Source organism: Oryzias latipes, chromosome 3, assembly GCF_053564925.1.
Source record: "Oryzias latipes strain Hd-rR chromosome 3, Olatipes_Hd-rR_3.1".
In the NCBI taxonomy this organism is placed as follows: Eukaryota; Metazoa; Chordata; class Actinopteri; order Beloniformes; family Adrianichthyidae; genus Oryzias; species Oryzias latipes.
In genome coordinates, this window is record NC_136239.1 from 7,275,149 (window position 1) to 7,755,955 (window position 480,807).

General features: G+C 42.5%; 16 protein-coding genes, 2 long non-coding RNA genes and 2 other non-coding genes across 47 annotated transcripts; 12 read left to right on the forward strand and 8 right to left on the reverse strand.

The window, feature by feature from the left end:
* The first annotated feature begins 38,297 nt into the window (after window positions 1-38,297).
* rpl12 (ribosomal protein L12) lies at window positions 38,298-41,089 on the forward strand. 2 transcript variants are annotated; one of them, XM_023952111.1, is made up of 6 exons: window positions 38,298-38,466; window positions 39,341-39,414; window positions 40,174-40,272; window positions 40,471-40,552; window positions 40,621-40,707; window positions 40,937-41,089. In XM_023952111.1, the coding sequence occupies exons 1-6, from the start codon at window positions 38,430-38,432 to the stop codon at window positions 41,053-41,055; spliced, it is 498 nt and encodes a 165-aa protein (XP_023807879.1). In that variant the 5' UTR covers window positions 38,298-38,429; the 3' UTR covers window positions 41,056-41,089. The 2 variants fall into 2 exon arrangements, with proteins under 2 accessions (XP_023807879.1, XP_023807881.1); XM_023952113.2 differs by having other exon boundaries at window positions 38,309-38,576.
* LOC111947249 (small nucleolar RNA SNORA65) lies at window positions 40,737-40,863 on the forward strand. The gene has a single exon (XR_002873069.1). It is a non-coding gene; the product is annotated as a small nucleolar RNA SNORA65 (small nucleolar RNA).
* A 2,943-nt stretch (window positions 41,090-44,032) lies between the features above and the next one.
* On the reverse strand, window positions 44,033-46,393 carry pole3 (polymerase (DNA directed), epsilon 3 (p17 subunit)). The gene is made up of 4 exons (XM_004066815.5): window positions 46,140-46,393; window positions 44,655-44,740; window positions 44,445-44,563; window positions 44,033-44,377 (listed from the first exon to the last, which is right to left on the reverse strand). The coding sequence occupies exons 1-4, from the start codon at window positions 46,203-46,205 to the stop codon at window positions 44,202-44,204; spliced, it is 447 nt and encodes a 148-aa protein (XP_004066863.1). The 5' UTR covers window positions 46,206-46,393; the 3' UTR covers window positions 44,033-44,201.
* A 7,925-nt stretch (window positions 46,394-54,318) lies between these two features.
* Window positions 54,319-62,949, forward strand: kmt5b (lysine methyltransferase 5B). 9 transcript variants are annotated; one of them, XM_023952139.2, is made up of 10 exons: window positions 54,319-54,467; window positions 56,822-57,067; window positions 57,140-57,287; window positions 57,383-57,548; window positions 57,639-57,748; window positions 57,894-58,060; window positions 58,146-58,165; window positions 58,250-58,386; window positions 59,410-59,609; window positions 59,840-62,949. In XM_023952139.2, exons 1-10 carry the CDS (start codon window positions 54,368-54,370, stop codon window positions 61,327-61,329), a joined length of 2,784 nt encoding a protein of 927 aa, XP_023807907.1. In that variant the 5' UTR covers window positions 54,319-54,367; the 3' UTR covers window positions 61,330-62,949. The 9 variants fall into 9 exon arrangements, with proteins under 9 accessions (XP_023807907.1, XP_023807924.1, XP_078800321.1 ...); XM_023952156.2 differs by lacking the exon at window positions 54,319-54,467 and adding an exon at window positions 54,869-55,007; XM_078944195.1 differs by lacking the exon at window positions 54,319-54,467 and adding an exon at window positions 54,869-55,007 and having other exon boundaries at window positions 59,843-62,949.
* A 4,786-nt stretch (window positions 62,950-67,735) lies between these two features.
* ccnb2 (cyclin B2) lies at window positions 67,736-70,488 on the forward strand (the record flags this gene model as incomplete). The annotated part of the gene is given in 8 exon segments (NM_001104668.1): window positions 67,736-67,887; window positions 67,993-68,109; window positions 68,681-68,863; window positions 68,934-69,092; window positions 69,165-69,401; window positions 69,515-69,655; window positions 69,719-69,829; window positions 69,903-70,488. Coding segments are annotated over 8 exon segments (1,080 nt in total). The 5' UTR covers window positions 67,736-67,863.
* A 933-nt stretch (window positions 70,489-71,421) lies between these two features.
* LOC101156312 (CD82 antigen) lies at window positions 71,422-99,308 on the forward strand. 2 transcript variants are annotated; one of them, XM_023952170.2, is made up of 9 exons: window positions 71,422-71,578; window positions 76,962-77,034; window positions 83,600-83,672; window positions 93,059-93,180; window positions 95,013-95,087; window positions 95,862-95,960; window positions 96,071-96,244; window positions 97,428-97,511; window positions 98,489-99,308. In XM_023952170.2, the coding sequence occupies exons 2-9, from the start codon at window positions 76,972-76,974 to the stop codon at window positions 98,561-98,563; spliced, it is 765 nt and encodes a 254-aa protein (XP_023807938.1). In that variant the 5' UTR covers window positions 71,422-71,578; window positions 76,962-76,971; the 3' UTR covers window positions 98,564-99,308. The 2 variants fall into 2 exon arrangements, with proteins under 2 accessions (XP_023807938.1, XP_078800322.1); XM_078944196.1 differs by having other exon boundaries at window positions 71,573-72,317.
* Window positions 99,309-100,651: 1,343 nt separating this feature from the next.
* Window positions 100,652-102,993, reverse strand: uqcrfs1 (ubiquinol-cytochrome c reductase, Rieske iron-sulfur polypeptide 1). Its single transcript, XM_004066816.4, has 2 exons — window positions 102,695-102,993; window positions 100,652-102,022 (listed from the first exon to the last, which is right to left on the reverse strand). Exons 1-2 carry the CDS (start codon window positions 102,903-102,905, stop codon window positions 101,412-101,414), a joined length of 822 nt encoding a protein of 273 aa, XP_004066864.1. The 5' UTR covers window positions 102,906-102,993; the 3' UTR covers window positions 100,652-101,411.
* Window positions 102,994-107,743: 4,750 nt separating this feature from the next.
* si:cabz01068815.1 (Solute carrier family 51 subunit beta) lies at window positions 107,744-114,715 on the forward strand. Of its 2 annotated transcripts, none has more exons than XM_004066817.5 (6): window positions 107,744-107,960; window positions 108,678-108,719; window positions 108,790-109,167; window positions 111,150-111,281; window positions 114,095-114,185; window positions 114,253-114,715. In XM_004066817.5, the coding sequence occupies exons 2-6, from the start codon at window positions 108,680-108,682 to the stop codon at window positions 114,548-114,550; spliced, it is 939 nt and encodes a 312-aa protein (XP_004066865.1). In that variant the 5' UTR covers window positions 107,744-107,960; window positions 108,678-108,679; the 3' UTR covers window positions 114,551-114,715. The 2 variants fall into 2 exon arrangements, with proteins under 2 accessions (XP_004066865.1, XP_078801106.1); XM_078944980.1 differs by lacking the exon at window positions 107,744-107,960 and adding an exon at window positions 108,159-108,242.
* On the reverse strand, window positions 114,579-121,002 carry rasl12 (RAS-like, family 12). Its single transcript, XM_078944981.1, has 5 exons — window positions 120,712-121,002; window positions 119,972-120,028; window positions 118,971-119,044; window positions 116,905-117,099; window positions 114,579-115,963 (listed from the first exon to the last, which is right to left on the reverse strand). The coding sequence occupies exons 1-5, from the start codon at window positions 120,791-120,793 to the stop codon at window positions 115,628-115,630; spliced, it is 744 nt and encodes a 247-aa protein (XP_078801107.1). The 5' UTR covers window positions 120,794-121,002; the 3' UTR covers window positions 114,579-115,627.
* A 1,282-nt stretch (window positions 121,003-122,284) lies between these two features.
* On the forward strand, window positions 122,285-124,591 carry kbtbd13a (kelch repeat and BTB domain containing 13a). The gene has a single exon (XM_004066836.4). It carries the CDS (start codon window positions 122,383-122,385, stop codon window positions 123,877-123,879), a length of 1,497 nt encoding a protein of 498 aa, XP_004066884.3. The 5' UTR covers window positions 122,285-122,382; the 3' UTR covers window positions 123,880-124,591.
* An 86-nt stretch (window positions 124,592-124,677) lies between these two features.
* Window positions 124,678-124,749, reverse strand: trnaq-cug (transfer RNA glutamine (anticodon CUG)). Its single transcript has one exon. It is a non-coding gene; the product is annotated as a tRNA-Gln (tRNA).
* A 1,102-nt stretch (window positions 124,750-125,851) lies between these two features.
* Window positions 125,852-134,320, reverse strand: ubap1lb (ubiquitin associated protein 1-like b). Of its 3 annotated transcripts, none has more exons than XM_020711730.3 (6): window positions 134,243-134,320; window positions 132,064-132,203; window positions 131,113-131,691; window positions 129,743-129,946; window positions 127,405-127,506; window positions 125,852-127,308 (listed from the first exon to the last, which is right to left on the reverse strand). In XM_020711730.3, the coding sequence occupies exons 2-6, from the start codon at window positions 132,169-132,171 to the stop codon at window positions 127,174-127,176; spliced, it is 1,128 nt and encodes a 375-aa protein (XP_020567389.1). In that variant the 5' UTR covers window positions 132,172-132,203; window positions 134,243-134,320; the 3' UTR covers window positions 125,852-127,173. The 3 variants fall into 3 exon arrangements, with proteins under 3 accessions (XP_020567389.1, XP_020567390.1, XP_011485562.1); XM_020711731.3 differs by lacking the exon at window positions 134,243-134,320 and adding an exon at window positions 134,083-134,197; XM_011487260.4 differs by lacking the exon at window positions 134,243-134,320 and adding an exon at window positions 133,099-133,265.
* A 133-nt stretch (window positions 134,321-134,453) lies between these two features.
* pdcd7 (programmed cell death 7) lies at window positions 134,454-139,384 on the reverse strand. Its single transcript, XM_004066818.5, has 5 exons — window positions 138,260-139,384; window positions 138,047-138,185; window positions 137,748-137,978; window positions 136,281-136,368; window positions 134,454-135,067 (listed from the first exon to the last, which is right to left on the reverse strand). The coding sequence occupies exons 1-5, from the start codon at window positions 139,139-139,141 to the stop codon at window positions 134,935-134,937; spliced, it is 1,473 nt and encodes a 490-aa protein (XP_004066866.1). The 5' UTR covers window positions 139,142-139,384; the 3' UTR covers window positions 134,454-134,934.
* Window positions 139,385-147,440: 8,056 nt separating this feature from the next.
* Window positions 147,441-149,204, forward strand: LOC110014492 (uncharacterized). Its single transcript, XM_078944877.1, has 4 exons — window positions 147,441-147,453; window positions 147,542-147,853; window positions 148,521-148,562; window positions 149,074-149,204. The coding sequence occupies exons 1-4, from the start codon at window positions 147,441-147,443 to the stop codon at window positions 149,142-149,144; spliced, it is 438 nt and encodes a 145-aa protein (XP_078801003.1). The 3' UTR covers window positions 149,145-149,204.
* A 3,411-nt stretch (window positions 149,205-152,615) lies between these two features.
* On the reverse strand, window positions 152,616-251,397 carry herc1 (HECT and RLD domain containing E3 ubiquitin protein ligase family member 1). Of its 5 annotated transcripts, none has more exons than XM_011487291.4 (79): window positions 250,989-251,397; window positions 236,089-237,062; window positions 234,707-234,802; window positions 234,400-234,594; window positions 233,728-234,039; window positions 233,550-233,646; window positions 228,613-228,756; window positions 228,263-228,390; window positions 227,468-227,612; window positions 227,000-227,171; window positions 224,102-224,236; window positions 223,862-224,027; window positions 223,272-223,397; window positions 222,065-222,286; window positions 221,500-221,652; window positions 217,780-217,912; window positions 215,695-215,886; window positions 214,931-215,155; window positions 214,385-214,558; window positions 214,189-214,303; window positions 213,994-214,114; window positions 213,555-213,726; window positions 212,828-213,170; window positions 211,387-211,507; window positions 211,259-211,310; window positions 205,600-205,871; window positions 205,278-205,493; window positions 205,075-205,195; window positions 204,292-204,529; window positions 204,050-204,222; window positions 199,002-199,157; window positions 198,814-198,920; window positions 198,639-198,749; window positions 198,392-198,562; window positions 198,053-198,292; window positions 197,891-197,974; window positions 195,474-196,027; window positions 193,613-194,222; window positions 193,203-193,473; window positions 192,863-193,073; window positions 191,971-192,137; window positions 186,288-186,404; window positions 184,067-184,322; window positions 183,812-183,930; window positions 183,509-183,729; window positions 182,956-183,224; window positions 182,234-182,286; window positions 181,945-182,145; window positions 181,698-181,872; window positions 181,266-181,530; window positions 179,325-179,538; window positions 178,687-178,943; window positions 178,473-178,600; window positions 176,674-176,810; window positions 174,241-174,441; window positions 174,039-174,169; window positions 173,742-173,953; window positions 173,400-173,520; window positions 171,946-172,092; window positions 171,771-171,872; window positions 171,511-171,684; window positions 169,609-169,908; window positions 169,468-169,533; window positions 169,274-169,399; window positions 169,003-169,141; window positions 167,063-167,244; window positions 166,831-166,986; window positions 166,530-166,652; window positions 166,338-166,440; window positions 165,773-165,942; window positions 165,041-165,179; window positions 162,666-162,835; window positions 160,582-160,751; window positions 160,293-160,458; window positions 160,142-160,218; window positions 159,809-160,061; window positions 157,394-157,546; window positions 154,950-155,255; window positions 152,616-153,679 (listed from the first exon to the last, which is right to left on the reverse strand). In XM_011487291.4, the coding sequence occupies exons 2-79, from the start codon at window positions 237,034-237,036 to the stop codon at window positions 153,494-153,496; spliced, it is 14,874 nt and encodes a 4,957-aa protein (XP_011485593.1). In that variant the 5' UTR covers window positions 237,037-237,062; window positions 250,989-251,397; the 3' UTR covers window positions 152,616-153,493. The 5 variants fall into 5 exon arrangements, with proteins under 5 accessions (XP_011485593.1, XP_078800324.1, XP_011485589.1 ...); XM_078944198.1 differs by having other exon boundaries at window positions 178,687-178,892; window positions 183,530-183,729; window positions 193,613-194,246; XM_011487287.4 differs by having other exon boundaries at window positions 183,530-183,729; window positions 193,613-194,246.
* A 7,797-nt stretch (window positions 251,398-259,194) lies between these two features.
* Window positions 259,195-281,311, forward strand: LOC101157279 (receptor for retinol uptake stra6-like). Its single transcript, XM_023952224.2, has 17 exons — window positions 259,195-259,421; window positions 259,632-259,698; window positions 261,983-262,068; window positions 262,142-262,281; window positions 262,431-262,597; window positions 263,907-264,014; window positions 264,315-264,379; window positions 269,307-269,386; window positions 269,481-269,542; window positions 269,621-269,783; window positions 269,858-269,933; window positions 270,010-270,143; window positions 275,473-275,590; window positions 275,712-275,813; window positions 276,695-276,858; window positions 277,001-277,135; window positions 279,550-281,311. Exons 1-17 carry the CDS (start codon window positions 259,324-259,326, stop codon window positions 279,786-279,788), a joined length of 2,004 nt encoding a protein of 667 aa, XP_023807992.1. The 5' UTR covers window positions 259,195-259,323; the 3' UTR covers window positions 279,789-281,311.
* LOC144990926 (uncharacterized) lies at window positions 281,066-357,683 on the reverse strand. Of its 6 annotated transcripts, XM_078944201.1 has the most exons (5): window positions 337,565-337,686; window positions 335,796-335,980; window positions 309,900-310,045; window positions 284,934-294,518; window positions 281,066-283,618 (listed from the first exon to the last, which is right to left on the reverse strand). In XM_078944201.1, exons 1-4 carry the CDS (start codon window positions 337,679-337,681, stop codon window positions 294,400-294,402), a joined length of 567 nt encoding a protein of 188 aa, XP_078800327.1. In that variant the 5' UTR covers window positions 337,682-337,686; the 3' UTR covers window positions 281,066-283,618; window positions 284,934-294,399. The 6 variants fall into 6 exon arrangements, with proteins under 6 accessions (XP_078800327.1, XP_078800328.1, XP_078800332.1 ...); XM_078944206.1 differs by lacking the exons at window positions 281,066-283,618; window positions 284,934-294,518; window positions 337,565-337,686 and adding exons at window positions 308,925-309,471; window positions 357,531-357,683; XM_078944203.1 differs by lacking the exons at window positions 281,066-283,618; window positions 284,934-294,518; window positions 337,565-337,686 and adding exons at window positions 331,828-333,987; window positions 357,531-357,683 and having other exon boundaries at window positions 308,925-310,045.
* LOC144990927 (uncharacterized) lies at window positions 302,413-316,589 on the forward strand. 2 transcript variants are annotated; one of them, XR_013654797.1, is made up of 3 exons: window positions 302,413-302,546; window positions 303,249-311,524; window positions 311,598-316,589. It is a non-coding gene; the product is annotated as an uncharacterized LOC144990927 (long non-coding RNA). The 2 variants fall into 2 exon arrangements; XR_013654796.1 differs by having other exon boundaries at window positions 303,249-307,036; window positions 311,279-316,589.
* LOC105356363 (uncharacterized) lies at window positions 333,983-337,590 on the forward strand. 2 transcript variants are annotated; one of them, XR_013654798.1, is made up of 5 exons: window positions 333,983-334,947; window positions 336,592-336,687; window positions 337,052-337,192; window positions 337,265-337,375; window positions 337,472-337,590. It is a non-coding gene; the product is annotated as an uncharacterized LOC105356363 (long non-coding RNA). The 2 variants fall into 2 exon arrangements; XR_013654799.1 differs by having other exon boundaries at window positions 333,983-334,225; window positions 334,296-336,687.
* mpped2a (metallophosphoesterase domain containing 2a) lies at window positions 356,775-418,786 on the forward strand. 4 transcript variants are annotated; one of them, XM_023952237.2, is made up of 8 exons: window positions 357,315-357,950; window positions 358,129-358,449; window positions 358,824-359,109; window positions 378,666-378,847; window positions 382,092-382,317; window positions 412,611-412,726; window positions 415,405-415,518; window positions 417,156-418,786. In XM_023952237.2, exons 3-8 carry the CDS (start codon window positions 358,997-358,999, stop codon window positions 417,272-417,274), a joined length of 870 nt encoding a protein of 289 aa, XP_023808005.1. In that variant the 5' UTR covers window positions 357,315-357,950; window positions 358,129-358,449; window positions 358,824-358,996; the 3' UTR covers window positions 417,275-418,786. The 4 variants fall into 4 exon arrangements, with proteins under 4 accessions (XP_004066867.1, XP_023808005.1, XP_078800325.1 ...); XM_004066819.5 differs by lacking the exons at window positions 357,315-357,950; window positions 358,129-358,449 and adding an exon at window positions 356,775-357,227; XM_078944199.1 differs by lacking the exon at window positions 358,129-358,449 and having other exon boundaries at window positions 357,320-357,354.
* The last annotated feature ends 62,021 nt before the right edge of the window (window positions 418,787-480,807 follow it).

The window sequence follows — 480,807 nt, forward strand, 5'->3', positions numbered from 1 at the left end:
TGACACATACCACAGACTGAGACAGACCACAGACTGACGCAGACCACAGACCGACGCAGACCACAGACTGACGCAGACCACAGACTGACGCAGAGCACAGATTAACGCAGACCACAGACTGACGCTGACCACAGACTGACACAGACCAAGGACTGACGCAGACCATAGACTAACGCAGACCACAGACTGACACAGACCAAGGACTGACGCAGACCATAGACTAACGCAGACCACAGACTGACGCAGAGCACAGACTGACGCAGACCACAGACTGACGCAGACCACAGACTGACGCAGAGCACAGATTAACGCAGACCACAGACTGACGCTGACCACAGACTGACACAGACCAAGGACTGACGCAGACCACAGACTGACGCTGACCACAGACTGACACAGACCAAGGACTGACGCAGACCATAGACTAACGCAGACCACAGACTGACGCAGAGCACAGACTGACGCAGACCACAGACTGACGCAGACCACAGACTGACGCAGACCACAGACTGACACATACCACAGACTGAGACAGACCACAGACTGACGCAGACCAAGGACTGACGCAGACCACAGACTGACGCAGAGCACAGACTGACGCAGAGCACAGACTGACGCAGACCACAGACTGAAGTAGACTACAGACTGACACAGACCAATGACTAAAGCAGACTTAAGCTGACCGCAGAACGAAGCAGACCACAGACTAAAAGAGACCAAGGACTGACGCAGACCACAGACTGAAGCCAGCCACAGACTGAGGCAGACCACAACTGATTTTCTTAAGAAACTCATAGTTGAAGTTCACAATAAACCTTTTGCTTCCATTGACTTGAGAAAACTGATTTGAAAAATCCTAATTTTTACATATAACAATTTTTTTATACAGTAAAGCCAAAAGTAACTTTTTTCTGATATCTAGTTACTATTATTTAAGAGTAATTTAAGTACTCATTTAAATTTTCAATGAAACAGTGAGAATCTAACTAATTATTTAACTAAAGTAATGTTTCAAACAAGATAAGCAGAAATTTTAAATGTGTTAGCTGACGGGTCGTTACCAGAACCAGCTGAAGACTAGTGGACTGTTAAGGGTCTTTACCAGAACCAAACTATAAAGGCACCAATCCCTGTACCACAACAAATTAAATCAAGATTTCTGAGACCACATAAACAAAACAACAGCCACAGACTTTCAAGATAATGTCATATCAGAAGAAAACAGTCTATAGTTGTTGTGCTCCAACAGCAGAAGACCTGTCCACACCTTCACAACTGTAGGCCTATCAGGGTTGTACATACATTGATGTTTAGGATTAACTTTGTAAATGCTCATCTGACATGACCTTTACAGGAAAACAGTCTGGTTAGATCATCTGACACAAAGCACAGGCTGTTTCAACAGGAGGATATTGAACCATGTTTGGATCAGGTCTGAAAAACTCATTTTGTCTTGTCATAAATCGGTGTCAGTGCCTCCCTCTGGAGGGTGGAGCTCACAGCTCTGGGGGTGGGGGTGGGGGGTTTGTCAGGCCCGCATCCATGTGCCAATCTGTACCGGCACACGTGTCAATAAGTCCACATGCCAATTCAGTTCCACTGGAATTCAGTCCCTATGAATTATTATAGGATGGCCTTTGACCTACCAGACTGATGAATATCAAGGATTACATGATAATCCAAGAGCAGCAGGGAGGTAAAACCAAAGCAAACCACAGAGCGTGCTGGGTCACTGCGAGGCTGCCTCACAGTCTGGCAGCTCCTGAGACCCATCTGACCCTGTGCGTCTAAAAACCTCCCCCCGTCATCTTCTGCAGCCGCATCCAAACGGAACTTTTCAGGTTTCCACAGTCAGTTCATCTTGTATAGAAAACCTTAAAACTTCTTTGAAAATCCGCTTTTCTGAAGGCAGAGGGTTAACGTGGTCAGGAGAATTTATCCAGCACCAGAAATTACACCAAACTCCTTGGGAATTCTTCTCTCAATGTGTGCCAAATTGCCGTGGGAGCCGTACAGCGGGGCAGCCAATAACTCGCCTTTGAATCAGCATAACGCGTCTCTTCGACACTTGTTAATTAACTCCCGCCTCAAATCCCAGCCTTATCAGGCCCTGTGCTCCCTCGTGGAGGCTGCTCTTCCAGCAAAATATGCTGAACTGTGTTTCACATGCTGTTGGGATGCTGCTTCATTAAGCATGCAGGCTTTGTGGGGCTGTCCGCCCTCGGTGTCTCATTTCTCATTATGGAATGAAGTCTTGGTGCCTTTGATGTTCGGATGAAACAAAGCACAGCAATGAGGTCATGTAGGCCGGGTGTCCTATAACACTCATTGATCAGCTGCTCTCTCAACCTTGTTTGTAGCTCAGCTGACAGATCTTCAGGAGAATGTGTCTTACAGTCGGCAGAGCTTCAGAGACGTGCACTGCATCTTTGTGTTTTAGGAGAGCATGTTACAGTGAAGTGTGACATGCTTGGCTTTTCATCTTGAAAGCAAAATCCAGTCAAAGCTGCAACTTCTTCACTGGAATTTCCAGGAAGCCTCCCAAAACTGGAAGTTCCCTCTTAAAACTTCATTTTGAGCGTCTCTCAGCTTTACTATGAAGGTAAAAATGTGTCAAAATGGACGAGCTGGTAGATTTGGTTTGAGAACTTGTGCACCAAATATCTGCATCTGTGTGCAAAAAACTTCTGCTGTAAATTTTGACAAATAAAGTCACAACTGAAAAATTACCATTTGCATGTGTTTTTTATTTAGAGTTACAACCTCAAATAGGCGATCAGTTCTGCCCAAATCTGCTGCCGCAAATCACAGCACTTCAACTGCGCTCGTACTTTTGACTCATTCCTCGCAAGATATCTGTGTCAAAACTGATATGCGAAACGGGGGGGCAACCAATCAGAGTGCAGGACCCAGAAGACCAACCAGTTTGGTAAAGGCAGAAAAGTGTTCATAGATGTAGACTTCCGGCCTCAATAATTCTTCTGATAAACGTTCAAATGTGACGGCAAGAATCTCGTCATTTTGTATTAACACAGAAAGTGAAATATAAATGCATTTCAAAGGAAAAAAGATTGTTGTTGTTTCTGCCTTGTAATGAGAAGTGCTCTCTTTGAGCTGTAAATGCAGACTCAGCAGCGAGACGGCTGCCAAGGGACCATCAACACAGTTCAAGCTCAGAGAAAAGACCATTCTGTAAAACAGAAAATTCTCTCAAAAACGAATAAACTTTACATTTATATGAGCTGGTAATGAAGACTCGTCAGCATATTCATGCTACAATGAATATTTTGTGAGAAAGTCCATCTTTATTTTATTTTTTTATTTTTTTCACATATTAAGAGATATACATCACAATAAATATCAATAGCTCTAAATATACATAAGCTATTGGCACCAAACTTTCTATACTAATTATGACTCAATTGTCCCACTACAAATAAGATTATGTCATACATTCAATTCAATTCAATTTTATTTATATAGCCCAAATTCACAACAACAGTCGTCTCGATGGGCTTCATACCGGTAATTGTAAGGTAAACATACAATCAAAAAGGATCATATTTGCATAGAATTCAATAGGATAATACTTAAGCTTTAACTAAACAGACTAAACTAAACTGGCATCCCTGTCCTTAGACCCCCCTTCGCGCTAAGGATACATACATTTACTTTGTGTATTATAAGAATTTTTGGTCAAAAAGGCTCAATAGGTTAATTGGTTATGCTCATTTGCCCCTAGGTGTGCATGGGTGTGTGATTCAATTCAATTCAATTTCATAAAGTCCAATATTGCAACAATAGTCATCTCAATAGGCTTCAAACCAGTAGTTGTGTAAACGTGAAACATAAAGAACATAAAGTCATAGAATTCAATATGTAATGACTAAACTAAACTAAACTTTAGGAAACTTTAAACTTTAGGAAAAACTCCTAAAAAAAATGGATTCAAAGAAGAAAAGAAGAAACCTCAGGGATGTCCACATGAAGGAGGGATCCTCCCCCAGGACGGACAGGCGATGTACAAGAACTCTTAGAGAAGAATTAGCTTATCCAACTCTACAACTACATGTTTAAAGTCCAGCAGATGAGCTTCATCCAGATGAAGTTGGAGAACGGCTGGGAGCGCCAGACGAGCCAGAGGCAGGGTCCACAACCAGGTGTAGGAGCAGGAGCAGAGACGAGGTACACGGTCAGGTACAGTAGCATGTTTTTGGATGGTGGGAGTAAGTCAGAGTCCCCGGAGAAAACCCACGCATGCACGGGGAGAACATGCAAATGCCACACAGAAATGTCCTCCATTGATGAGGCAAGAGCGCTAACCACTGCTCCACCGTGCACCATTGTTAATGTCATTGAGTTTAATTCAAACATGTTAATAGTAAGTTAAATATTCTCTGATCACTAGCTAGTCTGGAAATATGTTATGTAGAAACTGTGTCGGCCTCTCTTACATGAGCTGGGAGCTTATTCCATCAAACAGGGGCTTGGTGGCTAAACTCTCTACCTCCAACTGTACTTTTACAAATTCTAGGAACCACAAGCAGTCCTGCATTTTGGGAGCGAAGTGTTCTGTTTGGGTGGTAAGGCACTATGAGGTCTTTGATATAGGATGGGGTTATACCTTTGTAGGAACATTTTGAACTTAATTCTATAATCAACTGGGAGCCAGTGAAGTGAAACCAACACAGGAGTGATGTGATCTCTTCTGCTAGTTCCTGCTAACAATCTAGCTGCTGCGTTCTGAACAAGCTGGAGACTTCTTAAGGAACTTTTAGGACACGCTGCTAACAAGGAGTTACAGTGATCCAGCCTAGAGGTAACAAACGGATGGATGAGTTTTTCAGCATCACTCTTAGAAAGTATATTTCTAATCTTAGCTATATTGAGCAGGTGAAAAAATGCAGTCCTACACGCCTGTGATATGTAAGCCTTAAAAGATAAATCCTGATCATATAAAACCCCAAGGTTTCTAACTGTGGAATTGGAGGCTATACTTACGCCATCCAGGGAGATTGTCTGATCAGGAAGAGCATCTCTTAGGTTTTTAGGACCTAGTGTAATGACATCGTTTTTTTCTGGGTTTAGGAGGTCATTAATTATCATCCAGGTCTTGGTGTCTCTATATGGTCATTCTGGTCAGGTTTAATGGATAAATACAACTGTGTATTTAGAGAGAGACATTTATTTCAGTTATGTTAGACACAAACTTAAAACATTAACATAAGCATTGACACTGAACAATTTCAACATAAACATTGAACAAAGTTAACCGAAAAAGGTGTCGGGAGAAGCCAAGGCTTATTTCCCCGACCCTGATTACAAACATCACATCTACCTACACATTGATGGAACCTTGAAAAAGAAAAAAAAGAAGTGAAAAAAAAAACACTTCTCCAGATTACCTCTCCTCCCCCTGCAAAAGAGTGCAGACGCTTTTTCCCCTGCTCCTGCCGCTTCCTGCTTTATTTGCTTTTTAATCATTTAATTAATCATTTTTAATTATTTTACCTCATCCACAACTCCTGGAATATCAGACTGGTCATCCTTTTTTGTGACTTCCACCTATACAAATCAATATTTTTACGTCTGACAAGCCAGCGAGTTGTCCGGAAGAGGAAGAAAAACAAACTCCCACTGTGAACGCTGTCGGATCTACCAACAAGAAATAAAAGAGCTACAAACACGGATATTTACTTTGGAAACTGAAAATGGACTTCACAAGACCCTTCCAGTAACATCGGGTGGTAAGAAGCCCACTCTTACTACAAATGAGAAGAAGAACAGTAACATAGACCTGAGTGATGTTGTGTCCTTTCCGAAACTTTGTGCTGAGGAACTCTGTGTCAAGCCAAAGCGTAAAGATGACAGAAAATCCGAAATAAAGCCCACAAACAGATTTTTACCCCTAACACAATGTGATGTTAAAGAACAAAGTGAAATTGGACCACAGAATAGGAGTCATAATGTTGGCAACAAAGCACAGGCAGAAAGAAAATCTGTGCCAAACGTCAAGGTCAGAGATACGCTGCTGCTTGGAGATGGCGCTATCAGTGGAGTCAGCCACAGAAGAATGCAAACTTTATGTTGCCCAAGTTCTACTGTTCCAGTGATTACAGGACTCTTATCTAAAGTCTTGTACCAAGGAGTCAAACGAATGATCATCCATGTAGGTGCTGTCGATATCAAAAAAGAACAATCTGAACGTTTGAAAAAAGACTTCATCAAGTTATTTGAAGAGATTGACAAAGTAGAGGTTGAAGCATTCATCAGTGGACCTCTTCCTAACATCGATGGGGTATCACTCAAGTTCAGCCGTCTGTTTCAGCTGAACAATTGGCTCTCCAGAGAGTGTGCTTCCAGAGGATTCCATTACATTGAGAACTTCAATACATTCTGGAAACGAAAGGACCTATTCATGGGAAGAGGCCCACACCTGAACAGAGGTGGAGCAAGAGAGTTAGTGAAGAACCTCCTCCACGCTCTGGGGCAAAGAGGCCAAGGCCCTGAAAGGCAGCAAGGAAGGACCGAGCCAGTGTCCCAGGAACCACAGCACAACGGCAACAACAACTACCTCCACCACCACCACCGGTCAAAGACTTGGATCCGGCAGCACCAGCACAACAACCACCGCCAGCTAAGGACCCAACCGCAGAACCACAACACCAACCACCAGATTTGGCCCCAGAAATACCACCGTCTGACCAGCTGTGGGCGCCCCCTGCTACATCTACTCCCAGTGAAGACTCACTTTCCTTTTCGTCCCCCCCACTTTCACCCATGGCCCTACCTAGCCATTTTGATAGCCTCATTAAGTCAGGAATTAAGATGGCTCCTCTAACACCTGTGAGCCTCACACCACACAGGAGCTCTCCTACCCCTCCAGCGCCCCCTCCTTATCCTTCACCCATAGTCCCTCCAACACGTCCTTCATCCAAACCCCTCCAACACGCCCCCTCCGTCGTTCACCCAAATCCCGTCCAGCTCCCGCTCCTCCTGGTCCATCACCCAAACTACCCTCAACTCGACCTCCCCTGCGTGCCTCTAGACGTGCTATCCCCCAGAGCTAGAATGAAACGGGCCCCCAGTGTCCTAGGAAAGGTTATGTCAAACTGGGGCCCTGTGATGAACAGCTTCCTTCTGGTGCTATACCTGTAGTTGCACCACATAGAATGCAAAAAAGGGCAGTTAGACTGTCCAATCAAAGAAATCTAGTTCATATCCCCTGCAAGAAGGTTTTGACCAGTCCCAAGGAAACTAATCTCAAACTTGCTGCACTCAATGTCAGATCTTTATGCAACAAATCATTTTTAATCAATAATCTTATCTCTTCTTTTAATTTTGATTTTATGTTTTTAACTGAAACATGGCTTGACAAAAACACAGGAAACATAGTTCTAGTCGAATCAACTCCCCCCAACTACAAACATGTATTGGAAATACGAGAAAATAAAAAGGGTGGAGGCGTTTCTGCACTGTTTAGAGATAATATTGCAACCCGCAGACTATCACTTGGTGTGTTTTCATCATTTGAGTATGTGTCCCTTAAGATTGAGTTAAAACAAACTCCTCCCTTACTCTGCATAGTCATGTACAAACCTCCTCAGCACAGCCAAAATTTCATTGATGATTTCACTGAAATGCTCTCAGTTGTGTGCACAGACTTTGATGGTCTAGTCATTACAGGTGATTTTAATGTTCATGTTGATAATGTCAATGACAGAAATGCAAAAGAGCTCAATGCTGTCCTTGAAACCTTTGATCTAATTCAGCATGTAAGTTGCCCCACCCACAGCAGAGGGCACACTCTGGACCTGCTCATCACAAAGGGGGTTAATATTTACAATGTCAGTGTGGTTGATGTCGCCCTCTCTGATCATTTCTGAGTATTCTTTGACCTGTCTGTTGCTCCCAAACCACCGCCTGGCCCTGCAGTTGTCCAAAGGAGACAAAGAAATGAGAGCACTAGGGCACAGTTTGTAGAAATGATAAACCCTGAAAACGCTTCTGGTGCCAATGTTGATGTAATGCTGAATTCTGTTACTTCTAGCATCTTGAATGTTCTGGATGCCATTGCCGCTATGAACGTTAAATTGAGAAAACATAGACAGAAAGCTCCCTGGAGGAACGATGATCTAGTCAGGGCACAGAAACAACAGTGCCGCAGAGCTGAGCGAAAGTGGCGCATGTCAAAATTCCAGGTTCATTATGAAATGTATAAGGGGGAGTTGTACGCTTACAACCAGATCTTATGCAGAACAAGGGAAAGGTACTTCTCTGAAATCATTGGAAGTTGCAGCAGCAACTCTCGTGTCCTGTTCACAACAGTTAACAGATTAATTAACCCTCCAACCCAGCTACCAATGGAACTGGTTTGCACACCCAAATGTAATGAGTTTGCTGTATTTTTTAATGACAAGGTTCAGGGCATTAAAAAAGCCATCAACTCCACAACACATATAACTATCGAACGACCACCTACTCACTCTAAGCTGACTCACTTTGTACCTGTCACTGACCAAACTGTCCAAGAGACCATCACCCGTCTGAGCTCGTCTACATGCTGCCTTGATGTGTTACCCACTAGATTTCTAAAGTCTGTCCTGAACAGTGTGTTGCCACCAATTATTCAAATAGTTAACATGTCTCTTCAATCTGGAATATTCCCAGAGGCCTTAAAAACTGCAGTCATTAAACCTCTCCTGAAGAAAAGTGGTCTTGATCCCACTGTACTGAATAATTACAGACCTATCTCTAATCTGCCATTTTTAGGAAAAGTCCTTGAAAAAGTTGTCTACCAACAGCTCACTGATTTTCTCTTATTAAACAATTCATTTGATGTTTTCCAGACAGGTTTTAGACCCCATCATAGCACAGAAACTGCTCTTATCAAGGTAACATACGACATCCGCCTGAACACTGATGATGGCAAAGTCACTGTCTTAATCCTGCTAGACCTGAGCGCTGCCTTTGATACTGTTTTTTTTTTTTAAACTTTGTTTTTATTGAACGTTTTCAGTTGACAGCATTTACATACACGGGTCAGCAACCACAACAAACAACAGAACAGACACAACAAACTGCAATTCGGCTGTTTTCTTATTGTTATTACATTTTTTTTTTTTTAAACTTACACGAAATCCTCTGAACTTTTTATTGGTTTTCCATATAGTTGTACCATTTTTGCCATTTTTTTTTTGAAAATGTCTAACTTTAATTTGAGTAGAAATGTCAATTTTTCCACTGAGTAAATGGTCCATATGATCTTCAACCAGTCTTCTTTTCCAGGGGGCTCCACTTTGTGCCATTTTTTTGTTATCATTTTCTTGCTTGCCAAGAGTAATATCCTTACTAGGTAAACATCTTCATTCAGTACAGAGTCTTCAATATTACCCAGATACAGAGTTGTAAACTCGTTTGGCAGGTGGTATCCAATAACATTTTTTATGACAGTTGTTACATAATTCCAAAAAGATAGTAGTTTAGGACATGACCAGAAAATATGAGTATGATTCCCATCTTGACTCCCACATTGTCTCCAGCAAGCCTGTAGATTTTTTAGTTGTCTGCTTTTGATTTGGGGCGTTATAAAATACCGTGTGAGATTCTTCCATGCAAATTCCTTCCATATTTGAGAGCTGGTAAAAGAGCACTGTGTGAGACACATTTTAAACCAGTCTTCTTCTGTAATCTTTTGATTAAGCTCAGATTCCCATTTACTTTTAATGTAAAATGATGAACTTTTCCTGTTTTCAATAAAAGAACGGCAAAAAGATGAAATAACCCTTGTTTTACTGTTTTTATAAGCGTCTAATATTACTTTAGTTATACTGTATCTTTTTTTAGGTTCTAGGTTAGGTTTAATTTCCCTTGTATAAAAGTCCTGAATTTGTAGATATCTAAACAAATCTTGATTTCCCAATCCAAATTTATTTTTTAATTCCCTAAAGCTAAGTAGATTTCCGTCTTTTGTAATAGAGTACCATGCAGTTATGCCATTGTCTATCCAGTGTCTAAATGTTGAATCATATCGGTTTGGTTGAAATTTTGGATCATAAGCAATCCAACTGAGTATTTTTATTTCCTTTTGCAGTTTGTATTCTTTAACTACTTTTTCCCATAGTTTTATTGTAAAGGATGTCATTAAGACAACATTACTTTGGTTATAGTCAGTCTGTTTAACGTCACCTAAAATTGTTTGTATTGGTATGTTTAAGCTTTTAATCTCTATTTCTTTCCACCTTGCTTCATATTCTGGTACACACCAACAGACTAATGGTCTCAGCTGTGCTGCATAAAAATATTCTTTGAGATTTGGTAATGCCAACCCCCCTCTGTCTTTTGATAACTGAAGGGTGGAAAACCTTATCCTAGGCTTTTTTCCATTCCAAATGAATCTAGATATATTTCTATTCCATAAATTAAACTTATGCTGTGGTATTCTTACTGGTAAAGCCTGGAATAGGTAAAGAAATCGTGGGGTGATATTCATTTTAATTATTTTTAATCTAGAGCTGAGATCTAAGGGGTAAGTAGTCCATTTTTGCAGATCTTTTTGCATGTTTTGTTCAATCGGATCAAAATTTGTTTCATATAGTTTGTCAATCTCTTTAGTAAGAATGACACCCAGATATTTTATTGTTTTACTTTCCCATTTCAAATTGTAACTTTCTTTAATCTGTTTAGATGGGGAGTAGTTTAGTGTAAGAATTTGGGTTTTATCTATATTAATTTTATATCCGGAATAGTGACCAAATACTTTCAAAAAGTCCATCAGTATAGGAAGCTCGTTGTCTGGGTTCTTGAGAAAAATTATTATGTCATCTGAAAAAAGGCCAATTATGTGCCTTGTGTTGCTCTATTCCTTCTAGGGCATCGTGTTGTCGCAGAGCTTGAGCTAATGGTTCGATGTATAATGCAAAGAGAGTTGGGCTTAAACAACAGCCTTGTCTTGTGCCCCTTTCTAATTTAATTCTATTTGACAGATTTCCATTTACTTTTATTCTTGCTGTTGGGGCTGGGTATAATGCTTTAATAATTTTAATAGAATTCTCCTCAAATCCAAATTTTTTAAGGACCAAGTATAAAAATTCCCAGCTAACACTGTCAAAGGCCTTTTCTGCATCTAGGCTAATAAGTGCAGATTTAATTCCCTTCGTTTGTACATGGTTAATGATATGTAGACTTTTCCTAATATTGTCTTGTGTCTGGCGTCCTTTAATGAAACCTGTCTGGTCTTCATCTATTAGATCAGATACAAAAAGTTCAAATCTTTTGCATAATATTGATGTATATATTTTAAAGTCTACATTCAAAACAGAAATTGGTCTGAAGTTTTTGCATAATTTTGAATCCTTCCCTTCCTTAGGGATAAGAGAAACCACTGCTTCCTGCCATGAAGGGGGGATATTTCCTTCCTTTAAAGTCCAATTAAGACATCTGAGTAGTAAAGGTGACAGGTCACTTCCAAACAGCTTAAATATTTCAGAAGGGAACCCATCACTACCGGGTGCCTTGCAGGTCTTTAATTTTCCAATAGCTAATCTAATTTCTTCTGCCCTAATTTCTGATTGTAGTACTTTGTTTTGCATTTCTCCTATTGATGGTAAATCCAGTGAGTTAAGAAAGCTGGTTACATCGTCTGCACTTGCTAGTGGGGGCTTTGAATATAAATCTTTGTAGAAATTCTGAAAAATTTCTAGTATTTCCTCTGGATCATCTGTTAATTTGTCTGTTTCGGGTTTTTTTGATACTAGTTACTGTATTATCAGATTGTTGTTTTCTTAATCGTCTTGCTAACAATTTGTTTGCCTTTGGGCCGGAATCATGGTACATTTGTCTAACAAACCTTGTTTTCTTTTCAATTTCTTCACTTAAAATGTCATTTATTTCTGTCCTTATCAAATCAAATCAAATCAAACTTTATTTATAAAATAGCGCTTCTCATGCACTTTGTGCAGCTCGAAGCGCTTTAACACTAAAAACAGTAAACACACAACATTACAATAAAAACCCCAACCCACCCTTCACCCTTCCCACTTCCCTCCATTAAACCACATGACCCATGGCTCCCACGTACAATGAATTATGACTATGTAACTGTAAAATAAATAAATAAATAAATAAATAAACAAACAAACAAGTATGGCTTGGCTCTGCTGTGAGGAAACAGTATCTGGGAATCCTTTCATACCAGGAGCCAGCCTGGCCAACGGAACATCGCCACAGCGCCCACCCAGACCGGGACAACACCGGGGTCCCCCTCACAGCCATAAAGCTGTAAAATTAGACCCCAGCTGCCCCAGCAAGGGCAACAACTGCAGCAACAACCGCTGACCAAGCCGGCAAGCCCTGGAGGAAAAGATCCCCTCAAGAAACACTGGGGCTAAAATCATAAGATGCTAAAATTAAAAACATAAAAAAGAAGGGGAAAAAAAAAAAAAAAAAAAACATAAAATTGAGAATAAGATGCATAAAATTAAAATAAATACATAAAATAGCCTATACTAAAACTAATAGAATAAATTAGCAGTTAAAATCAACTAAGAGCTAAATTAAAAAGGTGGGTCTTGAGCCTCTTCTTAAAAACCTCTACTGTCTCTGCGGCCCTGAGGCTCTCCGGAAGGCCGTTCCACAGGCGAGGACCATAATGGCAGAACGAAGCCTCACCATAAGTTTTGGTCCTCACCTTGGGAACAACTAAGAGGCTGTACTATGGCTTTTCCTAAAACAGGACTGATATTTTTTAAAAAATTTTTGGGCATTTAAAAACTCATGCAGTTGAGTTGCGACACTTTTTTCTATTATTTTACTTAAAAATGGTAAGTTGGATACGGGTCTATAGTTATCCAGATTTTTTGGATCTAATTGACTCTTCTTCAGAAGGGGCCTCACCACCGCCATCTTACAGGCAGAGGGGAAGACCCCCGTCTGAAGAGAGCAATTTACTATATTTAAAAGCTCTGACTCAAAGAATCCATAAAATGTTTTAAAAAGTGAAGTGGGAATGGGATCTAAAAGGCAGGTTGTAGTGTTTACTTGGGATACAACTCGACCAAGCATCTCTGCGTCAACCAGTACAAAACTCCCCAGTGTTTCTTCTGGTAAAATCAATGCTGGTGGTCTGTTAAGATCCGTGTTTTGCATAGATGACATGTTTGATCTTATAGCATTGATTTTACCCATGAAGTGGTCTGCGAAGTCCTCACATGCAGCATTAGATGATGGCATGGAGGACTTGTTGAAGTCTTTGTTTATTAAAATATCAATGGTTTTAAAAAGAAATTTGGGGTTGTTTTTATTTTCTGAAATGATTTTTGAAAAATAGGAGGTTCTGGCCCGTTTAACTGAGTTATTGTAGATTTTGAGTTGTTCTTTAAAAATGTCTTTGTGAATTATTAATTTTGTCTTCCTGTATCTTCTCTCTGCTCTCCTGCAGTTCTGCTTCAGACCCTTAATGTCATCAGTCTTCCATGGCATTTTAGGAGTGGCTCTTAATGTTTTTGTTTTGAGTGGAGCCACTGCATCTATGGAAGACTGAAGTCTGTTATTAAAATGATCAACAATAAAATCACAGGGTGCAGGTAAAATCTGAGCAGGAGTTTGCTTAAAAACATCAATAAAACTTGCAGCCACTTCAGGAGTTAAATACCGTTTCCTCACAGTCCTTAGTGTTTTTGCCTTTGATACTGTTGATCATGGTATCCTTTTGCACAGACTCCAAGACTGGGTTGGCATCTCTGGATCTGCCCTAAGTTGGCTCAAGACTGATCTAGAAGACAGGAAATATTTTGTTGAAATTGGGAGTTGTGTCTCAGACTACATGGCCTTGACTTGTGGTGTGCCCCAGGGATCGATCCTGGGACCCCTTCTGTTCAACCTCTACATGCTGCCACTAGGGCAGTTAATACGCAGTAATAACATATCTTATCACAACTATGCAGATGATACTCAGATCTATGTGTCACTGACAACAGGTGAATATGGGCCGGTGGATTCTCTCAGCCACTGCCTCCAACAGATCAGTGCGTGGATGCAGAACAACTTTCTCCAGCTAAACTCAAACAAGACCGAAGTTATTATTTTTGGCCCACAGAAACAAAGAGAAAGTGTCAGCAGCTACCTTCATTCTCTGTCTCTAAAACCCTCAAATCAAGTCAGAAATCTAGGGGTAATCATGGACTCTGACCTGAACTTTAACAGCCATATCAAGTCAGTAACATCAGCAGCATTTTATCATCTGAAAAACATTGGCAAAATCAAAAACATAGTGTCAAAGCCAGACCTGGAGATACTTATCCATGCATTTGTCTCCAGTAGGTTAAACTACTGTAACGGCCTGCTCACCGGCCTCTCCAAACGAGCTGTAAAACAGCTTCAGTACATCCAGAATGCTGCAGCTCGAGTCCTGACCAGAACCAGAAAGTATGATCACATTAGTCCTGTGCTCAGGTCTCTGCACTGGCTCCCCGTACCTCAAAGAATAGACTTCAAAGCAGCTCTGCTTGTGTACAAGTCTCTCCATGGCCGAGCACCAAAGTACATCTCTGACATGTTAGTGCCATATGAACCATCTCGTACTCTGAGGACCTCAGGGGCCGGCCTCCTGTTGATTCCCAGAGTCAGAACTAAACAAGGGGAATCAGCGTTTCAATATTCTGCAGCTAAAATCTGGAACAGCCTCCCTGAAGGCGTAAGACAGGCCTCTTCTGTGTTCATGTTCAAATCTAGACTTAAAACATTTCTGTTTAGCCGTGTATATGACTGAAAGGTCCTATCTGCACTTTTCTTTCCTTTCCTTCCTTTATTTTTAAATCAATTTTCAAATTTATTTTTTTTTAAATTTTTTTTATTTTCTTTTAAAGTAAATTTTACGTTGATTATTTCTATGATGTATTGTGATTTTAATGCATTTTTCTGTTTTGTGAAGCACCTTGAATTACTTTGTGTATGAATTGTGCTATACAAATAAACTTGCCTTGCCTTGCCTTGCCTTGCCTTACCTCACAACCACAAGAGTCTCTCAGTCCAAAATGTATTTTTGATATATTTGAAATTTATACATTTTCTTAAACTGATATATGGAGTTAGCATTTTTCAGATTGTCGGATAATAAATTCCACATGTTGACCCCCTGAACAAAAATACTATTCCTTAGTGCATTAGTTCTGACCACTTTTTGTTTTTAAACATATCTTTACCCCGAAAATCATAGTTATTAACTTTAATTTCAAACAAACTCAGTATTTTGGCAGGTACACATTGTTTTTTAACTTTAACTTTGTATCATCCGCATAACAGTGAAAGTTAATGCTGTGTTTCCTGATTATGCTTCCTAAAGGCAGCATGTAAAGCATAAACAGACACAAAACACACTTGGACAAAAACCCACACTTAAACCCAAATCCGGCCAGACAGGCAAAGGGAATGGTATCCCACAATTCCTTGCGCTGCCACTCTAAAAGCAACACCAAAGTTACACCTACTTAATTGAATTGATTTCAATGAAAGTAGAATAACTGTCTGATAACTACGTGTTATTTTTAAGTTGACTGAACTCCAAAAAAACGATTTATCTTAACTGAAGCAAATAATTAAGTTAGGTTAATGTAAAAAAGTTTATCTTTTCAACATCCATACGTGGTCTTATCACCCTCTCATGGTGGAAAAAGTATTATCTGAGCTTTTTCATCCACTAAATCATCTTCAAATGGACACGCCATGCTGCTTCACCTCTCTGTTAACAAAGTAACTTTCAACTAAACCTGCTCCAGACCAGGTTATGTTCAGAGCATGAGTTAGCATGGCAACTTAACCTACCCTGGAACATAGCTCCATTTCTGGAACCGAAAGCTGAGGTTATCAACTTCCTTAGCCTCAAACTTATCGTGGGAGCTAGCATAACCTGCTTTCTGGAATACCCCCCAGGTTATGTTCAGAGCATGAGTTGCTATGGGAACTTGACATACTCTGAAACATACCTCGGTTTTTGGAACCGAAAGCTGAGGTTATCCGCTTCCTTAGCCTCAAACTTACCGTGGTAACTCACATAACCTGCTTTTTGGAAACCCCCCCTGGTGTCTGTCACTTTAAGGTTTCTGTGGTTCACTCCTTTTACTTGCCTTTCAGTACATAAGCTACAGCTGGGAACTGCTTGACCTTCCCTGCATTAGGATTGCACCAACGCGAAAGGAGGCCCTGATTTGTGTGGCCCTGCGACAGACTGTCCAGGATATCCCCCGCCTTTGCCCACAAGTGGCCAAGAGAGGCTACAACAGCCCTGTGACCCCGAAAGGGACAAAACGGCTGAGAAGATGAATGAACAAGGCACACACAGACAAATAACGCTTTTGTATTTTTTATATGTGGAACAAAGCTGAGGAACAGAACCAGTTTACGTTAAAAAAAATTGTATAAACCTAAAGGAGTTTAGGAAGAAATATGATTATTGATAAATATGTACATATACAAAACATAAATGAACAGTGATGCATCTGTAAATTTTGTGGGTGTGAATAGGATTTAAATGAAAATGAGTGTTTTTACATAACAGATGCATTTTATATGTTTCCACGTGTGTTTGTTTCAATGTGTACATTTATCCATATGTGTAACTGTTATCTGAAACTGAAAGTGTTCTCATCAGATGGGGACGGTAGTGGGTCCACTGGGTGAGGTAATAAGTTTGGTCTGGGGCATTGGGTGAAAATATAAGAATTGTCTTCTTCTTAATCCCTTTTAGATATTTCTTATGTCTATTTTTTTTTCTTGACTCGTTTTTCCTTTAAAATGTCCAAAATAAAATATCATATCATGTGTGCGTGAATGTGTAAATTAGATTGTGACGGTAAAGTGCTATGTAAGTATATAACCATTGTTACCATTTAAATGGGACAAAAATGTCTGGATGTTACACCGCACAGTGCTCCTGCCTGTAAAGATGAGGACTGAAGAGGAATGTTCTCAGTCAAAATCAGCCATCAATTCTGGCAGATTTTCAGACAAGGATCACCATTAGGCAAAGTATGAGTTGGAAGATTTCATTTAAGAAGAACGACGCAGAGCAAAGCTGTTAAACCAGGAAAAGGATGCACAATGGGATCTCATCCTGTGGGATAACTGAGCTGTCAGAGATAAATGGAGGGGAGTCGTGCCAGGAGAAATGCCAGAAGAACAAAATGTTTGAAAGGTAATGCATCTGGTGTTTAGTCTGAACACTGCTGACTTGCCCTGCAGCCATTTGAATGGTCACTGCTTAGACATACAAATGTTCTTGTTTTTACTGTGACTCATTTCTTGCAAAAACCTGTTATTTACACGTAAACCCATGAATTCTCACCAGGAAAATGTCAGACAGGGGACGACAGTTTTCCCTAATCTCACTTCTCTGAGGAAGTCCTTCATGGTTCATTTAATGCCATCTTACCTCAGTTCAGATTATTTTTAGAATAACAAATCAGAATATAAAAATCAAAAATGAAACAACGAAAATCCAAACCAAAGTGGTTTAAACAAAGACATGTTCTCTTAATGCTACAGTCACAAATACAACAGCCACTGTGTGATGGGGAGGCATCGCCAGAATCTTCTAAATTAACTCCCACTTCCTGTTTTTTTTTTTTAAATAATTGGCGTTGTCATGAATGTTGACAGCGTCGGTCAGGCGTCCATCAGTCAGGCCACCCAGCTGTCGAAATCGGGCAACAGCTGGGCAAGAGCTGGGCAGCCACAGGGCGGTGCCAGCCTTATTGCCGGCCAGCAGCAGCTCTAATTGGGCAACACCCAAGCAAGAGGGGTACAAGACGTGGCAGTCATTAGGTGGCATGGGTGCGTGGCAGGCACTGCAGCAAAATGACGCCAACATGACAGACCAATCCCAGTGAGGCACGCAGGGCGAGGAAATCCAGAAGCCCAGCAAACAAAACCGCCAGCCAACTCATGACAGAGAATGTCACCAAGTGGTCGACATAGATGAGACAGGAAGCAAGAGCGACCACGCGCAGAGCAGCGAGCGCACAACGACGGGGCACCAACGAGGCACACCAAGGCCAGCTCACGGGCAGAATACGCCACTGAGCGGCCGAGGCAGAACACTCGCAACAACAGCAAGTGAGGCAAGCAGGAAAACACCTGAAGCACGACTGCACGCAGCCTCTGAGGGGCAAGACACAATCGCAGCTCAGATGAAGACGTTGCAAGGCCACAAGCAGCAGGCAGATAAAAACTCAAACATGCACAAGAGCAAGGCACTCCTGGGGCCATGTGACTTTATAGTGTCACGTGGGTCACCAGGAGGTCATTGGTGACTTTGTTGTCAATAAATTCTCGAACTACGCATGCACAGGAAGGATTAGTCAGTGCTTGGAGCACCACCTCTGGTGGTCAGGAGGGATGAAAAAGAGCAAAGAATTATATTTTCTTGACACTTAAATACAATTTGCATAATAGTTTGAAACACACTGTTGATAACATGCAATTTAGCAGTTAAAGTAGTAGTATCTGCAGCAGTAACTATTTGCCTGCTAAACATATGGTTTTTCGCCATCTTGTGCTCTCAGCCATGTAGTCTTGTGAAAACCGGTTTTGAAACGTTCTGGCTAAAACAGTGCTCAAGTTGGTGCTTCAAAAATATAAAAACATGTCAATGTTTTTCTGGAAACATTTAAATGTGACAAAGCAGTCTTGCAGGGGGAGAGTGTTTAAATGTACCTGTGCTGCATCTCCCTTTTCACACACACTGAAGTAAACATTTAATTTTGCTCATCACCATGACAATGTTTGTTTGTTTTTTGGAACATTACAAAAGGACACTCTCATCCCCAGGTAGCTGAATTAGAGTATTTTGATGTGAAGTACGGTGATCCCTGGTTTATTCCGGTTACGATAAAAATAACATGCAGTAGGTGAGTAGAATTCCAGATGTTTTAAGGCTGTAAAACTCCTCAGTATACTGAGCTCGGGAACTGACCTGGGTAATATAATAAATATTCTGTTTCCACAAAACAATATTATGTTCCCTCAAAATAATTAATTGGTGTGAACGAAATAATTATTCACGTGATTTGACATTCATAAACACGGAAGTCCGAATCTGTGAAGACCTCTCTAACTTTACCAAGTCCTCTGAGTGCTGCACTCTGATTGGTTGACTCCGCCTCCTATAACCCTCCCTCCCCCTAGTTCCATTTTCGGACACAGATCAGTTTTGACACACGTTTCTCGCAAGGAATGTGTCAGAATTCAGAGCGCAGTTGTAGCGCACTTGTGATTTGCACCAGCTGATTCGAGCACACGCAGAAGCACATTTGAGCAGTTGTAATCACAGATTTGAAGTTGTAACTCTAAATGAACACGTGCAAATGGGGATTTGTCAGTTCACAGCAGAAGCTATTTACACACAGATGCAGATTTTTGGTGTGCAAGTTTTCACATTCTATATTACAAGTTCTCACATCAAATCTACAAGTGCTTTCTTTTTGGAGCATTTTTACCTTCATAGTATTCCACTGAAAAACATGAGAGTTATAACAGTGCGCCACATTTGCCAGCTCGCCACACGCACGCCGTTGACAATGTACAACTTCTAATTCCAACATTTTGTCCAAAGTGCGTGCCATTGATGCCTAGGAAGTTTCGAGACGATTGATAAAAATCCCACCGACAAGTTTACGTTTGTAGTAAAAGTGTTTGTTTTTTTTAAATTCAAGATCCTAGGTCAAAGGTTGACGAAACTCCAGAAGTAGTTGTAGACTTGCGCTAGCAACATGTGAGTGAAATTTCGTGAAAATCCCCCGAAAAAAGTTCATTTTTTCATATTGTGTAAAAACACGAAAATGGGGAGATCGCAGATCTTGGCACAAAATGGCCGCTAAACCGTAGGTCGTGTCGTCATCCCGTAATGATTTCAAAACTTCATTTGGATATCATGGACAAGGAAATATTGGTTTTGTTAGTCAACTCTCAAAAAAAAGTTCAGAATTTTTTTAGTTTTTGCAGAGTCAGTACATTTTTGGGGACGTTTTTTTGCTCACCACGCCCACATTCCTTTATCGATCTTGTCATGTGTTACATCGTTTCGTTCAGCGTGGGCCAGGGAATCGCATATAACCTCTTCACAACATTCCGATAAAAATGTGCGAGCTAGCTCTGATCGCAACGGTTGCGAATTCGCCGCACGCACGCCGTTCAAAATCTACAACTTCTAAGACCAACATTTGGTCCACATCACCTTGCTACGGATGCCTGAGAAGTTCCGAGACAATCGCAAAAAATCCCTAGGACGAGTTTTCGTTTGTGTCTGCCGCTAAAGGGGCTTTTAAAAAAAATGCAAGATGACGGCCTTTTCCCAAGGTCAAAGTTCAACGACACTTCCCTGATGTTTTTAGACTGGAGCTGGCAGCAAGTGTTTGTAATTTCGTGAAAATCGCTCAAAATAAAGTTTTGTTTTTCCATATCGTGAAAAAACACAAAAACTGCCTCTCAGAGTTCACCACAAAATGGCCGCTAAGCCGTCGGTTGTGTGGCCGTTTCATAATGATTTCAAAACTTCTTTGGGATATCCCCAACACGTGTGTTTTGATTTCCTAACTGTATTCTGAAGTAAAAAGTTTTTGGCCCCATTTGGACTTTCGGCCCATTCGTTTTTTGTATGGGATCGCTCGCCGTGATGTCATTGTCTTCGGGGGGTGACGTTGACTTTGTGGAAAATTCATTTTCAATTTATCCGAGGTGTGTGCACATTTTGGTGACTTTTCGAGTATGCTGCTGCGAGCCGTAATAAATTAGAAGTGACTGAGGTCCAAAAAGAAGGACCTAACTAAACCGCCTAAATCCATATTACCAGTAGTTCTGCATATGTCGTTCCGGTACAGATTTTGCCCTGAGTTTTGGTACCCATCCGTTGTAACAGCACTGCTAACAACAAGTAACAATTCTGCTAAGAGCTCAAAAGAAGTGATGGATGTTTTTCTTCTCCCTCCCCATCATGGTCTTCCCTTGTCAAAGCGCAGACTTTGTTTAAAAAGATTTCTGACCATCACTGCAGCTTTAAGGAGAGGTGAGATGGTTTTTGCACCATCTGGTGGTTTCCATTGGGTCACATCCTGTGTGCCATCTGGTGGTTTTCTAAATGAATAAATGGAGGGCATAAACCTTCAAAAGCATTAGTTTGGGGTAAGCACCATGTTAGAGTTGCTTCAAGACAAAGACTTTGTATTGAGTTGATTTCATAAATGTAATTTTCAGCTGTACAGAGTGTCAGATCGAAGGTCCTCACTTTTAACCGAAACTCTCTCCACGACGGTCCTCACATTGACAGGCACTCACACAGTTGGACAGCTCATCCGTTAAACTCGTGGGGACTGATCTGATTTCCTCTGCTCAATCACAGATCTGACCTTCTTTTTGGATTTTCTAATTACCAGCTACAATTTCCTCCAATCGACTTTCTGGGCCTCTGCTGTCATCAGGGAACTGCATTCGAGAACATACGCCTATCTGCTCTTAAACCAGATGAACAAATTTTCATCGGGTTGTTTAATTCTGGGAAGACGCACGTCAATAACTCCATTAGCTGCTTGAAAGTCTGACTGGATAATATGGAAATGTATTCATCTGCTTTATTCTGTGCTCAATATACTTGAGACATGCAGTATTTTTTATTGTCAGAAATCCTCCCCATTTACGTTTTTGAGCTTCCAGGGGGATATTCCCCCCACAAACCTCGCCTTTTATATAATCGTGCAACAAACCTGTTCAATGTCACTGGCTGTATCTCGTGTCAGACTTTCACCGTTGTTAAATAAAGGTTGTGAGGTAAATATTCACTGGAATCCTGAAGCCAACAAACAGAACAAGATCTACAAAAACCCACAAACTGTTAAAACATGAACACGTCATCTTCCACTTTCTGTTACTTACATGGATGCTGCAAACCTACATTACAGCTGGAAACTGAAATGTAAAACGATCTTTGTCTCTGCATTTCTGCTATATCATAAACCTCGTATCATTCAGAATCAATTTTTTAAGCTATAAAAATAAAAAATGAATAATTAAAGCCTCGAGCGGCATTGTATGGCCTGCAGGCGTCACCTGCACCCATCCTCACTAACGGCCCCCGGCCTCGCCCCCCATCTCTATCCACTCTCACCCTCGCTGCCCGCTTCTACGTACCATGGTGCAATGCACCACCATCGCCCTTGCCGCCCATGTCTAGCACCACCGCCGCTCTCACCACCCACCTTTGCCCCGACCCCACCTGCTGAGCAGCCAGTACGCACATCTAACTCCATCATCTCTTTCTATGAGACGAACTGAGTTGTATGTGGCTAAAATTGCTTGCATTGCGATCAGCATCATCAACTGACTTAAAAAAAACACATTGCTTAATATACTAATGCTATATAAAGTGCTAGCACTACGATTAGTTTCACCAACTTACTCAGAAAAACAAATTGCTTAAGATTATCATATTGGTAAGAGCTTAATGTCAGGTGTGGCTTAGACTGGCAACAAGAAAAGGCCACTCTGAAATCTTCAGTTGTATCACACAGCACAATGCCACAGATGTCGCAAGTTTTGAGGGAGCGTGCAATTGGCATGCTGATAGCAGGAATGTCCACCAGAGCTGTTGCTAGGGAATTGAATGTCCATTTCTCCACCATAAGCCGTCTCCAAAGGCGTTTCCGAGAATTTGGCAGCACATCCAACCGGCCTCACAACCGCAGACCACGTGTAACCACACCAGCCCAAGACCTCCACATCCACCATGTCCACCTCCAAGATCGTCTGAGACCAGCCACTCAGACAGCTATTAAAACAATAGGTTTGCATAACCTCAGAATTTCTGCACAAACTGTCAGAAACCGTCTCAGGGAAGCTCATCTGCATGCTCGTCATTCTCATTGAGGTCTGGACCTCACTCCAGTTCGTCGTCGTAACCGCCCTGAGTGGGCAAATGGTCATATGCGATGGTGTCTGGCACGTTGGAGAGGTGTTCTCTTCACGGATGAATCCCAGTTTACAATGTTCAGGGCAGATGGCAGACAGCGTGTGTGGCGTCGTGTGGGTGAGCAGTTTTCTGATGTCAATGTTGTGGATCGAGTAGCCCATGGTGGTGGTGGGGTTATGGTATTGGCAGGCATATGTTATGGGCGAAGAACCCAGGTGCATTTCATTGATGGCATTTTGAATGCACAGAGATACCGTGACGAGATCCTGGGGCCCATTGTTGTGCGGTACATCCAACAACATCACCTCATGTTGCAGCATGATAATGCACGGCCCCATGTTGCAAGGATCTGTACACAATTCTTGGAAGCTGAAAACATTCCAGTTCTTGCATGGCCAGCATACTCACCGGACATGTCACCCATTGAGCATGTTTGGGATGCTCTGGATCGGCGTACACGACAGCGTGTTCCAGTTCCTGCCAATATCCAGCAACTTCGCACAGCCATTGAAGAAGAGTGGACCAACATTCCACAGGCCACAATAGACAACCTGATCAACTCAATGCGAAGGAGATGTGTCACACTTCATGAGGCAAATGGTGGTCACACCAGATACTGACTGGTTGTCTGAGTCCCCTGACCCCCTCAATAAAACAAAACTGAAGATTTCAGAGTGGCCTTTTCTTGTGGCCAGTCTAAGGCACACCTGTGCAATAATCATGCTGTCGTATCAGTATCTTGACATGGCACACTTGTGAGGTGGGATGGATTGTCTTGGCAAATGAGAAGTGCTCAGTATCACCAATTTAGACAGATTTGTGAACAATATTTCAGAGAACTGGTTATTTTGTGTATGTGGAAAATGTTTCACATCTTTGAGTTCATACCATAATAAATGGGAGCAATAACAAAAGTGTTGCGTTTATATTTTTGGTCAGTGTATGTTGGTTAAAATTACTAGTTATTAAAACAGCACTATATTTAGAATGTATAAATGATAAGTATTCTAAAAATTCTTGAACAAACAGGAAGGAGGCTTTGGTGATCTGTAAACAGTAATACATAAAATAGCCGGGCATTTCTTGGTGCAGTCACATCAGTGTTGGGAGACACAGCAGGAGCAGCAGCCGACATCTTTCATCGCCCAACAATGTCCCCAGTCAAAGTCAGTAGCTCCCCACCTGCACTGAGTATGGTGTCTAAAGAAAACTGCTTTTCCTTTTTGAAGTGCCGCAGGGCTTGCTAATATCTCTTTGAGGCCAACCGATAGTCTTTCTCCATGACCTCACTGAACTCCTCCCAGGACCGAGGTTTTGCCTCTTCAACAGCCTGAGCCACAGCTGGCTTAAAACTGCCGATACCTGTCAGTCCCACAAGCCAGCCAGGCTTGGAAGAACTCCTTCTTTAGCTTGATGGCATCCCTTACAGCCGGGTTCAGGGATTGCCATAGGCACCACAGAGCTTGTGACCACAACTCTGAACAGCAGCAAAGAGTGTCCTGGTGCCAAGTGAATTGATGGACCCCCTGTCCTCAAGTCTCTGCACTGGCTCCCTGTACCTGAAAGAATTGACTGCTAGTGTACAAGTCTCTCCAAGGCCGAGCACCAAAGTACATCTCTGACATGTTAGTGCCATATGAACCATCTCGTACTCTGAGGACCTCAGGGGCCGGCCTCCTGTTGATTCCCAGAGTCAGAACTAAACAAGGGGAATCAGCGTTTCAATATTCTGCAGCTAAAATCTGGAACAGCCTCCCTGAAGTCATAAGACAGGCCTCTTCTGTGTTCATGTTCAAATCTAGACTTAAAACATTTCTGTTTAGCCGTGTATATGACTGAAAGGTCCTATCTGCACTTTTCTTTCCTTTCCTTACTTTATTTTTAAATCAATTTTCAATTTTTTTTTCTTTTAAAGTAAATTTTACGTTGATTATTTCTATGATGTATTGTGATTTTAATGCATTTTTCTGTTTTGTGAAGCACCTTGAATTACTTTGTGTACGAATTGTGCTATACAAATAAACTTGCCTTGCCTTGCCTTGCCTTGTGTTTACACACAATATTTATTATGGACAGACGGAGCACATAAGTCCAACAAAACCGCACTTGGATTCAAATCAGGGAGGCCTTTCCTTCCAATCATGGCCTTCCAGGTATCAATGTTGATGATCATATGGGCATTGAAGTTCCCTAGGAGAACATTGGAGTGCCCCATTGGAGTGTTTCCTTTACCCCTCCAAGAGACACCAAGAAGGCTGGGTACCTTTAACTGCATTTGCACCAGTAGACCAAAACCACAGTCCTAGACCTACCCCCCACCCTAAGGTTAGAGGACGTGACCCACTCATCCACTGGGGCAAACTCCGACACTTAGGAGCTGTGCTGAGGGTTCACGAGTAGGCTTACACCAGTGTGTTCTTAATCTTTTTTTCTAGACCTTTTGAAAAAACTCAGAAAACCTCGGTGTGATTTTTCTTTGGTTTTTCTTTGACATCTTTCACCTCCTCCTGGAGTTTCTGGCTGTGGTTGAGTCTGTCCTCCTTTCTCTGGATAACCTATTTTAGTTGAGAGATTTCTTGGAGAAGGGAGGACTTTTCTTTCTGCCATTGCAGTCTTTCCTGCTCTGCAGTTTCTTTGAAGGTCTCCTGGATTTTTTGCAGTTGTTTGATTTTTTTGGGTGAGTTCTATATTTTCAAGAGTCTTTTCATGGAGTCCTTTGTATATCAACATTTTCTCCTTTTCCATGAGAGACTGTTCAACCTGGAGCTTACGTTGGAGCTGTTCTACATTGTTCTTTAATGTTGTGGTTTATTTAAAGTGGTCCTTCTCTTTTAAAAGTCTCTGAGATTGAGCCAATGCAGCTTCAGTTTCACTCTTTTGTTGCTGAGAAGTTTTCAGATGCTTTGGAGAGTGGATGAGTCCGTACCAGACCAAGTCTCCCGGGTATTGTAGTACTTGGCTTGCCTGGTCTGATATTGCTCCACTCTCTTTTTAACTTGTTCTATCAGTTTTTGTTGTCTTTCCATGAGTGTATTCTGTGGTTGATGCTGTGACGGTGTTGCTGTAATTACGGTAGTCGCTCCAAAAGACCTCTCACGGCTCTTCCCAGGAAGAGCTCTGCTGGAGACTTTCCCGTGGTTTCATGGTATGCAGCATTAATTGCAAAGCGAAACTCTCTGATCCTTCCATCAGCCAAAGCAAAGCTTTGATCATTGCTTGGGTTCAGGGTTTCACCACTCTGAGTTATCTCCGACCACAGCTTGTGACTTATAAGTGTGAATGTACACCCAGTGTCAAACACAGCCCTGCATTGTTTTCCCCTAATAGTCATTGGGACATGCAGCAGAGATAACCTAGGCATCTGTCCCTGTTTGACCATGGTTACTACGTCTGCTGTCCTCTTAGACGAAGTTTTGTCAAGAGGTTTTTTACAAGGTTTTTCTTTAGCTTTCTGCTGATCAACCTTCCCCCAGTAGTCTTTTGATGAACTACAATTCCTTTCCACTAGTGTGCCTATCCTCACCATCTGGTCAACTGTGGTTACAGTCCCTCTTAAACATCCAGCAATTCGTGGGTTACAATTATTTAAAATTTTTCTCACCAGCTCCGCTTCACTGATGTCTGGTTTCCATTTTAAACATAGAGCCCGATAATCATAGGCAAAGTCCCTAAGACATTGCCCTGGTAACTGCACCATGTCTCGTAGTTTTTCCTTCACTTCTGCCAGGTAGTCAGGCGAAAGAAAGGCAATTTGAAATGCCTGTCTAAACTCATGCCAGTTGTGTACTTGAGCTTTAGCCATGCTCCACTAACTATGTGCTGGCCCTTTAAGAACACCAGACAACGTGCCTATAAGCTCAGTATCAGTTCGTGGCCTTACAGCTAAGAAGGTTTCACATAGCTAGATAAAGTTTAATACTTCTGCGACTTCTCTGGACCCACTGAAAGATGGGAAATCCATACGGATTGCTGGTTTCGCATACACCATTGGAGCGTATGCCACCAGGCTAATAGTCTTAAGAGTATAATAAGTATTAAGCGACCTGTTTACTGGTTGTGGAACTGGAGAGCTTTTGCTGGTGCTAGTGTTGGAGACAGCATGTGTATTGACTGAGGACCTGAGGTAGATGAGAGGTGTACTCCCCCTAGAGCAGAAGGACCAGAACTGGAAGGAAAGCTGGGTGTCTGAGACACTGAATCAAAAACTGTTTGGGTTTGTGAAGTTCTCATTCATAACGGCTGAGCCGCAGGAGGAAGGGCGTGTTGGTGACGGAGCTGCGCTCCATCAGTGGAGAGAGACGTGGAGATAGTAGCTGGACTGGCGCACTTCAGTCGTTGGATTTCAGCCTTCCACTTCTCATCTCGTCGTTGTAAACACTCAACCAATTGCAGCTCAAACTGTTGCATCAATGACACCATGCGCTGTTCAAGTACTTCCAATAAATTGTCTACATGGCCTTGGACACTAATCTCCCTGTTAAGAGCACTTTCCACAGAGTCTCTAAAGTCATTTTCTAATGATGTTACTCTCTCCCCCAAAACATCTAAGACATTATGTAGAGGAATTAAAGGAGGAGCATCCATGTAGGAAGTATTATTGTCGACAAGTGTGATATTTTCCTCCTGTTCATCATCTGACAGGTAAAGAGAACTAATGAGTGAGGCGACTTCCTCCACATGGTTCCTCTCGGTGACCCAAGCATCTCCTCGCTGCTCATATTCACTGATGTTATGGTCGAATGCCTCACCCTGCATCCTTTGACCGTCTTCTGTGGCATCCACGTTACTTGTGGGGTGATCAAATAGCATGGACTGATCTGAATTTGTACCATTATTAGGCCTATCATCAGCCATATTGCCCTGGATACAATTACAGTGTGATTCACATACATTTATATATTTATATTTGACAGAAATGAGAACATACAAATGTACATTTCTTTTATAGTTGTTATTTTAACAACTCAGAAATGTGAGATTTAACAGTCAAATTATATTCCCATACTGGCCTATGTATGTTATCAAAACTCCTTTTGGGTTCTTCAAATACTGTTTAAACAGAATCACATTATGATTCAAAACAGAAATACACCGGTAGAATTTTTCAAAACATAAATGACATTTTCTTAAATCCCAAGTTTCTTTTTTCTTTCTCTTTTTTCACAGGCACGCGCTCATACTACAGTCAAAGAAATGTCCACGTGAACGCGCATTGCGAATATGTCCATGTCGGCCTCAGTCCAGTAATCCAAACAAAAGAAGCCCCCCAAAAAATAATAAACTGGTATACCAGTAAAATAAAAATATGTGTTTGGGTACCCAAGAAGGGGAAAAAAAGTGTCGATCTCACCAGCTGGTGTCTTTGATCGGTTTCTTTGGAATGCGCCCACTCACGGGATCACGCACGTCACTCCACATGGCCTTTAGAAAGAATCTCCAGTTTGTGCTCCCCCGTCACTCATCTGGACTCCACACAATGTTTGGTGGGATAAATCCAGTAGGCAAGGAACGTTGAATATTTGGAGTCTTTGGTCAGAAGAGAACGGCGGCAGCTGTCAGTGCGTCTTTCACCTTCCTTCTTCCTCTCTTGCGCACCTGTTCCGACCCCATTTAATAACCTTGCCGTGCTTCAGGTGAACCGTCCATAACATAAATAAATGAACCCATGAAAATAGTACAAAGACCACATCCAGAAATGACAGTGGATAACATATATTTCTTCACAAAAAAACACGTTAGTCCCCTCATGCATGAACACAGGTAGAACTAATGTTTATTTTTTTTTGTATGTATAGAGAGTCTGGAGAGTTTCAAGGGTTTTTTGAGATTGAGTACTAAACATTAAACCATAGATCCATATGTAGAAAAATCTACTACTTCTGATTGCAACATTTTTTCCACAGTAGCTTGCCATTATTGCCCGAGAAGTTACGAGATGATCGATAAAAATTCCTAGGACGAGTTTCATCTGGAAGTAAAGGTCTTCTTTTTTTTTTTATTCAAGGTCAAAGGTTAACGAAACTTCTGCGGTGTTTGTAGACTCGAGCTGGCAGCATGTTTGTGCAATTTCATGTAAATTGCACAAACGAAACTACTGTGGGAATAACAACGACTTAATTTAGTCGGGACACGACTGGAAACACAAATCCATGTGATTATTTGAACGGTTTCTAAGGACTGAGCCACATTTCTGCTTTGAAAAGTTCGTAGACCGGCCCAAAGCCGCTGTGTGAGCTGGCGGCCGGAGCTCTGCTCGGAGACACACGGTTCTCCTGCGTCCGGCAGCCGCTAACCCAGAGCGGCGGTACGGATCGCAGTCCGAATTCTTCCAGACATAACAAAACAACAAAACGCACACGTAACAAAGCATCCTCCCTTCCCCTCAACACAAAGTTATTAATCCAGCTGCTCTGCTCGGAGACACAGTTCGGTCGGACCATCAGCAACCGAGCCCGGACCGCGCAGGGTGCAGACGTCACGGGGCACGAAGCGCTCCTCCCCGGCACCCCCCCTCATGAGGGTTGTAAGAGAGGGGAGAGGCGTAGAGCCCGCGGGGCGAGAGCGGAGCGGTGCTTCTCACCGGGCCTCCGCAGAGGAGCGGGTCGGTCCTGTTTGAGCTCCAAACCCTTCTGTGGAGCAAAACGCTGTCTATGCATGACGTTAAACCAGAACAGAAGTGACACACGATCGGAATGAACCGTTTACATGCACAACGACCGGATCAACAATCGGCATAAACCACCGGATCAACAATCGGCATAAACCACCAATCTCAATAGAAATTTTGATCCTAACGAGGCTGATCGGGGCAGACTATTCCGAACAGCGTGCTTACATTACGCATTTTTCTTCCAATCAGGCGTTCTTTCCGATTACTTTTGCCCATGTAAACGCGGCTAATGAATGCTGTGCCATAATGAAAGGATAAATAAATGTTGAAGTCAAAACAGACTCAGACGGATGGATGTTTTTTAATGAGCTGTCAGTCAACCCTGTAAGAAGGACAATTCCAATTTATATGATGATAATGATAATGTAAATTTGGCCAAAGAACAGCTTTTTGATGAAAGTTAATTAATTAAAGATCAATTACTGCTTTGCTGTGGTTAAAGGAGCAGCTGTCAACATTTTCGTTGTCAAATCTGCCGTTACTGGATTTTGAGAGCGAGATTCATACAATTTCTTACAGCAGCAGGGCTGTAATCACTAGAAAAATCCATCCCAACTCGTAGATGTGCCATATCAAGATGCTGATTAGACAGCATGATTATTGCACAGTTGTGCCTTAGACTGGCCACAAGAAAAGGCCACTCTAAAATCTTCAGTTTTGTTTTATTGAGGGGGTCAGGGGACTCAGACAACCAGTCAGTATCTGGTGTGACCACCATTTGCCTCATGAAGTGCGTCACATCTCCTTCACATAGAGTTGATCAGGTTGTCTATTGTGGAATGTTGGTCCACTCTTCTTCAATGGCTGTGCGAAGTTGCTGGATATTGGCAGGAACTGGAACACGCTGTCGTGTACGCCGATCCAGAGCATCCCAAACATGCTCAATGGGTGACATGTCCGGTGAGTATGCTGGCCATGCAAGAACTGGAATGTTTTCAGCTTCCAAGAATTGTGTACAGATCCTTGCAACATGGGGCCGTGCATTATCATGCTGCAACATGAGGTGATGTTGTTGGATGTACGGCACAACAATGGGCCCCAGGATCTCGTCACGGTATCTCTGTGCATTCAAAATGCCATCAATGAAATGCACCTGGGTTCTTTGCCCATAACATATGCCTGCCCATACCATAACCCCACCACCACCATGGGCTACTCGATCCACAACATTGACATCAGAAAACCGCTCACCCACACAACGCCACACACGCTGTCTGCCATCTGCCCTGAACAGTGTAAACCAGTGCCAGACGCCATCGCATGTGAGCATTTGCCCACTCAAGTCAGTTACGACGACGAACTAGAGTGAGGTCGAGACCTCGATGAGGACGACGGGCATGCAGATGAGCTTCCCTGAGACGGTTTCTTACAGTTTGTGCAGAAATTCTGTCGTTATGTAAACCGATTGTTTCAGCAGCTCTCCGAGTGGCTGGTCTCAGACGATCTTGGAGGTGGTCATGCTGGATGTGGAGGTCTTGGGCTGGTGTGGTTACACGTGGTCTGCGGTTGTGAGGCCGGTTGGATGTGCCGCCTTTGGAGACGGCTTATGGTGGAGAAATGGACATTCAATTCCCTAGCAACAGCTCTGGTGGACATTCCTGCTATCAGCATGCCAATTGCACGCTCCCTCAAAACTTGCGACATCTGTGGCATTGTGCTGTGTGATACAACTGAAGATTTTAGAGTGGCCTTTTCTTGTTGCCAGTCTAAGCCACACCTGTGCAATAATCATGCTGTCTAATCAGCATCTTGATATGGCACACCTACGAGGTGGGATGGATTGTCTTGGCAAAGGGGAAGTGCTCACTATCACAGATTTAGACAGATTTGTGAACAATATTTTAGAGAACTAGGAATTTTGTGTATGTGGAAAATGTTTCACATCTTTGAGTTTATACCATAAAAAATGGGATCAATAACAAAAGTGTTGCGTTTATATTTTTGGTCAGTGTAGATCCCCTGATGAATGTAATCATCAGGTGTAGGAGAAAAATCCAAACAGTCAAATATTGCAAATATGGCGATACTTGTTTTGAAACTTGTACTGCCAAGACTTTTTTTCGTGGTTTATTCGTACTTCTTTTGTGGTTTTAATGTGGCTCATTTGTGATACATCTGGTAAAATTTCATGTAAAGACCACAACATTTCCCACTTTTTCCATGTATATTCATTATGATCAATTTTAATCTGTGCAATATGTGCAATATGTGCATAGTGGCTGTGTGACACTGCCTTAATTCAGCAACATGATTGATCAGAGTGACGGGTACAACACTTTGGAAGACTGACAATGTCAGAAATAATGTAATAAAGCATCTTAGCCTCATCAAAGCGCTCTCCTTCATCCTGTCACACTGCATCATCACACTTAAATGTTAATGAAAAGAACCATTCAGTCACCTGAACCGTTTTAGATGTACCAGTTTGGCTACACTTGGCACTTTTGGAAATAATCAGCCATATTTATAGGACCTTACTGGTTTAGAAACATCTTTTATTCTGTTTATTTTGTTGTGAAAAATCAGAAAATGTTTAGCAATGAAAAAAATTATTTCTTAATTTACCAAAAGAAAAGACCATGAATGAAAGACCGTTAAAGTGCTTAATTTTCTGATCATTAAATAAAATGTGTTTTATCATTTTAGTCATGTTAAAGGTGTATTAACACTCAGACAAAGTTTTTTCTGTTTATAAAAAAATATATAAAAATAACTGTCAAATGTTTTCTCTGGTACTTTCTTAAGGATATTTTACGATGCGTAATGTAGGGTCGTGTATTGTGATATGTATCATATTGGCAGACTCCAGCCAATACACACCTAGAGTATTCATTCGACTTTTAATACAAGTGATAATTATGTAACTAAGTATGTGACTTAACTACCGTAAATCCCGGACTACAAAGCGCACCCGATTACTAGCCGCACCCACCCATTTCCACGTGTTCAACTACTTTTATACATACACAAGCCGCGTTGGAGTATAAGCCACATGTATTAGGCCACATTGTCATCCTTGTCATCCTGACAAATCATGTCCTGACTCCCAGCATAAGTGTGATTTATTAGCACACAGTGGGTGGAGTCAGCTTTGCCTCAGGCTCATGTATTAGAGATTATGTACACCTGCCAAACAGCATGGTACTCTATTCTGTTCACAAGTTCCTCAGTTATGGTTTTTTTATTTATTTATTTTTATTTATTTATTTTTAACTTATTGACAATCTAGGTATCTAACATAAAATTACAAACAGTAACCATATAATCAACATTACATCCCTCAGTTATGATGAGGAAATTTACATCTGCGATTCCCCATTTCCCATGAGTCTTAGGGGCTAAAGGCGGGGCCAACGCCCGGCTCGCCATTCTGTTGTACATGTTTAAGAATGAGCAAGTATCAGCAGTGCATGGAGGGGTGAACGGGTAAAGCTCTCCTTCCACTTGTGTCGCGGCAGCGTTATGGTACTAACAGGGCTGGTTAAAAAACACTAGTAAAATAAAGCAGCGACGACTGAAAAGCGCGCGCCTCAGCGCGATACGCGCGCCTCCTCGCGGAGGGTGGGTCAGAAGTTTCCTTCCACAACAAACACTTGCTCCGCGGACGCCTCGAGTAAGCCCTGGCTGCAGCCTGCAGAATGGCTCGACGCCTCCGCGCTCCGCGCTCCCGCGCGCTCCTTGTCTCCCCTTCCTATCTACTCCGACAGCTCTGGCCAGCGCGGCTACAGGGAGGAGCGCTTCGTCCCCATTGCGCCGGTGAACGGAGCAAATCGTGTCTGTGCAGAGCAATCGGACTGTTAGCAGAGTTGTTTTCACGCTTTGGTCCTGGCGTGTGTACCCAGTATCCGACTCAAGAACGGGAGAAAAATAAAGAGACTTTTCCACGTTAGTTGAACTCCAACTTTTCACAAAACTTTATTTCTCAACTGCTTCCTCTTCTGGTCACGTGATCAATAACAGAGCCACTCATTGGCAAACGTCACAACGCATCACTCATCACTTATGACTGATTATTACAACTGAGAGCAAAACATATGAATATGTTAACACGGACTTAATACTGTACGTTTTATGTATGAGGGGCGGATGCGTTGTTACGTGTGGGAGCCTTCAGACTGCCATCGGCCCCGCAGCTCACACGACACGCAGTCTCCAGCTCACACGGAGGCTGTGAGCGTTTCAATGCAAAACTCCGCTCAGTCCTTAGAAACCGTTAACACGACCACGTCAATTTGTGTTTCCAGTCGTGTCCCGACAAAATAAAGGCTGATATTATTGCCACATATTTACGTGCAGCCAGCCGAGTCACTATGACTCAGAGGTAAATTCACTCCATGCGCTGTTCTCTCCGTCACGCAGCTGACCGGCTTTTCCAAACCCGATGGTGATGGTGGATTTTTTCACGCTGTTTTTAACGATTGCTTTTAACTTGAAAGCTTCATCATATTGTAGTGGCGATCACGTGCACGTTGGGTCTAATGGCACCAAAGGATTCTGGGATGCAGCCAGGCATGCGTGTTTTGTTTTGTTGAACCATGACTGAAGTGTCTAAGACCTGAAGTCAAGTCCATGCTGTTTGGCTGCTTAGAGGTGTGTTGAAAAACAAATGACTTGTGCTTGGTGTTAGATAGAGAATTCAAACCATTCACTGTGTCCGAATATGCGTGCATGGCGGCCGCCAATTAAAACCATAAATTAGCCGCGTCACTGAATAATCCGCACGGCTGTAAGCGCAGGAAAAAAGTAGCGGCTTATAGTCCGGAAATTACGGTAATTATGTTTGGATAACTTAACTAATAAACCGAATTGCAAATCTCAGAACCTGTATGAAGGACCTTCAGGATTTACGGTCTCATGAACACATGCTCTAATTTGTCTTGATTTAGGTTGCATGGAAACTGGACTTTATTCTGGGATGTCATCAGACAGGAGGCTGCTTGTCCTTCACACTTCATCCTAAATCAAGTCTTCACATAAAAGATAAAAGAAAGTAAAGTTAAATGTTTAGCTTTCTTCAGGAAAAAACAGTGCAACACTCTAGATGAAAAGTTCTAACTCTCAAAAGAAGCTTTGAGTTCAGTGTTGGAGGTTCAAACCCAGCCAGCAACCAGATCATGCAGACAGAAGATTTGTTGAACATGCAGAGGGTTTCTGAAAATACACATAAAGCTTTTCTTTCACAGTAGGAGTTGTGAAATCCTGACCATCCTCACAGATTTTCATGATGCATATTAAACAGCCCGGCAGTGTTGATCTCTGCTTCTCACCCACTTACTCCCTCTTGTGTTCTGCAGCTATTCCTGTAAAGCAGCTCTGACTCAAAAAGTCCTTCAGGACATCAAACAGGAACACACAGCTTCAGGAGCTGATCGACAGCAGCGTTCTCCGCTTCACGGGATGCTCGTCCACTCAGCACCTCTTCGCTGCACTTGTCTGGGTTCAGGAAGCAGCAGCGAAAATTACCAACTCTCACCACCTGAGCATCCATTAAACACAGCTCTGTGAATCAGAGCAGAGAACACAAAGCTGCTCACGACACTGTTGAGTAGACATTATAAAAGCCCACGCCACAAAATGTAGAACATCAAAACATTGTGTCTATCAGACTGTTTTATATAAAATCCTGGAGCAGTGGTGAAGCTTTGAATGCCTGCTCTGAACCTGGAGAGCGCCACCTGCAGCCTAAGAGAGGAAGTAGCTCAAAGATCTATCCACTCAACATTTCCTGCATGTGCTTCGTCCTTCTCTAGATAGACGGGGTTGGGGTTTCAAACGGGCCCATTGCCTTCTCTAGACAACGAGGGTTTGTGTCTTAACTAAACTGTGTGGAGAGGCCACACACTGCCCACACAGGCGCACAGATAACAGATGCTCAGTGAGAACCAGCCATGTTTTAGAGTAGAAAGTGCTTTTTTCTGGGAGATGCCACACCATCACAGCCCCAGACAGAGCTATGAAACCAACGTCGCCGCTCATGGAGCTCAAGCAGCAAATCGAAACCTTTTAGGATACATGCCAGGGTGGAAGGACTTTAGTGCAAAACAATGGTTTACTGATTATGGGGATTGATCCTGAGTACCTGGGTGATTCTTCGAGGCTATGACCTAAATTAAACAACTCCTTGTACTTCAGGTCAATGACTCAGAGTGATGCTCTGTAATGGTGCAGCTTTAACCAAACTTCAAGCAGCAATGTGCTCGACAAACAAAGCAATGTGAACTCCACCTTTAGCTGCAAATCAGCTGGAATGATGTGACACCAGGTCTTTATATTTGAATAGAGCTGTAAAAGGAAAAGGCCTGGACAAGATTCACCAGATTTACACCGCTTTGATATTTCACAGCAAGACTCTTCCAACTGCGAGGACATGCACTAATATCGGGTAGAGACAGACCTATGGGAACACCGTATGCTAAAAGCGCGGACAAAAACCCACACATGCCCGGTGTGAACTTAGCAGTAGAGCATAGTCACAACTGCCCTTATGGGTGGATATGGGCTATCTCTTGGGGCAAAACTGTACCAAACACTTAACAAGTAAGGTAAGGTGAAGTACTGTAGATAGATGGAGACACAGAGACACCCCCCTCCCCCACCGTGGACCATTCATGTGATAAATGTGAGCTCTTTGTGTTTCTCGTTTAGGTTTGCTTATTTTTCACTTGCAGACAGGCAGTATCTAGCCATAGGGGCAGTTGTGACAAATGCTTTACTAGCGACACAGGGATGCAGGCAACTGTAGTCTTCACTCATGTGCTGCAGCAAAAAACAGCATGATTTGGGGATTTTTTTTTCCAATAACAATGTCAAATGTAAATAGTAAATGGTGTATACTTATTACTGTATACTTATTATATACTATACTTACTTCTTAATACTCATACTTACTACCTTCAGCGCTTTACAGCCTCAGTGCCATTCACCCACACAAACACCCACACACTGATGGCGGCTCCACTGCCAAACACTGGCACCAACCTGTAACCACCAGAGGCAATGTGCGTCAGTGTCTTGCTCAAGAACACTTTGACACATGGGCCAGCAGAGCCGGAATCAAACTTGCAATCTTCAATCAGAGGACGCCCGCTCAATCTCTGCACAATGACTGCATGTGTAGCATAATGAATAATGTTAATGAACACAGAAGAAATTTCCCTCCATGTACGTGCCTTTTGGTGGGCTTCTTTCACATCCACTACTGTTTACTCTGTTCCATTTAGTGTAACCATTTTATGTTCTATTAAAGTCAACTATGACATCCATTTAGTAACATGAACACTACACTTTTCTTTTTCCATCTGTCTGTCTACAGAACAACACAGATACTGTTCAGCTGCTTTATCAGTGCACTAAATATTTTCTTAATGCTTCCAGCTTTTGAGAAAATAAGAGATTCCCTTTCTTTGTAAGCCTGAGAAGACCCACATTTCCCTGATAGCCTCGGCTTCCCAAATTAAATTCAGATTTGGATTTATCTGAAAGCAGCACAGTGTTCAACTTTGGCTCAGTCTGAAATGAACTTTGCCTCAGAGGAAATGTTTCTAGATCACGCTCGCATGCCTTCTTCTGTGCATCCCAGAGCTGTGGGGGAAGCTGAACTCTGTTCTTTCAAATAGATTTCTGGAAGTGTTCCTGAGCCCATGAGTGGCTCTCCATCACAGACCTACATCTGGGATGTGTGCGGCGCTGCCCGGGAGGCCCAACACCACAGACGTCAGACTGTGAGGTTCAGCCTTGTCTACAGCTCACACATCAGTAGTGTGCTCCAGGGGATCAGTTTCCTACGTGTCTTTTACATATTAAGTGCAGCCTTTTGAACAGAAATTTTGCAGCTTTAACTCTGAGACGCTTCACTCAACTCTTTTAAAGGGTAAATTTTCAGAAACATTTTTTTGTTTAAAGTGTTTAAAGTTGTTACATTTTTTCAATGTAACAACTGTTTTATTATTATTATTATTATTATTATTATTATTATTTAAGCAGTCATCTTGTTAAAAAAAGATTCACGTTTTTCCTGCAAATATCCTATTTGTTTCATACATTCTATTTGGATAAATTATGACGATGTTGCTGTAAAGAAATATTTACATAGAATATGAAATATTACAATAAAATAAAATTTCACCTAGCAGTGTAATGAGAATTTTTTTCAAAGATAAAAATGACAAAAGAGTCAATCTTCATTAGCTCAAAAACTAGTTTCTATGGTAATGTTTTTACAAGCATTTTTACACGCAAGAGAAATTCACACTTTTCTTATTCTTCAACAGATGTTCATAAAGTTATTTCAGTTAGTAAATAAGGGAAATACAAGATCATCTTACTACATGTTGTTTCCATTTTTAACATGCAAATTAAACGTAGAGAATGATAAGAGGACCTTAATCACCCCCCCCCCCCGTGCAAACAGTCACGTGGTTTTAGGTTTAAAAAAAAAACTTGTTTTTAAATAACATAAAGTCAGTTCAATAAATGCACCGGGTTGACGTCTTCCAAAGAAAATAAAACACGTTTCAAGACAACTTAAAAATTTACAAACCAGAAGCAGCGAAAATAAATAAAATAAAACTTGTTGATGTTTTTATTGCAAATTTTTAGGGGCGGCGAAATACTCCCCATTTCTGTTTCAATGGGATTTGTAACTCTCGCGAGATGTTTGCAAGTATATAAACCGCTTCGCGGCCTCTCATCGGCCTTTCTATCGTTTTTACCGGTGAAGGTGCAACAGTTTTCGGTCGTCCCGAAGCCGGGTTCATCCGACACCATCACCAACCGAGCTGATCTGAGGTCAACCTCCAAAGCAGCAACATGCCGCCCAAATTCGACCCCAACGAAATCAAAATCGGTATGTTTTTAGGCTCAGGAAGTAGTAGGAGCCGGTTCACAGCCGCGGAGGAGTTGCTGTGCGCCGGCTGCCTCCGCGCCTGCTGGCCTGTGGGCCTTTCACAAGAAACGGTAAAGATGGAACTCTAACCTTACTCAGGAGACAGCCTGGTTTAATTTAACGCTGTTCAGACGGAGGTTCTGGTGGCGTGGGGTTGTGGGAAGTGTCTTTCTGCTAAGGCGGTTTCGTGTGTTTGTCCACCACGTGGAGAAGCACGCGGAAGCCTTTAGCCGAGGAGCTAACGGCGGCGTTAGCTTCTCGTTGTTCTAAAGTCTGCCGTACTACTAAGATCAGAGTGTCTTTAAATAATTACTCTCCTGTTTCCCATGTATAGTAACGGTCTGATCCCGGTTCTTGAATGTTCCGGTGTTTTTTGATGTGGGAAGTTGAAAGCTCGCTGGCGCTGCTTTGATTTATAGGGCTGACGTGTAACATTCACAGAAATTTACGATGGGCAATGCAATTAAGGGTAACTTGGGAAACATGACTGATTTCCTACTGGCCTGGTAGAGCGTTTGCCCAATGATTGGTAATTTTTCCTGTTTGACACATCAATCATTAAAGCCGACTTAACTGGAGTGATGGGGGGGGGGGGGGGGGGAACTAAATTAACAAAGTGAAGCTAAGCATTTAACTTAATTATTCGGCCACACGAATAGTCTCTTTGTTAAAGTAATGCTAGTTCGTTTGGGAACCAGCTGAATGGTTGACATGGTAACGGTAACACTGGCATGTAAGTGGTGGTGGTGGTTTAATGATCAGTGATTCATGATGCTTGACACCTGGAGATGAAGGCAGCTTAAAGACCTTTGGGGTTTCTCATTCTCTCCACCAGTGTACATGAGATGCACCGGAGGCGAAGTTGGAGCCACCTCAGCACTGGCCCCCAAAATTGGCCCCCTGGGTCTGGTGAGTGTTAAGGCCTGTTCACACCGGGACGAATTTCGCCGGCGATTTTCGCCGACGTTTAACGCCTCGCGACTAAACAAAGGGCACCAACGAGAGTGTGCACACCGACGCGAAAAAACGCCAGGCGTTAAAGCGTCAAAAAAAAAAACGCCTCGGGTTCGTTTTTTTTTTTTTTTTTCGACGCGTCGCGTCGAAATCTACTCGACCAATGAGAATGGCGCTTTTGCTCACGTGTCTGGAGCTTCTGAAGTTACAGTAAAACACAACTTGGGGGCGCTCAAAGACAAAACTGCCTTGCTGAGCACACATACCAGCGAAGAAGATAGACGCCAAGTAGCGTCTACACAGCCGCGAAGCAATAATGACGGACATTCTAAAATATCCCCGAACCAAGCACCAGTTGGAGCTACTGGTGCTTGAAATATTCATGTTTTCTTTGTTTGATTCTGACAAGCGCTTAAATACTTGCTCTCTTCTTCTGAGTGAAAAGCGACTTTCAGAAGCGTAAAGTTGCGCAGCGCCACCTTGTGTACAGGAGTATTTCTGTTTTACATTAAGCGCCATCTAATGTCAGGGAATGAAATTGCATGTTCACTCCACTCATCGTCAGCGAAAATCGCCTGGGTGTGAACACAAAAAACGTGGCGAAAAACGCTGGCGAATAACGCCTGGCGAATATTCGTCCCGGTGTGTACGGGCCTTTACAGCCTGTGTGCTGCTGTGAAGGCTGGTTCCTTTCTGAACCGCTTTTGTCTCCAGTCTCCCAAGAAAGTTGGTGATGACATCGCCAAGGCAACCGGAGACTGGAAGGGCCTGAGGATCACAGTGAAGCTGACCATCCAGAATAGGCAGGCAGCGGTAAGCAGACCACATGCAATGTACTTTCACTTTAAATCTTGTTTTCCATTAGTTTTTATTTCTATTGTCATTTCCTGGTGTTTTCATCCGGAGAGACAAGTGGTCAGACATGTTTAATTGAAAAGGACCAGTAAGCGGCTGCAGACTTCCATGCAGGCAGTCCGTCTTTCTCTTAACTCCTTCGTCTTCTCTGATCAGATCGAGGTGGTCCCCTCTGCATCTGCTCTGATCATCAAGGCCCTGAAGGAGCCCCCCCGTGACAGGAAAAAGGTCAAGAACAGTGAGTATCTATCGGCATGGACAGCATTCTTTGAAATGAGGCGGAGACGAGCTCTGTTTGTGTTTCAGTCAAACACAGCGGCAGCGTGACCTTTGACGAGATCGTGGGCATCGCTCGCGTCATGAGGCATCGCTCCATCGCCAGAGAGCTTTCTGGTAAGACAACTGTCTGTCTGACTCAGCCTCCCGCCACTGTACCAGTCTGCCCCGTGACACGGTTCAGTCCAGTGGAGGCTAAGAGTAACCCCAGCTTTAGGAAACAGGGCTGCCCACATGGATGGGTGACTCTGTGCCGAAAAGTCTGGAACACGCCAATGCTGGAGCAGAAGATCTCATCAGGACGAGATGAAGGTTGGAACTCATGCATGCTTGTCTTTCTCTTAAGGAACCATCAAGGAGATCCTGGGGACAGCCCAGTCTGTGGGCTGCACGATCGATGGTCGCCATCCCCATGATGTCATCGATGACATCAACAGTGGAAAAGTGGAGTGTCCTTCTGACTAAATGGAGTGAAATAAACATGGACTAAAACATCAAAGTGTCTGTATTGCTGGTGTTTTGTAGTGAAGGAGTCTGTGGAAGAGCCTGCAGGAATAAACTCTTTGGCTGTGTCCAAATTCCCCTCACTACCACTACGCGGTGCGTTTGCTGTCCAAATCTACAGTGCTGAAATCCAGTGCCTTAGAAATTTCCCAGAAGTCTGTGAAAATCCAATGTATCTATGCTCACAATACTGTATTGGTAAATGGAGCCCACAATGCATTGAAGCATTTTAGAGAGAGTATTTTGAACACAGGACACTAGATGGTCCCACACCATTCAATTTTATTTATATAGCTCATTCAAAACACTCATTGGGCTTTGTACTGGAAATTGTAAGGTAATCATCCTAAGGATCATAAATGCACAGAATTCAATAGGATAATACTAAAACTTTTAACAGACTAAACTGGGAATCCCTGCCCCCCCCCCAATGGCCCAGATTAGGTTTTTGGGGGGGGGGAGTGGACACAGAAACAGTCTCCAGATTAGAGGAAATACTCAAATTTATGGACCTGGGAGCAAGTGGATGAACGGCTTACTTGCAACAGCCCTACGTGGATAGAAAGTGGCTGAGTGGGAAAAAAAATGGGTAACTGGTACATACGTGGCCTGTATGGAAGTCTTACCTTTGGTACCCAAAAATTGATATTTTAAAATATTGTCTTTTTGCCCAGATGAAATCTGGGGCACAGTCTTTATCTCCTAGTGACTAATGTAGCGGCGTCTGTTTCTCCCACAAAATGTATCTTTTGCAAAGATGGATAAAAAAATGAAGGCGATAAGCTGATCACTAGCTCCACGGAGAAACTGTTAGCCTGGGGACGGTGCTGACATTGCAGACTTCCTGGGAGGGGCTATTCTTAACTTTGGTGTGAAGACCCACTGAAGATACCAGGGGGTCTGGTGTTCAGAGAGCGGGGTCTCAGAGGGATGCTCAGAGATAATGCTTGGGGTTGGAATAAACTTTAAAATACACTTAAAAGCTACAAGAGGATTTTTATTACATATGCCCTAAAGTCACAGCTCTGTGAACCCGCAAAGCATAATGTCTTTTTTTCTTTATTTTTTGCTGTTGTACGGGTCATACAACAGCATCACCCGTACATAAAATGTGTGCAAGTCTAACTTTTCGAATACTTAACACAAAGGCATGACAATTGTAGGTTCCATTCTCAACAAGCATCAAGGGAACTGGAAGACACACAGTGAGGCCAATAAGTATTTGATCACCCTGTGATTTAGCAAGTTCTCCCACTTAGAAAACATGGAGGGGTCTAAAATTTTCATCATAGGTGCATTTCCACAGTGAGAGACAGAATCTGAAAAAAAAATTCAGAAATCAGCAAAGACCTGCTGTTCTACTTTTAAATAGTCCAACTCCCCTCTGCTCATGATTCTAAATGTGGCACCTGTTTGAGGTGGTTAGCTTGCATAAAGGCACCTGTGCCCCCCCACAATCAGTCAGAAGTCTAACTTCCAACAAAGAGGTGTCAAAAGACACAAGAGACAAAATTGTAGACCTTAACAAAGATGGAAGTGGCTACGGGGCAATTGCCAAGCAGCTTGGTGAGAAAAGAACAACTGTTGGGGCAATTGTCATAAAATGGAAGAGGCTAATGATGACTGTCAATGTCCCTCGGACTGGGGCCCCTCGCAAGATCTCACCTCGTGGGGTATCGATGATGCTAAGGAAGGTGAAGAATCAGCCCAGGACTACACGGGAGGAGCTGGTCAATGACCTGTAGAGAGCTGGGACCACCGTTCCCAAGGCTACAATAAGTAATCCATTAAAACGTCATGGTTTAAAATCATGTATCGCACGGAAGGTTCCCCTGCTGAAGTCAGCCCATGTCAAGGCCCGTCTGAAGTTTGCCAATGACCATCTTGATGATCCAGAGGAGTCATGGGAGAAAGTCTTGTGGTCAGATGAGACCAAAATAGAACTTTTTGGTCTTAACTCCATTCTGTGTGTTTGGAGGAGGAAGAAGGAGGAGCATCATCCCAAGAACACCATACCTACAGTGAAGCACGGGGGTGGAAGCATCATGCTCTGGGGGTGTTTTTCTGCACAGGGGACAGAACGACTGCACTGTATTAAGGAGAGGATAAACGGGGCTCTGTATTGTGAGATATTAGGCGTAACCTTACTTCAGTCAGAGCGTTGAAGATGGGTCGTGGCTGGGTCTTTAAGCATGACAATGACCCGAAGAACACAGCCAAGAAAACCAAGGAGTGGCTCCGTAAGAAGCATATCAAGGTTCTGGAGTGGCCTAGCCAGTCTCCAGACCTAAATCCAATAGAGAATCTTTGGAGGGAGCTGAAACTCCGTGTTGCTCAGCGACAGCCCCGAGCCCTGACAGATCTAGAGAAGATCTGTATGGAGGAGGGGGCCAAAATCCCTGCTGCAGTGTGTAGAAACCTAGTGAAGAACTACAGGAACCGTTTACCTCTGTCATTGTTAACAAAAGCTTCTGTACCAAATATTAAAGTTGTTTAACTCAAGTGATCAAATACTTTTGTCACAGTAATATACAAATAAATTGTTTTAAAAAATCATAGGTGATTTCTGAATGTTTCTTTAGATTCTGTCTCTCACTGTGGAAATGCACCTATGATGAAATTTTAGACCCCTCCATGTTTTCTAAGTGGGAGAACTTGCTAAATCACAGGGTGATTGTTGACCTCACTGTACCTGTGCTCCCCTTAAGATCCTCTACAACCCTCCACGAGCCCAGACAACCTAAAAGCCATCCGGGTCAGCCCCCGAACAGGTACGTGTGCTTTTGGGTCGTCGTCTACTGAACTGGTTCCAGGTCAGGTGTTTCCTCACCTGTCAGTTCAAACAGCCTGATGTGGTTGGAGGACTTCCGTATGATGACCCTGGCATCTGCTGCTGGAGGGCTCTCCTCCATTCACTTGTGGTTCAAGAACCTGTACGTTCTACTTGTATACAAAACATTTATTGAAACTACAAAAGAGTGTATCATGGGAACACCAAACCGCTGGCTGATGGAGAGGGGACTGCAGGAATGAAGCCGTCCTTCTGAGAGCAGTTTTTACAGTTTGTGAAGCCAGAGTCCGGTCTCATGTCGGACAGGTCTGTCTCCTCAGTTCTCCACCTCCTCTTCCCCCTCCTCGGTCTCCTCCTCCATGCGTTGTTCTTCCTCATCCTCTCCCTCCTCATCTTCCTTGCTCTTTTCATGCTCACAGTCTGCCTTCTTCTCTTTTTCTTTGCGTTTCTGCTCAGACACTTCCTTCTTTCCCTTCTGACCTTTCTTGTAGACTGTGGAGGAACACACTGTTAGCTGTTGGACAGCAGCATTCTGAGGCTGTGTGTTTGTGCGTCTGACCTTCTAGAGCCGCTCTGAGAGGCTCCAGGAAGCGTTCGAACTCCATCTCCTCCATCGCTGCCAGCACATCTGCAGCATTTAAAGTCTTCCGTTTGGCCTTCAGTGCAAAGTTATTGGCACTAAAAGCAGAAAACGGTCTTTATTTACGGACAGAAAGTGCTGAACGCAGAGTTTTGTGGATGGGGGGGGGGGGGGGGGGGGGCTTCTCACCAGGAGGTTGCATACAGCACAAAGACGCTGGCGGCCTGGGAAATGGCTCTGCGCGCCTCTTTGGATACGTTCACCCCATCTGGAAGCTGTGGGAAAGCAGAGCGTTAGAGAATCAGAACCGTGGCGGCAGAAACCAAACGGTTCAGAGAACCAGAGATCCGGATCACGGAACTGCCGGTGGATCTCTGCCAAAAACCTGCAGAGCTGAAAAGCACAGGACTGTTGAGAAACGCATGAGCAAACTCCTTTGGTGTAGCGTTGCAGTGCCACCATGTGGCAGCAGGAAATGACATGTCTGTTTAGAGAAAAGCATGCTGGGAAAACAAACAGTCACACAATTCTGTTTTCTGCACAGACACATAAAGGTGTACATCAAACCATAATACTGATGTCTCATAAAAGTAATGTAAGATTTTTGGTCTAGATTTTGATTAAGCAAATAGCTTTTTCCTCTAATTAGTAGATCACCATTCCTTTGCAGTACTAATTAGAACTCACATTTACTATCACCTCATTTCACTGCATATTATTTTAATAATCCACAACTGAGATCTCACAATCATTAACGATTGTAGACGCTTGTAGTGGACCAGTCCAAAACTATACAGAAAAACAAACGAAAAGACTAAAACTATTGTCAGTAGAAGTGCTGTATGAAGTACTAAGTGGTACTATGAAGCAATGGTGAGCTATTTATTATAAGAACAGGTTTTAAGGATTAAATACTCTGTATTAATACTATTTTTAGTAGTACTACTAATAAATGAAGGAATGATCATAACTCAAATCTGCTAAGTGATGTTAGTGTCACGTCTACTCACATTGGAGTGATAGATTTACTCAAAGACTATACAGTAAACCAACTAATTATTTGAGGGGTATTGTACTAAATAGTACTATGGAGGATCTGTGAGCTACTAATTTGAGGAACAGGTTTTTTTTTAGGTTAAACTCGGGCAAAGAGGCTACTTGTGTTTTTTTCGGTACTGTCATTTTCATGTACTGCAAACGGCCATCACGTTATTTGTCTCTGTTGATGCTTCTCCACCGCTTCAGTGTAATCTCACTCCTACAGTCCAGTGATGGCTGACATGACCCCAGCATGCATCCAAACAAGGCAAACTCCACACAGACGGGATTTGAACCAGCATGTTCTCACTGTAAGGGGAGAGTGCTGACCACTACACCACTGTGCAGTACGCTGGAAACTAATGACTTCTTTTTTTTTCTTTTTTTTTGCATCATGTAGGTAATGAATGACATAGCATGAAAAGCTAAATTAGTTTTTACAAAAAATACAAGTTAGTGAATAAACTGCTGCTTTAATCTTTTAATGAACGGACGTCCAGGCAGCGGGAGCGCCATCTTTGTTTTGGTTGCACACATTTAAACTTCGCCGTTGCTCGGTAACGATCGTTCAGGTGAGTCCGGCAGCTCCGACACTCGTCTTGCCCTCTGAGCTCCTTCCCGGGGTAACCAACTCACCGCCTCCTTGATGATGCGCGTGATGACCGCGTTAGGAAGGTTCAGATCCTCCGGTTTCTCGGCCATTCCTCCGCTCGCGCGGAAAACACGCAACTCTGCTCGGCGCTGAGCTCACCTCTTTGACTGAATGGATTCGCACGTGCGCTAAAGGGACACGTGCTGTCAGATTCAGCCTAAAAGCACTGGCGGAAACGCGTTTTTGTTTTGAGACGTTTCCCGCGAACCTCCCGGAAGGACGTCATCAGAGAAATTGCGACCTCCCGCCTTTTGTGATGTCATTTCCGTTCAAGCCCAGTTTTTTTAAATGAACTTTATTGACAAATATTGCAAACACACTGTATGTCACACAGGGACAAACAGGAACACCTGTGTCCGAATTACCGCCCTAACCCCTATCTAGTGCACTATATAGTGCGGTCGCCATTTTGTAGGGGGGTCCGAATAAGTAGCAGAGAACACAAGTGAAGAAACGACAGTTATTTTTTTTTGGTTTTGGTTTTTCCGTTTTTTTTTTTTGTTTTTTTTGGCAGATGTCGATGACTTTAGCTTTCACATCCTCTGTGTTGTTTTCCGGAACCCCGGCCGGCCTCAAGTTCCATCTTCGAGAATAACGCTCCAGCTCTTCAATGCGACTTTCACAGGACCCCATGCGCTGTTCCCCCATTTTAACCTGGGTGTCAACCTCCTTCATTTTAGTTTTCATTTCCTTCAGCCCCTCCGAAACGAAATCAATGGGTTTTTTCAGACCTTTGATTTTCATACAGCTCTCCCTCACTATCTTTTCAAGGGAATCAGATCTTGAATTGAAGAGGAAAGAGAGTTTGGTAATAATGCCTTCAGGATCTTCCATTTCAGAAGCTTTACCTCTTTTCAGTAGTGAGGACTTCAGTGGCGTATCAGGAAGGGGGGTCAAAGTGAAGTCGTTAGCTTCCATTGAGTCATCTGTTGCAGCCGTTTGGTTAGCATAATTGTGCGCGTCTATAACACAGCCTTTTGTAGGCAGACTATCTTGCTCTTTTCTTTTCTTTTCGGGTTTTGGCATGGTGGTGATATAAGATTGCTGTTGTCACAGTCTTTTTAATGTTGGCTTTAACAAGGCTTTCTTCCACAACAGTTTTTTTTACTTGACCTTACTTGAGGTTGAATAATTACGGAGCCCGTGACCTGACAGGGGTAAAAATAATATACTATTCGTTTCCTGGAAACAATAATGACCTTTTACACGCCTGCATTTTCAACCGGAAATAAACTGAAATGCTTCAAGTTACACATTTACTGTCAACAGGATAACTGGTTTAAAGCAATAATATGAATGAAACCTATATTACCGCATTGCATCATTGATGTTTTCATTGACTATAGCAAAGGTGATGACTACGCAGGGTGGCCCTGGGTGAGCGGCTGGATGGCAGACAGACAGCCGCTTTCTGCCGCCGGAGCGGCATAGTGATCTCCGGCGGCTGAGCTCGTTGGCTTGTTATGCCAGCACAGACAGTGCGCTGCTGTGGGATGGGCAGGCAGCCAGCTCGGGTCTCCTTACAATATCTTTCATATTTTCATCGAGACAATAATAAAAAAGATCCCCTAGTTTGATAGTCGTTTTTATTGTTCCCCTCTCAAACAAAGAGATACAGAAGTAGCGGCGGAGAGGGGTTGCAGCGGGATGGGGCTCACATAGCCGAGATAGACTTCGAATGAACCCAGACATGGAAAAGGCTTGTTTTCAAAACTCAGACACAAAAACCTCTGGAAAAAGAGAGACAACAGCTGCAGGAAGAAAAGTCCACCCTTTTACAAGAACCCACTCACCTAAAGGAGGACGTCTTTAGACTAAAAAGAAAACTTTTGGTCAGAGGTTTCTGAGCCTGTTTAAAAAATCTAGAAAAAAAGACCAAAAAATTAAACAAAAGAAGAAGCAAAAAGAAATGAGGGAGATTAAGTACACTATATTACCAAATATTACATTTGAACTGAAGTGGTCTATTTTTAACCCATAGAGTTCAGTTTGATGTGGGTCCACCTTTTGCAGCTGTTACATCTTCAACTCTTCTAGGAAAGCTGTCCACAAGGTTGAGGAGTGTGTTTCTAGGATTTTTTTACCATTCTTACAGAAGTGCATTGGTGAGGTGACACACTGATGTTGGTGGAGAAGGCCTGGCTTTCAGTCTGCGCTCTAATTCATCCGAAATGTGTTCTATCGGGTTTAGGTCAGGACTCTGTGCAGGCCAGTTAAATTCATCCACACCAGACTCCATGTCTTTACGGATTTAGCTTTGGTCACTGGTGCACAGTCCCGCTCCAAACTGTTCTCACAAGGTTGGAAGCATGGAATTGTCCAAAATGTTTCTGGTATCCTGAAGCATTCACGGTGCCTTTCGCTGGAACTAAGACCAGAAAAACAAGCCCACACCTGAATTCCTCCTCCACCAAATGTCACACTCGGCACAATGCATTCCAAAATGTACCGTTCTCCTGGCAACCTCCAAACCCAGATTCGTCCATCAGATTGCCAGATGGAAAGGTGTGATTCATCACCTCAGAGAAGGTGTCTCCACTGCTTCAGAGTACAGTGGCGGAGTGTTTTACACCACTGCATCCGACGCTTTGCATTGCACTTGGTGATGTGTGGCTTGGATGCAGCTGCTCAGCCATGGAAACCATTCCATGACGCTCTCTGCATACTGTACTTGGACTAAGGCCAGGTCAAGAGATTAGGACACCTGATTCTGATCATTTGGATGGATGAGCGAATACTTTTGGTAAATTTTGTATCTTGGGTTCTTGTTCATAAGAAAGGGAAGACAGGACTGTGAGATTAACAGGAGGATTGTGGTGAAGAGGAAGCTGAGTCAGAGAGACCAACTCTTAATTTATTTTGAACACTTTAATTTTTTCTACAAACTGAAAGACAATGCCACCTGGATGAATGAGAATCTTGCTCAGTATTTATTTTCATCAGGTCTTCAGCACGACTGGCACCTGCAGTGAGAGAGGTGCTGCTGCCTGGTCTGGGTAAGGTTACAATCAACAACTCCTCTGGAATGGTCCTCCAAGTAAAAGACTCAGTCATGGCCCACTTTTCTGCAGATAAAGCAGTGTTGTGGCAGCAACCTGTTTTCTGTCACGTCCTCAAAGGACTGACCCACAACAGCTCTTTTAAGAGCCACCCACAAAACCTTCAAAAGCTTCATTTTCTCTTTTTTGTACATTATAGTCATAACTTTTAAGTTACCTCTTCTGGGTTGTCTTGCAATCCTTTTTGACGTGCAGGAAAAAAAAAAGTAAAAATGCTAAATTATGACAGTACTGTAATATAATACCATTTTCTTATACAAAAATCGGAGCTAGAGTTGTAAATTGTAAGTCTACATTTAAAAGGTTACCAGTGATAACTTTTAAGTTACCTCTTCTGGGTTGTCTTGCAATCCTTTTTGACGTGCAGGAAAAAAAAAGTTAAAATGCTAAATTATGACAGTACTGTAATATAATACCATTTTCTTACACAAAAATCAGAGCTAGAGTTGTAAATTGTAAGTCTACATGTAAAAGGTTACCAGGGCATGTCTCAATGCAAGCCTCTTGTGTGACTATGATAGTACAGAGCAAATTCATTTGTGCTGAATGATCCTAAATTACAGTTTGCTCACCTGTTCTCTCTACGAAATCTGAATAACAGAACTGACCGTGGTTCCCCCAATATTTTGTAGTACCCTTTGACCCCATAGTCATTGTGAGGCCATCATTTACCACATGATCTGTGGTATCATACATGTTGGCGGTTAAACCCTAGATAAGTGGATTATGAGGCGGGTCCACGAGGTGGAGCAGTAGTTGGAGTTCAGGACTGCGCTGTATTGTTTTTCGCATATTCAATAAGGTCCAGTCTTCAGGAGCCTTATTTAAAAGCATCAACTCAACATGGTGTTAGAAGTAGGATGCTGATAGACTGATTGAAGAAAAAAAGACTGCGAAGCACGTCAACGACGCAGGATGTCAGAGGACGAAATGGCTACGCCACGAGCTATGTGGAAAAAAAAAGGTAATTACGGCAAAGTGTGCAGAAGCGACATAAAGTCTGTGAATGCAGTAACTGCAAAGGAAGAGAGCCTTTCTATAGGAACTGTTAATGCTGGTGCAGACCCATGGTTGGTGCAGCTTCAAATAAGACGCAAGAAAATATCCTTTAAAATAGATACTGGCACTGATGTTACTGCCCTACCCCCTGATGTTTATCAGGAAATCATGCGAGGAAAGTTGTAAAGCATCTGGTGGAGCCAAAGTGTCTGCTGTTCGGACCAGGTGGCAACGTGCTTAGCATCCTGGGCGTAGCAATAGAAACACTGCGCAGGGGCAAAAAGGCTGCCCACAAAGGACATTTATGTGGTGGAAGATCTTCATACTGCCCTGCTGGGGTTACCAGCTATAAAACAGCTTCAACTTGTGTCCAGAGTCAACAACATCACCACGGAGACTGTGAAACAACTATATCCCCGCCTGAGTCTAGGCTTTGTACAGAGGCCATATTCAATCAAACTGCAACCAGATGCTGTGCCCTTCTCTCTTCAGACTCCATGCAGGGCCCTCATGGTCAAAGTGAAGGAGGAGATAGACTGCATCAGAAAAATGGGTGTTATCACCAAAATTGAGGATCCCATTGAATGGTGTGCAGGGATGGTAGTGGTCCCTAAGAAATCTGGTGCAGTACGTGTCTGTGTGGACTTTACTAACATGAACCAAGCAGTTTGCAGAGAAAAATGTATCCTGCCTTCGTTTGAAAACACACTGGGGATGCTAGCACGCGCAACCTTTTTTAGCAAACTGGATGCCAACATGGGCTTCTGGCAGGTGCCATTAACTGAGGAGTCTGCCAAGTACACCACTTTCATAACACCTTTTGGGCGCAACTATTTTAATCAGTTACCATTTGGCATTGCATCAGCCCCGGAACATTTTCAGAAAATGATGGTGACTGAGGTGACCAGCGGCTTGGCAGGGGTGCTGTGTCACATGGACGACAATTTGGTCTGGGGCAAGACCAGAGAAGAGCACGATGTGCAGTTGTATGTGTTGCTGAAGAAAGCACAGAAGGCAGGCATCTCACTAAACATTGATAAATGTAAGTTCACATGACATACAGTCAATTTTTTGGGTCATGTGATCTCAGCAGCAAGTATACAGCCAGACCAGACCCAGAAAATACAAGTGCAGTTCAGGAAATGAGTGCATCCACCAATGTCAGTGGACTGGGGAGTTTCCTGAGTATGGTGAACCAGTTGGCGTGGCTCATACCAAATTTGGCAGAGAAAGACAAAGTTTTGCGTGATCTGCTGTCAAAATAGAACCGCTGGTACTGGGGGTTAGGGCAGTAGACAGCCTTTGATACCTTCAAAAAGAGCTTTCATCCACACCAGTGCTCACACTGTATGACTCAAACAGTGAGGTGAAGATCTCAGCTGATGCATCTTCTTTTGGGCTGGGAGCAGTTCTGCTACAGAAAAGCAATCCTGAGTGGGCACCTGTAGCGTATGCATCCAGGTCGATGACGGCGACTGAGCAGCGCTGTGCTCAGGTAGAGAAAGAGGTGCTGACTGCAACATGGGCGTGTGAAAAGGTCAACTGGATTGTTCTTGGCAGATCATTTGAGTTAGAAACTGACCATAAGCCTTTGGTTAGTCTGCTGGGAGGGAAAGCTTTAGATGACCTTCCACCTAGGATCCAAAGATTTAGAATGAGGCTCATGCTCTACAACTACAAAGTCACACATGTCGCTGGCAAAAACGTATGGACAGCAGACACCCTGTCACGTGAAGGGAGCACACACAGGTGCAAGTCTGCTGAAGAACACTAACATCTACCTGGACTCTGTCATCAGCAACCTACCTGTCAGTTGAGACTATCTGAGCAACCTTCATGACCATGTGAAAGCGGACAGTGCATGTGCTGCGCTCATGGACTGCAGAGGGGTGTTGAAACAGTACTGGGCTGAGAGAGCGGTACTTACAGCGCACGATGGACTGCTGCTGCAGGGCACAAGGCTGGTCATCCCATTGGCCTTGAGAAATTATGTGTTTGAAAAATTGTACAAAGGACACATGGGCGTGACAAAGTGCAGGGAAAGGGCCAAACAAACAGTATGGTGGCCTGGACTCAGTAATCATTTAAGTGACATGGTGTTAAGATGCAGAACCTGCATCCAAGAGAAAACCAATGTCAAAAGCTACTGATGCCGAGACAGATGGCAGACAGGCCTTGGCAAAGACTCTGAGCTGACCTGTTCACACTGGACAGCAAAGATTATCTGCTCACAGTGGATTATTTTTCAGGTTTTGTGGAAATTGCATACCTCTCATACACACGGTCCACGGTGCACCTGAAGTCGATTTTTGCAACGTCATTACATTCCTCAGGTTCTTGTGACAGATAACGGGCCGCAGTTCTCGGGTAGCCATTTTCAGGCTTTTGGAGCATGTTACGGCTTTGAGCATGTCACGAGCAGCCCCAGGTTTCCACAAAGTAATGGAGAGGCTGAATGAGCTGCACAGACTTAAGAGACTGCTGAAAAAGTCATCTGACCTGTACGGTGCTTTGCTTGCATACAGAGCAACACCTCTACAAAACGGCTACAGTCCAGCTGAGCTGTTAATGGGGCGTCGACGCTACATTACTGTTTCTGCCCTTCCATCCCTGTTGGATCCGGCTCTGCCTGACTACTACAGGTTGGGAGCCAAAGAGAGGGAGAAGAGGTGGAAAGATGCAAGAACTTTTGAAAAGTGACACAAAGTGAGAAACCACTGGTTCCTGGGGAAGAGGTCTGGGTCACAGATGCAAAAGCTCAAGGTACAATGATATCTGCACACAAAGCTCCTCGCTCATATGTCATCAAAGTGTCTCATGGCACACTGAGAAGAAACCAATACCACCTGATGTCATTGCAGACCAACAGTGAGACAGTCTTCGGTGATGAACCTGTGAGAGAAGATACACCTACTCTAGCTCCAACCGAGCAGACACCACACAGCGCAGAAAACATCGCAGAGACTGCCCGTACAAGGTCAGGATCAGTGGTCAGAAAACCAGATAGACTTCACTTGTAAATTAAGAAAAAAATGGTAAATAATGAGGTTTGAGTTAATCACATGAATGCGAAGGTTTGAATAAAAAAACTGCTAGAAAATTGATACATGTTCTATAAGTAAAGATATATAAGTTACCCTTTGTTTTGTTTCAAAAAGGGATATTGAACACAACATACATGTTGTGGGTTAAACCCTATAAGGGGACATCCTGAGGGGTAGGCCCAGGAGGTGGAGCAGTAGCGGAAGATAAGGATTATGTTACTTGTTTTCCGCATATTCGATAAAGTCCAGTCTTCAGCAAGTCCCATCCCGGAGCCTTAATTAACGGCAACAACTCGATAGGTGTTACCCAATCTGTCTATGCAGTTAGCCTCTTCTTCACCGGTTTTGTCCCCCCTCCACCCATCTTCACCCCTCTTCCATGAGGCTGACCATCTATGTTTTCCAGTTAGGTACATTATGCACTTCATGCCAATTCCTTTCACTTAGTTTACAATCTACTTACTTGTTGGGGTTCATGTGATTCGACTGTGAAGGAAAGGCTGAAGTAGCTTGGTTTCAGCTGCTACTTCATACACCTCTTCACCAGTGTGAAGTTCACCTTTGAAGCTATTTATAGACATTTTCATGAAAATACAATAAAATTATTTTTAAATGAATGTACAAAATGTCTGACATGTTCAACAGGTTTGTGTACAATAATACAAGCAATGAAATTAAGACTATTATAAACAATGACCATTCAGCCTGTATAGTTATAGTGTAGTTAATTTTGACAGATGTGATAAAAAAAAATTAATAATCAAAAGAGGTAAAGTGATCATTTAGCAAAGATTTGTACTTAGTCGCTTCCAGACCAGAACCAGCAGCCTTTTAAAACACCCGTCCTGAAACAAAAACACTTAACACACAACTACCCATAATCATTTATTCCATACACACCTAAAATCTGGAAGATGTGTTTCATAATCTTGGCAAGTACTCCTCTGCTTTGATGGAAGGGTTGTCTTGGCAACAATACCAGAAGCAATTTCTGCAGCATAATACAAAATTTTCCAGTTCAAATTTCCCCCCCAGATTTGATTATAATGTGTAAATTTTTAGTAGGCTATATTGAGAGTAAGCATATTGATACAAGGAAGCGAGAAAATAATGGAGGCTGTGCTTAAGGGAGTTTTTTTTAACGTGAAGAGGCTCAGCATGCCCTGTTGCATCACCGTGGAGGTTCCTACCCATAGCAGTGTCCGTCCAGGTGAGCTCGAGTTTTACAAAAACTACAACATTAAAGCCCTCGGGGCATTCGCACACTCGGTTTAGCTGGGTCATCCCCAGGAACCGTTCTAGTACCAAGCGGTACCGTCAGAACCAGAGACTCAGCCTGAACATGTTTATTTATGTTGCACTACTTTTGTGTACATCCACATCCGACAAAACTAACACACAGAACTAGTACTGATTAGGCCAGGATTTACTGTAGTGACATAACAGGAAGGGAAATTGACGCCCACTTGTCGCGTGTCTGTTTAAACCTTCCGTTTCGTTTCATTTTCCCCGTGGAACGTAAAAAACGTCTTATTTCTAGGATCTATTTTCTCTCGGAAGGCGGTGCTGCGGCCCTATCTTGCTGTCGCCGGAGCCAGGCCGCCATCTTGAATTTTTATGACATTTTCCTCCTAAAAAAGAAAGAAAGAATAAACAAATTGAAGCGTTTCTTGCGGTGCTGTCGTGCGTGGTGTAGTGACGGTTTTGCATGAGGGCTTTTGAGGTTGATGACGTCTTTGCCGACACACCTGTGAGTATTCTAAGGGTTTGTTGTGAATGTGCGTGATGTGGACTCGGGACATTTAACCGATTGAAAGCTCCCGGTGTTTGGCTTTCTTGCCCTCGCCCCTTATGGTAAATAATGCTGCTTGCACCCGGCCAAACGGGGCACTCTGTGTCCGGCAGACACGGCGGGCCTTTAGCGAGACGGGTGTAAGCAGAAGGCCGCTTTAAACCCGGGTGAAATGTTTAACCCGTTCTGGCTAGCAGCTACACAGCAGCCGAGCTAACCGGAGACTGTCCGCGAGGCTGAACGCTTTTCTTCTGCGCCGGCGGACGGAAAGTCGGGGCTGTTTCTGTCTGAAATGTTTTCCTCTCCGTTCGGGGACCGTGTCTGTGGCCGTTATGCGGCATATAACCGCAGCTGCTGGCTTCCTGACGCGCACCCCCGTAAGCGTCCCGCTGAAGTTTGATGCCCACCGCTTATCCGACAGTGTAGCCCGTGGGAGTCGATGGCTGCGCCTCGTCAGTCTGTGTGTCGGTGTCGTGTCTGCGGGGCTTCGCAGCGGTGGGTTCTGGCTGCGGGGGTCATGGTTGTTCTGACGCCACCTGTGTCAGGTGCTTTAACAGTGCGCTCCTGTTTGTGCTAAAGTGTCCGCCCATGGTTGTGCTTGTGACGGGGATAGCGGCGGAGGATCGCCGGGGTTTGCTGCCGGCTGCCAGGCGTTCCGGCGTCGCCACAGCTCGTTAGCTTGATGCTAACGGAGCCGCAGGGCGGAGCGTCGCCGTTGTTAGCAAACAATGCGAGCCGTGTCGGTGAGCTGCTAGCTCGGCGCAGACTTTGGTGTGGCCTTCCGGGTTCCTGCAGCCTCACTGTGGTTCTGGTTCTGTTGGGACTTTAATGGGACCGTGATGTGGCACGTTGTCATAGAACGCCGTGTCTTTGGTTAAACGGGTCGTCGTTTAGAGTTAGTTTTTATTTATTTATTTTATTTTGTTAAAGAAAACCCATCCGGGTGAAACTTGACAGTGGACCAGTGTAGTACCTGTAGCTGCCACTGTGGGGCGCTGCGAGTGATTTTCTTTTTTTTAAAACGTTAATCTGAAGGGAGCGCCTGTAAACACTGTCTGATTTTCCGCCCTTATCACCATTTCCGATTACATTGGGCTCGTGAAAACCTTGGGGTCTTGGTCCGATTAGAATGTTTACGTAGTTGAATATCAGTCAGTTTTATTAGTGAACCCCCATGAGGGGGGGGGGGGGGTCAAAACATCCTTTTATTCATTTTCTTTACCTCTAAAAACTAAAACTTATTAATGTCAGAATGACAGAACAGACTAACATTCATTTCATGTTTACTAACTGCAAGCAAGGTCTCGTTAGAAATGTAAAAAAAAAAAGATGTCCTTGTTCTGCTCATGAACTGAATAATTCTCCACTTAAATTTGTTTAGTGTATCTCCTCACTTGTGTAACCCTTTAGACTCCAAAGCAAACATAAATGATTGGAGCCCAGAAAAAGTCCAGTGGAGAGAGCAGCCAGTGCTGTACGAGTTGTGTTTTAATCATCTGGTACGCGAACATGAAATCAGTCTGCTCTCGGAAAATTTATGGAAGTGTAATACTTTGTGTTTTCATAATCAGTAAGAATTTAATGGTTTTATGGTTGTTCAGATACATGTTTACGGTAATCAGAAGCCTGTTCCTTGATAAACTGGATCTTGAATTCCAGTCACTCTGGTCTTGGTTTAGCAGAAAACCTTTGCTCAGCCTCTTCCGTGTGCTAAGGTAATTAAAACTATACAGGACCCATCTTTGTGGTGTGTTTTTCTGCTCTTCTGTCAGGTTTCAAACTTCAAACCCCAGTCTTCCCTACCCAAGAGTCTCTCTTCATCTCGGAGACTAAATGCAACTGGACCAGGGGGCTTGTGGGCATGAAGTGGCCGGGCGAATCCAAGAACATGGTATTGAATGGCAGACGACATGGGAACAAGTTGACTGGAGAGCAAGCTGTGAGTCGCTCTCAGCCCCCACAGAGGGCATCGCTGCGCCACGTCAAAAGCCACCCGAGAAGTCGAAGATGTAGCCGCAGTGAGTTTGACTGCTAACAGAAGTCTGGGTTGCCTGGCTGAAGTGGTGCGCTAACACCAGCTTCCCTTTCAGGGTGTAATGGAGCCAGCGTTGAGGCAGAGAGGCGCTACGTGCCCTCCTCAGGAATGACCGCCAAAGAGCTGTGTGAGAACGATGATTTGACCACAAGCCTAATCCTGGATCCATATCTGGGCTTTCAGACTCACAAAATGAACACCAGGTTAGGCTCTTACCAAGCTGCCTGTGAACACGTTCTTTTTTGTCCTCAGGTAATATTGTTTGTGCTGATTTTATTTTTTTAATGTTTTGCAACAGATTTCGCCCAATCAAAGGGAGACAAGAGGAGCTGAAGGACATCATCGAGAACTTCAAGAAACACGACAATTTGGAAAAGGCTTTTAAAGCTCTCACGTCTGGCGACTGGTGCCGAAATTTGTTCCTTCACAAGTCCAAGGCTCAAGAAAAGCTCTTCAAGCAACATGTGAGGACCCTGACATTTGTCTGGCCTGTTTTGTTGGTTTGCTTCATCAGCTGGGCAGCAGATCCGGTGCTAACTTTGCATTCTGCACAGGTGTTCGTATATTTGCGGATGTTTGCCACAGATAGCGGCTTTGAGATTCTTCCCTGTAACCGGTATTCATCTGAGCAGAACGGCGCTAAAATTGTGGCCACTAAGGAATGGTGAGAGCAGTTTGTTGTTTGTGATGGTAACGGCGCCACCATCTGTCATCTCAACGGTTTGAGATTCTCCATGGTGACCCAGGAAAAGGACAATGGACGATAAGCAAAAAAACTGCTGGAACACTTTTCTCTTGTATCGTCACAGGAAAAGAAACGATAAGATCGAGTTTTTGGTCGGCTGCATCGCCGAGCTTTCAGAGAGTGAGGAGAACATGCTGCTGCGCCACGGCGAGAATGACTTCAGTGTCATGTACTCCACACGCAAGAACTGCGCCCAGCTTTGGCTTGGGCCCGCTGCGTTCATCAATCACGGTAGGATCCCTCAGCTCCAGGAGTGTGATGTTTGCAGAGACACTCGTAAAAATCCTATTCATTCATTTGCTCCTCTGTCCTTTAGATTGTCGACCAAACTGCAAGGTGAGCTGAGGAAAACACCTGGGCGTTTGTGAGTTCGGACGTGGAAACTGACACGCAGCTAACGGTTTGTGAATGTGCTTTCAGTTTGTGTCGACGGGACGGGACACGGCCTGCGTGAAGGTCCTCAGAGACATTGAGCCAGGAGAGGAAATCTCTTGTTACTACGGAGATGGCTTCTTTGGGGAGAGCAATGAGTTCTGTGAATGCTACACCTGTGAAAGGTGAGCAAGACGAAGGAAATGAGAAGTTTCTCTCTACAGCAAATGTTTGTTTGACCGAAGCTCCAGTCATATTTCAAAGAATATCCTGTTGAAAACCCAGACTCTAACGGAGATCAGTGCTTCAGTGAATGAACACTTTGTTTCGAGCAAACAAAAGCCGACGTCCCAGATAAAGTTTTCTGGGAAAGCCGCTGCCTCAGACCTGTAGGCCCATCATCTGATGAGTCTCCACAGACCTGAGTTCTGCATTGACGAAGAGTCAGTCTGGAGGACTAACCGTTCTATGCAGAGAAAGACGAAGCAAACAAGGTCATACGGCCGAACTTTACTGTGTGACCAGCTTCATGCCTGCAGACCGTGGTGAATGGCTAACAGCAGGAGGTGCCTGAAAGGTGGCTGTCCTGAACTGGTCTGCCAGTCAAAGCCTTAATGATCCACAAGCCCCACAGGTTGGAACCTGATCCTCCAGGTCAGGCTTTGAGGTCCAGGGCTGCAGTGCTGCTTTGCCTATGGTTGAAGAAGGACTGAAAGTCCAGTCAGCTGTGGAACAGCTGGCTTCACCTCTGTTATTTTATGATGTGGTACGGTGCTGGCATCTCACGCTGCACTGCCTCAGGGTGTTAGCTTTAGCATCTTGCGACATCAGTCAGAGTGCAGGAAGTATCTGATGCTCAGATCTGTGATTGCATTTTTCCAGCTTCTATCCCAGTTCTCAGGTTTGTAGTCACTCTCGGATGTTGCCACACTTGTGTGGTTTGCAGCAGGTGTAACACTCTCTCCAAACGGCACGAGCAGAGATTAGCTGTACACATACTCTGGATGACACCAGAGGCTGTTGAGCAGGATTTTGGATTATTCTCAGTAACTGAACATGAATTTCCTGAAAGATCAACATCAGTTTAAATGCGGATCAGCTTTCTTAGAACAGTCAGATGGGACTGATTGGTTTCTTACCGCTTCAGTTTGGGTGTTTACATGAAGGCATTAGGGACCTGAACAGGTTTTTGTTTGTTCATCATGTAGACGGGGTACCGGGGCTTTCAAATCCAAAGCTGGACTGCCAGTGGAGGCGCCGGTCATCAACAGCAAGTATGGGTTGCGGGAGACGGACAAACGGCTCAACAGGCTGAAGAAACTCGGAGAAGGAAACCGGAGTTCAGACAGTCACTCTGTGGGCTCTCACACTGACCTAGACTCTCAGGAAATGCCAAAAACACATCAAGGTAGGACTTTTCAGACAGAACTTCACAATTCCTTCAGCACTTCAACATCCAAAACTCCACAACGGATCCTGGGGTCCATGTAGAAACCCAGGGAGTTTCAGGAATGGAACTTTCTCCTCATGAAGTGATACAAAATGGATCTGATTTTTATTTGTTGTCACACCGCTGAGTAATACATATTTTACATTTTGTTCTCTTTTCCTAAAACAACTTTTTCTCTTTTTCTACAGCAGTCAGAAAGAGAACACCATCTTCATCATCATCCTCATCTGGCTTGAAGTACAAAAACAGGACACAAAGCAGGCAGACTCTGTCGAGAGCCCTCTCTACCTCATGTTCAAAGCAAGGTCGTGTAAACAACAACAACAACAACAACAGGGTACCAAAGAGACTGAAATCCCAATCCAAGCCTTCACTCAGCAAGGTCCAGCTGCGAAGTCAGAGAAGAGGGGTGGAGCCCAGGGCACCAGCCCGAGCGGACTGTCAGCTGGGTCTCAGGGACTCGAAGGGATTGACGTGTAAAGACGTCGCCATTAAGAAGGAAAAGGATGCACAGGAACCGGGTCAGTTAGCACTGAGTCAGCAAGGCTGCCTTACGCGGCACGCTACCAGGGAGTGCAGCAGCCATCCAGCTGCGCAGGGCGGCAAGAGCTCCTCCTACAGAACTCGCAGGTCCACAAGGACCCTTGTAAAGGCCCAGGAACTAGTAACTTGTGTCAAACTGGAGCCCAGCGCCATGGATGGCTTAAGCCCAGTCCCTGGCGGTGTGGTCATCAAGACTGAGCCAGCAGATATGGAGGAGTACCTCCACCATGGAGTTGGCCTGGAGCAGCCAATGTTGGACTCTGGTTATGCCAGAAGAGGCTTGCGCACCAGCTGGAAGCGGCTGCCGCGGTCCAGGACTGATCGGACAGTTAAATGCGAGGGCTCAAACTGTGAGCCGTTCATGTCTGGGGCCGTGGGCCATCCCCCCGACTTCTCAGACTGTGCTAACGGACTTTCCGGCTTCGCCAGCAGACACAGGGACTATAACTGTATTGCCAGTGGCGCCAAGTCCCTCCACGGGGATAAAGGGAAGAGCAGCTACCGCTCCCAGGATAAGGGGAAAAAGAAGCGACGCATCACGCGATACGACGCTCAGCTGATCCTGGAAAACAACACAGGAATCCCAAAACTGACGCTCCGCCGGCGGAGGGACAGCAGCAGCAGCAAGACCAACGACGCCAACGACATTGGCTCCTCCACCCTCTCCGCATCCACCGTCAGCTCGGCCTCTTCCAGCAAAATCAGCATCAAGTTCAGCAAGGACCATGACAAGGACAAAGGCAGCTCGTACGTGGCCAAACTGAACAACGGCTTCACCCCCATCGTCCACAGCAACTCAACCAAATTAAAAATCCAGCTGAAGAGGGAGGACGACGCTCGCCAGACTTCACAGGCCGCCTACCACGGGGACGTGGTTCAGAGCCTGGACACCCGGATCGGTGGGTATCGAACCCAGAAGGTTCTGGCCGAACCTTCGTCTGATGAGGATGATGAGGAGGATGATGATGATGAGGAGGGGGAGGATGATGACGACTATTTTGACAATGAATTTGAAGATGACTTCATTCCACTTCCCCCAGCAAAGCGGCTCCGCCTCATTGTGGGCAAAGACTCCATCGACATTGACATCACCTCCAGGAGGAGAGAGGATCAGTCTCTGAGGCTCAACGCGTGAACGCCCCCTGTACATAGAGACAACCGACCAATCAACTGTTGTGTTGATGTAAAAACAAAAAAATGATTAAAAAACTAGAGCATTAGTCATCTGAATGAGGGTGCTGTTAACTTAAAACAAATCTCTGTTGTTCACCAAACTTAAAAAGTTTCACTCTAGTTGCCATGATGACGTCTCTGCATCACCCGGCAGGAACTCTTGTTCTTTGTGAAGTGAAAGCTGGACATTTGTTTTAAGTTGACCCGTTCCTTGTTGTGTTGGACCTTGTAGAAAGTGTACAGTCCCCTCTGCCATAGGCAGGACTTGGTTCTGGTCTCGGTGCGACTTTCGGCTCCAGGTGCGTCATTTCGTCCATCTGTTGCCATGTTCTCATTATGTTGTCATTGTTCTGTAAAGATTCCTCTCTGATGACGAGACGTTTTACCAGGTAATCAAGCGTTTCTGGGTGGGGCTAATTGGTTGTTAAAATCTGAACTGGTGATCTTCATCCTCCTGAGTTTCAACCCTCTAGCTGTTCCAAAGGGAGCTACATGGTTCCCAGCATATAGATGAAGTTAACAGACTTTAAATCTGATGATTTGTTTAATTCCAAGGTTTTTTAAGGATGTTGTCCTTCAATACATTCACTGCTTCTATTTAAATGAGGGGCGGGTCAGTTAATGGGTCTAATAGTTTGACCATTGAAGCAACAACTGCAGGGTTCACTCAGTGGAATCGAGTGGCGGGTGTCTGTGGTTGGTGAAGGAGACTCCCTGGGCTCCAAAAACAGCAAAACCATGACCTGAGAGCATCAGGCGTCTCCATAATGACAACATGGCACGTGCATTGAATTTGGTGAAGATGATGTACAGACCAGGCGGACTCATCACTGATTTAATGTATCGTTTCCCTGAATCATGATTCTGCAGCCCTGCGGACTCAGGGGGCGGGCGTCTCCTCTCTGGTGTTGCATTCCTTTGGGCTTGGACACGTCAACATCTCCTCCCCAGATGCCTCAGATATTTGGAGAGGGGGTGAACCTGTGGAGCAGAGGGGGAGAGGAGCAGGTCTCTGGCTGCTCAACAGTAGATAGCTGATTGTTTTGTCCATTTCAACAGAGTTTAGAAGAACTGGAAGGAAGGTGTTGTAGAAGCTGGACCAGGCCTAGTGTGTAATTGGACTTCCTGTCTGCGCAGTAGTTAACCAAACCGGCTTCATCTGACTTAGAGGAACATTTCTTGTGTGTGGAGTAGCAGCAGAGGCGTTAGAGCTGCCATCATTCCTGGAGACCTCCCACCAAGGCTGTTCCTTTAACCCGGATCTGCTCCAGGCCTTCTGTACCTTTTTCTGTTGTTGGGGCGTAAGCTGATGGAGGTCCACAAAGGTGGTCGACCCAGACCCGCACCGTTCACATCACCAGCAGCTGTTCTCATCACACCCTGTGGACTCTTGAAGGTGTCCTGTCTATGTGCTCTCTGTTCATAAACTAATGTGAAAAGATTGGGGACATTTTAGCGTGTAAAGAGAATCCAGATGGGCGATGCAGATATTGCCCAGTATGTAAATCATGTGAACACATCTTGTACCTATTTAACAGTTTTGAATACTTGAAGACTATATAAAGTTTCTTTGTGACTCTTGTTTCCTGAGCGCCTTTCTTCTTGTTGGATGATCTTTATACTCTGCTCCACTGCTCTCGTCATGAGGTCCTTGATTCCTTCATGTGTTCCTTCAGCATATCAGCCACTCCTGCCCTCTCTATGGGCTTAAGAATGCGAGTGTTGAGTACAGTCACATGGTGTACGTCCTCTTCTGTACTTTTTCAATCATTCTGGTCCCAGATTTTAAGGAGAACTCTGCTCTCTTGACGACATGGAGACCGAATAGAAAAGGTTTTCAAGTTTTGTTCTTTCAGAGCTAAAAGTGGAGACATCTTTCAACTTAACATAAACTGTTGCTCAGAAAGGTTTTGAACCATTTGCACTTGGGTCTAAGATTCACTCTATGACCTTTATTGTTTATTACCATCCAACTATCCATATATATACCAGGACGAGTTGCAGGGGCAGCAGTCTAAGCAAAGATATCCAGTAGAGCTGTAATTATTTGTTTTAACTATGATCCAATCCATGTCAGAATTTGTGGTTGTCAATCGGATTCATTGTCAGTTTTGGTTCATTTTTAATGATCTGATTGGAGCCGATTCACTGACCATCAATGGATTCAGGACATCTTTACCCAAAACTTCAACCAGTGTGACTCAGGGATAAATATCTGGAGACTGAACAGTGAAGGTGAAGTTTTACAGATTCCTTTATTTCTTGCAAGATAATCAAGTGTAAATTAAATATGTGTACAAACAAGACTTAATGTCAAATCCATTCACATGTTAGTTTACTTAAGTTCAGTCCACTGTTGTTTTTCCACGTCCAAAGAATCCAAAGGGAACAATCTTAGAGCATTCTAGCATACTGTATGGTCACATGTCTTTGCTAACTTCAAAGTCTTTCCACACGTTGGACTGGAATGATGGAATGATCAGTTTTTGCAGCAGACAACACACATTTTCAGTTTTACAGCACATAAACCTGCCGAGCCGGAAACCAAATCGTATTTGCTAAGTTTGATTATCGATTTCTTTAAAGGTGAAGGTTGATTCGATTTGATTTTGTCTTTGACAGATTTTTCTGGTTGGAACGTAGGTATAGAAATCAATTAATCATTACACCCCTACTACCCAGACTTCTCTCTCTCCGGCCACTTCCTCCAGCTCCTCTGGGGGGAATCCAAGATGTTCCCAAGCCAGCCGAGAGACATGTCCTGGGTCTTTCCCGGGGCCTGTCATGCCCAGAACACCTCCCCAGGGAGGAATCCAGACCAAATGCTCGAGCCACCTCAACTGGCTCCTCTGGATGTGGAGGGGCAGCAGCACTAGTGCGAGCTCTCTCCGATCTCCTCCCTCTGTCTCTTAAGGAAGCTCCCAGCCACCCTACAGAGGAAGTTCATGTGCTAAGGAGAATGCTGAGCCTTCTACATTTATTTAGTCTTTAGTTTTCTGTGGATTTGTTGTGTTGTGGAGCCCAGTGCCCCTGTTATCAACATAACAATCTGTTCGCATCCTGCAGGGGCTCCACAAAGAGTTGGAATAATGACTGTGTGTATGTGCTGACTTATTCTGAAGGTGCACACATGACTCCCACTTGCCACACGTGGCTTTTTCCATAAAATATCGTACTCTTTAGATTATGGAGAAAGAGTTTAGAGAGTTGAAAAATCTGGTGGCTGAGTTAAGGTGAATAACGACAGGTCAATTTTTGTTCCAGAGACCAAAGATACCCATGTTTAGTTGGAGATCCAGCCTTGGTCTTATTGAGTGGCTGGAAGAGGTGCAGGCCTGTAGTCGGACCATGCAATCATCCTCATTCTGTCATATTTGACCATTTGATCAAGCACAGGAAGAAATTCAAATGTGTTCTGGTGCAGAGAGGGCTGATCAAATCAAATCAGACTTTATTTTCCAAAGCACTTTTCCAACTTGTGTTAATCAAAGTGCTTTACATAAAAACATTATCTAAATGTTAAAACATGAGTCATGAGCTTTGGGTCAAGACCAAAACTACAAGATCCCGAATTCAAGCCGCTGGAATGAGCTTCCTCCGTAGGGTGGCTGGGCGCTCCCTTAGAGATAGGGTGAGAAGCTCGGTCACCCGGAGAGAGCTCGGAGCAGAGCCACCGCTCCTCTACATCCAGAAGAGCCAGTTGAGGGGGCTTGGGCATCCCAAGCCCCCGGGGAAGACCCAGGACACGCTGGAGAGACTATGTCTCTCGACTGACCTGGACATCTTAGTTTAGACTGCTGCCTCCACGACCCGTCCCGCATTAGTGGAAGACAATGGGTGGGTGGATGGATAAATGGATGGACGGACGGAGGGACAGAAGGATGGATGGATTGGAAAATAAGAATTGTAAAGTAAAACAGATACATGTCCATGGATCCATATGCCATTATAATTACTTTTATAACAGCATAATGGTTTCCCCTCTCTCCATAATGGCAACTAACTAAGTGTGAGAATCAGCATCAACCTGCTGCTTTTGGGTTGGACCGGCTGAGCGCAGACTCCGGCTGCTCAGCGCGGTGGCAGTTTTTGCTGAGTCTATGTTGCTCAGTGCAGGGTTTTCTTGCTCAGTGTAGCCTCAACACCACTCAGCGTGTTGACTGTTGTGCTGATTGCTGCCTCAGAGGTTGTGGCGTCTTCTGGCCCTAATATGAGCTGGACTGTTTTTGTTTATTCCGCCTGAGTGACTCCTGTTGGTCATCCTCCTCAGCTGCATGCACAGGTGCCTCCTCTCTCGTCTCCCTGACTCATCAGGTACCACCAGAGCCTCCCGTTCTCCCACACCGGACAACGGAGGGATGTCAGGCGTGGCCAACGGGCAATGGGACTCTGCTGAGCTGAGAACCGCACACCTGAGTTATGGGAAGGTTGCGTGTAGGCTCTGGCGTGATTGACCTTTCATTCTATGTACAACTGTGGTATTTTAAGATGTCTACTGCGTTCATCTATTTTAATAAGGATATCTGAAATGGGTATTTGTATTATTGCAGATTTTTATTTTGTAAATTACGTATCTTAGCTTCCGGTGTTGGAGAGGCCTGCGTTCAATTTAGTTTTTAGTTTTGTCGGCAGCACGTAAAGGGGAAACCATAATGCCACATTAGGGTTCCATGAAACTTCAGATGGAACTCCAGTAGTCATTTTACCACACTAAACCCATCCTACTTCTTTCTCTGAGTGGGTTTGGAAACCAAAGACGTGACGCTGAAATGTCCTTCAAAGTGTCAAGCACCATTTAGCTGGTCCCCATTCCTCTGCTCATGACTGGCATTGTTGTTGCATTTAATGATTCGAGCTGGCCTCACCTCACCTTGGAGAACACAAACCTGTTTGACTGAGAAGACTCTCTCTGCATTGTTTTCTTGTCTGAACAGGTGAGCACTCCTCTCTGGGGTGATCATAGGAAATCAAGTCTGAAAAGTGAAAGTTGAATCTCTGAAGGCAGAGATGCTGTGGCCAAAACATGTCTGCTCACATGCCTGGAACTTGCTGAATTCAACTTTTAGGCAGTTTACTCATTTGTTAACCAGCGAGGGTCAAACTTCCTGCTGAAGTTTTGGTAGTAAAGATCTAATGCTCTCATTTTTCCCTCACATCTCAGTGTCTCAGGCATGTGAAGGTCTGTTTTATAAAAGCTTGAAGTTGTGAAAGTTATGGTTTTACATAAATTAAAATGTAAGGGTGGTGGTGGGCGGCTCGCCTGGAGCTGGGGCTGCTCTCCTGAGGCGGGGCCCCTCGTTGGGCCCTCCTGGCGCTAAGGGGGAGTTAGTCTTCTGGTTAGGCTGGAGCTAGCACCCTCTGTCCCCTTGAGCCTCCTTGATCTATGGCATTGGAGGCCCCTGTAGCGATCCTGTTGGCCCTGGCCTGGGTGGTGGTTTTGATTGCCCGGCGGGCGATTTTTCTCTACTTGCTACTGTGCGGGTGTTGGGGGAGGTCCTGACTGCCACTGCTGCTGTGGCGGGGGTCTTGGTGTGGGGATGACTGAGCACTCTCCCTCCTTCCTTTTATATTCCATCATCCACCTCAGAAGAAAATAAACACTCACTTGAGCACAGGTGTTATCTCACCTTTGCACAAGTAGTTTCCGTGACTGAATGAAATGTTTCACTTTTTTTTGAATGCATAAGTATGCATGTGTGAACTGTAGTTGAAACGGTAGCTCTAACATCCCTCTCTCTTCTTTCCTCCTCTTCTTTTCCGTCCGGTCAAACAAAAAAACGGTTACAAATATAATTAATATAAATAAAGTTTCGTCTAAATTACAAAAGGGGTTTATTCAAATATACACCTGGTGTGTCAGAAGATTCATGACCCCATGTTGTAAAAGTAAAATATGTCCAACACAAGAGGTATTCAGCTCTCACCTGTTTTCTCAGCTGTTACATGTTTTTAAAAAAAGAGACAAACACCACTCCAAACTCATTTAAAGACACTCAGCATGATCCTCCTTTTCAACGGATTGAAACAGGATTTGCATTTTTAGACCAACTCTCTTTGACTTGACACATTCTGCAAAGAAGAGAATTGTCATCAGCAATCTGCTAATATTGTAAAACTAAATGATCAATAAGAAAAAAAATAATAATACATTTTGTAAATTATTAGGTTACGTTCTTATTTACATTTTTGTTAGTTCTGAAACATCAATATTACATTTTTTCTGTTTTAAAATTTTCAAGTAACAACAATTGCCATGGAGAAGGTGTGTTACGTCTACAGACATAACAGAACGATCATCGCTGAAGTCGACCATAGACTTCTACGCTCCGATTTCAGCCAATCAGCTACGACCTCAGCACAGCTGCAACCAATCGGCTTCACACGAGCGCTATTTGAATGCCGCTAGCGTGTGTTGTATCTGCCGCGAGTGTCTGATAAACAAACCGCTGACTCGCGGATCCCGGCCAGAGTTTTTGTCTCGTAGTTTCGCGCCGGGATGTCGTCTGTGGAAATTGTTGCGGTGAGTAACGATTAATCTCCCTCTGGTCGTTTAATGCTGCTGCCGTTACGTTAGCTTGTCGGCTAACATGATCCGCCGGCGGGTTTGTTGTGTCCGCCGCAGCAGCAGCAGCTCCTGGCCGCAGAGCACCCTCGGAGGATGGGGAAAGGAGCTGCAGCGGATCCCAGGAGAGCTGCTTTGGGAGAACTGACCAACTTGAACGCAGCTGCAGCCACCAACGGGGTGAGTAGGGAGACTTTCTTCTTCTCTTTTTCTTTTCCTTGTATGGGAGTCTCTCACAGCGCTAAATGCTCTGCGCAGCCGCACTGCAGTAGCTAATAGGGGTGTCACATAATCGATTAACTGGGGGGGTGATCGATCTTGGAAAATGCCATTTGGATTGAGGTAAAACTGATCAGTCTATCATTCTGGTTCAATGTGTGGAAACTCTTTGAATTTAGCAAAGACATGTGACTATGTGCTAGAATGTTCCATTTGGATGCAGAAAACAATGGGCTGAACTTTAGGAAAGTAAAATGTGAATGGATTTGACATTCATTCTAGTTTAGTTGGTTTTTGTACACATTTAATTTACACTGTAAGAAATACAAAGAAGACTTCACCTTCACTGTTCAGTACCAGGTATTTACCTCTGAGTCACAGTGGTTGATACTCTATCTAGAACTGATAGATGACCTCAAAGGCCCTGAAGGGAACTCTCTGTTTACAGAAAGTGGGACCAGCAAAAAAACCCTTGAAGGCCTCCTGTGCTCAGAAACCCAAACCTACTCAGTTGGTGGCTTCCATGATCCAGACGGGTGCGGCTGCCTCAGCTCCCGTCTTAGCTAAACCCAGCGTGAAGGAGGAGCAGGAGCTCTGCCAGGCTTTCTCGGAGGTGCTGCTCGCTGTGCAGGACGTGGACGAGCAGGATGCAGACCAGCCTCAGTTATGCTCCCAATATGTCAAGGACATCTACAAGTATCTGCACATCCTGGAGGTGAGTCCCACTCCCCCATCTGTCCTACTGACTGGGCTTGGCCTCGGACTCAGACGGGATGTGATTTCAGGAGCAGCAGCCTGTGCGTGCCAACTACATGCAAGGCTACGAAGTCACTGAGCGCATGAGGGCACTCCTCGTTGACTGGCTTGTCCAAGTCCACTCCAGGTTCCAGCTGCTGCAGGAGACCCTGTACCTCACTGTGGCCATCCTGGACCGCTTCCTGCAGGTGAGTGCAGTCTGACGCACGCACGCACACACGCCTCCCATGCTCGGCGGTGTTAAAGCTGCCCTCATGCAGGTCCACCCGGTGAGCCGTCGGAAGCTGCAGCTCGTCGGCGTCACAGCCATGCTGGTGGCCTGCAAGTATGAGGAGATGTACGCTCCTGAAGTGGGGGACTTTGCCTACATCACAGACAACGCCTTCACAAAATCTCAGATTGTGGAGATGGAGCAAGTGATCCTCAGGAGCCTCAGCTTCCAGCTGGGCCGCCCCCTCCCGCTCCACTTCCTCAGGCGAGCCACCAAAGTTGCCGGCGTAAGTTTCCTCATCGTTCCCCAGATGGTTCTCGATTTTGTGTGTCCTTCTTTACATTTAGACAAATGTTGAGATGGAAAAATGGCTGTAAGAAAGCTGACTTTGTTCATCAGGCTGACGTGGAGAAGCACACTCTGGCAAAGTACCTGATGGAGCTGACCCTCCTGGACTACCACATGGTGCATTACCGGCCCTCTGAGGTTGCTGCTGCAGCGCTGTGTCTGTCTCAGCTGCTGCTCGATGGGCTGCCATGGGTGAGCTTCAAACCTTGAGGTCTCTGGTGTTTTCGGCTGTTCCCTAACTCCTGTCCTCCTCAGTCGCTCACACAGCAGCAGTATTCCACCTACGAAGAGCAGCATCTAAAACCCATCATGCAGCACATGGCCAAGAACGTGGTGCTGGTGAACGAGGGCAGAACAAAGTTCCTGGTGAGTCTGCAGACGGGAGGACAAACTCCTGAGCCACATGTGAACACGGCCTGAACTGTGGATCTGTCTGCAGGCGGTGAAGAAGAAGTACTCCAGCAGCAAACTGATGAAGATCAGCCTCATTCCTCAGCTCAACTCTTCAACAGTCAAGACCATGGCGGATGCTCTGCACAATCCCTGAAACACATTCTTAATGCTCTGGACTTTTAATTTGCACTTTATTTAATTTTTTTAAGACCCTAAAGGGAGGACTTGTCTGCCATTTTATGAGCAGGAGAAAGTGCTTCAAACATGTCACAATTGTGTGGCGCAAAGGAAGCTACAGATGTTCAACTGTCGTATTTTAATAAAATCTGAGTTTTAACAGTATCTTCCACTCTACTGGTGACCTCAATTCTGGATTTTTAAACTTGAGTGGATCTTTGTGTAGTAGACTGATCAGTGCTGCACAGTAATTTATTTTTTTTTTAATTTTTTTTTCTACTTAAATCTTTGGGTTAGTTTTTAGGGAGCAGCTGAATAACCAGGAAACTCCACAGGTACTGATTATGTCCAGTGTCAAAATGACACCATCCCTGTAACATGGTCCAGACAATCTGTCAGAATCCAGCTGCTGGAAATCTATCAACACGAACTCACAACATCGCCATGTTCTGCAGAAATGGGGGGGGGAATAAGGTTTGAGCCCAAATTCCTTGTTGCAGAGTTTCAGAATTCCTGCGTAAATTAATATTCTGGTGCAGTTTTTGCAGACTGGCAGTTTATTTAAACATTTGCCTGAGTTGAAATCAGCCCTAACGGAGCTCTATTTACATGCTGCTACATGCTTTAGGCTCTGGCTGAGTCTGAAGCAGGGCGGGGGGGGACGTCTGAGGACTGTGGTCCATGTGAAGGCAAGTCCTTCAGCTCTGCAGTTGTCATGGCTGGATATCCCACCCCCCAAGTCTTTCAAAAGACCTGGGGGGGCATTCTTCAAAATTAACGGTTGTCAATCAAAAGGCCACAACCCCCTTGAAGGAGTTGTGTTCTGTAAATGATGCAGCTAATGAACCCCAAAGTGGAGCTGTCATGCAGAAAACGGACTGCAAAAGTTCATGTTTGCTTGTTTCTGTTGGAAGTTAAAATTTTGTTCATTTTATTTGCTCTGCTGAGGAATGTGTGTTCAGACCAGTGAAATAAAAGTGACTTTTGATGTCCGAGTCCCTGTTTGACACTGAGGCTTCACAGTAGATTTTGTCGTCACATGGAAACATCTGACACATGAGCTCACCTGTTCACCTGTCTCACCAGTAAAAAGAACAGCTCCTCTGCTCCAGATCCTCTCACTATTTGGTGTTAAAGTCCACTCTTTCCAAAGAACTTTCTGCAGACGTGCTTAAAAATGAGGATGATTGACAGGAACCCAACTGTCTTCATACAGACACTGCTGTCCAATGAACCTCTGCAGACTGCAGCAGCACCTGCTGTCGCCTTTATCTTTATTTTCTTGTGTAGCTTCTATTATCCACACTAACATTCATCTTATAGTTTTATACGGCAGGCTCTTGTATTCTAATTTATCTGAAGTTTCTTCAGGGGTTGGTTTTGGGGGCGGGGTCCCTGTCACCGCCGCGCGGGGGCACTGCCCGCGCGCCTCCCCCTCCTCGTGCGAAGCTACCTCGTCGCCGCTCTTCCGTCTAGTCAGTCGGCTCTCAGACACGCAGTGCTCCGTTTTCACCGCCGCTCGAGTCTCCTCTCACCTGTAAACAGGTAGGTAAGCCGCGGGGCCGCGCGCTGTTTGGTTCAGGTGATGTTTGGCGGGAGCGGCGAGCACGTTGGTGCGTTTGTGTGAGTTCGGGACTTTTTGGAGACAGAAAAGCTCCGCGGCTTCAGCGACGTTCACGCTCTGAATAAAGTTCGGTTCGGACGGGGAGGCAGAACTGAGGCGGAAGGCTTTGATCCGGGCTGTACTTCAGGAGTTTCAGTTTTGTTCTGCTCGTGCACGTGCAGCCTTGGTTCTGCTGGTTTGTCCCGGAAGGAGTGGACCACCTTCATAGCTGCAGGGGTCCAGTCTTTACCCCCAAAGTCAGAACCAGTCACAACTCTCTGAAGGATCCCTCCGCCGCTGAAGTAGCTCCAGGTGTTCGGAGTTTGTCTTTGAGGAGCCTTTTGTCTCCACCCTGATGAACTTTGACCTTACCAGGTCTCCAGGTTTCTGTTGGTAGATGTTGTGATCTGAAGCCTTAAAGTTGTGGACCTCTGAATGGACCCTTAACTTCTGAACCAGTACCTTGTGTTTAAACATGGTGGGACTTCCTGGATGTGGCTTTCAGGCAGAGTTTTGAGTTTCCCTCATGTCAGATGAAGTTTGAAGCTGAAGCCTTTGAGCCGCTGCTCTGTACAGAACCGAAGCTGCTTTGGATCCATGTCATGAGGCGTCATGAGACGTCACGAGGCGCTGGCGTGCGGGGTACCGGCGTTCATGGCAGGGAGACAACTCCTTCATGAGGTAACTGGACCGCATAAGGGATGGTTCTCAGGAAAATGGCAGAATGGGATAGATGGGTACTGTTCAGTTCACTCAGCAGCTTCGGGCTCTTGGCCCTGGTAAATGCGGGTCAGAGCCCGCTGGCTTGGTGGCATCCGCCCTCCAGGACGAAGCAAACCTGTTTGACCTTCACCGGCTCTCCAGGCCGGGTTTAGGATGCGGCTGAGCTTCTGCTGGTTCAGAGGGATCGGCCGTTCATGAAACTACAGCAGGATGGTGTTGATATAAGCTCTTGCTGGGCTGGATTTTGATGGTCTTGTTGAACCCTGTGTGTTTCTGAGACACACCTTCACACCAGATCACAACACGCTCCTCCGGTTTGAAAGGAATGTCCCTGAAGGCAGCCTGGAAAGTGTTGAGAATCAATTCTGCGTCAGAAGGTGAAGGCCTGTGTTACTGACAGACAAACGTCTGGGATGAATTACAACAGAGTCAGATTAAATGAAACCCAGCGGCTCGTTCACCGCGTGCGGTTCTTTTGAGGGTACTGAGGTCCACAGAGCCTGAGGCTAACCCCATCGTCCCTGGACGGGTGTTTTCTGGTTTTCAAACACGAGGAAACTAAACTCCAGCCCTGACGAGACCAGTCATGAAAAACCTCTGAAACTGATCTGAAGCAGAGATCTCAGTTGGATAAATGGAGGTCAGCCTGTGGTGATGGTTTCACCGCAGCGATGCTTTCAGATTAAACAGCATGTACAGAGCCTGTAGTCCTTTTATCAATCTAACTGCATGCATTGTGCAGCTCGAAGCGCTTTACATTTAAAAACAAAGACAAACACAGGCATTACAAAAACCCCGCCGTTAACATGTGACCCATGACCCCACAGGCAACGAATACTTGTAAAGGTAACTTCTAAAAGAAACTTGAGGCTTGGCTCTGCTCTGAGGAAATGGGGGGATCTCTTCATACCAGGAGCCAGCTCGGCCTCAGGAACATTACCACAGTGCCCACCCGGACCGGGACAGCAATGGGGTCCACTTCACAGCTGTGAGGCTGCAGTGTTGAACTCCAGATGCCCCAGCAAGGGCAACAACTGCAGCAACGACCACCGACCAAGCCAGCAAGTCCTGGTAGAAAAGATGTCCACAGGAAAACACATAAAACAAACAGTTGAATATAAAAACATGTGATCACTCAATGAACCTCATTTAGTAAAAGCATCCATGACTGAATTGATCAAGTTTTAACATTGAAAGCTCAAAACAAAAAAGACATTTCTATGGCGTCAAACCAGAATCAGCCTAAAATGAATGAAAAACAAAATTAGGGCCGGGTGTCACCAATGATTTCCAGAATCCATCGTTAAATACTTGAAGCTGCCATAAGGCGGGGGGGCACAGATTTGATGCGTTTGATGTGAACGGACAAATTATTTAAAGGGGGGGGGGCTTTCCTTAGTTTTTTTTTTCACGGTTACATAAAATTTCAACTGAAGGGGAAAAGCTGGTGGAAATGGGGAACAACTACCTGGGCAAAGTTTCAACTAATTTAGTTAAAAAACGTCTTTCTGAAAACTGTAGCAATTTGTATTGCAACCTTTAGGGAAAGCAGCTTCATTTTTCAGCTCTTTGGGCCTTAATTATTACAAAAAAAATGCTTGTGAGTTCACGGAGGAAACTGCACATCAATACAGACAACAGAGTTTCTCTTTGTTTTAATATTTTTGGTTGCTGGCGTGCCTTGTGACTTTTGCCAAGGAAAAAGTGGACCTTGGCTAAAAAAGGTTGAAAAACGCGGTTTTAGTCGACGCCTTTGGAGTCTTGTGTTCTTTCTGGATCAGACCTGGCTTTTGTTAGAGCCTCACGCTGCGCCTCCATGCTGCTCCCCCGGCCTCCTTTCTCTGGCATCCCTGCAGGTGCCCCTCTTCGATCATTCGGCACAGGCCTGGCTGGATCAGAAACCCATTTGCAGCCAGTGGAAAGTGGGTCGGTGGCAGGAGGAACCATCGAGCGGGCCTCCATGTCTCTCCCAGACCTTCATAGATTTATTGGACAGTAAAGTACATTAATGTGTGAAGAGTGTCGCTGTGGTTTTTCAACATGCCTGTTCTTTGGTCTGGATGAACTGCTCAGTTCCAAAGAGAAGGTCTTCAGGAAATGCACCAAAGTGAAGGATCCAGCAGCAAACTGCTATGAAAGAACAGAACTACAGCGTTGAAGCCATTTAGGGTTTGAAACTTGTGATGTTCTGAGAGCAGCAGAGGTAGCTTTGACACAGACTAAACGTGTCTCAGGTCTTCATTGTTTCTGGATCAAAATGACAAGATGGGCTACTGTTATATTATGAGGATCTTTAACTAGTGGTCATCCATGGATGGACTTGAATTCTGTCGTGATTAAGGTGTACCTTAATGTACACAGCATACTTTAAAGGTGGACTACAAAACACTACACTATTTTGAACCATGCTTATGGGGCTAGAATTGAAACTTTGGTTTTGTACTTGTGAGTTATGTTTTGTAACTTGCACACGTTTTAAAAATACAAGTTTCAAATTTCAGGCTACAAGTAAAAAAATCTACAAAACAATTTTGACCATATTTGGTATGTCTGTAAGAACCAATGAATTTTGACCAACCAATCATGTTTCTCAATCCAGTCATGGCGAGAGGAGGGTAGGGCTCTGTACTGCTGTCGACCAAACATCATGTCCTGGTAGCATGGATGATTGGTCATATGGCTACATGGTAAATGGTAAATAGTATATACTTATATCGCGCTTTTTGAGCCCATAAGAACTCAGGGTGACATCTGTGTAACAGAAGAACATCAGACGTGTTCTGTGGACCACTGTGGATTTATTTTCAAAGAAAAACCTTTTTTCCTGTTTCTGTTAGAACTGTAAAACTGATGCATGCATGCACAACTTTCAGTCATTCTCCACGTTTGTTTCACGCTTGAATAGTTTTTGCCAATTGTTGACTTTTGTTTGTGCCCGGACATAAATGTTTCCCTCCACTTTCATGAAGAATATTTGCAAACAAATGACCACGATTTTCAGCTGTGATTTTTGTTGTAACTGAAAGAATACCAGCAATCTCTGCATCACCGTCACAAGGAAGTAGGGATAGTAAGCACATCTTATTGGTTGGACTGTTGACGTTTGTGTTTGAACCACTAAACAGGTCAGTTGGGTGTTGGCGCTTTTTTAGAATAAGAGCTTTGGCAAAAGTTGTGAAAACGTTGCAGTGGTTGGATGAAGTCATTTCGTTGCACACCAGGTTCCCAGCAGGGGACCACTCCGCCCCGCAGGAGCGTTTATTGCAGTGATTTTCAACCTTTTTTAAGCCAAGCCACACTTTATCCTTGACAAGAGTCCTGCGGCACACCAGCATCCAGACTCTCCACAATGTTTTTTCTAAAAGATGTAATTAAAGTTAAGGTAGTTTTCAGTAACAATTTTCAACTAAATAATTTGAAATTTTACCCTGGTAGTTGTTTTACCCTTCAGTTTTATTAACATGCAATTTTATGTAACCTCACACAATATATATATATATATATATATATATATATATATATATATATATATATATATATATATATATATATATTCTAAATAGTGATTTATTTGAAAAAGACTAACATTACATTTGTTTTCTGTAGCTACACAAAAGTGAAAATGTTGAAGTTTTATTAGTTTTTCTTTTGTCTTAATCAAATATAAAGTGTTTTATCAGGGCCTGTTTGGATGAACAGAGAGCTGATATCCTGGAGATGGTAAATGTTTTTAGATCAGTGAATGGGTAATTTCCCACGGCACACCTGACCATCTCCCACGGGACACTGGTAGAAAAACACTGGTTTATTGAGGCCTGCCCGTGTGCGTCCTCAATTGGAAGCGGGTCCGAGACGCCCCGTCTGACCCAGCCGTCTTTCCATGGCGCCTGCTGCCAGCTCTGCAGTTCACGCAGCAGTGTCCACGAGCACGCACATATCCAGCCCTCTCTGTGGACCAGTTTGTTCAGCTGTGGTCAAACCAGCCGCACTTTAGAAATGTCATGATCATCACCCGCTTAACAGCAGAGCGTGAAATGCAATCATCGCTGTTTCCGTTTCATAATAGAACGCCTTATCTGTCCTAAGTATGTATTACTACAAAAATTATATTAATATGCACGACAAAGCTCTCTCCTCACAAAGATTTGTGTACTCTTACTGTGTAGTTTTTGAGTTATTAGTACAAAAAAAATGGCATTTCAGGGGGGGCTCTTTTAAGACTGGGCTCAGGGACAGTCAGCTTGGTGGTTTTATTGTTGGTAACCTGATGAAGAAAGTGGAGATCCTTGTCTGGGGGGCACAGTTTTGGATGTGATGGTCTCAGAGGACAGATGGAAGACAGATGCACCTCTTTACATTCATTGATTTATGTTGAGCTGGTTTTGCAGATCTTATCACAGAAATGTGATTCCCTGCCCCCTAAACTGATGACTGCCCGGCTTAACCACAGGGATTTATTTGTGGACCCTGCAGCCATATGCCACCTGCTGCTTCAGAGCCCCCCCTCACTCTAGGAGATGTCTGTTACCAAAAAATGTTTTTCTGTGACCTGCACAGCTGGCTATGACTGCTTCTCACTGCCGGCTTGTCTCCTGTTTGCAGATCCGTCAGCATGGGGACCGGGTGCATGACAGCCAGCAAGTACTTCCTGTTCCTCCTCAACCTCATCTTCTTTGTGAGTATTTCATTTTCTTTAGGATGCAAAAGGAGGCAGAAACATTGCCTTTTTACACGATGGACTTCCATCTGAACGGACGTAAAGAAAGGCTTTTTGATGACCATTTTAGCTGTGGCCATCTACAGTTCTCACACAAATATATTTTCATAAACAAATAACAAGGGCTCTTCATTTGGTACAGAAATCTGCTTGTCAATCATTGGGACTTCATTTTTGTGTACTAAGTACAACTGAACAGAGTTATCATTTACTTTCAACCATTTTCAACATTCAGAGTGCTTCAACATGTGATTTTGTTTCCTGACATTCGTCTGGTTGCTCTGACTGACAGCTGTGTGTCAGTTGGGTCTGAATCTTGATTAAAGTGCAGATGAAGTGTTTGTGGCCTAGTTACCACATACATGCACCCCCCCTCCAACACGCGCACACACTCACACACTGCACATGTGAAATCTTCTGCTCATTGAGGTCTTACAGTCACATTCGGTTGCTAGTTGCGTGTTGTGATGTTAAGCTTATTGTCTGTCTGCGTTCTCAGGGTTTTCTGTACGTTGACGTTTACATCGGTCTGTTCCATGGTCTCACACAGACCTGATGGAATTAATGCATGATTCTCCTGCTGTCAGTTACATGACAGTCAGGGTCAGTGATTCACAATCCATTCACTTTTTGTCTACTAATTCACAATTTATTTAGATTCTTCATTCAACCCATCTTGAACATTTTCTGTCTAGAGGATGTTCAGGATGCTCTGTGGTTCACCTGTCCAGGCTCTCTGGAAACAGCTATGTGCTGATCTTTCAGTCTGCCTTAATGTTTCAATCAAAGCTTCACCGTCACTTTTATGTGCTTGGTGACACGAGTCCCACTGATACAGAGGGAGGATTAGCATCTCTCAATTTTATAACTCTTTGTATTGAAAAAAAACCCAAACAATTTTACTAAATTGGAAAAACAAGAAGAATATTAAAGTAATTCAATTTAGGAATCTGCTGTTTGATCATATCAGCTTGAAAAAAATGTCAGCCAAGAGTTCAAGTAACTTAGAAAGAATTCAGTGTCTCTGGTCTTCCATTGCTAAAATCATGACTTAAGGGGCGGGGTGCCTGGGCACCGCCGCTCCTTGTCTGGCTGCCGGGGTTGTGGGGGCTGGGGTCAGGGCCTTCAGGTGCCATCCGAGGGCTGAGGAGGGACCTTTAGTCAAGAGGCCTGAGGTGAGTCATGGGTCCCCCTGGCCTTGGGAGTGGTCTTTTTGTGTTTTCTGGGGGGCTAACATCAGTACCCATTGGGCGGGGGCCCAGTCTGTGCCTGGTGGGCTGCTCATCTGCATCTGGGGCTTGAATCACCCCTTCTCTGACTCTGGAACAGGTTGGGGCAACTCTCTTGGGACCCACATTTGGGTGGCACCCACCACAGCTGCGGGTGGAGACTTAGGCTCTTTTTTTTTGGGGGGGGGGGGGGGGGGGGGGGGGGCGTCTATCAGCAGGTTGGAATTTTCACTGAAACAATCATGGGCAGCCCTGACTGGTCAGTCACCTCTGTCCCGTCTGTGCCTGACCATAGTTCCCGCTAGGGCGGTTATTGGCTCTCTCTTGGCTCCTCTGTCTTTTGATGGGGTGGAGGGGTGGGCATGGGGGCTGGGGGGGTTGGCGATGGAGCCCCCAGGCTGGCGAGACTTTGAGCACAAGCACAACACTTGGGGGGAGCTGGGGGATGGTTGTTTCAATTAATCGTGGGTCAGTCTGGAATGTCCCGGAACTGCCCTACTTTCTCACATCACAGCTCATTAGAGTGTTGGGGCTGGGGATGGGGTGGGGGTGTCAATCTAAGATGCACTTTGGACTTAAGGTTCAAAGTGGCACTTAGACATCACTGTGAGCCCTACTAGGGCTGAAACAATTCATCGAGTTACTCGATTAGAAAAATTCCTCGAGGCAAAAACTCTGCCTCGAAGCCTCGTTAAATTCCTATGACGCGCACTATACGCGCGGCGCAGGGATTTGATTGTGTCACACGGACCTTTTGAATTTAGTTGGCGCCATGGCGAAGAATAGATCTATAAATAAACGGCAGAAATTGTCTAAAGTGTGGGATCATTACACACTTAATAAAGAAGAGAACAAGGTGCAGTGTCTCTACTGCAAAATAGAGCTGGCATACCACAACAGCACATCTTCCATGATTCAGCATCTGAACAGAAGACATCTGCGTGACCGCTGGAACCCCAACGCCTTTGGCGCGGGACCCGCGCGTGCCGCCAGCAGCGAGCGAGGGGCGGCCAGTGTTGCCAGATTGGGTGGTTTTACGTCCAATTGGGCGGTTTTTGTTCTAAATTTGCGGGTAAAAATGGCTTTGGGCGGGTATGCATAATTTGGGCGGTTTTAGGGTCTGTTCGGCAGGTTTTTCCCACTCATGAATACATAATAACAGACTACTGTAGGCTGGGTGGCTGTTGAAGTCTTATGTTCTGAAGCTCCGTGAACGCACCAGGCAGAGACACTTAATGGGTTCTGTCATCAAACCTGTTGTTGGGGGTTTGCCGCGGGTTTGCCGCCCCGCCCCTCCTCTTAGAAGTTGCGTTCTTTAAAGCTGACACCGCGGTCGCATGTGGGCGGAGCTACGAGCTAACGTTATGGTCTGATCGCTGCATGTCTGTGTTTATCAGTGCATGGTAGACACGGAGGAAGTGGAGAGATCAGGTTTAATATGTTGGAGAGTTCTACTTGGTAATCATGTTTTCATGTTTGAGTTCATGAGATCGTCCCAGAAAGTCTCTGCTTCAACTCCCGCAGGGAAAGCTGCGTGTGAATCTGACGCCTGTGTTTCCATCTCTCTGACAGTTTGAAGCCAAAGCCCCTCCCCCGCCCCTCTACCTGCTTTTCGTCTCTACCTGTTCACCTGTTCATATCCTCTGCAGCTGAGAGTTGTTTTCCCCCGCGCTCCTCAGTGTGTCCAACACAGAGAGCGCTAAATACGGTCATCATAGCAGCAGGTTGACCCGGTAGTAGTCGGGGTGCTTCGGCGCAAGCGCAGCACAAGGATGGAAGAGGTTATAGGTTATAGCGGGTTAAGAAAATGAATGGAAGAAGGCCGGTCCGCTGAAGAAATATTCAATACTGTACTCCTTTTATTAATAGTCTGAACTATCTTTGATTTTGAGAAATGTTTTATTTTGAAAAATCACCGCATCGGGTACTTAATCAGTCCAGTAGGGGAAAAAATCTACAAAAGCTGTATATTGACCTTATTTTTGCCCCCCCCCCCCCCCCCCCCCCCGGGCGGGTTTTGCGGGGTCTGGCGGTTTTTAGATGACTTTTGGGCTGGAATACTGTGACTCTATCTGGCAACACTGGGGGCGGCGTCAGCCGCTCCACGCCCCCTCCGCGGCGACCAGCGCGGGTCGCCTCGGCGGGCGACGAGAGCCCCTAGCTGCAGTAATCAGGCGACCGGGCCTGCTACACTCTAATTTTTTCAAAGTAAACGCTCCGGACCCCGCGGGACCCTCAGCTAAGAGCATCGAGGGGGCGCCGAGAGGCAGGGGCTGGGACAGGCGGTAGCTCGCCTTTCGGCGGACCGCGAGGCTTCAAAGCATTGCAAAAATAACAAAAGCATTATTTTACACGAAATATAAACAATGATAATGATCAAATATGTTTTTCTGATTCTTTTATTTTTAATGGCCTTCCATTTTGGTGTTGTGCCACCCTTTCAAAGTCTTCTGCCCCCCCCCCCCCCCCCCATACAAAATGTTCTAGCTCCGCGACAAATCGTTTTATCCGATTACTCGATTGATCGATCGATTAAGTGCTAGATTAATCGATTACAAAAAGAATCGATAGCTGCAGCCCTAAGCCCTACCCACCAATTTTAACAACACCTTTTATGACACACACACCCCCACCACTGCACTCACTTTACTGCTGTTATGCGGTGAATTTTTGTGCGATTAGTTAATCGTTAATTAATCTAATCTATATTAATCAAACCTAATAATCTGGGGGGCAAAGCAACTGGAGGCAGAAATGATTGAAGTCCTACACTTTCCAATCCTTGTTGGGATAGTTTACCGATGTAAACTTTAAATATCACTGACCAATTATGAACGTCAGGTACAACACTTTTTACTGCTACTTTGGTTACGGTGGAGGCAAGCAAGGCAGTTATTGAGGAGGTGACGGCTAAAAGGGATTGCTGATAAGTGTTTATGACATAAAGGTTGTCAGAAAACAGTGAGAATCAATGTATATCACCTTAAAAGTTGTTTTAGTGTACCTTTATTCGTCCAACCACATTTCAGTGAGTTTCTGTATCTCATCGTTGTGGTGTTATGGCTTTATTGTAAGAGAATTCTGTTAAGGAACTACAAGGTAACTTTTAGGATGACGTCACAGCAGCGCGTGCCGCGTAACAAGGCTCAGAAAAGCATGTAAGAAGCATTTTCAGTAGTGTTAAAATAAACATCCTAACAGATAAACACTTTTTTTTTTTCTGTTTGAATACACGACAATCGTTGCTTTACATTTGTCTACGGCTCATCGATTTCTTCATTCCTACTCTGTTTACATCACATAACGATGGCCATTCGGGTTCAGTGGATCTACTCTGAGCATAGAGCCTATTCAGAGAAATCTAAGACTGAACCGGACCTGCAAACGAACTAAGAGCACCTCGAAAGATGGGTCAGACAGACGTTCCTGGTCCTGGACCTGGAACCGCTTGGGTGTGTATTCAGACTGAAAATTTGTTCCGGATTGTCGGGGGAAACAGACTCTGGTTCATTTTAAGTGAACGAAATGTGTCCAGTCTGAAAACAACCTAAAAAGGGGCTTTATAACGTTTTTTATAATAAAAGACCTCCACCTTTACTTTTACACCACCAAGTACTTTTTTTAAGCTTTTACAATTAGATAAAAAACAAAGACAAAACATAACCTTTAACACATAAAAAACAGCAGGAACACTTTTCTGAGCAATACAAATATTGACCAAGAACTTCTTATTAATACCAGAATACATATGGTGACATGCCTTATTCCACAGTTTATCACAACAAGAACAAAAGTCATGAGTGATTCTATAATATCCTCCAACCTGTTTGGAGAATTTGCTCCTGTTGAAGACTGGGATAAAGCAGAAAGAGAGGAGAATATAGGCAGGGAGATGAGACACGAGGAGGTAAAACCGAAAGATGAACAAATTGGACAAAGTTTCTTTGTTGTGATTGGACGAAAACAAGCAGTAACAGGTTAACTTTCTCTCTTAAATGATTCTATCATGATGTTTGGAGTACAGTATATACCGCTTTAATCCGCTGCTGCATTGAGGTGGCGTGGGGTCTGTAGCCGTTACCATGACATGATATCATATAGTCATGTGTCATCATATAGTCCGCTTTTTGTGAAAAAAGACTTCAAAATAAGAGACTTAATTTTTATTTCTTTTGTAAGTGGCCATGGTTTGAGTGGGAAAATCCCTTCTGAGGTGTGCGTCATCAGAAATGAACAAACTTCACAGAAGTAACGCAGTGCAGCACCATCAGGCCCCTGTGTAATCCTTTAATTTCTGATAATGGACACCTCATCATGATCCCTTACATAATGAAATTTAGAGATCAGAAATGAGGTTACATAGAAATCATGTGCTTATTTGTCTGTTATCAATTAGTTCGTATTAACGCAATACTTCAATGCACTCACATGTCACACAAGGATGGCCAGTGGTTCTCTGTTCCCTACCCCATCCCCGGTAAGGGGAACCGGGCCCTTTCTCCACACAGGGAGGAGGCTCACAGAGTCCCCCCCCCCGCACCCCTGGTGTTGTAACATCTGTCCAACACCAGAGGCCTTCAGCTCTGATCTTTTTGCTCAGCTGTTGGATAAGACAACAATTCCTCGTTCAACATGATTTGTTTGATCAAAATCCTCAGACAAACAGACCGATGTTTGTGATACCATAGTGATGCGACCAGTAGCACAGGTTTACCACATCTTTACTTCCTGTGTACCACGTAAACCTCAGTACAAGTCACTTCTGTAATCTACAGAAATACTCAGATTACTTTCATTAGAGATGTACAAAAGTAAAGAGAATTGGTGGATCACTTTGTGATGAGGTGTAGAAATGATCTGATACTTAATGATAATGGATCTGAAGAGGTGCTTGACCAACCCTTTTCTATCATGGGACAAGAAGAGGAGTAAAAATTCCTCGGTGCTATTATGGACAACAGACTGGACTGGAGACACGAAAGTGATTCTGATTTCCAGAAGGGACAAAGCAGCTTAGGGTTCTTCAGTAAGAAGTCCCATATTTTTAAAAAATCCGATCAGAAGAGCATCACCACTAGAGAGGGTGAAAAGCAGAAAAAGGTTGGCTCTGTCTGGGTTCTGCTCTGCAGCCTCTATTCCAGAATTATTCTTTTCATAGTAAAGTATCTCATTTAGATTAGTAACAGCAACCACTGCCAGCTTCATCCAATAGATTTAGTTCTGTTCACCATCTTTTCTTATGATTTTTACTGCATGTTTGTAATTATTACCGTTGTTTGTCCTTGGACCTGCAGCTTTTGGGAGGCGTTATCTTGGGTTTTGGACTTTGGCTCCTCCTGGACAATCAAAGCTTCATCGTCATCATCAGTAAGTGCATCTACTACAAAGTTTCATTTTCAGTTTGTGTGGGTTCAAATGTCCCGTTGGCATCTCATCTTTTCTGATGCTTTCACTTTCTTTCTGACTTGTTTTGATCAGCTCAATAAATGATTGCTCTCTGTGAGTTTTGAGAATTTAAACAAGAGAAAAGTGTGAAAATGTTCATGTCTGTGTGAGAAAAGTGTAGAAGTGTGCAGTGAGGAGTTTTGCTGCCATAAACGGCTGTAATCAGACGCCGTGGATTTCACCGATCGTGGTTCTTTTTAGAACGTAACTCCTGCAATAAACGAGGGAACTCTGTTCTGGTGAAAAGGTAATGCAGAAATATGCGTAGCTGCAGAAAAAGACATAGACATTTGCTTTTTAAGTATTACTGAAAGACAAACAGACTGCGCAGCTGCGCAAACTGTGAGATGTGTGATGAGCTCAAAGTCTCTGCGGAATTATGACGGGAAAGGATCCATTGGTTTTTTTGTTTTTTTTTTAAAGGAATCAGTGTTTTTTCCTGAATTTCTGTCTTTGAAAATCATAGTGTTATTTGGTTATTGTTTTATTTCATAAATAGTGTTATTTATTTTATTAAAAAGGTTCATGGATGAATGAAACTTTATTCAAAGCACTTTACAACTCCTTGAAGGTACCAAAGGGCTTCACAATAAAAAGAGATCTAAAATGGGAACAAAAGTTTTAAACTAAAAACTCTAGAATATTCTGTTTTAGAATATAATTTTCAATCCAAATGTTTTCATCTACATTCCATGTTATATCATTCTCACTCCACACATCTGCTGCTGGTCCGGCCCTTCTATCGAATTTTAGAACCCAATGTGGCCCGCGAGTTAAAATAATTGCCCACCCCTGGTCTACTGGTTACCTGCAGCAGTGTCACCTGTTTAAACTGGTTATCTGTATAAAAGCACCACAAATTCTCCATCAAGATCGATACCGAAGAGCTGTCTAAAGCTGCTTTCACACCAAACACGATTCAAATTGGCACAGGACACCTCACTATCGACATGCAGAGAATTCACTGCTCAACGAATTTATTCCAAAAATGTTCATTAGCTTGACGCCCCAGAAGCGTGTGGGAGGAGCTACAGCCAGATGTTTTTAGCCTGATTGCTACATGGAGCGGTGTCTGTGTCTGTCTCAGTTCCAGTGCATGGAAAACATGGATGATGCTTAGAGATGAGGTTTGCAAAGAAGTTGTTTCTGTTTTCTTTAGCACAGCAGCACAACACTCTGCTGAAAAAAGCCCCTCTGTACCCCCCCCTAATGAGGAGAAGGGTGTCAGTCAGTCAACTGTAGTCTTAACTAGGGATAGGTATCGTTAAGGTTTTAACGGTACTGCTACTCTTATTGATTCTGCTTATCGATCCGGTATTCTAACGGTACTCTTATCGATACTTTTTGAGGACGAAAAATAAATAAATAAATAACAAATTAAGAACAAAGTGTTTTATTTCCTCATTATGCAACAACACTGTTTTTTTAACAAAAAATTTTACTTTATACATGAGAATGTTCCAGACAGGATATTTATTTAATTATTTAATCTAATTATTTTTATTATTTATGAGCGTGATTTTTCCTCTGATCTTTTGTCCATTTTCCAAAACCTTGAACAGACTTTTCTGTCTGTCAAACACCAGAGTTAGGATTGAGTGAGATGATGCAAACAAATTCACTTTGATGCAGACTCCTTTCTATTTATTTATTTTTCTTTAAATCCAGGAAACCCAATAAATTATATTAATTTTACGGATGACAACTATTAGTTATTAATTATTATTAAGTATTAGGAAGCAGCTGATAGTTTGTCGCGGGTCTGAAATCATAAGCGGTGACTCTAAGCCCCGCCCCTCTACCCGTTTGTTGTTTTGTTGTTTACTCCGCGTGCAAACCCCCCCCCCCCCCCCACACACACACACCAGGTTATGTTCAGAGCATGAGTTGCCAGGGGAACTAAGCATACCCTGAAACATACCTCTGTTTTTGGAACCAAAAGCAGTGGTTGTACACTTCTTTAGTCTCAAACTTACTGTGGGAGCTTGCATGACCTGCTTTCTGGAAAACCCCCCAGGTGATTCATTTTCATGTGAAAGCATAACAAAAACAGCCTGAAGACATGAAATTATGTCACTGACAGTGAAGATGCAGGCATCTATAGTGGCTGTATGTCTGTGTTGGGGGGGGACTATAGCTCTTTTTTAATTAATACTGTTTATTTCTAAGAATCCATTTTGTTGTATTTATCCACCATGTCTCAACGTGCGGTCCATGGAAATATTGTCTGACAGTAAACCAGTTTTGTAGCATAGAGGCGACACACGCAACAGCTCATTAGCATCATAATATCAGTGTGTAACGACACAGCTGTCTCCAAATCAACAGTTTGTATGAAACTTTCTCTTGCTGCTGTAGGTCCAGCTGGTTCATCCTCCAGTTCTGTCTGGATCCTGTTAGAAAGTGCTGCATGACCCGCTGCTTTGTTAGCTATACAGGAGGAGCATTAAAGAAAATCCCCAAAAGGAGAAAGGAGGGCTAATAAACATTGCTAATTTAGCGCAAACATTTGAACACGTTACCCTTCTACCTTATACGCGCCAAACAGAAAAAAGCTTGCATTTGGCGAGTGTTAATTTTGGACTCTGCATGCACAAGTTATTTGCTGCGAGGTACAAAATGAAACTTCATCAAAATGTAGCCAGCGACTGCTTCACACAGGTGGCAATTTTTCGCTGAGTGCCAGCTACTTTTAAGGCCCGCTGATGATCTTGTGGCGCTAATCATTTTAGGGTTGGTACCCACCACCAAAGTCTGCAGGCAAAATGCTAAATCCTGGAAGGCGCCAGTTTTTTATTTGACTCAATGCTTCTTTTTGAACACATAGCTATGAGAGTGGTCACAGTGAATGGGACGCTTGACAAAAAGCTCCCCTGAAAGTCACCTGAGGCCCCTTCTACTACAGTACAGAGCGCACGCCACACCTTTTAAGAAAAGCAGACAGTGGTGAGTGACAAAGGAAAGCAATATGTATACATCAGAGAAGACTAATTTTTATGTAAAGTATTAAGGAATTGTTAAAAGTTCTATTCTTGTTGTTGGGCACCTCTTGGCAGCCTTCTGCTTTCATCATTAACTACAACCCAGTGTCATACAAACGACAAGTAGCAAACTCAGTCTGGGGGGGTATGTGTCTGAAACAAACTGCAAAATATCCTGTTTGGGGCGTTCAGACAAAATGGTTGTTCCTCTGCCTCACAGCCACATCTGCAGGGCAAGATGCCAAGATGCATTTATATCAACTCCACTGGTTCACCGACGGGGTCTGGAGACTACAGCGCATGTGAACGCTCCCATTGTGGGGGTTTAAGTATAGCAAACCAACAACCAGACATGGCTCCCATCAGCATCAAATCCAATTTTTTGCATCAACTTTGATCCTTGTAGAAATGTCTGTAATCTTGATTAATTCAAGCTGGATCATGAAACGTTGGTTTCTGTCTAATCTTCAGCTGTTTGCTCTCTAGTTCTCTGCTGTTGGGCCTGTTTCACGCCCTGCTTCCTCATGTACTCACTTTTCTTGGACACCAGGGTCCCTGATGAAGGGTTCCACTTTGAGCTGATTGGCCAAATGTTACCTTTGATAAAAGCCACCAGAACCTTCTATCAAGCACTGTGAGCCCTGATGAAAGGAGCAGAGCAGGGGGCCACATATTCTCTAAAAGGGAAACCAGTGAATGCTCTTTAATTGTTCAAGACCTTTTGCCAACTTAAATATGGTTTTATTGGACTGAATTGGCTTCTGTTAGTGATGGCTGCGTCATGGAGGCGTAGCTGCTGGTCATGAATCCTGCGCCTATGCAGTCAAACTCGGCAGCAGCTGGAGGACGAGACAGGACGAGGAGAAGGAGACAAAAACAGAATGACAGAGATGTCTTGATGCTGAAACACGAGCTTCACTGAGGACGCTTGTCCGCTCAGCAGGTGTCCTCCCCCAGACAGTGGGCCCTTTCTGCCCCGTCCAGCATCAGAATGAATCACATTGGCCCATCTTCGCCCCGTGCATCACTGCACACTCGGAGAGCACACTGAATCACCAGCGGGTGCGAGCCAATCAGCTTCATCGTATCCGAATGCAGTCATGTGATGCAACCCACACGGAGCGGGCGCTGGAGTCCAGCGGACACTTTAGACTTGTCTCTGCACATAACTGAGCTCTATTGATGTTCAATGGAACATTTCATGAACAGGGTTAGTGTTCTGTTATGAGCATGCACAGAGATGCTTACTGCGACTTTTAGGATGAATCAATAACGGATCATGAAGATGAGATCAGCCTGCTGCAGAGAGTCTGTTTAAAACCCAGTGCTAAGTCACAACCAGGGCAGAGCCAGAACAGGGCCGAGTCACAACCAGGGCAGCGCTAGAACCAGGGCTAACCTAGAACCAGGGCAGAGCCGGACCTATTTTCAGCAGGCTCAAGTCAACAATCACATTCATCAGTCAGCCTCATTTTCAGAGCATTTTTAACAGTTACAACACAAACACTCACATACCCCAAGTCCTCTTAAACCTGGGCCGTAACCAAGGTCCATTCAATAAACGATTGATATAAATTTACATATTTAAACTCAATATTCAAAAGTATCAAATAAAACTTAACAAGTAAAACTTGACAATAACACTACATAAAATAAATAAACTACTAAAACATGTGTAACACTCAACTACATTAGAGTTAGGAATCCAATTGCAAGACCAGCCTTGTTCTAATGTTTAAAAATCTCCACAGAAGCTATAAAGTCCTCAGGGAGACCATTCCACAGGTAAGAACCATGGCAAACGGGATCTTACCACCAGGGGTTTTGGGCTGAATCTGAATTCTTCCCCTACCCCTTCGACCTCTGCCAACCCCTACATTTAGCCCTCCAAATGGAGAGTTATAGAAAAATAGTGTCTTCTCATTCGGACGTCACTCCCACTCGATGACGTCCTTAAGGTCATCTACATTAGCTGCCAAACAATGGCAGCTATGCCATTGTTTGGAAAATTCACAACAACATCAGTTTTATAACTATAAAAGTCATGCTAAAACTAAAAGTCATTACTTACATTTAAATGTAAACTTGTGTGATTCAGAGCACACCCACGTGAAGAAATGCGTTTCTCCTCCGCAGCACAGCGCGATGCGGATGACCCTCACGGCAGAGTGATACAGAGCCCTCCACCGTGAGGGTTTCCCTTAAAAAAAACATTTTGCACACCCCCATACCTCCTAATGCCCCCACAATTGGAGGGATAGAGAGAAGCCAGAGGGGAAGGGGAAGAATATGGATTTGGCCTTGGTCTCTACGTTTGGAATTGTTAGGAAACCAGCACCTGAGGACTTGAGAGATCCAAGGGGTCTTTAAGGGAAAAAAGGTCTGAGTGAAAGAGAAGATTTCAAATCTAATGGAGGAATACCAACATCACTTCTGGAGCTGACGGACTGTCAAACCTGTCAGATGAGATCCTTAATAAACAAGCAGCTAAGGTCTGGACTGCTTAGGAACCATTGACTGTATAAGAGAACCTTTGACTGCAAAAGGTAGAGAATCCCTCCTTCATGTGGACATTCCTGAGGTTTCTTCTTCTCTTCCCTGGAATCTTTTTATTTTTTTATTTTGTAGGAGTTTTTACTTATCGAGTAGGAGAGTCTAAGAGCAGGAATGCCCAGTTTAAGCTTAATCTGTCTAGTTTAGTTTAGCAATCAACTATTATATTTAGTAACTATTTATGTTGTTGATTTTTTTTTTTTTTTACAATTTAGTGAAGCCCGTTGAGACAATTGTGTTGTAATATTGCGCTATATAAATAAAACTGAATTGAATTAAATCTGCAGTTTTTTGGGATCCAACTTCTTTAGCTCCTCCAAGTCCTCATTACAGAATTGGCACCAAAATAAAGCCATTAGTAGCCATTAGTGGTGAGGTCTCTGGGCAAAGTGGATGCTGGAGAATGTGATGCGTTTGTAAAATGTTTGTTAAAACTGTTAACCATATGCATCTTTTCAGATACTAAAATACCATCAATATTAAGTGAAAGCAGTAGGACAAGACTTTCCAAGTCAGGCATGGTTTTTCCCAAACTCTTTTGGGATCAGATTTACCGAGTGAAAGCTGTTCTTTAAATAGTCTGTTTTTGATTTGCGGACGGCTTGTAAAGACCTGTTTCTGATTTGTTTAAATGTCAGAATAACTGCTGAGGGCCTCGTAAATGGAGCTTTTTTCCATGCCATTTTCTTTTGTCTGAGACGAACAGTAAGCTCATGGTGAAACCAGGGGCTGTGACGACCCTTTATTCTGAGCCGTTTGATCAGAGCACGCTCATTTATGACATCACTAAACGGTTGTAATGCACGGTCAACAGTAGGAATCAAGCTGAATTTAGACCAGTCTGCATCTGCCCGGTCATAATTATGCTTGGGGGTTAAAGTTTTTAAGAATTCGAGCTGACTGCTTAACAGAAAAGGAATTACGAACACAAGCAATGAAGCAGTGATCACTAATATCTGCAAAAAACACCCCAGACAAATTCTTGAAAGGGGAATTTTTGAGAATAACATCAACAAGAGTTGCCTTATCTGGGTTTGTTTGTGTCAACCCTGGTTGGAGACTTCTGATGTAAATTTAGAGAAACGTATACATCAAATTGATGTATATCCTTGTCAAGTGACTTTTATATGTCCCAATTTTAATTAAACAAATTCAGCATTGGTAAACGGGGCTAATACATTACAAAGAGTCTGTAATGTGCTGAGATGGTGCACGATAACATCCAACAAGTAACTTTTACTTGTGCCTGATGATGAGAATGAGCAGATCAAACTGCTTTGGAATTGATGTAGCCAGAGTTACCGGGTAGTCAAAATGTTGGAGTGTAAACTGCCACACACCCACCAGACCAGGCCTGTTCTGTCTCAACATATTATACCCTGGGATATGCAATTCAGGATAGGAGTTGGACTTTCTTAACCAGGTCTCAGTAACAATCAGTCTATCAGGATGTTATCCATTGACCCAAGCTTTCACATTGTCCATTTTTAATAAGAGGCTTCTTGCATTTATATGCAGAAAGCCCAAGCTTTTAAGAGAGCAAAAGTCCTCAAAGGACAAGTTATTTAGGTCTATATCTGTGAAAGACAGAGCAATGTCTGCAACTGGACCAGGATTTGCGTGTTTGTTTCCAGAAATTAAAAGGAGAAAGATTATTAGAGTATGTGAAAAATGTGTGCTGGATGTGATGTAAGTTTCCTGATGAAGGATTTTTGGGGCATTTGAAAGCAACACTACAGCTTGAGACAATATCCTTGTAACATGGCATGAAAACAGCCGCAGAGGAGGTGAGTGTGAAAATAAAAAAATTCATTGTTTGGCAACAAACAGGGCAATCTTCTATTTGATAAGGCTTAAAGTTTGAGAGAGTGGCAGATGAATTGAGTCCACAACCAACACTAACAGCAAAGATAATTGAAGAAACATATTCAGGTAAAAAAAAATAAAGTAGGGGACACTGCACCTTACTAGGTGAACTGAAAATCTGCTACTTTAGGCCCAGCAGTGGCTGGAAAGCTTCACAGGCCCTGTAGTAGCTGGAACCCGGTGGTAGCCAGAATGCAGCCGCTGGTCCGGTAGTAGCTGGAAAGCTGCTGTCGGTCCAGTGGCAGCAGCATGAGCTGCTGTTGGCCTGTTTGCTAAATTCAAAGTGTTTCCAAACATTGCAGTGGATCGATGGACTGATCAGTTTTTGCTGCATCACATGTGTTTTGTCTGGTTTTACCTTGTCGTGAAATAAACCTACCATACCTCAATCCAAATAGTATTTTCCAAGATCGATTCAAAATATCAATATACCTTATTTTTGAGTTAAATCTTTTTTTTTTTATTGAGCACCAGAGATACAGAAAATGTACAGAAACTAAGGCAAATGTCAGAATTTATTCAAACGATGCTTTCTTTTCTTTTTTTTAAACAAGACAAACACATAGCAGAACCTCACTCCCACCCCACCCCACAGAACATAAAAAATGAAACAAATGAGTACGTTAAGTGATTTGAGCAGGCATGCACCACCAAGGCTCAGTGTGACATGACACAAGAAACCAAAATGTGAAGACAGGAGAGCTGTTGGAAGCTGCTACTTGGGAACAGTTTTGAGCTAATTAAAGTATGAAAGCATCAGGGCCCACGCGGATAGAAATGTATCACTGGACCCCCTAGAGTGTATTTAATCTTTTCTAGCTCCATAAATTGTAACAAGTCACTAAACCATAGACACTTTGGGTGGCTTATTTGACTGCCAGTCTAATAAAATCCTCCTACGTCCAAGTAGTTCTGTAAAAGCAATCGTGTTTATTTTGTTTCCTTAGAGTAAGTTGTTTTCTACCTGGGATGCCAAATATAGCTATAGCTGCATTGGGTTAAAGATGAAGTTGAAGAGCATGTGACAGTGTTTTAAAAATGACAGACCAGTAGGACGTCAGAGATGGACACAGCCAAAACGTGTGTTAAGTCAGCAAGGTAATGATGGCATCTATGACAGCTGGCTTCTACATTAGGATAGATCTTTGCTTTGGAGTAATGAATGTGATACACAACTGTATTAAGTTTAATTTTGCACAGGAGGAACTGGATGTATCTTATTTTTAAAACAAAATTTTTACGGTTTAGTTCAATTGGATTCTATTCTGCCTAAGACAGATGGATCTGGTTGGATTGTTGGAATGGAAGTCAATTCATTGGTTAATTTACACCCCTAAGCTTTACTGTCAATGAAATAATGGTAAGAAACATTATTATGTTTTCAGGCTGTGTTTTGTTATGATGTCATATAACACTTAATCTTTATTTTATTTAAAATGTAAACCTTTCCATCTTTTTAGCTGCTTAGCCTTCTTTTTTTACATCCACAGCACAGCCGCCCTTATCTCCACAGTCTCTGCTTTAAGAACACTCAGAGCGCCACACAAACTCTACGAGTTACCACAATCACTGGTTTGATTTCTCCTGAGATAAAGGCATTCTGTCCAAATGAGATGCAGTGACCTAACGGGTTCAGTTACACTCAAACTGAGAAACTGGATTTAAGTGAACTGAATCATGATTCCAAACTGTAGAACACAGAGAAAATGTTTCAATTCTCAAGAAAAGGATGATTATCATCACCAAAAAATAGCTCATAGATCTTGCACATCTTTAAAAAAAAACATCCAGCCCTTTATGCTTACATCACAGCAGAGGGAACCTGATTGATTTGAGTCCTGCTGTCATTTTTTTGTGGTGACAGATGTTCTTCATCACATGAGAATGACTCCCGTCTTCTTCCTTCAGATAACTCAACAGACGTGAAAGTGGCGTGCTATGTCCTCATCAGCGTCGGAGCTTTCTCCATGCTCCTTGGTTTATTTGGCTGCCTTGGGGCCATTTTCCAGATCAAGTGCCTGCTAGGATTGGTGAGTCCCCCCCGTCCCACCCCTCACCTGCATAAAGACACTCACGGTTGGGATCCTTCCACCTCTGTTGCTCCGTTTCTCTTTCCATCCACTCCATGATAAAACAGTTTGAACCTGCTCCCATTCTATAATTCTTGCTCTCTTTCCATCTGTTCTCTTGATCACACAGGAGATCCACCTTTCTTTTCTCCATCATGTCGACCAACTCTGTATTTTTTCTGTCAGTCTCCTGACTTTCCTTTTCTCTCTCCGTCTGCAAACTCGCCTTCTTCCACCAACAGTTGTCCAGTTTCTTCCCTGTAGGTCAACTGTACCGGTGTTGGTTGTTGCTACTTTGGGCCACGCCTGATCCAGTGGGAAAGTTCTGGTTGTGATTCACATGATGGATTTGAGTTTAGTTTTATGTTCGATGTTCTTCCTGGCACAACCCTCGGCATTTAGCTGGACTTGGACCAGACATAACAGCAGTAGATTGGGCCCCCTTGTGGTTGAAGTGTACATGTTATCAGGGTTCATAGGGTCATGAAAACCCTGGAAAAGTTTTGGAAATTGAAAATACAATTTCTAGGTCCTTGAAAAGTTTGTGAAAAACTAAATCTTCTATAAAGCTTTGGGTAAGGTATGATATTTTAATATTTTGGATGCAAAAAACATAAAAAATATAATAGTTCAATTTAAATTATAGCAGAAATTTAGCCTCACGCTGTCGATGATGGGAGTTTACGTAAAGCAGTTTGAGTTGTCGTCAGTTCAGTGCATGGCACTTTTAGCTTGCTATCGTGAAATGCTGCGAAATGTAACTTTAACAGCAAATGGCTTTTCAAGGAGAGGAATTAACTGTGGCTAATGAAAGACCCTGAAACGCGTTTTGCACCAGAAACGTGGAAAATGCAGACTTTGCTCCAAGTCCTTTGACATCAGCAGCATGAGAGAAGCGGGGCTGGTGAGTCACATGAAAGGGAAGAAACAGCGACAGCTGCTGAACGCTGCAGAAACCAGTCGGTCAGATCATTTTTTAAACAGGTAATGATAAAAGAGAGTTACAGTAATCAAGCCGAGATGTAATAAAACCATGGAAGACTGTCTCAGAATGTCATTTTGCCTCAAAGAAAAGCAGCTGAGCTGATTAGACCGTCAAATTTAAAATCCCTGTCCATTTAAAAACCCAGGTTTGACACAGACTTTTTTAAATGTGGAGCCAGGGGACCCAACTCTACTTTGGGGGGGGCATAGGAGCTGCTAGGACTAAAAACCACCACTTCCGTTTTTTTTAATCATTAAAACATAAAAAGCGTAGGGCCATCCAGTCTTTGAGATCTTGTAAACAAGACAGTAGTGATTTAACAGAGCGACCTGTCTTAATTGGCAAATAAATCTGACTATCGTTAGCGTAGCAGTGAAAGTAAACTGTGTTTTCTCAGGATGAAACCCCAGAAGAAGGTACAAAAATAACAAAAGTGGTCCTAAAATAAAGCCCTGTGGAACCCCAAATAACAGTGGAGAAGTTAAAGAACAGGATCCGGACATGCTCACACACACAATTCCGTTGGCCAAATAAGATGATAGCCAGTCGCATGAATCCCCACAAACCCAAACTTTTTAACCTGAACTTTTTTTCTCTTCATACTTTTTTAAAGTGTAAATCATAATCTTATTTTGACATTTTCTTTGTTGTTTCTGAATGCTAAAGGGTTTTTATTCCACCTATTATTGATCCCGATGTCTGTCACAATCCTATGGACTCTGCTCCATGGGTGGTGTTTACCATCATGGTTGAACACTTGAAGAACCACATGTGAGTCACTCACTCTTCCTCCCATCTTCCTCCTCAGTATTTTACCTGCCTCCTGGTGATCCTTGTTGCTCAGATTGCAGCCGGCGTTCTCGTGTACCTGCAGAAGGAGAAGGTGACTTTCTTTGATTCATCACAACTTTTTTACTTGTTATACACTGGGGCAAAAAAAGTATTTGTTCAGCCACCATCATCATAGGTAAACCTCAACTATGAGAACTGGTGGTAGCAGAGATGAAGATGCCGAGGTTCTCTTTGGAGATGACCAGGATGGATAGGATCAGGAATGAGGACATCCGAGGGACAGCACATGCTGGAGGTTTTGGAGATAAAGTCAGAGAGGCCAGACTGAGATGGTTCAAACATGTCCAGAGGAGAGACGGTGAATAAAAGGATGCTGAGTCTAGAGCTGCCAGGCAAGAGGTCAAGAGGAAGACCAAAGAGGTTCATGGATGCAGTGAACGAAGACATGAAGGTAGCTGGTGTCAGAGGAGTGCCGGGTTTCCCAGCCCAGGTCCTTGAGGCACACTGCCCTTCATATTTTCAATCCAACCCTGTTCAAATACACCTGCCTTCGATGACTGTCATTGTCAGGCTTCTGCAGACCCTGATGATGAGCTGAATCAGGTGTGCATAAGCAGGGCAGCATGGAAAACATGCAGGAGAGGGTTGGGAAACACCAGAAGACAGGGTTTGATGGAGGAAGCTCATTGGCTGTGGCGACCCCTGAAGGGAAAAGGGAAAGAAAAAGATTTAAAGAAAATCTGGATGACAATTTAAGACTTATTTAGGGGCTAAGGGGAGTAAGGGGCCTGTTTTTGCAGTGTAGCTTCAGCTTCAGACTCGTCGGTTCAAAGCCGTGATCTCTGACCCAGGATCTGTCTTTCAGGTGAATGAGCAGATGTCCAAGATTGTCGACAAGGTGCTGGGCAGCTATGCAGGAAACAGCTCCAGGACTGAGCAGGCCTGGGACTTAATCCAGAAGAAGGTGAGCCAGTATCGGCGTCCTCTTCCCTCCAGTGTCAGAAAACCTCAAATCTGCCCGTGTGAACCTGAAGCTTCTCTCTCTTTGTTGCTGCTGTGACTGTGGGCCTGCAGATGCAGTGTTGTGGCTGGATGGGGCAGGAGGACTGGAACAATAATGCCGTCATCCTCAACAGCTCCCAGTTGCTGTTTCCCTGCTCCTGCCAGAACCTCACCCTGACCGTTCAGAACAGATCTGACAGCGGCTTCTGCGAGGCGCAGACGCCCGACTGGCCTGTCTACAATGTGGTAAGAACTCCAAGAAGCAGAGGGAGGTGTGTTCAGATGTTCAGAGTGAAGTAAAGCGGACGACAGGTGATGGTCACGTTCTGCATGACGAGATGAGAAGATGAGAAGGATAAAGTCCAGTCAGGCAGAGAGACCGGGCGGGTTAACAACAGGAGAAGGGGCTATGATTGGATAAGCCAGGGTCATGTTTCATGGCAGCCAATCGGAGCTAATTTTGCTTTACTAACAAATGCACATCCACTGAACACAAACACTAAACAGGTGGGAGGAGCTACAGGAACGGGGAATCTGGAGCAGACTGATGGAAAGTGGCCATTTACAATGTTACGATAAAATAACTCCTTTCTGACTATTGTCTCATGCTGTGAGGTTTTGATTATTCAAAGTTACTCCACAAACATTTCAGATGTTTAACAGTTTACTTAAAGAGGAATAGATGTAAACCAGACTAGTTATCAGAGATTGTAAAGATGATTTATTTTCTAATCAACCTGTACACACTTGATGATCTTTAAAGACCCACTCCAATGAAAATCCTGCTTCTGGCCTTTTTAGCATGTTCTTGTAGCATTTTTCTCATGAACTGCGATGGGCTGGCCAAAGTCTCCCTGCTCTGCTCCATTCTGATGCATCCACTTACAGCCAGATAGATCCATGACCGTCTTTGTTTTCCTCGTCTGAGCTGGAATCTGCATCAGAGCTGTACGGCTGGAAAGCTCTGATATTGCTCGCCATTTTTTAACACAGCTCATGGTCTAGCCACAGAACTCAAGGATCCCCCTCTGCGTGGAGAGAGGACCGCCAGCCCCCGAAGCACATGGCCACCACTGCCGGGGGGCCCGATCACTGGCCCCCCACTTCCTCCTCTAATGTGTGCGTGTGTTTGAGTGTATAGTGTGGTGGGGTCAGGGATGCAGGTAATAAAATATGCAGTTAAAATTGGTGGGTAGGGCTCTGAGAAGACATCTCCTGTTTGCTGGGAGTGGTGTCCAAGTACCCCCCCACACCCCGCCCCCCCCCCCCCCCCCCCCCCCACACACACACACACACACACACAGCAAGGGGCCCCGCATGTCTAAAATCCAGTTATAACTGAAAGGCCAGGCGCCCAAAGCTGTGCAGTAACGGGGGTGCTTCTCAGATCACATCTCTGCTTTCTCCTCTTTCTCCTGTTTGTCATTAGGGATGTTCTGCCAGCGTGGAGAACTGGCTCATCACCAACATCGGGGTTGTCCTGGGGATCTGTCTGACAGTGGCTTTGATTGAGGTACGACACCTCCTTATGCGCCGACATGCCCTTCTTTTCTTTTTAGTTGGAGAGGGACGTCCTAGAGCTGCAAGCAGGTTAGAACAGGCTGAGGAAGGTTTCACGTGTGACGTGTGACTATAGAGTGTTATCAGGAATGAAAGGAAAGCCATCAACGTTTTCATCTTCAGAAGACAATGGATTCATAAGTTATCATCACAAAACGCTCAAATCAACTAGATTTTAACTTTGTGAAATCGATAATGTCATATGCGCCATTAATTTGAGTACTGAGCATGGTATCCGAATTGCTTTTAAAATCCAGGGCACTTCATAGTGCCGCTCTATTTAGTTTTTTAGTAGTTAGGGGTTCGGGTGGGAATTCGGACACAACCTTTGGGGCAGAGACAGGAGGCAGAGCTGGAGGTAGCAGATATGAAGATGTTGAGGTTCTCTTTGGGAGAAACCAGGATGGATCTGGAATGAATCCATCAGAGGAACAGATCATGGTTAGAGCTATCAGGAAAGAGGAGGCTCATGGATGGAGGAGGAGATGAGGGGGCATCTTCTGCATCCTCCTCACTCCCATGTGGGAGTGAGGAGGATGCAGAGGACAGGAATAGATGGATGATACATTGTTGCGCCTCCTTAAGGGAACAAGAAAGTGGTTGGACTCCATTGTCCTTCGTGCAGAAGACGGGTCACTACAGCCGTGTCCAAAGCTCAGACTGCACAGAAAATATTGAATCTCTAAAATGCAAATTCCCTCACAGCAGCTTCACTGCTGCTTCAGGCTTCAAAAGCTTTGCCTCAGAAGACAGAGGATTTCAGAAAAAGACTGAAGGTGTGTAGGTGCACTCAGTGGTGAGCAGGACTCCACGTGCACGCACTCGTGCCACGGCAGCAAAACCGCATGAGAATTCCAAATGTATTAGGAGAGAATGTGTTTTGAGGATGTGCCTGAAAACTCATTTGTTGTGTGTTTGTGTGTCCGACAGCTGCTGGGGATGATTCTGTCCATCTGCTTGTGCAGAAACGTCGGCACTGATTACAGCAAAGTGCCCAGATTCTGAGGTCACCTCCTGAAACCCTGGAGAAGCTTCAAGTGGAATTCTTCCTGCCAAAAATGTCCAAATGTAAAATAAATGTTTTTTGGTTGTTGTTGTTTTGTTTTTTCTTGTTAAGCCTGGTAAGTGTGGACCAGAGTTATGTTGAGTGACGCCTGCCGGAGGGACTACTGTCTGCGACGTCTGCTTTTAGTCTCCCATTAAAGTCTGAAACATTATTTTGGTCTGTGAAGATAGAAAAATGTCTGAGACTCCAGCTGAAAAACTTCAGCTGTTGGAGTTATTTTAAGTTTTTTTACTTTTCTATACCACTTTCTGCCAGACACTTGTATTTCTTTGTATATAATTTAAATGATTATTTGTATGAACCTGATTCAGTCTTCTAGCTCTCTTATTGGCTGCTGGATTCTCCTTGAATTTCAGTCACATATTTATAAATGTCCAATCAAAGATGCTAAACTTTAGTGAAACCAGCTGATGGACATTGTTTGAACTCATTTTTGATGAGACGGCCTTCTTTTAACCAGGCTCAAACCACGCTTATGCTGACGTTTTTAAATGAATTGTGGGTAAGTTGAGTTTATTTTTGAGCTGATGCCTTTTTTTACTACATTCCATGATGTCTTCATGTACAGGCTGCATGGAAACATCCATTAACCTGATAATAACCAGCTGAGATCTGTGCTGTTGTGAAAACCTGATCTTTCATGTAAACTTACATTCTGTGGCCATTAAACGGGTTTAAACCATCGGTCTGCGCTCCAGCCGTTCCTGTTTCACATCTGTTGAAGCTGATCCTTCTTTGATCCTTCTGTCCTTTACCTCATATGTATTCTAGACTTTCATGACCAAACCTAAAAAGATGTGTCCAAAAGTAAACGCTCCCTCTGTTCAAACGTTCTGGGATTTTGGTCTGACTGGGGTTTCACAGACCGCCTCCACGCGGCCTGGGATAGGCTCCAGCAACCATGTGACCCCCAAAAGGCGATTAAGTGGGTTCAGAAGCTGAACAGCTGAAGTGGCTCCATGGATCGGTACTGAAATGGATAACTCAGGATCCTGCAGAGCAAGGAGATGTAGAAAAAAATGTTTCTGACATTTCAGCATCTTGTGGCTGAGCTAAAATAGACCGGACTGAAAAAAAACTCAGAATTTCAGAATTTTGCACTAATAATGTGGAACAATCTCCAAAAGGACTTGAAGTTGAAGGAACTGGTTCCTCCAGGCAAGTTTAAAACTGCTCCAAAAATTGGAAATGAGGTTTGTGAACATTTGAATCAGTTTTAGGAGGTTTAGCGGTGATTTGGTGTGTATGAATGATTCCATCTTCACCCTAGGGCTCATTTGAAAAAGAGATTTTTAATCTCAATGGGACATCCTTGGTTTGAAAAACTAAAAAAAAAAAAATAGTAAACAAAATCAATTGACCCTTGTGCTTTCCTAGGCACTTTGATGTTGGGTCATCTAGACCCACTAGTGCCCTGAACCTTTTTTCCTTCCATGATTTGTGATCTTCACTGGTGTCCATGGATTACATGAAATCTTTCCACCTTTATCATGGTGGGGAGAACACGTGGGGTCATCTAAGATAGCACAAGGGTTACTCTGTTTTAACATGGAAATTCTTGACCTGTTTATTGGCGATCTGTAAGTGGGTTTAGTGGAGACTAAATAATTTTAGGATGTGCTTATGGTCACTCATTTGCAATTATCAGTAATATTTACGACACTACGTTTAAAATGCAAGTCAGCATTCCACCTTAATGCTCCTGCTTTCCCACATGAATACAGTTTAGTTAGAATAAAATGCCTTTTCATAAAAAATAAAAACTTGCATCTACTTCAATCTAGGAAGTCAAAGGACACTAAAACACATGAAAATTTCCATTTTATTAGGTTTTTGGAAAATATTGGTTATCCACTAGATGTCGCTGAGCTGAGGCGTTTCCAACGTTCCACAAGATCAAATCACTTGTGCTTCAGAGCACTGTCTAGTGGGTCTAGATGACCCAACTCCCAATGTTAAAGTGCCTAGGATAGTACTAGGGTTACAAGACCACTTAGAAAATAGATCAAGAGATGATTAGAGTGGGATTTCAAGACTTCAGGCATTGGTTTTATTCAAACATTTAAAGCATTCATTTGGCAGAAATGTATACAGTGAACTTCCTGTCACTTGACATTTTTGACATTCCTGATTATTTTAACAAGATGGTAGGAGTCTAAACTGTCACAAAGGTCACAGGTCAAACCCTTGCTTATGCTGATTCCATACTTTTCCTTGTGCAGTCGTTCCCCCCAACCCCACAGGCCTGACTGGTGTCGTCCCGCTTCTGCAGATCAAACCCCCAGAAAACACAACTGCTGCTATGAAGATGAACAAAAACTGAGGAACACAAGAAAAATCCAGGAAAATAATCATCTTTGTTGTGTGGATGTTAGCAGATCGTGATGCTCTTATGTTTTAAATAACTGAGAGGGGCAGCCGTCTGCAGGTCGCTCTCCACTTACATAAAAATAAACACAAAAATGAAGCTTTGAGATCAGGTCAAATAAAATAGAAATCTTTATTCACCACAGCTGAACACAGACTATGAAGATGAGGAGGCTCTTGTTCCACATATCAGAAGAGGAGGTGGAACCATAAATGTTCTTCATATCAGGCTGAAATGTACGACAGACATCAGCTCCCGCAGGCCTGCGTGTCTGAACCGCGAGCATAAAGGGACCAGAGAGGAAGAACAAGCGTTAGTAGATGTGCTGTGGCGTCTGAATGAAGACCCGACAAAACCGAAAACCTTCTGTCAACATAAATGCCTCCACACGTGAGCGCGGCTTTTCCACCGCAGCCTGTTCATCCAACCACCACCGTGTCGTCATCTGGGAACTCATAGTAGGGCACCTCCAGGTTGAGGGGGGCGGGACCTTTCCTGATGCGACCCGAGGCGTCGTAGTGCGAGCCGTGACATGGACAGTAGTAGCCTCCGTAGTCTCCCGCGTTGGAGATGGGCACGCAGCCCAGGTGCGTGCAGACGCCGATGACGATGACCCACTTGGGCTTGATGACCCGGTCCTTGTCTTCCTGAGGATCTCGCAGCTCTGCCAGGCTGACGGCCTCTTCTGCTGAAATCTCCTTCTCGGTGCGATGCCGCACAAACAGAGGCTTACCGCGCCACTTGAAGGTCATGTTCTTGCCTTCTGGGATGTCGCTCAGCTTGATTTCAATTTTGGACATGGCCAGGACGTCAGCGGAGGCACTCATGGAGGAAACAAACTGAGTGACCACCGTCTTGGCAGCGTAAACGCTCACCACAGCTGTGGCCCCGGTCAGCAGGTACGAGAAGGCTCTCCTGGACTCGCTGCTCTCCGTCGACGGCTTGTGGGGGTCTAGCACCTCCGGGCGCCGGTAGTCAGAGAAGTCTGGCACCTTGATGTCTGTGTGAGCAAACCGGACTCCTGCCCTGCCTGCAAAGACAAACAGCAGCAGTTTGAGTGGCAACACTGGAGCAAAAATAAGTGACAAACAACACAACTTTGGATCCATCACCCAAACATTTACCATCAAGTGCATTCTGAAATCCTCAACTACAGTTAAAGGTGCTAAAATCCTTTAGCTACTCTTTAGCAAATGACCTTAAACTTTAACATCGTCAGCAGTTTACTGAACGTTTCTTTTCAAGCAAACTTCAATCCGTGTCTTTAATATTTCAGAATAAAGAGCGATAGCGGGCAGCGACTCCGACACGGAGCTCCTGCCCGACCTCTGGTCCCCGAATCACGACTACATTATAATTAGGCGGCGCTGGATCGCTCTCTTCACCCGGAGAGAGGAGCGGGTCGATCAGCCGTACGTCCCACCATACTCTGGAAGCAGAGAGCGACCCAGTGCCGCCTGCTGTCGCCGGCATTGGGGACCAGAGTCCTGGGTAGAGCTCCGTGCTGGAGGCGCTGACGTCAGAGGAGGAGTCATGCTAGCCACCGGCTAGCTTAAAACCGGGGACAGTCTGTCGTTCACACCGAACGACGGAGACTCGTCTTTTGTCCCCGGAAGCACCAAAACGCAGCCATTCACAGATGCCTGCCGTTAAAAGACACCACACGGAGGAAACCCGCCCGGTTGGCGAACATCGTGCTCACCGTTGATGCTAACCGTCACCGCAGGCCCAGTCAGCGGGCTTTGACCGCGCAGCGACTCGCGGCACAGGAACGGCTTCTTCGTGTCCAGCAGCACCTTATCCGTTTTTAGAACCACCCCGGGGACCAGCGCCTTTAGCGGCCCCGCCACCGTGAAGGCTGTCGCCTGCAGGTACGGGGAGAAGGCCCCTGACCGGGCAGCCAGCGACATCATCTTTAAAACGCCGCCACAGAAAACGACCTTGTCGGGCTCGTCCACGTACTGCGCGCAGGAACTTTACGTAATGACGTAGTTACGTGGTGTTCATTACTTCTTCTTCTTGTGGTTTTATTGGCGGGAGGCACCAACGTGAAGGTGCATTACCGCCACCTACTGTGTTGGATTGTGGGTGCAAAATCACCCCAAAATTCCACGCAATAACCTGGTCCTTCTTTAAAAAATCTATAATAACACCACTTAAATTCTCCTCCCCTCCCAAAAGCTTCTTTAAACTCAGCTGTTCACCCTCTATCAACCAACTCTGCTTTCCAGCTGTCGTCTTTCTTCCCCATACAGTTCACAATGACAGAACGTGCTCCACTGACTCTTCCCTTTTCCCACACTCACACAAACCAGTTGGGTGTTTCCCTATCAGATGCAATGTATTATTTAAACCAGTGTGTCCCATCCTCAACCGTGATATTATGCCATGATCTTTGGCGTTTACTCTGACATTCATACCTCTCCCTACTTTGTCTTGAATACTAAATAGATGTCTTCCTTTCCTCTCCCTTTCCCATTGTTTCTGCCATTCTTCCATAATACGCCTCCTAATAATTGCCCTAATTTCCATTCTACCTAATGGAATTTTCATCTCTATACCCTGTTTCAATGCCCTTTTTGCCAGAAAATCACCCATTTCATTTCCCTCCACCCCCTATGTGCTGGTACCCACATAAATCTTCTGTTTATTTTCAATTTTCCAACCTGTACAAACTCACAAATTTCAAACAATATATCTGATCTGCTATCAGAAGAATAAGACTTCAGAGACATCAAAGCTGACAATGAGTCTGAACAAATTATACCATCTCCAACTCTATTCTGTTCTAACCATTGTAAACTATACCATATTGCCAACATTTCAACTGCAAAAACTGAAAGATCCTTTGACATCTTAATTCCAACATATTTTCCCAATGTAGGGATACAGAAAGAAAAAAACAGTTCTCATTGTGTCTGGGTCTTTAGATCCATCTGTATATATGGGAATAAATGAAGCATGGACTGTGTCTAACCTGTCTACTGTTATTTCATCCCAGTTTCCCTTCCCTTTGCTAACTGAATTCTTCCACGCTGAGCTGTCTCATTTCTAAAACGTATCAATTTTTGTTGAGCCAATTTTTTTGTAGGACCTAGAATGCTTTTAATTACCATGTTCTATTCTTTTAATGAGAAAAGCAGTTTACATTTTGAAGTAAAGGTCTCACGGTTTAGCAAGTTCCCATGTTTGTCCATTAAATGACAGCTTGTCCAAATAGCTTTTTCTAAGTTTCCAGAAACAAAGACTTTCTAGACAGAACATTTCTGTTATTCCATAAAGGTGTGTGTATGGGGGAAAAAATAAATATCATAACTTGCTGGTGATAATCTGATCATTTAACCAGCAATTTTGAAACAAAACAGGCCTGGGAATAATAAACCAGAAGGGGTTTTTGTTCAGAGTAAATGAGTTCAGCCATCTCAATTTGACCCTTGTGCTATTAGAGACACTTTGACATTGGGAGTTGGGTCATCTAGACCCACTAGACAGTGCTCTGAACCTTTTTTCTTCAATGGTTTGTGATCTTCACTGGTGTCCATGGATTACATGAAATCTTTCCACCTTTATCCACCTTTGTCATGGTAGGGAGAACACGTCAATGTAAGGGTGAGCTCATCTAAGATAGCACAAGGGTTAAGAAATGTTTTGGAATTATTGTTTTCACAATTCACCAAAAATGTAACAAATCTACTCAAAGTAAAGAACAGCTGATTTTGAACTTTAGTTTCTCCAAAATATTTTATTTATTGTTTCTCTGCCTGAACAGACGAACGTTTGCATCATCTTTTGTTTTCTGAGAACAATCCCAAAATAAATGAAGACATTTGATAATTTTGTAAACCTGAATTCAAATGAAAGGAAACAGTTGAGAAGATGAATCTGTGCATTTTTTTCCTGATACCACTGAGATGTTCTGGTATTACAGCTCCTTAAAAGATCCACAGAACCTTTTCAGGCTACAGATGTCTCTCAAAGGTCTGAGGTTCTAACTCAGGGGTCGGGAACCTTTTTGGCCAAGAGAGCCATAAATGCCACATATTTTGAAATGTAATTTCGAAAGAGCCATACAATAATGTAGTGTCCCTTTCCCACACTGAGGCACGGAGACGTAACCTCTTTTAAGGTTCTTAATTCTGGTTACTGCAGACCGCAACAAACGCCGTTCAATTAATTCAGCAACTCCTGAATCTCTCCCGCCGACACGAGAGCGCTTCTCCCAACTTTATATTCACCTGCTCCCGCTGCAGCCCTCCCATTTCCCTTATTCGGCCTATAGCTGAACCCCATTGGTCCAAACTACCTAACAACAGGCTGAGCGACAGAACTGAGGGCCAATCAGATCTCTGCTTGACGCGTTCAATGAACTCCAGAACTTTTAACGCGGCCCAACAGCCATCCAACTCAGTCCGCGACAATTTGTTTAAAACTAAATATACAAGTGAATGTGTGCATTTGATTTAATTTCAACATTTTTAAAGTACAATAAGTCTGTGGATTCTTTTTAATAACATTGTTATTCTGTTGCTAATAAATGAGTATTTCTCGTGGTAGTTTTGCTGATGGTCTAGTCTGGTTGATACGTGGTGAGTTTCTGCTTCGTTCAGGCGTTGAGACTTTAAACGTGATCGTAGTCTGAATGTTCTGTAGATGTGAGACAGACTGCTCACATGCAGACGGGGAGCCAAACATATACTCACACGCTGCAGTGAGTGACGGGCAACGGGTTTTACGTTTTTACAATCCCTGCGCGATTCACCTGCTGCCTGTCCCCACAACCCCTCACCCCCACCCTCTGCTTTCTCCCTCACACATCCCGTCCCCGCATCTGCGCACTCTTTCTCAGAGACGGGAGCGCGTAGTTTTAGGCACGGCAATTCACAGGTTTCCAGCTGGTACAAACTCTGTGAAATAATATATAATAGTAACTGATAGCGCTGGCGCAGATTTCTCTCTCTAAGCACTGCTACTACTGCGCGCCTCTGGCATCGCATCGCGCCCGAGAAGGACTGGTCTAATGAAAAAAAAAAAACTATAATTAAAGATTTGTCTGCGAGCCACATGTGACCATCAAAAGAGCCATATATGGCTCGCGAGCCATAGGTTCCCGACCCCTGTTCTAACTCGTGTTTGTGTCTGTAGGACATATGTAGAAAATGTGTGTGTGTGTGTGTGTGTGTAGATGTATGTGTGTGTGCAGACCTGAATTGTTTTCTTGTCAAGGTAGAAAATGTTTTTGGAAGTTTGCAAAACATTTTTACTGCTGAAAATCTTGTTTCCCAAAGACAAACTGCAAAAGCACAACTTCATCTGTGCTTGCAAATCCCCTACAGAAGTAAAACCTGTTCACATGCGTGAATGTCATTTTCTTTCTTTGAAATGAAAGTTTTCAGTTCATCCAACAGTTTTAGGATGACCATCTTCTGGTGCTTTAGAGTACTAAAAAAAAGAGTCAAAAATGCAAAAAATTTAAGAATAAAAAATTATAAGCATCAAACAAATACATATTTAAACATAAGAATACAGTGACAGGAACATTTTTATTACTGTCTTGATACAAATAAGAAACTACAAAAAAAACACCACAAACGAGGAAACATCTTGCAACAATCGGCTCCTCCATGTTTTGGACTCCACCTGCTGATGACATCATCAATACGACACGGGCCAAAGCTGCCTTATTGGCTGACACGATGCAAATTCTTTGCCAAAGTGGAGCTATTTGATATCTGGAAACATTTTGGTCTGGTGCCTGAACTTTCTCCAAAAAATGTTGCAGTTCTTAGATACTCTGTTTCCCGTGGTTGAAGACTAACCTGCCTCTAACTCCGCTGTAGGTCTAACATTTACAACCTGTTTGGTTGACTGAATAGTGTCACCTGCATTTTCATGACGTGCACGCAGCTGTTCTGTGCTGAACCTGAAAGTCTGCATATTTTGAAACAGCTTCACCATTTAGGATCCTGGTTGAGGTCTTTGTGGGACAAAGTCTGGATCCAGACCAGGATTGCAGTCAACCTGTACGTGACCTCTGACAGAAATCCATTTAAGTGTAGTTACTGAACACTCCATTTTATTGGCCTCAGTTTTATTCATGTTTCCTTTACCGAGCCTCACCTGAGTTCAAGCATTTGTCCAGCTTCAGTTAGTCTTTTTTTATGAATTTTGGTGGACTGGAACTGTTGTTGCACTTGCTTCCACATTAAACATTTGTGGTCATAAAACGACAACGATAAGGTAAGAAATGTTCTAATATGGTCCTGCCTTTTCCCCTCATGCCTCCCCCTCATTGATCTCTGTTCATTCTGGAGCTTATGGTGCATTAAGGAAACCTGGGATACAGAAGTTTTGAGGTGTCCGTTGCTCCGACAGCAGATTGCATGAGCCCTGCAGAGCACAGGTGAAGGTCTCCTCGCCTGCCTGGCTGGGTGCCTCCACACCTTTGCCATAGTGATAAAAGCTTTTAACGAGCATTCAAGCTTTTTGACCGATGAGTCACGCACCTTTGCAAACAGACTAGCCAAGGTGAGCGTGGCGCTGTCCAAACAGCAAGCGCCCAGCGAGGTCAATGACCTGCCGTCTATTTCTCTGTGAGCGGAGCTTTATGCTTTGTGCGTAAAGATTACGGGCACAATCAGCCTCATTTTCAGCTTTTTATGAGGTTCCGGCGTCTTCACCTGTATCAGTACCAACACGTCCCATAAACAAGGCTTGTTGGGGATCATTGAAGTCCTTAAAAACTCAGAATCACAGAGACGGCAGGAATTCCTGAATAAATCAAGCAATAAGCAGAAGCTGGAGTTCACAAAGCAGCTTTACTTTCATTTTATCAAGTAGAACTTTCAGCGGTTCAAAACATCTGAACCTCCAGCACAAGCTCCTCCCTCTGAACTTTGAAAGGTTTCTGTCCCAGACCTCTGTGAACAGTTGCAGTCCTCCTCCTCTCCTGGGACAGACGCACAGCCAAAGTAAGTAAACCTGAGCTGGGATTCATATTAGCTGCTGCTTTCAGCTGATGAAGAAGCTAAAATTGACAGACAGAGCACCGACCCCGTCACTACCTCCTGCACAATGGTGGTTTTCTGATAGCATTTTCTTCTTTCCAAACAAAGCTGGTCTACTCTTGTGTTTTGGTGTAAAGTGTGTCAAAAACCTCCATAGTTAAAAGCTGGAGACACACCATGAGATCATCACATAAAGACTGATCACATGAAAACAGCTCACCGGCTGGGGCTGCTAGTGTCGCTAAGGTAAAGTAGAATTACTCCGACATAGGAATAGGTTTTATTAAGGAATACTGTTTTTGGTTTTTACTTGTGCATGACTGGCACAGCCCCTTTTTGTTACGTTTAAATACATCCAAACTAAACATCTTCATAGACATGAAGAACAGAGGAAGAAATGAACCAGAAAACAGCCACATTTCAAAGGGAGGAAGGAATAATAAAAACTTTGGATGTGCATTAGATACTTTGATAGTAAATCTGTTTCCTGGGAAAGGAATGCTGTGGTCTGATGGATGCAGTGCTTGGATAACAGAACGTTTATTTGATCAATGGCCGTAGAGCTCAGAGGATTGACTGTAAGCCGCTGATGTTAAACTTAGGTTGTAAACTTCTGACCACTAAGTCAGTCGGGTTGATGTCCTGATGTGAGTAACAACAGCAGCTCTGTCGTCTCTGCAGACATGCGTCCTGCCTGGATCCTGATGTCCTTCCTGCTGTCAGGTAAACTTCTGAGTCAAAAGCATCTATGAGAGGTCCGTTACATGCCGATAACGTGGTGTATACTGTTCAGGAGGACGAGCATTCATGATCTACAGCAGCGAGCACAGTCTGTGTCTGGAGGATTCAGGCACGAGAGAAGTCCAGCTGAAGAGGTGCAGCCCGGACTCGGAGTCTCAGCAGTGGCTGTGGGTCAACCAGAGCATGCTGATGTCTGCAGCTACGTCCAGATGTTTGTACACTCGGTGGAGTGATGATGTAGTGCAGATGCGGCCCTGTCGTGGTCCGGATCCAGCTGGATTAGAGTGGGACTGTCACAAAGGCAGGCTGATTAGTAGAAAAACCTCGCTGCTGCTGACTGCCAGTGGCCAGCAGGTGATCCTCTCGCAGCAGGGCAAACTCTCAATGTGGAAATCTCTGGATGAGGAGGACTTCTGTAAGGAAAGACTCAGTAAGTCCAGGAACATTATGGAAACATTTGTTCCAGAAATGCTTGGTTTAATTGGTTCTGATCTAAATGTCATATTTTATGATCTTTATCTATCTCTTTTTGTTTATCTAAATCACCATTTTGTGTTTGACCTTGTGTTGCTGCTGCACAGCGTACCTTTTGGGCCTCAGTCTTACATCCCTGTTGGCTAAATTATGTTTTCAGTCCTCGTTTCCAGTTTTAGATTTGAGATCAGCTTTGGGACGATTCCTTTAAAAATGCGGACAGTTCAGTCTTAAATGCATTCAGTTTGCTTTGTTATAGGTCATCATACTCTGACGGGGCACAGATAACCATCTCTAACTATATTTCTGGGTCACATGACATCTCAGGCTGATCTAGGCATCAGTCAGGCCCCCTTCAGGATTTCATGAGGTGAATCTCTCCAGCAACTGAAACTTTGAAATCAGAGATCAGTTTAAACAAGTATTTCTCAAAATTAAGAATAAAAAGTCAATTAAACGTTTCTCAAACCAACGTCACCGACATCCCACATCTGACACCATGTAGTGACTGTGTCCATTTTGAGTGGAGGGATGTCCACCGCTATCTTTAGTGACATCAGTCTGATAAGTGTCTGGAGAAATTCCTTTAAAGGGAAAATCCCTTTTTTTATTGGTTATTCAATAAAACTAAAGTCATCATTTTATGCTGCCGCTCGCTGGCTCAGTGTTACAACATTAAGTTGGATGTTGAAATAATCCTCTCTGTTTCTTTTTGACTTCTTTTAAAGAATCCCTAAAGCTTTTTTGCTCAATCTTCACAGCAGCCCCTTGGGCTGATTGTCTGTACTGGAGCCTTCCCTGATTGGTCCTCTCTTACACTGTCTGAGTATGACTACACCAATACCATCTTTTTACCTCCTCCACATCAGCTGTTCTGGCTCACATGTTTCTCACATCCCTTACAGACTACTGCAAATCCCACCTGTTCAGTCTCTGACCAAATTCCATCCATAAGCTTTAATTGGTTCCAAACTCTGGTGCCCGGATAATTTCTTCAATCTTTTCAACCATCACTCCTGTGTTAAAGTCACTCATGTCCTAAAAACACTCTTGTCCTGTCTTTAAAAAATTCCTGTCCTCTGTCATCCTGTTCTACTGTTGCATCTGTCCTCAAGTCAGTCCTGTCCTGTTTTACTGTCACTCCTGTCCTAATGTAACTTATGTTTAATGTTACTAATGCCCTAAAGTCACTCCTTTTCTAAAGTCACCCCTGTCCAAACGTCACCCTTGTCCAAAAGTCACCCTTGTCAAAAAGTCACTCCTATCCTATAGACACTCCTGCCCTAAAGATACTACAGTCATAAAGTCACTCATGGCCTTAATTAATTCCTGTGCTAAATACACTCCTTTCCTAAAGACACTCCTGTTAGAAAGTCACTCCTGTCCAAAAGTCAATAATGTATTAATGTCACTCCTGTCCTAAAATCCCTGTTGTCCTAAAGTCACTCATGAACTCAAATCACTCCTGTCCTAGATACACTCCTGTCTTAAGGTCACTCCTGTCCTATAGATATTTTATTCCTGTACCAAAGTCACTCCTGTCCGGAAGACACTCCTGTCCTAATGTCACTCCTGTCCTATAGATATTTTATTCCTGACCAAAGTCACTCCTGTCCTGATGTCACTCTTGTCCTAAAGACATTCCTGTCTTAAACTCACTCCTCACCTCTCGTCTTTGTTTATCTGTGTCTCTTTAGGCAACTAGTACGGTGACATTAACCAACTTTTTTTTTACTTTTCTTTTTAAAAAATGCTTAAAAAAACAAACAAATACTTGAACCAAAATAATTTTTTTAACTCTGCATTTGTTTTTTTAATAATTTAAGTTCACATTTCTGGCAAACTATGATGTTTGATGTTTCCTACTTTAATGCAGCCCCTCTATTACATAGGGGGGTTGTTGTGACAGGACTTGAGACACTGTCTGCTCCTCCTCAGGACTTCGGAGGGCATCTAATGACCCGCACCAAAGTGACTATGAGGAGGATGTGGAGGAGGTGACAGACAAGAGGGGGGGCATGACTGAGGAGCAACGACAATTTCTCCGCTGGTTTTACCGTAAAGAGGACTGTGAGTACTGCTGCTAGATACTTTCCAGAGGAAGTAAATAATAATCTTTTGTTTGCTACAGAAACACGGCATGAGGCTCGATGGAACACAACAGAAAATCTGATTTCTAAAGAGGAATGTTATTCAAACAAATAAATAAGAATGTTTCAAATCTGATACCTGCTACTAGTCCAAAAAAGAGCAAAAATGGTTGAAAATTAAAAAAAAAGTCTTTCAAAAGTAAAGATTTCTGTGAGAGTAAAAGTTTAAAATATTCAACACATTTCTTTTTTACAGTCAAACCACAGAAAGCCAATCTCATTTACAGAGCAAAGCATTTTCAAAATAGTCACAGTAACAGATGGATTCTCTGTGTGTAAGAGACTGAACTTAAAACTAAGACCTTGAAAAAAGCCTTCAGTATATGTATTAAAGATCTTTCCACACTTTAATTTAATTCTATTCAAATTTATTTATTTATTTATATAGCCCAATATTACAACAATATTTGTCTCAATGGCCTTATACCAGTAATTGTATAAGAGCATGAAATCAGTCATAAAAAACTCCTAAAAAAGCTGATTTTTTGGGGGGGGGGGGGGGGGGGGGGGCATAAGGGATGTCCACAAAAAGGAGGGATCCTTGAGTGACAGATGATGTCCCGGAACTCTAAGAGAAGAATTACCCATCTAACTTTACAACTACATGCTTGAATAGTCCAGCAGGTGAGCTTCATCCAGATGGAACTGGGAGCGCGAGACAAGCCAGAGGCGAGGTCCACGGCCGAGAACAGTAGCAGGAGCGCTTTCAGCAGATTGTGTCAAATGTTTCAACTTGGAATCAGCTGCATATGTTTTGCTATGGAATTGTGGGTAAAGAGGGAAAATACAACTGCTTAGCATGTCATTTTCCTCATTTTGATCCAGCTTAACATGATGGAACCATGACGCTTAACATAAGATTGTTTTCAGACTGGAAGTTGCCCTTCACAAATATCATATGGAATGTAGGAAAATGCAGTTCAACTGTGGAAGCATCAATATTTGCAACCTAGGACCAGTCTAAGGTCATGGAGGAGATTCAACTACAGTAGAAACCAAGTTGGAATGTTCTTGCAGAGATGAAGAGGCTGCCAGCGTGTCCCACAGACACTGCTTGGACTACGGCCTTAGCATTTGTCGTCTGTCATAAGAAGGGGCTGAACTTTATGGCTGTCAGCTGATTCTTGACCTCTTCTGTCTTCTTTGCTTTGAATGTGCAAAGAAGCCCACATAACCACTGGTATCATATTGACAAAGGCATTTTTGATGCCCTGACTCATTAGCATGATCCAAACTTTTCTTAAAAACCCATTGAACGTTGTCTCTGTTATCTGCTCTGTGGTGGATCATCATTCCACCAGGGGCAGTGGAGGGGTTTTCCTGGTCATTCCAAAATAGCTTTGTCTGAGAAATTTTAAAAACTTTATAGTGAGAATAACTCATCTGTTATCATTCTTTTCTTCAATGACTACTTGCTGTATTGAAAGACTGCAGCATTTGAGATATTATTTTTTTAATAATCCAGTCAGACCATTTTAATTAAAAATGTGTGGATCAAATTTGAGGCAGTGGGTAAATAAGGTTTCAATATTTTGCCATCTTAAACTAACTTTAGTGTGAAAAAAAAAGTACGAAATCACACTAACATATAATATTTTTTTTTGTGGATTTAATCAAAAGGCTTAAATGACATTTTAAGCCCCCCAAATTTTTTATTTCTGTCAACTCTTTGTTGTGGGGGAATTTGTTTTTAATAAGCCAGAGAGCAACAAACTACACTAACTGACACTTTATTAGGTACACCATGCTAGTACTGAGTTGGACCCCCTTTTGCCTTCAGAACTGCCTTAATTCTTGGTGGTGTAGATTCAACAAGGTACTGGAAACATTCCTCAGAGAGTTTGGTCCACATTGACATGACAGCATCACACAGTTGCTGCAGATTTGTTGGCTGCAGATCCATGATGCCAATCTCCCGTTCCTCCACATCCCTCTATTGAGTTGAGATCTGGTGACTGTGGAGGTCATTTGAGTCCAGTGAACTCATTGTAATGTTCAAGAAACCAGTCTGACATGGTTCCAGCTTCATGACATGGCGCCTTATCCTGCTGGAAGTAGGCATCAGAAGATGGTACACTGTGGTCATAGAGGGATGGACATGGTCAGCATGTAGGTTGTGGTCTTGGAACCATGCTCAATTGGTACTAAGGGGCTCAAATTGTGCCATGAAAATGACATGGTGTGGTTTTCTGCTGCTGTAGCCCATCTGCCTCAAGGTTGAATGTGTTGTGTGTTCAGAGATGCTCTTGCAGACCTCGGTTGGAACCAGTGGTTATTTGAGTTCCTGTTGCCTTTCCATCAGCTAGAACCAGTCTGGTCATTCTTCTGTGACCTCTGGCATCAACAAGGCTTTTCGGAACACAGAACTGCCACTCACTGGATATTTTCCCTTTTTTTGGACCATTCTCTGTAAACCCTAGAGATGGTTGTGGGTGAAAATCCCAGTAGATCAGCAGCTTCTGAAAACCTAAGATCAGCCTGTCTTGCACCAACAACTATACCATGTTCAAAGTCACTTCAATCACCTTTCTTCCCCATTCTGAAGCTCGCTTTAAACTGCAGCAGATCCTCTTGACCATGTCTAAATTCCCTAAATGCATTGAGTTGCAGCCACGTGACTGGCTGTTTAGAAATTTGCGTTAACAAGCAGTTGGGCAGGTTTACCTAATAAAGTGGCTGGTGAGTTTATGTGAGCTGTGTGTTTACCAGAGTGCTGCAATGTCTCTGTTTCAGCCACAATGTGGAAATTTGTCTTGCTGGGACTTTCCTTCATCTGTCTTCTGTTTGGATTCCTGCTGCTGGGAATGGGAGCCATGGCAAACAAGTATGGAATCACACAACCTCTACGCTTCTAAAAAATGAGCATCACTTTAGACATTTTCCTCCAACAGGAGCCGAAAAAAGATAGCAAAATACAAAGCAGCCGCAGCCCGTAGGCAGAAAGATGAAGAGCTGCAAGACAGTTCAGGGATCAGCGACAATGGTAAACCATCACATGGCGGACCGCCACACTCTTCCACATTCAACAGGGAGACTGATGAGCTCAAAGCAGGGAGCATCGTGGTGACATGGAAGGATGGCAACACTTCCTGCCTGTACTCTGATCCCATAGAGGAGAAACAGAAGGAAGAGGAGCAGACAGAAAGGCTGGTGCTTGAACAAGAGGGAGATGATGAGAAAACAGAATGAAAACACAGAGAAATGATAAAACCCCACATTATGATCATATAAAGTCATATAATGTAACAAAAATATGTAAATATATTCCATTTGAATTGATTATTTTGTCGTCACATCAAACCTTTTGTTGTTGTTCAATGCTTCAATTCCTCATTAAATCATTTTGTCTCACTGCTTCATTTCTGATCATTAGTGTCGTGCAGTCCATTCAGAGAATATAAAACAATTAGGATTCCTTTTTTGAGAAAGTTACATTACTTCAGTGCTCAGATAAAACCAGAGTTGATCAAATGTTTGTCCAGACAAAACCTCAGAGGATCCTCCTGATAAAGAGTCAGATGACAGATTAAAGTCTTGGCAGGTTTGTTCAATAACATTTAATATATGCTCTAATGGTTAGTGACTTAAACATCACACTGACTGTCATTTGCAATGAGGATTTCACATAATAATAACAATTTACATAATATTTTGGAATACGCTGTATAACGTTAACAACCTTAATATTTATGGATATGTATCTGTTTTACTTTTAACGTTTTAATTCTGGATATATCTATGTATAGATCTATTTTGCTTGTAGTCTGTAGTATCTTTTGTTTTGATTGCTTAAAATAAATCAATTCCAACTAATATAAACATAGTTACTGTTACCAGATCTTAAAAGATGTACACCCTGGAAAAACCTGCACGTTTCTGAGTTTAAACATGTATTTTGAGCGAAAATCACCAAAGCAAATGTTCAAAACCAGAAAAACAAAATGCTGGATTGCCATTGCTGTAAAAGATAACACAGGCAACTAATACATTTAGGGGGTAATTGCTTTTCTACAAAGGGTCAAGCAGGTTTAAACTCATTCTTCCTTCTTAAATGAATCAACAACATTGTATATTTAATAAGGTAATTTTTCTGCCAAATAAACATTAGTCAATTATATATAAATTTGATGAAAATTTTCACTTTCAACAACAGCAAATCTGACACACAAAAGCATGTCCCATTTGTGAGACAATCACATATTTTCCTGGGCAGCAGCTCTCCTCACGTCTCTGGTCCTCTGCCCCCATCATCCAAAGTCATCAGTGTCAAAAAATCTTGAAGCCCTTGAGCAAAGTGAACGTGGTGGCCCTGCGCTTGCTCTGGGCTCTGGACGTTTTCACCGTCACCAGCTTGGCTGTGGCAGGAGCAGGAAGTTCCTTGTAGCATGGGGTGAAAAAAGAGGGTAGATTGAGGGCTTTGTCTTCAACAAATGCCTCGACAAACATGGGCCTGACCGATCCGCCCCGCTCTGTCCCTCTGTTGGATCTTCTGACAGCCTCATAAAAGACGTGCTGCACAGATTCAAAGTCCCGACAGGCCGACAATTCGAAGAACAAACAGCCGAAACGGGTCGCCAATGCCTCTGCGTCGCACTGACTCACCTGCCTGCAAGACAAAACATGTCTGAAATCAAAATGATAAATTGATGATGCGTTAGCAAGAACAAGAGCTGGGTGTTGATTGAAAAGATGGCTTCCAACACATCTATAAAGCGATGGCAAGACACCTGAAAATATCCAGTAGAGCTTAGGGTTGAAAAACACACACACTATATAAGAATCCTGCTTGACCTCCACTCTGATGACACATTGCATCCTTGAAAGGAGAGTTTTCCCACAGTTGTGCGCACGTTCAACAATGTAACAGGATCACAGAGACATTGGGATTAAAATGTGCCTCATAAAACGTGCAGCAGGGGAAATGTGTTGCTTTCATAACAAACAGACATTGAGGCACTGTGTGTTGAACACATCTGCTGAAGTCTGCAGATGAAGGCCCAGTGGTGGAGAGTAAAGGCATGCCGGTAAAGCAGCATTCCCTTTAACCCTTGTGCTATCTTAGATGACCCCACCCTTACATTGATGTGTTGTCCCTACCATGACAAAGGTAGATAAAGGTGGAAAGATTTCATGTAATCCATGGATACCAGTGAAGATCACAAGTGGGTCTAGATGACCCAACTCCCAATGTAAAAGTGCCTAGGATAGCACAAGGGTTAACCCTTACATGAAATCTTTCCACCTTTATCCACCTTTGTCATGGTAGGGACAACACGTCAATGTAAGGGTGGGGTCATCTAAGATAGCACAAGGGTTACAGTGCCCAGGATAGCACAAGGGCCAGAGAGGAAATGCTGAACACCAGACACTACAAGTAGGAGGACAAACTTTGATGTTTGGCCTCGCAGCTCTTGACTGGACACCTAAACCTGCAGAACTTTCATTTCATTTAAAAGTGACCTGTGTTTCATGAGGGCTGGTACATTTGCTGTGACTTGGTGTTGATGTTGGCCACACACACACACACACACACACACAGATACCAGCCTGTATCTGTCCATGTCCAGCTTGTTCCCCAGCAAGATGATCGGAGTTTGTGGTCTGAAGGTTTTGTTGTGCGAGGAAAGAATCTGCAGGTACAGCTGGCAGCCATGAAAACTCTCCACATTGTTGATGCTATAAACCACCAGGAACGCATTGGCCCAAGACAGGTAGCGTTCACAGTTCACTGGCAGCCCCTAAAGTCTCAAACACACACGCAAACACACACACAGACACCATGGCAGCAAGTTAATCAGACAGTCATGTTGTTTAGCCATGCTTAATCTTTTTAAATTTCTAATAAAGATAATTTCTGTGTTTGTTTGCCTCTGTGGTTATGTCTTAACCCTTGTGCTATCTGTGGGGTCCAGATGACCCGATCCTTACATTGTCGTGTTCTCCCTACCATGACAAAGGTGAATAAAGGTGAAGAGGAATTCATGTAATCCATGGACACCAGTGAAGATCACAAATCATTAAAGAAAATAGGTTTACCGCACTGTCTTCTGGGGTCTAGATGACCCAACTCCCAATGTTAAAGTGCCTAGGATAGCACTAGGGTTACAGCATCATTTGTAATGAGTTTCAGTTGGTAAAGTTGGATATTTTATCATGGGAGTCAGAAATTGGCCTCTTCTGAATGAGTCACCAGTGGTTCATTGAGGAATCGTCACATTCGCTCCTCTCTTGTTGACTTCAGTGGTGGAAATGAACTGAGAGGATTTGATCAAGTCTCTGGTTAGCTACTTTATGTTTTTTTCTTCTTCCAATCTGCAGTTTGTATTCAGAAATGCTGGTTTGTATTTATAGACTTTGGGTTTAGTGTTAAAAAAGTGGACTTCTGGTTCAGTTTAAATTCTTTTTGTCATGTCTTCTCTTGGTTTCCTGTGACCCAGACCCTCCTGTTTGCTCTGAGCAGTGTTTTTTTCTCATTTCTCCACTTCAGCTGGACTGCTTTGTGGGGTCTTGGGGACTGTACTCTACCTGCTTTACCAAATTCTTCCGACTGTGGCTGCAGTGGTCTGTCTATGAACTACCTTCTGCTGAAACCCTTTTGTCATAAACGTGAATTTTTCTCTTGGAATAAAATAAACTTTTAATTGTATTTAAAAACCTCAACCTTTTTATTCTATTCCAATGAAAACTGTCCCAGTCTTTCCTGAATATGAGTTTTTTTGGTGCCTTTTCTCACAGACAAAAATAAACAACCTTTTCGTACAGTAGCATTTTGTGAGTGGTCCATGTTTAAAAATGTGAGCACTTTCCAGGTTTCGTCTGCAGAGGGGGCTCTTTCTCAATTCGAGGTCTACTCAGATGTTATTGACATCGTTTGACATGCAGAATTTAGTGTAGCTTTCATGTTACAGTTTTTCTCAGTCGCTTTAGTACAATTCTCAGATCAGAATTGAAGTTTGCAAATACGTGTGTGCATTTCTCAAAACAATTTGTACAAACAGCAAAACACTATGGATTTCTTGCTAAAGCCTCTAACTTGCTCAAAATCTGGATGACAATTTGTGGCCTAACATACAGGAATGACAAGAGGTGTAGGAAGACCACACCAATTCCTACTGCACTGCCTGTACTGTTGGACAGAATATTGTCCTATCTTTTTTTTCCCTTTGTGTTACTGTTTGCTGTGGGTTTTTCTATGTTGGCATGACATGGTCTGTCAACAAATTACAATATGAACAATAAAAGTGTAAATGTGAATCTTGTCCAGTCTCTTGCAAGCAAACAAAAATGTCTAACTCACGTTTTACAATAATTGTCATCCAAACTTTAGCCATAGTTTACATCAGAACCTCCCTCTAAAGTACACAGTTATATTGACAACATGACTAAGTAATTTGACTGTCTTGTTCGTAGACAATGACACAAGGACTTGACATTCTGATGGCACTGACATGTTCAATGACATAAAGACTTAGTTTTGAGAGATGAACTAAAGATTTTGAGCAAGTTACAGGCTTTAGCAAGAAATCCCTCAGATGGGTGTTTATCAGTCTGCTATGGTGTCCAGGCCTCTGAGACCAACTTTCTTCTGAGCTGTGATGGGCTGACTCACCTGGTCACAGGTGTCCATGACTCTGACTGTAACAAGCTGCTGGTCCACAATCTCCTCTGATGTGTAGATGTCCTCTAAAAGGCCCAAAGACACAGAGACGTTCACAAACTGATGCAACAGACGTAGAACATCTAATGGATGGACTGACAGAGAGACAGACAGGACGAGAGAGTGAAAGAGAGCAAGAGAGAGAGCAAGATAGATAGATAAATAGATAGATAGATAGATAGATAGATAGATAGATAGATAGATAGATAGATAGATAGATAGATAGATAGATAGATAGATAGATAGATAGATAGATAGATAGATAGATAGATAGATAGATAGATAGATAGATAGATAGATAGATAGATAGATAGATAGATAGATAGATAGATAGATAGATAGATAGATAGATAGATAGATAGATAGATAGATAGATAGATAGATAGATAGATAGATAGATAGATAGACAGACAGACAGACAGATTGATGGGTAGGTAGGTAAGTAGATGAAATTGCTCTAGATACGATCTGCTTTGACAAAACAACAGAAATGTAGAAGATGGATGTACTCAAATGGCTCTCACATGAGTCAGACGGTTTTATCAATCTGGGATTTTAAATAAAAAATTAACTTTCTCAAAGTTGATCAGTCAGATGTTTTTGACATTCTGTTTGTCCTTAGTCCCCATACTTTATTCCCTTTTGGCCTGTCTGTAAAAAAGCACCTGTCATTTATTTAGTCAGCAGCCCAACACACCAGCAGCACAGTGAGAAGAACAGACTGGGGTAAGCTCTGACCACCAACCAACCACAGCATGGTTCTTACCAATAAAGTCCCAGGTCAGGATGGTGGTCAGGATGCCATGCCCCCCACCCTCCACCCTGCAACCCCACTGTAGACATGCCACTTATAGAAAATGATCAAGCCAGACAATTGACGTGCAAACATGATGTTTCACAACAAAAACACCAAACACCACTCCCTTTCACTTGAACATGTTAGTTAGTCTTACCGAGGCATGGGTCATATTCGCCGATGAAGCGCTTTGTTAGAAACTTGACTGTGAGAGCTGAAAAACAGACAAATGAGAGACTGTGGAGCACGGAGGACACAGAGCATGGAGGACACGGGGTCAGTGAGTGTCCTGAGAAACTTCACTGCATAAACATTAGGCTGGGACTCATTTTAGGAAGCACTCTGGGATTCATGGGAGTCCCACACAAAAATCCCCCACTATGCAGTTGGAAGCACTGGTGAGCTTCACTTCACTACAAACAAAATTCTGGAAGAAAATCAAACATTTTTGAATTGAAATAAAAAATCAAAACCTGAATAAATGTGAAAACCACAGTGTATTCAGCAGATACACTGCACTGAAGATAACGGGATTCACAAAAACTTTCAACTGAGGAAGACCGTTGTTTGTAAAGTCTTTTTAACATCTTTCACAGTTCAGAAAGTGTCAGAAGCCTCTGCGTCTCTACAGCCTCATTTTATAGCTCATACAGACCTCACATTAATGAACGTCATGAGCTTCCAGATCTTTTCTTGGTTGAATCTTTTTTTAAACATTTGTTGCTTCTATTCATTATTTCTGTAGCAGAAATCAAATTCGAAAGGAATTCATTTAGTGGGTTAAAGTGTAAATATCTGTTTGGTTTTGTTTCAAATTTGCCAAATGAACATTATTATCGAACATGGTGAACACTCATACAGAGTGTCTTTTCCACAGTGAAGGACAGAAAATCTGACCTGACTTCCCGCAGCCCGTCACTCCCAGCAGGACCAGGTTACATTCAGCACCCGGCTTTCCCTTTCCAAGTATTCCTGACATGGCTGTCTCCAAAACTGTTGAAGGCTCTTCTTCTTCACGCTTGTCTTCACTCCCAGCTGCTAAGATCTTCACAAAGACGACCCATGATTGAGTCCCCCCCCAGCCTAAATGTCAACCGATTGCCACCAATCAGCTAATGTTTGCTTGTTCCTGATGGCTTGGACATCCCTCTCCTCACATTCATCCAGAGACAGATCCAACTCATCTGTGGGTGACAGTCACATTCACACGCCCTCCCCCGAAACCACCAGAAGAAGACCTCCCACCACAGGGGAGATTTAAATCCAGATAGACAAGCAAAACTATCCTCTTTGACTTGTTTTTATATAAGTTGTGTTTGTTACCTTGAACACACACAACAGCTAGTCAGTGTAGGTCTCTGCATTGAGATAAAGAGGTAATCTCATAATCTGCTGTGATGCAGTTTGTTTTTTAGAGTGCAGTAACAGGGACCTGAACGTGGGAGTTCAATTAAATGGATACTGGGGTAGCTAAAGGGCAAGTGTCAGGGATTTAGGAGGAAAGATTATGTTTATATTTGAAAAACTATGTGGAAATAGTCACTTTCTTTCAGGCATTTCATTTTATTTGCTGTGCAATTGAACTCTACAATTTTGCTCCTCAATAATGCAACACCCAGCTATCATCATATGATAGGGGGGATCGAGTGCGGGGGTACTCAGCTCAGCACCAATGGCCACGCCCAAGTAGAGATTATGGCCACAGAGGCTTCAGATAAACAGGAAATATGGTTTTGTAAGACATTTAGGTTGTGGTATTTTGGTTAAAAACGTCATAATCATGAATAAAACACCACTGGGAATGTTTTATTTTTATTTGTTATTGTCATAGGGAGACTTTAAATCCCTGGGTTGTCAGCCGTTTTGTACTTCAGTCAGACTCCCAACCAGTAAGATGACTTGTAAACACGTTTGGACTGTTTAGGATGACAACCCAACTTATTTTCATCTGATATATTTATATAACAACTGATAATATCTAAGAATACCCGCTATAGTTTTCCAATAGCAGATAAACTCTGTGTCTGCCTCACCCCTCCTTATGGTGTCTGCCAAAACCACAACTCACTGTAACAGCATGGACTCACTAATTAACAAGTTTCTCAAAACAACAAACTTCTTCTTTGTTTTGTGCAGAAATGTTCTGATCTTATTTTGAAAACAGCAACAATGAGAATTAGTGTCTGGTTAAGGTTGAAAAGTCAATAAAACAAAAAAGGAGCATCCCGATTGTTCTGCATCAGTACATCTCCTGCAAACGGTGCTAAAAATAAGGCTGCCATGATTGATATGTGACACAGGCGAGTGAACAGCTGACATGAACTCTCAGCAACAAACAAAGAGCAAATAGTTGGCACATTTACAGGCACTGAAGTGTCATCCAGTTACCTTTTTTTCTGCCTAAGCTGCCTGTCATCATTATGTGCTGGAACTGTGGCCCACAGGCTTTGCTTCTATGTTTAGAGGCAGCTTTTAGTGCACAAATCCAGAGACGCTGTCCACCCCAGACAGAAGGCATGGAAGGAACGAAAGGTAGGTTTGTTTGACGTGAATGTGATTGCAGGTGGGATGGAACGCAGCAGCGGTTCAGGCTCGGACCATGAGTTGGGTAATGACTTGAAGATCATCATCGATGACTGCGTCTTCACTGTGGACAAAACTGGCATGGTCGAGAACTGTGAGTTTTTTAGAGCCTTGTTTCAGTCCGGGATGCGGGAGTGCAGACAGCAGGAGATCAAGCTGCAGGGTGTGGGAGCCCCTGGCTTCATGGTTCTGCTGCAGGTACTGCGCTGTGAACGACCCATGCTCTCCAGTGACCAGATCACAGAAGCTATCCAATGCACAGCTTTTCTCCAGGCGCCTGCTCTCACCAAGCACTTGATCAGTGTCATCAACTCTGAAAACTGCTTACTTATGTACCACACATCTGCAGCCTATGGCGTGTGGGAGCTGTTCCACCAGTCAGCTTTGTTCATCAGAGACATCCACTTTGACCTGAAGGAGGATCTGCTCACCCTGCCCAGCCAGCTGCTTGAATACGTTGAGTCTCTGCTTCCAAGCAGCTATGTGGCTGTGTGCAGCCACTCCCCATCCTCTGAGCTGCTTCCAGACATCCAGAGGAACATTTTTCATCTGGACGAGGAGGAGGGAGAGTGGAAAGTCCTCACACATCTCCCTCGCAGCACCAGCACCACAATGGCTGGCATGGCGGTTCTCAACAACAAGCTGTACATTATTGGAGGGGTGCATGATGTCAGTAAGAAGGTGCTTGAGCTCGGATACTGTTACAACCCTGCAACCAATTCATGGTCCACCATTCATGGGCCCCAGCAGCTGCGCTACAATCTCACCCTGATCGGTCACGAGGGTTGCCTCTACGCTGTAGGAGGGGAGTACAACAAGACCCTCCTGTCTTCTGTGGAACGATTCCGAGAGTGTGAGGGGAGCTGGAGTTTTGCCTCACCGCTGGATTGCCCTGCTGCCTCTGTGCCGTATGCCGTAGCCATGACCCGGATCTTCATTTGTCTCTGGAGAGGGAAGGGGGCCACAGACATCCTTGAGTATGCACCTGAACTGAACCATTGGCTGCTGGTCACTACACTCACCCACCAAAGCAGTTATGGCCTTCACATGGTGGCTCACAGGGATAACTTGTTTGTGATGCGAAACGGGCCCTGTGGAGACTTCCTATTGTGCATGATGGATTGCTACAACCTGAGCTCGGGGCAGTGGACGGCCCTGTCCGGTCAGTACAGCTCCCTCTTTACTGCAGTGATCAGAGGAGACTCTGCCTTCACCCTCAGCAGACATGTCACCACAGAGTACACTGTGGACGGATGTAGGTGGAGGCAGAAGAGAACCATGAAATGTTTTGGCAGGATTGGATCCATATACACGCTTCAGCTGAGGCTTCCCAAAGCCACCGTCTCTAATGTGGGAAAAAGGCCAGATGTGGCTAAGAGACAAATCTTAAGCCCTGAAACCAGCTCTAAAGATGAGCAAGAAAGAATCAGAGAACAGATCCTGGAGGTTTCTCCATTAGGTCTGTCTCAGTGGAAAGTGTGAAAAATTAAAATACAGGAATGTGGACTCTAAGGTTTTAACCCTTGTGCTATCTTAGATGACCCCACCCTTACATTAACGTGTTCTCCTTCTCATGACAAAGGTGGATAAAGGTGGAAAGATTTCATGTAATCCATGGACACCAGTGAAGATCACAAATCATTGAAGAAAAAAGGTTCAGAGCACTGTCTAGTGGGTCTAGATGACCCAACTCCCAATGTTAAAGTTCCTATATAGCACAAGGGTTACAGCAAAGTGTTTGAAACGAATAAACTCAGAACTTTACAGTGTCTGTCTGAAAATGGAAGGAATAAAAAAAGAGACTGTTTTCATCTCCGGAAACAAAAGTTTGTGAATTCCTGGATCATCTCTGTAAACAGTTAAACTGTAAACTGTGTTGGACCTTGCTGAAGTCTTCATCAGACAATTAATATAATCATTTTCCTGAAAGATACTGTACTTGGCCAAGCTTTAAACAAATAACTTTATATAGAAAGAGAGGATTTCTTTTCTCAGCTACAGTAGCTTTTATTATGTTCTGCTAACATAATAATTAGGATGGATGGATGGATGGAAGATACACAGTTCTTTTATTTGTTTTTCTTTAAAGTTAAAGACCCGCTCTGCTGAAAATGGTGTTTTTGGTGTTTCTAACATGTTCTTGAAGCATTCTTCTGATAATGGAAGACATTAATAAAGAAAATTCAGAATGAAACTGGATGTCCTGAACTTTACTCTGGAACATAGAGCAAAATGATAGTGTTTTAAAGATCCATGTAATGATAAGTAAGGAAAGTTTCAAGGTTCTACTGAGATTTGAACTCAGACTACTGGATTCAGAGTCCAGAGTGCTAACCACTACACCATAGAACCCTATTTATACTAACATTTTACAGGTTTAAATATGCTGACCAAGACAAAGATTTATGATTAAAATAAATATTATATGTAAAAGATAATCTGTCATATATTGTACACTAGGAGTGAAGTGCATATGATTATTTCGAAAACATAAAAAAGATTTTATTTGCTAGAGGCCAGAAAGCTAAAGTTATGAATGACTATCCATGTAACATCTACATACAATGTCTATCTGACGTTCAACTGTTGACCTGAAATTGACGTTGAAGTGAGGTTTTTATTAAACGTCAAATATTGAAAGAATATGCATGTTGTATAGACATCCAGAACTGGTTTTCGCCAAATGGACAGAGTATGGACTGGATCTGCACATCCATATGACGTCTGATAAAATTATCAAACTGACATTTCAATGTTGACCTGTAGTTGACATTCAAGTAAGATTATTATTAGTCACGTCAATGTAAGGGTGGGGTCATCTAAGATAGCACAAGGGATAACAATAATTTTGTTGCAAGAGGCAAGAAAATCAAAGTTATGTATGACCATGTCTGTTATTTTTATAAGGATAGTTTGAGATGCTGGATTATTTAGATCCATGTATTACTGATGATTAACCCTTGTGCTATCTTAGATGACGCCACCCTTCCATTGACGTGTTATTCCTACCATGACAAAGGTGGATAAAGGTGGAAAGATTTCATGTAATCCATGGACACCAGTGAAGATCACAAATCATTGAAGAAAAAAGGGTTCAGCACACTGTCTAGTGGGTCTAGATGACCCAACTCCCAATGTTAAAGTGCCTAGGATAGCACAAGGGTTACACCTTTTGCAATCCTAGGCACTTTAACATGATCCACCTTTGTCATGGTAAGGATAACATGTCAATGTTCATCTTGACCCTATAGGATAGCACAAGGGTTAAAGGAAGTTTTATGATTTATAGCAGTAAAATATAAATCTTAAGACTTGAGAGTTGGACGCCATTGCAAAGACTTGACTTGGACTTGCAAAACAAAACTTGTGACCATCTCCACTGGCTCATCAGAGCTTTCATGTCATTTGCTTTTAAATATACAAAAACATGAAGACATGACACAATCTGGTTTAAGCTCATGATGCAGCTTTAATAAAATGAAGACAATCACAAAGACTTGTTAACGCCTTCAAACACAGTTTTCCTTATTGATACAAAACAACAGAAACAGAACAATCACTTAAAAATAAAAATGAAACAATAAAACAATGTGCTGCATGGTGAAACAGGGGTTAGCGCTCTTATCTCAGAGGGAGAAGGCCCGGTTTCAATCCTGGCTGGGACATTTCTGTGTCAATTTTGCATGTTATCCCTGTGAATGTGTGGGTTTTCTCCAGGTACTCCAGCTTCCTCCCATAGTCTAAAAACATGCTTTATGGGTTGATTGATTAACACTCTAAAGTGTCCCTAGGTTTACATGTAGGAGTGAGTGTGAAAGTGACTGTGTGCCCTGCAACAGACTGGCAACCCCGCCTTTACCCAACAGTAGCCAGGATGGGATCCGGCAGCCAAATGTGTCCCCCTGCATGCGTGGGTTACTCCGGCTTCCTCCCCCTCCCAACTCCCATTGGTTACTCTAAATTGCCCCTAGGTGTGAATGTGAGTGTGCATGGGTGACAGACTGGCGACCTGTGCAGGAGGTCCCCTGCCCACAAGTGGCTGGGATAGGCTCCAGCAGCCCAAGGACCCCGAAAGGGAAAAAACAGATCAGAAGATGAATGAGTTCTGTGCCGGAGCCCATTTGCCGTGGTCGCTGCGTTCTGTTCTCAGACTGGATGAAACCCCTTTAAAGTGAACCACACTAAGATTTGGGGATTCAGAATGGCTTCAGTAAACTGACATGGTACAGATCAGGGGGACCAGTCAACGTCCCGGGATGGAATTCTCCGGTTGAGAATGACATCCTGTGGCATGAATCAATCTCTCAAAAATAAAAACAAATCTACAAAAAAACAAATACAAACAACACAAACAATGGGCTCTCGAAAACGGACTAAAGCAGATAATTAAAAGTATACATTTTGTTTTAGTAATTATAGTACTATAGTATTGTTTTCCTGCACCAAACCCTTCTTACTAATTTCTATTGGATGGTAAACCACCATGGTTTTTCATGGACTAGTCAGTTCCTGCCCAGAGCACATTTGGCTTCACACCATGAGGTCAAGTCTGTAGGGGGATGAAACGATGGAATCTGATCAGGTTGATGAGAAACCTGGGCACCAGCCAGAGAGCCACAGTCATCCCTGATTCCACTGTGGTGAGTGGATCTTAAGATTGCTCTCCTCTGTCCTTCTCACCCTTCAGCCAATGTAAAATAATGTTGTGGAAACTTCGCCTGCAGGATTTCCTAACACTCCATTGAAAACAGTTTCTGGTGCATTGGTGGGTTATTGTCAGGACACGCGCATCATCAGCTCCTCCAGCGCCCGCTCTCTGTGGTTTTCATGGACTAGCAGGACTTCTTTGATGGTGTTCTGCTGGAAGCCCATCTCATTAAACTGACTCAACAGGCACAAGAACTCCTCTGCCTAAAAAGGAGAAAACCGATTATACAGCCTTTAACAAAATCTATCCTTTTGAAGGAAAGACTCAATGTATCAGAACAAATGCTTAATGCTACTTACTTTGGTTTCACAATTTTGAAACATCTCCAGAGCTTCTTCAACTAGACTTATGTCGTAACCCAGCTGACACAGGTGCTCACAAGCAATCAGGTAAGTCAGCATCTGCAAACAAACACAAAGACACACTCAATAAGGCATACCAAATGAGCTAAAAAAAGCTATGTATTCAGGAGGCGCAAGGTAACCCATCAAACAGTGTTCACATTGGTTTGGTGGAAAAAATGACAAAGAGAGCATCCTGTGTGATCCAGATGCTGGATGCTTTGTTTCTCTGACTTAACACAACTGCCTTTGATGACTGTCGCCATCATTGACTGTATAGAGAACTGGACTGAGCAGGTGTGACATCACCCATAGAAAACGCCTGACCTCCGGCTACAGGCACATGAAGCCAATTCAGTCGCCATTTTCCCACAATACGGACGACACCATGTTAGAGCCAAATGACAGTGATTGGCCCGAGTTGGTCGAAGTCAACGTTTCTATGGCAACTACTGTCACCAATCAAGAGTGTGCTTGTTGGAAGGCCACAGCCCTTCCACTAAAAGCAGCTCGGGAGAATCTGTCAATTAATTGAGGTGGGGGCCAGAGGGCACCACATGATTTTATCTGATTGGTCAGTTTATAACTTGAATAACTTGCAATAAACAAAAAAATATCAAGAAGAAAAGTGGATTGTCAAAAACATGTTAGAAAAAGGTCACAGATCAAGGATGTTTTTCTGACCAATAGAACGACTGAGTTATAATTGTTTATTTCGAGAATAAGTGCTCCTTTAGATGGGCTTAGGTTGTGTTTTTTTACATGACACGATTTGCTTCCTTCAGTGTTGAATACACTCTCCCCTCTGTAGTGAACTGCATCACTCTTTATTTGCATGTGAATGGAGACCTACCTCATCTTCAGATGGACCTTACTTTGTGTCAGAGTTTAGGGGGGGGTTTCACACCAGTCTGATTAAAATGGGGCATGAAAGGAAACCTATTTTGATATGGATCACAGAAAGAAGAGTTTCTGGTGTGAATCTGATCTGTGCTCTGCTCACAACAGTTGGTGGTCATGGCAGACCGCACTATTTAGAGCAGGCTTACAGCAGCTCAGTGCTGTATTTCTGCTCAGCTGTCCCCCTTTGCCCTGTGGTGTTTATTCTCTGCTATTTTCAGACAATCTGCTTTGATTGAATGGATGCCCAACTGTACCTATTTACAGAGCAAGTGTGTATTTTAGCTGCAGGTTCCATAAACACTGCTGTGCCACTTTGGTAAATTTAATACTATGAGGCCGAATCCGAATGCTTCCCCTTCCCTTCCGGCCTTAAATTGTTTTTTGAAGAGGAACTCTCACGGCGGAGGGCTCTGTATCCCTCCAAATAATCCGCGTTGCGCTGTGACAGGGAGGACAAACACTTTTCTTTACGAGGGTGAAGAATTGGCAATGCACAATGCATTGTGTTTGAACAATTTTTGCGGGGGAAAAAAGTATTTGAGTTAATTTTTTGATAAACCATCAACGTTTCCATCATCTAAACATAATGGCTATGTCCAGTTTCCCACTCGACTACTAAAAATCTCTATTATATAGTGTGGGACTATCTAGTGCCTTGGATTTTAAAAAACAAGTTAAACCCAATGCTCACTACTTTTTTTTCAAACAGGAAATATTACGTCACCAATTTCACAAAGAAGAAATCGAATTACAAGTTTTTTACAACGACTATTTATGAATCCACTGTGTTTTGATGATGAAAATGTTGATTGTTTATTAAAAAATACATTTAAACACATTTTCTCGCAAAAAAGCAATGCAATGCATTGTGGTCAATATTGGCCAATCTAGTGAGCATCGATGCACACTGGGTTTTTGCAGAGACTTCTGAAAAAATTTTAGGCCACTGGATTTAGAAATTCTTGATTGGGACATCGCTACAAAATGGTGAACGCAACCTGCTATGTAGTGAGTAGTGAAGGAATTCAGACATAACCAGTGGTTTTGTAAATAATCAGCACAAGATTCTCATATCAATTAGAGATTCACTTTGTGAAATCGGTGACATGACATTTACAGTTTAAAAGAAAAACAAAAGTAGTGAGCATTGCTTTTAACATCCAGGCCACCACATAGTCCTGCATTATATAATTTATTTGTAGTAAGAGATTAGGATGGGAATTCGAACATAGCCTATTTTTCTGTAACTCTCTGTTTGTAGGGCTAAATGTAGTGGTAGAGGGAAGCCTAGAAAAATTCGGATTTACTATCAGTAACACTTCTCAATGCTGGAATCCTAAAGTAAAGGCTACTGGGGGGACTGACCTCAGGCTTTGGGAGCTGGGACACTGACCTGGTCTGGAGTCTGCTGCCCTTTCTTCTGCAGTGCAATGATGGCTGCTCGGAGAGAATAGCCCTGAGTAGTGATGGCGCCTACCAGCGCCCTCTCCTCTGTGCTCAGAGCCGACAGAACCTCTGCTGATGAGTCCAAACCAGACAACAGACCCCGTGGTCTCTTGTTAGCAGGAAGGTTCTCACATCCCAGGCAGGTAGACTCCTAAAAAGTAGGATGGCAGAGGCTTTCATTGGACACTGTCACACAGTGCAAGTCAAATAAAGGTGTGGAGCTGTACAGAATGATAGATACACTCACGGATACCCCATCAAGTCACCTTGATGAGGTAAAGCCTCTTTGACAGGCATCCATCTTGACCTTGAAACACTTTAATCTTGGTATGCCATACTGAACTTCTAACTGGAAGACCTTTAGGTTCCTCAACGTGGTGTCATGAATAGTGAATGCTGCACTCATTCCTCTCATTATAAGAATGAATATTGTTACGGCCTGATGGAATATTTTGTTTTGGGCCCAAAAAAGTGTCATGCAAAACCCTCATGCAGTCAAAGTCTCCCTTTGAGTGAGTTGTTAGTTTGGGGAAGGGCTTGAATGGGCCTCGGAGGAGCAGATTTCTGTGCATGCCTTGAAGCATCTCAAGAGACTGATAAACCTGGAGTAACCACAATCGATAGCTCCTGGAGGAAACCAGAGCCACGTGGGTTGGAACTCTATCTAGGAGAAGACTATTGTGGAGGTGTTCCTATTAGAGAATGTTCTTCAGGACCACCAGGAAATGTCGGCCAGGGCAAGAGAGCATGTAGAACCCATAAATTTGCCTCCAGAACAACAGGAGAAGCTCTGCAAGCTGTTGCTATGATGGAAAGATGTCTTCTCAAGTCATGAGGAGGATTTTGATTGTACCCACTTGCTGCTGCACCAGATTCCCACTGGGGACAGACCACCCACGAAGGAGTGGTACCGCCAACTCCCACCAATGCCGTTCAAAGAAATGAAATCATTACTCACTAACGTGTTGGAAAAGTGGGTCAAAAGAGAAAGTGGTAGCCATTGATCACCCTGATTGTCCTTATCAAGACAAAGGATGAGACTTTGAGGTTTTGTGTGAACTACAGTAAACTCAATAAGCCTCCCGAGACCTATGCACATTATATTTTACCATCCCGATCGCTTTTGCAGCTTTAATTATCTCTGGAACAGCAGCTATATGGACAAAAAAGACCCTAAATGCTACGATTTAGTTTGTATTTAGTCTCCCATTAAAGCCCCACCTTGTTGCACAGGTCTGGAACACTCAGCTGAGTGCTAACACAAGAAAGTATGACAACAGTGGTTGAATAGGTGAAGTGAAATAGAGCATCTCTCACCGAAGGTGTGGAGCTGAGATCGCTTATGGTCGTGTTGAGTGTATCATCCCTGGTCCCAGGAACAATGTGTGCGGATGGGCTGTCTTTGTTGGACTCCTTCAGGGTAGACGAGTCAGTCGCTGACAGGGAACACTGGCGCAAGTTTTTCCTGCGCTGGTGTGGCAAGCTGCTCAGACAAGACGGAGGGTTGAGCAGATCAGGGATGAAGGCTTTCTGTAGTTTCCTCTGGCCGTGCTGACAGCGAGCAGCAGGATGAGAATCCTCTGAGAGGCACATCTCTGGGGAGCTCTTGTCTGCCGGTGTCGTGGGCTCAGATTCGTCTTCTGAGTCTGAAATGGTGAACTTGGCACGCAGCACAGCTGGGTTGAGGCTGTTGGAGCGTTGCCGGGGATTGGGCTCCCAGAAGTCTGAGCGGTGTCGACTGGCCAGGCGGCTCTGCTGCGGGCTGCTGAACATCATCCAATACGGTGGACATGATGGCTTAAGCTCTGATGGCAAAAGGGTAGGCTGGGGTTGTTGCTGGTGGGTGAAGCCATTCTGAAGTCCAGTCAGCATCCAGTTCTCCAGACTGAACTCGTACTATCACAGAGAAAAGTAACAGTGTCAGAGACATTTCACTAGAGAACGCTTACCTGCCCTGAGATCCAGTTCTGACTTCTTACTGCAGGACACTGTCACGTAAAAGAACACTAGCTCACAGAAACCCAGGCATTTACGTACACTCAGCAAGGAGGTAACAACAGCCCTTCACAAGTGAGATGGTTACCCAGATTGTTATGACAAATGCAGTCTTTATTGTTTTTTGTTTTTTTTACAGATGGGGTTCTCATTGAAGGATCCACAGCCATTAACCCACAAGAAAAAGCTACCTAAACCTGCTTATTTGGGGGGTTATTTTATCCAAAACCAGTTCTGGCCAGAGTGGTCAGAGCTTTACCTGCCCACACTCACCTCTGTGTCTCGCAGGATGGCGATGTAGTCCGGCAGAGTCACTTGGAAGTTCTCTATGACCTCCACAGTGGCAACAGCCTGGGGAATCTTCAGAGGAACGCCGTCCATGCAGCTGGAACCTCCTACTCTCAGGTTAGAAGCTATGGAAGCAGCAGAGCAACGTTCTCAAATGACGTTTAGCCCAACAGGAACCACGGCACAACAGTCAAGGTTTGTCCAGGACTCCAATGAGACACTTTGACGTGTCTGAACCCCCCTCACAGTTCTTCATGCAAACATGTGACTCCCTGTCTGCATGACAGAACTTTAATTTTCATCTCCAGTTGGACAGAGGGCTGTTAGACTTCATGAATCATTTACAGGAGTAACCATGGTAACTTTCGTGACACAACCACATGGATGAATTGGGTTGAGAGATACCGTCTATATGACATGATTTGATGAAAGCTTTTCCAACTGCATTGATTTAACAATAGCGTATCTTTCCTTCTAAAACTGGGAACATTCACATTAAAAAAAGAACTGGAAGCATTTTTGAAGCAAAACCCATTTATGTATTTGATAAATCAGTTTTGTGATTTTAAGTAAAGACTAATTTGACCTAAACCAATAGATGAAATTAAATTAAGCAATAATGTTTGGTGTGATTATGAGTGGTGCTGTATTTTCAGCTTCCAGTAAGATTCTTGGTCCTGGTGCCCAGATTTCTTTAATAATCAGTTTCCTTTTCATTGACATAAAAGAGAATTTCTGAGAAATATTTCACATTCTTTTTAATTTTCTTTTCCCTGAAAAGACCTTCAAGCTTTTCAAAGAAAGTCTTTTCACACTTTTACAGCCTTAAGAGCTTTTGGATGCTAAACCTTATTTAATTTCTTGATTTTGTGATCATTTGTTCCCCTGTGTTATTTAAAGTAATTTGTTTAGCTAACTTCTGTGTAAATTTTCCAGAATGTGGGTTTTGTTTTCGACATGTAGTCATTAAAGTTAGTGGAAGTCTACTACATAAAAAAAAAAAAATCAATTTGTTCTTACTATCTGAGATCCTTCGGTCTGAATGAGCTTCGTCTCTCAGGAATCAGAGTTCAGGAACTCGGATGAGAAAGTTCAGGTCTAAATGCGATCTTCTTTCTGAGAGACTTCCTGTCTGCATAAGCGCAGTGTTACAAAACAAAGAGTGGAAAGATTCCAGCCAGAACAGCATCACCAGTGAACTGAAGGCTTGTTTACTTTTGCAGCAGATGGCTGCCCAGTTTTATCCTGTGTAAAGCTCATTCTTACAGATCAGAAAACAGAAGCGACAGACGGTCTTTAAGCTTATCAAGTCCTTTTGACGTTCATCTTCATGCTGTCAAGCAAAAACATGCAGAGCTGTGACGGGCTCAGGAGAAATCCTGCTGCAAAAACCATCATAAGGTGTAAAGTGTTACCAGTTCATCTTCTGTCCATGTTCACAGTGACTTTGGGTTTAGACCGACCTGAATGCATCTGTTCTGAGGCTTAAACAGATCCAAATATCACATAATTAATGTATTTCCTGCTTCCTTCAGTTACTTAGCCAAAGCTCAGTTGGGCTCTGTATTCTCAAAAATGTAATCTCAGAGCCAGACCCAAGAACAGAGATGTTCAGCCTTTGGTCATCCAGTTTTAACCTCTTTTTTAAAACTCACATTTGAAAAGACCTACATTTTTCACAGATACTAGCTTGAATTGAACATCATGGTCTGAATCCTGGCTGTCAATGCCCCCCACCCCCACCCCGCCCAGACAGACCACTCCCCCCTTTTTTGTCTCCACTGTTCCACGTCTACAAGTACGACGGGGAACGTGGTTTTAAATGAAAACAGCAGTCCTGTAATAGATTCCATTTCTGAGACATAATATTGTAAGGAATGACTTTGGAGAGAACAGGTGCAACACTATTGTCTAACAAATGTCTGTCTGCTTTTCCAGATCACTGTAACTGTGTGACGCATTTCAATGCTAATATCTATCACACCTCTTCTTCTCCAAACTTACCTTCATTTACCACGAAGGTAGAAACAAAAGGGACTTTTGTAATTGCTAGAAGTAAATTCAGGCATCAAGGCATTCAAGATTCCAGTAAAGTTGGTTAAATCCCAGCATGTCTAATGAATTTCTTTAAGATTTGAATGGCAGGCGGGCTCAGAGAGCTTACCTGTGGGCGCCGGCCGCCGTCAGACTGAAGACGGCTGACAATCTCTGATCTGACCTCCGTCAGCTGACTCTCAGCCATGCAGGACATCTGCACAGCTTTAGCTGGACTTGACTCCTCCCATCTGTCGTCCTGCACGTTTTTGTTATGTATGAACTGCAGTAATCTGCTGGTCAGCATGAGGCCCATAGAACACAGACACACACTTCCTGTCTTTAGGCTTTTCTTATTCTTTTTTTATTCATTGATTTTTTTCCTATATACACTCTGTTCCATTAACATGTTTGAAGAAAAAACAATTCAAAGTGAATCAGAGAAACACTTTACATTGGGATCTTTATGGATTCTTTGGATTGTGTCCATTTCTGTCTGGCTTAAGTTAATTTATGGACATTAAAGGAACAAAAGATTTTCCAGAATTCTTGTGTCCAATGAGCGTCTCTTCCTGCTGTTCTGGTCTTGCTTCCTGACTCCAGTTTTAAAGGATCTTTGGTAATTAGAAGGATCAATTTGATCTGAAAGAAGATGGGGGGGGGTCCTCCTCTGGTCCCTCCATGTTTTCTTTGATTGCTTTCCAGCACTTTGAAGCCCAAACTGACTTCAGATGATGAAACAGTCCCAGCCCAGGCCGTCACACAAGGAGAGCGTCTCCTCTCCTCTGGCTTTGGGCTTGGCTTAGTTCCCGGTCCATTCCGTCAGTCGAGGTCAGTAGACTGCAGCGCTGAGGCCCAGTTCTGGTCTGACGGCAGCTCTGGTATCACCCAGCTCTGAGGAAGCGAGGAACCTTTGGGATTATCTGATGCCACCAGGAACAGGTCCCACTGGCTCCTGAAAGACACCGCTCACCTTCAGTACTGCCTGAACCCAGAAGGACACAGGACCAGCAGATAAAACCGGTCTAAAGTGTGCTAGACTTTACGGATCTAATTTAAATCCCCAAAACAAAGAAAAGCTCATCCTGCTCTCCAACGTCTGTTCAGAGCCTAAACCAGGGCTGGCCAACCTTGGTCCTCAAGAGTCTCAACCCTGCCGGTTTTCCAGCTCTCCCTCACCCGCTTACTGTTGATTAGCTGACTCAAGTGATTTCACATCCTGATTGACTGAACACACCTGATTTTAGTTATCAGCATCAAGCAGTCCAGGGAGAGCTGGAAAACAGGCAGGGTTGAGACTCTTGAGGACCAGGGTTGGCCACCCCTGGCCTAAACAATGCAAAATGATGAACCAGAGTGCAATGGTGGGTAAACTTTAAAACCTCTCAGAACAAGTAACCAAGGACCTGTTCACGCAGAATTTAAAACAATTTAATGCTTGAATTGTGTTTTGGACTTTAAAAGAGTCTATATAATGCAAATTCAACTTTTTTAACCATTAAGTTGTTCATCCCTCCAAAAAAAAAACAACCTAAAGCTGTATTTAGATTCATTTACACATCTGAGTATTCTTCTAAAAACCTTCTCTCTGAGCACCAGCCCCTCCCAATCCACGAAAACGAGCGAGTTCTCACATTGTGACATCATAAAGTGAGGAACCACCCCTACTAGGAAGAGTCTGCGCTGCCAGCTCCGCCCCCAGGCTGACACGCACTTTCTCCAAGGAACTAGCGGTGATTAGCTAAATGCTTTCCTTTTCTATGCACAATGTTTGTTTTCGTGGGAGAAACACAGACAAGCTGCTGTGGCCGGCTCTAGTATGACATCATGAAATGGGCGGCACCCACAAGGAGAGAAAGGCGGAGCTTGAGAGATCAAGTCATCTTACTTCCAGAGATGAAAAGAACTTCAGAAAGGAACTTGTATTTAATGCAAAAATATGTTCTTTAGTGTGCCAAAGGTAATCTATTATCATATATATGGATGTTGCTATAAAAGGCTTAAGAAAAGCATGATAAAGGCCATTAAAGGATCCTTTACTTCCAAGTGAACATCCAGAAAGACAAACAAACCCTGAGCTCAAGGATGACTGAAAACCACAAACACTGAAAGATTTGTGAATATTAAAAAAAAAGGACTCAAGAAAAAAAACGTGGAGTTAGACTGACCGGATGTGGATGAGAGCCTGGAAGGAGCAGTCTGCCTGGCTGTAGAAGTCCCTGAAGGGCTGCAGGGCGCCATCTGCTGGAGGCTTCTCTGCAAATCAGACAGGCGAAGGTGAGGATGAGGGGGGCATAAAGTTTAATCCCCTCCAAATGCTGTAATGTGCTCTGACTTTGAGATGACAAACATCAAAACAGACAGACTCTGGACCTGAACAGAACTTCTGGATTGAAAAAAAATAAATAGTTTTACTTGAACTGTAAACTAAACTGAATATTTTAATCTTCTGCAATGAACCGCACAAAACAAACGGCAGAAACGTTTCTGACGTTTGTTGCTGTGAGTCACCAGCTCAGTGGCCTTGTGGTTAGAGTGGAAGGCATTAAGGGGTTGGATTGGGGGGTTTATTCCCGAGCACGGCTGTGTCTGCAGCTCACTGCTCCCCCAGGATTTGACAGATAGTGTGATTTAATTTCATTTCAATTTCCCTTTAATTTCTTTGAATAGAAATGCAGCTTTGTTCTACTACATGAGCTCATGTCCCATGTGGTCCCCTGATCTCACACTGGTTCAGTGTGATCCGTGTGATCCCTCTGCAGCATCCGCTCTTCTCTGGAGGATCCACTTGCGAGCGAACTCAAATCCCTGTCGTCCACAGAGACTGAGATGTAACAAAGGTCAGACAACGCTCTTCTCTGGTCTTCAGTGAGTTCAGGATGCTGCCTCATGGTACAAAAATGCATCGTCTGTTCTAAAGTAATGCTCGGATCTGTCCAAACGTCGTCACCATTCCCCCCCGCACACACACAGTCCTGATGGAATTTTAAATTCTGGCAGATCTCCACTTGGACCAGAAAAAAACATTTTTAATACGGTTTTCTTCTGGTGTTTTTTTAATGTTGTCGTTCTGAGCTTTTAATGACATGACTGTCATAGAGTCCCCCCCTCCCGACACACACCCCTCTCCAAAACTAGCACTTTAGCTTCTTCTCAGCCAATTCAAAGTTCAGGGCACCCTCTGCATCGCGCCTTTAAAGACCCGCTCCGATCAGACTTTGTTCTGTAGTAAAAGCATTTTTCCTGAGGATCACACTGTTTAAAGTGAAATTCCAAAAACTTCTGTCGTCTTCTGGGACAGAGCAGCAGGACTTAATCAGAGATCTCAGTTGTTGGTGGGACCATTGGCGTGGAGTTAGGCTCCCAACGCTTCCCATCATCCCTTTGTTTACACTCTCTCCCACTAACTTACAGCCCCTCACACCCCCAATGGTGAGCATATCAGAGCTCTCCAGCCGTACAGTTTAGATCCAGATTCCAGCTCAACAAAGACAAAGACGTTCATGGATCTATCTGTCTGACAGTGGATGCATCAGAATGGAGCAGAGCAGGGTGGAAATGATCCGAACCAAGAGTCTTGTGACATCGTTAGCGTTCCATGACTGAGGAAAAGGACTTTGCTTTGAAAGTTTTACCTCCAAACAGGATGGCGTCCACCCTTTCTTTGACCTGCAGACGCCTCTCTCTCTCCTTCTTCATTCGCTTCTCCTCCTCTCTCCTTCGCTCCTCCTCCTGCTCTCCCTCCAGCATCACCATCAGAGCCTTCTCCTCTGCAGAGTAGAGGGTCGCCCTCTTCTTCATCACTCTCCTCAGCTGCTCCAGGCTGCTGCTGAAGAGCTCGTCACACTGCTGCTCCGTGCTGATACCTGAGCCGAACACAAACCCTCTCAGTTCATGTCAGGACTTCAGAGGAGCTTCCTTTTTCCCGGATTACCTTTCCTGTTGGCTGCTTCCTTCCGGAGCTTCCGCAGCTTCTCCAGAGACCTTAAGATGTCCTGCATCCTCTTCACGTCTGCCTGCTTCTTCCTCACCTCACACAGGACGGCGTCGGCTGCCAGCTTCAGCTCCTGCTCCTGATGAGACGATGCTCTTCAGTCAGGAGTTCTGCCAGACTCAGGAGCTTCAGTTCCAGCTGGAGCAGTCTTACCTTCTTCTTCTCCTCTCCCTGCTGGATTTGCCTCAGCCTCCACTCATCTATGGCGGCCTCCTTCAGGCAGCCCCGCTCCTCGGCCTGCTTCCTCTCCAGCTCCCGCAGCGTCCTGGCCTTCAGGAGTCGGGCCCTTTTACGCGACACCCGGAGCACTTTGGTTCTGGCCAAACCCTCGGAGTCTCTGAGCAGAGCCATGTTCTCCTGCAGCTGCCTCCTCACGTCCAGAGCCGCCGAGTAGGACTCCGTCCAGCCGCCGTCATCGCCCTGCAGGCGGAGACACAGCTGCTCCAACCGGGACACCAGCGCAGCTGCCCCGTAAAGGACGCCCGAGAGCTCCGCCAGGGGTAACCGCTCCTCCTGACGGAGCCGGGGACCCCTCTGGTTCCTCCGGCTTCTGCCCTGCAGAAACCGGCAGATCCAGTCCTGGTCTCTTCTCTTCTGCTGAGCCTCCTCCTCCTCCGCTCGGCCTCGGGTTCCGCTCCCGCGATCCAAGCCCCGCCGCGGAGCAGCAGGCGGGGGGCCGCCGTCCCAGAGACAGTCATCCGGCCTCTGCCCGCGCTCGGACTCAAACCACGGAGAAGCGGCGCCGAACTGTGGAGGAAAAGACAGAAAGGACGGGCCTCCTGCGGCGGGAGGCGCGCTTCTCGGGGGCTGTCCGAGAGGGGGGCTCACGAATGAAGGCGGGGGGATGGAGGGGTCAAATCCAAAGGGAGAAGGTAAGCAGGAGCCCCCGAAACACGCTTCTGGAGGAGGAGCGTGGAACCAGTGAGGGAGTCCGTGTTCCGGGGGGTCGTAAGGCGGCGGAGGACCTGGAGCGACGCCGCAGCCGGACTGTCGCGGAGGCTGGTACCGGTTCTGATGCAGAGAGTTATCGTCCATGCTGCTGGCACGGAACGGCACTGTTTCCCATTGTTACCCAAAACCTCCAGATCAACTCACAACGGCTCCCCGATCCGTCTAGGCATGCGCAGTTATTACGTCACTTCCGCTAAAGAGCACGTCTTCGGATGTTAATAACAATAATAACTTCTTAAAATATATGTTAAAGTTTACACTGACATTGACAAAAAAAAATAAAAAATATAACGTTAAGTATTTGGACGATGCGATCCTGAAAGACTACATGGTAACTTCAAATATTTTCTTCTTCTATTTTGTTTGACGGCAGTTCACTCCCCAGTACACGAAGACACAGCGCCTCCTACCGATACCGAATAATTCTATTACGTTTTTAACGAAGCCCGTGAAACTCCTCAGAGTAAAATGATCTCACTTCTCCTCTTTACCTGTTGTTAACATATAAAAAAGAAAAAACGATCAAACAAAAAGAAGTACACCAAACCGTGTGGCTGTCATTCTATCACTGAGATTTTCATTTTCTGTAATGACAACAATATAGAGTGGGGGAAGCTCTCTGTTGTTGAGGAAAACATACATTTGTGTGATCACAGAGTTATATTTCACCCCTCTTGACTGCCAGAGGTATCACTCAGAACTGGACAATGGGAGGCATTCAAAGCAGTTTCACCAAAGACAGTAAATAAAGCGGTGAGGACTGAGGAGGTGTGATGACGGACTTTCTGCTCCAGCCGGATGAAGCCAATTCAGTCGCCACTTTTCCGCAATACGGACACTGACATTTGGAGCCAGGCGACAGTGATTGGTCCAAGTCAGTCTGACTGAACGTTTCTATGGCAACTACTGTCACCAATCAGGAGTGAGCTTGTTGGAGGTCCGGACCCCTTCCACTGAAAGTAGCTTATGAGAATCTGTCAAAGTTTCAAGGAACCCTTTTTCACTGAGGCATCTGATTTGGCTTCTTGGAGCAGCGGTTACTTGCTGTTTGGAACGTGAAGGGGTCAGTATGTCCAGTGATATATACTGTCTGTGGTCTCTACCATATGGTTGCTACACGATGTGTAATGGCTACATGATCAGTCCCGCTGCAGACGCCTCTAATGTTAGTAAAATAATGCAACGATCCGGCCGGACCGTCACTTTAAGCGGGGTACCAAATGCCGAGCTACTAATCAGATGGCTTCAGTGGAGAGCTGTGCGTGCCCCAAACACTGCAGAACCCCGGACAGTCTCATGGAGCAACAAACAAGAAGACAAGCAATATCTCTTTCTGAGCCAACAGCCCATTTAAACCAACTCACACAAATAGCCAAATAGCATGGAGCGTCACTTCAGTGCACAACCCTCTGACTCAAGGTTTCACCCTAAAGCTCCCCACTTCCCATGAGCCTTAGGGGCTGAAGGCGGGGCCAACCCCTCAGGTCACTACAATAGTATAATAGGACTGGACGAGGCTGACCAAGATGGCGGATTGAGTGGATGCTCTTTTTCAACCTGTAGTGCCAAACTTTTTCAACGTTGTGGGAACCTTCTAATTAGACACTGCTTTTGAAGGGCCTTTACCATTATTTGAGAGTAAACCTTGTCCATGTATATGATAATATATTTCCTTTGGCACAGTGAAGAACAGTTTTTTTGTGAAAGACGAGTTGTTTTCACAGTTCATTTTCCTACCAATTTGTGAGACGACTCGATTTCTGAGGCACTGCCTTTCATTATGGGTGCCGCCCATTTTTTGACATCAACATAGAGTCTCCCTCAGCAGTGTGTCTGCATTTCACCCATGAAAACAAACAATATCTGAACTTTTGGAGAGGGGCATGTGTGAGTGGGAGGGGGGGGGGGGGCTCTATGACAGTCACGTCATTAAAAGCTCAAAAGCTCAAAGATGCATATTGTGTATATAAGAGAAAAAGGTTTATCCGATCAGCGCTAGCTCCACAGAGAAAGTGGGTGTGTGTGATAGTCTGGGGGCGGTGCTGGCATTGCAGACTCTTCCTGGAATGGGCTGGTCTTCTCTTTGTGACATCACAATGTGAGAAGCCACTCGTTTTCATTGATTGGGAGGGTCTGGTGCTCAGAGAGCAGGTATTTAGAAGAATGCTTAGAAATGCGTGAATGGATCAAAATCTCACTTGGGATTGTTTTTTTTTGTGAGAAATGAACATTATAAAACACTTAAAAGCTAAAAAAAAAGAAAGATTTTGAATGATATAGGCCCTTTAAATTTCTTGCTGTTATAAATGGAAAATGGAAGGCTAATGCTGAACAAATACATAAATAAATAAATAACATTTATTTGTATGGGACCTTTCAAGATAAAAATTATAAAGTGCTTCTCGGTAAAACACAATAAAACACAGTAAAATGCAGAATATAAAAAATAATTAAGAAAAAGCCATTTAAAAAGAAAGGTTTTTAGCTGCTTTTTAAAAGAAAACACTGAGTCTGCAGATCTGAAGCTGAGAGGAAGGGGGCTCCAGAGGGATGGAGCCACTGCTGCAAAGGCTTTGTCACCTTTAGTCTTTAACTGGGTTCTCTTAACAACCAGCAGACCCTGGTCACATGATCTCAGGGACCTGCTGGGGGTGTACGGCTGCAAAAGGTATTTTATGTAGGCCAGTGCTTGGCCATTATGTTGAAACCAGGATTTTAAAATGCAGTCTGCAGTGGATGGGGAGCCAGTGCAGCTGGATTAATAACGGGGGGATGTGTGAAAACTTGGATGAATTGGTTAAAAGCCTTGCAGCAGCGTTCTGGACAACCTGGAGCCGTTCTAAACATTTTTTTTCCTTAAACGTGAAAATGGAGTTGCAGTAATCAAGACGAGAAGATATGAAAGCATGGATTAGCTTCTCCATCTCAGAACGCGACACAATTGGACTCAGTTTTGCAATGTTTTTAAGATGATAAAAACAAGAGTGAACAAGTGACCCGACATGAGAGTCAAGGGATAAAACCGGGTGGAGAGTCACCCCAAGGTTCCTGACAAACAACTTGATAAGGGAAGCCAGTGGACAATCTGGGAGAGGCAACTGTCAGGAGCACAGACTAGGACCTCACTTTTGGCTTCATTTAGTTGGAGAAAATTATCATTCATCTAACTCTTGACTGAATCCAGACACTTGCGTAAAATCTGTATTTTAAAAACATCCTGGGGTTTAAAAGACACATAAAGCTGAATATCATCAGCATAAAAATGATAAGAAATATCAGTTAAAAAAAACTTAAAATATGCTGCAAAGGCAGCAGATATAAAAGAAACAATAAAGGTCCCAAACTGAGCCTTGTGGGACACCAGAAGGGAGGGATGCAGAAGAGGACTTAGAATTTGAAAAAACAACAGGAAAGACATGACAAGACATGATCATCCCGAAAGAAGAAGAATTTCCACCTCTGCCTATTTTATCTGAGGGGACCCATGTAAAGAAACTAGCTTACAAACAGTGCTGCTCACAACAGCTCAAGGTGAGGGGAGAAGCAGCAGCGGTTGTGATAACGAAATAATTGTTGTTCTTTCAAACCTGATTAATACCCACTTTGATGCCATGGAGAAATTGATCAATAAAAACTTGCTCAATGAATTGCTTGACTTTGCTTTTGAAGAAATAAAATCTGTAAAGAAAAAGATCAATGTAATTGATAAAAAGACAAACAAATATGAAGCTACTTTTCTCTGGCTGCAGGAAAGACTCGCTGAGTCTGAACGCTACTCAGGACGCTGGCATTTTAAAACTATACAGAGTACCGGAAACAGTGCCCAGAAAACATGTGAAATAAGAAACCATCAAAATTTGCCAAACTATTTTCCCAAAAGGAAAATAGAAACTGCTTGATATGATTGATACCGTACACCGTTTAGGAAGACTGCAGGAAAACAAAAAAATTATGAAGGGATCATTCTCTTTTCTGGAGGAAAACTGGAGAAAGCCGCAAAAAGAAAATCCCATCCTGAAGGATCGCCATCTCGGCTTCACTGATGACCTGTGAAGCAGGCACAAGCAGCAAGAAGAGGGGGGAGAACCGCCTATACATGGGGGGCCCATGCCTACATCAACGGTATAGAAGTCGGTATTCCCAAAGGCAAACACTGACAGAACTGATGGCATCCTGAGCAGCTGGCTTACACTTTTGGAGGAAAACATAAGTCTTGTTCTGATCTCACTTGTTCTGCCATTAATTACCTTAAAACTATGTTTATAGTTAATTACACAACAGCATGTTTATGTTAATGTTATTCTCTCTGAACTGATGCTTTATGTAACCCATCACTACGATCAGCATAGATATCTCTTTCCTTTGGAGTTGAGGTAAAATATTAATTTCTTTTACTAGCGAAAAATGTATGAGCAGGTCAATGGCCTTCGAAGTGTGAATGATCAGAAATGAACACAGAGGAAAAAAACGTCCTCCACTTCATGGCATGCGTTTATTTCTCATGATGGACACTGCGACGGGCATTATCTTTTACTTATTCATCCCTGCACCTAATTTCGGCCTACTAACTTAGTCTTTCTCAAAATTAAACAAAAATCATAAGCAGCACAACTGCTCAATAAGCTTCGTAAATCACAGTTTATCTTGAGTATTTGTAATGGTTCTATGAAAATGGCCCTTTGACTGTTATTACCACACCGCAATATCACATGTTCTATAGATTCATTGACACCTGAAAGTCACATTTCTCACCTGTGTGTATACCTGTTATGAAGAGCTGCTTGTAGAGACCTGTATGGCCAAATTTGAGTCTGGATATTACTTTCCCTTCCCAACTGTTCCCAATGTGCAAAGCTTCAAAAGACCTAATCATACCATGGCAAAAAATCTAGTTTTGAACAGTTTTCGATGTTTACATTTAGTTGATTTAGACTCCTGTTAACTCAATCTTTCCTTGTGACTCTTTAGTTTTCTTTGAAAAGTCAATCTTAAAGCTTTGCAGCAGAGTCTCTGCTCCAGCAGAAGCCCAGATTTCAACAGATGGAGAAACAGTCTGTTTAGCTAAGAGCTCCTCTTTAGACCATTATGCTCACACACACATGACAGCGGGTGTGAACTGAATTCAGTTCAGTGACTGTATAAGACAGGGGTGTCCAATACCAGGCCTTAAGGGCAGGTGTCCTACCAACCAACCTGCCATTATTTTTGTAATCATTTTGTAATAATATACTGTTTTTATACTATCTGAGCCAGCCAAGTTTTCTTTATTATTCTCCTTATTGGCTAAACACAACCAGGTAGTCAACAGCAGATGAAGCAAGGTTTCTGGAAAACTAGCAGGAAGTCGGCCCTCAAGCCCTGGATTGGGACACCCCTGGTAGAGTGAGTGTGATGTCACCCATAGAAAACGCTATCCTTCCGGCTCCAGTGAAAGCCAAATTTAGTCGCCATTTTTCCATCATGCAGACGTCGCCATGTTGAAGCCAGAGGACAACAGTAAGCAGTGATTGGTCCGAGTCCGTCTGGGTCAATGTATCTATGGCAACTACTGTCGCCCATCAGGAAGGAGCATGTTCAAAGTTCACACTACATACCGGAAAGCGGGCTCAGGAGAATCTGTCAATCAAACATTTCAAATGTTTGAGGTGGGGGCCAGCGGGCACCATGTGCTGTTATTGAGGCATCTGATTGGCCAGTTCACGACTTGAATAACTTAGAAGAGAAAAAAAGAGGATTAACAAGAACATGTTCAAAAACGTATCAGAGCAAGGATGGTTATTCTGACCATAGAATGAGTAACAGCTTTTTATTTTCTCCATAGAAGTCTTTGGAACGCTGGGGGCGGGGGGGGGGGGGGGGTATTCAGTCCAGTTCTCATATACAGTCAATTGTTCAGTCAAGGCTTGTAAACTGACACAGGTTTGAAAACAAAAGTGAGAGCAGGTCAGCCACAGGCATTCATGCTCCTACAGCAGGTTTTGGGAGGCGAGGACAGGAGCTGTCTCCAAATGTGTACGAGTTCTGTGGAGCAGAGCCAAATGTTGGCACTGTACTTTGGACTGGTTCTGTCTCACCTGACTGGAGAAGGTAAGTTAACTCCTATTTGAAGTGTCCTTCGCTCAGCTTCAGCCTCTCAGCTGCATCTCACAGTCTGGACCAGTGAGATGGACTGGTCAACTGGTTCTTGCCATCACAAAGGCCTCAAACATCAGGTTTCTGTTTGGGTGAAGTCTTTGTTGGGTTTGGAGTGTGGCTGAACCGTCTGATCCAGAAACAGCTGAGCCAAAAAGAGAGAGAGAGAGTAAAAGACAAAAAACAACAATCAGATACAGAGACAAACTATCTAACTAGCAACTAATCACAGCCAGAGCTGTGAGCTGATCAGGAGCTGATCAGGAGCTGATCAGGAGCTGATCAGGGGCTGTGAAGCCAGTTAGTCATCTGCAAGAGCATTTCTGTGGATGGACATGTTTTGTGTTTTTCTGATAAATATCTGGAAGGTTACAGATGATGCAGACTTTCCTTTCCTTCATGGTCCCAGGAAACAGCAAACACACGTTTGAGCCATCAGGGATCAAAGCACGGATGAGATTCATATAAAGCTGTGGTGACCAAGCAGGAAAGTATCTGCTGGTTCGGATCCACAAGGACCAGTCCAGACCTCCAGTCTGGTTTCTTTTATGGGGGAGAGTCTTGCAGCCAGAGCATCAATGTCGAATCTTTTGTGATTTTTGCAGATTTTCTCTTTGAATTTTGATTTGATCCTTTGAGCCGCTTCAGTCCCACTTCCCCTGGTTTTCAGGGGTGGGGTCCATCTTAAGGCTACAGGGTTTAAACTATGTTGGAAGGCAGGGAAAGACTTTACATTAGGGAAAGGTGGGCGATCGTTTGGGACCCCCATCACTTCAGGAATCCCAGGATGAACTCTGATAAAAAAAATTCCATTATTATATAATTCTGTCATAAATTGAAAACTCATAATCACTGAAATGGCATAAGAGTGCTCATGTGAAAGTGTTTTGGACTTCCCCGTCCCTCTGCAGGAATGGACCATTCCGTCAACATTAGCAAGCAGCAAGTTAGTAAGCAGAGAGAAACTCTTCAAAAAGTTTTTTAAAAAGGCGGTACGATGAAGCATAGTGATCTGAGCAGCTGTGAAAAAAGGAAAAGGCGAGGAGAAAGCAAATTTATTTCTTCACTTCCAAAAGTAAAGGAAGTCAAAACAGAACAGATTCAAAAGAACTCAAAAAGAAGGTAAAGAAAGCCAAAAATAAGAAAAGGAGAGAATAAGCAAACAGAGGGGCAGAATGGTCATTTTGAGAATAAATCCTGTTTTTCTTTATTCACGCCGCTCCATAGTGTTTGTGGTGAAGCAGAAAATGTGTTACAGCTGGAATTTATCGATAAATAAACAGGATCTGTCTGTTCGGAGCTTTTATGCCTGCCTAGATGATTGTGAAGCTGCAGAGGCAGACAGGGACCGTCAATAAAGTACAAGAAAACGCCCCAGACAAAAAAAACAATAGACCAAGAAATAAAAAAGTATTTTTCTTTGTTCCCAATGTTCTTTTTGGGTTTGACCCACAAACAAAATAAATAAACAGTTCATCCTGGTCAATACTGCGTACTTCCCCAACGTTTTTCTCTCACTTCTCTGTCTGTGACACGGACACTTTGTGGCTTTTCAACTTAGAATTGCAGCTCATTTTACGGTTTTTAATGAGCAAATGAGGTTAGTCTCCAGCCTGTTTGGAGTTCAAAACAAAAATTATTAAAAAAAATGTTGGATTCAAACAACGTCCAACATCAGAATAACAATACAAAGGAAAGAAAGACAACAGACCAAGGCACCTTTTTAGGAGAACCAACAGAGTTAATACCCAGCAACAATCTCTCTCCGCTCTGGCGCATATTCCTGTCGCCTCCTCTTTTATTAAGTTTGTTGGGTTTTCCTTAATTTACACATGCGCTGAGCTCTAAGGAGGGGAAACAGATAAAAAAAACAGCTGCAGCGCTATCAGAAAACATTAATTGCAACATGTCCGTCCTTTCACAGTCTTCCCACATCATCTCTGGCCCTGCAAAGCCTTTTCACGGATAACTGACACAGAGCGTCCTTTTATTCCCGTCTGGAAGCAGATAACATGCTGATCTTAGGAAGACGCTATGACAACAGTTTCCTCCCAAGAGTTTCACCTTCACCTCCCTGTGACACAAACACTTCTGCAAACATGATTATATCACCTACATAGCTAGGTAATTCATAAAAGCAAATATGAGATAACTTATAAACATTTTTCCAACAAAGAATTAGAACGAAAAACACCAGTGTGTTTTGTTTTTAAAGTCAATATGCTTCTATAGGATTGGCATTTCTTGCATAATGAATATTTACAGTAAATGGAAAATTGAAGCTTAACACATGCACCAATATTTATAGTAGCTTTTCTCCAAGGCTTCTTCATCTTCAGCATTTGTCTGCAGGTGGAGCGGTGAGGGTGCTTTGTCGGCCCGGCCAGAGCGTCTCTTTGCCCTGTTCCTATAACTATGAAGACGGGGCTTCGGTGTCAGAGCTCTCCGTCCAGTGGAGGAGTCCCAGCAGCAGGCTGCTGTGTCACTACATCAAACACAAAGCCTTCCAGAACTGCAGCGCCGGATACTCCATCAGCTACCGGCCCGCCAGCATCCGGCTGTCCATCCTGCAGGTTCAGGCGGTGGACTTTGGCACTCACGTCTGCTCTGTCAGCAAACGCCACGAGTTCTCTGACTTCAGCGTGGAGCTGGACCAGATGCGCGGTGGGTGCAGAGGAATTCTACTACAACTATCTCTCTAACCGTGTTGTAGACGTCTTTTGTCTTTTTGTACATCCTCAAAAGTAAAACAACCACAATAAGATAAATCTGAATCAGTGCAGGAAGAAATCTGATTGTTGGGGAGAATAAATCTTTAACATTTCCCAACAACGGATGTATGCTGAAACAATCTGATCATTCAAGAAGTCAGTAACTGTTTTTTTTGTTTCCAACAGTTTTCTGTTCCGTTAGCACAGTCATTATGTTTAAGTTAACTGGAGTGATAAAAAGGACAACCTGTCTCCAAACCTTCTTTGTTCAGACTTTTGCTGATTTCAAGTCAATTCGGGTTTTTTTTCACACCGTTTTAAATATTTTTAAACCTGATCAAGTCCAGGGTTTTGAATCAGACAGCTTTCCATGTGATTGGCTTTAACCAGCTGAGGATCTCTATCGATTAGATTTTAGACCCATTTTCTACACCCCACCATCCCTCCCTCCTTAGAGTTTATAAATCCCACCACAAAGCCAGGCAGTGGATTCAACTAAATCTCAGTTATCCAATCATCTGTCGTGGAACATTGATTTGTTGGGTGATGTTACATCCTGAATTGTGCAACTCCATGATCTAAAACTGTAGTGGTCAAAAACTTCTGTCTTTGCTTTTTAGAGTTGATAACTTCTGCACCGACCAGTAATGGAAACCAGTCAGGTAGGTTCAACAGGACAGAAAGTATCTGAAAACATTCTTTTCTTTATTTTTCACCTAAATGTAACTTTGACAGTCAGACAGGGCCTCTCTGAATCTGTCATCCAGGCTCTTCAATGGCGCATGAGATTCACAGAGTGTCCTGCCACATGTCGCAGTGGTAGAGGAAAGGTTTTTGGTGTAGAGCAGACAAGCGGCATGATGAAATCCTAAATCTTCCATTTCACACGTCCTTCTTCACAAATGGGACTCTTTCATATTTAAAAGAAAAGCTGTTGCTTTTAGTTCAACAGGGAGAGATTTACTGCCAAGAAGCTCTGAAACGATCAAAAATGCTCTTATTGTGTGTTTTATTAAAGAGGAATAAAAAGGTGGGGGTCACATTTAGTTTCTTTTGCAGATTTATGGACTTAAAAACGGTTTTGGACCATTTCTAGAATAAGATCATTCTATGACTTTAGGCTGATCCTGCCATGTGGTTTTGGATTTGTGATGCATTTATTTGTGTTCACAGGCCTCGCCAGGAGACTCGCCGCTCTGTACGCCTTCCTCTGCCTGTGTGCTTGTGGAAGAGGATTTTCATAAAGAGCTGAGCTGAACAAACCACAGCAAGCGGCAGAGCTCTGAATAAAAACCATGATCTGACATGAAGAGTGTGGCTTGTTGTGCTTCCACAGGTTTCTACATGGGTGCATGTGTGTGTTTGTGTGTGTGTGTGTGTGTGTGTGGGGTGTTTGTGACTGATCCAGGAAACGTGTTTTTGTCTCTTCATCAGCTTGTGTGCCATTTCGCTTTAGTGCATCTTGGTGTGGCTTTTATCCACTGAAACGGTTATTTAAACACACCGTCATCCCTGCATTCGCGTCAATACTTCCATTTGTTTCATTGGTCCCGTTCTCTCATAAACCTGAGAGTTTGGGACTTAAGGAAAAAAAGAAATCAATTTTCTAATCAAATACTGAGAATCTGCATTTTTGAGGAAAAATATAAAAACCAAACTCAACCATATCACGAGATACTGAACTCCAGATATTAGGTATTGTTTGGGTTTGTTCTTCTAACTACTTTTAATATTGATGAAGGTTCAGGCTTCACCTGGATGTTCAGTTATGGTATCTAGACTTGAAGTATTTTTTCTTGAAAGTTTTGAAGTTCCCCTCATCCAAGTGGTGATGAAGCTCAGGTCCAAAAGACACCAAATGTAGTCCAGATTAGACAGCCTGTACTGACCAGAGTACCACCCCCCTCCAGCCTTCCTCTGACAGCTATAGAAGCCTGTGTGGTGGAGATGCTGCTGAATAGTGATGCTTCCTACGTGTCCAGTGACAGTCAAGATCACTTTTCTTTCAGGATTCAGGAGTGAGACCATTTTTTGATTATTGTCCGCGGAGTTCAGGACAATAGTGCATCTACCTTTGTCAGCCGGGAATACGGTGATGGTTTCATTTCTTTTTTCTTTTCCTGATTGGTTAGTTAAGATTGAGGCGGTTTGGCATTGGAAAGGGCTGCAGAGACTTTCAAACGAAGCTATTCTGCTTAAGCCACAGGTAAATGGTGGTTCTTAAAAGCATAACCAAATCCCCATACAGGTATTTCTTTGGGTTTGAGGGCAAAGTTGAGACCTTTTGGTAAAACCTTTTGGTAAAAATAATGCAAACATTCCCCATCCAAGACATTCCCCATCTCAATTCTTCTTGTTCTTAAAGGCCCCCCTTACGAATTTCTTAAAACATGATACAACTTTGATTGATTTTAACTTGTTCTGTCCAACATCAACATCCATCGATGGTTTTTGGATCTTGAGGGAAATTTCATGGTTGTCCATTGATTGCTCCATTAACACGTCATATCAGAATATAGATAAAAACATGGTTAAAGGACATACAGTGGGGAAAAAAGTATTTAGTTAGCCACCAGCTGTGCAAGTTCTCCCATTCAAGAAGAAAACCCTCACATGAACCAGGAGAACAAGCTCCACACACACAGGTGTAACCGAGATAACTTTGATCTGACTTTATAATGGCACAAAGTCTGTTCAAGTGTTACATACCTGAGGGATCTCCAACAAACTGCTGCATTACACTCCCAGTCATAGCCCCCCCTTCCTTCTTCTTCTCTTAAACCCCCCTATATATTCCAAAGGCGACTGTTGCCCTGCTTCTGTACCATCTCCTGTTAGAGAGGAGCTGGAGTGGGCAGGATCATACAACAGTGTATTGTTTTCTGTTTGTCTGTTACCAGAAATAAAGGGTGGCTTCTCTCCAGGAGGTGACACTGTGTCACGCCAAATAATCAACCAGCACAACGCAAAAAGCGACCGGTTACACAGAACCCAGCCGGGATTCGAACCAACACCCACTTCATATTTATCTATAATCCTTTTTTGACCGTTATTAGATAGATAAATCTGAGCAGTGAACTGATGGAAGGATAGATTTAAGTGAACCTGCTCTTACTCTTTCCATCTTCTTCCTTTGGAGGCTTTGATTCAAGGAGCAGTTTGTTGCCACAGTGTTGGCTTTTTTTAGAGCTCTGACCATCACACCAGATTTACAGACATTTGAATTTATAGGATTTTGGGCAGAATTCATCGTTGTAGAAATATTTGAGCCCTTTTTGGAAAGTTTTATGAATGTCAGCTGATTTTTGCAGCTTTAGGGTCCCGACACATCTTCACAGGACGCTCATTAAAAAATCCGGTCCAGATGTGTTTAAAACCTATTGATGTGTTGTCCCTCTTTCCCACTCCCCTCCGGGGGGAGCGGGAGACATTCCAGATTGCAGTTAGCTCGTCTCTGCTCCTGTTCTTGGCCGTGGACCTCGTCTCTGGCTCGTCTCGCGCCCAGCCTTCCTCCAGTTCCATCTGGTTGAAGCCCATCTGCTACATTATTCAAACATGTAGTTGTAGAGTTAGATAAGGTCCCTCTTCTCTAAGAGTTGTGGTACATCGTCTGTCCGTCCTGGGAGAGGATCCCTCCTTCATGTGGACATCCCTGAGGTTTCGTCTTTCTTCCTTTTTTTTTTCTTTTAGAAGTTTTTCCTTACTGAGAAGGAGGGTCTAAGGGCAGAGATGCCCAATTTAGCTTAGTCTGTTTAGTTTAGTTTAACAATCAACTATTTTTTATTTTATAACTGATTCTATGTTTTTGTACATTTCTTGGTGTGAAGACTGTGTTTTCATTTTGTGCTATATAAATAAAACTCAATTGAATTTAATAGATAGAGGCAAGTCACATCTGAGTTTGTCTCAAAAGGATACAGAAAAAAAGAGATTTGTTAAAGCAAGAAATGTTTATAATCAAGGTTCTGATAATTGAACAGGATCCAAATTTCAATAGTCAGCTGATCTCAGATGGTTATTTTGGATTTTAAATGTCAGCAACAGATTTGTGTAAAACGTTTTGTATTCAGATTCAACTCCTGCCGTTTTCATTTGTTGTCAGAGTTCATGCTTGAATTTAAAAATCAGCCCAACGTTCAGACCCTGAAATTGAATGTTGAAATTCCTAAATACCACTGGAATCTAGAAGCAATTTCTCACCAACTTCAATGTTGAGAAGTCCCACCAACACCAACTCAATTGTACACTATATTAGTATTGGCTCACCCATCCAAATGATCGGAATCAGGAGTCCTAATCACCCGACTGCCCACAGGTGAATAAATTCAAGTGAGCCAGGCCTTCTGTGTGACCTCACCAATGCACCTGTGGGAGAACGGTCAAAAACTCCTAGAAACACTCCTCAACCTTGTCGACAGTCTTCCCTGCAGAGATGAAGATGCAAAAGGTGGACCGACGTCAAACTGAACTCTATGGGTTTAGAACGGGAGGGCACTTCCGTTCACATGAGAGTCAAGGCAGGTGAGTCAATCCTTTTGGTAATATAGCGTATTTGCACTCTGGCTCACAAATCTTTGTTAATGACAGCTGTTAGTGCGTATATTTGGGGTGTGTTTGTGTTTTTAAGCAGCTGTTGTGATTTTTTTACATGTCAATTTAAGCATTTCCATTTTCTTTTTTTACATTGCCGTAGGTGAAGCAAAAATCAGTCAAAATGGTCATTTAAGGTTTATTTTAGCTGCTTGGAATGAGGTCAAAGGTCACTGGTTTGGTGTATTTCAAGCATTTCAATCCTGTACATGCGGTTTTTTTGTTTCTGCGAGTCTTCAAGAGTCAATTTGGGTAGACCTGCAGGAGTAAACGTGTTTGATGGAAGAACCGGAACGCCTCAGATGTTCAAGTCTGGTGCACAGTGGGGGGTGGGGGGTCTGGCTATGCACTGCAAGTAAAGACTCTGCACACACAGTTAACCGCATGCAGTTAGGAAGGGTCTTTTTCTCGTTTTTATCCTCTTTACAGAGTCAAATAAAAGCTGCTCCAATTGGTGACAACTGCTGTTTTCAAACCAGGAGAGGTTCTGTGCACCTCTCCTGCACTGTTTGGGTCAGAACCACAACAGAATCCCTCCAGGTCTTAGTCCATGTCAGACATCATGTTCAGAACAGTGAGCAGTGTTTTTGTTTTCTGCAGCTGCGTCAGATTAAAAGTAAAAAAGCAGTTTTCTCTCAAACGACCACACCTCACTGATACAGCATTTAATGTTGTTGCTTTGGAAACTCACCAGCCGCAATGAAAAGAATAAATATTGATAAAATGCTAACAAATCCTAACAAAGCATTACACAACGTACAGCGTTCTGTCACGCCGTATGACCATCTGCTGTACACATCAGCAAACAAATAAGCAGACCTCCATGCAGAAACCCAAAAATGGGATGTGGAGTAAGGAAGTAAAAATAAACTAAACACTCCTCATGTGGATTTTCACGGCGGTAAAAACTGCAAAACCACAGAGAAATGAAGACTTGTGCGAGACATAAAATGCACATAAAGTGTCCCGTCTGTTCCAGGGAGCGCTGCACGAAAGCGCCTCATCAGTAGTCCATGTCGGATCCATCGGCGTTGTCTACGTTGCGCGACAGCATGTAGTTGTCCATGTCAATGGAGCGACAGTTGTTGATGGCGTAGCGCAGCCGCTCAGCCATGACAGCCTGGCTGGAGTAAGGAGGGAGGCGCAGCTGGAAGAAGCAGGTCTGCGATGTGGGCAGGCTGTCGAACGGCTGAAACACACAGACGGCAGACGCATGAGGCTGCACGTCTGCGCAGACGCATGCAGAAGCTTCCCTCATTCATGCTCACAGACTACACCAAACAATCCTTAACAGGCTAAAAGTTTCTTCATTTCTGTGGAGAAGCTGGGAAATAAACAAGCTTTTCAAAATAAAAGTACCTGCAATGAACATAAGGCAAAAATGTACTGTAATTTCCGGATTATAAGCTGCTACTTTTGCCACACGCTTTCAACCCTGCGGTTTATTCAATGATGTGGCTAATTTGTGCATTTTCTTTCTTGTTTTTTTTCAATGCATTTTTTTCTAACCGCCACTAGGGGGAAAGAGTGAAAGGAAAGAGTGAGACAGGGGGAATACGGTATATGTGTGAGGAAGACGCAAGTTTAATGTAAAATCCTGCTTTGTGAATGAATAGCACGAGCAGACCCTCATCATGGAAAATGCGAGAAGAAATGCAAATGACGCAGCTTTCAAGTTAAAAGCAGTTGTTAAAAAATCCACCATCACCAACGGGTTTGGTGACAGCGCACTCTCAGGAGTGAATTTACCTCAGAGTGACACTGACAGCTACAACGAAGGAGAGAAAGAGAGAGTGTGGTGAAGCATATCTGACGCTATTCCAATCCGACACTGAGGAGGAAGACTTCCATGGTTTCAGAGCACAGGGGGCTTAGAAGTCACTGCTGCTCTCAGTGGCTTTTACCCGTATGTTTTTTTTTTTTTTTTAACCAGCCCTGTTAGTGCTGTTAATACCATATTGCTGCCGTGTTACTACGGCGTCACTGTTTGGAATGGACCTGTGACGGTGTGGGATTTCTGATCACTGCGGTGATGAAGCAGCAGGAGTTGTGGTGTCGCGGCTTATAATCAGGTGCGCTCAATAGTCCGGAAATTACGGTAATAAAGAAAGTTTTAAATTTTTCTTATTCATAAATCAAGCTGTTTGCTTCACAGGGATTTCTATCTTTATTCTTTGACACCACATATTTCATATTCTTACATTTGGATTTTTCCATTTCTCATGAGCAAGTTAGCTGTTTAGCTAGCTGATGAAAAATGGATTTACACTCCGTTTTGATAGACTTCCTCCTTTTGGTTAAAGATGAGACTCTATTGCTTTGACGATCCTCCAGAATTTAAGACATTTTCATGTTTCTCAGCTCTTTGGTGTTGCGGTTGTTTAGGGAGGATTTGTTTGATCACGCCTGTGCTCACCCAGCCTGCCTCTGACATTTACCCAGCACATGCAGTCACTCACCCTGTCCACCTTCATGATCTGGAACCTCTGGGAAATGTCAGCCGTGTTGGCTGGAAGTCTGGATCGGCCGGAGACGAAGCGCATGAAAAGCACCCGCTCCTCGTTGGAGAACTCCTCCAGCGTCTGCCAGAACCAGTGCACAAGGGTGTGCTGCTCGTCCACCTCCCTGTAGCGGACCACCTTCTTCAGCACGTCGCAGCAGATCTCCGGCATCCCGCACACCATCTGCTCCAGCTGCCGGGCCGTGAGCAGGGACAGCAGCGGCACCGGCACGATCCACGACATGCCCTCCCGCACCGCCGCCACCTGGCACAACAACAAAATCAATCAATCAATTTATTATTTGTATAGCACTTATAAAAGCCAAGGCAACCAAAGTGCTTAACATAAAATCCAATAAAATCACAAACAATATGATGCAATAAAGAAACAATCACAATAAAACAATAAAATCAATTGAACAATAAAAGCAATAAAACAATAAAAACAATAAAAGAATTAAATTAATAAAATGAACAAGTCCCACTAGATATGCTCACTGGAGTTAAAAGCCTGAGTAAAAAGATGTGTTTTCAAAAGAGTCTTAAAATTACTGACAGTTCTGGCAGACCTCACAGAATAGGGGAGAGCATTCCAGAGTTTAGGACCTGCAACTGAAAAGGCTCTGTCTCCCCGAGTCACAAGCCGAGTCCTGGGAACCACTAAAAGTATTTGATCTTCAGACCTTAGGACTCGACATGGACGATAAACATGCAAAAGCTCAGAAAGATACAGAGGTGCCAGACCATTCAGACATTTAAAAACCAAAAGTAGAATCTTAAAAGAAATTCTAAAAGACACAGGCAGCCAGTGAAGTGAGCGTAATACCGGGGTTATATGCTCACACCGTCTGGTCCCCGTTAACAGGCGGGCCGCTGAATTTTGAACCAGCTGGAGACGGCGGAGCAGAGACTGATCCATACCACTGTACAGAGAGTTACAGTAGTCTAGTCTAGAGAAGATCAAGGCATGAATCACTTGTTGCAAAGCGTGAGGAGGTAGATATGCCTTGACTTTGCTGATTAGCCTTAAGTGATAAAAACTAGACTGGACTACAAGACTGACCTGTTTGTCAAATTTAAAATGCCTGTCAAGGTTTACCCCAAGATTTCTAATGAACGGAGCATCTGAAGGGTCCAGGGGGCCAACAGCACTACAGCAGCCTGTCAGCAGGTCAGACTTTCCAAAAACAAACAAAAGTCACGTCAGCTCCAACAGCAAGAGTGGGGAAACCCAACCTGACCGACCTCTGCTGCAGACCCCCTGAGCAACGCTGTCGGCAGACATTACAGCACAGAGACGGGCCTATGAACCTTCAGAACCCGTCCTGAACTGTGAAGGCCGTCTCACAGGCTTAAGCCTGAGACAAGGCGCTCCAATGAGTCAACAATGATCCTGTGGAATGAGAACGTACAACAGAGACAACAAACGTGTCTGTCTGTTTGCAGCTGATCTGGTTGACTGCATGTTGATGACTCTCATTTGTCTTAGTGAACTTCGTAGTGATCACGTCTCAGGGTTACATTTGCTGATGAGAATTGGAAAAAAATACCACTCGGAGATAAAAGCTTTCACAAAAGTAACTAACGGTTGTTAAATAAATACTAGCTAAAGAGAAAGATGCCTCTAAATTTTTCTAAATGTTGCGTTTCCGGGATAAAAGCAAAAAAAAAGTCTTCTCCAAAAAAGACAAATTGAGACGTGGACAAACCTCACACAGGACACTTGTTTTCACCCTGTGGAACAACCGTGTCCAAAAAAAACACACAAGCTTGAAATGACTGCTAGCCTTTGGAAATACACATTTTAAAATGTAGAATTCAAAATATACATTGAACTTTTTAAAAAATTGTATCTAATTTTTGTTGAAATGTTCTTAATATACAAGTTAAACAAAAAAGATTTTTGTTGTAATGGAACAGGGAGTTCTACCTGATGACAAACGTTTCTTTAAATGTTTTTCAAGAGTTTGAGTATCTGAAAATAATCTAGATCAATTCTATACATTGCACCTACATGATTCTCATATATATGACAGTTATTTTTGAAGGGAGTCGACTGTTTTATAAAAAAAGCAGTCAAGTTAATAAAATATTACATTTTGAAAATATGACATGTAAAATAAATGTAATTAATCTGTTCACAGAGAACAGATTAATTACATTTATATTACAAGTCATATTTTCAAAGCTTTATGCAAGCTTAAATAAAAATATTTACTCTTTAAAATAAAAATATTTACTCTTTATTTTGTCCTGAAACTCTACTGTAGTTTATTTAACTCTAACAGTCAACATGACTAAAATGTGACTGAAGCTACATTACTGGTGATGTCAAAATGAAGTGCAGTGCCTAAATGACAAAGAAGTATTTTTGGTTGAAGTCTTCTGAGCCGCTAAGCGTACCTGTCGGTCGATCTCATGCAGCCGATACCCAATGGCTCTTTCCACGTATTCCTTCCTGTTGGAGAAGGTCAGAGGGATGCTGTTTCCTCCTGGAATTATTGGTACCATCTTTCCGTCCGCACTCTGCCCGATAAACGAATCCAGAGGAATCATCTGCAGCACAAACCAGAACATCCCTTCAAAGTTTGGAGAGACCCGAGTCCAGCTCTAACTGATGGATGTGGACGTGGCTTATTTCAAGCAACCAAAACAAAAACAAAATGAAAGAAGACGAATAACAGAAAAATATACATCTTAACACAGATATACCACATTTAGGATAATTAGACGTGACACGGACTGGAAAATACATCCACAAACACTTGTAAATAATTCAGTTGTTACTGTCAGTCATAAATAAACACATTAACTCAGAATAAGACACAAAATATGAGACATGACACTATCAAATATTAAGTTTGTCAAGAAGAGTTTCATTATTTGTTTTAAAAAGAGGAAGCAAATATATAATCCCACCCCTGCTTTTTATTTTTTCATTTTCTTTACCTTAAATGATCAATATCAAGTTCTTAACTTCTAATCAGTTATTTATACTTTACTAACAGATTTAGGTCATTATAAAAATCCATAAGTGGATAACTGGTTGAAGCCCATCTGCTACATTATTCAAACATGTAGTTGTAGAGTTAGATAAGTTAATTCTTCTCTAAGAGTTGTGGTACATCGTCTGTCCGTCCAGGGAGAGGATCCCTCCTTCATGTGGACATCCCTGAGGTTTAATCTTTCTTCCTTTTTTCTTTTACAAGTTTTTCCTTACTGAGAAGGAGGGTCTAAGGGCAGAGATGCCCAGTTTAGCTTAGTCTGTTTAGTTTAGTTTAACAATCAACTATTTTTTATTTTACAACTGATTCTATGTTTTTGTACATTTATTGGTGTGAAGCCCCTATGAGACGACTGTGTTGTCATTTTGTGCTATATAAATAAAACTCAATTGAATTTAATAGAGACAGACAAGTCACATCTGAGTTTGTCTTAAAAGGATACAGAAAAAAAAGAGTTAAAGCAAGAAATGTTTATAATGAAGTTTGTCTAAACATTTCAGGTTCTGATAATTCAACAGAATCCAAATTTCAATAAAGTCAGTTGATGCTTATTTTGGATTTTAAATGTCAGCAACAGATTTGTGTAAAACGTTTTGTATTCAGATTTAACTCATATAAGTCACATGACAAAGATGAAGTACATAGGAATTAAGTAAACTGACATCCCATTATTTCAGAAATTATAATCTCTCCAGATCAAGTATCAAAATAAATTCATATTCCTTGTCATTGGAAATATAAAACATTACATAAGTGATGCTGATCAGGAATCATTCATTTAAATCACATATCGGGAATCAAAGTGGAGTGACTTTTGAGACCACTCCTTTAATCATCTTTAATAATTGATTACATTTCTTTCTTTCTTTCTTTCTTTTGTTTTTATTTTATTTCTTTCCTTAAAAAAACTGTATATTATATTATTATATATTAATTATATATTATTAACTGTATATTATTATTTGTTCAAAGTCAGAGCTCATGTCACAACTGAACTGAGTTACAGACACGGGTCTGATGTATTCTGTCAATTGTACATGGTTGGTCTGATTGACAGCCGTTCTTCTGGTTTGACTAGAGTTTATAAAGTTCTCGGGGCTGTGATGTCAGCAGACAGTGTAGTTCAGGGTCCTTGACCTTCTGGGCTGTTATGACTCCAGCTGAATAATTGAGGCCAAGTTGTCTACAGGTCAAAACGCTGTTGAAATCAAGGTCACTGTCGACTTTTAGAGAGAGTGCTAGAGCCCATGATTTTCTTGACATTTTATTATACTCTTCTATTTATTACTGTATTTGTTTTTGCTCAGAAATCTGTGCAAACACTTCTCAGAGTGGCTTCAGGAATATTTTACAGTTTCTCCCCCAGGTGTTTAGTTCAGTTTTCAGGAGCGTAATGCACTCAGTCAAGTCTTCTAAGCGCTTTCTGATGTCTTCTGTGTCACTTGTCGCTCTGTGTTTCTCCGGGGCCATGAGCAGCTCTCCTTTTTTGCAGTAATTTTGAGCTAAATTAAATTTTAAGATGGAGCTAACTGCAGAGTGCAACCTCCATTTATCTGTTGACATTGACCCGGAACCGGAAATTGACATCATCACAGATGTCTGCTCATTCCAGAACAATCAGGGCAGTTGGAGCCTGTCAGGACGGTTCTGAAGGAAACAAAACAATTCAAACTAACGCAGCTGGCTTCAGTACAGACCTTGCTGCTGTTTTGACACATTTCTCTAACCTCCATGGTCTTATTGCCATTCAGGTGGGGATGGATTGATAGGTGACCAAGTTCTAAAGGGAAAAGGAAGTGTGCGTTGGTCCTACCTCATGGAAATTGTCCTCCGTGATGCCACTGTCTTCAATGTGAAGAATGCTTTTCAGAGTCTGCACATACAAGAGGTCCACCTCCTCCAGATCCTCCAGCTGCAGCGGGATGCAGCACAGCTGTTTCCAGACCAGCGGAGCCAGGTGAAGGTCCAGGGGCTTCTTGGTACGGATGGCCACGCCCATCAATATGCCCAAAAACTTGAACTGAAGCATGTGGTCGTCCAGACAGGCGGACGGGTTGAAAAGAAACCTGTTCAAGCAAGACGCAATTCCATGAGATGCATTTATAGGGATTTCGCAGTACTGGCTTCAGGCTTCCACACCCTTCACCTGTCTCTGTTGTAGCCAACCTCTGCTGTGGCGTTGGGGGAGGGAATAAGCAGGTCAACCACCCCCGACTCCAACTCCTACAAACACAGGCATCATAACAGTTGCTGCAAGAATTACATCAACAAAGAGGTGCGTATAAGACTGAGAATACCTGGCACATCTCAGTAATGGTGTCATCAAACACCCCACCAGCATCGTCTGCCCCCTCCCCCACCAGCTTCACCTTCCAGGCTCTTGAAGGAAGCCGCAGGTCCGAGGCATTCAGCTTCACCACCTGCCGTGCGATCTGCACGAAGATGGGCTTACACTTCCGCCCGCTGCAAAGCACAGAGGTTAAGTGAAGCGGCTTAGTTCTGCCACCACCAGGACACACCCTGAACTAAACCAAACACACAAAGACTCACGCACATAAACACATCTGCGCAGACACACTCACTAACCGTGTGGAAATCCTCTTGACAGTGATTTGGGGGCCATAGTTCTTGCCCTGCACCATGGTCTTCCCAATGGAGCGTACCATGGGCAGAGTATAGACTCTGGGGGCCAGTAGGTGCCTCAACTGGCCCTGGACAATACCCCAAGTCCCTGCATTGTAGTGGGAGGTGCAGCTCTGTTGAGGCAAAGACATGGATTCTGTTACCATCTCACTCAAAGGAAATATTAACAGGCTGTGATGAAGGACCAGGTTACTGACTTCAGGTTTCTGCCCAGAAAGTAGTCTCAGCAGCATTTTCATTTGAAGTGTCTTAGGATGTATTCAGACTGAAAGGTCCATTGGTGTGGACTGAGTCCTGAACCTTGCATTCGGTCTGTATTCAGACTGCAGTCAACCGAACAATTGTGTTTCAAACCAAAGCTTGTCAACAAAACCACATGACTATAGATATCTTCAGTCATTGGTCAGAAATTATGAGGGCGGGGCAAAGCAACAGGAGAAGGAACAATGAAGTTCTGCGCTCTTTAATCCTTGTCGGAGCACTTTACTCGATTAAACGTTACATTTCGCTGACCAATTTTAAACGCCTGTATCAACGTCAGGTACAACACCTTTTACTTGCTGCTTCGGCACGGCGGAGTCATGCTGCAAGGCGGTTAATGAGGAGACGTCAGCTATGAAGGTACACCGATAAGAATTTGGGACATATAGATTGTCGGAAAAACAGTGAGAATCAATGTGGATCACGATAAAGATAGTTTTGATGAACCTGCATTGATCTGACCACCTTTCAATGAGTTGCTATTTCATCACTGTTCAGAGTTTTCCTACTCTGTTTACATCCCGTAGGCTGGGAACGAAGGCCGTTTGCTTTGAGAAGGGATTGTTTTCAGACTGAGGAATCTCAATACGAGCCGGAGCTCAGTCTGATTGGAGACAAACTGAGACCACCTCCAAAGATGAGTCAGAGAGCGATACCAGACCAGGGTCTGCTTGGATGTATTCAGACATAAAATTTGTTCTGGATTATCAGGGGAAAACAAACTTTGGTTCACTTTAAGCTAACCAAATATGTCCAGTCTGAATACAGCGAGTTCCTCATTCTTTTCCAACTCCTTATTTTTTCCTTATCTCTTCAGGAGCTCATAAAATTCGCAATAGAAGCACACTGGGTCTTCTGACACTACAAATTCATACAAACGTACTGGGGAAGGCACACACAAAACAGTTATCATGTGTGCCCCTTCAGATGTTCAGTCTTCTTCATTTTGGAACAATTTGATTTCCTTAACAAGATCTGTATTTTAAATGTAGAATCTGTTTTGTGGAAAAAAAAAATCTCTGCTACTTTTAGACAACATTCCCCTTCTTGTCTTTGGTGTGTGCCGAACCCATTTAAGAGAGGTCTTCACTAAACTGGATTTTAATTGTAGCCTTAAGTCTAGATCCCATGTGTCAAACTCAAGGCCCGGGGGCCAAATGTGGCCCACCATGTCACTTTATGTGGCCCGCGAGAGCATAAAATTCTTTAATTTCTTAAAATATTATTTCTTTAGTTGATTACATATTATTTATGTGTAGCTGCTGTTGTAATTATTCAGTGTTTGCAGGTCTTATGTGTGTATGCAGACAAATTGTTGTCATCAAACCATCAGTTGGATGCTAGGCTGTGTGCAGCCTTTTTTGTAAAATGTTACACTTTAATACCTGTTCTTTCTAGCTCAGTTTTATGTTATATTTCTTTATTCACTTGGACAGTTTGATCGTGGGTTTTAATAAGCGGACAAAATTTAAAAGGATTTATGCTAGAGTAACAAGCAAACATATGAAGATTTCTATGCAACTGTAATTGTACCTTTAAAGAGTTATAATACATAAATAATGAGTTATTTAACATTAGGGAGTAGTTAAATTTATTTTTCATTACATTTAGTTATATGTATAAGTTATATCTGGCCCTTTGAGGACAGCCACTATGCTGATGTGGCCCTCGGTGAAAATGAGTTTGACACCCCTGATCTAGAGGAAGAGGAAGTGGCTTCTGAAGTGTTGCTGAGTAAGTTTGTGGGTTTCTGGCCCGGTTCTTACCTGGTTGTTAGGACTGAGGTTGAGCAGACGCCAGGAGGAGTACATGAGGTCAGAGAAGTGGTAGAGGAGGCGCAGACGCCCTCGCAGCACCTCCATGCTTACTTCTTTGAGTGTGCTGTACTGAGGAGGCACGGCCTCGGGCAGACCCAGCTGAAGAGGGACTGACGAGCCTAAGGAAGAGGAGACAGAACAAACAGAAGAGTCAGATCTGTTAAAACATCTTAGCCACATGATCAATGATGGTTTCAGATGTTGTCTTGAAGTTGAGTCATGGCATCTGGACTTCAGGTCTTTTTTTGAAAGATTTCACCACTTATCCAGGTAGCTACATCAGTTTAAGTGGTTCTGGGTTCAAGCCCCACCTACACTCATTAGCCACTTCGGTACACCTTGCTAATACCGGGTTTGACCCCTTTTACCTTCAAAATTACCTTAATCCTTGGTGGCAAATATTCAACAAGGTACTGGAAACATTCTTCAGAGAGTTTGGTCCATATTGACATGATAGCCTCACACAGTTGCTGCAGATTTGTCAGCTGCACATCCATGACAGCAATCCCAAAGGTGGGTTCAGATCTGGTGACTGTGGAAGCCATTTGAGTCCAGTGAACTCAATGTCATGCTCAGGAAACCAGTCTGATATGATTCCAGCTTTATGACATGGCGCCTTATCTTGCGGGAAGTAGCCATCAGAAGATGGTCCACTGTGGTCATAGAGGGATGGACATGGTCAGCAACAATACTCAAGTAGGCTGTGGCTAACCATGGTCAATTGGTACCAAAAAATTGTGCCAAGAAAATATCCCCCACACCATGACACCACCACCAACACCAGCCTGAACCATTGATACAATGCAGGATGGATCCATGCTCTCATGTTGTTGTTGCCAAATTCTGACCCTATGATCTGAATGTTGAGGCAGAAATGGAGACTCATCAGGCCAGACAACGTTTTTCCAGTCTTCCATTGTCCAGTTTTGGTGAACCTGCGTGAATTACAGCCTCAGTTTCCTGTTCTTAGCTGAGGCTGCTGTAGTCTATCTGCCTCAAGGTTGGATATGTTGTGTCTTCAGAGATGCTCTTCTCCAGACCTTGGTCGTAACCAGTGGTTCATTGAGTTCCTGTTCCTGGAACCAGTCTTGTCATCTCCTCTGGCATCAACAAGGCTTCTGAACTCCTTAAGCCAACCCGTCTGGCACCAACAACCACGCCACAGTCAAAGTCACTCCAGTCACCTTTCCTTTTCCACTCTGATGCTCTGCAGCAGATCGTCTTCATCATGTCTACATGACTAAATGTACTGGCTTGCTGACATGTGATTGGCTGATTAGAAATGCGTGTTAACAAGCAGCTGGACAGGTGTGTATAATAAAGTGACCAGTGAGTGTACATGCTTCAGGTGGATCATACTACATACACGCAATTCATAGGATCCATAAGGGTAACAACACATAGAGAAACCAGAGTGAAAAGCCTCTCCTGGACCCATCACAGGATTGTAGGATACGGTTATGTTGGAGTTTTCATCTTTGGAGCTAATGAAAAGTCAGCATGGTAAACATGCTACTCAAACCTGTTTACCATGGACCCACCTGGAGGATTTTGGGGGAATTGAAACCAGCATCACTCAGGCTGATAAAGTCACTTGGAGAAGTGGTTAAACGTCCCTAAGAAAGGAGATTTTAAGCCCAGATGCCATGACTCAACTTCAAAACAATGTAACCTGGATGGATAAGAAACTTACATTATTTTTACTTACTGACATTAGTTAGTAAATGTTTGATCATTATTGCTCCGACCAATGAGATCACAGGTGGGTGATTCTATGAACTGGTGCACCTGCTTTTGTTCCAGACATCCTTATTCTACTAAAGGTTGACCATCTGGGTCAACAACAGGTGTGTACAAGGCAATGTTGTTTTCAGGCTTTTACCATTGTTTAAGCCTTTGACACCTGAGGTTAGCTCCAGTGTTGACATTCTTTTGACTTTCTTAACTCTTTAGGTGTTTAGATGATTAATGTAATTCCAGCAGATTCTGAGTTTGAAAACTTTTTTTATCCCAGCAGGAAATGGCATTTGTAACAGATCACCAGAGAAAAGCAGTAAAGCAGTCTTATGCTGATATGCAACACTTTGTGTTGTGCAGTTAATATAAAACAGCTGATTCTGTCACAGAAAAAAGTGGCTTTGTACCGTTGACTAACGTAAAGTTAGTCAATCGGTTGTGATCAATCTGGTTACAACCTGGATTTTGTGTGAACTGGGGAACCACAGATACTCCAGAACAGTGCAGGGTGGGTGGTCTATCCATTAATGCTGTATGAAGCTTTGTGGCTCTGCAGAGGAGCAGCTTGGGAATGAAGGGAGACTGACCTGGTGCTCGGGGGGGCACGCAGGGGGCTGTCCAGGCGGCGCTGTGGCAGCGTCCAGCAGATATCTGGTGGATATTCTTCCCTTGTAGGGCTGTTACTAAGGTAGGTTCTCTGACGTGATTGGTGTGACCTAGACCGAGCTGCACAGACAGAAGATGACATCAATCAGGTTCATACAAGAAACTGAGTCAGAGTTGGACTTTAGGTCAAAACTGTACAGAAAATGCTTCAGAAGCTAGAAAGAAGAAGTAGAATGTTTTTCCCTTTTTGAAAAAAGATTAAGATTGAGGCAACAGTGCTGTAGCGGTGGAGATCTCTGTTTATGTTTGTTCTTGTGTTCTGAGGGAAAGTTGTTTGTTGGTAATGAGAGGAGGAGACTGCAAATCTGGATAAAGGAGCTTAGGCAGCAGGGGGCTTAAAGGCCTTTAAACTCAATTTAACAGCCACAGGAGGTCAGGTCAGAGATATATTCTTTTTGACAGATTAAAACTGAGACAAGCAGCAGCAATCAAATGATGATCAAACAATTGCTGCTACTTATCAATTTTAAAGTTCTTTTATTGGTTTATAAATGTTTTAATGCTCTTTGTCTGTCATATCTATCTGATATGATTTTACAGGACCAGCGGATTCTGAGGTCCTCCGACACAGGCCTTTTGGTTATTCCACGTTTTCTGTGTCAAAATGACAGAAAATGGCACAGGCTACTGTCACGAAGGCTTTGTCTATGTACCTGTCCCTCGGAGTTGCTCCCCCAGGCATAAACGTCTCCTGTGGATGACAGAGCCAGTGTGTGCTCAGCTCCCACTGCCACATCCTGGATGTGGACCCCCGACAGCGCTGGCACCTGCTGAGGCCGGTTGTGGTTCCTGGCCCGACCCTCCGGCAGGCCAATCAGCCGGTCTTCATGGGAAAAAGCAAAATGCATGAATTAATGGTGGTGCAAAATATACGGCCCCTGAACGTGACCGGATCTCCTCCTTCAGGTTTTTCTGTTGAGCTGACATGAATATCCCTGCAGTAATAGGAACTTTCCGCAATTTTACAGCAGCAGACTTATTTCACCAAGACTTGAGACCAAATCTAAAGGCATCAGGCTCAGTTCATTGGACAACAGCTTACTGGCAAATATTCTGTTGTCATTTTAATAGTTTACCATCTGGAACGGATACGAGGACATCTTACCACTGTCACAGGTAGTAAGGTAAAGTCTCATTATTCTTTTTTGATCAAAATTAGAAAAATCAACATTTTCTTTTGCTCTTTTGGTGAGTTGAATTTTTCTTTTTGTCTGTCACCTTGGCCAAATGTGAACACTTTTCCGTCTTTGGTTAGCGCCACAGAGAACTGAGTTCCACAGGCCATCTTCAAAATGCCAATCCCACACAGGACGTCCACTTTCTGTGGGATTTTAAACACAACTGCATTACACACTAGGTTCGGCGGCGAGCCTCACCAACACATGCTTTCATTTCAGAGGAGAAAGTCACCTGAGGAGAGGACTTGGCTGTGGAATTGCCAAGTCCCAGTTTCCCATAGTCTCCGTCTCCAAAAGCCCAAACCATCATTCCATCAGCAGAAACAACTAAAGTGTGGTTTAGTCCACAGGCCACCTGAAGGGAGAGTTAAGAAAATATTTTAAAACTAATTTTAGTCTCTGCACAGCACTTTGGAAACTGTTTGTTTGGAAAATGGGCTCTATAAATAAAGTGGATTGGATTGGAAGGGATAGGGCAGACTGCCAACAGCACAAACAGCAACCGCGAGCCAAATGCTGCAACCTGCACGCACCTGTCCCACTTGGTATCCCTCCAGAGCGGTGACCTTCTCAGGAAGCTTTTTGTTGGACGTGTTTCCCAGTCCCAGCCGGCCATAATCCCCATTCCCAAATGTAAAGAGCTTCCCGTCAGCTGTGACAACTGCAGAGTGCTTAAAGCCACAGGACATCTGGAGACACCGAGCAGAGAATTTTAAATGCTATCAGGCAACAAAAAGTTTTATCCATTGGTGCTTGTGGACCCACCTGCACCACCTCCTCTCCCTGCAGAGCTTCAATCTGTCGCGGGCGACGCTGGCGGTCGCTGTTGCCGTGTCCAAGCTTGCCATAGTCCCCATCCCCCCAGCTGAACACCTCTCCGCTCTCAGTAAGCGCCATGGAGTGGCCGTCACTGCCACAGGACGTCACCAGCTGCGTCACAACAAATCCTGAGAAGAACAAAATAATGATAATAGATTAGATTTATCTGCGCTTTTTCTTGGTGCTCAAAGTGTTTACAATGTGTCCATTATTCATTCACTCCTCATTCATACTTGGTGATGGTAATTACTAATGTAGCCTCAGCTGCCCTGGAGCAGACTGACAGAGAAGTGGCTGCCATTTTGTGCCTACCATCACCGGGACATTCATGCACACAAACTGACAGACTGTATCCCCATTGAAAAACCACACAAAGACTTATTCACATCATGTGAAGGGTCCAATTCCGGGTCAACGCCACAGTGGAACGCCTATGATGCTCAGTAATTAACAAAAATCTTACAACTTCATTGATCACAAATTCATTGCAAAGTGTTCCAGACCACGACACCAAAGAAATGCCCAGTGATGAAAGAAAAAAAAACACATAAAAGAAAAAAAGTCACTAAGATTCAGCAGAAACAACTGATAGAGCTACTGGAAGAAGTAAGGTGGCTGAAAGACCTGAGCGAAAAGAAAGACAAGATGGAAGAACTCGATAAACCAGTGGAGGACTTGGAGCCACACTCCAGAATCTATGACCATACATTTCCCTTCAAATGCGCCTGCAGCCAATGCTAAAGAACCCAGCTAGATGTAGTGGAGCTCTGCAGAGCAGCAGGTGAAGGTTTTCCCAAGTCTAAAGGGATTTCTATGGATCTAAACAGTATTCAGTCCCTCCAACCACTCTACAGGAGAAGGCTTTCTAACAAACCAGAGGTCATAATAATGTTTGGAAATCGAAAATAACGTGATGTCCTTTAATGTAATCAATATGGACTTGTTTGATATTAAAGAACTATTAGCGGTTAATTCAGATTAAGTAATAATCTGAACTAATTCAAAACAGAAGACAAGAACTGATTCATGGTGACCATGTAAGAAGAAAAAAGAAGGTGAAGTCAAACACAATAGGCATGGGGCTATAAAAAAACGCCTCTATCCACTCTCTTTAAAGCAATTAACTCAAACCTTATTTTACAGACATTTCCAATCACTTCATACCTACCGTTATTTCAATGTCAATGAATGGGCTATTTCCAAACTAATGTCATATATCTTGAGCTCTCAAGCAAATACTCTTACACGCAGGTTTGGTTTATGCTCTGATCATGGTAAAATTATTTTATTCAAATCTTACTGCACTGCTTTTTTACACACCACACCTCTGGATTGACTACAGGGCGTCTAGCATGCAAAAGTTCTAAGTAGCTTATAATGATGTAAAAGTGACAAAAAACAGACTGTTACCGTCAAAACAAGCGTTACTCTGACTAACACGTAAAGAATAATTTAAACTGGGTGCCTACAAGTTACTTTCAGTTAAATGTAAGACTTTTTAACACTTCACTTCCTTTGAACCGAATCAATGTCACAGTGAGAGAAAGAGCAGTCTCAGGAGGTTGTTTCCTCAGTTATTCCACTTTGGTAAGTGCAGCAGTGAACTGAAGTGAGTGAATAATGTAAGTAATACAAAAACAGAGAGGTCCAGGCACCCATTATCTAATGATAAATAGAAGATTAGCAGGACTAGTCTGTTTTCTATTTTGTGTCTAAGTCTGCCATGGTCAAGCACCATGGTCCTCCTGTGAGCAGGATTTCAGGCAGTCTGGTCCACTTTAGTCTTTGGTTTGCATCTGAGACCATCTTATGTGATAGAAGGCATAAAAATGATAAGCATGCGCCGCTTATTCAAAGACTAACGTAGTTTGAAAGCCAAAACTCACCTTGTAAAGCTGAGATGATGGTGAGGATGTGAAGGTCATCAGAGTTTCCCTGTCCCAAGCGGCCATAGCTACCCTCACCACAGGCCAGCACAGACCCATTGGGCTGGATCACAAAGGTGCAGTTCTGACCACACACCACCTGCAGGAGACGGGTTTACAGGTAGAGGAGGATTTGAGAACAGCAAACAGACTTTCTTAAATCTCAAACTGGTTCTTGTGTAGACGCATCTTTGTTATTGCAAGACAAACACAAATGTGTTTTTTGGCACACCTGTTGGGCCTGGGAAAATGAAGGGGCAGTCGTGGGCACCAGGATGTTCCTGCCAACCTCTGCCAACTGGCCGTGGCGTCCTGCTCCCCACAAGAACACGTCACACTTCCCCCCCAGGTGCCAGTCCTGCAAACAGGAGGCAGGTTACGGCCTAACGTCCCACCCACAGCTTTGTCAAGTGACATGTACATTACCTCAGGTCTGGAGGTGGCCCAGGACATGATCTGTTCATCTATGCCAGGCGCCCACTTGCTGTTGTCCTGGAAGGACAGCCTATTATTACTGGCTGGACTCATCACAGCAGTAGGTCTTATAGCTTTGTCAAGCGCTCTTACCATCAGTAGAGACCGTTCATCTTTGGAGACTGGCTCGAGGTCGGGAACAGAGAAGGATTCAGGAAAAGTGGCACCTCGCGCCAGAGCCTCAGCCACTTTTACAGTGGTGGAGAAGCAGTCAAGCCATGCCCACTCGCTGGTGCTCCACACGCCGCTGCCAGACTCCGGCGGACATTCTAGGAGGTGAGGAGGCACAGGGGGGCGACACAGCAGCTGGTCCAGTTGGAGGCCCACAGCCAGAGAGGCAAGACATTGCATGTAGGGACTATGAACGAGCTGTTCGCCGCTGACGACATGAGGCTAGAAAGTAATTCAGGACAGACATGAGCGGGATAGAACTCTCCTACCACCCACAACTTTTACAGCTTCATGTAAAACTCACTGTTACACTTTGAATCCTGCCTTATGTCCTCAATTCTCAGTGGTCTGTGCTGACCTATACTTTAGTAGCCTCTGTTCTCTAAAAGTCATCATGAAATCACCTCTAAACAAACTCTGTGAACACAGAATATATATTCACTATAAATGAGTTTTCTTCTGAGCAGAGACTCTATGCAGGACAAGACAGTTGACCAGTTCTCAGAACAGCAAGACCACTAGATGGTGACCCACTTTATAGTGAGGGAGCACTGTATTACTATTTGGATTTCAAAAGTTTTTCTTATAAACCTAAAACACTTCTTGAATGTGTGGATGTAAATGTGTGTGTTACAGTAAAAGTCCCTTCAGCCTGACTTAGTAAAGAGAAGAACAATGTCTGATTTAAAAAACATCATCCAGATAAGTTGGCAAGAACAAAAACCATGAAGCAAGTTAGAAAACACAAAGACAGCCTGCATGGATCTTTAAAGGCCCAGCAGAACCAGTAAACCCAGGAGGTCAAACCTGCAGAACCAGTAAACCCAGGAGGTCAAACCTGCAGAACCAGTAAACCCAGGAGGTCAAACCTCTTAGGTCGCCCCTTGAAGCATGCGCTACTCACAACAAGTTAGCGATGTTGTGAACAACTCGGTGGAACTCAGTTCATGGGGTTCGCTTCACTTCAAAGATTTTCATGTCAGTTGCGTAATTGCATTAGGATGATAAACACACCTCATTTAGTGTTTTTCACAAGATAGTCTCACTGTGTTCAGTGTGTCTGACTTATTGAGGCCAAAAACCCAAAATTCTAAAAGAAAAACTTTTTCAATGTGGCATCAATGTCAACATTCTGTGGATATAAAAAGCCGATTTAACCAGTAAGTCATTCTAAGTTTATCATTCAAACAGCCATGAACACACAACATAAGCTAACCAACTGGCCGTAGCGCCTTCAGGTTGGTAGTTGATGTTCAGATGATGCAGGTGAACTTGGTGAGTCTCAAAGTTTCACCAGCAGACTTGCGTCAAGACACAGAACTGCTAGAAGTGTTTGACAGTAGAGCGCTGCCAGTGACAGACAACAACCATGACCAGAACCTAAGGATCTCTCTCTTACCTGGACGTAGGTAGGTTTTCTGTGAGGGTGCTGTTCTGTCTTTTCTAGCGCTTTTAACACAATTCAACATCATCTGGTCCAAGTGAAGCTGAACTCATCTCATCAGCTGGATTACAGACTACGTAACTGACAGACCTCAGTTTAGGTTGGAGACGTGTGTCGTCAGTGGTCACCAGCAGCACTGATACTATCTTTATTATAATAATCATTATTGTTGTCTTCCTTTTGTGGGTAATAAATGTGAAAATAATGAAAAATGTGTTTCTTCTCATTCATTATTAGTAACATCAAAGGGAACTTTTACGTATTTCATTATAATTCAGACCAAACCGGAAAAGCTCTCCTGTAAATTGCAATGTCCTTAACTTATTGTGAGTAGTGTCATTTCCCAGGCTGCTCAGAGAGGAACTAAGTATTCCAAGTACCTTTTCATAGGCATACTGCTCCTGAAGCATCATGGGAAGTCGCTCCAGGAAGGCTTTCATGCATGGCGCCATGTTGAGGCCGACCACACCCTGCTTCTTCAGGGCTGTGCGGCAGGTGGCCAGCACATGGTTGGATGCCAAGAACTCTTTGGAGCAGTTCACAACCAGCACGTCCTGCATGTCAGGTATCAGAACCAGGTATAATGGTGCAGGTCAAAGGAAGATAAAAGCCTCAGTGAGGCAGAAAACAGACACCTTACCTTGGACCTGTTGGAGCACACTGCCACGCCAACATCTGGAATCCAAACAATGTTCTGGATTGCTCCAGACCCGGCGACGACAGTCTGGAGTACTGATCCATCCTTTGTGATGAAAACAGAGCTTTGGAGGCACTGTGACACTGTGTCAGTGTATGGGAATGTGTTTGTGCGTTACCCGCAGGGACCAGATGTTCATGAGGCCTCCCACCCCTCCAGATGCCAAGGCCAGTCCATCTGGACTGAAGGCCAGAGTTTTTACTGGAGTAATGTGGCCTTTCAGCAGGAAAACACAGGCAGCTCCCACCTCTGACCACCGGGAAGACTACAACACAGCCATAAAAAAATTTTTGAATTTTTTTTTCTCAGCTAAATCCGACTCTGGTTGCATTTCCCCCATAAAACAGAGTAGCTTTTACCAAATGTTATTCACAACTTGAGGCAAAGTGGGGTCAATGTCATGCTCAATGGTGCAATGGCTGAGATTTGGCCTGGGATTTGAACCCCGATCCACCAGACAGCTGCTACAACCAAAGGGCTACAAAAGCATCAAAGGAAAGGAGAGCAAACTGCAAAAGTTGGTTCATTTGAAAATCACTTTATTTACTTACTTATTTAATTTTTATCTTTGCATTTATGAGACTAAATTTGGTTTAACAGCCAAAACACTCCAACAATTTTAATCAGAATTTGACTATTCAATTTGATCAAATTACCAATCATTGTTGATATTTTAAAAGAAAACCAATATTGTTTGAAAAGGTACAACAACAAAGGTACTATGGGCGGCCGTGGTGCAGCAGTAGGGCGGTCGATTCCCGTCGCCATATCTTGGCGAGTGTGAACGGAACTGTGACTGTAAAGCGCTTAGGGCCTTCGCGGAGGGTAGAAAGGGCCATTATTATATGCCATTTTAGAAAACGCTATTCAGGAAACCCCATTCATAAATTTGTTGAATCGCTTTTGATTTTCCACGTGATGCTTGATTCAATATCGATTTATCTGAACACAGGACTATTTGTAATCTCCAGCCTTTAGTAGGGATGGGTACCGAGCCCCGGGGCAACATTCTTCAAGACCGCAGTATCCCTAAGATCGGTTCTGCTATTGGTACCGGAAAAGTCGCTTTTTTTTTGTGTGCCACAAGATTTAACTAGAGCTGTGACGGTGTGGGATTTTTGATCACCGCAGTGATGAAGCAGCGGGAGACGCTTTTTTCGTGTATTTTACTTTTCAAGTTGGCAAAAGGTATAAAGTAAAATGTTTTGTTAAAAAAACAATGTTGTTGAATAATGAGGAAATAAAACACTTTATGTTCTTAATTTGCTATATATTTATTTTTCGTCCACAAAGAGTATTGATAAGAGTATCGTTAATATACCGGATTGATAAGCAGTATCAAGAAGAGTAGTAGTACCGTTAAAACCTTAACAATACCCATACCTAGCCTTTAGCCTCTTTACCCTTTGGGGGCAGCAGACAGGAACAACATTATCATGTCTTTTCACATAGAACACCAGAAGTGAATGACTCATTCGAAAGCAATTGATTACAATAATCACATTTGAAATACACAGAGTAAAAATGTCAGTAGAAAAGATTCAATTGAGTTGAGATAAGGGCTTGAATTACCATAAACTTTGATTTGCTCTCAGTGTCCCACCATCCGTCAGAGGTTGAGGAACAGGATTCTGGGAATTTGGAGACTTCTTGAGGAACAGTCCAGACAGAGACTAGGCCGTTCTGACAGCATCTGAGGAAAACAAACAGTTCAGAAACTTTGATGTGAAAGAGGACACTGAGGATACGTAGCTGCCGGTTTTTCACAACTACAAAGACAAAACTGTGTGATTTCAATCAGGAAATTTGACAGTGTGTGTGAGTTTGTGAATATCAACAAGTCATCTTCTCTATTATCTAAAATTTCACTGTCACTCTGTGTCATTGAATACAAAAAACTCTAGATTGACTTGCATTGCCAGCATGTTGAGCATCTTTGGGCTACGCCCCTGCAGACTGCACCAGGTAGCCCCGTTGACCAGAGAAGGCTGGCGAAGATTCTGCAGACAGATCCAGCCCGATGTGGGACCCGAGCCATGACTGGCCCACAGCTTCACCGTCTCCTCTTTGGCACAAGTCAGCAAGATCTGACCCGTTGGACTCCACTTCATGCTAGTGATGGACTCCTGTAAAAAAAAAAAGAAAAGAGTCTGTTAAAATGGCCGCTGGAGATCAAAACGAGCCATCATTTTTCAGGCGGCAGTAAATCACCCTGTGTGCATCGATGACAACAATGGCTCCTTTGTCTAATGGTTCTTTGGACCCAATCAGCAGCTTTCCATCTGCGTAGCCCACGGCAAATGGTTTGTCCTCACTGTGCCAGGCGATGTGCATCACTGCCACTAAGAGCAGACGAGTTGGGTTACATAGCTGCACAGAGGCTGAAATGAGAAGGTTCTGAAGCAGCTCTTACCATCCTTCCTGCAGCAATGTTCCAGCTCTGTGCGGTGCATACTGGACGAGTCCAACACCTCTATGAGACCCACGGACCCATCCATCCGGCCCACCAGCAGTATGTCTTTGGGCTCCCCACACCACAGAGACTCTGCCTCCTTTTCAGGCCACGCCAGTGCAGACACCCAGTGAGGCTGCACGTCTAGGAGGCCTTTCCCACCTTTAGGACAGAGACCGTTCAGTCACTTCATCACACTTAAAACCTAAAGGTCTACTCTGCTTGAAAAAGGAGGAGAAAAGCAAAGTAAACCTTTATAGTCTAGGAGATTTTTAGGGGTTCTGAGAACCTTAAAACCATAGTTAAGTTAATGACTATAAGACAGGATCTGATCTTGATCCTGGAGATTTTTTTTACCTGCTATGCAAAACTTTAATGTAAAACACACCAAAAACATGAGAAAGAGCTCAGATACATCATAATTTGTTTGGAAATCATGGCTGTTCACACCGTACAGGTGAAGCAATGCCTAGGTCAGAGACCTAAAATGTGTTCACTGCATTTGATCTATCCCCTAGAGCAGGGGTCGGGAACCTTTTTGGCCAAGAGAGCCATAAACGCCACATATTTTGAAATGTAATTTCGAAAGAGCCATACAATAATGTAGTGTCCCTTTCCCACACTAAGGCACGGAGACTTAACCTCTTTTAAGGTTCTTTATTCTGGTTACTGCAGACCGCGACAAACGCCGTACAAATACTTCAGCAACTCCTGAATCTCTCCCGCTGAGACGAGAGCGCTTCTCCCAACTTTATATTCCCCCCCTCCTGCTCCAGCCCTCCCATTTCCTTATTTGGCCCATGGCTGAACACCATTGGTCCAAACTACCTAATAACAGGCTGAGCGACAGAACTGAGAGCCAATCAGATGCGTTCAATGAACTTCAGAACTTTCAACGCGGCCCAACAGCCGCTCAGTCCGCGACAATATGTTTAAAACTAAAAATACAAATGAATGTGTGCATTTTATTTAATTTCAACATTTTTAAAGGACAATAAGTCTGTGGATTCTTTTTAATAACATTGTTATGCTGTTGCTCATAAATGATGAGTATTTCTCGTGGTAGTTCTGCTGATGGTCTAGTCTGGTTGATACGTGGTGAGTTTCTGCTTCGTTCAGGCGTTGAGACTTTAAACGTCATCGTAGGTCTGAATGTTCTGTAGATGTGACAAAGACTGCTCACATGCAGACGGGGAGCCAAACACACACTCACACGCCGCAGTGAGTGACGGGCAGCGGGTTTTACGTTTTTACAATCCCTGCGCGATTCACCTGCTGCCTGTCCCCACAACACAACACCCCCCCCCCCCCCTCTGCTTTCTCCCTCACACATCCCGTCCCCGCATCTGCGCGCTCTTTCTCAGAGACGGGAGCGCACAGTTTTAGGCACGGCAATTCACAGGTTTCCAGCTGGTACAAACTCTGTGAAATAATAGATAATAGTAAACTGATAGCGCTGGCGCAGATTTTTCTCTCTAAGCACCGCTACTACTGCGCGCTTCTGGCATCGCATCGCGCCCGAGAAGGACTGGTCTAATGAAAAAAAAAGTATAATTAAAGATTTGTCTGCGAGCCACATGTGACCATCAAAAGAGCCATATATGGCTCGCGAGCCATAGGTTCCCGACCCCTGCCCTAGAGGAGCGGTGAGCTCCAGAACAAGCCTCGCTCAGGAACCATTTGGTGGTTTTACCAGAACCGTAATTCGTAATCCTAAACGTAACCCTTCCTCTGGGTCTGTGCAGCCAAGAGAAAAGTTCAGCACTGGCTGCACGTATTTAGAAAACTAAGTGTAAATAGTCACTTTATTTAAGGACATTTCATTTTATTTGCTTTTCAAGGTAATTCAACAATCTGCATGTCCTAGCATCCAATCAGCTCTGACTCACAGCCAGTGCTGCTTGCTGGTGTAATGTAGTCTAAATTATAATGTAATTCAAAGCTTTTCTTTATAGACATATTACATTTCTTTTTTGTGCATCATTTTATTAAACAGCAGGGTCTGGAACACACATTGGTTTTGTAATTCCACACAATAATCAAAAAGTGTCGATTTGGAATCAAAAATATGTCACTTCTCACAGTTTCTTTATCGCTAAAGATAAACTTTGGAGGTTTGGATTTTGGTTAAGTTACTGTCTGATTTACAGACTTCTAATGCCCACTTTGTGAGAGGTGAGCTGATAGGCATCAGATATAGAAACAGTGAAATGTTTTGATTATCTTGTATTAGAGTTTAACAGTAACTTAATTTACAATTAGAGTTAAGGAAAATGTTTAAAAAAAAACAGCTACCGGTAATCCTGACGCAAGTTATTCCTTCTGTTCTGTTGTAAATTCACCAGCTGCTGTTAGGATTAGATTGCGGGTGCGGTGGACAAAAGAAACTTTTACCATTGACTTGCCAGATGTTGACCACCTTCTCCATTGCAGAAGCCAAATATTTTCCAGTAACACTCCATGCTAGAGGAGAGAGGCAGGGGTCGCTGGGGGATCCCAAGCCCGAGAGTCCGTCCTCTGAAGAGTCATCACTATGGAACCACAACACGAAAAACCAAAGGCATGAAAAGCAAAACCTTTCATTTGGGAGAGTTTCCAACATTCAACTGTTCTGCCATAACATTGTAACATCTCATTATGTTCTTCCTCGATCTGTTTGGACCAATCAGGTCCAAAAACAGATCAAAAGTCATCGGCTGACACTCAAGCTGTGAGAAGCTTTCTTATTTGTGGAATAGGAGTTTACTGTGATCATGAAGTGAGCTTTCCCTTGCTTTGTCTGAAATACTGCAGGAACCCTTCAAGTAATAATCGAGCAGCAGCCAGAGAATTCAAGATGAATGAATTCATGGTTCGCAAGTGGAGGAAGCTGGAAAACGAACTCTGTCAAGTCAAGAAGACGCAGCTGAGTTTCTGCGGAAACAAGGCGAGGTGTGCCGGGTTGGAAGACCGACACGAGCGATAGGTTAACGATCAGAGAACAGCTGGAAGAAGTGTCTCTACGGACACCGTTCAACTGAAGGCAGTAACGCTTGCAGAGGAAATGAAAATTGAACATTTTCAAGGAGGTCTTGGACCTTGGTGCGTTCTGTTGTGGAAACGCTGTCATCTTTCCATCCGGGCAACGACTACAGTGGCGCAGTAACTTCCAGTGGATTACAATTAAAAGCTGCTCCTTCTGCAGACAAACACATCCAGCCCAGCCACATCACCAACATGGACGAGGTGCAGCTCACTTTGGACATCCTGGTGAGTCACACTGTTGAATGGCGGACACAGCTTTACTAAGACTCACAGTTTGTAAATGGATTGTAGATGCTTGGGCTAACGTATCTGCTTGCACTGTTCTTCAGGCTTTCGGAAAAGCTGGCATCATTATTCATGAGGAGCCGCACGGCAATGACTTTTGTATGTGCGAAACACAGAAAAAGCACCCCTAACTGAGGCTGCCCCCTATAAGCCAGTGTGCCCTATGGAAAATACAGTAGTTCATTTGTTCCTCATTATGATCTCCCTCAATGGATGCATGGTAACAAATAATGGTGGGAGAAGAGTCATACGCATTTCAACAAAACGTGAACACAGTGTTTGCTGTATTGTTTTTTGCATAAAAACATTTTTAGATGTGTGCGTACAGTGTTCAAGGTTTTACTGGCAAAACTGAAAGCTTTGCCGTTAGGGCGGAGCAATGTAACAAGTAAAGACTAGCTAAAGTTATGACTGGTTCAGCGGAGATTCATTTAGTTTATTCAAGATCACTTGGAAAAAGAATTTTATATTTACTTCAAAAGGAAAACCCTTAGTCCTATAAATTATCGTCTGTTTTCTGAATGTAGGAATTTTAAATATTTTTGAAGGTAATGCAAAATAACGTGTTTGAATGTTTGTCTCTATGGTCAATTCTAAAGGATTTCTGAAAGATAATTGGAACTTAGATTGGTATAGTTACAGGAGAGAACTCTAAAGTCTGAAGGGTTTTGTGTTTCTATACAGACTGCAGTTCATTGTGAACTGAATTGAATTTCTTTTCATGGAAACTTTTATTGGAAAATAAGGATTTTTTTTAGAGATTCTGTAGTCTAAAAATTGAGATTTTTTACTGTGGATTGTGGGGGTTCTGTATTGGGCAGAGTGATCCAGCAATGGAGGCTCCTGATTTTATTTTGTGCCTTTGTTGTTGTGCAAAAACATACTCCTTCCTAAAGACGCAGGTCTGCTGCAGTGTGTACTGGCTCTTTGTCACATTCCACACTCGGACTGTGCCGTCGTTTCCGCTGGTGGCCAGCAGGCCTTTCTTGGTACACCATCCACACGTAATGACCTGCGATTGAGAAACAGTGTAACATCAGCCACTGTGAAATAGCAGAGCTGCTATACAGAACTTCAGGACTGAAAAAATGTCCAAACCCGACTCTGATGTGCTTCTAGCTTGATAAATGAGCACTTGCGCAGATCGCCTGCCATGTCAGCAAAGGTCTGCGGGCGACTTTGGTTGTCGCGGTCGTGGGCGGCCAGCGTGCGAATCAGCTGCTGTGCCGCCCACTGCCGGTGCTGCGAGGAGAGCCGAGACGACAAGCAGCAGGCCGCCAGAGCGTTGGCCAGCTCCAGGGGGCCTACAGCGGAAGTATTATGGGAAGGATGGGCATACAAATGCGCAATTAGACCTGCTCGACATGGAACACAAGGTGACAAGAAGACCCGGTGAGTGAGAGGGAGACAAAAGAGGAATGTGTAAACACAACCATGAAATCAAAAAAGGGTGGATGAAGACCTAAACGCTTAAAAACATGGTTTTAGCCTAAACCATCCCTGCTGAAACCTAATGCAGAAAAATGGCACAGAACTGATGTTTTTTTAGAAAGCACTTTCAGTTTGATGCTGATTAGAATTTTTCCAAATGAACAAAATAAAGTGACAAAGAACTTATTGAGTAAAAGAACACAATGTAACAGTTTGCAAACATTTGCTTCTCTGTTGATCCCAACGCGTATGCGTATCTGAGGCAAAAACCAACAGAGTAGCTGCCAAGCTTTTTGGCTACAAACCTCTCTTGTCCACATCAGCCTTGTCCTGTCCAGATCGCAGCCGGGCGCCTTTGTCTGCCAGCAGCGCCACCAGAGCCTGAGTCACCACAAAGTTGGGGGATGTAATAAGCTTATTCTCTTCAGCCACGCCGCGTAGGAAACTGGGTAGAAACTTCCTCTGGGTGGGGTCGTCCACGGTGGTCAGGTTCATGCCTGTAGCTGCAGAGATCAAGTTCTACAAGAGACGGGGAACTTTTTATCACCAAAAACAAAACAAAAAATCCTGAATATTTTAGTTAAGTGGAAGCCTCAACACTGGAGCTTTCTTATATTCTGGGCTATAGAGCGCACCTGAGTACAAGCCGCACCCCCCTAATTTACAAAGGATAAGCCATTTTGTACATACACAAGCCACACCTGTCTACAAGTCGCATACCGATTATCCAGCCCCAAATACTGCGTGACTACAAAGAGCCTCAGAGAGGGTGAAGTGCACAGCATTTTAGCCAATTTATTTTATTTGATTGCTTTTCACTTGAAAGCTGCGTCATATTGTAGTGGTTGTCACATGCACATTGGGTCTAATGGCACCAAAGGATTGTGGGATGCGGCCAAAGTAGGGCTGAGCATGGGTGTTTCTTTTTGTTGCACCATGACTGAGGGGTCTAAGAGCAGAAGTGACTTCCCTGCTGTTTGGCTGCTTATGGGTGTGTTGAAATAAATGGACTTGTTGCTAGAAATGGGATTATACATTCAGCTACCTCTCTGAGACTGTTTGAGGCAGCAACACGTACATCATTTTCCCCATGTCCCTATCTGCTCGAGCGCCCCTAGCTGCCGTAAAAAAAATGCATAAATTAGCCGCATCATTGAATAAGCCGCAGGGTCGAAAGCGTGTGACAAAAGTAGCGGCTTATGGTCCAGAAAATACGGTAATAGTTTTCTCTAGCCACATAAAAAATAATATATAAATGTATCGAAATCTATAAAATGTCGTATACAATATTCCTCATGACTTCATTTACTGCGGCTCCCAGCATGTCTTTATATAGAATAAAAAATGAATGGAAAATATTAACTCAAAAAAAAAAAATCTCCCATGCTATAGATAAGGGATAATGTCCAATGAGGAGCACATTTTGTAGGGGATAATACCCAACGAGGTATGCATCATGTAGGGGATAGTGCCCGACGAGGTGTACATTATGTGGAGGATAATGCCTTCACTAAGGAGACTGGGCTTCTGCCTCTATCTACTCTTTTTCTAAGTCCAAATGGACCCAATATCCGGTACTAGCTGCTGCTAAGATCACTAGTAGCTGTTGTAGTAGCTTGGTATAGGATTGGAAAATTAAAATCAGTAACAAAATCCCCATAGCTTGTCAACAAGTATATTTCTAGTGCAGACAGGGGTCTGACCTGGGTAACACCTCCATGTTGAATGAAAACATAACACACCAGCCTCCATGTGACCACAGTTATCAAACTCCACCTCTTTGTTGATTGAGAATCTTCTCTCCACTGTAGCTTGGCCGTAGGAGAGGATTATCAGTTTATTGCAAACAGGCCAAAAGTTCAGGATGGCCCTAAGGACACTGCTTAAGAAAAGGTCCAGCCAGACTTTTAGTGATAATAATAATCATCACTTGGATGTCTTACTACAGCAAAGATTTTGAGAAAATCAAGATGTTACATTTTTGTAATTTTAGGAATGTAAATATGATCATAATTGATTTTTGATGTTTTTGATATTGTACTGGTCTTATTATGAACTGTAGCTGGTGAAAGTTTTACTCTGCAAACTAAAAGCTGGTGACGTAGAATTACTGCAGAAATTCATCAGACACTCATGATGAAGACGCAAAAGAAGAGGAGTGAGCATCGAAGACAAAGGGTTGGCTTTGGCAGCATCAATAATGATTCTGCTACTGAGAGATGAACGAAGATGGCTAGGTGGAGTACCTGAGTGCAGAGTTGTACCAGCAGCTTGGCAGCGTTCGGGCTGTTGGAAGCCAAGCAGCCCACGGCCGTGCTCAGGTAAGCCAGGCAGGAGATCGGCTTGCTGGCCTTGCTGGCTCCCCGAGGCCTCTCGGGGTTGGAGTCCACCGCAGGACTGGTGGAGAGTCCGGCCCTGCCGGCTGCTGCCAGGCACATCAACCTGACCAGAGTCCTGATGTCAGTCAGACCAAGAGAGTCTAGGCCTGCTGCCAGGCTGCAGCTGGAACCGCTGTGGACCGGAAGCAGGGGAAGGAACAGCTTTAATGCTGGAATGCGGTTCTTAAGCGTTCCCTGTTGGTGCTTCTTATAACATCGGCTCAATCACTAATTTGGAGAAAAACTAAGTACTTAGTAGCAGCATTAAAAGGCCTGCAGGTGTGTGTTGGTTGACTATACCTGACAGACAGCAGAGACAACGCCCTCATTACCATGGTCCTGGCCAGCAATACCTGGGCGGCAGCCGTCACTCGTCTGAGTGCCATGATGCGGTCATGGGGGTTCTTCACGGCGGCAGCCTGCTCGCCGAGAGTCACCCGACCCGAGGAGTTCTTATCCACCAAGGTCTGACAACCTGAGTACGAACACATCCTCGTGATTTCCCAGCAGACCTTCACCTCAGGGATGGGGTGGTCGTCAAAGTTACCTATCTGAAGAAGGGTCTCCTCCATGCTGTTTGTGGCCGTCACCATGGCAACAGAGGCTCCTAGCGGGTCACTGTCAGGGAACTGGACGGGCTCAGGAACGAATCTGCGCTCGCTTAGACCCAATGGGCCAGCCAGGAGCTCAAACTCCTCCTCTCCTGTCAGCTTTTCATCTTCATCCACATCCAGCATGTCCCAGTCCTCTGTGCATGGGGGTTGGGGGGGGTTACACAGACACATGGAGGAAAGCCACCCGTTTTCCCTGCTAACTTTAGGAGCGTTGGCTGTTACCTTCATACACACTGTCCTGCTTCCCCAGGAGATCCGGAGCCTGCCCTTTGTACCTGAATGCAGTAGAGAGGGTCAGCAGTATGACAGACAAAAGACACTCAGAATACTGCTCCGCTCAACTGGAGGGTGCTATGATTCAAAAAGATCTCTCTTCAGAGGTGTTGATCTTCTTCAGATCAACACCAAAAAAAGTGTTTTCTGAATTGTAATCTACAGCTCTTTCTGTGTTTATGTCTATAAGTTCATGTATCTGACTTGTTTCAACTGTAGTCTGCAGTCTCCGTCAGAAGATACCACAGCCACACTGGTGTGGAACGGTCACATGGCTTTTCTGGGAGGCACCAGCAACACAAACATTGGGAGCTCTTCCCCAGGAAAAAAAGAGCCACTCTGGAGTTAGTCAAGTTGGTCTGCCAAAGACAAACATCTGACGGCATCTTGTAAAGAAGACTGGAGGTTGCAGCAAACCCTAACACCAGGGTTCATCTGCAAGTGAACAGACCTATGTTCTCTTGTTTGGTCAAAAGGGGAGTTCAGGAAAGCTTTCCCACCTAACAAACAACAGAGCCATCAGAGGAAACCAGTTCTAACTACTCTGACTGGTGGCTGTTTGCAACCAAAGTCTAATGTGCAGCAGACGTGACAGACCTGTGGCCCCTGTACCGCTGCAGGGGTCTCAAAAGACGACAGTGAACATAATCCAACACCAGGAGACAACTCACCTCTCCACAACAGGCACTTTGGCCTTGCTTTTGATGGCCAAGTACTTGTCTCTGCAGGCTCCGCACAGCAGATAATATGGATTTCCACTGCCGCACTCCCCTCCAAACCAGCCGTCCACATAAGAGCCGTTGCTGCGGTAACCTTGCCTGTTGGCGCTGCGCCCGCAGCCAGGGTGGCTTTTCTTCATGTGCTGGTTGAAGTTTGCCACGTTAGCCTCACACAGCTCGCACACCACCACCTCATCTCGATCCTCCGCCTCACACACGTGCTGTGAGGACAACCACAAACATGAAGACATGCAGACATGACAATGACACGCCTGCAGGTGAGCCTGAAATAAGCGGTGAGCAAACGGCACTTCGCAGTGATGAGTTCGCAGCCAGAATGTTCAGAGGAAGCTCCCCTGATCGGAGCTCAGAATGGTTTATGCCAGCGAGGACCTGCTTGGAGGTGCTGCTCTGCCATGCATACTGAGCTTACAGAGACTGAAAGCTGAAGGAGTGAGGAGCAGAATGATGTTGGCAGCTCTTTGAAGCATTAAGTCACACACACCCATGTTGGCCAGTCCAGTACCTCCGGGATCCACATTCCCAAAATGTCAGTGTCGCTGGCCAGGTCCTGGCCAAACATGGCTTCCATGGTCTCCTCGTCCAGGTCCATCTCCAGCTCTTCGTCCAGGTTAAAGTCGTACAGAGTGCCCTGCTCCTGTTGAAGGGACAGGGTGTCCCGGCGTGACTGGCTGTGATGGGCCTGGACGGAGCGATACAATCCAGCTGGGACACAGAGGCACAGTAAGTACACTAGCAGGTCTAGAGCCAAAACTGCTGCATGTTTTTCCTCTGACGTTATTCTCACCAGCTCGGGCCAACAAGGTGCGTGCGGCCAAGTCAAAGCGGTGCTTCCTGGCCCCAGAGCGCCCTCTGAGGGGAGCGGCGCTGGAGGCCAATGCGCTGTCCTGCTCCATACCTTCAGGGCTGCAGGGCAACACAACCTTCTGTCAGTCACTTTAGCTGGAATACTTTCAATTCAAGAAATTCCCCTCCTGTGGTCTTTGTCAATTACTTCAGATTTTTAACATAACTTGTTTTTAACCACCACAGTTTGCTGTACCTTTCACTGAAGCCCTCCTCCATCTCAGAGGCGCCAGTGCCGGCTCCGTCTCCAGGTGAGCTCAGGTAGGAGCTCCTCTCTGCAGCTTTGCCTCCTGCAGAGCCCCTGGCCCCCCCACAAGAGGAGGCAGAGCCTTCACTGCGTCCAGCTCTGTCTCTGGCGTGGGGCTCGTCCCGCTCGTCCTCTGAACATGGATGTTCTATCATCCACATGGCCAGCACAGTGATGTTTTGAGCATCTGCCTCTCCTCGAGCTCCTGCAGGAGAAATGGAAAAAGACGCTAAACTTCATGACATTACAAGGGAAAAAAACCTAAAAAATCCAGAAGCTAAAAGAAAACACGGAAAATGTAAGAAGCAAACATTCATGTAGTTGATGCTAAAACCTAATAGCTGCTGAAATAACCGTCCCATGCAGACCTGGCTCAAAACATTTTAAAATGGTTTAAAAGAATTTAATACAACAAAAATAAAAAAGAAGCAGCTAAAGTTAGGCCCTCTAAATATTTGACGTGTTTTTCTGTCAGCATCCATTCTCAAACTAGTTCTTGTCTGAAGTGACTCGTTCTGCTAAAATGATCCTTCACTTGGTGAACAACACATCCTATAATCCCACACACAAATAAAACTTCTTATAAAAATAACCTTTATAAGAAACTCGAGGCTTGGCTCTGCTATGAGGAAACAGTTTAATGGGGATCCAGTCATTGCAAGAGCCAGCTCAGCCACAGGAACATCGCCACAGTGCCAACCCAGACCAAAACAGCAACAGGGTCCACTTTCTCAGCCGCGAGGCTGCAATGCTGGACCCCTGCCGCCCCAGAAGGGCGACAACCACAGCAACAACCACCAACCAAGCTGGCAAACCCTGGTACAAAAGATCCCCACAGGAAACAGTGGGGCTAAAATCAGAACAAAAAAGAAATTAAAATTAAATACAGAATATAGAATATAAGTTAAAAAAAATGTATAAATGGGCAGATGAGATGATCTGAAAGCAAAATTATTAAGGTTGGTCTTGAGCTTCTTCTTAAAAACCTCAGGGGTTTTAAGACCTACACAGAAAGATGCTGCAGACCAGGGGTGGCCAACACGCGGCTCTTTGTCTCTTATCATATTTTCTAAATGCTGTATTTTCACAACAATGAGGATCACTTAAAAGTCTTAAATTTTCTCCAAAATGTACGGTGCCTGTGGTGCGATGCACCTAATGTGTTGTTGCATGACTTCGGTAAAGATGACAGAGGAGAAGTTGGAATGAGAAAGGTAGACAAGGGAGTGAGAACGTGAAAGAAGACACCCCCTCCTGAATAGTACAAAGGTACAGGTATGTGCATTTTGAAGAACGACATTGTTTTGAAAACCCTGAAAATGTCCCTGCAAAGAGACTCGCTTATGAAGCACAGTTTAAACTGCAAGCTATCAGCTACGCAGAGGAACATGGGAATCGAGCAGCTCCCAGAGAATTCAGGATGAATGAATCCATGGTTCGCAAGTGGAGGAATCTGGAAAACGAACTGACAAGACAAGAAGACGCAGCTGAGTTTCCGTGGAAACGAGGGGAGGTTGCCCGTGTTGGAAGACGGACTCGAGGGCTGCAACTGGCCGGCGGATTACAATGAAAAGCTGTCCATCTTCTGCTCCTCTCACTGGGAGGCAGCGCCGGGTGAGTTACGCCAGTTTGTGAATGGATTGTAGATGCTTGGGCTAACCTGTCTGCTTGCACTGTTCTTCGAGCTTTCACAAAAGCTGGCATCATTCATGAGGAGCCACACGGCAACGAGCCGGACTCTGACAATGACCAAAGGGAACCTGGCATAAACTTAGCCCGGCTGTTCATTTCAGATACAGAAGATGAGGACTTTGAAGGATCTTTGGAAAAAAAATAAATTACAACAAACTCAGTTTTGCTCCCGCTGTCTTTTTTAAACACACACTAGCATGCATGTTTTACCGGTATGTTTTAAAATTAAATACAGAAAAAAACACCCATAACTGAAACTACGCCCTTTAATCCAGTGCTGTTGTATTGTCAGGAGGGGAGTGTGTTATTGAAAATAACATGGCTTCAATTGTGTGTTTGTGTGTGTGTATGTCTTGGCAGGTCAGCGCGTGGTGTGGCTCTTTGACTATCACAGTTAAAAATATCGGCTCTTTGTGTCAAACTTGTTTGCAACCCCTGCTGCAGACTATTGTACACAAGAAAACGTGCAATCACTGACCAGTGGCCTCCAGAGCTTTGGTGATCTGTCGCAGCGAGAAACCCATCTCCAGCAGCGGCACGGCGATGGCTGCAGGAGGGGGGGACGTGGACAGCCTGCTGCTGGGGTCAGATAGAGCTGCAAAAGACAACAGTCATCCTTAGACTCTTTGTTGAATCTGTTTGAAAATGGCCATTTGCACAAGACCTGCCCAGCAAACCCTAAAATAATAGGCTAAATACTTCTGATGACCTTTAAGCATCACATAGATGTTCACCTTTCAGCATATCCAATCAGGGGTCACCACAGCAAATCAGCTGTGTCAGCCATTCAAACATTATAAGGAAGAAAAGGTCATGGCTGGATTTAGCTTTAAACTTTTGCCTTAGTTGCTCGTTTTGCACAGACACCTTCGAATCCCCTCTATTGTGTTATAGGTAATAGAATAGAATAAATCAGACTAATGTAGATACATTTAGGGCAACACAACCACATAGAAGTGCCTAGAAATTGATTTTAGTCCCCACATCTGGAAACTACATTTTAAATACATTTTTGTTCAGACTTCTGGACTTTGGCTTAAAGATTCTCTGCAATGCATCCTGCAGTCTTTCGTCACAAGCCATAAATGCAAAATGTAAAACATAAAATAAAAAAGTTTTAACTACGTTTTATTTATTAAAATTCACTTCTCACAGACATTTACATAAGTATAATAACATTTCAGAAAGATCCTAAAGAATTTAAAACTTTTACTTGTTAAACACGGTCAATGTTACAGAATTGCTTCTCATTTTACAGTTGCAGGGTTTCTTTTCCTTCTCTTTGTAGAGGATGTTTCATGGTTGTTTAATAAGTTTAACTACCCACATCACTGTCAGGAATAACATCCCATTTAGCCCTATCTACTATTTCCTTCTGAACATTCACACAGTGTTGGGACTTATACACGAGCCAGTCTAGGAGAGTTTTGCTGACATACAAGAACATTTGTCTGCATTACATTTGTCTTTCTGGCAACTGCAGTGGACCAACTACATCATTTTGAGTTTTCCAGGTCACTTTTGATTCTCTATCCTTAATGTGCCACCCACGACCAATGGGTAAAGGAGCATATATGATACCTTTCAGACAATTCCTCGTTTTTACTGCTTTTTGCTGGCATAGAATTTCTTATGTTGGAGGGATGGATTGTTCTGGCAAAGCAGAAGAGGCCAAGCCGAATGCTGTGTCTCATCTGCTTCTGCTGATTATTAGGTGGCAAACATATTTGCTAGGAATTTTATAGGTGAACTGATCCATCTTAAAACTTACCAACTTCAAAACAAATTTGCAGATGCCTGCGTGTGTAAAATATTTAAGTCACTTTCAGCACATTAGACAGAGCGGCTTCTGGTACGTGAGAACAACTGGCTCAATAAATCTGTATTTCGAGGAAGATGGTTTTGTCTGTAAATTGCAGCTTTACGAATCTTTAAAGATGAAGGCTCTTCTGTTTCCTCACTAGACTAATCGACGAGACTGTTAAAAAAGCGTTTAAAGCTTGTTGAACAAAAAAAGATAGTAGTCATGGAGACACGCGAATACAGCGTCGGACGCAACTCTCAGAACTGGTGCGCTCGTAACACTTCGTTGGTAAAGTAATGCTAGGCTAACTTTGATGATCTAAAGCACCAAAGTCAGACTAAGAGCAAAAGCTCTTGCTGATAAGTTGGACAGGTAAGAAAAACTGAAGCTGAATAAAGCGAACAGCATCACAAACAAATTCACTACCAGGTTTAAAGTTAGATGTGATAAAGAAAAGCTTCAAATAGCTCCTGATAAACTTGTTAAGGTTTGTAAAAATGAAACATGTATGCATGAATCTTTGTTGAGTTTATTCCCATCCGATGAAAGTGAAAAAAATAAAACATGACTTAAAGCAAAAATGTTGTTCCATAATTAATGTATTGCTCACAGAGACTTTTTTTTCCCGATTTCTCTGGTGGACAGATGGAAATAACGCTGAAGAGCCAGAGGAGTACCGGGTGACATCTGTTTGATGCTGTTACTATGCCAGGCTGTGCAAGCTTTGGCGCATGACAACAAATATAAGTTCTAACTGGAGGTTCTTATATCCATTAAGCAAAACGTCTATAATGATGACTGAAGAGCTCGCCTTGAGGAGACGGTTGTAAAAATGATGAAAGATCTTATCCTTCTGTGCTCCAAAGAAGGATTCATTTTGAAGAAATGTGCCAGTAACAGTATAGCTGTTTTGGAAGCCATCACTCCTAATCAAAGAGCCAAAGACCTGAAGGAGCTGGATTTAGATCAGTGTTTTTCAACTAGTGTGCCGTGGGAGATGGTCAGGTGTGCTGTGGAAAATTGCTCTCATTAATTGATCTAAAAACATTTACCATCTCTAGGATATCAGCTCTGTGTTCATCCAATCAGGCCCTGATAAAACACTGAGTAGTTAGGAATATAAAAGATCGTTAAATACTTTTTTCTTTGTGTTTATTTGATTCTATTAAAAACATTTTGATAAGAATGATTTAGCCGTAGCGTCAGCTGTTTTTGGAAAGGTCCCGCCCCTTTAACTGTCTCCACCAATCATTCTTGGAGGCTTAATCACACGTGATCAGTCTGACCAATCAGAAGTGGTTAAAGTTTTCACTTCCTTGTTTCGATTCTGCTCATAAAGATGCTTAGTTCCAACAAAAAGACCAGCTAAAGCTCATATATAGCGGTGTAGCTTTCCACAAGATCTGGTATCAGACCGTGGAACAAGTGAACAAAACAATCAAGCTCAGAGACACGAGTCTGTCTGCGTTCGGCGGCTGTTTGCACTACCTCTCCCATGAGGCATTGGGTTTAAGTGACAGCGTCTCAGCGCACAATGAGTCTTCCTTTGACGTCTTGAAACCACAACGAACAAACATCAAACAGTTTTCAAATCTTCTAACTTAACTTTTATTACATCTTTTAGAAAAAAAAGCTGCAACTTCCAGCTTTTTCTGCCACAATTATCACAAAAATGCACGTGAGATTGTGGAGGGGCTGTAGATCAATACAGACTATGAGTTCCTCCTTTTTATTTTTATTTTTTGATGCTGGTGTACCGGGGAATTTTTTTTCAAGGTTAAAGTGTGCCTTGGCTCAAAAAAGGTTGAAAAACACTGATTTAGATCATGTCAAAATGCCAGTAGAAAGGGCTTTGGGCCTGCAACAGTGTGCAGAGATTGATTTATTTGTGTGTAACATTAAGATTAAAGAAAAGCCCTTGACCAGACAAGGTGTTTAGTCAGTCACCTGCTCAATCTATGACTTTTCTTGCACCCATCACACTGTGCGGTAAAATGATTCAACAGGAATTACGTAGGAGATGTGGATGGAATGACATTTTACTGCATGAATTTCTGTCCCAATGGAAAGGATGGATTGAAAAGTTATCTTTGCCGTCAACATTTGAAGTGAGAAGGTGCATCAAGCTAAATGGATTTGGAAAAATCTAATTCACATAATTGTAGTTTTGCAGAGGGCACTGAATGTGGAGACGGGACAGTAACCCATCATAGAATGGGAAATCAGAAAACTTACATTCATGTACCCTTTCTGCTTGGCAAAGCCAGAGTGATGCATTTAAATCATATAATGATTCCCAGATTGGAACTAAAAGTAGCGGTTCTTACTGTTAGATCGTGTGCCACGCTCAAATCAGATCTAGAGATTTCACTGGATAGTTCGGTATTCTGGACTGACAGCACTTACTTGTTGAAGTTCGCAACGAGAACAAGCGCTTTCACAGATTCATGGCCAAGAGATTATTATAAGAGAAACATCTGAACTCTCACAATGGAAACATGTTTGCTCCAAAGAAAATCCTGCTGATAAAGCCTCAGGAGGAATGAAAGTTTAAAACTTCCAAAACGAAAATGTATGTCTCAAAGATTTAGGATTACTATGCACACATGAATGTGAAGGTCCAAAACCAGCTGTTGAACCTTCAGAAGATCCTAATGACAAAGAGGTCCATAACTCTATTGTATAACAATTTAGGAGCCGGTGTTTAAAACCCTTATTGAGCAAAATATCCTGTGGGTGTGGCCATTGTCATGGCTATTGCCAACTTTCTGCACAGTCGGTTGCTACAGAGCTCCAAACTTCATGTGACCTTCAGATTAGCCTTAGTACAGAGAGCTTCATGGAATGGTTTCCATGGCCGAGCAGCTGCATCCAAGCCACACATCACCAAGTGCAATGCAAAGCGTCGGATGCAGTGGGGTAAAGTAGGCCGCCACTGGACTCTGAAGCAGTGGAGATACCTTCTCTGGAGTGATGAATCACGCTTTTCCATCTGGCAATCTCAAGGCTGAGTCCGGGTTTGGAGAAGGGTACATTTTGGACTGCATTGTGCTGAGTGTGAAATTTGGTGAAGGAATTGTGGTGTGGGATTGTTTTTCAGGATTTGGGCCTGACCCCTTAGTTGCAGTGAAACTGGAACCCTGAATGATCAAACTCTGAATTGACCAAAACATTTTGGACAATTACAAACTTCCAACCTTGTGGGAACAGTTTGAAGCGGGCCCCTTCCTTTTCCAACAAGACTGGGCACCAGTGCATAAAGCAAGGTCCATAAAAACATGGATGACAGAGTCTGGAGTGGATGAACAAGACAGGCCTGCACAGAGTCCTGACCTGAACCTGATAGAACCACTTTAGGATGAATTAGAGCGGAGACTGGAAGCCAGGCCTTCTCCACCAACATCAGTGTGTGACCTAACCAATGCACTCTTGTAAGAATGGTAGAAAATTCCAAGAAACACACTCCTCAACCTTGTGGAGAGCCTTCCCAGAAGAGTTGAAGATGTAACAGCAGCAAAAGGGGGACCAACATCAAATTGAACTCTATGAGTTAGGAATGAGATGGCAGTTCATTTCAGATGCGAGTCAAGGCAGGTCAGCCAATACTTTTGGTTAAACAGAACATCTTTGTAACGAAACAAAACATTTTTAGTTCCTCAACGCCACAACAGACTAACATGATACAGCTCTCTGATTCTAAATCTTTGACCTTATGAGGACAAATCTAAATGCTAATCTGGTGTTAATCATATTTCTTAAATCCAGACAACTGCCATTATCAGATAAAGGTCATGGGATCTTCATGTTAATAATCTGCACTCTGTAGATCCAGAATCACTGAAGCTGATCTCAAACAAAAATCCACCCAGTTCAAACTTCAAACATTAACTGCTCGCCGTCACATCAGTGTATGTGTATATTCATCAACATGTGTAGTTATGTGTGTGTTTGTATGGGTACCTGAAACTGTTCTCATCACAGAGTAAACAGGTCTATCATAGGTAGTGAGTGTGTGTGGTAAAAGGTTTGGTCTGGGGCATTGGGGGTGTTATAAGGATTCAACTTCTCACCCCCTTTTAGATTAGTTTTAATCTTGTCCTATTTTTATTTTATGTCTGAAATAAAATATTATTGTATCATCTATCATATTATATTTTATTATATCTCATAAACAAAATATTCTGTTAGTGGTACTTTTATTTTGGAAACAATTGCTGCTTCCTTCCATCTTGTTTTGGTCTTCAGTGTTTCTTTAGGACCTTAACAATGCCACAACTGTCTTCTCTGATGGCTCACAAACTGCTGAAAACTGAAAAATTACGATGGCTGAGTCTAGCACAGTTAAGGATGCACTTACAGGTCCCAGATCGATTTTGCACTCTGGTTTGCTGGGAGTCCGGCGAGGTGAGGCTCTGCCTGCGGCCCACCTCATCTGATGGAGATGTGGGGAGAGATGACACCGGAGGAGTCTGTGCTCGGCGGGTTGGAACCAGTGTGGTGGTGGGGTAACTGGAGAACATTTGCCTGTCCCAGTAAAAAAAAGGAGGTGTTACAATGAGGCCTAAACAGGAAATAGGGTGCGTGCCCGTTGAGTGCTTTTCCATCTTTGCTTTAAGGCTCAAAGCGCTATACAGTCACATCCATGCACTAGGGCTGCACGACATGAGGAAAACATGCGATATGCGATATTAGTGAACAATATTGTGATGACGATATAACTTGCGTAAAATGAACAAAAAACAAAAACAACAAAAACATTTCCATTTAACTGCAAAAGTGCAAAATTTAAATAAGAGTCAAAATAGCTTCAATTATTCTCCAAATGACCCTCGTCTAATTAGGAGGGCAACGTCTAACATAAAAGCTCCATCTGATTGGTCAACAACCTGAAGGGCTCTATCTGATTGGTCAAATTCATAAAGGAATTTATTCCTTTTATTAATTAGTTCAAGTTGTCATTAGTTTGTTTCAGCACATTTAAGGTTTACCATTTATTGCGATTTTCGCTGACTTTTGCAATATGGATATTGCACAGCTTGAAATCGCGACAACGATACATTTGAGATTAATTGTGCAGGCCTACCATGCACACACACATTCACATCCCGATACCGTCAACCTCAACCACCAAAAGTAACATGGGGTTCAGTGTTTTGCTCAGACACTGTGACACCCGGAGGATGACAACGGGACCTGCAATCGTCCGATCAGAGACGATCTGCAGCTGACCCGACAGCCCAATTCTTTACCTCAGCAGGCTCAGGGGCATGACGCCAGGAGACTCTGAGGCAGGGGCAGTCTCCGTGTCCGTGACTGGCGTGGTGGCAGTGGTGGTGTCCTCCAGTGAAGAGCTCATGAAGGAGGTGGTGCTAGAGGCGGAGGGGCTTGTGGTGATGGGAGTCTGAACCATCTGCTCCCCCTCTGGGTCCTCCCCCTCCCCTTCAGGCTCATGTCTCAATCCTGGGGAATTTAAAGGAGAAGCTTGTTTCAAATTGCACCTCACTTGTCTCCCAGATGGAGGCTTCACCCTCCACAAGTCTCTCTGTGCTACATCCCAAACTGAATCCAGCAGCAGGACTATGTTCTTACCAGGTCTGGACTTTCCTCCAGAGGGCTCCTCCAGCAGCCCATTCACCACCAGCTTGTAGATCATGGCCTGTGCCCTCTCCAAATCCGCCAGGCCCAGGGCTCGCTTGATAGGGGAGCGCATGACAGCCCGCTTCACCATGTGGCGCATGAGAAACTGCAGAGCCGCCCTCATCTCCACCTCCTCCTGCCAAACCGGTGATGAGGCAGCAGCCCCGCCTGAGCTGGAGTTCAGATCAGCATTGTGGCTGCTGGCAACAGTTTCTGGAGTCACCTGGAAGAAGAGAATCAGGAGATAAAAGGATTTGTTTTTCAGTTTAACACAGTTTTCATTTTATCAAGAAAGATGATAAGTTCTTCACACGTCAAAGTGGGTTCTAAGATCCAGGCATGCAGTGCAGATAGGTCGGTACCTTGGGTATGAGGAGCAGCTCTGCATACTTGCTGCAGCTCAGCAGAGCACTCAGGGTCTTCATGGCACCAATGTACAAGTAGGACAGCTGCACAGCGTTCATCTCCGACTGAGTAGTGATGGAGGACGGGTCGTGACTGCTGCGGGGGCTGTGCTCGTGACCCTTCTTCCTGACCCCCTCACCGGCTGTGGCGTGAGGCGCCGATGAGAACAGGCTCTCGCTTCCTCCTCCAGCCACAGAGGATATCTCGCTCTCTGATTTGGAGTTTGAGGCTGCGTGGGCTTTGACCTCTTCCAGGCTGTGAGACACCCGCAGGTCAGGGCTGCCGGTGGCTGATGGGCCCCCCAATGAGGTGACCACCAGCTCTGTCTGCTCAAAGTTGTGACCCTCACTTTCCACTTTGTCCTCCACACAGGTTGGCTCGTGGTCGTTGGAAGACACGTTGCGATGCTTCTTCCCGTGGCGGCATGCACTGAGCTTGACGCCGGCCTCCTCGTGAATACTTGTCAGATAAGTGAGATCCATCAGCAGGGAGGCGGTCAGGCCGCGAAAACGTCCCACGTCAAACGGCAGAGGCTCACATGGGTCCAAGTTGTACAGCGGAGTGTCACTAGGCGACCAAAAAGTTGGGAAGCTTTAATAAAAAGAAGTTTAATGAGAAAAAACAAGGAAAGAAAAGAAAGTGAGGGGAAGGGTAGGAGAGAAGCTCACGGCAAGCAAGACGACTTTAAAGAAGCATTGATGGAGTCATGAAGGACTTCATGAAGCAGGATTAACGATGACTCAGCATTTCAAATCACGGAGGAGGAGTTTAAAGTTTAGTTAATTTGTGTCAGCTATAAAGACTAAAAGTAACACCTTTCATTCAGTGAGCGCCTCAAGAAATGTGTTTCTGGCACAGAACAGTAGAGTTCTTTTTATACCAGGCAGCAGTGGATGCAGTTTATTTCCCTGGATAGACAACAATGTGGTGCTGGTGTTTTCACTTTTTTTATGTATAAACCTAATTTGAAAGTAGCTCTAAAATTAGTCAGGATTTGAACCAAAACTGTGTAAAACATTGTCTGAGTTTTCATTGGTGTGTAGCATGTTTTAATATTTTACATTTACTACACACCAAGGACAAACACAATGTGCAGCAGGATTAATCCTTTTTCTTTATTTTGTTGTTTGGGGGTGGTGGTGATCATCTGTGTGTCTGTCAGTTACAGCTACAGAGTGAGAGTGATTGAACATATAAGGAATGCCAGAATCAACTCCACACAGAGGAAAGGATTGAAAGTTTTTACATTAGGAGCAAACTTTAACCTCAAAAGAACCAAAACCCTGCGATAGCCACAAAGCCTCACTTAACCCTTTTCAAAAATACACTTTATTTAATTTTTGTGGCCATGAATCCATTTGTTTATATCATTTAACAATTACTTTAATTTGATTATTTTTGGCAGCAACTCATTCAAGGTCCTTTCAAAATAAAATACACTCAAAAAGGATCTTTCTGCTAAAGCAGATTTGCTAGAATAATGTAAGAATGCCAAATCAAACACGGCATTTTCTATCATGAAGACAGCTAAACGCTATTGTACAGTAGGGCTGGTCTGATAAAAATCGATTAATCGATCAGAATTGATCTGAGCTTAATGATTCAATAATCAATCCATAAAAGTAGAGATCGATCCTTTATGTCTTTCCCTTTACCGTGACCTAACGCATGACAGCAGTAAGGCAAAAGTCCTTGGAAAGTGCCAACTATTGTAGGCGCTTTCTGTAGCTCAGTCTTTTTGTAGCCATATTCTATAATTTATTTGGTAAATGGTCTTAGAAAAGGTTGTGAGACACAGAAGGGCTTTTCATCCGGTACCTGATGGTGATCTCTGCTTCGTCCCACTGCACCTTTGCAGATGTGCTGCCGTCCTTCACCACTCCCAGCAGGGTGGCGTGCCGTCCCGTCTGTTTGTGCACACATCTGCCACCCACGCGCAGTCCAGCATCGGTCCCACCAATCACAGCCAGGACTGGCCACACCTCGGAGCACAAGCTTCTGAGGCTGTGCTCAGACAGTTCCCCAAGGCCATGCTGCCGCCCATGCCGGCCCTTCTCCTCTTCCGTCTTTGCCTGAATTTCCTGGCAGTCCTTCTGGGATTCGTGCTCTTCGCGGCTCTGCACCGAGCGGCTCTTTTTCAGCCTTTGGCCACCGTTAGAGGTCCCCACTGACTCCTTGAAGCAGTGCTTGATGGTGTGAAGGCGCTCGATCATGGTCTTGTTGATACGATGGGTCCAAAGGTCAGTGCGATGCAGGATACGAATCAACTGCGTGGTTGCCTCGGCCAGAACTGTGGCTATGGGGCTGCAAACCGGATCACCAGGTAAGAGGTCTCGAGGCGTTCCTCTCATCTGCATGTCACAGATCTTCACCTGGAGACCAAGGACACACAAAGACCCCAAGGCTCTAGATCAGTGTTTCTTAACCACTGGTGGGCTGCGAGCGCCCTCTCCAGAGCTGCAAAGACATTTTCTATTTGTGTCTGCAGCTGATTTGTTGATAAGCTGATGCGGGTAAACACCGGCCTCCAATCAAAGTACTGAAACAGGTGAGATAGTATTCACCAAGAAAGAACACAAAGGGTTTTTAACACAGGAGCCGTCATGGGTGACTTCGAAATAACATGCTTTGACGTACCATTTTTCATCGACCGTTTACGCAATAACTGTGAAACAGCTTCTGACGCGGAGAAAATATTGGCTATGCCCTATTACCAAACACGCTCGTGAAGTCTTAGAATCCTATGGCTCAATGCCCCAACTGACAGTGTGCTCAGTGAACGGCTCAGACAATAGAGAGCAGAGGATACAGTGCTGGAGGACAGATCCTCATGGGAGGACAAACCCCTGCATGGGATGTACCACCGGACCATAACTGAAGTGGCCGATATCAAGAAGTCCTACCAATGGCTAGAAAGGGCTGGCCTACAGGACAGCAATGAAGCGCTCATCCTGGCAGCTCAGGAACAAGCCCTGAGCACCAGAGCCATAGAGGCTCAGATTTACCACACCAGACAAGACCCAAGGTGTAGGCTGTGCAAAGAGGCCCCTGAAACAATCCAGCACATAACTGCAGGATGTAAGATGCTGGCAGGGAAAGCATACATGGAGCGCCACAATCAAGTGGCTGGAATAATATACAGGAACATGTGTGCAGAATATGAACTGGAAACCCCAAAGTCAAAATGCGGAAACACCTCCGAAGGTGGTAAAGAATGAGAGGGCAAAGATCCTGTGGGACTTCCAGATCCAGACTGATAGGATGGTAATGGAGAACCAACCAGACATTGTAGTGGTGGACAAAAAACAGAGGAAAGCCGTTGTGGTGGATGTGGCAGTGCCAAGCAATGGGAACATCAGGAAGAAGGAACATGAGAAACTGGATAAATACCAGGGACTCAGAGAAGAACTGGAGAAAGCATGGAAAGTGAAGGTGACTGTGGTGCCTGTGGTAATTGGAGCACTCGGGGCAGTAACCCCCAAGCTGGAGGAGTGGCTACAACAGATACCTGGAAAGACCTCAGACCTCTCAGTCCAGAAAAGAACAGTGCTAGGAACAGCTAAGATACTGCGCAGGACCCTCAAGCTCCCAGGCCTCTGGTAGAGGACCCGAGCTTGTGTGAGTAACCACCCGCGGAGGGTGAGAGGGGCATTTTTTACATAAAAATATCAACATTAAAATATGTTTTTGTTCATTCACCTCTGCATTTTTGTGAGATATGGGCGGTCTGACCTTATTTCGAACAATGAAAGCCCAAGAGAGCAGAGAGCTGGGAAAATAGAATCCCAATTTTTCCTAAAATTAATCATCTAATACAACAAATTAAAATGAATCGATAAAATAAATCTATTGCAGATCTCTAAACCAGATCTTTTTAATTTTATCAAGCATGGCAATCCACTCGCTTACCTCTAACCACAGTGTTTGCAAACGGAGCCACATGCACAGACAGGAATATATTCAGGAAACCAAAAGAGGACTCAAGTCTTTCTCCACCTCTGAATGGATTCAGCCAAAATATGGCTTTAATGTTTGTTGTTGAACCACAGGGAGACTTTCAGAGTTGCAAAGATTTTTTTTAGACCTCAAACACTTTGTTGCACTTGTGTGACCCGAGACTTTTAGTGTACTATTGAGAAATGTGAGGAGCCTCTGGGGCCTCTTTCTGACTGTCTTTGAAAGTACCTGCTCAACTTTGTATGAAATTCTGATGTGATTCAGACAGTGTCACCAACCTTCTCTCCTGGGTTGCTGCTATAGAACATCACACAGGGAAATAGTTCTGTGGCATCCACATCTTCAAAGGCCAATCTGGGGTCCTGTTGATCCAAGACATTGCAATAAGGAAATAAACTGGTATATCAGATAGAGCCCCCCCCCCTCCCCTGTTGTCTCACCTCTCCATTCTTGCCAAAGGAGATGGTTCTGGCCTCCATGTCCAGGATGCAGGTGATGAAATCTCCTTGTGTGAAACTGCTCAGCGTCAGGGTCTGCTCCCCGTTGTGGTAGAGGTTTCCACTGTAGGCTCGATACAGCCACATGTCGGATGTGGTGCGGTGGTTAAAGTCATGAACCGGCCACCGTGACACGCCCACACACGTGCCCTCGTTGCCTCGGTTCTCCTTCACAATGTAAAACTGTAGTGGGGTCGCGCAGTAAAATTAGTATAATTGTAGAAAAGACAAATAAATAAAATGACGAGAAATTTAAAGGTTCTGTGCTTCAAAAAACGGCACCTTCCACTGGTAACACCCAGAAGAAATGCCAGTGGAGGCCAGACCATAGCCTTTCCCCCCACTGCCATGGGTCAGGCCCTGACCGTTCTCCACCACGCAGCACTGAGCCTTTTCTGGGTCAAAGGACACTTCCTGAATGGGCAGGTTCTCATCTTCCTCCTCTCCCTCCCCCTGGATGTCAGATCAACTGTCAGCCTCTTATACAAGCACTGAACAAGAGTCAGGAGTCTGAGCAGCAACTACACACCTGGAGTCTCAGCTCCTGGACTCGTTCTTTGACCTGGACGGCGTGCTTTGCCTGAGCCACGGGAGCCTCCCACATGCAGTCCGACAGCAGAGAGAAGAGCCGCTCAACCACCTGAAGAACACTTCAACATTAGCCACTTCATTCAGGACACAATCATCAGAGAACTCTGCCGTACCTGAGTTATTTGATGATCCTCCATGCTAGCCTCACAGGCTGGAAGAACAGCCTCCAAAACATGAAGTGCCAGAAGACGGGTTCTGAGGTTTCCCACCAGAGCAACACCTGCCATCAACAGCACCAGGAGTTAAGGTCTCTGCTGGGTTCCTGCTCAACCAAACCCTTCATGTTTATCGGTGTTCACACCTGAACTGCACTTCTGAGCAGCAATGTTGAGCAGCACCTCCGTCCATTTAGGGGAGGCCATCTTGGACTGGATGGCCTTTGAAGACACCACCCTCCTTAGGAACACCAGGAAGTCTCCCAGGTGGAGCTCTGCTGTGTGCTGCTTCCGTACCAAAGCTGTGATTAAGAACATGCCAGTTAGAATCTTATGGAGAAAACTTTTATGTTTTCTGATTATAAAGGGAGAAAATCTGTAGCCAAATTCAACTGTATTTGTAATTCTGAATGCTTGTCACAGTCACGCTTCAATCAATTCAAAACATGCAACAACAACAAAATCCAGAAAATGGCATTGTCTGATTTTTATAGAGTTTATTTTTGAATTATGATGGAAAATACGCATCAACACTGCGGACACCAGCCCCCTCAGGCCTTGGATCGGTAACGGCTTATGTGAAATTATCCCTTTAATTTAGGTCTTAAAATGTTTTGATCAAAGTCACTGCAGCAGTTCTCCTATTGCTCCTACACCTGGTTGTGGATCCCGTCTCCGGCTCGTCTCGCGCTCCCAGCCGTCCCCCAACTTCAACTGGATGAAGATCATTTGCTGGACTTAAAATATGTAGTTGTAGGGTTAGATAAGCTAATTCTTCCCTAAGAGTTCTGGTACATCGCCTGTCGATCCTGGGGAAGGATCCCTCCTACATGTGGACACCCCTCAGGTTTCTTCTTTTTTTCTGGATTCCATATATTTTTAGGAGTTTTTCTTACCGCGAAGGGGGGTCTAAGGGCAGGGATGCCAGTTTAGCTTAGTCTGTTTAGTTAAAGTTTTAGTATTTTCCTATTGAATTCTATGCATTTATGATCCTTTTTGATTGTATGTTTACCTTGTAATTACTGGTACGAAGGCCATTGAGACGACAGTTGTTGTGAATCTGGGCTATACAAATAAAATTGAATTAAATTGAATCATTGGGCTAAAACCACAAAAATTTTTTTGAACAAAGAAATGGCGTCAAGCTAACATTTTAATGATGTGAGCAAGTTTAATCCTTTGAGACCGAGCGGATTTTGTAAGATTATATTAAAACCGAGTAAAAGTGTTTAGGGTGCTGATGACATGAGACAAAAGGTTGCTGTGCTCAAACATTTCCTCAAGAACGCACAACTTTATCAGCTGTTAAGACACTTCTGAGACTTAGATGTCACGGGACTGTGGTTTGATGCAGAATGACAAATGAATCCTGAACTGTTGGAGATGTTAAAGTCCCATTGGCTGTCAGCACCAAGGTGCTTGACATTTCTTCTCCCGATTTGACCCCTCTCCTTTGGTGAGCTGCAGACACAGCTGAACCATTTAGTGGTTGACCCCCCCCCCCCAACTCCCCTTAATGCTGAGTGTCGGGGGGGGGGGGGGGGGGGCATTGGGTCCCGTTGTCTTTGGTGTGACTCAACCGTAGATTTCAACTCACAACTTTCCAGTCTCAGGATGGACATTGGCTAAGAGACAAAAGATTGACAAAGCTACCAAATACACTTAAATAATAAGATATAAACGTTCATTCTAGGCTTCTTTTTTTAACATCCATGTTTTCAGTGATCTGTAGATGTTGTACTGCCAGCTTTTTTGCAACTGTATGAATTTCGTTTGAACCAAAATCCGATTCATAGTTGATTTTGGTACATTTTAAATGATTTAAATAAACAAGAATTAATGTGAAATCCATTCACGTTTTAGTTTCCTAAAGTTCAGCCCACTGTTGTTTTTTCACATCCAAATAATCCAAAGGGAACATTCTTAGAACATTCTACAATAGGGGTGTTTGAAATAATTGATTTGGCAATATATAGCAATGGTTCATTTGCCGCTTGTATCGATTCAAAATGCTGTCAGGGCGATATTTATTTAATTATTTCTGAGCATCCTTCAGTGTATGACTCTTGTTTTCCACTTCACCCTCCGACCGCTAGTTGGCAGCAGAGCACACGGAGCCTCTTTGAGCAGCTCTACTCTGCACAAAAACAGCTTTTTTTGTTGTTATGAGACATGAACTACTTAGGCTACGTTCACACTGCAGGGCTTAATGCTCAATTCAGATTTTTTTTAAAAATCCGATTTTTTGCAAGGCTGTTTACATTTCCATGTAAATGAGAATTTTTGTTATCTCCTGTGTGACCGTGAAATGACCCCGAACCCGCATGCGCAGAAGAGTACTCAACGGTGAACGACGTCAGTCGTTGTTTGCGGAGGTAGCTAACGTTAGCAATGGATGTCAACAACAGTGTTGTCAACAGCGGAGCTCTTTTTGCATTATTAAATTCATGTTCTCGAAGGAGCCAGGACAATTAGAATCTTCTCATTTGTGTGTGGCATTGGGGGGATTTCGGCTGCCGCTGCTGCTGCGGTGGGGGTCTTGGGGTGGGGATGGCAGGGCACTCTCCCTCCTTCTTGTCACGTTCCACCATCCATTTTAGAAGAACATAAACACTCACCTGAGCACAGGTGTTAGCTCACCTTTGCACTAACAGTTTGCATGATTGAATGACTGAAATATTTGACACTAGTTGGTTTTAAGGCATAATAATGCGTGTGAACACTATCTGTTTTGTGTACATGTCGACAGGTGGACATTTTTGCAGCTAGCAGGTGTGTTTATAACATTTGAGTGTGTGTGTGGATAGGCCCCGCCCTTTTTGTACTACATTTGAACCTTACCATAATGATTAACAACCAGTAAACTTGTTGCTTTATGCTGCTTCATGGTCTTACCCCCCTTCCCCTCCTATTATCACCCTCCTACCCCCCCCCCCCCTCTCTAACGTCCCTCTCTCTTCTTCCCCTCTTTCCTTTTCCGTCCGGTCCAACACCAAAGATTTTCAAACATGATTGAAATTAATAAAGTTTGGCCTCAATTACAAAAGGGGTTTATTCAGACATACCTTTGGTTTGTCTGAAGATTAATAACCCCTCTTGTTAAAGTAAAATATGTCCAACACAAGAGGCCCTCAGCTCTCATCTGTCTGCCTAGCTGTTGGACAGGACAAGTAAAAAAAAAAAAAAAAAAAGAATCTTCTCATTTTGAGAACGCATTGGAGCCAGGATCGTCTGTACCCACTATTGTGGAATGGAGATGTTTATGTGCTGTGGCTGCGTGTGTGTGTGTGTGTAAGAGAGAGGAGGAGAGCACGTGCAAAGACGTAGGGAATGGGGGGGGGGGGGGGGGGGGGGGCAGCAGTGCGCATTCATGTTGTGTGTTAGGGAGGAAGGACAACAGTAATAAACGAAGGATTCCCCCAGAATAAATGCTTTTTACTCTTTATTAACCCGCTCTGGAGAATCTAAGGGTCTAAGGAAAGTGAACCCCAAAAGAGGATCCGCCTTTGGTCCCCCACACTTGTGACCACGGTCGGAAAGGGAGAAAAAAAAGTAATCGCGGGGAAGGTTCAACACCACACTCGGCCATTTCGCTGAAATTTTTTTTCAAAAACCGCCCGGTTGCGATAAGAGCCCTCGAGTTTGGCCTGAATAGAGCTGTCACCCCAAATATTAATCCAATTGGGGACCTCGCTTCCCTTCCACTGACTATCTCAGCAGCATCATCCGCCATGGTTGATGTTTATGTTCTAGTTCCCGCCTACTTCAACGCAGAAGTATGACTTTTGTAGCGTGTCATGATGTACGGGTCGATTCATGTGGCCTGGCCGTTCAGACAGAAGTCACATTTCAAACGATCGGATACGTATCGGATTCAGGACCACATACCCAAGTGGCCTGTGCCGCATTTGAAAAGATCTTATCTGTGTCGTTCAGACTGTCATGAAAAGATCAGATACAGGTCACATGGGGGCAAAAAAATCTGAATTGGGTCGTTTTAGCCTGCGGTGTAAACGTAGTCTTAGTTTTTACTTGGAATGGGTACTGAACTAAAACTCTGTGCCATGTTGCTGCTAGCAACATATAAAAACCCGGATTGCGGTGCTTTGTAGCGGACTCAGATGAGAACAAGTGAAGCACTGCAGCTGCACAGCGGCTAATAGGCTAATGCACTTAGCATCAACCAAAATGCTGTCCGCAAAGGGGGCCAAAGTTCTGCAGAACCTCCCAGCAATAGAATCTAGTTCAGCGACCTGCTGGATCAGAGTGATGTGCGTAACGCTCTGAAAAAAGGCCGACATCGTGGCGGTCAGCGTTAGTTTACTTCCGCGTGAGAAAGCGTGGCTGCAGCGGTGCAGATATGTAAACAAAGTATCTTTGTCACATTTAACTTTCCTTCACCCTCTTCATCACACTTTATTGTTCCTGGAAACAACTATTTTTGAAACACCATTCAGGCTCCTGAACCATTTAAAAGTACTGGAGAAGCTACATGAAGATATACTGAAAGAAAAAAGTGCTTTATTTCCCCAATCATACTTTTAGGACATTATTGGTTAAGCAACATTCATTCCATTTTTTTTCATATATAGATATATATTTTGTTGTGGAAATCAGACAATGCTGACTGTTCCCTTTCTATATTTTAGATTACCAAAATAAAAGCACTTAAAATTTGCCTGGGTAAAAGCAACTTATATATGAGATACAGTTGCAGTTCTTAACGCTGTGATCATTAAATAAACTGAATTTGACAATTTATTACAATGAAAGACGTCTTGAAATTCAGATAAAGATTTTTCTAAGCCATATTTTTTTTTAAAAGAGGAAAAAATGTGTTCCGGTACAATATCGGGATACGTATCGTATCGCTAGATTCTTGCCAATACACACCCCTATTCTACTACACTGTGTTTGCCAAATTCAAAGTGTTTCCACACATTAGACCGGAATGATGGACTGATCAATTTTACCGCAATCCGAATGGTATTTTCCAAGATCGATTATCGATTCATTTCATTTTGAAGCACTTTTTATTAACCCTATAGGTAGATTTGATTTGATTCTGCCTCAGACAGATTCATCTGGTTGGATGATAGGAACAGAAATCAATTCATCGATTATCCGTTACACGCCTAATAAACACAAACTGTGATTCATTTCTAGATAAAACACCAGGGAGAACTCTTGTTACCTCTAAAGTCTTTTTTCTCCATGTTGGCAATGTTTTCATGTTTGACGTCCTCTGGCTTTTTCCCAGGTGACAGAAGGTTGACTCCGGCCTGAGACAGCAGATTCTTCAGCTGACTGCACAGCAGGTCCAGCAGAGACTGGACCACCTTAGGACATAGCTTGTCTGCATAGGTCCTAAAAGGGGAGAAACCGCATTTGGTTTGATCTCACTACTTCAGATTGTTACATTTTTACCTCTCTTACCCAGTACTGATGGCCAAGATCTGCAGCAGACGAGTGGAGGCCACCTTCAGGGCGGTGCCGAGCTGGGACACCCCAGTTTTCTGGAGGAGCTGCAGGGGTTGCCCCAGCAGGGTCTCTGTGCCACACAGCTGGGACAACACATTCAAAAGTCCGCTGGAGATGGCCAGAGAGACATCCACAGGCTGGTAACGAACACTCAGTGCAAACACGGTCACCAGCAGGAGGCGCTGCTGAGCTTCTAGATAAAACAAAATCAGGACAACACTACAGACTTTATATCACCTTTACAAGGTCACCAAAGCAGAAGCAACGAGTTATAAAGTGTAGAGTCGCTACGCCAGCCTGTTACCATTGTCAGGTGGATGTAAAAAATGACACCATATTAGGAAGGACAGTAACCAAAGCCTTAGCAGATACAGTAAAATTACCATAAATTTCCTAAATTTGGTCTGATTGTAAAAAGAAAAAAACTCTTATTTCAGAAATAAGACACGAGCATCAAATTTTGGACAAGTGTCATGTTGACGAGCGTCCAAAAGAGGCAGCGGAGGCAGCATATTTGATGCCCGAATTGCGTTCAGTGTAAATGTAGTCTCATGCCAGGCTTGTCGGAGTCGTTCTAAAGTGTCGCACTTTTCTCCTAAAAGTTCGACTTACACTCTGGTGCAACGGTTATTTGATTTTTTTTATTCTGTAGTTGGGATTTTTGACAGCTGCTGTTTATAGTCTGAAAAATGTGGTAAACAAAAGATTTTTCCATCACTTGTCAGAAGAAAGTCTTACCAATGTGGTGCTTATTTGCCTGCAGTGCCTTCTCCAGCGTGACCGACAGTTGCTGATAGATTTTATGGACTGCTTTCTGGATATCTATTTGAAGGCTCCTCTTGGCTGACTTTATTCCATCCTGCAACAACAAAACCAGCTGAAGGAGCAGAAAATAGAAAACTACTAGGGGGATTATTACCATTCAACCAGCAACCTGGTACCTGGTAATGATGCAGCTGCACGCTCTCCCTCTTCAGCCCTCCGGTGCTGATAGTGCTGAGGCCAAAGCAGCCTGCCAGGAACTGCAGCCGGACGGATGTGAGTAGGGACGAGGAATGGAAGGTGCCACTGGACCGACCAGCATTCCCTGACTGGCTGCCTTTCTCCTCCATACCCGAGATCAGAACTACAATCTGGTGAAGCGCTTCTAACCTTAGCTGGAAACACAGAACATTTCAGTTTGGAGAAAGTTCTGGCAACTCCCTGTTCACGGCTCACCACATGTCGGAAAGGCTCAACCTCCCATGTATGCAACCCCCTCACCTCTGCCCTGCTCTGCTGCTGCTCCATGGTCAGGATGGTAGCCTGTGGGCTTGTGGACATAGTTTCATCCGGATCCTTAAAAGCAGGAGCAAGGCCCACATCACAAATGATGTAGCTGACCAGGTTGTCAATGATTGCATGAATTCCCAGTGAACGGCTGAGGTCCAGATCTGACTCCTCATATGAGCGAACAGAGCAGTAGCTTCGCTGGCAGCTCAGTTTAGCCTGAAACCAGGACTCAGCCAGGGAGTCTGGTGAGCTGTGAAGAAGGCCTGGCAAAGAGGAGGAGACAAGAAGATTTTAGGAAGCCTTTCAGCAGACAAACCCTCTTTCTGTAGATAAAATACTTCACAAAACAAGAAAATGGACAGACATGTCAGCACATGCCTCAGAGGGAAAGGGATAAATAACTGGGCTAAAACTGAAGTTCTGATCCTTAGCATTTGTTTCGATGTCTCACTATGGGACAAACCCCCTGCATAATACCTAAAAGAACTAATCTCATTACGCCTTGATCGGCTGTTGATCACTTGCGTCACCGAACACCTGTTTTCGCTTTGAAACACATCTTGTTTTTTGCTTTTAGGTAACTAGCTTAAGTGTCCACAGATAGGGGTCACCTTGTACCGTCACCAGGCACTAGCTACCGTAATTGCCAGGTTATAGAGCGCACTTGTATACAAGCTGCATGTTGTAGCAATCCAAGTGTCACGTTTCTGAGACCACAGTAGTCTCACAGAGGAGGGAGTGACCAGTAGTTTAGCCTATTTATTTGAACACACCCACATCAGCCAAACAGCATGGACCTCACTTCAGCAACCAGCTCCCTCAGTTATGGTGTGGAAATTCACACTCAGATTCCCCACTTCCCATGAGTCTTAGGGGTTTAAGGCGGGGCTAACCCCCGGTTCGCCACACTGTGTTGTAGATTGAGGATGTATATGTGCTGAAACCGCGTGCATGTTTAAGAAAGAGCAGGGAGCGGCAGCAGGACGCGAGAGCAGCTCTCCCCTCCTTCCGCCTGTGACACGGCAGTAACACTTCAGCAATGTGGAAATAACAGGGCTAGCCCGGTCCTGTTTTTCGAGCAGTACGGACCACAAGACTTTATTTTTTACTTGTCCGCTCGGGCCACTAAAATATCTAACAATTAATACATTTTTCACCTTTTTCAATAAAGTATATTTTGTGAAAACGTGTAGATTTACCTCGTCTTCATAATTTACTTTTTCTGCTAGTCCTGTGTTCAGACTTCAAGGGTTTCTATGGGAAACCTTTTATCACTCTTCTCCTCCTCTCCCGCCTGCGTGCGTGGCTGTCACTGCCGAGCACCACGCGGCACGCGCTCACTCAATTTTTTTTCCAAACTTTATTGAATGTAACAATTCAATACTAAACAATGTTAAACAGCAACAACGAAGGAACAAGCCAGTGGGTTATTATTACATTTTAGGCAGATATATTTAAACTGACACACATATCAGCGCGCCCCCTGGTGGTTTTTCACCGCGATGATCATAAATCCAACACCGTCACTGAAGAGAGACTGAAGCATGTCAGAGATGTGGAAGACATGGCAGGAATAGATAGGAATATGTTAGATGGAGTGACGGGTGGAATTAGTGCTATGGACAGCAAGATATTTAATGAATGCATTGAAGATGAAACTGTATGCACTAAGCTTTAAGCTGAATGTCAAAGAATCAAAGGCAATTCAAAATACCTGAATCTCAGACTCAAATGGAGTATAAGGTCAAACTACTTAATTTTGTTTTTCTTTACAACACTGTAAGCAGTAAGTATTTCTAGTTAGCTGAATGATCTCAGTAATTTAATTGTATTTAATTTTTCAATTATTTAATTTAATTAGGTAACTAAAGTAACTAAAAAGTAAATGTAACTTTGCAACAGTAACAAAAAGCAGAACCTTAAGGCAGTCAGGGCAAAAAAGTCAATAAAACTTCTTAACTATTGATTAGGAACAAATGTGAAATAGCAGTGATTAGAAGCAGCATGAAAACTTCTTAACTAGTGTTTCCTACTACACTGCAGCGCTCTCTTCAAAACATCTGAAACAGACTAGAGCAGATTTAAGTTTGATATGCTCTATTTTTAGTCATTGAAAAGTGTATAAATAAGTGCTAGATGTCACCAGAATGCACCAAATTGCACCATATTAAAATTTCCCCCGGACCCCCCTAAAGTTGCAAGCACCTGCGGAGCAGCGGGTCTCGCTGTGCGCGGTGTCGGGCCAGTAACTTTCAAAAACTACTGGCCCTGTGGGCCAGTGCAAATTTCTGGGCTATGTCAACCCCTGGACTTGTAAGCACGCGCGCTCTACGCGGCATGCGCCTCGGCGCGTGCGCCAGAAGTTTCCTTCCACAACAGTGAAGGAAAAATTCTGCCACGCAGCTGACCGGCTTTCCCAAACCTTTTGGATTTTTTTCACACTGCTTTTTACGATTGCTTTTAACTTGAAAGTTGTGTCATATTGTAGTGGCGGTCACGTGCACGTTTTGTCTAAAGGCACCAAAGGATTGTGGGATGCGGCTGGGCATGGGTATTTCTTTTATTGCACCATGACTGAAGTGTCGAACAACTGAAGTGAGGTCCATGCTGTTTGGCTGCTTGAGTGTGTGTCAAAGCAATAGCGCTTGTTGCTGCGCATAGTTTTATGCAGGCAGTCTCCCCTCTGAGACTGCCGGGGCGCACCTGCCGGCCGATACATAAAAGCATAAATTAGCCACATCATGAAAGAAGCCGCAGTGTCGAAAGTTGGTGACGAAAGTTGGTGACAAAAGTAGCGGCTTATAGTCCGGAAAATACGGTACTCCTGCTTCTGGCTGTCCACCACAAACCGGGGCATTTGTTTTTGGTAAGCACCCTAACTGTCCAGCTTGGTTGCATGCTTAGCCTCCTGGCAAACACAATTCCCTTTGATTAACATCCCAGTTACCAGGAGGTTGGAAAACCCCGGCCCATCGCACCAGATGTAACAAAGACTCTGGGGCTCAACTCTCAAGTTGAGGCATAAAAATTTAGATGAAGGACTAGGGCTGCACGATATGTGGAAAACTGGCGATATGCGATATTAGTGATCAATATAGCGATGACAATATAACTTGCGATAAATGAACAAATAGCAAAACAACCAAAATCATAATTTCCCTTTCACTGCAACGGTTTATTAAAATAAGAGTCAACATACCTAAAATTATACTCAAATGAATCTAGTCTACATGGGAGGCGAGCATCTAACATAAAAGGGCTTCATCTGATTGGTCAAATGCATAAATTGATTTATTTGATTAGCTAAATACTTCAAGCCGCCATAGGATTGTTTTAGCACATTTAAAGTAACCATTTATTGTGATTTTCACTGTCTTTTTTTATATGCATATTGCACAGCTTGATATCGCGATGACGATAAATTTGCGATTTATTGTGCAGGCCTAAAAAGGGCACGTACCAGGTCAGCTCCAGTTGTCTTTGCCTAAAACATGCCTGACGTGCAATTGAGAGCCCTGGTGCATGCAGCCATTGTGCTCGCTTCACCATGAACAGTCTATGACATTAACTAGTCTGTCCCCTGCTGACTGTTTCTTGCCTGCCGCCAGACGGCCAAGACAAATACTCGGACAAGAAACCATGCACAGCAGGCAGCTGGGGCTCCCAGCTCAACCTGGCTGCAGCGGGCGGCTCCACCCACTGAGGACGGCTCAAAATTTAACTTTGCAAAGGAGGACGAGGAAGCGCTGGATCTCCTCAAACTGTCCACAGTAGCTTCATCCAGATGAGGATTTCAGCCTCCTGACCTCGGCATAGGCTGCAGAGTCTCAAGCTACGTCTGCCCTAATGAACCAGGACAAGAGCACACCAACCTCCCTCTCCCTGGGAATGGGGCATTTTTCCTGGTTGCTTGAGATAAGCTTGTCTGGCAATACGGGACTCTCCATGTCAGAAACAAATACGCAGAGAAAGAACTTCAGGTTACTTGCAGAACCCCAGTTCTCTGAGTAGCATGAGTGAAACCAGACAGCCCTTCTTGCTGAGGGAAAACTAGAAGAAATGCTCATCTTGAATGACGCTACGTCATGGCGCTGGACGCTCATAGAGTGGTGACATTGGCATTGCAATCATTAGCCAATCAGTAATGAGGAAAGTGCTTCTGAGGAAAACGGAGCCGTATCCCACAGGGGGACATCTCACTCATGCTACTCAGAGGACTGAAGTTACCTAAAGATCTGTTCCTTCTGCACGTTTTTTTCTGTTGTTAAGTCATTTCAACATGTACCAAGTAAAGTGTTTATAAAGAGTGACATGTACACAACTTTCAAAACTGCCGAGTTTAACAACTGGACTTCATTGCTAACATATGACCACAATTCTGTACTGTCTGCATATTATTCCAATGAGAAAAAATATTTACAATAAATGCTAATGAACGTGAGCGTTCACTGATATGACATGTAAACTGTTGAAGCTCATTTTCAAATGTTTATTTGTATTTGGGATGAACTGTTAAATCAGCTGGACCCAGCAATCTGCTAATATCTGGTATTTTGACACAAATCAGTTTTTTCCTTTTTTAATTCAGAAACCAATTAAATGTTCCCTCGCCATGTTGCTTTTTCACCTTTCACAGCCTCGCTGTTTCACTGAAAACATGAGTGACAGCTCCAACAAACTGTAGCATCTCCCACCATGAAACCATTTGAAGCATATGTGTGGTGTAGAGGGTCCAAAACCCCAGATCAGTCTTGTTTTACTACGGGAAAGCACACTAAGATTACTGCATAATGAAGCAGGGAGAGAACTGCAGGGAAAACTGGTCAGACTGTCGATGGAGATCGCAGAACACAGAAGTTGTCTATCATAGCTTTGTGTAGAGAAGGTCAGTGGCTCCCCTTTTTACTTTTTTCAACTCTTATTGCAGATTAAACTGAACCAGGAAAGTGCAACTTTTTTGTTTTAACTGTATGATTATTTTGTGGTGTTTGGAGGCTTTACTTTCCTTACTTTAAATCATTTTAGGGGGATTTTAAAGGTTTTATTTAACATCAATAGAGGCATTTCTATTATTACTTGTCATCTGTTTTTCTCTCGCATAAGTAATACTACTAAAATTAATATTTTAATTAATAATTAAAACTAAATAAAGTGTTTGAGATGATTTTTGTTATTTAAAACGTTTTACTATTGATTCAAATTATTATTGACCACAAATTTCAGTTAACAACCGCCTTGACAATAAATATTTACTATCAGCTGTGAAAAAAGCATTTCAGTCGACCTCTATTTCCAAACGTTCAAACATTAACCGAAGTCCTTTTCTGCTGCATCTAATAAATTAATGTGGTTAGCTCCAAACAGAAACAGATGTTTTTGGAAAAGTCTAATCAACCTAAAAGGATGGTGGAAAACACAGATAATCCATGGCTGCCGCCCTGCAGGTGCCCTTCCTCGGTGCTCCATGAACGGACATTCTTTCTCAGAGGCTTCATTCAGGACCGGAGGAGAATGAATGGCGGTGGAACGTTACAATCACTGAGGAGTGGTTCACCAGAAAATAAACATGCTCAAAAGAATCAAATCAATTATCCTCAAAGATCAAAGACAGAGAGTCAGGAGGGACACAGATGTTCTGTCAGAGCGTTACCTTTCTTCTTCTGAGAGAAGGCCAAGTCCAGATCAATGTTTCTACGTCCACTCTGAAGGACAGAACAAAGCACGCTTTAGCTTTAAACTCACTGCAGTGAGCACAGAGCACATGTGGGCTTTCCTTACCAGGTTGCACCCCTCCTCGTCCGACTCGGGCTGGGACAGGTCCGACTCGCTTCTGGATTTGGTCAGCCGGTACCCCGTGCTGCTCTGAACTGACCGGCTCTCGGCACTCAGACTCTCGCTCCTGCAGACCCAAATATCACCAGCTTCAATGCTTCGTCAGACAGAAGTGAGCATCTCAACAAAACACATTCTACCTCTTCTTTCTAACACCAGGTAGCTCTCCATCATGTTGGAGTCTCACTTTGTGCTCTTTCTTCATCACCTGCTGCTCTTTTTTCTTCATCATCTGCTGCGTTTGACAGCAGGCCACAGCTTTTTCTCCTTCCAAGGCTTAGTTCTAGTTTAAGCATGGTTGATATTGTCGTCACTTTTCATGCTTTTTCCACTTGGAGTTTAGCAGCAGAGTATATTTTAGGATAGATACCTTTGGTGGCAGTGGTCCCCAACCCTTTTTAGGTCACAGATCACATTCATACGCATTCATACACCAGTGGAGCCACACTAGACACACAGAACTGCAGCTTAACTTTCTCTTTTTTTGGACCATTCTCTGTAAACCTAGAGATGGTTGTGGGTGAAAATCCCAGTAGATCAGCAGCTTCTGAAATCCTTAGACCATCCTGTCTGCGAGCAACAACTATACCATGTTCAAAGTCACTTCAATCCCCTTTCTTCATTTTGATGCTCCCTTTGAACTGCAGCAGATCGTCTTGACCATGTCTACATGACTAAATGCACTGAGTTGCTGCCATAAGATTGGCTGATTATAATAGATACAATACTAAATATGAATCCACCGTCTGAGGAACTTTATTAGCAGGAGCTTTGAAACAGACAGCTGGTTGCTGAATCTTTTGCAATATTATTATGGTCTGTTGGAACAACTGTCACAATAAATCCATATTCGGAGTAAAAACTCTTCTTCTGTTTCCTCTCTTCTGCAAAGAGAAACTTTCCAAAAACTTTTCCAAAATAAAACTTCCTTCAGTATAAGATTTATACATATAACGGAAAAATGCAAGTTGTGTTTTTTTCCTCTGTGGTCCAGTACCAACTGTCCCATGGACTGGTACTAGGGGTTGAGGACCACTGCTTTACTGGATGGGCTGGTTAAGCACCGTTTTGGTTGTTCTTCTGGGAACTTCACTGTGTTTTCCTTTAATATCTGCTTCTTTATGAAAGCATAAAAGTTAAGATTCTTAACTTGAACACATCTCCGCAGCATCTCACTGAACATGTTAAGGTTGTAAAATGGACAGGCTACGTCAGGAACAGTCGACACGTAATCAGCTAAAGTCCTAAAGTGAAGCCACACTTCTTCAGTTCAACGTTTTTTACGGTGAGTTGATAATGCGGTCAAAGATGCCGAGTTGCCGAGAACCCACAGTTGTCCTATTAGGAAGAAATTGGAGGCAGAAAGACGCTCATGATAAGTCCTGACCTGGTCATGAAGCTCAGACATTCCTGCGTTCCTGCTGCCGACTGTGTCTGGCCCTCCTCCTGGTTCTGCTTGGTCAGCTCACCCAGAACTGGACTAACGCCCAGAACCAGCAGAGCACAGCGATGGATCACAGAGTTACAAGCGGCTGTATACAAGTCCTGACCCTCCCTGAGGCCCATGCTGCTGCGTCTTCCTTCCTGGGCCAGCAGGACATCGTCCTCCAGGCCGCCACCGCCTCCACTCCTGGACACTGATCCAGAACCGAGTCCTGTAGTGCTGCTGGTCCATTCCCTTTCTCTACTGCGAGCCACTTCCCGCGCTGAGAGGAAACACTGAAAGATTTCTGACACACACAGAAAGCAGGTTTAGAGCAGAACCCAGGTGAAAGACCTTCCCTCACTCCAACACACACATGCTCCAATACATAGACACACCCACAGGAACACGCACGCACATGCTCATTCACATGCTCACACACTCTTTGGATCACGTGATGACCTCAAATTTATTCGGCCCAGTTCAGTAGCCTTGAGTCTGGGAAGTTGTGGGTTCAAATCCAGGGTCAGGTCAAATAAAAAATAGGACCCAATGCCTTGCTGCGATCAGCATTAAGGGCTTCAATTGGGATGTTAAATCACCAAATGCTTTCTGTGACTGCAGCTCACTGTCCCCCTGGAGGTGGGTAAAAACCCAGGTGTCCGAGAGCTGATGAGACACTTGGACTTACTGCCAGCAGTCATGACTTCGTGCTCCCTGTCTTCATCTTCATCGTCTTGCTCCGGGTGGCCCTCTTCTCTTTCGCGTTCATCTCTCTCCTCCAGCTCTGCCTCCTCATCTATGGTGCGGGTAAGGGAGTGTTCCTGAGGGTCCAAGTCCAGAGAGTCCTGAATGTCTGAAATCTGAGCCAGAGGAGCCAAATAAGGAATAGACTCACAAGAATCTACGCCACGCAATGTTTTGGACTCACTGCATCGATCCAAAGACAAACTGTGTAAGATACAGATCTGCATGTTAAGTCCCACCTTCCCTGGATCCTGAGGCTGAAGGATGTTTCAGGGGTGGTAAACACTCCTATTTGTTTACCATCCATTACGGAAAACCTCTTTTTTAAATAGCATTTGTCTAAGAATAATGTAGTTAATAGATTTAGCTACTCTCCAACTCACCCTTCTTTCCTGAGAGGCAGACCTGGTTTGTAAGAAATTCATGCTCTTGCAAGCCAGCAGGCGGTTCCGTACTTTATAAACACTGCGGTAGATTTCTGCCAGGGACTTGGAGGGTTGGTACCTGACGGGGCCCCAAACCTCATGAGCCACTTCATACAGCATTAAAAAGGGAGGGAGAACCATGCAGGACCTTACCTTCCATCAGAACAGGCCTGGCCCAGCAGCCCTGTGTGCTTCAGCAAGGCGGCCAGAGCAAACCTGGACACCGTGTCCAGCAGGGACTCGTTACTCAGAGACGCGTTGTCCCAGTCTGCCACAGAGAGCAGAGCGGTCAGACTGATTCTCAGCTCAAGGCTGGCGACAGAACAAATGTTCCAGGGGTGAAGCAGACCTTTGCTGATGGCGTAGTCCTGCATGTTGACCCAGAGGCTGCTGGCAGGTTCTTTAGAAGACGCCAAAGCCAAATCCACCAGGACATTCAAGTCTGGAAGCAAAGTGCAGTCGAAGGGCTTCTGCTCCTCGTTCTCCGACAGCGCCGCCTCCAGCAGCAGGCTGATGTAGGAGTCTGGGGGGCAGAAGAGCATGTCACAGAGCAAGAGGAAAACTTGAAAGAAAAATGCAACACAACCATATCACATCCATAGGTCATATTTCTCTTAAAAACATTATTTTTCAGGGAATTTTATCGTTTGTTTTGAAGGCATAGTGTAAATAACTATATTTACGGTTTTTAAACTTTTGTGGCAATGTTTTTTGTGTATTTTAAATTTCTCTTTTGGACTTTGATGTTTGATCCTGACAAATATTATGGCAATGGAAGTTCCCCACTGTGAGATCGTTAAAGACGATATTATCGTTTCAACTCAGAATTTATGATTGTAGATTTTCTCAGATAATCACTTTCTTCTCAGAAACAAAAAATACTTTTTCACTTTACCAAGCTGGGGGACATCCATCTCTAGTCCGTTACTGAAGAGAGGGGTTTTCAGCCAGTAAGCTGTGTCCTGCTCTTCCTGCGAGGTGGGGGGCCCCTGCAGCATCCCGCCCAGACAGTGGCCCACCAACAGGGCCACAGTCCTCTCCAGATCCACTAGCCACACCCACGGAAGCGACGGCTGCGGCAGCGTTGTCCCTGAGGCGGGCTCGGCAAAGTCGGACATGCCTGGTCATGGAAAGCATTTACATGATGGAGGAGAACATCATGAACATCCACATGTACAAGGCTTCAAACATGAATGTTTGTACTGCAGAGCTCCTCCAGCCCTGACAGCATAGAAATGTGGAGCAGAATCAACTCACTCTTTATTTCTACTAAAGCAAACTAGCAATTATGATTTCCATTTCATGTATTAGTTATGTAATAGTCAGTTTCTGCTGTGACACAGATGTCTTTGGTTTGGATTTTCAGTTCAGCTTTTATGGAAGGTTTTGCATAGAACCAGATCCAACAGTTTTCTCTTTTTTTCACCTTTTAAATGCTTTTATTTGTTTAGTGACTGTCAATCGGTTTACAGAGAGAGGCAGTCAGGTTATGCGTTTAACAGTAGAAATTTCTGAAAAACTTCTTATGTCCTCGAGAGTTTTGGCAGTGGGTAGAAATGACACCATATTTCCTTGGTAAAATAAAAAACATACACATCTGAACAAAATAAAAACAGAAACAAGTGTTTGCCCGTCAGAGGGACCTAGAGGTTTCCTCACCGTGGAGAGGCCACTGCAGCTCCTGGTCCTCCAGAGGCCCGGCGGCTGGCAGCAGCCGGTTCAGACGGTCCAGTGGCGGCAGTAGGTCCAGCAGGTGACTCAAAAGCGGCCTTGCCACCGACACGGGAAGCAACAGCAGTGCATTGATGATCTGGCACAACATGCTGCCTGCTGCAGACACGTAGATCACATCTAGAACAGACAACATCAGAGTAGAGACGATTCATACAAATGCTGGTAAGTAAATCTTACTTTAACCCTAGGACACCTACGCTATAAAAAGTTACACCCTCACTTTTGCCGGGTAATTTTTACCCGATATAATACACCCAACAAAAAGTACATGTCTTAAAAAATAGATCAAAACATGACAACACAGGATAAATTAGAGTGGCTTTATTTTATTTTCAACTGTGGTATGTGTGACAAAATGAAAAAGAAAAAAAATAGGAATTTGAGAACAAAAAATGTAAAAACATTACTAGAAACTTGGTCTTTGGTCCACCCAATCCCGGGACATGTGAGACTTCCCTAGTAAAGGCACAGACTCCTTGACATGTGACATATTGAAATTCATGTAAATCATCCGGCGATGGTATTCTAGGGTTCAAGGACATGAGTTCAAAGTTTAAAATCTGAAAAATCAGCAAGAGCTTTTCCAAAAACACAAATCTTTGTCCCTGAAAAAGGACGCTCCTTTGTTTTTTGCTCCCAGAACAACAGTAGAGACACAAACAGGCTGGATGCAAAAAAACAACATTGTAGGGCTGGGTATCACCAGTAATTTCCACAGTCGATTCAATTTGATTCATCAGTGCCTGGATCGATTAAATTAATTAATTTTTTTCTTTTGATCAACTGGACTAAATTCATTTAGCATCAAGCTAGATGGCTTTGGCTTTACTGCTGTTATGCATGAGGTCATCTGAAAAAAAAGGCATAAAAGATCGGTCTCTACTTTCATAGATCGATTATTGATTTATTAAGCTTGGATCGGGGCTGCACTGTGGCGCACTGGTTAGCGCTCCTGCCTGACAGCCGTAGGCCCCTGGTTCAAGTCGCTGAAACAGAACATCAGTGGAGGACCTTTCTGTGTGGAGTTTGCGTGTTCTCCCCGTGTATGCATGGGTTCTCTCTGGGGACTCCGGCTTCCTCCCACCGCCCAAAAACAAGCTTCATAGGTTAACTGGTCCCTGCAAATTGTCCATAGGTGTAAATGGTTGTGTGATTGTTGCCCTGCAAAAGACTTGCGACCTGTCCAGGATGTCCCCTGCCTTCGCCCACAAGTGGCCGGGATAGGCTCCAGCAGACCCACAAGGAACAAAGACGGCTTAGAAGATGAATGAATGAATAAGCTTGGATCAATTCATATCAATTAATCAATTTTATCAACCAGCCCTACAACATTTCCTGGATATCCAAGCTTACTTTTTGTTTGGTTTAACCGTAGCTATTTAGGTTCTGTTAAATTTACTTATTTATTCATACCACTAAACTCAAGTTTTCTGGCACTGGTGGGAAAAAGTCAACAATAGGGCTTGGTTTGACCAAAAAGAATTCATGGTGACATCAGTGTAACAGAAAAACCATCAGAAATGGGTTCTGTGGTTTATCCCACAAAATGTTCCTAAAAGGAAAAAAGAGTTTTATGGATTCAAACTTTTTTTTAAAACAAGATCATTAAGCATTTCCATCAAATTTTAGTATTGAATTTAAAGTTGAAATTCATCAATCAAATTCGCTTAAGGACATTTTTGGTGTTTTATCAGGATTTTAACGATTGCTTTCTCAATAAAATTATGAATGGCATGTCTGCACGGACCAATTCAAACAGTTGAAAATTTCAGATTTCTTAATTTTCAACAACTTTCTTCATGAAGGCTGCATAAATCTTTGTCCGTGAAGCCTGTTTCTTCTGAAGACAGGAAGATAAGTCAAGGGGTGGAGTCAGCTGGGCCCCCAGTTCACAGATGTTAACACAGATCTGTTCATTCCAACTGAAGGACGCAGGAGAACAAAGTCTGAACCTGCTTCTGGATGCAGATGCTGCTCCTTCCAAACAAACAGACAGAAAGCTTTTCTCACCTTGGAGCTTCTCTCGTATGCTTCCATTCCAGGAACTCTCCTTGATGAGGACGGCTGAGCGAGAGAAGATGTCGGTGGCGTGAGGCAAAAGCAGCTGCAGGTGTTTGTGGAGCAGAGCCACACTGCTGGAGTTCTGCACAACAACATGTGTTTTTGGGTCACTTCACCTTTCCAAATGAACTCTAAACAGCACAAAGCCTTCTGAGGTGGACATTCTAAAAGGAGGTTTGATACAAGTGAAACACCTACAAAATGAGAATCCTTACTCCGGCCCATCAGAGAAACACTTTCAGTATCAGCTGGCAGACCCAATTGTACACACCATGAAATCTACAACAGAACATGTCCGACCCTCAGCCAAACAAGACCGCAGTTAACCTTGTTCAGCAAGTTTGAATTTGACAAAAGGGTTAAACATTTCCACACTACCTTTAAATGTTGTACTCAGTTACTTCATTGACTTTCTAGAGAACTGGACAGCGCGTGTGTGATGTCACCCACAGAAAACGCCTTACCTCCGGCTCCAGCCAAATGAAGCCAATTCGGTCACCATTTTTTTAGTTATATGGATGCTGCCATGTTGAAGCCAGACGACAGTGATTGGTCCAAGTCAACATTTTTATGGCAACTAACTGTTGTAAATCAGGAGTGAGCTTGTTCTAAGGCCCCACCCCTTCCACTAAAAGCGGCTCGGGAGAATCTGTCAATCAAATGCTCAAGGTGGGGGCCAGCGGGCACCACGTTCTTTGACTGAGGCATCTGGTTGGTCAGTTTATGACTTAAATAACAGCCTACCGAAAATTGTTTAGGAGATATATAATGAAAAACAGAAGATTATCAAGACCATGTTAGAAAAGGTATCAGAGAAAGAATGTTTTACTAGAAAATCTCACCCTCTTTTCTTCCTTTTCTTTAAATAAATTCAGTGTTCTAACTTCTCTCAGTGTTGTTTTATTTCCATGACAGACAAAAGAACCCCTGATAGCGGTGTGATTCACAATCAGCTCCTGCAGTTGATGGTGAATCTTGTAATGGGAGTCTCTATGAATGATCTATGAATGATCTCATGAAGCCATGGCAACGTGCTCATAGACGCCTTAGCAGAGTTCTCCAAACTAAATAACTGATTTATTTATTTATTTATTTCTCAGAGACAGTACACATTATAAACATCACTGCAATGAGCCAGAATCAGCCCAGCAGCTATTTTTCATCTATTGTCCCTAAATAATCCCAAAACTACTCTTCCAACCAACAGCTATGCGTTTCATTATCAGGGCCTGCAGGTCTTTGTGGACATTTTTGATGATTGTAGCAGCACAAAAAGCCAGAAATTCTGACCAATGTTCAAAGTAAAGTTCCAAAAAAAGTTTATATATTTTTAAATAATAATTTTCAACTAAAGGACAAACAAATGTTAAGCAATTTCTTTATTATTTGTAATTTAGTTTATTGAAGTGCAAATTTTCATGTAACTTTCAAAAGAGATGTACAGCTTTGATGAAATACCTAAAGGACTGACGTGCAGGAAAGCAAAGTTCGATTCCCAGGGGGTGCGATGAGCCCAAGCCACTGCTGGTTCCCAGGTGGGGTAAAATACAGGGATGTGCCAGGACAGCATCCAGCGCAAAGGATCTGTACAACTTCAAAGAAAACCTTCCTTCCATGGACTTTGGATTTTTATTTGCACGTCCTTAAGCTCTGCAGTTGTTCCATCTGCTGTTAAACATGCTGTGGTTAAGCCTCTTTATAAAAAAAACTCACCTTGACACCTCTGTTTTATCTCGTTTTAGACCTGTTCCCCATTTGTCTTTTTATCCAAGTTATTAGACAAAGTTTTTTTTTATCAGTTACAGTCCATTTTAAAACAGTTTTATTTTTGAGAAGTTTCAGTCAGGCTTTAGATCTTGAAGCACCACAGAGTCCGTCCTGCTAAAGTCCACAATGACATTGCCGTGTCCGTTAATCCCAAACAGCCTGTTGCTCTGGTGCTTTTAGACCTGACAGCAGCCTTTGGACCATACAGTCCTCCTGTCTTGACGAGAACATCGTCTCTGCATTTGTGGCATTGCACTTGACTGGTTTATTATTTAACAGGGAGACGTTTTTCAGTCAGGATTGGTGAGGCCTCCTCGTTTGTGGCTCCTTTGTCCTGCGGGGTACCACAAGGTTCTGTCCTTGGTGCTGCTCTTTTTTCTCTAGATCTGCTGCCACTTGGTTCTGTCATTGCACAGCATGACGTCTCTTTTCATTGTTACAAAAGAGCTGAAAAACGGAGAGAATTGCTATTGGTGACACCGCTACAGCTGACTCTACTGCTGTTAGAAATGTGAGGGTTATTTTTGACAGCAGTTTTAAATCTGACAAACAGATTGACAATGTTGTCAAAATGCGCTTTTATCACTTGCACCTTTTAGCTAAAGCTAAACCTTCCCGGTGTCGCAGTGATCTAGAAACAGCCACCCACACCATTATTACATTTGCATAGATTTTTATAACTCTCTGTACTTCAGTGTCACCCAGAGATCACTGAACCGTCTCCTGTTAGTCCAGAATCCAGCAGCACGACTGCTAACTGGAACATTTAGACGAGCACACATCACTCTGGTACTCAGTTCATCTCACTGGCTCCTTGTTAAGTATTCAGTTCAAACTTTTCCTGTTTGTTTTCAAAGCTCTTCATGCTCTCGCCATGTTTCACTTAACTGAGCCTTAAACTGTCTGCAGCCATTCTAAAGTTTTAAGGTCTGCTAATCAATATTTGCTCGATGTGCCTGCAGGTCACGACAGAAACACGGGTGATCGTACTTTTTCCTCCTCCAGACCTCAGTTATGGAATGACTTTCCTGCAGGACTGTGCATGATGATGCTTTACATGTCAACTAAAACCTTACCATTTTAGGATGAATTTTAATGCTCATTAGTCGGTTGTATTTTTTTTTTTATTGTACTCTTATTCATCTCTTATGTATTAAGATTATTTTGCTTCATTTTTAACTTTCATCCATCTTTCTTTTATTATGAAGCACTTTGGTACCCTGAAGGTGTTTGTAAACTAAATGTGTGTCAGTCACTTAGTCCTAATGTTGTTTCTTTTATTTTGTTATTACAATGGTGATTGTGTTTGTAAAATGACAAGTGATAGGTAAAATTCACAAGGTAATCAACATCGTCTACATGAGGACTGAAATATTCATTAGTTCAACTCAGAGAGAGCTAGGAGAGGCAGAGGAGCTGCAGCAAATGGATGGAGAGGCAGAGGAAGATCAAGTTATTATAAAGAAAGGAGAGCAAACAGGCCAAGAGAGGGAAAAGGGGAGAGAAAACACTACGGGGATAGATTTAGGTGACACAGGAACCTGACAGGGAAAGCTGAAGAGCATCAATGCTCACAGGAGGTTTTTGCTTAGTGACATTTATGTCATAAAAAGGCAGGATTTGCATGAAGATTCACTTTAATGTGACGTTATCCCGGTTCTCATCATTTAATGTAAAAATTCAAAATCTAAGAATTTGCACATGAGATTTTGTATTTTGGCCATGGAAATGAACCAACACCTGACCTAATGGTGCTCAGAGTGCTTCTTTGCATAAAACTAACATTTTTTTAAAACTGATATTTGGCAGTCAGAACTACCCGACACAACTCCACCATCTTCGAAATGCCACAAAAGTGCTGCTTGATTTTGTAAATGGCCCTGTACCCCTCAGGCTCCGTACCTCTGTGACGGCGTTGATGTGGCAGTAGGCCAGCAGCTGCTTCTGCAGCGAGCATAGCAGCTGGTGGAGGTGAGCGGGCTGGCTGCTGTCCGAGGGCGACGTACCCTGCTGCAGCTTGTCGCTGTTCTTCTCCAGCTCTCCCAGTGCCTGGTCCTGATCCACACAGACATACAAAGAGTTAGCTTCACACCTCAGTCAAACATTGGTCCTTTTCAGAGCAAATCAGTAAAATAAAAAAATATTAAAAAATAAAAAGCAAACATTCTGAGAAAGACATACAATGAAGATAGGGTTTTTATGTTGAATGAAAACTAAAACTTCTAAATCATTCAAGCTATCCCCAAATCTTTCAACAGCATGATGACTCTTTTTGCTTGGCCAAATACCAACCAAAGGGATGAAGACCAGGTCAAGTACGCTGGTGTTTAACAAAACCACTCCCTGATCATTTCCTGTCTGCTTCATACTTGCTATTATCGATTCTAAAAGCATCAGAAGGCTTTCTTACTGGTGAACTCATTCAGTGATCAATAACACGTCTCCGACAGCATCATGAAGCACTCACAGTGTAAAAGCCAAGGTTCCTGAGCAGCGTCTTCATGAGGATCTCAGCCAGGTGAGTGTCAGGGTGGCCGCCTGGGGAGCTATAGGTCGGGTCGGGTGAGGGAGAGAAAGACAAACCAGAAGACAGGATCTCAGGGCCGTCAGCTGGAGAGCTGTAACCCAGAAGGGAGGCCACATGGGTGTGGTCCTGAAGGCTGGTCAGGATGATGTCCAGCTGCATCCTCTGAGGACGCAAACGCACAAAAAATAGGTTAGAAAAACCTTTTCTTAAAAAAAACAACAACTTGATATTAATTCAAATTTCCATTTCAATATTTTGAAAGTTTCTTCTCTTTGGTAACCAGAACTGTCAGCCCACTTTACAAGCTTGAAAGGCCTTTAAACTGTTGCTGCTCTTCCTTAAAGGGCCCATACCACGCAAACAATATATATTTTTTTAACTATTAAGTGTACTATAATGTTCATTCCTCATAAGTGTTATTTTGATCCGTTCTAACATTTCTGAGTATTCCTCTGAAAACCTGCTCTCTGAAAACCAGCCCCTCCCAACCCACGAAAACATGTGGGTCCTCACAAGCTGACAGACAAGTGAGATGTGTGTTTTCATGGACAAAAGCAGACACACTGCCGAGGCTGACTCTAGGTTGACGTCATGAAATGAGTGGCACCCAAAAGGAGAGAAAGACAGTGATCCAGTCGTTTTACTTCCTGGTAGGAAAACGCGATTTAATCGATACAATCGATTTAAAGCCCAGCCCTAAGTACCACTGATACTGGCCATCATTCAGTAGGTGGTGAAGTTCACCGTACTGGAAGAATCTGAATGATGTCATGAACCCGTGACTACTGATGCCTTTGCAGAACTCTAATCCTGACAGTAGCTCCCCACACGTGTAAGGAGTGTTCAGTTTATGAACACATTTTTGGATAAGTGTCTAGCAAAAAAATGTGCTGCGTTGATTTTATACACCTGATTTTATATCCTTGTGTTCACAGTGAACTCATAAATCGCATTCAGTGTGAACACAGCATAAGGCAGTACCTAATTATTGTAGGACAATAAAGATGTTGTTGTTGTGACACCATAATGTAACACAAAATACATAAAGAGGTTTTTGGTAAAACACCAATGTCTCAAAATGTGGATTTTAAGGTAAAACTCAGCGAGGCCAAGACCAGTGTTCACCACATTTAAAAACAGGACGTACCTGTCCTTTGGAGAGACTCTCCCATCTGTCGGGGCCCTGGGGCAGTAAAGTGTGAAGGAGCTCCATCCTTTCTCGCAGGGGGGGCAGCAGCATGGTGGCCCCCACTGACAGAGTCTCAATCACTGCCTGAAAAGAAAAGAGTTTCATTCATTCAATGCTGATGAGCAGTTCTGCAATAACTGATGAACTTTAGGACGATCTTTGAACGGCAAACACCGTTTAGACTTTGGGATCAAACATATTTTAGTAATAATACCTTAAACAACATTATGTTCAATTTCAGAACACCCAAGGACACTTGCACAAGATAAAACCCGGAAAAGTAAAGAAATATTCAATGCAATATGCTGGAGAACAAGTATCTGGAAGTAGAAGTTACAGTTGTAATTTTGCTTCAATATCTTTTGGTTACAGTTCAACAGTTCTTTTGTGTTTATGAAGAACTTGTGTTGAACAGACAATGGGCCAGCAACATGTCAGTGTTCTGGTTCAACCTACATTTTTTACATGTAATGGACCATGATAAGGTCATTATCTCAGCCATCATCATCAGCACCACATTCATCGCCATCATTATCTAATTTTTCTACCTCTTGAATCTCATCAGGCACAGAGGAGTCCATCAGCCTGAAGAGCAGGTTCCTCAGAGGCCGGGCCTGCCGACCCAGAATACTTGTGGCCACGCCCCCTGCCAAAGCTAGAGCTAGATGATTGGAGAGAAGCTGAAGACACAGCTTTAGGAAGCTATGATGTTCCCTGCAATGAAACAAAATGAATCATTAGCTTTATCAAAGGCTACCTAGGAAGGCTTGCTCACTGCCTATGGCTACCTGGATGAGGGGAAGGGCAGGGGAGGAACCTCGCTGTTAATGCCCTCACAGTAGCGCTCAAGAAAAGAGCGCAGGTGGGAGAAGGTGCTCTCCTCAAGGTCCACACAATAGGGTCGATGCCATGCCACCACCTGCCTGGAGAACCAGCACAAAAAAAACGAAACTGAATGAAGCTCAGCAAACATGCATGGCAACGGTACTGAGCATCACTAACCCATTTATAAGTCAACTTACAATTTAAAAAATGTATTTTTAATATTAATGTTATTTTTAACATTAATTTTACAACAAAGTTGTTTCTCCAACATCCTCCTTTTACAGTTTAACAGTTTGTGAGTGTCAGCATTTCCTACAACTCTTTTCTCAACTCTAAACTTTTTACCTACTGTTATTGTAAGTTATCCTTTTTAGATATGCATGTTTATGCTACCATTTCTTTCATAGACATTTCTTTTGCATTTTTATTTTTCCCAACCTTCTTCCAACCCCTCCAATTGTAGGTGCATTTGGAGAGATGGTGGTGTCCAAAATAATTTTATTAACCCATGTGCTATCCTATGACCCCACCCTTACATTGACGTGTTCTCCCTACCATGACAAAGGTGGATAAAGGTGGAAAGATTTCATGTAATCCATGGACACCAGTGAAGATCACAAATCATTGAAGAAAAAAGGTTCAGCACACTGTTTAGTGGGTCTAGATGACCCAACTCCCAATGTTAAAGTGGCTAGAATAGGGTTAAGGGATTTCAAGCTCTCTGCCGTGACGATGTTCTGCGTCGCGCTTTTTCACGTGTGCTCTGCTGTACAGAAGTTTACATTTAAATGTAAGTACTGTATTTTCCGGACTATAAGTCGCACCAGCCCAAAAATGCATTATAAAGTAGAAAAAAACACAGATAAGTCGCACTGGACTATAAGTCGCATTTTAACTTTCACAACCTCATATGACACAATCATAGCAGACTGTTTATCTAATAATTTCACAGTAATTTTTTCTCAAACTTATTTATTTATTCCTTTCATGAAGCATCATTGACTAACTAATACTCTGTTTTCATCCTGTATTTGTAGAAACAGTTTTCACTTTTATTGCATTTCTGAATCTATGAAATCATTGGAAAATAGAATATTATGTTGTTAGCCTTCAAGATCTTACTGTAAAAAAAGGTTTGCTGATTCTCTGAGTCACTTAACATACTCTTAACACTTAACATACCTCAAACATCAAATTGACCCAGGAACATCATCTCTGTTCCTCACAAATGAACATAACAGGAGGGTTAACAATGTATTTATTTCAATTTATTTCTAATATAAGTCGCTGCGGAGTATAAGTCGCACCCCTTGCCAAACTATGAAAAAAAGTGCGACTTATAGTCCGGAAAATACGGTATTGTATTTTTGTTTAAGCAGTACCTTTAAGTTATAAAACTGATGTTTTTTATTTATTTCTGAGCTCCGCACTAACGTTGTTGACCCGCGACTATTATGTCATTGAGTGGAAGTGACGTTCGAATTCGAAGACACTATATTTCCATAACTCTCCGTTTGGTGAGCTAAATGTACGGGTAAGGAGAAGCCGTAGAGGTAAGGGAAGAATTCAGATACGGTCTCTGTTTCAGGTCCCCAGGACTTGAACTGGGGTATTCTTGCTGTGATGCTGCAAGGTTGTTTTTTCCCCAAAGAAAATAAAGATTTTTTTTTGAAAGAATTGAAAAGAATTTGAATAACAAGGAAAAGTCTTTCCATTTCCTAAATGGAATTATGGAAGTGAAAACAATTTTCCATGATATTCTAATTTTTTGGAAAGGGTCTTTACTTGTATAGCACTTTTCCAGCTTCCTTGAAGGCCCAAAGTGCTTTACAGCACAATCCCGTTCACCCATACATTCACACACTGATGTGTGCCGAACACTGGTGCCAACCTATGATCACCAGAAGCACTGTGTCAAAGGACGGGCAAGTCAGGAACCACACCTGTGATCTTTCGACCAGACGTTGACCACTCTACCTCAGCACCACAATGTTGAGTAAAAGTCTGAGGAAACTAGTTTAAGTTATGTTCAACCCCGGCCCCCTAGACATAAAAAGAAGGATGTAGTCAGTGAGGGACAGACAAAAGTTCACTGAAAAGCTCCAAGCTCTGATGGCGAACCCCTCCCATCTACTACATGACTCTGTACAGATGCAGCAGAGCTCGTTCTTCCCTCCGCACTGCCACAAAAGTAGATCATTTTACCATTTGCTATTAGATTATAGAATGACTAAGTGGCTAAGGTATAGGCCTGCACAATTTACCGCAAATTTATCGTTATCGCAATATCCAGCTCTGCAATATGCATATTGCAAAAGACGGCGAATATCGCAATAAATCGCAAACCCAAAATGTTTTAAAACAATCTTCTAGCAGCTTGAAGCATTTAACGAATCAAATAAATCCCTTTATGCTTTGACCAATCAGATGGACGCCTTCCCATTGTTGACCAATCAGATGGAGGCCTATTATGTTAACCCTGGTCCTGAAGAGCCTCAACCCTGCCTGTTTTCCAGCTCTCCTTAACCAGCTTGCTGTTGATTGGCTGACTCAAGTGATTTCACATCCTGATTGACTGAACACACCTGATTTTGGTTATCATTATCGAGCAGTCTAGGGAGAATTGGAAAACAGACAGGGTTGAAGCTCTTGAGGACCAGGGTTAGCCACCCTGACGTTTGTCCCCCATGTCGATGAGGGTCATTTGGAGTATAATTTTTAAACTGTTGCAATGAAATGGGAATGATGTTTTTGTTTATTTTTCTATTTGTTTATTTACCGCAAATTTGATCAATATTGATCACTAATATCGCATATCGCAAGTTTTCCTCATATCGTGCAGCCCTACTAAGGTACCTCACCTGTCCCTTGGGAGAGCCGTCCAGGCCAGACTGTGGGACGTCCCTGCAGAAATCTGTTGAATGGCAACTCCATCCAGGCCAACGACCTTCTTAGGTTTGGTGATGGGTCCTGTGGAGTTCCCCTGGCCACACTGACCCATGGAGTTGTTTCCCCATGCATAAACCTCATTGTCTGGATTGTTGTTTATTGAAAAACAGGAAAAAATATTACTTTTTACTTAATCACCAGACTTGTTAACTAAATATTACATTCATCACAAGTCTAAGAAAGTTGAGTAACAAGCATGAGCCGCTATTACACCAACAGACTAAATCACAGAATCACACCATGTCAACCTTGAGAAGATTCAACAGGCAGAGCAGCTATGCTTTCTTTACTCAATTTCGTTCATTTAATATGACTGTTTGAAAATATCCACCTGCTGAGACAAAGGCAGGCAGTAGAATGAATAAGCATGACCACAGTACCATGAGACAGAGCAAGGCAGTGGCTGTCCCCAATGGAGATGTCCACTACCCTGGTGGTGGCTAGCTCCTCAATCAGTTTGGGTCGAAGCGCTGTGGCTTCAGAGGAACCGCAACCTAGGCAGGCACCGCAGCCCCAAGCATACACCTGAAAACAAATTCAACAGAGTTAGCTTCATGCAGTTGGGCTGCTTTTGTCCTCCATGTTTAAATTGCAGTGTGAAAAAACTGTTTTGAGAGACGCAGGTGGCGTCATTGATGTGTGCTGTTGAGGGGCTAACCCAACCGTGGTTCTAAAATCCACCACTGCACTTATTTTTCAACAGCCTCTGCTTTTCCTGCATGATTAGCTGAGTGAAATGTGTTCAATTAGAATCTGCGGTTCCTTAATCCAGCCAATCCGCAGAGTAGAAAAGAGACTGTTGATAAAAAATTTAAAAAAGCAGGGTGGCGGATCTTGACAAACAGGGTCATTATTAGCAGCATAACGGTTGTGTGAATAGGAGACTGGAGGAAAGCACAGCTTTAGACACAGCAGAATTTTCTGCCCTGTTAGCCAAGATGAAGCTGAACTTTGAATGTAGCCAAACATGTCCTTACTAAACAGGAAATGTTGATTTTTTTTTTTATTTGATTCCTTGCCCAAGCTAGTTGTGAAACAATATGCTTGCCTAACGTCAAGCTGTAACCTTACATCTGTGAAGCAGCCATAGTGCAGAAACAGCAACGGAAAGTTCTTTGTTGGGTGAAAATACTCCCAAAAGCCAGAACTCACTAAAGTATATAAGAACAACCTACCTGACCAGTGGAAGTGAGGGCTAGAGACGACTGGCTTCCAGCACACACCTTCCTGATGAACATTCCCTGCAGGGCCTCTATCATTTTTGGCTTGTAGACTCGATTGGTGTCACCGTGACCCAGTTTGCCTGAAGGAGAACAAGGACTTTAAACTGTTATAGTAGCAACACAATGAACTGTGTTTTAATTTGACACTTGCATTACTGATATATTGAACATGACATCCAAAGAAATGCTGTGGAGCGAAAGTGAAAATCTTGAACACAGGAAATAAAATGTTTGAATTTTTGCTCTTGTTTGAGTCAAGCATTTGCAAAAGATAAAGCAGGTGACACTTAAGATTTACAAACCGTTGTCTCCTCCTCCAAAGGACCAAACGGTGCGTCCATCCTTGGACAGAGCAATGGTGTGGGAGCTTCCACACGACACTTCTCCAACATTGCTTATGTCTTTCACCAGGGTAGGAATGTTGCGGCTGTTGCTGTCACCATGACCTATAATTAAATAAATAAATAAATAAATTTATACTGTATTCATCCCTCAATGGGGAAATTCTTCTCCGCATTTGACCCATCCCCTGGGGGAGCGGTGAGCTGCAGCTGAACCGCGCTCGGGAGGCAGTAGTGTTAAGGGCCTTGCCTAAGGACCCCCCACTGGGTGATGTTAACTGCTCGCCATTGATATGGTAATTGCCCCCCAGTACCATTGCTTATTCCCCTCCGGGAATCGAACCCTGGATTCCTGCATGGTAGCTTGTCACCTTACCAACCGAGCCACCCTTGTGCAATTGCAATGTTAACAAGTCAAAATTGGACAAAAGTTTTGCTCGGGTTTACCCTTTCTGTGCTAAAGTCCCAGAACTTAAATTGGAACTTAAAAAGGCTGCTCATATGACCATTTTAAGAAACTTTCTTTGGGATCAATAAAGTATTTATCTATCCTGAAAAAAAAAAAGCCACTTCCCAAATGGAGAACAACTTCTGGTAAAACCAAAACAAAGCAAAGAAGCAAATGTGTCAAACAAAAACTGCAGTACTTTCTTACTTCCTCTGCAGGATTATTGGGCACTTTCTGGATGATTGTATATTTTCTGAAAGGGTTTATAGCTCTAGAGGCTTTGAATGTGTTACCATGGTGAAACAGAAATGACATTCTACATTCTTACCTGCAAATTTTTCCAAACCTCTTGGCATTTGTTCACAACAGATTCAACGTCAACATCAACAAATAACTCATAATATTTATTATGCTGCGCTCACAGCAACTCAACTCATTCTATTTTCTCAACATATATTTAATATTTAACCGTTTCTGTACATATTGTACATTTTGGGGGGTGGGGGGTGTGTGGCTGTTGGGTGCTGGGTGCGGTTAATGCGACTCCTGCTGCTTCATCACCGTGGTGATCAAAAACCCCACACCGTCACAGCTCTAGCCATGAAAACCAAATCACTATAATAGAACACATCAATGTTCATAACTCATGTCATACAACACTAGCTGCATTTATGTAATTGAATGTCAGGTGAATCTAGATTTGGACTAATAAGGAACCTGAGACCCCCTCAAACCCTGGTGTTTGTGGATGAGGCTAGGTCTAATCTGGCCAAAAGACAAAGACATGAGCGATATATCATTGGCAACCAGGTCACGGTTGATGCCCCAGGTCAGCGTGGGGGCAATATCTGTGGCGATTACAGAGAATGGTGTAGCCCCCCCACCTCCCCACTCATTGCCCATAGAAGAAGCTAATGATTTTGATGGATCATCTCTTTTCAGATCTTTTCCTGACAATGAGAGCTTTTGTTGGGCCCCATTTGCCTCTATTTGTCATTGTGTGGGATCATGTACCGGTAACTTCTACCGTAGCCCACATATCCGAGACCTGTTCCTCAGACGTCCTTAAATGCTGAATGTTTTCCTGCCACTGTAAACGCTGTTCCTAAACCTTAAAGAGGAGATTATTTCAGCTTGGAGGGGGAAGCTCTACAAGATTCAGGCTCGGGATAATGAGCTGCAGCATCCAAGCAATAGATGCTGCTGCTAAAGAGATCTCAGCAGAACAGTGCAGCTGAATTGAAGACCTTAGTTATGTTTAAAACCAGAAACAGAGATTTACCTGAAGACTTACAAAAGCTTTTTATTTTTACCACAGGAGACAAAAATCAGAAGAAAATTTGATTTCTAACAACACTAAAGCAAAAGTGTTTGTCTATAGCACCGGTAAAAATTTGGAATTCCCAGGAGAATCAGTTAAAAGGTTGTCAAAATATTGTTCAATTTAAAGTGATGTATAAAGCTAAATAAATTAGTTTGTACACACTTGACTGTTGAATGGAATGTTTGGAATGTATGTATTAAATGAATGGAATGTATTTACTGTTTATTTGAACTGTATATGGTGAAATCTGAGCACAGGTGATGGTGTGAGAAATGTAAATATGATGCAATGTTTAAAAGGAGCAGACAATTATAAGAATTGTATTATTCAATTCTGCTCCCTTCCAATCATGAAAATGCTCAATATGTAAGACAAACATGTACACTTTTTGGAAATCAATCATTTTCATGAAAGGAACAATTAAAAAATGAAATGAAATGAAAAAATGAAATGTTGACAAAAATCTGCGGCCAGACAAACAGCAGCAAAAAGAGGCAAAAGAAAGTGGAGGAACACTCCCAGCGTTACTTTCATTCTGCTTTTGAGTTCTAAACACAGAATCTTTGACTACTCAGGTTATTTGACTCTTTTCTTTTTGCTCTGAAACATTGACCTCACAGCAGGGCTGCTCATTCCTGGTCCTCAAGATCTACCACCCTGACTGGTTTCCAGATCAAATTTAATATTCTGTCAGCTCGACATTGTCATGGTGATGTGCCTTAATGACAAAACATCTAAACATTTCTGTCTGCAGGGCCAACAGAACGCTACAGGGGCCGTGTATTTTGAGGGCACTGACACATTGTTACAAGAACTTCGTTTTGGACCACAGATGAACTATCTGGGGAGAGAGATGAGCTTTTGCTGCTGATCCAGGCTGTTATGCTGCATGAGACGGGTTGCTCTGAGAATGTCCTTTCTGATAAAGAAATGAGCCAAAGTCATTGAGAGTGAATCTGTCATTTTAGTGGCTCTGTATTTGAATGAGACATGGATTTGCTTTTGAAACAACAGTCACCGTTTTGGGACAGAGAGGACAATTTGCTGATGATCCAGAGGGTTTTAATAAATCATAAAGACTGTTTTGGCAAAAGCACAGAAAGCTTTGAGAACATAATTTGTATTTCAAGAAATGAGCCAAAGTGATGGAGAAACTGTAATTTGGGTCAACAACCGTCCTGTGTCTTGGTGGTCAGCCCTTTGTATCCTATGCCTCAGTGCAGCTTAAATTTGATTGTGTCTGCCACTCGACTTTCCTTTCTGTAACCCTCGGGATCTTTTTAAAAAATCAAAACGACTGTTTTACTGCATCTAACCTCACCAGCAAAAGCACGTCGTGAAAGGCCTTGTTGATGCATCTCAACAGTTCTGAGACATTTAAAGAAGTTTAGCTTTTTTTCCTTTGCCATCATAAGACCTTGATAGGACGATTACTTATTATGCTGATGAACAGTCCTTTTCATTTAAATTGTAATTTTCAATAAATTGGCAGCTAAAAATATCTGTTCTCTTGCTCCTCTTTCGTCTTATGGAAGCTCTACTGTATGTAGAACCTGGCTATTGTCTTCCTCCCTTGGTTTATTTTGCTAAGCCAGAAGTGATCCACCACTCTGAAGAATGTCTGCCGTTTCACTGCTGATCTGCAACATCACACATTTATTTTTTTACCGGTCACAACATTCATGCTAGACACTTCATAGATTTGGTTTGCACCGTCACTCTTTTGTACTAATAAGCATTTATTCAAATACTTTCTTTTATTAAAGTATTTCTTCCTGTGTGCAATATGCTAAGAATTGTTGAACACTGTCCATTGTGTCTGCATAATAATAATAAAGAATCGCAGAGCAGGAGGCTGTGTGAAAAAAAGGGAATTATTGTATCTTTTGTATGACACCCATGTTTTGTGTGTGGTTATGTCTGTGGGTAAGTCATTCTTTTATATTTTTACCAATGGAATGACAGTGCAGTAGGCATTAGATTACCTGAAATATGGGTTAATTAGTACTATTCTAAAATTGATATTCTCTGTTGCCACACTAAAAAAAAGAAATATTTTCCCTTGTATGTTGGTAAAAAAAGAAAAGAATTAGCTGAAAATGAGCTTGTAAGTAGATGTGACTTTTATGTGACATCTGCTTTATGTGTTTTGCCTTAAGTTTAAATTCATCCTTTAAGGAAATTTGAAACTAATTACCAAAAAAAAAAAGATAGCATTTGAAAAGAACCAAATGAAGATTCAAGAAATCAATATAAATGCGTATGAATGTCCCGGTGATGGTCAGTACTGGCAGTCACGCCTCTGTCGATCTGCCCCAGGGCAGCTGTGGCTACATCAGCAGCTTACCATCAACAAGTATGTATGAGGAGTAAATGAACAATGGAAACACATTGTAAGCGCTTTGAGTGTCAGGAAAAAATGCAGAAACATACAAATTATTATTAGTAGTATTATTATTGTAGCGACCTGTGGGTCAGCCCCGCCTTCAGCCCTTAAGGCTCATGGGAAGTGGGGAGTTTTGGGGTGAAAACCATGAGTGGGAGTACTGGCAACAGAAGTGACCCGTATGCTGTTCGGGCTGTATGTGTGCTTGATTAGACGGGCTTGATGCTCATAAGAACCATTTGGATCTCTGCCTGTTTCTTCCTCCTTGAGACTGTCCGGGGTCGTGCGGTGTATGGAGCACGGACAGCTCTCCAATGAAGCCTCTTCTTTCACAGCTTGGCTTTCGCTTACCCGCTAAAGTGACGGTCCGGCTGGACCGGCTTACATTATTATTTATAGTGTTATTATCATCACTATTATACCTGAAATCCCTGAGCTACCACCAATTGATCAAAGTTAAAGCTAAAGTCCCATTGGCTGTCACTCAGCGCTCCCCCAGGGAAGGGTGAGGTGCAGAAAGCCATTTGAGGAACACAGGAACCATTTGATGGTTTAACAAACCCCAGTCCAACACCTTAATGCTGTGACAAACAGGGGTCCCACTTTTAGTCTTTCGCATGACTCAGGTTCATAAAACCAGATTCAACAAAGTTTTAGGAAAAATACTAAAACATTTCTTGTTGAAAGGGATAGTTCTAATTCTTGAAGAAACATTCAAAGGTGGTAAATCAGTAACAAACCTAATCTTCCAAAATCTCCTTCACCCCACGTGTAGAGCTCTCCGTCCTCACTGACTGCAGCACTGTGTCTGTAACCAGCAGAAACGCACACCACCACCTGACACAAAACACCCAACACACAAACATTAGAAAAAGTAGCCCAAAGGGGGACACTTGATCAAAGTGAGGCAAGCCATACCTTCCCCTGCAGCGGCCCCTGGATAAGTTTGGGGTACTTCTGCGTCGAGCTGTTTCCATGGCCCAGTTTTCCATAATCGCCATCGCCCCAGCTGAACACCTCGCCCTCCGTCGTGAAGGCCAGGGTGTGGCCATCTGATCCCTTAGAGGATGACACCTTCTTGATGGCTCGGTGGGGTTCGAAGGTCAATTTCTTGAGTGTTGACTGGTTGTTGGAGTCTCCCAGGCCTAAGCGGCCATAGCTGCCTTTTCCACAGGCCCGCACAGAGCCATCAGAGGAGATGACAAACGTGCAGTACTGGCCTGCTTCAATCTGCAGACGTAAACACTTGTGAGCACCTTCGTAGACTGACAGTATAGAAGACTGCTTTAGATCTATACTACACTCAATTAAGGACCAAATTGTAAAGAAAAATGTATATGACAAATAAAAAAACACCACCCTACCTCACACCTATAAGCATATAAAAAGGAGAAAACATTGCAGGATATTAACAAGTATTAGAAGCTGCAGTTTTTTCAATTTCACCCCCAGTGTAATTACTTTTAATGTAAAAAACTGGCAGTAAAATGGTCCCATTTGCCTGTAACTTTGAATTTGATGGTTTGTTAGGCTCGCATCAACAAGTTCCAGGGTTTGACTATACTACAACGGAGGGCTGCTTCCACATACCGTCTGTGCATCAGCAAAACTGGCAGCCAACTTGGGCTGAAGGATCTTTTCCTGAGTCCCCTCCACCAGCTGGTGGCTGCTGTTGCTGCCCCACACATACACCTCACAGGTTTCCGACACCACCGGGGCCTCACCAGTCTGAATATTGTCCGGACTGACGCAGGTACGGGAGTAGTCTGAAGCCATCCGGCAAACCTAAAAGCAAGAGGTCAGGTAAAGAAAAGAAGAAGCCGGAGCCCAGCTCTGAGAAATCTCTTTCACTTGTGATAAAAGGTGCCGACAAGTAAAGACTGCTTCAGCTCCTTACTTCTTCAAACAGACAGAATGCAGCCTCATATAAGGAGCACAAGCATTCAGAGGTCCGCGTGGGTTCTCGCCACTGGCTGCGATCTGTGGAGGAGCCCTGATAATAAAACAGATTTAGCATTTCTGAGAAGACACAATTGTCCCAAAAACCTGAGAAAGTTAAATTACTTGTGAACCCTCAAATGTGTTAGAAATCGGACCACAAACAGCAGCACCTTCTGATAAAAACTGACAAACAGCCTTCAGCTTTTGACTTAACTCTGCTACCGGTACTCATTGTCCCAAGTCTCACTCCAATCATCTTTGGATTTTTTTAAAAAGTGTTCCCACTGGTCTTTTATTTATAATTATGCCTTTTTGACGCCAAATCAAAAAAGCTGTGTCATTTTCTAGGACAAGGTTTCTGCAGAGCTGCAGGGGTTCATCAGAAACTCGCCACTGCATTGTGGCTGGGACCATTGGAGCATAAGTAAGCCTCCAATGATATCATCCCTGACCTTTTAACCCCATACTCTTCAGCCGATCCTTGACGTCTTCCAACCAACGTGTCTTAAGCATTCCAAAAACCCGCCTCAGCTTAGAGGAGATCTCCTTTCAAGCTGTTGCTCCGCCCCCTTTGGAACTCCCTCTCGTCACTGCGTCAGATCGAGTCTGAGTGTTTAAGATCCCAGGTTAAAATGTTTTTATTCAGAAGAGCTTTTACTTCATTTTAGTCTTTGTTTTACTATGTTTTAACTTTTATTTTGACTTTTAGTGGGCTTTGTTAATATTAGACTTTACTGTGTTTGGTTTGATTTTATGCCGTCTTTTGTAAAGTACTTAGGGATTCTATACAGTCCTATAGTGATAAAGATATTCTATTTTATTTACCAGTCTCCCACTAGCTTACAACCCTGAGCTAACATTAGCGGTGCAACAAAAATGACAAGCAATATAAGAGCCATCCTGCCGTACAGCTCTGATCCATATTCCAGCCCAGACGAGGAAAACACAGACGTTCATGGATCTATCTGTCTGCAGGTGGATGCATCAGAATGGAGCGGAGCAGGGAGCTTGTGGCCTGTCCAGCGTATTTTCTACGTCACAACTGAGAACTTTACCATCTGCTACTGATTCACAATAATTTAAATACAGACATAATCAGAAAAATAATTTTAATCTTAATTTTCTTAATAAATGTCCTCCATTAAGAGAAAATCTCTACAAGAACATGTTAAAACTACCAAAAACAGCATTTACATTGGAGTGGCTTTAAACACATGAGCAGCGAAAGCATAGATATACATTTATTTGTTTTGTGCCTCTTTACCTGATTTTAAAGCTTCTACATAAGGAACATGAACAATATTCTTCATTCTGACACACTGTCTGCTTTTTACTTACCAAAGAGCGTCTCATCTGCATGAGTATGTTCATGAAACCATCATAGCTGATCAGCCCCTCGTGGTTCTGCAGAGCCTTGTTCTGCTCCATGGAGCTGACAATAGCTGATGCAGCCAAGGCCATCTCAATCCACTCCAGAAGGTACCGCAGGGAACCCCTCTGTGAAGCCAGCGCCAACAGCAGCTCTGAGGCCAGTCGTCGACCCAAAATGTCAGCACCTGAGTTTGGCGATGTCACCCCCTTTAGGAAGGTGGTGACCTGAGCCAGGCAATCTAAACCCATGGGTGGAATCTTGCTTTCATTGGCTAAAGAGAGGGGAGGCAGGGAGCTAACCACATCAATGGCTGTGTGTATTACGTCGTTACACAGGTTTATGCTGCTCCCCGGACCACCACCCGGACTAGGCGGAGGCATCATCCAACTCTGGCGCAGTAGAGCAAACAGTAGACTGAGACCAGTTCGTACACCCATCTCAATGAGAGCATCAGTGGTGGAGCGAGGCCGTTCGCTAATCGAGTGCAGGTCAGTCGAGCCCAAGCTGTTTTCTGGAGACTGCTGCTGCTGCTTGACCTTTCCTTTGTCGTGGTACTTGTTGGAAATGGCATAGAAGATCCGTTGGAGCACCAGTACTCGCTTCCGCAGGGCAGCAGCGAAGGGAGAGTCGGAGCACACCATCTTGGCCAAGGCCAACTGGCTACTGAGCAAAGCGTCCAGGTAATGCTCCTGCTCATCACTTGACAGGCACTCACGTTCAAAGTCTGGCAGCTGAGGGCCCTTCAGACATAACACCTGCTGGGGAAGCAGCACAGCCTCTTTGTTGGCTAGCAGCTTGGAATATAGCACCGACACCCCCTCTCTTGTGGCTATGGATTCACTGTCCTCAGTGATCCAAGAGCTGTTCAGGTGCTCCAGCCATTTAAGTTTCACCGGCGGGATCATTAGAGCCATGGCACGTCACTCTGCAGCCATTAGTCCTGAAATAAGAGTAAAAGAATGTTAGTGAGAGAGAAACCCCAAAAGCAGATGAGATACAGTGAAACAGTGAAAGTAGAGAACTAGCAGGAATATCTCTGAAAGATAGGGCTGCGCGATATGAGGGAAAATCGCGATATTAATGATCGATATTGCGATGACGATATAACTTGCGATAAATGAACAACTAGCAAAAACAACAGAAACATTTCCATTTCCCTGCAAATGTTTAATTTAAATAAGAGTAAAACTACCTTAAATTATTCTCCAAATGACCCTCGTCTATAGGAGTGCAACATCTAACGTAAGAGCTCCATCTGATTGGTCAACAATGTAAAGGGCTCCATCTGATTAGTCAAATGCATAAGGGATTTATTAAATTCATTAAATAGTTAAAGTTGCCATAAGATTGTTTTAGCACATTTAAGGTTTACCATTTATTGAGATTTTTGCTGACTTTTGCGATATGAATATTGCACAGCATGAAATCGCGATAACGATACATTTGTGATTAATTGTGCAGGCATACTGAAAGACGTACAAATGTAAAAAACACTGGAATGGTTCTTTGCCTCTGAAATCATATATGCCAGTGGAAGTCTTGACATTTCCAAGAATGTGCAAGAAATACCTTCCCCTCTCAGGGAATTAGCAAAATGCAAAGTTAACAAGTGGAACAAGTGGCACTTAACTATCTTGTTTGAAATTACAGGGAAAAGAATCAAGAGAGGTTAATGTAAGGGATAATACCATTTAAAGTGTACATTATCAAAAAATGAATGGACAACGAGACGGCAAAAGCCATCCAATGCAAAGCAGAGGACGGTTGCTTCCGCAAAGTCCATTCCTTTCTGTTAATGGACACCTCAAAATGCACTAACCCACAAAAACCCAGGTCACTTAAAAAAGAATAAATTTTAAATTAAATATGATTCATTTCGTTTCACTTTTCACTTAAATCCTCCTTCACAAGAAGCAGACTATTTGCTACGCGGTGTGATGCATTGTCATGGTAACAGCTAATGAGGATGCTTCCACCTTGCTCTGCCGCAGCGGAGGAAAGTGGTAAATACGCTGAACGTCATGTCATGTTCAGTGATCCAAATTCACATTTCAGAGGGGAGGTCACCTCTTACCAGTTGTTTTTGACCAGATGATGAAACAAAAGTTTGTTTCAAAGAAACAAAGTCCATCAGTGGTTTCCTAGATCGCTTTGATTGGAATAAATAACCATTAACTCTGATCATTAAATGTGGATCAACAAGATAAGATAAGATAAATATACTTTATTGATCCCAGCTTGGGAAAATGGGTTGTTGCAGCGTCTGCTTTAGGCTCAAAGATACAAACACACAAACAATGGGTGACAATAGAAAACAGAACAATCACTCAGAAAAAGAACCATCAGTGAACATTTTCTTTAATGTATTAATTAAATTTATTGATTAAATTAATTAAATAATTTATAAACACATATTTACTCTAAATCAAGCAATATGTTCAGCAAGACAAAGACAGAAAATTAAATATGTAGGATTTATTAGGAGATTTTTCAAATAAGGAAAAAGAACCTTTCAAGGACAGAATTCAAAAACACAATTACAAAGAAAGAAAAAGATTCGACAGAATAAAAAAATAAAACACAAAATAAATTAATCAAGAAATAAAACAAAATAAAACTATACAAATAATATACTACTACCAATCTATGTCAAGCAAAGAGATTGAACACCTCATACCTGCTAATACGTTCAAGAATTCACTGGATCATTTCTAAAGTCAAGACATGACATGGTATAAGAAAAGTAACCAAATTTGAAAGAATTCAGCTTCAGAGCCATTAAGAGAATGTCTGATTTTATCCAGCTTAATAAAAGAAAGTGAGTCTCTTATTCATTGTGAATGAGTGGGTAGGCGAGGATCTTTCCAGTGCATCAGGATAGTCCGCCGAGCAAACAGTGTCAGAAAAGCTACAAGATTCTCTGACCAAAGAGAGAGGGAGTGATTGTCCGGAAGTACACCAACGAGAGCATTCATTGGAGATTGCTGTACTCTGACATTACAGACAGAGGAGAGAGAATCGAATACAGAGTTCCAGAAACAGTTGGGCATGTCAACATATGAGTGAGATTTGCAGGGCCTAGATTACATTTTACACAGTTTGGATCAGTACCAGGAAAAACTCTGGCAAGTCTGCTTCTAGGCCAATGAACTCAATGAACCACTTTACATTGAATGATAACAGTGCCGGGCACATATTGATGAGTGAATTCGTCCAAGCACAGATCTCCACTGATCATCATTTATGTACACATGGAGGTCTTCTGACCAAGCCACGCATAGATGGTCAGATGTTGCATCAAGAGTAGATAATAAAAGGTTATAAATTTAGAATATTGTACCCTCAGAGAGGGGTTGATCCCCATGAAAGTATCCATCTTGGTGGCCATTGGGACACTGGAAGGATGAGGAAAGGGACAACAAAGTTATGAGCCTGCAGATACCTGAAGTAGTGAGTGTTGGGCAGATTCAACTTTTTAGATAATAATTCAAATGAAGTAGCAGAAGTACAAGACTACTCCTCTATTGGTAACCAGGCGGGCATAACCATATAACTACGACACCAAAATAATGGTCGAATATTTGCAGCCTACCCAATAGTAAAATAGAAAGTTTGGTAAGGAGAGCCCATCATTGTCTTTGCTCTTCTGCAATACAGTTTTTCTCATCCTTTGAGGCCTTTTGTGCCATAAAAATTATCAAGGGACCTGAAAAATTGCTTTGGAATAAATATTGATAAGCATTGAAAAAAATAGAGACATTTAGGCAGCACATTCATTTTGATGCAGCTTATTCTACCCACAAGATATAGTGGCAGCGTGGACCAATGCTGTAAATCACGATTTATTTGATCAAGTAATGGGTTAAAGTTCAATTTAAAAATATCCAAAATTCCTAAGTCACTTGAACATCTAGATCACGTGTGTCAAACTCAAGGCCCGGGGGCCAAATGTGGGCCGCCATGTCACTTCATGTGGCACGCGAGAGCATAAAAGTTTTTAATTTCAATAAATATATATTTTTTTTTTTAGTTGATTATATATTATTTATGTGTAGCTGCTGTTGTAATTATTCAGTGTTTGCAGGTCTTATGTGTGTATGCAGACAAATTGTTGTCATCAAACCATCAGTTGGATGCTAGGCTGTGTGCAGCCTTTTTTGTAAAATGTTACACTTTAATACCTGTTCTTTCTAGCTCAGTATTATGTTATTTTTCTTTATTCACTTGGACAGTTTGATAGTGGGTTTTAATAAGCGGACAAAATGTAAAAGGATTTATGCTAGAGTAACAAGCAAACATATGAAGATTTCTATGCAACTGTAGTTGTACTTTTAAAAAGTTATAATAAATAAATAATGAGTTATTTAACATTAAGGAGCAGTTACATTTATTTTTCATCCCATTTAGTTACATGTATAAGTTATATCTGGCCCTTTTAAGACGGCCACTATGCTGGTGTGGCCCCGCGGTGAAAATGAGTTTGATGACGTATGGAGAGATTTTAAAAGGAAAGTCGGATGGGGGGTAGGCTATGGCCTCAGGATTGATAGGAAGAAGTTCACTTTTATTTAGGTTTAATTTGTAGCCAGGGATTTGACCAAACTCCCTCAGCAGAGCTAAAACTGGAGGGATGGAGATAGTTGGATCTGAGATAAATAATAAAAGGTCATCCGCGTATAAGGCTTATGATCTACACCACCCCTCAGAATACCTCGCATAGGGCTAGTTCTAACGGCTGCCGCGAGTGGTTCAATGGCTAGTGCAAATAAAAAAGGGGAAAGAGGAAAGCTCCGTCTAGTTCTGCTGCCCAGGGGGAATTATTGTGAGTAATCATTATTATCATTTTTAATTTTTCGTTATTATATAATTATTATTCGTTATTTTACTTTATTACTTTATTTTATTTCCCAACTAATGACTCATCCGCGATGAAAACATAATGTCCAGTATAAACTGAGGGAAGTGACTTTAACAAAAAATATGACAAACAAAATAGAAAAGAAGTAGTCCGCTGCTGTACTTGATTAGTCAAGTGGACCGGTGGACCGAGCGACCGTGTCTCTGAGCAGAGCAGCCGGACTTATAGCTTTGAGTTTGAGGGAAAGGGAGGATGCTTTGTTACGTGTGTGCTATGTGTGGGAGACTTCGGACTGCGATCCGTCCCGCAGCTCTAGGTGAACGAGCTACCGAACTCAGGAGAACTGGGTCTCCTGGTAAAAGTGTGTGTCCTAGCAGAGCTTGGACCCCCAGCTCACACAGTGGCTTTGGGGCGGTGTGTGAGCTTTTCAAAGCAGAAATGTCGCTCAGTCCTTAGAAACTGTTCAAACAATCACGTGGATTTGTGTTTCCAGTCGTGTCCCGACAAAATAAAGGCTGATGTTATTCCCACATATATGCAGTCAAGATGCGGCATTTCCCGCATGGATTTTATGTTCATCAAAGGCTAAATGTTGTTAGACTGTGTTAGCCTCTCCTAACCCTGGCTTCTTCCGGCTTTGTTCCGGCACAAAAAAAGCACTGACCACACGGATTAAAATTAAAATGATGAGCGAACAGGCGCTTCATAATAACCGTAACAATAATAAAAGCACGTTTAGAAGATCATCTTGTATATTACCAAGCTGCCAGACATCTATGTATGTGGCAGCTCAGCTTGTTTACAGTGGAAAAATTTCCTCTTCCGGTAATCCAAACACTACTGCGCATGAGCGAATGATGTTACATGGTTTTTGAGAGCCATGTGAATGTTTGTTATAATTGGAAAAAGGTTTTCTGGGCCCATGTACACGGTTGAATTCTAATCCGACCATTGATCCGGTCAAGATATGGTTTATGGTGTCGACTCGCAGCGTGGGGGGGCGTGGCATCACGATGCTGTCTCTCCATCGTGATGTCAGTCAGCCATCACGTGATATGAATGTCTGCTTTTATAAAGCCATTTTGGTAAGAACTGATTAATGTGGGCATTATCCACTCCAAGCGTTTTGTTAACACTTTTGCAAAAATGTTAACATCTGCACACAGCAAGAATACAGGCCGATAACTGCTGCAGCATCAAGGATCTTCATCTTTGTTTATCTTTATCTTTCTTTAGAATGAGGGGGATTGTGACCTGTCGCAGAGTAGCCGGCAAGGCACCAAGATCAGCTGAAGCCAGTAACATGTTAAGAATTAAAGGGGATAACATATCCATAAAAACCTTAAAAAATTCAGATGGGAACCCGTCAGGTCCGTCGGGTCCTCTGCATAGACATGACAGCGTTCTTGAGTTCTTCAGCAGTAAAGGGCTAATCCAATTGAACGGCTACATCAGGTTTGACTGTCGGAATTTTAAGATTTGAAAAAAAAAGCTTTGCAACGTTTCTCATCAGGAGAACACTCAAAGGTATTAAGAGAAGAATAGAAATCCCTAAATTTATCATTGATAGCTTGAGGGTTAATTGTAAGTCCATCAGAAGTAAAGACTTCAGGAATATTTTAAGCAGCTGTTGACTGTCAGAATTGGTGTGAAAGTATTTTATTAGACTCATCACCAAACTCATAATTGCTATAACGGGGTCCAGACTACTAATTGCACTTCCTCGTCGGTGGCCATCAAGTCAAATCCTGCCATTTTTATAAGCAGTTTCTTAGATAAATACATATATTTATATTAGATAAATATAGATAAAGCACTGGGGGTCATCAGGGACATCCAATTTGACAGTGACAGTGTGTGTTGCGGCAGCACAAAGTGTAGTAGATTCTGACATGTGACACAAGATTTCCAGATTTCACATTTCTGGACTTTAGTGAAAATTTGTGTTGCATCAATCAATCAGCAACTTAGGGTTAGTAGCAACTTTTGGAGGATGTGATAAGAGGGTGGAGGTCAAGTTTATCATTGCTTGTGCTCTTCCCAAGCTTTATGATGCTTAATATATTAGTATTAAGACATTAATAAAAAGGTCCCCTACTTTCATTTTCCCCTTTCACAGACTAATGCGGTGCAGCAAGACTTCAAGCTAGGCCACTAATCAATGGAAGTCCTGTTGAAAGTGGCTGTCATATGCACACAGCTTCTCCATTAAGATAGTGAAACTCACAGTACTGGGAGCGTCTCTAAAGGATCTTGTAAACTCAAACATGGCAACATGTTTGTCTGTGCCTTTGTAGAGCTCTTCAAAATCAACATACCAGAGCTACACTTTCAACATCATCCACATTTATGAAAAAAGACTTTTTGACAAGCATCTAGAAACAAACCTTTTGTGAATCAAATAAGATTTGCAGAGGTGCTGATTTTTTTAATCTAGTAGTTTGAACAACCAGAAAATGGGTTGGTTGTTTAACAAAAGAAAATATATTATAATAAAACAACAATTAAGCAATTAACAACTACAATAACATACAAGTAAAAAACTGAAATAAGGCACCAGGCCCTGACAACATCAACTCCAGGCTCCTCAGGGAGTGTGCAGACCAGTTCTGTGGCTTGGTGCTGTTCATATTTTTTATGAGCCTAAGACTGGAGAAGGTACCAGTCCTCTGGAAGACTTCCTGCCTGGTTCCAGTTCCGAAAGTACCTAGTCCTACTGAACCGAATTACTTCAGACCTGTCGCCTTAACCTCCCACCTGATGAAGGCCATGGAGAGAATCATCCTCAGCCACCTCCACACCCAGCTGAGCTCAACACTTTACCGCTGCAGTTTGCATATCGACCAGGCATCGGGGTGGATGACGCCAGCATCTACCTGCAGCTGTCTCACCATCCAACCTTCACTGCTGAGAAGGAAGTTGGAGGTTGCACACGTGGACCAACATCTGGCTGCTTGGACCATCAACTACCTCACAGACAGGCTACAGTTTGTGAGGCTGCGTGACTGATGTGGTGGTCTGCAGCACGGGGGCACCTCAAGGGACTGTGCTCTCCCCTCTCCTGTTCACCCTGTTCACATCGGACTTCACCTTCAACTCCCACCACTGTCACCTGCTTAAGTTCTCAGATGACAGTGCCATTGTGGGCTGTGTATCAGTGGGGGGATGAGCAGGAGTACAGGGGGGTCATCTCTGACCGCTGGTGTAAAATTAAACACCTGCTGCTTAACACCAGCAAGACAAAGGAGCTGATCCTAGACTTCAAGAGGTCCTCACCATCACAGTCACCGGTGAACATCCAGGGTTCAGACATTGAGGTCGTGGACACATTTAAATATCTGGGTGTTCACCTGAACAACAGACTGGACTGGTCCAACAACACGGATGCTCTGTACAGGAGGGGTCAGAGTCGCCTTCACCTGCTGAGGAGACTGAGGTCCTTTGGCGTGTGCAGACAGCTGCTGAGGACCTTTTACGACTCTGTGGTGGCCTCAGTGGTCCTTTATGGAGTTGTGTGCTGGGCGGGGGGCAGTGCAGGCAGAGACTTGAAGAGGCTCAACAAACTGGCTAGGAAGGCCGGCTCTGTCCTGGGCGGCACACTAGAGTCCATTGAGGAGGTGGCGGACAGGAGGATGTTGGCTAAGCCGACATCCATTGTGGATACCCTGCACCAAACTGTAGAGGCGCTGACCAGCTCCTTCAGCACGAGACTGTTGCCCCCACAGTGCAAGAAGGAGCTACTGCAGGTCATTCCTCCCCACAGCCATCAGACTGTACAACACTGTGTTACAGTGACACTCCACGGACCCATGGGTGTTTTTTTCGTTCACTCAATTCTTTATTTACAAACTGTTTTAGTTGTTGTTGTTTCTCAGTTGTTGTTTTTTTGTTCTTTAACAGTTGTTTTTGCTGTGTATATTTACTTTTTTATTTTTGTTTAAAGTCACTTGATCCTCTGTAAATGCCACTTTTTTGCTGCTTGTATTTGTGGATGTTTTATTTTGCTGCCAAAGACAAGAAAATGTCCCCTTTGTGGGATAAATAAAGTTTATCTATTCTATTCTATAAGAAGGCTCTTCACTTTTGATCAAAATGGAGTATGAAGAAGCAACATTTCATTTCCACCTCCTCCCACTTCAACCGTTACCCTAATTCAGAGATCAGTGTTCTTTTGCTCCCTGACTAAATCGTCTACATTCACTTGCCTCCTTTTTTCTCTCCTCTATCTCACAAGTATCTTCCATCTGACCGGACTAATGTATTACTTTGGGCACATTAAAGGACGATATTTTATGAAAGATGAGTTGTTTTCAAAGTTCATTTTCCTACCTGGAAGTAAGACGACTCGATTTCTGAGGCACCGCCTTTTGCACATTTCATGACACCAACCTAGAGTCGGCCTCGGCACCGTGTCTGCGATTCTACCACGAAAACAAACAACATCCAAACTTTTGCAAAGATGGATGTGCATATAAAAGGAAAGTGATATGTTTGAGAGGCGTTTCTCTTATGTCAGGGATAAAGCCTAACGAGGTGTTCATTATCATAAATGAATGGGGTATGTGGAGGGCTGATTGCATCAGATGGTAAACTGTGGAATAAGGTATGTCAACATATGCTATTACAAAAAGGTTTATAATGAATATTTTTTGGATTGCTCAGAAATTTGTTTCTACCGTTTTGTTTTTCTGTGTTAAATTAGAGCACTGTGGGTCTGATGTTTTGTTCGTGTGTTTTGATTTTTAGTTGTGTGGTGGTTTTTAACGAGACCAGACAAAACTGGAGGATAAACCTGATGGACTCACGGCAGGAAAATACAGTTTAATAAGAAGTGTTGATCTGGAGACAGCGGTGTTAAACACTGATGCTATCATGCTACAACACTAATGCTTTGCTAACGAGCTGCTCCGCATGTCGCCTGCATGTAATTACGGTTTAAAGTCAAATAATTTCACAGAGCGGACTTTGAGACATGGCGGATAAATGCAACCAAATGAATTCATAGAACATTTATTATTATATACATATAATAAGAGGCACTTTGTATGTGTTTTATTAGTAGTGCTTTTGTAACTACAGAACTGGTGTTAAACTAAAAAAGCCCCCCCCCCCCCCCTTGAGAGCCCTGCGTCTTTACGGTCAATGGAGTCATGGCAAGAAAACCAAACATGATCATGTTTTTAGGATGTGATGATTTCATGTAAAAATGAACCAACTGGAGGCAGAATTAAGAAATGGTGCTTTTTCTGTCAATCTGCTCTACATTAAAGATGTGTTCATACTATACGGGCGACAGTGGCTCAGGTGGTTGAGCGGGTCGTCCAATGACCGAAGGGTTGGCGGTTCGATCCCTGCTCCCACCAGCCAAAAAATGTCGTTGTGTCCTTGGGCAAGACACTTCACCCTCCTTGCCTCCAGTGTGGCCTCCACTGGTGTGTGAATGTATGAATGATCCCGGTGATGGTCAGAGGGGCCGTAGGCGCGAAATGGCAGCCACGCCTCTGTCAGTCTGCCCCAGGGCAGCTGTGGCTACAACCTTAGCTTACCGTCACCAAGTATGAATGAGGAGGGAATGAATAATGGACACACTGTAAGCGCTTTGAGTGTCTTGAAAAGCGCAAAGAAATCCAATCCATTATTATTATTATTATTATTATTATTTATAAATTACTATAATGCAATTTCACTTTCTTAAAAAAAGTTAACTGCTCTTCAGTCGGTTCAGACTACATGTGACAGACACCTTTCTCCTCATGGGGGGTGCAGGGGTGCTACGGGGAGCAAAGACAGATAAGAAAACAGTCACTAAAACCAGTTGTTTTTAGTGACTGTTTGATTATGTTGTAATGTTTTCTCTCTTTACATTTAACGCAATATCAAAATAACACCAATAGTTTTTCTTTGTGAAATTAATGGAATAATTTGGCCAGTAGATGTTTTTCATCTAGCATCCAACTTGGCTAGAAAATGAAATGTTGACCACTGGGGTTGTGACTTGAAACTTGGAGCATCAAACCACTCGCAGCTAAATCTGTTTGAAGGTTGTAGCTGCCAAAAGTGGGAGTACGACAAATTTGTTTCAACGCCTGAAACAGACACTCTTTATGAGATGCTTAAGCTAACAGTAGCTCAAAAAACATCTGCTGCGTTGATCTACAAACATTTTTACAGCTTGCATTTAGTTAAACTTGGAGTTTGAGCATATTTCCAAAGGAGATATTAAAATAAAATACCTTTTGTTAAACATATTCTGTCATTTGTAATTTTTTATAATAATAATGGATTCGATTTATCTACGCTTTTTCCAGACGCTCAAAGTGCTAACAATGTGTCCATTATTCATTCATTCCTCATTCATACATGGTGATGACAGTTTGCCTCTGACCATCACCGGGATCATTCATGCACATTCACACACCAGTGGAGCCACACTGGAGGCAGGGAGGGTGAAGTGTTTTGCCCATGGACACAACGATGGTTGACTGGGGGGAGCGGGGATCGAACCGCCGACCGAACCTGCGGTTGGGCCACCTGCTCAACCGCCTAAGCCACTACCGAGATTTTATTTTTTGGCCATATTGCTCAGCTATAACACACACTTGATTACCGTCACTCCTAACTCAACCAATATATCACTTAGACAAGATCTGCCTTACGAAGTAGACCAAAGAACTGAAATGCCAGACAGCACATTACGATCCAAAAAGTACCTTATAAAATAAACAGGATATTAGATCCATCAGTCTAGAAAAGAAACAATACCACTTCTATAATTTTGTGAGTCAAGAAAACACAACTGAGAGCCACTGTCCTTGCATTGGTAAACATAGTGAACCTTTTCGAGAAGGGCAGTCAACAGAAATAACCCCAGAAGTGCCAAAGACACAAAAGACCCCACAACATCCAAAAGACTCCAGGCCTCAATTAGGTCAGATACCCTTATGTAAGAAAGAGAGTGGACTAAACAAACACTGGTTTAGTTGCTCATTATTTCTTTTTTTTAGACACAATTTTAATGTTGAGCTGAAACTTGGTCATAGTCTAGTTTAGCTTAGTTGACCAAATCAAACATCACAATCATCAAAATAATTAAAGAGCACAACCCCTCAGAGTCTCACATGTGCAGTATGGGGAGGTAGGACACTTAAAAAAAAGTCACAGCTTATTACTTGGTGCATTGAAAGGGAGAGATATTCTGATACAAGCAGCCAACACCAAAGAGAGGGACCAGAGAAATGTTGTCTTGTTTGATAGACCTCACTCTTTATCTGGCAGAACAGGAAATGGCTTTCGGAGGAGATGATGAGGCCGTGTCAAACCAAAATTGAAGAAATTTCTAGGAATTGTTCAGCTAGTACGACAGTGTAATTAAATTACAATTCAATGTCAACAAAAACCTGGACCGAACCCAAATCGGCAAAGGTGTGTCACACATTGATTATTATCAATAGAAGCTTGAAGAGCCTTTTTAATGCCAATAGACTTAACTTACTATTTCTTTATAACTACAAATTACTATGCAGCCATTAACTATGCATGGGCAATCCAAAAGTATTTGGGCATTGGGGGTGGTGAAGCATCCACATCCCAAGATGTTCCTGACACAGTGAAGATGTAATCTCAGGTAACGCCTCATTTTAATAGCTTGTAAAGTAATTTTAAAAACTGGTTCTTCATAACCCCTTTTTCTCATAAACAGTAGCTGAAGAGAGCCGTGGTGAAGATGATGGTGGCTGTGTTGTCTGTAAGTATTCTGCTTTAGTTGTTTTATTAGCTTTATCATTGATTATTGTATAATAATAGTTCTTGTTTTTTTAGCTCCAGAAGAAACTCCTGTCACCACATCATCTGTTGAAAGGAAAAACGTTGGTTTTGCTGCTGGTAAACTAAAATCTACCCAATATGGAACCTATATCAGACTTATTGTTTCATTATTACTTAAAAGAAAGTCGCACACACACACACACACACAAAAGTGAAGCCACTTCTTTCCAACATTCTGCTTCCAGCGTCACAGCAGCTGTTATGTAAATTTGATTGGACTGTTAGACTTTTCACTGTTTGCTTTTGTTGAAGTTATGTCTCTTATGTTCCAGAGGCTCCAAGAGAGGCGTGTATGGAAGAGGAGCCTACTGGATCCAAAAGTCCACCTACCTCCAATCCAATTGATCCAGCTGAATGGCCAACCACACTCTCTGATCCAGTAAGAATGGACTTGTAAAGTCAGACTTCCAAAAATCACCCTCAAACCAAAGTTTTAGTCATTTTCATACACATCGGCAGCTTTTGAATGGTGAAAAAATAAAACGCTCATGGCTAGTGTATTCTGTAAACAATGATGCAGTTTACGGCTTTTCCTGTAAACTGTTCTCAAGAAAATCATCAAGACTTATCAAAGATGGACAAAATGACTGGGTGATTATTGGAAAAATTATGAAACCCCATGAGACAAGTGAAGACCACATCTTATGGCATGGAAAGAATTAGAAATAAGAATCAAAACAGAAAAAACTATTGCTAAACCTCTCCAAGTTAAAACTAATTTAAACATACCCAAGGTCAACTATGGGACAGGAGCATCTTTTAGCCATGATCAGCATCAACCACCAAGTGGGAAAGAGTTGGATTATACTGACATCATAAATCACTTTGCGTCTGCTAAGGCAAGAAGAATGAAAGTTTAAGATTTGAGATTGACTGCTTTCATTTCAAAGCAGCTCAATGAGCTGTTGTGTTCTTTATTTTGCATTAAGGCAATATACTGTATTAAATTCTTCAGCAGCAACAATCATACAATACAATGCTCATGATAAAAGGTGCATATACACCATGAATATTATTAACATATTTTATTAATAAAATATGCATTTTATTAGGTATTACAATAATAAAAGTGAGTATCTTATAATAGTCAGTACAGATACTTCCCTTTGGCTTTTTTACATATATAATTCATGATACATAAACTCTCTCTTCTTGTTTGTGTACCAATATTATAGAATTAGTTTTGTAGCATTTAAGTCTAATGGCAACGACTTGTTCCCAACTGGACTAACTTAATATGCAAGAGCAGGCAAGAAAATGTTAAATTTCCTGGGGTGCAGCCAATCACCTCCACTGTGGCGGCTGATAGTGAATGATCCAATGCTGCAGTGGTGCTGGTTTTACATTCACAAAATGTATTAATACAGAGATGGCAGCAGTCTCCATTACATTGCTATACAGTTGCGCTTTGTTGGTGCTGCTGATCAGTTAGAGGACCAACCAATTAAATTTGGCTTAGGGCCCCCCGGAAGACCAGGGCCGGCCCTGCTCATCGCACTATCGATCACTAATATCTCATAATATCGCGAGTTTTCCTCATTATATCGTGCAGCCCTAACGAACCTATGAGACCTGTGGGAAACGTCCGCAGGCGAAATAACGGCTCCAGCACAGGTTCACCGGTGAAAAAGCAGCTTTTCTCGGGCACGCTCACAGGCTGATTATGTAAAGACTGATAAGGCCAGGTCAGAGTCTATATTTGAAGCCCCGGCAGATGATAGCCCCCCTGGGTCCAGACTCAGTTCGTCTGAACAAAACCGACAGCTAAGTTTCTCCCAGCAACCTGACAGTACCACTGTCTGAGAAAAAAGGCAATGCCAGCAGCAGTCTCCCTGCGGAGAAAGCAGCACATCTGCGGCTGACCTCCTCTAAAATATAAACGGAACGAAATCATGAAGGGAACCTCCACTTTGATCAGTGCCGCTGATTAGCTAACGTTCGCTAACTTCCATGGACAGCTACTAGTCGTAGTTTGGGACACAGATTGTGGAATATCGAAACTGTGCTACAACAACACGCTCTGAAATGAGTTCTAGGTGTGCACATGATTCGTGTCTGAAGTTTGCAGCTTCGCGAACAACAAACATGTCCCGTTTCTGCCGGGTTTCAGTTTGTCCGGCTACTGTAACGCAGCGTCAGGCAGTGAGTTAGCAGCTGAGCTAGCAGCCGCCGCTGGCTACTCACCGTCAACGTCAGGGGCCTTCTCCGTGTTCCTCTCCGAGCTTACGCAACGGCTAGCCGCGCTTCATCTCACACAGCAGAAGCGCGCCGCTCTTTCAGAACAGTCAATGCAGGCACGAACGTCCATGTCCCCGCCCGCCGCCCTCCAGCAACTTCTGGGACAGAGCTTGCCCTCTCTCTCTCTCTCGGAGCCCCGGCCTGGGGCGTGACGCTGCGAGCCTCTGCTTCTGAAGCTCGGTCCCGGTCCCTGCTTTAATTTGCTGGTTGAAGCCTCGCCGGTTTCCCCGTGTCTCTCTAATGAATTCACTCCCAGCAGATTTTCAGGCGGATCTTTCTGTCATCGACGCTTTGCAAAACAAAAGGGACCCTGCGAGCCGTCACCGGGTTGTGTCCAACACCGCCACCTGGCGGCTATCTCGCAGAAGTTCAGGTGATACGGTTTCCGGAGCCAACACCTGAACGAGAACCAAAGACCCACGTGACTGCTGTGCATTATATTTATGGCCTCGTGGACACTTATGAATGAAAAATATGATCCAAACGTGTTGGGGCGGGGAAGGGGCAAACGGTTTAAAATATAAACCCAGCTAAAAGAAATGTATTTAACCAAAATTTACTTTAAAATGTTCAAAACTTCAAATGAATGTACTTTACTTTCAGAACTACTTTACTTTCCACGTTACTTTCATCAATTTTCTAACCTGCATTTCTTTGTTGACAGAGAGGTGGGTGGAGTGGAGAGAATCGGATGTAAAAACTGTTTTTTGTCTGTTATGTTTGAGATAGAATTTATATGGATGTTCAAGTAAAATGTAAAACATTACTTTAGAAATTGTTGTGCAATCTACTGACCTTAAACCAGCTTCTTACTCAAATACAGATACTCAGATACATCCAATACTTATCAGTGATCATGCACCAGTCTCCAATACTATGGAGTGATTTTCTTGCCATTATTCCAACTGCAACACTCGCTGTTTTGAGGGTAAAACTTTAAAAACTTTGTGCGCTCACAACATTATCATGCACTCAAAACAGAAAACTCCACTTGAGACTGAAAAATACTTACAAACAAAACAATTTTCACTGAAGAGAAATGTTCTCTATATGGAGCAGGGCACCTCCTTACAAATGGGCTACCAAAGCCAGCCAATCACAGACGCGGACATGAAGGTTGATGTTTGTGATTGGCTGGAAGAGGAGACAATTTCTCGAGTGAAAATTGTTTTGATTGCACATATTTATTATGGGTAATTTTTTAGCAAGTATTTTTGAGTTTCAAGTCCATACATCACTATCTCTAAGAAAGTATTTAACTTATCTTTTTAAAAAATCTCTGCTTAATGACCAAGATTTTATTAATCTTTTAAAACATAAACTTTAATAGAAAAAAATTGAACTCGAGACCAGATATTTTACCATGTGTTCTTTGGGAGGCAGCAAAAGCAGTAATGAGAGGTAAAATAAATTCTTTCTCATCTAAAACAAAGAAAAAGGAAAAAGCAGTTTTGTCAAAATAAGAAAACAAAATTAGAGCTCTTGATGCTGCTTATGCTGCTTCTGGACAGGAAAATATCTCCTTAAGTAGAGAAGGAACACATCACTCACAAATAAGACCAAATAAATGACTAATTTAAAGAATTCTATTAGAATTTATACTCATCACAACCTGACCCATCAGAAGAGGGTATTAAACAATTTCTGATAGGGTAAACTTACCAAAACTAAACCAAGAACAAATCCCAGCCTTAAGGCCCGTACACACCGGGACGAATATTCGCCAGGCGTTATTCGCCAGCGTTTTTCGCCACGTTTTTTGTGTTCACACCCAGGCGATTTTCGCTGACGATGAGTGGAGTGAACATGCAATTTCATTCCCTGACATTAGATGGCGCTTAATGTAAAACAGAAATACTCCTGTACACAAGGTGGCGCTGCGCAACTTTACGCTTCTTAAAGTCGCTTTTCACTCAGAAGAAGAGAGCAAGTATTTACCCGCTTGTCAGAATAATACAAAGAAAACATGAATATTTCAAGCACCAGTAGCTCCAACTGGTGCTTGGTTCGGGGATGTTTTAGAATGTCCGTCATTATTGCTTCGCGGCAGTGTAGACGCTACTTGGCGTCTATCTTCTTCGCTGGTATGTGTGCTCAGAAAGGCAGTTTTGTGTTTGAGCGCCCCCAAGTTGTGTTTTACTGTAACTTCAGAAGCTCCAGAAACGTGGGCAAAAGCGCCATTCTCATTGGTCGAGTAGATTTCGACGCGACGCGTCGAAAAAAAAAAACGAACCCGAGGCGTTTTTTTTTTTTGACGCTTTAACGCGTGGCGTTTTTTCGCGTCGGTGTGCACACTCTCGTTGGTGCCCTTTGTTTAGTCACGAGGCGTTAAACGTCGGCGAAAATCGCCGGCGAAATTCGTCCCGGTGTGAACAGGCCTTTAGACTCATCTCTCAGTGGAAGAACAGTCTCTGCTGCAGATGCCCAATAACAAAGCTCCAGAGCCGGACAGCTTTCCTGCTGAGTTCTACAAGGAATGCTGGGACCGCTTGGCACCAGTTTTTAATGAAATAGTTATATTTAATAAAGATCATAACCCATTACCAGCTAATTTGATCTCAGTTTATGTAATTCTTCTCTTGAAACCAGAAAAAGACCCCACCCTGCCTTTCAGCTACCGTCCTATCTCTCTGATCGATGGAAACCTAAAAATCACATGTAAAGCTCTAAACTAGAGAAGATCATTACCCAGATAAATCACCCTGATCAAACAGAATTTATAAAAGGAAGACAATCCACAAAGAATGCTCGTAGACTTATTAACTTAATAGACTTTATCAAAAAACAGAAAACCACCATGATTTCATTAGATGCTGAAAAAAGCATTTTACATAGTCAATTTGAGGTTTCACATACATTTGGGTTTAAAAACTCATTTATTGATTGGATTAAAATTCTATTTTACAGTCCGTCTGTTAGAACAAATGAAGAGACATCTGGCAAGTTTGCCCTTCAAAGAGGCACAAGACAGGGGTGTCCACTGCCCCCCTCTCTCTTTGCTTTATTTATTGAACCTTTAGCTGTAGCCATAAGACAGAAGGAAGATATAGAAGGAATTAAAACAAAAAATATCAATCACAAAATACGTTTTTACGCAGATGATGTATTACTTTTTCTCCAAAACTCAGAATTCACAATATCCAGAGCAGTGACAGTTATTGAAATATTTTGATAATTATACGTGATGTCGGAAATAAAGGTACAATGCCAACAAAAAAATGGGAAACAGATCTGGTTGTTAGTTCAGATGGCGCTTTTGGGTTACACATCTACTCACATACCTTTAGACTAACCAAAAGTCCCAATCTGCAGTTCAGACAGTATAAAACTCTTCATAGGACTTACTACACAGGACAAAGGATGTTTAAGACGGATCTCAGAGACTCGGACTTCTACAATAGTAACACCCCAGACAGTTATGTGGATGGGTTTAGGGAATTTATGAAGGTGGAAGGCACCGCCCTAATGACAGTTTGCATTTAAATTTTCACACACATAAATGATATATAAACACGATATATAAACACATAAACACGATGCTATGCAAATGAAAATGCATTACATCAAAGGGTTTTGTTTTGATTTATTGATCGATTGTTTGAATGATTGATTGATTGATAATTGATTGGTAGGGAGAAGACATCAATGTAAGGGTGGGGTCATAGAATAGCACAATGAAGAAAATAGCGAGAGATAGGGGGTTTTGGGGACTGCAGTTGGCAAATATTTTGAGGAAAAGGACCCTCTTCAATTCAATTCAATTCAATTCAATTCAATTCAATTTTATTTGTATAGCCCAAAATCACAACAACAGTCGTCTCGATGGGCTTCGAAGTAAAACATGAACTTAAAAGGATCACGAATACAAAGAGTTCAATAGGAAAATACTAAAATGTACTAACAAACTGACTAAGCTATACTGGCATCCCTGCCCTTAGACCCCCCTTCGCGGTAAGGAAAAACTCCCAAAAAAAACGGATTCCGGAAAAAACGAAGAAACCTCAGGGGTGCCCGCATGAAGGAGGGATCCTCCCCCCAGGACGGACAGGCGATTTACCAGAACTCTTAGAGAAGAATTAACTTATCTATCCCTACAACTACATATATAAAGGTCCAGCAGACGAGCTTCATCCAGCCGTGGTTGTGGAGACAGTCAAAGGCGCGAGTCGAGCCTGAGACAGGAACCACAGCCAGCTGTAGGAGCAGGAGCAGAGACGTACACGGTCAGGAACTGGAGCACGGATGAGCCAACTGGAATCTGGAAGCACTCCCACTCCCCAGGAGGGGAGAGGAAAAGAGGGACAATACATGAATCGCACGGAGAACTAAATGATGATTAATGATCAAAAATAGAGAAGAGAGGAAGGGCAGAAGTAGAAGAGAAAAGAGGACAGAACCCCAGTGCACCATAGTTACCCCAGCTTCAACTTCTAGCAGCCTTTTAAAAGAAATAGTTATTAAGTTTAATTTAAAAAAATTAACATTAAGTTAAATAATCTCTGAATACTAAGTAGTCTGACAATAAGCCTGTCCAAAGAGGAATGCTTTAAGTCTAACTTTGAATGTAGAAACTGTGTCGGCCTCTCTTACATGAGCTGGGAGTTTATTCCATAAAACAGGGGCTTGGTGGCTAAACGCTCTACCTCCAACCGTACTTTTACTAATTCTAGGAACCACAAGCAGTCCTGCATTTTGCGAGCAAAGTGTTCTTATTGGATGGTAAGGGACTATGAGGTCCTTAATATAGGACGGGGCCATTCCATGTAAGGCTTTATAGGTTAACAGGAGGATCTTGAACTTGATTCTAGAATCAACTGGGAGCCACACAGGAGTGATGTGATCTCTTCTGCTAATTCCTGCTAACAATCTAGCTGCTGCGTTCTGAACAAGCTGGAGACTTCTTAAGGAACTCTTAGGACACGCCGCTAACAAGGAGTTACAGTAATCCAGCCTCGTCGTAACAAATGCATGGATGAGCTTCTCAGCATCACTCTTAGAAAGTATATTTCTGATCTTAGCAATATTCCGCAGGTGAAAAAAATCTTGTGATAGACCAGACCCCCTTTATCCATGAAAGCACAGACAAACACAAACATTCACACTTTATTCTTTGGATCGCAGAAGGGTTAATATGAATGTTGCTGTGCACATCATCTAGATTCACCCATTCATCTTCTAAATCCACTTAAGCCCTTTTGGGATCACAGGGTTGCGAAGCCAACCCAGTTACTGTTGGGCAGAGGCGGGGGGACACCTTGAATGTATATTAAATCTATCAATGGGCTATATCTACGTACAGTAAGGACCATAAATATTTGGTCAAAGACACATTCTTTCTAATTTAGTTTCTGTACATTACCACAGTGAATTTTAAATCAAACAACTCAGATACCATTGAAGTGCAGACTTTCAGCTTTTATTCCATTGGTTAAAAAAAAGATTCCATAAAAATGTGAAAAACTAAAGCATTTTTTAAACACAATCCCTTCATTTCATGGACTCGTAAGTAATTGGACATATGACATAACTGAAAACAAAATGGTCATTACTTATATTTGGTTGAAAACCCTTTGTTGGCAATGACAGCCTGAAGTCTTGAACTTATGGAGTTAATTCAGTCTCAATAATCAGAAATGCACACAACCTGTTTTACAAATGCACACGCTCCGATTGAAATGCATGCTCAATTGAGTTAAGATCAGGGGCCTCATTTATAAACGTTGCGTACGCACAAAAGAAGGCGTACGCCACTCTCTACGCAATAGTTGAGATTTATAAAAAGCAAACTTGACGGGAAAATGTGCGGTCCTCCACGCAAGCTCAGACCCAGGCGTACGCACAAAAACGGGTGAAATGAGAAATGGCGACACCGTCGGCAGATGGAAGAAACACGTGAAAGTGACAGTGTGTGCCAAATCGTGCTGGCATGTGCTGTGCTACACAATGTGGCACAGCTTAAAAACGTGCCTCTACCCCCTGGCGCTGATTGCTGTGTTGGCCCCGACCCTGAACCCCATCCCCACGCATTTGAGCCATTTGCTGCTGCTGTGCGCCAGCGTTTGGAAGTGATGCGTCGCTTTTAAAGAACAACAAGAGGTGTGGAAAATATTATTTATTTAAGAATTCCCTCATAGTGCAGTTAATTTCAGTCAGGGCGATCTTGATTTCGCCCAACTCCTTGGCCACCTCTCTGATTGAACTACTGACTTCCCTCTGCATTTCAAGGACTGCATCGGTGAGGACACGCCCACTGCTGGAGGGTTGAGAGCCGCGTGCCGTGGAGACGCTGGGTCCAGACGGCTGCTCAGCTGCAGCATCGTAACCACTGGCCCCGCTGGAACACCCAGCAACTAAAATAAAATAGTTCTATATTAATAATCTGTAATTGTGTAGCCTGCATACATGTGACTTGACTGCATTCATTTTAATTATTTCTCTTACCTGTGTCAGTCACCCTGACCCTGGCGCGTCGGCGTCCCCTCCGTCTCAGTCAGGTGACTGAGGCGGAGGAGGACGCCGATAAGGGGGACTTAATAGGGATTCCCCAATAATAGCGGCCAGTTTCTCATCAAGAGGGGTCAGCTCCGGTCCCCCCCCCCCCCCCCCCCCCCCCCACGTGGCGGACACACTCTGTCGATGCAGCGCTAGACGTTTTTTTGCCTCGACTTTGATGTCCGATCATTTCTTTCATTTCTTTTTTATTTCGGCCACGGTCCGAGGTTGTGAGGCTACAGCATTTACGGCGTCTGCCACCGTTTGCCGCTCACGTACCTTTTTGGCATTAGTAATGCCCACACTGTGCCCTCCAAACAACGTTTTATCCTCTTTTCCACCTCGCCAACGATAACTTCTACTTCACATTGAGTGAAGTTACGTTTTTTGATTTCCTCTCTGTGTTTGCCATGATTTAGCAAGCCATGAATATTCATTTGTGGGCGTTTCACGGACTATTTATGGGCAACTATGGGCGTGTCATGTAGCCGCAAAAGCTGCGCTGCATTTAGAATCGGTTGTGATTTATAAAGGGAAAGATGCGTAGGATGTGCGTGCGCACGGTTTTATAACTCCGAATATTTCTGTGCGTACGCACGTCCTATGTTTCATCCGTACGCCACTTCTGACGCAAATCCTACGCAAAGTTTTATAAATGAGGCCCCTGGTGATGTCCATGAGTTCAAGAATTTAGGCTGTCATTGCCAACAAAGGATTTTCAACCAAATATTAGTAATGACCATTCTGTTTTCAGTTATTTCATTTTGTTTAAAAATGCTTTAGTTTTTCACATTTTTAAACAACCTTTTTGTTCAACCCATGGAATAAAAGCGGAAAGTCTGCACTTCAATGGCATCTCACTTGTTTTATTTAAAATTCACTGTGGTAATGTACAGAAACTAAATTAGAAAGATTGTGTCTCTGTCCAAATATGTATGGTCCTGACTGTATGTATGAGTTTTAATTTTGATAGAAGACCCTCTCTTATGAGGAAGCAGTGCAAATGTGAAGGCAGCAAAATGAACAAAATGCCTCCAAACAATATGATCCTCCCCCTCATGTGGCAGCACTTTTAATCTGCTTTTTCAAATGTTTGTTTCTCACAAAGGGTTCCTTTCTTGAGCAAGAGATTTTCATCATGTAAAAAGATTAGTCTCCTAAGCCACCGGCAATGAGAGGCTGGCAGGTTCACCCCATGTTGCAGCACCAAATAACAACCTAATCTCAACACACCAAATTAAACTGAGGGAGTACAAAGTTTTGAGATTTTTAAAAAGGATACACCACAGAGAAACGCTAAATTATATATATATATATACACTTTTCATTCCAATGTATGCTTTGATATCTGTAAACTATTTCAAATAGAAGAAACAAACACAGAGATGCCCACAGCAGTCCTCAGACCTCTAAATTCCATTTTTTGTAATATTGGCAGAATATCTAAAAAAAAAGCTAGAACATGTTACCAAAACTAAAAAATCGGTTGTATTGCTACATTCTCCCACATTATTTTCCTCTTTTCAAAACCCAAGTTTATTTTTTGTGTTTGAGAGGTTATTTTTCTTTAGATCTCCTCTCATTCTTTTGAATGTTCAGCTTTCCTGCCCTCTCCCTCCCCTCTTTGCAGTTTATAATCTGCTGAGTCTAAGATCTTGCTTGATCTGGTATTTGTGGTGGCATTCGAGTGAAATTTCCACGACAGGTTGCGGCTCCAGCAGATCACTGAGCAAGGACCAGAAGAAACAATTGGTTGTTTCATTTGTTTTTACTTCATCAAGCTGCTGCAATGAATCACAGCAATGCAGAAATTAAGCCTTTTGAATATTCTTACTACGACTATGACAGCTGGTACAACAATGCAGAGCCAACCAAACCACCTAAAGAGTGAGTACAACTGCAATTTTCAGACGGTGCTGTTCGTAAAAAGCTAATTAAATTGAGAATTAAATGTTTTCTGGTTACTTTAGAATAACAAAGATGAGCTGGGTCTTTGGTGCGTTGACCTATTGTGGTTTTTCAAACCAGATTTGATCTCTTTAGACAAATTGTGTTGCTTTTACTGAGATTTTCTTTTCCATCATCTCTCTCTGTCAGGGTGATTTTACCATGCAACCCCACAGCAGATGACAAGCTCTTCCATATATGCATATTGTCCATATCTGTAAGTCTACCTCATCATTGACAGAAAACATGATTATGAGTTAAAAAAAAAGGTATACATTACTGAGAAAAGCAGTGAACCGGCCAATAGAGATGTAATGTTTCACTCTCAGATCAGTTTCCAACTGCAAACTAAGAAATACACAATTATTAATAAACACACGAAAGCAGGTGCACACACATAAACTCCTTTAAACCTAAAATACTGCAACAAACACACAAACTATTGCAAATGCACAAAAGGAACACTCTCACACAAACCTTTACAAACCCACACCCTAGCACAAACCCATGCAAAGTATGGGTTTCTACTAAACACCCGCTACAACAAACACACAAACGTTGGAAAACCAAGCTCACACACAAACTACTTTAAACCCACAATACAACAAATGCACACCACTACATACACACAAACTTGCAAATACAAATGCATACGCAATCTACAATAAACCTGCACACACTACAACAATTATGCACCCAAAGTACTTCAACACCACACACACTAACACAAATGCACGTTCAAATCCATGCAAACTATACAAATCCCCACTACAAAAACACACAAAAGCACATACATACTACTAGGGCAGGGGTGGCGAAGACGTTTGACACCAAGAGCCGATTTTTTTCACTGTGAGAGTAAACAGCAAGTTTTGTATTTGTGTTTATTTCAAAGAAAGTGTCCTCCCTCAATACACATATCAAATGCAGCTTAGCCAGAGTTAACACAGCGACTACCCTGGAGGTCAGATACCCCCTCCACACACACAGGCACCTCTCTCTCATCTCATTCACACACGCACACACACACACACTCTCTCTCTCTCTCTCTCTCTCACTCTTTTCTCTGCCTCTCTCTAACACACACAACTACTCAGGGACCTGCAGTGATGGTGATGGCTGGTGAGTCTGAATCTGAAGTCCGATTTACGATGATTAAAACGGAATATTTCACTATTCATCCAACAGTATTTAACTGGTAATTCTTTGTATCTCAACATTCCTCTTTCAATGACACTTAAACCAACAAATACACAAACATCTGGACAGAACATCCTTCTGGTGTCTGAGTAATTCATATTCAGAATAAACACATTGAATACATTACATTTCAGATGTGTGCAGCATACATTAATTTTTACCTTCAGTAAAAAAAAACAAAAAAAAACACAGTTTTATTTTTTATTTAAAATTTAGTGATTGACTTTTGGCATGATAAGCTGATAATTAAGAAAATGTGAAAAAATTGTAACAACTCTGCTTGTTCATCACTGTAGCGGGGAAACAATCAATGAGTTACCTATATCCTGGCTGTGTTGAGGAGCTGTATGTCCCCCACCCTTCCAGTTGTTAAGCCCATTTCTTTAAATACAGTCACAAATACCCAATCGGCATGGACCTGATTTCTGCTCACAGCCCCCTCACTCATGATTTTACACCCAAGATTCCCCACTTCCCATGAGTCTTAGGGGGTGAAGGCTAACCCCCGGGTCGCCACAATATGATTAGACACAAAGAGCCGCATGCTTATTGGCCGAGAGCCGCATGCGGTTCGAGAGCCGCGTGTTCGCCACCCCTGGGGGGTATTCCGGGAAGCATGTTTAAACTACCCTGACTTTAATCCTGAACTCTGGCTGAAATCCGCCTGAACTTGCTTACTCTGGGTATGTTGGTTGCAAAAGACCGGATATGAGTTGGCGTAATTACGCTCGACTTGGGAGATTGAGATTTTAATGACAGCGTATGAAGATTGTACGTCCATCAAAAAAGTAATACTGCTGCATCAGCAAAAGAAAGAGTTTCTGCTTGGAGAAAAAGAACAGACAAAGTAAACACAAGAGTTCATGATCTTATTTTCGTTGTGACGCATATATATATATATATAAAACTTATCCAACTTAAATTAATTCAATTGGTAACAAGTAATTGAGTTAAATTTATTCAACCTAATTTCTTACGTCTTTCCATCTCAATATTTTATATACAACTCAAATTTACATATTTATCTAACTAAATGTCATATTACTCCAATTCAATGAAAGTTTTTCCATCTTAATTTATTGTAATTCTTGAACTCTCACATGTCTAAATTTGAGCTGAGGTTATCCACTTCCTTAGCCTCAAACTTACCGTGGTAACTAGCATAGCCTGCTTTCTGGAATTCCCCCTGATCTCTGTGCTCAGCACCCCCATCCAAACTCACTTTATTCATGAGTTCTATATCAAAGTTGACCTGTTTACTGTAATATGAGATCTGACATTGTTGGCTTTCTTCCTTTCAGCTAGTGATTATGTTAATTTTAGCAGCTCTGACCAGGAAAAACAAGTTCTGTCAAGGATTTGCAAGAGCATCCTCCAGCATCTTCAGGTAAATTGAGTACAAATATATAGGAAATATTTACTTTTACTTTATCCTAAAGTTTCTCTATGTGACCCTACAGTCCAGCCAACTTCCTTGACCAGACTCAGGAAAAGGGCGTAGTTGTGGCTGTTTTTGGGATGATTTTCAGCAAAATTGCAATGGTGGTGATTGCTCCAGACCCTCTCCCTTTCTGTCAAGACACACCAGCAGGGATCAAAGGTGGACACTTATATGATTTCTTGTCAAAATTGTAAATCTTAAGTTGTTACAATATTGTTTTTGTCAGTCATATTTGAAGGGTTTCCCCTGACAGCACAAATACAATTATTCTAATGTAATTGACACATTTCTGACTTTTTCTCTTTCAGAGTACATGAAGATAGTTGCTATTTTCTACTATCCAGTCCTGTATTATCCTCTGCTTGTCTGTGGGACTCTGCAGCGCAAATCAGGCTTTGTCTTTGGGACGCTCCTCTCTTTGAGTCATTTTGGGGTTGTTGTGTGGCAGAAGTTTGACTGTCCAAAGACTCCAGAGGTGAAGCAACATTGTTGTGCTGAAAGAAAGATCATGTTAAAAAAACTGACGTTTTAAATTCAGCTTCATTTAGAATTTCTTTGTGAAGAAAACAATAATTTGGTTAAAATTCAAGGTTCACCTCAATATTTTGTGACCCCAATGACAGAGGTCAAACACTCCTGTTGGTTTACACACACTATATGCTTCCTCCACTTATCTGCTGTCTTCAGCAATCACATATTACACAAGTTATTTTTCTTCCATTAATGCTCTAACTCTTTATTTTTCAATTTACTCTTTGTTTTTATCACTCAGAATGGACGGAAACACACAGTTCTGACTTTCTTATGCATAATGTTACCAAAAAATCAGATTTATTATCACCCCATATATTTCTATGATAAATAAAACTATAAACAAATGATTCCATTTTATTTAGTACAGTAGACAATTTCTCTATCACTAAGTGTTTAAAGTTTCTAGAGTTTACCAAAAAGAAAAAGATTCTAACTAATATCTTTTATGATTCAGAATCACAATGGCACTGTTAAACAGTTGTTTGAAATTACATTTAATGTATCTGAATGTGGAAATGCCAACGACATTCCACCTTAAATTAAAGTGTTGTATTCTTGCATCTTGGTCATTTGATTGGCATTATTTATATTTTAGCTTCTTGTAATATTGAACTCTGGACAATTGGAGTTTTAAAATGTATCACTGCTTTATTCCTTCCTCTGTATTGGTGAATTGCACAGAAGATCTGGAAAAAAATATTTATTTTTATTTTTTCCCACCAGAAGGCACAAGTCCTTAATAAAAATTCTCCTTCATGGCTTCAAATTAATCCACAGAAAAAAATATCAGGATTAACCAAGATTTGATTTTTTTGTAAAAACTTATCTTACAAATGCGATTTGCTCCAGCAATATGTTTGTTTTGCAAATCATGACATCCCTTTAATTACTCTGGGAGTAGTGTTTGATGATGAAAATTAGGAAAGACAGGTGGGGAGGGAAATCACGGTAAAAATCCTCACCAAAATATGGAATGCATGTTGACCATCACGGAAAGAAAAAAAAAACAATCACTTTCTCATTAGTTTTTTTGGAGCTGAAACAGTTTTCAAAGTGAGGAAAGTTTGTCCTGTGAGGCTGCAGGTTGATCCATGTCCAAAAGCATTCTATTATTTAAATACCGTATTATAATAGTTCATTATGCAGTTTAAAAATGGACCCACTTCATTAAAATGTTTTTGATTTTTCTGTTATGAAGAAATGAAAAATTGAGAATTTTGGAAGAATATTAACAAAACCTTTTTTTACAGATCTATAAATACTATAACCTCCTGGCAAGTCTTCCTCATCTGGCCTGCCTGGCATATCTCTGTGTCAAGTTTCCTTTGCTGTTTTTCAAAGGGCCAGAGAATGACGAGGTGGGAAGTAGACAAAAGTTTCAACAGTCAGATTTATGCTGTTCAAGTTGCTTTGACAGAACAGAGGGGGCTAGTACGCTGACACTGAACACAAAACAAAGATGGCATTTTCTACCCGTTTTAGTGTGCAAGATAGATTTATAAATGTATTTTTAACAATTGGTCCCCAACCCCCGGGCCGCGGACGGTCCCTGGACCACATTTAATACATTTTAAAGGCAATAATGTGAGACCTAATGATTATAGATCATTCCATTGTAGTTACAATTCATATACAACTTATGGTGTCTTTGCTCACAGGACCTTTACAGCAGCTACTACACTGACTATGTGAAGTTGCTTCTCAAGAAAAAGTCTTCTGAAAGGTAAGACAATACAGTAGAGGTTTAATCAACTGTGCACTCGAAAAGAAATATGTTTGCATGAGACAAACTGATGAATAGTGTTCTGGACTCAAACTTTGACATGCTTATGTATAATTTTCTTTTTATCTTCTGGAACAAAGCTTTCCTTCACTTCCTCTGGCCTATGTTAAGTGTGGTAGACACCAAACAGCACAGTGACTACCTGTAGCCGTCTGTAGACCCACTGACTTACTGATTAGATTCCAGAGACCTGTGATGGTAATTAGTGGACACGCCTTGGATTAACATGCCCCTTTGGTCACGTTAGTTTCAGACTTTTCTAGTGGAACTATCATCTTTGTCCAGACGTGTTTCGTGATTTTATTTTATTTTAAATAATACTGTTGGTTACATTTCTAAAAAAACTTTGCCTATTTTTTACTGATGTCAGATTCAAGTAATCACTTTGACCGTCAAGAGTTTTCTTTTATGAACCCAAGGATACTAGCGTTTTTACTATCCCTCTCACTGTCACCATTTATTTTCCTGATGACAATTTAACTTTTAAGAAAGAGAAAAAATAAAATAAAACATGCGCTGTCAGTTTAGCTATAAAGTAACCATAAAATTACTTAAACTTCATTTCAAATCGCTTTAGCTTTTTGAGGAATTTGCCGCTCTAATACTATGTGGGCAGTGGGCATGTGACGTGTGTTCCCAATGGACAAGCAGGGAGGGGCTTCTTTTTCTTTATAGTGCTTGGTGTGAAATGTGGCACATCTGCGAATTGGGCACAATTCTGACACAGATCGGTTCATTGCTAGCATCCTTGCAATGGTGAATAGGATTACCATAATGTCAGGAGAGAGGCCTTGGTTTACCTATATTTGAAAAACAAACACAGACGTCGTCAGGCTCGCAACCTTGTCTGGGTTCACCAGATAAACCTGCTCTCCATGAGTTTGGTGATTTCACGGCCTGCTCCATACGTCACAAGCAAATCAGAGTCCCTGATTGGCCAAAGTTTGACCTGGTTTAGCTGACAATGCATGTTCAATGCCATTGACCCATAAACTTTGTGTTACTGAAGACACTTAAGTATCGGTATTGACAAATATCGGCTATCAACCACAGTTGCAGAGGAAATTTTGCTATCAATATCGGCCGGAAAAAAATGTATAGGTCCATTCCACCTAATTGGTCTAAAAATCATTTACCATCACCAGGATATAAGCTCTGTGCTCATCCAAATAGGATCAGATTTCACACAAAGAAGTTGGGAATATGAATGATTATAAAATAATTTTCTCTACCTGTTTATTTGAGTTTGATTGACGACGTGTTGATAGCAAATGACTGTATCATGATTTTGCCACAACTTTAGCCAATCGCTCTCACTTGGGAAAATGTTCAACACCTTGAAGTGTCTCTGCCAATAATTCTTAAGCTTATACATACACACTCCCGGACACTTTTTTAGATACATCGTTCTAGTACCGGGTTGAACCCCCTTTAGCCTTCAGAACTACCTTAATCTTTGGTGGCATCAATTCTACAAGGTAGGGGAAACATTCCTTAGAGAGTTTGGTCCATATTGACATGACAGCATCACAAAGTTAGATTTGATAACAGCAGATTTGTCGGCTACACATCCATAATGCCGATCTCCTGTTCCTCCACATCCCATAGGTGCTCTATTGTATTGAACTCTGGTGACTGTGGAGGCCATTTGACTCCAGTGAACTCATTGTCTTGAAACTGAAGTCAAATCTATATTTATATCATGACCCTTTTTGATTACAGCAATTCACTTGAAGTCTGACTTTGGCCAGAAATCCCCTCTTGACTGCATTTAGCTAAAAGAAACTTCTGCTCCACAAAACTTTTAATTTCTTAAACATGCATCAGGCCCCCACCCATTTCGCTCATTCAGCCAATAACTGAACCCCATGAGTCCGAACCCCTGACAAAAGGTTGAATGACAAAATCCATGGCCAACGAGCTTCTCTGTCTGGTGCATTTACTGAGCTCCAGAACATGGAACACTTAGCAGAACCCCCAACAGCCACACAGCCGACCTCAGTCCGCTGAAGTGTTTATCAGCCAGTGTGCCGTGGCACACTAGATATGGTCAGGGGGGTATTCCAGAAAGCAGGTTACGCTAGTTACCCCGGTAAGTTTGAGGCTAAGGAAGTGGATAACCTCAGCTTTCGGTTCCAAAAATGGAGGTATGTTTCAGGGTATGTCAAGTTACCATAGCAACTCATGCTCTGTACATAACCTGGTCTGGAGCAGGTTTAGTTGAAGGTTAGTTTGTTTTCAGAGAGGTGAAGCAGCAATAATACTTCAGATAATAATACTTTTTTCCACCATGAGAGGGTGATAAGACCACATATGGATGTTGGAAAGATACACTTTTTTACACTAATCTAACTTAATTATTTGCTTCAGTTAAGATAAATCTTTTTTTTTTTTTTTTAGTTAAGTCAGCTTAAAAATAACACGTAGTTATCAGACAGTTGTTTTACTTTCATTCAAGTTAATTCAATTAAGTAGGTGTAACTTTGGTGCTGCTGTTAGATTGGCACTGCAAGGAATTGTGGGATACCATTCCCTTTGCCTGTCTGGACGGATTTGGGTTTAAGTGTGGGTTTTTGATCAAATGTGTTTAGTTGTTAAGCTGTTTTACTGTGTTTTGCCAAGTTATTTGTCCAGTTAAGTTTAACTCTTTCTGGACCATCAGTGAGAGGGAGGGAGAGGATGAGATTATTTAGCACCACTAGTGCTTTACAATATAAAGCTAAAGTCTGAGAAATGGTACATGATGCAATGTTTCTTGTTTTCAATCCATTTTGTTTCAATCATTTTATTGTTTTAAAAATGAGTATATCTGCAGGCTCAAACTAAGACATATGAGAGTTCAAGAATTACAATAAATTGAGATGGAAAAACATTTAATTAAAATTGGAGTAATATGACATTTAGTTAGATAAATATGTAAATTTGCATTGAACAAAAATATTCAGTTGGGTAGACGTAATGAATTAGGTTGAAAACAATTTAACTCAATGACTTGTAACCAATTGAAGTAATTCATTTAAGTTGGATAAGTTATATATAAATGCGTCACAATGAAAATAGAAATGAGATAGAAACTCGTGCGTTTACTTTGTCCGTTATTTTTCTCCAAGCAGAAACTCTTTCTTTTGCCGATGCAGCCGTATTACTTTTTTGATGGACATATAATCTTCATACGCCGTCATTAAAACCTCAGACTCCGTCTCACTGGAGCATTGCGCTCTCTTTTTTTCTCCATGCGTTTCCATGGTGACTCCAGAAATCAGCGATCCATTGAGAATGTCTTTATGTACTTGCTGTGCACGCCCATAAACGCCCATAAACCCAGGGTTACCAAGTCAAGCGTAATTACGCCAACTCATGTCCGGTTTTTTGGAACCGACATACCCAGAGTATTCTGTGTTCATCCAAACAGGCCCTGATAAAACACTGAGTAGTTAAGTATATGAAAGATCATAAAATACTTTTTTCTCTGTGTTTATTTGATTCTATTAAAGACACTTTGGTAAGAATGACGGAACCGCAATTTAGCCGCAGCTACAGCTCTGTTTCAAGAAAAGTCCCGCTCCTTCAACTGTCTCCACCAATCATTCTTGGAGGCTTAATCATACGTCATCAGTCTGGCCAATCAGAAGTCGTTAAAGTCTTCACTTCCTTGTTCTGATTTAGCTCATAAAGTCTCTCAGTTCCAACAAAAATACCAGCTAAAGTTTGTCTTTAGCGGTGTAGCTTTCTGCGGGATCCAGTGTCAGACCGTGGAAGAAGTGGAAAAAAAAATGAAGCACAGAGAAGAGAGTCTGTCTGGCATCACTATATCTCCCATGATGCATAGCGTTAAAGTGACAGTGTCTCAGCGTACAATGAGTCTTCCCTGTTAAACGACTTGAAACCACAACAAACACACATCAAACAGTTTTTAAATCTTCTTGATGAAATCAGAGGTCAACAGTTTAGTTCTCCTTCAAGGTTTTTGTTTATTAACAGCCAAACATCCCAGAGTTTGGTCCATGTCATCTTTGTAACTACAACACATTTCTAATAATGTCTGGATTGAATGATTCACTTTCAGACTTCAGTTACTTTTGAAAAAATGAAGAGTTAAACCTAAGTAGAAGTTATAACAACATTAAGAAAAGGATTAAGGTGAAGTGGCCACAAGACACATTTAAACTGAATTGAAACAATTTTATCATCTAAAGAGAAAGAAAACATTTTTGTTAAAGTTTCAAAGACTTCATTTTGATTAAGACAAGAGAAAAACTAATAAAACTTCAACATGTTCACTTTTTGTGTAGCTGCAATAAACATAAATATTAACGTTAGTTTTTTTGTGTAAATATAACAAACATTTTGTGATCATATTGTTCAAAAATTACAGTTTTCTTTTACCAACATTTAAAAAAAGATTATAAAATAAATCACTATTTAGAAATAATGTATTTGGTTTTTTGTGAGGTTCCATAAAATTTCATGTTAATAAACTGGAGGGAAAAAACAACTACCAGGGTAAAATTTCAAATAATTACTTAAAAATTATTACTAAAAACTAACTTAACTTTTTTTTTTTTACATGTTTTAGAAAAAACAGCTGCAACTTCCAGCTTTTTCTGCCCAAATGATCACAAAAATGCATGTGAGATTGTGGGTGGACTGTACATCAATATAGAGTTTCTTGTTTTTTAATTTTTGAATGCTGGTGTGCCGCAGGATTTTTGTCAAGGATAAAGTGCGCTTTAGCTCAAAAAAGGTTGAAAAACACTGCGCTACAGTATTGATCCTAATTCAATTCCTTGGTATTGCAAAAACCATGACAAAAGTCATTCATCTGATAAATGAGAGACATGATTTGGTGCTGTTCTTTCTCCCGCAGTTCTTCTGCTGCAGACAAGTCATCATTGGCACAGAGAATTCTGCAACTGCCTAAGAGTTATATTTACTTCTCTGAAAAAGGTGAGGTTTTTTTTAATGTGGTGTTCACTTACAGTTTTAAATCTGAGCAGAAGAAAGCTCCATTGTACTTTTAATACATAATTTTGTCTTTCAGTTTTTCGTTATCCGCTAAAGCTGGCAATATCAGCGTTTGTCACCTGTGTCGCCATGTATCACGTACGCTTGAAATCAGTCGAAACGTGGCTTGGTGGAATGTATTAATGTATTAATCAGGTTTTGTGTTTCACTCTTCAGATGGCACTACTGCTGGTCGTTCTTGTCGTGCCCACTCTACACATTGTTCGTGCAGGGATTGATGAAAACATTGCCTTCTTGTTGCTGGGCTTTGGGATTATATTGTCAGATGACAGGATGGAGGTCGTCAAAATTGTGACTTTCTACACCTGGCTGCTGGAAGGTGTGAAAGTCACTTATTTTTACAACTTTAGTGATTTTTTTCACAAAATAAAAGTTATATATTTTATCTCTTAGTGTGCTACATCTGTGCAACAACCCTGTCTTGTCTGATCAGCCTCTTGATGCTCATGAAGTCCATGCTTCTTCACAGGTACGTGCCTCCCAAAGCTCCTAACTGGTCCACTTTCTTTTAAAAAGCTAACCTCTTGCTGTTTAATGTCCTTCAGATCAAATTTGAAGTCCCTTTATAAAGGAGAAATATACTACATTAACAACAGCCAGAAGACGATCCGACCTTCTTATCCTGGTGTGGTGTGCTGGATGGGTTTAACAGGATACCAAGCTGCCGTTGTGTGTCTTGGTAAAGCATCACAAATAGGAAAAGTCACAGCGTTCTGAATCACATCAAACACATATAAATAATAGGATTCCTAAAACAAACCAAATTCCGTATAGCAGTGGTCCCCAACTCCCAGGTTACACACCACTACTAGTCTGTCAGACAGTTGGCAGCGGTAGGCAGAGAAGCAAATCACAACCTAAATTTTTTTCATTTTATTTGTAAACCAATTCTCAGGGGAAGTTTTATTTTGAAAAACTATCAGAATCTCCCCACCACATTTGACTCATTCTTGACGCATGTCAAGTTGCTCGGTCAGTGTCTTAAATTCAACCACTTAACTGAAACCCCCAATCTAACAAAAACAAAAGTATTTGGAAAGTTCCTTCTCGCATAAAAGATCCAGTGAAGTAAGAGAAGAAGTGCCTATAACTTAAAAATAAAAGAAATCTATTTTTTACAGACAAAAACCATCTTTACTCCAAATATGGATTTATTGCCACTGTTATTCCGATGCACCAAACCCACTTTGGATAATGTTCAGCGAGCTGGCTGTCTAATATTATTATGATGCTGCTAAATGTGCTCAAATGGTGAATTCATGTTTATAATTTTATTTTGAAAAAATACCAGTTTTAGTAATTTAAAAAAAAATGTTATTGTATTTATTCGTTGCATCTCATAAGTTGGACAAGGCTGAAGTTGGCGTCAAACTTTTCAGTTTCCACTTTGACAGTTAATAGTTAAGGGAAAATCTAGATCCCATTTTAATAGTTCCTACCCAAAATCAAGTGTACAATTAAAGTGTAAAGCATCTGCAAATATTTCACAAACGATGAAGATAAACTTTACCATCAGAAGCTAAAGGAAACTGGAAGCTAATAAAAAAAAAGAATGGACACCCACTACAGGCTGGTCTGTAAAAATGTTGTCTGACTCTAAAGTGGTCGGTGGCCTGACAAAGTTTAGGGTCCACCGCTTTACAGCTCACACTGAAGTGTTGGCCTCTGATTTAAACTGTCTTTAGGAACCTTTGGCTCAGAAAGAGACTTAAGAAGAAATTGCTAAAAACGTATTATTTTGGACTGTCATGCTTCATGTTATCAATACTATATATATCTATCTTTATACCCAGGCATCAAAGTGGGGTAGCCTAGACAGGGCATACATTTTTACCTCCCTCCTTCTTTTCCCCAAACCTTCCTCCTTCAGTAGCCGCGGTTACATGGGCAGAATATCTTGATCGGATCAATTCTCGGGTTAAAATTCACCCGTGCATATGGGCACAGAAAACCTTTTTCCGATTATAAGAAACGTTCCCATGGCTCACACTTTCGGTCGGAATGAATCATTTGGGCATGCGCAGTAGTGTAAAATCACCCGGATGCGGAAATAGGTCCCGTTGTAAACAAACCGCTGCCACAGACAGATAGCATGTGCAGCAGCTCCGTAATACGAGACGATCTTCCAAACGTGCTTTTATTAATGTTATGAATATTATGAAGTGCCTGTTCGCTCATCGTTATATTTAATCCATGTGGTCAGTGCTTTTTTGTGGAAGAATTAAGCTGGAAGAAGGCTTAGGACAGGCTAACACGGGCTAACAGCTTAGCCTTGATGGACACAAAATCCAGGACCGTGCGAGAAATGCTGCAATCTGCATCTTGGCTGAACGTAAATCTGTGGGAATAACATCAGCCTTTATTTTGTCGGGACACAACTGGAAACAAAAATCCACGTGATTGAACAGTTTCTAAGGACTGAGCGACATTTATTTCTGCTCTGAAAAGTTCACACAGACCGCCCCAAAGCAAACTCTGTGAGCTAGCGGCCCGAGCTCTGTTCGAACACGGTTCCTCCTGAGTCCTGCAGCCGCTAACCCAGAGCGGCGGGACGGCTCGCAGTCTGAATTCTCCCACACATAACAAAACAACAAAATGCACACGTAAAAAAGCATCCTCCCCCCCTCAGACACAAAATTATTAATCCGGCTGCTCTGCTCACTCGGGTGCCAGTGGACCGAGTGAGCGTCGGGGGGCACGGAGCGCCCCTTCCCCGCATCTCTCTGTGAGGGGTGTAAGAGAGTCCTGTTTGAGCTCCAAAGCTTTCTCTCAGCGAAACACCGTCTATGCATGACGTAAACCAGAGCAGAAGTGACACACGATCGGAATGACCGTTTACATGCTCCACGATCCGATAAACGATCGGTATAACCCACCTATCTCGATCGGAAAGGAAATTCTGATCCGAACGAGTCTGACCGGGGCAAAGTATTCCGAACGGCGCGTTTACATGACGCATTTTCTTTCCGATCAGGCGTTCATTCCGATTACTTTTGCCCATGTAAACGCGGCTAGTGTGTGGGTGCGCGTTTGTGTGTGTGTGACTGGTCTAAGCCACACCACACTGCACCAGGGTCATCTGCACAGCCCAGTGTGGGCACCTCCACAGCAGGGCCTCAGCTAAGGTTTGTTTCCCCTTGCCGCTTCATCCCAAGACCAGACCTCTACCACACCCAACCACACCCTACCACACCCATACACAAACTATCTCCACCCATCCCTGTCCTGAGCAGCCTCTCTCCCCTGCACCACAGTCATCCCTCTTGCATTTAGCGCTCTTTTTACCCCTCTGTCCATCCCATTCGCGGTCTTCCTCTCATTCTCACTCTACTCACATCAGATTTGTATACCTTTTTCACCAATCGCTCCCTTTCCATTCTTTCAACATGTCCAAACCATCCCAGTGCCTTTTGCTCTGCTCTATACGCCAACTCTCGCATCACACCAGTTCTCTCTCGGATTACTTCATTTCTCACACGATCCATACGTGTCATACCACACATACTCCTCAAACATCTCAACTCAACTACATTCAGCTTCCCCTTTTCTGCCACTTTCAGACTCCATGTTTCAGCCCCATATAACGCTGCAGGCACCACCACACCCTCATACAATCTCCTTTTCGCATCCTTTCCCAGTGACCTACATTCAAACACTCTCTTCATCCCCCCCCCCATATCTTTCGTACTTCGTTTATTCTAAACTACCTCTCCCCCTATTCCACCATCCACACAGACATACGACCCCAAATACTGAAAACACTCTACCTCTTCCAACAACTCCCCATTTAATGCCACATTCAATCTACGTTCACCCTTTAACCTCGTACACCTCATCACCTTACTCTTTTCCACATTCACTCTCAACTTCCTTCTGTCGCACGCCCTTCCAAACTCCTCAATCAGACGTGCCAAGCTCTCTTCTGAGTTAGCCACTAGTGCAGTATCATCTGCAAACAGCAACTGATATACAGCGGGAAAAATAAGTATTGAACACGTCAACATTTCTCTCATATTTGACATGAAATTTTCACCAGATGTCGTCATCAACCCAAGTAATGCACGCATAGAAAGAAATCCAAACATTTGTGTCCATAAATGAAGGTATGTGTAATAAAGTGAAATGGCACAGGGAATAAGTATTGAACACGCTTACTGAAATTTATTTAATACTTAGTGCAAAAACCTTTGTTGGTGATTACAACCTCAAGACGCCTCCTGTATGGAGAAACCAGTCGAATACATTGCTCAGGTGTGATTTTGGCCCATTCATCCACACAAACTGCCTTCAAATCTTCAAGGTTCCGGGGGTCTCTTCTGTGAACCCGGATCTTCAGTTCTTTCCAAAGATTTTCAATTGGATTCAAGTCTGGTGATTGACTGGGCCATTCTAGCAGCTTTATTTTCTTTTTCTTCAACCACTTGAGTGTTACCTTGGCTGTGTGCTTGGGATCGTTGTCTTGCTGAAAGATCCACCCTCTTTTCATCTTCAGCAGCCTGGCAGATGACAGCAGATTCTGATCAAGAATGTCTCCATACTTTTCTCCAGTCATTATTCCTTCAATGATATGAAGTCTACCAGTACCACATGCTGAAAAACAGCCCCACGCCATGATGCTCCCACCTCCAAACTTGACTGTTGGTATGGTGTTTTGGGGGTGATGTGCGGTGCCATTTTTCCTCCAAACATGTTGTGTCTTAAGACATTCGAAGAGTTAAATTTTGGTCTCATCTGACCAGAGTATCTTCTCCCAGAATGTCATGGGTTTATCCAAATGTTGTGTCACAAACTCCAAACGAGCTTCAACATGCTTCTTCTTCAAAAATGGAGTCTTGCGTGGTGTGCGTGCATGGAGGCCATGGCGGTTGAGTGCATTACTTATTGTTTTCTTTGAAACAACGGTACCTGCTGATTCCAGGTCTTTCTGAAGCTCTCCGCGAGTGGTCCTGGGCTGTTGGAGAACCCTTCTGATGATTGTTCTGACTCCTCTGTCTGAAATCTTGCGAGGAACACCTGGCCGTGGCAGGTTTATGGTAATGCCGTGTTCTTTCCACTTCCGGATGATGGCCCCAATGGTACTCACTGGAACTTTCAGAAGTTTAGAAATGCGCCTGTAACCAATGCCTTCAGTGTGTTTTGCAACAATAAGGTTGCGTAGGTCTTTGGACAGCTCTTTGCTTTTACCCATCATGCAATGCTTCTTGTCTAACACCTTGCTTGTGAGAAACCTTTTTAAAAGGCATCAGTCAGGACTATACCAGTTGATATTACTTTGCACTAATAGGGGGCAGGTTAACCTTCTGAATACTGACAAACTCCCGCTGCTTTCTTGGCTTGCCAGACCTTTTTACCCCTCCTTTTCTTCATGTGTTCAATACTTATTCCCTGTGCCATTTCACTTTATTACACACAACTTCATTTATGGACATAAATGTTTGGATTTCTTTCTATGTGTGCATTACTTGGGTTGATGCCGACATCTGGTGAAAATGTGGTGTCAATAGCTCGATTAGAAATGTGTTTTTTGAGTGAAATGTTGACGTGTTCAATACTTATTTTCCCCGCTGTACGTACATACGTACATACACGTATATAGACAGACAGACAGACAGACAGACAGACAGACAGACAGACAGACAGACAGACAGACAGACAGACAGACAGACAGACAGACAGACAGACAGACAGACAGACAGACAGACAGACAGACAGACAGACAGACAGACAGACAGACAGACAGACAGACAGACAGACAGACAGACAGACAGACAGACAGATAGATAGATAGATAGATAGATAGATAGATAGATAGATAGATAGATAGATAGATAGATAGATAGATAGATAGATAGATAGATAGATAGATAGATAGATAGATAGATAGATAGATAGATAGATAGATAGATAGATAGATAGATAGATAGATAGATAGATAGATAGATAGATAGATAGATAGATAGATAGATAGATAACTTTTTTTAATTCTTTTTTCTTATTTTTCTTTACAGGAATGGCTATCCAGACTTTAGTGTTTTTCATCTGTTTCTTGTTTCTAGTTTTTTTAATCATAGTCCCAATTTTTTATGGCCGCAATATCATTGTTTTTGAAATTGCGGGAAAGGCTTGGTAAGTCAGTGACCAACCATGCTTTTTTCTTTTTTTTTACTTACATTTAAAAATGTTTTAAACACCAGTGAAAAAAAAATCAAGATATTTATTGCTTTGATTCATTCTTGCTCTTTCTCAGGCCAGCCTGGGTCACCCTTATTTTGGTTTCAGCTCTGCAACATGTGACTTCAAAGTTTTTTTTTATCAAAAAGGAATCCGGTACCAGAGATCTCAATAACAGGTATTTTGTTTGCTCCAGCTCATAGATTGTCATAAAGTATATTGTAATAATATATTTGTATTCTGTTATTAGAAATGTGTGGAATTATTGCAATTCATTAATTTTTTTTTGCAAATCACGCAACTCTCTTTAAAGACCCTGTGCGTTTGTAGCTCCAATATGGCTCACCACATTGGCGAATATCTCAGCAACAAGTAGTGAGAGGGAGCTGAATTACTCCACGCGAACGGTTCCACCCACAACTCAGAGGCGAATTTCTGATGAACTCCTGCTGCTCTGCAGAAACTATGTCCTAAAAAGCGACACGGATTTTAAAATTTTGCCTCCAAAAATCATAACCATAATCAAAAGACCACTGGGCACTCTTTGAAAATAGATCAAAAGATGATCATATTGGGGCTTTAAAGAAAATGGGGCCTTGTTCCACTTGTTCATATATTGGGTGCTGCCTACCGTACTCTACGTTTTTTCGATGACATGTTTTTAGCGTGTTTAGTAGCCAACTATAATACCTGAAAAACATAGATAAAACAGTATGCACATTTCTGTTAAGTAAAGAAAACATTACAACTTTCTACTAACCAACTACTGAATATTGAACATCACTTTTAAATTGTTTTTTCATTGGAACAACTGTATTGCTCACCTGCTGTAGTTCTCAGCAGTTGGGCCACAAAGGGCTCCAAAAAGATATTTAAATAGGATGATTTTAGTGAGACAGAGTTTATCAGGAGGACACAGTTGGTCCAGCTGGTAAAAAATGAATTTCTTGCTTTATTTGTTGACCCAGTTTGTTTGTCTAATAGGCATGACAAGTGTATTGACTAACTTTAAAGATCCTTGTGTTTAGTTTTTTTCAGTCTGTCTGTGGTGACTTTCAGGGAGAGTCTGTTCCTACTGACATACCTGATGTTCGTGGTCAACATCGTGGTGGGCCTTGTTGTTGTTATATGGAGAGTGGTGATAACAGCTTTATATAACATCATTCATCTTGCTCGAATTGATATCAGTCTACTCCACCGCACAGCAGAATCCTCTGATCCAGGTAATTTCAAAGCAGGACCCTATGACACAAAGCTCCTTTTATATTTAGAGATATATAGTTTTTGGTTTTGAACCTTGTTCATGGTAATGGTTTTCAAAGAGGTCAAAATGATAACCTCATTCTGTTGTTTTACCCTCTTCAGCCTACAGTTACTACACCCACTTCCTGAACGTGGAGGTCAGTCAGTCCCACCCAGTGATGAAGGCTTTCTGTGGGCTCCTTTTGGATGTGATGATTGAGGGGGGTAGAGCTGGACAAAAACAAAGTGCAGAGGAAGGTAGAAAGACCCTGACTTGTAAACACAAACTTTACACCTCACAATAGCAATCAAAGACATATCATGTATGTTTTAAAGACCTCCTGATGTTCCTCATCTTTCTGGAAAGACTGTTTCTAGATGCAGAACGCAAAGTCATTGACCTGTTCAAAATGCCTCAAAATATCCATTGTGTAACCCTAAATATTATGGCGATGGGAAAAGTAAAGACAGGAGTCGTTACATCATCAAAAACAACTGTTTCCATTGACTATGAAAGTGCGAATTGAGTGAGAATTCGGACTTCACTATCCTCGAACGAGTGGTTTGTGGCCTTCAGGTGGAGATGCACTGCAGACTCAGGTCCACTTGGGTTGGCTCTGCGATGTTGGTAAAGCCGCTTGAAGTCCGAATTGTAGCCAGAGAGAAAGGATGGTTTGAGCGAGGAGTGAAAGAAGCCATCTTCGTCAAGAAGGATAAACCTTCTCTTAACAAGAATGGTGGTCTCAGGTTTGTTCTTCCATCCATCTATGGCAGTGTTTTGAAACCTAAACAAACCAAACCAGTTCCACCTGAGTCGTTAACAGCTGAAAGAGATGACCAGTTTGGGGAGGGAGTCACTGGCTCCCCAACCCCCAGCTGAGGACAAAGGACTCTTAACGACCCGAAACCATGTAGGCTAAGTTGACAATACCATCCAGTTTCAGGTCTGACTCCTCCCCCATGAGCACATATATACCAGCTCTTCGACCAGCTATTTCAGAATTGACAAAGCCTCTTGGATAAGAGGTGAAACGTCTTCTAACTTAAAAAAAAAAAAAAAGTCCAGATGACAGCCCCTAAACCTCCTACAGCTCCTCTGTAAAATCACCATCCACCATTTTTTAGAATGGCTTCATCCGTAGCCACTCCCAATTTGTTTTTTTGTGTTTATTTGCGTAATTATGATTGAATGGAAACAGTGTAATTTTCTTTTTTTCCCTGGCTTTCTAGAATTTTGATAACTTTTTGTGCATATTTGTAATGGAAAAGCATCTAGTGAGACTTAGAGATAAATACCTGGATACTGAACAGAGCTGGGGAAGTTTTCCTGATTCACGTATTTCTTCAAGATAATCAAGTGTAAATTAAATATGCAGACAAACAATGAAATCTATGACGACACAGTGTTACTAATAATAATCTTTGCTACTGTGGTCCCAGCTCTCTTCAGCTCAATGGCCACTACCTCTGTACAGTTCATTTAAATACATTCATTTTTTTAAAGCTGACGTCTATCTGTAATGAACATTACTAAACTTTCATTTTTTAAGTGGGACTTTTTGCAGAATATCTGACTAAAAGAATGTTCGCCCCACTCTGCGTGTTTAGTATGTCAAGCTATGTGTGATTCCATCAAGACTCCATGAAAAACAGGGAACACATTTTGGAAACGTAATTTATGATTTTCAAGGTCCAACACACATATTTTGTCATTTAAAGCAGTGTTTTTCAACCTTTTTTGAGCCACGCCACACTTGAACCTTGACAAAAAATCCCGCGGCACACCAGTATCCAAAAAAAGAAAAAAAAAAGAAAAAGGAGAAACTCATAGTCTGTATTGATCTACAGCCCCTCCACAATCTCAAATGCATTTGGGTGATAATTATTGTGGCAGAAAAAGCAGGAAGTTGCAGCTGTTTTTTCTAAAAGATGTAATAAAAGTTAAGCTAGAAGATTTAAAAACTGTTTGATGTGTGTTTGTTGTAGTTTCAAGACGTTTAACAAGAAAGACTCATTGTGCGCTGAGACGCTCTCACTTTAACCCAATGCATCATGGGAGATGTAGTGTGAAAACTGCCGCAAAAGGGCAGAAAGACTCGCGTCTCTGAGCTTCATTTTTTTGTTGACTTGTTCCACGGTCTGATACCGAATTCTGTGGAAAGCTACACCGCTAAATATGAGCTTTAGCTGGTATTTTTGTTGGAACTGAGAGACTTTATGAGCAGAATCGGAACAAGGAAGTGAAAACTTTAACCACTTCTTATTGGTCAGACTGATAACGTGTGATTAAGCTTCCAAGAATGATTGGTGGAGACAGTTAAAGGGGCGGAACCTTTCCGAAAACATCTGAAGCTACGGCTAAATCGCGGTACCATCATTCTTATCGAAATGTCTTTAATAGAATCAAATAAACACAAAGAAAAAAGTATTTTACCATCTTTTATATTCTAACTACTCAGTGTTTTATCAAGGCCTGTTTGGATGAACACAGAGCTGAAATCCTGGGGATGGTAAATGTTTTTAGATCAGTTAATGAGGGCAATTTCCCACGGCACACCTGACCATCTCCCACGGCACACTGGTTGACAATCACTGATTTAAAGGCTATTTCTAGACCGTTTTTGCAGCCCAGTTTGCATTTTGTTTAGCCTTATTGTCCTTTGCGCTTTCAGGGATTCACCAGAACAGTACCAATAAGAAGACCAGGAGTCGGAGAATTTGTTTTCGATGGCAGCTACTGTACACCCTAGTGAACAACCCATCACTCCTGGGATCAAGAAAGCACTTTCAGACATTGCAGATGTCAGAGAATGTCTTGAATGGCACTCCTAAGCGCAGCTCCAGGAGAGAAAGCAAGAAGGAGGCAGAAGCTGCATCTGAGGAGGCAGTCGAGTCCATGAAAACGCAATGAATAAGAGCATCCTCATCAGAGTTCGCAAGGCTTTTCAGTACATTTTCAGTTGATCAATATTTCTCTTTTGTGGCATTTGTCTTCATGTGACTTTTGGTGTTTGATTAGGAAAAAAATTGTGTTTTAATTGAAGAGGAAGCAAAGGTTAGACAGGTGAAACAAAAACACAGACTTTGAAACTTTATGGAACAAAATTGGAACAAAAAAATTAAGATACCCTCTTTGATTTAATTTCAGAAAAAAATCACAGCAGTTGTTAAAATAGTTCTTTCTTTTTTAAATCAATTGTAACTAAATATCAGATGTTTGAGTTACTTAACTAAATCATTAAAATATAAAACAGGCATAAACAAATGATGAAACCCCAGATTTCGTTGTGCAATCTTTGTAGCTGTGTTTTCATCACACAAATGTGCTAAACCTTATCAAAATTCTTGAAATGTTGAATCGCAATCACACCGTTTCAATTAAATCATTATTATGCAAATAAACACAAACCAACTCACATGATAAGTCATTCAAAAACATGGCGACGGTTGGGAACAGGCAATGAAACACTTTTTTGTATTAATTTCAGTCGCCATTCTGTCATAAGGCCCATGAGGCTGGAGCCATCGCGCTGGTTATGCTAGCGGCCCCTTGGTGGCTGGCTGGACGGCAGACAGAGAGTCGCTGCTGGATGAGGAGGCAAGCCTGCTAAGGACCAGCCGCCCATGGGTCAGCATAGCTGGAGCAATCGAGCTCGTGGCGCCGGATCCCAGCATAGCAGCTCCTTAGGCATGGCTATGCCGGACACCGGATGCTGGCTAGCTAGCAGTCAGAGAGCCCTTTGTATTTTTGAGTTCCCTCAACCTGTGCCTACTTTCTCAAGGGAGCTCCTTCCGTGTTGTTCAACAGGATTCGGATCAGGCCTCATATAGGGCCTAATTCAGAAAAGTCCAACGCTTTCCTTTTAGATCTGTTGTGCTTAATGACCCACCTGAATCATGTTTTTAGTTATTCTCAAAGTTTTCCCAGTGGTCTTTTAATCATGATTATGCCTTTTTTAGCCTAAATCAAGAGCCTTTGTCATCTTCTAGGACATAGTTTATGCAGGAGTTCATTAGCTTTTCACCTCTGAGTTGTGGGAGGGAATGTTAGAATCAGTGACGTGTCGTGAGGTTGATGGCTGGTGAGGCACTGACTCCTCTGGAGTCAGATTTACAGTTGCAAGAACTGAATATTTCACCTTTCATCCAACAGCAGCTAACAGCTTATAAAATACACACAAGAACATATTTTTCCTACAGAGAATGTTTATTTTATAGACATGAATAGAACACTCTTCTTGTGTATAAATTATTTATATGTACTGTAAACAAATTAAAGTATACAGATGTGTTAAGCACCCATTTGACCTTCAGTAACTATTTCTGGTATTTTTCCAACTTCAAATTCTGGTGCTTTAATCAGTGTTATCAAATGTTGTCTGTAAAAAATGATCATAAAAATAAAATAAATGATTTTACTTACATTTTTATTCACCTACTCCCATGTTATTTTTAAAAAAACAAATGCTTTTTGAGTCAATGTGTCGATCTTTCGCCACAAAAAGCTCAATGATCTGTTGGAAAAGTCTTCCTTATTTTCCTTTATTTTATTGGAGTTTTTCCCTCTGTCTGTCCCTGTCAGCTCACATCTGCCCCCTGCTGGTGAGGCATGCCTCACCTGAAGCCTTTTATGCGGGCCTATAGCAGGGCTTCACCACACGTCTCTGTACATAGAGCCCTGCCGTCAGACATGAGACACAGCGCTTCAGAGCCTCACCAGGAGTTTATGCTCCGTCTGTGATCGCGCAACACTCAAGTTCAGCAATTTTAACCTCAGAAACTATGGAAAACGTGTTGATTTGACTGAAAATGTATATTTAACACAGTTCAGTGGAAAATAGTATTTACTTAATTTACCTTTTTCTATTTTATCACGATCATAACAGGTGAGGCCCTGCCTCACTTGCCTCACCTTACTGTACGTCACTAGTTGGAATGGTGTACCCCCGATTCCCCTCCTTATTACTGAGACTTTCCCCTTTTAGCTTACAGCCCCTCACACCCCCAACCTAACATTAGCAGTTTGATAAAAATAGTCATCAGTATTGAAGTTATCCCACTGGAAGCCAGCTCAGATGAGGAAAATGGATCTATTTGTCTGCAAATGGATGCTTTAGAATGGAGCCCGTCCAACTTGTGGCCTGCCCACTGTATTTTCTACGTGACAAACACGCTCTGTTAATAACAGATTCTTCTCCAGAATCACAAAGATTTGGATAAAGAAATACTAAAAATGCAACTGTGAGCATAATTGTCTTTCTATATGTCCTCCATCAGAAAAAGTACACAAGAACATGTTAAAAACACCAAAAACACTATTTTTATCTGAGAGGGTGTTTAAGTTTAAAGACACCTATGAATGACATTAACTATATCACTATAGTATAAATGTGTTGTCTGTACTATGAGCTTTGGAATTTGGCCTCTTTTTTTATCCTAATTTGTTTTCTTAGGTAGTTGTTAGACTATTTCTGTGGAATAACAAGTCAAAGTAATGTCAAATTTTTATCGTTATATTTGGAATTGTTTTGTTTGTCCTATGCAATTAAACAATTATTAATTAGCTATTGCGTTATTACTGTCATGCCATATTGCAAAATTCCATAAATATTTGCTCCTTAAAATTGAATGGAGGCAACTTTCAGCAAATTTAACTTAGGTTTACTATGAGATTAGGAATGGCTTCAATTATCATATCATTCAGCTTTTTACTGTCTGGAAAATGTATTTTATTTCTAAAAAAAACAACAACATTAGTATGAATAGAACTTTTAACAACGAAGTTTAAGGGCCACCAAAACAAAATTACGAGATTTTAAGTCATAGATTTACGAGAAAAAAACTTGTACATTTAGATGAAAAAAAACTCGTCATTTTACAAGATTAAAGTGGAAGTGAGCCTGCAGAGCAGCAAGTGAACACTGAAGCTGAATGTTTACTGATAACATTCCAAATGTTACTGTTTATACAGTATCATTTAACTATTAAGGTGTTAATGGCACCTCTATCCAGTCCAGTTTAAGTCTTTTGGGGATCTGTTTACTTTCAATAAAAGCTAACCAGAATCATGTTTACCTGACTGGCTTGTACGTAATGTATCTATCTGTCCAGCAGATGGCAGCCTAATCCTAAAGCATGGCAACAATTTTTGTCTCTCATTCTGGTGGAACTTTAGTAAGAAGCCTTATTGGGTTTTCTGAAGCTGTTTGAACAATGCCATGGCATTGGCTTGCAGTCTTAACCAGTGCTGTGCAAGTTATTTCTAAACTGTAAGACATATGTCTAGAAGTTTAGTGGAGTTTTTAGACTTCTCTAATCTTCTTAAAACATTAAATTAAGGCATGCTTTGCCAACATAAAGGTGCCTGTCCTGGCCCTCTACGCTGATGGTCAGTCCGACACAAGACCGGATTTTCGGTTGACCATCAAGCATCTGGTGGAGCAGCTTTGGGGTATCTCACAGTCTGGACGGGGGGCACAGGAGACTGGAGTCCTGGTGTTCCTTTTTTGGCTGGCGTGTGGCACATCTTACGGTGTGGTAGCCAGGGTCTTTGACATGCCACGGTCCACTGTGAGGGACATTGTCCACAGGGAAGCAGACCGTATCCTCCAGCTGATGCACAGGGTCACCCTGCTTCCCAGTGTAAATGAACTGCCATTAGTTGCCTCTGATATTGAGCAGCTCGCTGGGTCTGCTGCCTTCCAAAAGGTCGTGGGGAGCATAGATGGTAAGAATAATGCCCTAAAAGAAAATGCAGCTTGTCATTTTAACAGCAAACTCTTTTATTTCATTTAAATGCAGGCTGTATGTGATTCTACTGCCAAATGTTTAGATATTTTTTTTGGATATCCAGGATCAGTCCATGATTCATTAATTCTGCGTAACAGCCCAATTTATGTAAATGCAACATACCCACCTGAAGAATAAATCCTTTTAGGTGATGGTGGGTATCCCTGCATTGCACATCCCATCACGCTGCTGACACCCTACAGCACGTGTCAAACTCAAGGCCCGCGGGCCAAGCATAAAAGTTTTTAATTTCTCAAAATAAAAAATAAAAATTGGTGTGTATTTATTCATATCTAGGGGGAATTGGACTTGCATTTTGGATCGGCCAACTATACATTAGGACTTAAACACGTGACAGAATCAAGTTTGAAAGGATTTATGCTGGAGTAACAAGCAAACATGTTTTCTATGTTGTCATGGTGCCTCTGTCAGTTCTCCTCCCCCTCCCCTCTCTGCTTGGCTCCTGATGCGACACAGCTGCGACCACTCGACTCATCACCTGCCTGCCTTCTTAAGGAGATCCTGGACCAGCATTCAACGCCAGTTTGTTGCCCCTGATGGTGCATAGCATGGTCTTCACATTCTTAGTCTCTGTTTCAAGCCTCTGCTTAAGTCTCGCTCTTACCTTGTCTTCAGGAATCCATTACCATGAGTGGTCGGCTGAGCCTGCTGCATTTCCGGATCCCAGCCTCGTCATTACCTCATGTCAAGCCATGAACCTCTGCCGATCCTCCTGTCAAGCCACGAGCCTCTGCCGATGCTCCAGTCTCGCAATGAGCCACGGTCGAAACCACCAGTGATGTCACCAGCCGCGGCAATCCTCCATCTTCGTCGTGGGTTCTCCTCGGAGTCATCTGCTTCGCCTACCATCTACTGAATCACGATTTGAATATAAAATCCTTTTTTACTCACCTCAAAACTCACCTGTGTCTCCTTCCGGGTTCCAGCGTTTGGGTCTGTTTAGTTCTACTAGTCATGACACATGTAACTGTAATTGTCACTTTAAAAAATTGGGGTGGAAAAAATAGAGTAATTTAACATTAAGCAGTAGTAACATTTATTTTTCATTACATTACATGTATAAGTTACATCTGGCCCTTTGAGGACAGCGGATATGATGTGGCCCTCAGTGAAAATGAGTTTGACACCCCTGCCCTACAAGAACCCCCTGAGGAATGCAGTTGACAACCTGGTTTACAAGCAGCACCACGCAAGGGCACAGTCTCAGGAGAGCAATATTTCTGGGGGCACTGGAAGTAAAACCAACCTTTGCGGTGAAAATCATTGCCTGCAGCACCACCCTGCACAATCTGTGCATCAGCGAAGGGGCCCCCTTGGAGCCAAAGATGTTGAGCCACAGCAGGACGACACACCAGGAACCAGCAGGATGGGCAAAGTGGCATCTGTCTGCGGGGACAAATCCCTGCTTTCCTTTCAGCTCCAACTGTGACGAAAATGGCTCTAGAGGACCACGATTATTAATAACGTATAAAAATAAATGTTAACATTTAAAACGAAATTGTAAACATTTACATTTGATGTTTATGAAAATCCTTTTGAGATAGTTAAAAATGGCTCAGATTTAAATAATACATGTAAATAATTCATGTTTGTTCATACATTTATTAAACAAATTGCGAAAACAACAACGGTACATTTTTTTAAACAATATTTCCAACTCAAGTAAGCTTAACAGACTCTCCTGTTGCTTTTCCTCCCTTCTTGCTCTTTCCTCCTCTTCTGGCTCTTTCAACAAAAACCTTCACCCCAATATGACAATGATTAACAGTTTAATTATAAATGAATACAAATCTGAGTAAGTGTGATCTTACTTCCATCCGGCACGCGATTGCGTGAAAACTTTCCCCATCTGCAGACGGTTCCGATTTTCCTCATCCTCATCTGTCCCAAGATATGTAAACACATTTTTTTTTAAAGTGTTAACTTATGACTACGGTTAGAACTCACTCCTTTTTGAAGTACTACCTACTGCTTTTGGTTTTAGCCTTCGACGCTAATTAGTGTTAGCTTTAGCATTACCAAAATTGATGAGCTTCAAAATAATATGTTGAGTAATATTTGACATGTGATATTGGAGTAATATTACATATCAAACATGTCATATTACATATTTGCACATATATTTTCCAACAGATACTTGATACTTCTTAAAATACTTACATTTTTGGGTCGTCTTCCTTGCGTAACCGTCTGCCATTTTCGAAAAATTCAAACGCAATGCATTGTGGTCTTTATGCGCAAATCTAGTGACCATTGATCCACACTGGTTTTTCGCACAGACTTCTGGGAAATTTCTAGTGCACTTGATTTTGGAACTGTTGATTCGGACAGCCCTACAAAATGGGGATTGCACTATATAGTGCACTATATAAGGGTTAGGGCGGTAATTCGGACAGAGATGTCCAAACCTACACAGGGTAGGTTTGGACATGTCTACAAAATGGGAAAAGGCACCATATAGTGCACTATGTAGTGAATAGTCAAGGAATTCGGACATAACATTGGACACCACAACAAAATGGCAAACACACTATATACTGCACTAACCGGGACGTAGAGTGAATTCAGACACAACCACATTCTCTAGTGCTGTCAAACCTCCAGCAGCTGTTACCTATCAGGTCTTTGCTGCACTACCTTCCCTCCTCATTAGCCTCATTACCCTCACCTGTCCTAAACTCTGTATATTCCTCTGCTTCTCTGGCAGTTTGCTGTAACTTGTCCTCACATTCAAGCCTATTTCTCCAATGTATTGCTTCCTTTGTTGCTGAACTTTTTTCTGTTTTTGGACCTGGAGTTTCCTGTAGATTTACTAGATGAAGCTCCAAGAAGCACTTGCTCAACTCTTGAGCCAATGCTCATTGGTGCTTCATTTGCTCCACTTTACTATCAAGTGGGCCAAAGAATGTAAATCAAAGTGACAGAACAATCATGGTCAATGTCTTTATGGTGGAAAGATTTATTTTGAACAAATGAATGATAGAATAAGTAAATGTTTGTCATGTCAACATAAATTTTGACCTTGACCTTGACCAATGATATGATTGGCTTAAAAGAAAAACTAGTAGGAACACATTAGAGATGGGGAAGTAATGACAATGTGCTTGCGTTACTTCATGTCTACGTTTATGTGACTCTCATTTCATCCTATAAAACACAGCATACTTCCACACTGTACTGCGCCTCACTCAGTCCGAAGAATTGTTTGTGCCACTCCCCCTTCATTATTATACAGCAGAGTCAGTGACTGCAAGGGCCATTTTGTTTTCACAACAACGGTCAAACACTCATAAAGGTTCAAGACATCAAAAAACAGGTCAAAAGTTGTCAAAAGCCTAAAACGACATGACAACTGTGTAGTACAACAAAAAATATACAACCATACATAAAACATCACCGCAAAAAGTCCAAATTGTTATTGCAAAGATGATGACAAAAACACAAAAAGGTTCAAAAAGCGCTAAAAAAAAAGTATAAGCACCAAAAGACATGACCAGTATATAGTAAAAGAAAAACTGTACTGAAAGACATAGGCCATCTTAACCACAAAACTTCCACAGTATATTGGTTTTCCGCATTGTTTTTTTCTTCATTGTTATGTTTCTCTTTCTGATTGATTGATTGATTGGATTTATTTAAGTGTCATGCACTAAGGTGCCCAGCCCACACGGGCTTATATGACACTGAAAGACAAACTACACAATACATAAAGATACATCCCCCTCACAAAAATACAATAATCCCCCTAATCAGAGTCTAACAGAATACAAAGTGTCCATTCTTATTGTCCATGCCTTTGACACAAAATTTGCCAAACAAAAGATTTCATTTTCAAAAAGACAACGTAAAATTTTGTCTTCAGATAACCAAAACAAATCAGGACATTTCTTTTCTATTACCTCATACATACAAAGTCTCTGTTTTTCATACAAAGGACAATAAAACAAAAAATGAAATTCATCCTCCACCACTTGCGGCTCACAGACCTCACAGAGTCTTTCCTCCTCAGGAATGCCTATAAAGCGCCCTACTTCCACCTGTAGGGGGAGCACTCCTGCTCTCAGTTGAGCACATAAGGATCTTTGGCTACGTTCACACTGAAGGCTGAAACGACCCAATTCCGAATTTTTTGCCCCTAAGCGGCCCAATTCCGATCTTTTCATGACAGTCTGAACGACACAGATCCGCTCTTTTCAAATGTGACCCAGGCCCTGTGGGTTTGCCGGCCTGATTCCGAAACGTAGCCGATCTTTTCAATTGCGACCGCCGTCTGACTGGCCAGGCGACTTGATTCCGAACCGTACGTCATCGACACGCAACAAACGTCATCATTTTGCGTTGAAGTAGGCAGGAACGAGAACCTAAACATCAACCATGGTGGACGATGCTGCTGAGACCCGTCAGTGAAAGGGAAGGGAGGTCACTGATTGGATTAATATTTGGGCTGATCGCTCTTTTCAGGCCAAACTCCAGGGCTCTTATCGCAACTGGGCGGTTTTTGAAAAAATTTCCAGCTAAATGGCCGAGCGTGGTGTTGAACCTTTCCCGCAAAGACTTTTTTTTCTTTCTCCCCTTTCCGACCGTGATCAGAAGCGCGGAGGACCCGAGGCGATCCTCCTCCTCCTCCCTGTTCTGATCCTTAGATTCTCCAGAACGGGTTAATAAAGAGTCCATAGCATTTATTCTGGGGGCAACCTTCTTTTATTAACATGCGCGCCCACACTGCCCCCCCCCCCATTCTCTATCGCGGCACGCGCTTGCACACACACACGCGGGCGCGCGGCCCCAACACATGCACATTTCCATTCCACAACAGTGGGTACAGACGATCCCGACTCCATTGCCTTCTTAAAATGAGAAGATTGTAATTGTGCTGCTCCTTCGTGAAAATAAATTTAATATAACAAAAAGAGCTCCGCTTTTGACAACACTGTTGTTGACATCAATTGTTAACGTTTGCTCCGCAAACAACAAGTGACGTCGTTCACCGTTGAGTATTCTTCTGGCTTCTGCGCATGCGGGTCTCGTTTGGGTCGTGTCACGGTCACACTGGAGATCACAAAAGTTCGGATTTACTTGGAAATGTGAACGGTATAGCAACAAATCAGATTTTTTCAAAAAATCCGAATTGAGCATTAAGCCCTGCAGTGTGAACGTAGCCTTTGTCCTCTTTTTAAGTTATATATAACATATGGCTCAGCAGAAAATGTGTCCTTAACTTGCAAATAAGTTCGTAATTTTGGTTTTTGAAGCAGTTTCATTTTCCATTCTTTTTCATAATAACCACCTAAAGTTTCCTTAACATTATCTATCTTACATTTCAAACAATTAAAAAATAATGATTGTAGGTTCACAGAGGACAGAATGTTAAATACATCATTACACCAGGGATAAATATGAGCTCTATCCCAATCAAATATTTTACGCGCAAGTCTCTCTGCAGGTAAAGTCACCAGCCGGTTCCATAATCTGAGAACTTCTGCTCTTTGTTTGATCACACAAGGTTCCCACCCCATGTCCCCCTCAATGGCGGCTTTAGCGGTGAACCTGTGTACACCCAGAAAATATCTCATTGCCCTGTTTTGAACCTTATCAAACTCAGGAGCGTCTTCATAACCCCAGACTCCTGCAGAATAAAATAACACAGATCCCACCATGACATCGTACAATTTACTAAACGTGTCAAAACTCAACTCAGGACAGACCTTCATCTTATTTATCACTGCACCAAGTGCCCTCCCAGCAGAATCTGATAACAGCTGCTTTCCTTCTGAGAACATCATATTTTTATGAAAAACAAAACCAAGATATTTATAGGTATCAGTAAACATGAGAGTAGTTTTACCAAAATAAAACCGAAAATTACTTTGAGGTACTAAAGGCTTTCTAAAATGAACTATTTGTGTTTTATCACCATTGATAGTGAGTCTCCATTTGTTACACCAGTCATTCATTGTATTTAACATTCCTTATAATTTTATTTCCTCACCCGCTATCAAAATAATATCATCAGCATAAAGTACTATGCTCAAGTTCCAATTATTGATATCAATACCCAAGTTAGTTTTCTTAATTTCTTGAGCTAAATCGTTGACATAGATAGAAAAAAGAGTTGGTGAAAGAACATCTCCCTGTTTAACTCCAAATGGTGTGGAAAACCATCCTGTTTTTATGTCATTCACCTGCACACAGGCTAATGGAGCCTTGTACAGAGCTTTAATTGCTTTATAAAATTGACCATTAATACCATACATAAGTAATTTATATTCAAGAAGATCTCTATCTATCGTGTCAAATGCTTTTTTAAAATCCACAAAACAAACAAAGGTACTTTTACTTTCTTGCAGTCTGGCTCTCACCACCGAGGACAGAACATAAATATTGTCAATACACGCTCTATTTCTCCTGAATCCATTCTGCTCCTCTACAAGGACTTCGTTTGTTTCTAGATATTCAGATAACCGATTATTTAAAATACTAGAAAACACTTTATACACGGTACTCAGAAGGCTAATGCCTCTATAATTCAGAGGGACTCTTGGGTCTGCTTGAGGGGATTTTGGAATCGGCTTGATGATCGATTTATACCAAATAGATGGTATAAAGCCATTCTTAGAACAGAATCTAAAGAGGCAATGTAAAGTATCTAACAATTTAGGACACCTAAGAACCTTGTTTGATAGTTCATCCACACCAGCCGCTTTATGAAGTTTAGTTTTCTCAATGACTTTTAGAACTTCCTCAATTGTAATATCTTGATTTATTTTTTCAGATTAGTTTAGAGAAATTTTTAAACTATCGTCTTCAAGCAGTTTTTTGGATTTGCACATATTCAGAAAAAACTGGTCATCAAATAAGTGGGAACTACTATTACAAGTAAACAAGTTCTTATAATCTGACTCCCACTTGTTTAACACTTGCTCTGTTAGAAAAACAGATTCTCCAGAGTCTGTAAAAATCTCATGTGGAATTGGCCTTCTACTTTTAGGTCCAAGTTTATTTATTTCCCTCCAAAATAACTGTGATTTATTATTTTGCAAATGCAGTTGTAGTTGAAGAGCTTTACCCCTCCTGAAACGTCTTTTAAATAATTTTAACTTCTTATCAAAATGACTCTGACAGTTTTTAAACACAGAAAGAAGCTCTCTTTTCAGAACCATTTCTCTGCATTTTAAATACTTTTTCTCTGATACAGACACAGTTTTTCCCATAGACTCTGCAGTTCATTGTTCCAGTAAGGTTGATTTCTTTTACATATTCCTTTATTGCTTTTATATTTGTGTATTGGTCTATTTTTATCCAATTCTTTATATAAAACATTACAAAACCAACCATAGCAATGGTTCAGATTTTCCTGTGTTTGTTTACCTTCCCTCAGCTGAAGACCAATTTCACATAGAGACTCACAACAGACTTCTGACTCCATAAAATTAACAGGCAGTTTTCTAATTGGCTTTTTATTTTGTAAACCAGCTTGCATATTATTTGAAAAATTTGTTTCAATAGTTTTAAGACGCAAATAGAGCACTGAATGATCAGGGAGTTTACTTCTGTCATCAATGAGGTTCATCAGATCAGACTCGTTGCTTTTTATCAGCTCCAAAGGGGTGAGAACTTTAAATTCAACACACTCGTTTAAACCAGTGTGCGGGGTGACAATGTTATCCACCACAGCTTTACCCTTAAAGGACACAGAGGTGAAACCATCATTCTCTGGATTTACCCTCCCATTCAGAACACAACATTTAGAGTCTTTAAGAAATTCAACAAAAGCGTGTCCATGATTGTTTAATACCGTGTCTAACACAACTCTTGAGGGAATATCATCCTCATCCACAAAGTCTTTTAAGCATCCTATACGACTGTTCAAGTCTCCACATATATAAACAGAATCAGCATCACATGCATAAATTAGTGAAAGTAAATGGGCAAAAAAAAGATCAGCATTGCGCCCCCAAGTAGAGGTTTCAGGGGACAAGTAGCATGAGATTACTTTAAACGAAAAATTGTGACAAACCATGCTCAAAACGTAAAGACAGAATCCCATCATAAGTTTTATCAATTCTCAAAGAAAAACTGTCCAATAGAGTATTTTTCACAAATATTCCCACACCCCCAGATGCTTTAACAGCTTTTCTGTGCACAATCCGATTGTGTCCAATCCAAAGCCATCCAGCTCCGGTATTAAATTGGATAGATGAGTCTCATTTAAAGAAATAATATCAGGCTCTAGCGACATGAGAATATGCGCTCTTAGTTCACAGTTATTCAGCGTCCAGCCGTTCACATTCCAGTGAACTAAAACAAATTCAGTACTTATGGGCTGAGCGTTTTCTCGTCACACTCCTGCCCCACGCTGCTCTGGGCTGTTTGCCGTTTGGGCCCGTTTAATCAATCGCCCATTTCCAGCCACATAGTAGTCTTTAGCCATCAGGATCTCGCGCAAAAGGGTGCGCAAGTTTGTCTCCATGAGTCTCTCCGCGTGAGACTTTGCAGATGACACATAAACTCTCCTGTAGTTTCCATGATCTTTTAGCCTTGACTTCAAACGAAGAACTGCCACTTTCTCCTCAACCGAGGCGAGCTCCACTTTCACCAGGCCTGATTGCCGTCCTCTCTGCCTTACGCGCTCCGTGGCCACCAGCTTTGGCACCGGCTCACAGTGCAATCCATCCTGCAGCAGCTCCTTCACTTTAGCCTCGAGATTTTCTCCATCCACTTGAGGCAGCCCAACAATAATCAGTGACACGTCTGGGTCAAAAGATTTTCCCCGCTCTTCTCTGTTCCTCATTTTAGTTTCAATATCGTCCATTCTGGAACTCATAATTGAAACTTCCAGATCCAGATTATTGTGCACTTCCCTCACCGCCTTCTCCAGCTCACTTTTAAATGCCGCTTGTCCATCAAAAATGATTTTTTCCAAGCTTCCCCTGAGGGTGTTTATTTTTATATCCATCTGTGTTTCAATATTGCTTTGCATATTGTCCATTTTTGTCTGCATTTTATCCATTTTGTCATTGAGTGCTCTCAGTTCATTCATTAAGGCGTGCTCACCGTCTGCGTCTTTATTACGATGACGTGTGTTATCTGCCATTTGGGCTTCAGTCGTCTCCACAAATTATTGCTTCCAAATTGAGACTTTTTGACCAGAACGACAAAGACACAGTTACACGCTCTTTAGTCGTACGGGTGATTCTGTCCTTTTAAACGTTTACACGCATCTACAGGAAATCATCCCCCCTTTTTAATGGATCTGTTGACCGAAAATTTGACCACCGCCACATACTCAAAAAGTCACCAAAAGTGGCACACACCTAGCATAAATTGAAAATGAATCTCTGGCAAAGTAAACGTCACCCCTCAAGATGATGACATCACGGCAAGCGATCCCGTACAAAAAAATGAATGGGCCAAAAATCACCTATTGGGCCAAAAATAAAAAAATTTAAAAATACAGTTACGAGACCAAACACACATGTCGGGGATATCACAAGGAAGTTTTGAAATCCTTATGGGATGGCCACACGACCTTTTGTGCCAAAAACTGCAATTTTGCATTTTTCTACATTATGGGAAAACTACACTTTTGTTTGTGTAATTTTCACGAAATCGCACAAACATGACGCCAGCTGGAGTCTACAAACACCACAGAAGTTCATTTGATCTTTGACCTTGGAAAAAGGCCGCCATCTTGAATAAAAATAAAAAAGTGCCTTTTCATCCAGATACAAATGAAAACTCTTCCTAAGGATCTTTAACCGATTGTCTCGTAGCTTTTCTCGGGCATCAATGGCGAGCTATTGTTGAAAAAATGTTGCAATTAGAAGTTGTAGATTTTGAACGGCGTGTGCGTGGCAAATTCGCAACTGTTGCGATCTTAGCTAGCTTGCACATTTTTTATCAGAATGTCGTAAAGAATGAATATGCGATTCCCTGGCCCATGTTGAACAAAACGATGTAACATACAAAATGATCGCTAAATGTGGGAATGGTAAACAAAAAACCAGCACAAAAAATGTGCTTACTCAGCTAAAACTAAATATTCAGGAACAATTTTGTTTTAGAATCGACTTATGAAACCGATATATATTTGTCAAAGATATCCAAAGGAAGTTTTGGACTCATTATGGGATGTCGACATGACCTACGGTTTGGATGCCAATTTGTGCCAAAACCTGTGATGACGGGATTTTTCGCGTTTTTCCACAATATGAGAAAAATAACTTTTTTTCTAGAGATTTTCATGAAATTTCCCATGTCCGGTTCAAGGCAGAGGGTTGTGTGAGTGCAATAACAAATTGAAAATATACATCACAAACAGAGATGAGTTCAATTTATAAATGTATATATCTCACATTCATTAGCAACTCCTCCCCTATGACTGCGCTTGGGCTCAACTCCACCCACAGTCTGGGCTGTGAAACACAGTCCCTCCAGATGGTTTGGACTCACTGCCATTCTGGAGTTGCTCATGGTGAGAGGGGGCCGGCTGGTGTTGGCTGGGGGTTGGGGGATAGGTCTAGGACTGTGGTTTTGGTCTACTGGTGCAAAACCAATAAAGAGTACCCAGTGGTGTACTCTTGGTGTCTCTTGGAGGGGTAAAGGAAAACACCCCCTAGGGGCACTCCAGTGTCCTCCTGGGGAACTTCAATGCCCACATCATCAACAACGGTGATACCTGGAAGGCCATGATTGGAAGGAAAGGCCTCCCTTTACCCAGCCTTCCCTTTACCCAGCCTTCTTGGTGTCTCTTGGTAAAGGAAAGCAGCCCAACGGGGCACTCCAGTGTCCTCCTGGGGAACTTGAATTTCATTGATTCGGGATTTTTGACCTGCAAAATGTAAGGTGTAATGATTAGCACTCTGGACTCTAATTCCATTAGTGTGAGTTGAAATCTCAGTAGAACCTTGAAACTCTCCTTATCATTGTTACATGGATCTAAACAATCCAGTGCCTCTAACTAACAAATAGAAAATTACAAACACCCTCAAACAAGCTGTCAGTTTTCTGGCCTCTAGCAACAAATATTTATTTTCCCAAAAAGAATTCCATGCACTTCACTGTTAGTGTACAAAATATGCCACATTATTTTTTAAATTTAATTTTCATCATAAATCTTTATCTTGATCAGAGTATTTTCCAGTATGTTACAGTTTTTCTTATTGAAAGCTGTGAAACCGGCTAATCGGGTTCTATGGTGTAGTGGTTAGCACTCTGGACTCTGAAGCCAGTAGACTGAGTTCAAATTTTGAAAAATTCTAAATACCGTTATCAGAATCAGAGAATCAGAATCACTTTATTTGCCAAGTACAGCGCATGTACAGGGAATTTGACTTCGGTTACTTGTGCTCTTGTGCAAACTAGCAAGGTAGAAGGATAAATAATAAAGGGATAAATAATATAAAAGAAGGTAAGTGTAAGGTAGCTGTATGAATAAATAAACATAACTGAATAAGGAAATAGATTGAAATAACAAGACAAAAAGATAAAAAATAAAAAATGAAAAATGCAGCAGCAGTAATTCCAGTTGGACAGTTTATGTGATTGTACAGTGTCCTTGAGTAGTCTGGAGTCAGGTGTTCATAAGAGTGACAGCTCGGGGGAAGAAGCTGTCTTTGTGGCGAGTGGTTTTGGTTCGCAGTGTCCTAAAGCGTCGCCCTGACGGGAGGAGGCTAAAAAGGCAGTGTCCAGGATGAGAGGGGTCTTTTACGATCCTGCCAGCCCGCTTCCTGGCACGGGATCGGTACAGGTCCTGAATGGGGAGAAGGCTGGTACCAATAATCCTCTCAGCAGATCTGATGATTCTCTGAAGTCTGTTTCTGTCGTGTCTGGTAGCTGAACCAAACCAGACCGTGATGGATGTGGTCAGGACAGACTGGATTATTGCAGTGTAGAAAATGGTCAGCAGCTCCTGAGGCAGGTTGAACTTCTTGAGTTGTCGCAGGAAGTACAACCTCTGCTGAGCCTTTTTCCGGAGTGAGTCAATGTGAGCGGTCCACTTAAGGTCCCGTGAGATGGTGGACCCCAGGAACCTGTGTGAGTCTGTTGAGGGGACAGTGCTGTTGAGAATTGTGAGTGGGGGGGGAGTGGAGGGGTTCCTCCTGAAGTCCACTGTCATCTCCACTGTTTTGAGTGGGTTCAGCTCCAGGTGGTTCTGGCTGCTCCAGAGGACTAGCCGCTCCACTTCTCCTCTATATGCAGTCTCATCACCGTCCCGGATGAGCCCAATGACTGTGGTGTCGTCTGCAAACTTCAAGAGTTTCACAGAGGGGGCTCCTGATCTGCAGTCATTGGTGTAGAGGGAGAAGAGCAGAGGGGAGAGAACACACCCCTGGGGGGCGCCAGTGTTCAGGATCCGGGTGCTGGATGTGAAGCGACCCAGTTTTACCTGCTGCCTCCTGTCGGTGAGGAAACTGATGATCCACTGACAGGTGGGGAGAGGCACTGCGAGCTGGGACAACTTCTGGTGGAGGAGCTCTGGGACGATGGTATTAAATGCAGAGCTATAGTCCACGAATAGGACCCGTGCGTAGGTGTCTGCAGAGTCCAGGTGGTGCAGGATGTAGTGGAGAGCCATGTTGACTGCGTCGTCCCCTGACCTGTTTGCTCTGTAGGCAAACTGCAGGGGGTCTAGCAGAGGCTCTGTGATGACCTTCAGGTGGTTCAGCACCAGTCGTTCGAAGGATTTCATGACTACCGAGGTCAGGGCGACTGGTCTGTAGTCATTTAGTCCTGTGACTGGGGACTTCTTGGGGACTGGAATGATGGTGGAGAGTTTGAGGCATGCAGGTACCACACACATCTCTAGGGAGCTGTTGAAGATCCTGGTGAAGATGGGAGCTAGCTGGTCAGCACAGACTTTCAGGCAGGAGGGAGAGACTCCATCGGGTCCTGGAGCCTTCCTGATCTTCTGCTTCTGGAACTGTTGACGCACATCTCGTTCACAGATCGTCAGTGCGGATGAGGGGGCAGGTGTGGGGGAGGTTGGGATTGCGGGTAGATCCTGTGTGATGGAGATGGTGGCTGAGGGGGAAGGTGATGTTCTTTCGAACCTTGAGTAGAAGTCGTTAAGCTCCTCAGCCAGGTGGTAACTGTCTGAGGGGCGGGGGGATGGTCTCCGGTAGTTGGTGATGGTCTGCAGGCCTTTCCAAACTGCAGAGGAGTCGTTGGCAGAAAACTGGTCCGTCAGCTTTGCAGTGAAGGACCTCTTTGCAGCCTTGATCTCCTTTGTTAGCTTGTTTCTAGCCTGTTTATACCGGTCCCGATCTCCACTCCTGTAGGCCTCTTCTTTGTCCTGACGTAGTTGCCTCAGTTTAGCAGTGAACCATGGTTTGTTGTTGTTGAATGTGCAGAAGGTTTTAGTCTCCACACACATGTCCTCACAGAAACTGATGTAGGATGTGACAGTGTCAGTGAGTTCATCCAGGTCTGAGGCAGCAGCCTCGAAGACGCTCCAATCAGTGCAGTCAAAGCAGGCTTGCAGTTGCAACTTTGTGTATGATACCAAAACACATGTGTTGGGGATTTCCCAACGAAGATTTCCCAAACGAAGTTTTGCAATCACTGTGGGATGGCCTCACGACCTTGTGGCAAATTCTGAGAATTGGGGATTTTTCTTATTTTTGTATTACATGTTACGTGAACCCAAGGGGTTTAACCCAGATGCAGGAAGGACAAGGAGACTGAAGGAACTATGAAGGCTATTTAATGCCAAAGAGTTAAGCCAAACAGAGGACATCCAAACAGGACGCTGCGACAAACATATGCAGGAACAGAAACCTTAAAAAGGAACCAAATCAAAGTATAATGAGAACCAGCTGTGGGGGGAAAACAGCGGACAGGGAAGGAAGGGCGACCTCCAGAGGGAGTACAGCTGAGCAGCAGGAGGGTGAATTTATCATAACCCCCTCCCCGAAGTCCGGCTACCAGACGGACCCCGACGGGGCTGATCTGGGTGGAGGCGATGGAAATGGGCGATCAGTCCGGGGTCGTAGATGTGGCGCTCTGGGACCCACTGTCGATCCGCCGGGCCGTAACCCTCCCAGTTCACCAAGTACTGGACGCCCCTTCCCACTCACCTAGAGGCGAGAAGCTCTCGAATGGTGTAAACAGGCCCTCCATCCACCATCCGAGGGGCAGGAGGAGGCGCTGGAGCAGGCTGTAGAGGAGAAACCCTAGCAGGCTTCAGCTTGCACACGTGGAACACAGGGTGGATCTTCAGAGAGGGAGGCAGGTCCAGTCTTACAGCCACCGGGTTTATAATTCGGGTGATGGAGTACGGGCCGATGTATCGGGGCTGCAGCTTCCTGGAACCACCCTTCAAGGGAACGTCGGCAGCGGATAACCACACCTTGTCTCCCACCTTGTACTCCGGGCCGGGGGTCCTCCGACGGTTAGCCACCACAGTGAGCCGTTCCTGGTTCCGCAGGAGTTCTTGTCGGTACCTGCTCCAGGTACGACGACACCTCCTCACGAAAGCCGCCGGGCCCAAGGAGGAGGCCAAGGGTTCTTGGTGCGGAAACAAGGGGGCTGGAACCCATACGCGGATACTCACCCTGAAAGGGTGAGTATCCTGTGGAGTTAACCAGGGCATTGTGGGAGTATTCTACCCAAGGAAGTTGTGCAGCCCAGGTCTTCGGATTCTTACTGCACATTGCCCGCAGGGAAGTCTCCAGGTCCTGATTGTACCTCTCTACCTGGCCGTTAGTCTGAGGATGGAATCCAGAACTCAGACTGACCTTGATCCCGAGGAGGTTGCAGAACTCCCTCCAGAAAGCCGTGACGAATTGGGGGCCCCGATCAGAGATGATATTGAGGGGAAGTCCATGCAGACGAAACAGATGCAGTGAGACCAGTGCTGCTAGTTCCTTGGCCGAAGGAAGTTTCTGCAGGGGAATAGCATGGGCTAATTTGGAGAAACGGTCGATTATAGTGAGAATGACGGTTTTACCCCTCGAGTTTGGCAGTCCAGTGATGAAGTCCATTGCAACGTGGGACCAAGGTCTGGACGGCACAGGTAGAGGATGAAGCAGGCCGGCAGGGTGGGTCCTGGGGGGTCTTCACACTGGCACAGACAGACACAAAAGCCCTTATGTCAGAGGACATAGAGGGGCACCAAAAGCGCTGGGCTATAAGAAACCCCGTCCGCGTTACTCCGGGATGGCAGGCTAGCCGGGAGGAGTGCCCCCACTTCAAAACCATGGTGCGTAGGTTAGATGGTACAAACAACCGGCCCTCAGGACAGCCTGAGGGAATGGAGGCCGGATCAGGAGCAGAAGCCAGTACCCTCCGTTCCAGGGACCAACGGGTGGTTCCTAGCACCAGGTGGGAGGGGATGATGGGCGTGGCCTCTGTGGGGTTCTCCTCCACCTCTTCCTGTTGGAACTGGCGAGAAAGGGCGTCGGGTTTGATGTTCTTGCTCCCTGGCCGATAGGACAGGGAGAAGTTAAACCGGTCAAAAACAGAGTCCACCTCGCTTGGCGAGGATTGAGGCGCTTGGCTGAATGAATGTACTCAAGATTTTTGTGGTCAGTCCACACTAGGAATGCCTGCTCAGCCCCCTCCAACCAGTGGCGCCACTCCTCCAAGGCCACCTTCACCGCCAACAGCTCTCTGTTCCCTATATCGTAGTTCCTCTCCGCAGGAGTGAGCTTGCGGGAGAAATACGCGCAGGGATGAATTTTATTATCAGACGCTCTCTGTGACAACACAGCCCCTACCCCAGACTCAGACGCGTCCACCTCCACAATGAATTGTTTGGAGGGATCAGGCTGAGTCAGAATAGGGGCTGTAGAGAAACGTCTCTTCAGCTCGTTAAATGCCCTCTCTGCCTCCTTATCCCAAACAAAGCGCACCTTAGATGAAGTGATCCTATGAAGGGGTGCAGCAACGCCACTGAAACTTCTGATGAAACGCCTGTAGAAATTGACAAATCCCAGGAAGCGCTGTAGTGGCTTCCGACCAGAAGGAACCGGCCACTCCAACACAGCCTTAACCTTGGAGTCATCCATCTGGATCCTCCCAGGAGAAACCACATAACCCAAGAACCGAGTCTGCGTAGAGTGGAATTCGCACTTCTGGGCCTTGCAGTAAAGGTGGTTCTCCAGGAGGCGCTGGAGTACGGCTCTGACGTGCTGCACGTGGGACTCTGGGTCAGGAGAGAAAATCAAAATATCATCCAGATAGACAAACACGAATTTGTTCAGCATATCCTTCAGTACGTCATTAATTAGTCTCTGGAACACTGCTGGGGCATTAGTTAGACCAAAAGGCATTACCAAATATTCGAAGTGCCCGCTTGGCGTGTTGAATGCAGTCTTCCACTCATCACCCTCTCTCACTCGAACCAGGTGATAACCCCTGTAATCAATGCAAGGACGCATGCCCCCATCTTTCTTCCCCACAAAAAAGAAACCTGCTCCTGCTGGAGAGGAGGATGGACGAATGAGCCCCGCCTGTAAACACTCCTGCAGATACGTGTCCATAGCCTCTCGTTCAGGAGGCGATAGTGGGTAAATGTGACCCTTTGGTGGTTGAGCCCCTGGCAGGAGGTCGATGGCACAGTCATAAGGGCGATGGGGGGGAAGAGACCTAGCACGTACCTTACAGAACACAGAGCCCAAGTCATGATAAACAGACGGAACTTTACAGAGATCTGGAGGGTCCGGAGACTTTTGGACCTCCACAGCCTTACGAACAGAGGCAGAGGAAAGGCAATTTAGCAAACAAAAAGGACTCCACGACAGAAACCCCCCCTAAGCCCAGTCGATGTGAGGTTTGTGTCTGCTCAACCAGGGAAACCCTAAAATAACCGGAGGTTTAAGGGATCCAACAACATAGAATGACACGGTCTCAGAGTGGTTTCCAGAAATTGACACAGAATTTTTTACAGTACGAACAGAAACCTTGTGTATAAGGGTCCCATTAATGGCATGAATGTCTAATGCTGGAGACAGAGGTTCGGTGGGGATTTGCAGTCTGTCTACCACCTCCTGGGAGATCAGATCCCCATCAGACCCCGAGTCAATAAGAGTCTCAAACTCCACCTGGGCTCCAGCATATGCCACCAAGACCTTGGTAGAAGGGCGAGAAGGAGAGGAAAAAGAAGAGTTGCGGCTCACCAGCTTCCTCGCTGCTGGGGAGCCCTGGCGTTTCCCGGACAGTTGCGCACAACGTGTCCCGATCGTCCACAGTAAAGGCAAAGTCCCTCCCGGATGCGGCGCTGCCGTTCAGCCGGAGAGAAACGGCCAGCTCCCAGCTGCATGGGCTCCGGGGAGGAGTTGGAAAGAGGCGGAGAAACCTCCACGGGGTGCGGTGGGCGGTAACCTGGAAGGCTGCGTTGCTGGTTACCCCGTTCCCTCATTCTCCGGTCAATACGAACCGCCAGGTCGATAAGCTCCTCGAGGTCGTCAGGAAGTTCTCTCGCCGCCAGCTCGTCTTTGAGAGCGTCGGACAGGCCCCGCAGGAAGACGTCGAGCAGAGCTTCATCTGGCCAGCGGGTGCTGGCAGCCGAGGTCCGGAAATCCACCGCGTAGTCCGAGACACAGCGGGATCCCTGCTGAAGGCGAAGGAGCTCAGACGCAGCAGCACGATGAGGTGTGGTGGGATCGAATACAGTGAGAAGCCGAGCGGAGAAGACTCGAAAGGAGCGACACAGCTCCGATCCGCGCTCCCACTCCGCCAGTCCCCATCGTTTGGCTCTTCCGGTTAGGTAGCTCAGAGCAAATGCCACCTTGCTCTGCTCAGAGGGGAAATCGTCAGGATTAAAGTCAAACTGCAGCCGGCAGGAAGTGAGAAACGCCCGGCAATCTGCCGCAGTCCCATCAAACGGTTCAGGGTGACCCAGTCTGGTCTGCCGAGGAGAAGGCGAGGGCGCATGTTCCAGGTGGGAGAGCCGTTCGTGCAGCTGGTGTATACCTGACATGAATCCTCGCATCTCCTGAGCCAGGTCTGTCCGCTCCGTACCGGTGACGGAACCACCAACGGCGGAGGATCCAGGTAAGTCTCGTCGAGACGAATCTCCTGCTGGGTTGGACATGTTCGCAGCGTAATGTTACGTGAACCCAAGGGGTTTAACCCAGATGCAGGAAGGACAAGGAGACTGAAGGAACTATGAAGGCTATTTAATGCCAAAGAGTTTAGCCAAACAGAGAACATCCAAACAGGATGCTGCGACAAACATATGCAGGAACAGAAACCTTAAAAAGGAACCAAATCAAAGTATAATGAGAACCAGCTGTGGGGGGAAAACAGCGGACAGGGAAGGAAGGGCGACCTCCAGAGGGAGTACAGCTGAGCAGCAGGAGGGTGAATGTATCACTACATTGGAAAACAACATTTCTGTTCAGGCAATTCCCACAAAATTGCACACAGGTGCCGCCAGCTGAAGTCTACAAACACCACAGAAGTTTCATCTACCTTTGACCTTGGGAAGAGTCCGCCATCTTTGATTTAAAAAAAATCACCTTCACTTCCAGATACAAACGAAACTCGTCCTAGGGGATTTTATCGATCGTCTCGTAACTTCTCAGGCAATAATGGCAAGCTACTGTGGAAAAAATGTTTCAATTAGAAGTGGTAGAATTTAAACCGGCATGCGCGTGGCGAGCTTGCAAAAGTGGCCAGGGCAGTAGGGGTGCATAAAAGTGGGCAGGAACGGTGAATGGCGCGTATAGGCGGGCAGCGAGGGTGAGAGCGGATAGAGGTGGGGGCGAGGTCGTTGGCGGGGCATTCAATGCCTCTTGCGGCTTTAATTTTTTTTCTTTTTTGATTTAAGTCCCAGGAAATGCCTGGCTCTTTTCCAAACAGGTGTGTAGAAATATCCAAGGCTTGGTTTAACTTCTGGGCTGAAAAGAAGATAGTCACAGACAAACAGCGTAAGCCGGTAGCTAAATTCTCACATCTCACATAACCACCTCTATACAGCAATTTCTGGAGTTTCTTTCTGGCACTCAGTTGCTTTTTTATTTTTCATTTACTATGGCAAGCTGCAGTCAAGAACTGCAATGGCCATTTTGATTTCGCGACGGCTGAAAACAACTCAAATCACTAATCAATTAATTATTTAATAATCGATTTGTGGATTTAATTTTTGATTTTTAATTATTATTATCATTATCATGGCCCACAGCTGTCAATGACTTCAAGGACCAATTTTGTTTTCACAGATGAAAAAATTGCTGCACCTTTGAGTGAAAATTTGTTTTTCTAAGACATTTAATGATGCTGATATAAATGCTAACACTTTTAGTCACTAACTATCATAGTTAGCATCATTAGCCTCTTGAGCAAAGTGCTTTTCTAAGTCAGTTGAAGATGCTGATTGCAATGTCAGCACTTTTAACCCTTGTGCTATCTTAGATGACCCCACCCTTACAGTGACGTGTTCTCCCTACCATGACAAAGGTGGATAAAGGTGGAAAGATTTCATGTAATCCATGGACACCAGTGAAGATCACAAATCATTGAAGAAAAAGGGTTCAGAGCACTGTCTAGTGGGTCTAGATGACCCAACTCCCAATGTTAAAGTGCCTAGGATAGCACTAGGGTTAACCACATGCAGCTCAGACAGCCTTACAAAAAGAGAAAGGTGAGCTAGAGTTGAATAGTTGCATCCCGGCAAGTGAGGTTGGGTCAAAGCGGGTTAATGAGAGTAGTGGTGGCGCTCAGACCCAGGCGGCAAGGGTACCGGTGGTGCATCGAGGCGGGCAGCATGGACAGGTGGCGCGTAGAGTCAGGCGGCGAGGGCCTGTAGCACCTGCGGGCCATACAACGACGTTCGCGGCTTTAATTGAGCATTATATCTGGATCTGATCTTCTGTTTCGTTACCCTGTTTCTGTCTCTGTTTGCCTGCCGCCTGCCCCGACTCTTGCCTAGATCCTGACTACCCCTGTCTCTTCTCTGACCCTGATATAGTTTTGTGGACTAAGCTTATTAACCTGCTGCATTTGGAACCAGCCATCTGCCTGTTCTAGTGACAATCCCCACCTTTACACCTCCTCCTGGACAGCAAGTTCAACAGTCGGAACTGAACCTGTTTCACAGCTAACCACAATGTGGGATCTGTTAGGTGTATGCACACACACTCGGTGACTGGGGGAGTCACCAGCCCACCGTTGATTGACATACACTGTGGTCCAGCAACTGGCAGAAAGAGGGGGCGCTGGCCACCCGCAGCTCTGTCCAAACTCTGGGTCATTACAATATGTTTATAAAAATGTATACTAAACCGATTTGTGGATACTAAACTAAGGAATACTTGTTATAAATAAATAATTTGGTTAAAACAGAGAAGGCGCTGTAAGGTAATTGCCATAGAACTACTATTAACAGGAAGCGCAGACGCAGAGCCAGGGCACGCTCTGCGCACTTGTCGTGAATGTAATCTTCCCTCCGCAAGTCCGCATCTATTTTGTTTAGGTATCCCCAATATGGAGCAGCAAGAAGTCAAGGATAAACTTAAGACAGGGAAACTGAAAAGGCAAACATGCACCGCCGTGGCTGCAGTATTTTTCAGCGTAATTAAGCGAGTGTGCATCAAGATCTCTCTTTCACTCTCTTTGTCTGGCGTCTTATTCTGTGTTCCAGCATTATTTCATTGTGCAGATGCATTTATAATGATCATAAATATATGTAGACATTTTAACCTTAAGAAATCTTGCATTTTTTTCTGCCAAAAACTATGGGATAAATTCAAATTGTGTCGGGTCGGGCTGGATTTTTCAGGCCCGATCTTACCTCTAGTGTGCAGCCAGTCTGTTTGCACTGCTTTCCTTCTGGAAATGCAGAATTTAATCAAGTCATCCTCTGTGATTCACACACTGCCAGGAAAATTAAAAAGGAATTACGAATGTCAGTGGAGACGAAGGAAGGCCCTGAACATCACCCCTCCACACTGATCACCCTCACCTCCCCTTGTGTGCTCCCATCCATTTTCCTTGTAATTACACCTCTCAGAGCAGGAGAGCAGTATCATGTCAGCCGTTATGTGCTTCTGTTGCTCCTCTTACTGTCACAGACTTTCACACTGCTGTAAGAGTAGCTCGGGGGCGAGGGGGCCTAGTTTGTTTCCATAATCGTTCACAGTCCTCGACACACCGGCTTGGTGCAAAGCTCTGGTTAACACCATTCACAGAATGGGGAGAAAAAATGAATGTAAAGAGGAGAACGGGTCTTGTTCACAGATGAGGAGAGGTAGAGTTAGCCTAAGGGTACATTGCATTATGCTAATGAGTTATGGCTTCATTCTGTGGTGGTAAATTGAATGATGTTTTATGATGATGCAAGAATGAGTTATGGCCAGACAGACCTGTCGAAGAAAACCTCTCATATGAATTACCATTCTTTAAGACTTCCCCAAAATGCTTAATTCAGCAGCTTTCCTCTGTTATGTTTAGAGTCGGTACACTTTGGAAATCTGAAAAAAGGGATTTTTCTGGTAAATAGGTAATGAATCTTCAGTTATAGGGTTACGTTCTATGATAAACTTTTCACATGTATATAAATATATATTTTGTCTAGTGTTTCATTGCTTTATAAAAATGAAACCATTCCATCCCTGTTCCTGCATCTTACAATTTTTCTCAACACACTGCTCACAAAACCCAGCCTGAATTCCGGGTTACCAGGTGTAATACAAAGCTTGGCTGGAGGCAAAGGAGCAGCAAGCCAAGAAAACACAGTATCCACAACACACAGCCAAAAAGAATAGTCACAGACCAAACAAGAAACTCACAGCCAAAGAGACAGTCAGTCACCGTACAACAGGAAAGGGTAAACTGTTTGACTTGTGGGTTGTAAAATTTGATAGAAGGGGCAGAAGCAGATGTGTGGCATGTCTTTGTAATCTACCTCATAGGAGAAGTAAGTAGCATGGAAACTGGATGAAAACATGCTTTAATTGTGATTGAAAATACATTTTTACATCTTAAAACAGAACGTTTTGGACTTTTTTTTTCCAATAAAAGTTTGGAGTCAAGGTTGACTCTGAGCTGATACTCAACAAATGAATTTCCTTGTAAAGTCGAGCTTTTTCCACTTGAGGCTGCTGGCAAAAGTCAGATCTATCCTCTTGTTTTACACAGTTTGAAACGGTGATCAACAACTTTATTACCATTAGGCTGGATTATTGTTTCCTATCCGTAGGGGTTAGCACCTCGGCTGTTGCTCGACTCCAGCTGGTACAAAATGCGGCTGCTCGTCTCTTAATTAGAAAGTGGAAATATGTTCGTATCTTTCCCGTTTTAGCTTCGCTACACTGTTCATTTTAGAATTCATTTTAAGATTCTTTTATTGTTTTTTTGGCTTGGCACCTTCTTACCTCTGTGCAGCCATATGTCCCCTTTTGTCATCTTCGATCAACTGCTTCTAAAAGTACCAAAAACAAAACTCAAACTTAGAGGGGATCATGCTTTTGCTGCAGCAGCACCAACAATTTGGAACAAACTCCCAATTCATGTCAGAGAGTCTACGTCACTGCCTGTTTTAAGTCCACTTTTAAAACCCACTTTAACTTGGCTTTTAATACAGTAAAGAGGTTCCCTCTTTTATCCCACCAAATTTTCTTCTGTGAAATGTTTGAAATATGTTTTGTTTTACCAATTTATCTTTAGAAGCATTTCTTTGTACAGTTTTAACTTTTATCCATTTCCATAAGTTTTTATTCTGTCACTGTACAGCTTTTGAGGTCTGCATGGACAATTCAAGTGCTTTTTAAATAAAGTTATTATTATTAGTAGTACTGTGGCTTTTGTTCAGTGCCGATTGCACCAATAGGTTGATGTCCATCATGTAAAATGCATCTCAGGCCCCAAATTAGGAGAAACGCTCAAGATATAATAAAATGTTGTAACCCTTGTGCTATCCTAGGCACTTTAACGTTGGGAGTTGGGTCATCTAGACCCACTAGACAGTGCTCTGAACCTTTTTTCTTCAATGATTTCTGATCTTCACTGGTGTCCATATGCAACATGAAATCTTTCCACCTTTATCCACCTTTGTCATGGTAGGAAGAACACGTCAATGTAAGGGTGGGGTCATCTAAGATAGCACAAGGGTTATTAATAGATCTGGTAAATACAAAAACATCAAGTTGAGGCAGGAAAATGGCAGGAGGGTCCTCCAATCAGCAGATGGCAGTCTCAGCACAAGGCAGAGGCACAACAGGAGTTAGACTTGGAACAGAATGAATGGTAAACTTCATTTGAGGGACTTCTGTACTTCCAAAAGGCAGAGAAACAGCAGGATCCAGAAGGAGATGAGAGAGGCTACAGTGTGGGGAAGACTGGATGATCCACAATAGGTCGGGAACAAACCATCCACAGGCAAACCAATACAAAGGATCTGTTCTGGTAAGAAGCACAACAAACAGGTCCAGGGCAAAATTTTATCCAGGTCTTGTCCAAAAACAGGTTAAAATCAAGACGAAACAGGAGAATGGCTGGAGGAAAGGGCAATGGCTCAATACACTGGCACCAGAGACCAGTCAGAATGTATAGGAGGTGCCACAGCTGATGAGAATTACTAATCTGCAGGGTAAGGTTGGAGAACAAACCTGACCCTGGGCTCACACTACGTAGTCCGGCTGTGGTGCGACCGTTGGAGTCTTTATGTAACTGGAAAAGTGCGAAAGGCACTCACACAGCATCCAGTCTGCTCCAGCCTCTATGGCGGTCCGAATCTGTTTCGTAGGCTTCAATTTTGGCTGGAGCGAGTTGGAGTACTTTTCTGTTAAGTTGGGGCAAATTAAATGACCTAAACCGGAAATCATGCAAGCGAGTGTAAAGTGCATCCGGTACTACACCCGCTGTACTTGCTATGTTTTCACCAACGTGTAAACATTATATAATTTCCGCTGACAAGGGGTCACAAAGTGTGTGGTAGAGGAGCATCAGATCGGTCATTTAACACCATGGACGATGAGAGACTGATCAAAGCGCCAGCCAGCCAGAGCAATTGTTAAAAAGCTTGATGCTCTCATCAAATGCAGTGCTTTTTTTGCAGAATGGTGAGGGAAAAGATTTTGAGGAACTCCGGTAACCCTGTCACATTCCCTATGATTGTCAGCACTTTTTCCCGACAGTGTTCGAGATGAATTGACTTTCATTTATTACAACGAATACACGACATACCTGTAAAGACTCATTCATCCAGGATATTTCCATAGCAGAAAAACGTTGATTTGAAGGGCTGGACTTTTTAAAGTTAAAGATGTTTTTAAGACATGCCCGCAGTCAACAGGTCACAGCAAACTTTAATACATCATGCAGGGGAAGTACGGGTGAGACAATATGTGAGATGCAGGCGTGTTGTACAGATATTTCTATTTTTCTCCTTATTTGACACTATGGGTGTCAAATTATGGCATTAATTGCAATTAATTAATTACGGACCAATTAGCCCTTCTTAAAAATCATATTAATCTCATTTTTAGTCTGAGACTATTGTTGCAATCTCAAATATAAAACAAGGCAACAACTGTTTACTTGCATAAATGTTTTATTTGAAGTCTTGGTGTACCTGTTTGCACTGCGTGCCCTTTGCTGCTGTGATGTCATCAATGTGCGACTCTGTAGGTATTAACAGAAATTATCCAAAAGAAAGCCATAACATGACACTATTGTCTATTATGTAAGAGTTAAAGCCAGACGAGGTGTTTGTTATCATAAATTAATGGGGTACACGGAGGGCTGATCGCGTTGGATGGTTACTTCTGCAAAGTTTATTAATTTCTGATAATGGACACCTTGAAGGGGCATTATAAGACCATGGTCACCTACAAAAGAAATAAATATTAAATTAATTATATGTACTTTAATTTTGTTATATTTCTACGTTTGAATTGTTTTTCACAAAAAATAGACTATTGGATATGCTTTGCAACGTGTTGTCATGGTAACGGCAACAGAGCCTGCACTCACCTTGCATTACTGCAAAGGAAAGTGGAAGCCTATATATTCTAAATGTCATATTAGGTGATACAAACACCTAGGAGTGTGATGACTAATAGGAGTTTAACTTTTACATTATGACAACATGAATATAAGAAGTTTGCAGTCAATATTTTTTGGATGGCTCCGAAAACTTCCAAGTGTTTTTCTCTTGATTAAATTGGAGCACTCTGGACCAGATTTTTTTTTTTTTTTAGTTTTTTCTCAATTGTTTGCGATTGGAAAAATTCCCCCTCGTTAAAAGTAAAGGTTGGAAGGCTGTTATAATAAAAAAGATTCACAAAGCCACTTATTTAGTGTTAATTTGGTCTTTTACTGTGCTACAATGTCACAAATTAAAAGGAAAATACCTCAAAATGAGGCTTCGAAAATTGAATAATTTGATTAATTAATTACAGATCATGATTAATTAATTTATCAACTGGACAAAAATCATAAAAATCCCAGCACCACAGTAAACCAAGTGGTTAACATTAATGCATTAATGTGTTGTTTTTCCGCACACTCCCTCCCTTCTTTTCACATGTGCACACAGATTTATGCAGGCAGATAAATTGTGACCTTACTGCAAGAGGCCTTCATTTTGGGACATCATCCAATAATGGTCCTTGGGGGTGGGAGAGAATAGATCCAGCAGATGTGGTCAGGGCACCAAGTAGCAAGGGACAGCACACTCCGCCCCCTCATCTCACTCATCTGCCTCTACTCCACTGCTCCAGCCTCCCATCACATGGGGAGTAAATTTATTCATTTCATCCTCTTCGGGCAGAAAGGTCACAGTCTTATCTTGCCCTCTGCTGTAGCGTTGTCAAGTCACCAGCCACAAACCATAACTTCTAACAGTTAGCAAGAATGGAAAGGCATAAAGGGGAGGAAAGAGACAAGGGAAAAGACAGAGGCAAGAGAAATCAAGTTTTAGAAAAGAAGAAGAATTACTATAAAAAAAGGAAAAATCAGTTTCTCTCCTATGCTTTGCTCAGTTTTGCTAAAAAAATTCTTGTCATTAGTCTCTGTAGGGATCATTCTCACTGGTGGGAACTATGAAGATGTAACATTTTCTTCCACTTTGCTTATATTCAAACACTTTTCAGTGTTATTATAATCATAATGACAGTAATACCCCCCCACACATACCCACACACAACCTTCAATTCTCTCTCACACGTCCCACCCCCTTAACCAATGCAGATGAACATTGGGAAATAGGCTGAGCACAGAAAAAACATGTTGTTGGTGGAAACGCTAATAATTGGGACGTCCCCACCTGGACATCCACATAGCCAGCCAGGTGCAGCACACCATTTGGGGACCATCCTCATCACAACAAAGTGGGGTTGCAGGAACTGTCCATCATGCTGCAGCAACTGCACAGCAACCGATCCAGAAGGAGAGGACACGACTGAGGGAGCACTGGAAATAAAAAATAAAACAAAAGAAATATAACATTTTTCATAAAAAGCTAGCAAAATGAGACAAGCAACAAAAAACTGGACAATAAAAAATTAAAATAAGGTATGGTAAAATGATTTATTAATAATTCCATGTAAATCACAAGACATAGTAAGCAAGGTTAAAAAGATGAGTCTACGCTTTGCGGCCCTCAGGTCTTCTGAAACAATGCCCTTCCGTAGGTTTTGGTTTTGTCATGGTTATTTCTGAAAACACAACACAGTATTAAAAAGCAGACACAAAAGTCCAGTACAATTTCTCTCGAGGAGAGCCGAAACAGACAACCGTCCAACACCTCTATCTCCAACAGCTCTGCTGGATGTCTGCGACCTCCTATTTAATTTACAATTGGAAAGAATGATGAAATCTAACAGGTGCAAGGTCAGCAGTTAACAATACACTCGTTTAAAACTTTTTGCTTCAGATGGGGAGTCTTGGTTCACAGTTCTTTATCAGGTTGTATTCCAAACTGCCTCCGCTTTTCAAGACATCTCCTTCCTCCAGATAGCATGTGGAGAATGTGGAGAAGAAAGAATGTTCCCAACATGGCAGCCTTCAGTGTATGTCAGCAGAGTTAAGAAGCAGGAAAAACAGCAGTTAGAATGATAATAAAGAAAATAATTATATCCAACAGTTTTACAGTCGGAATGGTTAAAAGATCAGTGCCAGAGCATCTGAGGGTCTGAAAGGGTTCATATTTTACTAAAAGGTCTGAGAGATAAGAAGGCACAAGACCATAAGGCATTTACAAACCATTAAAAGTATCTTAAAATCAATCTCGAAGCAAATGGGGAGCCGATGCAGGGATTTTAAAACAAAGGTGATAGCACCAAGAGTTCTCACCAAGACCAGGAGGCGGGTGCCTTCTGGTCTTGGTGAGAACTCTTGCAGCAGAATTCTGGAGAAGCTGAAGGTTCTTCATGCTATTTTTGGAAGAACAGTGTTGGGATCCCTCCTGTTACTGTGTATATCTCTTGCTCCACCCCTTTCTCAACTGGATCCAGTTCCCTCAGGACAACAGTATAAAGCCCAGTTCATCCAGCCACTCTGTGACAGTTTGTCCTTTTGGATGTTTCGGCTCCAGAAATCATTGTTTGAATCTGCCTGTCTGGCTTGCAGCCAAGCTCCAAGCTCTCAGTAAATTGTCATCCACCAATGTGCTGTCTGCTAATGTTGATCTGCTCCTTACAACAGAACAATCTGGCCCCATAATGGATCAAGCAGACATCGGTTCTGACCCTGCTTCAATCCATCAGGCTGTTTCTCACCAGGGTGCACTACTCGGACATCATGACCAGAGCATTCGTACCCTGGTTGATGCCAAGCAAGCTCTTTCCCAGCAAGTTTCACAAGTAACCGATCAAGACTCTGCCTTGCTCTCCCTTCAGGCCTCTGCCTCTACTCTTCCCCGCACTGATTCAGCATCACCTCCTCCATCAAGTGAGTCTCACTGCACAGATCTAGAACCATTTCTTGGTCAACCCAACTATTGCTGTGGCTTTCTGTTTTCCAGTCTTCCAGCATGGTGCAGCAAGTTCTTCCACAGACTCAGCCAAGATTCACAACATGTGAGGCTCGATGAGAGAAAAATAACTCTAATAGGCAGAAACCAGCTTTTCCAAACTTTCCATTGATTTTAGGATTTCACATCTAAAATACAATTAAAAAGCACTTCTATCGGCTTTGTGTCATCAGGAGACATAGCTATGTACAGCTGGGTATCATCAGCATAGCTGTAAAAGCTAATGTTGTGGCTTTTGGTGATATTCCCAAGTGGAAGCATGTAAATGTCAAAAAGAAAAGGGCCAAGGATGGAACCTTGAGGCACACCACATTTCATTTCGTGGACCCCAGAGATGTATGTGTCTTTGCTTACCATAAAGTTTCTCTCCATGAGATAGTATTTCAACCACCTGAGAACAGTACCTAAAAGGCCAAGGTTTTTAAATCCGTTTAAAATGATGAGGAGATCAACAGTATCAAAAGCAGTACTTATATCTATAAGTATCTACTATATCTAGCAGAACTAATACTGAGATCTGACCTGAATCCAAGGCATGCCTGATATCTGATATCATACCTGACCCATGTCATAATGCTGGAATCATCTCAGACTGGTTTTTTGAACATGACAATGAGTTCACTGGACTCAAATGACCTCCACAGTCACCAGATCTCAACCCAATAACGTAGCTTTGGAATGTGGTGGAACGGGAGATTTTCCTCATAGATGTGCAGCCGACAAATCTGCAGCAACTGTATGATGCTGTCATGTCAATATGGACCAAACTCTCTGAAGAATGTTTCCAGTACCTTGTTGAATCTACACCACCAAGAATTAAGGCAGTTCTGAAGGCAAAAGGGGTCCAAACCGGTACTAGAACGGTGTACCCAAAAAAGTGTCCGTTGAGTGTAGATGCCTGTAAACCTGTCAAGTGTTTTTGACAGTAATTAAATGGGATAAATTATTTACTCAAATCAAATGCGATCATGTGGGTGGATTGCATGATGTTTATAGTGTGCTTTTCTTTTCTTTTTTGCATCTTTGGCATGTTTTGTGGGGCTGTCTGTTTTTGCATGCTTTATGTGGACACACCCCCTTGATACACGGCCCACAGATCAGCAACACCTGCTCCTCATTGGAGCTATAAAGGATCCGAGGAGGAAAGCGCACACCTGCAGCAGGGCGCAAGCACGGGGGGCGCAATTGGATCGCCGATACCACTAGACTTCCAGGGGATCCGCCGTGATCAGGGCACACGCAACGGGAGGCTTGGACCGCTGGGACCGCCAGTCTGCCATGTGATCTACACACAGGGGCAGGACAGGGACCCTGTCTGTGCTGTGAGTAGAAAGAAGTGACTCAGCAGACTGGTTGCAACGAGCGAGAAGGCTGGTGGCAGCCTGCATCTTGGAGTGCATTTGTGCTGCCGCTTGTCTGTTCTCGCAGGGGCTCTAGCGCGTCTGGAAGGCCAGCTAGAGGTGACACGGGGGAGGAGTGTGTGACGTGAAAACCCCAGGGGTGGAGGGGAGCCCCGTCTTCCATTTCCTGGTGCGAGTGACCGGAGGGATCCTCTGATCAATGACAGGAGAAGTTGACTCCAGGAACTAAGTGTAGCGGGGAGAGGACGCCCCCTCGATTTGGGATCCGTGACCCCCTCCAAGCTGCCTTTTTAACTGTCCTTAAGACTTTCAGCGTTTCTTTTATTGTGTTTTAACTAGTTCCAGGATTTCCAGCTTTTTTTTTTTACCGTTTTTAATCTCCCCTGGAATTTTATAATGATTTTATTCTCTTTTTAGTGTTTTTAACCACAACTCGGTGGCAATCCACATTTTTATTGTTAGAAATAAATTGTCAATGTGGCCAAACAACCTGGGTCCTCTTTGGTGGCGTGTGTGTGCTATCACTCAGATCATTTCCCTAGCCTGTTAATATCCCTACTCATTTAATTTTTTCATCCCATCTTTCAACCCCTTACAGTCCTTACACAAAGAAAAGTCATTTTCAAAACAGACGTAAAACCAAATGTTGTGTTCATATTTTTTTTTCAAAGTGTGCACAACTGTGCGTGTCCATGAGCTTACCTTCCATTTTGACAGTTAACTAATCCCATAAACTATGGTCATATCAGGAGAATAGGAGAAGTGTGAACAGAGGACTTTCTGTCGCTTCACATTCAGTGCCGTCCTCAGCAAGGCGTGTTCTACATCACCTCTGTCAGGTGTGAAAGAAAGCTCTTCCACCATTTTCCAGATAATTAACTACATCAGTTTCCTAATGTGATCAGTTTAATTAAACCAGATTTAATCTGAAGTAGTACCAGGAGGGCGTCTGCCCTGACAGTAGGAGTGTGTGCGTACTTTATGTGTGTGTGTATGTGCATTAGACGCTTCAGCATTCCCAGCCTCCTTTATTTCAGACTTGTAGGCGTTTAATTAATGTGGATGTAGCTTTACAGCTTTTGGACTCCTGCGCCTCTCATTTCATGACTATTAATGACTTTAATGAACTGGAGTAATAAGTCAGTTTTTCTCTCTGAAAGGCTGTCCAACACGCAACGGGGTCAGAAGGACAGGCTTCCCCGGCCTCCACAAGGGAAATTAAAATTGCACTCACAGACCCAATTAATGCTGCATTAACTGAACAATCAAGCACTCAGCTGTGGGGGTGCGTGTTTGGCACAAGATTTTCAACTTTCACCGAGGGAGGAGGTTCTTCAAGACGGTAAAGATGGAGAGTTAATAAAACACTCTATTAAAGAAAAATCTATATTTCTTAAACTGTTTTTCTAATTGCTTTTTATCTTTAAGGCCCTCTTGTCTTGGAAAGGGTGTATTAGTTAGAGAACTGGCATGCTGGTTTCAAATCTATATACAATGGGGAAAATACCTAACCCTTTTCAACGCAATTACAGAAGTGACATTTATTTAATTATTATTTAACATATTTATTGTGCAGTATCTGAGGATAATGTTAGTTTCACATCATGGTTAGGATGTACAGGTACTATTGTCGTGTGGTGACTTCACACTAGTAATTAGTAATTCGCAAGTACAGGCTCCTTACTGATCACAAGCGAATGCTGTACTGGGTGTGCAGTTGATACCTAAGTGTCAGACAGCGACACAGACTACACTCTGATTGTGTAATATCCTAATTCTGTTGTCCAAGGAGTGTGCAACAGACACAAGGAGTGCACACTTGTCACATGAACAGCACTAATGGGCTCCTTGTCTGCATAATTAGGGAGTTGGAAAAAAAAGAAAAATCCATAACATGTGCCTGCATCTCGGCTACTTCCCCCTTACATGTTAAGTGTTCACTATAACATATTGCTCACGGCATGGCTGTAGAAAAAAATGTGCATGAACATTCTCCTGCAGGCTCATCGAGCGGTCTACTGTGTAAATATTTTGTACAGGTCACCTGAGTGCCCTGTAGAGCTTTGCCCATTTTTTATCTGCAGACAGCAGGTAAAAAACCCTTGTGCTATCCTAGGCACTTTAACATTGGGAGTGGGGTCATCTAGACCCACTAGACGGGGCGCTGAACCTTTTGTCTTCAATGATTTGTGATCTTCACTGGTGTCCATGGATTACATGAAATCTTTCCACCTTTATCCACCTTTGTCATGGTAGGAAGAACACGTCAATGTAAGGATGGGGTCATCTAACATAGCACAAGGGTTAAGCATGGATGGATCTTTCTTGAAAGAAACTGTTCTTACTAATAAAGCTTTAGCTAATATTGATTAGGAGGCAACAGGCTACACTTTTCTTATGTTTTTATTTTAGGCAAATTCATTTAAATCTTAGATCGCGATCAGATCAGTTTTTTTTCATTATTATAAGCTGGACTTATTTTTCGACAATTGTTTTAACTTTGAGAGATTAAACAAGAAAGAAAAGTGTGAAAATGATCATGTCTATCTGAGAAAAGTGCAGAAAGTATGTAGTGAGAAGTTTTACAGCCTGACATCATCCATGATCCGACTATGTGAATTTCACAGGTTATTATTAGACGTAACCCCCACAATAAATGAGGGCAGCAGTGTATTTGACTTGTTTTTAATTGTTTTTGCATTGTCTGAACCAGGGCTGCTCATTCCTGCCTGTTTTCCAGCTCTCCCTGCACTGCTTGCTGCTGATTACCTGGACCAGGTGTGTTCATTCAATTAGAATGTGGAGACATCTGATTAAGCTCATCAGCAGCTATTTAGGCTTGGAGATCTGGAAAACAGTAAGGGTTGTAGCTCTCGAGGACCAGGAAGGAGCAGCCCAGGTAAAAAAAAAAAAAAAAAAAAAAATGATAGGACACATCTTTTGTGCCCCTGTCCTGGGAAGCAGCACACATTAAAAGTGGAGACCACTGTCATTAGTCTTACTGAAAGTGCCGTGGCGTGAGTGATCTGCTGTGGTTCTATTTTCTCTGCATGCTTGACCCAGAAACTGAGACGAACAATTCATTCATTTGACACAATCACTTTTTTAGTGTGAATGAACGAGTGTGCATAAAATAATGACTCACTTATTCACTGTAATAGGGTCACACAGTGTGGCTGCAGGTTTCTGATCCTTAAATAACACGCTAGTGCTGCTTTCTGAGTGGTTTTATTTGGTTTTGGGATACAAAATGTCCCCCAAGATTGGTAAATACCTCAAGTAGGTCAAGCACCTCTGAACACCACCCCGCTAAGAGGCGCTTTCAGTGGGACTGCACACGGCGCGGAGAAACACTAACACTAGTCAGCAAGAAGATGGAAGAATGTGCTCTGCTTCAAAATGAATGAAACATGAGCTGCACAGAGATGAAAAAAACCTCTGCTTCAAAGCAAACTCTAAAAAAGAAGAGTTGAAATTAATTCCCTTTCATTTGATAAAAATATGGGTAACGATTAGAGGAAAACTGAACTGCAGCATCAGTCAAAGCTAAAAGAAATCTTTTATATCACAATCCCCTTTTTACCTTTACATTATCCCTGCTATTTCATGATAGCTGGTATTGTATGGAATTACATTTCTGCCATACACTGAAGGGGCGTAAAGACCACTAAGCGGGCGTATTTAGGAACTGAGTGAGTGAACCTTCAAACCGCGCAGGCGCAATTCTAACTGAGAAGTGATCTTGCGCGGTCAATTCCTTTTTGCACACTCATGTGGATTTACGCTCAGTGTTAAGGGGGCGTTTTTGTCACTTTTGGGGCAGGAACCTTTCTGGTTGATCTGATTGGCTGAAATTTGCATGGCTTATCGGCGAGGCAGAGGGGCGGGACCTTCATTTTTCAGTGCAGGTGGGGTTAACAGGCGGCTCTTGAGCTGCATGTGGCTCTCTGCCTTTTATCATATTTTCTATATTCAGCACTTTCACAACCATAAGGTGAAAGTCTTACATTTTCTCCTAAATGTACAGAGCGGCCCTAATGTGTTGTTGTGTGACTTCGGTAAAGAGGAGAGAACAGCATGAGAACCCCCCCCCCCCCATAGTACAAAGGAGCAGATATGTGAATAATGCAGAACAACTTCGTTTTGGAAACCCTAGAAATGCAAAGAGACATGATTATGAGGCACAGTTTAAACTGCAAGCTATCAGCTACGCGGAAGAACACAGGAGTAGAGCAGCTGCAGTTCGGTTAATTTAGATCTTCACAGATTCGGACTTCCTGCGTCAATAACTCCTCTCATAACCTTTCAAATGTGTCAGCAAGTATCTCAATCATTTTGTATTAACATAGAGAGTGAACCGATCTTTTTTTTTTTCTTTTAATCAGAATTGTTCGTTTCAAGGTGTGAATACAGACAGAGCAGCGAGCCGGCTGCCAAGGGACCGTCAACAAAGTGCAACCTCTGTGAAACACCATTCTGTAAAAATCAGTGAACTTTTAAAAAGTGAATAAATGTCTATATTTATATGAACTGGTAATGAAGACTCGTCAGCATAGTCATGCTACATTATTATTTATTATACTAAATGTTGTTAGAAAGTCACCCTCCATTTTATAGTTTATAGTTTTTAAAATTTAATAGAGATATGAATCATAACATAAATGCACAATAGCTCTGAAGATACTAAAGCTTCTGTCACCAAACCTCCTGTACTGACTAATCATGACCTCATTGTCCTACTGCAATAAAGATTATGTCATAATTCACGTTTTTAATTGTTAGGAAGTTTTCATATTTAAATATTGATCAGATTTGGTCAAATATGCTCAATGGCTTTGAAGATGCTGTAGTTACTGACATAAAACTTCCTGTACTGACTAATCATGACCTTATTTTCCTACTACAATAAAGATTATGCAAAAAAAAAATTTCTGGCACCTTCAGAGCTACTCAGGATTTTTGACCAAATTTGATCCATTTGTAAATATGAAAAATTCCTATAAATAAACAAAGTGAACTATTGACATTCTTTATTTTAGTATGACAATAAGGTCATGTCAAGTTACTGATAACTTTAGTCATGATTCATATCTATTAAAATTTGAAAAAGTATATGAAACAAGATAAAATAAAGATGGACCTTCCTACAAAATATGTATTGTAACAAGAATATGCTTTTTAATAATTTTATGATTTTTTTGTGAGATTATTGATTTTTACACAGTGGTGTTTCACAGTTCACAGAGGTTGCACTTTGTTGACGGTCCCTTGGAAGCCGGCTGCTGCATGTCTGCATTCACAGCTTGAAGCGAACAATTCTGATTAAAAGGCACAAAAAAACAATCTTTTTTCTTCAGAAATGCATTTGTGTTTCACTCTCTGTGTTAATACAAAAGAATTGAGATACTTGCTGACACATTTGAACGTTGATCAGAGGAGTTATTGAAGCAGGAAGTCTGAATCTGTGAAGATCTTTCTAACTTATCGAACCTCAGCTGCCAGAGAATTTAAAATGATGAATCCATGGTTCGGAAGTGAGGACGCTGGAAAACCAACTCCGACAAGACAAGAAGACGCAGCAGCAGCTGAGTTTCCGCGGAAAAGGAAAGGCCTGTGTTGGAAGATCGACTCGAGGCTCAGCGCTGCTACTTCCAGCAGATGACCGTGAACAGCTGTCTATCCTCCCCCCCTTACCGGGAGGCAGCGCCGGCGAGTTACGCCACACTTTGGGACTGCAGGACTTAAACTTGGCCTGAGGCGTCTGCTTTCACTGTTCTTTGGAGCCGCATAGCAAAGAGACGGACTCTGATGATGAGGAAAGGGAAGCCGGCGTGTCTGATAGAGATGTGGCCCAGCTGTTTCAGATGCAGAAGATGAGGACTTTGATGGATTTTAAATGCTGATTGATGAATGAAAAAATAAATCACAACCAACTCAGTTTCGCGATCACTGCCTTTTTTAAACACACACCAGCATGCACGTTTCACCGGTATGTGTGTTAACGTTAAATACAGTAAAAACACTAAACTGAAACGGCGCCGTTTAATCCAGTGCTGTTGTAAGGAGAGGAGAGGAGGGGGTTATGAGAAATAATATGGCTTTAATTGTGTGTTTGTGCATGTGTCTGGCAGGTCAGTGTGTGGTGTGACTCTTTGACTATCACAGTTAGAAATGTCAGCTCTTTGTGTCAAACTTGCCCCCCCCCCCCCCCCCCCCCCCCCCCCCCCTAGAGGCATTCATAGAAAAAAACGCGGATGTAACGTGGATTAAAACATTAACCAACGACCCAAAACTAAGGTAAGAAAGTGCAGCGGGGTTTTTTGTGCTGTAAGTTTTTCTCTTATGATATTAACTGCATTTGTTACCGTTTTAATGCTTTTAATCCACGTTACAGCCACCTTTCCTTTTCTATTAAAGCCCCAAAATGAAAGTCCCTCCGCGCTGCTTTGCATGCAAATTTTAGCCAGTCAGATCAACCAGAAAGGTTCCTGCCCCAAGTGACAAACACACCGCTGAATGCCGCCCCCAAGAGACAAAAACGCCCCCTTAACACTGAGCGTAAATCCAGGTGAGGGCGCAAAAGAGAACTGACCGAGCAGGATCACTGCTCAGTTAGGATTTCAGCCGTTCAGTTGTAAAATACGGGGTCGCTTGGTTAGAATTGCGCCAGCACGGTTTTGAGGTTCACTCACTCAGTTTCTAAATACGCCCGCTTAGTTTTCTTTACGCCCTTTCAGTTATTGGCATTTATGTAATTCCATAGTATTGCAATACAAAAGCTTCATTTAAAATTGAATGAGTATACTGATTAAAGTGAAACAAAAGCATAAGTAATAAAAACAGAAGAACAATAGGCTACATGAAACTATGGTTGTTAAAAGACCTAGTGCAGTTAGCAGCCAAAAGAGTAGACAGAGATACAGAGTCTGTGCCGGGGTCAGAGGAAGCAGAGCAGGGAGGGGCGTGGTTAGTGGGGGCGGAGTCAGAGGAGCCAGAGCAGTCAGGGGCATGACTAGAGGAAGCGAGGGGCGGGGTCAGAGCAGGGAGGGGCGTGGTTATTGGAGGCGAGGGGCCGGGTTAGAGGAGGCAGAGCAGGCAGGGGCGTCGCTAGAGGAATCGAGGGTTGGGGTCAGAGGGGGCAGAGCAGGCACTCACTTGAGTCTCCTGATGGCAGAAACTCTCTCAGCCTGCTGGTTCTGACCCTGAGACCCTGCAGTCTCCTCCCTGATGGTAGCATGCCATAGAGGCAGTGGGATTGGTGAAGCTTTGCGGGAGAGGCGGGTGTTGTAAATGTCTGTCAGAGTGGTGGAAGAGAGACAACAATGATCTCAGCTGCTCTCACCATGTGCTGCAGGGAGCTGCAGCATATGGAAGCGATTATGTAGCATAAATAAAAAGCAAAGTCAAAACCAGAAATGCTTTTTAATCTTCAAAATGAAGCTGCATTTTTTGACTCAAAAATAAAATGAAAAAGCAATCCACCAAAATGCTTTTTCATTCCTTTCCTCAAAACAGCTTATTCTGCCACTTAAATAAAATTAAAATAAAAATGGTATTTGACATTTCATTTTCAAGACGTTCTCTGGTAAATGTGTAGCATAATTCATTTCGAAATGTCTAATTTGACAATTAAAATGGATTAACAGAAATGCTTTTTCATTTTCAAAATGTAGCTGCATTTTTTGACTCAAAATTAAAAAGAAAAAGCAATATTTCAAAATTCTTTTTCATTTTATACTTAAAACCGCTTATTCTGTGTCATTATTAAAACGAAAATGCAAAGAGGGGATTGCATTTGCATTTTAACATCCACCCTGCGCACCTTGTCGCAATATTCATTTCGGAAAAGCATTAGCAGAGGGGAGGCGGGGCGATGACGTCACTGCTTTCTCTGTGTGTCCGGCCGCTGAGCGACACACACGCACCAGGAGCAGACTGTGTTAGCGGCAGAGAAAACGGCTTTGAGTTGGTTGTGAACTTCTGATGAGTTTCCACAGCTTCTCAGGACTACATAGCAGCATGTCCGCCTTCTGCAGTCCTCATTCGGACACACCGCGGACAAGCTTTGTTCTGCGGACCGCCAGCTGCCTCTGCATAGCGGAGCGCGAAGCTCCGATCATGATCGCTGAAGGCGGAAATGCTGCTGCGATCTGAGAAACCATCATATGAATTTGTGTTTCCAGTGGTGTCCAGAACAAAATAAAGACTGATGTAATTCCCACATATTTACAAATTTATCTGCAGCTTCGCGCGGAATTAGCTGTTTGATGACAGCTGGAGCCCCATCAACAGATCAACAGATAGCAGATTTCACCGTGGTAAACGTTTGCTGCTTGGACCAAAAACACTCACTCAGCGCGAAGCTGCAGGAGACTATCTTCATAATGTGCTTTTATTACTGTCATGATTATTATTAAGGGCCTGCTCTGCTCGATCATATGTTTTTAAATCCGTGCGGTCAGACGACGCTGAAGTTGACTTGCGATTCACAGCTTCTGATTCACGAGGGCACTAAAGGAACATTCTGCTGCATTTTTCACATTAAGATCACCTAAAACCGGGTCCTGTTCACAAACCGCTGGACCTGGACTGCTCAAACCTGGATCTTATTAATCAAACAGCAAATTCACCGCGAAGCTGCAAATAAATGTGTAAATATGTGGGAATTACATCAGTCTTTATTTTGTTCTGGACACCACTGGAAACACAAACTCATATGATGGTTTCTCAGATCGCAGCAGCATTTCCGCCTTCAGCGATCATCGGGAGCTTCGCGCTCCGCTATGAAGGCAGCTGGTGGTCCGAAGAACAAAGCTTGTCCGCGGTGTGTCCGAATGAGGACTGCAGAAGGCGGACATGCTGCTATGTAGTCCTGAGAAGCTGTGGAAACTCATCAGAAGTTCACAACCAACACAAAGCCGTTTTCTCTGCCGCTAACACAGTCTGCTCCTGGTGCGTGTGTGTGTGTCAGCAGCCGTACACACGGAGAAAGCAGTGACGTCATCGCCCCCCTCCCCTCTGCTAATGCTTTTCCGAAATGAATATTGCGACAAGGTGCGCAGGGTGGATGTTAAAATGCAAATGCAATCCCCTCTTTGCATTTTCGTTTTAATAATGACACAGAATAAGCGGTTTTAGGTATAAAATGAAAAAGCATTTTGAAATATTGCTTTTTCTTTTTAATTTTGAGTCAAAAAATGCAGCTACATTTTGAAAATGAAAAAGCATTTCTGTTAATCCATTTTAATTGTCAAATTAGACATTTCTAAATGAATTTTGCTACACATTTACCAGGGACCTTTTTTAAAATGAAATGTCAAATACCATTTTCATTATCATTTTAATTAAGTGACAGAATAAGCTGTGTTGAGGAAGGAAATGAAAAAGCATTTTATTTTTGAGTCAAAAAATGCAGCTTCATTTTGAAAATTAAAAAGCATTTCTGGTTTTGACTTTGCCTTTATTTATGCTACAGAATCGCTTCCATAGCAGCAGAACATGGTGCAGGCTCTGTACCACACAGCGATGCAGATGTTCAGATGCTCTCAGTGGTGCTACTGTAACACGAGTGCGTGATGGAGGTGGGGCTTTTTTTGTGGAGGATATAGAAGCATTATGGCTGTGTTGTGACTCCAGGACAGGTCTTCAGAGATGTGCACACCCAGGAACATGGACAACTGCAGTTCTGTGGAGCATGCTGGGTGTACCCTCTCCTTAAATTAGCTGTTTTTATTTTGTGCACACTTTTGGGAATGTCATTTTTGACTTTCTCACATCAGACAATAACTTCATCGTTTGAAATCATATGTGTAGCGTCAGACATGAGCCAACAATTGGTTGAGCAACTCCTCGCTTCAGGATCCTGTCTGTCTCCCGGTTTTCTAGATATTGTTGCACTACAGGGTGATCGTCAGAAGTCAGAACTCTGTCCCCCCCTCTGGTCACAGCGGGAACCGTCTCCAGAGTTCTAACCACACGTCCTGGATGCTGCACACCTGACCATGTATTTTGTAACTGACTACATTTTAAAACTATCCCATGTTACTTGTACAACACTGCCGATATCCCATTCATCCATTTTCCAAACTCGCTGAATTCCTTCTGGGGTCTCTGGGTTGCTGGGGCTCTGCAAATAAAAACCTAAGTAAATCATGAAATATATATATAAAAAAAAAAATTCTCTCAGGAAATTCTTGAGGATTGTTTGAAATACACCACGGGTATATCTTGAAGCAGCTCAAATAATATTTAAAAAGTCTTTTAGCTGAACATTAAGTCAAATCAGCCTTTACAGACTTTTATTAACAGATTAAATTAGCAGCAGAGGAGTTTAGTGCCTGTGGCCCTTCCTGTGCTGCAGAGCTTCACCTTCACCATCTGTGTGATTGTGGCAGAGCTCTGCTGGCTTTGTTTGGTTTCCCAGGGCTGAGTTAATTTTCCTCAGATCAATAGTAGCCGAGGGGCTGCATTAAAATGAAGTCTGTGAAAAACTGCATCAACAGCAAGGCTGTTGTTTGAGAAACAGAAACAAATGCTGGATAGATGTAGTTCAGACACAAATTAAGAGCAGGCATGCTCTGAAACTGATTTCAAATTCTGCTCAGTTTTGATGTGCTCCAACGATGTAGATCAGTTTGGAACGAAAGCCATTATCTGAATGTCTCCCATGCTGTGTTAAGCAGCATGTCAACATTGATAGTTTTTGAACGACACTGCAGGCAAATACTAAAATCCAGCTAAATGTGAAATCTCTGATTTCTCCGATGTGTTTGCTTTCTATGGACGTTTAATTCAGCCAGATGTAAAACTGACATTTAATTCTCAACTGACAATTCAATTTGCAGTTTAAAAAATGTTTTTGCAATTTAGAATTCTAAAGAAATTGATCAAATTTTAACAGTTTAATTTAATATAATTAAACCGAAGAAGAAGAAACTGGAAACCAAGATTAATAAATAGTTCTATTATTAATTATTAATGAAAGAAATAGTCTGTTTGTTGATACACATTAAGATCAAAGTTACTTTGTTTATTTAGTACAAACTTTTGCTTCATTATCTGGACAAAAACAAGTGACGAAAGATGAGCTTTCTCTCTGAACTGATGCTTTGGATCACTCATCAGGAAGTTCAGCATTTATACCACTTCCCTCTGCTGGTTTGTCGTCATACAGGTGTCTGGATTCAGTCAAGAGTTAGATGAATGAATATTTTCTCCAACTAAATGAAGCCAAAAGTGAGGTCCTAGTCTGTGCTCCTGACAGTTGCCTCCCCCAGATAGTCCAGTGGCTTTGCCTTTATCAAGCTGTTTGTCAGGAACCTTGGGGTGACTCTCGACCCGGTTTTATCCCTTGACTCTCATGTCGGGTCACTTGTTCGCTCTTGTTTTTATCATCTTAAAAACATTGCAAAACTGAGTCCAATTGTGTCGCGTTCTGAGATGGAGAAGCTAATCCATGCTTTCATATCTTCTCGTCTTGATTACTGCAACTCCATTTTCACGTTTAAGGAAAAAAAATCTCTAGAACGGCTCCAGGTTGTCCAGAACGCTGCTGCAAGGCTTTTAACCAATTCATCCAAGTTTTCACACAAGTCTTCAAGTCGCAAGTCTTCTTGCTGGCAAACGAGGATGCGTTCACTCCGAATTCTTCCATTTGCCACATCTTCTAAGAGCGCAAGATCAGCCATTGTGCGTCATTACGCATTGTGATGGGGCATTTTATTTCCCTCCATTTAATCTGACATCTGACAAGCTACAGATATCGGTAATAATCTACGTGGAAATGGGAAAATGTTCAGCGCAAATGTAATTTCTTGTTGCTTTATGAATGGTTGAGACATACGCCATACATTGTTTTATCAAAAATAAAACAAACTAAAGGCATATGCATGAATACCATAATTCCGTAGCTTATGAATAAAAGTTTTACTATGAAAAAAACTTTCCCCAGTGGACAATTAGTACGTCCGTCCGTCCATCCGTCCATCTGTCCATCCGTCCGTCCGTCCGTCCGTCCGTGCTCCGCCAGACGGACACATTGACGAGAATATCAGTTTTGTAAATTATTTCATTCTGTTAACTATATTATTTATGAGGATGAATTGCACAACATGCCAATATTGCAGAACATATTTCACTTTTCTTTTTGCAAATATGTGTTCATTTGAATTTCTGTTGTAATTTCCGTTTCATTTTTTTTGTTTGTTTCACTGTTGATCAATCAAACGGGTGTTCGTGTAGGCTGTTAATTGTAAGACTTGCTTTGTGAAGTCTTCATGTTATTTATGAGAGGCAGTATTGTTATTTTCACTTTCACGTGTTTCTTCCATCTGCCGACGGTGTCGCCGTTTCTCATTTCACCCGTTTTACGCCTGGGGCAGAGCTTGCGTGAAGGGCCGCACATTTTCTCGTCAAGTTTGCTTTTTATAAATATCAACTATTGCGTAGAGAGTGGCGTACGCCTTCTTTTGTGCGTACGCAACGTTTATAAATGAGGCCCCAGGACTTTAGACTCCTGAAAATTTGGTTAGAAATTGTTTTTGTTTCGTCATCAGAAATGTTTGATTTCTCCTCTAATACAATAATCCAAAACTTTGAAAGTTAACCTGACTGTGCCAGATGTCAGCTAATTGAAAACTGTGCCAAATAGATACTTGAGTATGTTTTTGCCAGACACACAGTCCATTAATTTAAAGGAATCAACTGGATTTTTTAAAGAAGTCTTAAAGACTAGACACACTGCCTGTGGTTTTTGGTCTGTTAGCAGGTCACAAGACAAAGTTGGTGACAAACACCGGCTCAGACTACGAACAATTTTGCAAAATTATTGATTGTGCAGGTTTTTGTCAAAGATGTTGTGAGTAGTTATTTATGGTCAAAAGGGTTAACAAAAATGTTAAAAGAAAAAAAAATGTATGCTGATTTTTCAAGTCTCTCTTTTCTGTCTGTTCTCCATCTCACTCTTAGTTGACTTTGTCAGACTTCCTTCTCCTGACAAGGTCAAAGCCTTAACTGTTTCTGAAGCTGCTTAAGGTCTGTAAATGGAGATGTAATGTAATCGAGTGGCAGTGTAAGAGTAGTAATAGAATTTAGGGGGACAGGAGCTGATCGCATTACAGAGCACCAGCTTGGAAAGTTTCCATGCATGTCTCAGAGGTATGGATTTGGAATTTGTACAAGACTATGGAGAAAATGTGGAGAAATACAAAAGCAGCCAAAGAAAAAGCAGTGCCCTAAATTATGCAAACAAATTATCAGAAGAACAGATTAGGATGGATTATTTGGCGGCCTTTATTCTAACTTTGCGGGTAAAAATTGCTTTGGGCAGGTGGACATAATTTGGGCTAGTTTGGGATCAGGTTGGCAGCTTTTAGTTCCTTATTAAAATAAGATTTAACCAGGGACGTGAGGTAAGGAGAGGCAGTGCCTCATCCTCACCTCCCAACTTGGGATGTATTCATTCATCTTCTTTACCGTTTATTCCCTTTCGGGGTCACGGGGTTGCCGGAGCCTATCCCGGCCACTTGGGCGTAGGCAAGGGATACCCTGGACTGGTCGCCAGTCTCTCGCAGGGTAGAATATCCTCAATCACACATCCATTCACTCTCACACTCACACCTATGGACAATTTAGAGTTGCCAATCAACCTATGAAGCATGTTTTTGGACGGTGGGAGGAAGCCAGAGATCCTGGAGAAAACCCACGCATACACGGGGGGAACATGCACTCCACACAGAAAGGTTGTCATTTTTAGCCTCAAAATCTCTGTATTTTGGTATTTTCTCACAGCCCAGGTTGTGAGATGATGCAGCGCTGAGCGCAGCCTCACGGCAGATTATGCAATCCCATGAGTGTGCTAATAATGTTCCACCTTTTAATATACATTCTTGAGATTTGTATTAATTGTCCTCATTTACCATTTCAAAGTACCGTAATTTCCGGACTACAAGTCGCTACTTTTTTCACTTTGAACCCTGCGGCTTAAACGATGATATAAGGCTAATTTATAGATTTTTAGGGGTTGGGGAAGATGATACCGCCAAAAGATTTAGCCTTGTCACATCAAACCAATGAAATCACCGAAAGAGGACAAACTCAATTCCAGCCGTGCTTCCTAAACAAAGTATTTGCAACCAGTCGACATCAGCATGAATTGAAAGCGGTACTGTGAGTTGAATGGGAAACATGAATGATGAGTGGCAAGAAATCCTTCACAAAACCTGGCTTCACGCCAAGAGCAATTCTGCCAGTGGTTCCTGACAATGTGGAGCGAAGTAAAAAACTCCACCATCAGCAGTGGGTTTAGAAAGGCTGGATCGCTGAGCGATGAAGATGGCAATGTACACTCAAAGGCAAATTTGCCTCCAGATGAAAATGACGAGTGACAATGAAAGAGAGGTTGAAAACGTGTACGATGGAGCAATTCTGAGACTGTTCAATTCTGACACAGAAGAAGAGGAGTTTAATGGGTTTAGTGAGAAGGAGGAAGGACAGCAATCAATGATTTTTGGCAGCTAACTGTTCATTACACTCTGGTGTTAGCGCATGTCTATTTGGGAATGGCAGTGTTGGTATTTGTGTGGGAATTGGGAGCAGTTTTAGCCCTGTCGTGTTGCAAAACAAGTTGGTTAAACAGGAGCTGTTAAAATGTTGTTTGTGTACTTTTATTCTGATAATATTTGGCTCCCCTGAGATACAGTCACATTCCCTCTTTCTGTCACCTCTGCTGTGTACAAGCACAAAGTTTAGAGAGTTAGCTCCGGAGCTAATGTTAGCTTCAGAAGCCTCCCCTGGACATTCCAAATACGGTCGGGCCGCCAAGGCAGCAAAGAGCTAATAACCAGCAGTGGTAAAAGCACCGTTCGTAGTGTGCAGTTTATAAAGAAGTGCAGCCTATATATGGTGAAAGGTTTTTATGCCAAATAAAGGTTGTTTATGACTTTTATAATATGTTACTTTTATACTTTGAAGAATGCATTGTTACATTAAACCACATTGAGCTCCAGACGAGTTGCAACCAGTTAGGGAAAGCTTTCAGGACCTAACTACAGAAAAATAAGACTATTAAATTATCTTGCTGGCAGGACCGAGGTGAGTGACACTGACCATTCAGAACTTAGATTTGGTGATGAAGATCATTTAAGATGTTAATGATCATGGGGGGTGTCATCTGTCCTGCCAGACATTGGCCTGAAGCTTCATAGGGCCCGGCTCAGGGGATATATTTGCCAAGTCCATTTTACGGATCTTTGTCTTTCAAGGCGACAACCCACAGTACTCTGTACAAGTTTGATCCACATTTTTATTACAAGGACTAAATTCCGATGGAATTTTTTTTGTTTCTTTCTTCCTCATCAACAAGCATACAGAGGTTAGCAGGGGCTTACCTCACAATTTACAATTTTCTATCTACAGAACTTAGCATAAATGAGTACAACCCACTACATTTGTCAGAAAACCTTTAGTGTCCTTTCAGAATCAACATTTTCTGATATATTACACTACAAAATGCACCTGCAAAGGTGGGCCATTGATTGCAAACAAGATGCGTTAATTTGCACACACAAAAAAGTGATTTTCCAAACAAATGAACTAAAGTCCATGTTGCAAAAATGAGTACACCCCAGTCATAGTCTTAGGAGAAAAGCCAAACTATATACTGCAAAATTCTAATTAACAGGCATTCAACCACAGGTGAGTCTAATGATTCATTTAAGAGGTGTCCAGCACATCATCCAGCTAACTGGTGACTATAAAAGCGCATTTCTTAACAAAGAAAAGCCCTTCCCATTTCATGTTGTCAGCAATGGCTGCCCAGGAAAAAAATGTCACAAAATGTGAGAAAGGAAATCATTTCTTTGCACAGAAAAGGTGAGGGCTACGAGAACATCAGGAAAGCTTTATCTGTGAAGATACTGTAGCAAAAGTGATCCAAATTCAAGAAAGATGGAAGTGCAACTGTCTTACAGAGACGTCCAGGCCGTCCATGGAAGCTAACATCTCAACAGGAGTGTCTACTGATGAGAAGGGTTGAAGAAAATCGCCATGCAAGTTCAATGCAGTTAGCCAAAGCTACTGCTACTTTTTCCCGTGACACCATACGGCGCACACTGCAGAGGAATGGCATGCATGGTTATTGCTCACGAAGTAAGCGTCTCCTAAAGCCCATGCACAAAAAAGCTCCCCTAGAATTTGCGGGGGCCCACGCTGAAAAAGATGAAGACTACTGGGACTCAGTACTCTGGAGTGATGAGACAAAGATCACTGTTTGTAACCGATGGTTTTAAAACTGTATGGCGTCGCAAAGGGGAGGATTTCAAATTAAAATGCATAGTACCTACAGTGAAACATGGTGGTGGCAGTGTCCTTATGTGGGGCTGATTGAGAGCTGCTGGGGTGGGGGAGCTGCATTTCATTGATGGTATCATAAACTCAACAATGCACTGCTCTATAATGAAGGAGAAGATGCTGCCATCACCTCATGTACTTGGTCGTCGAGCACTTTTAGAACATGACAATGATCCAAAACACACTTCTAAGCTACTGTTGCATTTCTGAAGAACAGGCTGAAGGTGATTGAATGGCCAAGTATGTCTCCTGATCTGAACCCAATCGAACACCTGTGGGGAATTCTGAAGCCACAAGTTGAGCATCATCTCCATCCAGCATCCAGGCTCTAAAAGAGGTTATTCTTGAAGAATTGGAAAAGATCGATGTTGCAATATGTCACCAAGTTGTTCATTACATGCCTAGAAGACTTTGTGCTGTCCTCAAGAATCATGGGACTCATACAAAATACTAGATGCAGTAGTTTTTGTTACAGGGTGTATTCATTTTTGTTTCAACCAATTTAAGCAAAACTGAGGTTTATGTGATTTAAGTTAGATCATTAACCTTCATTTCATGTTATGGAGTTAAAGAAGTGTTAAATAAAACTCAACATTGTGGAAATTCTGGAAGTGTTTCTTTTGTTTATTGAGATACTGATCAAATCAGTACTTTTTAAAGGGGGTGTATTCATTTATGCTGAGCACTGTCTCTATTTTTTGATGTAGTGGATGTGGCTTATCTTCAGGGGCCTCTCTAGCCCAAAAACCACGGTTAATTTATTTCACGTTTGTCTGTCATTTATTTGTGTTTGGATCTGCAGTACAGCCGAATTGAAAAGACAGAATAAGGCAGGCAGGAAACCACTGTATTTTTTGTGTTGAACTAACAGAACTCTTTGACCGTTTACGCAAATGACGCAATTCCAGCTGGTTCTGAAGCGGAGAAAAGCAGACAGAATTAGCTGATTTATGTTGATTGCCTAAACACTTTTCTTCTGCAAAGTTTTTGTTTCTCAGTGCAAGGCTGCTTTCCTCCGCTTCAGAATCAGCTGGAAGTATGTTAATTGCGTAAACAGTTGAAGAGTTACAGTGGTGAAAGAATGTCAACACTGGAGCTACAGCTAAAAGGGTTAATGAGAACATCCATGTGTATTTTCTGCTGTCTGGTCTGCAAGTACTTTTTAAAATTTAAAATGACATGTTGAAACCCAGTGGACTTTAGGTAAACCAGCCTAGCAGGTAGGGGTGGGCGATTCTGGGGATTCGGGTATTGATCCGATACCTAGTAATACAGGGCTAATATCACCGATAACAATACAGATACTTTTTTATTGAAATGTTTGATTATAGAATTATTTTGGTAATACACATTTTTTGTTAATTAAGTGTATAATTGGGAACCAATTGGTGGTCAAAATAAATATAAAAGTAAAATATAAACAACAACTGCCATTGTGTGCAACTATGTGGCTCTTTAATAACTTTCTCCGATATAGCAGGTAGGGGAGGGGCAAGGAGCGATCAGCAGCGGGAGGCAGGGGGTGCGCTGTTTACCCAAACAGACAGTTTTGCCAATTTTGGCAGATTCCCGCTCAAATTCCACTCAGGTTTTTGTTCAAATTGGGCGTCTTTTAGCTCAATCTGGCAGCAGTGCAGACAGACAGACGCCGCGCTCACATGAATTCTGTAAGTAAATTTTAAACTTGTTACTGTAAATATTAAAGAAAAACCACAACCAAAGTATCAATCTCATCACACTTGTATGAATACTTCATCTTTGTATCAATACTATCAATACTCAGATTGATCTGTTTGCCTCTACTAGCAGCGGAATGTTCAGCCTGAGACTGAGGGGTTGTGGGTTCAAATCCAACCAATCTCAAAATGGGACCCAATGCCTCCCTAACAATCAGCTTTAGGGGTTGGATTAAGGCTTACACCTCCAAAATGTTTCTAAGCCCTGTTGAATCTGCAGCTCCCCCTTCCCCCTGTAGATGGCTCAAATGTGGGAACACGTGACGACTGATTTACCTTGAAAATCACCTGTTTGATACTGTTTTGTGACTTTGGTCCGTTCATGTGGATGCTGGCGCATGTAAGTTGACGTGCTAATGTCAGAGGGAAGGACTCCAGTCTTTCTTCCAAACACAGCTTGCGTAGACTCTTGGTTCGCCTCAAAGTCTGCCAGATCTGCTAGTGTTTGACAAACTCCCCAAGACACCTTGTATGATTAATGATGCTTAACCGAATTGAATTAAGGTTAAGAGAGACTTGGCTGCGGCTGCGGGGTTGGTTGTAAGAAAGGGAGAACGAAGCTCTGGGTCAAAGGTAGCAACTGTGATAAATAACTTCTTTAAAGGAAATATATGACGGCCCCTCCTCTGCACCCTCACTGCCATGCCAAGTAATTGCTCGCCCCAGCCTCCTGTAATAATTCCTATTACAAGCAGAACGGAAGAGCTGGTAACTCGGCACGCAGGACAAGGTGAAGGCAAGGCCACTGAGCTGTGGATCAATATTTCATTTACTCACCCTGCCTCACCATCCCAGCCGTGGATCCAATTTGCCAACGGAGGGAGATGAAGGGAAAGAGAAAACAACAGTTAAACGAAGAAAAGAAACAAGGTCTACTGAAAGCACAAGGCCTATAATTTCCTCTGGGTTTTTTGAAAGGAGGTGGAAAGAAGCATAGGCTTTGTCTGTGTGTGTGTGTGTGTGTGCGGGGGTGTGCGTGTGTGTGTGTGTGTGCGTGTGTGTGTGTGTGTATGTGTGTGTGTGGGTCATAAATGCATGGAGATGGTTTTTACATGCCCATCCAATAAGAAAAAGGGAAAATGAGGAAAAAGTAATTAAGAAAAAACATGACATTGTACATTAATCCCTGATGATAATTGATCCTTATTCAATAAAAATTAAATTTCAAACAGTAACATCTCAAAAATGTGGAAAAAGAAACATTACCTTCTCACTGGAAGTATTTTTAATTTCTCAGTTTGAGCTCTGAAATAACTCCCATTTCTCTTTTTTTTTTAAACTCACACCTTACTTCCTAATTATTGATAACGTACTGTTTTATTGCATATTTCATTTACGAAGCAGTCTTTTAGAGCTAGCATGATCTGCACCCTTTTGCAAGGAATTGTCTGGTCCTGTTAAAAAGAACAGAGCCAGCGAAGAGAGGAAGAAGCTAAGGCTTTGATACCTTAGCCACGCCCTGTCTAAGGGCAGAGAGGCACAGTTTAGCTTAGTCTGTTTAGTTTAGCCATTACTTACTGAATTCTATGACTTCATGATCTATATGATTTCATGTTTACTATACAATTACCGGTATGAAGCCCATTGAGACAACTATTGTTGTAATATTTAACTAAATAAAATAGAATTGAATTGAATTCAAACACATTTTTTAGATTTACACTGTGGTTCTTTAACACTAAAGCCTCATTTCAACTGCGCGGTCCAGTCTAGTCCGGTTTAAAAGGATTCATGCAGGTACGTGAGCGTTTTCCAATCAAAGTTGGACCGTCATGGCACATGGGGGGTGAAGCTAACGACAACAACAATAGAAGTCATCCAGAAGCTCATTTTTTCTCGCTTGGCTTTTGGTTCTTCGTATCTCAAAGAATTTTAATGTTGTTTCATGTTTCCTTTTGTAACCTAAAGTTCTTTTCCTTCATTATTTGTGTGTGACATTATTCTTTTGTAATGTTTTTAGAGGTTTTGCCACAACCCAATTTATAAAAAGATCTGTGGCTCTTAAAATGAACCTGCGGCTCCTCACGAGCGAACCGTGTCTCTGAGCAGAGCAGCCGGACTCGTAGCTCCGTGTTCGCAGGGAGGGGAGGGTGCTTTTTTACGCTGTGCGGCCCAGAGAAGGGTTCGGACCGCAGCCCATCCGGCTGTTTTTTTCGTGAGTGAGCGGCATCACTCAGGAGAACCGTGTCTCCCAGGAGATGTGTATCTCCAAGCAGAGAGGCGGCTTTGGGACAGTGACAGTGACATGTGGAGGAGGCTTTTGAACAGTCCTGAAAAACCGTGCAATATAAATTTAAGCTTAATTTTCTTTATACATGTCCTCAATCATGAAAAAATAAGAACATGTTTAAAAACATGATTTTCATCCAAGTGGGACTTAAAAGTAATATCATTTTTAACTAATAACATAAAACGACAACCAGTTTAATGTGAACCTTTGAAAGGCTTAGTTGTTTTTTTGAAAAATATCTGTTGTTTGATCAGGTGACTGAAAAGATGCAGTGATGGAAACGGAATGCCTTCCCTTCAAAGCAACTTGTCTCCTGATGCAGAGCTGACAGGTTTGGATCAATAGCCCACTACCCCGTTTGCCCCCTGCAGACATTTCTGTCTCCTTCTCACTAGCTCACCTGAAGAGAGGACAGGAGACTGAAGGGCAGCTCATACATTAAGTCCTGAAAGGAGTTATGGGGTTTGGGGGTAACAGAGGGACGGAATTCAATGACAAATTCCCCTTAACACAGGCTTACTTTGTGTTTAATTGCAATGTATTGATTTTTCTCCTTTCCTTTTTTTGCTCTTTGTACAGGCATCAGATGACTAAGGTGGCCATTGAAGTCAAATGTCGTATATTCTTCCTTTTCCAGCCTTTGTCCCTTCACCATCCTCCCAAACACCTCGAGTTTCACACAGGTTTTTGTAAGCAGTCTTCTTCTCCTGGAATGATGTTAACAAATACACCCTTAAGAATGATTTATTGAAAGTTTGCATATAAAGTGCAAACTTGAATGCATTTCAACATAATTGTCATGGTGCCTCTGTTAGCTCTCCTCCCCCCTCCCCTCTCTGCTTGGTTCCTAATTCGACTCAGCTGTGACCATTCACCTCAACAACCTGCCAACCTTCAAAAGGAGATTTAGAACCAGTATTCATCGCCAGTTCGTTGCCACTGATGGTGCGTAGCCTGGTCATCAAGTTATTCTTGTCCATGTGTTTTTGCTCTTGCCTAATTTAGTTTTGTGTAGTTTTGCCTTGTCATCAGGACTTACTATCCAGAGTGGTCACCTGAGTTTCCCAGCTTCCTGAGCAGAAGGACCTCCTAGCTTCATCCTGTCTTGCCACGCGCCATTGCTGAACCTCCAGTCATGCCACGTGCCATTGCTGAACCTCCAGTCACGCCACGAGCCATCATCCAGCTCCCTGCTCCGCCACAACTCCAAGCCAAATCGGATAATAATAAACTTTATTACTTACCTCATAACTCACCTGTGTTTTCCTTCCGAGTTCCAGCGTCTGGGTCTGCCTCGCCTAGCTTGCCATGACAGAAAGAACTGGCTCAATTCCAGACCCAGCTGACTCGGAAGGACTCCGCCACACAGTCTCGCAGCAAGGAACATTCTTGGAACTACTCTCCAACGCCGTTTCTGGGATTGCTACTATTCAAGAGGATCTTATTTCACGACTTAACAGTATCTCACAAACTTTGAAAGAAATAACTGGTCGTATGTTTATTCCCACTGTTTCAGGTCCACTTCAAACTTCCAGCAACAATCCTGTTATCACTTCCGCCACGTCACCGGAAAACTTCCGACTCCAGCCGGAACCCTTCCTCGCAGATGTTCAAGCCTGTGGAGGTTTCCTATTACAACGTCAATTAATCTTCCAGCAAGCACCCAGGTATTATCACTCCGATCTCAGTAAAATCACTTTCATAAAGTTTCATAAATTCACTCAGAAACAAAGCTCTGTGATGGGCCCAAGCATTTATATCACAATTACAATACGATCATTTCATTAACGAATTCGGACTAGTAGTCGACCAACCACGCAAGCAGGAAGAAGCCACCCGACGTTTGCTGAGCCTCAAACAACGCAATCAACCGGTCAGCGACCATGTCATAGATTTTAGCATTTTTGCAGTGGAAGCAGGATGGCCTGACCTAGCCTTAAAAGGCATTTTTTATCAGTCCTTAAACGAAAACATCAAAGATCATCTCTGTTCACAACCGGAGGCTCTCACATTTGAAGATCTCATATCCACAGCACTTCGTTCGGATATCCGCCTCCGGGAACGTCAAACAATCTAACAATACTACCGTCTCCGCCACCATGGCACATCCTCCTTCTAGACCAGTGATTGTCACCACTTACAAAGTTACTGAAGAATCTATGCAGATTGGTCACTGTAAGTTAACGGCTGAGGAACGTCAAAGGCCAAACTTGTATGTTTTTTCCACGGTTGTCATGCTCTACAGCTGCTGGAAAAAGCGTAAAGACAAATAACACGTGGAATAAACATTACTGCAGCGCAGATCACTTCGGTTATCGAACTGATCTGAACCAAAGGATATATAAGGAGAGGAAAATATTACTTTAACCAAAAACATTTACATAAAGAACATAGAAACAGAAAATGCAACTGCGATCTAAATAAGCATCAATCCAGTTCTTTAGAGCCAGCGCGTAGTTTGTCCCTGCTAGGCTTCCATACAGTTTAAAATCCATTTAAAATGAAAGTGATGTACCTTCCTCCATACGCTGAACCAGGGTTGTACGCCGCGCCGGGACGTCCATACATGACCGGCTGGCCGTAGCCTTTAGACACGGCGTCTCCGTACGACTGCTGCCCTATGAACTGGGAGCCCATGCTGCCGCCGGGCATCATGTGACCACCGGAGCTCTCGCCAGGGCCCATGGGTGCACCAAACACCTAAACACACAGAGAGGCGATCTGTTTGCCGTGCGGTTCTTCAACAAATCCAGGTTCAGGTTAGACTGGTTGTTGAAGTTCTTGTTTTTATTGCGGGTACCAAGGCCATTTAGTATTGGGGGCGGCCGTGGTGCAGCGGTAGGGCGGTCGTCCCATGATCGTAAGGTTGCAGGTTCGATTCCCGCCCATGAGTCGAAGTGTCCTTGGGCAAGACACTGAACCCCACCTTGCCTCTGGTGGTGGGCGGGCGCCTGTGTTTGGCAGCGGAGCGACCACCAGTGTGTGACTGTGTGTGTGAATGTGTGTGTGACTGGGTGAATGGGTCTGTGACTGTAAAGCGCTTTGTCCTTGTAGGAAGAAAGGCGCTATATAAGTATACGCCATTTACCATTTATTTCAGTGCTCATTGCGTTTAAACTCCAGGGCCCCCCTGTTAGAAGACAGGCAACGGGCGGGTAACCCTGTAAGTCACACAGAGCAAAACTTCCTTTTCCTCCCTGTCAAGATCTGCTTTCATTCTGCTGTTCATGATTTACAGGCCCTCATTGATTCTGGTGCTTAACAAAGCCTTATAGATCATCACCTGGTCGCAAAACTATCTCTACCCACAGAACCCCTGGATATTCCCATCGAAGCCTCAGGATTAGGCGGCCAACATCTCTCACGCATCACTCATCGCACTAAACCCGTTCTTCTGATCACGTCCGGTAATCACACAGAATTCATCCAGTTTCTCATCACTCAATCCACCCATACTCCTATATTTTTGGGTTTTTCATGGTTAAAACTGCACAACCCTCAGTTCAATTGGACTCAGCGTAATATTGTTAATTGGAGTGCTAATTGCATGGCCAACTGTCTACAGTCAGCCATTCCCTCTATTTCACCCCCTGTCAGTAATAAATCCTGTGAGGTGGAACTTTCCAAAATTCCATCCTGTTACCACGATTTAAAAAACGTTTTTTTGTAAGGTTAAAGCCAGTGCCTTACCACCTCATCGCACATATGACTGTTCAATAGATCTGTTACCAGGTACTACTCTTCCTAAGGGAAGATTGTTTAATCTGTCAGGTCCTGAGAAGTCTTCCATGGAAAGCTAGATTCAGGAGGCTTTATCTCTGGGACATTTTCGACCGTCCTCCTCTCCGATGGGCGCTGGGTTTTTCTTAGTGGAGAAAAAGGATAAAACATTACGTCCATGCATCGATTACCGTGAGTTAAACCAGATCACTATTAAAGACAAGTATTCTCTCCCTCTCATAACTGTCATGGTGCCTCTGTCAGCTCTCTTCCCCTTCCCTTCTCTGCTTGGCTCCTGATGCGACACAGCTCTTACCACTCACCTCATCACCTGCCTGCCTACTTAAGAAGATCCTGGAACAGCATTCTTCGCCAGTCCGTTGCCCCTGATAGTGCATAGTTTGGTCGCTAATATCTCTAGTTCATCTACTCTAGCTCTTGCCTAAGTCTCGCTCTCTGCCTCTTCCTCAGGACATCATTCCCACGAGTGGTCACCTGTGTCTTCGTCTCTCACGGATCCAAACATCAGAGAACCTTCCAGTCACGCCTCAAGCCTCAGCTTACCTCCAGTCTCGCCACGAGCCTCTGCTGAAACTTCCAGTCACGCCACGAGCCACGGTCGAATCCTCCGGTCATGCCACGAGCCACGAACAAACCTCCAGTCACGCCACGAGCCATCATCTGATCTCCCGCTAAGTCAAGAGAAATAAACTTTATTACTCATCCCTTAACTCACCTGTGTTTTCCTTCCAGGTTCCAGCGCCTGGGTCTGTCTCGTCAAGCTAGCCATGACAATAACTTCAGTATTCGACTCTGTTCAAGAAGCTCGCATCTTCTCTAAATTGGACCTACGTAATGCGTATCACCTCATTCGTATCAAAGAGGGAGACGAGTGGAAAATGGCGTTTAACACGCCCCTAGGACATTATGAATACCTGGTTATGCCCTTTGGGCTAACCAACGCTGCACCCATCTTTCAGAGGATGGTTAACGACGTTCTCAGAGACTTCCTCAATCAATTTGTCTTCATTTATTTGGATGATATCCTCATTTACTCCCAGAATCAAACTCAACACAAATACCATGTCCGTCAAGTTCTGGAAAGACTCTTAGAGAACCAATTGTTCGTCAAGCATTAAAAATGTGAATTCCACATCGACTCTTTACAATTTCTGGGCTACATCATCCAACCAGATCCCTCCAAGAATGAAGCTGTCATAAACTGGGAACCTCCTGAAAACTGTAAAATACTACAGCAATAAAATAGATTTTTTTATTTTGAAACCTGGACCTGTTTCCGGCTTTTTAAACAGACTAGAAATAGAACTCCTGCATAACGCTTGCGATTCGGACATGAACAACAGACATGACAGAGGTGATGTAAATATTCTGATTAATGAGCATCCAATTTTTTTGTCAACACAACTCAACAGAGACGCACCACAAACGGACCAGTGGATTTCAGCCTTTACAGGCTTTGGTCCTTGTAATTTGGTTGTTTTTGTGTTGCTGTATTTTAAATTTTTTCAACCTTGTTACATCTTTCTACAAGCCCCTAAACAGGGGGTGTAACCTTTTATTGGGGCGGCTGTGGAGCAGCGATAGGGCGGTCTACCTCTGATTGGAATAGTGCAGGTTCGATTCCCGCCTTGCCCGCCCATGACTCAAACTGTCCTTGGGCAAGACACTGAACCCCACCTTGCTTCTGGTGGAAGGTTGGCGCCAGTGTTCGGCAGCGGAGCCGCCATCAGTGTGTGAGTGTGTGTGAATGCGTCTGTGACTATAAAGCGCTTTGGTCCTTCACGGAAGGTAGTAAAGCGCTATAGAAGTATACACCTTTTACCATTTACTTCGACATGCGTGTTTTGCCTTCGTTAGTGGATCTTGCCTTTTGTTTTTTTTAGGCCAAGAAGAGATTTTGCTGCGATTCATTTTTTGGACGGTTTTGCCCGCTGCGATGTCATTACTTTTTCGGGGGTGGGCGGGGGCATTGTCATTTACTATGTCAAAATTCGTTTTCACCAGGTACTGGGTGTGTGAAAATCTTGGAGAGTTTTTGATTATATTGCAGGGGTATAATTTTTACTCAGACACTCAGAAAGAAAGACGAATTGCAAATCCAATGTGCAGTCAGTGAGAGCTGCTGGACTAAATAAACCTTTGGCTCAAGATGGCCAAGAGTCAGCAGGTATAATGTAGCTGTTTTACTTCTGGACCCCAAAATGGAGTTTACATGGCCATGCTGGTTCAAGTTTCAGATGCAGAGCAGGCTTTAAAGAATGCAGGAAAATGCATTAGACGCCTCCTGGACTAAAAGCACACAGCTTTGTTTAAGATGTGACTCACTCAAAAAGATGGCACAAGGCCGGGCAATCTTTAATCACATCACTCGCAGTACAAGCTGAACTCTTTGCCTTTATAACATGTTTGTTCTTTTTCATCTTCAGAGTCACCCCTCATGTTAATCAAAATGTCAAAGTGATTGGAAAGTGCTTCAAAGGTTCCATGAAGCACATAGATCACGTAATAATGTTCAAATCCAATAAAAATTAAGTTGATCTAACAGCGTGTCAGCAGACCTTACCTTTAGATAAGACTGTGGTTTAAATTATACGTTTTCAACTGGTAATTTGAGCAAAATGTCACGGAAAAAAAACAACAATGACTCAACCTATGGTCTAATCAATCAAGTGAAAAAACTGGTGTCAAAAGTCTTGTTTGAGGAGAAAGGTTTCCATTTTCCTTTAAAAGCAGAGTAATTTGTGGGGTACTTCCTTTAAGAAGCTGCGTTGACATTTTCTGCCACCTCTATTATTGAATGAATAGCAATTAAGTGCATGTAAAAATGTCAAAAGAATTACAGCTCAATGATGTAAACCTGGTGGTCCACTTTATCCACAACTACAGCAATAATTGTTGCATCAACTTATCAGAACTCTTTAGATCTGTGATAAACGTTTTGGCTCCAGCAGCAAGAAGTGGAGAAGAAAAAAAGTTCTCCCAAAGGCAGATAAAAAATAAAAAGTCAAAAGAGTTGAACCAGTTTTTAAATGGAGTTAACAGAGATGACTATCCCTTTTTGTTCCAAACAAACAGATCTGTGTCTTACAGCTTGGGCTCTAATAAGAATCCAGATACTTAGGAATTAGTAAACTGCTCCCAAAAATTGAGTACGAATTTTGGTGATGCCTGAAATCACTGTATGGTGATCTTTTAAAATATATCAGAGTATAGTAAAGATACACTTTAGGCAATATGAGTGTTGTTCTAAAATTCCAGAATATGGATTTTTAGTACATAAAATAAACTAACCAAATGCACTACTGTCACAATGTAGTGCGACAGGTTTAACCCTTGTGCTATCCTATGACTCCACCCTTACAGTGACGTGTTCTCCCTACCATGACAAAGGTGGATAAAGGTGGAGAGGATTTTATGTAATCCATGGAAATCAGTGAAGATCACAAATCATTGAAAAAAAAAGTTCAGCGCACTGTCTTGTGGGGTCTGGATGACCCAACTCCCAATGTCAAAGTGCCTAGGAAAGCACAAGGGTTATATAGGCTACACATTGGCTGCAAAGCTCACAAAAGCTCTTTCCCTCTTCAGCCTTCCCTCACAGTAGCTGCGTTTACATGGGCAAAAGTAATCGTAAAGATTTGAAGGAAAAATGCGTAATGTAACCACGCCGTTCGGAATAGTCTGCCCCGATCAGACTCGTTTGGATCAAAATTTCTTTCTGATCGAGATAGGTGGGTTATGCTGATTGTTGATCTGATCGTGTTGCTTGTAAACGGTTCATACCGATCGTGTGTCACTACTGCTCTGGTTTAACGTCATGCATAGACGGTGTTTTGCTCCAGAGAAAGCTTTGGAGCTCAAACAGGACCGACCCACTCCTCTGCGGAGGCCCGGTGAGAAGCACCGCTCCGCCCTCGCCCCGCGGGCTCTTCGCCTCTCCCCTCTCTTACACCCCTCACGAGGGGGGTGCGGGGAAGGAGCGCTCTGTGCCCCGTGACGTCTGGACCCTGCGCAGTCCGGGCTCAGGTGCCGGCGGACCGAGAAAACTGTGTCTCTGAGCAGAGCAGCTGGATTAATAACTTTGTGTTAGAGTGGAGGGGAGGATGCTTTGTTACGTGTGCGTTTTGTTGTTTTGTTATGTGTGGGAGAATTCGGACTGCGATCCGTCCCGCCGCTCTGGGTTAGCAGCTGCCGGACGCAGGAGAACCATGTGTCTGAGCAGAACTCGGACTACCAGCTCACACAGCGGCTTTGGGGAGGTGTGTTAGCTTTTCACAGCAGAAATGTCGCTCAGTCCTTAGAAACTGTTCAAGCAATCACATGGATATGTGTCTCCAGCTGTGTCCCGACAAAATAAAGGCTGATGTCCCACAAAGTTACGTGCAGCCAAGATGCAGATTGCGGAATTTCCTCCAGGGATTTTGTGTTAATCAAACAAGGCTAATGTTGTTAGCGCATGTTAGCCTCTCCTGGGTGCTCCGTTCTTCTTTCACAAAAAAAAGCACTGACCACACGGATTAAAAATAAAATGATGAGCGAACAGGCGCTTCATAATATTCATAACATTAATAAAAGCTCGTTTGGAAGATCGTCTCGTATATTACCGAGCTGCTGCATAAATTTATATGAGACCAAGGTTTGTTTACTGTGGAACTCATTTCCTTTTCCGATATTTTCAACACTACTGCGCATGCCCAAAAGATTTATTCCGACCGAAAGTGAGACCCATGTGAACATTTGTTCTAATCGGAAAAAGTTTCTCTGATCCCATGTGCATGGTTGAATTTTAATCCGACCATTGATCCGATAGAGATATGTTGCCCATGTAAAATACTAGTGACGTCCGCCCCACCCAGGAAGAAAGTCATTTTAACTAAACAAAGAAAACAGACAACAAAAGATACTGTTTTATTTGGAAATGATACCATACAAAAGGGTAATCAAACAAATCCAGCCCCTTACCCCACTTGGTAGGCTGGTCGACCTCCGATCGGAAGATTACAGGTTCGATTCCTGCCTTGTCCACCCATTTGTCGAAGTGTCCTTAGGCAAGACAGTGGACCCCACCTTGCCTGGAAGGTTGGCCCCAGTGTTCGGCTGCGGAGTCGCCATCAGTGTGTGAATGGGACTGTGACTGTAAAGCGCTTTGGGCCTTTGAGGAGGGAAGAAAAGCACTATACAAGTATACCCCATTTTCTATATCTATCTATCCTGATGCCCAACTGCCAAACAGGAAGCAAAGGCGTTGGCCGCTGTTTTGACATCTGGGCACCAAAATGGTGAGATGAGAAACATGAGGAATCAATTTTAAATTTAAACCTTTTACCGTTTGTTTGGTTACTTGGATGAAACACTCAGCGAAACTGTGAGACTAACGGTGAGTTGTAACAGATTGGTGACCAGTAGGAGAAGCACTTTTCTTCACATAGGTGTGCTCTGAAGCACAGAAATTACGTTTAAAAGTAATGACTTTTTGTTTTAGCATGACTTTTTTAAAGTTATAAAACAAATGTTGTTATGTATTTCCGAGCGCTAGCAGCTCTGTGCTAAAGTAGCTGAGCAGCGACTATTGACGACATCATTGAGTGGGGGCGATGTCCGAACTAGAAGACTGAATTTTTCTATAACTCTCCGTTTGGAGGGCTGAATGTAGGGGTGGGAAGAAGCTGTAGGGGAAGAATTCAGATTCAATCAAAGCCTAGTTCTTGGTTTAAAATTAAAAGAATTTAGCTTTTGGCCCACAAAGCATTATTACCAAAACCAATTAAGGCTCAAAATTGATAAAATAAAAAAAATCAATTAATAAATAGCTACAAAAGAACATGTAATGGGAATTTTAAAGTCTGTCCTCCTCCCCAATGATGTACTTTCCTCAACAGTCACATCAAACATTTAACATTTCTTTTATTGCACGGTCCTCTCAGAGAAACTGTTGTGACAGGAACAGGAAGTCCAATACTACCAGGGAAGTTTAAAATTAGATAGATGCTTGAAAATGTTAAGGCTTTAATTTTTCCATAAAAGAAAATACTGAAGGGGTTGATACTGTTATGTGGCTTACTATGCATTTTACATGGACTGTAAAATGCATAGTCTAAAGTGGACCACAACTAATGACTTTCATATCAAGAGACACATTTCCTCCACCTATTCTTGTTTCAATATTCATGGTTTCGCGTGATTGCAGATTTTTTTCAGTCAAGTGACTCAGCTCAAGAAGCTTATATGAGACTTTTGCATCTGAAGCAAGGGAGCGGAGATGAAGAGCAAGCTTCCTTGCCGACTGCTAAAGAATATTTCACAACAATTTCCACCGGTTCCTGAATTGCTAAAACCAAAGTTTGTGCCCCTGCATGGAGAAATAGCATCAGCTGACTCCTGAAATGCTGAAGAAGATAATTGTGGAGAATGCAGGTGTTTAATATGTATGAAACCGGCCTCTTCTGGATGTAGATGCCCTCTCACACTTACCTGATGAAGGTGGAAACATGGGCTCCAGGTTTTAAGGCACAGAGAGACAGAGAGACATTCCTAATGTGCGTTATAAAGTACGCTACAGTACAGTCTATTGCTCTGGAAAAAAAAAACTCTTTATGTTGATCAATATTTCAAAGTTCTTTAATAAAAGCATCAGACATGTTTTAGAAGGTTTTTGAGGAGTAAGGATCTGGGACAGACATTCTTCGGCCGCGGGGCTGGTTCTCCATGTTCACATATTCGCGGGTATCTCTGGTCCCTAACCACCGCGAATAAGGAGGGAATACTGTAAAAACATTTGTTTCTGTAAGTTTTAATCACGTTAATGGTTCAGGGGTTTCCTTAAAGCCACAATGAACACACCGACAGTGTGTGCAGATTCAGCATTCTGAAAAAGTCACTGATGCCCTCATCTCTGTTCTCTTACCTCATACTAACACACTAATCCACAGCGACACATTTCCAATGCAGTCTTCCTGAGGTCACGCCTCTTTAATTATCCAAACAGGTCAGAGCTCACAGACACTTATCATGTGTCAAGGGGCCAAAGGTCAACCAGAGAGGTCACAGAGGTCAAGGCATGAGCTAAGTAAAAAGGAGACTACAGCATTTACAAAGCAGAAATGATCAGAGTTGGCCAAGATGTTTTTTTTCTCTCTAGGTAACCCACTGGGGCCCATAAGTGATTTAGGAGTGATTGTTTTGCAGAAACAACTGAACAGAAAAGGTTTTCTATACATCTTTAAAAGAGCGTTTGACTTTTTTTTAATACAGTTTTAAAACCATAAAAATGCATCAAAAGATGTATTTAAAGGTGACTATATTGTGCAATGTGAATTTCAAACTTAAAATTAAGTTATGAAAATTGGAGAATGAGGACAAGGAAAGAACCGCTGCTGGAAATTCATAAATTTAACCCTGTGTATGTTTTGCTATTACAGCAGACAGCTCGGCAACTTGCATCTGCAAGTATTTCCCTAGTAGTACCCCAGTGGAGGCTTTCTTCAAGTCCAGAGGCATTTCTCTGCATGTAAACAACATCAAGACCTGCCACCCCCTCCCCAGGAAATCACAAAGGCAACTGAGATCTTCACCGGACCTATGAGGTGAGAGGCTAAACTCTACAAACAAGGACATCAAAACCCAACAAATCCACATCTTCAAAAGTCAACTGTGATCGTGACTTCCAACAGAGAGGTCTGAACTGTGATCAACTTGACCTTAATTTATTCAGTTACACTCATAACAGCTTACAAGAGGACACAAACCCTGGTAACAAAGTTCCTCAATTAACACAGACTGCAAATACTACATCATAAAGAATTAGGAAAAAAAATCTTCTATCCCAGAAGGAAGAATGTCAACTATTTGTTTTAACAGTAAAATAATACACGCCAATTTTGGTGCCATCGTGGACTTTTTAAATAATATAGATCTGATAGACCCCAGCAAGCATACAGCAACTGATGACTTAAGGGGGATGTGTAATAAGGATTTCTGGAAAAATGTGATAGTAATAACACTTTCTAATGATAATCAATAAGCTTTCAAGCTTCGTTACTTGATGTTACTATTATTACGTATTATTATTACCACTGGTATGCTAAAAAATGCAAGTAACTCCAAATTATGGTAACTGTCTAAAAACATACTCAAGGTCAGCAAATCACAACAGGGATGGGATTGTATTAGCTGGCTTCTTTACACGCCTTTTCAGGCACTTAATCAAACTCACTTTAACAATCATTATCTGTCATTCTCAGGTGTAATCCACACTCAACTTTGCTCAGCTATAGGCTACACCAGAACAAGTTACTGTTAAGTTACTTCCCCACTGATGACCTGCTCAACTGCCTGAGCCACGGCCGCCCCAGTCTATGATTTGTCTGATGATTTAGCAAACAATTAAAAAACAATCATGTGTTTGAAGAGTAGACCTGTAAAAATGTATTCTGCTATGTCTCTTTCCAATAAAATATTAGGATTTTCATAGAACTAAAGAGCAGGAAACAGAAGAGAGAAAAGTAAAGAATACTTCACAAGAAAAAGAAACTTTGTTTTTAAGATAGCTGACAAGTGAAGTTTTTGATGGCTGGTTTCCTGCTCCCTCAGCTGTTGTCTGTGAGATCATATGGGTCTGTTGGGAGCTTTAGCCACAGCGCTCTGCTGTACATTGGCAGCCAATAACCCTTCTGTTATAGTTACACTTTACATCATAGCCCCGATGAGTACAAATGTCAAAATGAAACAAAAGACACTGTGTGCCATGCATGACCATAGTGACTGCAACAGACTTTCACATAAACGTGTTGTGAAACATTCAAATCCCTCATCTGCATGAGCTAATTATTGGTTTTACTCTAGGTCAAAGGTCAGAGTTTCTACTCAATAGTCATCACTTTAGAAGACACTGATATGGCCATGTGAGGTCATGTGACCTCTCTGACCTTACCCACTGTTTAGTGCTCTAATAAGCTATTAAACCTGTCTTCACTAAAATCACCCATTCTGCTAACCTACAGCTTGACTCTGTGAAACCAAGTGGTGACGTCACAAACCAGCCAGCAACATTATTCTCTCTTCAACTCCACTTTTTTTTTGTTTTAAATCTGATAGGTGTCAGTTTTTTCAGCACTTTGATGGACACTGCAGTTTCATACAAGAAAAAGTGCTGTGCTACATCTATCCATTTTCTACAGCTGCTTAATAAATTTCTGCATCATGGGGTTGCTGAAGTATTTCCCAGCAACTGCCTGGCAAAAGTTGGGGGGTACACCTTGGACAGTTCGCCAGTCTGTCACAAGGCCACACAACCACAAACACACACAATCACACTTGGGGACAATTTAGAGTCACTAATTGACATATGAAACATTTTGGATTGTGCCCCAGGGAGTGCCCAGTGAAAACCTGCATGACGAGAACATCCAAACTCCCCACAGGTCCCAGCTGGAGTTCAAACCAGGACCCATTATGCTCCATGTATTTAAAAGTATTTATATTAATAATAAATAATTTGATTTAGAAAGAACCTTTCAAAACACCCAAGGACATTATAAAAAGAGATAGAAACAATACAGTTCACCCCATAAACCTTTGTACTAGGGCTGCACGATATGAGGAAAACTCACGATATGCGATATTGGTGATTAATATTGCGATAACGATATAATTCGCGGTATATAAACAAATAGCAAAACAACCAAAAAAATAATTTCCATTTAACTGCAACAGTTTAAAAGTTTTACTCCAACTGACCCTTGTCGACGTAGATCGATCTTTGTCGACGTAGATGTCGACAAAGATCAAACATAAAAGGGCTCATCTGATTGATCAACAACGTAAACGGGTCCTTCCGATTGGTTAAATGCACAAAGGGATTTAATTCATCTGTTCAATATTTCAAGCTGCCATGCGATTCTTTTAGCACATTTAAGCTAAACATTTATTGTGATTTTCGCCGTCTTTTGCGGTATGCATATTGCACAGCTTAATGTCGCGATAACGATAAATTTGCGGTATATTGTGCAGGCTTACTTTGTACGGTGGCCCTGAAGTGCAAATCACACCAACAAATCACTCAATGACAATTAAAAAAGAAAACAAAAATTAAACAAATAACAGAGACACCCGCCAATACGCCAAATCCGCAAAACAAGACTCGTACTCTTCACAAGCTGAAGCAGCTTCTGTCATCGTTCCTTCACATGCTCAACAGCAGTTCTTTGAGCCGAGGTCTTACCATTTATATGAGATCAACGAGGAACCACAGGCAAGTTTAAAGCCATGCCAGTAAGCTTTGCCAATCCTTACTCATCAAAAACCCTTCTAAAACATTTCTGATGCTTTTTAAAACATTTACTTAAAGAACATTGGAAAGTTGCACAACATAGTTTTTTATTCAGAGCAATTGGTTGTACTGTAGCATTCTTTCTACCAGATGATTATTATTCTCTGGGCTGTTTTACCTCAGCATATGAGGAAATTTTTCGGCCGTTTTGAGTCAGCTGATACCATTTCTCCATGCAGGGGCACAAACTTTGGTTGGTAGAGATTCGGTAACCGGTAAAATAAAGTCTTCCACCCTGCTGTTGTTTAGCAGCTGGCAAGGAAGCTGATGGGCCGGCGTGCTCTTCATCTCTGCTCCCTTCCTAAGAAATTCCAGCAGCACTTCCTACAGATGGAAAGTCTCATTCAAGCGTCTTGAGATGTATGAGTTTTTGTGATGAACCTAAGGAGTCACATGACTGAAAAAAATTCGGGAATACTGACGAGTATTCCCACGAATACTGAAATTTAACTTAGCGGGGTAAAACGGAAAACAGATAATTCAGTAAAATTTTAAGGACATTTCTATTTTTTTGGCAAATTTCCATTTAGCCGTTTTGTTACCTTAAACCTTACTTGTTTTTTGTAATTTTGCTAATACTGGAGATAAGTTAGCTCATTGAGTAAATTCTGGTATTTTTACACTAATTGTTCTCATTTGGGCTTGCTTATTTTAGCTTTAAACTAAGTCCTTATGTTGATTTTGGCATGCTGGCAGCCGTGGTGCAGTGGTAGGGTTGTCAACCCCTGATCGGAATATTGCAGGTTCGATTCCTGCCTACATTATTCGAAATATTACTACAAAACCGTAATTACAACCCTGTGGTAACCCCATTCATCTGGACTAAGCAACAGCAGACACCGTGAGGCTTCTTGTATGAGGCACAGAGACAACAAAAAGATTTATATTTTATGGCAAATAGGGCATAAAGGGCTTCTTAGTCAGCCTTACTAGAGTATTTGCATTTGGTTGCAAATGGCGCCGCCACCTCTGCTTACGTCTAGTTTTACCTCCCTCCTGGTGGGTGTTTCTGCTCCCGCGGCATTGTAGGCTGACCGCGGGCCGAATCCGGCTTTAGTTGCCAACCTACCTGTCTGCTTCAGACTCGTGAGGATAATTCATCTCATGTCTCTGTGAATTTGCATAATTACCCTACACCCTCTCTTTTTTTGATTTGAGTGAGCCCTGGCCATGTTCTACTGCACAGCCGTGTTGCTCGCAGAATTAGCTTGTCCAAAATAGTCTAAAACTTTTATGCTTTACTTCTGACACCAGTGTAACGTCCAGTTAGGGGAAATAAGTCAGAGATGACCTTTTCTGCTACAGACCATTCAATGTATAGTCTTAATAGTTGCTTTAGGGCACAACCACACCAGATAAAGTAGCATTGAATTCCAACACATTCTTCCATTCATTCTTCACTTGTTTTCTCCCAACACTGTTTATATTGGCTCAATCCACACTCACCCAATCACATCCATAAAGCGCTCAAATCTAAACCCAGAAGTGTAACAGAGAGTAGCAACACAGAACACAATAACAACTTAACAACACTGGCCTTTATACTACATTTGAACATCTGTAGCTCAAAAACGAATACAAATAATAAAACTTGAAGTGTTTCTGCTACTATTCAATGCCATAACTACATTTAAAAGTCTGAACTGTGTTTCTAGATTAAAAGGAGATGCATTCGAAAGGCATCTGTTTTATTGATTTCCTGAACTTTCAGTAACAATGAATATTAATTTATCTATAATTAGCAGTTTAAAAAAAATTTCAATAACAGCTTAATTAATTAGTCATTAGTCAAACGGAAGTTTCCACCTATTCATTTCAATAGGCAAAATTTCTAGAATTTTGTTTAATTGCTGAAGAACAAAAAAAAAGGCTAAGACTGCAGATTACAGAACCAAGGTTCTAAATGAGCTGACCATTTTGATAGCTGAATGGTTGAAATTAGCTGATGTATGCTGAAAATGAATTGACTAAAAAGATATTGAAAAGAAATAGAACAATCTTCAAGACAGAACAATTGTTTGACTGCTAATACAAACTGTTAATGTTTTCAGAAAAATGTGGATCACATTTTTAGAAGAAATAATTAAGACTGTTTGTGGGGGTGTAAGAGGGGGCCATCTGGTGGCAGTTTAACAGTCACTAAATGTATGTAACTGAGCAAGACATTTTTGTATTAATGAGTAAATTCTGAAAAGTGATCAAAAAGATGAACCCAGAAAAACAAAAATGCAGATTTTTTTTTAAATTCTGTCCATATGTGTGAACTTTTTTTTTTTAATCTATGCATTAAATGATCATTTTCTTTGCAAGTAATTTTGCTATTTTGTTGTTTTTCATAATGCAACAGCATAGATATGCACTTGAGTTTGGATGCGGACTCATTATAATTAACCTTACACACAAAAAAACCTTCATGTGTAAGATTTAAAATCCTTTTAGCAACTTACTGAATTTCAGCCTTTTGTTGTAGGAATAGGAGATGGTATTAATACCGAATGGTGATGTTCATAGAACTGTTGTCAAGCAGCGACATTTCCTCAGTGATAATGAGGTGAGGAGCTTTTTTGAGTGCAGGTGCTCAGGTTAACACCTGAGATAACCACAAACCACTTTCACTGCACCACAGTGCAGCCCTCCAGTGATCTCCATCTAACCAATTAACATGATTTAATAGACAGTTACTCCAACTAAAATGCAGTGTCGTACCCTAATTTATAGGGTATTGACAGTTTCTCACATGCAGGGAGAGGAGAGCAGAAGCAGAGGCTGGGTAAAATAGGATCTCTGGGGGAGCTGAAAAATGGTTTTGTTTTTATAGTTTTTCATTGGTTAGGCAAGAGAAGCTGAGGCAAACCAAGTCGGAGTTGTCTCCTGTGAGCTTTTGTCTAGCCTATGGCACAGAAAGTGAGCCTGCATATTACTGAGTCCATCATAACACAGCAGGAGAATGGAGGGAGGAGAATTAATACACTTGGCTTTCATGCAAGTACGCTCCCTCCATGCCATTCCTCTCCGCTACACCTCAGCTCTCCATTTCTATTCAAGCTCCACTGAACACAAGTACTTTATGTAGTAGTAAAATTAGCCAATATGTAGATTTGACTCCTTTTACATATCCACTCTAGTCAGGAAAAATTTAAGAAAAAGACAGTAATATTTTAAAAGACGAAATCCTGTGTGGCCAGCAGCTTGGTCCTTTGAGTGCAGTTAAGGCTCAGGGGCAAACATTTTTTCTACTGGGCATTTCATTGAAATGGACATTGGTGATTAAAGGCAACAAAGATGTAATTCCACTCATATAAATAAACTTTTTGCATTTTCCTGTTATAATATACATTTTTACCTTTTTTTAGTTGAGAAATCATTTTACTCACTTTTATGAAAGGTCATAAAGCATACGGTCTCTGCCCAACCTCTACATTTTCTGCTGCATAAATGTGATCAGTGCATCATGGGAAAAACAAAGTGATAATAGCAAAAGCCATTTCTTCTGTGACATTTGTTCCCATATCTCTCATCGGATTTCTACGTGCAGTCAGGAGAACAAACGCTGGCCAAATGTTTAAATGTGAATATGCCGCATTAAATTTAAACCCCGCTTTCAAAACTTTGGCTAGATGGAATTGTATGTTTTTTTTCCTCTGCAGATAAGACAAAAGTCAATTGAAAACAACCTGCGGGGCTGTTGTGCCAGTGGGGGACTTGGTAATGGACCTGAGAAATTGAAGCATGTCGGTTAAATTATAGAAACATAGCTCTGCCTCAACCTGCAGACATGGAAATGTGCTGTAGTTTCTAAGACGAGTGTGTTATGAATCGTCCAACGCAGCTTTTTTTCATCAAAAATCCCATCAGTATATTAAAAAGATACAGTCTTGGCCCTCATATTTTTTCTCCCTGAATAATTTAAATTGCTGGTGAACTCAGTGATTGGGCAGCATTTCACTTCTGCCAGTTACCTTCAGAAGAAAACGTTTTTAACGTATTCTGGTACCTGCAGAGTTAAAGAACACACACACCCACACACTGAACAAACATGAACTGACTTTAATTATGACCTTATATAATATTGCATTACACAGACATTGTGCCCCATTAACACGACTTGTCAACAATAAAATAAAGAGCCCCCCAGTCAGTAGATCCTGACATTAATAATTTTAAGAGATTTTTATTGCTCCCCTGACATTTTAGCAACCACCATCAATGGGTCAAATGTTCAGTGCTTTGAATTAGTGATGAATTTTTATTACTAGCATCGCAGAAGATTCATCTGCAACTTTCTTTCCTTCTTCGCTATTTAAAGAAGCCCAAAGACAACAAAACACTGTCCAGGTACTAGGCCTGCACAATATACCGCAAATTTATCGTTATCGCGACATCAAGCTGTGCAATATGCATACCGCAAAAGACGGCGAAAATCGCAATTAATGGTTACCTTGACCCTTGTGCTATCCTAGGCACTTTAACATTGGGAGTTGGGTCATCTAGACCCACTAGACAGTGCTCTGAACCTTTTTTCTTCAATGATTTGTGATCTTTACTGGTGTCCATGGATTACATGAAATCTTTCCACCTTTATCCACCTTTGTCATGGTAGGGAGAACACGTCAAAGTAAGGGTGGGGTCATCTAAGATAGCACAAGGGTTAAATGTGCTAAAACAAACTCATGGCAGCTTGAAATATTGAATAAATGAAATAAATCCCTTTATGCATTTAACCAATCGGAAGGACCCGTTTACGTTGTTGATCAATCAAATGAGCCCTTTTATGTTTGATGTTTGCCTCCTATGTCGACAGGGGTCATTTGGAGTATAATTTTTATACTGTTGCATTGAAATGGAAACTATGTTTTTGGTTGGTTTGATATTTGTTTATATACCGCAAATTATATCGTTATCGCAATATTAATCACCAATATCGCATATCGCAAGATTTCCTCATATCGTGCAGCCCTACCAGGTACCAAAGGCTGCATTAACGACACTAAGCCTCTTTCCATCTTCTGTGTTCACTATAAGTAATTTTAACACTTATTTAGTTGTGGTTTAGGTAACATCTGTTCAGTGCATTCAATCTCTTTCGCTTGTTTGGCAGTTATCGTGGGTTCTGCAACTCCAGTTTACTGCTGGTTGGTGGAAGTGAAAGGTCTTGCTTAACTCTACTTGATATTGACAGTAGTGAGAGATACTGTCAACTTTGTTTTTTCAATTAAAATTAAATTGAGGAGTGTATGAAGTATGACTTATTTTGATGCCATTGCTATTGTAACTTGGTCTGTATACACCATTGACTATGTACAGTAAACCCTTGTTTTTCGCGGGAGTTACGTTCCAAAAAGAACCCGTGATAGGCAAAATCCGTGAAGTAGAAACCTCTATTTTTTTAACAAGTATCATCCAATTAAAAACTCTATTATACATTGAAAAGAAAGAACAAACCATTTTACAGGCTCAAGCATTTGTTTCACAAATAAAAGTACTTTAGAAAAGTTTTCTTTTCAACAAATAAATTCTGTACTGTACTGTCAAATAATAATTTGAATCATCAATGTGAACAGAATGCTTCAGATCGCGGAGATAAGCAACGCCCACCGCGACCCGAGAAGAATTGAATTAAACGGGAGAAAATTTAAAATGATAATAAAAAATTACAAAGTATAGTCGGACAAATAGTGACTCAGGTGTATATCAAAGCTCTTGAGAGTGAGCCGCTGCATCCTGACTCCGCTCTGCAGTGTTTCCTTCTTCTGAAGCCCGCGGTGCAGGTGTGTTTGTTCGGGAGCAGAACATAATGATAAACAGTTGTTGTCGCTCTGTTTTCTATGGGTTTAAGAGAAACTCCAAATTGCAGGATGATTTGCACGTACGTGTTGTAAATTTGGCACGCTGACTTACGTACGTGTACATATTAAACTGCAACGTTATTGACGCGCAGGTAGAGAAGAAGCAGAGTGACTTTTTAGCCAATCAGAATGCAGAACACAATGCACGATGCAAATCCGTGAAAAGTAAACCGTGTTATAGAGAGGGATCACTGTATAAGAATTGGACTGAGTGACTCCTCCCCCACTCATGTTCCAAATAGGAGGTAGCCGCTGGCTCCAAGAAACTAAAATCCCACAGACTTCTATGGAGAAACTCATTCTATTGGTCAGAATAACTGTTCTTCCTCTGATTTATTTTTAAACATGTTCTTGATCATTCTAATGCTTTTTCATTTAAGTTATAAACTGGCCAATCAGATGCCTCAATAAAAGTGAGCTGTCTCTCGCCAAACCTTACAAACATTTGACAGATTTTGTGTAGTTTCTTTTCAAGTGGTAGGGGTATGGAAATCCAACAAGCTCACTCCTGATTGGTGAGAGAGGTGTCCATATACAGTAAATGTTGACTCTAAACGGACTGGGACTAATCACTGCTTACTGATGACATCTGGCTCCAACATGGCGATCTTCATATTGTGAAAAAATGGTGACTGAATTTACTTTGTTTCATTTGAGCTGGAGGTAAACCATTTTCTATGGGTGACATCACACTGACTCTGTCCAGTTCTCCTTTATAGTCAATGTTCCCAACCCTGGTCCTTGGGGAACACTGTCCTGCATTTTTTTAATCCTACACTGCTCAAACACACCTGCCCTTGATAACTGCCATTATCAGGCTTCTGCGTGGTTGGATGATGAGCTGAATCAGGACAACATGGAAAACATGCAGTACAGTGTCCCCTGAGGATCAGGGTTAAGAAACACTGAAATAGGCACAGAGATGATCCATTCAGTGTATTATTGTGTTAGATGGAGCTTCAAATTATAACTTTTTTCTACTCAATTACTGTTTGGATTGTTGAGTTTAGGGGGAGTAAACTCTAGTTATTGTACCTATGCATTTCAGTTTTCATTTTCGCCATGAGATTATTTGCCCTGTGTCTACATGACTATGTCCGAATTCACTCACTACTCCCTAACCCCTAAAGGACCCCAATCCAGTACTTTAGATTTCATGGAATTCTGAGACATGCTTGTTACTTTTATTTTTTAAAGGAAATGTGACATTACCACTTTGCTGAGTAAAAACCTTATAAATAAGAACATTTTACGACGACTATTTATGAATCCACTGTGTTTTGATGATGGGAACTTGGATGAATTATAGAATTGACATTTTATTTAATTTTTTTTTCAATGGAAAATTCTTCAAACACAATACATTGTGTGCTATATTTGCCAATCTAGTCAGCATCAATGTGCACTGGTTTTTCACAGAGACTCCAGGGATGTATTTCCAGAACAGTAGATTTAGGATTGTTGGGCTCTGTCCAAATTCCTTCTCTACTCTCTAACTTTTTAAAAACTATATACTGCAGCAGTGGCGTGGATTTTAAAAGCAATTTAGACAGCATGCCCTCTACTCTTTTTTTTTTAAACACCAAATGTGATGTCACCAATTTCACAAAGTGTTTTTGCTCCTTTGGCCATATCTCTTCAGGTTTCGCATCGTAAAAACCTAATACTAGCATTTTATGTTGACTATAAATCTACTGTGTTCTGATGATGAAAATATTGATAATTTATGAAGAAAGAAGAATTCGCAAAAATTGTTTGAATGCAACGCATTCTGGTCTATATTTCCCAATCTAGTGGGCATCGATATATGCTGGTTTTTTGCAGAGACTTTTAGAAAATTTCTATCGCTCAATTTTAGAATTGTAGCTTTGGACAGCACTACAAAATGACAAATGTATTATATAGTTCACTATGTAGTGAGTAGTAAAAAAACAAACGGACTAAACTGTAGATTCTGATAAAATAGTGAATGCCCTATATAGTGCACTAAGCAGTGACGGAAATCGGACACAACTGATGTCTATGCGTGGAACGGGCAGGAAAGCAGCCAGACAGGGATGATGACCATTCCTGTTACGTTCCTCCTTTAAAGACCCACTCCAATGAAAATTGTGTTTTTGGTGTTTAACATGTTCTTATAGCATTTTTTTTTTATAATAGAGGACGTGTATAAATAATTTAAGATTAAAATTATGTTTCTGAGTATTTCTTTATTCAAATCGCGTTAGATCAGGAGCAGATGAAAACAGGATGTTTGAAAAAGCATGCACGGGCTAAAGTCTAGCTTTTTCTGCTCCGATTCTAAATCCTCCACTTGCAGACAAATTTTCATTTTCTCGTCTGAGCTGCAATCTGGCTCTAAACTGTGCGACTGGATTCTTGTGATAATGCTTGCTGGTTTTTTTGCTACGCTACTTTTAGCTTGGGCTTGTGAAGCACTTTTCGCTAGTGGGAGAGATTGTAAACAAAGGCATGCGGGGAAGTTAGCTAGGCAAACTTCTGCGCAAACCACAACCCAAAAGCAAATTTCTATTGAGCTCCTCTGCAGAAAATGTCTTAAAAACAGCTCGTTTTTTATTTTTATTTTATTTTATCTAAAAGATCACTAGGAATGATTTTGCAATAGAAATGAAAACCAAGTTGGGGAGGGACTTTAAAAGGGCCCATATCATGCTATACTTACTTACTTTTATAGTAAACAATATCCATGTATATGTATTTTATATATGTCATTATGTGTGTATGCACGCTATCAGAAAGGGTCAACTTATTTGCCTTCTCCGGCATACAAAAGAAAACATTTTTATCAGTTATTTTCCCCCCGGAAGTAAGACGACTTGATCTCTGAGGCACAGCCTTTACTTCCTTGTGGGTGCCGCCTATTTCATGACATCAACCAACCTCAGCAGCATGTCTCTGTCTTGACCACACAAACAAAGATCCAAACTTTTGCAAAGATGGATGTGCATATTGTGCGTATAAAAGCGTTTTATACAGCTAGCTCCATGGAGGAAGTGTGAGTGTGTTAACCTGGGGGCGGAGCTGGCAGTGCAGACTCTTCCTGGAAGGGGCTGTTCCCCAATTATCTACCTCAGCTCATGAGAAAGGAGGGGCTGTTGCTCAGATCACAGATTTTTAGAGGGATACTCAGAAATACGTGAACGGTCAAAATACAGCTTTGGGGTTTCTTTTTGTGAGGAATGAACAATTTTATTACACTTAAAAGCTCAAAAAGTTAATTTAGCATGAAATAGGCCCTTAAAACAGTTGGGCTGCAGGAAACCCAGATCTGCCATGTGTGGCGTGTCACCTGCTGCATCAGCATGTGGATGCAGACATGATGACAGCTTCAGAGGAAAGGTTGGTCCATCCTACTTCATGCTACCGTTTTTGTCCTTCCATCTTTTTTGTTTTCAGTTTTCTCAAAGTAAGGTATATCAAGTTCCCGTTAAAGTCCTTGTCTGACTGTGTCCTCCACAATCTTCCTTTAAACACTTATTTTTGATTCAACATATTTGTTTTTCTGGGTGTACATTTCAACGGGAAGCTTTATTTCCGAAAGTAAGTGAATGCAACGAGAAAGCGGCACGTTGCGCGCGAGCACAACGGTAGGGTCGCGCGCGCACGTGAGGTGGCAGGGGGTTGTGCTCTCTCCTGCTCTCTGACCCCAGCGGCAGCTCCGACTCACTGCACCCCGGCTCCCCCTCCGACAGACCGCGGCTGCTCTCTCTCCCCCCCTCCCGTCTGTCAGCGTAGTCTCTCGTCCTTCTCTCGGGCTCCTTCTCCTCCTTGTCTGGTTTCTTGCCACAGAAGCCAGCAGAGGTCCCGCCGGGTCGAAGGTTTCGCCCTACCCGCCCAGACTGCCGCAACATTCGGACTGCTGCTAACGAGCCCGCCCGCTGTCCTTCTGGCACCGCATGGACCAACGTTCCTCCTCCGCCGCCGCTGCCTCTGCGTAGAGTGCGACCCCGACCCGACACTGTTTCTTCGGCCACATAACAAGCAGAAAAGCCCAAACAAACAACAGAAGAAGGTACTGCAGCCTTTCCGCTTTGCTCTAAAATATCACCGGGAGGGGGGGCAGAGGAGAATAAAAGACAGGACCTGACACAAAGCCGCCACTTCACTGGCGGCTTGTCATTTACGAGGAGGAGCAGGAGGTTAGCGGCGGTGCTTTGACACCGACCACCTTTGGCTGTCTGGTGTTGTTAAAGGAGCAGAGTTCACGGCAGAACCGACCTTCCTTTATGTGTGCTGCACCGCGAGCGGCGCAAAAGTCATTACGTGTATGCACGGCATATCAGAAAGGGTCAATTTATTCGCCTTCTCCGCTTACCGGAGGGATTTCTCCCCGTGAAGTTCGCTTTGTGGTGGACACCGCCGGCTCTCGTGTGTCCACCGAGCGGACGGGACGATGTCTGTGTGCGACGCCGGCCGCCGCGGCTGGCGAAAGGCGCGAGCGATGCGAAAATGTAGAGCCGGCGCACATTTAGCTAGCTAAGCTAGAGAGCTAGCTGCTGCTGCTGCTGCTACTGTAGCCATAAGGTAGACAAGGCAGGGAGCCCTCCACCCCCACCCCATTTAAACTCACGCGCGCGCGTACTCTGAGGAGACTTTGAAGCTGCACGCGCACTAAATCAGTCCTTAGTGTTTCGGCCTACATTTGCGACATTAAGCTCATTTGTTGAGTCGCTGCAGAAATCCAGCTTTTTATGGCTTTCTTTCTGTTGGCGGAATGATTTTCCTCTAAACCTAAGTAAGTGATGCGCTTAAATAAAAAAAAATTCATTTGCAATCTTGAATTTTCTGCTGTAAAAAGAGTAATTTTAAGCCTAATGTTTGTATGAAGGTGTTCCCCTTTTGTTGCATCATTCAAAGGTTTTTTTCTTTTTTTTCTTTTCTTCCAACCTTTCTGGATCAAATGAATTGATGAGGGGGGGAGGGGGGGCATGCATCCAGGTGACCCAGAAACCAGAAATCAATGCTCTCTCTGGTGGAAATGGGGCAGTTTGGTCAAAGTTAGCAGCAGCCTTTGCCTCACCCGTTGTTGCATCCCAGGACTGTCCAGTGGGCGCTGCTGCTGCCAATTATTCTCCAGACTTTTTCAAGTGAGAGCTTTACGCCCCATGACTTTCTTTCCCCCTGGTGCCTGGATGCATCCGCAGGTTGGGTATAAAGCGTCTGGTAAACACAGCAACTATCAGGTCAGACAGGAAGGAGGCTCAGGGTAAAAGGAGACGCCGCAGCAAAGCTGGGTGAGTGATGCAAAGCAATGCTTGTCCTCAAAGGCTGGAATGCTTTTCTTTGCACATTTTGAATGGGATGGATGTCTTCTTGGGATCAGCATCTTAAACTTTCCCCTTTTGCAACACCGGTTTTATGCTGGGAAATTTCTGATCAACGTACAGTAAATTCTTGCAAAAAAATTTGCCTGCATTTAAAATTTCACACAATGTAAAGTTTTTATTTCATTTCATGGATACAATACTTTGTGTTTTATTAGACAAGTTTAATTTATTAGTTGCATTTTGTTTGGCTTAATGAAAAAAAAAAAGCGGTTGATGTGCAGTTCCATGTTGTGTCTCCAGAAAGTAATGTGTTTGTGTTTGTGTTTGTGTTTGTGGTCCAGACTGTAGCAGTGCAGTCGGTCAGTCGGTCGGTCGGTCGGTCGGTCGGTTGGTTGAGTGGCTGCTGGTGCTGCTGGCAGACATTCGTGGGCTTCTTGAGGGACTCTGAAGGATGACCATCGCACAGTTTGCTGCTCGGTGAACAAACGGCATCTCATGTCCAAACAGCTGAAGGATGGCTCATGGCAAAGTGACCATCACAGTGGACGAGTACAGCTCCAACCCGACACAAGCCTTCACGCATTACAACATCAACCAGAGCCGCTTCCAGCCTCCACACGTCCACATGTGAGTACACGCTGTCGAACACGGTCGAAACTGTTTAGCTTTTATCTAACAATGTTTGTGGGTCAGTAGTATTATTTCAGAATCATCCAAACAGCTATAGTGAAGCATAAATCCAATCTGGAGTATTTTAAGGTTTTAAGGCCATTAAGTAAAAATGATCTAAAAAGCCGTAAACTAGACTGAAAGTTCTTGTTTTAAAATTCTGCACGATGTAACTCCGGATCCGCCAAACTGAGACAGTTTTGGAATGCTTGTTTCCACTGTCGTCTGCTTAATGCTCATGCGGCTCTTTTTGGTTCTCATTGTAGTAAAACAATCAGATAAGTAGTGAGACTAGTTAAGTGTGCAGTCAATAGTGGCTGTGGTTGCTGTGACCTGTTGAATTTGTTGGAATCTCTACATTCGCTCCCTGACGCGCCACATGATTGGTGCCCTTTACTCCACAGCTTTCCTCAAAGTGAGAAATTCTGACATGCTTTATTTAAATTTCAGTCAAATTTATTGTCATCCTATTTTACTGTTTTTAATGTAGATGTTTTTGGTCAAATTGCTTTCAAGGTTCAGTGTTGTGTAGAAACAAAGTGCCTCCCTTTTTGAAGGCTCACACATTCCAGCAAAACATCAGTTTGTCTCCTATCCACAATCCTATTATTAAATAGTTTATTAAATAATTTAAACTGCCGTTTATTTAAAAAAAAACACTTAAAGTTATTTTTTATGAATAAAAACCAGACAAAAATAACCTATGGAGGATCATTCATTCGAACATCCGGAGCAGACGCTGCAAACAGTTTCCATGTGTTGCATCTATGCAGTGAAAATGAAAAAAAGGTCTAGAAAAAGAAGAGTTGAAAACACAATCTACATTTGCAGGCAAAGCCTTCTGAAATCCACATATTTGTTTTGAATACATAATGCAATTATTATTTTGGATTTTATGTTTTTTTAATATATTAAATTAATTTGTACCACTGTCAATTATTTTTATTTCATATGCTTAATTGCCCAGAGAGTGGGAGCTGATGACAGGATAGTATAAACACATTTCTCTCAATGTTTGAGTTTATATATATAGTTCATGAAAGGTTTATGAAAATGACTAACTATTGCACTTAAAGTCAGTTTTGATGTTGAACTAATGCTTCTGATGTCTACTAGTATTAACTTGTGTATTTTATGTGAAGATTTAAAAAAAAACTCTTTTCTCATTGAATTAAAATTTCAATGTTTTTAGAGAAAAGAAAAAAATACTAAGCTAATAAAAACATTCAAACTTATTGCAAATGATTAAAGTTAGTGTGTGTACACCTAACAAATACATTTTTAATTATGTTTTACATATTAACCTCATTATAAGAAATAGCCTTACTTTTCACATTAATTCTATTCAGCTAAAACTCTATTGTAGTTTAGCCAACTACGCCATTATGGTGTTCTGTCGACTAAAACCAACGGTCAAAATGACTAAAATATGACTAAACCTAAACAGCATCTAAGTCAAGAGATTTTGACTAAAACTATAGGAGAATTGTCTCTTGGAATGAAAAGTGCTGAAGCGCTGCAAAAAGATCTGGTCATCATCTTTAATGAATGCCCAGATGCAGTTAAGTTTTTCATGGCAAAATTTCTTCTGGAGATGAAGTTTGAGCATTCCAAAACTGGAGGCTGCATGCATATTCATGTGTTTACTGTAAGGGAGGTGGGGGGTTGAAGTTTTGAAGCCTGTTTAAAAGGCTTATTTATTGCAGAAATGTAAACATCTTAAGAGTCAGCCTTCACATAAACTACATCACAGATCCCTGCAGACTGCTGAGCTGAAAATCCAGCCATCCAGCATTTGTGTTGGTGTTTCTTTTATAGTGTTTACCCAAAATGCACAAGGTCTGGTGATTCTGTTCCTAATGTTTTAATTGAAACTGCATTTTATGAACAAAATTAGAACAATTACAGTGGATTAGTTTGGAAGTCCTGGGAAGGAAACAGTTTGAAGAAAATCAAATGATTGAAGGCCGATAAAGTCACATGAAGCTGTGATGCTTTTCAAAAGATTTGAAGCTATAAGGTTTCTGTATGAAAACAGGTGATAGAATTGTCTGATGGCCATCTGAAGCCTCAACAACCCTAAAGACCCACTTCAATGAAAATGGTGTTTTTAACATGTTCTTGTAGTATTTTTCTGATGATGGACAGCACATATAAAAAATTGGGATTAAAACGAAGTTTCCGAGTTTTTTTTTCTTGTTTTTTTTTTTCTGTGAATCAGGAGCAGATAAAAAAAGGAGTTTGAAAAGAGCTTGAAGTTGGGTGGTAGAAGCTACAATCGGCAGGTCACAAGTTCCCTGTTCCGTTTCATTCTGATGCATCCACTTGCAGACAAATGGATCCATGAACATGTTTGTTTTTCTTGTTCGAGCTGACATCTCGGTTGAATTCTATGTATTCATGATCCTTTTGATTTTATGTTTACTTTACAATTACCGTTACGAAGCCCATTGAGACGACTGTTGTTGTGATTTTGGGCTATACAAAAAAATTGAATTGAATTGACTCTCGCTCAAAGCTGTATGGCGGAATAGCTCCATTATTGCTCACCATTGTTGTTACACCGCTAGTGTAAGGTTGGGGGAGTGAGGAACTATAAGCCAGATGGATGACGGGAAGTGGCGGCGGGCTTACTATGCACCAACAGTCCCGTCCACAACTCGGAGGTGAATTTTCTGATAATCTCCTCCTGCTCTCCAGAAACTGTAAAATTCTAATCTTGGTAGAAAAAGATATGGAATGTAGACAAAGATCTGCTCGTAATTGAAGATCTACGTAGATTTGGCAAACTGAATGCATTCTGTACAGGAGACACGGCAAGGAGGAGATTGATTGACAGTGGTCTATAGCCAATCAGGACACAGAACACAATGCACTGTAACATTAAAAGAAAAAAGAAAAAAAATATTCTAATAAATCTGAAAAACAGGAAGACAACATTGTAGCAAAGGACCAATGTTTTAGTTTGTTCCATATTTCCTTTACCAGTACCTTTATAAGACACTGAAGCAAATGTCTGGATGAAGGTTAATTCAAACTGCCCATGTCAAATGTAAGGAAGCTCTCCTCTGTAGTAATTATGTTCAATAATTTAAGATGCACTCACTGAAATAACGAGACCAACACTCCAAGATTCTTCTATTAGAAGGCAAAAGAGCTAAGAAAAAATTCCCCTAAAGTCACTAATTTCCTGACCTTTTTCCGCTTTGTTGGTGGTAGGATTTAGAAATGAAGTTCAAGTCAAAGGGGATGTATTGAGGCCGTGGGGCCTCTCAGCAGATATGTGTTTGGATAAATACATTAGTCCATTTCCTGGTTTCCACAGAGCCTGCAGTGTTTAAGCCAGTCATTCTTTAAGTCTGAGTGGGAACCTTGCAATCACGCTATAGGCCCATCCCCCCTCCATCATGTTCAAGTGTGTTCTCTTCTAGGAAAGTAAAGACTTGTTTAGATTGGGGAGGTGGGGATCCAGCGTGCGGGTGGTTCTTTCGCCATTCACATCATTCAAACATAAAAAATGTAACTTCTGTGTTAGACACAGAAAGAGAGAGGAGGGTGCCCCCTTTTTTGAATTGGAATCCCAGCTCCAATGTTTTTAACACCCCCCCCCCCCCCCCCCCGACAGAATATTGAGATTTCTCAGATGGAGTACAGGAGGGTCTTTTGTGTAGTTCAGAACATGCTGGTGGAGCGCACACATCGTCATACAATCTCTATCACACAGACACACACACACTTTCCAGCTAATGCATTGGAACGTGACCCTGAAGTCAGAGTTAGTTTTCTTCGGAGCATGGGACGTCCGTCTGTGTCCTGCCCTGTTTGTGTCTGGTTTATTTTTCCAAGCTGTCTGTATTTTTTTCCCCTGTTCAGCCTCCCTCTCCTCGTCTGTGTAATGAAATGCAACTTGATCGTATGCTTGGGGTTTGTTCAGAAATGGCTTCCTACTTAGCTTCCTACTTATTTAAATTATACAATCATATTACCAAAACAATAACCATTGGTGTAAAATAATATTTGAATGTTTGAAAGTCCTAGTACTAGACTAAAAATCCAACTTTCTCTCTGAACTGATACTTTATTTAACCCATCATGACGATCAGCACATGTATCGCTTTACTTTGCTGCTGCAGTCGAGGTCGGTGCCGGATAAGCCGGCTAAGCGTCGCACCATGTAACAAATACACAAAAAGTGATCTCAACCGAAAAAATAGCACGAATAAAGTACGAAAAACTGATTGAATATTAATTTATTTTGTATATAGTATAAGCAGAATAATGGCCTTCGAAGTGTTACAGTTTTTTTCTAACTGTATTACACGTGATACCAGCTACAAAGATTCAATTGCAGAAATACTGGATTTATTATTTTTTTGCTCAAAATCATTACACGTTCTCTTTTATGTCAGGACTGCAAGGAGGACATCTCCTATTCTGTCCACCTCTTTTGCAGCCATGTAGTGCAAACTTATAAATACTGAATAAGGCGGACCTAAAAGTTTTTAAATTTTCTCCAAAATGTACCTTGGTGAGCCTAATGTGTTGTTGTGTGACTTTGGTAAAGAGGACGCAGGAGAGGACAGCATGAAAACGATAAGGAGGGAAGTGAGGACGTGAAAGAAGACACTCCCCCGAATAGTACAATAATGTAGGTATGTGCATTTTGCAGAACAACATTGTTTTGGAAACCCTGAAAATGCAACCTGCAAAGAGACACGCTTATTAAGCACAGTTTAAACTGCAAGCTATCAGCTACACGGAGGAACATGGGAATCGAGCAACAGCGAGAGAATTCAAGATGAATGAATTCATGGTTCGCAAGTGGAGGAAGCTGGAAAACGAACTCTGACACGTCAAAAAGACGCAGCTGAGTTTCCGCGGAAACAAGGCGAGGTGGGCCGAGTTGGAAGACCGACTCAAGCGATGAATTCATGATCAGAGAACAGCTGGGAGAAGTGTCTCTATGGTCACTATTCAACTGAAGGCAGTGACGCTTGCAGAGGAATCGAAAATTGGGCAATTTTAATGAGGTCCATCTTGGTGCTTTCATTTTATGAAACTGTGCCATCTTTCCATCCTGTCAAGGACTACGGTAGTTCAGCAACTTCCATTACATTGAAAAGCTGTCCATCTTCCCCTCCTATCCAGCCCAACCACATCATCAGTATGGATGAGGTGCCGCTCACTTTTGACATCCCGGTGAGTCACAGTCGAACAGCGGATACAGTTTTACTAAGACTGGGAGGCTGCGCCGGGCAATTTACGCCACAGCTTGGGCTAACGTGTCTGCTTGCACTGTTCTTTGAGCTTTCGCAAAAGCCGGCATCATTCATAAGGAGCCACATGGCAACAACATGGATGTGACAATGACCAAAGGGAACCTGGCGTGTTTGATCGAAGCAGTTCTCACATACAGTCAATTGTTTTCACTCATGTGAGTCCACAAAAAAAAGGAATTCCACCTTCTAGGAAAAGACCCTGCCATATTTGTTATCAGGTTTTGCAAACATGTTAAACCTTGTTTGTTCATTAAACCTACTCATTGGTAGGGATGGGTTATCAATACTACTTCTCTTATCGATACTTTTCTGTGTGAAAACGAGGAGGGATAAGACAAGTAAACTACAGTGTGGCAAAAAAGTATTTAGTCAGCCACCAATTGTACAAGTACTCTCACTTAAAAAGGTGAGAGAGGCGTGTAATTTTCATCATAGGTATACATCAACTATGAGAGACAAAATGAGAAAAAACATCCAGAAAATCACATTGTCTGATTTTTAACGGACAAGTATTTGGTCACCTACAATCAAGCAAGATGCCTAAGGCGTCGGGGTTCCAGCGGTCACGCAGATGTCTTCTGTTCAGATGCTGAATCATGGAAGATGTGCTGTTGTGGTATGCCAGCTCTATTTTGCAGTAGAGACACTGCACCTTGTTCTCTTCTTTATTAAGTGTGTAATGATCCCACACTTTAGACAATTTCTGCCTTTTATTTATAGATCTATACTCCGCCATCGCGCCAACTAAATTCAAAAGGTCCGTGTGAATAAACGGTCCGTGTGACACAATCAAATCCCTGCGCCGCGCGTATAGTGCGCGTCATAGGAATTTAACGAGGCTTCGAGGCAGAGTTTTTGCCTCGAGTAATTTTTCTAATCGAGTAACTCGAGGAATCGTTTCAGCCCTATATAAGACCAATGATAATCTCCCTTCATCTGGGGCTCCCCACAAGATCTCACCTTGTGGGGTCAAAATGATCTGTAGAATGGTGAGCCAAAATCCCAGAACCACATGTGGACCCCAGTGAATGACTTGCTGAGAGCTAGGACCAAAGTAACAAAGGCTACCATCAGTAACACACTACGCCGCCAGGGACTCAAACCTTGCAGTGCCAGACGTGCCCCCCTGCTAAAGCCAGTACATGTACAGGCCCGTCTAAAGTTTGCTAGAGAGCATCTGGACGATCCAGAAGAGGATTGAATGAATGTAATCTAGTCAGATGAACCAGAATAGAACTTTAAGAAGAACTCTACTACAAATAGCCTCCTTACTTCAAACAACAACAGTGGAATAAAACTGTAGAATGATTTATTTTAGTTCATTTTACATTGTATGTTGACTAATTTGCTATCATTGAGGCACAAAATGAACTTTCAGCCTGTTAATGTTACATGATCATTGTTTTTACAGTGCTGGTAGCTGTATTTATTCCTCCCCTCCTTTTTATGAAAATTTCCTGCACTTATCTTTGATGTGTCTACATGTGTACTGCTAGCATTCACACCTGTATGAATACTCCATTTATGGGCACTCTTAGTTTTATGTATAACTGATTTATTATTATTGTTTGTCCTTTTCTTCGCTGCCTTTGTGTTTAGGCTCCTCTCAAAACAAAAATGGGTCCTATTCTGTGTTCTTTTTGTTTCTATTGGCCGTTTCACTCGTCTCTGCTTGTTGGGTGAGCTGGAAGAAATTTTGTAACAGGAGAACCTTTGATTAAGCCCTCCCTTCCCACCCCCCTGACCTGAAGCTTGTTCTTTTTGGGATGGTAGTGCTGAAGTTGATGGCGGAGCGGTTACGGCAATGGTTGACAATGTGCAGATCTTTTTATTTTGGTGATGGAGCTCTTTGAAATTTTGCTGTTTTTAGCCTCTCTGCCCTGGGAGGGCACAGTCCTACAATGAATCAATCCCTTTTGACCTGAACTGCAGGCTGTGCAGACTTCTGTTTAGTCTGAGTTTCATTGGTCTTTGAGATCCCTGTCCTTTCTTAAATGGCCTATATCATGCAAAGTCAACTTTTTGAGCTTTTTAGTGTATTATATTGTTAATTATTCACAAAAAAACACAGTTTGATCCATTCATGCATTTCTAAACATTCCTCTAAAACCTGCGTTAAGCACCAGCCCATCCCAATAGACGAAAACAAGTAGAAATCACATTGTGACGTAAATAAGTGAGGAACAGCCCCTTCCAGGTGGAGTCTGCGCTGCCAGCACCCCCCCCAGTTTAGCACACACACCCACTTTCTCTGTGGAGCAAGTGGTAATCGGCAAAATGCTTTCCTTTTATATCATCATCATCAAGACTCTTGCAGGGGGGGGGATGCCCCTTCCCGAAACGTAGAGCCGACCAAGAAAAACAAGGGCCTCCATTTTCTGCCGTTTTTTGCCAGAAGCTCAGCATCCATCATAGCAACCCCATAACGTTTAACATCTCCCGCAATGACGTCTGTCCACCGAGAACAGGGTTTGCCTTGACATCATTTTCAGCCCGCTGCTCTTGGGTTAGACTGCAAAATGGATCGCGTCGGATTGTAAGAGGGAAGACATAGAACGTGGCCAAACCATCTGGTGTGGCGTTGTGCGGCAAGGCAGGAGGCTTGGGGCTGGCAGGCTCACACTGATTCTTTCCAGAAACAATTAAGTGTGATGATGAGACAGCGTGACAGAATGAAGGAAAGTTACTTTAATGTGACAAAGGTGCTTTGTTTACATATCAGTCTTCTCTGCTGCACCTTGCAGGCACGCTTCTCACACGTGGAAGCAAACTGGTAACACTCATCACTACAATGGCGGCCTTTTATTCAGAGCGTTGTACACATTCCTCTGATCCATCAGAAACTAGAATCTCTTGCTGGGAGGTTCTGCAGAACTTTAGCCCGCTTTGCCGATGGCATTTTAGCCGATGCTAAGCGCATTAGCCTTAGCCGCTACCATGCTTCACTCATATTTATCTGAGCCCCTAAAAAGCACAGCAATCCACGTTTTTATATGTTGCTGGCAGCAACATGGCTCAGAGTTTCTGTTTGGTATTCATCCCAAGTAAAAACTAAGTAGTTCATTTCTCATAACAACGAAACATGCTGCCTCTGGCTGCAGTCTTCCTGTTGTCTTGTGTGGTGTTGTGCTGCTGAAAGAGGCTCCGTGTTCTCTGCTGCCAACTAGAGGTCGGAGGGTGAAGTGGACAACAAGAGTCGGACACTAAAGGACGCTCAGAAATAATTAAATAAATATTGCCCTGGCAGCATTTTGAATCAAAACAATTATTGCCAAATGAACTATCGCGATTTTTTTCTTACACCCCTAGTTTTAGCGACATCTTTGGTGTTAAAGGGTTAATAAACTTTAACAGTACACTAATGTATATTTAAAAGAATAATAATTTGACACCATATAGTAATATAGTTTTTGAAAAAAATTTTTTTTAATTCTTTAAAAAAAAACTTGTGGATTTGTTCTAGTTGACAACAAGAAAAAAATCCACTATTTTTCAAAAGCTAGTCTTCTGCCTTCACTGCACAGTCTATTTGAAGTAACACTGATGTATCATTCATTCAGTTTAAAAATATAGGTATGCATTAAGGCTAATTCATATTTATCCATTATAACTATAGACTGTATAAGCGAACTGGACAAAGTGAGTGACATCACCCAAAGAAAATGTTGTATTTCTGGCTCCAACTAAATAAAGTCAATTCAGTCGCCATTTTTTCTTGATACAGACGCTGCCTTGAACCAGTATTCATCAGTAAGCAGTGATTGGTCCAAAATTTGTCAAAGGTTTTAGCATTCGATGTTGGGCCAGCACCACCCACTTTTATTGAGTCATCTATTTGGCCAGTTTATAACTTGAATAACTTGCACTACAGAAAAATGATTATGAAAATAAATCAGGATTATCAATAACAAGTTAAAAAAGGGATTAGAGCAAGAATGGTTATTCTGACAAATAAAAAGACTGAGTAAAAGCTGTCTATTTCTCTATAGAAGTCTATGGGATTTTGGAGCCAGCAAGCAATTCCTGTTTGAAATGCAAGGGGCAGCGGTCACTCAGTCCAGTTCTCAGATACAGACAGTGGTTTTCACTGGATTAGCTGTAAACTATTTGGTAATAATGAAAAAAATAAAGTAAAGCTGGATGCTTTCTTCTGGTTTTTAAAGTAACTTGAGCTTTTCTTATTAATACTTTTTTGCCAAAAATTATATTTTGTAGCTGTTAAAATATAATTGAACTGTAATTGCCTAATATTTCAATTATGTTTGCATATACTTTTTAAAATGACTTAAAGATGAGCTGAGAAACAAACATTTCAAAGAATTTTATTAGAATTAATCTTGTTACAATCCCATAATTATAAATGTTTGCCTGAGACCCCATTGCCTCTACAGGTAACCGGCTCACATACAGCCTCCTGTCTGCTGTTGGTGGTTAGCCTTAAGGGGGCACTTCTTGACTGCCTCTGCAACCTTTTCCCATCTGCCCTCTAGCCAGTTGGATTGTCAGCTGTACAATTAAGGGCTGTGCCATAATGAAAGGGGCATTAGCAGAAGCAATTTATTTCCCAGCGCAGTGCCGGAAGGTTCCTCCAGTGCGGATATTCCTGCGCAGCCTTTGTGTTTTCTGCACTGGGCTTTTATGGAAGGGCTGCTGCTCGCTGAACAAATGAAGTAAAGGGGGAGGGGCAGCCAAGCACAAGGCCATCTTTCACTGCTGCTGAAGACCAGTTCTGATAAGGATTCATGTTAAAAGTATCTTCATGTTTTGCTCTTGTTGTCTTTTTTCCTCAAGGATTTCATTTCTCCAAATCATCATTGGGCTTTTCTTTTGTTTGTTCGTGCGCTGGCTCAGTCGTGGATCCACACACCAGCAGCACCTCTTCTGTGTTATTTCTCTGTTCATTTTGTTCCTCTGAGGTTTATTGAATTAGCTCAGACAGCTGCAATGCACAAGATAAGAGCGGCGCTCTGCGCGTCTTCCAGAGAAATGCTCTTGCGAAGGAGTGAAGGTTGTGATTCTGCGCGTGTTAATATGTGTGTTTATAACAGGGGGAGGGGAATGAGAGGGTTTCAGACAGAGGAAATCAGGGGCACAGTTTTAATTTTCTTTTCTTCTGAAAGAGTGAGAACTACATCAGAGGTTGTGAAAGTGCTGAACTGTCACAACCTTTGATTGTTTTATCATTTCTATCCCCCCAGCAAAAATGGCACATAACTGTCAAATGTTGTCAAGATGACAAAGGGATAATGAAGTACAGATGTTTTGCAGTCATTTATCAGTCATTGAATCTGGGTTTTGGTCCTCTGTGAGCCCATTCTGCTCCACTTTGCACAGCCCTTTGAAGGAGAGCACAGGGCCACACTGCAGTTATCACTCAGCCTTTTTGACAGATCGAACATTGGGTTTGGAAGATTGGACGAAGGAAAAGAGGTTGACAAAACTGCAGGTCTGTTGGGTAATTTTTCTAAAGAGAGCCTTTATTTGCTCAATTAATTGTTGTCTCTCATTGATGGTAAAAATAGGAATGCACTGTGGGGATCAGGTGTCCTTTTTTGTCCAGATTCTAAAGCCTTTGGGTGTATTCAGACAAGGAAAACAGTTTGTTCCAGACCCAGTACGCTTAAATTGGTCCGGATCAAGTTCTGGGGCTTCATTTATAAACGTTGTGTACGCACAAAAGAAGGCGTACGCCACTCTCTACGCAATAGTTGAGATTTATAAAAAGCAAACTTGACCGGAAAATGTGCGGTCCTTCACGCAAGCTCTGACCCAGGCGTACGCACAAAAACGGGTGAAATGAGAAACGCCGACACCGTCGGCAGATGGAAGAAACACGTAAAAGTGAAAATGACAATACTGCCTCTCAGAAATAACATGAAGACTTCACAAAGTAAGTCTTACAATTAACAGCCTACACGAACACCCGTTTGATCGATCAGCAGAAATTCAAATGAACACTTATTTGCAGAAAGAAAAGTGAAATATGTTCTGCAATATTGGCATGTTGTGCAATTCTTCCTCATAAATAATATAGTTAACAGAACGAAATAATGTACAAAACTGATATTCCCGTCAATGTGTCCGTCTGGCGGAGCAGATATAGGTGCAATCAGACAGATGGATAGATAGAGAGAGATGCATTCATTGTCCACTAGGGAAAGTTGTTTACATATTAAAACATTTCTTCATAAGCTACAGAATTATGGTATTCATGCATATGCCTTTAGTTTGTTTTATTTTTGATAAAACAATGGATGGCGTATGTCTCAACCATTCAGAAAGCAACAAGAAATTACATTTGCTGAACAATTTCCCATTTCCACGTCGATTATTACCGACATCTGTAGCTTGTCAGATGTAATTAAATGGAGGGAAATAAAATGCCCCATCACAATGCGTAATGACGCACAATGGCTGATCTTGCGCTCTTAGAAGATGTGGCAAATGGAAGAATTCGGAGTGAACGCATCTTTAGACAGCAAGAAGACTTGCTGGCAAACGAGGACGAGTGGCTTATGAGCCGGTTCAGACTTCCTCGAGCCGTCCTGTTGGACCTCTGCGGGCTTTTGGGGGGGTGTCACCCGGTGCATCTGGCGCGTCGGCGTCCCCCTGCGCCTCAGTCACCACTCCACTCCACACTCCAATTCTTGCCGCTTGTCTCTCATCAAGAGGGGTCAGCTCCGATGCCCCCCCCCCCCCCCCCCCCCCCCCCCCGTGGCAGACACACTCTGGCGATGCAGCGCCAAACGTTTTTTTGCCTCGACTTTGATGTCCGACCATTTCTTTTTTAGTTAACCATGGTCTGAGGTTGTGAGGCTACAGCATTAACGGCGTCTGCCACTCACGTGGCTTTTTGGTATTAGTAATGCCCACACTGTGCCCTCCAAACAACATTTTTCTCCTCTTTTCCACCTCGCCAACGATAAATTCTACTTCACATTGAGTGAAGTTAAGTTTTTTTCATTTCCTCTCTGTGTGTGCCATGGTTTCGCAATCAATGAATATTCATTTGTGAGTGTTTCACTATTTATGGGCAACTATGGGCGTGTCATAAAGCCGCAAAAGCTGCGCTGCATTTAGAATCAGTTGTGATTTATTAAGGGAAACATCCGTAGGATGTGCGTGCGCACGGTTTTATAAATCTGAATATTTCTTTGGGTACGCACATCCTATGTTTCATCCGTACGCCACTTCAGACGCAAATCCTACGCAAAGTTTTATAAATGAGGCCCCTGAACCTTGCATTTGGTCTGTAATGAGAGGCGGCCTTTCCTAATTCGTAACAAAGCTAGTAAAGAAAAACCATGCGAACAAATTTCTCCTCACTCATTGGTCAGGTATTAAAGCAACTAGAGACAGAAATTGTGGAAGTCCTGCACTCTGCAGTCCTTCTATAAACTCTATATTTTGCTGACCAATTTTAAACGTCTGTATCAACGTCAGGCTTCTCACTTTTTACGTGCTTTTTTGGTCCGGTGGAGGCATTCTGCAGGGCAAATCTTTGTTTTTTTCTTCTGTTGCATTTTGTGTGTTCTGATTTACTGTTCTAAATAAAGGAATGAATGATGGTGATTTAATAAATATTATTTTAGTCTACATGCATGCAGTAAAAAGAGACATCCAACATACATGGTTCGTACGGTCATGAAAAACCTGGAAATTAAAGTTTTGGAAATGAAAAATGCAATTTCCTTGAAAAGTTTGTGAAAAACAAAATCCTTTGTAAAGTTTTGGAAAAGTCGTGAAATTTTAATATATTGGATGCTAAAAACACTAAAAAATATATATTTTCATTTAATTTATGGCAGAAAATCAGCCTCATGCTGTTGATGATGGGAGTTTACGTTGCTATAAAGGAGTTTGAGTTGTTCAAACTGCTCTACTGCAATGTAAAGCAGTGCATGATGCTTTCACCTTGCTATCGTGAAATGCTACGAAATGTAACTTTAACAGCAAATGGCTTTTCAAGGAGAGGAATTAACTGTGGCTAATGAAAGACCCTGAAACGCGTTTTGCACCAGAAACGTGGAAAATGCAGACTTTGCTCCAAGTCCTTTGACATCAGCAGCATGAGAGAAGCGGGGCTGGTGAGTCACATGAAAGGGTCAGATCATTTTTTTTTAACGGGTAATGATGGCTTTACTATGGAAGCGTGTTGCATTCAATTAAAAAAAAACACGGGTGATCTCTGTTCTAATACTTCTTAAGAACTACAAAAGCAAAGAACCTCAAACATGCTGGACACTAACCTCATCTGCTGATGGAAACTGTAAGATGAGCTGCAATTAAAAGTAGAAAAGCCACAATGTGTCCGTGTCATAGACATGAGCCGTTAAGTTCATGTTCTCGTCACAGCATCTCCAGTCTGTTCTGTTCCTCTTACTGACTTTATCCACAAACATCACAGAGAAAAACATCGGGAAGTATTAAATATTGACCAGGATGAACTGTTTATTTATTTATTTCATTTGTGAATCAATCCTGACTACAATATTGGGCAAAATTCAATTTTATTTATAAACCTCAGGGATGTCCACATGAAGGAGGGATCTTCTCCCAGGATGGACAGACGATGTACTGGAACTCTTGGAGAAGAATTAGCTTATCTAACTGTACAACTACATGTTTGAATAGTCTAGCAAATGGGCTTCATACAGATGGAACTGGAGGACAGCTGGGGCGGTTTTGGGAAACCATCGCTAAAGTGTAAGAACCCTGAACATATAACAGCTATTCAAACATCATATATCGTAAGAATATCGTAAGAATTGTAGTTTGAGCTGCAAATCATTAATCTTGATTTGTGAATTGAATCAGATCACCATCTAAGTAACAATCCAGAGTCTTAAGTTAAGAGATTGTCAGGTTGGGGGATGAGTCTGAAGCTGGAAGGGGAAGTGAATGCTGAATGTTGTCAGTGCTCCTCAGCTAGGATGTCAGAAAGAGGACAAGGATAAGTTCTGGTGGGAGATGAATGAGGAGATCCAGTGCAAATCTAGTGTAGTGAGCAGTGATTGGAGCAGACTTTTAACAGACATGGGTTTGAGGGAAACAGGGGTGATGAGAAAGAAGAATGCAGAAGGAAGGATTATGGTAGGCTTTGCTAAAAAGAGATAAATTGCAGTGATGAACATATTCCATATTCATATTAAACTGGTGTGTGATTACATGTAGGTGACACACAGAGCAACTTGTTAGCATAGTATTTTGCATCACAGCATCAGTGCCTAACGACACCGCTGTCTGCAAGTGGGGGGAACGTGGGGTTGGGAATTTTCGCTGTTCTTGCACGGATATATAAATATATATATTTGAATATTAAAAGCTGTAACTTTAGATATATTCAATTAAATTGGAGATCTAGGTGAAGCAAACTCTTAATGTTTATTTAACAATTCAATTGCGTGTGGCTTATGAGCAAATTTAAAATTAAACACATTTAAAAAGCTAACTGCTGCATTTGGAAACTTTTTGATTGATTTTAAGCATTGTGGTCAAATCAGTAAAAAAAAAACACAGATTCATTACAGAAATGATGAAATTCATTGATACACAGAAAAAAACAAATACACTTAAATCATATTTGCTTAATTAAATATACTGATCAATAACTAAAGTCATGTAGAGCTTGAGGTTTTAAGGTTAAAGACAATAGAAAAGTAGAAAAAGATATCGTCTACGCTATTACGATCAATCAGATCTTATAAAACCTCAGATGAGGCAGAAAGCGACAGCTACACTCTGAACTATAACTGTGATTTATCATCGCTTAGGCTGACCTGTGTTCTTAAATGAGCATCATCTCACAGCAATGTGTTGATATTGACATTAATGACTTTAGCCTATTCACAATTTGCAGAATGGTTACCGGTAAAGCATTTCATGAATTTCTTAGGGATAACCTCAGTCATAAAGTATTTTCTTTTTGTCCTGTTTTGGAATTGGCAGAAGCAGATAATGGTCAAAGTTTAATTAAGTTAATTAAATTTACCCTTTTCCGGAAAGACTCATAGATGCTGTTTAACATGGATGATATTATTATTTTTATTCATATTTTATTAATAAAAAGTGAGTTGAAGTTAAAGTTACTTGAGTCAAGGATCCTATATTTCTTCATCAAACACAAATTTGTGTAACCACACTGTGTTTTTGTGTCAGCTTTAATGTTATTGTCGTATCCAGAGCACACTCCTCTTCCTGCTTGCATTAGCATTTATACTTTGTCCCCACCTCCAAACTCCTCTTGGGTTGAGTTTCTTGATGTCACTGTGAAGCTCAGGCATGTTAACATAAACTTTAATACGGACACCGTTCAGTTTGTCACTGGAGAAGAGTCCTTGGCTCTTTCATACTCCCTGTGTCTGTTTCTGGTGCATCAGAGACCTCTGTTGCACTGCTGAACGTCTGTGTGCATGAGAAATGCAAACTTGGATGATTATGCAGTTGCATGTTCACAGAAAAAGCCAGGGCTCTGACTTTTATAGTGTGTATGAGTCTGTGAGAGCATTGTATCACTCTCATGAAGGTTTTGGGCCTGAGCCAGCTTTAACTGATGGGGCTGCTGAGTTTTATTTACGTTTTCTGTGTTGATTAAATCTTAAAGAAAGAAGAAAAAGATATGAAGGTGGTTTCTCTCCCCCCTGATATCGATATGTTTTAATTGTGTTCATGTGCCTTTTTTTCTGTCTCATGCAGTTCAGCATTCATCCTTTCTTCAATATAAGAATCCATCAATGTGGGAAAGCTCCAATGTTCAGGCACCAGAGAGCACCAAATCTAATCAGCAGCTGCCCGCAACATATGTGCAACGACTGGTTCATGGAAACAAGTGTGTGTCCGTGTGCGTGTAATTGGAGAAGCAGAAAGACTTATTTAACGTAGCCAAAAGTAAATAATATTATCCGTCTGAGTATTTTGTGAGTTATTTTGTTTTGTACATACATACATACATGACCAGATAAAGGTGCGTTTTCCTCTCCTGGTGAGGGGATTGCTTCTGCCCCATGGGGCGGAGTTTAAGTAATTTGGGGTCTTGTTCAGTGAGCCTAGAGATCGTGAGATGGACATCTGGATTGGAGCGGCGTGCTCTGTTATACGATTATTGTCATTCCGATGTGGTAAGACGGAGTGGAGTCAGAAAGCTGAGCTGTTTTCTTCCAATACTTATCTGTGGTCATGAGCTCTGGGTCATGACTGACAGACTGACGTCCCTAATACAAGACGCCCAAACTTGCGTCTGCTGGCTCAGTTTAGACTCAAAGCTGTTCTGATAGAACTGGCTAAAACTATAATGGACAACAATTAAGAACAATGTAGGTGGTGTGCGCTGGGGCTTCTTTGAGAACAAGGTTTCTTTGTCTACTGTGGGCGGCTGTGGTGCAGCGGTAGGGCGGTCGACCCATGATTGTGATATTGCAGGTTCGATTACCGCCTTGCACACCCATGTGTTGAAGTGTCCTTGGGCAAGACACTGAACCTCACCTTGCCTCTGGTGGTAGGTTGGCGCCAGTGTTCTGCAGCGGAGCCGCCACCAGTGTGTGAATGTGTGTGTGACTGGGTGAATGTTTCTGTGAGTGTAAAGCGCTTTGGGCGTTGTAGGTAGAAAAGCGCTATATAAGTAGACGCCATTTACGCATGGGCATAAACATTTAAGGTGATCTTTTTTTCGCTGTTTACACCATTTTTTGCAATACACATATTGCGCATGCTGATATTGTGATGACAATCATTTTTAGATTTATTGTTCAGCTACCAAAAAGGATTTAATCCAGAATTTTTTTCTAAATATTGGAACTTTGTCAGGAGTAAGGTGGAATCTATTTAAGCCCTTTCGGATGCATAACGCATTGTAGCATTGTCATGATGGTATGCACACATGTTTAGACACGAGATATTTGTCTAAATATTCTTGAAAAAGACATTTACCACCAGTTGATAAATTTCACGCTCTTGTTGAGCTTTTGACCTAATAAATACATTTAGAAACGTTGACATATCTTTCGATAGAAAGAACTCTTCTCTGTGTGGATCATTCTTTTCAAAGAAACAAAGCATTGCAATTCATCGTTGCTCTAAGATGATCTTTTGTGCAGAAAGTGGCTGTTAATACATTTTTTTCTCTCTGAAACATTTAGATTTTATCTGCTGTATGAAAGTGCTCAAACATGCTGGTTTTGTGCGTGCGGGTGAGGTTTGAGATTCTTGGGTTGATTATGCATCTGATTTTGTCAACCGAGTGGCATCCCCTCTAATGAAATAATTGTCTTGTGGCAGAGGACTAAGGGGCTTGTAGACTTCAATTACAGACAAGATGGGAGTTTTTCTTTCACCTCCTTCCTTTCAGAAAAACTCTTAGCTTATCCTCCTTTATTAATACAGGCCTACAACAAACAAAGGATGAATGAAAAGAGCATTTTTTAAACAGACTTGTCTTTTTTAAAGATACTAGATTGAAAAGACAGAATCTTTATGCATAATTCACTATCTGCTAAACCAATCTTGGGCAGCAAGAAGATAACCTCTTGTGAGCACAAATCAACCAGAGAGTGGTTGTTGTTATAGTTCCTTTTTTAAATGCATTTAGCCCAACGTTTTTTGCTTATGGACTGAAACACGTTTATTTTTCACAGTGAAGTAATCTGGTTTATGGCTTTATCCTTACTTCTATGTTGGGGTTGAATTGGCATCTAGTCCATGTGCCTGAACACTTTGATTTGATTTGATTTGAAATGGTTTATTTCAAGCAATCAAATAAGAAAAATGCACAAAACAATACAATCAGCATTTATACATTCAAACAAAGACGTATCAAACTTAGGATAATTAGACATGAAATTAAAGATTACTTGAAAGGGAGTGGAGGGAAGTGAATTTAGCTAATCCTACCCCTGTTCTACCGTAACCATTTTATTACATGATTTATCATTTTCTGGTTTATAACTTCTATCAGACAGAAATTAAGAATCCTTAAGTATCAATAAATCACATGACAAAAATGGATTACTTACTTTATAATAACACAAAAAGGCTGCATGCTTTAAACTGCAGCCTAATCATGAAAGGTGATACTTTTAAGGTGGAAAACAATGTTAAACTAAGAAAATTAGTTTGACATTTGCAGAATGTCCATCTTTCCTCTGGTGCTAGTTTGTTGGGGCAGTAGAGATTTTTGGACCTCCCTTTCCACAAAAACTTCCCCCGGTTCTCCCAGGAGACCCCTATGGGGGCTGTTCCCAGTCCAACGGAGAGACATAGTCCCTCTACCTGTGTTGTCGCCTGAACCTTCTCCCTATGGGACATGACCCAAACACCTCCCCAGGGAGGCCATAGCAGTGACTTCACTCTGAACTCCTCACAGGTGACTGAGCTCCTTGCTCTATGTCCAAGGGAGTGCCTGGTCACCCTGTGGATGAAGCTTATTTCAGATGCTTATATCTGGCATCTTATCCTTTTAGTCAGAACCAGAGTTCATGTCCAGATTTTGTTTTGTCTCTCCTTTTTTTACTACAACAGATTGATACAGCGACTGCATTACTGCAATTGCCATTTGTCCTTCAGTCTCAATCTCCATACGTCCCTCATTTTTGAACAAGATACCTAAACTCTTCCATCTGGGCAGGGGCTCTCCACCAACCAGGAGAATGCAAACCACTTTTTTCAATCCAGAATCATAAGGCTTAGAGTTGTTAATTCTTATTCCAGACACTTTACACCAGAGCCCAAACCACTTCAGTGCACATTAAAGGTCCTAGTTTGATGAAACCAGCAGGAACATGCAGAAATGCCTCAGTTCTTAAATCTGACTCTCACCGCTTCGCTTATAAATTCTGTTCATTCTGTTCATAAAAACAGAACTGGTGGCAAAGGACATCCCTGCTGGAGTCCATCATACACTGAGAAAATGTTTGTCTAACTGACGGCAATACAACCCAAACTCTGACTTTGGTATTTGCTCTTACTGTAATTGAAGCCAACTCTCTGTTCCAACTTCCTGAACAAAGCGGCCACCACCTGAAGATAACAATTACTGCTGACACGGATCTCACTTGCCATGAAGGATGGTCTAAGATTTTAGGAGCACTGCCAGAAGTTCTGGTTGAGCTGTATGTCACATTTTGTAGTGGCACAAAAGTAATTTTGAAATTCCTACTTGTTGGTTAGGACATTTTAAAAACTGAAATTGTAAAAATGGTATTTCTGTTATGAATTTCGTTATCTATGTCTCTCTTTGTCCAGGGTGGACCCCATCCCTTATGACACTCCCAAGCCAGCAGGACACACCAGGTTTGTGTGTGTTTCAGACACACACTCGCGCACCGACGGTATCCAAATGCCATATGGCGACGTGCTGCTACACATGGGGGACTTCACTGAGCTGGGCTTGCCATCTGAAGTCAAGAAGTTCAATGACTGGCTAGGTAAGCATCTGTGCAATCCTAACATCTACCTGCATCTCACCACCATGCAGCGCTTTCAGCCTCACACTCAGCTGAGGCGTTTGGCTGGTGAAGGGCTGAACTGTGAGCAACCAGACCGCACAAAAACCTCCCCTCCTCTGTTGACCCTTCAGCTGCTGGGCTAAAGTGTCCAGTTCATATTCTTCAACCCAACAGCCATAATCAGTTAACCGTTAACCTCTGCCTCTGGCTATGTGATGTGTGTGTAAGATTTGTGAGTGTGCATGTTTGTGTATGCGCAGTATTTATCTCTGGATCCTGATGGTTCTGGACAATTTTTTGGTTGAATGGATTAGATGCTTCCTGTCTGACTGAAATGCCGGCCACATAGTTGTTTTGTTGTATTTAATTTGAATTAATTGGGTCATGGTTCTTTCTATCCTTTCTTATTCAGTTGGTACATTAGAGAGCACAATTCTAAATGTCATAATAGAACAGAAAACCCACACAACTGCATAATGCTGTGCTCACACCAAGTGCAATTCTTGCATTGAATTCGTGTCCGCTACCTCTTTATTGATGTGCAGTGAGTTTACAGCTTGAAGCTTGTCCTAAAACCGGACGGTCCCACTCTGTGTGGGAGGAGCTGCTGTCAAAAAATGTTGACAGGTCGCTTTTTTTTTGGGCTGATACCAATTATTAGTAGTTAAGAAGGCAGATAACCAATATTTCGAGACAACATTCATTTGTAGTAGAAGTGAAAATATTGGCATATAAAATATAAAATAATACAAACACCAACCAGTAACTTTATTTAAAAAGCAAATGCAGTGCATAAAACAGCAAATAAGTGGCTCCAAAAATAACAGACATAGCATCATATTTTTAGATTTTTTAAAAATGTTTTTAATATTGTGTTTCCTAAATACGATGTACCATTTGGTGGAGAAGACAGTTAAAATGGTTTATCTGCACTAGATTGTGGTGCAAAGAGCAAAGTTATTCCATGTGTTCTGCAACAGAACTGCTTCTCTTGGGCTTGAAATTTGTAGAAACCTTGCTGAAGATGCACTTGTCCTAAGACAAAATGACCAGTTCAATATTGGCCTGGCGAATAATAATAAAGAAAGGCAGATACCAATATAAGTCAAAACAACCTACATCTGTGCCGATAATCGCCTGGGCGATGATCAGTCACCCCCCCCATGGTCCTACATGTCTAATGTGCAATTAAAACTGAGAGGGGAGGGGCCCTAATCTGGGTGGCAACCATGGGAGTAGCTGTCAAGTAGCTCCTCCCCCCTAACGTGCATCACAGGCTGACCCCACCCCCCCACCCCCCAACGTGCATCACAGGCTGACCCCCCCCCCACACACACACACACACATCACCCTAATTAGTGGTTGTGGGAGGAAGGAGGCTAGGTCGGGGACAACTGATAGACTGAAGCCCCATTGATGGAACAATTGTCACCCGGCGTTGAGCCCAGGTCTCCCCAGTGTCGCTTGGAGAGTCGAACCCCCAGGTTCCACATCCCCCACCCCACGTAAAGAGAGAGGAGCTAAGAAAGAGCTGGTCCCTGGGGCAGGCCCAGGCCTCTGCCACCAAGCTCCCCCCCTGGGAGAGCTTTGGTCGGGCAGCCCAACCAGTTAGGGCATCCACTGATTGCCTCAGTGGAGACTCCAACCTGCCAAACCTTCAACATCCAGATAGTGGGGACCCCCCCCCCCACACACACACACAAACAGCCCCACCCAGGGCAGGCCCAACCAGCCGCCTTTTCAAAGTACAACTCCTAAATGAAATAGTATTTATTCAACATAAACTCTATTATAGCATTTAGAGCAATAATTTATCTTAATTTTATTTCAATACATTTTTGTTTTAAACGGCCAAAACAATGTGGGATAAAAAGACAAAAAACTGTTAGAGGTTTGTTGTGGGGTGATGGACCACCTCATTTACAAATATGAGCTAGATTTAACATACAATAAATCTTTTTGCCTGTGTACCTTTTTGCTGTTTTCTTTTTTTATTTCTATACACATTATAAAGTCAGGGAAACCTGGAAAAAATGGATGTAGTTCAGTTTCTAATTTCCATTTAGAAGTTAAACCAATAATAATGTCAATTTGCCCTGATAGCAATACAATGAGGCAACACACATTTTTAAACCAAAACCCAACATTTTAACTTTTTGTACAGAACCACTCCTATGAAAATCCTCTATTGAAAATGTTCTAGTAGCATGTTTCTCATGATAGAGGACACGTCTAAAGAAAATTAAGATTAAAATTACATTACTGAGTATTTCTTTATTTAAATTGTGATGGATAAGATTCAGATGAAAAAATGCATATCAAAAGCTCTTTTGTGATATAGAAACTGAAATGGGCTGACCACAGTCTCTCTGCTCCGTTCCATTCTGATCATCCGCTTGCAGACAAATAGATCCATGTACGTCCTGGTTTTCCTCATCAGCTTTAATCTGGATCCAAACTGTACGGCTGGATACCTCTGAAATTGCTCACTATTTTTGTTGCACCACTAATGTTAGCTTGGGAGTGTGAGGAGCTGTAAGCTAACAGTAGAGAGTGTAAACAAAGGGATGATGGGATATCAGTAGAGACTTACTTCTGCACCAACAGTCCCGACCATTACTGTAAGGCAACTTTCTAATGAACTCCTGCTGCTCTGCAGAAACGACGTCCTAGAAAACGACAGGTTTTATTATTTGTGCCTAAAACGATATAATCATTATTGAAAGACCACTGGGAACACATTTACAAAAATATGATGGGGGGGGGGGACTTTAATAGAAGAACTACCAGTCTGGTCTGCATTTTTCTGCTATATATATATAGCAGACCGATATATATATATATATATATATATATATATATATATATATATATATATATATATATATATATATATATATATATATATTGATTCAACGGCAGTAGTTTTTTCAGTATGTAAGCAGTCCTCCATGTACCCTGAATAGATACACGTAGGCTACAAAAAAACTTTTATCATCCAGGACAACTAACTTGGGCAGATGCTTTTGAATAATAAAATTCAACTCAGCCATCTAAACTTTTTTTTTACTAAACTTTTCTCAGATCTCTTGTAAGAAAATAGTTAGGATGTCACATATTGGTATCAAAGAAAGACAATTCGAGTATTTTATTTTTATATACAGTATGTATTGCTGAACTCATGACCCACCTGCTGATTATTGTTTTTTCTTCTCCTTTCTAGGTGGTCTACCATATGAGTTTAAGGTGGTGATTGCAGGTAACCATGAGCTGACTTTCGATAAGGACTTCATGGCTGAGCTCATCAAGCAGGATTATTACAGATTCCCTTCGGTCTCCAAACTCAAGCCAGAGGACTTTGATGATGTTCAGTCACTTCTCACAAACTGTGTATACCTGCAGGATTCAGATGTGACCATTAAGGGATTCAGGATATATGGGACACCATGGTAAGAGCAAATCTATCTTTCAGATGTCTCTTATTACTCCTGATTGTTCATAATTGCATAGTAGCAGTTGTGTGTGGCTGTGTCCACTGTTGTGAATCTCAGACTTTAAGGTCTTAGTCTGCTTTTACTAGTGAATACGGGCTGCCTGCGAGTGAAAAATGGGAAGACCTGCATTGGGCCTGCACAGGACCTGCATGGTCACATATCGCTTGGTGAGCCTGTAGAGCAGGGATGTCCAAAGTTTCTTCATTGGCGGCCAAATGTGGAAAAATCAACCAAGGTCCTGGCCACATGCTATAAGTTGTACAATGACACATGAAAATTGTGTATATTTCTAATTGACCTACAGTGTGAAGAACGTTGGCCTTAGTGGGAGCAGTGATGCTGTGCTTTGGGCTGGAGGATGGCTGACATGTCAGGAGAAAGTTTGGTGGTTGAGACTCGAAGGACTTTACAGAGATGGCTATCAGTCATTCTGGTTCTCAGTCTGTTTTTGTTCAGAGAGAAAATGTTTGTTCACAAATGTATGCAGAGACGAAAAGGCTCATCACTCTTTTTGAATAGCGTCTCATCAGAGGAAACTTGGCTTTTTCCAAACACTTATAGAAGTCATGGAGGAAGAGAAGCTGATGTTGACTCCTCAGAGAATCATCACACTGCATTTCAATACGTTCTAACTGCAGACTCTCTTCCACTTCTTAAAAAGGAAGTCAAGAACAGCTTGATTTTTTTTAATGACAGAAAAATCTTTGACAAGCTCTCGAATTTTTCACGAGACGCAATAACAGACACAGATTTCTCCCTGTTGGCAGAAAGGTCACCCTTGGAAGAGCAGACTTGATTTCAGACAATGCGGCAAAGTGTGCAGCATTAAAGTTTTGTAGTTGTGTCTCAAACAGGCGGAGCTTTACACAGGAGGCTTTCATGTGGGCATACAGATGTGGAAACAGCTGCTTTTTTCCTTGTAGGCTCTTGTTCAGTGTATTCAGATGATGAGTAAGATCCTCAACAAATGCCAGGTCTGCCAGCCATAAAGGGTCAGTCAACCTACCAAGAGGCCAGCCCTTTTCCTTTAAAAGCTGTCAATCTCTGATCTCAGTGAATAAAACCGCTGAAGCACAGAGCCACTACTGAGCCAGCGCACAACCCATGGGTAAAGGTGATTTGCTTTTTGGGTTGTTTAGGCCCGAAGAACCCAAAAAGCAGCAGAACTCGTACAGGTCAACCCCCTGTATGGGTGCGTGTGACTAAGGCTTAAAGTGTGTCTTCACCTTTGTTCGATTGTGGCCATTTCCCCTTGGTAAAGGCCTTCCCTTACATGCACGGTGAAATTCCCGGCTCATACATCCCTCCATGAGTTCAGAACCTTCACTTGCTTCTAAAGCACGTCCGGTTTAACAAAGGGATGGAATGTTTCAGACAGTTTGTTAATAAAGTAGGGGTGTAACAATTAATCAATGAATTGATTTCTATTCCTAGGATTGAACTAGATCGATCTGCTGAGGCAGAATTGAATCGAATTAAATCGACGTGTACCGTTAAAAAATGGTTTCAAAATGAGATAAATGAATAATCGAATTGAAATGAGAGAGTACCATTTGGATGAGACATGGTGGGTTGATTTTACTATAACATAAAAATGACCAAGTGCGTCCCTGTGGACAACACAGCAAAAATAATAAGTCCATCATTTCAATACACTTTGAATTTAATGAACACATACAGTGTGCCTGAATGTTTTTAAGAATGTTCCCTTTCAGTGGGCTGAACGTTAGGAAACTAAAATGGGAATCGATTTGTCATTAATTCTTGCTTACTTGTTTATTTGTACATGTTTTTAATGTACACTTGATTATCTTGCAAGAAACAACATAAATCTGGAAAACTTCAGCTCCACTGTTCAGTACCAGATATTTCTCTCTGAGTCTCACTGGTTAAAGTTTTGGCTAAAGATGTTCTGGATCCATTTTTGGTCAGTGAATCGGATCCAATTGGATTGTTCAAAATGAACCATAATCGAGTATGAACCGAATTGGCAACCACAAATATTGAATCGAATCAAATTGTTAATGAATATAAAAATAAATTATTACACCCCTATTAAAAAGCCTTTTGGATTTGGAAAGATCACTAGGATGAGGATATAGCTGGTAAGTGAATAATGTGTGTCTATTGTCAAAATGATGTGTGAAAAAAGGGGGTATACTTGTGTAATGGGACCCAAAGCTGTGATCTCCCAATCAGAGGTCAATAACTCTACCACTGCACCATTGCTGCCCAAAGCAAATCATTCCGGGTTGGGAGTTGTGTTTAATTACCTCATAAAGGGCATGAACTTGTATGATGAATATAACAAGCGTTCATTCTGTATAAAAAAAAAAAATCATTTTCACAATGAATTTTCCTAATAACCTGAATTAATATTTACAAACATTTTATATGCAGTTCATCATTAACTTTAATAAATCTTCGTATTTTGTTGGCATGTCAGACTCTAAGAGCTGGGGCTTAAATATTTCCAGAAATGTACAAATAAATCACATTACTTTATTAGTAAAATTTGGAATCCAGCAAGTGTATCTTGAACTTTTACCTTAAATAACTCAACTGTAATGATAACTGGTCATACAAATGTGTGGGATTAGCAGAAAACATGGACACATACAGACAATATGTAGTAAACAGGAAACATGCTCACTTGGAATGGTAATAAAAACTACAAAATTTAGTATGATGGCCTACTGCCAGGTTGTTAATTCTATGGTGACAAATTTCCACTGTATTGTCATCAACACAGCTCCTAATCTTGCGGTGTTAGCAGTTCTTTTTTATATTTGTGTGTCCCTGAGACTACCACCATCTTAGATTTCTGTTCTTTAAAAATTGTATCTGTTCAATATTTCAAAAACCCAGCAAATGTCTATTTTAGGAAATCCCGTCATCCACAGTATGACCTCATCTGACCTGTAGCCATGTGGCAGCTGGAGCTGGAGCTTCCTCGCCTCTGCTTGACCCATTTCTGCTATACAGAGTGGATCCGAAATAACTGTCCAGGCCATGACTGTTTGGTGGCAGTCATCTCTTAGTTAGCAGCTCATTCTCATAAGAACAGGGAGCAGGAGGTGGACAAAGTATTTTAAACGAGGAAGGATGCTGCCCCCTTCTCCCCAGCGAGTGTTTAGTGTGAGAGCTTGTAAGGATCTGTTGTGATAGCCGAGGGTCTCATGAGAGACGGAGTGGACAGCTTGGTCCACTCCCCCACCCCCGGCTCGACCTTTTCACCTCGTCGAGCTCTGGCCAGCTTGCCCTACATGAGGTCTCACTTAGCCCCGCAGTGACCCCTCACTCCATCAGCAGCTCGCCGCCTGTGTGGTCGAGCTGCTGGGAGCCTCTGCATTCTGCTGCTGCAGGCGAAAAACAACAGCTTAACCCTGGAAATGTATCCTAAAACAAGATGTTTGCATTCTAAGGAAAATGAAATAAATCATGTATCGTTGTTTCCTGGAGATTCATTTGTTTCTAGCCAACTAAGGCAAAAAGCAAATCCCTTAAAAATTGTATCTTTTTTAACAGGCAGGCTTTGATAATCAGTAGGGCTGTGAATGCTTATTTAGGTGTTGATCCAATTCGATTCACTAATCAAACCACAATTCTTACTATTTAATATTTTAACTTGGAACAGTTGTTATAAGTCTTCTTATTGGATCTATGAAAATTAAAATGTTATTTCATCATCTTTGTTTAGAACAAGAAATCAGAATCAACGAATCATAGCAAATAGAGACACAAAGATTTAGAAATAAATTGTTTTCATCGCTTTAAACAATGTCACACTAAACTTCCTGGTTAACCTCAGCTGTAAACAAAGCGTAAACATCAATGTTAGTTTGGAATCATTTAACATTGAATTCTGAAAATGTTATCCATGGTTTTTCCATCCTCAAAGTTTTTCTGACACAGTTCCAGCTGATAGATGACTAGAAAACCCTCGCAGCTCTTTACACTAAACTGACAAACAGGTTTTGCTAAATGACTTTTTTCAACTTTAGTGGAAATACCAAAAACTCCCACGACTTTAAATTAACATTCTACAGATGTGTTGAGGTACAGCTTCCCTGCCACTCACCAGATTTTTCGAAATATTCTTGATTTCATATTTTTAGACTTTTTTAATTCAAATTGTCGACTTCTCTCTTTTTGTTTTTCATCTACAAAAACCACTTGATAATTTTACTTTGAAAACAAGAACCTTCGCCGATATTTTACGTTGAAGGTTTATTTTATTGCGGTGACAGGGGGACTGTGGTGCAGTGGTAGTGTGGTCAACCTCTGAATGGAAGATTGCAGTTTCAATTCCTGTCTTGCCCGCCCATATGTCAAAGTGTCCCCGGGCAAGACACTGAACCTCACCTTGCCTCTGGTGGAAGGTTGGCGCCAGTGTTTGGCAGAGGAGCCGCCATCAGTGTGTAAGTGGGTGAATGGGGTGGGACTGTGGCTGTAAAGCACTTTTTCATTATTAACATTTAATTTTATAGCAATAATTATATTACCCAAAGTATATTTTTACTTTACTTTAAAAAATGTATAAAGATTGCAAATCAGTGATGTCAGACGCAAATATCTGAGTGTTTGGACACTCGTTACAGCTAATAACTAGTGGTGTGGTAGTTTCATTACAATTGAGGCTTAAAAACAAGCAGAGAAATAGTTGTAAAATGTCAGTATATCAACTATTTGCATTTTATTTTGTAGGTTTTCCCATAGTATGTTCAAGAAGAGATCCCTATTATAGTTAAAAAAAAAAAAAAAAAAACTTAGAATTTTCTTCTTTTCCCAAAAGGACCAGGCCTAGGCCTAGGATATGGCAATCCTAGCCTCTGTGGACCTGTGTCCAGATTAAAGGCCCGTTCACACCGGGACGAATTTCGCCGGTTTGACGCCTCGTGACTAAAGAAAGGGCACCAATGAGAGTGTGCACACCGACGCGAAAAAACGCCACGCGTCAAAGCGTCAAAAAAAAAACGCCTCGGGTTCGTTTTTTTTTTTCGACGCGTCGCATCGAAATCTATTCGACCAATGAGAATGGCGCTTTTGCACACGTGTCTGGAGCTTCTGTAGTTACAGTAAAACACAACTTGGGGGCGCTCAAACACAAAACTGCCTTGCTGAGCACACATACCAGCGAAGAAGATAGACGCCAAGTAGCGTCTACACAGCCGCGAAGAAATAATGACGGACATTCTAAGATATCCCCGAACCAAGCACCAGTTGGAGCTACTGGTGCTTGAAACATTCATGTTTTCTTTGTATTATTCTGACAAGCGCGTAAATACTTGCTCTCTTCTTCTGAGTGAAAAGCGACTTTAAGAAGCGTAAAGTTGCGCAGCGCCACCTTGTGTACAGGAGTATTTCTGTTTACATTAAGCGCCATCTAATGTCAGGGAAGGAAATTGCATGTTCGCTCGGCTCATCGTCAGCGAAAATCGCCTGGGTGTGAACACAAAAAAACGTGGCGAAAAACGCTGGCGAATAACGCCTGGCGAATATTCGTCCCGGTGTGTACGGGCCTTAAGGATAAACCTGTTTGAGTAATTTCAGTTTGTTACTTTGTTGTTTATGTAAATAGTATAATTGTGTATGTAAGTAGTATGTCATTTTGTTTCGTGCACTTCACATATTTTCTTGTGCGCTGCGAATGTGTAAGCAGTGCGCAATTGCACAAGCGTGCAGGGAACGTTGCCCCTGGCGGCTGATGGGACTTAGTATGGACGGTATTTACACATTCTTCAATCAGAGCTGCTGCATGCCGGTGATGTGGCTGCCCCGTAGCCGCCCAGCTGTCGCCCGATTCCATAAAGGCGTCCTTCCCGCTTGAATGAGGGCCACCAGACCACCACCGTCTTGCTTTTATCATCATGTCAATGATTTCAAAAGAAAAAAAACGTGCGGAAGCAGCTAATCTTGAAGATTCTGCCGATGCCTCCCTATCGTGTGGTGTAGTTGTATTTGTGATTGTAGCATAAAGTTGCTCAAATGGTGGGTCAATGTTTATTATTTTCCCAACAAAATACCACTTTTAGTGACCTTTTTTATTTTTAAATGATTTATTATGTAAAAAGTTGGATGAGCCTTTAGTTAGCATTCAATTTTGTAGCTTCCACTTTTCCACAGTTATGGGTTACTTGAAAAATCTATATTACATTTTAATAGTTCCTACTTGAAATCTAGTTTACAAATTAAGTTTTAACCAGCTCCAGATATTCTACAGAGGATGAAGGTAGACTTTACCCTCAAAAGTTTAGGGAAACTGGAATCTAATAAAAAAAGAAAACTTTTATTGGACTATCTGGAAAAATCAATGAAAAGTAAAGCCTTTTAATAATTGTATTGCTGCTTGATAAAATCCAGATAAAATTAGATATCTGGCTAACCAGCTGTTGAGTTTTAAAATTGTATGGAGACACTGTAGGTTTTGAGGGAACGACTTCAACTTTTCTGTTGCACAAAGGCAAATGTTTTGCACTTGCAGTTTCCTCATATAGACTTACAGCTTTGGTTAGACTTTAGTTATAATGTTAATCACTTGTGATCTGAACTCTGCAAAAATGAAACCCAAGGACTCGGTAAATACGATTTTCTTTATTTTTTTATTTTTTATTCTGTGGTGTAAAAAGTGAGTTCTCCTGCTAAGCGCGATCATTTATAAAAAGCAATGGAATTATCTATATTTTTCTAATGGAGTCTTTACACTATTAGAATTTAAAATGACTGTATAAACCAGCTCTAATAAATGTTTGATTAAAAAAGATTAAGCTCAGAGATGTTCATTGTGTGAGACCGTCATTGACTTAACAAATGCAGTTTCATTGGGGGGCTTGTAAAAAGCATTCAAAGTAAGCAAACACACATTATGGAGATTGGTGCTTTTAAAATATCACATTTTTACTAGCGTATATCTTCCAATAGTGACGCCGGCGTTTATTCCAAAAATTTGGTAGCCGGCCCGGCGTTTCTTAGAGAAAAGCGTCTATTGAAGACCGGCGTTTATTTCATGACAGATAGAATGGTGATGGCTTATAGGTTCAGTTTGGGTCAAATGCTGTCACAAAATGCAGACGACTCCAGATAAACATTTCAGGATTTATTGAAATGACAAGAACATTGTATTATGTTCTGATTAGCATTGGCTGCATCATTTCTTTTCTCTTTGAGGCATCATCAGTCTGTATATCAATATCCTCTTCGTTTTCATGCCAATCATTTTTCTGAAGACACGCGCCTTTCCGTCTTTGCTCAATAATCTATGTTAAAGCACTTCTAATTTATCGCTCTCTTTCTTTGCACCTCTACCAGGTAATCTGTTTGTTTGTTGCTCTTTTTTCTGCAGCCGTCTTCTCAATATTACCCATCTGCTTGGGCCATTCTTGGAAACCTTTAGGATCCACTCCAAAATGTGCAGATTTCTCACTGGAATGTTTTTTGGCGAATGCCACCACAGGAAATTTAAATGCTAAATCGAATGATTTCTTGGCCATCACTACACTGGCTCACAACACAAATACAACAGTCTGCACGACTGTGCAAGGGGCCGGCCACTATTAGAGACCGGCGTCTAAGGTAACGAACACCTGTTTACACCCAGCGTCTATCGGAGACCAGCGTCAATTACAGATCTGCAACTATTGGAAGATATACAATAGTTTTAAACAGTAATCAACATTATCCAAAACGGACTGGGCCGAAGCATCATGCTTATCGATGCCCAGCACCTGGCTTTTTGAGGAGACTGTAGATTTACTGATTCTGGAGTAAAGCTCTAATTGAAGGAGTAAAACCTTTGTGTTATTCTATAAACATTTGATGGTCTTGATCCAGTTTAATCCTGTTTGAAAATGATAGAGTGAAAGCAGGTTTCCTTGAAAGACATTTTACTTACACCATGTAATGACAGACGTTTAACAGACGGAATACCTGGACCTCCTCCGCCTTTGCTCTCACACTCTTACAGACTTGTGCTTTAGAAGGATGAACTATTTCCTGTTCTGTGTCAGTCAGGAGCAGCTGAAGGAAACCATTTTGGATTTTTACACTCCATTAAAGCAGTGTTTTACACAGTAAGCTTATTTCCAGCACCCGTTGTCAACAAACTGCAACTGTGGGCCTATTCTTTGTCCAGTGCAAATTAGTTATTTAATTACCTTCTCCTTTAAGGCTTTGCAAAAGCAACGACATTCATCGTTGTGAACATGTTTTAATCATTTCACAACCCCAAAAGTGGCACATCATCTTCTAAAACTTCTGTCTTGTCTGCAGAGAGGGAGATGTTGCATGATTGTTAAAAAATAAAGAAAGGGTAACACTGTATGTACATGCTAGCGTAATGAAATAAAAACAACCGGCCAACACTTTGAAAGAGAGAAGTGTCTCTAACCATCTATTTCCTGCATCTGTTTGACCGAGATAATGACCTTAACTCACTCCTCTGCTCATGATGAATGGTTAAACACACCACACCATTACACATACCATTCTTTGTTCACTCATTTTTTCATTGCTTCTGCTAGATTAATCCCAAGTTATCCTTGGCTTGAAATATGCAGCTCTAATGCGTATGCATGTGCACTGCTCACATGTCCAAAGAAAGATGCAGATGATTTAGGATACCAAGGTTCTGTCGCCTCTCATACATTCTGCTTATTGATACGGACCATTCAAGAAGCAAAGCACTCTTTTCTCTCTGTTGAAACTGTTTTAGGATTCTGGTCTTGATCACAACTTAACTCCCTGGTCAAAGGTTAAACTTGGAGTTACTCTGCTCCCTTCATCCTCTTAACCCCTACTCTGTCCTCCTGTCAATTCCACTGGACAGTCGCTTGAACAGTTTTTACTCTGCTTCATCCTTTTTATAGTTTCTTCTTTTTTTTTGGTAACTTAATGAAGTTATTTATTTTTTCCTCTAGCATTGTTTTTTTCATATAGCCTTTTTAACCAGTAATTTCCTAAGATGTATGAGATATCGGATGGGGATAAGTGTGTGTTTGTGCATGTGTGTGTCCCTCCCTGTGTGTGTAAAGAGGGTACAGATTATCATCTTCATTTGACTCTCTGCAGCACAGCTAAGGGGAAGCCCACAGGGCCAAATGCAGATGTGTCATTTGCAGATTTTATTCCTTATTCATGTATTCTTTTTTATTGCAAAGGTCAGTCATAAAGGTGACACGCATGTGTGTCTGCGCACACACACACGCGTGCCTGCTAGTGTGAGTGTGACTAATACACAATGGTGTCACTGAAATGTAGACATGCATATTTATTATTTTCACGAAAAAGGGATCACTTTGTTTTCTGTGCAGTTTTGTGTTTGGTCTGGTCTCCTGTTCTATCTTTGAGAAATGAAGAGATGCCTCATCCATATTTGTAGAACTGATCCACTTTGCATCCACATCCACATTTAGATAGATGGCTATGAACTAAAATACAACAATAGACTCAATAAGGGTGGAGGAGGAGTGGCATTGTATGTTCATAATACCCTGAAATTCCAGGTGTTAGAAAGCGTGACAACTGTGATTGACAATGTACTTGAAAGTATAACCATTGAAATATGTAAAGAAACCAAAAAACATGATAATTAGTTGTATTTACAGAACACCATGTTCAAACTTTAAAATACTCTCATCTTGGATTGAAAAAATGTTTACTAAGTAAAAATAATAAAGTAAACTTCATCTGTGGGGATTTCAATATTGACTTGTTAAATCCTAAAATACTCAAATCAATAGAGGAATTCATAAATACCATGTACAGTATTAGTTTATTTCCAAAAATCACTAGACCCAGCAGAATTACAAACCAATGTGCAAATTGACATTATATTCACTAGTGATATTGAAAATAAAACCGTTAACGGATTAATAATTAATGATCTAAGTGACCATCTTCCAGTGTTTACAGTATATGATGATAATCACAGAAATTGAGTTTAACAAGTCAACACAGTACAGAAGGGTTAAAAGTGAGGAATCAATAAATGCATTCAAAAATGATTTATTTGCCCAAAAGTGGGATGAAATTTACAACAAACAATGCATTAATGAGGCTTATGAATGCTTCTTGAAAATGTTTGAATCATTATTTAATAAAAAATCGTCCTATTAAAGCATTTAGAAGAAAAACAAATTATAGCCAATGCCCCTGGGTCACAAAGGGGCTACAAAATGCCTGTAAAAAAACTGTCTCCACAAAGAGTTTTTAAAACAAAGAACTAAAGAGGCAGAAAACATTAAAATTCTGTAAATTAAAATTCTGTAAAAAATACAGAAATAAATTAACCAATATTATAAGAAGATGCAAAAAAAAGAACATTATGATAAGCTACTTGACGAAAACAAAGGTAACATCAAAAAAATCTGGAGCATTCTTAACGCAATTAATAGAAAGGGTGCCAAAGAAAATAGTTATCCTAAATACTTTATTTACCATAAAAAGGGAAGTTACAAGATGGAGGATGTGGCTGAAAGCTTTATTTAGTATTTTGTAAATGTTGGACCCATATTAGCAAAAACACTCTGATTCAGAACCATCTGGAAACCAGTACCATGAACTAATCAATCGGAATCCCAGTTCAATGTTTCTCAGTTGTGTCACAGAAAAGGAAATATTAGATTTAGTAAAAAAGATGAGTAACAAACATTCAACTGATGTCAATGACATTGATATGGCTTTATTGAAAAAAGTGATTGATGGTATTTTGAAACCACTCGTGTTCATCTGTAACTTATCTTTTCAATCAGGTTCCTTTCCAAACAGCATGAAAATAGCCAAAGTTATACCGCTGTATAAAACTGGGAACAAGCACCACTTCACAAACTACAGACCCATATCCTTCTTACCACAGTTATCCAAAATATTGGAAAAACTTTTTGAATGTAGACTGGATGCATTTATCTAAAAGCACAAACTTCTTAGTGACAGTCAATACGGATTCAGAGCAAACAGATCAACATCCTTGGCAATCATAGACTTTATAGAGCAAATCACAAATGCAATTGATCAGAACAAATATGTTGCTGGAATTTTTCTTGATCTAAAGAAAGCTTTTGACACTATTAACCATGATTATTTTACTGAATAAATTAGAATGATATGGTATTAGAGGGATCGTGTTAGACTGGATCAGAAGCTACTTGAGTATAAGAAAGCAGTTTGTGAAGCTGGGTGATGTTTGTTCAGCATGTTTGGACATTGCTTGTGGTGTCCCACAAGGGTCAGTGTTGTGCCTCAAGTTATTTATTTTGGATATGAATGATATATGTAAAGTATCTGAAATATTTAAATTAGTTCTGATACAAATATGTTCTGTGATGGTGATGACTTAAACAAACTGTTGGAAGATGTAACTAAAGATATGAATAAGTTGGAAATATGGTTTTATATTAAGAAATTATCATTGAATTTAAGCAAAACAAAAATTATGTTGTTTGGTAACTGTAAAAGAAATATGCACACTGATGTAACGATTGATGGGGTAGAACTTGAAAGAATATATGAATGTAAATTCCTTGGTGTTGTAATTGATGATAAATTAAATTGGAAGCCACATATCAAATACATACAATCAAAATTGTCTAAAAGCATATCAGTGCTAAATTAAGCAAAATTTGTCCCTTTATCATAAATCACTTTATATTCTATACTGTTCCCTGGTTCTACCGTATTTAATCTACTGTGTGGAGGTATGGGGAAACGATTGTAAAACATCATTACATGTTAATACTTCAAAAGAGGGTGATACGAATCATACACAACGTGGGTTATCTGGATCATACACATGCATAATTCCTACAATCCAAATTATTGACACTTACAGATCTGGTGGAGCTGCGTACAGCACTAATCATGTTCAAAGCCACATATAGCATACTACCAGCATATATACAAAAATTATTCATGAAAAGAGAGGGACAGTACAATTTGAGAAGAAAACAGAATTTTTACATACACAAAGCACGCACAAATAGAAGATGTTTGTGTTTCTATTTGTGGAGCAAAACTGTAGAACAGTATAGAAGCAGAAATAAAGCAATGTCCAAACATAAAACTGTTTAAAATAAGATATAAATATATGGTTTTAAAACAATATTCAAATATATTGGATGGATATTAGATGTACCTATGTATGTAAGTATACATATATAAATAATGTGTATGTGTATATTATTTGTATCTTAATATGCGCATGTTATTTTCCAATTATAATTCATGCTCAGTATTTATGACAGTTTTTTTTAATGTGTTTTTTTATAGTAAAAATAAACTTGTTTCCATTCCATTCCATGCAAAAAATGGTAGATTGCAAAGGTCTGTGTTTATTTAGGTCAGAAAATTTGAGACATTTAAGTTAAAAAGATTTTCCCTGTTCCTCATTGTGTTTGATATTCTTCAGATTTTTGGAAGCCAAACAATCTAGTTTCTCAGACAAAAGTCTATTTTTTCTTAATCTAACCTCAAATAGCTGCTACTGTAACCATTTACACATTTGTATATATTTATGTGTAATTTTCTAGGAAAATGCAGCTTCAAAATACTGCCTGTTAGAGAATCTTCCAGACTTTTAGTTCCAGTTCCACTTTTCTCCACAACAGAATCAGCTGATTTATACTGATCGCATAAGCACTATACTCTGTAGATTGTTGCATATCAGCACAAAGCTGCTTTCCTCCACTTCAGAATCTGCTGGAATTACATTAATTGCGTAAACGATTAAAGAGATATGGGAGTCAAAGTTACGTCAACACTGGAGCTAAGGCTCCAGCGTTAAGAGGTTAATAGACAGTCATGATTACTTTCCATGGCAGTCAGCTTCTATCAATTTGTGTTTTACATTCATAGTCAGCAATCAGTGAGGCCATGGGCGCTTACAATATCCAGGTATTTTCAGCCAATAGGTGAAAAATTGTGCGCATAGGAAAAAGCCCAATTGCAATCCTGAAAAAAAGAGGCCAAAGTGGTGCTACACTGCCCTCAGCAGGGTTAGCTTTATTAAACTGTAAAGCAGATAAGATAATGCAGGGTTGTTACATGTTATTAAATTGTTGTTAACAAGAAAAACTCTGAAACCCAATTAGACATTTTTCATGTTTGTGTTCTGCTTCACAGAAAAACTTCAAATTATTGTTTTTGTGAGGATGAGCTTTGTTTTTCTTCCATTTTGTTTGTCTTATATTTATTTAATTCATTTGTGCCACTTACACACTGACTAATATGTATATGGCATAAGAATAAAACTAAAAAACCAACAGGTTGTACAGAGAGTAGAATAGAACTTTGTCAATCAGGTCCTCAGATTTCTGCTGTTGTCCAATTATCATCAAATACATCCATGCAACTTTTCTCACTTTATCACTAAGCAGATGAACAGATATATTTCCAATTCAAGGAATTTTATCAAAGTAAATGAAACGGAGAAAAAAAAGTTTATTTCAGCCCTCAAGGATATTTCTACCAAGGTTGACAGCAGCTCTCTTTTCCCATTCAGGGTTTTTAAAGACTGTGTTCCCACTTATGGCTTCTTTTTCCTCTGTTACAGAAGAGATTGATTCATTTGAATAAATAATTAAACATTACTTGAATTAATATACCGGTAAGTATGAAACACTTTATGTGTTTATATGCACATGGAAACTTGTGCATTGTTTGTGCAAATAAATCTTCTTGGTAACAAAATGTTTCAGTTGGCAGCTGTGTTCATTTATTACAGCAACATTTAGAGGAACTGAGAAAATGATTCATTGTTACTAAAATGAGACACCTTTCCTTAATGGTGCGTTAAATAGAAATTGTAAAGCCTCTGCTAACGGGATCGGAATGGTCCTTCTGTTTCTGTTATACGAGTCATGGTTGGTTTTTTGAGTGTGTCGCAATGGCAGCCTCTCTTTAGGTAACGTCTGACATCTTGAAGCCTTTTGCAGCTGGAGGGAGAAGGAAATATGCAGGGTGGTGTTTGTGTGCCATGCAGGGTGGAGAGTGAATGGGTTCAGTGATAGATGTTTTTGCAACCTTATTTTATATACACACAAATATGCAAGTACATCATGCGGATGCTTTTCAGACAGGCTTATAAAAAAGGGGGAAAAATAATGACTGTACTTCCACAAAATGTGTTAGGGTGCATATTAATTAAACATTTTTTTAGATCTGCCTGTCTCCTTTAAGTCCAAGGATAAGCCTCCACGCATCAGGAGGCACACATGTGATGGATCTCTTTTAAGAAAACTTGTCTTCATGGCAGATGTATATTATTTAGCTATGGGGAAGGCAGTGGTCGGAAACAGTAGTTAGTAGCTCATTCAAACATTCACAAACTAAAATAAAACATGGCTTGTAATTCAAGATATAATAAAACGAACAATAACAATTTGTGTTTTTTCTTACCGTTATCAATTGCAAATTTTTATATGTATATTCATCACAAAACAAAGAGAACTGGAAGAAGCAGGTGGTTGTCAGTAATTAAAAGAAAAACAAAATAATTTCCAAAAGTACATTCTCAAACTATTTCTGTTAATGTCCTCAGTTGAGGTTTACAGCTCAGAACTATTTCTGTATAGTTTGCCAAAATTTCTTTAAGGCAAAATGAGAGTCCTTGTCCTTGGTCTCCCTGAACTCATCCCACACCCAAGTTTTCTGCAAACGCATTTGCTGCATTCTTATGATACCTATCAGCTGCACTGGGGTCTCACAAGCCAGCCAGACTCGATCGGACTACTTATTCCACTTGACAGTATTGTCGATCACCTCCATGAACTGCCATCTTGTTGTGTTGGGAGGATTGGAGAGTTTGAGTGATCCTTAGGGTTATACTGTCCAGGGCAACTGCTACTGGTAGGGTCACCCATGGCAAACATATCTTAGGTGATGAGTCAAAATAAGACCTGCTTAAATTATTATATAAAAAATAAAGGCTGGGGGAAATAAAGGTTCCCCCTTAGAATTGAAAGTGCTGTGTTTCTTCTTTCTTGCAATGTGCAGCCGTTCTTCCATGTATGGATGTCTGTATGGATAGATGTGTCTCTCACCAAATGATGTGGTCTGTGAGGTAAATGACCATAGGCAGAGGAAAGCTATTTCCCTCCTTCCATTGCAGATTTCTCTGGGGGACCAGAATCCATCTCTGCAACTTGATCATCTTGCAATGTGAAGCATGGAAACATGTTGCCCCTCAAGAGACTTTTACTGCTGCATGGGTGGTGAGCATCACTTAGAAAGGACCTTGTCCAGTGTTGTTGATGCCATTTCTTCTTCCTGAAATTTCTCATCAGCATAAAATTGCCTGAAGCGATTTTACTGGAGTGGTTGTGCAGAGTGTGTCTGGGTAGCTCTACATCTACCTGTTTTCTGATGCATCCGCCAATTTGCAGACTTTAGGACCACCAGCGTTGGGGTTCGTGCTGAAAATAGAGAAGGGAAGGGAGAAGAGAGCATTACCAATGATCTTTCCCATTTTTTTAACCAAACTTTCTCACATGCTTCATCTTTTCCTCTTTTTCACACAGTTTCTCTTTTACTTTATTTAAGCAGTTCACTCTCATAGATGGCTGGGGAACCCCATAATCCCTCATACTTTCTTGCACATAATTGTCTTTTATCAGCCTCATCCCATTCTGGCACTTTGCTCTTTCCATAACCCAGGGCAAATTGGGGGTGTTGGGGGAGGGTCTCAAGTTAAGCAGATGGAGGAAGGAAAGAGAGGCTGGTTAGGGTGCCCTCCCTTTCAGGCCGTTTCACAGTGGCTGGGTACCTGCTTGTCTCAGTTGTAGCGTAGTGACCTGTGACCCTGCTACTGGCGGGCTTTCAGTGACCGCGTCAGCTTTAATTAGAAAGCCAGACGACTCCACGCTCCGAAAAGCCAGTGCTCAACGGCTTCTGGACCTCAGGATCAAGTGGTGGGATCACATGGAATAACAGATGCATGTAATGACTGACAAACAGCACACAGAAAGGGAGATCATAGACTTCCACCAAGTCATTCCCCTAAAGATTGATCTTGTTAATAAAGCCTTTGATTAACTTCTCAATATTATTTTAGCTTTATCCAAAAGTATAGTATTTGATTCAAATTCTATTTAACCAGTAAACTAGTTATGTCTAAAAGAAAATCTATTCTCAGTTATGACAAGGGACGTCTCAATCCGATCACGTGATCGAAAATCCGGTCCGATCACGTAGTTTCAGACTTGATCGAAATCAGATGCTGTCTCCTGATCAGGATCAGGTATTTATTTATTTTTATTATTTTGATCAGCGCTGTATCTTTTAATTTTTTTTGTTTCAAATAAATGTTGTAGTACAAGTCTGCATATCATGAACCGATACAACAATTTACTGCAGTGAAGCAGAGGGGAACCCTAGTTATGACCATGTTTGTGTTTCCTTACCCTTTCCTGAGAGCTCTGTTTGCTCACTCGCTCGCTAGCTTACAGCCCCTAGCATTTCGTTACAAAAAAAGTGGTGGGCAATATTGGACCTGTCAGAACTCTGTCTCCCTCTCTGGACCAGCGGGATCCATCGCCAGAGTTCTAGCCACACTTCCTGGATGCTGCACACCTGACTCTTATTCACTCAATCAACCACAGCAGACTTAAGCTCTGCTCTGAGCTGAGCTCAATGTGAAGTATTGTTTGTGCCACTCTGCCTTCATTACCGAGCGTTATATCTGGACCTGATCTTCTGTCTTCTGACCCTGTATCTGACTCTGTTTGCCTGCCGCTTGCCCCGACTTTCGCCTGGATTTTTTAACAACCTGTCCCTCCTCTGATGATTTCATGCCTGTTATCGACTCCTGCCTGCCTGACCCTGATTTAGCTTTGTGGACTTTTAGCTGAGCTAATAAACCTGATTCTCTTTAAACTTTCGTCTGTTCCTGATTCACAACAATTGAAAAAGGATATACTCAAAAATACAATTTTAAGCTCAATTTTCCTTATATGTGCTCTCCATCATCAGACAAATGGCACAAGAACATGTCAAAAACGCCAAAAGCAGAATTTTCCTAAGCGTGAGGCTTTAAAACTGTAATCTAAATGAATATTTGTTCTGACAAACTTTTTAGTTTAAGCCACTCTTGGTAAAAACATAGGTGTCCATATTGTGACCTAATGCCATAAAAGCTATAGCCATAAAAAAAACTATAGTAATCTTCTTGAAAAACATTTCAAAATGATAGAAATAGCCGTTCTCTTTGCAAGAATGTTTGTTGTTGAAACCTCTCCATGCTCCTCTTCCTTTTCAGAGTCTCATCTTTGATGACAGTCGTGTTACCCGCCTTGACATGCACACTTTTTAAGATGGATCTTGGATGGAAAATCAGCAAAAATCTGTACAGTTTACACTGTTTACCAATTGTCAATTAGGAGGTGACCAAGGAACCTAACATTAATACATCTTCAGTGGGTCTGCCTTTCTTTTGTTCTTCTTTCTTGGATTTACTTTTTTTTCCGTATCTTATGACAAACTACTGGTTATGATCACAAAAATAATCCTACAAACTGCAGGACTTATATGGAGCAACTGTTTTCAACTAAACCTGAGTTCCTTTTGATTGCAGAACATTAGATTTATTTAGTTGGTGTTGAGGTAAAAACCTTAGCCTAAAAACAGCTACTACAGCTGGTGTTGGGCTTCAAGATATTAAACTACAACTAGCTGAGAAATGTAATATATTTAATGCTTAGCTTTTCTATTAAAAATGTCCTTGGTGTTAATATGCATTGAGCTGAAATGCTTGATATTTCTCAATGTATATTTTAACATTACTAAATAATATGGTCTGAACAGGAACCTGCTACAAGCTCTAGAGAAATCATTTAATTAAAGCAAAGACAGATATTTGTCAGGTAAATGGACTAAGCTGTGGGGGAAAATGGTTGCAGGATGAAAAGAAAGCATGCATTTGGAACTCATGGGGATTGAAGACAGTGAGGGAGTGCAGCAGACCCCTGGTCAGCATGCTGCTGTAATGAACATTAGGGCTGCGGCATAAATTTAATGACCTGTGAAACAAACAGAGAGGCTGAGACAAAAAGCAAGGCTGAGCCTCTGAATGCTAAGTGGCTGTATTATTAATACTAGCCCAGAGTTGCCGTCGTGTTAACACAATGTTAGGCTCTTTCTTCCACGAGGCCCGTTAACCGCACAGTAGTTACATGATGGCAGTGCACAAAATCATCATAGCTTTCTGAATCGGGTTCACATTTCTTTGTACTTGCAAAATTGATATTACCAGTAACATTGCCTGTTAACTAACAAAGAAGACTAGAACAATTGTGTAGCTTATTGTTGTGAAGGTTAGTCCTCTTGATTACTACTGGCCTATTAAAATATACAATTGAACTGTGTAACTGATGACAAAGGAGTTAGACATGTACACAATATGCAGTTTATTACTCACTATTTAATGATGTCATCAATTCTTACTGAAAATGTGATTTAAAAATATATATTTTCAGAGCAAGAGGTCAGTAAAGCTGTTTAACCCAGACGGATCCTTTTTTAATGACACAGTCCTGAAATCATGGTTTATCATATCTTTTTCATTTAGATCAATAGAAAACAAGATAAAGAAACAGCAATACATAACTAATATCATTTGATATGTTTTTTTTTACTGTCTATTGATCTGCAACTGTTGGGTTCTGCGTCCTGATTGGCTCTAGGCCATTGTCAATATGTTTGTTTTCATCCATAATACTGGGCTAATTTTTCTATGAAAGTTTGAACTTTAAGAGTTTAAACTAGAGAAAATGGAAAAATGTTAATGGAAGTCTTAGAAAAGTGTGTAAAGTTTTTTTGATAGGTTTTACAGCCTTAAAACATCCACAGTAATTGTAAAAAGTAACTGTTTTGCAGATTTTGCCTATTAAAGGTTACACCACTGTATGTGGAAATGATAACCCAATAAAAACACAATGCTGAATGAAAATATATTTAAAATTCCCATCCACAAACAAAAGAGTCTAAGAAAAAGCTTTAACGCATTCACATGTTTGCAATGTGTTTTGGACGTAGAACCCAAAAACATGGGCAAAACGTTGAAAGGGTTTGGAATATGGAAGCCTAAAAGTTCAAATTGGTTGCTTAAACTCGTGTTTCAGAGTCTGGTGTGAACGTAGCATGACAGTAACACCACTCAAACTATTATTGTTGGCTCTTGCGCAATTGATAAATACGTAGAATCTGCAGTTGGGATGAGGAGCCAGTATATTTCAGGAATAACTGTTGTCTGGACCACATCTACAGCAGTTGTCCCTCGATTAGGTGTAAGGTCCTTGAATTGGGTTGAATAATCATCTTCTGGTGCACTAAAGTGCCTAACCGTTTGGTAAACGATAGACAATGTCAGTCGTTTTTCATTATTCATTCCCCTTCAGATTTCATTTTTGCCTTTCAGAATTCAATAACATTAGAGAATCTTTCCAATATCCTTTTGATCTTTGTGTTTCAGCTCCATTGGAAAGACTGTGCTATTGATAACAGAGAAAGAGGGGGGGGACTGTGGTTTATTTGAGATCTTTGCAAGATGTGGTGATACATTTTATTTAAGGCGTCTCGTAAATATTTTAGTTACACAGACATAGTTGGTAGTGATTTTTTGCATGTCTTTATAAATAACAGTTTTATTTATTGATGTTCGACACCAACAGCACTCAAAACATGACAGCAGCCGCACAAACACCAGTGTTGTTTTGTCCACACCATACAGAGAGAGAGTGAAACAGAATTCTGTTGAACAGTAGATTTGACCCTTCTTAAACCAAAAGTCATAAAATGGTCACTTCAAACACAGGTCATCTAATGCTCAGGATCTGAACCAACTGCAAGTTCCACATAAACAAGAGGAACTTGTTCAAGGAGTTCCAAGCAAGTGAGATTCTACTTTGGAAATGATTAAAAGTGTTCAGCACAACAAATCAGCCAGAGAGACCACACTTTCTTATTAGAGCAGTAAAATTCCTGCTGATCGTATGGAGTTTTCAAAGCTGAAAAAGTTAGAAGAAATACTTGAACGGTGCAAGTAAATATTGATCTTTAAGTGGTAAAGGATTTTTTTGTCTGCCTATAGTGCACTTAGAGGTCTGTTTTCTACCAACTACATCTGTCTTAGCAGATACATCAAATAAATCCTAGGGGGAGAGCACTACTGTTGGTCTGTGGTGATCCCTGCCTTTCTCCCCCTTTTGAAAATATCGTAGTCCTCAGATGATGACCTGGCTAACATCGTCACATTTAAAAAGGCTTTTTGGTGACATTCTGACCCCAGGAAAGGAAATCACTGATCTCGCCTGGCTGAAGCTTACCACTGCTCTAGATCACAGGTTTGAAGGTTTGAAATGCCTACCCAAAGCTGTGTTTGGTGAATTAAGGAGTTCTCTTGGGAACAGCCTGGAAGAGGTAAGGGAGGCCAGGAAATGTCATCCTGAAGCAACAGGGGTAGAGTCACAAAAGGAGTCCACGATGTCATGTTTTCTGCTCTCAACTTCTGCCTTACAAAAGGTAAAAAAACAATTCATTCACACAACAATGGAGCTCCACAGGTCAGGATCCAAAGTTTTTAATTTATATAATGTGTTCCATAACTGTGCAAAGCTCATAGGCAAAGCTGCTTTTCTCTGCATCAGAATCAGCTTATTCGTATTATTTGCATAAATGATTGAGGATTTACGCTAAGATAAAGAGCATTTGTTATTTAGGTGTTAAATTGGTTATTTACTATGTTTATTGGCATTTTTGCAAAAGTTCACTTTTGAATTCTGTCATTGAGTCATCAAAAAGAAAGAATTGTTTCACAGCTAAAGCAAAACCTTTTTCAATAGTCTCATTATTAGCACTATGTGCACACTTTTCATTATATGTAGTTTGAGAAAAATGTACCAACTCATGAAAGTCAAATGTCAAATCTTGTGAATTCACTGATTAAAAGCACTACGGTAAGTGGAACATTTTTTTCAAATAACCTTACTTTACTCACTGGGAATTCAAAGATGTGTTTTGCCTCCAAACAGTGTTTCGCAGAATACTTTAGCTTTTGCACTCATTGTACAGAGTTGTGCCCAGCTTAGCCCTGACTTTCCTTTGGTCAGTGTTCCGGCTTTTTGTACATAGACTCGTGAGACTAACAATGCCAGCCCGTGTGCTTTCCTGTGGCTATTGTTGCCTCAATGATTAGTGCCCTTTGTGACATTCCCTGATTATCAGGTCAAGACAATAGTTGCAAACAAAGTGCTATGCATCTGTGCTGTCTGTATGCCATGTGCCCCTTCCTGTTGCCTCCAACATCACTTCTTGTCCTCCACTCTTGACCTTTTACTTGTGCAGCAAAGACTGGTTGACCTCCTATTTTCGGACAAGGCTGGGAGGGCATTACTTGGGGTAACTGTGTAGGAAATTATAGTTTTTTCCCTATAATTCGCTTAAGGAAAGTAAGTTTACTTTGCACAATAGATACATAATTAAGCAAGGACTCTGATAATGATAAATGTTAATGCAAAAAAAAGGGGAAGGGTTCTTTCCACATCTTGTCCCTGGTCTTTTTGGAGTGAACCGTCAGTTTTCGCTTTCCATATCCAGTGCAGTTTGCTGTGAGATTAGCAGCTGGACAGTAGTGCAAACCAAACAGCGACCTTAAACGAAGGTTTTTAGCTCAAAATGCTGAAACCAGAATGGGAGGTTCTTTCTTGGCTTATGTATCTTTTGATATTCACCTATTTTTGCAATGAAAATTATTTCCAAAAGGTGATTGTGTTTTGAACATGACCGTTTTTAGCTTCCGTTGCCCTGACTGACCTGCCAGGCATCGAAAAATCATCCAGTTCAGTCGTCCAGTCAGTAAAACTGTCAAACTCTCTGCCTTAGAATTTTTTTTCATGGGATTTATGTGGAGCTGACTCTGCTAAATGATAAAAGGCAACCAAAGACTCCTTTTTCATTAAAGTTCACTGTTTTCTAATTGTTACAGCTATGTTGTATTTTAAGTTTCTTTTTAAATATTTTTTGTTGACTATTTTTTACATTTTTACTCCATCTTTTAAAAAGCGCTTTATAAAGAAAACACATGTGCTTGTCTCATTTTTTAAACGTAGACCAATTAGTCAATAAAACCCAAAAAGTATTTTCACTATCATTTCTGTAAATGTTTTCACCGTATGAGATAAAAAATCAAGTGGGAAATACATCTTTCAGAAATGCCATGCATCATCTAAATCCTAAAGACAGTTAAATTTCTTAATTCTGTTTAACGCCACAGATTCCTCCTGTTGAGGTTCATTTCAAGCGCAGCAAATCTGAAAATTAGAGTTGGTCAAACTAGAATTGAAGATATATTTATTAATTGTCTTGTTTTCCTGGAAGGTGTAAGTAAAGTGTAAGTGGTTGTAGATGTAGTAACATAATAAATGTTATAATAGTCCCACTGTGTGTCCTCACTATTACAAAGAGATGTATTCAAAGACCAGAGAAAAATCCTAAAACTGTTTTTCCCTCCGTCTGGTATAAAAGACTAAGAATCAAGGCCGAAAATGCTTGAGTCAGTATTTTAGAAATCTTTTTTTTGAAAGGACAATGGAGACCAAATTTTAATTTCCTTTTTTGAGTGATGCTGAAAGCGTTGCAAACCTTTCTCCTTCCAATAGAAATCGAGTTTGTGCCTGAAGAGCAGCAGATTGGCACAAGAATCTTCCAAGGCCTCGCCGGTGTTGGCCCTCCTTGATAATCCCTTTTCATTCCTTATCTGCTTTCAGTACTGTATGTTTGAAATAAAACCGTTAAATGTGTTAGGAAATGAAATGAAATAAAAACATTTTGTTCTGCTAGAAAGACACCTGTGTTGGTAGGTATGGTAACCCATTTTCAGCACACCCTGTTCTGTTCCAAAGCTGAAATAAACTACTCTTTCTGCAGTCCGTTCTTTTGGGGGAAGGGACGAACTTTAGAGTGAAATCTTGCTTACTTTCAAGAGAATTATCCTCCCCGTGTGCTCTTGCAGTCCTCTTTCTTCTCCCCTTCCCCCTTTTTACATTGTTCATCAGGATCAAGTTCACAGAGGTCGGGGCTGAAGGAGGGCGGTGTGATCCTTGTCCCTGTGTCTTGGGGGGCAGTTGAATGGTTTTTGGCCCCTGGCCCCTGCCCCCATACAGCCTTTCTGAATAGGACCCAGATTTCCTCCTTCCTTTAGTTGTCTGCTCTCCAGTTTCCATGGAGCTGAAATGCTTCCTGACGGATCCACATTTCAGACATTTCATGTCCACGCAGCGTAGTCTCCTTCCACAACATTCCTAATTGGCAGCCCTCCCACCCTTCTGTGCCGCATGCTTCACCCCCCCATATACTCTTGAAAGACTTTTAAAACATTGACTAGTCACCAGTTTCAAAGAAAAAAAACGGTGAAGAATGAATTTCTAACAGAGGCCACTTTGGAAAACTTGCTAAAGAGTAGATTTACATTAAAATATTAAATATATAAGTAAATAGTAGTCGTCAAAATAATTTGAGTAAAAGTAAATAAGGAAAACTACTCATAGAACAGTTTAAGCGTACAAGAGATCAAAAATTCTATAAATTCTGCCGTTTGCAGATGCTAAAATGTTTTATATATTATACAAATAAGTATAACATCCCTTTTTATTTGGGTTATTAACAAGACTTTTCCTGATGATTAGAATAAATAATGATGCAGTACATATATTCCAAAATGCCCATATTGCTTAATATCAAATACAATGGTACCCCGTTTATTGCAGGAGTTGCATTTTAAAAATAACACACGATGGATAAAACCAGAGAAGTAGTCAACTATTTTTTTTATAATTACGGATGTTATAAGGCTGTAAAAGCCCCTCACTACACACTTTATACACTTTAAGTTACCAAATGAAATACAACCAGCTGTTGCTAAGTAAAGGTTTTTTTTTTCATCTTTAATCTACTCTGGTAAAAGCATAAAATCTGGTCCTTTTAAACTACTATATGGAGGATTTTTTTTTTAGTTACTGCAGGAAAAGTAACTGAGTAAAGGTAACTCAATGTCACTCAAACTTGTTTGTGAAATTGTTGGGAGGTGCCTGGAAATGAGCTGTTTGACCTGAATCTTTGGACTTGCTTGCTTTAAATTAGCAGGCTGCAGCTCAAACTGCAACTGACGGCATCTGAACTCTGAGAAAACCCACGGGAGATCTTGCTTCGTAAAGTACCCGTGTCTGAAGCTCCCCGTCCCCATGGCCGTGGCCTCTCCTAAATGGGCTAAGTCCCGTAGCTAACCCCTAGCACCTCTGTGTTAGGCAGCATGACTTCAGTGAGATGAATCCATTCCACACTTCATCAGTCAGCCAGTACAGGTTATTAGTGCTGAGGTAGAGCGCGCTCTTTCTCTTCTACCTTTATATATGAACACCAACAATCCTCTTTCACCTCTTGGGCTTGACCCTCTACCTCATCCCCAAACTTTGCAAAGGTGGCCTTGGCTTTGAGAGGCCATTTGTCAAACGCTAGCCGAAACCTCCACTTGGCTCTATTTAATAAGGCTACCTGGGCCCTGGGATTACACACAGATTCACACACACACTATTGCAGAGCTTTGCACATACTCGAACAGTGTTGAATTTAAGATGCTGCATCCCATAGGGCTTATAAAAGTCCCATTAACATGTACCTCCTTATTGGCTCTGACAGCTTGATCAATTAGAGTCCTCCCCCTGTTGACCCCAGGGCTGCTCTCATTCAGAGGTCAGACAGGATGGATTGCTGGACATACACACACTTTACTCTTCATCTTTCTTCCTGTTGTTATTTCTGGGCTGGTCTCTCGGCAGCTTGTTCATCTTGAGCTTGGTATCCCATGGTGCCGCTTTCTCTCTTGACTTGACCAAACACACTGTTTTCTTGGTCTTTTGTCCACACAGCAATAATGATTTTTCAGGTTTTCCTTTTTATTTTTTCTAAGCCCCTTGTGAAGAAAAACGGAAGATGTAGGGTTTGTCCGAATTCCCTCACTCCTCCCTAGCCTCTAAAAGATTACATAGTGCTGGACTAGCCGCTGCACAGGACTTTAATGTAATTTGTACATATGCTCTCTGGTTTAAAAGCTAATTGTATGCTTCACCATTGAATTGAACCATGGCCTTCCCCACTGTATATGTTTGCATATGTTTATGATGAAAGTATCAAACACGTGTGTTGTGCCAACTTCAATATATTTAATATTGTTTTATTATGTTATATCAGTTTTAGTAAAAGCAAACTCAAAGGTTGGATTTTTCTGAATTTTTAGTTTTTTGCTGTTGTTTTGTAATACACAAATCCTGTATCGTATCAAAACAAAGCTGTGACCGTTGTGAAAGTAAATCGTTGCCTCCCTAATGCTCACTATTTTTTTAAAGGCAAATATGACACTTCTCATTTGGCAAATTAAGAAAGTTAGAAGTATCAACATTTTGCGCAGACTAATTATGAATAGTCTTTGTCCTGATGACAAAATCCTGTAAGATTTTTTAAAGAAAATAATAATTAACTTTTTTTTTTCTAATGACAAATTGTTCAAACGCAATGCATTGTGGTCTACATTAAATATGGCATCAATATATAGATTTCGGATACCCTAAAAATTGGTGAACACCCTGTCTCGTGCACTAAGTAGTGAGGGATTTGGACACAACCGTGGTCTTTGTGTGGCATGTGGAATTGTTACTGTCATGGCCAGTGCAAAATACATGCCAGCCTATTTTCCCCAGAAAAACCCTTCCCATGAATGAAACCCAGCCATGTTAATGTGCTTGTTGATCATCTTAGCCAGAATAAGGTCACATTCTGAATGAATCATAGCTTGAGAATAAAACAGGTGGGATATGCAGATCTGATTTTAAATATTCTAGTGTGTAAACACAGACACACACAGTTTTAATCAATATAGAAGATAAAGCAAAAACATGGAACAGCTCATTGGAACCAGACTGCACATAGAGTAAAATCAGACTCTTCAACATGGGAATCAATAATAAATATCTCAGTGTTGAAAGTAACATTAGAACATCTGAGGAGCTGCAATATTCAAGCTACCTTTAAATTCAAGACCATGTGATTGAAGGTGGGGGGGGCATGGTTTGTTCCTCAGGAGCAATATTCCCTATTCCATGTTTCTGAGAATATTCTGGATCCAAGATCAGCAGCCGAAGACGATTTGATGCACACTAGACACTGATTTCTGTCCGAAATTAACTCGAGCAAACCCGTTCATTTTTATTTGTTGTTTTTTCATTTGTTTGCATAAAAATATTTTTAAGTCACAACAAGCAAAGATGATTACAGTTAGTTTGAAAGTGGAGCCATGATTCAATAAAAACATCAATGACTCTGATCTTAATTTGAAAATATTTCAGTGCTATTCCATAATCAAAGAGGTTTTTTCCCCAAAAACAAATAATTGACATATTAAAATATGTTTAAAGAGATCGATGACATGAGGAAGCAGTGGACTTGAAAGGCGTAATGGAAGGGAAGGGGATCCAGACGGTGGGTTTATCTGTTACAGGGCTGTTGTGCTCTGCTCTGAACCCCTAATGAGCAGTTTGAGGGGTTAAGAGGGGTGTCGCTCTCTAAGAGACGCTGCCCTAATGATGTCCACTGGCCTGATTGAATATTGACGTTCTGCAGACACAGTTTAAACGGCTCCTGTCTGCCGGCCATGACTGCAGATTTTGTACCCATCTGCACTTTATAAAGGCTTCAGGGCAAGGTGCTGTTCCGGATCGGTTTTATATTAAGTCCTGTTTTGTTTGCATAGATGAATGAATGGCTGTTTTTACCCAGTTGGACTAAGATCCACTGCAGTCTGATGCTTTGGGAACATTTTTGTATAAACCTGCCTTGATTTAAAGCATCCGTATGGTTTTAATCTATAATGAAACATGATCAATATTTGGCAATAGAAGTGTTTTTTCCTGGCTGAATTTTTTATTACTGGCTTGACTAAAATGAATGTTAAAAAGGATAAGTTGTATTTGAGGACTACCCTATTGAAAAAGTGTTCCCAGTGGTCTTTTAATTATGATTATATTGTTTTTAGCCAAAATCAAATATACTTTTGTTTTTTTATTACCAGGTAATCAGTCAGGAGTGGGACTCGAATATCTTGAAGTCATGCAGACACACTGGCCCTCAAGGCCGGGTGTTGCCCATCCCTGCAGTAGACAGATATTAGTTTTCTCCACCAAACTGTATTTTTAATTTAAGGCAAAGTCAATATATTTGTTTAACTTTTTTAAAGAACATAACAATTCTGACATAAAAAAACATCTTATTTGGTAAACAAAGTTTACACAGCATCAAAAGGAAAACACAATGTTTCCTTTAATCATTAGACCAGCTTTAATAGAACGCTATTTGACTCACACCAGACAAAAGCAATCATGTTTAGTTCGCTACTGAACATCTTTTAGAGCAGTGCTTGAAGAAAAGACTTAGTAGTAAACAAAACAACTAAGGTGCTATTTTCAGAAATACAATAATACTTATGGCCTTTGATTATTGAGAACATATGTCTGATATCAAATAACAAAAAAATGAATTTGAGTCGTCTTTTAATGAAATAAGCATAATAGCAGATCTTGTTGAAGCCACACTCACGCGGTAGCACTCAAACAGTTTCTCAACTCCTCCTGGAATCGTTCGATGGGATTTCACAAATCTGTTGTGTGTTCCTTACATATTTAACTTTGTTGTGAGAGAACGTTCACATTGCATGACTTTATCCAAAGCCAATTGATCGTAGACACTATAAAAGCCAAAATGGTTCCAAACGGTCGCTTGAAGCAAAATCCAGACCAGGATTACAGAATCTGCAAAGTCAGCCATGTTTGTGTGCTCTTTGAAAATAGTTTAAATTAAAAATGCTCCACATTTAGTTCCGCTTTTACTTTTACTTTGAATCATATACATTTTTCGGTTATTGGTTGTTTCTAAAACGATTCAGAATCGTCTATGAATCATAATCGATGCATCTAATATTACATTTTTCCCCCCATTCCTAATGCATATTGTGTAAATGGTAACGTTATAGCTGTTTAGTAGACAACATTTATTTCTTATTTTTCCTGAATCAGAAAGAATCTCATCTTCTTTCGTCCTCCTCTCGTTCTATCAGCCTTGATTCCTTTGTTTTTTGGATTAGCACCTCTCTCACTTTTCTCTTTGACTGCTGCTTCTGTGACAAATGTTCCACTTCCCCTCTGCGCTTTCCTCCAGACGCTTCTCCTTTGTTGCCGGGGCAACGCCGTAGCGGCTGCGCTTGCTGCCTGATCATAACACTTACTGGTCCATATATACACTCCGAGCAGACTGATATACTGACAGCAGAAATGCTTTGTTCAGCTCTCAGACCCGGCTCTTCTGCCGCTGCTGGCTGCACGGTCTACAGTGTAATAAAAGGCCGGTCACACAGGACCCAGCATCTCCTTTATGTGGTCAGGATGCCATTAATCTAGCTAGAGGTTAACAAATGTGGTTACATGGAGGGTATATTTCATAGCAGGCAGATGACAAAGAGGCCGTCGTGGCATTGATCTGCTGCTCTCTGCGCTGCTCGGTCCGGACCTTCTGGTCAGCTCGAGACCTGAGGATTATGTTTCATCTCCCAGATGAATGTTTTGCGAGAAAAAATCAAGCAAAGTCAAGGCCTTTGCTCTTTTTACACTGTGAGAAATAATCATTAATTTATTTGGAAAGGGAGGGAGGACAAATGTATTCAGGCCATATTTTAATGTTTGTCTTCATCCACATTAGTCTAAACCGGCATCAGACAAATGTCCTGCTGGGGCTTTCAATGTGCAGCCAGACGGCAAGGCGTTTGCTGCTTTTTTTTCTCCCCAGCTGCAGCGGCAGTCCTATTTCCATCAGAGGAGCTGCACGCCTCCTTAGTAATCCATTAGACTTTCATTAGCTACTATTTGTGTAATTAGTTCTAATGAATCAGTTGAGTCTGTGGCCTTCACTTCCTTGCATGCTCCTCACATTTTAGAACTCCCTTTAGTTGTCCGCTGTCCTCTGAGCAAAGAGAACCAGACACTGACCGAGTGAGCCAATCAAAGAGTGTGAAGTGTGCCGTGGCCCGTCGTCCTCAGCACACGAGTGTTCGATACCCAGAAGCCTGCTTGTACTGCTTGTTGTGTATGCTCATGTCTGAATGTAAAGCATTTTTCACCTGCTGCTTTAAACTGAACCATTGGAAATTTTTATGGGTTTTACACATAAAGAGTCTCCTTAGCCTCTAGTCCCCCCCCCCCACACACACACAAGCACACTATTGATTAGTGCTGGAGCGTCTATCCTTCACTGTAACAAAGCTTATTGATGTTTGCAGAGTTCTGGTTTCCCCTTGGCCAGACTGCATCTGCAGCGCCCCTCTCTGAGGTTTTTCAGCCGTGCTGTCGCCAAACCTCAGCATAAAGCAGATCTTTTTATCTGCTAACCTGTGGGTGTTTAGCTGTCACAGTGGGCCTATGTGCAAATGATTATCCTCTTTTTTTCCCATTCATTGCCACCAGTGGAAATTAATTTTCCATATATATATATATATATATATATATATATATATATATATATATATATATATATATATATATATATATATATTTTTTTTTTTTCTTTTGCTTTGACAGCTCTGGTCTTTTTGACCCTCTACCTTATATCTGTATCTGTTGTAACTGGTTTGGACTTTTGCATGCAATCCTTGCGGATTTTACAATCGGCCTTTGTGTTTGCTGAGGTGAAGCTGGCTGTCGTCACGGAGACGCTCTCTCAGGTGGTGTCCTGGAGGCTCTCTCCCGATCTTTCGATGCAGACAAAGTGGTGGTTCACACAGTTTCCCACAGCTTCCACATTTACTGTCTCCTGACATCGATCGTGTGCGTGTCCTAATCTGTCTGTTGCATCAAAGTTATTGAATAAAACATGCAAGTGTCCTGTAATCTAAGGCAAAAAAAAAGGTGCTTCCATGTTGTTGCCCCAGCAACTGTTAATTAGTTTTTTCAGAAACTGTTATTGTGTTGGTTTATCTGCAGGATAAACAGAAGTAGTAATTGTTCAAAGCCATTTTTGTAGCGCAGATTAAACTTTAACATGAGCAAATTATTTCCAAAAGGAAATGGACAAATACTCAGCAGTGTAGTTTATTAAGCGTATTAGTGTAGTTTGTTAAGTGTGAGGTTTAATATCGCTGTGTGAGAGCTGATTCTCCACCTTTATCCCTGCAGGACTCCATGGTTTAATGGTTGGGGGTTCAACCTACCTCGAGGTCAGTCGCTGCTGGAGAAATGGAATTTGGTGCCTGAGGGCATTGACATCCTGATGACCCATGGACCTCCTCTCGGTGAGTTCAGATATGTCCTGCTCTGCATTTTGATGAAGTTCCTCCTAGTTTTTCTACTGTGAGAAGTCTGTGGAAGTGTGCAGTCTTTGCTTTTGTCAGGTCTATGGACTGAAACTTGTTTATTATCTCAGTTTTTGCTTGAAACACATTTTCTTTGGTTTATTGTGTTTTTCTGTCGGTTGATTGGGTTTTTCTCTAGCTGTTAGGCTCTGTTGTTTGCTAATTTGTTTTCTGTGCACTCTCCATCTGGCCTCATCAAGTCACCTGGTTGTTGCCATCACCGCAGCAACCACTGTGCGAGGTTGATTGTATAAAAACCTCATTTCTTAGTGGAGTGGCAGAGAAATTGCTGGAGAGAATTTGTATTGTGGAAGAGCCTGCAGAAAATGAAGGGAGATGTGAAAGGAGTACAACTGCCAAGAAAAGCTTTCTTTTAGTGCATTAAATGTTCTCTTCTGGTGAGATCCTAGTCTTTTTATGGTCCAAATGCCAGGACATGTTGAGATTCTTAACTGTGGTCCCATCCTTCAGTAGCCTCCAGATGTGGACTAGATCACAGTTCACTGGACTCTTATGACATCACTTTTTTATGAATTCTTGTCAAACTTCTGTGCCATCCATCCATCCATCCATCTTCAGAAACCTGCAAAATCCCTTTCAGGATCACAGAGTTGCTGGAGCCTATCCAGCTACTGTTGGGTGAATGTGCTGCAGAACCACACACACACTCAGGGACAGTTTAGAGTGTTGACCTTTGACAGACGTGTTTGGACTGTGGGAAGAAGTCTGTGTACCCAGAGAAAACTCACACATGCACAAGGAGAACATGTAAACTCCACACAGAAAAGACCCAACTGGGGTTTGAATCAGGGCCTTCCTGCTATAAAGCAAGAGCGCTAACCACTGCACCACCATGTAGCAATATTAGAACATAAGAGATCCACTTTAAGGTCTTATCTTTCTCTGCGCTCACCAGCTGTTCTGGGTTTCATTTGATGGTGAATGGAAACCAAATGGAAACCATCTCCTAGTGGACAGCTCATGCTTCACAGTGCCCTTAGGCTCGAATTATTAAGTGCAATTCAAGCCAGCCAGCCAGAAAGAAATCAGACTGCGTTCACACCAAACGTGATGTACGCATCCAGATTCAATGTTAAGTCAAGGTCCAGATGTGATCAGAGGTCCTACTGCGTCCTACAGCACATCGGTCTGGCAGCAATGCATTTTGGGTGTTGCAGCGCGATTTAGCGTCCCTGTGTATCAAGTGTTCAAATATCTGGACTTTGGCAGAGAAGACATCGACCAATTAGGGACTCAGCTTTGGCCTGTGACATGTTGATGATGCGATTAACGGGTGGAGTTTATTATTTGTACTCAAAGAATAATTTTGCACTTGAAACTGAAAAATGCTTCCAAACAAAACAATTTTCCCTCTAAAGAAATTTTCTCTTCTTCTGCGCTCAAAAGAGAGCAGGATTGCGTTACAAGTGAGCTGCAAGAGCCAGCCAATCACAGACAAAGACATGAAAGTTGATTCTGATTGGTCAGAAATTCTTCCAGTCAGCTCATAGACTGGATCAGGTTTGTGCACAGTGGGAAGAATTCCAAGGTGCCGTGCTCCATTTCTAGCACAGAACAGAGAAAAATTCTCTCTAATAAAATTGTTTTGATTGCAAGTACTTTTCATTTTCAAGTGCAAAATAATTTTTTGAGCACTTAAAGTTTTCAAATTTTACGCTCAAAACTGTGAGCGTTGCAATTGGAATTATGATACAAAAATCACTCCATAGTAGTTCTCCTGAACTTTGTAATGTTATTAATTTTTAGATCGAGACGATAATTAAAAGTTCCTCTTACTTTCCTCTTGTTTAATATTTTTCCCTCCTCTGACTAATGCGGGACAGTAAGTCATCAAACTGGGTCATGGAGAGACAGAAGTACCGCTGAAAGCGGCCGCCATTCAGATTCAGCTCATGCAGTAGTTCGTGTCTCTGAATGATCTCCTAAACCCAGACATGGATTACCGATACTTTTGTAGAACTCTTCAACATAAATAAACCTAAACTCTACATCATCCATGTCTACCATGCGTTGAAGATGAGACATACAGACCATGCTTACATGTAGCGATGAGGCTAAAAACGTTGGACAGTAGCTCCTCCCACACGCGTCAAGTTTACAACTTAAGAGGTAAATAAAGAAAAAAAGGGTGTGGTCAGGGGTTACAGCTGACATGGTGACAAAACAGTTAAAGGAAGGAATTTACCCAAAACTAGTATTTCCATTGTATTGTACAACATTTTTGGGCCAGGGTTGAGCAGTAAATTTGACGCACGTCAAAGGAGACGGATCTGACGTGTGTTTCACGTTTGGTGTCAACGCAGCATTAGAAAATAACAGCTCCAGTGTTGTCTGTATGGTTGTCTGGTGTCAGTAGTAGCTCTCAGGCCCGGTTCAACCAAAGTCAGCTTCTCACTGTGCTTCTCCTGGCTTCCTTTGTTGGTAGTCTTGGTGTGAAAACTTTACAAAGACTGAAAACTTGAATCATAATATGTGCTGCAGCTACGGTACACAGTAATGCTGCCACAACAGCTCAGTGAACACAGAGTATGGACATCATTTTTATGAAACTACTAGTCGTCTGCTGGCTCACTCATCTGCTTTAAAAATCCTTGCAGGTTTCCGGGATTGGGTTCCTAAAGAGCTGCAGCGGGTTGGATGTGTGGAGCTGCTCAACACAGTACAGAAAAGGGTGCGACCCAAACTCCACTGCTTCGGGGGAATCCACGAAGGTACTGGACATGAGTTATTCACTTTGAATCGTTACTTAATGGGCGATCCAGTTCAATTCACGAATCAAGATCAACGAATTACAGATCCAATCATGATTCCTACTATCTAATGCATTATGTTTGAGTGTTTATTCACCATCATTTAAAGCTTCTTTTAGTACAGGAGATCCAAATCAACAAAATATAACAGACAAAAACCAAGATTTTAAATGAAAAAAGTTATATTTAGCACTTTAAACAATGTCACACTCAATTTTTTTTCTGTCAACTTCCTGGTTAACAAAATATAAATGCCACTGTTATTTTGGAATCATTGTAAAGCAAACCCTGAAAATGTTCTCCACAGTTTTTGTTCTGACTACAGTTCCAGCTGATAGATAACAAGAAGATAGTAAATGAAGATAGAAACCCCTCAGTCATTAAGTCTAAAGTGACAACAGTTTCCAACAGACGGGTTTTATAAACTGACTTTTTTCATCTTTAGTGGCAAAACCTCAAAACTCCCACAACATTAGATGAACATTTAGCAGACGCTCTCTGGTACGGCCTCTCCAGCATGCTATGGTCACATCATGCCATATTTTTGATATTAATCTTATATTACATTTGTTATTCAAATTGCCGACTACAATCCAAACAAAATCGTTTTAGTCAGTTTAGTTCCTCTATTTCATGTTGATAACATTTCAATCTCTGACCCCACCGGGTCCCCTCAACCTCAGACTCACTGGGTAACTTCTTCCACACACCCGAAATTTTCTAAAAACTCTGCAGTTTTAGAGCAATCATTGAATTGCCTGAAAAGTTTTTATTTATCTTGGATCTTCTCAATCTTGAATATTGCAAATATTCAGATTGGAATTCTCTGGAAAAGATTGCAAATATTGAAGTACTCGGACATTAGTTACAACCCTATCATGAAACCAAAGTGTAAAAGTCCATGAATGAATTCAAACTTCACTTTGACACAAGAACCAGCTCTTCTGTCAAATTTTTATTGAAAACTACATTCATAGAATTATATTTCTCAAGCCTTTTTTTTTTGTGTAGTTTTGATGATTATTCAAAAGCTGAACTTAAAGCTTTTTAACTGCTGCACTGGAACAGATGATGTCCAGTAAAAATAGAATCATCTTTTAGAAAAACCTTCAACGCTAAAGCAAAAGCTGCCAAACTAAAGTGAATCAACTCAAACATGTATTGATAGGCGGATCAGTCATTATAATAGCAGTTAGTGGAAGTTCTGACTGTCCAGAAGTTTCCCGTCTATGATGGACGTTCCAGCTGTGAACATGGACGTCCATGTAAAACCTGTCAGTTTGCCGCGGTGCAGCTGATGCTCTGATGTCAGGGAGAACTAAGCCAGGTGGGGACGAACCTGAGACTGAGTTGATCTGCTGCTGAGGCTGAATCAGCTGGAGAGCCTCCACACCATCCAGGGACTGATGATCTGCTTTTGACTCAACCGTGGTGTTCGCTTCTTTTTACTCCTAACCGTTTTCAACCTCTCTCAGCAGTTCTATTTTTTAGGTTTGAGTGCTCAACAAACACGTGTTTTTTAAAACACAACCTCTTCAACCTGAAGAATAAATAAAAATGTATTTTTTTATGTCGAATTTCCTTTTTTTGCTCCTCAGGGTACGGCATCATGACCGATGGCTACACAACCTTTATAAACGCATCAACCTGCACGGTCAGCTTCCAGCCCACTAACCCCCCCATCGTATTCGACCTGCCAAACCCATCCAGCTCCTGAGACCGCAGGAACAGGGAGGTGGGCGGGGCTTGAGAATGGCAGTGATAAACTACTTCTTTTATATAAATATGTCCATTTGGAAAGAAAAAAATGTTAAAAAATGCTTTTTTTGTGCTATTTTTATGCTCTTCTCGGACAGAAAAAGAATTGAAAGGGGGTTGGGGGGTCTGTGGGATTTAAAGGAGAATACCGGTGATCTCTGAGGTTTTGTGCCAACAGTCCAGCTGCCTTGCTTTGATTCGCGGCAGCCGCATTGTAAAGTTTCCTTCATTTTTCTTCATAATCCTGTCTAGCAGCTGACGCAGCAAAATAATCCATGTGGTTTTGTATTACATGGAGCAGATATGCACCCCCCCCCACCTTCAGCCGTTACCCTCAGAAACAAATTGCCTTAGTGCGGGGCACCGGGTGAACGCGGATTTGAAACCTTCGGCTCATTCATGCAGGTTTTGTGATCACATCTTATTTTGTGTTCACAGAAAAACCAATTATGAGAAATATTTTCTCACATTTTTCTCCACATTTTCAAACCTGTATTTGTCAAAACGTTCTCCTGCTTTATACCAGTATTCTCCTTTGAAGGTTTTTTTTTTTGTGGTTCAACAATCTCGCTCTTGATAAATATTGGTCAGATCTGTAAGACAAATGACGCTTTGTGAATTTGTACAATGTCTTTCTTTGGTTTGCTGGACAATGTATGCCAATTGATTTTGTTGTGTCGTAAGATACGTTTTTTAAATTTTTGATTTCACGTCAGGTTTTTTTTTTTGTTATTAGCTGACAGGACGCTGCCTTAAACTAGCTTTAAAGGTGTCAGCGAACGCCCCTCTGCGATCTCAAAGGACAGTCCTTATTTATTACCCATCATCCCCGCAGACTGAAGCAGGGGCAAAAATCTTCTCACCGCCATATATTTCTTCATCTCCTCAGAGATTTTCTGACCTAATTCGGAAAATGTATGTATAAAAATATATATTATATATTAATGTTGTAAAACATCTGTACTAAAGGTTGTGTTTGACAAAAAAAAAAAAATCATCAGGTGCATTTTTTTTGTTTGTACCTGTAAGATTGCCATGTTTTTTATGCTCCCATGAAACACTTTTCATAATTTTCTTTAGTATTTTTAATCAAATGCCAACAGGTGGACATTTTTGAAGGAGAGGGAAAATATGTTGTTCACAATCCAACAGGTGGTAATTGTTCCCAACAACTCACCTGCCTAAATAAACATGGTTCAGTTGTCTTTTCAAGTGTAAATCTGGTAGTTTTTGTGTTTCTTGCTTTTTTTTCTAATTTTGCACTGTGTAAATGCAATCTTGCTAGCACAAAAAAATGGTTGCCAATAGTTGTTTGAACAGCTGTAAATGCTCTTTTCGTGCTCTGTTCCTCTCGCGCTTTCTCTGATTGTATCCTTCTTCATGGAAATGTTAGTTCTCTTTTTCAGTTCGTTGTGATATATTTAGCTGCCTTTATATGCAAATAAAAATGCAAGATTTTTACTTAAAACAATCCTCTCGTCTCTGTTCCATCATTGTTTGTCTAGATTTAAAAATGCATTTGTGTTGTGGTCCTTCAGAGCCCCTCAGATAATTCTCCCCATGCAGCACCACTCATTTTTATTCGGTTTCTCTGCATTTGTATCACCAACAGCGATTTCCTTCACTCCCATGACAAAATAAAGCCTAAGTTTGTGCGACTAAATTTAGTTTAATCTCCAAAAAACTATTAAAATTGCACCAAAACAAATGTTTTGTTCTGAAAAGACTTGAGATCAGATAGATACAGATTTTTATAGCTAGATCTGAATGTCATCAGTGTAGCAGTGGAACAACACACTGTATTTCCTAAAAATTGACCCCAGTGGCAGAAGGCAAAGCAATAATAAAAGTTGGTCTAAAACTAAGCCTTGGGGTTCACCGTGTTTGAGTGGAGCCTCTGAAGAAAAAACACTGTCCAAGTTGGACAGGAAAACCCCTGCCACATAGATAACATCTGAACCAACTGAGTGCTGCGTCCTTCACACCGACAGACTGCTCCAGTCGGGATAATAAAACACTGTGATCTACTGTGTCGAAAGCAGCAGTGAAATCTAAAAGAATTAAAACAGTGGAGGCACCACAATCACCTGAGAAACTTCTCAAAATATCACGACTTTCTAAATGGCACTATAATAAAAATAAACCGCCTTCTCTAAAATTTTGAAAAGAAAAGGGAACGTGAAAAATTAGGGTCAAAGTTATGCTTTTTCAAAAGGGGTTGCACTACAGCATGTTTGAAAGCAGTTGGCACACACCACAAGACAAGAAGAGTTACTAAGACCACCTATCCAGGGGCCCATGGCACCGAAGACCCCCTTCAGGAGTCTGGGGGGAATACAGTCACCTGGGCAGGAGGAAGGCCTCAGGTGCAGAACTATCTCTGACATGAGAGGAAGTGACAGGATCAAAATGATCTAACACAGCAGGTAAAAAGGCTTTATAAAGCATTAAATAGTCTTACATCGTGGTGAATGGGCCTGAATCTTTTCTCGTCAATGGGTCGTCACTTCCTGTCACTAAAAAGAGCAAACTTCTCCAGGATGCGTTGTGTCGAAAGACATTTAAACTTGCCCCAGTGGGGCTCATGGGGGATCAAATCCCATTTTTTCTCAAGACCTACTGTCCTGAATTAGATTTTAAATGTTCCTAAAAATGTCTCAAAAACATGGAAGTATTTTGAGACATAATTCAAAGTAATGTGCAATTCTCAATTGAAAATTCAATTTGCAATACAATCATACAATTTGAAAATGCATTTTGCATAGTAGAATTAAATAAGAAAAATACAAGTCAATCTAAACATTTCAAAATAAAAATTTCAATAAAACCATAACCTATGACATTTTAAACTGTCATGGGTTTTTGGTACAATAATTTAAATAAATACACATTTTGAAATGTACTATTTAATGTTGAATTTGGTTGTGCATTTTGAAAATGCTGTTTGTAATTTACTATACAATGTCAAAAAACAAAATGTAAATATATGGTTTGCTTTAACTTCCTTTCAAAGGGCCTATATCACGCAAAATCAATTTTTTGAGCTTTTAAGTGTATTATAATGTTACTTCCTCACAAAAAAAACCCTCAAAGCGCTATTTTTGATCCATTCAGTCATTTCTGAGGATTCCTCTTAAAACCTCCTCTGAGCACCAGCCCCTCCCAACCCACGAACACGAGCGGTTTCTCACATTGTGATGTCATAGAGTGAGAAACCGCCCCTTCCAGGCTGAGTCTGCTCTGCCCGACACACACACACCCACTTTCTCTGTGGAGCTGGTGGTGATCGAGTTAAAGTTTTCATTTTAAATGCATAATATGCACATGCATCTATCACAGTTGTTTGTTTTCGTTGGGACGCAGACACACTGCTGAAGCCGGCTCTAGGATGACGTCATAAAATGGGCGGCACCCACAAGGAGAGAAAGCCGGAGCCTCAGAGATTGAGTCGACTTGTAAGGGGGGGGGGGCTTCTTAAACTTTAAAAAGTCCCCTTTTGTATGGATCAAACTTATACTTTGGCCAGTTGGCATGACTACACCTTGAGAACCTTTATCAACAAAACATCTTTTATGGCTAATAATGAAAAATGTTATGAAATCCAGACGAGCTTGTTTGACTTTTTTTTTCAGAAATGACAGCCCAGTTGAGTTTTTATCAGCCATACTTTCAGATTATTGTGGAAGTGGATACCAGAAGATCTGATTAAAGGCTTTGAAGGGATCACAGAACAGGAGCTCAGAGGAGCAGATCAAGTCGCTTCAACAGCAAAGGCATTGATGATGATGGAGTCACTTCTCGTCTGCATGTTCTCCATGTTTCTGCTCTGCTTTTCATTCCTTTTTACCTTTTTCCTGTACAGATTACTCGCAGGCCAAAAATATAACAAGTTGTGGGCGCCTCTGCAGAGGTTTTCCCACCAACCCCCTTCTCTCATCCCCACAACATCAAAGCAGCCTAACCAATTAAGTATTCCCTAAAATGAGAGCAGTGCAGCATCGCCCCACATCCACCAGATCCCCCTGCTCATTACCATAATCCAGTCTAATCATTTTAACACAGGCTGCAGACGAGCCGTGGCTGCTGTGCTCGTACTGCTAGGGTGTATGTTGTGTTTCTGCCGTCTTCACTCCTTTGATGCAGGCTTTCCTGCACCAACAAATTTAGCCTGTTAATACATGCAGAGCGCCATTCAAATTCTACACGTAGTGATTTAAAAAAGAAAAAAGGGAAAATGCTAAAAGCTAATCAATCATACCTGCTTTGTACACGTCCTCTTGAGAAAAACGAAATGTTCATCCTTGTTTTATTCTGTCCAGCAGCAGTCCTGGACTACAAAGACCAGGTTTTTTTTCTACAATTCTTCCTTCTTTTTGCGCCCCACCACATGCTCAAAGACCAAACTTTCATGTTCCTAATACTCAGGGAAGATTAATTGACATAGTAAACCCCCCACCCCAAATAATGACATTACTGTGGGGGAAAGCATTAAAAAATATTTTCAAAATCAACAAAACCAAAACACACACGTCAGGGATATTTTTTAAATTACTATGGGATGGCCACAGGACCTATGGCTTTTATGGCAAAGTGTGAAATTTTCATATTTTGGCACAATATGGGAAAAGAAAATCTTTGTTCGAGCGATCTTTATTGTACTACCAGCTTACGTCTACAAACTCAACCGAAGTCTTGTTGATCTTTGAATTAAAAGAAAATAAGAACACCTTTAGTACCAGCTACGAATGTAAAATCGTTCTAAGGATTTAAAATCTAACCCCTAATTTCTCGAGCATCATGGGAATCTACTTGAGACAAAATGTTGAAATTTTGACTTGCGGCATTATTATGGTGAGCTCCTGTTTCGCTGTTGCTCATCTCTTTTTTACTGGAACATTGTGAAAATTGAATGCATGAAGCGTTGGATCAAGTTAAATGAAACGATATAACAACACAAACATATTAGGAATGTGGGCGTGGTTAACAAAATCCCACTGTTGCCAAGAAAATCCAAAAGTTTACTTTGCTGATTCTTCGAAAAATTACATAAACATGTTTATCACCCCCATGTGACCAAAAATGGAGATAAAACCAACAGAAAAGCCACCATTGAGAAACAATTGTATTTTTCATGAATTTGTCATATGCAGCTCTGACCGGGGTGATAGTGGGAGAGTGAGGGGCCTGAAGCTTCCACTTCACCAATGAGGTGAGGGGGCAACTCCACTAGTGGCTTTAATTTTATTTATTTTTGTCTGTGTACAAACAAGCTCTTTATCATCCAAACTTTATCATCTTTATCATCCAAACTTCTACAACCATCTGATCCATCTTTTTTTTGGCACACGGTGCCCTCAGTGTGAAAAGATGTTCTCCTTTGGCTTTTCTGAAACACTCGTCTGAACCAGCCACAAGCACATCTTTGTCTAGTCAACAGAAACAGCCTTTGGGCTTCACCAATGCTGGTAAAAACACCAACAACCTGCTCCTCAGCTGACTTCCTGTGGATAAACCCATGTGACCAAGAACAACATGAGGCAGGTCCACCATCAGTGTGGTGAGAGTCGGGGCGTCGGAGCAAACACTGACACCCAAGCGGCTGGTGCTTCACAGGAAGTTCAAGGGACAGAACGGCGTCCACAACCTGGCAATGCTGAAGCTGCCCAGCACCAATCAGGGTTAGGGTTAGGGTACATGCGCAGTTGTTGTAACCCTTGTGCTATCCTAGGCATTTTAACATTGCGAGTTGGGTCATCTAGACCTACTAGACAGTGCCTTGATCCTTTTTTCTTCAATGATTTGTGATCTTCACTGGTGTCCATGGATTACATGAAATCTTTCCACCTTTATCCACCTTTGTCATGGTAGGGAGAACACGTCAATGTGAGGGTGGGGTCATCTAAGATAGCACAAGTTAATGAGCTTGCATTCATCTGACCACATTTCAATGCGTTGCTGGTCTCATCGTCATGGTTACCTCATTCCTACTCTGTTTACATCCCACTACGGTGGCTGTTTTGGTCCAGTTGTTCCGCTCTGAGCACAAAGTTCACTTTGAGGAATATCAAAGTGAACAAAGGCTCAGTCTAATTGGAAACGAACCAAGACCACCTTGAAAGATGGGTCAGACAGCAGTTCCTGGTCCTGTACCAGAGTCCGGTCGGGTGTATTCAGACTGAAGATTTGTTCTGGATTGTCAAGGAAAATGAACTCTGGTTCATTTAAAGTGAACCAAATGGGCCGACGGGGCCTTCAAGGCTCTCTGAAGGCCTTAAAAATTATCTGAATCATGTGTTCGTTATATTTTGTCCAGGCATAATCATTAAATCATTCCAAATGGTCCGATCTCTTTGTTTTATGATGGTTATGCATTCAGAGCTGAAGATGCCTTCAATATCAGTTCTGAATGCCTCCTAAACATTGATGCAAAATCAATGTCGGAAATTCATTTCCGACATTGATTCTTCCAGATTTTAACTTGGTGTCAGCAGGGCCCACTAGCACGCTTAGGCAACTGGTGACGTTGCCTAAAAAAATATTGATTCATTGATTTTATTCAAAGGTATACATCAGTATTCAAAAGTATTCCTGAAACTTCTGTTTTTAAGTTCCTGTCTGTCTGTTAGCAGCCGGACACACGGAGATAGCACTGACGTGTCATGACGTCAGAGACGTAGCAGACCCAGTAGCTGAAACCCGGAAGTCAACTCCAAACCAGGAAGTCTTGCAATGAATTTATTTTCCAAGAATGTAATAGAGTTTCTTGCAGATAAAGGCAAGTAGCTCTTTGCTGAATACCGCTGATGTCAGAGTCAGAGTCTTGAGGCTGATGGCAGCGAGGCGCTGAGGACAGCGGGACCAGAGCGGGGCGAGACGTGGGCGCTGAGGAGAGCGCGACCAGAGCGGTGCGAGGCGTGGGCGCTTAGGACAGCGGGACCAGAGCGGGGCGAGACGTGGAGCTCTTTGTGAGGAGGAACCAGCGAGACCCGTGGAGTGGAACCTGAAGGCGGGTGACAAGACGTGGTGAGTGGAGAGTCAGACAAGAAGTTCTTAACTTGACTAAAAGGCCAGACATAAGCACTGGAGAGTGTATAACGAACTGGCGATGAATGCTGGGGTGGATCTCCTTAAGAAGCCGGCAGATGATGAGGTGATGGTGGGCAGCTGGTTCCAATCAGCAGAGCAGAGAGAGCTGGGAGGGGGGAGGTAGGCTGACAGAGGCACCGTGACAGACGTCATCGCCCCGCCTCCCCGCTGGAAATGCTAAGTCGAATTGAATAATGCAACAATGTTCGCAGGGTGGATGTTAAAATGGAAATACAATCCCCTCTTTGCATTTCCTTTTTAATTAAGACACAGAATAAGTGTTTTTTAAGTAGAAATGAAAAAGCATTTTGAAGGATTGATTTTTCATTTTAATTATGAGTCATATGATGCAGTTACATTTTGAAAATTAAAAAGCATTTTTGTTAATCCATTTTAATTGTCAAATTAGACATTTCTAAATGAATTCTGCTACACATTTTGTCATGGTGCCTCTGTCAGACTCCTCCCCCTCTCCTCTCCGCTTGGTTTCCTGATTCAGCCCAGCTGCGACCACTCACTTCATCATCACCGTCTGCCTACTTAAGGAGCTCCTGGACCAGTATTCATCGCCCTGATGGTGCAACGGACCACACGTCTAGTTCAAGCTTTGCTACCTTGTTCCAAGCCTCCGCTTAACGTACCTTGTCTTACCTGTCTCCAGGAAATCCCAAGCCACGAGTGGTCGCCTGAATCAGCCGTTGTCTGGAAACCTCACCTGGTCTGTTCCATCCGACCTCACCACGAGCCTCTGCCTAACCGCCTACTTTACGGGCCTCCTCCTACGCTGCTGACTCCGGACCCTAGTGACGAATCCACCAGTGACTGTGGAACTGTGCTCTCTCATTCTTACGTGATTATTAAATCCGCTTACTCGCCACGCCATCTCTGCCCTGTGTCTCATTCCGGGTTTCAGCATCTGGGTCTCAGAAGTTCTGTAGTCATGACACATTTACCAGAGAACATTTTGAAAATGAAATGTCAAATACTATTTTCATTATCATTTTAATTAAGTGACAGAATAAGCAGTGTTGAGGAAGAAAATGAAAAAGCATTTCGGCAGATTGCTTTTTCATTTTAATTTTGATTCAAAAAATGCAGCTACATTTTGAAAATGAAAAAGCATTTCTGGTTTTTATTTTTATTTTTAATTATGCTACAGAATCGCTTCCATACCCTGTGTCCACTGCGTCTGTCGAGCCAACATTTTCGGCTCTAAAGTGCATTTAATATTTTTTGTAATATACAATGCAAAGCTCGTTTCTGTATTGTGAAATGGTTAATGAGGGGTTGAGTTAATTAGACGTAGCACAACTGAAGTCCTAGGTGTGTAATGCACGGTCCACCACTGCACCACGGAAATGGCCTCAAAGACGGTGATGAGGCTGCCTACAGGGAGGTGGTGGATCGTCTGGCAGAGTGGTGCGACGCCAACAACCTGCTACTCAATACAGAGAAAACCATTGTGGACTTCAGGAGGAACACTGACCCACACATACCCATCCACATCAAGGAGACAACAGTGGAACATGTGACCAACGTTACAGTAAGTTCCTGGGAGTCCACAACTCCGAGGATTTCACCTGGACAACAGGATGCTCCAAGCTGGTAAAGAAGGCTAACAAACGCCTCTTCTTCCTGAGGACTCTGAGGAAAATGGCCAAAAGACTTTTTTTGCCGCAACAGTTTAATCGTTTAACATCCTGTTGCTCAGATGAGTCACTTTTTTCATGAGTCACCATAGGATCTTTGCCTATTGAAATACAATTTGACAAACTTCTGTTTTTGGAAAGATCTCTGGTAAGTTTTCTTTGAATTGCCTGAGCATTGACATCAACATTTAGCATTACTTGTAATAGACCGCAGAATAAAAAAAAATATTTGGTGGTTTTTCTTTTTTTCTTTGTCCATCATGAAGTCAGGGTTGTCTGCTGTCTTGAATGATATCTGTAAAGAACCCCTCCATGTGGTTTACAGACTGAAAGGTATCATCAGCTGTTTACCTAAAGTCAAACTGATGTTAATCTAGGGTGTATTTGTTGTAATCTCAGAGATTACATATACATTTGTGTTTGAATTAAAACAGAATAAAAAGTGGAGGAACATTGTTTTGGAGCAAACTAAAATATTTAATGAGCACCATTAGGCACGTTTTGGTGATCCTTCAGACCAGGGGTCCCCAACCTTTTGCAAGTCTTGGACAGGTTTATTGTGAGATAATTTTTTTTTTATTAATTTTTTTTTAGCTTCCAGTTTCCTTTAATTTTTGAGGGTAATGTTTACCTTCATCCTCTGTAAAATATCTGCAGCTGCTTTAAACTTTATTTATTCACTAGATTTTGTCATGGCGGCGGTGACGTGGCAGACCCAGTTGCTGAAACCCGGAAGTAAACTCGGACTCGGGGACCTTGGAAAGGATTTAATGAATAACAATATCCAAGAGATCAGGAGTTTGTAGTGCGTAAGAGGTAAGTATTTGACGTAGCACCCTGGGGTGTCAGGAACGGGATCTTGAGGACAGCGTCGAGAATCCTGCGAGCGAGGAGGACTTCGTGGCCTGAGCAGAGATGATGCGGCGTGATCAGAGAGGAACCAGCAGCACCCGTGAAGGAGAGGACCGGAGAGTGTAACGGACTGGCGTCGAATGCTGGGGTGGATCTCCTTAAGAAGGTCAGCAGGTGATGAGATGATGCAGGGCAGCTGGTTCCAATGAGCAGAGAAGGGAAGGGGGAGGTGACTGACAGATGGCACCGTGACATATTTTTATGTAACAACCATTAAAATGTGATCTAAATTTTCCCTTAACCCATTACTGTCAAAGTGGAAGCTACAAAATCGGACGCCAACTTCAGCCTCACTCGACTTTTAATATAAATTCAAAAAAATTAAAAAACATTCACTAGAACCAATATTTTCAAAAATAGTCAGCTGGTTGATGAATACTATGTATTATTATTATTATGGTGTGTTGGAACAACTGTTGCAATAAATACATATTTGGAGTATAGACTCCTGGTTTTTGTCGTTTGAATGCAGATTTCAGTTTTTTCTATAGTCAAACGTTCTTGTTCTGTTTCCTCACTGGCTCTTTTTTTTTGGATAAGAAACTTTCCAAACATGTGTTGTTGTTTTGTTTTGCTGGACTCGCCACAGCGAAACAGCTTTCACAGGTGGATGGCAGGCAGTTCTTATGCTGGATGCCCTTCCTGACACAACCCTGTATTTTCAAGGCCCAAGGAAACCCACATACGCAGCAGCGCCAAGGTTTCGCCTGAGGACCCACACTGGATCTTTTAGCTCATTGCGCCCCTGAGAAGAAAACTCGGGTTTAATGTGCGCCAGTCCCACACCCAGTCAACTAAGCCATCAGTCGGTTCAGCAGTACGAGCGTCTTGACATGCATCAAGAATGAGTTGGATGTGACGAGGAGAATCCAGCAGTTTTCCAAAAAGAAACTTCCTACAGAATATGATTATAAATAACATGGAAAAAAGGTAGGTCGTATTTTTTTTCTCTGCAGCTCAGTACCAACTGTCCGACAGATCGGTGCCGGTTCGCAGCCCAGGTATTTGGGGCCAATATTGTAAACTAGCGTTTGTGTTTCCCGTATTTTTGAATGAGAGCGCTGCTGTTATCGTTCATCCCCTCATGTCTCAGAGTCAGGATGCTCCATGCCACATTCATTATCCTTGGTCGAACAGCTGTTGGGGACAGTGGGTGTTTGTCAGGTCAACCTTCGTCTCCTGCTGATGGATACAAGACAAGAAGGCTGCTGGACTCCGGGTGGTTGCCTAAGCCTGAGTGTGTCTATGCCAGTTCTCTGCATGCAGTAATTGTAGGGACTTTACTGCCCACTGGTGATATAATTGTAATGTGGAGCTCATTTGGCCCCAGTGGAGCTGCTAAGGAATATTTTTCATAATCATTGCTATGTTTCCATATGCTCCTTCTCTCTCTGCTCACTTAATCAAAAGACTAAGATGATCATCAGTTCTGAATTTTTGACCAAAATAAACAAATTACATCAATTTTGGCTCCAAGCAGCTTAAGCTTCAAAAAAGAAAATTAAGTCAAATTTAAGCTGAAAAGAGTAACCGTCTCGTGTTTTCCTCAGTATTCAACAGCTGCTGTCCTGAGTTTGGATTCCTTGGGTTTTCTTCACTGAATAATTACACAAGCATGTGGTTTAGAACTTTAGGTTTTCTGTTTTCATTTCTGCTTGATTGTTTTAGTCATGTGTCATAAACACTGATGTCACCCTTGACTTTCACTTTTCCCATGGATTAATTTCCCAAGTATTCTGTTTACTAACTGAACAAAAATATGCAAAGAACCATGAGAGTTCAGGGTCTTTGAGCCCGTTTGCTGCAGCTGCAGAACCACCAGCTTCTTCAAGCGGCCGGTGGACCTTCTTCTTTCTGTTGGGAGTTTGCTATTTTTCTGATGGTCTTGATTTCAAGTGCTAAATAAAATTCAGCCTTTCCTATTTTCTGTGTTCAGCATCACGTTTTGTTTTAGAACACAGAACTTTTAAATGAGAGGAATCCAGATCCCTGTAATGTGAGAGACAAACAGAAACCAATGCTCCAAATTCTCTGTTATTACAGATGGAACAGATCGTTCCTGGATGATAACAGCAAGAATTTTGGATACACAAGTCATTTGTTTAAGAAACTCCAATTTAGCTAGATATTGTTTTTGTGTCAGCTGAGCTTTACATCCTGAGTACATCCTTTTTTCTTCTTCATTGCATTCAGATGTTCGACCATCGCCATTGTTTTTGTTGATCTGGGTCAACACTGGTCAGATGTGGAAGATCTGTTTCTAGTTCAAGTCTTGGACTTGGGCTTTGTTTGTTTCTCTGATGTCCTTGCTAACGCAAACCTCTGCATTTACCCTACAGGGGACCATCACCCTTCTTGACTTCTCGTTGAGTGGAGTGCTCCTGCTCCAGGTAGAGGACTTACAGTGTCTTGGGTTCTTGTTCACGAGTGAGGGAAAATCAGAGCATGAGATCAACAGGTGGATGGATGGATGATGGGGAGGATGGGGAGGTGTTTTGGGCATGTCCCACCGGACCGAGGCCCCGGGGGAAGACCCAGTACAAACTGCTACGTCTCTTGGCTGGCCTGGGAACGTCTTGGGGTCTCACCAGTGGAGCTGAAGAAAAGGGGGCGGGGAGACAGAAGTCTGAGCATCTTTGCTTAGAATGCTGCCCCCGCAACCCGGATGAGTGGAAGAAGATGGATGAATGGATGAATAAATGGATGTTGGAAAGATGAGGGAGGGAGAAAGAGACAGAGATGGATTGTGGATGGACAGATGGATGGATGGATGATGGATTCATGAAAAAGCGAGGGATGGATGGCTAGATGGATAGATGGATGGATTATGGTTGGACAAGAAAGGGAGGGATGGAGGGACCAGCACACCACAGCACTGAATTGTGCCCCTTTGTCTTTGTTGCTTATTCATGTTTTTGTTGACATTTCTAATTAGGTCTTAGTACCGTAATTTCCGGACTACAAGCCGCTACTTTTTTCCTGCGCTTACAGCCGTGCGGCTTATTCAGTGACGCGGCTAATTTATGGATTTTATTGGCGGACGCCATGTACGTATTTTCGGACACAGTGAATGGTTTGAATTCTCTAACACCAAACACAAGTCATTTAATTTTCAACACGCCTCTAAGCAGTCAAACAGCATGGACTTGACTTCAGGTCTTAGACACTTCAGTCATGGTTCAACAAAACGAAACACGCATGCCCGGCCGCATCCCAGAATCCTTTGGTGCCATTAGACCCAACGTGCACGTGATCGCCGCTACAATATGATGAAGCTTTCAAGTTAAAAGCAATCGTTAAAAGCAGCGTGAAAAAATCCACCATCACCAACGGGTTTGGAAAAGCCGGTCAGCTGCGTGACAGAGAGAACAGCGCATGGAGTGCATTTACCTCTGAGTCATAGTGACTCGGCTGGCTGCACGTAAATATATGGGAATAATATCAGCCTTTATTTTGTCGGGACACGACTGGAAACACAAATTGACGTGGTCGTTTTAACGGTTATTAAGGACTGAGCGGAGATTTGCATTGAAACGCTCACAGCCTCCGTGTGGAGACTGCGTGTCGTGTGAGCTGCGGGGCCGATGGCAGTCTGAAGGCTCCCACACGTAACAACGCATCCGCCCCTCATACACAAAACGTACAGTATTAAGTCCGATTGCTCTGCACAGACACGATTTGCTCCATTCACCGGCGCAATGGGGACGAAGCGCTCCTCCTTGAAGCCGCCCTGGCCAGAGCTGTCGGAGTAGATAGGAAGGGGAGACAAGGAGCGCGCGGGAGCGCGGAGCGCGGAGGCGTCGAGCCATTCTGCAGGCTGCAGCCAGGGCTTACTCGAGGCGTCCGCAGACCAACAGTGTTTGTTGTGGAAGGAAACTTCTGACCCACGCGCCGCGAGGAGGTGCGCGTATCGCCCTGAGGCGCGCGCTTTTCAGTCGTCGCTGCTTTATTTTACTAGCGTGTTTTTTAACCAGCCCTGTTACTCCCATAACGCTGCCGCGACACAAGCGGAAGGAGAGCTTTACCCGTTCACCCCTCCATGCACTGCTGATACTTGCTCATTCTTAAACACGTACAACAGAATGGCGAGCCGGGCGTTGGCCCCGCCTTTAGCCCCTAAGACTCATGGGAAATGGGGCATCGCGGATGTAAATTTCCTCATCATAACTGAGGGATGTAATGTTGATTATATGGTGATTTTATGTATGATACCTAGATTGTCAATAAGTTAAAAAAATAAAATAAAAACCATAACTGAGGAACTTGTGAACAGAATAGAGGTGCATACTGTTTGGCAGATGCAGATATACTCTAATACATGAGCCTGAGGCAAAACTGCCTCGCGGCTTGTACTCCGACACGGCTTGTGTATGTATAAAATTAGGTAAACACGTGAAAATAGGTGGGTGCGGCTAGTAATCGGGTGCGCTTTGTAGTCCGGAATTTACGGTACTTTGTTTTCTTTCTTTGTTTTGCTAATTGTGATGAACAAAAACATCGCAGAGCTGTGCACCGCTAATAGTTTGGCTGAGGTGAAAGCTCCTGTTGCCTCAGGCATCTCTGGAGAATTCAACAGCATAGAAGCACCACGACTTCAAGCCTTGTGCCCTCCAGGGGGAAATCTCCTCAGAATCAAGTCATGTGAAAACTGAAACAACAGATTTTTAGCCAAACTGATATTGGCACTGCGAGCAGTTTGAACCTCTGAAATTTCCTGTAGTTGGAATATACATGAATATAGCTTTACTTCTGTTGCAAAATCTCAAAGGCAGCAGATCATCAGTTCTCAGGAAAAAAACAGATCCAAGAGCTGAAGTGACTTCAACAGGCAGGCAGGCGTGCAGTGCAGAGGTTAATCCTTCATTAAGGTTTGATTAATGTCTTCAAGATGATTAATTCAATTGAGTCTTTGTGTCTCTGTGAGTGGTATTAGGAGTCTCTCTGCGAGGAGTTGTCTGCTATACGGGGAACATTCAGGCTGAAAGGGTGCAGCAGAACACAGAAAGGAGCAAGGATCAGGGTGGAACTCAGTAAAAGTCAGGACCTTTGGCTAATCATGACTGAAGCATAGTATAAATGTGATTCCCAGCAGGCACCATGACGCGACTTGCCAACCAAAACTCAGTTAGATGCAAGAAATCCATAACGTGTGTACCGGTAGTCAATTTGTCTAATATAACTAAAAAAACGGTTACTGTTCTTTGAATCAATAGGGAAAATTTGGCTTTTGGTGTTCTTAAAATTCTTGTGGCATTCTCTCATGATTGAGGACATATGTAAAGAAAATTTTGATAAAATTTGTATTGCTTGTATTTCTTTATTCAAATCATTGTAAATCATTGAGCAGATGTAAAACTGCAATTTAAAAAAAGCTTGTAAGTGTGACGTACATGAAGAATCAGCAGACCACAGCTCCCCGCTCCACTTGTGTCCATTGTGATGCATCCACTTGCAGACAAATAGATCTATGTTCATCTTTGTTTTCCTCGTCTAAGTTGGAATCTGGATCTAAACTGTACAGCTGGATAGCTCCAGTATGGCTTGCCTTTTTTTTTTTTTTTTGCTCTGCTAATGTTAGCTTGGGGTTTTGAAGGGCTGTGAGCTAATGGGAGAAATTGTAAACAAAAGGATGATGGGAAGTCAGGGTAAGCTTACTCCATACCAACAGTCCTGCCCACAACTCAGAGGCAAATTTCTTTTTTTTTTTTTTTTTTTTCTAACTTGTCCTGTCCAACAGCTAGGCAGACAGATGAGAGCTGAGGGCCTCTTGGGTTGGACATATTTTACTTTAACAAGAGGGGTTATTAATCTTCAGACAAACCAAAGGTATGTCTGAATAAACCCCTTTTGTAATTGAGGCCAAACTTTATTAATTTCAAACATGTCTGAAAATCTTTGGTGTTGGACCGGACGGAAAAGGAAAGAGGGGAAGAAGAAAGAGGGACGTTAGAGAGAGGGGGGGTAGGGGGTGATAATAGGAGGGGAAGGGGGATAAGACCATGAAGCAGCATAAAGCAACAAGTTTACTGGTTGTTAATCATTATGGTAAGGTTCAAATGTAAAAAAAAAACAAAAAAAAAGGGCGGAGCCTGTCCACACACACACTCAAATGTTATAAACACACCTGTTAGTTGCAAAAATGTCCACCTGTCGACATGTACACAAAACAGATAGTGTTCACACGCATACTTATGCCTTAAAACCAACTAGTGTGAAATATTTCAGTAATTCAGTCTGTTGAGCTAACACCTGTGCTCAGGTGAGTGTTTATGTTCTTCTAAAATGGATGGTGGAACGTGAAAAGAAGGAGGGAGAGTGCCCAGCCATCCCCACCCCAAGACCCCCACCGCACCAGCAGCGGCAGCCGGATTCCCCCCAACACCACACGGGAACCGGCAGGGAACAACCGCCGCCCGGGCGACCAAGCCCGCCACCCAGGCCAGGGCCAGCAGGGCCGCCGCAAGGCCCCCAGAGCCAGAGAGCAGGGAGGCACGGAGGGAAAGAGGGCGCCGCCCCAGCCCAACCAGGAGAGCAGCCCCCCCGCCGCGCCGGGAGAACCCAACGCAGGGCCCCACCGGAGAAGGACGCCCACAGCCCCAGACGAGCACCCCACCACCACCCTGGAGTTCCGGGCATCCCCCCGCCCCAACCCCAGGTACGGGCCAGGACCCCCCAAGGGAGACCCACTCCGCACTCCAGGCAGCCATCCGCCCGGCCCACGGTTGGTCCAGGGAGGAGCGAGGCAGGGGCCCGCCGCCCCCGCCCAGAAGGGGGGAACCCCGGGGAAAAAAGAGGGCCCACAAGGGGTGTTGTAAATATGGCCCGACCAGGCTCGGCCACAGTTGGAAATTTGGCGGGGCCCAGCACTCAGGAGCAATGACCAGAACCCACCCCCCAGGGACACGAACACCCCCGGCTCAGATGTAATGTGAACCCCCCCACCGCGCGGAGAGAGCACCGCCGGGCCCAGGAAGCCAGCACCCCGGGGACACAGCCGCCGTTGCAAAGGGGCCCGTACCCCCCACCAGGGAAGAGGCAGGGGACAGATTGTCCTAGGTCCCACCTTCCTTGCAAAATGTTTGTGCGTGTATGTGTGTTTGAGAGAGTGTGTGTGTGCATGTGTGTGTGTTTATGTTGGGATGTATATATTGAGGGGGGAGGGGTGTGTGTACTAAGGGGGGTGCGGTTAAAATTGGCGGGTAGGGCACTAAGGGGACGTCTCCTGATTACTCACAGTGACGTCCCCTCACCCTCCCCACCAAGGGGCCCTAAATGTCTAAGGTGCGGTTAAAATTGGCGGGTAGGGTGCTAGGAGGACATCCGCTGCTTGCTGGCAGTGATGTCCAAGCACCCCCCCTACCAAGGGCCCTACATGTCTAAGGTGCAAATAAAACCGAAAGAGGGGGGGCCCACTCCATACGGCAACCACAGGAGGGGGGTCACTGCCTAGTAAACCCCCCCCCCCCCAAGGCTCATCGCAGGCTAAGCCCCCCACCCCCTCACCCTATTATGAGGTTATATGAGGAAGGGGGTAAGTTGGGGACAGATGATAGACTGTCCCCCGGTGGTCAAACAGCCGTCCCCCGCCCCCCCCCCCCCCCCAGCAAGGGGGCCAGGCCCACCCAGCCCCGGGGCCCCACCCCCGGAGGCGCAGACACCCCAGGCCCAGCACCACCACCCCCACACAGAGAGAGGGGAGCCAGAAAGCGCCGGCCCCCCCCGGAGCAAGCCCAGGCCCCCACCCCCAAACGCCGGCCCTAGAAGAGCTCTGGTCAGGCCTCGACGGGACCGAGGCAGCCAACCGGCCGGGGAAACCGCCGATGGCCTCAGCGGAGACCCCGACCCGTCAACCCCCCCTGCCCCGTACCAATAGTGCCCCCCCCCCCTCCCCCAGAATGCCCCCCCACAGGACAGGGCCGACAAGACCCCCACCCCACCCCACCCCCAGACCCCGCAGCCGAAGCGGATGACACCCAGAGCGACCGGGGGCCCCAAGAGGGTTGTCCCGTCCCGCCCCAGAGCCAGGGAAGGGCCGATCCCAGCCCCAGGTGTAGACGGGAAGCCCATCCAGCGCCGCTGGGCCCCCCCCCCGAGCAGCGCCCCCCGCCAACCCCCCCCAGCACAGGCAAAGGGACCACCCCCCCAAGCCAAGCCAGACCACCACCCCACCCCCCCCACCACGCACCCCCACACCCAAGCCCAGAGGACCACGCAGCGCCCCAGGCCGCCCCACCCAGGCGCCGGACCCGACCCCCCGACCAACGGAGCCCCCACCACCCCCGGCCAGGCACCGGAGGCCCCGACCCCCACCCCGGCCCACGGCAGAAGGGCAAGGAGCAGCGACGACCATGCCCCCCCCACCCCCTAAGTCACGGAGTTAGCTATGGGAGACCAGAGAGACCGAATTCTTTCAAAGTTACTTGAACTTTGGGCTGACATTTTTTCCAAGCTGATATGATCAAGCAGCAGATTTCTGTGTTGACTTATATTTATATTTTTTTTGCTTTTCCAATTTATTAAAATAGTTTTTTTAGCAATGCAAAGAGTTATGAAAATGATAGAGCCTAATCCTCCTTCTACATCGATGGCACTCATGTCACCAAGCACACAAAGTGACGGTGAAGCTGTGATTGAAACCTTAAGCCAGACTGATAGATCGGCACATACCTGCTGCCAGAGAGCCTGGACAGGCGTGCAGAACCAAGGTGCATGCATGTAATTGTCGGGTAGATTACTGTCACAGTGCTGACAAATGTCTGAGTTACTGAGACCCATCTTGAACATCCTCTGTCCAGTGTAGTAAATTCTGTGAAGAGTTTTGAAATGGATTAGCTGCAGATTTGGATTTTTTGTCATTTTAAAGGTGTTTAGACAAAGTTCTGACCAAAAACTTTCATCTGTGCTGATGCTCAAATCCGCATCCCATTTTGTTGTCGGAAGTGAAATATTGTTATCTAAATTACATAAAAGTTTGTATATTTTGGAGAGAGTTTTATTCATTGAGAAATTGATCAGAGTGGTAACTACATCTGGTAGCTTTAAATCGTTGTCTCTGTATTTAAACTTTTTAGTAATAATTGATTTAAGTTGCTGATATTCCAAGAAGTTATATATTCCATGTTTGTCTTGAAGTTCCTGGGGAGTTATGAATCTTCTATCAATAATTATGTGCTCTAGTTGTTTTATGCCCCCTGCTTGCCAAGCTGGGAAGTGGATAATTTTTTTGTTTATGAGGATGTCTGGGTTGTTCCAGATGGGTGTCATTTTGCACGGTTGAATTGATGATTTTGATATTTTGAGAAATTCCCACCAGGCTGTTAAAGTGGCATTTATATTAATACTTTTGAAACAATCCTGTTTTTTAACTATTTGACTAATAAATGGAAGATCTGACAGGTTGATCTTTCCACATAACGCCTGTTCCAAGTCTAACCATGAGTTGGTTTCTGGATTATTTTTTAACCATTTTAAGATGTTTTGTAATCTATTTGCAAGAAAGTAATTGTGGAAGTTAGGTAATTCTAATCCTCCACAGCTTTTTGCAGATTTTAAAGTTTTTAGACTAATTCTTGCAGGTTTATTGTTCCATAGAAAGCTTGATATGGATGAGTCTAATGTTTTGAACCATTTTAATGGCGGTTGTGTGGGAATCATTGAGAAGAGATAATTAACTTTGGGTAAGATTTTCATTTTAACCGTGGCTACCTTGCCCATAAGGGACAAAGGCAGGTTGGTCCAGCGTGTTAGGTCGTCCTGTATGTTTTTCAGTAATGGGGTGTAGTTTAGCAGCACCAGTTCTGATATTTTGGGGGAAAAATAAATACCTAGATATTTTATATTGCCTGATTTAACTGGTATTGTGAGTCCTTGCTCCGCATTACTGTTCAGTGGTAATAAAACAGATTTATTCCAATTAATGGAATAGTCTGATATAGAAGAGAATTCATCAATGATTGTTGCCGTTTCATTTACAGAATGTATATTACTTAAAAACAGTAATATGTCATCTGCATAGAGACTAATTTTATGATGGCTGTGTTTGGTTTTAATTCCTTTAATACTCTCATTCTGTCTTATTGCTGCAGCTAGAGGCTCGATAAATATTGCAAAAAGCGAGGGGGAGAGTGGGCAACCCTGTCTAGTTCCTCTTCCAAGAAAAAACCTGTTGGAAGTCTGTTTATTAGTTCTAACTGATGCATTGGGGTTGTGATATAATATTTTGATCCAATTGATGAATGATTCTCCAAACCCAAACTTATGGAGGGCAGCAATGAGGAACTTCCAATTTACTCTATCAAAGGCTTTTTCAGCATCCAGTGATAGTATAGTCATTTCCTGGTTTTTGATGGTGGCAAAGTCTATTATGTTAACGAGTCTGCGGACATTGTCATCCGAGTGTCTGCCTTTGATGAATCCAGTTTGATCAAAGTCAATTATGTGAGGAGTGACTTTTTCTATTCTCTGTTCTAGTGCTTTGCAGATAATTTTTACATCTGCATTAATTAAAGAAATGGGGCGATAGCTTGAAGGACTCGTGGGGTCTTTGTCTGGTTTTAGAAGAAGGATAATGTTGGCAGAGTTCATGTTAGGTGGTAGAGATTGGCTTTCATTGATAAATTTTACCGTTTTATAAAACGTTGGTGCCAGTTGTTCCCAGAATTCCTTATAAAACTCTGCAGGAAAGCCGTCAGGCCCTGGTGCTTTACCATTAGGCATAAGTAACAGAGCTTCATGAAGCTCAGACAACGAGAGCGGAGAGTCTAAATTTGTGATTTGATCTTCGTTTAACTTGGGCAGGTTTATATTGTTGAGAAATGAGTTGATGCTTTGTTCTGATGGATTGATCTGTGGAGTGTATAAGTTTTGATAAAAGTCTTTAAACGCATTATTAATTTTTACCGGGTCATGGGTGACATTCCCTGTTTGGTCCATAATCGAAGTGATTGTTGATTTTTCTTTATTAATTTTAAGCTGATTAGCTAGAAATTTGCCAGATTTATTTGAGTTTTCATATCTTTCCAGTCGAAGCCTTTGTATCTGGAATTGTGTTTGTTTATTGATGATGTCATTTAACTGCAGCTTTAAATTTTTCAGGTCCCCCAGTATGTGTTCCTGTGCAGAAGCAGCATAAGCAGTCTCCAGAGTTTTTATTTTATTTCCTAATTCTAATAAATCTGCTTTCTCCTTGCGTTTTTTATGCGCTGAATAAGAGATGATTTTCCCTCTCATGACTGCTTTTGCTGCTTCCCAAAGAATACTTGGTGATATTTCAGAAGTATCGTTGAATTCTAAGAAGGTTGCCCACTCTTTTTTAAAGAATTCAATAAATTCCTGGTCTTTTAACAGAGACGTATTAAACCTCCAGGTTGAACCCGAGGGTCTGGGTACTTCCCTTGAAATAGTAACAGAAACTGGTGCATGGTCAGTGATAATAATTGGATGAATGTTGGAACTTTTAATTTCTTTCAAAAGGGAGTTACTGACTAATAAATAATCTAAACGAGATTGTGAATGGTGAACTGGAGAAAAAAAGTTGAACCCCTTAGTGCTTGGATGACATGAGCGCCACGCGTCGCAGAGACCCAAATCATTCATGTACTGCTTTAGAATACTTGCAGACTGCCATGTACGCTGGTTTGCTGCTGTGCTGAGTCTGTCAAGTTCAGGGTCCAAAACAAGGTTGACGTCTCCTCCTATAATGATTGTGGAGTCAGAGTGAACTGAGAGTGAGGTGAAGAATCTGTGAAAGAAGGAAGAGTCGTCAACATTAGGACCATAGATGCTGGCGATGCAAAAGTCTTTATTCTGAATGGATATATTAATGATTACAAATCTGCCTTCTGGGTCAGTAACTGTATCCTTATGAGTAAATGTAACATTTTTATTAATCAAAACTGCAACCCCTCTTTGTTTGGAGTTGAAACTGGCAGAATACATAGCTGGATACTGGGAACAGCACAGGAGATGACCAGCTGATAATGATAAATGGGTCTCCTGCAGCAGAGCTGTATCTGCTTTAAGATCATTCAGGTGATTTAACACTTTCAATCTCTTTGGCCCAGAACCAAGTCCACGCACATTCCAGCTAACGATGTTAAGACTGTTCATAGCTGTTCTAACCGGGAGAGTGCAAGGCTAAATAGTGCGTGTGCCCGTCCGTGTGCGCGTGCCCGCTGTGCGTACCTGCTACACTGACAAGCGCTATGCGTTGTGGGTGAACGTGTCTTGGCTATGAGCTGCATGTTATGTGCGTCCTGTGTGAGCCTAAGTGAGGTTTTTGCAGTTTATCAACGTGTGTGTGCGGGATCGCGTGTGCATGCTCTTATGCGCGCTAGTATGCGCGCGCGCGCCCGTTCCGTGCATAAATAAATACTCACCGTGGTTGCGTTGACTTTACCTGATTCACATATGAGGACATGGGAAGGGGGGGGGACAAGAGAAAAGAGAGAGGGAAAGAGAAAGAACAAAAAACAAAAACAACGAAACAACAACAGAAACATGAATGTGAGAGAAAGAAAAAACACTTTTCCTGAGAGGTGTGGATTATTGATGATCCGATTATTTCCTAGTTAAATAAGTTTGCGGGTTTCTTCTGGGCAGCGCAGATGTCAGTGCGCCTCTGAAAGCCTTCAGCACAGCCAGGGTGTTACCTCTGGGTCCCGGAACAGCTTGCCATTCACAAAAAGTTTATCAACGGCAACCACCGCGCGTGCTCCAGCAGACAGGTGCTTCCTCCTCAGCGGGAAGAGGATTTTCCGCCGGCGGAGGATCTCGCCTGGAAACTGATCATTCACGCTGTATTGTGTGTCTTTCAGCTCTCGCCCTCTGCTTTTTACCTGCATCTTTTGTTTATAATGTTCAAATTTAGCAACAATAGGACGGGGACGCTGATTGTCCGGCCTTTTTCCTCCGAGCCGGTGAACCCTGTGGAAGGAGATCTTCTGGACTTCTTCCTTGGGGAGTTTCAGGTGGACCTCTATAAAGGACTTAACAATGTTCTCCGGGACTTCCCCTGCCTCTTCTGGAATCCCTGCGAACACTAGATTGTCCCTCATGCTCCTCGCCTGAAGATCCAGGAGGGTTTCCTTGATGGATCGGTTTTCCTCAGAGAGACGGGCGGTGTCGTGGCCCAAGGTCTTCACGGTCTCTCTGAGGGCCTGGTTCTCCGCTGCGAGCTCCTGCACCTGCTGTTGGCTGAACTCCAGAGACTCTCGCAGACCTTGGAATTCCTTATGGAGGATCTCCAGCAGATTTAAACGGCAATCAAGGCTGGAGAGCCTTTTATCAATTGAATCCAGGATATCACTCATGTTGCTGCCTGGGGAGGAGGCAGCCCCCGGGGAGTCTTCGGGACGGTTGCGTTTGGTGGACGGAGTGGCGGTGTTGGATTTCTTCATGAGGCAGGTATTGAAACACTCGTCGATGTAATTCTCCAGATCCTCCAGGTCCTCCAGGTCATCCAGGCTGGCAAATGCTTGACAAACTTTTTCAGATTTTTATTTTTTAAACTTTCTGGATTATTTAAATATGGCGGTGTAATTAAATAAATCAAAAATGTTTGTTCACAACTTACGCGCCGCCAAGTAAACTCACCACACTCCTCTCGTCGGCTCTCGCGATACTACAGCATCACGTGCTCCCTACCCAGCGTCCAGAGCGTCAGAGGCAAATTTCTAATGAACTCCTGCCATTCTGCAGAAACTATGTCTTAGAAAACAACACAGGTTTTTCGACTTTGGCTAAAAACGACAATCATTATTAAAAGACCACTGGGAACACTTTGAAAATAGATCAAAAGAAGATCAGAGTGGAACTTTAAACAATAAAGACACCCTAACAAATTGCCCCAGTGATCTTGTTTATTATTTTGGACTTTCCCTATTGAGGTTGTGAAGTTTATCAACATTTTATTTTGTTGGAATGTGGGGTGTATACAGAGAGGTCTGGGTAGACGCAGGCGGACAGCAACCGTGTTGACCACTTTAGAGATGGGGAAGGGTCCAACAAACCGCAGTGCCAGTTTCCTGTTCTCCATACGAAGGGGCAGATTAGTCGTGGAGACTTTTGGCCCACCCAATAGGAAGGAGCAGGAACTCTTCGTCTGTTGGCAGTGGTGCGGTAGGTCTCCACTGTCTGTAGGACAGTCTGCTGGGCCCAGCGCCAGGCATGCTGACATCTCTGAATTGAAGCACGGGCTGAAGGTATGGACACCTCCCCCTCCTGGGAGGCAAACAGAGGAGGCCAGTACCCAAACAACAGCTGTAAAGAGGACAGCCCTCTGGCAGACGAAGGGAGGGCTTTATGGGCATACTCAGCCCAGACCAGGTTAGGACCATGAAGTCGGCTCACAGACACAGAGGAAGCGGAAACTGGTCTCTAACTGCTGGTCGAGCCATTCGGATTGGCTATGTAAGCCGAAGGACAGACTTACAGAGACCCGAAGCAAACGACAGTCCTCTGCCCAGAACCTGGATGTAAATTGGGGCCCCCAGTCTGAGATGGTATCTCTGGGAATGCCATGGATAGGATTGATGCTACTGAAAGCTGTGGGGAGTCTGGGGAGGGCCATTGAATGAAAAAACTGGTCCACCACATCAGGATTACCGTCTTCCCTTCAGATGGCTGAAGCTCCGTGACAAAATCCAGGGAGATGTGAGACCAGGGCCTTCTCGGAAACAAGGGTGAAGGCCCGGGTGTAGCAACCCAGCAGGAGGAGATGTTGATGCTATGACCTAAGCACATTCTGGGCAACCAGACACAGATTTGTTGATGTCCTCTCTCATGTTTGGCCACCAAAAGCATTGTCTGGTTTATAACCAGGATGGCAAAATATGCGAGAAGTATGGAACCAGAATCAGAATCAGAATCACTTTATTTGCCAAGTACAGCGCATGTACAGAGAATTTGTCTTCAGTTACTTGTGCTCTCGTGCAAACTAGCATGGTATAGAAAGTGTCAGGGGTAAGACAAACAAAAGGATAAATAATAAAAAGAAGGTAGATATGAGGTAGCTGTATGAATAAATAAACATAACTAAAAAAATATATCAAATAAAATAAAAAAGTCAAAAATGCAGCAGCAGTAGTTCCAGTTTGGCAGTTTCTGTGGTTGTTCAGTGTCCTTGAGTGGTCCGGAGTCAGGAGATCATAAGAGTGACAGCTCGGGGGAAGTAGCTGTCTTTGTGGCGAGTGGTTTTGGTGCGCATTGCCGCCCTGACGGGAGGAGGCTGAAAAGGCAGTGACCAGGATGCGAGGGGTCTTTTACGATCCTACCAGCCCGCGTCCTGGCTCTGGATCGGTACAGGTCCTGAATGGGGGGAAGGCTGGAACCAATAATCCTCTCAGCAGATCTAATGATTAAGCACTTAAATTATTTTTTTTTCCCAGACACTGGGTTTGTTTTGTGTAAAACCTACCGACATGTTTCGGCGGAATGCCTTCCGCCTTCGTCAGGGTCGTCATCAGATGGTGGCGTATGACGTCTTTAAAAACAGCTGATTTGTGACTGAGGCGGAGTCACCTGTCAAACTTTGACAAGTGACTCCGCCCCTTGATGTCCGTCTTTCTCTGGAGGATGTTGCTCCAGGTGTGAGAGAGCAGGAAAGCCCCTTCATCCCGGTTCATGGAAGTGTGGGCTCGTTTTCTGATCTCCACCGCCTCCATGATCCATCTGCGGTGTCTGTTGTCTTCGGTGCGGAGGACTTTGGCCTTTTCCCAGTCCATGATATGGTTTTCTTGTTTGCAGTGATCCGTTATGGCTGATTTCATGTTTTCTTGAACTGCCTGTTGTCGTCTGGCTCTTGTTAGTATTTTGTTTGTTTCCTTTTCGCATTCTTTTTGATGTTCTGTTTTTCTTGTGATGAAGGAGCGTCCTGTTTCTCCGATGTATGTTTTATTGCAGGTGTGACATGGGATTTCATAAATGACATTGCATTTTTTATTTTGTTCAATCTTATCTTTTGGGTGAACCAGTTGCCTGAGTTTTTTATACGGTTTCACTGGGGTGCTTATGTGATGCTTTTTCATGGCTCTTTGGATGCGTTCTGTGATTCCCCTGATGTATGGCAAGGCGGAAGGCGGAAGGCGGAAGGCGGAAGGCGGAAGGCATTCCGCCGAAACATGTCGGTAGGTTTTACACAAAACAAACCCAGTGTCTGGAAAAAAAAATAATTTAAGTGCTTAATAGAACTTATAGACACAATGAACTTCATTGAATCAGATCTAATGATTCTCTGAAGTCTGTTCCTGTCAGGTCTGGTAGCTGAACCAAACCAGACAGTGATGGATGTGGTCAGGACAGACTGGATTATTGCCGTGTAGAAGATGGTCAGCAGCTCCTGAGGCAGGTTGAACTTCTTGAGTTGACGCAGGAAGTACAACCTCTGCTGAGCCTTTTTCCGGACCAAGTCAATGTGAGCGGTCCCCTTAAGGTTCCGTGAGATGGTGGACCCCAGGAACCTGTGTGAGTCTGTTGAGGGGACAGTGCTGTTGAGAATTGTGAGTGGGGGTTGGGGGTGGTAGGGGGTGGTAGGGGGTGGTAGGGGGGTTCCTCCTGAAGTCCACTTTCATCTCGACTGTTTTACGTTGGTTCACCTCCAGGTGGTTCTGGCTGCTCCAGAGGACTAGCCGCTCCACTTCTCCTCTATATGCAGTCTCATCACCGTCCCGGATGAGCCCAATGACTGTGGTGTCGTCTGCAAACTTCAAGAGTTTCACAGAGGGGGTTCCTGATCTGCAGTCGTTTGTGCAGAGCAGGGGTCGGGAACCTTTTTGGCCGACAGAGCCATAAACGCCACATATTTTTAAATGTAATTCCAAAAGAGCCATACAAAAATGTAGTGTCCCTTTCCCAACTGAGGCACGGAGACTTAGCCTCTTTCAAGGTTCTTTATTCTGGTTACTGCAGACCACAACAAACGCCGAACAATTAGTTTAGCAACTCCTGAATCTCTCCCGCCGAGACAACAGCGCTTCTCCCAACTATATAATCCCCCCTCCCGCTCCAGCCCTCCCATTTCCCTTATTCGGCCCATAGCTGAACCCCATTGGTCCAAATTACCTAACAACAGGCTGAGCGACAGAACTGAGGGCCAATCAGATCTCTGCTTGATGCGTTTAGTGAACTCCAGAACTTATAACGCGGTCCAACAGCCAAGTTAAACTCAGTCCGCGACAATATGTTTAAAACTAAATATACAAATGAATGTGTGCATTTGATGTAATTTCAACATTTTTAAAGTACAATAAACATGTGGATTCTATTAAATAACATTGTTATGCTGTTGCTAATAAATGATGAGTATTTCTCGTGGTAGTTTTGCTGATTGTCTAGTCTGGTTGATAGGTGGTGAGTTTCTGCTTCACGCAGGCGTTGAGACTTTAAACGTGATCGTAGGTCTGAATGTTCTGTAGATGTGAGACAGACTGATCACATGCAGATACGGAGCCAAACACACTCACACGCTGCAGTGAGTGACGGGCAGCGGGTTTTTACAATCCCTGCGCGATTCACCTGCTGGCCGTGCCCACAACCCCCACCCCCACCCCACCCTCTGGTTTCTCCCTCACACATCCCGTCCCCGCTACTGCGCGCTCTTTCTCAGAGACGGGAACGCGCAGTTTTAGGCACGGCAATTCACAGGTTTCCGGCTGGTACAAACTCTGTGAAATAATAGATAATAGTAAACTGATAGTTTTCTTTCCAAGCACCGCTACTACTACGCGCCTCTGGCATCGCATCGCGTCCGAGAAGGACTGGTCTAATGAAAAAAAAAGTATAATTAAAGATTTGTCTGCGAGCCACATGTGACCATCAAAAGAGCCATATATGGCTCGCAAGCCATAGGTTCCCGACCCCTGGTGTAGAGGGAGAAGAGCAGAGGGGAGAGAACACACCCCTGGGGGGCGCCAGTGTTCAGGATCCGGGTGCTGGATGTGAAGCGTCCCAGTTTCACCTGCTGCCTCCTGTCGGTGAGGAAACTGGTGATCCACTGACAGGTGGGGAGAGGCACGGCAAGCTGGGACAGCTTGTGGTGGAGGAGCTCTGGGACGATGGTGTTAAATGCAGAGCTAAAGTCCACAAATAGAACCCGTGCGTACGTGTCTGCAGAGTCGAGGTGGTGCAGGATGTAGTGGATGTAGTGTCATCCCCTGACCTGTTTGCTCTGTAGGCAAACTGCAGGGGGTCTAGCAGAGGATCTGTAATGACCTTCAGGTGGTTCAGCACCAGTCGGATTGCAGTACTCTGTCTCTGAGATCTTGAACATACAGACGTTCTGTGGTGCAGGCTGCGGGGATTAAGAATCTTGATTTGCAGACTGTACCTCTTGTTCAATTTCAGTTTTGACCATAACTAGTCGAGCAGATATATATAAGATGAATTCTGGAGACGCCTCCCTCGATGGACAGTCCTCCTTTTGGGACAGCGCATCAGCCTTCGCGTTTTGTGAACCTGGTCGGTCTATAGGACCAAGTTAATCCAGTTGGAGCAGTTTAGGTATCTTGTGGGTCTTGTTCACGACTCATCCAGACAGAGCTTGGAGAATCGCCGGTCAGTCATCTGGTCCAGATTCCTCCTGGATGCCTCCCTGGGGAGGTGTTCCGGGTATGTCCCACTGGGTGGAGGACCCAGTACAAGCTGGAGATACTACGTCTTTCGGCTGTCCGAAAGAAGGGGTACCCCCAGAGGAGCTGGAGGGAGTGGCCAGGGAAAGAGAAGTCTGGGCAATTTTGCTTAGACTGCTGCCTCTGTGACCCCATCGGAAGAGCGGAAGAAGATGGATAGATGAATGGATGGATGGACGGATGCACAGACGGATTAATGAACTTAAATAAAATAAAAAAGACCTTTAGTACAGATTAAAACTCCTTCTTGGGATTTCAATCTATCGCCTTGCTAACTCCTCAGGCATCACTTGGAAGCTGCTTTGGAAAAAATGTCAGTTTAAAGTTTGTAGATTTTGGATGGTGTTAGCGTGGCGAGCTTGCAAAAGTGGCGTTCCTTTCTCACTTGCACTTTTTTTTCTCCAATAATTGTGAAAATTTGAAATAAGAATTCCTGGCTCAAGCTGCTCAACGAACAATATAACAAAAAACCTCTGTTGCCAAGGAAGTCCAAAAGTCTCCTTTTTCCGATTCTTCTAAAAACTTCATAGACCTGTTCACCACCCCAGGTGGCCAAAATGTAAAAAAGTTGCTAAGGAGATAAAAAAACCAAAAAAGCTGCCATTTTGAAAAAAGTTATTTTTTCATGAATTTGTCATGTGCAGCTTTGACAAGGCTGGCAGAAGCAGGAAGGAGATAGAAGGGGCGGATGCAGGCGCACAGCCTGTGAGGGGAGGTAAGATAGGGGTAATGGGGGAGCAGTGAGGGTGTGCAGCGCCTGCGCCTACAACGCCTAAAGCTGTAATTCTTTCTTTCTTTGCAGAGCATTGTCACCTGCATGATGGAGCCTAGTTCGACAAAGCAGGAACAACCAAATCATTTGAGGATTTTTTAAAATGTAGTCTGTCAGGTGAGACCCAGCTGGAGCTCACACACATCAGCTCAGCACAGCTGTGGTGCTTAAAGACAGTTAAGTCCTTCTGTGCTGAATGTTAACTGCAGCCGCTCAACAGGAGACATCACCTCGGCCTTCAGCCTTCAGCAGTTTTTTCATCGCAGTTACAGAGGCTTCATTCAGGATTATTCACCCACCCCTTTCTCTACAGCTTAAAGAGAGTATTCAGCACATTTTTATTCACTTACAAAACTATGTATTAAGAACTCCACCACAACCCCCCCCCCCCCCCCCTCCACACACACACACACACAAAAGTGCTGTTGAATGCAGTTTTAAGTTGCAGTTTTAAGTTGCCATAACCAGTGATCAATTCAATAAAATGTTAAGCTTTTCTGTTTTTCGTCCTCTAGAACAGTGTTTCCCAACCCTGTCCTGGGGCACACTGTCCAACCCTGCTCAAACACACCTGCCTTTGATGACTGTCATTATCAGGCTTCTGCGGAGCCTGATGATGAGCCGAATCAGATGAGCAGCAGGACAACATGGAAAACATACAGGAGAGTGTGGCCCGAGGAGCAGGGTTGGGAAACACTGCTCTACAGCAGTGATGTTTTGGACTTTCAACTCCCTCCAAGATTTTCTGTGGGGTTGAGATCTGGACATAGATTAAGCCACTCCAGGGCCATAAGATGGTTCTTACGAAGTCACTCCTCAGTTGGCTGGGCCATGTGTTTGGGGTCATTCACTAGTTCTCCTCGTGTGGTTCTGGAATTTTTGCTCACCATTCTTGTGATCAATTTGGGACTTTAAGCAGCTGCTTAGACCGCAAAGTTGATGGCTAAACGCTTAAAAGCGAATATAAAACAAACAATAAAACGTATTTATAAAGTTTCTTCTAGGAGAAAAGAATAAGTGAGAAAACTGAAGAAGAGCCCTCGACTTCAAAGGAACATTAAGCTGCTGTTTACAGCCAAAACCACGAGTCTTCCTCCAAATATGGATTTATTGAGACTGCTGTTCTCACGTACCAAAAGCAAATAACGAAACAATAACTCACAAAACAATTAACTAACAATACGAAAAAATCAACTCACAGCACAACACTTTATCTCAAAACGGAAGTATACCTGCAACGGAAGTTGCTCTGCCTTTATTCTTACAGTTCCTCTGGGCTAAAACATTGTTAACCCTTGTGCTATCCAAGGCACTTTGACATTGGGAGTTGGGTCATCTAGACCCCACAAGACAATGCACTGAACCTTTTTTCATCAATGATTTGTGATCTTTACTGGTGTCCGTGGATTACATGAAATCCTCTTCACCTTTATCCACCTTTGTCATGGTAGGGAGAACATGTCACTGTAAGGGTGGGGCCATAGGATAGCTCTAGGGTTAATCATGTCTCCATTCAGGGTCCATAAGATCATTCAAAAAATCTCCCGGTGCCCGCAGCTTCTCCTGCTCTGTCTTAGTTGTCTTGTTGTGAATTATTGGTTTGTGTTGTGAGTTGTTGTTTTGTGAGTTATTGTTTTGTGAGTTATTGTTTTGTGAGTTATTGTTTCATGTTGAGTTGTTGTTTTGTGTTGTGACTTAATATTTTAGTGTTATGAATTATTTTTTTTAATGTTGTGACGGATTGTAGTGTGCTATTTTGTGCTGTGTTGCAAATCTAAATTGCTGTAGTATGTCCCTTCTGGGCCACCGTACATAACACCTTAAAAGTTGGATGCAGCTAAACTTGGCCTCCGGTGGTTAGTTTCCACTTTGACATCTACATCGCAAAGTCTACGTTTAAAACCGCCGCAAACATTTGACAGAGAATGAAGATTCAATCAAATACAGTTTCTGATTCATGGAAACTTGTTAAAAGGACAGTTATGACTTTTCCTACAGCAAGGGAGAATTAGGCAGGCATTTGTTAAGGAACATAAGCACATAAATGTTCCTCAGTGTCAAGAAAAATACACAATGAATCAGGATTTATGTAAAAACAAAATACGAACAATCTTTTTGCTCTGAAAGATGATCTGAGACTGGGTTGAGTTGTCAGTGGTTTTCTATGAAAACAAACGGCAATGTTGGGTTGAAAAATCTGAAACTGGTGTGACTTGGGGACATTTCAAAACAGAACATGACCAAAACCATAACATAACACAAGCGGCCGTGGTGCAGCAGTAGGGCCCAAGATTGCAGGCTCGATTCCCGCCTTGCCAGCCCTTTGCGGAAGTGTCTTTGGTTAAGACACTGGACCCCACCTTGCCTCTGGTGGAGGGTTGGTGCCAGTGTTCAGCAGTGGAGCTACCATCCGTGTGAATGTGCATGTAAATGGGTGTGAATGGGACTGTGACTGGTAAGCAATTTGGGCCTTCCAGGAAGGTAGAAAAATCAGTGCCATTTACAATTTAACATAACTGACGAAAAACCAAATCAAAGCTCACAATCCTCACATAACGAACACCTTATCAGGCTTTATTCCTTACATAATAGATAATAACTGTGGCATTGTGGGCTTGTTTGCATTAGTTCTGTAAAGAACTACAAAGTCGCACATTGATGATGTCACAGCAGCAACACGTTGCGTGCCATGTGTGTTGTCTTACTTATCTTCAAGTAAGCAAAAAGAGGCACAATAGCTGTGTTATTCAGACTTTTTATTGAACAGTCTCTTTCTATCTCTCCTCAGCTTCCTAGCTGCGCGCAGTGCACTAGAACGTGACCACTAGCCTGGCATGCTGGGTCATCCGACATTCTGGGTAATGCAGTTTCTATATATGTCAAGTTTTTCGGTCCCCTTCAGCTCTTGTCCGACTTGATGGACCTTGTTTTCCAAAGGACATGGAATCAACTCAATCACTCATCTACTTTGCCTTGCTTTTCTGTTTATTTTGGCAGGCAGTTGTCCAATAGATGATGAACATGATGGGTTGAAAACCTTTAACCCTTGTGCCATCTTAGATGACCCCACCCTTACATTGACGTGTTCTCCCTACCATGACAAAGGTGGATAAAGGTGGAAAGATTTCATGTAATCCATGGACACCAGTGAAGATCACAAATCATTGATGAAAAAAGGTTCAGCCCACTGTCTAGTGGGTCTAGATGACCCAACTCCCAATGGTAAAGTGCCTAGGACGGCACAAGGGTTACAGACATAAATCCGTATTTCAATTAAATATTTCAATAAACTTAACATGTCAAACACATATCAAAATGTTCTTACATTTAAATTGCAACCAATAACCAGCAATAAACATAAAATATGTACTTAATTTAGAATCCAGGATTCTTTATTGTCATTTCACCACAGGGGATAAAACGAAATTTGTGTCTCTGGTCCCGGGCCAGCCATTTACAGTGAGATTAAGACAGGAAGTATGAGACATATCAATGTGATATATTACGATTCCTCTTGAGTGTTCCACAGAAGATAATATTATTGTCTTTGATATTACAGTATTGGACAGTTCCCAAGTTCATTGCACAGTCCTATGATTGCTGCACCGAAATTTAGCACAGAAGATAATGTATCACATAGCACTGCTTTTTCAAGTTGTCTGTGAGAGGGGGGGGTGTTACAATGATCTTCCAGAGTTCCACAGTGTTACTGCTTCTGGTAAGAAACTGTTCCTCAGTCCTGTGGTCCTCTTTATGCTCTGCAGCCTCCTACCTGAGGGGGAGCAGGGAGAACAGTGGGTGTGAGTGGGCTCTTTCAGGATGTGGGAGTCTCGTTTCCTGCATCTGGTCTAGTAGATCTCAGTGGTGGTCTGCAGGCTTCAACCCACAGCCCTACAACCGGCATTAGTCCATCCCGGTTGTGTCTTTGGTGCAAGCTTTTCTCTGTGATGAATGAGAGGATAACCCTGTGGTATATCTGGCCCGGGTGGAGACATTCGCAATTGCTGAGATGGTGAACATGACAATATAAACTAACTTAAATACACAATATCTTTGTCCTTTTAAAGAAAAACAATTTTTTCTTTAGACAAAGTCAAGTTAGTAAAGCTTTCAACATAACCTGTAAACAGTTTCTTAAGAACCTTTTCAAACAAATAAAAAAGATTTTCATGAACTTCTAGCAAGTCTCAATCAGCCTCTTTGGTTGCTGACCATGTCTCTTAGGTATTGGTAGTCACAGTTCTTTGAAACGAAGGTAAGTGTCTTCACTCCAATATCACATTTGCCTTTATTTAGTTTAAGATTCACTTCTCTTATCTTGTCTAACACTTGTCTCAGTCTTTTGTCATGTTCTTCTCCAGTTGCTCTCCAGACTATAATGTCATCCATCATGGTCTCTACTCCTGGTTTATGTCCGAAGATCATGTGCATGGTCTTGTGATAGACTTCGGGTGCAGATCGGATTCCATATGGTAGGCGAAGAAACCTGTAATTGTCCTCTGGCATGATGACTGTACAGAGTTTTGAGCTCTCTTTGTCTAGTTTGCAGTCTCAAATGTGGCAAAAGGTTGAAAAGTTCAAAGGGGCCCAAATACCTTCGCAACACACTGTGATTTCCTAAAACACTTAACTCCAGCAAACTGTGCCATGATTTCTTCTTTCATTGTCAACTTGAAATGTTGTCTTTGTTTAAGCCTCTTGGGTCTAGGCACTTTCTGAGAGCACAATCATATCTTTGCCCTTAAATTAATAAATAGTGTCTCTCTACTTTATAGATAGTTCTGTGGCCCTCCTCCACCCTGTTCTCCAACTGGAGCGATGCTTTGGAATGGTCTGGTCTCTAACCACCATCAACATCTGGGCTCTGAGGTTTCTACATCTATGGGCTGCGTTCAGTCATTTCATGAAACATGTCAGCAGCCCAGAGCCTAACTGACAAAGACTATAGAGTTATTGCTTATTAAAATGCTTTGTCCAACTCTTTGTCATGTAAGCATGTCCTTGAGTGGAAAAGTATACTTTGTTCTCTCCAGGCGGGAGGAATGCTCCTCTCCGAAGTGTAGAAGTTTAAGTATTTGGGGTCTTGTTCATGAGTAAGGGAAGATCAGAGCGTTAGATCATAAGGCGAATTGGTGAAGTGTCCACTGTAAAGCAGCTGCTGTACCAGTCCGTTGGTAGAGGTCAATTTACCGGTCAATCTTTGTTTCAATACTAACCTATGGTCATGAGCTTTTGGCGATGACCCAACGAACGAAGTCCCGATACAAGCAATTAAAATTACTTTCTTCTGTAAAACTGCTGCTCCTCTACAGCACATAGAACTCACTGAAGAGAATACGTCTCTCGGCTGACCAGGAAACGCCTCAGGATCCCCTCAGAGGAGCTGGCGGAAGTGGCCGGGGAAAGGGAAGTCTCTGGACATTTATTGTTTAGAATGCTGTCCCCGTGACCCGATGGATGAATGGATGGATAGATGGTTGGATGGATGGTTGGATGGATGGATAAATTGATGGATGGTTGGATGGATGGATGGATGGATGGATGGATGGATGGATGGATGGATGGATGGATGGATGGTTGGATGGATGGATGGATGAATGGTTGGAGGATGGATGGATGGATGGATGGTTGGATGGATGGATGGATGGTTGGATGGATGGATGGTTGGATGGATGGATGGATGGTTGGATGGATGGATGGTTGGATGGATGGATCGACATGTGATCACTGCCAGGTACATATGTAACCCTTGTGCTATCCTAGTCACTTTAACATTGGGAGTTGGGTCATCATGCGGCTGGGTAGCTCGGTTGGTAAAGTGAGAGGCTACAATCCAGGAATCCAGGGTTCAATTCCCAGAGGGGGATAAACAATGGTAGCAATGAACATCACCCAGTGAGGGTCCTTAGGCAAGACCCTTAACGCTGCTGCCTCCCAAGCGCAGTTAGGCTGAAGCTCACCGCTCCCCCAGGGGATGGGTCAAAATGCGGAGAAGAATTTCAATAAAGTATCAATTATTATTATTATCTAGACCCACTAGATAGTGCGCTGAATCTTATTTCTTCAATGATTTGCGATCTTCACTGGTGTCTATGGATTACATGAAATCTTTCCACCTTTATCCACCTTTGTCATGGTAGGGAGAACACGTCAACGTAAGGGTGGGGTCATCTAAGATAGCACAAGGGTTAAAGATAGATTTTAAAAGAGAGATGCAGACTAGATGAATATGTGATAGAGTAAGGAACCTCTGTGTGATTCTGGATGCAGATCTGAGCTTTGACCAACATGTGAACCAAGTAACTAAATCTGCATTTTACCATCTGAGGAATATTGCCAGAGTGAGACCATTTCTCTCAAGAGCCAGTGCTGAAATCTGAATTCATGCTTTTATTACATCAAGATTAGATTACTGTAATGCCCTCCTTTCTGGGGTAAAAAAAACCACTCTTATCACATGTAGCCAGAACTCTGCTGCTCACCTTTTAACGAGAACCAGGAAGAGGGAGCACATTACACCGATCTTAAAATCTCTGGACTGGCTCCCTGTCAGCTTCAGGATTGATTTTAAGATTCTTTTAATAGTTTACAAGAGAGTTCATGGTCTTAGTCCTTCTTTTGAATCAGATTTTCTTTTAACTTATGAACCTCCCAGAGCCCTTAGATCCTCAGGCGTGGGCCTGCTGAAGGTCCCCAGGGTCAGGACAAAAAACCACGGCGAGGCCTCATTTAGAAACTACGGGCCTCGTCTGTGGAACAGCCTACCTGAGGATGTCAGGGCCTCATCCACTGTCGAGGTTTTGAAAAGAAATTAAAGACTTATCTATTTAATTCAGCTTTTAATTAGATCTCCTATTGGGGATCTAAAAATTTTCACTGTTATATTTTATGATATTTTACTACATTTTTATTTGTTTAATGTGTGTTTTTTATTATTATTATTGTTATTATTACTATTTATTTATTTTTTGTCTTAACATTTTATCTTATTCTTTTTATATTTCAGGTGTTTTAGACTTTTATGCATTAACTTATTTTAATTTTTTACATTTTAGCTGTTTTTATATTTTCACTTTTCTATTTATCACTTTTTTTTTGTTCGTTTATGTCTATGCTGACACCCAGGCCAACATGAGGACAGAGCAGATGGCACCTTCTTGCTTCTGTCTTATTAATGTTTTTTTTTTCTTCTTAAGTAATTTCTCTTTTACTTGTGCTTGTTTTATGTATTTTATTATGAGGGGCTTATTTATTTATTTTTTGCATTGGTGTTTTTGCATCCTTGTTTGTTTTTATGAACAGCACCTTGAGCTGTTTTCTTTACATGAAAGGTGCTATAGAAATAAAATTAATTTGAAATTTGAATTTGAATAATAAAATTGCGCACAAAACTAGGATTTATAAAGATAAAAATTAAAAAGTCAAACAAAAGAAAATATTGAGTATATAAATATTATATAAACTTGCGCTATAAAAATTGAAACTGAAATAATAAAGTAGAACTTTTTTCTTAACATAATAACACAATAACAGGTGGTGAGAATGAGTCTTCCCTTCTCCAAACTAGATTTTAGGGGGTTTGGTGTTCACTAACAGTTGGAACCTTTCATATGATTTCCACAGTAAACACATTTGACAAAAATGGCAAAAAGTTTCCATGGTCAGAACAGCCATCAATACACAGAAATGTTGGTATTTTCTAAAACAGACCTTAACGTACAAAGTAAAACTTCATGAAAACTAGAAAGTTCTCTAAATGAAAATTTTCTTTTCTCCTCAGACAGCTTTGTTTTCAGCCGTCTTCCCCCTCCACCTTCTTCTGCGTCTCAGCTCCACAGCCTTGAGTTCAGGGTCGACTGATTTAATTAGTCATTATTCTATTTTTCCTCCGATGGCAAACCGTGCAGGTGCCCGACCTCGTCTAATTGAGCGCTCTTTTGTGTAATGACTGTCTTTGTGAGTGCAGGGGAGAGGAACAAGAGCTTCCCTCTCTGTCCTCTGGAACGAAGGTGAGCAAAGCTCAAAAACAAGCTGTTGTTCTTACAAACATTGAACGAGGAGCACTTTGCATTTGGGCGTCTGCTGTGGTTGCTTCCCTTGTTTACGTGACGAGCTGGAAAACAGGATGTATTTCTGTGTTCGTCTGCAATGGATGAAACTTTTCTACACACAAAGAGTACGTCGAGGCGGCTTTGTTCTTTTGACTAATTAAATCTCAAGTAATTACTGCGGTGATGAGGATGTCAGGAAAAACAGATGAAGAGGGATTCAGGAGCAACATTAGTCCAAATTGATCCAAGGAACATTTGTCACACACTTAGTGGCATTTGCTAATAGGTAGAAACTTGCTATGACCATAATTAAGGCTGATTTGATAAGCTTTCTTCTATTTTTCTCAGCTTTCTAAAAAAGGCACGCAACAGGCAACAGAAGGAGCAGGAGCTCAAAAGTAATGGGAGCAGTCACCATAGTTCTTGTTGCTATGCAACTCGCTAATTAGACCTAGATGGCTAAAGAAACAAAGGGGAATGGGTTGTTAAAAATACAAATGGATGACAGAGAGAGAAGAAGTTGTTGGTGTTAATGGACACGTTGATTAGCTGTGGTGAGGTTATCATCAGATTTAGCTGAATCTCTGCCATGTTTGACCAATGTTTTCTGTTTCTTTTAAAATACTCAGTTCTCCTCGGGATCTTTGCAGAACTTTCTAAGAAGAACCAAAATAACCAGAAAGAAATAAAGCACAGCTGAAGTCATATTGGATCATATTGGATCAAAGTCATATTGGAGGTGATATTGTCATGGTGGCCTGTCAGACTCCTCCCCCTCCAGCTCTGCTGCTCATTCATCTCAGCTGTGACTACTCAACTCATCAAGCCACCTGCTACAAAAGGAGACCCAGCTTCATCATTCTTCGCCAGTCCGTTAACCCTGATGGTTTTCACATCATGCCAAGCGTGTCACCTGAACCTTACCACCTCGAGCAGCAGAAGTCACAGCTCTCCTTTGCTGACGCCACCTGTGAATGTGAGCCACAGTCTCTGTGCTCATCTAGATCTCCAGCCACGCCACGCATCAAGCCACAACTCTCCTCAAGATCTCCAGCCACGCCACGCACCAACAACTCAAGCCACGAACTCTGTCTGGTCCCTCAATCTTGGAGTTCCACACGAACGGTACCAGAGTCTTCAATCAAGAGCCGCAGCCACGTTACCCACAGCCTCGCCAGGAACCAACAAGAACTCTAATAAACTTCTTACTTACCTCTCACCTATCTGTCTCAGCCTCTGGGTTTCAGCATCTGGGTCCGCCCCGTGTACTAGTCATGACTGATTTGACAGAATTGAGTTTTATAAAAGCTGAATAGGGACAAAGAAAAATATGTCAGACAAAAGTTTGTTTGGATGATGGGGTGTGTGTAGCTGGTTTACATTTTTAAAGATGATTAAAAAATCCTAATGCTGGCCTTACATGTTAAGAGGCCCTTGACAGTATCCCAAAGGTCAGCCAGTTGTGTAAAAGCTTAACCCCTAAGAACAGTTTCAGGATGGACTTCCTGATCCTGTTTCCATTTGGCTTGTCTGTTCTCCTGAACTTGGCTGTGGTCCTCATGCCTGACTCGTCTGTGCCGCTGTTCCTGACCTTCCAACAAGCTCACTCCTGATTGCCGACAGTAGTTTTAGCAGTTGCGATAGAAATGTTGACTCAGACCGACTTTGACCAATCACTGTTGCCTGGCTCCAAATGTCACTGTCCATTTTGAAGAAAGGTGGCGACTGAATTGGTTTCATTTTGCTGGAGACAGAGGTAAAGCATTTTCTAAAGGTGATGTCACACTTGGTTGTGTCCATATCTATATACGGTCTATGGTTTGAACCATTGACAGTATATAGAGAACTGGACTGAGTGACCCCTCCCCCTCACATTCTAAACAAGAAGTACCAAAAAGCCAAAATCTCATAGACTACAATAAATAAATAAGCAGCTATGACTCAATCATTCTACTTGTCAAAATTACCATTCATGCTCTAATAGCTGTTTAGCATGTTTTTGTTGATCCTCATTTTTTTTTAAAAAATTTGTAGCGCAAATAATTCAAATTGTAAACTGATGCCTTAAAGGTGAGTGGCGTCTCGTTGAACGTGGGAGGCGTTTGACATATTCTCCTGATCCTGCCGTCAGTGGAAGGGGTGTGACTTTTTAACATACAAACTCCTGATTGAAGAGAGTGGTTGCCATAGAAATGTAGACTCAAACTGGCATGAAGAATTCATTCATTTTCTAATCCATTTGTTCCCTTTCAGGGGTCACGGGGCTGCCGGAGCCTATACTGGCCACTTGCAGGCGAAGGCAGGGGACACCCTGGACAGGTCGCCAGTCTGTCGCAGGGCCCCAATCTCACACCCAAGGACAATTTAGAGTAGCCTACGAAGCATATTTTTGGACGGTGTGAGACAAGAGCGTTAACCACTGAGCCAGCGTGTAGCCCTTACATGAACCAATCATGGCTTATTTGCCGACATACATATAATGGAAAAATGGCAACTGAATTGACTTCATTAGGTTGAAACCAGAACCAAGTTTTTTTCATTGGGTCCAGTTCTCTGATACAGTCCATGGTTTGAACCCTCTTTAATGTAAATCCACACTGCATCACCTAGACCAGAGGTGGGCAAACTTCAGCCAGGGGGCCAGATCCGGCCCGCCTACATGTTTGGTTGGCCTGGTGAACAAAATCTGTCACGGTGCCTCCGGCTGCTACCTCCCCCCTCCCTGCTCCTTCATTGGAACCAGCTGGCCTTCATCATCTCATCACCTGGCAGACCTTCTTAAGGAGATCCATCCCAGCATACTACGCCAGTCCGTTAGTAAATCCAAGCCTTGTACTTACTCTTTGTCTCATGCCTTCAGGTCATCTCTCCACTCGCCTCGTTCCTGTCTCGCCGTCCTCGGCGTCTCCACTCACGCCAAGCAGTTCTCGCCGTCCTCGGCGCTCTCCACCTCGTCGCCGGCTGTCAACGCCGTCCTTGGCGCTCCACCTCGTCGCTGGCTGTCTACGCCGACCTCGGCGCTCCCCATTGTCCCAGGCTGCTCACACCGTCCTCAGTGCTCAACCTCGCTCCCAGCCGTTTCCTGCATCCATGACTTCCACCCCTTCTCTGATTAAACCTCCTGACTATACCTCGTCTCCTGAGCTTCTTCCGGGTTTCAGCATCTGGGTCTTCCTAGTAGTCCGATCATGACAATATCAGAGATGCATGATTGTTTTTTATTTTCAATCTGACCACGCGATTGAGAACCACATGCACTACTGTGCACTACAAATAATTTGACCTTTGTTTAGGTGCAGAAAATTATTGAGCATCCATGTGGTGTTCGATTGTGATGAAAGATTTGTTTTTCATTTTTCCGATCAAACACCACATGAATGCAGCATTTCTCTAAGCTTGCGTGTAAAAAGAGGTACATAAAATGGTGCAAATGGCTCTACAATGAGAACAAAAGCCCCAGTTTTAAAGTAAAAGACGCCAAAATGTTCTGCTTTAAAATATATAATTTCAATCAAAATTGAAGCATGTTTTCATCAACCTGAACTGTTGGGAGAACTGTAGAGTTCTACAAAAACCTTGGGCCCGTGGCAGAGCTACTAATCCTTTGCATTTGCAGCAAACTCTGAACACCCCCTGACCAATTTCCATTTACAAAACCCCCCATTCCTCTGATGGGTTCCACTGCATATTAACATGATAATAAAAGCCACGGGGGTAAATTACTTTACTCTGCGTGCATAAAGCCTTTGTCACTTGTCTGGAATCCACAGTTTTCTAAAATGATTTCAAAGCCCCAAATGATTTCAAAATCCTATAAGGAGAGAGTTTGTGATTACACATAATCCAAATCCAAAACGCTGCAGCTAGAATTCTGAACAGAGATGGTAGAAGACATTACATTTGACCAACTTTACATTATTTTTGTCCACTTGCTAGGATCACAATTAAATTCATATTTTGTAGAATGGTCCAGCTCCCTCATATCTCTTTCTGTTTTGCATATGAAACCCTTTGTTTTTTAGTTTGCAGTAGTGATGCATTTCTCTGCTACAGAGCCACCGTAGCTCATCAAGTTCATCAACTGTCTAAAGGCCCGTACACACCGGGACGAATATTCGCCAGGCGTTATTCGCCAGCGTTTTTCGCCACGTTTTTTGTGTTCACACCCAGGCGATTTTCGCTGACGATGAGTGGAGTGAACATGCAATTTCATTCCCTGACATTAGATGGCGCTTAATGTAAAACAGAAATACTCCTGTACACAAGGTGGCGCTGCGCAACTTTACGCTTCTTAAAGTCGCTTTTCACTCAGAAGAAGAGAGCAAGTTTTTACACGCTTGTCAGAATCAAACAAAGAAAACATGAATATTTCAAGCACCAGTAGCTCCAACTGGTGCTTGGTTCGGGGATGTTTTAGAATGTCCGTCATTATTGCTTCGCGGCTGTGTAGACGCTACTTGGCGTCTATCTTCTTCGCTGGTATGTGTGCTCAGCAAGGCAGTTTTGTGTTTGAGCGCCCCCAAGTTGTGTTTTACTGTAACTTCAGAAGCTCCAGACACGTGAGCAAAAGCGCCGTTCTCATTGGTCGAGTAGATTTCGACGCGACGCGTCGAAAAAAAAAAACGAACCCGAGGCGTTTTTTTTTTTTGACGCTTTAACGCCTGGCGTTTTTTCGCGTCGGTGTGCACACTCTCATTGGGGCCCTTTGTTTAGTCACGAGGCGTTAAACGTCGGCGAAAATCGCCGGCGAAATTCGTCCCGGTGTGAACAGGCCTTAAGGTTAAAATCCCAGCCAAAATATTTATCACGTCCTTCGGCAAGACACTTAACCCCACATACTTAACCTGGCTGTGGTGCAGAGGTAGAGCGGTCAACCTCTACCTTGCCTGCCCATGTGACAAAGTGTCCTTGGGCACGACACTGAACCACACATTGCTCCTGGTGGTTACAGGTTAGCGCCATCAGTGTGTAAATGTGTGTGCGCGGGTGAATGGGACTGTGACTGTAAAGCCCTTTGGGCCTTAATTAAGGTAGAAAAGCGCTATTTAAGAACACGCCATTTATCATTTTCCACATTGCTCTAAAGATAATCATGATAAATGCCAGCAAGTCCTCTTACTTAAAAGTATCTGCTAAATTACAACAGTGTTCTGCTTGTTCCAAAGTAGAATGGAAAACAGTTTGGTGGTTCAGTTGAAGTGGCGGACCCCGTGTCTGCAAGGAAATCCTTATCGATCAACCTTAACCCTTGTGCTATCTTAGATGAGCCCACCCTTACATTGACGTGTTATTCCCACCATGACAAAGGTGGATAAAGGTGGAAAGATTTCATGTAATCCATGGACACCAGTGAAGATCACAAATCATTGAAGAAAAAAGGTTCAGAGCACTGTCTAGCGGGTCTAGATGACCCAACTTCCAATGTTAAAGTGCCTAGGATAGCACAAGGGTTACAGGTAAAGTTGGCCTAAGTGCTCCTGAGATGTCTCTGTTTATGCTGTCATACACATCCAGTGGCCACCTTATTAGGTACACCTGTCGAACTGCTCTTTTACCCTAACCCCAATCAGCCTATCACAGGGCAGCAACTCAATGCATGAAGTCATGGAGACATGGTCAAGACCATTAGTTGCAGTTCAAAGCGAGCTTCAGAGTGGGGAAGAAAGGTGATTGAGAGGATTTTTAATGTAGCATGGTTGTTGGTGCCGGACAGACTGCTTTGAGTATTTCAGAAGGTGCTCATCTACTGGGATTTTCACCCACAACCATCTCTAGGGTGTACAGAGAAAGGTCCAAAAAAGGAAAAAATATCCAGTGAGCAGCAGTTTTGAGTGCAGAAATGCCTTGTTGAGGTCAGAGAACAGAATAGAATAGAATAGAATAGAATAGAATAGAATAGAATAGAATAGAATAGAATAGAATAGAAGAGGTCTTTAATAATCCCTAAAGAAATTTAAAAATGGCCATCTGCTGACACTCATACAACACACACACACACATCAATAACAATAGAAATAGTAAAAAAAATAGAAATAGATTAAAAAGGTTAATAGATTAATAATTTAAAGAAATTCATTTTGTAAAAAAAAAACAATAATAAAAGAAATTGCTTCTAAGATGCCCTGCCAGAGAGTTGTATTGCCTGATGGGACGAGGAACAAAAGATTGCTTTAGTCTTTCTGTGGAGCAGCGCTGGGACAGCTCAGTCTGTTGCTGAATGTTTTCCTCCTACTGGTGATGGCCTCATGTAGGGGATGTGAGGGATTTCTCATGCCTCTCCTGTCAGCTAAGAACAGGAAACTGAGACCACAATTCACACACAGAACTAGACAACAGAAGATTGTTGTCTGAGAAATGTTGTGTGGCCTGATGAGTCTCATTTCTGCTGCCACATTTGGATGTTAGGGTCAGAATTTGGCATCAACAACATGAGAGCATGGATCCATCCTGCCTTTTATCAACGGTTCAGACTGCTGGTGGTGGTGGTGTCATGGTGTGGGGGATATGTTCTTGGCAAATTTTGGGCCCCTTAGTACCAATTGAGCATGGTTCCAACACCACAGCCTGAGTATTGTTGCTGACCATGTCTATCCCTTTCTGACCACAGTGTACCATCTTCTGATGGCTACTTCCAGCAGGACAAGGCGCCGTGTCATAAAGCTGGAATCATGTCAGACTAGTTTCTTGATCATTACAATGAGTTCACTGGACTCACCTTCTCCAGGGGATTTTTGCTGAAGAAGCTCATTCATCAAGTCATTACGGGAGGTGGCTCCTGTGGTATTTCAGCCTGTCCATCAGTGGAGGAGGAGCACAGGGGAAGATTCCCAAAGGAGGGCCTGGGCTCCGTCGTCCTTCCTCACCCCTCCTTTCCTTCTTCCTCCACCTCGCCATCCCCCCATCTCCCTACTTGTGGATGCTCCTTCTTCTCTGACAGCTCTCCTTCTGACTGCTGTGGTCCAGTCACTAGATCTGAACCCAATGGATCCCCTTTAGGGTTGGGATGGAACGGGAGACTGGCATCATGGATATTCAGCCGACAAATCTGCAGCAACTGTGTGATGCTATCATGTCAATATGGACCAAACTCTGTAAAGGAATGTTTCCAGTATACCTTGGTAACCCTTGTGCTATCCAAGGCATTTTAACATAGGGAGTTGGGTCATCTAGACCCACTAGAAAGTGCTCTGAACCTTTTTTCTTCAATGATTTGTGATCTTCACTGGTGTCCATGGATTACATGAAATCTTTCCACCTTTATCCACCTTTGTCATGGTAGGGAGAACACGTCAATGTAAGGGTGGGGTTATCTAAGATAGCACACGGGTTAAATTAATGCCACAAAGGATTAAGGTAGTTCTGAAGGTAAAACGGGTCCAATGCGGTACTAGCGAGGTGTACCTAATAAAGTTGTTGGTGAGTGTAGATACTTTGACTGCTGGAGGTAGATTTAGCATGCACTGAGTCTTTTTCCTCATCTTCCTCAATGTGCACTTGTGACAAAGCCACATAAATGTATCATGTTTTCTGTATTTTACACCCTATGAAGTGAAGAGGTCCTATGTTTTCCTTTTATTTTAGTGAATGTGTGTATTTTGGGTATTTGTGTACCGGGGATGCCGCTGACGTCACTCCTCACAGCTGATGCGATCAGCTGGGGTGCGTTAACACACGGCATGGCTTCTGGGTTAATAAGGGACAGACAAGGTGGGCTAAAAGCCTAAGGAGAGTTCAAACTCTGACAAGACGGAAAGGGAGACTAAGAGGGCCCTTCCAACAGCAAGCACGCACGGAATACCCCGGAAACCGACCATCGGGAGTCACAGAGGAGGATCTGACGCGGACCTTTCCAACTTCTGCCGCGGGGATTATTATTAATTTCTTTTCTGTCTGCGTGGCACCGTTTCATCGGTAGCCCAGCTGGTGAAAATAGGTTCAATGGTGGAGAAGGACTGTTCAGGAGCTAAAGAGTACTGGCAGAAGGTGCATGCTGGTGCTGATAGACCACCCAAAAGACAAACTGACCGGAAAATGATGCCAAAGGGAGCAATAGGGGTCACAGTGGGAAAACAGAACCCACAGAAAGGTCGTGAGCCTAAACTTTTAATGATCCCAATCAAAGTGAAAGTTGAGGCTGTAGTGGACACTGGGAGCACGTTTACATTGATGAGGAATGGTTTATGGTGAGAATTAGCTCAGAACGAAGAAAGCATTCAACCTGCTGAAAGACAATGGTTTGTCATGGCGGATGGAACAGTGCATCAAGCCCTTGGTAAAAAGACCATTTGTTTGGAAGGACAAGTGGGACAGTGGCCATTGTCTGTCCATATAATGGAAGATGTACACCTTGCCTTTCCTTTAATCCTGGGTTTGGATTTTCTTTCAAGATCCGGAGCCATTCTCAACTTGGCTAAGAATTCATACGGCTTAAGATCTGACCAAGGTTATGTGTATCACGAGTTCGGTTCGCCAATGCAGGTGCAGTCCAGAGATCATTACTCAGCCAACCCCTCTTTGCCATCAGTTCAGCTTTATTATGCCGTTCAGCCCAGAAAACTTCCTCCGTGTTGGGCTGCCACCACCACGCTGGACCCTGTGACCTGTGACACAGATTTTCCTGAGTTGCTTGGAACCCTGATTGATGATTGGCCTACAGTCACATCAGGGGTTTTAGGGAAGACCAATGTGGAAAAACACACTATTTTCTTAAAGGATGATGTACCAGTCAGAAGTAGAGCTTACAGAATTTCTCCTTTGAAGAAGAAAGTGATCGAGGAACATGTAGAAAAAATGCTGCAAGAAAACATCATAGAGCCATCGCAGTCGGCCTGGTCATCTCCTGTAGTCCTAGTGAACAAGCCTGATGGATCCTACCGGTTTTGTGTGGATTACAGGAAGATCAATGCCAAGACCCTGCCTGACGCATATCCTATGCCACTTGTTCATGACATCTTGGAGTTACTGGAAGGCGCCTCCTGGTTTAGCTCCTAAAGGCCTGTTCACACCGGGACGAATTTTTAACGCCTCGTGACTAAACAAAGGGCACCAATGAGAGTGTGCACACCGACGCGAAAAAACGCCACACGACAAAGCGTCAAAAAAAAAAAACGCCTCGGGTTCGTTTTTTTTTTTCGACGCGTCGCGTCGAAATCTATTCGACCAATGAGAATGGCGCTTTTGCACACGTGTCTGGAGCTTCTGTAGTTACAGTAAAACACAACTTGGGGGCGCTCAAACACAAAACTGCCTTGCTGAGCACATATACCAGCGAAGAAGATAGACGCCAAGTAGCGTCAACACTGCCGCAAAGAAATAATGACGGACATTCTAAAATATCCCCTTACCAAGTACCAGTTGGAGCTACTGATGCTTGAAATATTCATGTTTTCTTTGTATTATTCTGACAAGCGCGTAAATACTTGCTCTCTTCTTCTGAGTGAAAAGCGACTTTAAGAATCGTAAAGTTGCGCAGCGCCACCTTGTGTACAGGAGTATTTCTGTTTACATTAAGCGCCATCTAATGTCAGGGAATGAAATTGCATGTTCGCTCGGCTCACCGTCAGCGAAAATCGCCTGGGTGTGAACACAAAAAACGTGGCGAAAAACACTGGCGAATAACGCCTGGCGAATATTCGTCCCGGTGTGTACGGGCCTTTAGACCTTCAGGCAGGTTATTGGCAGGTAGAGATGAACGAACGTAGTAAACCAGTCACTGCTTTTACAACACACCTGGGACTTTTCCAATTCAAATGCATGCCTTTCGGATTGGGAACGCAGCAGCAACATTTCAACGGTTGATGGAGAAAGTTTTAGGACAATTGAGAGGACGGATATGTTTTGTATACATTGACGACATCATTGTGTATTCAAAGACAAAAGCAGACCATCAGAAAGATTTGGCCACTGTATTTCAAAAGCTGCAGGCTGCCAATCTTAATTTGAATATGAAGAAGTGCCATTTTTTTAAAAGGCAGTTAAGGTTTCTGGGTCACCTTGTGTCAGAGAAAGGTGTGGAGATTGACCCAGACAAGACCCAAGCAGTAAGCAATTTCCCTGCTCCCAAAGACCTAAAATCCCTCCAACGATTCTTAGGTTTAGTTGGATGGTACCACAAGTTCATACCCCACTTTGCACATATAGCCGCTCCTTTGCATAATTTTAAAAAAAAAGGGGTTGAGTGGAGATGGACTGAGGAATGCCAGGTCAGGATGGATATGTTGAAAAAAGCTTTAAAAAGCCCTCCTGTATTAATTCAACCTAACCCAGTGCTTCCTTTCCAAGTTCACACAGATGCTAGTGAGGTGGGTCTCGGAGCAGTTCTGACCCAAGAAACTGGAAAAGGTGAGGGAGTCATCGCTTATTCTTCCAGACTGCTTAATGGGCCAGAAAAGAACTATTCCACCACCGAGAAGGAGGGCTTGGCTGTAGTTTGGGCAGTGGAGAAATGGCGACACTACCTAGAAGGTCAGGAGTTTCTCATTTATACAGACCATGCAGCATTATCATGGGCATTCAATTGTCCAAAGTCATCTTCCCGGTTGACGCGCTGGACCTTACGTTTACAGCAGTTCAACTTTAAAGTGCTCTACAGGAAGGGATGTCTCAATCAGGTTCCTGACGCATTATCAAGGGTTTGGGAACCAGAGGTGGGAACCATGGGTTCTAACAACCTACCACAGACCTGTGAACATTATGAAAACAGGTCTGCTCCATGTTTAAAGATCACTAGGAAGAGTTCCACCGACTTACCAACAACCTTAGCAGAGATAGCCGAGGCCCAGGCCAAGGACTCAACAGTGAACGAGCTATGTCAGTCTCAGTTAGGGAACCCTCCTGCCGATCGTATCAGTTTTATTAAACATCAAGGGGTCGTGTATCGTCGGGTTCCTCTGAGAGACCAAGGAACAAAATTCCAGTTAGTGGTTCCTAAGTTGCTAATCTCAGATTTCCTGAAATATTTCCACGATAACCCTCTAGGAGGACATCTGGGACAACTAAAAACATTGTTGCGGGTCTTGGAGGTAGCCTGGTGGCCTAATGTGCGTAAAGATATATGGGATCATACAAAAAACTCTGAGGTGTGTCAAAGAACCAAAGCAGATAACCGAAAACCATCAGGTTTATTACAAAACACCTCTGTGTCTCTGCCGGGAGAGATGTTGGGAATTGATATCATGGGACCTTTCCCAAGGAGCAAGAAATCGAACACTGTTCTTGTAGTGGTCGTTGACTATTATACAAAATGGGTGGAAATGTTTCCCCTCAAAGATGGCAAAACACCCCGAGTTGTAAAAGTCCTACGGGAAGAAATATTTACTCATTGGGGGGTACCAAAATACTTGGTGTCGGACAGGGGTCCTCAATTTACCAGTCATCTGTTGAACGAACTCTGTAACAACTGGGGAGTCGTACAGAAATTAACCACCAGCTACCATCCTCAAACAAATCTGACAGAACGTTTCAACCGAACCATAAAGACCATGATTTCCTCCTTTATCAGCCAGCAACACAACACCTGGGACCAATGGATCCCTGAGTTCCGCTTTGCCATAAACACCGCTCAACAGGAAACAACAGGGAAAACCCCTGCAGAGTTAGCCTTAGGACGAAACATACTTGGCCCACTGCAGCGGTTAATTCACAAACCTCCATCACCTGAACAGTTGGGGTCGTACAACCTGGTAGAGCGGCAACGTAAAATGGCAGAGGAGGTCAAACGGAGAGTGGGGTTGCATCAGGCTAGACAAGCTAGGTACTATAACCAACGGAGGAAAGATGCGCACTTTCTCCCGGGTAACCTAGTCTGGGTCCGAACACATCCACTTTCCAAAGCCACTGATAAGTTCACAGCAAAGCTTGCGCCTAGATGGGAAGGGCCAGCAAAAGTACTACAAAGATTAGGGCCTGTTAATTACAGGGTTGGTTGGGGTGACCCACAGAAGGAAGATACCGTCCATGTGGTTAATTTAAAGACCTATCATGGGTTAAGTCCTTAGAAGCCTCCGGCTGGAGGGGGGGACTATGTGACAAAGCCACATAAATGTATCATGTTTTCTGTATTTTACACCCTATGAGGTGAAGAGGTCCTATGTTTTCCTTTTATTTTAGTGAATGTGTGTATTTTGGGTATTTGTGTACCGGGGATGCCGCTGACGTCACTCCTCACAGCTGATGCGATCAGCTGGGGTGCGTTAACACACGGCATGGCTTCTGGGTTAATAAGGGACAGACAAGGTGGGCTAAAAGCCTAAGGAGAGTTCAAACTCTGACAAGAAGGAAAGGGAGACTAAGAGGGCCCTTCCAACAGCAAGCACGCACGGAATACCCCGGAAACCGACCATCGGGAGTCACAGAGGAGGATCTGACGCGGACCTTTCCAACTTCTGCCGCGGGGATTATTATTAATTTCTTTTGGGGAAGGACGTGGCTGGAAAGTGACCATGAGAAAAATGAGACTCCCTGACGTTAACCTGAAGGACGGGGTGAGATCATTTCAGTTTTTCTGTTTCTTTTGACTTTGGGAGGAATTGTTTACGTTGGAGCGCTTACGCGCACACAGGTGGGAGTCGCTAGACGGACAATAGGGAATCATCGTAAACGCGTGCACGGACCTATAATGTAATCGGGAGCGCGATTCATGGAGTGTGACTGGGTTCAATGAAATTATGATGGTTAAAGAACAAATCTTGATTTAATTGGTTGTTCATTTGTTCATTTGTGTTCCATAGTCAACCCACGACAATAATCTTAAGACTCTAAATGAACTGTAGAGTGTTACACACTGTTCCACTGTCATGCCTCTTTATTATTTAAACATTTACATGTCTTTGTTGTCTCACTTCTTTGTCAAACTGCCGAAGTTCCTGTGTTTTTACGTTTTTCTTTTTTGTTTTCTCTGACCCCAACCTGTAAGAGCAACCTTAGATAATCACCCTGACTGAATGTGGTTCTATTGTTTGAAACATGAAAGTCATTTAAAGGATCATCAATGTATTGATGATTTCTGGTCTCCTGGGTTTTGGATCCCTCACCACTGATTTTGTGTCTTCCCCTCGTCAGTCACACGGCGGTTTAGGTTGATGATCATCCACAGCTGTCTTCATTTCAGTTATTTACTTTCTGTGCATTTTAGTATCTGTTTTTCAGACCATCTGCTTTGTCACCTTTTTTGCTCTTCTTTACATCATATTTTATGAGTACATTTATTATAATACATACGTTTCTATCACAAGACTCGTCTTCTGCATTTTGGGTCTGCTAGTTCTAAACGGTCCATTTTCTTGTTAGTCTTTTGCTTTATGCCACAATGGCATTAAATATCTGGTTTTGGAGTCTTGGCTGGGATTAAGGCATGTTTTCTTTTGAGAGGCAGCTACCTATGGTGCAGTGCAGGTTCTTTATATTTGTGTCATTAGGAATGTGATACACATACACATTCAAACAAACCTGTGATCGGATGGTGTTCCTTGTTACCTGCAATGCTCCTCTCCAAGGGCACACAGGTCTGATTTGAAAGCGCGCATTGAAAGCAAAATCTCTCCGATGATGAAAGAAATGCAATGGGGAGAAGCTACAGCTTGCTCTCCGGTAAACAGAAAAGAGGAATCGGCTCCTTAGGGAGCGGTAGAATAAAAAATGTTTGTTGCTCCTCATGTCACCTGCGACTGGTTAACTTCTTCAGTGCTTCCTTCCTGAGTGCATTGATCTAAATTTTGTGCAAACAGAAATCAGCGAAGACACAACAGCTCCTCTCCCTGAACTTGACATGTATTTTTATTAAAGTAAGCAGCTGTTCGATAGTGCTAAGGAGAACAGGGGATTGACTCTGGCGTAATTATACAAACCTCTGCATGAATTTGGCCCTTATGGAGACTGAACACTTAACCCGGTCTAAATGCACAAGGGCAGCTCAATAATATTTATTTATTTCCCTGACTTGAATAGCAGCCAGCCTTCTCCCAAACAGGACAGGCACGTTCAGTCTATTTCCTTTGAAATAATCACAGGAGCGTTACACTTCAGAACCTTCAGAGGGTGGGATCTCACAGAGGAGATGCACATATGGAAAGCACTGGAGAAATTCACTCTGTTTCCCAGGTTTCAAGTGCAGAATGAACTGATGCCTAAAAAGCTGCACAAAGCATTTCCCTGCAAGTTTTAAAACTGAGGATAAAGAGTACATTACTAATCAAAATGTTAAAGTTAAATCATTCAGTAACTGTACTTCAATTCTTCCTCCTTGAAATCTATCACTGCTCACCCAAGAAGCTTCATCGGTCTAATATGTTATTTTTCAGTGGTTAAAGGCTGACATGAAGTAATGTTAAGCAGAGAAATTAACTCCAGAACAAAAACCAACAATAGGGCTTTTTTCAAGGAAAGATGTTTGACTTAGGAGACATATAAAGCACAGGGAACATCTTCTCCCAACAACTACAGCATTACAACAACAGACATCTCTACACATTCTGATTCAGTGTATGAATTCTGTCAGACCCTGCAGAGACATTGATGTGATTTTTCCGGTTCCAGGTTACAGCACGGACGCGTGTGGCTCACGGCAACTACACAACTGTCTTCAAGTGACTTAAAAGTTGATTTTCTCCAAAAAAAGAGTGCTGACCATGGCCCCATGATTTTTCCTAATGTAATTTTGCACATATTTTAACTTTGATACTTGAGCATTTATTGCTATGAAGATTTTTGAAACAGTGTTATGTCCATTTTACTGATATAGTATTATTTTTATCATATAAATGACTTTTATAAGTGACATAATCTGCATATATTTTGAATAACTGATCTGAAGTTGCCATGTTGATTTCTAAAATAATTACTTTTACATGATAATTAAGTAATTCATCTTTGTCATGTGCTATATTGATACTTCAGGATTCTTAATTCTGTCTGATAAAAGCCAGGAACTGAATAATGACAAATCATGTAATAAAATGGTTACAGTATAACGGGGTGGGATTATATAAATTTGCTTCCTTCCACTCCCTTTCAAGCAATATTTATTAATATGTCTAATTATCCTCAGTTTGATAGGTCATTGTATGAATGTATAACTGATGATAATTGTTTTTGTGTGTTATTCTTATTTGATTGCTTGAAATAAACCATTTCAAATAAAAAAAAATCAAAATGTGCTTTTGTTTTCTGTTCTTTTCCATTGTGCTGCTGGATTCACTCCTTTCCTCTCTTGTTTGAATTACTACCAGTGGTATTCAGTGAAAAAAACAGTATGAAGTTCATCTGAAGGGTTTTGGTGTCACAAAGGCATTCCACGTCTTCCTGGAGTGCATTTCCATGGTAACTGATGGTGCAAACCCTCCTTCATTGCAAGCTGCATGTGAAAATGCAGCCTAGAAATCAACCAGTTCTCCAAGTAAATCAAATGAAACACTGTGTGTGTGTGTGAGAGAGAGAGTGTGAGTGTGTGTGTATTGTGTCTTTGATTTTAAGTTTTTAACCTCGAGACAAATAAAATTGCTGTTCTGTAGCAATCATTAGCCCAAAATTCAAGAGCCTTTTATAGAATAAATTTGAAAATAAATCAAATTTAACATGTAATACTTCTATTTCTCTTTTTTATTGAGCTAAATAGTATAATCTGGTTAAGTAAATAATAATAAAACCAGGAAAAACAACTAAATATCATCATTTAACCCGTGTGCTATCTTAGATGACCCCACCTTTACATTGACGTGTTCTCCCTACCATGACAAAGGTGGATAAAGGTGGAAAGATTTCATGTAATCCATGGACACCAGTGAGGTTCACAAATCATTGAATAAAAAAGGTTCAGTGCACTGTCTAGTGGGTCTAGATGACCCAACTCCCAACGTTAAAGTGCCTAGGATAGCACAAGGGTTACTCCTTGTGCTATCTTAGATGACCCCACCCTTATATTGACGTGTTATGCCTGACATGACAAAGGTGGATAAAGGTGAAAAGATTTTATGTAATCCATGGACACCAGTGAGGTTCACAAATCATTGAATAAAAAAGGTTCAGTGCACTGTCTAGTGGGTCTAGATGACCCAACTCCCAATTTTAAAGTACCTAGGATAGCACAAGGGATGAGAGAGCAAAAGAAGTGACCGTTATGGCAGCATACCCATCCACACCCACAACAAAATGGCGGTTCATGTTTCTGTGCTTTGCTTCTGTTGGTTATTCATTTTGTTCTTATTTGGACTAACTTTTTTTGTTTTTTTTCTTTTCCACTCAGAGACTAAGTTTTGTGTTTATTCTTAAATGTTTTTTAGTTTCCCCTAATCTTTCTCGGGTGGTCTGATCAGACACTATATACAGTGACTTGCAAAAGTATTCACCCCCTTGACATTTATGTTTCATTTTATATTTTGTTTAATTTACATTACTTTGTGGAATTTTGTTTTCAAATTGACATAAAAGGTTTTATTTCTAGTTATTTATTTCTAGTGTCAGGAAAGACTAATTTTATTGACTATGAGGGATTTATTACAGCAACAAAAGGGACAAACATCCAAGGTGAATACTTTTGCAAGGCACCATAGGGTTCCCCCGTCGTGTCTCTTTAGTTAGTTTATTTCTGTTACTTGATTTGTTCAATTGGTTAGGTTAAAGTTAAGTTTGTTGCCGGAGTAAATTCTGGTTCTGTTTATCTCTTTTCGGGCCCAGTTTGTAAATGATCTACATTTTTGAGAAAAATGAAACTTTCATTTTTTGATTATTTTTCTGTTGTCCTATTTGGCTGCTCGAACTCTTACAGTGACCATCAACCTCCTTTGTAGAATTTAGCAATGAAATGATGAATCAAAGCTTATAGTTGTATCTGCATGAAGAACTAGGAGGGTGGTTCACTCAGCCGAGCAGATCATCAGAACCACCCTCCCAGGCCCAGAGGACATCTACTCGGAGCGGTGTGAAGCAAGAGCTCTCAAACGATCAGGGACAGAACTCACCCCAGCCACAGTCGGTTCAACCTGCTGACTCCAGGAAGACGTTACCGCTCCCTGAGGGGCCACATGGAGAGGAGGAGGAGCTTCTTTCCTCAGAACTGGTTATGTATATATTTGTGTATTTATTTGTTTATTTATTTACTAAGTTGGTCATTTCATTGTTTAAATTCATTAAATCTTGGAGTGTAACAAAAAAGCATTTCACTGCTGCATTGCAATGTAATTCAGGCATGTGACAAATAAAATTAGATTGAATAAATGATTATTTGTCATTTTTAGTCTAATTTACCATATTTTCCCAGCACAGATTGGTAAGTGCTGGGAAAATAAAAAGAATAGAACCATATTCCCTGAACCACAGACTTAATTAAATAAAAAAATATTATTATTTTAATTGACTAAATTATCTGTAAAACTCTGTTTTTTAAAGACCCACTCTGATAAAAATTGTGTTTTGCATGTTTTTTTTTTCATGTTCTTGTGGCATTTTCTTGTTGAAAATTAAGCTTTTGAATGCATTTCTGCATATTTCTTGATCGAAATTGTTGTGAATTAGGAGCAGACAAAAAGTCTTTGGAAGAAGTTCATAGTAGTGACGTAGAAGCTAAAATCGGCGGGGCACAAGCACCCTGCTCAGCTTTAACTCTTGTGCTATCCTATGGGGCCAAGATAACTATTGAAATGTTCTCCCTACCATGACAAAGGTGGATAAAGGTGGAAAGATTTTATGTAATCCATGGATACCAGTGAGGTTCACAAATCATTGAAGAAAAAAGGTTCAGAGCACTGTCTAGTGGGTCTAGATGACCCATATCCCAATGTTATAGTGCCTAGGATAGCACAAGGGTTAATCTGATGCATCCACCTGCAGACAAATAGATCAATGAACGTCTTTGTTTTCCTCGTCTGAGCTGGAATCTGGATCTAAAGTGCACAGATGGATAGCTCCAATAATGTTTGCCGTTTTAGTTGTGATGTTCGATTCGGGGTATGAGGGTGTGTAAGTCAGCGTGAGAGCGTGTGTAAACAGATGGATGATGGGAAAGGGATGTGGGCTTACTCCATATCAACGGTCCTGCCCACAACTCAGACGTGAATTTTTTATGAACTCTTGCCACTCTGTAGATACTATGTCCTAGAAAATGACACAGGTTTTTGGATTTTGGCTAAAAGAAGTCATGCTTTGACTCTCTGCCTGAATTTTACCTAAAGATTTTCAGCTCTCACTTAGATTTTATTTGTAAACCTTCATGAAAACCTAAACCCCTTCATCAGACAAATTTGGCTTTTTATTTTGATGATAACCGATTAACTGATGGGGAGATCCAGCTCTCAGGATCTTTGGCAGCACAAAAGCCACAATTCAGTGCCGTTACTGTCTTTGGGACACCGGAGCCGGCACACTTGGCTGCTCTTTTGACTGCCCCATTGACATGTAAATGTACTCCTGCTATAAGGCATCAGCACAGAGCAGAGAGAGGAGAAAAAAATGACTCAATTGAAATGTCAATAGTAATTTTTGGCATGCAGGGGACATCTAAGAGTCAAGGGCTGCCTCCCGGGAGAAATGTAAAAATGGAGGAGAGTGATGGGAGTAGGTAGAATGCTGAAGGAGGGTGGTGTGTGTGTGCAGGGGATGGAGATTGTAAAAAGGATGGAAGATGTAATAGAGGGGGCAGATAAAGTGGAAGTGAGAGTGATGGAGTGGGGGGGTAACAGTAGTCAGAAGGAGAGCTGTCAGAGAAGAAGGAGCATCCACAAGTAGGGAGATGGGGGGATGGTGAGGTGGAGGAAGAAGGAAAGGAGGGGTGAGGAAGGACAACGGAGCCCAGGCCCTCCTTTGGGAATCTTCCCCTGTGCTCCTCCTCCACTGATGGACAGGCTGAAATACCACAGGAGCCACCTCCCGTAATGACTTGATGAATGAGCTTCTCCAGCAAAAATCCCCTGCTGTACCCCACCACCCCCTCCACGGCAGCCTCTCTCCATGCTCTGACACACCAGGAAACGAGCAGCCTCTCGGTTTGAAACGAGCATATTTGATGGCCTGCACCTTTACGCCTGCTACCCCAGCAAACCCCACACCTGTATTTATGACTAATCTATATTGTTTTGCAACAATGTTATTGACAGGGAAAGTAACTGAGTGGTGCTTGCTCTTGTCCGATTTGATCTCTCCAACAGTTCAGCAGCAGCAACAACAACTTGTTCTTTGCAGAACAAAGTCATTAATTCTGGATTTTCTAATCAATATCTCTATAGCTCTGTCTTGTTTTCCAAATCAATGATGAAGCTTTTATTGTATCTGTCCTCTGTGTCCCCTCAAGTACGTTTCCACTCACACAACGTGGAAAAAAAGGAATAAAAGTCTTGAATAAGTGAAATGTGTTCCAGAAATCCACACGAGGCTCCCATCTGCAAGATTCAGAAATCACAGTTCAGCAACACTTTAGGTAGGAATGACAATAATATATGACTTCAGTTTTTGTCTGGGATGTTCAACTGCAGGCCTCAAGGGTTGCCGAGTTGTGTTATGTTGATAGAAAATTCAGAATCCAGGAAATAAGCACATCGATGGACAGAATGAACAGCAGAAACCAGCAGGACAGAGACTCACGACTTTAGGTTTAACACCCAACACAACAAGAAGACAAAAATACAATTTAAGCTTGAAGGGATCAAAATATTTTTTTTGTATTGCTGTCAGTGTTTCCAAGAGAGGGAATGTCTAAACTGCTGTTTACTAGAATACCCACTGAACATCTTCACAGAAAACGTTACTGAAACAAGAAAGTTCATGAACCTCTATCATCTACAGCAGATGATAGAGGTTGCTGGAGCCTATCCCAGCTACTGTAGTGAAGCCATTTATTAAAATACGGTACAGACCAACAGTTTGGACACACCTTCACATTCGAAGAGTTTTCTTTATTTTCATGATTTTGAAAATTGTAGATTCACACTGAAGGCATCAAAACTGTGAATTGACACTTGTGGAATTATATACATAACAAAAAAGTGTGATACAACTGAAAATATGTCATATTCTAGGATCTTTAAAGTAGCCACCTTTTGATTTGATTACTGCTTTGCACACTCTTGGCATTCTCTTGATGAGCTTCAAGAGGTAGTCACCTGAAATGTTTTTCACTTCACAGGTGTGCTCTGTCTGTTAGAATGAACGAGGCTGGACCCAGAAGCAGGACAGAGACAGGAGATGGATGAGTTAAGAGGGTTTTATTTAGTCCCAGTGGTGTTGGAGGGTTCTGGCATGGATGGTTCATAGCTTGGACGGATGACTGAAGAAGAGATGAGCTTGACTTGATGTTCGGATGAACTGCGATGGGTGAGGAAGGGTGAAGGTAGAGCTGGTGGTAATCCCTGAAGAGGCAGAAATAAAGGCGGATTTGATTTCTGAAAATACGAGGCACTTAGCATGAAAACTAGACTTAAGACTTGGCTTAAGGATTCAGTACTCAACCGCATAAAGCAGACGGACTGACGTCGCCTGAAGGGTGGTGGTTCCTTATGAAGGCTGCAGGCTGATTAGAAGATGGGTGGCAGGTGCGAGGATGAACCCAGGATCCTAACACTGTCAGGTTTAATAAGTGTGAGTTCTTCCATCCATCCATCCATCTTCCTCCGCTTATCCGGGACCGGGTCGCGGGGGCAGCAGACTGAGCAGAGATGCCCAGACTTCCCTCACCCCAGCCACTTCCTCCAGCTCCTCTGGGGGAACCCCGAGGCATTCCCAGGCCAGCCGAGAGACATAGTCTCTCCAACGTGTCCTGGGTCTTCCCCGGGGCCTCCGCCCAGTGGGACATGCCCGGAACACCTCTCCAGGGAGGCGTCCAGGGGGCATCCGGACTAGATGCCCGAGCCACCTCAGCTGGCTCCTTTCGATGTGGAGGAGAAACGGTTCTACTCCGAGCTCCCTGCGGGTGACCGAGCTTCTCACCCTATCCCTAAGGGAGCACCCAGCCACCCTACGGAGGAAGCTCATTTCAGCCGCTTGTATTCGGGACCTCGTTCTTTCGGTCATGACCCATAGCTCATGACCATAGGTGAGTATTGGAACGTAGATCGACCGGTAAATTGAGAGCTTTGCTTTTCGGCTCAGCTCTCTCTTCACCACGACGGACCGATAGAGCGACCGCATAACTACGGACGCCGCTCCGATCCGCCTGTCAATCTCACGCTCCGATCTTCCCTCACTCGTGAACAAGACCCCAAGGTATTTAAACTCCTCCACCTGGGGCAAGGACACTCCACCGACCGAGAGATGGCAAACTACCTTTCTCCGGTCAAGGACCATGGCCTCAGATTTAGCGGTGCTGACCCTCATCCCAGCCGCTTCACACTCGGCCGCAAACCGCCCCAATGCACGCTGGAGATCCCGGTTCGATGAAGCCAACAGGACAACATCATCTGCAAAAAGCAGAGAGGAAATCCTATGGTCCCCAAACCAGATCCCTTCTGGCCCCTGGCTGCGCCTAGAAATTCTGTCCATAAAAACTATGAACAGAACCGGTGATAAAGGGCAGCCCTGCCGGAGTCCAACGTGGACCGGGAACAGGTCTGACTTACTGGGTCTTAGAAGATGGGTGGCAGGTGCGAGGATGAACCCAGGATCCTAACACTGTCAGGTTTAATAAGTGTGAGTTCTTACCTTATAAATGGGGTTGGGACCATGAGTTGTGTTGTGCAGAAGTCAGGTGGATACACAGCTGATAGTCCTACTGAATAGACTATTAGAATTGGTATTATGGCAAGAAAAAAGCAGCTAAGTGCAGAAAAACAATTGGCCATCATTACTTTAAGAAATTAAGGTCAGTCAGTCCGAAAAATTGGGAAAACTTTGAAAGTGTCCCCAAGTGCAGTCACAAAAACCATCAAGCATTACAAAGAAACTGGCTCACATGCGGCCCCAGGAAAGGAACATCAAGAGTCCCCCTTGCTGCGGAGGATATGTTCATCCGAGTCACCAGCCTCAGAAATGTTGGGTTTACAGCAGCTCAGATTAGACAGCAGGTCAATGGCACACAGAGTTCTAACAGCAAACACATCTCCACAACAACTGTTAAAAAGAGACTGTGTGAATCAGGCTTTTTCAGGTTCATGGTAGAATATCTACTAGGAAACCACTGCTAAAGAAAGACAACAAGCAGAAGAAACTTGTTTGGGCTAAAGAACAAAAGGAATGGACATTAGACCAGTGGAAATCTGTGCTTTGGTCTGATGAGACTAAATTTTAGATTTTTGGTTCCAACCACCAGAAAAGGTGAACGATTGGACTCTACATGTCTGGTTCCCACCGTGAAGCATGGAGGAGGAGGTGTGATGGTGTGTGGGTGCTTTGTTGGTGTCACAGTTGGGGATTTATTCAAAATTGAAGGCATATTGAACCAGCTTGGCTACCACAGCACCTTGCAGCGGCATGCTATTCCATCCGGTTTGCATTTAGTTGATCCATCATTTATTTTTCAACAGGACAATGACCCAAACACACCTCCGGGCTGTGTCAGGGGCTACTTGACCAAGAAGGAGAGTGATGGGGTGCTGCACCAGATGACCTGGCCTCCACAGTCACCAGACCTGAACCCAATCAAGATGGTTTGGGGTGAGCTGGACCACAGAGTGAATGCAAAAGGGTCAACAGGTGCTAAGCATCTCTAGGAACTCCTTCAAGAGTGTTAAAAGACCATTTCAGGTGACTACCTCTTGAAGCTCATCAAGAGAATGCCAAGAGTGTGCAAAGCAGTAATCAAAGCAAAAGGTGGCTACTTTGAAGAAACTAGAATATGACACATTTTTTTGTTATGTATTTATTTCCACATGTGTTAATTCATAGTTTTGATGCCTCTAGCGTGAATCTACAATTTTCATAGTCGTGAAAATAAAGGAAACTCTTTGAATAAGAAGGTCTGCAGAAAACGGTTGATCTGCTTGGACACAGCACTCTGTGTATAGCCAGCAGCCTTAGCTAGGAACCTTTGTGGCTTACCCAAACTATGGAGGAGATCGATGAAGGTCTTTTGGCTAGTTGTCAAGTCTGAACTCTTCCCCGTACTGAACCCAACTGAGACAATTGAACCAGACCAATTCATGAGATCTGAGAAACCAGGTGCTATGAGTTTTGTAGGTGATCAGTTGGTGAAACCCTTTTTAGGACATTCATGTCATAAAAAAATTGGGGAGATTTCTCCACGGTTTTCTAATTTTCTAAAATCCTGTTGTTGTGGGTTTTATGGGCTGGAACACCAATGTGTGTAAGAAAGAAACAAAATAAAAAAAATACATGAAATTAATTACTGATGGGCCCCAAACCTACATTCTATGAAAGTTTAATTTTCTCAATTCACGTTTGCATGCCGAAAAGTTTTGGGCACCCCTGGTTTAGGTTCATAGCACACTTTCTCAAATTTTATGCTTACGTTTAGTTTTGATGACTTCTCTTCAACCTGCAAAGGTTCTCATTAATAATAATCCTGAAACAGAACACACACAACAACATTGATTCAAACCACCCTTTACAGCACAAACTAGGACTTTACAACTATCAGGACAAGATCAGGACTTTACAACACAGAGCCCAGGTGGTGCCCAACAGCTCTGACGGAAAGAAGAAGGAGGTGCAACATATCCATCAAGCCCTCCGAACCTGTGGATATCCCAACTGGGCTTTCACCAGATTCCAACATACAAGAAAACAAGACAGTAAGGAACAAGAGCCAAACGGGAACAGTATTTCAATTCCTTAGATCTCAGGCCTATCTGAAAAACTAAAAAGGATTTTCAGACAACATAACATCCCAGTTCATCTCAAACCAGTTAATACTCTCAGACAAAAACTGGTTCATCCAAAGGACAAAATTCCCAGCCACAAACAGAGTAATATTGTGTACTCTATCTACTGCAAAGAAAACTGCAATGGACAATATATAGGAGAAACCAAATAACCTCTACACAAACGGCTTTACCAACATTGCAGAGCCAACTCAAGTGGACCTGAGTTGCAGTGCACCTCCCCTGAAGGCCACAAACCACTCGTTTGAGGACAGTGAAGTCCGAATTCTAGCCAGAGAGAAAGGATGGTTTAAGCGAGGAGTGAAAGAAGCCATTTTTGTCAAGAAGGATAAACCTTCTCTTAATAAGAATGGTGGTCTCAAGTTTAGTCTTCCATCCATCTACAGCAGTGCTCTTAAACCAAAACAAACCCAACCAGTTCCACCTGGGTCGTCAGCAGCTGAAAGAGATGACCAGTTTGGGGAGGGAGTCACTGGCTCCCCAACCCCCAGCTGAGGACAAAGGACTCTTAAAGACCAGAAACCATGTAGGCTAAGTTGACAATACTATTCAGTTTCAGGTCGGACTCCTCCCCCATGAGTGGATATATACCAGCTCTTTTAGCAGATAATTCAGAATTGACAAAGCCTTTTGGATAAGAGGTGAAACGTCTTCAACTTTAAAAAACTACGTCCAGATGACAACCCCTAAACCTACTGCTAGATGGAATCAACCTGGATGAATGAGAGTCTTCATCGACAAACACAACAACACTTAACTTTCACACCTGGAAAAACAGATAAAAATCTAAATTTGCGCAGAAGTACATTAAAAATTAGTTTTTGATTCTAGAGTAAAGAGATGTGGAGTGCACAATTTCGAAACTACAGATTTAATTTTAGTCATCTAAAAATAATCAATTCTTCCAGGGGAGCAGCAGCTTCCTCTGAGGCTTTAATCCAAATACCTTCAGGCAAACACACAAGCCTTGGGGTCATCAATCTCTGACAGAGGGCAGGGCAATTTCCAGGGCAGGACATACTGGGTCAAATAACATGCTCATAATATTGAAGCTGATCGTCTGTGTGAAGCAGCTGGAACTGAGGCTGCTCAAGAAGACACGGGAAATAAAGAGAGGAATGAAAAAGAAAACCAGAGCAAGTCTGCAAGAGTGCAGCTATTATGGGGGAGTAAGAGAAAAATATCTCAATGAAGGGAAAAATGTAAAGGAAAAGGTGAACAGAAGAGCGTATGTATGAACGCAGGCATTGTGTTATCTCCTTGTGAAGCAGATGTACTTTATCTGCCTGGAAGCAGGAGGCTGCCTTCACAAAAGCCTCTTTTCACTCATGAAACTTCAGTCCTCACAGAGCTCTTCTTGCCAGTTTGGCCTTTTGGAGATTAACCTGAAACAGATCTTATGCTCACACAAGTGTTGGGGCATCTCAGTGAAAGGGATACCTTTCCGTCAGAAAAATGTTAGCTTCATTGTAGTTTCATTTGCAGCGCATTACTGTGGGTAGTTGTTGGGTACAGTTGCGGGTAAAAAACAACAAAATGACATTTTAAAGCATGGGTGACATGCTCTGTCAGGCCATCGATTGGCTTGTCCTCCTTCATTACTGCTGTATTAGGTATTGCACACTTTGCCAGAGTTGTGACAGCCTCAAACGCGTTCAGCTTGAGCGGCTTCGATCCTCTATAAAAGGCCACAGCATGCTGAGGAGTGCCGTGTTGGGTCAAGATGAGTTACCAATCAAGGACATGGTCGTAATGTTCCCAGGGCTCTGGAGTTACGATCCAGTTACAGAGTCGTGGTTGTGGATCTTCAACTCTCCTGACTCCTCATAGCTTCACCTCATCACTCAGGGTAACCTGCTTTTTTTGTGCAAAGACACAGTCAAATTTATCTACAAAGTATTACCTGCACCACTGGTCATAGTACAAACAAGTAAAATTATTTGCACACAAAAAACATTGAACCAAATCTATGGGATGTCACTTTGCCTATTTTTGTATGTTTATCTTTAAAAAAGAGCACATTATTTTGATCTTAACTGGCTTTTTAAAATAATAAGAATAAAACACATCAGTATGACACCTCTCAAAAACCCCAGGGACTGAGTTATGAACACAGGCCATTTTTTGCCCATGTCTGGCCAACAAATTCTGTTTAAGTTTGGGTAAACTTAACCCTATTAGCAACGTATAAAAAGTAGTTACAAAAATAGTTCCAATTTTTACTTTTGTGCATCTCCTTTACATACAGAGACATTCGAGGATAAACCACAAACCTTTGGAGGACATTACCTGTCAGCTGGTCTGGAACACCTCAAGGAGCAGCTGAGAAAAGAAGCTGAGCTGTTGGAAGTCTCCTCACTGGAAATAGTGAGGACACTGCAGCTTGGATAAGAACCATAGTGTTTGTGCTAAAAGAAACAGAGATGGACAGATTTTAGTAGATAATCTTTTTTTAATTGAGTTACTTTTACTTTTTAAATTTCACGGTAAGTCCATAAATATTTGAACATGTTTATGGATTTCTAATCTGATATGGACCATCAAAGGAACTGGTTTTAGAACTATAATGGAGACTGTTTACAATTAAAAGATCCACAAAAGAAGTCACAGCATATGGTTTCAACCCAAGTAAAGTGTCTATAA

What these genes read in the sequence shown, in the direction of transcription:
- rpl12 (XM_023952111.1), top strand. Translation starts at nt 38,430, where the DNA reads ATGCCGCCCAAATTCGACCCCAACGAAATCAAAATCG. An exon ending in CCCCAACGAAATCAAAATCG is followed by an intron (nt 38,467 to 39,340) that starts GTATGTTTTTAG and finishes TCTCTCCACCAG; the next exon opens with TGTACATGAGATGCACCGGA. An exon ending in TCCAGAATAGGCAGGCAGCG is followed by an intron (nt 40,273 to 40,470) that starts GTAAGCAGACCA and finishes TTCTCTGATCAG; the next exon opens with ATCGAGGTGGTCCCCTCTGC.
- pole3 (XM_004066815.5), bottom strand. Translation starts at nt 46,205, where the DNA reads ATGGCCGAGAAACCGGAGGATCTGAACCTTCCTAACGCGGTCATCACG. An exon ending in CGCGCATCATCAAGGAGGCG is followed by an intron (nt 44,741 to 46,139) that starts GTGAGTTGGTTA and finishes GCTTTCCCACAG; the next exon opens with CTTCCAGATGGGGTGAACGT. An exon ending in GTGCTGTATGCAACCTCCTG is followed by an intron (nt 44,564 to 44,654) that starts GTGAGAAGCCCC and finishes TTCTGCTTTTAG; the next exon opens with TGCCAATAACTTTGCACTGA.
- kmt5b (XM_023952161.2), top strand. Translation starts at nt 55,382, where the DNA reads ATGCGGCATATAACCGCAGCTGCTGGCTTCCTGACGCGCACCCCCGTA. An exon ending in ACTCACAAAATGAACACCAG is followed by an intron (nt 57,288 to 57,382) that starts GTTAGGCTCTTA and finishes GTTTTGCAACAG; the next exon opens with ATTTCGCCCAATCAAAGGGA. An exon ending in AAAAGCTCTTCAAGCAACAT is followed by an intron (nt 57,549 to 57,638) that starts GTGAGGACCCTG and finishes CATTCTGCACAG; the next exon opens with GTGTTCGTATATTTGCGGAT.
- LOC101156312 (XM_078944196.1), top strand. An exon ending in ACTGGCCTGTCTACAATGTG is followed by an intron (nt 96,245 to 97,427) that starts GTAAGAACTCCA and finishes GTTTGTCATTAG; the next exon opens with GGATGTTCTGCCAGCGTGGA. An exon ending in TGACAGTGGCTTTGATTGAG is followed by an intron (nt 97,512 to 98,488) that starts GTACGACACCTC and finishes TGTGTCCGACAG; the next exon opens with CTGCTGGGGATGATTCTGTC.
- uqcrfs1 (XM_004066816.4), bottom strand. Translation starts at nt 102,905, where the DNA reads ATGATGTCGCTGGCTGCCCGGTCAGGGGCCTTCTCCCCGTACCTGCAG. An exon ending in GGTGACGGTTAGCATCAACG is followed by an intron (nt 102,023 to 102,694) that starts GTGAGCACGATG and finishes TTGTCTTTGCAG; the next exon opens with GCAGGGCAGGAGTCCGGTTT.
- si:cabz01068815.1 (XM_004066817.5), top strand. Translation starts at nt 108,680, where the DNA reads ATGCGTCCTGCCTGGATCCTGATGTCCTTCCTGCTGTCAG. An exon ending in CTTCTGTAAGGAAAGACTCA is followed by an intron (nt 109,168 to 111,149) that starts GTAAGTCCAGGA and finishes GCTCCTCCTCAG; the next exon opens with GACTTCGGAGGGCATCTAAT. An exon ending in GTTTTACCGTAAAGAGGACT is followed by an intron (nt 111,282 to 114,094) that starts GTGAGTACTGCT and finishes TCTCTGTTTCAG; the next exon opens with CCACAATGTGGAAATTTGTC.
- rasl12 (XM_078944981.1), bottom strand. Translation starts at nt 120,793, where the DNA reads ATGTCAGGAATACTTGGAAAGGGAAAGCCGGGTGCTGAATGTAACCTG. An exon ending in CGAATATGACCCATGCCTCG is followed by an intron (nt 119,045 to 119,971) that starts GTAAGACTAACT and finishes TGGGCCTTTTAG; the next exon opens with AGGACATCTACACATCAGAG. An exon ending in ACATGGACAGATACAGGCTG is followed by an intron (nt 115,964 to 116,904) that starts GTATCTGTGTGT and finishes TCTTGCAGGCAG; the next exon opens with GTGAGTCAGTGCGACGCAGA.
- kbtbd13a (XM_004066836.4), top strand. Translation starts at nt 122,383, where the DNA reads ATGGAACGCAGCAGCGGTTCAGGCTCGGACCATGAGTTGGGTAATGAC.
- ubap1lb (XM_020711730.3), bottom strand. Translation starts at nt 132,171, where the DNA reads ATGGACGGCGTTCCTCTGAAGATTCCCCAGGCTGTTGCCACTGTGGAG. An exon ending in CCATCCTGCGAGACACAGAG is followed by an intron (nt 131,692 to 132,063) that starts GTGAGTGTGGGC and finishes TCTCTGTGATAG; the next exon opens with TACGAGTTCAGTCTGGAGAA. An exon ending in ATCTCAGCTCCACACCTTCG is followed by an intron (nt 129,947 to 131,112) that starts GTGAGAGATGCT and finishes CCTACTTTTTAG; the next exon opens with GAGTCTACCTGCCTGGGATG.
- pdcd7 (XM_004066818.5), bottom strand. Translation starts at nt 139,141, where the DNA reads ATGGACGATAACTCTCTGCATCAGAACCGGTACCAGCCTCCGCGACAG. An exon ending in AGGGAGAGGAGAAGAAGAAG is followed by an intron (nt 138,186 to 138,259) that starts GTAAGACTGCTC and finishes TCGTCTCATCAG; the next exon opens with GAGCAGGAGCTGAAGCTGGC. An exon ending in GGACGCCATCCTGTTTGGAG is followed by an intron (nt 136,369 to 137,747) that starts GTAAAACTTTCA and finishes TCTGATTTGCAG; the next exon opens with AGAAGCCTCCAGCAGATGGC.
- LOC110014492 (XM_078944877.1), top strand. An exon ending in GGAGCTGGACCAGATGCGCG is followed by an intron (nt 147,854 to 148,520) that starts GTGGGTGCAGAG and finishes TTTGCTTTTTAG; the next exon opens with AGTTGATAACTTCTGCACCG. An exon ending in CAGTAATGGAAACCAGTCAG is followed by an intron (nt 148,563 to 149,073) that starts GTAGGTTCAACA and finishes TTGTGTTCACAG; the next exon opens with GCCTCGCCAGGAGACTCGCC.
- herc1 (XM_011487283.4), bottom strand. Translation starts at nt 237,036, where the DNA reads ATGGCTCTAATGATCCCGCCGGTGAAACTTAAATGGCTGGAGCACCTG. An exon ending in CTGCCTTGCTCTGTCTCATG is followed by an intron (nt 227,172 to 227,467) that starts GTACTGTGGTCA and finishes ACAACAATCCAG; the next exon opens with ACAATGAGGTTTATGCATGG. An exon ending in TGCCTGATGAGATTCAAGAG is followed by an intron (nt 223,398 to 223,861) that starts GTAGAAAAATTA and finishes TTTTCTTTTCAG; the next exon opens with GCAGTGATTGAGACTCTGTC.
- LOC101157279 (XM_023952224.2), top strand. Translation starts at nt 259,324, where the DNA reads ATGAATCACAGCAATGCAGAAATTAAGCCTTTTGAATATTCTTACTAC. An exon ending in AAGGGCCAGAGAATGACGAG is followed by an intron (nt 264,015 to 264,314) that starts GTGGGAAGTAGA and finishes CTTTGCTCACAG; the next exon opens with GACCTTTACAGCAGCTACTA. An exon ending in AGCAGAATCCTCTGATCCAG is followed by an intron (nt 276,859 to 277,000) that starts GTAATTTCAAAG and finishes TACCCTCTTCAG; the next exon opens with CCTACAGTTACTACACCCAC.
- LOC144990926 (XM_078944200.1), bottom strand. Translation starts at nt 357,683, where the DNA reads ATGTGCGCCGGCTCTACATTTTCGCATCGCTCGCGCCTTTCGCCAGCC. An exon ending in CACGGGGAGAAATCCCTCCG is followed by an intron (nt 335,981 to 357,530) that starts GTAAGCGGAGAA and finishes CTGTGTGTTTAG; the next exon opens with GTGTTTGGTGCACCCATGGG. An exon ending in GGTTCAGCGTATGGAGGAAG is followed by an intron (nt 310,046 to 335,795) that starts GTACATCACTTT and finishes TTTTATTTCCAG; the next exon opens with TGCTCCCTCAGTCGTGTCCT.
- mpped2a (XM_004066819.5), top strand. Translation starts at nt 358,997, where the DNA reads ATGGCTCATGGCAAAGTGACCATCACAGTGGACGAGTACAGCTCCAAC. An exon ending in AGGATATATGGGACACCATG is followed by an intron (nt 382,318 to 412,610) that starts GTAAGAGCAAAT and finishes TTATCCCTGCAG; the next exon opens with GACTCCATGGTTTAATGGTT. An exon ending in GACCCATGGACCTCCTCTCG is followed by an intron (nt 412,727 to 415,404) that starts GTGAGTTCAGAT and finishes AAATCCTTGCAG; the next exon opens with GTTTCCGGGATTGGGTTCCT.